At 40.3% G+C, this 486,289-nt stretch overlaps 644 non-coding genes across 644 annotated transcripts; 362 read left to right on the forward strand and 282 right to left on the reverse strand.

Annotated features, from left to right (window-relative positions):
- Positions 1 to 34,186: 34,186 nt before the first annotated feature.
- On the forward strand, positions 34,187 to 34,268 carry TRNAS-GCU (transfer RNA serine (anticodon GCU)). Its single transcript has one exon. It is a non-coding gene; the product is annotated as a tRNA-Ser (tRNA).
- Positions 34,269 to 34,872: 604 nt separating this feature from the next.
- TRNAT-AGU (transfer RNA threonine (anticodon AGU)) lies at positions 34,873 to 34,946 on the reverse strand. The gene has a single exon. It is a non-coding gene; the product is annotated as a tRNA-Thr (tRNA).
- Positions 34,947 to 35,393: 447 nt separating this feature from the next.
- On the forward strand, positions 35,394 to 35,475 carry TRNAS-GCU (transfer RNA serine (anticodon GCU)). The gene has a single exon. It is a non-coding gene; the product is annotated as a tRNA-Ser (tRNA).
- Positions 35,476 to 36,079: 604 nt separating this feature from the next.
- TRNAT-AGU (transfer RNA threonine (anticodon AGU)) lies at positions 36,080 to 36,153 on the reverse strand. Its single transcript has one exon. It is a non-coding gene; the product is annotated as a tRNA-Thr (tRNA).
- Positions 36,154 to 36,600: 447 nt separating this feature from the next.
- TRNAS-GCU (transfer RNA serine (anticodon GCU)) lies at positions 36,601 to 36,682 on the forward strand. Its single transcript has one exon. It is a non-coding gene; the product is annotated as a tRNA-Ser (tRNA).
- Positions 36,683 to 37,286: 604 nt separating this feature from the next.
- Positions 37,287 to 37,360, reverse strand: TRNAT-AGU (transfer RNA threonine (anticodon AGU)). Its single transcript has one exon. It is a non-coding gene; the product is annotated as a tRNA-Thr (tRNA).
- A 447-nt stretch (positions 37,361 to 37,807) lies between these two features.
- Positions 37,808 to 37,889, forward strand: TRNAS-GCU (transfer RNA serine (anticodon GCU)). The gene has a single exon. It is a non-coding gene; the product is annotated as a tRNA-Ser (tRNA).
- Positions 37,890 to 38,493: 604 nt separating this feature from the next.
- Positions 38,494 to 38,567, reverse strand: TRNAT-AGU (transfer RNA threonine (anticodon AGU)). Its single transcript has one exon. It is a non-coding gene; the product is annotated as a tRNA-Thr (tRNA).
- A 447-nt stretch (positions 38,568 to 39,014) lies between these two features.
- TRNAS-GCU (transfer RNA serine (anticodon GCU)) lies at positions 39,015 to 39,096 on the forward strand. Its single transcript has one exon. It is a non-coding gene; the product is annotated as a tRNA-Ser (tRNA).
- A 605-nt stretch (positions 39,097 to 39,701) lies between these two features.
- Positions 39,702 to 39,776, reverse strand: TRNAT-AGU (transfer RNA threonine (anticodon AGU)). The gene has a single exon. It is a non-coding gene; the product is annotated as a tRNA-Thr (tRNA).
- Positions 39,777 to 40,223: 447 nt separating this feature from the next.
- TRNAS-GCU (transfer RNA serine (anticodon GCU)) lies at positions 40,224 to 40,305 on the forward strand. The gene has a single exon. It is a non-coding gene; the product is annotated as a tRNA-Ser (tRNA).
- A 596-nt stretch (positions 40,306 to 40,901) lies between these two features.
- Positions 40,902 to 40,975, reverse strand: TRNAT-AGU (transfer RNA threonine (anticodon AGU)). Its single transcript has one exon. It is a non-coding gene; the product is annotated as a tRNA-Thr (tRNA).
- Positions 40,976 to 41,422: 447 nt separating this feature from the next.
- TRNAS-GCU (transfer RNA serine (anticodon GCU)) lies at positions 41,423 to 41,504 on the forward strand. Its single transcript has one exon. It is a non-coding gene; the product is annotated as a tRNA-Ser (tRNA).
- Positions 41,505 to 42,108: 604 nt separating this feature from the next.
- TRNAT-AGU (transfer RNA threonine (anticodon AGU)) lies at positions 42,109 to 42,182 on the reverse strand. Its single transcript has one exon. It is a non-coding gene; the product is annotated as a tRNA-Thr (tRNA).
- A 447-nt stretch (positions 42,183 to 42,629) lies between these two features.
- Positions 42,630 to 42,711, forward strand: TRNAS-GCU (transfer RNA serine (anticodon GCU)). Its single transcript has one exon. It is a non-coding gene; the product is annotated as a tRNA-Ser (tRNA).
- A 604-nt stretch (positions 42,712 to 43,315) lies between these two features.
- On the reverse strand, positions 43,316 to 43,389 carry TRNAT-AGU (transfer RNA threonine (anticodon AGU)). The gene has a single exon. It is a non-coding gene; the product is annotated as a tRNA-Thr (tRNA).
- A 447-nt stretch (positions 43,390 to 43,836) lies between these two features.
- On the forward strand, positions 43,837 to 43,918 carry TRNAS-GCU (transfer RNA serine (anticodon GCU)). The gene has a single exon. It is a non-coding gene; the product is annotated as a tRNA-Ser (tRNA).
- A 605-nt stretch (positions 43,919 to 44,523) lies between these two features.
- TRNAT-AGU (transfer RNA threonine (anticodon AGU)) lies at positions 44,524 to 44,598 on the reverse strand. Its single transcript has one exon. It is a non-coding gene; the product is annotated as a tRNA-Thr (tRNA).
- Positions 44,599 to 45,045: 447 nt separating this feature from the next.
- On the forward strand, positions 45,046 to 45,127 carry TRNAS-GCU (transfer RNA serine (anticodon GCU)). Its single transcript has one exon. It is a non-coding gene; the product is annotated as a tRNA-Ser (tRNA).
- Positions 45,128 to 45,723: 596 nt separating this feature from the next.
- On the reverse strand, positions 45,724 to 45,797 carry TRNAT-AGU (transfer RNA threonine (anticodon AGU)). The gene has a single exon. It is a non-coding gene; the product is annotated as a tRNA-Thr (tRNA).
- Positions 45,798 to 46,244: 447 nt separating this feature from the next.
- On the forward strand, positions 46,245 to 46,326 carry TRNAS-GCU (transfer RNA serine (anticodon GCU)). The gene has a single exon. It is a non-coding gene; the product is annotated as a tRNA-Ser (tRNA).
- Positions 46,327 to 46,930: 604 nt separating this feature from the next.
- Positions 46,931 to 47,004, reverse strand: TRNAT-AGU (transfer RNA threonine (anticodon AGU)). The gene has a single exon. It is a non-coding gene; the product is annotated as a tRNA-Thr (tRNA).
- A 447-nt stretch (positions 47,005 to 47,451) lies between these two features.
- Positions 47,452 to 47,533, forward strand: TRNAS-GCU (transfer RNA serine (anticodon GCU)). Its single transcript has one exon. It is a non-coding gene; the product is annotated as a tRNA-Ser (tRNA).
- A 605-nt stretch (positions 47,534 to 48,138) lies between these two features.
- On the reverse strand, positions 48,139 to 48,212 carry TRNAT-AGU (transfer RNA threonine (anticodon AGU)). The gene has a single exon. It is a non-coding gene; the product is annotated as a tRNA-Thr (tRNA).
- Positions 48,213 to 48,659: 447 nt separating this feature from the next.
- Positions 48,660 to 48,741, forward strand: TRNAS-GCU (transfer RNA serine (anticodon GCU)). Its single transcript has one exon. It is a non-coding gene; the product is annotated as a tRNA-Ser (tRNA).
- A 604-nt stretch (positions 48,742 to 49,345) lies between these two features.
- TRNAT-AGU (transfer RNA threonine (anticodon AGU)) lies at positions 49,346 to 49,419 on the reverse strand. The gene has a single exon. It is a non-coding gene; the product is annotated as a tRNA-Thr (tRNA).
- Positions 49,420 to 49,866: 447 nt separating this feature from the next.
- Positions 49,867 to 49,948, forward strand: TRNAS-GCU (transfer RNA serine (anticodon GCU)). The gene has a single exon. It is a non-coding gene; the product is annotated as a tRNA-Ser (tRNA).
- A 596-nt stretch (positions 49,949 to 50,544) lies between these two features.
- TRNAT-AGU (transfer RNA threonine (anticodon AGU)) lies at positions 50,545 to 50,618 on the reverse strand. The gene has a single exon. It is a non-coding gene; the product is annotated as a tRNA-Thr (tRNA).
- Positions 50,619 to 51,065: 447 nt separating this feature from the next.
- Positions 51,066 to 51,147, forward strand: TRNAS-GCU (transfer RNA serine (anticodon GCU)). Its single transcript has one exon. It is a non-coding gene; the product is annotated as a tRNA-Ser (tRNA).
- A 596-nt stretch (positions 51,148 to 51,743) lies between these two features.
- Positions 51,744 to 51,817, reverse strand: TRNAT-AGU (transfer RNA threonine (anticodon AGU)). The gene has a single exon. It is a non-coding gene; the product is annotated as a tRNA-Thr (tRNA).
- A 447-nt stretch (positions 51,818 to 52,264) lies between these two features.
- On the forward strand, positions 52,265 to 52,346 carry TRNAS-GCU (transfer RNA serine (anticodon GCU)). The gene has a single exon. It is a non-coding gene; the product is annotated as a tRNA-Ser (tRNA).
- A 596-nt stretch (positions 52,347 to 52,942) lies between these two features.
- TRNAT-AGU (transfer RNA threonine (anticodon AGU)) lies at positions 52,943 to 53,016 on the reverse strand. The gene has a single exon. It is a non-coding gene; the product is annotated as a tRNA-Thr (tRNA).
- Positions 53,017 to 53,463: 447 nt separating this feature from the next.
- Positions 53,464 to 53,545, forward strand: TRNAS-GCU (transfer RNA serine (anticodon GCU)). Its single transcript has one exon. It is a non-coding gene; the product is annotated as a tRNA-Ser (tRNA).
- Positions 53,546 to 54,149: 604 nt separating this feature from the next.
- TRNAT-AGU (transfer RNA threonine (anticodon AGU)) lies at positions 54,150 to 54,223 on the reverse strand. The gene has a single exon. It is a non-coding gene; the product is annotated as a tRNA-Thr (tRNA).
- Positions 54,224 to 54,670: 447 nt separating this feature from the next.
- On the forward strand, positions 54,671 to 54,752 carry TRNAS-GCU (transfer RNA serine (anticodon GCU)). Its single transcript has one exon. It is a non-coding gene; the product is annotated as a tRNA-Ser (tRNA).
- Positions 54,753 to 55,348: 596 nt separating this feature from the next.
- On the reverse strand, positions 55,349 to 55,422 carry TRNAT-AGU (transfer RNA threonine (anticodon AGU)). The gene has a single exon. It is a non-coding gene; the product is annotated as a tRNA-Thr (tRNA).
- A 447-nt stretch (positions 55,423 to 55,869) lies between these two features.
- On the forward strand, positions 55,870 to 55,951 carry TRNAS-GCU (transfer RNA serine (anticodon GCU)). Its single transcript has one exon. It is a non-coding gene; the product is annotated as a tRNA-Ser (tRNA).
- Positions 55,952 to 56,555: 604 nt separating this feature from the next.
- TRNAT-AGU (transfer RNA threonine (anticodon AGU)) lies at positions 56,556 to 56,629 on the reverse strand. Its single transcript has one exon. It is a non-coding gene; the product is annotated as a tRNA-Thr (tRNA).
- A 447-nt stretch (positions 56,630 to 57,076) lies between these two features.
- TRNAS-GCU (transfer RNA serine (anticodon GCU)) lies at positions 57,077 to 57,158 on the forward strand. Its single transcript has one exon. It is a non-coding gene; the product is annotated as a tRNA-Ser (tRNA).
- Positions 57,159 to 57,763: 605 nt separating this feature from the next.
- Positions 57,764 to 57,837, reverse strand: TRNAT-AGU (transfer RNA threonine (anticodon AGU)). The gene has a single exon. It is a non-coding gene; the product is annotated as a tRNA-Thr (tRNA).
- Positions 57,838 to 58,284: 447 nt separating this feature from the next.
- On the forward strand, positions 58,285 to 58,366 carry TRNAS-GCU (transfer RNA serine (anticodon GCU)). Its single transcript has one exon. It is a non-coding gene; the product is annotated as a tRNA-Ser (tRNA).
- Positions 58,367 to 58,963: 597 nt separating this feature from the next.
- Positions 58,964 to 59,037, reverse strand: TRNAT-AGU (transfer RNA threonine (anticodon AGU)). Its single transcript has one exon. It is a non-coding gene; the product is annotated as a tRNA-Thr (tRNA).
- Positions 59,038 to 59,484: 447 nt separating this feature from the next.
- TRNAS-GCU (transfer RNA serine (anticodon GCU)) lies at positions 59,485 to 59,566 on the forward strand. Its single transcript has one exon. It is a non-coding gene; the product is annotated as a tRNA-Ser (tRNA).
- Positions 59,567 to 60,170: 604 nt separating this feature from the next.
- Positions 60,171 to 60,244, reverse strand: TRNAT-AGU (transfer RNA threonine (anticodon AGU)). The gene has a single exon. It is a non-coding gene; the product is annotated as a tRNA-Thr (tRNA).
- A 345-nt stretch (positions 60,245 to 60,589) lies between these two features.
- Positions 60,590 to 60,663, reverse strand: TRNAT-AGU (transfer RNA threonine (anticodon AGU)). The gene has a single exon. It is a non-coding gene; the product is annotated as a tRNA-Thr (tRNA).
- Positions 60,664 to 61,110: 447 nt separating this feature from the next.
- TRNAS-GCU (transfer RNA serine (anticodon GCU)) lies at positions 61,111 to 61,192 on the forward strand. The gene has a single exon. It is a non-coding gene; the product is annotated as a tRNA-Ser (tRNA).
- A 1,091-nt stretch (positions 61,193 to 62,283) lies between these two features.
- On the forward strand, positions 62,284 to 62,365 carry TRNAS-GCU (transfer RNA serine (anticodon GCU)). The gene has a single exon. It is a non-coding gene; the product is annotated as a tRNA-Ser (tRNA).
- A 604-nt stretch (positions 62,366 to 62,969) lies between these two features.
- Positions 62,970 to 63,043, reverse strand: TRNAT-AGU (transfer RNA threonine (anticodon AGU)). Its single transcript has one exon. It is a non-coding gene; the product is annotated as a tRNA-Thr (tRNA).
- A 447-nt stretch (positions 63,044 to 63,490) lies between these two features.
- TRNAS-GCU (transfer RNA serine (anticodon GCU)) lies at positions 63,491 to 63,572 on the forward strand. Its single transcript has one exon. It is a non-coding gene; the product is annotated as a tRNA-Ser (tRNA).
- Positions 63,573 to 64,168: 596 nt separating this feature from the next.
- TRNAT-AGU (transfer RNA threonine (anticodon AGU)) lies at positions 64,169 to 64,242 on the reverse strand. The gene has a single exon. It is a non-coding gene; the product is annotated as a tRNA-Thr (tRNA).
- A 447-nt stretch (positions 64,243 to 64,689) lies between these two features.
- TRNAS-GCU (transfer RNA serine (anticodon GCU)) lies at positions 64,690 to 64,771 on the forward strand. Its single transcript has one exon. It is a non-coding gene; the product is annotated as a tRNA-Ser (tRNA).
- Positions 64,772 to 65,367: 596 nt separating this feature from the next.
- On the reverse strand, positions 65,368 to 65,441 carry TRNAT-AGU (transfer RNA threonine (anticodon AGU)). Its single transcript has one exon. It is a non-coding gene; the product is annotated as a tRNA-Thr (tRNA).
- Positions 65,442 to 65,888: 447 nt separating this feature from the next.
- On the forward strand, positions 65,889 to 65,970 carry TRNAS-GCU (transfer RNA serine (anticodon GCU)). The gene has a single exon. It is a non-coding gene; the product is annotated as a tRNA-Ser (tRNA).
- Positions 65,971 to 66,601: 631 nt separating this feature from the next.
- TRNAT-AGU (transfer RNA threonine (anticodon AGU)) lies at positions 66,602 to 66,675 on the reverse strand. The gene has a single exon. It is a non-coding gene; the product is annotated as a tRNA-Thr (tRNA).
- Positions 66,676 to 67,122: 447 nt separating this feature from the next.
- Positions 67,123 to 67,204, forward strand: TRNAS-GCU (transfer RNA serine (anticodon GCU)). The gene has a single exon. It is a non-coding gene; the product is annotated as a tRNA-Ser (tRNA).
- A 604-nt stretch (positions 67,205 to 67,808) lies between these two features.
- Positions 67,809 to 67,882, reverse strand: TRNAT-AGU (transfer RNA threonine (anticodon AGU)). The gene has a single exon. It is a non-coding gene; the product is annotated as a tRNA-Thr (tRNA).
- A 447-nt stretch (positions 67,883 to 68,329) lies between these two features.
- On the forward strand, positions 68,330 to 68,411 carry TRNAS-GCU (transfer RNA serine (anticodon GCU)). The gene has a single exon. It is a non-coding gene; the product is annotated as a tRNA-Ser (tRNA).
- Positions 68,412 to 69,007: 596 nt separating this feature from the next.
- Positions 69,008 to 69,081, reverse strand: TRNAT-AGU (transfer RNA threonine (anticodon AGU)). Its single transcript has one exon. It is a non-coding gene; the product is annotated as a tRNA-Thr (tRNA).
- Positions 69,082 to 69,528: 447 nt separating this feature from the next.
- TRNAS-GCU (transfer RNA serine (anticodon GCU)) lies at positions 69,529 to 69,610 on the forward strand. Its single transcript has one exon. It is a non-coding gene; the product is annotated as a tRNA-Ser (tRNA).
- A 604-nt stretch (positions 69,611 to 70,214) lies between these two features.
- Positions 70,215 to 70,288, reverse strand: TRNAT-AGU (transfer RNA threonine (anticodon AGU)). The gene has a single exon. It is a non-coding gene; the product is annotated as a tRNA-Thr (tRNA).
- A 447-nt stretch (positions 70,289 to 70,735) lies between these two features.
- TRNAS-GCU (transfer RNA serine (anticodon GCU)) lies at positions 70,736 to 70,817 on the forward strand. Its single transcript has one exon. It is a non-coding gene; the product is annotated as a tRNA-Ser (tRNA).
- Positions 70,818 to 71,413: 596 nt separating this feature from the next.
- Positions 71,414 to 71,487, reverse strand: TRNAT-AGU (transfer RNA threonine (anticodon AGU)). The gene has a single exon. It is a non-coding gene; the product is annotated as a tRNA-Thr (tRNA).
- A 447-nt stretch (positions 71,488 to 71,934) lies between these two features.
- TRNAS-GCU (transfer RNA serine (anticodon GCU)) lies at positions 71,935 to 72,016 on the forward strand. Its single transcript has one exon. It is a non-coding gene; the product is annotated as a tRNA-Ser (tRNA).
- Positions 72,017 to 72,612: 596 nt separating this feature from the next.
- On the reverse strand, positions 72,613 to 72,686 carry TRNAT-AGU (transfer RNA threonine (anticodon AGU)). The gene has a single exon. It is a non-coding gene; the product is annotated as a tRNA-Thr (tRNA).
- A 447-nt stretch (positions 72,687 to 73,133) lies between these two features.
- Positions 73,134 to 73,215, forward strand: TRNAS-GCU (transfer RNA serine (anticodon GCU)). The gene has a single exon. It is a non-coding gene; the product is annotated as a tRNA-Ser (tRNA).
- Positions 73,216 to 73,811: 596 nt separating this feature from the next.
- TRNAT-AGU (transfer RNA threonine (anticodon AGU)) lies at positions 73,812 to 73,885 on the reverse strand. Its single transcript has one exon. It is a non-coding gene; the product is annotated as a tRNA-Thr (tRNA).
- A 447-nt stretch (positions 73,886 to 74,332) lies between these two features.
- On the forward strand, positions 74,333 to 74,414 carry TRNAS-GCU (transfer RNA serine (anticodon GCU)). The gene has a single exon. It is a non-coding gene; the product is annotated as a tRNA-Ser (tRNA).
- A 631-nt stretch (positions 74,415 to 75,045) lies between these two features.
- Positions 75,046 to 75,119, reverse strand: TRNAT-AGU (transfer RNA threonine (anticodon AGU)). Its single transcript has one exon. It is a non-coding gene; the product is annotated as a tRNA-Thr (tRNA).
- Positions 75,120 to 75,566: 447 nt separating this feature from the next.
- On the forward strand, positions 75,567 to 75,648 carry TRNAS-GCU (transfer RNA serine (anticodon GCU)). The gene has a single exon. It is a non-coding gene; the product is annotated as a tRNA-Ser (tRNA).
- Positions 75,649 to 76,252: 604 nt separating this feature from the next.
- TRNAT-AGU (transfer RNA threonine (anticodon AGU)) lies at positions 76,253 to 76,326 on the reverse strand. The gene has a single exon. It is a non-coding gene; the product is annotated as a tRNA-Thr (tRNA).
- A 447-nt stretch (positions 76,327 to 76,773) lies between these two features.
- On the forward strand, positions 76,774 to 76,855 carry TRNAS-GCU (transfer RNA serine (anticodon GCU)). Its single transcript has one exon. It is a non-coding gene; the product is annotated as a tRNA-Ser (tRNA).
- Positions 76,856 to 77,459: 604 nt separating this feature from the next.
- On the reverse strand, positions 77,460 to 77,533 carry TRNAT-AGU (transfer RNA threonine (anticodon AGU)). The gene has a single exon. It is a non-coding gene; the product is annotated as a tRNA-Thr (tRNA).
- Positions 77,534 to 77,980: 447 nt separating this feature from the next.
- TRNAS-GCU (transfer RNA serine (anticodon GCU)) lies at positions 77,981 to 78,062 on the forward strand. Its single transcript has one exon. It is a non-coding gene; the product is annotated as a tRNA-Ser (tRNA).
- Positions 78,063 to 78,666: 604 nt separating this feature from the next.
- TRNAT-AGU (transfer RNA threonine (anticodon AGU)) lies at positions 78,667 to 78,740 on the reverse strand. The gene has a single exon. It is a non-coding gene; the product is annotated as a tRNA-Thr (tRNA).
- A 447-nt stretch (positions 78,741 to 79,187) lies between these two features.
- On the forward strand, positions 79,188 to 79,269 carry TRNAS-GCU (transfer RNA serine (anticodon GCU)). Its single transcript has one exon. It is a non-coding gene; the product is annotated as a tRNA-Ser (tRNA).
- Positions 79,270 to 79,873: 604 nt separating this feature from the next.
- On the reverse strand, positions 79,874 to 79,947 carry TRNAT-AGU (transfer RNA threonine (anticodon AGU)). The gene has a single exon. It is a non-coding gene; the product is annotated as a tRNA-Thr (tRNA).
- A 447-nt stretch (positions 79,948 to 80,394) lies between these two features.
- TRNAS-GCU (transfer RNA serine (anticodon GCU)) lies at positions 80,395 to 80,476 on the forward strand. The gene has a single exon. It is a non-coding gene; the product is annotated as a tRNA-Ser (tRNA).
- Positions 80,477 to 81,080: 604 nt separating this feature from the next.
- On the reverse strand, positions 81,081 to 81,154 carry TRNAT-AGU (transfer RNA threonine (anticodon AGU)). The gene has a single exon. It is a non-coding gene; the product is annotated as a tRNA-Thr (tRNA).
- Positions 81,155 to 81,601: 447 nt separating this feature from the next.
- On the forward strand, positions 81,602 to 81,683 carry TRNAS-GCU (transfer RNA serine (anticodon GCU)). The gene has a single exon. It is a non-coding gene; the product is annotated as a tRNA-Ser (tRNA).
- Positions 81,684 to 82,287: 604 nt separating this feature from the next.
- On the reverse strand, positions 82,288 to 82,361 carry TRNAT-AGU (transfer RNA threonine (anticodon AGU)). Its single transcript has one exon. It is a non-coding gene; the product is annotated as a tRNA-Thr (tRNA).
- A 447-nt stretch (positions 82,362 to 82,808) lies between these two features.
- Positions 82,809 to 82,890, forward strand: TRNAS-GCU (transfer RNA serine (anticodon GCU)). Its single transcript has one exon. It is a non-coding gene; the product is annotated as a tRNA-Ser (tRNA).
- Positions 82,891 to 83,494: 604 nt separating this feature from the next.
- Positions 83,495 to 83,568, reverse strand: TRNAT-AGU (transfer RNA threonine (anticodon AGU)). Its single transcript has one exon. It is a non-coding gene; the product is annotated as a tRNA-Thr (tRNA).
- Positions 83,569 to 84,015: 447 nt separating this feature from the next.
- Positions 84,016 to 84,097, forward strand: TRNAS-GCU (transfer RNA serine (anticodon GCU)). Its single transcript has one exon. It is a non-coding gene; the product is annotated as a tRNA-Ser (tRNA).
- Positions 84,098 to 84,693: 596 nt separating this feature from the next.
- Positions 84,694 to 84,767, reverse strand: TRNAT-AGU (transfer RNA threonine (anticodon AGU)). The gene has a single exon. It is a non-coding gene; the product is annotated as a tRNA-Thr (tRNA).
- Positions 84,768 to 85,214: 447 nt separating this feature from the next.
- Positions 85,215 to 85,296, forward strand: TRNAS-GCU (transfer RNA serine (anticodon GCU)). The gene has a single exon. It is a non-coding gene; the product is annotated as a tRNA-Ser (tRNA).
- A 631-nt stretch (positions 85,297 to 85,927) lies between these two features.
- Positions 85,928 to 86,001, reverse strand: TRNAT-AGU (transfer RNA threonine (anticodon AGU)). The gene has a single exon. It is a non-coding gene; the product is annotated as a tRNA-Thr (tRNA).
- Positions 86,002 to 86,448: 447 nt separating this feature from the next.
- On the forward strand, positions 86,449 to 86,530 carry TRNAS-GCU (transfer RNA serine (anticodon GCU)). Its single transcript has one exon. It is a non-coding gene; the product is annotated as a tRNA-Ser (tRNA).
- A 596-nt stretch (positions 86,531 to 87,126) lies between these two features.
- Positions 87,127 to 87,200, reverse strand: TRNAT-AGU (transfer RNA threonine (anticodon AGU)). The gene has a single exon. It is a non-coding gene; the product is annotated as a tRNA-Thr (tRNA).
- Positions 87,201 to 87,647: 447 nt separating this feature from the next.
- TRNAS-GCU (transfer RNA serine (anticodon GCU)) lies at positions 87,648 to 87,729 on the forward strand. The gene has a single exon. It is a non-coding gene; the product is annotated as a tRNA-Ser (tRNA).
- A 631-nt stretch (positions 87,730 to 88,360) lies between these two features.
- Positions 88,361 to 88,434, reverse strand: TRNAT-AGU (transfer RNA threonine (anticodon AGU)). The gene has a single exon. It is a non-coding gene; the product is annotated as a tRNA-Thr (tRNA).
- Positions 88,435 to 88,881: 447 nt separating this feature from the next.
- TRNAS-GCU (transfer RNA serine (anticodon GCU)) lies at positions 88,882 to 88,963 on the forward strand. Its single transcript has one exon. It is a non-coding gene; the product is annotated as a tRNA-Ser (tRNA).
- A 596-nt stretch (positions 88,964 to 89,559) lies between these two features.
- Positions 89,560 to 89,633, reverse strand: TRNAT-AGU (transfer RNA threonine (anticodon AGU)). Its single transcript has one exon. It is a non-coding gene; the product is annotated as a tRNA-Thr (tRNA).
- A 447-nt stretch (positions 89,634 to 90,080) lies between these two features.
- Positions 90,081 to 90,162, forward strand: TRNAS-GCU (transfer RNA serine (anticodon GCU)). Its single transcript has one exon. It is a non-coding gene; the product is annotated as a tRNA-Ser (tRNA).
- Positions 90,163 to 90,793: 631 nt separating this feature from the next.
- Positions 90,794 to 90,867, reverse strand: TRNAT-AGU (transfer RNA threonine (anticodon AGU)). Its single transcript has one exon. It is a non-coding gene; the product is annotated as a tRNA-Thr (tRNA).
- Positions 90,868 to 91,314: 447 nt separating this feature from the next.
- TRNAS-GCU (transfer RNA serine (anticodon GCU)) lies at positions 91,315 to 91,396 on the forward strand. The gene has a single exon. It is a non-coding gene; the product is annotated as a tRNA-Ser (tRNA).
- A 604-nt stretch (positions 91,397 to 92,000) lies between these two features.
- TRNAT-AGU (transfer RNA threonine (anticodon AGU)) lies at positions 92,001 to 92,074 on the reverse strand. Its single transcript has one exon. It is a non-coding gene; the product is annotated as a tRNA-Thr (tRNA).
- A 447-nt stretch (positions 92,075 to 92,521) lies between these two features.
- Positions 92,522 to 92,603, forward strand: TRNAS-GCU (transfer RNA serine (anticodon GCU)). Its single transcript has one exon. It is a non-coding gene; the product is annotated as a tRNA-Ser (tRNA).
- A 596-nt stretch (positions 92,604 to 93,199) lies between these two features.
- On the reverse strand, positions 93,200 to 93,273 carry TRNAT-AGU (transfer RNA threonine (anticodon AGU)). Its single transcript has one exon. It is a non-coding gene; the product is annotated as a tRNA-Thr (tRNA).
- A 447-nt stretch (positions 93,274 to 93,720) lies between these two features.
- TRNAS-GCU (transfer RNA serine (anticodon GCU)) lies at positions 93,721 to 93,802 on the forward strand. The gene has a single exon. It is a non-coding gene; the product is annotated as a tRNA-Ser (tRNA).
- Positions 93,803 to 94,398: 596 nt separating this feature from the next.
- Positions 94,399 to 94,472, reverse strand: TRNAT-AGU (transfer RNA threonine (anticodon AGU)). The gene has a single exon. It is a non-coding gene; the product is annotated as a tRNA-Thr (tRNA).
- A 447-nt stretch (positions 94,473 to 94,919) lies between these two features.
- Positions 94,920 to 95,001, forward strand: TRNAS-GCU (transfer RNA serine (anticodon GCU)). The gene has a single exon. It is a non-coding gene; the product is annotated as a tRNA-Ser (tRNA).
- Positions 95,002 to 95,605: 604 nt separating this feature from the next.
- TRNAT-AGU (transfer RNA threonine (anticodon AGU)) lies at positions 95,606 to 95,679 on the reverse strand. The gene has a single exon. It is a non-coding gene; the product is annotated as a tRNA-Thr (tRNA).
- Positions 95,680 to 96,126: 447 nt separating this feature from the next.
- TRNAS-GCU (transfer RNA serine (anticodon GCU)) lies at positions 96,127 to 96,208 on the forward strand. The gene has a single exon. It is a non-coding gene; the product is annotated as a tRNA-Ser (tRNA).
- A 596-nt stretch (positions 96,209 to 96,804) lies between these two features.
- Positions 96,805 to 96,878, reverse strand: TRNAT-AGU (transfer RNA threonine (anticodon AGU)). Its single transcript has one exon. It is a non-coding gene; the product is annotated as a tRNA-Thr (tRNA).
- A 447-nt stretch (positions 96,879 to 97,325) lies between these two features.
- On the forward strand, positions 97,326 to 97,407 carry TRNAS-GCU (transfer RNA serine (anticodon GCU)). Its single transcript has one exon. It is a non-coding gene; the product is annotated as a tRNA-Ser (tRNA).
- Positions 97,408 to 98,038: 631 nt separating this feature from the next.
- Positions 98,039 to 98,112, reverse strand: TRNAT-AGU (transfer RNA threonine (anticodon AGU)). Its single transcript has one exon. It is a non-coding gene; the product is annotated as a tRNA-Thr (tRNA).
- A 447-nt stretch (positions 98,113 to 98,559) lies between these two features.
- TRNAS-GCU (transfer RNA serine (anticodon GCU)) lies at positions 98,560 to 98,641 on the forward strand. Its single transcript has one exon. It is a non-coding gene; the product is annotated as a tRNA-Ser (tRNA).
- Positions 98,642 to 99,245: 604 nt separating this feature from the next.
- On the reverse strand, positions 99,246 to 99,319 carry TRNAT-AGU (transfer RNA threonine (anticodon AGU)). The gene has a single exon. It is a non-coding gene; the product is annotated as a tRNA-Thr (tRNA).
- Positions 99,320 to 99,766: 447 nt separating this feature from the next.
- TRNAS-GCU (transfer RNA serine (anticodon GCU)) lies at positions 99,767 to 99,848 on the forward strand. The gene has a single exon. It is a non-coding gene; the product is annotated as a tRNA-Ser (tRNA).
- A 596-nt stretch (positions 99,849 to 100,444) lies between these two features.
- On the reverse strand, positions 100,445 to 100,518 carry TRNAT-AGU (transfer RNA threonine (anticodon AGU)). The gene has a single exon. It is a non-coding gene; the product is annotated as a tRNA-Thr (tRNA).
- Positions 100,519 to 100,965: 447 nt separating this feature from the next.
- Positions 100,966 to 101,047, forward strand: TRNAS-GCU (transfer RNA serine (anticodon GCU)). The gene has a single exon. It is a non-coding gene; the product is annotated as a tRNA-Ser (tRNA).
- Positions 101,048 to 101,643: 596 nt separating this feature from the next.
- Positions 101,644 to 101,717, reverse strand: TRNAT-AGU (transfer RNA threonine (anticodon AGU)). The gene has a single exon. It is a non-coding gene; the product is annotated as a tRNA-Thr (tRNA).
- Positions 101,718 to 102,164: 447 nt separating this feature from the next.
- TRNAS-GCU (transfer RNA serine (anticodon GCU)) lies at positions 102,165 to 102,246 on the forward strand. Its single transcript has one exon. It is a non-coding gene; the product is annotated as a tRNA-Ser (tRNA).
- Positions 102,247 to 102,842: 596 nt separating this feature from the next.
- On the reverse strand, positions 102,843 to 102,916 carry TRNAT-AGU (transfer RNA threonine (anticodon AGU)). Its single transcript has one exon. It is a non-coding gene; the product is annotated as a tRNA-Thr (tRNA).
- Positions 102,917 to 103,363: 447 nt separating this feature from the next.
- On the forward strand, positions 103,364 to 103,445 carry TRNAS-GCU (transfer RNA serine (anticodon GCU)). Its single transcript has one exon. It is a non-coding gene; the product is annotated as a tRNA-Ser (tRNA).
- Positions 103,446 to 104,041: 596 nt separating this feature from the next.
- Positions 104,042 to 104,115, reverse strand: TRNAT-AGU (transfer RNA threonine (anticodon AGU)). The gene has a single exon. It is a non-coding gene; the product is annotated as a tRNA-Thr (tRNA).
- Positions 104,116 to 104,562: 447 nt separating this feature from the next.
- On the forward strand, positions 104,563 to 104,644 carry TRNAS-GCU (transfer RNA serine (anticodon GCU)). Its single transcript has one exon. It is a non-coding gene; the product is annotated as a tRNA-Ser (tRNA).
- Positions 104,645 to 105,240: 596 nt separating this feature from the next.
- TRNAT-AGU (transfer RNA threonine (anticodon AGU)) lies at positions 105,241 to 105,314 on the reverse strand. Its single transcript has one exon. It is a non-coding gene; the product is annotated as a tRNA-Thr (tRNA).
- Positions 105,315 to 105,761: 447 nt separating this feature from the next.
- Positions 105,762 to 105,843, forward strand: TRNAS-GCU (transfer RNA serine (anticodon GCU)). The gene has a single exon. It is a non-coding gene; the product is annotated as a tRNA-Ser (tRNA).
- A 596-nt stretch (positions 105,844 to 106,439) lies between these two features.
- TRNAT-AGU (transfer RNA threonine (anticodon AGU)) lies at positions 106,440 to 106,513 on the reverse strand. The gene has a single exon. It is a non-coding gene; the product is annotated as a tRNA-Thr (tRNA).
- Positions 106,514 to 106,960: 447 nt separating this feature from the next.
- Positions 106,961 to 107,042, forward strand: TRNAS-GCU (transfer RNA serine (anticodon GCU)). Its single transcript has one exon. It is a non-coding gene; the product is annotated as a tRNA-Ser (tRNA).
- Positions 107,043 to 107,638: 596 nt separating this feature from the next.
- Positions 107,639 to 107,712, reverse strand: TRNAT-AGU (transfer RNA threonine (anticodon AGU)). The gene has a single exon. It is a non-coding gene; the product is annotated as a tRNA-Thr (tRNA).
- Positions 107,713 to 108,159: 447 nt separating this feature from the next.
- On the forward strand, positions 108,160 to 108,241 carry TRNAS-GCU (transfer RNA serine (anticodon GCU)). Its single transcript has one exon. It is a non-coding gene; the product is annotated as a tRNA-Ser (tRNA).
- A 596-nt stretch (positions 108,242 to 108,837) lies between these two features.
- On the reverse strand, positions 108,838 to 108,911 carry TRNAT-AGU (transfer RNA threonine (anticodon AGU)). Its single transcript has one exon. It is a non-coding gene; the product is annotated as a tRNA-Thr (tRNA).
- A 447-nt stretch (positions 108,912 to 109,358) lies between these two features.
- TRNAS-GCU (transfer RNA serine (anticodon GCU)) lies at positions 109,359 to 109,440 on the forward strand. The gene has a single exon. It is a non-coding gene; the product is annotated as a tRNA-Ser (tRNA).
- Positions 109,441 to 110,036: 596 nt separating this feature from the next.
- On the reverse strand, positions 110,037 to 110,110 carry TRNAT-AGU (transfer RNA threonine (anticodon AGU)). The gene has a single exon. It is a non-coding gene; the product is annotated as a tRNA-Thr (tRNA).
- A 447-nt stretch (positions 110,111 to 110,557) lies between these two features.
- TRNAS-GCU (transfer RNA serine (anticodon GCU)) lies at positions 110,558 to 110,639 on the forward strand. Its single transcript has one exon. It is a non-coding gene; the product is annotated as a tRNA-Ser (tRNA).
- Positions 110,640 to 111,235: 596 nt separating this feature from the next.
- Positions 111,236 to 111,309, reverse strand: TRNAT-AGU (transfer RNA threonine (anticodon AGU)). The gene has a single exon. It is a non-coding gene; the product is annotated as a tRNA-Thr (tRNA).
- A 447-nt stretch (positions 111,310 to 111,756) lies between these two features.
- On the forward strand, positions 111,757 to 111,838 carry TRNAS-GCU (transfer RNA serine (anticodon GCU)). The gene has a single exon. It is a non-coding gene; the product is annotated as a tRNA-Ser (tRNA).
- Positions 111,839 to 112,434: 596 nt separating this feature from the next.
- Positions 112,435 to 112,508, reverse strand: TRNAT-AGU (transfer RNA threonine (anticodon AGU)). The gene has a single exon. It is a non-coding gene; the product is annotated as a tRNA-Thr (tRNA).
- A 447-nt stretch (positions 112,509 to 112,955) lies between these two features.
- Positions 112,956 to 113,037, forward strand: TRNAS-GCU (transfer RNA serine (anticodon GCU)). Its single transcript has one exon. It is a non-coding gene; the product is annotated as a tRNA-Ser (tRNA).
- A 596-nt stretch (positions 113,038 to 113,633) lies between these two features.
- Positions 113,634 to 113,707, reverse strand: TRNAT-AGU (transfer RNA threonine (anticodon AGU)). The gene has a single exon. It is a non-coding gene; the product is annotated as a tRNA-Thr (tRNA).
- A 447-nt stretch (positions 113,708 to 114,154) lies between these two features.
- Positions 114,155 to 114,236, forward strand: TRNAS-GCU (transfer RNA serine (anticodon GCU)). Its single transcript has one exon. It is a non-coding gene; the product is annotated as a tRNA-Ser (tRNA).
- Positions 114,237 to 114,832: 596 nt separating this feature from the next.
- Positions 114,833 to 114,906, reverse strand: TRNAT-AGU (transfer RNA threonine (anticodon AGU)). The gene has a single exon. It is a non-coding gene; the product is annotated as a tRNA-Thr (tRNA).
- Positions 114,907 to 115,353: 447 nt separating this feature from the next.
- Positions 115,354 to 115,435, forward strand: TRNAS-GCU (transfer RNA serine (anticodon GCU)). The gene has a single exon. It is a non-coding gene; the product is annotated as a tRNA-Ser (tRNA).
- A 596-nt stretch (positions 115,436 to 116,031) lies between these two features.
- Positions 116,032 to 116,105, reverse strand: TRNAT-AGU (transfer RNA threonine (anticodon AGU)). The gene has a single exon. It is a non-coding gene; the product is annotated as a tRNA-Thr (tRNA).
- A 447-nt stretch (positions 116,106 to 116,552) lies between these two features.
- TRNAS-GCU (transfer RNA serine (anticodon GCU)) lies at positions 116,553 to 116,634 on the forward strand. The gene has a single exon. It is a non-coding gene; the product is annotated as a tRNA-Ser (tRNA).
- Positions 116,635 to 117,230: 596 nt separating this feature from the next.
- TRNAT-AGU (transfer RNA threonine (anticodon AGU)) lies at positions 117,231 to 117,304 on the reverse strand. The gene has a single exon. It is a non-coding gene; the product is annotated as a tRNA-Thr (tRNA).
- Positions 117,305 to 117,751: 447 nt separating this feature from the next.
- Positions 117,752 to 117,833, forward strand: TRNAS-GCU (transfer RNA serine (anticodon GCU)). Its single transcript has one exon. It is a non-coding gene; the product is annotated as a tRNA-Ser (tRNA).
- Positions 117,834 to 118,429: 596 nt separating this feature from the next.
- On the reverse strand, positions 118,430 to 118,503 carry TRNAT-AGU (transfer RNA threonine (anticodon AGU)). The gene has a single exon. It is a non-coding gene; the product is annotated as a tRNA-Thr (tRNA).
- A 447-nt stretch (positions 118,504 to 118,950) lies between these two features.
- On the forward strand, positions 118,951 to 119,032 carry TRNAS-GCU (transfer RNA serine (anticodon GCU)). Its single transcript has one exon. It is a non-coding gene; the product is annotated as a tRNA-Ser (tRNA).
- Positions 119,033 to 119,628: 596 nt separating this feature from the next.
- TRNAT-AGU (transfer RNA threonine (anticodon AGU)) lies at positions 119,629 to 119,702 on the reverse strand. The gene has a single exon. It is a non-coding gene; the product is annotated as a tRNA-Thr (tRNA).
- Positions 119,703 to 120,149: 447 nt separating this feature from the next.
- On the forward strand, positions 120,150 to 120,231 carry TRNAS-GCU (transfer RNA serine (anticodon GCU)). The gene has a single exon. It is a non-coding gene; the product is annotated as a tRNA-Ser (tRNA).
- Positions 120,232 to 120,827: 596 nt separating this feature from the next.
- On the reverse strand, positions 120,828 to 120,901 carry TRNAT-AGU (transfer RNA threonine (anticodon AGU)). The gene has a single exon. It is a non-coding gene; the product is annotated as a tRNA-Thr (tRNA).
- Positions 120,902 to 121,348: 447 nt separating this feature from the next.
- On the forward strand, positions 121,349 to 121,430 carry TRNAS-GCU (transfer RNA serine (anticodon GCU)). The gene has a single exon. It is a non-coding gene; the product is annotated as a tRNA-Ser (tRNA).
- A 596-nt stretch (positions 121,431 to 122,026) lies between these two features.
- On the reverse strand, positions 122,027 to 122,100 carry TRNAT-AGU (transfer RNA threonine (anticodon AGU)). Its single transcript has one exon. It is a non-coding gene; the product is annotated as a tRNA-Thr (tRNA).
- Positions 122,101 to 122,547: 447 nt separating this feature from the next.
- On the forward strand, positions 122,548 to 122,629 carry TRNAS-GCU (transfer RNA serine (anticodon GCU)). Its single transcript has one exon. It is a non-coding gene; the product is annotated as a tRNA-Ser (tRNA).
- A 596-nt stretch (positions 122,630 to 123,225) lies between these two features.
- On the reverse strand, positions 123,226 to 123,299 carry TRNAT-AGU (transfer RNA threonine (anticodon AGU)). Its single transcript has one exon. It is a non-coding gene; the product is annotated as a tRNA-Thr (tRNA).
- A 447-nt stretch (positions 123,300 to 123,746) lies between these two features.
- TRNAS-GCU (transfer RNA serine (anticodon GCU)) lies at positions 123,747 to 123,828 on the forward strand. Its single transcript has one exon. It is a non-coding gene; the product is annotated as a tRNA-Ser (tRNA).
- Positions 123,829 to 124,424: 596 nt separating this feature from the next.
- On the reverse strand, positions 124,425 to 124,498 carry TRNAT-AGU (transfer RNA threonine (anticodon AGU)). The gene has a single exon. It is a non-coding gene; the product is annotated as a tRNA-Thr (tRNA).
- Positions 124,499 to 124,945: 447 nt separating this feature from the next.
- TRNAS-GCU (transfer RNA serine (anticodon GCU)) lies at positions 124,946 to 125,027 on the forward strand. Its single transcript has one exon. It is a non-coding gene; the product is annotated as a tRNA-Ser (tRNA).
- Positions 125,028 to 125,623: 596 nt separating this feature from the next.
- Positions 125,624 to 125,697, reverse strand: TRNAT-AGU (transfer RNA threonine (anticodon AGU)). The gene has a single exon. It is a non-coding gene; the product is annotated as a tRNA-Thr (tRNA).
- A 447-nt stretch (positions 125,698 to 126,144) lies between these two features.
- On the forward strand, positions 126,145 to 126,226 carry TRNAS-GCU (transfer RNA serine (anticodon GCU)). The gene has a single exon. It is a non-coding gene; the product is annotated as a tRNA-Ser (tRNA).
- Positions 126,227 to 126,822: 596 nt separating this feature from the next.
- TRNAT-AGU (transfer RNA threonine (anticodon AGU)) lies at positions 126,823 to 126,896 on the reverse strand. Its single transcript has one exon. It is a non-coding gene; the product is annotated as a tRNA-Thr (tRNA).
- A 447-nt stretch (positions 126,897 to 127,343) lies between these two features.
- Positions 127,344 to 127,425, forward strand: TRNAS-GCU (transfer RNA serine (anticodon GCU)). The gene has a single exon. It is a non-coding gene; the product is annotated as a tRNA-Ser (tRNA).
- A 596-nt stretch (positions 127,426 to 128,021) lies between these two features.
- TRNAT-AGU (transfer RNA threonine (anticodon AGU)) lies at positions 128,022 to 128,095 on the reverse strand. The gene has a single exon. It is a non-coding gene; the product is annotated as a tRNA-Thr (tRNA).
- Positions 128,096 to 128,542: 447 nt separating this feature from the next.
- TRNAS-GCU (transfer RNA serine (anticodon GCU)) lies at positions 128,543 to 128,624 on the forward strand. The gene has a single exon. It is a non-coding gene; the product is annotated as a tRNA-Ser (tRNA).
- Positions 128,625 to 129,220: 596 nt separating this feature from the next.
- TRNAT-AGU (transfer RNA threonine (anticodon AGU)) lies at positions 129,221 to 129,294 on the reverse strand. The gene has a single exon. It is a non-coding gene; the product is annotated as a tRNA-Thr (tRNA).
- A 447-nt stretch (positions 129,295 to 129,741) lies between these two features.
- Positions 129,742 to 129,823, forward strand: TRNAS-GCU (transfer RNA serine (anticodon GCU)). Its single transcript has one exon. It is a non-coding gene; the product is annotated as a tRNA-Ser (tRNA).
- Positions 129,824 to 130,419: 596 nt separating this feature from the next.
- On the reverse strand, positions 130,420 to 130,493 carry TRNAT-AGU (transfer RNA threonine (anticodon AGU)). Its single transcript has one exon. It is a non-coding gene; the product is annotated as a tRNA-Thr (tRNA).
- Positions 130,494 to 130,940: 447 nt separating this feature from the next.
- TRNAS-GCU (transfer RNA serine (anticodon GCU)) lies at positions 130,941 to 131,022 on the forward strand. The gene has a single exon. It is a non-coding gene; the product is annotated as a tRNA-Ser (tRNA).
- Positions 131,023 to 131,618: 596 nt separating this feature from the next.
- On the reverse strand, positions 131,619 to 131,692 carry TRNAT-AGU (transfer RNA threonine (anticodon AGU)). The gene has a single exon. It is a non-coding gene; the product is annotated as a tRNA-Thr (tRNA).
- Positions 131,693 to 132,139: 447 nt separating this feature from the next.
- Positions 132,140 to 132,221, forward strand: TRNAS-GCU (transfer RNA serine (anticodon GCU)). Its single transcript has one exon. It is a non-coding gene; the product is annotated as a tRNA-Ser (tRNA).
- Positions 132,222 to 132,817: 596 nt separating this feature from the next.
- On the reverse strand, positions 132,818 to 132,891 carry TRNAT-AGU (transfer RNA threonine (anticodon AGU)). The gene has a single exon. It is a non-coding gene; the product is annotated as a tRNA-Thr (tRNA).
- Positions 132,892 to 133,338: 447 nt separating this feature from the next.
- TRNAS-GCU (transfer RNA serine (anticodon GCU)) lies at positions 133,339 to 133,420 on the forward strand. Its single transcript has one exon. It is a non-coding gene; the product is annotated as a tRNA-Ser (tRNA).
- A 596-nt stretch (positions 133,421 to 134,016) lies between these two features.
- On the reverse strand, positions 134,017 to 134,090 carry TRNAT-AGU (transfer RNA threonine (anticodon AGU)). Its single transcript has one exon. It is a non-coding gene; the product is annotated as a tRNA-Thr (tRNA).
- A 447-nt stretch (positions 134,091 to 134,537) lies between these two features.
- On the forward strand, positions 134,538 to 134,619 carry TRNAS-GCU (transfer RNA serine (anticodon GCU)). Its single transcript has one exon. It is a non-coding gene; the product is annotated as a tRNA-Ser (tRNA).
- Positions 134,620 to 135,215: 596 nt separating this feature from the next.
- On the reverse strand, positions 135,216 to 135,289 carry TRNAT-AGU (transfer RNA threonine (anticodon AGU)). Its single transcript has one exon. It is a non-coding gene; the product is annotated as a tRNA-Thr (tRNA).
- A 447-nt stretch (positions 135,290 to 135,736) lies between these two features.
- On the forward strand, positions 135,737 to 135,818 carry TRNAS-GCU (transfer RNA serine (anticodon GCU)). The gene has a single exon. It is a non-coding gene; the product is annotated as a tRNA-Ser (tRNA).
- A 596-nt stretch (positions 135,819 to 136,414) lies between these two features.
- On the reverse strand, positions 136,415 to 136,488 carry TRNAT-AGU (transfer RNA threonine (anticodon AGU)). Its single transcript has one exon. It is a non-coding gene; the product is annotated as a tRNA-Thr (tRNA).
- A 447-nt stretch (positions 136,489 to 136,935) lies between these two features.
- On the forward strand, positions 136,936 to 137,017 carry TRNAS-GCU (transfer RNA serine (anticodon GCU)). The gene has a single exon. It is a non-coding gene; the product is annotated as a tRNA-Ser (tRNA).
- A 596-nt stretch (positions 137,018 to 137,613) lies between these two features.
- Positions 137,614 to 137,687, reverse strand: TRNAT-AGU (transfer RNA threonine (anticodon AGU)). Its single transcript has one exon. It is a non-coding gene; the product is annotated as a tRNA-Thr (tRNA).
- Positions 137,688 to 138,134: 447 nt separating this feature from the next.
- On the forward strand, positions 138,135 to 138,216 carry TRNAS-GCU (transfer RNA serine (anticodon GCU)). Its single transcript has one exon. It is a non-coding gene; the product is annotated as a tRNA-Ser (tRNA).
- A 596-nt stretch (positions 138,217 to 138,812) lies between these two features.
- TRNAT-AGU (transfer RNA threonine (anticodon AGU)) lies at positions 138,813 to 138,886 on the reverse strand. The gene has a single exon. It is a non-coding gene; the product is annotated as a tRNA-Thr (tRNA).
- Positions 138,887 to 139,333: 447 nt separating this feature from the next.
- Positions 139,334 to 139,415, forward strand: TRNAS-GCU (transfer RNA serine (anticodon GCU)). Its single transcript has one exon. It is a non-coding gene; the product is annotated as a tRNA-Ser (tRNA).
- A 596-nt stretch (positions 139,416 to 140,011) lies between these two features.
- On the reverse strand, positions 140,012 to 140,085 carry TRNAT-AGU (transfer RNA threonine (anticodon AGU)). The gene has a single exon. It is a non-coding gene; the product is annotated as a tRNA-Thr (tRNA).
- Positions 140,086 to 140,532: 447 nt separating this feature from the next.
- Positions 140,533 to 140,614, forward strand: TRNAS-GCU (transfer RNA serine (anticodon GCU)). The gene has a single exon. It is a non-coding gene; the product is annotated as a tRNA-Ser (tRNA).
- A 596-nt stretch (positions 140,615 to 141,210) lies between these two features.
- Positions 141,211 to 141,284, reverse strand: TRNAT-AGU (transfer RNA threonine (anticodon AGU)). Its single transcript has one exon. It is a non-coding gene; the product is annotated as a tRNA-Thr (tRNA).
- A 447-nt stretch (positions 141,285 to 141,731) lies between these two features.
- On the forward strand, positions 141,732 to 141,813 carry TRNAS-GCU (transfer RNA serine (anticodon GCU)). The gene has a single exon. It is a non-coding gene; the product is annotated as a tRNA-Ser (tRNA).
- Positions 141,814 to 142,409: 596 nt separating this feature from the next.
- Positions 142,410 to 142,483, reverse strand: TRNAT-AGU (transfer RNA threonine (anticodon AGU)). Its single transcript has one exon. It is a non-coding gene; the product is annotated as a tRNA-Thr (tRNA).
- A 447-nt stretch (positions 142,484 to 142,930) lies between these two features.
- TRNAS-GCU (transfer RNA serine (anticodon GCU)) lies at positions 142,931 to 143,012 on the forward strand. The gene has a single exon. It is a non-coding gene; the product is annotated as a tRNA-Ser (tRNA).
- A 596-nt stretch (positions 143,013 to 143,608) lies between these two features.
- On the reverse strand, positions 143,609 to 143,682 carry TRNAT-AGU (transfer RNA threonine (anticodon AGU)). The gene has a single exon. It is a non-coding gene; the product is annotated as a tRNA-Thr (tRNA).
- A 447-nt stretch (positions 143,683 to 144,129) lies between these two features.
- On the forward strand, positions 144,130 to 144,211 carry TRNAS-GCU (transfer RNA serine (anticodon GCU)). The gene has a single exon. It is a non-coding gene; the product is annotated as a tRNA-Ser (tRNA).
- A 596-nt stretch (positions 144,212 to 144,807) lies between these two features.
- Positions 144,808 to 144,881, reverse strand: TRNAT-AGU (transfer RNA threonine (anticodon AGU)). Its single transcript has one exon. It is a non-coding gene; the product is annotated as a tRNA-Thr (tRNA).
- A 447-nt stretch (positions 144,882 to 145,328) lies between these two features.
- TRNAS-GCU (transfer RNA serine (anticodon GCU)) lies at positions 145,329 to 145,410 on the forward strand. The gene has a single exon. It is a non-coding gene; the product is annotated as a tRNA-Ser (tRNA).
- A 597-nt stretch (positions 145,411 to 146,007) lies between these two features.
- On the reverse strand, positions 146,008 to 146,081 carry TRNAT-AGU (transfer RNA threonine (anticodon AGU)). The gene has a single exon. It is a non-coding gene; the product is annotated as a tRNA-Thr (tRNA).
- Positions 146,082 to 146,528: 447 nt separating this feature from the next.
- Positions 146,529 to 146,610, forward strand: TRNAS-GCU (transfer RNA serine (anticodon GCU)). Its single transcript has one exon. It is a non-coding gene; the product is annotated as a tRNA-Ser (tRNA).
- Positions 146,611 to 147,206: 596 nt separating this feature from the next.
- Positions 147,207 to 147,280, reverse strand: TRNAT-AGU (transfer RNA threonine (anticodon AGU)). The gene has a single exon. It is a non-coding gene; the product is annotated as a tRNA-Thr (tRNA).
- Positions 147,281 to 147,727: 447 nt separating this feature from the next.
- TRNAS-GCU (transfer RNA serine (anticodon GCU)) lies at positions 147,728 to 147,809 on the forward strand. Its single transcript has one exon. It is a non-coding gene; the product is annotated as a tRNA-Ser (tRNA).
- Positions 147,810 to 148,405: 596 nt separating this feature from the next.
- Positions 148,406 to 148,479, reverse strand: TRNAT-AGU (transfer RNA threonine (anticodon AGU)). Its single transcript has one exon. It is a non-coding gene; the product is annotated as a tRNA-Thr (tRNA).
- A 447-nt stretch (positions 148,480 to 148,926) lies between these two features.
- Positions 148,927 to 149,008, forward strand: TRNAS-GCU (transfer RNA serine (anticodon GCU)). The gene has a single exon. It is a non-coding gene; the product is annotated as a tRNA-Ser (tRNA).
- Positions 149,009 to 149,604: 596 nt separating this feature from the next.
- TRNAT-AGU (transfer RNA threonine (anticodon AGU)) lies at positions 149,605 to 149,678 on the reverse strand. The gene has a single exon. It is a non-coding gene; the product is annotated as a tRNA-Thr (tRNA).
- A 447-nt stretch (positions 149,679 to 150,125) lies between these two features.
- On the forward strand, positions 150,126 to 150,207 carry TRNAS-GCU (transfer RNA serine (anticodon GCU)). Its single transcript has one exon. It is a non-coding gene; the product is annotated as a tRNA-Ser (tRNA).
- A 605-nt stretch (positions 150,208 to 150,812) lies between these two features.
- Positions 150,813 to 150,886, reverse strand: TRNAT-AGU (transfer RNA threonine (anticodon AGU)). The gene has a single exon. It is a non-coding gene; the product is annotated as a tRNA-Thr (tRNA).
- Positions 150,887 to 151,333: 447 nt separating this feature from the next.
- Positions 151,334 to 151,415, forward strand: TRNAS-GCU (transfer RNA serine (anticodon GCU)). The gene has a single exon. It is a non-coding gene; the product is annotated as a tRNA-Ser (tRNA).
- A 596-nt stretch (positions 151,416 to 152,011) lies between these two features.
- On the reverse strand, positions 152,012 to 152,085 carry TRNAT-AGU (transfer RNA threonine (anticodon AGU)). Its single transcript has one exon. It is a non-coding gene; the product is annotated as a tRNA-Thr (tRNA).
- Positions 152,086 to 152,532: 447 nt separating this feature from the next.
- TRNAS-GCU (transfer RNA serine (anticodon GCU)) lies at positions 152,533 to 152,614 on the forward strand. Its single transcript has one exon. It is a non-coding gene; the product is annotated as a tRNA-Ser (tRNA).
- Positions 152,615 to 153,210: 596 nt separating this feature from the next.
- TRNAT-AGU (transfer RNA threonine (anticodon AGU)) lies at positions 153,211 to 153,284 on the reverse strand. The gene has a single exon. It is a non-coding gene; the product is annotated as a tRNA-Thr (tRNA).
- A 447-nt stretch (positions 153,285 to 153,731) lies between these two features.
- Positions 153,732 to 153,813, forward strand: TRNAS-GCU (transfer RNA serine (anticodon GCU)). Its single transcript has one exon. It is a non-coding gene; the product is annotated as a tRNA-Ser (tRNA).
- Positions 153,814 to 154,409: 596 nt separating this feature from the next.
- TRNAT-AGU (transfer RNA threonine (anticodon AGU)) lies at positions 154,410 to 154,483 on the reverse strand. The gene has a single exon. It is a non-coding gene; the product is annotated as a tRNA-Thr (tRNA).
- Positions 154,484 to 154,930: 447 nt separating this feature from the next.
- Positions 154,931 to 155,012, forward strand: TRNAS-GCU (transfer RNA serine (anticodon GCU)). Its single transcript has one exon. It is a non-coding gene; the product is annotated as a tRNA-Ser (tRNA).
- A 596-nt stretch (positions 155,013 to 155,608) lies between these two features.
- Positions 155,609 to 155,682, reverse strand: TRNAT-AGU (transfer RNA threonine (anticodon AGU)). The gene has a single exon. It is a non-coding gene; the product is annotated as a tRNA-Thr (tRNA).
- A 447-nt stretch (positions 155,683 to 156,129) lies between these two features.
- On the forward strand, positions 156,130 to 156,211 carry TRNAS-GCU (transfer RNA serine (anticodon GCU)). The gene has a single exon. It is a non-coding gene; the product is annotated as a tRNA-Ser (tRNA).
- Positions 156,212 to 156,807: 596 nt separating this feature from the next.
- TRNAT-AGU (transfer RNA threonine (anticodon AGU)) lies at positions 156,808 to 156,881 on the reverse strand. The gene has a single exon. It is a non-coding gene; the product is annotated as a tRNA-Thr (tRNA).
- Positions 156,882 to 157,328: 447 nt separating this feature from the next.
- TRNAS-GCU (transfer RNA serine (anticodon GCU)) lies at positions 157,329 to 157,410 on the forward strand. Its single transcript has one exon. It is a non-coding gene; the product is annotated as a tRNA-Ser (tRNA).
- A 605-nt stretch (positions 157,411 to 158,015) lies between these two features.
- TRNAT-AGU (transfer RNA threonine (anticodon AGU)) lies at positions 158,016 to 158,089 on the reverse strand. The gene has a single exon. It is a non-coding gene; the product is annotated as a tRNA-Thr (tRNA).
- Positions 158,090 to 158,536: 447 nt separating this feature from the next.
- TRNAS-GCU (transfer RNA serine (anticodon GCU)) lies at positions 158,537 to 158,618 on the forward strand. Its single transcript has one exon. It is a non-coding gene; the product is annotated as a tRNA-Ser (tRNA).
- Positions 158,619 to 159,222: 604 nt separating this feature from the next.
- Positions 159,223 to 159,296, reverse strand: TRNAT-AGU (transfer RNA threonine (anticodon AGU)). Its single transcript has one exon. It is a non-coding gene; the product is annotated as a tRNA-Thr (tRNA).
- Positions 159,297 to 159,743: 447 nt separating this feature from the next.
- Positions 159,744 to 159,825, forward strand: TRNAS-GCU (transfer RNA serine (anticodon GCU)). Its single transcript has one exon. It is a non-coding gene; the product is annotated as a tRNA-Ser (tRNA).
- A 596-nt stretch (positions 159,826 to 160,421) lies between these two features.
- On the reverse strand, positions 160,422 to 160,495 carry TRNAT-AGU (transfer RNA threonine (anticodon AGU)). Its single transcript has one exon. It is a non-coding gene; the product is annotated as a tRNA-Thr (tRNA).
- A 447-nt stretch (positions 160,496 to 160,942) lies between these two features.
- TRNAS-GCU (transfer RNA serine (anticodon GCU)) lies at positions 160,943 to 161,024 on the forward strand. Its single transcript has one exon. It is a non-coding gene; the product is annotated as a tRNA-Ser (tRNA).
- A 597-nt stretch (positions 161,025 to 161,621) lies between these two features.
- Positions 161,622 to 161,695, reverse strand: TRNAT-AGU (transfer RNA threonine (anticodon AGU)). Its single transcript has one exon. It is a non-coding gene; the product is annotated as a tRNA-Thr (tRNA).
- Positions 161,696 to 162,142: 447 nt separating this feature from the next.
- On the forward strand, positions 162,143 to 162,224 carry TRNAS-GCU (transfer RNA serine (anticodon GCU)). The gene has a single exon. It is a non-coding gene; the product is annotated as a tRNA-Ser (tRNA).
- Positions 162,225 to 162,820: 596 nt separating this feature from the next.
- Positions 162,821 to 162,894, reverse strand: TRNAT-AGU (transfer RNA threonine (anticodon AGU)). The gene has a single exon. It is a non-coding gene; the product is annotated as a tRNA-Thr (tRNA).
- Positions 162,895 to 163,341: 447 nt separating this feature from the next.
- Positions 163,342 to 163,423, forward strand: TRNAS-GCU (transfer RNA serine (anticodon GCU)). The gene has a single exon. It is a non-coding gene; the product is annotated as a tRNA-Ser (tRNA).
- A 596-nt stretch (positions 163,424 to 164,019) lies between these two features.
- Positions 164,020 to 164,093, reverse strand: TRNAT-AGU (transfer RNA threonine (anticodon AGU)). The gene has a single exon. It is a non-coding gene; the product is annotated as a tRNA-Thr (tRNA).
- A 447-nt stretch (positions 164,094 to 164,540) lies between these two features.
- TRNAS-GCU (transfer RNA serine (anticodon GCU)) lies at positions 164,541 to 164,622 on the forward strand. The gene has a single exon. It is a non-coding gene; the product is annotated as a tRNA-Ser (tRNA).
- Positions 164,623 to 165,219: 597 nt separating this feature from the next.
- On the reverse strand, positions 165,220 to 165,293 carry TRNAT-AGU (transfer RNA threonine (anticodon AGU)). Its single transcript has one exon. It is a non-coding gene; the product is annotated as a tRNA-Thr (tRNA).
- Positions 165,294 to 165,740: 447 nt separating this feature from the next.
- Positions 165,741 to 165,822, forward strand: TRNAS-GCU (transfer RNA serine (anticodon GCU)). Its single transcript has one exon. It is a non-coding gene; the product is annotated as a tRNA-Ser (tRNA).
- A 596-nt stretch (positions 165,823 to 166,418) lies between these two features.
- On the reverse strand, positions 166,419 to 166,492 carry TRNAT-AGU (transfer RNA threonine (anticodon AGU)). The gene has a single exon. It is a non-coding gene; the product is annotated as a tRNA-Thr (tRNA).
- Positions 166,493 to 166,939: 447 nt separating this feature from the next.
- On the forward strand, positions 166,940 to 167,021 carry TRNAS-GCU (transfer RNA serine (anticodon GCU)). Its single transcript has one exon. It is a non-coding gene; the product is annotated as a tRNA-Ser (tRNA).
- A 596-nt stretch (positions 167,022 to 167,617) lies between these two features.
- On the reverse strand, positions 167,618 to 167,691 carry TRNAT-AGU (transfer RNA threonine (anticodon AGU)). The gene has a single exon. It is a non-coding gene; the product is annotated as a tRNA-Thr (tRNA).
- Positions 167,692 to 168,138: 447 nt separating this feature from the next.
- On the forward strand, positions 168,139 to 168,220 carry TRNAS-GCU (transfer RNA serine (anticodon GCU)). The gene has a single exon. It is a non-coding gene; the product is annotated as a tRNA-Ser (tRNA).
- A 597-nt stretch (positions 168,221 to 168,817) lies between these two features.
- Positions 168,818 to 168,891, reverse strand: TRNAT-AGU (transfer RNA threonine (anticodon AGU)). The gene has a single exon. It is a non-coding gene; the product is annotated as a tRNA-Thr (tRNA).
- Positions 168,892 to 169,338: 447 nt separating this feature from the next.
- On the forward strand, positions 169,339 to 169,420 carry TRNAS-GCU (transfer RNA serine (anticodon GCU)). The gene has a single exon. It is a non-coding gene; the product is annotated as a tRNA-Ser (tRNA).
- Positions 169,421 to 170,016: 596 nt separating this feature from the next.
- On the reverse strand, positions 170,017 to 170,090 carry TRNAT-AGU (transfer RNA threonine (anticodon AGU)). The gene has a single exon. It is a non-coding gene; the product is annotated as a tRNA-Thr (tRNA).
- A 447-nt stretch (positions 170,091 to 170,537) lies between these two features.
- On the forward strand, positions 170,538 to 170,619 carry TRNAS-GCU (transfer RNA serine (anticodon GCU)). Its single transcript has one exon. It is a non-coding gene; the product is annotated as a tRNA-Ser (tRNA).
- A 596-nt stretch (positions 170,620 to 171,215) lies between these two features.
- On the reverse strand, positions 171,216 to 171,289 carry TRNAT-AGU (transfer RNA threonine (anticodon AGU)). Its single transcript has one exon. It is a non-coding gene; the product is annotated as a tRNA-Thr (tRNA).
- A 447-nt stretch (positions 171,290 to 171,736) lies between these two features.
- On the forward strand, positions 171,737 to 171,818 carry TRNAS-GCU (transfer RNA serine (anticodon GCU)). The gene has a single exon. It is a non-coding gene; the product is annotated as a tRNA-Ser (tRNA).
- Positions 171,819 to 172,414: 596 nt separating this feature from the next.
- TRNAT-AGU (transfer RNA threonine (anticodon AGU)) lies at positions 172,415 to 172,488 on the reverse strand. The gene has a single exon. It is a non-coding gene; the product is annotated as a tRNA-Thr (tRNA).
- A 447-nt stretch (positions 172,489 to 172,935) lies between these two features.
- Positions 172,936 to 173,017, forward strand: TRNAS-GCU (transfer RNA serine (anticodon GCU)). Its single transcript has one exon. It is a non-coding gene; the product is annotated as a tRNA-Ser (tRNA).
- Positions 173,018 to 173,613: 596 nt separating this feature from the next.
- TRNAT-AGU (transfer RNA threonine (anticodon AGU)) lies at positions 173,614 to 173,687 on the reverse strand. The gene has a single exon. It is a non-coding gene; the product is annotated as a tRNA-Thr (tRNA).
- A 447-nt stretch (positions 173,688 to 174,134) lies between these two features.
- On the forward strand, positions 174,135 to 174,216 carry TRNAS-GCU (transfer RNA serine (anticodon GCU)). The gene has a single exon. It is a non-coding gene; the product is annotated as a tRNA-Ser (tRNA).
- Positions 174,217 to 174,812: 596 nt separating this feature from the next.
- On the reverse strand, positions 174,813 to 174,886 carry TRNAT-AGU (transfer RNA threonine (anticodon AGU)). Its single transcript has one exon. It is a non-coding gene; the product is annotated as a tRNA-Thr (tRNA).
- A 447-nt stretch (positions 174,887 to 175,333) lies between these two features.
- Positions 175,334 to 175,415, forward strand: TRNAS-GCU (transfer RNA serine (anticodon GCU)). Its single transcript has one exon. It is a non-coding gene; the product is annotated as a tRNA-Ser (tRNA).
- A 596-nt stretch (positions 175,416 to 176,011) lies between these two features.
- Positions 176,012 to 176,085, reverse strand: TRNAT-AGU (transfer RNA threonine (anticodon AGU)). Its single transcript has one exon. It is a non-coding gene; the product is annotated as a tRNA-Thr (tRNA).
- A 447-nt stretch (positions 176,086 to 176,532) lies between these two features.
- On the forward strand, positions 176,533 to 176,614 carry TRNAS-GCU (transfer RNA serine (anticodon GCU)). The gene has a single exon. It is a non-coding gene; the product is annotated as a tRNA-Ser (tRNA).
- Positions 176,615 to 177,210: 596 nt separating this feature from the next.
- Positions 177,211 to 177,284, reverse strand: TRNAT-AGU (transfer RNA threonine (anticodon AGU)). The gene has a single exon. It is a non-coding gene; the product is annotated as a tRNA-Thr (tRNA).
- Positions 177,285 to 177,569: 285 nt separating this feature from the next.
- On the forward strand, positions 177,570 to 177,651 carry TRNAS-GCU (transfer RNA serine (anticodon GCU)). Its single transcript has one exon. It is a non-coding gene; the product is annotated as a tRNA-Ser (tRNA).
- A 596-nt stretch (positions 177,652 to 178,247) lies between these two features.
- Positions 178,248 to 178,321, reverse strand: TRNAT-AGU (transfer RNA threonine (anticodon AGU)). The gene has a single exon. It is a non-coding gene; the product is annotated as a tRNA-Thr (tRNA).
- A 447-nt stretch (positions 178,322 to 178,768) lies between these two features.
- On the forward strand, positions 178,769 to 178,850 carry TRNAS-GCU (transfer RNA serine (anticodon GCU)). Its single transcript has one exon. It is a non-coding gene; the product is annotated as a tRNA-Ser (tRNA).
- A 596-nt stretch (positions 178,851 to 179,446) lies between these two features.
- Positions 179,447 to 179,520, reverse strand: TRNAT-AGU (transfer RNA threonine (anticodon AGU)). Its single transcript has one exon. It is a non-coding gene; the product is annotated as a tRNA-Thr (tRNA).
- Positions 179,521 to 179,967: 447 nt separating this feature from the next.
- TRNAS-GCU (transfer RNA serine (anticodon GCU)) lies at positions 179,968 to 180,049 on the forward strand. The gene has a single exon. It is a non-coding gene; the product is annotated as a tRNA-Ser (tRNA).
- A 596-nt stretch (positions 180,050 to 180,645) lies between these two features.
- Positions 180,646 to 180,719, reverse strand: TRNAT-AGU (transfer RNA threonine (anticodon AGU)). Its single transcript has one exon. It is a non-coding gene; the product is annotated as a tRNA-Thr (tRNA).
- A 447-nt stretch (positions 180,720 to 181,166) lies between these two features.
- TRNAS-GCU (transfer RNA serine (anticodon GCU)) lies at positions 181,167 to 181,248 on the forward strand. The gene has a single exon. It is a non-coding gene; the product is annotated as a tRNA-Ser (tRNA).
- Positions 181,249 to 181,844: 596 nt separating this feature from the next.
- On the reverse strand, positions 181,845 to 181,918 carry TRNAT-AGU (transfer RNA threonine (anticodon AGU)). Its single transcript has one exon. It is a non-coding gene; the product is annotated as a tRNA-Thr (tRNA).
- A 447-nt stretch (positions 181,919 to 182,365) lies between these two features.
- TRNAS-GCU (transfer RNA serine (anticodon GCU)) lies at positions 182,366 to 182,447 on the forward strand. The gene has a single exon. It is a non-coding gene; the product is annotated as a tRNA-Ser (tRNA).
- A 596-nt stretch (positions 182,448 to 183,043) lies between these two features.
- Positions 183,044 to 183,117, reverse strand: TRNAT-AGU (transfer RNA threonine (anticodon AGU)). The gene has a single exon. It is a non-coding gene; the product is annotated as a tRNA-Thr (tRNA).
- A 447-nt stretch (positions 183,118 to 183,564) lies between these two features.
- Positions 183,565 to 183,646, forward strand: TRNAS-GCU (transfer RNA serine (anticodon GCU)). The gene has a single exon. It is a non-coding gene; the product is annotated as a tRNA-Ser (tRNA).
- Positions 183,647 to 184,242: 596 nt separating this feature from the next.
- On the reverse strand, positions 184,243 to 184,316 carry TRNAT-AGU (transfer RNA threonine (anticodon AGU)). Its single transcript has one exon. It is a non-coding gene; the product is annotated as a tRNA-Thr (tRNA).
- Positions 184,317 to 184,763: 447 nt separating this feature from the next.
- Positions 184,764 to 184,845, forward strand: TRNAS-GCU (transfer RNA serine (anticodon GCU)). Its single transcript has one exon. It is a non-coding gene; the product is annotated as a tRNA-Ser (tRNA).
- A 596-nt stretch (positions 184,846 to 185,441) lies between these two features.
- Positions 185,442 to 185,515, reverse strand: TRNAT-AGU (transfer RNA threonine (anticodon AGU)). Its single transcript has one exon. It is a non-coding gene; the product is annotated as a tRNA-Thr (tRNA).
- Positions 185,516 to 185,962: 447 nt separating this feature from the next.
- TRNAS-GCU (transfer RNA serine (anticodon GCU)) lies at positions 185,963 to 186,044 on the forward strand. The gene has a single exon. It is a non-coding gene; the product is annotated as a tRNA-Ser (tRNA).
- A 596-nt stretch (positions 186,045 to 186,640) lies between these two features.
- TRNAT-AGU (transfer RNA threonine (anticodon AGU)) lies at positions 186,641 to 186,714 on the reverse strand. The gene has a single exon. It is a non-coding gene; the product is annotated as a tRNA-Thr (tRNA).
- Positions 186,715 to 187,161: 447 nt separating this feature from the next.
- TRNAS-GCU (transfer RNA serine (anticodon GCU)) lies at positions 187,162 to 187,243 on the forward strand. Its single transcript has one exon. It is a non-coding gene; the product is annotated as a tRNA-Ser (tRNA).
- A 596-nt stretch (positions 187,244 to 187,839) lies between these two features.
- TRNAT-AGU (transfer RNA threonine (anticodon AGU)) lies at positions 187,840 to 187,913 on the reverse strand. The gene has a single exon. It is a non-coding gene; the product is annotated as a tRNA-Thr (tRNA).
- A 447-nt stretch (positions 187,914 to 188,360) lies between these two features.
- TRNAS-GCU (transfer RNA serine (anticodon GCU)) lies at positions 188,361 to 188,442 on the forward strand. Its single transcript has one exon. It is a non-coding gene; the product is annotated as a tRNA-Ser (tRNA).
- Positions 188,443 to 189,038: 596 nt separating this feature from the next.
- Positions 189,039 to 189,112, reverse strand: TRNAT-AGU (transfer RNA threonine (anticodon AGU)). Its single transcript has one exon. It is a non-coding gene; the product is annotated as a tRNA-Thr (tRNA).
- A 447-nt stretch (positions 189,113 to 189,559) lies between these two features.
- TRNAS-GCU (transfer RNA serine (anticodon GCU)) lies at positions 189,560 to 189,641 on the forward strand. Its single transcript has one exon. It is a non-coding gene; the product is annotated as a tRNA-Ser (tRNA).
- Positions 189,642 to 190,237: 596 nt separating this feature from the next.
- On the reverse strand, positions 190,238 to 190,311 carry TRNAT-AGU (transfer RNA threonine (anticodon AGU)). The gene has a single exon. It is a non-coding gene; the product is annotated as a tRNA-Thr (tRNA).
- Positions 190,312 to 190,758: 447 nt separating this feature from the next.
- On the forward strand, positions 190,759 to 190,840 carry TRNAS-GCU (transfer RNA serine (anticodon GCU)). The gene has a single exon. It is a non-coding gene; the product is annotated as a tRNA-Ser (tRNA).
- Positions 190,841 to 191,436: 596 nt separating this feature from the next.
- Positions 191,437 to 191,510, reverse strand: TRNAT-AGU (transfer RNA threonine (anticodon AGU)). The gene has a single exon. It is a non-coding gene; the product is annotated as a tRNA-Thr (tRNA).
- A 447-nt stretch (positions 191,511 to 191,957) lies between these two features.
- On the forward strand, positions 191,958 to 192,039 carry TRNAS-GCU (transfer RNA serine (anticodon GCU)). Its single transcript has one exon. It is a non-coding gene; the product is annotated as a tRNA-Ser (tRNA).
- Positions 192,040 to 192,635: 596 nt separating this feature from the next.
- TRNAT-AGU (transfer RNA threonine (anticodon AGU)) lies at positions 192,636 to 192,709 on the reverse strand. The gene has a single exon. It is a non-coding gene; the product is annotated as a tRNA-Thr (tRNA).
- Positions 192,710 to 193,156: 447 nt separating this feature from the next.
- TRNAS-GCU (transfer RNA serine (anticodon GCU)) lies at positions 193,157 to 193,238 on the forward strand. The gene has a single exon. It is a non-coding gene; the product is annotated as a tRNA-Ser (tRNA).
- Positions 193,239 to 193,834: 596 nt separating this feature from the next.
- TRNAT-AGU (transfer RNA threonine (anticodon AGU)) lies at positions 193,835 to 193,908 on the reverse strand. The gene has a single exon. It is a non-coding gene; the product is annotated as a tRNA-Thr (tRNA).
- A 447-nt stretch (positions 193,909 to 194,355) lies between these two features.
- On the forward strand, positions 194,356 to 194,437 carry TRNAS-GCU (transfer RNA serine (anticodon GCU)). The gene has a single exon. It is a non-coding gene; the product is annotated as a tRNA-Ser (tRNA).
- Positions 194,438 to 195,034: 597 nt separating this feature from the next.
- TRNAT-AGU (transfer RNA threonine (anticodon AGU)) lies at positions 195,035 to 195,108 on the reverse strand. Its single transcript has one exon. It is a non-coding gene; the product is annotated as a tRNA-Thr (tRNA).
- Positions 195,109 to 195,555: 447 nt separating this feature from the next.
- TRNAS-GCU (transfer RNA serine (anticodon GCU)) lies at positions 195,556 to 195,637 on the forward strand. Its single transcript has one exon. It is a non-coding gene; the product is annotated as a tRNA-Ser (tRNA).
- A 596-nt stretch (positions 195,638 to 196,233) lies between these two features.
- Positions 196,234 to 196,307, reverse strand: TRNAT-AGU (transfer RNA threonine (anticodon AGU)). The gene has a single exon. It is a non-coding gene; the product is annotated as a tRNA-Thr (tRNA).
- Positions 196,308 to 196,754: 447 nt separating this feature from the next.
- TRNAS-GCU (transfer RNA serine (anticodon GCU)) lies at positions 196,755 to 196,836 on the forward strand. Its single transcript has one exon. It is a non-coding gene; the product is annotated as a tRNA-Ser (tRNA).
- Positions 196,837 to 197,441: 605 nt separating this feature from the next.
- Positions 197,442 to 197,515, reverse strand: TRNAT-AGU (transfer RNA threonine (anticodon AGU)). Its single transcript has one exon. It is a non-coding gene; the product is annotated as a tRNA-Thr (tRNA).
- Positions 197,516 to 197,962: 447 nt separating this feature from the next.
- TRNAS-GCU (transfer RNA serine (anticodon GCU)) lies at positions 197,963 to 198,044 on the forward strand. The gene has a single exon. It is a non-coding gene; the product is annotated as a tRNA-Ser (tRNA).
- Positions 198,045 to 198,649: 605 nt separating this feature from the next.
- TRNAT-AGU (transfer RNA threonine (anticodon AGU)) lies at positions 198,650 to 198,723 on the reverse strand. The gene has a single exon. It is a non-coding gene; the product is annotated as a tRNA-Thr (tRNA).
- A 447-nt stretch (positions 198,724 to 199,170) lies between these two features.
- Positions 199,171 to 199,252, forward strand: TRNAS-GCU (transfer RNA serine (anticodon GCU)). Its single transcript has one exon. It is a non-coding gene; the product is annotated as a tRNA-Ser (tRNA).
- Positions 199,253 to 199,856: 604 nt separating this feature from the next.
- Positions 199,857 to 199,930, reverse strand: TRNAT-AGU (transfer RNA threonine (anticodon AGU)). The gene has a single exon. It is a non-coding gene; the product is annotated as a tRNA-Thr (tRNA).
- A 447-nt stretch (positions 199,931 to 200,377) lies between these two features.
- On the forward strand, positions 200,378 to 200,459 carry TRNAS-GCU (transfer RNA serine (anticodon GCU)). The gene has a single exon. It is a non-coding gene; the product is annotated as a tRNA-Ser (tRNA).
- Positions 200,460 to 201,056: 597 nt separating this feature from the next.
- TRNAT-AGU (transfer RNA threonine (anticodon AGU)) lies at positions 201,057 to 201,130 on the reverse strand. Its single transcript has one exon. It is a non-coding gene; the product is annotated as a tRNA-Thr (tRNA).
- A 447-nt stretch (positions 201,131 to 201,577) lies between these two features.
- On the forward strand, positions 201,578 to 201,659 carry TRNAS-GCU (transfer RNA serine (anticodon GCU)). Its single transcript has one exon. It is a non-coding gene; the product is annotated as a tRNA-Ser (tRNA).
- A 596-nt stretch (positions 201,660 to 202,255) lies between these two features.
- TRNAT-AGU (transfer RNA threonine (anticodon AGU)) lies at positions 202,256 to 202,329 on the reverse strand. The gene has a single exon. It is a non-coding gene; the product is annotated as a tRNA-Thr (tRNA).
- A 447-nt stretch (positions 202,330 to 202,776) lies between these two features.
- TRNAS-GCU (transfer RNA serine (anticodon GCU)) lies at positions 202,777 to 202,858 on the forward strand. The gene has a single exon. It is a non-coding gene; the product is annotated as a tRNA-Ser (tRNA).
- Positions 202,859 to 203,454: 596 nt separating this feature from the next.
- On the reverse strand, positions 203,455 to 203,528 carry TRNAT-AGU (transfer RNA threonine (anticodon AGU)). Its single transcript has one exon. It is a non-coding gene; the product is annotated as a tRNA-Thr (tRNA).
- A 447-nt stretch (positions 203,529 to 203,975) lies between these two features.
- Positions 203,976 to 204,057, forward strand: TRNAS-GCU (transfer RNA serine (anticodon GCU)). The gene has a single exon. It is a non-coding gene; the product is annotated as a tRNA-Ser (tRNA).
- Positions 204,058 to 204,654: 597 nt separating this feature from the next.
- Positions 204,655 to 204,728, reverse strand: TRNAT-AGU (transfer RNA threonine (anticodon AGU)). The gene has a single exon. It is a non-coding gene; the product is annotated as a tRNA-Thr (tRNA).
- Positions 204,729 to 205,175: 447 nt separating this feature from the next.
- TRNAS-GCU (transfer RNA serine (anticodon GCU)) lies at positions 205,176 to 205,257 on the forward strand. The gene has a single exon. It is a non-coding gene; the product is annotated as a tRNA-Ser (tRNA).
- Positions 205,258 to 205,853: 596 nt separating this feature from the next.
- TRNAT-AGU (transfer RNA threonine (anticodon AGU)) lies at positions 205,854 to 205,927 on the reverse strand. Its single transcript has one exon. It is a non-coding gene; the product is annotated as a tRNA-Thr (tRNA).
- Positions 205,928 to 206,374: 447 nt separating this feature from the next.
- TRNAS-GCU (transfer RNA serine (anticodon GCU)) lies at positions 206,375 to 206,456 on the forward strand. Its single transcript has one exon. It is a non-coding gene; the product is annotated as a tRNA-Ser (tRNA).
- Positions 206,457 to 207,062: 606 nt separating this feature from the next.
- Positions 207,063 to 207,136, reverse strand: TRNAT-AGU (transfer RNA threonine (anticodon AGU)). The gene has a single exon. It is a non-coding gene; the product is annotated as a tRNA-Thr (tRNA).
- A 447-nt stretch (positions 207,137 to 207,583) lies between these two features.
- TRNAS-GCU (transfer RNA serine (anticodon GCU)) lies at positions 207,584 to 207,665 on the forward strand. Its single transcript has one exon. It is a non-coding gene; the product is annotated as a tRNA-Ser (tRNA).
- A 596-nt stretch (positions 207,666 to 208,261) lies between these two features.
- On the reverse strand, positions 208,262 to 208,335 carry TRNAT-AGU (transfer RNA threonine (anticodon AGU)). Its single transcript has one exon. It is a non-coding gene; the product is annotated as a tRNA-Thr (tRNA).
- Positions 208,336 to 208,782: 447 nt separating this feature from the next.
- On the forward strand, positions 208,783 to 208,864 carry TRNAS-GCU (transfer RNA serine (anticodon GCU)). The gene has a single exon. It is a non-coding gene; the product is annotated as a tRNA-Ser (tRNA).
- A 605-nt stretch (positions 208,865 to 209,469) lies between these two features.
- On the reverse strand, positions 209,470 to 209,543 carry TRNAT-AGU (transfer RNA threonine (anticodon AGU)). Its single transcript has one exon. It is a non-coding gene; the product is annotated as a tRNA-Thr (tRNA).
- Positions 209,544 to 209,990: 447 nt separating this feature from the next.
- Positions 209,991 to 210,072, forward strand: TRNAS-GCU (transfer RNA serine (anticodon GCU)). The gene has a single exon. It is a non-coding gene; the product is annotated as a tRNA-Ser (tRNA).
- A 605-nt stretch (positions 210,073 to 210,677) lies between these two features.
- On the reverse strand, positions 210,678 to 210,751 carry TRNAT-AGU (transfer RNA threonine (anticodon AGU)). The gene has a single exon. It is a non-coding gene; the product is annotated as a tRNA-Thr (tRNA).
- A 447-nt stretch (positions 210,752 to 211,198) lies between these two features.
- On the forward strand, positions 211,199 to 211,280 carry TRNAS-GCU (transfer RNA serine (anticodon GCU)). Its single transcript has one exon. It is a non-coding gene; the product is annotated as a tRNA-Ser (tRNA).
- A 596-nt stretch (positions 211,281 to 211,876) lies between these two features.
- On the reverse strand, positions 211,877 to 211,950 carry TRNAT-AGU (transfer RNA threonine (anticodon AGU)). The gene has a single exon. It is a non-coding gene; the product is annotated as a tRNA-Thr (tRNA).
- Positions 211,951 to 212,397: 447 nt separating this feature from the next.
- On the forward strand, positions 212,398 to 212,479 carry TRNAS-GCU (transfer RNA serine (anticodon GCU)). Its single transcript has one exon. It is a non-coding gene; the product is annotated as a tRNA-Ser (tRNA).
- Positions 212,480 to 213,075: 596 nt separating this feature from the next.
- TRNAT-AGU (transfer RNA threonine (anticodon AGU)) lies at positions 213,076 to 213,149 on the reverse strand. The gene has a single exon. It is a non-coding gene; the product is annotated as a tRNA-Thr (tRNA).
- Positions 213,150 to 213,596: 447 nt separating this feature from the next.
- Positions 213,597 to 213,678, forward strand: TRNAS-GCU (transfer RNA serine (anticodon GCU)). Its single transcript has one exon. It is a non-coding gene; the product is annotated as a tRNA-Ser (tRNA).
- A 597-nt stretch (positions 213,679 to 214,275) lies between these two features.
- Positions 214,276 to 214,349, reverse strand: TRNAT-AGU (transfer RNA threonine (anticodon AGU)). Its single transcript has one exon. It is a non-coding gene; the product is annotated as a tRNA-Thr (tRNA).
- A 447-nt stretch (positions 214,350 to 214,796) lies between these two features.
- TRNAS-GCU (transfer RNA serine (anticodon GCU)) lies at positions 214,797 to 214,878 on the forward strand. Its single transcript has one exon. It is a non-coding gene; the product is annotated as a tRNA-Ser (tRNA).
- Positions 214,879 to 215,483: 605 nt separating this feature from the next.
- On the reverse strand, positions 215,484 to 215,557 carry TRNAT-AGU (transfer RNA threonine (anticodon AGU)). Its single transcript has one exon. It is a non-coding gene; the product is annotated as a tRNA-Thr (tRNA).
- Positions 215,558 to 216,004: 447 nt separating this feature from the next.
- TRNAS-GCU (transfer RNA serine (anticodon GCU)) lies at positions 216,005 to 216,086 on the forward strand. The gene has a single exon. It is a non-coding gene; the product is annotated as a tRNA-Ser (tRNA).
- A 596-nt stretch (positions 216,087 to 216,682) lies between these two features.
- TRNAT-AGU (transfer RNA threonine (anticodon AGU)) lies at positions 216,683 to 216,756 on the reverse strand. Its single transcript has one exon. It is a non-coding gene; the product is annotated as a tRNA-Thr (tRNA).
- A 447-nt stretch (positions 216,757 to 217,203) lies between these two features.
- TRNAS-GCU (transfer RNA serine (anticodon GCU)) lies at positions 217,204 to 217,285 on the forward strand. The gene has a single exon. It is a non-coding gene; the product is annotated as a tRNA-Ser (tRNA).
- Positions 217,286 to 217,881: 596 nt separating this feature from the next.
- On the reverse strand, positions 217,882 to 217,955 carry TRNAT-AGU (transfer RNA threonine (anticodon AGU)). The gene has a single exon. It is a non-coding gene; the product is annotated as a tRNA-Thr (tRNA).
- A 447-nt stretch (positions 217,956 to 218,402) lies between these two features.
- TRNAS-GCU (transfer RNA serine (anticodon GCU)) lies at positions 218,403 to 218,484 on the forward strand. Its single transcript has one exon. It is a non-coding gene; the product is annotated as a tRNA-Ser (tRNA).
- Positions 218,485 to 219,089: 605 nt separating this feature from the next.
- TRNAT-AGU (transfer RNA threonine (anticodon AGU)) lies at positions 219,090 to 219,163 on the reverse strand. Its single transcript has one exon. It is a non-coding gene; the product is annotated as a tRNA-Thr (tRNA).
- A 447-nt stretch (positions 219,164 to 219,610) lies between these two features.
- Positions 219,611 to 219,692, forward strand: TRNAS-GCU (transfer RNA serine (anticodon GCU)). Its single transcript has one exon. It is a non-coding gene; the product is annotated as a tRNA-Ser (tRNA).
- A 596-nt stretch (positions 219,693 to 220,288) lies between these two features.
- On the reverse strand, positions 220,289 to 220,362 carry TRNAT-AGU (transfer RNA threonine (anticodon AGU)). Its single transcript has one exon. It is a non-coding gene; the product is annotated as a tRNA-Thr (tRNA).
- A 447-nt stretch (positions 220,363 to 220,809) lies between these two features.
- On the forward strand, positions 220,810 to 220,891 carry TRNAS-GCU (transfer RNA serine (anticodon GCU)). Its single transcript has one exon. It is a non-coding gene; the product is annotated as a tRNA-Ser (tRNA).
- A 605-nt stretch (positions 220,892 to 221,496) lies between these two features.
- On the reverse strand, positions 221,497 to 221,570 carry TRNAT-AGU (transfer RNA threonine (anticodon AGU)). Its single transcript has one exon. It is a non-coding gene; the product is annotated as a tRNA-Thr (tRNA).
- A 447-nt stretch (positions 221,571 to 222,017) lies between these two features.
- On the forward strand, positions 222,018 to 222,099 carry TRNAS-GCU (transfer RNA serine (anticodon GCU)). Its single transcript has one exon. It is a non-coding gene; the product is annotated as a tRNA-Ser (tRNA).
- Positions 222,100 to 222,695: 596 nt separating this feature from the next.
- On the reverse strand, positions 222,696 to 222,769 carry TRNAT-AGU (transfer RNA threonine (anticodon AGU)). The gene has a single exon. It is a non-coding gene; the product is annotated as a tRNA-Thr (tRNA).
- A 447-nt stretch (positions 222,770 to 223,216) lies between these two features.
- Positions 223,217 to 223,298, forward strand: TRNAS-GCU (transfer RNA serine (anticodon GCU)). The gene has a single exon. It is a non-coding gene; the product is annotated as a tRNA-Ser (tRNA).
- Positions 223,299 to 223,894: 596 nt separating this feature from the next.
- On the reverse strand, positions 223,895 to 223,968 carry TRNAT-AGU (transfer RNA threonine (anticodon AGU)). The gene has a single exon. It is a non-coding gene; the product is annotated as a tRNA-Thr (tRNA).
- Positions 223,969 to 224,415: 447 nt separating this feature from the next.
- On the forward strand, positions 224,416 to 224,497 carry TRNAS-GCU (transfer RNA serine (anticodon GCU)). The gene has a single exon. It is a non-coding gene; the product is annotated as a tRNA-Ser (tRNA).
- A 605-nt stretch (positions 224,498 to 225,102) lies between these two features.
- TRNAT-AGU (transfer RNA threonine (anticodon AGU)) lies at positions 225,103 to 225,176 on the reverse strand. Its single transcript has one exon. It is a non-coding gene; the product is annotated as a tRNA-Thr (tRNA).
- Positions 225,177 to 225,623: 447 nt separating this feature from the next.
- Positions 225,624 to 225,705, forward strand: TRNAS-GCU (transfer RNA serine (anticodon GCU)). Its single transcript has one exon. It is a non-coding gene; the product is annotated as a tRNA-Ser (tRNA).
- A 596-nt stretch (positions 225,706 to 226,301) lies between these two features.
- On the reverse strand, positions 226,302 to 226,375 carry TRNAT-AGU (transfer RNA threonine (anticodon AGU)). The gene has a single exon. It is a non-coding gene; the product is annotated as a tRNA-Thr (tRNA).
- Positions 226,376 to 226,822: 447 nt separating this feature from the next.
- Positions 226,823 to 226,904, forward strand: TRNAS-GCU (transfer RNA serine (anticodon GCU)). Its single transcript has one exon. It is a non-coding gene; the product is annotated as a tRNA-Ser (tRNA).
- A 605-nt stretch (positions 226,905 to 227,509) lies between these two features.
- TRNAT-AGU (transfer RNA threonine (anticodon AGU)) lies at positions 227,510 to 227,583 on the reverse strand. The gene has a single exon. It is a non-coding gene; the product is annotated as a tRNA-Thr (tRNA).
- A 447-nt stretch (positions 227,584 to 228,030) lies between these two features.
- Positions 228,031 to 228,112, forward strand: TRNAS-GCU (transfer RNA serine (anticodon GCU)). Its single transcript has one exon. It is a non-coding gene; the product is annotated as a tRNA-Ser (tRNA).
- Positions 228,113 to 228,717: 605 nt separating this feature from the next.
- On the reverse strand, positions 228,718 to 228,791 carry TRNAT-AGU (transfer RNA threonine (anticodon AGU)). Its single transcript has one exon. It is a non-coding gene; the product is annotated as a tRNA-Thr (tRNA).
- A 447-nt stretch (positions 228,792 to 229,238) lies between these two features.
- Positions 229,239 to 229,320, forward strand: TRNAS-GCU (transfer RNA serine (anticodon GCU)). Its single transcript has one exon. It is a non-coding gene; the product is annotated as a tRNA-Ser (tRNA).
- A 605-nt stretch (positions 229,321 to 229,925) lies between these two features.
- TRNAT-AGU (transfer RNA threonine (anticodon AGU)) lies at positions 229,926 to 229,999 on the reverse strand. The gene has a single exon. It is a non-coding gene; the product is annotated as a tRNA-Thr (tRNA).
- A 447-nt stretch (positions 230,000 to 230,446) lies between these two features.
- On the forward strand, positions 230,447 to 230,528 carry TRNAS-GCU (transfer RNA serine (anticodon GCU)). The gene has a single exon. It is a non-coding gene; the product is annotated as a tRNA-Ser (tRNA).
- A 605-nt stretch (positions 230,529 to 231,133) lies between these two features.
- Positions 231,134 to 231,207, reverse strand: TRNAT-AGU (transfer RNA threonine (anticodon AGU)). Its single transcript has one exon. It is a non-coding gene; the product is annotated as a tRNA-Thr (tRNA).
- Positions 231,208 to 231,654: 447 nt separating this feature from the next.
- On the forward strand, positions 231,655 to 231,736 carry TRNAS-GCU (transfer RNA serine (anticodon GCU)). Its single transcript has one exon. It is a non-coding gene; the product is annotated as a tRNA-Ser (tRNA).
- Positions 231,737 to 232,332: 596 nt separating this feature from the next.
- Positions 232,333 to 232,406, reverse strand: TRNAT-AGU (transfer RNA threonine (anticodon AGU)). Its single transcript has one exon. It is a non-coding gene; the product is annotated as a tRNA-Thr (tRNA).
- A 447-nt stretch (positions 232,407 to 232,853) lies between these two features.
- On the forward strand, positions 232,854 to 232,935 carry TRNAS-GCU (transfer RNA serine (anticodon GCU)). The gene has a single exon. It is a non-coding gene; the product is annotated as a tRNA-Ser (tRNA).
- A 596-nt stretch (positions 232,936 to 233,531) lies between these two features.
- On the reverse strand, positions 233,532 to 233,605 carry TRNAT-AGU (transfer RNA threonine (anticodon AGU)). Its single transcript has one exon. It is a non-coding gene; the product is annotated as a tRNA-Thr (tRNA).
- A 447-nt stretch (positions 233,606 to 234,052) lies between these two features.
- Positions 234,053 to 234,134, forward strand: TRNAS-GCU (transfer RNA serine (anticodon GCU)). The gene has a single exon. It is a non-coding gene; the product is annotated as a tRNA-Ser (tRNA).
- Positions 234,135 to 234,739: 605 nt separating this feature from the next.
- Positions 234,740 to 234,813, reverse strand: TRNAT-AGU (transfer RNA threonine (anticodon AGU)). Its single transcript has one exon. It is a non-coding gene; the product is annotated as a tRNA-Thr (tRNA).
- A 447-nt stretch (positions 234,814 to 235,260) lies between these two features.
- On the forward strand, positions 235,261 to 235,342 carry TRNAS-GCU (transfer RNA serine (anticodon GCU)). Its single transcript has one exon. It is a non-coding gene; the product is annotated as a tRNA-Ser (tRNA).
- Positions 235,343 to 235,938: 596 nt separating this feature from the next.
- Positions 235,939 to 236,012, reverse strand: TRNAT-AGU (transfer RNA threonine (anticodon AGU)). Its single transcript has one exon. It is a non-coding gene; the product is annotated as a tRNA-Thr (tRNA).
- Positions 236,013 to 236,459: 447 nt separating this feature from the next.
- On the forward strand, positions 236,460 to 236,541 carry TRNAS-GCU (transfer RNA serine (anticodon GCU)). Its single transcript has one exon. It is a non-coding gene; the product is annotated as a tRNA-Ser (tRNA).
- Positions 236,542 to 237,137: 596 nt separating this feature from the next.
- Positions 237,138 to 237,211, reverse strand: TRNAT-AGU (transfer RNA threonine (anticodon AGU)). Its single transcript has one exon. It is a non-coding gene; the product is annotated as a tRNA-Thr (tRNA).
- A 447-nt stretch (positions 237,212 to 237,658) lies between these two features.
- Positions 237,659 to 237,740, forward strand: TRNAS-GCU (transfer RNA serine (anticodon GCU)). The gene has a single exon. It is a non-coding gene; the product is annotated as a tRNA-Ser (tRNA).
- Positions 237,741 to 238,336: 596 nt separating this feature from the next.
- On the reverse strand, positions 238,337 to 238,410 carry TRNAT-AGU (transfer RNA threonine (anticodon AGU)). The gene has a single exon. It is a non-coding gene; the product is annotated as a tRNA-Thr (tRNA).
- A 447-nt stretch (positions 238,411 to 238,857) lies between these two features.
- TRNAS-GCU (transfer RNA serine (anticodon GCU)) lies at positions 238,858 to 238,939 on the forward strand. The gene has a single exon. It is a non-coding gene; the product is annotated as a tRNA-Ser (tRNA).
- A 596-nt stretch (positions 238,940 to 239,535) lies between these two features.
- TRNAT-AGU (transfer RNA threonine (anticodon AGU)) lies at positions 239,536 to 239,609 on the reverse strand. Its single transcript has one exon. It is a non-coding gene; the product is annotated as a tRNA-Thr (tRNA).
- A 447-nt stretch (positions 239,610 to 240,056) lies between these two features.
- TRNAS-GCU (transfer RNA serine (anticodon GCU)) lies at positions 240,057 to 240,138 on the forward strand. The gene has a single exon. It is a non-coding gene; the product is annotated as a tRNA-Ser (tRNA).
- A 596-nt stretch (positions 240,139 to 240,734) lies between these two features.
- TRNAT-AGU (transfer RNA threonine (anticodon AGU)) lies at positions 240,735 to 240,808 on the reverse strand. The gene has a single exon. It is a non-coding gene; the product is annotated as a tRNA-Thr (tRNA).
- A 447-nt stretch (positions 240,809 to 241,255) lies between these two features.
- TRNAS-GCU (transfer RNA serine (anticodon GCU)) lies at positions 241,256 to 241,337 on the forward strand. The gene has a single exon. It is a non-coding gene; the product is annotated as a tRNA-Ser (tRNA).
- Positions 241,338 to 241,933: 596 nt separating this feature from the next.
- TRNAT-AGU (transfer RNA threonine (anticodon AGU)) lies at positions 241,934 to 242,007 on the reverse strand. The gene has a single exon. It is a non-coding gene; the product is annotated as a tRNA-Thr (tRNA).
- A 447-nt stretch (positions 242,008 to 242,454) lies between these two features.
- Positions 242,455 to 242,536, forward strand: TRNAS-GCU (transfer RNA serine (anticodon GCU)). Its single transcript has one exon. It is a non-coding gene; the product is annotated as a tRNA-Ser (tRNA).
- Positions 242,537 to 243,132: 596 nt separating this feature from the next.
- Positions 243,133 to 243,206, reverse strand: TRNAT-AGU (transfer RNA threonine (anticodon AGU)). The gene has a single exon. It is a non-coding gene; the product is annotated as a tRNA-Thr (tRNA).
- A 447-nt stretch (positions 243,207 to 243,653) lies between these two features.
- On the forward strand, positions 243,654 to 243,735 carry TRNAS-GCU (transfer RNA serine (anticodon GCU)). The gene has a single exon. It is a non-coding gene; the product is annotated as a tRNA-Ser (tRNA).
- A 596-nt stretch (positions 243,736 to 244,331) lies between these two features.
- Positions 244,332 to 244,405, reverse strand: TRNAT-AGU (transfer RNA threonine (anticodon AGU)). Its single transcript has one exon. It is a non-coding gene; the product is annotated as a tRNA-Thr (tRNA).
- A 447-nt stretch (positions 244,406 to 244,852) lies between these two features.
- TRNAS-GCU (transfer RNA serine (anticodon GCU)) lies at positions 244,853 to 244,934 on the forward strand. The gene has a single exon. It is a non-coding gene; the product is annotated as a tRNA-Ser (tRNA).
- A 596-nt stretch (positions 244,935 to 245,530) lies between these two features.
- TRNAT-AGU (transfer RNA threonine (anticodon AGU)) lies at positions 245,531 to 245,604 on the reverse strand. Its single transcript has one exon. It is a non-coding gene; the product is annotated as a tRNA-Thr (tRNA).
- Positions 245,605 to 246,051: 447 nt separating this feature from the next.
- On the forward strand, positions 246,052 to 246,133 carry TRNAS-GCU (transfer RNA serine (anticodon GCU)). Its single transcript has one exon. It is a non-coding gene; the product is annotated as a tRNA-Ser (tRNA).
- Positions 246,134 to 246,729: 596 nt separating this feature from the next.
- On the reverse strand, positions 246,730 to 246,803 carry TRNAT-AGU (transfer RNA threonine (anticodon AGU)). Its single transcript has one exon. It is a non-coding gene; the product is annotated as a tRNA-Thr (tRNA).
- A 447-nt stretch (positions 246,804 to 247,250) lies between these two features.
- On the forward strand, positions 247,251 to 247,332 carry TRNAS-GCU (transfer RNA serine (anticodon GCU)). Its single transcript has one exon. It is a non-coding gene; the product is annotated as a tRNA-Ser (tRNA).
- Positions 247,333 to 247,928: 596 nt separating this feature from the next.
- On the reverse strand, positions 247,929 to 248,002 carry TRNAT-AGU (transfer RNA threonine (anticodon AGU)). The gene has a single exon. It is a non-coding gene; the product is annotated as a tRNA-Thr (tRNA).
- Positions 248,003 to 248,449: 447 nt separating this feature from the next.
- Positions 248,450 to 248,531, forward strand: TRNAS-GCU (transfer RNA serine (anticodon GCU)). The gene has a single exon. It is a non-coding gene; the product is annotated as a tRNA-Ser (tRNA).
- A 596-nt stretch (positions 248,532 to 249,127) lies between these two features.
- TRNAT-AGU (transfer RNA threonine (anticodon AGU)) lies at positions 249,128 to 249,201 on the reverse strand. Its single transcript has one exon. It is a non-coding gene; the product is annotated as a tRNA-Thr (tRNA).
- A 447-nt stretch (positions 249,202 to 249,648) lies between these two features.
- Positions 249,649 to 249,730, forward strand: TRNAS-GCU (transfer RNA serine (anticodon GCU)). The gene has a single exon. It is a non-coding gene; the product is annotated as a tRNA-Ser (tRNA).
- Positions 249,731 to 250,326: 596 nt separating this feature from the next.
- Positions 250,327 to 250,400, reverse strand: TRNAT-AGU (transfer RNA threonine (anticodon AGU)). Its single transcript has one exon. It is a non-coding gene; the product is annotated as a tRNA-Thr (tRNA).
- A 447-nt stretch (positions 250,401 to 250,847) lies between these two features.
- On the forward strand, positions 250,848 to 250,929 carry TRNAS-GCU (transfer RNA serine (anticodon GCU)). Its single transcript has one exon. It is a non-coding gene; the product is annotated as a tRNA-Ser (tRNA).
- Positions 250,930 to 251,525: 596 nt separating this feature from the next.
- Positions 251,526 to 251,599, reverse strand: TRNAT-AGU (transfer RNA threonine (anticodon AGU)). Its single transcript has one exon. It is a non-coding gene; the product is annotated as a tRNA-Thr (tRNA).
- A 447-nt stretch (positions 251,600 to 252,046) lies between these two features.
- On the forward strand, positions 252,047 to 252,128 carry TRNAS-GCU (transfer RNA serine (anticodon GCU)). The gene has a single exon. It is a non-coding gene; the product is annotated as a tRNA-Ser (tRNA).
- A 596-nt stretch (positions 252,129 to 252,724) lies between these two features.
- On the reverse strand, positions 252,725 to 252,798 carry TRNAT-AGU (transfer RNA threonine (anticodon AGU)). The gene has a single exon. It is a non-coding gene; the product is annotated as a tRNA-Thr (tRNA).
- A 447-nt stretch (positions 252,799 to 253,245) lies between these two features.
- Positions 253,246 to 253,327, forward strand: TRNAS-GCU (transfer RNA serine (anticodon GCU)). Its single transcript has one exon. It is a non-coding gene; the product is annotated as a tRNA-Ser (tRNA).
- A 596-nt stretch (positions 253,328 to 253,923) lies between these two features.
- On the reverse strand, positions 253,924 to 253,997 carry TRNAT-AGU (transfer RNA threonine (anticodon AGU)). The gene has a single exon. It is a non-coding gene; the product is annotated as a tRNA-Thr (tRNA).
- Positions 253,998 to 254,444: 447 nt separating this feature from the next.
- Positions 254,445 to 254,526, forward strand: TRNAS-GCU (transfer RNA serine (anticodon GCU)). The gene has a single exon. It is a non-coding gene; the product is annotated as a tRNA-Ser (tRNA).
- A 596-nt stretch (positions 254,527 to 255,122) lies between these two features.
- On the reverse strand, positions 255,123 to 255,196 carry TRNAT-AGU (transfer RNA threonine (anticodon AGU)). The gene has a single exon. It is a non-coding gene; the product is annotated as a tRNA-Thr (tRNA).
- A 447-nt stretch (positions 255,197 to 255,643) lies between these two features.
- TRNAS-GCU (transfer RNA serine (anticodon GCU)) lies at positions 255,644 to 255,725 on the forward strand. Its single transcript has one exon. It is a non-coding gene; the product is annotated as a tRNA-Ser (tRNA).
- Positions 255,726 to 256,329: 604 nt separating this feature from the next.
- TRNAT-AGU (transfer RNA threonine (anticodon AGU)) lies at positions 256,330 to 256,403 on the reverse strand. Its single transcript has one exon. It is a non-coding gene; the product is annotated as a tRNA-Thr (tRNA).
- A 447-nt stretch (positions 256,404 to 256,850) lies between these two features.
- TRNAS-GCU (transfer RNA serine (anticodon GCU)) lies at positions 256,851 to 256,932 on the forward strand. Its single transcript has one exon. It is a non-coding gene; the product is annotated as a tRNA-Ser (tRNA).
- A 596-nt stretch (positions 256,933 to 257,528) lies between these two features.
- Positions 257,529 to 257,602, reverse strand: TRNAT-AGU (transfer RNA threonine (anticodon AGU)). Its single transcript has one exon. It is a non-coding gene; the product is annotated as a tRNA-Thr (tRNA).
- A 447-nt stretch (positions 257,603 to 258,049) lies between these two features.
- Positions 258,050 to 258,131, forward strand: TRNAS-GCU (transfer RNA serine (anticodon GCU)). The gene has a single exon. It is a non-coding gene; the product is annotated as a tRNA-Ser (tRNA).
- Positions 258,132 to 258,727: 596 nt separating this feature from the next.
- On the reverse strand, positions 258,728 to 258,801 carry TRNAT-AGU (transfer RNA threonine (anticodon AGU)). The gene has a single exon. It is a non-coding gene; the product is annotated as a tRNA-Thr (tRNA).
- A 447-nt stretch (positions 258,802 to 259,248) lies between these two features.
- On the forward strand, positions 259,249 to 259,330 carry TRNAS-GCU (transfer RNA serine (anticodon GCU)). The gene has a single exon. It is a non-coding gene; the product is annotated as a tRNA-Ser (tRNA).
- Positions 259,331 to 259,926: 596 nt separating this feature from the next.
- TRNAT-AGU (transfer RNA threonine (anticodon AGU)) lies at positions 259,927 to 260,000 on the reverse strand. Its single transcript has one exon. It is a non-coding gene; the product is annotated as a tRNA-Thr (tRNA).
- Positions 260,001 to 260,447: 447 nt separating this feature from the next.
- Positions 260,448 to 260,529, forward strand: TRNAS-GCU (transfer RNA serine (anticodon GCU)). The gene has a single exon. It is a non-coding gene; the product is annotated as a tRNA-Ser (tRNA).
- A 596-nt stretch (positions 260,530 to 261,125) lies between these two features.
- On the reverse strand, positions 261,126 to 261,199 carry TRNAT-AGU (transfer RNA threonine (anticodon AGU)). The gene has a single exon. It is a non-coding gene; the product is annotated as a tRNA-Thr (tRNA).
- Positions 261,200 to 261,646: 447 nt separating this feature from the next.
- On the forward strand, positions 261,647 to 261,728 carry TRNAS-GCU (transfer RNA serine (anticodon GCU)). Its single transcript has one exon. It is a non-coding gene; the product is annotated as a tRNA-Ser (tRNA).
- A 604-nt stretch (positions 261,729 to 262,332) lies between these two features.
- On the reverse strand, positions 262,333 to 262,406 carry TRNAT-AGU (transfer RNA threonine (anticodon AGU)). Its single transcript has one exon. It is a non-coding gene; the product is annotated as a tRNA-Thr (tRNA).
- Positions 262,407 to 262,853: 447 nt separating this feature from the next.
- Positions 262,854 to 262,935, forward strand: TRNAS-GCU (transfer RNA serine (anticodon GCU)). The gene has a single exon. It is a non-coding gene; the product is annotated as a tRNA-Ser (tRNA).
- Positions 262,936 to 263,531: 596 nt separating this feature from the next.
- On the reverse strand, positions 263,532 to 263,605 carry TRNAT-AGU (transfer RNA threonine (anticodon AGU)). The gene has a single exon. It is a non-coding gene; the product is annotated as a tRNA-Thr (tRNA).
- Positions 263,606 to 264,052: 447 nt separating this feature from the next.
- TRNAS-GCU (transfer RNA serine (anticodon GCU)) lies at positions 264,053 to 264,134 on the forward strand. The gene has a single exon. It is a non-coding gene; the product is annotated as a tRNA-Ser (tRNA).
- A 604-nt stretch (positions 264,135 to 264,738) lies between these two features.
- Positions 264,739 to 264,812, reverse strand: TRNAT-AGU (transfer RNA threonine (anticodon AGU)). Its single transcript has one exon. It is a non-coding gene; the product is annotated as a tRNA-Thr (tRNA).
- A 447-nt stretch (positions 264,813 to 265,259) lies between these two features.
- Positions 265,260 to 265,341, forward strand: TRNAS-GCU (transfer RNA serine (anticodon GCU)). Its single transcript has one exon. It is a non-coding gene; the product is annotated as a tRNA-Ser (tRNA).
- Positions 265,342 to 265,937: 596 nt separating this feature from the next.
- On the reverse strand, positions 265,938 to 266,011 carry TRNAT-AGU (transfer RNA threonine (anticodon AGU)). The gene has a single exon. It is a non-coding gene; the product is annotated as a tRNA-Thr (tRNA).
- A 447-nt stretch (positions 266,012 to 266,458) lies between these two features.
- Positions 266,459 to 266,540, forward strand: TRNAS-GCU (transfer RNA serine (anticodon GCU)). The gene has a single exon. It is a non-coding gene; the product is annotated as a tRNA-Ser (tRNA).
- A 604-nt stretch (positions 266,541 to 267,144) lies between these two features.
- On the reverse strand, positions 267,145 to 267,218 carry TRNAT-AGU (transfer RNA threonine (anticodon AGU)). The gene has a single exon. It is a non-coding gene; the product is annotated as a tRNA-Thr (tRNA).
- Positions 267,219 to 267,665: 447 nt separating this feature from the next.
- TRNAS-GCU (transfer RNA serine (anticodon GCU)) lies at positions 267,666 to 267,747 on the forward strand. The gene has a single exon. It is a non-coding gene; the product is annotated as a tRNA-Ser (tRNA).
- A 596-nt stretch (positions 267,748 to 268,343) lies between these two features.
- On the reverse strand, positions 268,344 to 268,417 carry TRNAT-AGU (transfer RNA threonine (anticodon AGU)). Its single transcript has one exon. It is a non-coding gene; the product is annotated as a tRNA-Thr (tRNA).
- Positions 268,418 to 268,864: 447 nt separating this feature from the next.
- On the forward strand, positions 268,865 to 268,946 carry TRNAS-GCU (transfer RNA serine (anticodon GCU)). The gene has a single exon. It is a non-coding gene; the product is annotated as a tRNA-Ser (tRNA).
- A 604-nt stretch (positions 268,947 to 269,550) lies between these two features.
- TRNAT-AGU (transfer RNA threonine (anticodon AGU)) lies at positions 269,551 to 269,624 on the reverse strand. The gene has a single exon. It is a non-coding gene; the product is annotated as a tRNA-Thr (tRNA).
- A 447-nt stretch (positions 269,625 to 270,071) lies between these two features.
- TRNAS-GCU (transfer RNA serine (anticodon GCU)) lies at positions 270,072 to 270,153 on the forward strand. The gene has a single exon. It is a non-coding gene; the product is annotated as a tRNA-Ser (tRNA).
- Positions 270,154 to 270,749: 596 nt separating this feature from the next.
- Positions 270,750 to 270,823, reverse strand: TRNAT-AGU (transfer RNA threonine (anticodon AGU)). Its single transcript has one exon. It is a non-coding gene; the product is annotated as a tRNA-Thr (tRNA).
- Positions 270,824 to 271,270: 447 nt separating this feature from the next.
- On the forward strand, positions 271,271 to 271,352 carry TRNAS-GCU (transfer RNA serine (anticodon GCU)). The gene has a single exon. It is a non-coding gene; the product is annotated as a tRNA-Ser (tRNA).
- Positions 271,353 to 271,956: 604 nt separating this feature from the next.
- Positions 271,957 to 272,030, reverse strand: TRNAT-AGU (transfer RNA threonine (anticodon AGU)). Its single transcript has one exon. It is a non-coding gene; the product is annotated as a tRNA-Thr (tRNA).
- Positions 272,031 to 272,477: 447 nt separating this feature from the next.
- Positions 272,478 to 272,559, forward strand: TRNAS-GCU (transfer RNA serine (anticodon GCU)). The gene has a single exon. It is a non-coding gene; the product is annotated as a tRNA-Ser (tRNA).
- A 596-nt stretch (positions 272,560 to 273,155) lies between these two features.
- Positions 273,156 to 273,229, reverse strand: TRNAT-AGU (transfer RNA threonine (anticodon AGU)). The gene has a single exon. It is a non-coding gene; the product is annotated as a tRNA-Thr (tRNA).
- Positions 273,230 to 273,676: 447 nt separating this feature from the next.
- TRNAS-GCU (transfer RNA serine (anticodon GCU)) lies at positions 273,677 to 273,758 on the forward strand. The gene has a single exon. It is a non-coding gene; the product is annotated as a tRNA-Ser (tRNA).
- A 604-nt stretch (positions 273,759 to 274,362) lies between these two features.
- Positions 274,363 to 274,436, reverse strand: TRNAT-AGU (transfer RNA threonine (anticodon AGU)). The gene has a single exon. It is a non-coding gene; the product is annotated as a tRNA-Thr (tRNA).
- A 447-nt stretch (positions 274,437 to 274,883) lies between these two features.
- TRNAS-GCU (transfer RNA serine (anticodon GCU)) lies at positions 274,884 to 274,965 on the forward strand. Its single transcript has one exon. It is a non-coding gene; the product is annotated as a tRNA-Ser (tRNA).
- Positions 274,966 to 275,561: 596 nt separating this feature from the next.
- TRNAT-AGU (transfer RNA threonine (anticodon AGU)) lies at positions 275,562 to 275,635 on the reverse strand. The gene has a single exon. It is a non-coding gene; the product is annotated as a tRNA-Thr (tRNA).
- Positions 275,636 to 276,082: 447 nt separating this feature from the next.
- TRNAS-GCU (transfer RNA serine (anticodon GCU)) lies at positions 276,083 to 276,164 on the forward strand. The gene has a single exon. It is a non-coding gene; the product is annotated as a tRNA-Ser (tRNA).
- A 605-nt stretch (positions 276,165 to 276,769) lies between these two features.
- TRNAT-AGU (transfer RNA threonine (anticodon AGU)) lies at positions 276,770 to 276,843 on the reverse strand. Its single transcript has one exon. It is a non-coding gene; the product is annotated as a tRNA-Thr (tRNA).
- Positions 276,844 to 277,290: 447 nt separating this feature from the next.
- Positions 277,291 to 277,372, forward strand: TRNAS-GCU (transfer RNA serine (anticodon GCU)). The gene has a single exon. It is a non-coding gene; the product is annotated as a tRNA-Ser (tRNA).
- Positions 277,373 to 277,977: 605 nt separating this feature from the next.
- Positions 277,978 to 278,051, reverse strand: TRNAT-AGU (transfer RNA threonine (anticodon AGU)). Its single transcript has one exon. It is a non-coding gene; the product is annotated as a tRNA-Thr (tRNA).
- Positions 278,052 to 278,498: 447 nt separating this feature from the next.
- On the forward strand, positions 278,499 to 278,580 carry TRNAS-GCU (transfer RNA serine (anticodon GCU)). The gene has a single exon. It is a non-coding gene; the product is annotated as a tRNA-Ser (tRNA).
- Positions 278,581 to 279,176: 596 nt separating this feature from the next.
- TRNAT-AGU (transfer RNA threonine (anticodon AGU)) lies at positions 279,177 to 279,250 on the reverse strand. Its single transcript has one exon. It is a non-coding gene; the product is annotated as a tRNA-Thr (tRNA).
- A 447-nt stretch (positions 279,251 to 279,697) lies between these two features.
- Positions 279,698 to 279,779, forward strand: TRNAS-GCU (transfer RNA serine (anticodon GCU)). Its single transcript has one exon. It is a non-coding gene; the product is annotated as a tRNA-Ser (tRNA).
- A 596-nt stretch (positions 279,780 to 280,375) lies between these two features.
- TRNAT-AGU (transfer RNA threonine (anticodon AGU)) lies at positions 280,376 to 280,449 on the reverse strand. Its single transcript has one exon. It is a non-coding gene; the product is annotated as a tRNA-Thr (tRNA).
- A 447-nt stretch (positions 280,450 to 280,896) lies between these two features.
- Positions 280,897 to 280,978, forward strand: TRNAS-GCU (transfer RNA serine (anticodon GCU)). Its single transcript has one exon. It is a non-coding gene; the product is annotated as a tRNA-Ser (tRNA).
- Positions 280,979 to 281,583: 605 nt separating this feature from the next.
- Positions 281,584 to 281,657, reverse strand: TRNAT-AGU (transfer RNA threonine (anticodon AGU)). The gene has a single exon. It is a non-coding gene; the product is annotated as a tRNA-Thr (tRNA).
- A 447-nt stretch (positions 281,658 to 282,104) lies between these two features.
- Positions 282,105 to 282,186, forward strand: TRNAS-GCU (transfer RNA serine (anticodon GCU)). The gene has a single exon. It is a non-coding gene; the product is annotated as a tRNA-Ser (tRNA).
- Positions 282,187 to 282,791: 605 nt separating this feature from the next.
- On the reverse strand, positions 282,792 to 282,865 carry TRNAT-AGU (transfer RNA threonine (anticodon AGU)). The gene has a single exon. It is a non-coding gene; the product is annotated as a tRNA-Thr (tRNA).
- Positions 282,866 to 283,312: 447 nt separating this feature from the next.
- TRNAS-GCU (transfer RNA serine (anticodon GCU)) lies at positions 283,313 to 283,394 on the forward strand. The gene has a single exon. It is a non-coding gene; the product is annotated as a tRNA-Ser (tRNA).
- A 605-nt stretch (positions 283,395 to 283,999) lies between these two features.
- On the reverse strand, positions 284,000 to 284,073 carry TRNAT-AGU (transfer RNA threonine (anticodon AGU)). Its single transcript has one exon. It is a non-coding gene; the product is annotated as a tRNA-Thr (tRNA).
- A 447-nt stretch (positions 284,074 to 284,520) lies between these two features.
- On the forward strand, positions 284,521 to 284,602 carry TRNAS-GCU (transfer RNA serine (anticodon GCU)). The gene has a single exon. It is a non-coding gene; the product is annotated as a tRNA-Ser (tRNA).
- A 605-nt stretch (positions 284,603 to 285,207) lies between these two features.
- Positions 285,208 to 285,281, reverse strand: TRNAT-AGU (transfer RNA threonine (anticodon AGU)). The gene has a single exon. It is a non-coding gene; the product is annotated as a tRNA-Thr (tRNA).
- A 447-nt stretch (positions 285,282 to 285,728) lies between these two features.
- TRNAS-GCU (transfer RNA serine (anticodon GCU)) lies at positions 285,729 to 285,810 on the forward strand. The gene has a single exon. It is a non-coding gene; the product is annotated as a tRNA-Ser (tRNA).
- Positions 285,811 to 286,414: 604 nt separating this feature from the next.
- Positions 286,415 to 286,488, reverse strand: TRNAT-AGU (transfer RNA threonine (anticodon AGU)). The gene has a single exon. It is a non-coding gene; the product is annotated as a tRNA-Thr (tRNA).
- A 447-nt stretch (positions 286,489 to 286,935) lies between these two features.
- Positions 286,936 to 287,017, forward strand: TRNAS-GCU (transfer RNA serine (anticodon GCU)). The gene has a single exon. It is a non-coding gene; the product is annotated as a tRNA-Ser (tRNA).
- A 605-nt stretch (positions 287,018 to 287,622) lies between these two features.
- TRNAT-AGU (transfer RNA threonine (anticodon AGU)) lies at positions 287,623 to 287,696 on the reverse strand. Its single transcript has one exon. It is a non-coding gene; the product is annotated as a tRNA-Thr (tRNA).
- A 447-nt stretch (positions 287,697 to 288,143) lies between these two features.
- On the forward strand, positions 288,144 to 288,225 carry TRNAS-GCU (transfer RNA serine (anticodon GCU)). The gene has a single exon. It is a non-coding gene; the product is annotated as a tRNA-Ser (tRNA).
- Positions 288,226 to 288,830: 605 nt separating this feature from the next.
- On the reverse strand, positions 288,831 to 288,904 carry TRNAT-AGU (transfer RNA threonine (anticodon AGU)). Its single transcript has one exon. It is a non-coding gene; the product is annotated as a tRNA-Thr (tRNA).
- Positions 288,905 to 289,351: 447 nt separating this feature from the next.
- Positions 289,352 to 289,433, forward strand: TRNAS-GCU (transfer RNA serine (anticodon GCU)). Its single transcript has one exon. It is a non-coding gene; the product is annotated as a tRNA-Ser (tRNA).
- A 605-nt stretch (positions 289,434 to 290,038) lies between these two features.
- Positions 290,039 to 290,112, reverse strand: TRNAT-AGU (transfer RNA threonine (anticodon AGU)). Its single transcript has one exon. It is a non-coding gene; the product is annotated as a tRNA-Thr (tRNA).
- Positions 290,113 to 290,559: 447 nt separating this feature from the next.
- Positions 290,560 to 290,641, forward strand: TRNAS-GCU (transfer RNA serine (anticodon GCU)). Its single transcript has one exon. It is a non-coding gene; the product is annotated as a tRNA-Ser (tRNA).
- A 605-nt stretch (positions 290,642 to 291,246) lies between these two features.
- Positions 291,247 to 291,320, reverse strand: TRNAT-AGU (transfer RNA threonine (anticodon AGU)). Its single transcript has one exon. It is a non-coding gene; the product is annotated as a tRNA-Thr (tRNA).
- A 447-nt stretch (positions 291,321 to 291,767) lies between these two features.
- On the forward strand, positions 291,768 to 291,849 carry TRNAS-GCU (transfer RNA serine (anticodon GCU)). Its single transcript has one exon. It is a non-coding gene; the product is annotated as a tRNA-Ser (tRNA).
- A 604-nt stretch (positions 291,850 to 292,453) lies between these two features.
- On the reverse strand, positions 292,454 to 292,527 carry TRNAT-AGU (transfer RNA threonine (anticodon AGU)). Its single transcript has one exon. It is a non-coding gene; the product is annotated as a tRNA-Thr (tRNA).
- Positions 292,528 to 292,974: 447 nt separating this feature from the next.
- Positions 292,975 to 293,056, forward strand: TRNAS-GCU (transfer RNA serine (anticodon GCU)). Its single transcript has one exon. It is a non-coding gene; the product is annotated as a tRNA-Ser (tRNA).
- A 605-nt stretch (positions 293,057 to 293,661) lies between these two features.
- Positions 293,662 to 293,735, reverse strand: TRNAT-AGU (transfer RNA threonine (anticodon AGU)). The gene has a single exon. It is a non-coding gene; the product is annotated as a tRNA-Thr (tRNA).
- Positions 293,736 to 294,182: 447 nt separating this feature from the next.
- Positions 294,183 to 294,264, forward strand: TRNAS-GCU (transfer RNA serine (anticodon GCU)). The gene has a single exon. It is a non-coding gene; the product is annotated as a tRNA-Ser (tRNA).
- A 605-nt stretch (positions 294,265 to 294,869) lies between these two features.
- On the reverse strand, positions 294,870 to 294,943 carry TRNAT-AGU (transfer RNA threonine (anticodon AGU)). The gene has a single exon. It is a non-coding gene; the product is annotated as a tRNA-Thr (tRNA).
- Positions 294,944 to 295,390: 447 nt separating this feature from the next.
- TRNAS-GCU (transfer RNA serine (anticodon GCU)) lies at positions 295,391 to 295,472 on the forward strand. Its single transcript has one exon. It is a non-coding gene; the product is annotated as a tRNA-Ser (tRNA).
- Positions 295,473 to 296,077: 605 nt separating this feature from the next.
- TRNAT-AGU (transfer RNA threonine (anticodon AGU)) lies at positions 296,078 to 296,151 on the reverse strand. The gene has a single exon. It is a non-coding gene; the product is annotated as a tRNA-Thr (tRNA).
- A 447-nt stretch (positions 296,152 to 296,598) lies between these two features.
- Positions 296,599 to 296,680, forward strand: TRNAS-GCU (transfer RNA serine (anticodon GCU)). Its single transcript has one exon. It is a non-coding gene; the product is annotated as a tRNA-Ser (tRNA).
- A 605-nt stretch (positions 296,681 to 297,285) lies between these two features.
- TRNAT-AGU (transfer RNA threonine (anticodon AGU)) lies at positions 297,286 to 297,359 on the reverse strand. The gene has a single exon. It is a non-coding gene; the product is annotated as a tRNA-Thr (tRNA).
- Positions 297,360 to 297,806: 447 nt separating this feature from the next.
- Positions 297,807 to 297,888, forward strand: TRNAS-GCU (transfer RNA serine (anticodon GCU)). The gene has a single exon. It is a non-coding gene; the product is annotated as a tRNA-Ser (tRNA).
- A 604-nt stretch (positions 297,889 to 298,492) lies between these two features.
- Positions 298,493 to 298,566, reverse strand: TRNAT-AGU (transfer RNA threonine (anticodon AGU)). Its single transcript has one exon. It is a non-coding gene; the product is annotated as a tRNA-Thr (tRNA).
- A 447-nt stretch (positions 298,567 to 299,013) lies between these two features.
- TRNAS-GCU (transfer RNA serine (anticodon GCU)) lies at positions 299,014 to 299,095 on the forward strand. Its single transcript has one exon. It is a non-coding gene; the product is annotated as a tRNA-Ser (tRNA).
- A 605-nt stretch (positions 299,096 to 299,700) lies between these two features.
- On the reverse strand, positions 299,701 to 299,774 carry TRNAT-AGU (transfer RNA threonine (anticodon AGU)). Its single transcript has one exon. It is a non-coding gene; the product is annotated as a tRNA-Thr (tRNA).
- A 447-nt stretch (positions 299,775 to 300,221) lies between these two features.
- Positions 300,222 to 300,303, forward strand: TRNAS-GCU (transfer RNA serine (anticodon GCU)). The gene has a single exon. It is a non-coding gene; the product is annotated as a tRNA-Ser (tRNA).
- Positions 300,304 to 300,908: 605 nt separating this feature from the next.
- On the reverse strand, positions 300,909 to 300,982 carry TRNAT-AGU (transfer RNA threonine (anticodon AGU)). The gene has a single exon. It is a non-coding gene; the product is annotated as a tRNA-Thr (tRNA).
- A 447-nt stretch (positions 300,983 to 301,429) lies between these two features.
- TRNAS-GCU (transfer RNA serine (anticodon GCU)) lies at positions 301,430 to 301,511 on the forward strand. The gene has a single exon. It is a non-coding gene; the product is annotated as a tRNA-Ser (tRNA).
- Positions 301,512 to 302,116: 605 nt separating this feature from the next.
- Positions 302,117 to 302,190, reverse strand: TRNAT-AGU (transfer RNA threonine (anticodon AGU)). Its single transcript has one exon. It is a non-coding gene; the product is annotated as a tRNA-Thr (tRNA).
- Positions 302,191 to 302,637: 447 nt separating this feature from the next.
- On the forward strand, positions 302,638 to 302,719 carry TRNAS-GCU (transfer RNA serine (anticodon GCU)). Its single transcript has one exon. It is a non-coding gene; the product is annotated as a tRNA-Ser (tRNA).
- Positions 302,720 to 303,324: 605 nt separating this feature from the next.
- TRNAT-AGU (transfer RNA threonine (anticodon AGU)) lies at positions 303,325 to 303,398 on the reverse strand. Its single transcript has one exon. It is a non-coding gene; the product is annotated as a tRNA-Thr (tRNA).
- Positions 303,399 to 303,845: 447 nt separating this feature from the next.
- Positions 303,846 to 303,927, forward strand: TRNAS-GCU (transfer RNA serine (anticodon GCU)). The gene has a single exon. It is a non-coding gene; the product is annotated as a tRNA-Ser (tRNA).
- Positions 303,928 to 304,532: 605 nt separating this feature from the next.
- On the reverse strand, positions 304,533 to 304,606 carry TRNAT-AGU (transfer RNA threonine (anticodon AGU)). Its single transcript has one exon. It is a non-coding gene; the product is annotated as a tRNA-Thr (tRNA).
- A 447-nt stretch (positions 304,607 to 305,053) lies between these two features.
- On the forward strand, positions 305,054 to 305,135 carry TRNAS-GCU (transfer RNA serine (anticodon GCU)). Its single transcript has one exon. It is a non-coding gene; the product is annotated as a tRNA-Ser (tRNA).
- A 605-nt stretch (positions 305,136 to 305,740) lies between these two features.
- Positions 305,741 to 305,814, reverse strand: TRNAT-AGU (transfer RNA threonine (anticodon AGU)). Its single transcript has one exon. It is a non-coding gene; the product is annotated as a tRNA-Thr (tRNA).
- Positions 305,815 to 306,261: 447 nt separating this feature from the next.
- On the forward strand, positions 306,262 to 306,343 carry TRNAS-GCU (transfer RNA serine (anticodon GCU)). The gene has a single exon. It is a non-coding gene; the product is annotated as a tRNA-Ser (tRNA).
- Positions 306,344 to 306,948: 605 nt separating this feature from the next.
- TRNAT-AGU (transfer RNA threonine (anticodon AGU)) lies at positions 306,949 to 307,022 on the reverse strand. The gene has a single exon. It is a non-coding gene; the product is annotated as a tRNA-Thr (tRNA).
- A 447-nt stretch (positions 307,023 to 307,469) lies between these two features.
- TRNAS-GCU (transfer RNA serine (anticodon GCU)) lies at positions 307,470 to 307,551 on the forward strand. The gene has a single exon. It is a non-coding gene; the product is annotated as a tRNA-Ser (tRNA).
- Positions 307,552 to 308,156: 605 nt separating this feature from the next.
- TRNAT-AGU (transfer RNA threonine (anticodon AGU)) lies at positions 308,157 to 308,230 on the reverse strand. The gene has a single exon. It is a non-coding gene; the product is annotated as a tRNA-Thr (tRNA).
- A 447-nt stretch (positions 308,231 to 308,677) lies between these two features.
- Positions 308,678 to 308,759, forward strand: TRNAS-GCU (transfer RNA serine (anticodon GCU)). Its single transcript has one exon. It is a non-coding gene; the product is annotated as a tRNA-Ser (tRNA).
- A 605-nt stretch (positions 308,760 to 309,364) lies between these two features.
- On the reverse strand, positions 309,365 to 309,438 carry TRNAT-AGU (transfer RNA threonine (anticodon AGU)). The gene has a single exon. It is a non-coding gene; the product is annotated as a tRNA-Thr (tRNA).
- A 447-nt stretch (positions 309,439 to 309,885) lies between these two features.
- Positions 309,886 to 309,967, forward strand: TRNAS-GCU (transfer RNA serine (anticodon GCU)). The gene has a single exon. It is a non-coding gene; the product is annotated as a tRNA-Ser (tRNA).
- Positions 309,968 to 310,572: 605 nt separating this feature from the next.
- On the reverse strand, positions 310,573 to 310,646 carry TRNAT-AGU (transfer RNA threonine (anticodon AGU)). Its single transcript has one exon. It is a non-coding gene; the product is annotated as a tRNA-Thr (tRNA).
- A 447-nt stretch (positions 310,647 to 311,093) lies between these two features.
- TRNAS-GCU (transfer RNA serine (anticodon GCU)) lies at positions 311,094 to 311,175 on the forward strand. Its single transcript has one exon. It is a non-coding gene; the product is annotated as a tRNA-Ser (tRNA).
- A 605-nt stretch (positions 311,176 to 311,780) lies between these two features.
- TRNAT-AGU (transfer RNA threonine (anticodon AGU)) lies at positions 311,781 to 311,854 on the reverse strand. The gene has a single exon. It is a non-coding gene; the product is annotated as a tRNA-Thr (tRNA).
- Positions 311,855 to 312,301: 447 nt separating this feature from the next.
- Positions 312,302 to 312,383, forward strand: TRNAS-GCU (transfer RNA serine (anticodon GCU)). Its single transcript has one exon. It is a non-coding gene; the product is annotated as a tRNA-Ser (tRNA).
- A 605-nt stretch (positions 312,384 to 312,988) lies between these two features.
- On the reverse strand, positions 312,989 to 313,062 carry TRNAT-AGU (transfer RNA threonine (anticodon AGU)). The gene has a single exon. It is a non-coding gene; the product is annotated as a tRNA-Thr (tRNA).
- A 447-nt stretch (positions 313,063 to 313,509) lies between these two features.
- Positions 313,510 to 313,591, forward strand: TRNAS-GCU (transfer RNA serine (anticodon GCU)). The gene has a single exon. It is a non-coding gene; the product is annotated as a tRNA-Ser (tRNA).
- Positions 313,592 to 314,196: 605 nt separating this feature from the next.
- TRNAT-AGU (transfer RNA threonine (anticodon AGU)) lies at positions 314,197 to 314,270 on the reverse strand. The gene has a single exon. It is a non-coding gene; the product is annotated as a tRNA-Thr (tRNA).
- A 447-nt stretch (positions 314,271 to 314,717) lies between these two features.
- TRNAS-GCU (transfer RNA serine (anticodon GCU)) lies at positions 314,718 to 314,799 on the forward strand. The gene has a single exon. It is a non-coding gene; the product is annotated as a tRNA-Ser (tRNA).
- A 605-nt stretch (positions 314,800 to 315,404) lies between these two features.
- Positions 315,405 to 315,478, reverse strand: TRNAT-AGU (transfer RNA threonine (anticodon AGU)). Its single transcript has one exon. It is a non-coding gene; the product is annotated as a tRNA-Thr (tRNA).
- Positions 315,479 to 315,925: 447 nt separating this feature from the next.
- Positions 315,926 to 316,007, forward strand: TRNAS-GCU (transfer RNA serine (anticodon GCU)). The gene has a single exon. It is a non-coding gene; the product is annotated as a tRNA-Ser (tRNA).
- A 605-nt stretch (positions 316,008 to 316,612) lies between these two features.
- TRNAT-AGU (transfer RNA threonine (anticodon AGU)) lies at positions 316,613 to 316,686 on the reverse strand. The gene has a single exon. It is a non-coding gene; the product is annotated as a tRNA-Thr (tRNA).
- A 447-nt stretch (positions 316,687 to 317,133) lies between these two features.
- Positions 317,134 to 317,215, forward strand: TRNAS-GCU (transfer RNA serine (anticodon GCU)). The gene has a single exon. It is a non-coding gene; the product is annotated as a tRNA-Ser (tRNA).
- Positions 317,216 to 317,820: 605 nt separating this feature from the next.
- Positions 317,821 to 317,894, reverse strand: TRNAT-AGU (transfer RNA threonine (anticodon AGU)). The gene has a single exon. It is a non-coding gene; the product is annotated as a tRNA-Thr (tRNA).
- Positions 317,895 to 318,341: 447 nt separating this feature from the next.
- TRNAS-GCU (transfer RNA serine (anticodon GCU)) lies at positions 318,342 to 318,423 on the forward strand. The gene has a single exon. It is a non-coding gene; the product is annotated as a tRNA-Ser (tRNA).
- A 605-nt stretch (positions 318,424 to 319,028) lies between these two features.
- Positions 319,029 to 319,102, reverse strand: TRNAT-AGU (transfer RNA threonine (anticodon AGU)). Its single transcript has one exon. It is a non-coding gene; the product is annotated as a tRNA-Thr (tRNA).
- Positions 319,103 to 319,549: 447 nt separating this feature from the next.
- Positions 319,550 to 319,631, forward strand: TRNAS-GCU (transfer RNA serine (anticodon GCU)). The gene has a single exon. It is a non-coding gene; the product is annotated as a tRNA-Ser (tRNA).
- A 605-nt stretch (positions 319,632 to 320,236) lies between these two features.
- TRNAT-AGU (transfer RNA threonine (anticodon AGU)) lies at positions 320,237 to 320,310 on the reverse strand. Its single transcript has one exon. It is a non-coding gene; the product is annotated as a tRNA-Thr (tRNA).
- A 447-nt stretch (positions 320,311 to 320,757) lies between these two features.
- Positions 320,758 to 320,839, forward strand: TRNAS-GCU (transfer RNA serine (anticodon GCU)). Its single transcript has one exon. It is a non-coding gene; the product is annotated as a tRNA-Ser (tRNA).
- Positions 320,840 to 321,444: 605 nt separating this feature from the next.
- Positions 321,445 to 321,518, reverse strand: TRNAT-AGU (transfer RNA threonine (anticodon AGU)). The gene has a single exon. It is a non-coding gene; the product is annotated as a tRNA-Thr (tRNA).
- Positions 321,519 to 321,965: 447 nt separating this feature from the next.
- TRNAS-GCU (transfer RNA serine (anticodon GCU)) lies at positions 321,966 to 322,047 on the forward strand. Its single transcript has one exon. It is a non-coding gene; the product is annotated as a tRNA-Ser (tRNA).
- A 605-nt stretch (positions 322,048 to 322,652) lies between these two features.
- Positions 322,653 to 322,726, reverse strand: TRNAT-AGU (transfer RNA threonine (anticodon AGU)). The gene has a single exon. It is a non-coding gene; the product is annotated as a tRNA-Thr (tRNA).
- Positions 322,727 to 323,173: 447 nt separating this feature from the next.
- Positions 323,174 to 323,255, forward strand: TRNAS-GCU (transfer RNA serine (anticodon GCU)). The gene has a single exon. It is a non-coding gene; the product is annotated as a tRNA-Ser (tRNA).
- Positions 323,256 to 323,860: 605 nt separating this feature from the next.
- On the reverse strand, positions 323,861 to 323,934 carry TRNAT-AGU (transfer RNA threonine (anticodon AGU)). The gene has a single exon. It is a non-coding gene; the product is annotated as a tRNA-Thr (tRNA).
- Positions 323,935 to 324,381: 447 nt separating this feature from the next.
- On the forward strand, positions 324,382 to 324,463 carry TRNAS-GCU (transfer RNA serine (anticodon GCU)). The gene has a single exon. It is a non-coding gene; the product is annotated as a tRNA-Ser (tRNA).
- A 605-nt stretch (positions 324,464 to 325,068) lies between these two features.
- On the reverse strand, positions 325,069 to 325,142 carry TRNAT-AGU (transfer RNA threonine (anticodon AGU)). The gene has a single exon. It is a non-coding gene; the product is annotated as a tRNA-Thr (tRNA).
- Positions 325,143 to 325,589: 447 nt separating this feature from the next.
- Positions 325,590 to 325,671, forward strand: TRNAS-GCU (transfer RNA serine (anticodon GCU)). Its single transcript has one exon. It is a non-coding gene; the product is annotated as a tRNA-Ser (tRNA).
- A 605-nt stretch (positions 325,672 to 326,276) lies between these two features.
- Positions 326,277 to 326,350, reverse strand: TRNAT-AGU (transfer RNA threonine (anticodon AGU)). Its single transcript has one exon. It is a non-coding gene; the product is annotated as a tRNA-Thr (tRNA).
- Positions 326,351 to 326,797: 447 nt separating this feature from the next.
- Positions 326,798 to 326,879, forward strand: TRNAS-GCU (transfer RNA serine (anticodon GCU)). The gene has a single exon. It is a non-coding gene; the product is annotated as a tRNA-Ser (tRNA).
- Positions 326,880 to 327,484: 605 nt separating this feature from the next.
- On the reverse strand, positions 327,485 to 327,558 carry TRNAT-AGU (transfer RNA threonine (anticodon AGU)). Its single transcript has one exon. It is a non-coding gene; the product is annotated as a tRNA-Thr (tRNA).
- A 447-nt stretch (positions 327,559 to 328,005) lies between these two features.
- On the forward strand, positions 328,006 to 328,087 carry TRNAS-GCU (transfer RNA serine (anticodon GCU)). The gene has a single exon. It is a non-coding gene; the product is annotated as a tRNA-Ser (tRNA).
- A 605-nt stretch (positions 328,088 to 328,692) lies between these two features.
- Positions 328,693 to 328,766, reverse strand: TRNAT-AGU (transfer RNA threonine (anticodon AGU)). The gene has a single exon. It is a non-coding gene; the product is annotated as a tRNA-Thr (tRNA).
- Positions 328,767 to 329,213: 447 nt separating this feature from the next.
- Positions 329,214 to 329,295, forward strand: TRNAS-GCU (transfer RNA serine (anticodon GCU)). The gene has a single exon. It is a non-coding gene; the product is annotated as a tRNA-Ser (tRNA).
- A 605-nt stretch (positions 329,296 to 329,900) lies between these two features.
- Positions 329,901 to 329,974, reverse strand: TRNAT-AGU (transfer RNA threonine (anticodon AGU)). The gene has a single exon. It is a non-coding gene; the product is annotated as a tRNA-Thr (tRNA).
- Positions 329,975 to 330,421: 447 nt separating this feature from the next.
- Positions 330,422 to 330,503, forward strand: TRNAS-GCU (transfer RNA serine (anticodon GCU)). The gene has a single exon. It is a non-coding gene; the product is annotated as a tRNA-Ser (tRNA).
- Positions 330,504 to 331,108: 605 nt separating this feature from the next.
- Positions 331,109 to 331,182, reverse strand: TRNAT-AGU (transfer RNA threonine (anticodon AGU)). Its single transcript has one exon. It is a non-coding gene; the product is annotated as a tRNA-Thr (tRNA).
- A 447-nt stretch (positions 331,183 to 331,629) lies between these two features.
- Positions 331,630 to 331,711, forward strand: TRNAS-GCU (transfer RNA serine (anticodon GCU)). The gene has a single exon. It is a non-coding gene; the product is annotated as a tRNA-Ser (tRNA).
- Positions 331,712 to 332,316: 605 nt separating this feature from the next.
- Positions 332,317 to 332,390, reverse strand: TRNAT-AGU (transfer RNA threonine (anticodon AGU)). Its single transcript has one exon. It is a non-coding gene; the product is annotated as a tRNA-Thr (tRNA).
- A 447-nt stretch (positions 332,391 to 332,837) lies between these two features.
- On the forward strand, positions 332,838 to 332,919 carry TRNAS-GCU (transfer RNA serine (anticodon GCU)). The gene has a single exon. It is a non-coding gene; the product is annotated as a tRNA-Ser (tRNA).
- A 605-nt stretch (positions 332,920 to 333,524) lies between these two features.
- TRNAT-AGU (transfer RNA threonine (anticodon AGU)) lies at positions 333,525 to 333,598 on the reverse strand. Its single transcript has one exon. It is a non-coding gene; the product is annotated as a tRNA-Thr (tRNA).
- Positions 333,599 to 334,045: 447 nt separating this feature from the next.
- Positions 334,046 to 334,127, forward strand: TRNAS-GCU (transfer RNA serine (anticodon GCU)). The gene has a single exon. It is a non-coding gene; the product is annotated as a tRNA-Ser (tRNA).
- A 605-nt stretch (positions 334,128 to 334,732) lies between these two features.
- On the reverse strand, positions 334,733 to 334,806 carry TRNAT-AGU (transfer RNA threonine (anticodon AGU)). Its single transcript has one exon. It is a non-coding gene; the product is annotated as a tRNA-Thr (tRNA).
- Positions 334,807 to 335,253: 447 nt separating this feature from the next.
- On the forward strand, positions 335,254 to 335,335 carry TRNAS-GCU (transfer RNA serine (anticodon GCU)). Its single transcript has one exon. It is a non-coding gene; the product is annotated as a tRNA-Ser (tRNA).
- Positions 335,336 to 335,939: 604 nt separating this feature from the next.
- On the reverse strand, positions 335,940 to 336,013 carry TRNAT-AGU (transfer RNA threonine (anticodon AGU)). Its single transcript has one exon. It is a non-coding gene; the product is annotated as a tRNA-Thr (tRNA).
- Positions 336,014 to 336,460: 447 nt separating this feature from the next.
- TRNAS-GCU (transfer RNA serine (anticodon GCU)) lies at positions 336,461 to 336,542 on the forward strand. Its single transcript has one exon. It is a non-coding gene; the product is annotated as a tRNA-Ser (tRNA).
- A 604-nt stretch (positions 336,543 to 337,146) lies between these two features.
- On the reverse strand, positions 337,147 to 337,220 carry TRNAT-AGU (transfer RNA threonine (anticodon AGU)). The gene has a single exon. It is a non-coding gene; the product is annotated as a tRNA-Thr (tRNA).
- A 447-nt stretch (positions 337,221 to 337,667) lies between these two features.
- On the forward strand, positions 337,668 to 337,749 carry TRNAS-GCU (transfer RNA serine (anticodon GCU)). The gene has a single exon. It is a non-coding gene; the product is annotated as a tRNA-Ser (tRNA).
- Positions 337,750 to 338,353: 604 nt separating this feature from the next.
- Positions 338,354 to 338,427, reverse strand: TRNAT-AGU (transfer RNA threonine (anticodon AGU)). The gene has a single exon. It is a non-coding gene; the product is annotated as a tRNA-Thr (tRNA).
- A 447-nt stretch (positions 338,428 to 338,874) lies between these two features.
- Positions 338,875 to 338,956, forward strand: TRNAS-GCU (transfer RNA serine (anticodon GCU)). The gene has a single exon. It is a non-coding gene; the product is annotated as a tRNA-Ser (tRNA).
- A 604-nt stretch (positions 338,957 to 339,560) lies between these two features.
- On the reverse strand, positions 339,561 to 339,634 carry TRNAT-AGU (transfer RNA threonine (anticodon AGU)). The gene has a single exon. It is a non-coding gene; the product is annotated as a tRNA-Thr (tRNA).
- Positions 339,635 to 340,081: 447 nt separating this feature from the next.
- TRNAS-GCU (transfer RNA serine (anticodon GCU)) lies at positions 340,082 to 340,163 on the forward strand. The gene has a single exon. It is a non-coding gene; the product is annotated as a tRNA-Ser (tRNA).
- Positions 340,164 to 340,767: 604 nt separating this feature from the next.
- TRNAT-AGU (transfer RNA threonine (anticodon AGU)) lies at positions 340,768 to 340,841 on the reverse strand. The gene has a single exon. It is a non-coding gene; the product is annotated as a tRNA-Thr (tRNA).
- A 447-nt stretch (positions 340,842 to 341,288) lies between these two features.
- TRNAS-GCU (transfer RNA serine (anticodon GCU)) lies at positions 341,289 to 341,370 on the forward strand. The gene has a single exon. It is a non-coding gene; the product is annotated as a tRNA-Ser (tRNA).
- A 605-nt stretch (positions 341,371 to 341,975) lies between these two features.
- TRNAT-AGU (transfer RNA threonine (anticodon AGU)) lies at positions 341,976 to 342,049 on the reverse strand. The gene has a single exon. It is a non-coding gene; the product is annotated as a tRNA-Thr (tRNA).
- Positions 342,050 to 342,496: 447 nt separating this feature from the next.
- Positions 342,497 to 342,578, forward strand: TRNAS-GCU (transfer RNA serine (anticodon GCU)). The gene has a single exon. It is a non-coding gene; the product is annotated as a tRNA-Ser (tRNA).
- Positions 342,579 to 343,183: 605 nt separating this feature from the next.
- Positions 343,184 to 343,257, reverse strand: TRNAT-AGU (transfer RNA threonine (anticodon AGU)). The gene has a single exon. It is a non-coding gene; the product is annotated as a tRNA-Thr (tRNA).
- A 447-nt stretch (positions 343,258 to 343,704) lies between these two features.
- Positions 343,705 to 343,786, forward strand: TRNAS-GCU (transfer RNA serine (anticodon GCU)). The gene has a single exon. It is a non-coding gene; the product is annotated as a tRNA-Ser (tRNA).
- Positions 343,787 to 344,686: 900 nt separating this feature from the next.
- TRNAT-AGU (transfer RNA threonine (anticodon AGU)) lies at positions 344,687 to 344,760 on the reverse strand. Its single transcript has one exon. It is a non-coding gene; the product is annotated as a tRNA-Thr (tRNA).
- A 447-nt stretch (positions 344,761 to 345,207) lies between these two features.
- On the forward strand, positions 345,208 to 345,289 carry TRNAS-GCU (transfer RNA serine (anticodon GCU)). The gene has a single exon. It is a non-coding gene; the product is annotated as a tRNA-Ser (tRNA).
- A 912-nt stretch (positions 345,290 to 346,201) lies between these two features.
- TRNAT-AGU (transfer RNA threonine (anticodon AGU)) lies at positions 346,202 to 346,275 on the reverse strand. The gene has a single exon. It is a non-coding gene; the product is annotated as a tRNA-Thr (tRNA).
- Positions 346,276 to 346,722: 447 nt separating this feature from the next.
- On the forward strand, positions 346,723 to 346,804 carry TRNAS-GCU (transfer RNA serine (anticodon GCU)). The gene has a single exon. It is a non-coding gene; the product is annotated as a tRNA-Ser (tRNA).
- A 917-nt stretch (positions 346,805 to 347,721) lies between these two features.
- On the reverse strand, positions 347,722 to 347,795 carry TRNAT-AGU (transfer RNA threonine (anticodon AGU)). Its single transcript has one exon. It is a non-coding gene; the product is annotated as a tRNA-Thr (tRNA).
- A 447-nt stretch (positions 347,796 to 348,242) lies between these two features.
- TRNAS-GCU (transfer RNA serine (anticodon GCU)) lies at positions 348,243 to 348,324 on the forward strand. The gene has a single exon. It is a non-coding gene; the product is annotated as a tRNA-Ser (tRNA).
- A 912-nt stretch (positions 348,325 to 349,236) lies between these two features.
- Positions 349,237 to 349,310, reverse strand: TRNAT-AGU (transfer RNA threonine (anticodon AGU)). Its single transcript has one exon. It is a non-coding gene; the product is annotated as a tRNA-Thr (tRNA).
- Positions 349,311 to 349,757: 447 nt separating this feature from the next.
- Positions 349,758 to 349,839, forward strand: TRNAS-GCU (transfer RNA serine (anticodon GCU)). Its single transcript has one exon. It is a non-coding gene; the product is annotated as a tRNA-Ser (tRNA).
- A 902-nt stretch (positions 349,840 to 350,741) lies between these two features.
- On the reverse strand, positions 350,742 to 350,815 carry TRNAT-AGU (transfer RNA threonine (anticodon AGU)). Its single transcript has one exon. It is a non-coding gene; the product is annotated as a tRNA-Thr (tRNA).
- A 447-nt stretch (positions 350,816 to 351,262) lies between these two features.
- Positions 351,263 to 351,344, forward strand: TRNAS-GCU (transfer RNA serine (anticodon GCU)). Its single transcript has one exon. It is a non-coding gene; the product is annotated as a tRNA-Ser (tRNA).
- Positions 351,345 to 352,255: 911 nt separating this feature from the next.
- On the reverse strand, positions 352,256 to 352,329 carry TRNAT-AGU (transfer RNA threonine (anticodon AGU)). Its single transcript has one exon. It is a non-coding gene; the product is annotated as a tRNA-Thr (tRNA).
- Positions 352,330 to 352,775: 446 nt separating this feature from the next.
- On the forward strand, positions 352,776 to 352,857 carry TRNAS-GCU (transfer RNA serine (anticodon GCU)). Its single transcript has one exon. It is a non-coding gene; the product is annotated as a tRNA-Ser (tRNA).
- Positions 352,858 to 353,769: 912 nt separating this feature from the next.
- TRNAT-AGU (transfer RNA threonine (anticodon AGU)) lies at positions 353,770 to 353,843 on the reverse strand. The gene has a single exon. It is a non-coding gene; the product is annotated as a tRNA-Thr (tRNA).
- Positions 353,844 to 354,290: 447 nt separating this feature from the next.
- On the forward strand, positions 354,291 to 354,372 carry TRNAS-GCU (transfer RNA serine (anticodon GCU)). Its single transcript has one exon. It is a non-coding gene; the product is annotated as a tRNA-Ser (tRNA).
- Positions 354,373 to 355,284: 912 nt separating this feature from the next.
- On the reverse strand, positions 355,285 to 355,358 carry TRNAT-AGU (transfer RNA threonine (anticodon AGU)). The gene has a single exon. It is a non-coding gene; the product is annotated as a tRNA-Thr (tRNA).
- Positions 355,359 to 355,805: 447 nt separating this feature from the next.
- TRNAS-GCU (transfer RNA serine (anticodon GCU)) lies at positions 355,806 to 355,887 on the forward strand. The gene has a single exon. It is a non-coding gene; the product is annotated as a tRNA-Ser (tRNA).
- Positions 355,888 to 356,798: 911 nt separating this feature from the next.
- On the reverse strand, positions 356,799 to 356,872 carry TRNAT-AGU (transfer RNA threonine (anticodon AGU)). Its single transcript has one exon. It is a non-coding gene; the product is annotated as a tRNA-Thr (tRNA).
- Positions 356,873 to 357,319: 447 nt separating this feature from the next.
- TRNAS-GCU (transfer RNA serine (anticodon GCU)) lies at positions 357,320 to 357,401 on the forward strand. Its single transcript has one exon. It is a non-coding gene; the product is annotated as a tRNA-Ser (tRNA).
- A 912-nt stretch (positions 357,402 to 358,313) lies between these two features.
- Positions 358,314 to 358,387, reverse strand: TRNAT-AGU (transfer RNA threonine (anticodon AGU)). Its single transcript has one exon. It is a non-coding gene; the product is annotated as a tRNA-Thr (tRNA).
- A 447-nt stretch (positions 358,388 to 358,834) lies between these two features.
- Positions 358,835 to 358,916, forward strand: TRNAS-GCU (transfer RNA serine (anticodon GCU)). The gene has a single exon. It is a non-coding gene; the product is annotated as a tRNA-Ser (tRNA).
- A 912-nt stretch (positions 358,917 to 359,828) lies between these two features.
- TRNAT-AGU (transfer RNA threonine (anticodon AGU)) lies at positions 359,829 to 359,902 on the reverse strand. Its single transcript has one exon. It is a non-coding gene; the product is annotated as a tRNA-Thr (tRNA).
- Positions 359,903 to 360,349: 447 nt separating this feature from the next.
- TRNAS-GCU (transfer RNA serine (anticodon GCU)) lies at positions 360,350 to 360,431 on the forward strand. The gene has a single exon. It is a non-coding gene; the product is annotated as a tRNA-Ser (tRNA).
- Positions 360,432 to 361,343: 912 nt separating this feature from the next.
- Positions 361,344 to 361,417, reverse strand: TRNAT-AGU (transfer RNA threonine (anticodon AGU)). The gene has a single exon. It is a non-coding gene; the product is annotated as a tRNA-Thr (tRNA).
- A 447-nt stretch (positions 361,418 to 361,864) lies between these two features.
- On the forward strand, positions 361,865 to 361,946 carry TRNAS-GCU (transfer RNA serine (anticodon GCU)). The gene has a single exon. It is a non-coding gene; the product is annotated as a tRNA-Ser (tRNA).
- A 911-nt stretch (positions 361,947 to 362,857) lies between these two features.
- Positions 362,858 to 362,931, reverse strand: TRNAT-AGU (transfer RNA threonine (anticodon AGU)). Its single transcript has one exon. It is a non-coding gene; the product is annotated as a tRNA-Thr (tRNA).
- A 447-nt stretch (positions 362,932 to 363,378) lies between these two features.
- Positions 363,379 to 363,460, forward strand: TRNAS-GCU (transfer RNA serine (anticodon GCU)). The gene has a single exon. It is a non-coding gene; the product is annotated as a tRNA-Ser (tRNA).
- A 912-nt stretch (positions 363,461 to 364,372) lies between these two features.
- On the reverse strand, positions 364,373 to 364,446 carry TRNAT-AGU (transfer RNA threonine (anticodon AGU)). The gene has a single exon. It is a non-coding gene; the product is annotated as a tRNA-Thr (tRNA).
- A 447-nt stretch (positions 364,447 to 364,893) lies between these two features.
- TRNAS-GCU (transfer RNA serine (anticodon GCU)) lies at positions 364,894 to 364,975 on the forward strand. Its single transcript has one exon. It is a non-coding gene; the product is annotated as a tRNA-Ser (tRNA).
- A 912-nt stretch (positions 364,976 to 365,887) lies between these two features.
- On the reverse strand, positions 365,888 to 365,961 carry TRNAT-AGU (transfer RNA threonine (anticodon AGU)). Its single transcript has one exon. It is a non-coding gene; the product is annotated as a tRNA-Thr (tRNA).
- Positions 365,962 to 366,408: 447 nt separating this feature from the next.
- TRNAS-GCU (transfer RNA serine (anticodon GCU)) lies at positions 366,409 to 366,490 on the forward strand. Its single transcript has one exon. It is a non-coding gene; the product is annotated as a tRNA-Ser (tRNA).
- A 912-nt stretch (positions 366,491 to 367,402) lies between these two features.
- Positions 367,403 to 367,476, reverse strand: TRNAT-AGU (transfer RNA threonine (anticodon AGU)). Its single transcript has one exon. It is a non-coding gene; the product is annotated as a tRNA-Thr (tRNA).
- A 447-nt stretch (positions 367,477 to 367,923) lies between these two features.
- TRNAS-GCU (transfer RNA serine (anticodon GCU)) lies at positions 367,924 to 368,005 on the forward strand. The gene has a single exon. It is a non-coding gene; the product is annotated as a tRNA-Ser (tRNA).
- A 912-nt stretch (positions 368,006 to 368,917) lies between these two features.
- On the reverse strand, positions 368,918 to 368,991 carry TRNAT-AGU (transfer RNA threonine (anticodon AGU)). Its single transcript has one exon. It is a non-coding gene; the product is annotated as a tRNA-Thr (tRNA).
- A 447-nt stretch (positions 368,992 to 369,438) lies between these two features.
- On the forward strand, positions 369,439 to 369,520 carry TRNAS-GCU (transfer RNA serine (anticodon GCU)). Its single transcript has one exon. It is a non-coding gene; the product is annotated as a tRNA-Ser (tRNA).
- A 605-nt stretch (positions 369,521 to 370,125) lies between these two features.
- Positions 370,126 to 370,199, reverse strand: TRNAT-AGU (transfer RNA threonine (anticodon AGU)). The gene has a single exon. It is a non-coding gene; the product is annotated as a tRNA-Thr (tRNA).
- A 447-nt stretch (positions 370,200 to 370,646) lies between these two features.
- Positions 370,647 to 370,728, forward strand: TRNAS-GCU (transfer RNA serine (anticodon GCU)). The gene has a single exon. It is a non-coding gene; the product is annotated as a tRNA-Ser (tRNA).
- Positions 370,729 to 371,333: 605 nt separating this feature from the next.
- On the reverse strand, positions 371,334 to 371,407 carry TRNAT-AGU (transfer RNA threonine (anticodon AGU)). Its single transcript has one exon. It is a non-coding gene; the product is annotated as a tRNA-Thr (tRNA).
- Positions 371,408 to 371,854: 447 nt separating this feature from the next.
- TRNAS-GCU (transfer RNA serine (anticodon GCU)) lies at positions 371,855 to 371,936 on the forward strand. The gene has a single exon. It is a non-coding gene; the product is annotated as a tRNA-Ser (tRNA).
- Positions 371,937 to 372,848: 912 nt separating this feature from the next.
- On the reverse strand, positions 372,849 to 372,922 carry TRNAT-AGU (transfer RNA threonine (anticodon AGU)). Its single transcript has one exon. It is a non-coding gene; the product is annotated as a tRNA-Thr (tRNA).
- Positions 372,923 to 373,369: 447 nt separating this feature from the next.
- On the forward strand, positions 373,370 to 373,451 carry TRNAS-GCU (transfer RNA serine (anticodon GCU)). The gene has a single exon. It is a non-coding gene; the product is annotated as a tRNA-Ser (tRNA).
- A 912-nt stretch (positions 373,452 to 374,363) lies between these two features.
- Positions 374,364 to 374,437, reverse strand: TRNAT-AGU (transfer RNA threonine (anticodon AGU)). The gene has a single exon. It is a non-coding gene; the product is annotated as a tRNA-Thr (tRNA).
- Positions 374,438 to 374,884: 447 nt separating this feature from the next.
- TRNAS-GCU (transfer RNA serine (anticodon GCU)) lies at positions 374,885 to 374,966 on the forward strand. Its single transcript has one exon. It is a non-coding gene; the product is annotated as a tRNA-Ser (tRNA).
- A 912-nt stretch (positions 374,967 to 375,878) lies between these two features.
- On the reverse strand, positions 375,879 to 375,952 carry TRNAT-AGU (transfer RNA threonine (anticodon AGU)). Its single transcript has one exon. It is a non-coding gene; the product is annotated as a tRNA-Thr (tRNA).
- Positions 375,953 to 376,399: 447 nt separating this feature from the next.
- Positions 376,400 to 376,481, forward strand: TRNAS-GCU (transfer RNA serine (anticodon GCU)). The gene has a single exon. It is a non-coding gene; the product is annotated as a tRNA-Ser (tRNA).
- A 912-nt stretch (positions 376,482 to 377,393) lies between these two features.
- On the reverse strand, positions 377,394 to 377,467 carry TRNAT-AGU (transfer RNA threonine (anticodon AGU)). The gene has a single exon. It is a non-coding gene; the product is annotated as a tRNA-Thr (tRNA).
- A 447-nt stretch (positions 377,468 to 377,914) lies between these two features.
- TRNAS-GCU (transfer RNA serine (anticodon GCU)) lies at positions 377,915 to 377,996 on the forward strand. The gene has a single exon. It is a non-coding gene; the product is annotated as a tRNA-Ser (tRNA).
- A 605-nt stretch (positions 377,997 to 378,601) lies between these two features.
- On the reverse strand, positions 378,602 to 378,675 carry TRNAT-AGU (transfer RNA threonine (anticodon AGU)). The gene has a single exon. It is a non-coding gene; the product is annotated as a tRNA-Thr (tRNA).
- Positions 378,676 to 379,122: 447 nt separating this feature from the next.
- Positions 379,123 to 379,204, forward strand: TRNAS-GCU (transfer RNA serine (anticodon GCU)). Its single transcript has one exon. It is a non-coding gene; the product is annotated as a tRNA-Ser (tRNA).
- Positions 379,205 to 379,809: 605 nt separating this feature from the next.
- On the reverse strand, positions 379,810 to 379,883 carry TRNAT-AGU (transfer RNA threonine (anticodon AGU)). The gene has a single exon. It is a non-coding gene; the product is annotated as a tRNA-Thr (tRNA).
- Positions 379,884 to 380,330: 447 nt separating this feature from the next.
- On the forward strand, positions 380,331 to 380,412 carry TRNAS-GCU (transfer RNA serine (anticodon GCU)). Its single transcript has one exon. It is a non-coding gene; the product is annotated as a tRNA-Ser (tRNA).
- A 957-nt stretch (positions 380,413 to 381,369) lies between these two features.
- TRNAT-UGU (transfer RNA threonine (anticodon UGU)) lies at positions 381,370 to 381,443 on the forward strand. Its single transcript has one exon. It is a non-coding gene; the product is annotated as a tRNA-Thr (tRNA).
- A 493-nt stretch (positions 381,444 to 381,936) lies between these two features.
- Positions 381,937 to 382,010, forward strand: TRNAT-UGU (transfer RNA threonine (anticodon UGU)). The gene has a single exon. It is a non-coding gene; the product is annotated as a tRNA-Thr (tRNA).
- An 819-nt stretch (positions 382,011 to 382,829) lies between these two features.
- On the forward strand, positions 382,830 to 382,903 carry TRNAT-UGU (transfer RNA threonine (anticodon UGU)). Its single transcript has one exon. It is a non-coding gene; the product is annotated as a tRNA-Thr (tRNA).
- Positions 382,904 to 383,410: 507 nt separating this feature from the next.
- On the forward strand, positions 383,411 to 383,484 carry TRNAT-UGU (transfer RNA threonine (anticodon UGU)). The gene has a single exon. It is a non-coding gene; the product is annotated as a tRNA-Thr (tRNA).
- Positions 383,485 to 384,136: 652 nt separating this feature from the next.
- Positions 384,137 to 384,210, forward strand: TRNAT-UGU (transfer RNA threonine (anticodon UGU)). Its single transcript has one exon. It is a non-coding gene; the product is annotated as a tRNA-Thr (tRNA).
- A 68-nt stretch (positions 384,211 to 384,278) lies between these two features.
- On the forward strand, positions 384,279 to 384,352 carry TRNAT-UGU (transfer RNA threonine (anticodon UGU)). The gene has a single exon. It is a non-coding gene; the product is annotated as a tRNA-Thr (tRNA).
- Positions 384,353 to 385,037: 685 nt separating this feature from the next.
- On the forward strand, positions 385,038 to 385,111 carry TRNAT-UGU (transfer RNA threonine (anticodon UGU)). Its single transcript has one exon. It is a non-coding gene; the product is annotated as a tRNA-Thr (tRNA).
- Positions 385,112 to 387,248: 2,137 nt separating this feature from the next.
- Positions 387,249 to 387,322, forward strand: TRNAT-UGU (transfer RNA threonine (anticodon UGU)). Its single transcript has one exon. It is a non-coding gene; the product is annotated as a tRNA-Thr (tRNA).
- Positions 387,323 to 387,815: 493 nt separating this feature from the next.
- On the forward strand, positions 387,816 to 387,889 carry TRNAT-UGU (transfer RNA threonine (anticodon UGU)). The gene has a single exon. It is a non-coding gene; the product is annotated as a tRNA-Thr (tRNA).
- Positions 387,890 to 388,708: 819 nt separating this feature from the next.
- On the forward strand, positions 388,709 to 388,782 carry TRNAT-UGU (transfer RNA threonine (anticodon UGU)). The gene has a single exon. It is a non-coding gene; the product is annotated as a tRNA-Thr (tRNA).
- Positions 388,783 to 389,289: 507 nt separating this feature from the next.
- TRNAT-UGU (transfer RNA threonine (anticodon UGU)) lies at positions 389,290 to 389,363 on the forward strand. Its single transcript has one exon. It is a non-coding gene; the product is annotated as a tRNA-Thr (tRNA).
- Positions 389,364 to 390,727: 1,364 nt separating this feature from the next.
- Positions 390,728 to 390,801, forward strand: TRNAT-UGU (transfer RNA threonine (anticodon UGU)). The gene has a single exon. It is a non-coding gene; the product is annotated as a tRNA-Thr (tRNA).
- A 1,175-nt stretch (positions 390,802 to 391,976) lies between these two features.
- Positions 391,977 to 392,050, forward strand: TRNAT-UGU (transfer RNA threonine (anticodon UGU)). Its single transcript has one exon. It is a non-coding gene; the product is annotated as a tRNA-Thr (tRNA).
- Positions 392,051 to 394,220: 2,170 nt separating this feature from the next.
- Positions 394,221 to 394,294, forward strand: TRNAT-UGU (transfer RNA threonine (anticodon UGU)). The gene has a single exon. It is a non-coding gene; the product is annotated as a tRNA-Thr (tRNA).
- A 1,603-nt stretch (positions 394,295 to 395,897) lies between these two features.
- Positions 395,898 to 395,971, forward strand: TRNAT-UGU (transfer RNA threonine (anticodon UGU)). Its single transcript has one exon. It is a non-coding gene; the product is annotated as a tRNA-Thr (tRNA).
- Positions 395,972 to 396,467: 496 nt separating this feature from the next.
- On the forward strand, positions 396,468 to 396,541 carry TRNAT-UGU (transfer RNA threonine (anticodon UGU)). The gene has a single exon. It is a non-coding gene; the product is annotated as a tRNA-Thr (tRNA).
- Positions 396,542 to 397,604: 1,063 nt separating this feature from the next.
- TRNAT-UGU (transfer RNA threonine (anticodon UGU)) lies at positions 397,605 to 397,678 on the forward strand. Its single transcript has one exon. It is a non-coding gene; the product is annotated as a tRNA-Thr (tRNA).
- Positions 397,679 to 400,757: 3,079 nt separating this feature from the next.
- Positions 400,758 to 400,831, forward strand: TRNAT-UGU (transfer RNA threonine (anticodon UGU)). Its single transcript has one exon. It is a non-coding gene; the product is annotated as a tRNA-Thr (tRNA).
- An 841-nt stretch (positions 400,832 to 401,672) lies between these two features.
- Positions 401,673 to 401,746, forward strand: TRNAT-UGU (transfer RNA threonine (anticodon UGU)). Its single transcript has one exon. It is a non-coding gene; the product is annotated as a tRNA-Thr (tRNA).
- Positions 401,747 to 402,968: 1,222 nt separating this feature from the next.
- TRNAT-UGU (transfer RNA threonine (anticodon UGU)) lies at positions 402,969 to 403,042 on the forward strand. The gene has a single exon. It is a non-coding gene; the product is annotated as a tRNA-Thr (tRNA).
- Positions 403,043 to 404,834: 1,792 nt separating this feature from the next.
- TRNAT-UGU (transfer RNA threonine (anticodon UGU)) lies at positions 404,835 to 404,908 on the forward strand. Its single transcript has one exon. It is a non-coding gene; the product is annotated as a tRNA-Thr (tRNA).
- Positions 404,909 to 405,971: 1,063 nt separating this feature from the next.
- On the forward strand, positions 405,972 to 406,045 carry TRNAT-UGU (transfer RNA threonine (anticodon UGU)). Its single transcript has one exon. It is a non-coding gene; the product is annotated as a tRNA-Thr (tRNA).
- Positions 406,046 to 406,886: 841 nt separating this feature from the next.
- TRNAT-UGU (transfer RNA threonine (anticodon UGU)) lies at positions 406,887 to 406,960 on the forward strand. The gene has a single exon. It is a non-coding gene; the product is annotated as a tRNA-Thr (tRNA).
- A 1,408-nt stretch (positions 406,961 to 408,368) lies between these two features.
- On the forward strand, positions 408,369 to 408,442 carry TRNAT-UGU (transfer RNA threonine (anticodon UGU)). Its single transcript has one exon. It is a non-coding gene; the product is annotated as a tRNA-Thr (tRNA).
- A 2,465-nt stretch (positions 408,443 to 410,907) lies between these two features.
- On the forward strand, positions 410,908 to 410,981 carry TRNAT-UGU (transfer RNA threonine (anticodon UGU)). The gene has a single exon. It is a non-coding gene; the product is annotated as a tRNA-Thr (tRNA).
- A 3,138-nt stretch (positions 410,982 to 414,119) lies between these two features.
- TRNAT-UGU (transfer RNA threonine (anticodon UGU)) lies at positions 414,120 to 414,193 on the forward strand. Its single transcript has one exon. It is a non-coding gene; the product is annotated as a tRNA-Thr (tRNA).
- A 448-nt stretch (positions 414,194 to 414,641) lies between these two features.
- Positions 414,642 to 414,715, forward strand: TRNAT-UGU (transfer RNA threonine (anticodon UGU)). Its single transcript has one exon. It is a non-coding gene; the product is annotated as a tRNA-Thr (tRNA).
- Positions 414,716 to 416,029: 1,314 nt separating this feature from the next.
- TRNAT-UGU (transfer RNA threonine (anticodon UGU)) lies at positions 416,030 to 416,103 on the forward strand. The gene has a single exon. It is a non-coding gene; the product is annotated as a tRNA-Thr (tRNA).
- A 629-nt stretch (positions 416,104 to 416,732) lies between these two features.
- On the forward strand, positions 416,733 to 416,806 carry TRNAT-UGU (transfer RNA threonine (anticodon UGU)). Its single transcript has one exon. It is a non-coding gene; the product is annotated as a tRNA-Thr (tRNA).
- A 304-nt stretch (positions 416,807 to 417,110) lies between these two features.
- On the forward strand, positions 417,111 to 417,184 carry TRNAT-UGU (transfer RNA threonine (anticodon UGU)). Its single transcript has one exon. It is a non-coding gene; the product is annotated as a tRNA-Thr (tRNA).
- Positions 417,185 to 418,498: 1,314 nt separating this feature from the next.
- Positions 418,499 to 418,572, forward strand: TRNAT-UGU (transfer RNA threonine (anticodon UGU)). Its single transcript has one exon. It is a non-coding gene; the product is annotated as a tRNA-Thr (tRNA).
- A 629-nt stretch (positions 418,573 to 419,201) lies between these two features.
- On the forward strand, positions 419,202 to 419,275 carry TRNAT-UGU (transfer RNA threonine (anticodon UGU)). Its single transcript has one exon. It is a non-coding gene; the product is annotated as a tRNA-Thr (tRNA).
- Positions 419,276 to 419,579: 304 nt separating this feature from the next.
- On the forward strand, positions 419,580 to 419,653 carry TRNAT-UGU (transfer RNA threonine (anticodon UGU)). Its single transcript has one exon. It is a non-coding gene; the product is annotated as a tRNA-Thr (tRNA).
- A 449-nt stretch (positions 419,654 to 420,102) lies between these two features.
- TRNAT-UGU (transfer RNA threonine (anticodon UGU)) lies at positions 420,103 to 420,176 on the forward strand. Its single transcript has one exon. It is a non-coding gene; the product is annotated as a tRNA-Thr (tRNA).
- A 307-nt stretch (positions 420,177 to 420,483) lies between these two features.
- Positions 420,484 to 420,557, forward strand: TRNAT-UGU (transfer RNA threonine (anticodon UGU)). The gene has a single exon. It is a non-coding gene; the product is annotated as a tRNA-Thr (tRNA).
- A 3,138-nt stretch (positions 420,558 to 423,695) lies between these two features.
- TRNAT-UGU (transfer RNA threonine (anticodon UGU)) lies at positions 423,696 to 423,769 on the forward strand. The gene has a single exon. It is a non-coding gene; the product is annotated as a tRNA-Thr (tRNA).
- A 448-nt stretch (positions 423,770 to 424,217) lies between these two features.
- TRNAT-UGU (transfer RNA threonine (anticodon UGU)) lies at positions 424,218 to 424,291 on the forward strand. Its single transcript has one exon. It is a non-coding gene; the product is annotated as a tRNA-Thr (tRNA).
- Positions 424,292 to 425,605: 1,314 nt separating this feature from the next.
- Positions 425,606 to 425,679, forward strand: TRNAT-UGU (transfer RNA threonine (anticodon UGU)). The gene has a single exon. It is a non-coding gene; the product is annotated as a tRNA-Thr (tRNA).
- A 629-nt stretch (positions 425,680 to 426,308) lies between these two features.
- On the forward strand, positions 426,309 to 426,382 carry TRNAT-UGU (transfer RNA threonine (anticodon UGU)). The gene has a single exon. It is a non-coding gene; the product is annotated as a tRNA-Thr (tRNA).
- Positions 426,383 to 426,686: 304 nt separating this feature from the next.
- Positions 426,687 to 426,760, forward strand: TRNAT-UGU (transfer RNA threonine (anticodon UGU)). Its single transcript has one exon. It is a non-coding gene; the product is annotated as a tRNA-Thr (tRNA).
- A 1,314-nt stretch (positions 426,761 to 428,074) lies between these two features.
- TRNAT-UGU (transfer RNA threonine (anticodon UGU)) lies at positions 428,075 to 428,148 on the forward strand. The gene has a single exon. It is a non-coding gene; the product is annotated as a tRNA-Thr (tRNA).
- Positions 428,149 to 428,777: 629 nt separating this feature from the next.
- On the forward strand, positions 428,778 to 428,851 carry TRNAT-UGU (transfer RNA threonine (anticodon UGU)). Its single transcript has one exon. It is a non-coding gene; the product is annotated as a tRNA-Thr (tRNA).
- Positions 428,852 to 429,155: 304 nt separating this feature from the next.
- On the forward strand, positions 429,156 to 429,229 carry TRNAT-UGU (transfer RNA threonine (anticodon UGU)). Its single transcript has one exon. It is a non-coding gene; the product is annotated as a tRNA-Thr (tRNA).
- Positions 429,230 to 429,678: 449 nt separating this feature from the next.
- On the forward strand, positions 429,679 to 429,752 carry TRNAT-UGU (transfer RNA threonine (anticodon UGU)). Its single transcript has one exon. It is a non-coding gene; the product is annotated as a tRNA-Thr (tRNA).
- Positions 429,753 to 430,404: 652 nt separating this feature from the next.
- Positions 430,405 to 430,478, forward strand: TRNAT-UGU (transfer RNA threonine (anticodon UGU)). The gene has a single exon. It is a non-coding gene; the product is annotated as a tRNA-Thr (tRNA).
- Positions 430,479 to 431,992: 1,514 nt separating this feature from the next.
- Positions 431,993 to 432,066, forward strand: TRNAT-UGU (transfer RNA threonine (anticodon UGU)). Its single transcript has one exon. It is a non-coding gene; the product is annotated as a tRNA-Thr (tRNA).
- A 496-nt stretch (positions 432,067 to 432,562) lies between these two features.
- TRNAT-UGU (transfer RNA threonine (anticodon UGU)) lies at positions 432,563 to 432,636 on the forward strand. Its single transcript has one exon. It is a non-coding gene; the product is annotated as a tRNA-Thr (tRNA).
- Positions 432,637 to 434,720: 2,084 nt separating this feature from the next.
- On the forward strand, positions 434,721 to 434,794 carry TRNAT-UGU (transfer RNA threonine (anticodon UGU)). The gene has a single exon. It is a non-coding gene; the product is annotated as a tRNA-Thr (tRNA).
- A 496-nt stretch (positions 434,795 to 435,290) lies between these two features.
- Positions 435,291 to 435,364, forward strand: TRNAT-UGU (transfer RNA threonine (anticodon UGU)). The gene has a single exon. It is a non-coding gene; the product is annotated as a tRNA-Thr (tRNA).
- A 307-nt stretch (positions 435,365 to 435,671) lies between these two features.
- Positions 435,672 to 435,745, forward strand: TRNAT-UGU (transfer RNA threonine (anticodon UGU)). Its single transcript has one exon. It is a non-coding gene; the product is annotated as a tRNA-Thr (tRNA).
- Positions 435,746 to 437,829: 2,084 nt separating this feature from the next.
- TRNAT-UGU (transfer RNA threonine (anticodon UGU)) lies at positions 437,830 to 437,903 on the forward strand. The gene has a single exon. It is a non-coding gene; the product is annotated as a tRNA-Thr (tRNA).
- Positions 437,904 to 438,399: 496 nt separating this feature from the next.
- On the forward strand, positions 438,400 to 438,473 carry TRNAT-UGU (transfer RNA threonine (anticodon UGU)). Its single transcript has one exon. It is a non-coding gene; the product is annotated as a tRNA-Thr (tRNA).
- A 307-nt stretch (positions 438,474 to 438,780) lies between these two features.
- TRNAT-UGU (transfer RNA threonine (anticodon UGU)) lies at positions 438,781 to 438,854 on the forward strand. Its single transcript has one exon. It is a non-coding gene; the product is annotated as a tRNA-Thr (tRNA).
- Positions 438,855 to 440,076: 1,222 nt separating this feature from the next.
- On the forward strand, positions 440,077 to 440,150 carry TRNAT-UGU (transfer RNA threonine (anticodon UGU)). Its single transcript has one exon. It is a non-coding gene; the product is annotated as a tRNA-Thr (tRNA).
- Positions 440,151 to 440,787: 637 nt separating this feature from the next.
- TRNAT-UGU (transfer RNA threonine (anticodon UGU)) lies at positions 440,788 to 440,861 on the forward strand. The gene has a single exon. It is a non-coding gene; the product is annotated as a tRNA-Thr (tRNA).
- Positions 440,862 to 441,510: 649 nt separating this feature from the next.
- TRNAT-UGU (transfer RNA threonine (anticodon UGU)) lies at positions 441,511 to 441,584 on the forward strand. Its single transcript has one exon. It is a non-coding gene; the product is annotated as a tRNA-Thr (tRNA).
- A 637-nt stretch (positions 441,585 to 442,221) lies between these two features.
- Positions 442,222 to 442,295, forward strand: TRNAT-UGU (transfer RNA threonine (anticodon UGU)). The gene has a single exon. It is a non-coding gene; the product is annotated as a tRNA-Thr (tRNA).
- Positions 442,296 to 443,274: 979 nt separating this feature from the next.
- TRNAT-UGU (transfer RNA threonine (anticodon UGU)) lies at positions 443,275 to 443,348 on the forward strand. The gene has a single exon. It is a non-coding gene; the product is annotated as a tRNA-Thr (tRNA).
- A 1,230-nt stretch (positions 443,349 to 444,578) lies between these two features.
- Positions 444,579 to 444,652, forward strand: TRNAT-UGU (transfer RNA threonine (anticodon UGU)). Its single transcript has one exon. It is a non-coding gene; the product is annotated as a tRNA-Thr (tRNA).
- A 637-nt stretch (positions 444,653 to 445,289) lies between these two features.
- On the forward strand, positions 445,290 to 445,363 carry TRNAT-UGU (transfer RNA threonine (anticodon UGU)). Its single transcript has one exon. It is a non-coding gene; the product is annotated as a tRNA-Thr (tRNA).
- A 649-nt stretch (positions 445,364 to 446,012) lies between these two features.
- TRNAT-UGU (transfer RNA threonine (anticodon UGU)) lies at positions 446,013 to 446,086 on the forward strand. The gene has a single exon. It is a non-coding gene; the product is annotated as a tRNA-Thr (tRNA).
- A 1,756-nt stretch (positions 446,087 to 447,842) lies between these two features.
- TRNAT-UGU (transfer RNA threonine (anticodon UGU)) lies at positions 447,843 to 447,916 on the forward strand. Its single transcript has one exon. It is a non-coding gene; the product is annotated as a tRNA-Thr (tRNA).
- Positions 447,917 to 448,804: 888 nt separating this feature from the next.
- On the forward strand, positions 448,805 to 448,878 carry TRNAT-UGU (transfer RNA threonine (anticodon UGU)). Its single transcript has one exon. It is a non-coding gene; the product is annotated as a tRNA-Thr (tRNA).
- A 1,433-nt stretch (positions 448,879 to 450,311) lies between these two features.
- Positions 450,312 to 450,385, forward strand: TRNAT-UGU (transfer RNA threonine (anticodon UGU)). Its single transcript has one exon. It is a non-coding gene; the product is annotated as a tRNA-Thr (tRNA).
- Positions 450,386 to 451,273: 888 nt separating this feature from the next.
- On the forward strand, positions 451,274 to 451,347 carry TRNAT-UGU (transfer RNA threonine (anticodon UGU)). The gene has a single exon. It is a non-coding gene; the product is annotated as a tRNA-Thr (tRNA).
- Positions 451,348 to 453,898: 2,551 nt separating this feature from the next.
- On the forward strand, positions 453,899 to 453,972 carry TRNAT-UGU (transfer RNA threonine (anticodon UGU)). Its single transcript has one exon. It is a non-coding gene; the product is annotated as a tRNA-Thr (tRNA).
- Positions 453,973 to 454,290: 318 nt separating this feature from the next.
- On the forward strand, positions 454,291 to 454,364 carry TRNAT-UGU (transfer RNA threonine (anticodon UGU)). Its single transcript has one exon. It is a non-coding gene; the product is annotated as a tRNA-Thr (tRNA).
- A 15,109-nt stretch (positions 454,365 to 469,473) lies between these two features.
- TRNAT-UGU (transfer RNA threonine (anticodon UGU)) lies at positions 469,474 to 469,547 on the forward strand. Its single transcript has one exon. It is a non-coding gene; the product is annotated as a tRNA-Thr (tRNA).
- Positions 469,548 to 471,299: 1,752 nt separating this feature from the next.
- Positions 471,300 to 471,373, forward strand: TRNAT-UGU (transfer RNA threonine (anticodon UGU)). Its single transcript has one exon. It is a non-coding gene; the product is annotated as a tRNA-Thr (tRNA).
- A 307-nt stretch (positions 471,374 to 471,680) lies between these two features.
- TRNAT-UGU (transfer RNA threonine (anticodon UGU)) lies at positions 471,681 to 471,754 on the forward strand. The gene has a single exon. It is a non-coding gene; the product is annotated as a tRNA-Thr (tRNA).
- A 304-nt stretch (positions 471,755 to 472,058) lies between these two features.
- Positions 472,059 to 472,132, forward strand: TRNAT-UGU (transfer RNA threonine (anticodon UGU)). The gene has a single exon. It is a non-coding gene; the product is annotated as a tRNA-Thr (tRNA).
- Positions 472,133 to 473,078: 946 nt separating this feature from the next.
- On the forward strand, positions 473,079 to 473,152 carry TRNAT-UGU (transfer RNA threonine (anticodon UGU)). Its single transcript has one exon. It is a non-coding gene; the product is annotated as a tRNA-Thr (tRNA).
- A 637-nt stretch (positions 473,153 to 473,789) lies between these two features.
- TRNAT-UGU (transfer RNA threonine (anticodon UGU)) lies at positions 473,790 to 473,863 on the forward strand. The gene has a single exon. It is a non-coding gene; the product is annotated as a tRNA-Thr (tRNA).
- A 1,695-nt stretch (positions 473,864 to 475,558) lies between these two features.
- TRNAT-UGU (transfer RNA threonine (anticodon UGU)) lies at positions 475,559 to 475,632 on the forward strand. Its single transcript has one exon. It is a non-coding gene; the product is annotated as a tRNA-Thr (tRNA).
- Positions 475,633 to 476,520: 888 nt separating this feature from the next.
- TRNAT-UGU (transfer RNA threonine (anticodon UGU)) lies at positions 476,521 to 476,594 on the forward strand. Its single transcript has one exon. It is a non-coding gene; the product is annotated as a tRNA-Thr (tRNA).
- A 2,206-nt stretch (positions 476,595 to 478,800) lies between these two features.
- Positions 478,801 to 478,874, forward strand: TRNAT-UGU (transfer RNA threonine (anticodon UGU)). The gene has a single exon. It is a non-coding gene; the product is annotated as a tRNA-Thr (tRNA).
- A 318-nt stretch (positions 478,875 to 479,192) lies between these two features.
- TRNAT-UGU (transfer RNA threonine (anticodon UGU)) lies at positions 479,193 to 479,266 on the forward strand. The gene has a single exon. It is a non-coding gene; the product is annotated as a tRNA-Thr (tRNA).
- A 1,008-nt stretch (positions 479,267 to 480,274) lies between these two features.
- Positions 480,275 to 480,348, forward strand: TRNAT-UGU (transfer RNA threonine (anticodon UGU)). The gene has a single exon. It is a non-coding gene; the product is annotated as a tRNA-Thr (tRNA).
- Positions 480,349 to 485,282: 4,934 nt separating this feature from the next.
- TRNAT-UGU (transfer RNA threonine (anticodon UGU)) lies at positions 485,283 to 485,356 on the forward strand. Its single transcript has one exon. It is a non-coding gene; the product is annotated as a tRNA-Thr (tRNA).
- The last annotated feature ends 933 nt before the right edge of the window (positions 485,357 to 486,289 follow it).

A 486,289-nucleotide genomic window follows, 5' to 3' on the forward strand; every position in this document is an offset into this window, starting at 1 on the left:
TTACGGCTGTCTGCACGGTCTCTGTGTGACTTCAGCTCACCCTGTAGTTTGTGAGCAGCCATAGCCGGTTGTATGCAGCTCAGGGTTCTTCACTGCGTCATACCGTAAAATCAATTTTCCTTTTGTTTTAAATAGTGCAGGCTGCTGCACATTTTTTCAAAAAATTCCTATTAGTGTCTTTCCACCCGTATCCAGCTAACTTGTGGAAAAACACTACATAGGATAACGTAGAGGAGTGTTTTTGGGCCTTGCAGCGCCGTTTACGGCTGTCTGCACGGTCTCTGTGTGACTGCAGCTCGCCCTGTAGTCTGTGTGCAGCCATAGCCAGTTGTATCCAGCTCAGGGTTCTTCACTGCGTCATACCGTAAAATCAATTTTCCTTTTGTTTTAAGTAGTGCAGGCTGCTGCACATATTTTCAAAAAATTCCTATTAGTGTCTTTCCACCCGTATCCAGCTAACTTGTGGAAAAACACTACATAGGACAATGTAGAGGAGTGTTTTTGGGCCTTGCAGCGCCGTTTACGGCTGTCTGCACGGTCTCTGTGTGACTTCAGCCCACCCTGTAGTTTGTGAGCAGCCATAGCCGGTTGTATCCAGCTCAGGGTTCTTCACTGCGTCATACCGTAAAATCAATTTTCCTTTTGTTTTAAATAGTGCAGGCTGCTGCACATTTTTTCAAAAAATTCCTATTAGTGTCTTTCCACCCGTATCCAGCTAACTTGTGGAAAAACACTACATAGGATAACGTAGAGGAGTGTTTTTGGGCCTTGCAGCGCCGTTTATGGTGACTGCAGCTCTCCCTGTTGTCAGTTCAGCCCCCAAAAAATAAATAAATAATACAGTTCACCAAACATACCACTTTACATTTGTGTAGGCCACATTAGCTCATATTAAAGTCTAGTCCACACTTTAGAAAATTAGTGTTTCTTATACCTGTTAGGAGCTGTTCAGGAATAAGCACACAAAGCCGTTAGTACTTTTCTGCTTATCTTTATCAGTCAACCAAGATGAAGAAGGCAGGGAGTAAGGCACGTGGGCATGGGCGCAGAGCAGGGAGAGGACGTGGGGATTCTGTGCTTGCTGCGGGCACCGGTGACTCATCAGCACCCACTTTCAGCAGGGAACAGTCGTTCATGCGCAGCTTTGTCAGAGAGCGCCGTACACCGCTGCTGCGTGAAGACCAAATTGAAGCAGTTGTTGAATGGATGGCAGCTAATGCATCGACTTCAATTAGTGCCACATCCTCTCAGACACAGAGCACTGGAGAGCACCCATCTGTCTCTTCACCACCTGCCAAATTGCCCAGGCAGACAGAGAGCCCAGGACAGGAGCCGTCTCTACTTCTGTTCTCTGAATCTCTTGGCTTGGAAACAGGGGGCCAGCCATGCAGCATTGGAGAAATGGAAGAAGAGGCAGGGTGCAGTGATGCCCAACAGCTTTTTCTCTCTGAGTCTGAAGAGGCGGGTGGGCCAGTGCCTCCGGTCACCACATCGCAGGACGCATCCGCTGATGACACTCAGGTGCCACTTTCTGGTGCATGCTCTGCTGCTGAGACTACCCAGGAGGAGCAGTTGGTGGCAGAGGGTAGTGTAGATGATGAGGTCCTTGACCCATCTTGGCGTGAGGGACAGGAAGATGGTGGGAGCAGCTCTGAGGAAGAGATTCCCCGAACGGGCCAAAGAGGGAGAGGGAGGGGGAAGACTGCGGATCCTGCAGCCTCCACTTTGGCACCCGTTAGGAGCGTGTCTCTTTCAAAAGCCAAAAAGGGCGCTCCCAAGACTTGCAGTGCCTGGTCCTTTTTTGACACAGTTGCAGATGACATTTGCTATGTCAAATGCAAGGTGTGTCATCACAAAGTCAAAAGAGGTCGAAATGTCAGCAACCTCAATACCTCCAACATGTGGAAACATGTGCGGACGAGGCACGTGGCGGAGTTAAAAAAACACACTGAAGAGCTAGGCCAACCAACAGCGGCAGCTACCACCTCTTCAGCTCGTGTTGCCTCTTCCTCCAGCTCACACGCAGCTGGTTCGGCTTCCTCCCAGGATCGCCGTGGAAGAACCTCTGGCCCTGTTGTCCAGAGACCCACTGTAATTCCTGTTATGACCCCAATGGCAGAGGGTCTCTGCAATAAATACCAATCCACGCTGGATAGTCAAGAACCCCCGAACCGTCTAATGGCCCGGGGGGAGAATACCAGCCCCCTAGAGCTTCCAGCAAAATCAGGAATCACATTTAGTACAAGCTGGACAAAAAATAAGAGCAATACAAATAACCAAAAAACAAGGAAGCAGGACTTAGCTTAATTTTGCATGAACCAGGACCAGCAGACAGGAGCAAACAGAAAGGACTGATTACAACGATGCCAGGCACCAGACTAAGAATTCAGGAAGTTCATATAGCAACACCCCTGGACTAACGACCCAGGTGGGTGCCAAACTAGGGAAAGACAATCTCAGAGTCATACCACTAGTGACCACAAGAGGGAGCCAAAAAAGTCTAATTCACAACAGTACCCCCCCTTAAGGAGGGGTCACCGAACCCTCACCAAGACCACCAGGGCGATCAGGATGAGCAGCATGAAAGGCACAATCTAAATCGGCCGCATGCACATCAGAGGCAACCATCCAGGAATTATCCTCCTGACCATAGCCCTTCCACTTGACCAGATACTGAAGCCTCCGTCTGGAGAGACGAGAATCCAAGATTTTCTCCACCACATACTCCAACTCGCCCTCAACCAACACCGGAGCAGGAGGCTCAACAGAGAGAACCACAGGTACAACGTACCGCCGCAACAAAGACCTATGGAACACGTTGTGAATGGCAAACGACACCGGAAGATCCACGCGAAAGGACACAGGATTAAGGATTTCCAATATCTTGTAAAGACCGATGAAGCGAGGTTTGAATTTAGGAGAGGAGACCTTCATAGGAACAAATCGAGAAGACAGCCATACCAAATCCCCAACACGAAGTCGGGGACCCACACCGCGGCGGCGGTTGGCAAAACGCTGAGCCTTCTCCTGTGACAACTTCAAGTTGTCCACCACATGATTCCAAATCTGCTGCAACCTATCCACCACAGAATCTACCCCAGGACAGTCAGAAGGCTCCACATGTCCCGAGGAAAAACGAGGATGGAAACCAGAGTTGCAGAAAAATGGCGAGACCAAAGTAGCGGAACTAGCCCAATTAATAAGGGCAAACTCAGCCAACGGCAAGAAGGTCACCCAATCATCCTGATCCGCAGAAACAAAACACCTCAAATAAGCCTCCAAAGTTTGATTAGTTCGCTCCGTTTGTCCATTAGTCTGAGGATGAAAGGCAGACGAAAACGACAAATCAATGCCCATCTTAGCACAAAAGGATCGCCAGAACCTGGAAACAAACTGGGATCCTCTGTCAGACACGATATTCTCAGGAATGCCATGTAAACGAACCACATTCTGAAAGAACAAAGGAACCAGATCGGAAGAGGAAGGCAGCTTAGGCAAAGATACCAAATGGACCATCTTGGAAAAGCGATCACATACCACCCAGATGACAGACATGCCCTGAGACACCGGAAGATCTGAAATGAAATCCATGGAAATGTGTTTCCAAGGCCTCTTCGGGACAGGCAAGGGCAAGAGCAACCCGCTGGCACGAGAGCAGCAAGGCTTAGCTCGAGCACAAGTCCCACAGGACTGCACAAATGACCGCACATCCCGCGACAAGGAAGGCCACCAAAAGGACCTAGCCACCAAATCTCTGGTGCCAAAAATTCCCGGATGCCCTGCCAACACCGAGGAATGAACCTCGGAAATGACTCTGCTGGTCCATTTAACAGGAACAAACAGTCTGTCAGGTGGACAAGAGTCAGGTCTACCAGCCTGAAATCTCTGCAACACACGTCGCAAATCCGGAGAAATGGCTGACAAGATTACTCCCTCTTTAAGAATACCAACTGGTTCTGCGACTCCAGGAGAGTCAGGCACAAAGCTCCTTGAAAGAGCATCAGCCTTCACATTCTTTGAACCTGGTAAATACGAAACCACAAAGTCAAAACGGGAGAAAAACAATGACCAACGGGCCTGTCTAGGATTCAGGCGTTTAGCAGACTCGAGATACATCAGATTTTTGTGATCAGTCAAGACCACCACACGATGCTTAGCACCCTCGAGCCAATGACGCCACTCCTCAAATGCCCACTTCATGGCCAGCAACTCCCGATTGCCAACATCATAATTCCGCTCAGCAGGCGAAAACTTCCTAGAGAAAAAAGCACATGGTCTCATTACAGAGCAACCAGGGCCTCTCTGCGACAAAACGGCCCCTGCCCCAATCTCAGAAGCATCCACTTCAACCTGAATGGGAAGTGAGACATCAGGCTGGCACAAAACAGGCGCTGAAGTAAACCGGCACTTCAACTCTTGGAAAGCCTCCACGGCTGCAGGAGCCCAGTTAGCAACATCAGAACCTTTCTTGGTCATATCCGTCAAAGGTTTAACAATGCTAGAAAAATTAGCGATAAAACGACGGTAGAAGTTAGCAAAGCCCAAGAACTTCTGAAGACTCTTAACTGACGTGGGTTGAGTCCAATCATGAATAGCTCGGACCTTGACTGGGTCCATCTCCACCGCAGAAGGGGAGAAAATAAAACCCAAAAAGGGAACCTTCTGTACTCCAAAGAGACACTTTGAGCCCTTAACAAACAAAGCATTCTCACGCAAAACCTGAAACACCATCCTGACCTGCTCTACATGCGAGTCCCAATCATGAGAAAAAAACAGAATATCATCCAGATAAACAATCATAAATTTATCCAGATACTTCCGGAAAATATCATGCATAAAGGACTGAAACACTGAAGGAGCATTAGAGAGCCCAAAAGGCATCACCAAGTACTCAAAATGACCTTCGGGCGTATTAAATGCAGTTTTCCATTCATCTCCTTGCTTAATGCGCACAAGGTTGTACGCACCACGAAGATCTATCTTGGTGAACCACTTGGCACCTTTAATCCGGGCAAACAAGTCCGACAACAAAGGCAAAGGATACTGAAATTTAACAGTGATTTTATTCAGAAGCCGATAGTCAATACAAGGTCTCAAAGATCCGTCCTTATTGGCCACAAAAAAGAATCCCGCACCAAGAGGGGAAGAGGATGGACGGATATGCCCCTTCTCCAGAGATTCCTTGATATACGAACGCATTGCGGCATGCTCAGGTACAGACAGATTAAATAATCTTCCCTTAGGAAATTTACTACCCGGAATCAAATCTATAGCGCAGTCACAGTCCCTATGAGGAGGAAGAGCACTGGACCTGGACTCGCTGAATACATCCTGATAATCAGACAAATACTCAGGAACTTCCGAAGGAGTAGAGGAAGCAATAGACACCGGTGGGGAATCACCATGAATTCCCTGACAGCCCCAACTTGACACAGACATTGCCTTCCAATCCAAGACTGGATTATGGGTCTGTAACCATGGCAGACCCAAAACGACCAAATCATGCATTTTATGCAGAACAAGAAAACGAATCACCTCCCGATGTTCAGGAGTCATGCACATGGTTACCTGTGTCCAAAACTGCGGTTTATTTTCCGCCAATGGCGTAGCATCAATACCTCTAAGAGGGATAGGATTTACCAATGGCTCAAGAACAAAACCACAGCGCTTGGCAAACGACAGATCCATAAGACTCAGGGCAGCACCTGAATCCACAAACGCCATAACAGGGTAGGAAGACAATGAGCAAATTAAAGTCACAGACAAAATAAATTTAGGTTGCAAATTACCAATGGCGACAGGGCTAACATCCCTTGTAAGGCGTTTAGAGCATGCTGATATAACATGTGTAGAATCACCACAGTAAAAACACAACTCATGCTGCCGTCTATGATTTTTCCGTTCATTTCTAGTCTGAATTCTATCACATTGCATTAAATCAGGTGTTTGTTCAGACAACACCACCAGAGGATTAGCAGTTTTGCGCTCCCGCAAACGCCGGTCAATTTGAATAGCCAGCGCCATGGAATCATTCAGACTTGTAGGAATGGAGAAACCCACCATCACATTCTTAATGGCTTCAGAAAGGCCATTTCTGAAACTTGCGGCCAGAGCACACTCATTCCACTGAGTAAGCACGGACCATTTCCGAAATTTTTGGCAATACACCTCAGCCTCATCCCGGCCCTGAGAAATAGCTAGCAAGGCTTTTTCTGCCTGATTTTCAAGATTGGGTTCCTCGTAAAGCAATCCGAGCGCCAGAAAAAACGCATCAATATTCGCCAATGCCGGATCTCCTGGCGCTAGCGAGAAAGCCCAATCCTGAGGGTCGCCCCGCAAGAAAGAGATAACAATTTTAACTTGCTGAGCTGAGTCTCCAGACGAACGGGGTCTCAGAGAAAGAAACAATTTACAATTATTCCTGAAATTCCTAAACTTAAATCGATCTCCAGAGAACAGTTCAGGAATAGGTATTTTAGGTTCAGACATAGGACTACTGGTAACAAAATCTTGTATGCCCTGCACACGAGCAGCAAGCTGATCCACACTTGTAATCAGAGTCTGGACATTCATGTCTGCAGCAAGCTTAAGCCACTCAGAGGTAAAGGGGAGGAAGAAAGAGAGGAAAAAAAAAAAAAAAAAAACCTCAAAATTTCCTTTCTTATTATCCCACTTCTGCAATGCATTAAACATTCAACTTAGGCCTGGCATACTGTTATGACCCCAATGGCAGAGGGTCTCTGCAATAAATACCAAGTCTGCAAACACAAAAAACCAGCTCATAGGGCAGTGGTAACTGGGCTGACCGTATATCTAATCCTAGCACCACAAATAGCAGCAGCCGGGGAACGTGCCTACGTTGGTTCTAGACGTCTCGCGCCAGCCGGAGAACTAACTAACCCTAGAAGGGAAAAGATAGACCTTTCTTGCCTCCAGAGAAAAGACCCCAAAAGTTGGATACAAGCCCCCAACAAATAATAACGGTGAGGTAAGAAGAAAAGACAAACGTAAGAATGAACTAGGTATTTAGCAAAGAGAGGCCCACTGACTAATAGCAGAATATAGTAAGATGACTTATACGGTCAGCAAAAACCCTATCAAAAATATCCACGCTGGATAGTCAAGAACCCCCGAACCGTCTAACGGCCCGGGGGGAGAATACCAGCCCCCTAGAGCTTCCAGCAAAATCAGGAATCACATTTAGTACAAGCTGGACAAAAAATAAGAGCAATACAAATAACCAAAAAACAAGGAAGCAGGACTTAGCTTAATTTTGCATGAACCAGGACCAGCAGACAGGAGCAAACAGAAAGGACTGATTACAACGATGCCAGGCACCAGACTAAGAATTCAGGAAGTTCATATAGCAACACCCCTGGACTAACGACCCAGGTGGGTGCCAAACTAGGGAAAGACAATCTCAGAGTCATACCACTAGTGACCACAAGAGGGAGCCAAAAAAGTCTAATTCACAACAAATTCCACCCACAGCACCACTTTCCCAGTCATCCTCACACTCCCAGCCCAGTCTACAGCCATCGGTAGTACAGGCATGGGAGAAAAGGCGGCCTTTCTCGTCAAACCACCCACGAGCACAGGCTCTGACTGCAGGCATTGCCAAACTTCTGTCACTGGAAATGCTGTCATTCAGGCTGGTGGAGACTGACAGCTTCCGTGACTTGATGTCATTGGCAGTCCCACAGTACAATGTGCCCAGCCGCTTTTACTTCAGCAGGCAAGCTGTCCCTGCCCTGCACAAGCATGTGGAGGGACACATAAAACACGCGCTACTGAACGCCGTCAGTAGCAAGGTCCACCTCACCACCGATGCGTGGACCAGTCAACATGGACAGGGGTGATACCTTTCCCTCACAGCCCATTGGGTTAATGTTGTTGAGCCGGGTACAGATCGTGCGAGTGGCGCAGGACGTGTCCTGCCCACTCCAAGGATTGCAGGAATCCAGTCTGTACGCATTGACTCCTCCTCTTACACCAGTTCCTCAGAATCATCACTGCAGGAGCCGTCACAGTCCACTTCCACATGGACCCGTGAACGTTTACCTGTTACGACCGACATGAGCACAGCCGTGGCCAAACATCAACAGGCCGTCTTGAAATTAATTTCTTTGGGGAATCGAAGCCACACAGCGCAGGAGCTCTGGAATTCCATCAAGCAGGAGAGCGATGTCTGGTTTGTGCCAGCGAATCTCCAGCCAGGCATGGTAGTGTGTGATAATGGCCGAAATCTGGTGGCAGCTCTGGGCCTTGGCAACCTCACTCACATCCCATGTCTGGCACATGTGCTCAATTTGGTCGTGCAGAGTTTTTTGAGGGACTATCCGGATCTTGATGCACTGCTGCACAAGGTCCGCCTAGAGTGTGCTCACTTGCGGCGTTCCAGCACGGCAAAATCACGCATTGCGGCTCTGCAGCGCCGATTCCGCCTTCCGGAACATCGCATCATGTGTGACCTACCTACCAGGTGGAATTCCACGTTACATATGTTGGAGCGGTTTTGTGAGCAGCAGCAAGCAGTAATGGAGTACCAGCTGCATCAGGCGCAAAGAAGTCGCACTCCGCGCCATTCAGACTTCACAACCACAGAGTGGGCTACTATGAAGGATGTCTGCCAGGTTTTGCGTCCCTTCGATTATTCCACGTGGATGGCGAGTGAAGATGATGCACTAGTCAGCCTGACTGTCCCCCCTTATCTGCCTGCTTGAAAAATCACTGCAAGCGCTAAGGGATGATGTTGTGGAAGAGGTGGAGGATGAGGATTCACCATTTCCATCATCTTCTGGACAGTCAGCGCCACGTGGTTCCTCACAAACGCGTAGGCAGGGGACACTTTGTGAGGAGGATGAGGAGGAGTCAATGGAGGAGGAAGACATCCGTCCAGAGGAGGGAGTTACACAATTGTCCAGTAGTCACTGTGTACAGCGAGGGTGGGGTGATGACGAGTGGGCAGAGATCACGCCTCAAGCAGGGGACAGCGTTTCTTGGCCAGTTGGCAGTCTGCAGCACATGGTGGATTACATGCTGCAGTGCCTGAGAAATGACCGCCGCATTGCCCACATTCTCAACATGTCTGATTATTGGGTGTTCACCCTCCTCGATCCTCGCTACCGGGACAACGTAGAAAGCCTCATCACACCATTGAACCGGAAGCGAAAAATGCGGGAGTGCCAAGAGACACTGGTGAATTCCATCATCTTCTCCATTCCAACTGAGAGAAGTGCTGCTAGTGCATTACAAAGCAGCTCAGTGCGTCCGTCCAGGCAGTGGAGGAGGCTCTGCACAAAGAGGGAGCAGAAGCAGTGCCTCTGCCCATGGCAAGACCAGTATGGCCCAACTGTGGCACAGTTTTGTGTGCCCGCCACAAAAATCTACACCATCACAGACGGCTCCAGTCAGCAGGAGGCAACGGTTCCGTCAGATGGTGACAGACTACATGTCTTGCCCTCTTGCTGTACTCCCAGACGGCTCTTCCCCTTTCAAGTTTTGGGTCTCAAAGCTGGATACATGGCCAGAGCTAAGCCAGTATGCATTGGAGGTGCTGGCTTGCCATGCGGCTAGTGTATTATCGGAACGCGTCTTTAGTGCTGCAGGTGGTGTACTAACTGACCATCGCATGCGACTATCCTCCGATAACGTTGACCGGCTTACTTTCCTGAAAATGAACCAGGCCTGGATCTCGCAGGAATTTGCCACTCCTCTTCCTTATTAAATAATTAGGTGACTGTCTACAGTATCCAGGTCTCCAGTTGTGTTCATCTTTCTACCACCTGAACTTTAATTCCTGGGCACCAAACCCGCCAGTTGAGGCTCAGAAGTGCCGTCTGGACAGTCAAAACATATGACCCAGTGTTATTGGGTGTCAGTAACGTCAGCTGATCCCCAGCTGTGTAGCCGGCAATGTGTTCTGCGACCGCCATGCTGACACAACAACTGAAATGTAAGGGAACCTGTCCCCCCCCCAAGGCGTTTGTTACTGAAAGAGCCACCTTGTGCAGCAGTAATGCTGCACAAGGAAAAGGTAGCTATTTTTGTTTAGCTCCTTGCACACGCAGAACTTAACACTTATAAAATGTGTTCACTGATACCGTAAAACCGTCCCGGAGGTGGGACTTTCCTTCGTAATGTGACGCAGCACAGCCGTCATTCTTAACCCCCGGCGCCGTGCGTTGGCTCCTCAGCGTTGTTTGATTCTGTCTCAAAGCCTGCGCTGTTATGTTATCCCTTGGCCAGGCACACTTAGCGCTGCCCCTCTTCTGACATCATTTGGTGTCATGCTGACTGCCCTGTGCGGCCGCACTGGCCGAGATCCCGCCTCGCAGTGTCTTCTGATTTAATCACACTGCGGGCCTGGGATCCATGGGCATGCGCAGTGCATATCTTCACCTCCGCCTCTCACTCATCTCCCTTCGCCTTCTTCAGACTGTGCGCCGTCAGCTGATCCCTAATAGCATGCCACGGCCGTGACACCGCACAGTCTGAAGAAGCCGGAGGGAGGGGAGTGAGAGGCGAGGATATGCACTGCGCATGGCCACGGATCCCTGGCCCGCGGTGGGATTACATTAGACGACACTGCGAGGCGGGCTCTCGGCCAGCGCGGCCACACAGGCGCAGCCAGCCTGACACCAAATGATGTCAGAAGATGGGCAGCGCTAAGTGTGCCTGGCCAAGGGATAACATAACAGCGCAGGCTCCGGGACGGAATCAAACAACGCTGAGGAGCCGGGGCACGGCGCCAAGGGGGTAGGAATGACAGCTGTGCTGCGTCATATTACGAAGGAAAGTCCCACCTCTGGGACGGTCTCACGGTATCAGACACATTTAAATAATATGTGTTTAGTTCTGTGTTTGCAAGGAGCATAATGAAAAGAGCCACCTTTTCCTTTTGCATCCTTTGTGCTGCACAAGCTGGCTCTTTCAGCTACAAACGCCTTGGGGGGGGGGTTAAAGGTTCCCTTTTGACTTTCTCCATTCGGGCTTCGGCCTACACTGTGTTCCTCTGCTCCTCCTGCTGTCCCTGTGCTCCAACACCGCTAGTTGTTGTCCGGAAGTGCTGCCGCACAGTCAACAGTCGCTCCTCTGTTATTGGGGTTCAGTAACGTCAGCTGTCCCCCAGCTGTGTGTGTGGCAATCCCTCCTATCTCCTCCATCTCCTCCTCCTGCAGTCCCTGGGCTCCAACACCGCTAGTTGTTGTCCGGAAGTGCTGTCCGCACAGTCAACAGTCGCTCCTCTGTTATTGGGGTTCAGTAACGTCAGCTGTTCCCCAGCTGTGTGTGTGGCAATCCCTCCTATCTCCTCCACCTCCTCCTCCTGCTGTCCCTGGGCTCCAACACCACTAGTTGTTGTCCGGAAGTGCTGTCCGCACAGTCAACAGTCGCTCCTCTGTTATTGGGGTTCAGTAACGTCAGCTGTTCCCCAGCTGTGTGTGTGGCAATCCCTCCTATCTCCTCCACCTCCTCCTCCTGCTGTCCCTGGGCTCCAACACTGCTAGTTATTGTCCGGAAGTGCTGTCCGCACAGTCAACAGTCGCTCCTCTGTTATTGGGGTTCAGTAACGTCAGCTGTTCCCCAGCTGTGTGTGTCGCAATCCCTCCTATCTCCTCCACCTCCTCCTCCTGCTGTCCCTGGGCTCCAACACCGCTAGTTGTTGTCCGGAAGTGCTGTCCGCACAGTCAACAGTCGCTCCTCTGTTATTGGGGTTCAGTAACATCAGCTGTTCCCCAGCTGTGTGTGTGGCAATCCCTCCTATCTCCTCCGCCTCCTCCTCCTGCTGTCCCTGGGCTCCAACACCGCTAGTTGTTGTCTGGAAGTGCTGTCCGCACAGTCAACAGTCGCTCCTCTGTTATTGGGGTTCAGTGACGTCAGCTGTTCCCCAGCTGTGTGTGTGGCAATCCCTCCTATCTCCTCCACCTCCTCCTCCTGCTGTCCCTGGGCTCCAACACCGCTAGTTGTTGTCCGGAAGTGCTGTCTGCACAGAGCCAAACACCTTGCCAATGTGTTAGTGGGGTTCAGTAATGCCTGCTGCTCCCCTGCTGTGTATACGGTAACGTGTCATGCGACCGCCACGCAGGCACAACAACTTAAATTTAAGGGAACCTGTCCCCCCCCCAGGCATTTGTAACTGAAAGAGCCACCTTCTGCAGCAGTAATGATGCAAAAGGAAAAAGTGTCTCTTTTCGTGGTGCTCCTTGCACATGCTGAACCTAACACTTGTGAAATGTGTCCCCTCACACCGTTAAACCGTCCGGTAGGTGGAACTTTCATTTGTCATGTGACGCAGCACAGCCGTCATTCTTACCCCCTTGGCGCCGTGCGCCGCCTCCTCAGCGTTGTTTGAATCTGTCCCGGAGCCTGAGCTGTAATGTTAGCCCTTGGCCATGCACACTTAGCGCTGCCCGTCTTCTGACATTATTTGGTGTCAGGCTGGCTGCGCCTGTGCAGCCGCGCTGGACCAGATCCCGCCTCGTAGTGTCTTCTGATTTAATCCCACTGCGGGCCTGGGATCCATGGACATTCTCAGTGCATATCTTAACCTCCGCCTCTCACTCATCTACCTACGCCTTCTTCAGACTGTGCAACGTCAGCTGATCCCTAATAGCATGCCACGGCCATGACGCCGCACAGTATGAAGAAGCCGTAGGGAGGAAAGTGAGAGGCGAGGATATGCACTGCTCATGCCCATGGATCACAGGTCCGCAGAGTGATTACATTAGATGACACAGCGAGGCGGGATCTTGGCCAGCGCGGCCACACAGGCGCAGCCAGCCTGACACCAAATGATGTCAGAAGACGGGCAGCGCAAAATGTGTGCATGGCCAAGGGCTAACATAACAGCGCAGGCTCCGAGACAGATTCAAACAACGCTGAGGAGGCGGCGCACGGCGCCAAGGGGGTAAGAAAGACGGCTGTGCTGCGTCACATGACAAATGAAAGTTCCACCTACCGGACGGTTTAACGGTGGGAGGGGACACATTTCATAAGTGTCAAGTTCAGCGTTGCAAGGACCATAATTAAAAGAGCTAAGTTTACCTATTTCAGCATTAGTGCTGTACAAGATGGCTCTTTCAGCTACAAACGCCTTGGGGGGGGGTTAAAGGTTCCCTTTCAACTTGCTCCAGTGCAAGCTTCGGCCAATACTCTGCTCCTCCTGCTGACCCTGGGCTCTAACAGCGCCAGTTGGGGCCCGGAAGTGCTGGCTGCACAGAGCCAAACACCTCGCCAATGTGTCAGTGGGGTTCAGCACCACCAGCTGTTCCCCTGCTGTGTAGCTGGCATTGTGTCCTGCAAAAGCCACGCAGACACAAAGCTGCCGCCAGTGCAGGCTTTGGCCTACACTGTGCTCCCTCTACTCCTCCTGCTGACCCTGGGCTCTAACAACGCCAGTTGGGGCCCGGAAGTGCTGCCTGCACAGAGCCAAACACCTCGCCAATGTGTCAGTGGGGTTCAGCACCGCCAGCTGTTCCCCTGCTGTGTAGCCGGCATCGTGTCCTGCAAAAGCCACGCAGACACAAAGCTGCCGCCAGTGCAGGCTTCGGCCTACACTCTGCTCCCTCTACTCCTCCTGCTGACTCTGGGCTCTAACAACACCAGTTGGGGCCCGGAAGTGCTGGCTGCACAGAGCCAAACACCTCGCCAATGTGTCAGTGGGGTTCAGCACCGCCAGCTGTTCCCCTGCTGTGTAGCCGGCATCGTGTCCTGCAAAAGCCACGCAGACACAAAGCTGCCGCCAGTGCAGGCTTCGGCCTACACTCTGCTCCCTCTACTCCTCCTGCTGACCCTGGGCTCTAACACCGCCAGTTGGTGCCCAGTAGTGCTAGCTGCACAGAGCCAAACACCTCGCCAATGTGTCAGTGGGGTTCAGCACCGCCAGCTGTTCCCCTGCTGTGTAGCCGGCATTGTGTCCTGCAACAGCCACGCAGACACAAGAACTGAAATTGAAGGGAACCTGTCCCCCCTCCCCAGGCGTTTGTATGTTTTACAGCCACCTTGTACAGCAGTAATGCTGCATGTGTGCAAGGTGGCTCATAAACTTATTCTCCTTGCAAATGTGGAACTGAACACGTCTCAAATGTGTCCTCAGACCATTAAAACGTCCCTGAGGTGTGACTTTCCTTTGTAATGACACGCTGCAACCCCCTTGGTAGCGCTGCCCGTCTTCTGACATCATTGTTTGGCTGGCTGCACCTCTGCGGCCGCCCTGCCCGACACAACGCCCCTCGGTGTCTTATTTATTTTGACTGCGAGGGTGTGATTGACGGGCATGAGTAGTGCATATCTTTGCCTGTTGTCACTCATCTCCTTCCGCCTTCTTCAGACTGCACGGCTTCATGGCCGTGGCATGCGATAAGGGATCAGCTGACGCCGCACAGTCTGAAGCAGGTGTAAGGACCCAAGTGTGAGAGGCGAACATATGTACTGCGCAAGGCCATGAATCCCAGCCCCGCAGTGTTTTAACAATGTAAAGACACTTTGGGGCTGGGATTCATGGGCATCGCGAACCGCAACGGCCAACATGAAATGATGTCAGAAGCCGGGCAGCGCATGGCCAAGGGATAACACGACAGCGCATACTCCTGTACAGCAAATAACGATGCTCAGGAGGCTGCGCCCAGCTCCAAGGTGGGATTTTTGACAGCTGGGCTGCGTCTCATTACGAAGGGAACTCCCGACTCCAAGACAGTTTGACTGTATAAGGGGCTAAATGTCATACGTGTTTCATTCAGCGTGTGCAAGGAACAAAATTTAAAAGAGCAACCTTTCACTTGGGCAGCATTACTGCTGCCCAAGGTGTGGCTCTTCTAGTTTGCAACCCCTGAGGGGGGGTTAAAGGTTACCTTTAAAATTGGTTCAACTAGGCTTCGGCCTACACTCTGCTCCCTCTGCTCCTGCTGACCCTGGGCTCTAACAACGCCAGTTGGTGCCCGGAAGTGCTGGCTGCACAGAGCAAAACACCTGCCAATGTGTCAGTGGGGTTCAGCACCGCCAGCTGTTCCCCTGCTGTGTAGCCGGCAACGTGTCCTGCAAAAGCCACACAGACACAAAGCTGCCGCCAGTGCAGGCTTCGGCCTACACTATGCTCCCTCTCCTCCTGCTGACCCTGGGCTCTAACACTGCCAGTTGGTGCCCGGTAGTGCTAGCTGCACAGAGCAAAACACCTCACCAATGTGTCAGTGGGGTTCAGCAACGCCAGCTGTTCCCCTGCTGTGTAGCTGGCAACGTGTCCTGCAAAAGCCACGCAGACACAAGAACTGAAATTGAAGGGAACCTGTCCCCCTACCCCAGGCGTTGGCATGTATAACAGCCACCTTGTACAGCAGTAATGCTGCATTTCTACAAGGTGGCTCATTAAGTTACTCTCCTTGCACACGCCAAACGCAACACGTCTAAAATGTGTCCCCTGAGACCATTAAAACGTCCCTCAGGTGTGACTTTCCTTTGTAATGACACGCTGCACCCCCCATGGTAGCGCTGCCTATCTTCTCACATCATTGTTTGGCTGGCTGCGTCTCTGCGGCCACCCTGCCCGACACAACGCCCCTCGGTGTCTTATTTATTTTTACTGCGAGGGTGTGATTGATGGGCATGAGCAGTGCATATCTTCGCCTGTCACTCATCTCCTTCCGCCTTCTTCAGACTGTACGGCTTCATGGCCGTGGCATGCGATAAGGGATCAGCTGACGCCGCACAGTCTGTAGCAGGTGTAAGGACACGAGAGAGAGGCGAACATATGTACTGCGCAAGGCCATGAATCCCAGCCCCGTAGTGTGAAACAATGTAAAGACACTGCGGGGCTGAGATTCATGGGCATCGCGAACCGCACCGGCCGACATTAAATGATGTCAGAAGACGGGCAGCGCTAACAGCGCGAGGCCAAGGGATAACACGACAGCGCAGACTCCTGTACAGCAAATAACGACGCTCAGGAGGCTGCGCCCAGCACCAAGGTGGTATTTTTGACAGCTGGGCTGCGTCTCATTAAGAAGGAAACTCCCGCCTCCAAGACAGTTTGACTGTATAAGGGGCTAAATGTTATACGTGTTTCTTTCAGCGTGTGCAAGCAACAAAATTTAAAAGAGCAACCTTTGACTTCTGCAGCATTACTGCTGCCCAAGGTGTGTCTCTTCTAGTTTGTAACCCCTGAGGGGGGGTTAAAGGTTACCTTTAAAATTGGTTCAATTAGGCTTCGGCCTACACTCTGCTCCCTCTGCTCCTGCTGACCCTGGGCTCTAACAACGCCAGTTGGTGCCCGGAAGTGCTGGCTGCACAGAGAAAAACACCTCGCCAATGTGTCAGTGGGGTTCAGCAACGCCAGCTGTTCCCCTGCTGTGTAGCCGGCAACGTGTCCTGCAAACGCCATGCAGACACAACAGACCTAAAGCTGCCGCCAGTGCAGGCTTCGGCCTACACTCTGCTCCCTCTCCTCCTGCTGACCCTGGGCTCTAAAAATGCCAGTTGGGGCCCCGAAGTGCTGGCTGCACAGAGCAAAACACCTCGCCAATGTGTCAGTGGGGTTCAGCACCGCCAGCTGTTCCTCTGCTGTGTAGCTGGCAACGTGTCCTGCAAAAGCCACGCAGACACAAAGCTGCCACCAGTGCAGGCTTTGGCCTACACTATGCTCCCTCTGCTCCTCCTGCTGACCCTGGGCTCTAACAACGCCAGTTGGGGCCCAGAAGTGCTGGCTGCACAGAGAAAAACACCTCGCCAATGTGTCAGTGGGGTTCAGCAACGCCAGCTGTTCCCCTGCTGTGTAGCCGGCATCGTGTCCTGCAAACGCCACGCAGACACAAGAACTGAAATTGAAGGGAACCTGCCCCCCTACCCCAGGCGTTGGCATGTATAACAGCCACCTTGTACAGCAGTAATGCTGCATTTGTACAAGGTGGCTCATTAAGTTACTCTCCTTGCACACGCCAAACGCAACACGTCTAAAATGTGTCCCCTGACCATTAAAACATCCCTCAGGTGTGACTTTCCTTTGTAATGACATGCTGCACCCCCCTTGGTAGCACTGCCCGTTTTCTCACATCATTGTTTGGCTGGCTGCGCCTCTGTGGCCGCCCTGCCCGACACAACACCCCTCGGTGTCTTATTTATTTTGACTGCGAGGGTGTGATTGACGGGCATGAGCAGTGCATATCTTCGCCTGTCACTCATCTCCTTCCGCCTTCTTCAGACTGTACGGCTTCATGGCCGTGGCATGCGATAAGGGATCAGCTGACGCCGCACAGTCTGTAGCAGGTGTAAGGACACGAGTGAGAGGCGAACATATGTACTGCGCAAGGCCATGAATCCCAGCCCCGCAGTGTGAAACAATGTAAAGACACTGCGGGGCTGAGATTCATGGGCATCGCGAACCACACCGGCCGACATTAAATGATGTCAGAAGACGGGCAGCGCTAACAGCGCAAGGCCAAGGGATAACACAAAAGCGCAGACTCCTGTACAGCAAATAACGACGCTCAGGAGGCTACGCCCAGCACCAAGGTGGTATTTTTGACAGCTGGGCTGCGTCTCATTAAGAAGGAAACTCCCGCCTCCAAGACAGTTTGACTGTATAAGGGGCTAAATGTTATACGTGTTTCTTTCAGCGTGTGCAAGGAACAAAATTTAAAAGAGCAACCTTTGACTTGTGCAGCATTACTGCTGCCCAAGGTGTGGCTCTTCTAGTTTGTAACCCCTGAGGGGGGTTAAAGGTTACCTTTAAAATTGGTTCAATTAGGCTTCGGCCTACACTCTGCTCCCTCTGCTCCTGCTGACCCTGGGCTCTACAACGCCAGTTGGTGCCCGGAAGTGCTGGCTGCACAGAGAAAAACACCTCGCCAATGTGTCAGTGGGGTTCAGCAAAGCCAGCTGTTCCCCTGCTGTGTAGCCGGCAACGTGTCCTGCAAACGCCACGCAGACACAACAGACCTAAAGCTGCCGCCAGTGCAGGCTTCGGCCTACACTCTGCTCCCTCTCCTCCTGCTGACCCTTGGCTCTAACAACGCCAGTTGGGGCCCAGAAGTGCTGGCTGCACAGAGCCAAACAACTCGCCAATGTGTCAGTGGGGTTCAGCACCGCTAGCTGTTCCCCTGCTGTGTAGCTGGCAACATGTCCTGCAAAAGCCACGCAGACACAAAGCTGCCGCCAGTGCAGGCTTCGGCCTACACTATGCTCCCTCTACTCCTCCTGCTGACCCTGGGCTCTAACAACGCCAGTTGGGGCCCAGAAGTGCTGGCTGCACAGAGAAAAACACCTCGCCAATGTGTCAGAGGGGTTCAGCAACGCCAGCTGTTCCCCTGCTGTGTAGCCGGCATCGTGTCCTGCAAACGCCACGCAAACACAAGAACTGAAATTGAAGGGAACCTGTCCCCCTACCCCAGGCGTTGGCATGTATAACAGCCACCTTGTACAGCAGTAATGCTGCATTTGTACAAGGTGGCTCATTAAGTTACTCTCCTTGCACACGCCAAACGCAACACGTCTAAAATGTGTCCCCTGAGACCATTAAAACGTCCCTCAGGTGTGACTTTCCTTTGTAATGACACGCTGCACCCCCCTTGGTAGCGCTGCCTGTCTTCTCACATCATTGTTTGGCTGGCTGCGCCTCTGCGGCCGTCCTGCCCGACACAACACCCCTCGGTGTCTTATTTGTTTTGACTGCGAGGGTGTGATTGACGGGCATGAGCAGTGCATATCTTCGCCTGTCACTCATCTCCTTCCGCCTTCTTCAGACTGTACGGCTTCATGGCCGTGGCATGCGATAAGGGATCAGCTTACGCCGCACAGTCTGTAGCAGGTGTAAGGACACGAGTGAGAGGCGAACATATGTACTGCGCAAGGCCATGAATCCCAGCCCCGCAGTGTGAAACAATGTAAAAAGACACTGCGGGGCTGAGATTCATGGGCATCGCGAATCGCATCGGCCGACATTAAAAGATGTCAGAAGACGGGCAGCGCTAACAGCGCAAGGCCAAGGGATAACACGACAGCGCAGACTCCTGTACAGCAAATAACGACGCTCAGGAGGCTGCGCCCAGCACCAAGGTGGTATTTTTGACAGCTGGGATGCTTCTCATTAAGAAGGAAACTCCCACCTCCAAGACAGTTTGACTGTATAAGGGGCTAAATTGTTATGACCCCAATGGTGAGGGTCTCAGAGATATCAGCAAGTCTGCAAAGTTCAAAAATCCAGCTCATAGGGCAGTGGTAACTGGGTTGACCATATATCTACTCCTAACGCCAACACTAGAAGTAGCCGGGGAACATGCCTACGTTGGTCGCTAGATGTCTCGCGCCAGCCGGAGAGCTAACTACCCCTAGAAGAGGAAAACAAAGACCTCTCTTGCCTCCAGAGAAAAAGACCCCAAAAGTAGGGTACAAGCCCCCCACAAATAATAACGGTGACGTAAGAGGAAATGACAAACACAGAGATGAACTAGGTTTAGCAAAGAGAGGCCCACTTACTAATAGCAGAATGTAGTAAGATAACTTATATGGTCAACAAAAACCCTATCAAAATCCACGCTGGAGATTCAAGAACCCCCGAACCGTCTAACGGCCGGGGGGAGAACACCAGCCACCCTAGAGCTTCCAGCAAGGTCAGGATACAGATAATATACAAGCTGGACAAAAATGCAAACAAAAACGAATAGCAGAAAGCAAGAAAGCAGACTTAGCTTAATCAAGCAGGAACCAGGATCAGTAGACAAGAGCACTACAGATTAGCTCTGATATCAATGTTGCCAGGCATAGAACTGAAGGTCCAGGGAGCTTATATAGCAACACCCCTGACCTAACGACCCAGGTGAGCATACAAAGGATGATAGACATACCCAGAGTAAAATCACTAGTAGCCACTAGAGGGAGCCAAAAGGTAAATTCACAACAGTACCCCCCCTTAGTGAGGGGTCACCAAACCCTCACCAAGACCACCAGGGCGATCAGGATGAGCGGCATGAAAGGCACGAACTAAATCGGCCGCATGCACATCAGAGGCGACCACCCAGGAATTATCCTCCTGACCATAGCCCTTCCACTTGACCAGGTACTGAAGCCTCCGCCTGGAGAGACGAGAATCTAAGATCTTCTCCACCACGTACTCCAACTCGCCCTCAACCAACACCGGAGCAGGAGGCTCAGCAGAAGGAACCACAGGCACAACGTACCGCCGCAACAAGGACCTATGAAATACGTTGTGAATGGCAAACGACACCGGAAGATCCAGGCGAAAGGATACAGGATTAAGGATCTCCAATATCTTGTAAGGACCAATGAATCAAGGCTTAAATTTGGGAGAGGAGACCTTCATAGGAACAAATCGAGAAGACAGCCATACCAAATCCCCAACACGAAGTCGGGGACCCACACCGCGGCGGCGGTTGGCAAAACGCTGAGCCTTCTCCTGTGACAACTTCAAGTTGTCCACCACATGATTCCAGATCCGCTGCAACCTATCCACCACAGAATCCACTCCAGGACAGTCAGAAGGCTCCACATGTCCCAAGGAAAAATGAGGATGGAAACCGGAGTTGCAGAAAAATGGCGAAACCAAGGTGGCAGAACTAGCCCGATTATTAAGGGCAAATTCAGCCAACGGCAAGAAGGTCACCCAATCATCCTGATCAGAAGAGACAAAACACCTCAAATACGCCTCCAGAGTCTGATTAGTTCGTTCCGTTTGTCCGTTAGTCTGTGGATGAAAAGCGGACGAAAACGACAAATCAATGCCCATCCTACCACAAAAGGATCGCCAGAACCTGGACACAAACTGGGATCCTCTGTCCGACACAATATTCTCAGGAATGCTGTGCAAACGAACCACGTTCTGGAAGAACACAGGAACCAAATCAGAAGAGGAAGGCAGCTTAGGCAAAGGAACCAGATGGACCATCTTGGAGAAACGATCACATATCACCCAGATGACAGACATGCCCTTAGACACCGGAAGATCCGAAATGAAATCCATAGAGATGTGTGTCCAAGGTCTCTTCGGGACAGGCAAGGGCAAGAGCAACCCGCTGGCACGAGAACAGCAAGGCTTAGCTCGAGCACAAGTACCACAGGACTGCACAAATGACCGCACATCCCTTGACAAGGAAGGCCACCAAAAGGACCTGGCCACCAGATCTCTGGTGCCAAAAATTCCCGGGTGCCCTGCCAACACTGAGGAATGAACCTCGGAAATGACTCTGCTGATCCATTTAGCAGGCACAAACAATCTGTCAGGTGGACAAGAGTCAGGCCTACCAGCCTGAAATCTCTGCAACACACGTCGCAGATCTGGAGAAATAGCTGACAAGATAACTCCTTCCTTAAGAATACCCTCAGGTTCAGCGAATCCAGGAGCATCAGGCACAAAGCTCCTAGACAGAGCATCGGCCTTCACATTCTTAGAACCTGGTAAATACGAGACCTGTCAAGGTTCTCAATGGCAAGAGAACGTAGTAAAGCATACAAAATGACTAGCTCTTGGAAGATGGGAACTCGAGCTGACTGTGAGCTAAACCTACCGCACAACTAACAGTGGCCGGGTAGCGTGCCTACGTTTTATCCCTAGACGCCCAGCGCCAGCCGGAGGACTGACTGACCCTAGCAGAGGAAAATACAGACCTGGCTTACCTCTAGAGAAATTTTCCCCAAAAGGCAGACAGTAGCCCCCACATATATTGTCGGTGATTGTAGAGGAAATTGACATACGAAGTATGAAGATAGGTTTAGCAAAATGAGGTCCGCTTACTAGATAGTAGGAAGACAGAAAAGGGAACTTCACAGTCAGCTGAAAACCCTTTCAAAACACCATCCTGAAATTACTTTAAGACTCTAATATCAACTCATGACACCAGAGTGGCAATTTCAGCTCACAATAGCTTCCAGCCTCAGAAATATTCAATCACAGAGAACTGGAACAAAAATGCAAAACAAACTTAGGACTAAAAGTCCAACTTAGCTGATAGTAGTCTAGGAGCAGGAACATGCAACAGAAAGGCTTCTGGTAACATTGTTGGCCGGCATAGAAATGACTGAGCAGCAAGGCTAAATAGAAAACTCCCACAACCTGATGGAAACAGGTGAACAGAGGGGATGAAGCACACAAGTTCAGTACCACCAGTGACCACCGGGGGAGCCCAGAAACCAAATTCACAACAGTACCCCCCCTCAAGGAGGGGGCACCGAACCCTCACCAGAACCACCAGGGCGATCAGGATGAGCCCTATGAAAGGCACGGACCAAATCGGAGGCATGAACATCAGAGGCTGTCACCCAAGAATTATCCTCCTGACCGTAGCCCTTCCACTTGACCAGATACTGAAGTCTCCGTCTGGAAACACGGGAGTCCAAGATCTTCTCGACAACGTACTCCAACTCACCCTCAACCAACACCGGAGCAGGAGGCTCAACGGAAGGCACAACCGGTACCTCATACCTGCGCAACAATGACCGATGGAAGACATTATGAATAGAAAAAGATGCAGGGAGGTCCAAACGAAAGGACACAGGGTTAAGAATCTCCAATATCTTGTACGGGCCGATGAACCGAGGCTTAAACTTAGGAGAAGAAACCTTCATAGGGACAAAACGAGAAGACAACCACACCAAGTCCCCAACACAAAGACGAGGACCAACACGACGACGGCGGTTGGCAAACTGCTGAGTCTTCTCCTGGGACAACTTCAAATTGTCCACCACATGCCCCCAAATCTGATGCAACCTCTCCACCACAGCATCCACTCCAGGACAATCTGAAGACTCCACCTGACCGGAAGAGAAACGAGGATGAAACCCCGAATTACAGAAGAAAGGAGAAACCAAGGTGGCAGAACTAGCCCGATTATTGAGGGCAAACTCCGCCAAGGGCAAAAAGGCAACCCAATCATCCTGATCCGCAGACACAAAACACCTCAAATAAGTCTCCAAGGTCTGATTAGTTCGCTCGGTCTGGCCATTAGTCTGAGGATGGAAAGCAGACGAAAAAGACAAATCAATGCCCATCCTAGCACAGAATGCTCGCCAAAATCTAGACACGAATTGGGTTCCCCTGTCAGAAACGATATTCTCCGGAATACCATGCAAGCCAACCACATTTTGAAAAAACAGAGGAACCAGCTCGGATGAGGAAGGCAATTTAGGCAAGGGGACCAAATGGACCATCTTAGAGAAACGGTCACACACCACCCAGATGACAGACATCTTCTGAGAAACAGGGAGATCAGAAATAAAATCCATGGAGATGTGAGTCCAAGGCCTCTTTGGAATAGGCAAAGATAACAACAATCCACTAGCCCGAGAACAACAAGGCTTGGCCCGAGCACAAACATCACAAGACTGCACAAAACCTCGCACATCTCGCGACAGGGAAGGCCACCAGAAGGACCTAGCCACCAAATCCCTGGTACCAAAGATTCCAGGATGACCAGCTAACGCAGAAGAATGGACCTCCGAGATGACTCTACTGGTCCAATCATCCGGAACAAACAGTCTACCAGGCGGGCAACGATCAGGTCTATCCGCCTGAAACTCCTGCAAGACCCGTCGCAAGTCTGGGGAAACAGCAGATAATATCACTCCATCCTTAAGGATACCTGTAGGTTCAGAATTACCAGGGGAATCAGGCTCAAAACTCCTAGAAAGGGCATCCGCCTTCACATTTTTAGAACCCGGTAGGTAAGAAACCACAAAATTAAACCGAGAGAAAAATAACGACCAGCTAGGATTCAGGCGCCTGGCAGACTCAAGATAAATCAAATTCTTGTGGTCGGTCAATACCACCACCTGATGTCTAGCCCCCTCAAGCCAATGACGCCACTCCTCAAAAGCCCACTTCATAGCCAAGAGCTCCCGATTACCAATATCATAATTTCGCTCAGCGGGCGAAAATTTACGAGAAAAGAACGCGCAAGGTCTCATCACAGAGCAGTCGGAACTTTTCTGCGACAAAACCGCCCCAGCTCCGATTTCTGAAGCATCGACCTCAACCTGAAAAGGAAGAGTAACATCAGGCTGACGCAATACAGGGGCGGAAGAAAAGCGGCGCTTAAGCTCCCGAAAGGCCTCCACAGCAGCAGGGGACCAATCAGCAACATCAGCACCCTTCTTAGTCAAATCAGTCAACGGCTTAGCAACATCAGAAAAACCAGTTATAAATCGACGATAAAAATTAGCAAAGCCCAAAAACTTCTGAAGGCTCTTAAGAGAAGAGGGTTGCGTCCAATCACAAATAGCCTGAACCTTGACAGGGTCCAGCTCAATGGAAGAGGGGGAAAAAATGTACCCCAAAAACGAAATCTTTTGAACCCCAAAAACACACTTAGAACCCTTTACACACAAGGAATTAGAGCGCAAAACCTGAAAAACCCTCCTGACCTGTTGGACATGAGAGTCCCAGTCATCCGAAAAAATCAAAATATCATCCAGATACACAATCATAAATTTATCCAAATATTCACGGAAAATGTCATGCATAAAAGACTGAAAGACTGAAGGGGCATTTGAAAGACCAAAAGGCATTACCAAATACTCAAAATGACCCTCAGGCGTATTAAATGCGGTTTTCCACTCATCCCCCTGCTTAATTCGCACTAAATTATACGCCCCACGAAGATCAATCTTAGAGAACCACTTGGCCCCCTTTATTCGAGCAAACAAATCAGTAAGCAGTGGCAAAGGATACTGATATTTAACCGTGATTTTATTCAAAAGCCGATAATCAATACACGGCCTCAAAGAGCCATCTTTTTTAGATACAAAGAAAAAACCGGCTCCTAAGGGAGATGACGAAGGACGAATATGTCCCTTTTCCAAGGACTCCTTAAAATATTCCCGCATAGCAGCATGTTCAGGCACAGATAGATTAAATAAACGACCCTTTGGAAACTTACTGCCCGGAATCAGATCTATAGTACAATCGCAATCTCTGTGCGGAGGTAGTGAACCAAGTTTAGGCTCCTCAAAAACGTCACGATAATCAGACAAAAATTCCGGAATCTCAGAGGGAATAGATGACGAAATGGAAACCAAAGGTACGTCCCCATGAGTCCCCTGACATCCCCAGCTTAACACAGACATTGCTTTCCAGTCGAGGACTGGGTTATGAGATTGCAGCCATGGCAATCCAAGCACCAACACATCATGTAGATTATACAACACAAGGAAGCGAATAATCTCCTGGTGATCCGGATTAATACGCATAGTTACTTGTGTCCAGTATTGTGGTTTATTACTAGCCAATGGCGTGGAGTCAATACCCTTCAGAGGTATAGGAACTTCCAGAGGCTCTAAATTAAACCCACAGCGTTTGGCAAAGGACCAATCCATAAGACTCAAAGCGGCGCCAGAGTCGACATAGGCGTCCGCGGTAATAGACGATAAAGAGCAAATCAGGGTCACAGATAGAATAAACTTAGACTGTAAAGTGCCAATTGAAACAGACTTATCAACCTTCTTAGTACGTTTAGAGCATGCTGATATAACATGAGTTGAATCGCCACAATAGAAGCATAACCCATTTTTTCGCCTAAAATTCTGTCGTTCGCTTCTGGACAGAATTCTATCACATTGCATAATCTCTGGCGCCTTCTCAGTAGACACCGCCAAATGGTGCACAGGTTTGCGCTCCCGCAAACGCCGATCAATCTGAATAGCCATTGTCATGGACTCATTCAGACCTGTAGGCACAGGGAACCCCACCATAACATCTTTAATGGCATCAGAGAGACCCTCTCTGAAGTTCGCCGCCAGGGCGCACTCATTCCACTGAGTAAGCACAGACCACTTACGAAATTTTTGGCAGTATATTTCAGCCTCATCTTGCCCCTGAGACAGGGCCATCAAGGCTTTTTCAGCCTGAATCTCTAAATGAGGTTCCTCATAAAGCAACCCCAAAGCCAGGAAAAACGCATCCACATTGAGCAACGCAGGATCCCCTGGTGCCAAAGCAAATGCCCAATCCTGAGGGTCGCCCCGGAGCAAGGAAATTACAATCCTGACCTGCTGTGCAGGATCTCCAGCGGAGCGAGATCTCAGAGACAAAAATAATTTACAATTATGTTTGAAATTCTGGAAGCGAGATCTATCCCCGGAGAAAAATTCAGGTAAAGGAATTCTAGGTTCAGATATAGGAGCATGAATTACAAAATCCTGTAAACTTTGAACCTTCATAGCGAGATTATTCAAATCTGTAGCTAAACTCTGAGGATCCATTTTAATCAGGTGAAATCAGAACCATTCAAGGATTAGAAGGAGAGAGAGACGAAGGCTGCAGTAAGCAGAGATGCAAGTGAATCAACTAATGAGCAAACTCAGGAAAAAAAAAAAAATTCTCTGCAGACTTCTTTTCTCTCCTTTCTTCTGCCAATTATTTTATCCCTTGGCCGGCCAAACTGTCAAGGTTCTCAATGGCAAGAGAACGTAGTAAAGCATACAAAATGACTAGCTCTTGGAAGATGGGAACTCGAGCTGACTGTGAGCTAAACCTACCGCACAACTAACAGTGGCCGGGTAGCGTGCCTACGTTTTATCCCTAGACGCCCAGCGCCAGCCGGAGGACTGACTGACCCTAGCAGAGGAAAATACAGACCTGGCTTACCTCTAGAGAAATTTTCCTCAAAAGGCAGACAGTAGCCCCCACATATATTGTCGGTGATTGTAGAGGAAATTGACATACGAAGTATGAAGATAGGTTTAGCAAAATGAGGTCCGCTTACTAGATAGTAGGAAGACAGAAAAGGGAACTTCACAGTCAGCTGAAAACCCTTTCAAAACACCATCCTGAAATTGCTTTAAGACTCTAATATCAACTCATGACACCAGAGTGGCAATTTCAGCTCACAAGAGCTTCCAGCCTCAGAAATATTCAATCACAGAGAACTGGAACAAAAATGCAAAACAAACTTAGGACTAAAAGTCCAACTTAGCTGATAGTAGTCTAGGAGCAGGAACATGCAACAGAAAGGCTTCTGGTAACATTGTTGGCCGGCATAGAAATGACTGAGCAGCAAGGCTAAATAGAAAACTCCCACAACCTGATGGAAACAGGTGAACAGAGGGGATGAAGCACACAAGTTCAGTACCACCAGTGACCACTGGGGGAGCCCAGAAACCAAATTCACAACAGAGACCACAAAGTCAAAACGGGAGAAAAACAATGACCAGCGGGCCTGTCTAGGATTCAGGCGTTTAGCAGACTCGAGGTACATCAGATTTTTGTGATCAGTCAAGACCACCACACGATGCTTAGCACCCTCGAGCCAATGATGCCACTCCTCAAATGCCCACTTCATGGCCAACAACTCCCGATTGCCCACATCATAATTTCGCTCTGCCGGCGAAAACTTCCTAGAGAAAAAGGCACAAGGTCTCATAGTAGAACAACCAGGACCTCTCTGCGACAAAACGGCCCCTGCCCCAATCTCCGAAGCATCCACCTCAACCTGAAAGGGAAGTGAGATGTCAGGCTGGCACAAAACAGGCGCCGAAGTAAACCGGCGTTTCAACTCTTGGAAAGCCTCCACGGCAGCAGGAGCCCAGTTAGCCACATCAGAGCCTTTCTTGGTCATATCCGTCAACGGTTTAACAACGCTAGAAAAATTAGCGATAAAACGACGGTAGAAGTTAGCAAAACCCAAGAACTTCTGAAGACTCTTAACTGACGAGGGTTGAGTCCAATCATGAATAGCTCGGACCTTGACTGGGTCCATCTCCACAGCAGAAGGGGAAAAAATGAACCCTAAAAAGGGAACCTTCTGTACACCAAAGAGACACTTTGAGCCTTTAACAAAGAATTTTCACGCAAAATCTTGAAAACCATCCTGACCTGCTCCACATGCGAGTCCCAATCATAAGAAAAAACCAGAATATCATCCAGATAAACGATCAAAAATTTATCCAGATACTTCCGGAAAATGTCATGCATAAAGGACTGAAAAACTGAAGGTGCATTAGAGAGCCCAAATGGCATCACTAAGTACTCAAAATGACCTTCGGGCGTATTGAATGCGGTTTTCCATTCATCTCCTTGCTTAATGCGCACAAGGTTGTACGCACCACGAAGGTCTATCTTGGTGAACCACTTGGCACCTTTAATCCGGGCAAACAAGTCTGACAACAGCGGCAAAGGATACTGAAATTTGACAGTGATCTTATTTAAAAGCCGATAGTCAATACAAGGCCTCAAAGATCCGTCCTTTTTGGCCACAAAAAAGAATCCCGCACCAAGAGGGGAAGAAGAAGGACGGATATGCCCCTTCTCCAGAGACTCCTTGATATATGAACGCATCGCGGTATGTTCAGGTACCGACAGATTAAACAGTCTTCCCTTAGGAAACTTACTGCCTGGAATCAAATCTATTGCACAGTCACATTCCCTATGAGGAGGCAATGCACTTGACCTAGACTCGCTGAAGACATCCTGATAATCAGACAAATACGCCTTAACTTCCGAAGGCGTAGAAGTAGCAATAGACACGGGCAGGGAATCTCCATGAATTCCATGACAGCCCCAACTTGACACTGACATTGCCTTCCAGTCCAAGACTGGATTATGGGTCTGTAACCATGGCAAACCCAAAACAACCAAATCATGCATCTTATGCAGAACAAGAAAACGTATCACCTCCCAATGTTCAGGAGTCATGCACATGGTAACCTGTGTCCAAAACTGCGGTTTATTTTCTGCCAATGGCGTAGCATCAATACCCCTAAGAGGGATAGGATTTTCTAATGGCTCAAGAACAAAACCGCAGCGCTTGGCAAATGACAGATCCATAAGACTCAGGGCAGCACCTGAATCCACAAACGCCATGACAGGATACGATGACAGTGAGCAAATCAAAGTTACAGATAGAATAAACTTAGGTTGCAAATTACCAATGGCGACAGGACTAACAACCTTAGTAAGACGCTTAGAGCATGCTGAGATAACATGTGTAGAATCACCACAGTAGTAACACAAGCCATTCTGGCGTCTATGAATTTTCCGCTCATTTCTAGTCAGGATTCTATCACATTGCATTAAATCAGGTGCCTGTTCAGATAACACCATGAGGGAATTTGCGGTTTTGCGCTCCCGCAACCGCCGGTCAATTTGAATTGCCAGAGCCATGGAATCATTCAGACCTGTGGGAATGGGAAAACCCACCATCACATTCTTAATGGCTTCAGAAAGGCCATTTCTAAAATTTGCAGCCAATGCACACTCGTTCCACTGGGTCAGCACGGACCATTTCCGAAATTTTTGGCAATACACTTCAGCCTCGTCCTGGCCCTGAGACATAGCCAGCAAGGCTTTTTCTGCCTGAATCTCAAGATTGGGTTCCTCATAAAGCAAACCGAGCGCCAGAAAAAACGCATCAATATCAGGCAATGCCGGATCTCCTGGCGCCAGCGAGAAAGCCCAATCCTGAGGGTCGCCCCGTAAAAAAGAAATAACAATTTTCACTTGCTGAGCGGAGTCTCCAGAGGAACAGGGTCTCAGGGACAAAAACAATTTACAATTATTCCTGAAATTTCTAAACTTAAATCGATCTCCGGAAAACAGTTCAGGAATCGGTATCTTAGGTTCTGACATAGGATTTCTGGTAACATAATCTTGTATGCCCTGCACACAAGCAGCAAGCTGGTCCACACTTGTAATCAAGGTCTGGACATTCATGTCTGCAGCAATCACAAGCCACTCAGAGGTGAAGGGGAAAAGAAAAAAAAATGAGAGAGAGAAAAAAAAAACAAAAAAAACTCAGAACTTTCTTTCTTGTAATCCCGCTTCTGCAATGCATTTAACATTTAATACTGGCCTGGCAAACTGTTATGACCCCAATGGCGAGGGTCTCAGAGATATCAGCAAGTCTGCAAAGTTCAAAAATCCAGCTCATAGGCCAGTGGTAACTGGGTTGACCATATATCTACTCCTAACGCCAACACTAGAAGTAGCTGGGGAACATGCCTACGTTGGTCGCTAGATGTCTCGCACCAGCCGGAGAGCTAACTACCCCTAGAAGAGGAAAACAAAGACCTCTCTTGCCTCCAGAGAAAAAGACCCCAAAAGTAGGATACAAGCCCCCCACAAATAATAACGGTGAGGTAAGAGGAAATGACAAACACAGAGATGAACTAGGTTTAGCAAAGAGAGGCCCACTTACTAATAGCAGAATGTAGTAAGATAACTTATATGGTCAACAAAAACCCTATCAAAATCCACGCTGGAGATTCAAGAACCCCCGAACCGTCTAACGGCCGGGGGGAGAACACCAGCCACCCTAGAGCTTCCAGCAAGGTCAGGATACAGATAATATACAAGCTGGACAAAAATGCAAACAAAAACGAATAGCAAAAAGCAAGAAAGCAGACTTAGCTTAATCAAGCAGGAACCAGGATCAGTAGACAAGAGCACTACAGATTAGCTCTGATATCAACGTTGCCAGGCATAGAACTGAAGGTCCAGGGAGCTTATATAGCAACACCCCTGACCTAACGACCCAGGTGAGCATACAAAGGATGATAGACATACCCAGAGTAAAATCACTAGTAGCCACTAGAGGGAGCCAAAAGGTAAATTCACAACACTAAATGTTATACATGTTTCTTTCAGTGTGTGCAAGGAAGAAAATTTAAAAGAGCAACCTTTGACTTGTGCAGCATTACTGCTTCCCAAGGTGTGGCTCTTCTAGTTTGTAACCCCTGAGGGGGGGTTAAAGGTTACCTTTAAAATTGGTTCAATTAGGCTTCAGCCTACACTCTGCTCCCTCTGCTCCTGCTGACCCTGGTCTCTAACAACGCCAATTGGTGCCCGGAAGTGCTGGCTGCACAGAGAAAAACACCTCGCCAATGTGTCAGTGGGGTTCAGCAACGCCAGCTGTTCCCCTGCTGTGTGCTGTGTAGCCGGCAACGTGTCCTGCAAACGCCACGCAGACACAACAGACCTAAAGCTGCCGCCAGTGCAGGCTTCGGCATACACTCTGCTCCCTCTCCTCCTGCTGACCCTGGGCTCTAACAACGCCAGTTGGGGCCCAGAAGTGCTGGCTGCACAGAGCCAAACACCTCGCCAATGTGCCAGTGGGGTTCAGCACCGCCAGCTGTTCCCCTGCTGTGTAGCTGACAACGTGTCCTGCAAAAGCCACGCAGACACAAAGCTGCCGCCAGTGCAGGCTTTGGCCTACACTATGCTCCCTCTACTCCTCCTGCTGACCCTGGGCTCTAACAATGCCAGTTGGGTCCCAGAAGTGCTGGCTGCACAGAGAAAAACTCCTCACCAATGTGTCAGTGGGGTTCAGCAACGCCAGCTGTTCCCCTGCTGTGTAGCCGGCATCGTGTCCTGCAAACGCCACGCAGACACAAGAACTGAAATTGAAGGGAACCTGTCCCCCTACCCCAGGCATTGGCATGTATAACAGCCACCTTGTACAGCAGTAATGCTGCATTTGTACAAGGTGGCTCATTAAGTTACTCTCCTTGCACACGCCAAACGCAACACGTCTAAAATGTGTCCCCTGAGACCATTAAAACGTCCCTCAGGTGTGACTTTCCTTTGTAATGACACACTGCACCCCCCTTGGTAGCGCTGCCCGTCTTCTCACATCATTGTTTGGCTGGCTGCGCCTCTGCGGCCGCCCTGCCCGACACGACGCCACTCGGTGTCTTATTTATTTTGACTGCGAGGGTGTGATTGATGGGCATGAGCAATGCATATCTTTGCCTGTCACTCATCTCCTTCCGCCTTCTTCAGACTGTACGGCTTCATGGCCGTGGCATGCGATAAGGGATCAGCTGATGCCGCACAGTCTGTAGCATGTGTAAGGACACGAGTGAGAGGCGAACATATGTACTGCGCAAGGCCATGAATCCCAGCCCCGCAGTGTGAAACAATGTAAAGACACTGCGGGGCTGAGATTCATGGGCATCGCGAACTGCACCGGCCGACATTAAATGATGTCAGAAGACGGGCAGCGCTAACAGCGCAGGCCAAGGGATAACACGACAGCGCAGACTCCTGTACAGCAAATAACGATGCACAGGAGGCTGCGCCCAGCTCCAAGGTGGGATTTTTGACAGCTGGGCTGCATCTCATTACGAAGGAAACTCCCGCCTCCAAGACAGTTTGACTGTATAAGGGGCTAAATGTCATACGTGTTTCATTCAGCGTGTGCAAGGAACAAAATTTAAAAGAGCAACCTTTGACTTGTGCAGCATTACTGCTGGCCAAGGTGTGTCTCTTCTAGTTTGTAACCCCTGAGGGGGGGTTAAAGGTTACCTTTAAAATTGGTTAAATTAGGCTTCGGCCTACACTCTGCTCCCCCTGCTCCTGCTGACCCCGGGCTCTAACAACGCCAGTTGGCGCCCGGAAGTGCTGGCTGCACATAGCAAAACACCCGCCAATGTGTCAGTGGGGTTCAGCACTGCCAGCTTTTCCCCTGCTGTGTAGCCTGCATTGTGTCCTGCAAATGCCACGCAGACACAACAGACCTCCAAATGCCTCCAGTCCAGGCTTCGGCCTACACTCTGCTCCCCCTGCTGACCCTTTGCTCCAACACCACTAGTTGGGGCTCTAAGAAGACAAGCTTGAATAGGTCCCCATCCTGGTTCCAGTACCATCAGCTGGTTCCGGGCAGAGCCTTTGGCTTAGGTGCCTCCCTCTGGGTATCCGTGTTCCACCAACGTCAGGTGGTCCTTGGTAGTGCTTTCAGGCACGGGTACCTCCTGCTTAGTAACTGGGTTCCAGTAACGTCAGCTGGTCCTCGGTAGTTCCATTGGCTCTTGGACCTTCGGCTACCCATCCGGGTTCCAGTACCGTCAGCTGGTTCTCGGCAGTGTCTTTTGCTCTTGTACCTTCTGCTCCCCATCCTGGTTCCAGTACCGTCAGCTGGTTCCGGGCAGAGCCTTTGGCTTAGGTGCCTCCCTCTGGGTATCCGAGTTCCACCAACGTCAGGTGGTCCTTGGTAGTGCTTTCAGGCACGGGTACCTCCTGCTTAGTAACCGGGTTCCAGTAACGTCAGCTGGTCCTCGGTAGTTCCATTGGCTCTTGGACCTTCGGGCAGCCATCCGAGTTCCAGTTCCATCAGCTGTTTCTTGGCATTTTCTCAGCCTTCTTGTACCTTCTGCTACATTTCCAAGTTCAAGACCCTAAAGACGATGACCCGGAAGACCACCCCTAAGATGACGATGACACCAGAGACGACAACCACTGAGATGACGACGACCCTGGAGACGACGACGACGACATGGGAGACCAAGAAGCACAAGAACAAGAGGCTGCAGAACAAAGAGCAGAAGAACATTAAGCATAACACTAAATATCAGAGCAAAAGATATTATCTAAATTATAAGCAGAAGAAGACTAAGCAGTGTATGGGGGTGAGTCCGTTCCTCCTCGTGGTGCCCCTGGATAAAGCCTGATGCTGCAGGCCAAACTGAACGCGGACAAATGTAACTCTTTTGTGACAGGCAGAACGAAAGGTGTAATCTTCAAACTTTTATAGATAACAACTACGGGAATGCCTGTCACAAATAAGAATTTGATGAAGAACTTGAATATGGAGAAGAATAATAGTTAAATAAAAAGAATATGAACAATGTAACAAAAAAATAATAGGTAGAAGATGAAGAAGAAGATGAATAAGGTGAAGAAGAAGTTGATGTCAAAGATGCTGCTGCTGAGGATGATGAAGAAGAAAGTGTCGGAGAAGTAAAAATGAAGGTGAAGGGCATGGAAGTAGTGAAACATCAATATCTGACAAAATAAAACAAATCTTAACATAGTCAATATCTTTGTAACTCCGAACGTCTTTAAAAAAAATTAAAATTCCTGCTATTCTATTTGATTGGGCCACCTCTATGCCTTTAATGTCTCCGCCACCTCCCCCAATACATCCTACATTATTCTTAGTTGTTTTCCTGCATGTAGAATGAACCTACAAGGAAAGAAAGGGTTTATTTTAATTCCGATATTTTCGTCCCATTGACTTGCATTGGGATCGGGTATCGGAATCGGCGAAATCCGATACTTTGGCGAGATCCGATACTTTGCCGGTATCGGCCGATATCGGAGTGTATCGCTCAACACTAACTAAGCAGCAAAGGTAAATTTTGAGGTTTTACGCAAGTGAAATTCACATTTTTAAGATAGGAAGTTTGTTTTTCAGATGATGAAAACAAGGCACTGCTGAGATTCGAACTCAGGATCTCCTGTTTACATGAGCGCCATGTAGACGAGGTGGCCGAGTGGTTAAGGCGATGGACTGCTAATCCATTGTGCTCTGCATGCATGGGTTCGAATCCCATCCTCGTCGGTTTAATCTGCTTGTTACACGTTGTATTGTTTTGATTTCTTTTCTAGCCCAAGCGGTAGATACTTCAAGCTTGAAAGTTTATCTTCCTTTTTAAGAAAGCTGCTATCAAACTTTGCAGAGTCAGAAGTGTAATTCCACTGGTTTTATCTTTTAATGCTTGATGCATCCTTTATTCTCTAAAGAAAATTATATCATCTAATTCCTTTTTAAGCACTTCGACAGCAGAGATTTTTTTCTCTCAACTGCACTATGTTAGGACTGTGGTAAAGACAGGTTTAATGTCATACAAGAACAAAAGTCCTCTTTTTTTGGCTAAAATGGCCCAAACTGAGGTGAAGAAAGAAAAGCACTGCTGACATTCGAAATCAAGATTTTCTGTTTACTAAACAGGCGCTTTGACCAACTAAGCTAAAGACAAAATCCACTGGTTTTATGTTGTTATGCTTGATGCCATCTTCCTTCCTTTTTGGCCCCTATACAGAAGAAATTCTTAATCTCACAATTGCACTATCAGTAGAGACGCAGCCAAGGTAAATTTGAGGTTTTACGCAAGTGAAATTCCCATTTTTGAGATAGGAAGTTTGTTTTTCAGATGATGAAAACAAGGCACTGCTGAGATTCGAACTCAGGATCTCCTGTTTACTAGACAGGCGCTTTAACCAACTAAGCCACAGCACCACAAGCTGGAAAGCCTATGAAATCTAGGGAAGATGTCAGCACCAATCAAAACTTTCAAGTGGTTAACTTAGCAAGACAACATTGAGTTGAGTTTCATTCCATGCACACAGAAACGAGGAACAGGATGTAATTCTCAGTCATGAAGTCCAGCTTTAATTTGGGACTTATTTTTCTTCCAAGTTATGACACAAAATAGGCGGATTGAAGGAATTCCACGGCAGGGCCAATGGAGGAAAAATTAGGAATGATTGAAAAGTTGGTATTAAAACCCTGAGCACTGGTTTATTTCCTACAGAGTTTGCCCCAATCTAACTTTAAAAAATAGACACTGTAGGAGATAATATAAGGCCACTCTGACAAAAGCTGACATAAAATCTTCAGAGAAAGCACACTGACTGGTAAAAATAATCATTACATCTTATCTCCTTAGCGCATGAGCGCCATGTAGACGAGGTGGCCGAGTGGTTAAGGCGATGGACTGCTAATCCATTGTGCTCTGCATGCATGGGTTTGAATCCCATCCTCGTCGGTTTAATCTGCTTGTTACACATTGTATTGTTTTGATTTCTTTTCTAGCCCAAGCGGTAGATACTTCAAGCTTGAAAGTTTATCTTCCTTTTTAAGAAAGCTGCTATCAAACTTTGCAGAGTCAGAAGTGTAATTCCACTGGTTTTATCTTTTAATGCTTGATGCATCCTTTATTCTCTAAAGAAAATTATATCATCTAATTCCTTTTTAAGCACTTCGACAGCAGAGATTTTTTTCTCTCAACTGCACTATGTTAGGACTGTGGTAAAGACAGGTTTAATGTCATACAAGAACAAAAGTCCTCTTTTTTTGGCTAAAATGGCCCAAACTGAGGTGAAGAAAGAAAAGCACTGCTGACATTCGAAATCAAGATTTTCTGTTTACTAAACAGGCGCTTTGACCAACTAAGCTAAAGACAAAATCCACTGGTTTTATGTTGTTATGCTTGATGCCATCTTCCTTCCTTTTTGGCCCCTATACAGAAGAAATTCTTAATCTCACAATTGCACTATCAGTAGAGACGCAGCCAAGGTAAATTTGAGGTTTTACGCAAGTGAAATTCCCATTTTTGAGATAGGAAGTTTGTTTTTCAGATGATGAAAACAAGGCACTGCTGAGATTCGAACTCAGGATCTCCTGTTTACTAGACAGGCGCTTTAACCAACTAAGCCACAGCACCACAAGCTGGAAAGCCTATGAAATCTAGGGAAGATGTCAGCACCAATCAAAACTTTCAAGTGGTTAACTTAGCAAGACAACATTGAGTTGAGTTTCATTCCATGCACACAGAAACGAGGAACAGGATGTAATTCTCAGTCATGAAGTCCAGCTTTAATTTGGGACTTATTTTTCTTCCAAGTTATGACACAAAATAGGCGGATTGAAGGAATTCCACGGCAGGGCCAATGGAGGAAAAATTAGGAATGATTGAAAAGTTGGTATTAAAACCCTGAGCACTGGTTTATTTCCTACAGAGTTTGCCCCAATCTAACTTTAAAAAATAGACACTGTAGGAGATAATATAAGGCCACTCTGACAAAAGCTGACATAAAATCTTCAGAGAAAGCACACTGACTGGTAAAAATAATCATTACATCTTATCTCCTTAGCGCATGAGCGCCATGTAGACGAGGTGGCCGAGTGGTTAAGGCGATGGACTGCTAATCCATTGTGCTCTGCATGCATGGGTTTGAATCCCATCCTCGTCGGTTTAATCTGCTTGTTACACATTGTATTGTTTTGATTTCTTTTCTAGCCCAAGCGGTAGATACTTCAAGCTTGAAAGTTTATCTTCCTTTTTAAGAAAGCTGCTATCAAACTTTGCAGAGTCAGAAGTGTAATTCCACTGGTTTTATCTTTTAATGCTTGATGCATCCTTTATTCTCTAAAGAAAATTATATCATCTAATTCCTTTTTAAGCACTTCGACAGCAGAGATTTTTTTCTCTCAACTGCACTATGTTAGGACTGTGGTAAAGACAGGTTTAATGTCATACAAGAACAAAAGTCCTCTTTTTTTGGCTAAAATGGCCCAAACTGAGGTGAAGAAAGAAAAGCACTGCTGACATTCGAAATCAAGATTTTCTGTTTACTAAACAGGCGCTTTGACCAACTAAGCTAAAGACAAAATCCACTGGTTTTATGTTGTTATGCTTGATGCCATCTTCCTTCCTTTTTGGCCCCTATACAGAAGAAATTCTTAATCTCACAATTGCACTATCAGTAGAGACGCAGCCAAGGTAAATTTGAGGTTTTACGCAAGTGAAATTCCCATTTTTGAGATAGGAAGTTTGTTTTTCAGATGATGAAAACAAGGCACTGCTGAGATTCGAACTCAGGATCTCCTGTTTACTAGACAGGCGCTTTAACCAACTAAGCCACAGCACCACAAGCTGGAAAGCCTATGAAATCTAGGGAAGATGTCAGCACCAATCAAAACTTTCAAGTGGTTAACTTAGCAAGACAACATTGAGTTGAGTTTCATTCCATGCACACAGAAACGAGGAACAGGATGTAATTCTCAGTCATGAAGTCCAGCTTTAATTTGGGACTTATTTTTCTTCCAAGTTATGACACAAAATAGGCGGATTGAAGGAATTCCACGGCAGGGCCAATGGAGGAAAAATTAGGAATGATTGAAAAGTTGGTATTAAAACCCTGAGCACTGGTTTATTTCCTACAGAGTTTGCCCCAATCTAACTTTAAAAAATAGACACTGTAGGAGATAATATAAGGCCACTCTGACAAAAGCTGACATAAAATCTTCAGAGAAAGCACACTGACTGGTAAAAATAATCATTACATCTTATCTCCTTAGCGCATGAGCGCCATGTAGACGAGGTGGCCGAGTGGTTAAGGCGATGGACTGCTAATCCATTGTGCTCTGCATGCATGGGTTTGAATCCCATCCTCGTCGGTTTAATCTGCTTGTTACACATTGTATTGTTTTGATTTCTTTTCTAGCCCAAGCGGTAGATACTTCAAGCTTGAAAGTTTATCTTCCTTTTTAAGAAAGCTGCTATCAAACTTTGCAGAGTCAGAAGTGTAATTCCACTGGTTTTATCTTTTAATGCTTGATGCATCCTTTATTCTCTAAAGAAAATTATATCATCTAATTCCTTTTTAAGCACTTCGACAGCAGAGATTTTTTTCTCTCAACTGCACTATGTTAGGACTGTGGTAAAGACAGGTTTAATGTCATACAAGAACAAAAGTCCTCTTTTTTTGGCTAAAATGGCCCAAACTGAGGTGAAGAAAGAAAAGCACTGCTGACATTCGAAATCAAGATTTTCTGTTTACTAAACAGGCGCTTTGACCAACTAAGCTAAAGACAAAATCCACTGGTTTTATGTTGTTATGCTTGATGCCATCTTCCTTCCTTTTTGGCCCCTATACAGAAGAAATTCTTAATCTCACAATTGCACTATCAGTAGAGACGCAGCCAAGGTAAATTTGAGGTTTTACGCAAGTGAAATTCCCATTTTTGAGATAGGAAGTTTGTTTTTCAGATGATGAAAACAAGGCACTGCTGAGATTCGAACTCAGGATCTCCTGTTTACTAGACAGGCGCTTTAACCAACTAAGCCACAGCACCACAAGCTGGAAAGCCTATGAAATCTAGGGAAGATGTCAGCACCAATCAAAACTTTCAAGTGGTTAACTTAGCAAGACAACATTGAGTTGAGTTTCATTCCATGCACACAGAAACGAGGAACAGGATGTAATTCTCAGTCATGAAGTCCAGCTTTAATTTGGGACTTATTTTTCTTCCAAGTTATGACACAAAATAGGCGGATTGAAGGAATTCCACGGCAGGGCCAATGGAGGAAAAATTAGGAATGATTGAAAAGTTGGTATTAAAACCCTGAGCACTGGTTTATTTCCTACAGAGTTTGCCCCAATCTAACTTTAAAAAATAGACACTGTAGGAGATAATATAAGGCCACTCTGACAAAAGCTGACATAAAATCTTCAGAGAAAGCACACTGACTGGTAAAAATAATCATTACATCTTATCTCCTTAGCGCATGAGCGCCATGTAGACGAGGTGGCCGAGTGGTTAAGGCGATGGACTGCTAATCCATTGTGCTCTGCATGCATGGGTTCGAATCCCATCCTCGTCGGTTTAATCTGCTTGTTACACGTTGTATTGTTTTGATTTCTTTTCTAGCCCAAGCGGTAGATACTTCAAGCTTGAAAGTTTATCTTCCTTTTTAAGAAAGCTGCTATCAAACTTTGCAGAGTCAGAAGTGTAATTCCACTGGTTTTATCTTTTAATGCTTGATGCATCCTTTATTCTCTAAAGAAAATTATATCATCTAATTCCTTTTTAAGCACTTCGACAGCAGAGATTTTTTTCTCTCAACTGCACTATGTTAGGACTGTGGTAAAGACAGGTTTAATGTCATACAAGAACAAAAGTCCTCTTTCTTTGGCTAAAATGGCCCAAACTGAGGTGAAGAAAGAAAAGCACTGCTGACATTCGAAATCAAGATTTTCTGTTTACTAAACAGGCGCTTTGACCAACTAAGCTAAAGGACAAAATCCACTGGTTTTATGTTGTTATGCTTGATGCCATCTTCCTTCCTTTTTGGCCCCTATACAGAAGAAATTCTTAATCTCACAATTGCACTATCAGTAGAGACGCAGCCAAGGTAAATTTGAGGTTTTACGCAAGTGAAATTCCCATTTTTAAGATAGGAAGTTTGTTTTTCAGATGATGAAAACAAGGCACTGCTGAGATTCGAACTCAGGATCTCCTGTTTACTAGACAGGCGCTTTAACCAACTAAAGCCACAGCACCACAAGCTGGAAAGCCTATGAAATCTAGGGAAGATGTCAGCACCAATCAAAACTTTCAAGTGGTTAACTTAGCAAGACAACATTGAGTTGAGTTTCATTCCATGCACACAGAAACGAGGAACAGGATGTAATTCTCAGTCATGAAGTCCAGCTTTAATTTGGGACTTATTTTTCTTCCAAGTTATGACACAAAATAGGCGGATTGAAGGAATTCCACGGCAGGGCCAATGGAGGAAAAATTAGGAATGATTGAAAAGTTGGTATTAAAACCCTGAGCACTGGTTTATTTCCTACAGAGTTTGCCCCAATCTAACTTTAAAAAATAGACACTGTAGGAGATAATATAAGGCCACTCTGACAAAAGCTGACATAAAATCTTCAGAGAAAGCACACTGACTGGTAAAAATAATCATTACATCTTATCTCCTTAGCGCATGAGCGCCATGTAGACGAGGTGGCCGAGTGGTTAAGGCGATGGACTGCTAATCCATTGTGCTCTGCATGCATGGGTTTGAATCCCATCCTCGTCGGTTTAATCTGCTTGTTACACATTGTATTGTTTTGATTTCTCTTCTAGCCCAAGCGGTAGATACTTCAAGCTTGAAAGTTTATCTTCCTTTTTAAGAAAGCTGCTATCAAACTTTGCAGAGTCAGAAGTGTAATTCCACTGGTTTTATCTTTTAATGCTTGATGCATCCTTTATTCTCTAAAGAAAATTATATCATCTAATTCCTTTTTAAGCACTTCGACAGCAGAGATTTTTTTCTCTCAACTGCACTATGTTAGGACTGTGGTAAAGACAGGTTTAATGTCATACAAGAACAAAAGTCCTCTTTCTTTGGCTAAAATGGCCCAAACTGAGGTGAAGAAAGAAAAGCACTGCTGACATTCGAAATCAAGATTTTCTGTTTACTAAACAGGCGCTTTGACCAACTAAGCTAAAGACAAAATCCACTGGTTTTATGTTTGATGCCATCTTCCTTCCTTTTTGGCCCCTATACAGAAGAAATTCTTAATCTCACAATTGCACTATCAGTAGAGACGCAGCCAAGGTAAATTTGAGGTTTTACGCAAGTGAAATTCCCATTTTTAAGATAGGAAGTTTGTTTTTCAGATGATGAAAACAAGGCACTGCTGAGATTCGAACTCAGGATCTCCTGTTTACTAGACAGGCGCTTTAACCAACTAAGCCACAGCACCACAAGCTGGAAAGCCTATGAAATCTAGGGAAGATGTCAGCACCAATCAAAACTTTCAAGTGGTTAACTTAGCAAGACAACATTGAGTTGAGTTTCATTCCATGCACACAGAAACGAGGAACAGGATGTAATTCTCAGTCATGAAGTCCAGCTTTAATTTGGGACTTATTTTTCTTCCAAGTTATGACACAAAATAGGCGGATTGAAGGAATTCCACGGCAGGGCCAATGGAGGAAAAATTAGGAATGATTGAAAAGTTGGTATTAAAACCCTGAGCACTGGTTTATTTCCTACAGAGTTTGCCCCAATCTAACTTTAAAAAATAGACACTGTAGGAGATAATATAAGGCCACTCTGACAAAAGCTGACATAAAATCTTCAGAGAAAGCACACTGACTGGTAAAAATAATCATTACATCTTATCTCCTTAGCGCATGAGCGCCATGTAGACGAGGTGGCCGAGTGGTTAAGGCGATGGACTGCTAATCCATTGTGCTCTGCATGCATGGGTTTGAATCCCATCCTCGTCGGTTTAATCTGCTTGTTACACATTGTATTGTTTTGATTTCTTTTCTAGCCCAAGCGGTAGATACTTCAAGCTTGAAAGTTTATCTTCCTTTTTAAGAAAGCTGCTATCAAACTTTGCAGAGTCAGAAGTGTAATTCCACTGGTTTTATCTTTTAATGCTTGATGCATCCTTTATTCTCTAAAGAAAATTATATCATCTAATTCCTTTTTAAGCACTTCGACAGCAGAGATTTTTTTCTCTCAACTGCACTATGTTAGGACTGTGGTAAAGACAGGTTTAATGTCATACAAGAACAAAAGTCCTCTTTTTTTGGCTAAAATGGCCCAAACTGAGGTGAAGAAAGAAAAGCACTGCTGACATTCGAAATCAAGATTTTCTGTTTACTAAACAGGCGCTTTGACCAACTAAGCTAAAGACAAAATCCACTGGTTTTATGTTGTTATGCTTGATGCCATCTTCCTTCCTTTTTGGCCCCTATACAGAAGAAATTCTTAATCTCACAATTGCACTATCAGTAGAGACGCAGCCAAGGTAAATTTGAGGTTTTACGCAAGTGAAATTCCCATTTTTGAGATAGGAAGTTTGTTTTTCAGATGATGAAAACAAGGCACTGCTGAGATTCGAACTCAGGATCTCCTGTTTACTAGACAGGCGCTTTAACCAACTAAGCCACAGCACCACAAGCTGGAAAGCCTATGAAATCTAGGGAAGATGTCAGCACCAATCAAAACTTTCAAGTGGTTAACTTAGCAAGACAACATTGAGTTGAGTTTCATTCCATGCACACAGAAACGAGGAACAGGATGTAATTCTCAGTCATGAAGTCCAGCTTTAATTTGGGACTTATTTTTCTTCCAAGTTATGACACAAAATAGGCGGATTGAAGGAATTCCACGGCAGGGCCAATGGAGGAAAAATTAGGAATGATTGAAAAGTTGGTATTAAAACCCTGAGCACTGGTTTATTTCCTACAGAGTTTGCCCCAATCTAACTTTAAAAAATAGACACTGTAGGAGATAATATAAGGCCACTCTGACAAAAGCTGACATAAAATCTTCAGAGAAAGCACACTGACTGGTAAAAATAATCATTACATCTTATCTCCTTAGCGCATGAGCGCCATGTAGACGAGGTGGCCGAGTGGTTAAGGCGATGGACTGCTAATCCATTGTGCTCTGCATGCATGGGTTTGAATCCCATCCTCGTCGGTTTAATCTGCTTGTTACACATTGTATTGTTTTGATTTCTTTTCTAGCCCAAGCGGTAGATACTTCAAGCTTGAAAGTTTATCTTCCTTTTTAAGAAAGCTGCTATCAAACTTTGCAGAGTCAGAAGTGTAATTCCACTGGTTTTATCTTTTAATGCTTGATGCATCCTTTATTCTCTAAAGAAAATTATATCATCTAATTCCTTTTTAAGCACTTCGACAGCAGAGATTTTTTTCTCTCAACTGCACTATGTTAGGACTGTGGTAAAGACAGGTTTAATGTCATACAAGAACAAAAGTCCTCTTTTTTTGGCTAAAATGGCCCAAACTGAGGTGAAGAAAGAAAAGCACTGCTGACATTCGAAATCAAGATTTTCTGTTTACTAAACAGGCGCTTTGACCAACTAAGCTAAAGACAAAATCCACTGGTTTTATGTTGTTATGCTTGATGCCATCTTCCTTCCTTTTTGGCCCCTATACAGAAGAAATTCTTAATCTCACAATTGCACTATCAGTAGAGACGCAGCCAAGGTAAATTTGAGGTTTTACGCAAGTGAAATTCCCATTTTTGAGATAGGAAGTTTGTTTTTCAGATGATGAAAACAAGGCACTGCTGAGATTCGAACTCAGGATCTCCTGTTTACTAGACAGGCGCTTTAACCAACTAAGCCACAGCACCACAAGCTGGAAAGCCTATGAAATCTAGGGAAGATGTCAGCACCAATCAAAACTTTCAAGTGGTTAACTTAGCAAGACAACATTGAGTTGAGTTTCATTCCATGCACACAGAAACGAGGAACAGGATGTAATTCTCAGTCATGAAGTCCAGCTTTAATTTGGGACTTATTTTTCTTCCAAGTTATGACACAAAATAGGCGGATTGAAGGAATTCCACGGCAGGGCCAATGGAGGAAAAATTAGGAATGATTGAAAAGTTGGTATTAAAACCCTGAGCACTGGTTTATTTCCTACAGAGTTTGCCCCAATCTAACTTTAAAAAATAGACACTGTAGGAGATAATATAAGGCCACTCTGACAAAAGCTGACATAAAATCTTCAGAGAAAGCACACTGACTGGTAAAAATAATCATTACATCTTATCTCCTTAGCGCATGAGCGCCATGTAGACGAGGTGGCCGAGTGGTTAAGGCGATGGACTGCTAATCCATTGTGCTCTGCATGCATGGGTTTGAATCCCATCCTCGTCGGTTTAATCTGCTTGTTACACATTGTATTGTTTTGATTTCTTTTCTAGCCCAAGCGGTAGATACTTCAAGCTTGAAAGTTTATCTTCCTTTTTAAGAAAGCTGCTATCAAACTTTGCAGAGTCAGAAGTGTAATTCCACTGGTTTTATCTTTTAATGCTTGATGCATCCTTTATTCTCTAAAGAAAATTATATCATCTAATTCCTTTTTAAGCACTTCGACAGCAGAGATTTTTTTCTCTCAACTGCACTATGTTAGGACTGTGGTAAAGACAGGTTTAATGTCATACAAGAACAAAAGTCCTCTTTCTTTGGCTAAAATGGCCCAAACTGAGGTGAAGAAAGAAAAGCACTGCTGACATTCGAAATCAAGATTTTCTGTTTACTAAACAGGCGCTTTGACCAACTAAGCTAAAGGACAAAATCCACTGGTTTTATGTTGTTATGCTTGATGCCATCTTCCTTCCTTTTTGGCCCCTATACAGAAGAAATTCTTAATCTCACAATTGCACTATCAGTAGAGACGCAGCCAAGGTAAATTTGAGGTTTTACGCAAGTGAAATTCCCATTTTTAAGATAGGAAGTTTGTTTTTCAGATGATGAAAACAAGGCACTGCTGAGATTCGAACTCAGGATCTCCTGTTTACTAGACAGGCGCTTTAACCAACTAAAGCCACAGCACCACAAGCTGGAAAGCCTATGAAATCTAGGGAAGATGTCAGCACCAATCAAAACTTTCAAGTGGTTAACTTAGCAAGACAACATTGAGTTGAGTTTCATTCCATGCACACAGAAACGAGGAACAGGATGTAATTCTCAGTCATGAAGTCCAGCTTTAATTTGGGACTTATTTTTCTTCCAAGTTATGACACAAAATAGGCGGATTGAAGGAATTCCACGGCAGGGCCAATGGAGGAAAAATTAGGAATGATTGAAAAGTTGGTATTAAAACCCTGAGCACTGGTTTATTTCCTACAGAGTTTGCCCCAATCTAACTTTAAAAAATAGACACTGTAGGAGATAATATAAGGCCACTCTGACAAAAGCTGACATAAAATCTTCAGAGAAAGCACACTGACTGGTAAAAATAATCATTACATCTTATCTCCTTAGCGCATGAGCGCCATGTAGACGAGGTGGCCGAGTGGTTAAGGCGATGGACTGCTAATCCATTGTGCTCTGCATGCATGGGTTTGAATCCCATCCTCGTCGGTTTAATCTGCTTGTTACACATTGTATTGTTTTGATTTCTCTTCTAGCCCAAGCGGTAGATACTTCAAGCTTGAAAGTTTATCTTCCTTTTTAAGAAAGCTGCTATCAAACTTTGCAGAGTCAGAAGTGTAATTCCACTGGTTTTATCTTTTAATGCTTGATGCATCCTTTATTCTCTAAAGAAAATTATATCATCTAATTCCTTTTTAAGCACTTCGACAGCAGAGATTTTTTTCTCTCAACTGCACTATGTTAGGACTGTGGTAAAGACAGGTTTAATGTCATACAAGAACAAAAGTCCTCTTTCTTTGGCTAAAATGGCCCAAACTGAGGTGAAGAAAGAAAAGCACTGCTGACATTCGAAATCAAGATTTTCTGTTTACTAAACAGGCGCTTTGACCAACTAAGCTAAAGACAAAATCCACTGGTTTTATGTTTGATGCCATCTTCCTTCCTTTTTGGCCCCTATACAGAAGAAATTCTTAATCTCACAATTGCACTATCAGTAGAGACGCAGCCAAGGTAAATTTGAGGTTTTACGCAAGTGAAATTCCCATTTTTAAGATAGGAAGTTTGTTTTTCAGATGATGAAAACAAGGCACTGCTGAGATTCGAACTCAGGATCTCCTGTTTACTAGACAGGCGCTTTAACCAACTAAGCCACAGCACCACAAGCTGGAAAGCCTATGAAATCTAGGGAAGATGTCAGCACCAATCAAAACTTTCAAGTGGTTAACTTAGCAAGACAACATTGAGTTGAGTTTCATTCCATGCACACAGAAACGAGGAACAGGATGTAATTCTCAGTCATGAAGTCCAGCTTTAATTTGGGACTTATTTTTCTTCCAAGTTATGACACAAAATAGGCGGATTGAAGGAATTCCACGGCAGGGCCAATGGAGGAAAAATTAGGAATGATTGAAAAGTTGGTATTAAAACCCTGAGCACTGGTTTATTTCCTACAGAGTTTGCCCCAATCTAACTTTAAAAAATAGACACTGTAGGAGATAATATAAGGCCACTCTGACAAAAGCTGACATAAAATCTTCAGAGAAAGCACACTGACTGGTAAAAATAATCATTACATCTTATCTCCTTAGCGCATGAGCGCCATGTAGACGAGGTGGCCGAGTGGTTAAGGCGATGGACTGCTAATCCATTGTGCTCTGCATGCATGGGTTTGAATCCCATCCTCGTCGGTTTAATCTGCTTGTTACACATTGTATTGTTTTGATTTCTTTTCTAGCCCAAGCGGTAGATACTTCAAGCTTGAAAGTTTATCTTCCTTTTTAAGAAAGCTGCTATCAAACTTTGCAGAGTCAGAAGTGTAATTCCACTGGTTTTATCTTTTAATGCTTGATGCATCCTTTATTCTCTAAAGAAAATTATATCATCTAATTCCTTTTTAAGCACTTCGACAGCAGAGATTTTTTTCTCTCAACTGCACTATGTTAGGACTGTGGTAAAGACAGGTTTAATGTCATACAAGAACAAAAGTCCTCTTTTTTTGGCTAAAATGGCCCAAACTGAGGTGAAGAAAGAAAAGCACTGCTGACATTCGAAATCAAGATTTTCTGTTTACTAAACAGGCGCTTTGACCAACTAAGCTAAAGACAAAATCCACTGGTTTTATGTTGTTATGCTTGATGCCATCTTCCTTCCTTTTTGGCCCCTATACAGAAGAAATTCTTAATCTCACAATTGCACTATCAGTAGAGACGCAGCCAAGGTAAATTTGAGGTTTTACGCAAGTGAAATTCCCATTTTTGAGATAGGAAGTTTGTTTTTCAGATGATGAAAACAAGGCACTGCTGAGATTCGAACTCAGGATCTCCTGTTTACTAGACAGGCGCTTTAACCAACTAAGCCACAGCACCACAAGCTGGAAAGCCTATGAAATCTAGGGAAGATGTCAGCACCAATCAAAACTTTCAAGTGGTTAACTTAGCAAGACAACATTGAGTTGAGTTTCATTCCATGCACACAGAAACGAGGAACAGGATGTAATTCTCAGTCATGAAGTCCAGCTTTAATTTGGGACTTATTTTTCTTCCAAGTTATGACACAAAATAGGCGGATTGAAGGAATTCCACGGCAGGGCCAATGGAGGAAAAATTAGGAATGATTGAAAAGTTGGTATTAAAACCCTGAGCACTGGTTTATTTCCTACAGAGTTTGCCCCAATCTAACTTTAAAAAATAGACACTGTAGGAGATAATATAAGGCCACTCTGACAAAAGCTGACATAAAATCTTCAGAGAAAGCACACTGACTGGTAAAAATAATCATTACATCTTATCTCCTTAGCGCATGAGCGCCATGTAGACGAGGTGGCCGAGTGGTTAAGGCGATGGACTGCTAATCCATTGTGCTCTGCATGCATGGGTTCGAATCCCATCCTCGTCGGTTTAATCTGCTTGTTACACGTTGTATTGTTTTGATTTCTTTTCTAGCCCAAGCGGTAGATACTTCAAGCTTGAAAGTTTATCTTCCTTTTTAAGAAAGCTGCTATCAAACTTTGCAGAGTCAGAAGTGTAATTCCACTGGTTTTATCTTTTAATGCTTGATGCATCCTTTATTCTCTAAAGAAAATTATATCATCTAATTCCTTTTTAAGCACTTCGACAGCAGAGATTTTTTTCTCTCAACTGCACTATGTTAGGACTGTGGTAAAGACAGGTTTAATGTCATACAAGAACAAAAGTCCTCTTTCTTTGGCTAAAATGGCCCAAACTGAGGTGAAGAAAGAAAAGCACTGCTGACATTCGAAATCAAGATTTTCTGTTTACTAAACAGGCGCTTTGACCAACTAAGCTAAAGGACAAAATCCACTGGTTTTATGTTGTTATGCTTGATGCCATCTTCCTTCCTTTTTGGCCCCTATACAGAAGAAATTCTTAATCTCACAATTGCACTATCAGTAGAGACGCAGCCAAGGTAAATTTGAGGTTTTACGCAAGTGAAATTCCCATTTTGAAGATAGGAAGTTTGTTTTTCAGATGATGAAAACAAGGCACTGCTGAGATTCAAACTCAGGATCTCCTGTTTACTAGACAGGCGCTTTAACCAACTAAGCCACAGCACCACAAGCTGGAAAGCCTATGAAATCTAGGGAAGATGTCAGCACCAATCAAAACTTTCAAGTGGTTAACTTAGCAAGACAACATTGAGTTGAGTTTCATTCCATGCACACAGAAACGAGGAACAGGATGTAATTCTCAGTCATGAAGTCCAGCTTTAATTTGGGACTTATTTTTCTTCCAAGTTATGACACAAAATAGGCGGATTGAAGGAATTCCACGGCAGGGCCAATGGAGGAAAAATTAGGAATGATTGAAAAGTTGGTATTAAAACCCTGAGCACTGGTTTATTTCCTACAGAGTTTGCCCCAATCTAACTTTAAAAAATAGACACTGTAGGAGATAATATAAGGCCACTCTGACAAAAGCTGACATAAAATCTTCAGAGAAAGCACACTGACTGGTAAAAATAATCATTACATCTTATCTCCTTAGCGCATGAGCGCCATGTAGACGAGGTGGCCGAGTGGTTAAGGCGATGGACTGCTAATCCATTGTGCTCTGCATGCATGGGTTTGAATCCCATCCTCGTCGGTTTAATCTGCTTGTTACACATTGTATTGTTTTGATTTCTTTTCTAGCCCAAGCGGTAGATACTTCAAGCTTGAAAGTTTATCTTCCTTTTTAAGAAAGCTGCTATCAAACTTTGCAGAGTCAGAAGTGTAATTCCACTGGTTTTATCTTTTAATGCTTGATGCATCCTTTATTCTCTAAAGAAAATTATATCATCTAATTCCTTTTTAAGCACTTCGACAGCAGAGATTTTTTTCTCTCAACTGCACTATGTTAGGACTGTGGTAAAGACAGGTTTAATGTCATACAAGAACAAAAGTCCTCTTTTTTTGGCTAAAATGGCCCAAACTGAGGTGAAGAAAGAAAAGCACTGCTGACATTCGAAATCAAGATTTTCTGTTTACTAAACAGGCGCTTTGACCAACTAAGCTAAAGACAAAATCCACTGGTTTTATGTTGTTATGCTTGATGCCATCTTCCTTCCTTTTTGGCCCCTATACAGAAGAAATTCTTAATCTCACAATTGCACTATCAGTAGAGACGCAGCCAAGGTAAATTTGAGGTTTTACGCAAGTGAAATTCCCATTTTTGAGATAGGAAGTTTGTTTTTCAGATGATGAAAACAAGGCACTGCTGAGATTCGAACTCAGGATCTCCTGTTTACTAGACAGGCGCTTTAACCAACTAAGCCACAGCACCACAAGCTGGAAAGCCTATGAAATCTAGGGAAGATGTCAGCACCAATCAAAACTTTCAAGTGGTTAACTTAGCAAGACAACATTGAGTTGAGTTTCATTCCATGCACACAGAAACGAGGAACAGGATGTAATTCTCAGTCATGAAGTCCAGCTTTAATTTGGGACTTATTTTTCTTCCAAGTTATGACACAAAATAGGCGGATTGAAGGAATTCCACGGCAGGGCCAATGGAGGAAAAATTAGGAATGATTGAAAAGTTGGTATTAAAACCCTGAGCACTGGTTTATTTCCTACAGAGTTTGCCCCAATCTAACTTTAAAAAATAGACACTGTAGGAGATAATATAAGGCCACTCTGACAAAAGCTGACATAAAATCTTCAGAGAAAGCACACTGACTGGTAAAAATAATCATTACATCTTATCTCCTTAGCGCATGAGCGCCATGTAGACGAGGTGGCCGAGTGGTTAAGGCGATGGACTGCTAATCCATTGTGCTCTGCATGCATGGGTTCGAATCCCATCCTCGTCGGTTTAATCTGCTTGTTACACGTTGTATTGTTTTGATTTCTTTTCTAGCCCAAGCGGTAGATACTTCAAGCTTGAAAGTTTATCTTCCTTTTTAAGAAAGCTGCTATCAAACTTTGCAGAGTCAGAAGTGTAATTCCACTGGTTTTATCTTTTAATGCTTGATGCATCCTTTATTCTCTAAAGAAAATTATATCATCTAATTCCTTTTTAAGCACTTCGACAGCAGAGATTTTTTTCTCTCAACTGCACTATGTTAGGACTGTGGTAAAGACAGGTTTAATGTCATACAAGAACAAAAGTCCTCTTTCTTTGGCTAAAATGGCCCAAACTGAGGTGAAGAAAGAAAAGCACTGCTGACATTCGAAATCAAGATTTTCTGTTTACTAAACAGGCGCTTTGACCAACTAAGCTAAAGACAAAATCCACTGGTTTTATGTTTGATGCCATCTTCCTTCCTTTTTGGCCCCTATACAGAAGAAATTCTTAATCTCACAATTGCACTATCAGTAGAGACGCAGCCAAGGTAAATTTGAGGTTTTACGCAAGTGAAATTCCCATTTTGAAGATAGGAAGTTTGTTTTTCAGATGATGAAAACAAGGCACTGCTGAGATTCAAACTCAGGATCTCCTGTTTACTAGACAGGCGCTTTAACCAACTAAGCCACAGCACCACAAGCTGGAAAGCCTATGAAATCTAGGGAAGATGTCAGCACCAATCAAAACTTTCAAGTGGTTAACTTAGCAAGACAACATTGAGTTGAGTTTCATTCCATGCACACAGAAACGAGGAACAGGATGTAATTCTCAGTCATGAAGTCCAGCTTTAATTTGGGACTTATTTTTCTTCCAAGTTATGACACAAAATAGGCGGATTGAAGGAATTCCACGGCAGGGCCAATGGAGGAAAAATTAGGAATGATTGAAAAGTTGGTATTAAAACCCTGAGCACTGGTTTATTTCCTACAGAGTTTGCCCCAATCTAACTTTAAAAAATAGACACTGTAGGAGATAATATAAGGCCACTCTGACAAAAGCTGACATAAAATCTTCAGAGAAAGCACACTGACTGGTAAAAATAATCATTACATCTTATCTCCTTAGCGCATGAGCGCCATGTAGACGAGGTGGCCGAGTGGTTAAGGCGATGGACTGCTAATCCATTGTGCTCTGCATGCATGGGTTTGAATCCCATCCTCGTCGGTTTAATCTGCTTGTTACACATTGTATTGTTTTGATTTCTTTTCTAGCCCAAGCGGTAGATACTTCAAGCTTGAAAGTTTATCTTCCTTTTTAAGAAAGCTGCTATCAAACTTTGCAGAGTCAGAAGTGTAATTCCACTGGTTTTATCTTTTAATGCTTGATGCATCCTTTATTCTCTAAAGAAAATTATATCATCTAATTCCTTTTTAAGCACTTCGACAGCAGAGATTTTTTTCTCTCAACTGCACTATGTTAGGACTGTGGTAAAGACAGGTTTAATGTCATACAAGAACAAAAGTCCTCTTTTTTTGGCTAAAATGGCCCAAACTGAGGTGAAGAAAGAAAAGCACTGCTGACATTCGAAATCAAGATTTTCTGTTTACTAAACAGGCGCTTTGACCAACTAAGCTAAAGACAAAATCCACTGGTTTTATGTTTGATGCCATCTTCCTTCCTTTTTGGCCCCTATACAGAAGAAATTCTTAATCTCACAATTGCACTATCAGTAGAGACGCAGCCAAGGTAAATTTGAGGTTTTACGCAAGTGAAATTCCCATTTTGAAGATAGGAAGTTTGTTTTTCAGATGATGAAAACAAGGCACTGCTGAGATTCAAACTCAGGATCTCCTGTTTACTAGACAGGCGCTTTAACCAACTAAGCCACAGCACCACAAGCTGGAAAGCCTATGAAATCTAGGGAAGATGTCAGCACCAATCAAAACTTTCAAGTGGTTAACTTAGCAAGACAACATTGAGTTGAGTTTCATTCCATGCACACAGAAACGAGGAACAGGATGTAATTCTCAGTCATGAAGTCCAGCTTTAATTTGGGACTTATTTTTCTTCCAAGTTATGACACAAAATAGGCGGATTGAAGGAATTCCACGGCAGGGCCAATGGAGGAAAAATTAGGAATGATTGAAAAGTTGGTATTAAAACCCTGAGCACTGGTTTATTTCCTACAGAGTTTGCCCCAATCTAACTTTAAAAAATAGACACTGTAGGAGATAATATAAGGCCACTCTGACAAAAGCTGACATAAAATCTTCAGAGAAAGCACACTGACTGGTAAAAATAATCATTACATCTTATCTCCTTAGCGCATGAGCGCCATGTAGACGAGGTGGCCGAGTGGTTAAGGCGATGGACTGCTAATCCATTGTGCTCTGCATGCATGGGTTTGAATCCCATCCTCGTCGGTTTAATCTGCTTGTTACACATTGTATTGTTTTGATTTCTTTTCTAGCCCAAGCGGTAGATACTTCAAGCTTGAAAGTTTATCTTCCTTTTTAAGAAAGCTGCTATCAAACTTTGCAGAGTCAGAAGTGTAATTCCACTGGTTTTATCTTTTAATGCTTGATGCATCCTTTATTCTCTAAAGAAAATTATATCATCTAATTCCTTTTTAAGCACTTCGACAGCAGAGATTTTTTTCTCTCAACTGCACTATGTTAGGACTGTGGTAAAGACAGGTTTAATGTCATACAAGAACAAAAGTCCTCTTTTTTTGGCTAAAATGGCCCAAACTGAGGTGAAGAAAGAAAAGCACTGCTGACATTCGAAATCAAGATTTTCTGTTTACTAAACAGGCGCTTTGACCAACTAAGCTAAAGACAAAATCCACTGGTTTTATGTTTGATGCCATCTTCCTTCCTTTTTGGCCCCTATACAGAAGAAATTCTTAATCTCACAATTGCACTATCAGTAGAGACGCAGCCAAGGTAAATTTGAGGTTTTACGCAAGTGAAATTCCCATTTTTAAGATAGGAAGTTTGTTTTTCAGATGATGAAAACAAGGCACTGCTGAGATTCGAACTCAGGATCTCCTGTTTACTAGACAGGCGCTTTAACCAACTAAGCCACAGCACCACAAGCTGGAAAGCCTATGAAATCTAGGGAAGATGTCAGCACCAATCAAAACTTTCAAGTGGTTAACTTAGCAAGACAACATTGAGTTGAGTTTCATTCCATGCACACAGAAACGAGGAACAGGATGTAATTCTCAGTCATGAAGTCCAGCTTTAATTTGGGACTTATTTTTCTTCCAAGTTATGACACAAAATAGGCGGATTGAAGGAATTCCACGGCAGGGCCAATGGAGGAAAAATTAGGAATGATTGAAAAGTTGGTATTAAAACCCTGAGCACTGGTTTATTTCCTACAGAGTTTGCCCCAATCTAACTTTAAAAAATAGACACTGTAGGAGATAATATAAGGCCACTCTGACAAAAGCTGACATAAAATCTTCAGAGAAAGCACACTGACTGGTAAAAATAATCATTACATCTTATCTCCTTAGCGCATGAGCGCCATGTAGACGAGGTGGCCGAGTGGTTAAGGCGATGGACTGCTAATCCATTGTGCTCTGCATGCATGGGTTTGAATCCCATCCTCGTCGGTTTAATCTGCTTGTTACACATTGTATTGTTTTGATTTCTTTTCTAGCCCAAGCGGTAGATACTTCAAGCTTGAAAGTTTATCTTCCTTTTTAAGAAAGCTGCTATCAAACTTTGCAGAGTCAGAAGTGTAATTCCACTGGTTTTATCTTTTAATGCTTGATGCATCCTTTATTCTCTAAAGAAAATTATATCATCTAATTCCTTTTTAAGCACTTCGACAGCAGAGATTTTTTTCTCTCAACTGCACTATGTTAGGACTGTGGTAAAGACAGGTTTAATGTCATACAAGAACAAAAGTCCTCTTTTTTTGGCTAAAATGGCCCAAACTGAGGTGAAGAAAGAAAAGCACTGCTGACATTCGAAATCAAGATTTTCTGTTTACTAAACAGGCGCTTTGACCAACTAAGCTAAAGACAAAATCCACTGGTTTTATGTTGTTATGCTTGATGCCATCTTCCTTCCTTTTTGGCCCCTATACAGAAGAAATTCTTAATCTCACAATTGCACTATCAGTAGAGACGCAGCCAAGGTAAATTTGAGGTTTTACGCAAGTGAAATTCCCATTTTTGAGATAGGAAGTTTGTTTTTCAGATGATGAAAACAAGGCACTGCTGAGATTCGAACTCAGGATCTCCTGTTTACTAGACAGGCGCTTTAACCAACTAAGCCACAGCACCACAAGCTGGAAAGCCTATGAAATCTAGGGAAGATGTCAGCACCAATCAAAACTTTCAAGTGGTTAACTTAGCAAGACAACATTGAGTTGAGTTTCATTCCATGCACACAGAAACGAGGAACAGGATGTAATTCTCAGTCATGAAGTCCAGCTTTAATTTGGGACTTATTTTTCTTCCAAGTTATGACACAAAATAGGCGGATTGAAGGAATTCCACGGCAGGGCCAATGGAGGAAAAATTAGGAATGATTGAAAAGTTGGTATTAAAACCCTGAGCACTGGTTTATTTCCTACAGAGTTTGCCCCAATCTAACTTTAAAAAATAGACACTGTAGGAGATAATATAAGGCCACTCTGACAAAAGCTGACATAAAATCTTCAGAGAAAGCACACTGACTGGTAAAAATAATCATTACATCTTATCTCCTTAGCGCATGAGCGCCATGTAGACGAGGTGGCCGAGTGGTTAAGGCGATGGACTGCTAATCCATTGTGCTCTGCATGCATGGGTTCGAATCCCATCCTCGTCGGTTTAATCTGCTTGTTACACGTTGTATTGTTTTGATTTCTTTTCTAGCCCAAGCGGTAGATACTTCAAGCTTGAAAGTTTATCTTCCTTTTTAAGAAAGCTGCTATCAAACTTTGCAGAGTCAGAAGTGTAATTCCACTGGTTTTATCTTTTAATGCTTGATGCATCCTTTATTCTCTAAAGAAAATTATATCATCTAATTCCTTTTTAAGCACTTCGACAGCAGAGATTTTTTTCTCTCAACTGCACTATGTTAGGACTGTGGTAAAGACAGGTTTAATGTCATACAAGAACAAAAGTCCTCTTTCTTTGGCTAAAATGGCCCAAACTGAGGTGAAGAAAGAAAAGCACTGCTGACATTCGAAATCAAGATTTTCTGTTTACTAAACAGGCGCTTTGACCAACTAAGCTAAAGACAAAATCCACTGGTTTTATGTTTGATGCCATCTTCCTTCCTTTTTGGCCCCTATACAGAAGAAATTCTTAATCTCACAATTGCACTATCAGTAGAGACGCAGCCAAGGTAAATTTGAGGTTTTACGCAAGTGAAATTCCCATTTTTAAGATAGGAAGTTTGTTTTTCAGATGATGAAAACAAGGCACTGCTGAGATTCGAACTCAGGATCTCCTGTTTACTAGACAGGCGCTTTAACCAACTAAGCCACAGCACCACAAGCTGGAAAGCCTATGAAATCTAGGGAAGATGTCAGCACCAATCAAAACTTTCAAGTGGTTAACTTAGCAAGACAACATTGAGTTGAGTTTCATTCCATGCACACAGAAACGAGGAACAGGATGTAATTCTCAGTCATGAAGTCCAGCTTTAATTTGGGACTTATTTTTCTTCCAAGTTATGACACAAAATAGGCGGATTGAAGGAATTCCACGGCAGGGCCAAAGGAGGAAAAATTAGGAATGATTGAAAAGTTGGTATTAAAACCCTGAGCACTGGTTTATTTCTTACAGAGTTTGCCCCATTCTAACTTTAAAAAATAGACAATGTAGGAGATAATATAAGGCCACTCTGACAAAAGCTGACATAAAATCTTCAGAGAAAGCACACTGACTGGTAAAAATTATCATTACATCTTATCTCCTTAGCGCATGAGCGCCATGTAGACGAGGTGGCCGAGTGGTTAAGGCGATGGACTGCTAATCCATTGTGCTCTGCATGCATGGGTTCGAATCCCATCCTCGTCGGTTTAATCTGCTTGTTACACGTTGTATTGTTTTGATTTCTTTTCTAGCCCAAGCGGTAGATACTTCAAGCTTGAAAGTTTATCTTCCTTTTTAAGAAAGCTGCTATCAAACTTTGCAGAGTCAGAAGTGTAATTCCACTGGTTTTATCTTTTAATGCTTGATGCATCCTTTATTCTCTAAAGAAAATTATATCATCTAATTCCTTTTTAAGCACTTCGACAGCAGAGATTTTTTTCTCTCAACTGCACTATGTTAGGACTGTGGTAAAGACAGGTTTAATGTCATACAAGAACAAAAGTCCTCTTTTTTTGGCTAAAATGGCCCAAACTGAGGTGAAGAAAGAAAAGCACTGCTGACATTTGAAATCAAGATTTTCTGTTTACTAAACAGGCGCTTTGACCAACTAAGCTAAAGACAAAATCCACTGGTTTTATGTTGTTATGCTTGATGCCATCTTCCTTCCTTTTTGGCCCCTATACAGAAGAAATTCTTAATCTCACAATTGCACTATCAGTAGAGACGCAGCCAAGGTAAATTTGAGGTTTTACGCAAGTGAAATTCCCATTTTTGAGATAGGAAGTTTGTTTTTCAGATGATGAAAACAAGGCACTGCTGAGATTCGAACTCAGGATCTCCTGTTTACTAGACAGGCGCTTTAACCAACTAAGCCACAGCACCACAAGCTGGAAAGCCTATGAAATCTAGGGAAGATGTCAGCACCAATCAAAACTTTCAAGTGGTTAACTTAGCAAGACAACATTGAGTTGAGTTTCATTCCATGCACACAGAAACGAGGAACAGGATGTAATTCTCAGTCATGAAGTCCAGCTTTAATTTGGGACTTATTTTTCTTCCAAGTTATGACACAAAATAGGCGGATTGAAGGAATTCCACGGCAGGGCCAATGGAGGAAAAATTAGGAATGATTGAAAAGTTGGTATTAAAACCCTGAGCACTGGTTTATTTCCTACAGAGTTTGCCCCAATCTAACTTTAAAAAATAGACACTGTAGGAGATAATATAAGGCCACTCTGACAAAAGCTGACATAAAATCTTCAGAGAAAGCACACTGACTGGTAAAAATAATCATTACATCTTATCTCCTTAGCGCATGAGCGCCATGTAGACGAGGTGGCCGAGTGGTTAAGGCGATGGACTGCTAATCCATTGTGCTCTGCATGCATGGGTTCGAATCCCATCCTCGTCGGTTTAATCTGCTTGTTACACGTTGTATTGTTTTGATTTCTTTTCTAGCCCAAGCGGTAGATACTTCAAGCTTGAAAGTTTATCTTCCTTTTTAAGAAAGCTGCTATCAAACTTTGCAGAGTCAGAAGTGTAATTCCACTGGTTTTATCTTTTAATGCTTGATGCATCCTTTATTCTCTAAAGAAAATTATATCATCTAATTCCTTTTTAAGCACTTCGACAGCAGAGATTTTTTTCTCTCAACTGCACTATGTTAGGACTGTGGTAAAGACAGGTTTAATGTCATACAAGAACAAAAGTCCTCTTTCTTTGGCTAAAATGGCCCAAACTGAGGTGAAGAAAGAAAAGCACTGCTGACATTCGAAATCAAGATTTTCTGTTTACTAAACAGGCGCTTTGACCAACTAAGCTAAAGGACAAAATCCACTGGTTTTATGTTGTTATGCTTGATGCCATCTTCCTTCCTTTTTGGCCCCTATACAGAAGAAATTCTTAATCTCACAATTGCACTATCAGTAGAGACGCAGCCAAGGTAAATTTGAGGTTTTACGCAAGTGAAATTCCCATTTTTAAGATAGGAAGTTTGTTTTTCAGATGATGAAAACAAGGCACTGCTGAGATTCGAACTCAGGATCTCCTGTTTACTAGACAGGCGCTTTAACCAACTAAGCCACAGCACCACAAGCTGGAAAGCCTATGAAATCTAGGGAAGATGTCAGCACCAATCAAAACTTTCAAGTGGTTAACTTAGCAAGACAACATTGAGTTGAGTTTCATTCCATGCACACAGAAACGAGGAACAGGATGTAATTCTCAGTCATGAAGTCCAGCTTTAATTTGGGACTTATTTTTCTTCCAAGTTATGACACAAAATAGGCGGATTGAAGGAATTCCACGGCAGGGCCAAAGGAGGAAAAATTAGGAATGATTGAAAAGTTGGTATTAAAACCCTGAGCACTGGTTTATTTCTTACAGAGTTTGCCCCATTCTAACTTTAAAAAATAGACACTGTAGGAGATAATATAAGGCCACTCTGACAAAAGCTGACATAAAATCTTCAGAGAAAGCACACTGACTGGTAAAAATAATCATTACATCTTATCTCCTTAGCGCATGAGCGCCATGTAGACGAGGTGGCCGAGTGGTTAAGGCGATGGACTGCTAATCCATTGTGCTCTGCATGCATGGGTTCGAATCCCATCCTCGTCGGTTTAATCTGCTTGTTACACGTTGTATTGTTTTGATTTCTTTTCTAGCCCAAGCGGTAGATACTTCAAGCTTGAAAGTTTATCTTCCTTTTTAAGAAAGCTGCTATCAAACTTTGCAGAGTCAGAAGTGTAATTCCACTGGTTTTATCTTTTAATGCTTGATGCATCCTTTATTCTCTAAAGAAAATTATATCATCTAATTCCTTTTTTAAGCACTTCGACAGCAGAGATTTTTTTCTCTCAACTGCACTATGTTAGGACTGTGGTAAAGACAGGTTTAATGTCATACAAGAACAAAAGTCCTCTTTTTTTGGCTAAAATGGCCCAAACTGAGGTGAAGAAAGAAAAGCACTGCTGACATTCGAAATCAAGATTTTCTGTTTACTAAACAGGCGCTTTGACCAACTAAGCTAAAGACAAAATCCACTGGTTTTATGTTTGATGCCATCTTCCTTCCTTTTTGGCCCCTATACAGAAGAAATTCTTAATCTCACAATTGCACTATCAGTAGAGACGCAGCCAAGGTAAATTTGAGGTTTTACGCAAGTGAAATTCCCATTTTTAAGATAGGAAGTTTGTTTTTCAGATGATGAAAACAAGGCACTGCTGAGATTCGAACTCAGGATCTCCTGTTTACTAGACAGGCGCTTTAACCAACTAAGCCACAGCACCACAAGCTGGAAAGCCTATGAAATCTAGGGAAGATGTCAGCACCAATCAAAACTTTCAAGTGGTTAACTTAGCAAGACAACATTGAGTTGAGTTTCATTCCATGCACACAGAAACGAGGAACAGGATGTAATTCTCAGTCATGAAGTCCAGCTTTAATTTGGGACTTATTTTTCTTCCAAGTTATGACACAAAATAGGCGGATTGAAGGAATTCCACGGCAGGGCCAAAGGAGGAAAAATTAGGAATGATTGAAAAGTTGGTATTAAAACCCTGAGCACTGGTTTATTTCTTACAGAGTTTGCCCCATTCTAACTTTAAAAAATAGACAATGTAGGAGATAATATAAGGCCACTCTGACAAAAGCTGACATAAAATCTTCAGAGAAAGCACACTGACTGGTAAAAATTATCATTACATCTTATCTCCTTAGCGCATGAGCGCCATGTAGACGAGGTGGCCGAGTGGTTAAGGCGATGGACTGCTAATCCATTGTGCTCTGCATGCATGGGTTCGAATCCCATCCTCGTCGGTTTAATCTGCTTGTTACACGTTGTATTGTTTTGATTTCTTTTCTAGCCCAAGCGGTAGATACTTCAAGCTTGAAAGTTTATCTTCCTTTTTAAGAAAGCTGCTATCAAACTTTGCAGAGTCAGAAGTGTAATTCCACTGGTTTTATCTTTTAATGCTTGATGCATCCTTTATTCTCTAAAGAAAATTATATCATCTAATTCCTTTTTAAGCACTTCGACAGCAGAGATTTTTTTCTCTCAACTGCACTATGTTAGGACTGTGGTAAAGACAGGTTTAATGTCATACAAGAACAAAAGTCCTCTTTTTTTGGCTAAAATGGCCCAAACTGAGGTGAAGAAAGAAAAGCACTGCTGACATTTGAAATCAAGATTTTCTGTTTACTAAACAGGCGCTTTGACCAACTAAGCTAAAGACAAAATCCACTGGTTTTATGTTGTTATGCTTGATGCCATCTTCCTTCCTTTTTGGCCCCTATACAGAAGAAATTCTTAATCTCACAATTGCACTATCAGTAGAGACGCAGCCAAGGTAAATTTGAGGTTTTACGCAAGTGAAATTCCCATTTTTAAGATAGGAAGTTTGTTTTTCAGATGATGAAAACAAGGCACTGCTGAGATTCGAACTCAGGATCTCCTGTTTACTAGACAGGCGCTTTAACCAACTAAGCCACAGCACCACAAGCTGGAAAGCCTATGAAATCTAGGGAAGATGTCAGCACAAAAGTCCTCTTTTTTTGGCTAAAATGGCCCAAACTGAGGTGAAGAAAGAAAAGCACTGCTGACATTCGAAATCAAGATTTTCTGTTTACTAAACAGGCGCTTTGACCAACTAAGCTAAAGACAAAATCCACTGGTTTTATGTTTGATGCCATCTTCCTTCCTTTTTGGCCCCTATACAGAAGAAATTCTTAATCTCACAATTGCACTATCAGTAGAGACGCAGCCAAGGTAAATTTGAGGTTTTACGCAAGTGAAATTCCCATTTTTAAGATAGGAAGTTTGTTTTTCAGATGATGAAAACAAGGCACTGCTGAGATTCGAACTCAGGATCTCCTGTTTACTAGACAGGCGCTTTAACCAACTAAGCCACAGCACCACAAGCTGGAAAGCCTATGAAATCTAGGGAAGATGTCAGCACCAATCAAAACTTTCAAGTGGTTAACTTAGCAAGACAACATTGAGTTGAGTTTCATTCCATGCACACAGAAACGAGGAACAGGATGTAATTCTCAGTCATGAAGTCCAGCTTTAATTTGGGACTTATTTTTCTTCCAAGTTATGACACAAAATAGGCGGATTGAAGGAATTCCACGGCAGGGCCAAAGGAGGAAAAATTAGGAATGATTGAAAAGTTGGTATTAAAACCCTGAGCACTGGTTTATTTCTTACAGAGTTTGCCCCATTCTAACTTTAAAAAATAGACAATGTAGGAGATAATATAAGGCCACTCTGACAAAAGCTGACATAAAATCTTCAGAGAAAGCACACTGACTGGTAAAAATTATCATTACATCTTATCTCCTTAGCGCATGAGCGCCATGTAGACGAGGTGGCCGAGTGGTTAAGGCGATGGACTGCTAATCCATTGTGCTCTGCATGCATGGGTTCGAATCCCATCCTCGTCGGTTTAATCTGCTTGTTACACGTTGTATTGTTTTGATTTCTTTTCTAGCCCAAGCGGTAGATACTTCAAGCTTGAAAGTTTATCTTCCTTTTTAAGAAAGCTGCTATCAAACTTTGCAGAGTCAGAAGTGTAATTCCACTGGTTTTATCTTTTAATGCTTGATGCATCCTTTATTCTCTAAAGAAAATTATATCATCTAATTCCTTTTTAAGCACTTCGACAGCAGAGATTTTTTTCTCTCAACTGCACTATGTTAGGACTGTGGTAAAGACAGGTTTAATGTCATACAAGAACAAAAGTCCTCTTTTTTTGGCTAAAATGGCCCAAACTGAGGTGAAGAAAGAAAAGCACTGCTGACATTTGAAATCAAGATTTTCTGTTTACTAAACAGGCGCTTTGACCAACTAAGCTAAAGACAAAATCCACTGGTTTTATGTTTGATGCCATCTTCCTTCCTTTTTGGCCCCTATACAGAAGAAATTCTTAATCTCACAATTGCACTATCAGTAGAGACGCAGCCAAGGTAAATTTGAGGTTTTACGCAAGTGAAATTCCCATTTTTAAGATAGGAAGTTTGTTTTTCAGATGATGAAAACAAGGCACTGTTTACTAGACAGGCGCTTTAACCAACTAAGCCACAGCACCACAAGCTGGAAAGCCTATGAAATCTAGGGAAGATGTCAGCACCAATCAAAACTTTCAAGTGGTTAACTTAGCAAGACAACATTGAGTTGAGTTTCATTCCATGCACACAGAAACGAGGAACAGGATGTAATTCTCAGTCATGAAGTCCAGCTTTAATTTGGGACTTATTTTTCTTCCAAGTTATGACACAAAATAGGCGGATTGAAGGAATTCCACGGCAGGGCCAATGGAGGAAAAATTAGGAATGATTGAAAAGTTGGTATTAAAACCCTGAGCACTGGTTTATTTCCTACAGAGTTTGCCCCAATCTAACTTTAAAAAATAGACACTGTAGGAGATAATATAAGGCCACTCTGACAAAAGCTGACATAAAATCTTCAGAGAAAGCACACTGACTGGTAAAAATAATCATTACATCTTATCTCCTTAGCGCATGAGCGCCATGTAGACGAGGTGGCCGAGTGGTTAAGGCGATGGACTGCTAATCCATTGTGCTCTGCATGCATGGGTTCGAATCCCATCCTCGTCGGTTTAATCTGCTTGTTACACGTTGTATTGTTTTGATTTCTTTTCTAGCCCAAGCGGTAGATACTTCAAGCTTGAAAGTTTATCTTCCTTTTTAAGAAAGCTGCTATCAAACTTTGCAGAGTCAGAAGTGTAATTCCACTGGTTTTATCTTTTAATGCTTGATGCATCCTTTATTCTCTAAAGAAAATTATATCATCTAATTCCTTTTTAAGCACTTCGACAGCAGAGATTTTTTTCTCTCAACTGCACTATGTTAGGACTGTGGTAAAGACAGGTTTAATGTCATACAAGAACAAAAGTCCTCTTTTTTTGGCTAAAATGGCCCAAACTGAGGTGAAGAAAGAAAAGCACTGCTGACATTCGAAATCAAGATTTTCTGTTTACTAAACAGGCGCTTTGACCAACTAAGCTAAAGACAAAATCCACTGGTTTTATGTTGTTATGCTTGATGCCATCTTCCTTCCTTTTTGGCCCCTATACAGAAGAAATTCTTAATCTCACAATTGCACTATCAGTAGAGACGCAGCCAAGGTAAATTTGAGGTTTTACGCAAGTGAAATTCCCATTTTGAAGATAGGAAGTTTGTTTTTCAGATGATGAAAACAAGGCACTGCTGAGATTCGAACTCAGGATCTCCTGTTTACTAGACAGGCGCTTTAACCAACTAAGCCACAGCACCACAAGCTGGAAAGCCTATGAAATCTAGGGAAGATGTCAGCACCAATCAAAACTTTCAAGTGGTTAACTTAGCAAGACAACATTGAGTTGAGTTTCATTCCATGCACACAGAAACGAGGAACAGGATGTAATTCTCAGTCATGAAGTCCAGCTTTAATTTGGGACTTATTTTTCTTCCAAGTTATGACACAAAATAGGCGGATTGAAGGAATTCCATGGCAGGGCCAATGGAGGAAAAATTAGGAATGATTGAAAAGTTGGTATTAAAACCCTGAGCACTGGTTTATTTCCTACAGAGTTTGCCCCAATCTAACTTTAAAAAATAGACACTGTAGGAGATAATATAAGGCCACTCTGACAAAAGCTGACATAAAATCTTCAGAGAAAGCACACTGACTGGTAAAAATAATCATTACATCTTATCTCCTTAGCGCATGAGCGCCATGTAGACGAGGTGGCCGAGTGGTTAAGGCGATGGACTGCTAATCCATTGTGCTCTGCATGCATGGGTTCGAATCCCATCCTCGTCGGTTTAATCTGCTTGTTACACGTTGTATTGTTTTGATTTCTTTTCTAGCCCAAGCGGTAGATACTTCAAGCTTGAAAGTTTATCTTCCTTTTTAAGAAAGCTGCTATCAAACTTTGCAGAGTCAGAAGTGTAATTCCACTGGTTTTATCTTTTAATGCTTGATGCATCCTTTATTCTCTAAAGAAAATTATATCATCTAATTCCTTTTTAAGCACTTCGACAGCGGAGATTTTTTTCTCTCAACTGCACTATGTTAGGACTGTGGTAAAGACAGGTTTAATGTCATACAAGAACAAAAGTCCTCTTTTTTTGGCTAAAATGGCCCAAACTGAGGTGAAGAAAGAAAAGCACTGCTGACATTCGAAATCAAGATTTTCTGTTTACTAAACAGGCGCTTTGACCAACTAAGCTAAAGACAAAATCCACTGGTTTTATGTTTGATGCCATCTTCCTTCCTTTTTGGCCCCTATACAGAAGAAATTCTTAATCTCACAATTGCACTATCAGTAGAGACGCAGCCAAGGTAAATTTGAGGTTTTACGCAAGTGAAATTCCCATTTTTAAGATAGGAAGTTTGTTTTTCAGATGATGAAAACAAGGCACTGCTGAGATTCGAACTCAGGATCTCCTGTTTACTAGACAGGCGCTTTAACCAACTAAGCCACAGCACCACAAGCTGGAAAGCCTATGAAATCTAGGGAAGATGTCAGCACCAATCAAAACTTTCAAGTGGTTAACTTAGCAAGACAACATTGAGTTGAGTTTCATTCCATGCACACAGAAACGAGGAACAGGATGTAATTCTCAGTCATGAAGTCCAGCTTTAATTTGGGACTTATTTTTCTTCCAAGTTATGACACAAAATAGGCGGATTGAAGGAATTCCACGGCAGGGCCAATGGAGGAAAAATTAGGAATGATTGAAAAGTTGGTATTAAAACCCTGAGCACTGGTTTATTTCTTACAGAGTTTGCCCCATTCTAACTTTAAAAAATAGACAATGTAGGAGATAATATAAGGCCACTCTGACAAAAGCTGACATAAAATCTTCAGAGAAAGCACACTGACTGGTAAAAATAATCATTACATGTTATCTCCTTAGCGCATGAGCGCCATGTAGACGAGGTGGCCGAGTGGTTAAGGCGATGGACTGCTAATCCATTGTGCTCTGCATGCATGGGTTCGAATCCCATCCTCGTCGGTTTAATCTGCTTGTTACACGTTGTATTGTTTTGATTTCTTTTCTAGCCCAAGCGGTAGATACTTCAAGCTTGAAAGTTTATCTTCCTTTTTAAGAAAGCTGCTATCAAACTTTGCAGAGTCAGAAGTGTAATTCCACTGGTTTTATCTTTTAATGCTTGATGCATCCTTTATTCTCTAAAGAAAATGATATCATCTAATTCCTTTTTAAGCACTTCGACAGCAGAGATTTTTTTCTCTCAACTGCACTATGTTAGGACTGTGGTAAAGACAGGTTTAATGTCATACAAGAACAAAAGTCCTCTTTTTTTGGCTAAAATGGCCCAAACTGAGGTGAAGAAAGAAAAGCACTGCTGACATTCGAAATCAAGATTTTCTGTTTACTAAACAGGCGCTTTGACCAAGTAAGCTAAAGACAAAATCCACTGGTTTTATGTTTGATGCCATCTTCCTTCCTTTTTGGCCCCTATACAGAAGAAATTCTTAATCTCACAATTGCACTATCAGTAGAGACGCAGCCAAGGTAAATTTGAGGTTTTACGCAAGTGAAATTCCCATTTTTAAGATAGGAAGTTTGTTTTCCAGATGATGAAAACAAGGCACTGCTGAGATTCGAACTCAGGATCTCCTGTTTACTAGACAGGCGCTTTAACCAACTAAGCCACAGCACCACAAGCTGGAAAGCCTATGAAATCTAGGGAAGATGTCAGCACCAATCAAAACTTTCAAGTGGTTAACTTAGCAAGACAACATTGAGTTGAGTTTCATTCCATGCACACAGAAACGAGGAACAGGATGTAATTCTCAGTCATGAAGTCCAGCTTTAATTTGGGACTTATTTTTCTTCCAAGTTATGACACAAAATAGGCGGATTGAAGGAATTCCACGGCAGGGCCAAAGGAGGAAAAATTAGGAATGATTGAAAAGTTGGTATTAAAACCCTGAGCACTGGTTTATTTCTTACAGAGTTTGCCCCATTCTAACTTTAAAAAATAGACACTGTAGGAGATAATATAAGGCCACTCTGACAAAAGCTGACATAAAATCTTCAAAGAAAGCACACTGACTGGTAAAAATAATCATTACATCTTATCTCCTTAGCGCATGAGCGGCATGTAGACGAGGTGGCCGAGTGGTTAAGGCGATGGACTGCTAATCCATTGTGCTCTGCATGCATGGGTTCGAATCCCATCCTCGTCGGTTTAATCTGCTTGTTACACGTTGTATTGTTTTGATTTCTTTTCTAGCCCAAGCGGTAGATACTTCAAGCTTGAAAGTTTATCTTCCTTTTTAAGAAAGCTGCTATCAAACTTTGCAGAGTCAGAAGTGTAATTCCACTGGTTTTATCTTTTAATGCAATTCCACTGGTTTTATCTTTTAATGCTTGATGCATCCTTTATTCTCTAAAGAAAATTATATCATCTAATTCCTTTTTAAGCACTTCGACAGCAGAGATTTTTTTCTCTCAACTGCACTATGTTAGGACTGTGGTAAAGACAGGTTTAATGTCATACAAGAACAAAAGTCCTCTTTTTTTGGCTAAAATGGCCCAAACTGAGGTGAAGAAAGAAAAGCACTGCTGACATTCGAAATCAAGATTTTCTGTTTACTAAACAGGCGCTTTGACCAACTAAGCTAAAGACAAAATCCACTGGTTTTATGTTGTTATGCTTGATGCCATCTTCCTTCCTTTTTGGCCCCTATACAGAAGAAATTCTTAATCTCACAATTGCACTATCAGTAGAGACGCAGCCAAGGTAAATTTGAGGTTTTACGCAAGTGAAATTCCCATTTTTAAGATAGGAAGTTTGTTTTTCAGATGATGAAAACAAGGCACTGCTGAGATTCGAACTCAGGATCTCCTGTTTACTAGACAGGCGCTTTAACCAACTAAGCCACAGCACCACAAGCTGGAAAGCCTATGAAATCTAGGGAAGATGTCAGCACCAATCAAAACTTTCAAGTGGTTAACTTAGCAAGACAACATTGAGTTGAGTTTCATTCCATGCACACAGAAACGAGGAACAGGATGTAATTCTCAGTCATGAAGTCCAGCTTTAATTTGGGACTTATTTTTCTTCCAAGTTATGACACAAAATAGGCGGATTGAAGGAATTCCACGGCAGGGCCAAAGGAGGAAAAATTAGGAATGATTGAAAAGTTGGTATTAAAACCCTGAGCACTGGTTTATTTCTTACAGAGTTTGCCCCATTCTAACTTTAAAAAATAGACAATGTAGGAGATAATATAAGGCCACTCTGACAAAAGCTGACATAAAATCTTCAGAGAAAGCACACTGACTGGTAAAAATTATCATTACATCTTATCTCCTTAGCGCATGAGCGCCATGTAGACGAGGTGGCCGAGTGGTTAAGGCGATGGACTGCTAATCCATTGTGCTCTGCATGCATGGGTTCGAATCCCATCCTCGTCGGTTTAATCTGCTTGTTACACGTTGTATTGTTTTGATTTCTTTTCTAGCCCAAGCGGTAGATACTTCAAGCTTGAAAGTTTATCTTCCTTTTTAAGAAAGCTGCTATCAAACTTTGCAGAGTCAGAAGTGTAATTCCACTGGTTTTATCTTTTAATGCTTGATGCATCCTTTATTCTCTAAAGAAAATTATATCATCTAATTCCTTTTTAAGCACTTCGACAGCAGAGATTTTTTTCTCTCAACTGCACTATGTTAGGACTGTGGTAAAGACAGGTTTAATGTCATACAAGAACAAAAGTCCTCTTTTTTTGGCTAAAATGGCCCAAACTGAGGTGAAGAAAGAAAAGCACTGCTGACATTTGAAATCAAGATTTTCTGTTTACTAAACAGGCGCTTTGACCAACTAAGCTAAAGACAAAATCCACTGGTTTTATGTTGTTATGCTTGATGCCATCTTCCTTCCTTTTTGGCCCCTATACAGAAGAAATTCTTAATCTCACAATTGCACTATCAGTAGAGACGCAGCCAAGGTAAATTTGAGGTTTTACGCAAGTGAAATTCCCATTTTTAAGATAGGAAGTTTGTTTTTCAGATGATGAAAACAAGGCACTGCTGAGATTCGAACTCAGGATCTCCTGTTTACTAGACAGGCGCTTTAACCAACTAAGCCACAGCACCACAAGCTGGAAAGCCTATGAAATCTAGGGAAGATGTCAGCACCAATCAAAACTTTCAAGTGGTTAACTTAGCAAGACAACATTGAGTTGAGTTTCATTCCATGCACACAGAAACGAGGAACAGGATGTAATTCTCAGTCATGAAGTCCAGCTTTAATTTGGGACTTATTTTTCTTCCAAGTTATGACACAAAATAGGCGGATTGAAGGAATTCCACGGCAGGGCCAATGGAGGAAAAATTAGGAATGATTGAAAAGTTGGTATTAAAACCCTGAGCACTGGTTTATTTCTTACAGAGTTTGCCCCATTCTAACTTTAAAAAATAGACAATGTAGGAGATAATATAAGGCCACTCTGACAAAAGCTGACATAAAATCTTCAGAGAAAGCACACTGACTGGTAAAAATAATCATTACATGTTATCTCCTTAGCGCATGAGCGCCATGTAGACGAGGTGGCCGAGTGGTTAAGGCGATGGACTGCTAATCCATTGTGCTCTGCATGCATGGGTTCGAATCCCATCCTCGTCGGTTTAATCTGCTTGTTACACGTTGTATTGTTTTGATTTCTTTTCTAGCCCAAGCGGTAGATACTTCAAGCTTGAAAGTTTATCTTCCTTTTTAAGAAAGCTGCTATCAAACTTTGCAGAGTCAGAAGTGTAATTCCACTGGTTTTATCTTTTAATGCTTGATGCATCCTTTATTCTCTAAAGAAAATTATATCATCTAATTCCTTTTTAAGCACTTCGACAGCAGAGATTTTTTTCTCTCAACTGCACTATGTTAGGACTGTGGTAAAGACAGGTTTAATGTCATACAAGAACAAAAGTCCTCTTTTTTTGGCTAAAATGGCCCAAACTGAGGTGAAGAAAGAAAAGCACTGCTGACATTCGAAATCAAGAATTTCTGTTTACTAAACAGGCGCTTTGACCAACTAAGCTAAAGACAAAATCCACTGGTTTTATGTTTGATGCCATCTTCCTTCCTTTTTGGCCCCTATACAGAAGAAATTCTTAATCTCACAATTGCACTATCAGTAGAGACGCAGCCAAGGTAAATTTGAGGTTTTACGCAAGTGAAATTCCCATTTTTAAGATAGGAAGTTTGTTTTTCAGATGATGAAAACAAGGCACTGCTGAGATTCGAACTCAGGATCTCCTGTTTACTAGACAGGCGCTTTAACCAACTAAGCCACAGCACCACAAGCTGGAAAGCCTATGAAATCTAGGGAAGATGTCAGCACCAATCAAAACTTTCAAGTGGTTAACTTAGCAAGACAACATTGAGTTGAGTTTCATTCCATGCACACAGAAACGAGGAACAGGATGTAATTCTCAGTCATGAAGTCCAGCTTTAATTTGGGACTTATTTTTCTTCCAAGTTATGACACAAAATAGGCGGATTGAAGGAATTCCACGGCAGGGCCAATGGAGGAAAAATTAGGAATGATTGAAAAGTTGGTATTAAAACCCTGAGCACTGGTTTATTTCTTACAGAGTTTGCCCCATTCTAACTTTAAAAAATAGACAATGTAGGAGATAATATAAGGCCACTCTGACAAAAGCTGACATAAAATCTTCAGAGAAAGCACACTGACTGGTAAAAATTATCATTACATCTTATCTCCTTAGCGCATGAGCGCCATGTAGACGAGGTGGCCGAGTGGTTAAGGCGATGGACTGCTAATCCATTGTGCTCTGCATGCATGGGTTCGAATCCCATCCTCGTCGGTTTAATCTGCTTGTTACACGTTGTATTGTTTTGATTTCTTTTCTAGCCCAAGCGGTAGATACTTCAAGCTTGAAAGTTTATCTTCCTTTTTAAGAAAGCTGCTATCAAACTTTGCAGAGTCAGAAGTGTAATTCCACTGGTTTTATCTTTTAATGCTTGATGCATCCTTTATTCTCTAAAGAAAATTATATCATCTAATTCCTTTTTAAGCACTTCGACAGCAGAGATTTTTTTCTCTCAACTGCACTATGTTAGGACTGTGGTAAAGACAGGTTTAATGTCATACAAGAACAAAAGTCCTCTTTTTTTGGCTAAAATGGCCCAAACTGAGGTGAAGAAAGAAAAGCACTGCTGACATTTGAAATCAAGATTTTCTGTTTACTAAACAGGCGCTTTGACCAACTAAGCTAAAGACAAAATCCACTGGTTTTATGTTGTTATGCTTGATGCCATCTTCCTTCCTTTTTGGCCCCTATACAGAAGAAATTCTTAATCTCACAATTGCACTATCAGTAGAGACGCAGCCAAGGTAAATTTGAGGTTTTACGCAAGTGAAATTCCCATTTTTAAGATAGGAAGTTTGTTTTTCAGATGATGAAAACAAGGCACTGCTGAGATTCGAACTCAGGATCTCCTGTTTACTAGACAGGCGCTTTAACCAACTAAGCCACAGCACCACAAGCTGGAAAGCCTATGAAATCTAGGGAAGATGTCAGCACCAATCAAAACTTTCAAGTGGTTAACTTAGCAAGACAACATTGAGTTGAGTTTCATTCCATGCACACAGAAACGAGGAACAGGATGTAATTCTCAGTCATGAAGTCCAGCTTTAATTTGGGACTTATTTTTCTTCCAAGTTATGACACAAAATAGGCGGATTGAAGGAATTCCACGGCAGGGCCAATGGAGGAAAAATTAGGAATGATTGAAAAGTTGGTATTAAAACCCTGAGCACTGGTTTATTTCTTACAGAGTTTGCCCCATTCTAACTTTAAAAAATAGACAATGTAGGAGATAATATAAGGCCACTCTGACAAAAGCTGACATAAAATCTTCAGAGAAAGCACACTGACTGGTAAAAATAATCATTACATGTTATCTCCTTAGCGCATGAGCGCCATGTAGACGAGGTGGCCGAGTGGTTAAGGCGATGGACTGCTAATCCATTGTGCTCTGCATGCATGGGTTCGAATCCCATCCTCGTCGGTTTAATCTGCTTGTTACACGTTGTATTGTTTTGATTTCTTTTCTAGCCCAAGCGGTAGATACTTCAAGCTTGAAAGTTTATCTTCCTTTTTAAGAAAGCTGCTATCAAACTTTGCAGAGTCAGAAGTGTAATTCCACTGGTTTTATCTTTTAATGCTTGATGCATCCTTTATTCTCTAAAGAAAATTATATCATCTAATTCCTTTTTAAGCACTTCGACAGCAGAGATTTTTTTCTCTCAACTGCACTATGTTAGGACTGTGGTAAAGACAGGTTTAATGTCATACAAGAACAAAAGTCCTCTTTTTTTGGCTAAAATGGCCCAAACTGAGGTGAAGAAAGAAAAGCACTGCTGACATTTGAAATCAAGATTTTCTGTTTACTAAACAGGCGCTTTGACCAACTAAGCTAAAGACAAAATCCACTGGTTTTATGTTGTTATGCTTGATGCCATCTTCCTTCCTTTTTGGCCCCTATACAGAAGAAATTCTTAATCTCACTATCAGTAGAGACGCAGCCAAGGTCAATTTGAGGTTTTACGCAAGTGAAATTCCCATTTTTAAGATAGGAAGTTTGTTTTTCAGATGATGAAAACAAGGCACTGCTGAGATTCGAACTCAGGATCTCCTGTTTACTAGACAGGCGCTTTAACCAACTAAGCCACAGCACCACAAGCTGGAAAGCCTATGAAATCTAGGGAAGATGTCAGCACCAATCAAAACTTTCAAGTGGTTAACTTAGCAAGACAACATTGAGTTGAGTTTCATTCCATGCACACAGAAACGAGGAACAGGATGTAATTCTCAGTCATGAAGTCCAGCTTTAATTTGGGACTTATTTTTCTTCCAAGTTATGACACAAAATAGGCGGATTGAAGGAATTCCACGGCAGGGCCAATGGAGGAAAAATTAGGAATGATTGAAAAGTTGGTATTAAAACCCTGAGCACTGGTTTATTTCTTACAGAGTTTGCCCCATTCTAACTTTAAAAAATAGACAATGTAGGAGATAATATAAGGCCACTCTGACAAAAGCTGACATAAAATCTTCAGAGAAAGCACACTGACTGGTAAAAATAATCATTACATGTTATCTCCTTAGCGCATGAGCGCCATGTAGACGAGGTGGCCGAGTGGTTAAGGCGATGGACTGCTAATCCATTGTGCTCTGCATGCATGGGTTCGAATCCCATCCTCGTCGGTTTAATCTGCTTGTTACACGTTGTATTGTTTTGATTTCTTTTCTAGCCCAAGCGGTAGATACTTCAAGCTTGAAAGTTTATCTTCCTTTTTAAGAAAGCTGCTATCAAACTTTGCAGAGTCAGAAGTGTAATTCCACTGGTTTTATCTTTTAATGCTTGATGCATCCTTTATTCTCTAAAGAAAATTATATCATCTAATTCCTTTTTAAGCACTTCGACAGCAGAGATTTTTTTCTCTCAACTGCACTATGTTAGGACTGTGGTAAAGACAGGTTTAATGTCATACAAGAACAAAAGTCCTCTTTTTTTGGCTAAAATGGCCCAAACTGAGGTGAAGAAAGAAAAGCACTGCTGACATTTGAAATCAAGATTTTCTGTTTACTAAACAGGCGCTTTGACCAACTAAGCTAAAGACAAAATCCACTGGTTTTATGTTGTTATGCTTGATGCCATCTTCCTTCCTTTTTGGCCCCTATACAGAAGAAATTCTTAATCTCACTATCAGTAGAGACGCAGCCAAGGTCAATTTGAGGTTTTACGCAAGTGAAATTCCCATTTTTAAGATAGGAAGTTTGTTTTTCAGATGATGAAAACAAGGCACTGCTGAGATTCGAACTCAGGATCTCCTGTTTACTAGACAGGCGCTTTAACCAACTAAGCCACAGCACCACAAGCTGGAAAGCCTATGAAATCTAGGGAAGATGTCAGCACCAATCAAAACTTTCAAGTGGTTAACTTAGCAAGACAACATTGAGTTGAGTTTCATTCCATGCACACAGAAACGAGGAACAGGATGTAATTCTCAGTCATGAAGTCCAGCTTTAATTTGGGACTTATTTTTCTTCCAAGTTATGACACAAAATAGGCGGATTGAAGGAATTCCACGGCAGGGCCAATGGAGGAAAAATTAGGAATGATTGAAAAGTTGGTATTAAAACCCTGAGCACTGGTTTATTTCTTACAGAGTTTGCCCCATTCTAACTTTAAAAAATAGACAATGTAGGAGATAATATAAGGCCACTCTGACAAAAGCTGACATAAAATCTTCAGAGAAAGCACACTGACTGGTAAAAATAATCATTACATGTTATCTCCTTAGCGCATGAGCGCCATGTAGACGAGGTGGCCGAGTGGTTAAGGCGATGGACTGCTAATCCATTGTGCTCTGCATGCATGGGTTCGAATCCCATCCTCGTCGGTTTAATCTGCTTGTTACACGTTGTATTGTTTTGATTTCTTTTCTAGCCCAAGCGGTAGATACTTCAAGCTTGAAAGTTTATCTTCCTTTTTAAGAAAGCTGCTATCAAACTTTGCAGAGTCAGAAGTGTAATTCCACTGGTTTTATCTTTTAATGCTTGATGCATCCTTTATTCTCTAAAGAAAATTATATCATCTAATTCCTTTTTAAGCACTTCGACAGCAGAGATTTTTTTCTCTCAACTGCACTATGTTAGGACTGTGGTAAAGACAGGTTTAATGTCATACAAGAACAAAAGTCCTCTTTTTTTGGCTAAAATGGCCCAAACTGAGGTGAAGAAAGAAAAGCACTGCTGACATTCGAAATCAAGATTTTCTGTTTACTAAACAGGCGCTTTGACCAACTAAGCTAAAGACAAAATCCACTGGTTTTATGTTTGATGCCATCTTCCTTCCTTTTTGGCCCCTATACAGAAGAAATTCTTAATCTCACAATTGCACTATCAGTAGAGACGCAGCCAAGGTAAATTTGAGGTTTTACGCAAGTGAAATTCCCTTTTTTAAGATAGGAAGTTTGTTTTTCAGATGATGAAAACAAGGCACTGCTGAGATTCGAACTCAGGATCTCCTGTTTACTAGACAGGCGCTTTAACCAACTAAGCCACAGCACCACAAGCTGGAAAGCCTATGAAATCTAGGGAAGATGTCAGCACCAATCAAAACTTTCAAGTGGTTAACTTAGCAAGACAACATTGAGTTGAGTTTCATTCCATGCACACAGAAACGAGGAACAGGATGTAATTCTCAGTCATGAAGTCCAGCTTTAATTTGGGACTTATTTTTCTTCCAAGTTATGACACAAAATAGGCGGATTGAAGGAATTCCACGGCAGGGCCAAAGGAGGAAAAATTAGGAATGATTGAAAAGTTGGTATTAAAACCCTGAGCACTGGTTTATTTCTTACAGAGTTTGCCCCATTCTAACTTTAAAAAATAGACACTGTAGGAGATAATATAAGGCCACTCTGACAAAAGCTGACATAAAATCTTCAGAGAAAGCACACTGACTGGTAAAAATAATCATTACATCTTATCTCCTTAGCGCATGAGCGGCATGTAGACGAGGTGGCCGAGTGGTTAAGGCGATGGACTGCTAATCCATTGTGCTCTGCATGCATGGGTTCGAATCCCATCCTCGTCGGTTTAATCTGCTTGTTACACGTTGTATTGTTTTGATTTCTTTTCTAGCCCAAGCGGTAGATACTTCAAGCTTGAAAGTTTATCTTCCTTTTTAAGAAAGCTGCTATCAAACTTTGCAGAGTCAGAAGTGTAATTCCACTGGTTTTATCTTTTAATGCAATTCCACTGGTTTTATCTTTTAATGCTTGATGCATCCTTTATTCTCTAAAGAAAATTATATCATCTAATTCCTTTTTAAGCACTTCGACAGCAGAGATTTTTTTCTCTCAACTGCACTATGTTAGGACTGTGGTAAAGACAGGTTTAATGTCATACAAGAACAAAAGTCCTCTTTTTTTGGCTAAAATGGCCCAAACTGAGGTGAAGAAAGAAAAGCACTGCTGACATTCGAAATCAAGATTTTCTGTTTACTAAACAGGCGCTTTGACCAACTAAGCTAAAGACAAAATCCACTGGTTTTATGTTGTTATGCTTGATGCCATCTTCCTTCCTTTTTGGCCCCTATACAGAAGAAATTCTTAATCTCACAATTGCACTATCAGTAGAGACGCAGCCAAGGTAAATTTGAGGTTTTACGCAAGTGAAATTCCCATTTTTAAGATAGGAAGTTTGTTTTTCAGATGATGAAAACAAGGCACTGCTGAGATTCGAACTCAGGATCTCCTGTTTACTAGACAGGCGCTTTAACCAACTAAGCCACAGCACCACAAGCTGGAAAGCCTATGAAATCTAGGGAAGATGTCAGCACCAATCAAAACTTTCAAGTGGTTAACTTAGCAAGACAACATTGAGTTGAGTTTCATTCCATGCACACAGAAACGAGGAACAGGATGTAATTCTCAGTCATGAAGTCCAGCTTTAATTTGGGACTTATTTTTCTTCCAAGTTATGACACAAAATAGGCGGATTGAAGGAATTCCACGGCAGGGCCAATGGAGGAAAAATTAGGAATGATTGAAAAGTTGGTATTAAAACCCTGAGCACTGGTTTATTTCCTACAGAGTTTGCCCCAATCTAACTTTAAAAAATAGACACTGTAGGAGATAATATAAGGCCACTCTGACAAAAGCTGACATAAAATCTTCAGAGAAAGCACACTGACTGGTAAAAATAATCATTACATCTTATCTCCTTAGCGCATGAGCGCCATGTAGACGAGGTGGCCGAGTGGTTAAGGCGATGGACTGCTAATCCATTGTGCTCTGCATGCATGGGTTCGAATCCCATCCTCGTCGGTTTAATCTGCTTGTTACACGTTGTATTGTTTTGATTTCTTTTCTAGCCCAAGCGGTAGATACTTCAAGCTTGAAAGTTTATCTTCCTTTTTAAGAAAGCTGCTATCAAACTTTGCAGAGTCAGAAGTGTAATTCCACTGGTTTTATCTTTTAATGCTTGATGCATCCTTTATTCTCTAAAGAAAATTATATCATCTAATTCCTTTTTAAGCACTTCGACAGCAGAGATTTTTTTCTCTCAACTGCACTATGTTAGGACTGTGGTAAAGACAGGTTTAATGTCATACAAGAACAAAAGTCCTCTTTTTTTGGCTAAAATGGCCCAAACTGAGGTGAAGAAAGAAAAGCACTGCTGACATTCGAAATCAAGATTTTCTGTTTACTAAACAGGCGCTTTGACCAACTAAGCTAAAGACAAAATCCACTGGTTTTATGTTGTTATGCTTGATGCCATCTTCCTTCCTTTTTGGCCCCTATACAGAAGAAATTCTTAATCTCACAATTGCACTATCAGTAGAGACGCAGCCAAGGTAAATTTGAGGTTTTACGCAAGTGAAATTCCCATTTTTAAGATAGGAAGTTTGTTTTTCAGATGATGAAAACAAGGCACTGCTGAGATTCGAACTCAGGATCTCCTGTTTACTAGACAGGCGCTTTAACCAACTAAGCCACAGCACCACAAGCTGGAAAGCCTATGAAATCTAGGGAAGATGTCAGCACCAATCAAAACTTTCAAGTGGTTAACTTAGCAAGACAACATTGAGTTGAGTTTCATTCCATGCACACAGAAACGAGGAACAGGATGTAATTCTCAGTCATGAAGTCCAGCTTTAATTTGGGACTTATTTTTCTTCCAAGTTATGACACAAAATAGGCGGATTGAAGGAATTCCACGGCAGGGCCAATGGAGGAAAAATTAGGAATGATTGAAAAGTTGGTATTAAAACCCTGAGCACTGGTTTATTTCCTACAGAGTTTGCCCCAATCTAACTTTAAAAAATAGACACTGTAGGAGATAATATAAGGCCACTCTGACAAAAGCTGACATAAAATCTTCAGAGAAAGCACACTGACTGGTAAAAATAATCATTACATCTTATCTCCTTAGCGCATGAGCGCCATGTAGACGAGGTGGCCGAGTGGTTAAGGCGATGGACTGCTAATCCATTGTGCTCTGCATGCATGGGTTCGAATCCCATCCTCGTCGGTTTAATCTGCTTGTTACACGTTGTATTGTTTTGATTTCTTTTCTAGCCCAAGCGGTAGATACTTCAAGCTTGAAAGTTTATCTTCCTTTTTAAGAAAGCTGCTATCAAACTTTGCAGAGTCAGAAGTGTAATTCCACTGGTTTTATCTTTTAATGCTTGATGCATCCTTTATTCTCTAAAGAAAATTATATCATCTAATTCCTTTTTAAGCACTTCGACAGCAGAGATTTTTTTCTCTCAACTGCACTATGTTAGGACTGTGGTAAAGACAGGTTTAATGTCATACAAGAACAAAAGTCCTCTTTTTTTGGCTAAAATGGCCCAAACTGAGGTGAAGAAAGAAAAGCACTGCTGACATTCGAAATCAAGATTTTCTGTTTACTAAACAGGCGCTTTGACCAACTAAGCTAAAGACAAAATCCACTGGTTTTATGTTGTTATGCTTGATGCCATCTTCCTTCCTTTTTGGCCCCTATACAGAAGAAATTCTTAATCTCACAATTGCACTATCAGTAGAGACGCAGCCAAGGTAAATTTGAGGTTTTACGCAAGTGAAATTCCCATTTTTAAGATAGGAAGTTTGTTTTTCAGATGATGAAAACAAGGCACTGCTGAGATTCGAACTCAGGATCTCCTGTTTACTAGACAGGCGCTTTAACCAACTAAGCCACAGCACCACAAGCTGGAAAGCCTATGAAATCTAGGGAAGATGTCAGCACCAATCAAAACTTTCAAGTGGTTAACTTAGCAAGACAACATTGAGTTGAGTTTCATTCCATGCACACAGAAACGAGGAACAGGATGTAATTCTCAGTCATGAAGTCCAGCTTTAATTTGGGACTTATTTTTCTTCCAAGTTATGACACAAAATAGGCGGATTGAAGGAATTCCACGGCAGGGCCAAAGGAGGAAAAATTAGGAATGATTGAAAAGTTGGTATTAAAACCCTGAGCACTGGTTTATTTCTTACAGAGTTTGCCCCATTCTAACTTTAAAAAATAGACAATGTAGGAGATAATATAAGGCCACTCTGACAAAAGCTGACATAAAATCTTCAGAGAAAGCACACTGACTGGTAAAAATTATCATTACATCTTATCTCCTTAGCGCATGAGCGCCATGTAGACGAGGTGGCCGAGTGGTTAAGGCGATGGACTGCTAATCCATTGTGCTCTGCATGCATGGGTTCGAATCCCATCCTCGTCGGTTTAATCTGCTTGTTACACGTTGTATTGTTTTGATTTCTTTTCTAGCCCAAGCGGTAGATACTTCAAGCTTGAAAGTTTATCTTCCTTTTTAAGAAAGCTGCTATCAAACTTTGCAGAGTCAGAAGTGTAATTCCACTGGTTTTATCTTTTAATGCTTGATGCATCCTTTATTCTCTAAAGAAAATTATATCATCTAATTCCTTTTTAAGCACTTCGACAGCAGAGATTTTTTTCTCTCAACTGCACTATGTTAGGACTGTGGTAAAGACAGGTTTAATGTCATACAAGAACAAAAGTCCTCTTTTTTTGGCTAAAATGGCCCAAACTGAGGTGAAGAAAGAAAAGCACTGCTGACATTTGAAATCAAGATTTTCTGTTTACTAAACAGGCGCTTTGACCAACTAAGCTAAAGACAAAATCCACTGGTTTTATGTTGTTATGCTTGATGCCATCTTCCTTCCTTTTTGGCCCCTATACAGAAGAAATTCTTAATCTCACAATTGCACTATCAGTAGAGACGCAGCCAAGGTAAATTTGAGGTTTTACGCAAGTGAAATTCCCATTTTTAAGATAGGAAGTTTGTTTTTCAGATGATGAAAACAAGGCACTGCTGAGATTCGAACTCAGGATCTCCTGTTTACTAGACAGGCGCTTTAACCAACTAAGCCACAGCACCACAAGCTGGAAAGCCTATGAAATCTAGGGAAGATGTCAGCACCAATCAAAACTTTCAAGTGGTTAACTTAGCAAGACAACATTGAGTTGAGTTTCATTCCATGCACACAGAAACGAGGAACAGGATGTAATTCTCAGTCATGAAGTCCAGCTTTAATTTGGGACTTATTTTTCTTCCAAGTTATGACACAAAATAGGCGGATTGAAGGAATTCCACGGCAGGGCCAATGGAGGAAAAATTAGGAATGATTGAAAAGTTGGTATTAAAACCCTGAGCACTGGTTTATTTCCTACAGAGTTTGCCCCAATCTAACTTTAAAAAATAGACACTGTAGGAGATAATATAAGGCCACTCTGACAAAAGCTGACATAAAATCTTCAGAGAAAGCACACTGACTGGTAAAAATAATCATTACATCTTATCTCCTTAGCGCATGAGCGCCATGTAGACGAGGTGGCCGAGTGGTTAAGGCGATGGACTGCTAATCCATTGTGCTCTGCATGCATGGGTTCGAATCCCATCCTCGTCGGTTTAATCTGCTTGTTACACGTTGTATTGTTTTGATTTCTTTTCTAGCCCAAGCGGTAGATACTTCAAGCTTGAAAGTTTATCTTCCTTTTTAAGAAAGCTGCTATCAAACTTTGCAGAGTCAGAAGTGTAATTCCACTGGTTTTATCTTTTAATGCTTGATGCATCCTTTATTCTCTAAAGAAAATTATATCATCTAATTCCTTTTTAAGCACTTCGACAGCAGAGATTTTTTTCTCTCAACTGCACTATGTTAGGACTGTGGTAAAGACAGGTTTAATGTCATACAAGAACAAAAGTCCTCTTTTTTTGGCTAAAATGGCCCAAACTGAGGTGAAGAAAGAAAAGCACTGCTGACATTCGAAATCAAGATTTTCTGTTTACTAAACAGGCGCTTTGACCAACTAAGCTAAAGACAAAATCCACTGGTTTTATGTTGTTATGCTTGATGCCATCTTCCTTCCTTTTTGGCCCCTATACAGAAGAAATTCTTAATCTCACAATTGCACTATCAGTAGAGACGCAGCCAAGGTAAATTTGAGGTTTTACGCAAGTGAAATTCCCATTTTTAAGATAGGAAGTTTGTTTTTCAGATGATGAAAACAAGGCACTGCTGAGATTCGAACTCAGGATCTCCTGTTTACTAGACAGGCGCTTTAACCAACTAAGCCACAGCACCACAAGCTGGAAAGCCTATGAAATCTAGGGAAGATGTCAGCACCAATCAAAACTTTCAAGTGGTTAACTTAGCAAGACAACATTGAGTTGAGTTTCATTCCATGCACACAGAAACGAGGAACAGGATGTAATTCTCAGTCATGAAGTCCAGCTTTAATTTGGGACTTATTTTTCTTCCAAGTTATGACACAAAATAGGCGGATTGAAGGAATTCCACGGCAGGGCCAAAGGAGGAAAAATTAGGAATGATTGAAAAGTTGGTATTAAAACCCTGAGCACTGGTTTATTTCTTACAGAGTTTGCCCCATTCTAACTTTAAAAAATAGACAATGTAGGAGATAATATAAGGCCACTCTGACAAAAGCTGACATAAAATCTTCAGAGAAAGCACACTGACTGGTAAAAATTATCATTACATCTTATCTCCTTAGCGCATGAGCGCCATGTAGACGAGGTGGCCGAGTGGTTAAGGCGATGGACTGCTAATCCATTGTGCTCTGCATGCATGGGTTCGAATCCCATCCTCGTCGGTTTAATCTGCTTGTTACACGTTGTATTGTTTTGATTTCTTTTCTAGCCCAAGCGGTAGATACTTCAAGCTTGAAAGTTTATCTTCCTTTTTAAGAAAGCTGCTATCAAACTTTGCAGAGTCAGAAGTGTAATTCCACTGGTTTTATCTTTTAATGCTTGATGCATCCTTTATTCTCTAAAGAAAATTATATCATCTAATTCCTTTTTAAGCACTTCGACAGCAGAGATTTTTTTCTCTCAACTGCACTATGTTAGGACTGTGGTAAAGACAGGTTTAATGTCATACAAGAACAAAAGTCCTCTTTTTTTGGCTAAAATGGCCCAAACTGAGGTGAAGAAAGAAAAGCACTGCTGACATTTGAAATCAAGATTTTCTGTTTACTAAACAGGCGCTTTGACCAACTAAGCTAAAGACAAAATCCACTGGTTTTATGTTGTTATGCTTGATGCCATCTTCCTTCCTTTTTGGCCCCTATACAGAAGAAATTCTTAATCTCACAATTGCACTATCAGTAGAGACGCAGCCAAGGTAAATTTGAGGTTTTACGCAAGTGAAATTCCCATTTTTAAGATAGGAAGTTTGTTTTTCAGATGATGAAAACAAGGCACTGCTGAGATTCGAACTCAGGATCTCCTGTTTACTAGACAGGCGCTTTAACCAACTAAGCCACAGCACCACAAGCTGGAAAGCCTATGAAATCTAGGGAAGATGTCAGCACCAATCAAAACTTTCAAGTGGTTAACTTAGCAAGACAACATTGAGTTGAGTTTCATTCCATGCACACAGAAACGAGGAACAGGATGTAATTCTCAGTCATGAAGTCCAGCTTTAATTTGGGACTTATTTTTCTTCCAAGTTATGACACAAAATAGGCGGATTGAAGGAATTCCACGGCAGGGCCAATGGAGGAAAAATTAGGAATGATTGAAAAGTTGGTATTAAAACCCTGAGCACTGGTTTATTTCTTACAGAGTTTGCCCCATTCTAACTTTAAAAAATAGACAATGTAGGAGATAATATAAGGCCACTCTGACAAAAGCTGACATAAAATCTTCAGAGAAAGCACACTGACTGGTAAAAATAATCATTACATGTTATCTCCTTAGCGCATGAGCGCCATGTAGACGAGGTGGCCGAGTGGTTAAGGCGATGGACTGCTAATCCATTGTGCTCTGCATGCATGGGTTCGAATCCCATCCTCGTCGGTTTAATCTGCTTGTTACACGTTGTATTGTTTTGATTTCTTTTCTAGCCCAAGCGGTAGATACTTCAAGCTTGAAAGTTTATCTTCCTTTTTAAGAAAGCTGCTATCAAACTTTGCAGAGTCAGAAGTGTAATTCCACTGGTTTTATCTTTTAATGCTTGATGCATCCTTTATTCTCTAAAGAAAATTATATCATCTAATTCCTTTTTAAGCACTTCGACAGCAGAGATTTTTTTCTCTCAACTGCACTATGTTAGGACTGTGGTAAAGACAGGTTTAATGTCATACAAGAACAAAAGTCCTCTTTTTTTGGCTAAAATGGCCCAAACTGAGGTGAAGAAAGAAAAGCACTGCTGACATTTGAAATCAAGATTTTCTGTTTACTAAACAGGCGCTTTGACCAACTAAGCTAAAGACAAAATCCACTGGTTTTATGTTGTTATGCTTGATGCCATCTTCCTTCCTTTTTGGCCCCTATACAGAAGAAATTCTTAATCTCACAATTGCACTATCAGTAGAGACGCAGCCAAGGTAAATTTGAGGTTTTACGCAAGTGAAATTCCCATTTTTAAGATAGGAAGTTTGTTTTTCAGATGATGAAAACAAGGCACTGCTGAGATTCGAACTCAGGATCTCCTGTTTACTAGACAGGCGCTTTAACCAACTAAGCCACAGCACCACAAGCTGGAAAGCCTATGAAATCTAGGGAAGATGTCAGCACCAATCAAAACTTTCAAGTGGTTAACTTAGCAAGACAACATTGAGTTGAGTTTCATTCCATGCACACAGAAACGAGGAACAGGATGTAATTCTCAGTCATGAAGTCCAGCTTTAATTTGGGACTTATTTTTCTTCCAAGTTATGACACAAAATAGGCGGATTGAAGGAATTCCACGGCAGGGCCAATGGAGGAAAAATTAGGAATGATTGAAAAGTTGGTATTAAAACCCTGAGCACTGGTTTATTTCTTACAGAGTTTGCCCCATTCTAACTTTAAAAAATAGACAATGTAGGAGATAATATAAGGCCACTCTGACAAAAGCTGACATAAAATCTTCAGAGAAAGCACACTGACTGGTAAAAATAATCATTACATGTTATCTCCTTAGCGCATGAGCGCCATGTAGACGAGGTGGCCGAGTGGTTAAGGCGATGGACTGCTAATCCATTGTGCTCTGCATGCATGGGTTCGAATCCCATCCTCGTCGGTTTAATCTGCTTGTTACACGTTGTATTGTTTTGATTTCTTTTCTAGCCCAAGCGGTAGATACTTCAAGCTTGAAAGTTTATCTTCCTTTTTAAGAAAGCTGCTATCAAACTTTGCAGAGTCAGAAGTGTAATTCCACTGGTTTTATCTTTTAATGCTTGATGCATCCTTTATTCTCTAAAGAAAATTATATCATCTAATTCCTTTTTAAGCACTTCGACAGCAGAGATTTTTTTCTCTCAACTGCACTATGTTAGGACTGTGGTAAAGACAGGTTTAATGTCATACAAGAACAAAAGTCCTCTTTTTTTGGCTAAAATGGCCCAAACTGAGGTGAAGAAAGAAAAGCACTGCTGACATTTGAAATCAAGATTTTCTGTTTACTAAACAGGCGCTTTGACCAACTAAGCTAAAGACAAAATCCACTGGTTTTATGTTGTTATGCTTGATGCCATCTTCCTTCCTTTTTGGCCCCTATACAGAAGAAATTCTTAATCTCACAATTGCACTATCAGTAGAGACGCAGCCAAGGTAAATTTGAGGTTTTACGCAAGTGAAATTCCCATTTTTAAGATAGGAAGTTTGTTTTTCAGATGATGAAAACAAGGCACTGCTGAGATTCGAACTCAGGATCTCCTGTTTACTAGACAGGCGCTTTAACCAACTAAGCCACAGCACCACAAGCTGGAAAGCCTATGAAATCTAGGGAAGATGTCAGCACCAATCAAAACTTTCAAGTGGTTAACTTAGCAAGACAACATTGAGTTGAGTTTCATTCCATGCACACAGAAACGAGGAACAGGATGTAATTCTCAGTCATGAAGTCCAGCTTTAATTTGGGACTTATTTTTCTTCCAAGTTATGACACAAAATAGGCGGATTGAAGGAATTCCACGGCAGGGCCAATGGAGGAAAAATTAGGAATGATTGAAAAGTTGGTATTAAAACCCTGAGCACTGGTTTATTTCTTACAGAGTTTGCCCCATTCTAACTTTAAAAAATAGACAATGTAGGAGATAATATAAGGCCACTCTGACAAAAGCTGACATAAAATCTTCAGAGAAAGCACACTGACTGGTAAAAATAATCATTACATGTTATCTCCTTAGCGCATGAGCGCCATGTAGACGAGGTGGCCGAGTGGTTAAGGCGATGGACTGCTAATCCATTGTGCTCTGCATGCATGGGTTCGAATCCCATCCTCGTCGGTTTAATCTGCTTGTTACACGTTGTATTGTTTTGATTTCTTTTCTAGCCCAAGCGGTAGATACTTCAAGCTTGAAAGTTTATCTTCCTTTTTAAGAAAGCTGCTATCAAACTTTGCAGAGTCAGAAGTGTAATTCCACTGGTTTTATCTTTTAATGCTTGATGCATCCTTTATTCTCTAAAGAAAATTATATCATCTAATTCCTTTTTAAGCACTTCGACAGCAGAGATTTTTTTCTCTCAACTGCACTATGTTAGGACTGTGGTAAAGACAGGTTTAATGTCATACAAGAACAAAAGTCCTCTTTTTTTGGCTAAAATGGCCCAAACTGAGGTGAAGAAAGAAAAGCACTGCTGACATTCGAAATCAAGATTTTCTGTTTACTAAACAGGCGCTTTGACCAACTAAGCTAAAGACAAAATCCACTGGTTTTATGTTTGATGCCATCTTCCTTCCTTTTTGGCCCCTATACAGAAGAAATTCTTAATCTCACAATTGCACTATCAGTAGAGACGCAGCCAAGGTAAATTTGAGGTTTTACGCAAGTGAAATTCCCATTTTTAAGATAGGAAGTTTGTTTTTCAGATGATGAAAACAAGGCACTGCTGAGATTCGAACTCAGGATCTCCTGTTTACTAGACAGGCGCTTTAACCAACTAAGCCACAGCACCACAAGCTGGAAAGCCTATGAAATCTAGGGAAGATGTCAGCACCAATCAAAACTTTCAAGTGGTTAACTTAGCAAGACAACATTGAGTTGAGTTTCATTCCATGCACACAGAAACGAGGAACAGGATGTAATTCTCAGTCATGAAGTCCAGCTTTAATTTGGGACTTATTTTTCTTCCAAGTTATGACACAAAATAGGCGGATTGAAGGAATTCCACGGCAGGGCCAAAGGAGGAAAAATTAGGAATGATTGAAAAGTTGGTATTAAAACCCTGAGCACTGGTTTATTTCTTACAGAGTTTGCCCCATTCTAACTTTAAAAAATAGACACTGTAGGAGATAATATAAGGCCACTCTGACAAAAGCTGACATAAAATCTTCAGAGAAAGCACACTGACTGGTAAAAATAATCATTACATCTTATCTCCTTAGCGCATGAGCGGCATGTAGACGAGGTGGCCGAGTGGTTAAGGCGATGGACTGCTAATCCATTGTGCTCTGCATGCATGGGTTCGAATCCCATCCTCGTCGGTTTAATCTGCTTGTTACACGTTGTATTGTTTTGATTTCTTTTCTAGCCCAAGCGGTAGATACTTCAAGCTTGAAAGTTTATCTTCCTTTTTAAGAAAGCTGCTATCAAACTTTGCAGAGTCAGAAGTGTAATTCCACTGGTTTTATCTTTTAATGCAATTCCACTGGTTTTATCTTTTAATGCTTGATGCATCCTTTATTCTCTAAAGAAAATTATATCATCTAATTCCTTTTTAAGCACTTCGACAGCAGAGATTTTTTTCTCTCAACTGCACTATGTTAGGACTGTGGTAAAGACAGGTTTAATGTCATACAAGAACAAAAGTCCTCTTTTTTTGGCTAAAATGGCCCAAACTGAGGTGAAGAAAGAAAAGCACTGCTGACATTTGAAATCAAGATTTTCTGTTTACTAAACAGGCGCTTTGACCAACTAAGCTAAAGACAAAATCCACTGGTTTTATGTTGTTATGCTTGATGCCATCTTCCTTCCTTTTTGGCCCCTATACAGAAGAAATTCTTAATCTCACAATTGCACTATCAGTAGAGACGCAGCCAAGGTAAATTTGAGGTTTTACGCAAGTGAAATTCCCATTTTTAAGATAGGAAGTTTGTTTTTCAGATGATGAAAACAAGGCACTGCTGAGATTCGAACTCAGGATCTCCTGTTTACTAGACAGGCGCTTTAACCAACTAAGCCACAGCACCACAAGCTGGAAAGCCTATGAAATCTAGGGAAGATGTCAGCACCAATCAAAACTTTCAAGTGGTTAACTTAGCAAGACAACATTGAGTTGAGTTTCATTCCATGCACACAGAAACGAGGAACAGGATGTAATTCTCAGTCATGAAGTCCAGCTTTAATTTGGGACTTATTTTTCTTCCAAGTTATGACACAAAATAGGCGGATTGAAGGAATTCCACGGCAGGGCCAATGGAGGAAAAATTAGGAATGATTGAAAAGTTGGTATTAAAACCCTGAGCACTGGTTTATTTCTTACAGAGTTTGCCCCATTCTAACTTTAAAAAATAGACAATGTAGGAGATAATATAAGGCCACTCTGACAAAAGCTGACATAAAATCTTCAGAGAAAGCACACTGACTGGTAAAAATAATCATTACATGTTATCTCCTTAGCGCATGAGCGCCATGTAGACGAGGTGGCCGAGTGGTTAAGGCGATGGACTGCTAATCCATTGTGCTCTGCATGCATGGGTTCGAATCCCATCCTCGTCGGTTTAATCTGCTTGTTACACGTTGTATTGTTTTGATTTCTTTTCTAGCCCAAGCGGTAGATACTTCAAGCTTGAAAGTTTATCTTCCTTTTTAAGAAAGCTGCTATCAAACTTTGCAGAGTCAGAAGTGTAATTCCACTGGTTTTATCTTTTAATGCTTGATGCATCCTTTATTCTCTAAAGAAAATTATATCATCTAATTCCTTTTTAAGCACTTCGACAGCAGAGATTTTTTTCTCTCAACTGCACTATGTTAGGACTGTGGTAAAGACAGGTTTAATGTCATACAAGAACAAAAGTCCTCTTTTTTTGGCTAAAATGGCCCAAACTGAGGTGAAGAAAGAAAAGCACTGCTGACATTCGAAATCAAGATTTTCTGTTTACTAAACAGGCGCTTTGACCAACTAAGCTAAAGACAAAATCCACTGGTTTTATGTTTGATGCCATCTTCCTTCCTTTTTGGCCCCTATACAGAAGAAATTCTTAATCTCACAATTGCACTATCAGTAGAGACGCAGCCAAGGTAAATTTGAGGTTTTACGCAAGTGAAATTCCCATTTTTAAGATAGGAAGTTTGTTTTTCAGATGATGAAAACAAGGCACTGCTGAGATTCGAACTCAGGATCTCCTGTTTACTAGACAGGCGCTTTAACCAACTAAGCCACAGCACCACAAGCTGGAAAGCCTATGAAATCTAGGGAAGATGTCAGCACCAATCAAAACTTTCAAGTGGTTAACTTAGCAAGACAACATTGAGTTGAGTTTCATTCCATGCACACAGAAACGAGGAACAGGATGTAATTCTCAGTCATGAAGTCCAGCTTTAATTTGGGACTTATTTTTCTTCCAAGTTATGACACAAAATAGGCGGATTGAAGGAATTCCACGGCAGGGCCAAAGGAGGAAAAATTAGGAATGATTGAAAAGTTGGTATTAAAACCCTGAGCACTGGTTTATTTCTTACAGAGTTTGCCCCATTCTAACTTTAAAAAATAGACACTGTAGGAGATAATATAAGGCCACTCTGACAAAAGCTGACATAAAATCTTCAGAGAAAGCACACTGACTGGTAAAAATAATCATTACATCTTATCTCCTTAGCGCATGAGCGGCATGTAGACGAGGTGGCCGAGTGGTTAAGGCGATGGACTGCTAATCCATTGTGCTCTGCATGCATGGGTTCGAATCCCATCCTCGTCGGTTTAATCTGCTTGTTACACGTTGTATTGTTTTGATTTCTTTTCTAGCCCAAGCGGTAGATACTTCAAGCTTGAAAGTTTATCTTCCTTTTTAAGAAAGCTGCTATCAAACTTTGCAGAGTCAGAAGTGTAATTCCACTGGTTTTATCTTTTAATGCAATTCCACTGGTTTTATCTTTTAATGCTTGATGCATCCTTTATTCTCTAAAGAAAATTATATCATCTAATTCCTTTTTAAGCACTTCGACAGCAGAGATTTTTTTCTCTCAACTGCACTATGTTAGGACTGTGGTAAAGACAGGTTTAATGTCATACAAGAACAAAAGTCCTCTTTTTTTGGCTAAAATGGCCCAAACTGAGGTGAAGAAAGAAAAGCACTGCTGACATTCGAAATCAAGATTTTCTGTTTACTAAACAGGCGCTTTGACCAACTAAGCTAAAGACAAAATCCACTGGTTTTATGTTGTTATGCTTGATGCCATCTTCCTTCCTTTTTGGCCCCTATACAGAAGAAATTCTTAATCTCACAATTGCACTATCAGTAGAGACGCAGCCAAGGTAAATTTGAGGTTTTACGCAAGTGAAATTCCCATTTTTAAGATAGGAAGTTTGTTTTTCAGATGATGAAAACAAGGCACTGCTGAGATTCGAACTCAGGATCTCCTGTTTACTAGACAGGCGCTTTAACCAACTAAGCCACAGCACCACAAGCTGGAAAGCCTATGAAATCTAGGGAAGATGTCAGCACCAATCAAAACTTTCAAGTGGTTAACTTAGCAAGACAACATTGAGTTGAGTTTCATTCCATGCACACAGAAACGAGGAACAGGATGTAATTCTCAGTCATGAAGTCCAGCTTTAATTTGGGACTTATTTTTCTTCCAAGTTATGACACAAAATAGGCGGATTGAAGGAATTCCACGGCAGGGCCAATGGAGGAAAAATTAGGAATGATTGAAAAGTTGGTATTAAAACCCTGAGCACTGGTTTATTTCCTACAGAGTTTGCCCCAATCTAACTTTAAAAAATAGACACTGTAGGAGATAATATAAGGCCACTCTGACAAAAGCTGACATAAAATCTTCAGAGAAAGCACACTGACTGGTAAAAATAATCATTACATCTTATCTCCTTAGCGCATGAGCGCCATGTAGACGAGGTGGCCGAGTGGTTAAGGCGATGGACTGCTAATCCATTGTGCTCTGCATGCATGGGTTCGAATCCCATCCTCGTCGGTTTAATCTGCTTGTTACACGTTGTATTGTTTTGATTTCTTTTCTAGCCCAAGCGGTAGATACTTCAAGCTTGAAAGTTTATCTTCCTTTTTAAGAAAGCTGCTATCAAACTTTGCAGAGTCAGAAGTGTAATTCCACTGGTTTTATCTTTTAATGCTTGATGCATCCTTTATTCTCTAAAGAAAATTATATCATCTAATTCCTTTTTAAGCACTTCGACAGCAGAGATTTTTTTCTCTCAACTGCACTATGTTAGGACTGTGGTAAAGACAGGTTTAATGTCATACAAGAACAAAAGTCCTCTTTTTTTGGCTAAAATGGCCCAAACTGAGGTGAAGAAAGAAAAGCACTGCTGACATTCGAAATCAAGATTTTCTGTTTACTAAACAGGCGCTTTGACCAACTAAGCTAAAGACAAAATCCACTGGTTTTATGTTTGATGCCATCTTCCTTCCTTTTTGGCCCCTATACAGAAGAAATTCTTAATCTCACAATTGCACTATCAGTAGAGACGCAGCCAAGGTAAATTTGAGGTTTTACGCAAGTGAAATTCCCATTTTTAAGATAGGAAGTTTGTTTTTCAGATGATGAAAACAAGGCACTGCTGAGATTCGAACTCAGGATCTCCTGTTTACTAGACAGGCGCTTTAACCAACTAAGCCACAGCACCACAAGCTGGAAAGCCTATGAAATCTAGGGAAGATGTCAGCACCAATCAAAACTTTCAAGTGGTTAACTTAGCAAGACAACATTGAGTTGAGTTTCATTCCATGCACACAGAAACGAGGAACAGGATGTAATTCTCAGTCATGAAGTCCAGCTTTAATTTGGGACTTATTTTTCTTCCAAGTTATGACACAAAATAGGCGGATTGAAGGAATTCCACGGCAGGGCCAAAGGAGGAAAAATTAGGAATGATTGAAAAGTTGGTATTAAAACCCTGAGCACTGGTTTATTTCTTACAGAGTTTGCCCCATTCTAACTTTAAAAAATAGACACTGTAGGAGATAATATAAGGCCACTCTGACAAAAGCTGACATAAAATCTTCAGAGAAAGCACACTGACTGGTAAAAATAATCATTACATCTTATCTCCTTAGCGCATGAGCGGCATGTAGACGAGGTGGCCGAGTGGTTAAGGCGATGGACTGCTAATCCATTGTGCTCTGCATGCATGGGTTCGAATCCCATCCTCGTCGGTTTAATCTGCTTGTTACACGTTGTATTGTTTTGATTTCTTTTCTAGCCCAAGCGGTAGATACTTCAAGCTTGAAAGTTTATCTTCCTTTTTAAGAAAGCTGCTATCAAACTTTGCAGAGTCAGAAGTGTAATTCCACTGGTTTTATCTTTTAATGCAATTCCACTGGTTTTATCTTTTAATGCTTGATGCATCCTTTATTCTCTAAAGAAAATTATATCATCTAATTCCTTTTTAAGCACTTCGACAGCAGAGATTTTTTTCTCTCAACTGCACTATGTTAGGACTGTGGTAAAGACAGGTTTAATGTCATACAAGAACAAAAGTCCTCTTTTTTTGGCTAAAATGGCCCAAACTGAGGTGAAGAAAGAAAAGCACTGCTGACATTCGAAATCAAGATTTTCTGTTTACTAAACAGGCGCTTTGACCAACTAAGCTAAAGACAAAATCCACTGGTTTTATGTTGTTATGCTTGATGCCATCTTCCTTCCTTTTTGGCCCCTATACAGAAGAAATTCTTAATCTCACAATTGCACTATCAGTAGAGACGCAGCCAAGGTAAATTTGAGGTTTTACGCAAGTGAAATTCCCATTTTTAAGATAGGAAGTTTGTTTTTCAGATGATGAAAACAAGGCACTGCTGAGATTCGAACTCAGGATCTCCTGTTTACTAGACAGGCGCTTTAACCAACTAAGCCACAGCACCACAAGCTGGAAAGCCTATGAAATCTAGGGAAGATGTCAGCACCAATCAAAACTTTCAAGTGGTTAACTTAGCAAGACAACATTGAGTTGAGTTTCATTCCATGCACACAGAAACGAGGAACAGGATGTAATTCTCAGTCATGAAGTCCAGCTTTAATTTGGGACTTATTTTTCTTCCAAGTTATGACACAAAATAGGCGGATTGAAGGAATTCCACGGCAGGGCCAATGGAGGAAAAATTAGGAATGATTGAAAAGTTGGTATTAAAACCCTGAGCACTGGTTTATTTCCTACAGAGTTTGCCCCAATCTAACTTTAAAAAATAGACACTGTAGGAGATAATATAAGGCCACTCTGACAAAAGCTGACATAAAATCTTCAGAGAAAGCACACTGACTGGTAAAAATAATCATTACATCTTATCTCCTTAGCGCATGAGCGCCATGTAGACGAGGTGGCCGAGTGGTTAAGGCGATGGACTGCTAATCCATTGTGCTCTGCATGCATGGGTTCGAATCCCATCCTCGTCGGTTTAATCTGCTTGTTACACGTTGTATTGTTTTGATTTCTTTTCTAGCCCAAGCGGTAGATACTTCAAGCTTGAAAGTTTATCTTCCTTTTTAAGAAAGCTGCTATCAAACTTTGCAGAGTCAGAAGTGTAATTCCACTGGTTTTATCTTTTAATGCTTGATGCATCCTTTATTCTCTAAAGAAAATTATATCATCTAATTCCTTTTTAAGCACTTCGACAGCAGAGATTTTTTTCTCTCAACTGCACTATGTTAGGACTGTGGTAAAGACAGGTTTAATGTCATACAAGAACAAAAGTCCTCTTTTTTTGGCTAAAATGGCCCAAACTGAGGTGAAGAAAGAAAAGCACTGCTGACATTCGAAATCAAGATTTTCTGTTTACTAAACAGGCGCTTTGACCAACTAAGCTAAAGACAAAATCCACTGGTTTTATGTTGTTATGCTTGATGCCATCTTCCTTCCTTTTTGGCCCCTATACAGAAGAAATTCTTAATCTCACAATTGCACTATCAGTAGAGACGCAGCCAAGGTAAATTTGAGGTTTTACGCAAGTGAAATTCCCATTTTTAAGATAGGAAGTTTGTTTTTCAGATGATGAAAACAAGGCACTGCTGAGATTCGAACTCAGGATCTCCTGTTTACTAGACAGGCGCTTTAACCAACTAAGCCACAGCACCACAAGCTGGAAAGCCTATGAAATCTAGGGAAGATGTCAGCACCAATCAAAACTTTCAAGTGGTTAACTTAGCAAGACAACATTGAGTTGAGTTTCATTCCATGCACACAGAAACGAGGAACAGGATGTAATTCTCAGTCATGAAGTCCAGCTTTAATTTGGGACTTATTTTTCTTCCAAGTTATGACACAAAATAGGCGGATTGAAGGAATTCCACGGCAGGGCCAAAGGAGGAAAAATTAGGAATGATTGAAAAGTTGGTATTAAAACCCTGAGCACTGGTTTATTTCTTACAGAGTTTGCCCCATTCTAACTTTAAAAAATAGACAATGTAGGAGATAATATAAGGCCACTCTGACAAAAGCTGACATAAAATCTTCAGAGAAAGCACACTGACTGGTAAAAATTATCATTACATCTTATCTCCTTAGCGCATGAGCGCCATGTAGACGAGGTGGCCGAGTGGTTAAGGCGATGGACTGCTAATCCATTGTGCTCTGCATGCATGGGTTCGAATCCCATCCTCGTCGGTTTAATCTGCTTGTTACACGTTGTATTGTTTTGATTTCTTTTCTAGCCCAAGCGGTAGATACTTCAAGCTTGAAAGTTTATCTTCCTTTTTAAGAAAGCTGCTATCAAACTTTGCAGAGTCAGAAGTGTAATTCCACTGGTTTTATCTTTTAATGCTTGATGCATCCTTTATTCTCTAAAGAAAATTATATCATCTAATTCCTTTTTAAGCACTTCGACAGCAGAGATTTTTTTCTCTCAACTGCACTATGTTAGGACTGTGGTAAAGACAGGTTTAATGTCATACAAGAACAAAAGTCCTCTTTTTTTGGCTAAAATGGCCCAAACTGAGGTGAAGAAAGAAAAGCACTGCTGACATTTGAAATCAAGATTTTCTGTTTACTAAACAGGCGCTTTGACCAACTAAGCTAAAGACAAAATCCACTGGTTTTATGTTTGATGCCATCTTCCTTCCTTTTTGGCCCCTATACAGAAGAAATTCTTAATCTCACAATTGCACTATCAGTAGAGACGCAGCCAAGGTAAATTTGAGGTTTTACGCAAGTGAAATTCCCATTTTTAAGATAGGAAGTTTGTTTTTCAGATGATGAAAACAAGGCACTGCTGAGATTCGAACTCAGGATCTCCTGTTTACTAGACAGGCGCTTTAACCAACTAAGCCACAGCACCACAAGCTGGAAAGCCTATGAAATCTAGGGAAGATGTCAGCACCAATCAAAACTTTCAAGTGGTTAACTTAGCAAGACAACATTGAGTTGAGTTTCATTCCATGCACACAGAAACGAGGAACAGGATGTAATTCTCAGTCATGAAGTCCAGCTTTAATTTGGGACTTATTTTTCTTCCAAGTTATGACACAAAATAGGCGGATTGAAGGAATTCCACGGCAGGGCCAATGGAGGAAAAATTAGGAATGATTGAAAAGTTGGTATTAAAACCCTGAGCACTGGTTTATTTCTTACAGAGTTTGCCCCATTCTAACTTTAAAAAATAGACAATGTAGGAGATAATATAAGGCCACTCTGACAAAAGCTGACATAAAATCTTCAGAGAAAGCACACTGACTGGTAAAAATAATCATTACATGTTATCTCCTTAGCGCATGAGCGCCATGTAGACGAGGTGGCCGAGTGGTTAAGGCGATGGACTGCTAATCCATTGTGCTCTGCATGCATGGGTTCGAATCCCATCCTCGTCGGTTTAATCTGCTTGTTACACGTTGTATTGTTTTGATTTCTTTTCTAGCCCAAGCGGTAGATACTTCAAGCTTGAAAGTTTATCTTCCTTTTTAAGAAAGCTGCTATCAAACTTTGCAGAGTCAGAAGTGTAATTCCACTGGTTTTATCTTTTAATGCTTGATGCATCCTTTATTCTCTAAAGAAAATTATATCATCTAATTCCTTTTTAAGCACTTCGACAGCAGAGATTTTTTTCTCTCAACTGCACTATGTTAGGACTGTGGTAAAGACAGGTTTAATGTCATACAAGAACAAAAGTCCTCTTTTTTTGGCTAAAATGGCCCAAACTGAGGTGAAGAAAGAAAAGCACTGCTGACATTCGAAATCAAGATTTTCTGTTTACTAAACAGGCGCTTTGACCAACTAAGCTAAAGACAAAATCCACTGGTTTTATGTTTGATGCCATCTTCCTTCCTTTTTGGCCCCTATACAGAAGAAATTCTTAATCTCACAATTGCACTATCAGTAGAGACGCAGCCAAGGTAAATTTGAGGTTTTACGCAAGTGAAATTCCCATTTTTAAGATAGGAAGTTTGTTTTTCAGATGATGAAAACAAGGCACTGCTGAGATTCGAACTCAGGATCTCCTGTTTACTAGACAGGCGCTTTAACCAACTAAGCCACAGCACCACAAGCTGGAAAGCCTATGAAATCTAGGGAAGATGTCAGCACCAATCAAAACTTTCAAGTGGTTAACTTAGCAAGACAACATTGAGTTGAGTTTCATTCCATGCACACAGAAACGAGGAACAGGATGTAATTCTCAGTCATGAAGTCCAGCTTTAATTTGGGACTTATTTTTCTTCCAAGTTATGACACAAAATAGGCGGATTGAAGGAATTCCACGGCAGGGCCAATGGAGGAAAAATTAGGAATGATTGAAAAGTTGGTATTAAAACCCTGAGCACTGGTTTATTTCTTACAGAGTTTGCCCCATTCTAACTTTAAAAAATAGACAATGTAGGAGATAATATAAGGCCACTCTGACAAAAGCTGACATAAAATCTTCAGAGAAAGCACACTGACTGGTAAAAATAATCATTACATGTTATCTCCTTAGCGCATGAGCGCCATGTAGACGAGGTGGCCGAGTGGTTAAGGCGATGGACTGCTAATCCATTGTGCTCTGCATGCATGGGTTCGAATCCCATCCTCGTCGGTTTAATCTGCTTGTTACACGTTGTATTGTTTTGATTTCTTTTCTAGCCCAAGCGGTAGATACTTCAAGCTTGAAAGTTTATCTTCCTTTTTAAGAAAGCTGCTATCAAACTTTGCAGAGTCAGAAGTGTAATTCCACTGGTTTTATCTTTTAATGCTTGATGCATCCTTTATTCTCTAAAGAAAATTATATCATCTAATTCCTTTTTAAGCACTTCGACAGCAGAGATTTTTTTCTCTCAACTGCACTATGTTAGGACTGTGGTAAAGACAGGTTTAATGTCATACAAGAACAAAAGTCCTCTTTTTTTGGCTAAAATGGCCCAAACTGAGGTGAAGAAAGAAAAGCACTGCTGACATTTGAAATCAAGATTTTCTGTTTACTAAACAGGCGCTTTGACCAACTAAGCTAAAGACAAAATCCACTGGTTTTATGTTGTTATGCTTGATGCCATCTTCCTTCCTTTTTGGCCCCTATACAGAAGAAATTCTTAATCTCACAATTGCACTATCAGTAGAGACGCAGCCAAGGTAAATTTGAGGTTTTACGCAAGTGAAATTCCCATTTTTAAGATAGGAAGTTTGTTTTTCAGATGATGAAAACAAGGCACTGCTGAGATTCGAACTCAGGATCTCCTGTTTACTAGACAGGCGCTTTAACCAACTAAGCCACAGCACCACAAGCTGGAAAGCCTATGAAATCTAGGGAAGATGTCAGCACCAATCAAAACTTTCAAGTGGTTAACTTAGCAAGACAACATTGAGTTGAGTTTCATTCCATGCACACAGAAACGAGGAACAGGATGTAATTCTCAGTCATGAAGTCCAGCTTTAATTTGGGACTTATTTTTCTTCCAAGTTATGACACAAAATAGGCGGATTGAAGGAATTCCACGGCAGGGCCAATGGAGGAAAAATTAGGAATGATTGAAAAGTTGGTATTAAAACCCTGAGCACTGGTTTATTTCTTACAGAGTTTGCCCCATTCTAACTTTAAAAAATAGACAATGTAGGAGATAATATAAGGCCACTCTGACAAAAGCTGACATAAAATCTTCAGAGAAAGCACACTGACTGGTAAAAATAATCATTACATGTTATCTCCTTAGCGCATGAGCGCCATGTAGACGAGGTGGCCGAGTGGTTAAGGCGATGGACTGCTAATCCATTGTGCTCTGCATGCATGGGTTCGAATCCCATCCTCGTCGGTTTAATCTGCTTGTTACACGTTGTATTGTTTTGATTTCTTTTCTAGCCCAAGCGGTAGATACTTCAAGCTTGAAAGTTTATCTTCCTTTTTAAGAAAGCTGCTATCAAACTTTGCAGAGTCAGAAGTGTAATTCCACTGGTTTTATCTTTTAATGCTTGATGCATCCTTTATTCTCTAAAGAAAATTATATCATCTAATTCCTTTTTAAGCACTTCGACAGCAGAGATTTTTTTCTCTCAACTGCACTATGTTAGGACTGTGGTAAAGACAGGTTTAATGTCATACAAGAACAAAAGTCCTCTTTTTTTGGCTAAAATGGCCCAAACTGAGGTGAAGAAAGAAAAGCACTGCTGACATTCGAAATCAAGATTTTCTGTTTACTAAACAGGCGCTTTGACCAACTAAGCTAAAGACAAAATCCACTGGTTTTATGTTTGATGCCATCTTCCTTCCTTTTTGGCCCCTATACAGAAGAAATTCTTAATCTCACAATTGCACTATCAGTAGAGACGCAGCCAAGGTAAATTTGAGGTTTTACGCAAGTGAAATTCCCATTTTTAAGATAGGAAGTTTGTTTTTCAGATGATGAAAACAAGGCACTGCTGAGATTCGAACTCAGGATCTCCTGTTTACTAGACAGGCGCTTTAACCAACTAAGCCACAGCACCACAAGCTGGAAAGCCTATGAAATCTAGGGAAGATGTCAGCACCAATCAAAACTTTCAAGTGGTTAACTTAGCAAGACAACATTGAGTTGAGTTTCATTCCATGCACACAGAAACGAGGAACAGGATGTAATTCTCAGTCATGAAGTCCAGCTTTAATTTGGGACTTATTTTTCTTCCAAGTTATGACACAAAATAGGCGGATTGAAGGAATTCCACGGCAGGGCCAAAGGAGGAAAAATTAGGAATGATTGAAAAGTTGGTATTAAAACCCTGAGCACTGGTTTATTTCTTACAGAGTTTGCCCCATTCTAACTTTAAAAAATAGACACTGTAGGAGATAATATAAGGCCACTCTGACAAAAGCTGACATAAAATCTTCAGAGAAAGCACACTGACTGGTAAAAATAATCATTACATCTTATCTCCTTAGCGCATGAGCGGCATGTAGACGAGGTGGCCGAGTGGTTAAGGCGATGGACTGCTAATCCATTGTGCTCTGCATGCATGGGTTCGAATCCCATCCTCGTCGGTTTAATCTGCTTGTTACACGTTGTATTGTTTTGATTTCTTTTCTAGCCCAAGCGGTAGATACTTCAAGCTTGAAAGTTTATCTTCCTTTTTAAGAAAGCTGCTATCAAACTTTGCAGAGTCAGAAGTGTAATTCCACTGGTTTTATCTTTTAATGCAATTCCACTGGTTTTATCTTTTAATGCTTGATGCATCCTTTATTCTCTAAAGAAAATTATATCATCTAATTCCTTTTTAAGCACTTCGACAGCAGAGATTTTTTTCTCTCAACTGCACTATGTTAGGACTGTGGTAAAGACAGGTTTAATGTCATACAAGAACAAAAGTCCTCTTTTTTTGGCTAAAATGGCCCAAACTGAGGTGAAGAAAGAAAAGCACTGCTGACATTCGAAATCAAGATTTTCTGTTTACTAAACAGGCGCTTTGACCAACTAAGCTAAAGACAAAATCCACTGGTTTTATGTTGTTATGCTTGATGCCATCTTCCTTCCTTTTTGGCCCCTATACAGAAGAAATTCTTAATCTCACAATTGCACTATCAGTAGAGATGCAGCCAAGGTAAATTTGAGGTTTTACGCAAGTGAAATTCCCATTTTTAAGATAGGAAGTTTGTTTTTCAGATGATGAAAACAAGGCACTGCTGAGATTCGAACTCAGGATCTCCTGTTTACTAGACAGGCGCTTTAACCAACTAAGCCACAGCACCACAAGCTGGAAAGCCTATGAAATCTAGGGAAGATGTCAGCACCAATCAAAACTTTCAAGTGGTTAACTTAGCAAGACAACATTGAGTTGAGTTTCATTCCATGCACACAGAAACGAGGAACAGGATGTAATTCTCAGTCATGAAGTCCAGCTTTAATTTGGGACTTATTTTTCTTCCAAGTTATGACACAAAATAGGCGGATTGAAGGAATTCCACGGCAGGGCCAATGGAGGAAAAATTAGGAATGATTGAAAAGTTGGTATTAAAACCCTGAGCACTGGTTTATTTCCTACAGAGTTTGCCCCAATCTAACTTTAAAAAATAGACACTGTAGGAGATAATATAAGGCCACTCTGACAAAAGCTGACATAAAATCTTCAGAGAAAGCACACTGACTGGTAAAAATAATCATTACATCTTATCTCCTTAGCGCATGAGCGCCATGTAGACGAGGTGGCCGAGTGGTTAAGGCGATGGACTGCTAATCCATTGTGCTCTGCATGCATGGGTTCGAATCCCATCCTCGTCGGTTTAATCTGCTTGTTACACGTTGTATTGTTTTGATTTCTTTTCTAGCCCAAGCGGTAGATACTTCAAGCTTGAAAGTTTATCTTCCTTTTTAAGAAAGCTGCTATCAAACTTTGCAGAGTCAGAAGTGTAATTCCACTGGTTTTATCTTTTAATGCTTGATGCATCCTTTATTCTCTAAAGAAAATTATATCATCTAATTCCTTTTTAAGCACTTCGACAGCAGAGATTTTTTTCTCTCAACTGCACTATGTTAGGACTGTGGTAAAGACAGGTTTAATGTCATACAAGAACAAAAGTCCTCTTTTTTTGGCTAAAATGGCCCAAACTGAGGTGAAGAAAGAAAAGCACTGCTGACATTCGAAATCAAGATTTTCTGTTTACTAAACAGGCGCTTTGACCAACTAAGCTAAAGACAAAATCCACTGGTTTTATGTTGTTATGCTTGATGCCATCTTCCTTCCTTTTTGGCCCCTATACAGAAGAAATTCTTAATCTCACAATTGCACTATCAGTAGAGACGCAGCCAAGGTAAATTTGAGGTTTTACGCAAGTGAAATTCCCATTTTTAAGATAGGAAGTTTGTTTTTCAGATGATGAAAACAAGGCACTGCTGAGATTCGAACTCAGGATCTCCTGTTTACTAGACAGGCGCTTTAACCAACTAAGCCACAGCACCACAAGCTGGAAAGCCTATGAAATCTAGGGAAGATGTCAGCACCAATCAAAACTTTCAAGTGGTTAACTTAGCAAGACAACATTGAGTTGAGTTTCATTCCATGCACACAGAAACGAGGAACAGGATGTAATTCTCAGTCATGAAGTCCAGCTTTAATTTGGGACTTATTTTTCTTCCAAGTTATGACACAAAATAGGCGGATTGAAGGAATTCCATGGCAGGGCCAATGGAGGAAAAATTAGGAATGATTGAAAAGTTGGTATTAAAACCCTGAGCACTGGTTTATTTCCTACAGAGTTTGCCCCAATCTAACTTTAAAAAATAGACACTGTAGGAGATAATATAAGGCCACTCTGACAAAAGCTGACATAAAATCTTCAGAGAAAGCACACTGACTGGTAAAAATAATCATTACATCTTATCTCCTTAGCGCATGAGCGCCATGTAGACGAGGTGGCCGAGTGGTTAAGGCGATGGACTGCTAATCCATTGTGCTCTGCATGCATGGGTTCGAATCCCATCCTCGTCGGTTTAATCTGCTTGTTACACGTTGTATTGTTTTGATTTCTTTTCTAGCCCAAGCGGTAGATACTTCAAGCTTGAAAGTTTATCTTCCTTTTTAAGAAAGCTGCTATCAAACTTTGCAGAGTCAGAAGTGTAATTCCACTGGTTTTATCTTTTAATGCTTGATGCATCCTTTATTCTCTAAAGAAAATTATATCATCTAATTCCTTTTTAAGCACTTCGACAGCGGAGATTTTTTTCTCTCAACTGCACTATGTTAGGACTGTGGTAAAGACAGGTTTAATGTCATACAAGAACAAAAGTCCTCTTTTTTTGGCTAAAATGGCCCAAACTGAGGTGAAGAAAGAAAAGCACTGCTGACATTCGAAATCAAGATTTTCTGTTTACTAAACAGGCGCTTTGACCAACTAAGCTAAAGACAAAATCCACTGGTTTTATGTTTGATGCCATCTTCCTTCCTTTTTGGCCCCTATACAAAAGAAATTCTTAATCTCACAATTGCACTATCAGTAGAGACGCAGCCAAGGTAAATTTGAGGTTTTACGCAAGTGAAATTCCCATTTTTAAGATAGGAAGTTTGTTTTTCAGATGATGAAAACAAGGCACTGCTGAGATTCGAACTCAGGATCTCCTGTTTACTAGACAGGCGCTTTAACCAACTAAGCCACAGCACCACAAGCTGGAAAGCCTATGAAATCTAGGGAAGATGTCAGCACCAATCAAAACTTTCAAGTGGTTAACTTAGCAAGACAACATTGAGTTGAGTTTCATTCCATGCACACAGAAACGAGGAACAGGATGTAATTCTCAGTCATGAAGTCCAGCTTTAATTTGGGACTTATTTTTCTTCCAAGTTATGACACAAAATAGGCGGATTGAAGGAATTCCACGGCAGGGCCAAAGGAGGAAAAATTAGGAATGATTGAAAAGTTGGTATTAAAACCCTGAGCACTGGTTTATTTCCTACAGAGTTTGCCCCAATCTAACTTTAAAAAATAGACACTGTAGGAGATAATATAAGGCCACTCTGACAAAAGCTGACATAAAATCTTCAGAGAAAGCACACTGACTGGTAAAAATAATCATTACATCTTATCTCCTTAGCGCATGAGCGCCATGTAGACGAGGTGGCCGAGTGGTTAAGGCGATGGACTGCTAATCCATTGTGCTCTGCATGCATGGGTTTGAATCCCATCCTCGTCGGTTTAATCTGCTTGTTACACGTTGTATTGTTTTGATTTATTTTCTAGCCCAAGCGGTAGATACTTCAAGCTTGAAAGTTTATCTTCCTTTTTAAGAAAGCTGCTATCAAACTTTGCAGAGTCAGAAGTGTAATTCCACTGGTTTTATCTTTTAATGCTTGATGCATCCTTTATTCTCTAAAGAAAATTATATCATCTAATTCCTTTTTAAGCACTTCGACAGCAGAGATTTTTTTCTCTCAACTGCACTATGTTAGGACTGTGGTAAAGACAGGTTTAATGTCATACAAGAACAAAAGTCCTCTTTTTTTGGCTAAAATGGCCCAAACTGAGGTGAAGAAAGAAAAGCACTGCTGACATTCGAAATCAAGATTTTCTGTTTACTAAACAGGCGCTTTGACCAACTAAGCTAAAGACAAAATTCACTATTTTTATGTTTGATGCCATCTTCCTTCCTTTTTGGCCCCTATACAGAAGAAATTCTTAATCTCACAATTGCACTATCAGTAGAGACGCAGCCAAGGTAAATTTGAGGTTTTACGCAAGTGAAATTCCCATTTTTAAGATAGGAAGTTTGTTTTTCAGATGATGAAAACAAGGCACTGCTGAGATTCGAACTCAGGATCTCCTGTTTACTAGACAGGCGCTTTAACCAACTAAGCCACAGCACCACAAGCTGGAAAGCCTATGAAATCTAGGGAAGATGTCAGCACCAATCAAAACTTTCAAGTGGTTAACTTAGCAAGACAACATTGAGTTGAGTTTCATTCCATGCACACAGAAACGAGGAACAGGATGTAATTCTCAGTCATGAAGTCCAGCTTTAATTTGGGACTTATTTTTCTTCCAAGTTATGACACAAAATAGGCGGATTGAAGGAATTCCACGGCAGGGCCAAAGGAGGAAAAATTAGGAATGATTGAAAAGTTGGTATTAAAACCCTGAGCACTGGTTTATTTCCTACAGAGTTTGCCCCAATCTAACTTTAAAAAATAGACACTGTAGGAGATAATATAAGGCCACTCTGACAAAAGCTGACATAAAATCTTCAGAGAAAGCACACTGACTGGTAAAAATAATCATTACATCTTATCTCCTTAGCGCATGAGCGGCATGTAGACGAGGTGGCCGAGTGGTTAAGGCGATGGACTGCTAATCCATTGTGCTCTGCATGCATGGGTTTGAATCCCATCCTCGTCGGTTTAATCTGCTTGTTACACGTTGTATTGTTTTGATTTCTTTTCTAGCCCAAGCGGTAGATACTTCAAGCTTGAAAGTTTATCTTCCTTTTTAAGAAAGCTGCTATCAAACTTTGCAGAGTCAGAAGTGTAATTCCACTGGTTTTATCTTTTAATGCTTGATGCATCCTTTATTCTCTAAAGAAAATTATATCATCTAATTCCTTTTTAAGCACTTCGACAGCAGAGATTTTTTTCTCTCAACTGCACTATGTTAGGACTGTGGTAAAGACAGGTTTAATGTCATACAAGAACAAAAGTCCTCTTTTTTTGGCTAAAATGGCCCAAACTGAGGTGAAGAAAGAAAAGCACTGCTGACATTCGAAATCAAGATTTTCTGTTTACTAAACAGGCGCTTTGACCAACTAAGCTAAAGACAAAATTCACTATTTTTATGTTTGATGCCATCTTCCTTCCTTTTTGGCCCCTATACAGAAGAAATTCTTAATCTCACAATTGCACTATCAGTAGAGACGCAGCCAAGGTAAATTTGAGGTTTTACGCAAGTGAAATTCCCATTTTTAAGATAGGAAGTTTGTTTTTCAGATGATGAAAACAAGGCACTGCTGAGATTCGAACTCAGGATCTCCTGTTTACTAGACAGGCGCTTTAACCAACTAAGCCACAGCACCACAAGCTGGAAAGCCTATGAAATCTAGGGAAGATGTCAGCACCAATCAAAACTTTCAAGTGGTTAACTTAGCAAGACAACATTGAGTTGAGTTTCATTCCATGCACACAGAAACGAGGAACAGGATGTAATTCTCAGTCATGAAGTCCAGCTTTAATTTGGGACTTATTTTTCTTCCAAGTTATGACACAAAATAGGCGGATTGAAGGAATTCCACGGCAGGGCCAAAGGAGGAAAAATTAGGAATGATTGAAAAGTTGGTATTAAAACCCTGAGCACTGGTTTATTTCCTACAGAGTTTGCCCCAATCTAACTTTAAAAAATAGACACTGTAGGAGATAATATAAGGCCACTCTGACAAAAGCTGACATAAAATCTTCAGAGAAAGCACACTGACTGGTAAAAATAATCATTACATCTTATCTCCTTAGCGCATGAGCGGCATGTAGACGAGGTGGCCGAGTGGTTAAGGCGATGGACTGCTAATCCATTGTGCTCTGCATGCATGGGTTCGAATCCCATCCTCGTCGGTTTAATCTGCTTGTTACACGTTGTATTGTTTTGATTTCTTTTCTAGCCCAAGCGGTAGATACTTCAAGCTTGAAAGTTTATCTTCCTTTTTAAGAAAGCTGCTATCAAACTTTGCAGAGTCAGAAGTGTAATTCCACTGGTTTTATCTTTTAATGCTTGATGCATCCTTTATTCTCTAAAGAAAATTATATCATCTAATTCCTTTTTAAGCACTTCGACAGCAGAGATTTTTTTCTCTCAACTGCACTATGTTAGGACTGTGGTAAAGACAGGTTTAATGTCATACAAGAACAAAAGTCCTCTTTTTTTGGCTAAAATGGCCCAAACTGAGGTGAAGAAAGAAAAGCACTGCTGACATTCGAAATCAAGATTTTCTGTTTACTAAACAGGCGCTTTGACCAACTAAGCTAAAGACAAAATCCACTGGTTTTATGTTTGATGCCATCTTCCTTCCTTTTTGGCCCCTATACAAAAGAAATTCTTAATCTCACAATTGCACTATCAGTAGAGACGCAGCCAAGGTAAATTTGAGGTTTTACGCAAGTGAAATTCCCATTTTTAAGATAGGAAGTTTGTTTTTCAGATGATGAAAACAAGGCACTGCTGAGATTCGAACTCAGGATCTCCTGTTTACTAGACAGGCGCTTTAACCAACTAAGCCACAGCACCACAAGCTGGAAAGCCTATGAAATCTAGGGAAGATGTCAGCACCAATCAAAACTTTCAAGTGGTTAACTTAGCAAGACAACATTGAGTTGAGTTTCATTCCATGCACACAGAAACGAGGAACAGGATGTAATTCTCAGTCATGAAGTCCAGCTTTAATTTGGGACTTATTTTTCTTCCAAGTTATGACACAAAATAGGCGGATTGAAGGAATTCCACGGCAGGGCCAAAGGAGGAAAAATTAGGAATGATTGAAAAGTTGGTATTAAAACCCTGAGCACTGGTTTATTTCCTACAGAGTTTGCCCCAATCTAACTTTAAAAAATAGACACTGTAGGAGATAATATAAGGCCACTCTGACAAAAGCTGACATAAAATCTTCAGAGAAAGCACACTGACTGGTAAAAATAATCATTACATCTTATCTCCTTAGCGCATGAGCGGCATGTAGACGAGGTGGCCGAGTGGTTAAGGCGATGGACTGCTAATCCATTGTGCTCTGCATGCATGGGTTCGAATCCCATCCTCGTCGGTTTAATCTGCTTGTTACACGTTGTATTGTTTTGATTTCTTTTCTAGCCCAAGCGGTAGATACTTCAAGCTTGAAAGTTTATCTTCCTTTTTAAGAAAGCTGCTATCAAACTTTGCAGAGTCAGAAGTGTAATTCCACTGGTTTTATCTTTTAATGCTTGATGCATCCTTTATTCTCTAAAGAAAATTATATCATCTAATTCCTTTTTAAGCACTTCGACAGCAGAGATTTTTTTCTCTCAACTGCACTATGTTAGGACTGTGGTAAAGACAGGTTTAATGTCATACAAGAACAAAAGTCCTCTTTTTTTGGCTAAAATGGCCCAAACTGAGGTGAAGAAAGAAAAGCACTGCTGACATTCGAAATCAAGATTTTCTGTTTACTAAACAGGCGCTTTGACCAACTAAGCTAAAGACAAAATCCACTATTTTTATGTTTGATGCCATCTTCCTTCCTTTTTGGCCCCTATACAGAAGAAATTCTTAATCTCACAATTGCACTATCAGTAGAGACGCAGCCAAGGTAAATTTGAGGTTTTACGCAAGTGAAATTCCCATTTTTAAGATAGGAAGTTTGTTTTTCAGATGATGAAAACAAGGCACTGCTGAGATTCGAACTCAGGATCTCCTGTTTACTAGACAGGCGCTTTAACCAACTAAGCCACAGCACCACAAGCTGGAAAGCCTATGAAATCTAGGGAAGATGTCAGCACCAATCAAAACTTTCAAGTGGTTAACTTAGCAAGACAACATTGAGTTGAGTTTCATTCCATGCACACAGAAACGAGGAACAGGATGTAATTCTCAGTCATGAAGTCCAGCTTTAATTTGGGACTTATTTTTCTTCCAAGTTATGACACAAAATAGGCGGATTGAAGGAATTCCACGGCAGGGCCAAAGGAGGAAAAATTAGGAATGATTGAAAAGTTGGTATTAAAACCCTGAGCACTGGTTTATTTCCTACAGAGTTTGCCCCAATCTAACTTTAAAAAATAGACACTGTAGGAGATAATATAAGGCCACTCTGACAAAAGCTGACATAAAATCTTCAGAGAAAGCACACTGACTGGTAAAAATAATCATTACATCTTATCTCCTTAGCGCATGAGCGCCATGTAGACGAGGTGGCCGAGTGGTTAAGGCGATGGACTGCTAATCCATTGTGCTCTGCATGCATGGGTTTGAATCCCATCCTCGTCGGTTTAATCTGCTTGTTACACGTTGTATTGTTTTGATTTCTTTTCTAGCCCAAGCGGTAGATACTTCAAGCTTGAAAGTTTATCTTCCTTTTTAAGAAAGCTGCTATCAAACTTTGCAGAGTCAGAAGTGTAATTCCACTGGTTTTATCTTTTAATGCTTGATGCATCCTTTATTCTCTAAAGAAAATTATATCATCTAATTCCTTTTTAAGCACTTCGACAGCAGAGATTTTTTTCTCTCAACTGCACTATGTTAGGACTGTGGTAAAGACAGGTTTAATGTCATACAAGAACAAAAGTCCTCTTTTTTTGGCTAAAATGGCCCAAACTGAGGTGAAGAAAGAAAAGCACTGCTGACATTCGAAATCAAGATTTTCTGTTTACTAAACAGGCGCTTTGACCAACTAAGCTAAAGACAAAATCCACTATTTTTATGTTTGATGCCATCTTCCTTCCTTTTTGGCCCCTATACAGAAGAAATTCTTAATCTCACAATTGCACTATCAGTAGAGACGCAGCCAAGGTAAATTTGAGGTTTTACGCAAGTGAAATTCCCATTTTTAAGATAGGAAGTTTGTTTTTCAGATGATGAAAACAAGGCACTGCTGAGATTCGAACTCAGGATCTCCTGTTTACTAGACAGGCGCTTTAACCAACTAAGCCACAGCACCACAAGCTGGAAAGCCTATGAAATCTAGGGAAGATGTCAGCACCAATCAAAACTTTCAAGTGGTTAACTTAGCAAGACAACATTGAGTTGAGTTTCATTCCATGCACACAGAAACGAGGAACAGGATGTAATTCTCAGTCATGAAGTCCAGCTTTAATTTGGGACTTATTTTTCTTCCAAGTTATGACACAAAATAGGCGGATTGAAGGAATTCCACGGCAGGGCCAAAGGAGGAAAAATTAGGAATGATTGAAAAGTTGGTATTAAAACCCTGAGCACTGGTTTATTTCCTACAGAGTTTGCCCCAATCTAACTTTAAAAAATAGACACTGTAGGAGATAATATAAGGCCACTCTGACAAAAGCTGACATAAAATCTTCAGAGAAAGCACACTGACTGGTAAAAATAATCATTACATCTTATCTCCTTAGCGCATGAGCGCCATGTAGACGAGGTGGCCGAGTGGTTAAGGCGATGGACTGCTAATCCATTGTGCTCTGCATGCATGGGTTTGAATCCCATCCTCGTTGGTTTAATCTGCTTGTTACACGTTGTATTGTTTTGATTTCTTTTCTAGCCCAAGCGGTAGATACTTCAAGCTTGAAAGTTTATCTTCCTTTTTAAGAAAGCTGCTATCAAACTTTGCAGAGTCAGAAGTGTAATTCCACTGGTTTTATCTTTTAATGCTTGATGCATCCTTTATTCTCTAAAGAAAATTATATCATCTAATTCCTTTTTAAGCACTTCGACAGCAGAGATTTTTTTCTCTCAACTGCACTATGTTAGGACTGTGGTAAAGACAGGTTTAATGTCATACAAGAACAAAAGTCCTCTTTTTTTGGCTAAAATGGCCCAAACTGAGGTGAAGAAAGAAAAGCACTGCTGACATTCGAAATCAAGATTTTCTGTTTACTAAACAGGCGCTTTGACCAACTAAGCTAAAGACAAAATCCACTATTTTTATGTTTGATGCCATCTTCCTTCCTTTTTGGCCCCTATACAGAAGAAATTCTTAATCTCACAATTGCACTATCAGTAGAGACGCAGCCAAGGTAAATTTGAGGTTTTACGCAAGTGAAATTCCCATTTTTAAGATAGGAAGTTTGTTTTTCAGATGATGAAAACAAGGCACTGCTGAGATTCGAACTCAGGATCTCCTGTTTACTAGACAGGCGCTTTAACCAACTAAGCCACAGCACCACAAGCTGGAAAGCCTATGAAATCTAGGGAAGATGTCAGCACCAATCAAAACTTTCAAGTGGTTAACTTAGCAAGACAACATTGAGTTGAGTTTCATTCCATGCACACAGAAACGAGGAACAGGATGTAATTCTCAGTCATGAAGTCCAGCTTTAATTTGGGACTTATTTTTCTTCCAAGTTATGACACAAAATAGGCGGATTGAAGGAATTCCACGGCAGGGCCAAAGGAGGAAAAATTAGGAATGATTGAAAAGTTGGTATTAAAACCCTGAGCACTGGTTTATTTCCTACAGAGTTTGCCCCAATCTAACTTTAAAAAATAGACACTGTAGGAGATAATATAAGGCCACTCTGACAAAAGCTGACATAAAATCTTCAGAGAAAGCACACTGACTGGTAAAAATAATCATTACATCTTATCTCCTTAGCGCATGAGCGGCATGTAGACGAGGTGGCCGAGTGGTTAAGGCGATGGACTGCTAATCCATTGTGCTCTGCATGCATGGGTTCGAATCCCATCCTCGTCGGTTTAATCTGCTTGTTACACGTTGTATTGTTTTGATTTCTTTTCTAGCCCAAGCGGTAGATACTTCAAGCTTGAAAGTTTATCTTCCTTTTTAAGAAAGCTGCTATCAAACTTTGCAGAGTCAGAAGTGTAATTCCACTGGTTTTATCTTTTAATGCTTGATGCATCCTTTATTCTCTAAAGAAAATTATATCATCTAATTCCTTTTTAAGCACTTCGACAGCAGAGATTTTTTTCTCTCAACTGCACTATGTTAGGACTGTGGTAAAGACAGGTTTAATGTCATACAAGAACAAAAGTCCTCTTTTTTTGGCTAAAATGGCCCAAACTGAGGTGAAGAAAGAAAAGCACTGCTGACATTCGAAATCAAGATTTTCTGTTTACTAAACAGGCGCTTTGACCAACTAAGCTAAAGACAAAATCCACTATTTTTATGTTTGATGCCATCTTCCTTCCTTTTTGGCCCCTATACAGAAGAAATTCTTAATCTCACAATTGCACTATCAGTAGAGACGCAGCCAAGGTAAATTTGAGGTTTTACGCAAGTGAAATTCCCATTTTTAAGATAGGAAGTTTGTTTTTCAGATGATGAAAACAAGGCACTGCTGAGATTCGAACTCAGGATCTCCTGTTTACTAGACAGGCGCTTTAACCAACTAAGCCACAGCACCACAAGCTGAAAAGCCTATGAAATCTAGGGAAGATGTCAGCACCAATCAAAACTTTCAAGTGGTTAACTTAGCAAGACAACATTGAGTTGAGTTTCATTCCATGCACACAGAAACGAGGAACAGGATGTAATTCTCAGTCATGAAGTCCAGCTTTAATTTGGGACTTATTTTTCTTCCAAGTTATGACACAAAATAGGCGGATTGAAGGAATTCCACGGCAGGGCCAAAGGAGGAAAAATTAGGAATGATTGAAAAGTTGGTATTAAAACCCTGAGCACTGGTTTATTTCCTACAGAGTTTGCCCCAATCTAACTTTAAAAAATAGACACTGTAGGAGATAATATAAGGCCACTCTGACAAAAGCTGACATAAAATCTTCAGAGAAAGCACACTGACTGGTAAAAATAATCATTACATCTTATCTCCTTAGCGCATGAGCGGCATGTAGACGAGGTGGCCGAGTGGTTAAGGCGATGGACTGCTAATCCATTGTGCTCTGCATGCATGGGTTCGAATCCCATCCTCGTTGGTTTAATCTGCTTGTTACACGTTGTATTGTTTTGATTTCTTTTCTAGCCCAAGCGGTAGATACTTCAAGCTTGAAAGTTTATCTTCCTTTTTAAGAAAGCTGCTATCAAACTTTGCAGAGTCAGAAGTGTAATTCCACTGTTTTTATCTTTTAATGCTTGATGCATCCTTTATTCTCTAAAGAAAATTATATCATCTAATTCCTTTTTAAGCACTTCGACAGCAGAGATTTTTTTCTCTCAACTGCACTATGTTAGGACTGTGGTAAAGACAGGTTTAATGTCATACAAGAACAAAAGTCCTCTTTTTTTGGCTAAAATGGCCCAAACTGAGGTGAAGAAAGAAAAGCACTGCTGACATTCGAAATCAAGATTTTCTGTTTACTAAACAGGCGCTTTGACCAACTAAGCTAAAGACAAAATCCACTGGTTTTATGTTTGATGCCATCTTCCTTCCTTTTTGGCCCCTATACAGAAGAAATTCTTAATCTCACAATTGCACTATCAGTAGAGACGCAGCCAAGGTAAATTTGAGGTTTTACGCAAGTGAAATTCCCATTTTTAAGATAGGAAGTTTGTTTTTCAGATGATGAAAACAAGGCACTGCTGAGATTCGAACTCAGGATCTCCTGTTTACTAGACAGGCGCTTTAACCAACTAAGCCACAGCACCACAAGCTGGAAAGCCTATGAAATCTAGGGAAGATGTCAGCACCAATCAAAACTTTCAAGTGGTTAACTTAGCAAGACAACATTGAGTTGAGTTTCATTCCATGCACACAGAAACGAGGAACAGGATGTAATTCTCAGTCATGAAGTCCAGCTTTAATTTGGGACTTATTTTTCTTCCAAGTTATGACACAAAATAGGCGGATTGAAGGAATTCCACGGCAGGGCCAAAGGAGGAAAAATTAGGAATGATTGAAAAGTTGGTATTAAAACCCTGAGCACTGGTTTATTTCCTACAGAGTTTGCCCCAATCTAACTTTAAAAAATAGACACTGTAGGAGATAATATAAGGCCACTCTGACAAAAGCTGACATAAAATCTTCAGAGAAAGCACACTGACTGGTAAAAATAATCATTACATCTTATCTCCTTAGCGCATGAGCGCCATGTAGACGAGGTGGCCGAGTGGTTAAGGCGATGGACTGCTAATCCATTGTGCTCTGCATGCATGGGTTTGAATCCCATCCTCGTCGGTTTAATCTGCTTGTTACACGTTGTATTGTTTTGATTTATTTTCTAGCCCAAGCGGTAGATACTTCAAGCTTGAAAGTTTATCTTCCTTTTTAAGAAAGCTGCTATCAAACTTTGCAGAGTCAGAAGTGTAATTCCACTGGTTTTATCTTTTAATGCTTGATGCATCCTTTATTCTCTAAAGAAAATTATATCATCTAATTCCTTTTTAAGCACTTCGACAGCAGAGATTTTTTTCTCTCAACTGCACTATGTTAGGACTGTGGTAAAGACAGGTTTAATGTCATACAAGAACAAAAGTCCTCTTTTTTTGGCTAAAATGGCCCAAACTGAGGTGAAGAAAGAAAAGCACTGCTGACATTCGAAATCAAGATTTTCTGTTTACTAAACAGGCGCTTTGACCAACTAAGCTAAAGACAAAATCCACTGGTTTTATGTTTGATGCCATCTTCCTTCCTTTTTGGCCCCTATACAAAAGAAATTCTTAATCTCACAATTGCACTATCAGTAGAGACGCAGCCAAGGTAAATTTGAGGTTTTACGCAAGTGAAATTCCCATTTTTAAGATAGGAAGTTTGTTTTTCAGATGATGAAAACAAGGCACTGCTGAGATTCGAACTCAGGATCTCCTGTTTACTAGACAGGCGCTTTAACCAACTAAGCCACAGCACCACAAGCTGGAAAGCCTATGAAATCTAGGGAAGATGTCAGCACCAATCAAAACTTTCAAGTGGTTAACTTAGCAAGACAACATTGAGTTGAGTTTCATTCCATGCACACAGAAACGAGGAACAGGATGTAATTCTCAGTCATGAAGTCCAGCTTTAATTTGGGACTTATTTTTCTTCCAAGTTATGACACAAAATAGGCGGATTGAAGGAATTCCACGGCAGGGCCAAAGGAGGAAAAATTAGGAATGATTGAAAAGTTGGTATTAAAACCCTGAGCACTGGTTTATTTCCTACAGAGTTTGCCCCAATCTAACTTTAAAAAATAGACACTGTAGGAGATAATATAAGGCCACTCTGACAAAAGCTGACATAAAATCTTCAGAGAAAGCACACTGACTGGTAAAAATAATCATTACATCTTATCTCCTTAGCGCATGAGCGGCATGTAGACGAGGTGGCCGAGTGGTTAAGGCGATGGACTGCTAATCCATTGTGCTCTGCATGCATGGGTTCGAATCCCATCCTCGTCGGTTTAATCTGCTTGTTACACGTTGTATTGTTTTGATTTCTTTTCTAGCCCAAGCGGTAGATACTTCAAGCTTGAAAGTTTATCTTCCTTTTTAAGAAAGCTGCTATCAAACTTTGCAGAGTCAGAAGTGTAATTCCACTGGTTTTATCTTTTAATGCTTGATGCATCCTTTATTCTCTAAAGAAAATTATATCATCTAATTCCTTTTTAAGCACTTCGACAGCAGAGATTTTTTTCTCTCAACTGCACTATGTTAGGACTGTGGTAAAGACAGGTTTAATGTCATACAAGAACAAAAGTCCTCTTTTTTTGGCTAAAATGGCCCAAACTGAGGTGAAGAAAGAAAAGCACTGCTGACATTCGAAATCAAGATTTTCTGTTTACTAAACAGGCGCTTTGACCAACTAAGCTAAAGACAAAATCCACTGGTTTTATGTTTGATGCCATCTTCCTTCCTTTTTGGCCCCTATACAAAAGAAATTCTTAATCTCACAATTGCACTATCAGTAGAGACGCAGCCAAGGTAAATTTGAGGTTTTACGCAAGTGAAATTCCCATTTTTAAGATAGGAAGTTTGTTTTTCAGATGATGAAAACAAGGCACTGCTGAGATTCGAACTCAGGATCTCCTGTTTACTAGACAGGCGCTTTAACCAACTAAGCCACAGCACCACAAGCTGGAAAGCCTATGAAATCTAGGGAAGATGTCAGCACCAATCAAAACTTTCAAGTGGTTAACTTAGCAAGACAACATTGAGTTGAGTTTCATTCCATGCACACAGAAACGAGGAACAGGATGTAATTCTCAGTCATGAAGTCCAGCTTTAATTTGGGACTTATTTTTCTTCCAAGTTATGACACAAAATAGGCGGATTGAAGGAATTCCACGGCAGGGCCAAAGGAGGAAAAATTAGGAATGATTGAAAAGTTGGTATTAAAACCCTGAGCACTGGTTTATTTCCTACAGAGTTTGCCCCAATCTAACTTTAAAAAATAGACACTGTAGGAGATAATATAAGGCCACTCTGACAAAAGCTGACATAAAATCTTCAGAGAAAGCACACTGACTGGTAAAAATAATCATTACATCTTATCTCCTTAGCGCATGAGCGGCATGTAGACGAGGTGGCCGAGTGGTTAAGGCGATGGACTGCTAATCCATTGTGCTCTGCATGCATGGGTTCGAATCCCATCCTCGTCGGTTTAATCTGCTTGTTACACGTTGTATTGTTTTGATTTCTTTTCTAGCCCAAGCGGTAGATACTTCAAGCTTGAAAGTTTATCTTCCTTTTTAAGAAAGCTGCTATCAAACTTTGCAGAGTCAGAAGTGTAATTCCACTGGTTTTATCTTTTAATGCTTGATGCATCCTTTATTCTCTAAAGAAAATTATATCATCTAATTCCTTTTTAAGCACTTCGACAGCAGAGATTTTTTTCTCTCAACTGCACTATGTTAGGACTGTGGTAAAGACAGGTTTAATGTCATACAAGAACAAAAGTCCTCTTTTTTTGGCTAAAATGGCCCAAACTGAGGTGAAGAAAGAAAAGCACTGCTGACATTCGAAATCAAGATTTTCTGTTTACTAAACAGGCGCTTTGACCAACTAAGCTAAAGACAAAATCCACTGGTTTTATGTTTGATGCCATCTTCCTTCCTTTTTGGCCCCTATACAGAAGAAATTCTTAATCTCACAATTGCACTATCAGTAGAGACGCAGCCAAGGTAAATTTGAGGTTTTACGCAAGTGAAATTCCCATTTTTAAGATAGGAAGTTTGTTTTTCAGATGATGAAAACAAGGCACTGCTGAGATTCGAACTCAGGATCTCCTGTTTACTAGACAGGCGCTTTAACCAACTAAGCCACAGCACCACAAGCTGGAAAGCCTATGAAATCTAGGGAAGATGTCAGCACCAATCAAAACTTTCAAGTGGTTAACTTAGCAAGACAACATTGAGTTGAGTTTCATTCCATGCACACAGAAACGAGGAACAGGATGTAATTCTCAGTCATGAAGTCCAGCTTTAATTTGGGACTTATTTTTCTTCCAAGTTATGACACAAAATAGGCGGATTGAAGGAATTCCACGGCAGGGCCAAAGGAGGAAAAATTAGGAATGATTGAAAAGTTGGTATTAAAACCCTGAGCACTGGTTTATTTCCTACAGAGTTTGCCCCAATCTAACTTTAAAAAATAGACACTGTAGGAGATAATATAAGGCCACTCTGACAAAAGCTGACATAAAATCTTCAGAGAAAGCACACTGACTGGTAAAAATAATCATTACATCTTATCTCCTTAGCGCATGAGCGCCATGTAGACGAGGTGGCCGAGTGGTTAAGGCGATGGACTGCTAATCCATTGTGCTCTGCATGCATGGGTTTGAATCCCATCCTCGTCGGTTTAATCTGCTTGTTACACGTTGTATTGTTTTGATTTCTTTTCTAGCCCAAGCGGTAGATACTTCAAGCTTGAAAGTTTATCTTCCTTTTTAAGAAAGCTGCTATCAAACTTTGCAGAGTCAGAAGTGTAATTCCACTGGTTTTATCTTTTAATGCTTGATGCATCCTTTATTCTCTAAAGAAAATTATATCATCTAATTCCTTTTTAAGCACTTCGACAGCAGAGATTTTTTTCTCTCAACTGCACTATGTTAGGACTGTGGTAAAGACAGGTTTAATGTCATACAAGAACAAAAGTCCTCTTTTTTTGGCTAAAATGGCCCAAACTGAGGTGAAGAAAGAAAAGCACTGCTGACATTCGAAATCAAGATTTTCTGTTTACTAAACAGGCGCTTTGACCAACTAAGCTAAAGACAAAATCCACTGGTTTTATGTTTGATGCCATCTTCCTTCCTTTTTGGCCCCTATACAGAAGAAATTCTTAATCTCACAATTGCACTATCAGTAGAGACGCAGCCAAGGTAAATTTGAGGTTTTACGCAAGTGAAATTCCCATTTTTAAGATAGGAAGTTTGTTTTTCAGATGATGAAAACAAGGCACTGCTGAGATTCGAACTCAGGATCTCCTGTTTACTAGACAGGCGCTTTAACCAACTAAGCCACAGCACCACAAGCTGGAAAGCCTATGAAATCTAGGGAAGATGTCAGCACCAATCAAAACTTTCAAGTGGTTAACTTAGCAAGACAACATTGAGTTGAGTTTCATTCCATGCACACAGAAACGAGGAACAGGATGTAATTCTCAGTCATGAAGTCCAGCTTTAATTTGGGACTTATTTTTCTTCCAAGTTATGACACAAAATAGGCGGATTGAAGGAATTCCACGGCAGGGCCAAAGGAGGAAAAATTAGGAATGATTGAAAAGTTGGTATTAAAACCCTGAGCACTGGTTTATTTCCTACAGAGTTTGCCCCAATCTAACTTTAAAAAATAGACACTGTAGGAGATAATATAAGGCCACTCTGACAAAAGCTGACATAAAATCTTCAGAGAAAGCACACTGACTGGTAAAAATAATCATTACATCTTATCTCCTTAGCGCATGAGCGCCATGTAGACGAGGTGGCCGAGTGGTTAAGGCGATGGACTGCTAATCCATTGTGCTCTGCATGCATGGGTTTGAATCCCATCCTCGTCGGTTTAATCTGCTTGTTACACGTTGTATTGTTTTGATTTCTTTTCTAGCCCAAGCGGTAGATACTTCAAGCTTGAAAGTTTATCTTCCTTTTTAAGAAAGCTGCTATCAAACTTTGCAGAGTCAGAAGTGTAATTCCACTGGTTTTATCTTTTAATGCTTGATGCATCCTTTATTCTCTAAAGAAAATTATATCATCTAATTCCTTTTTAAGCACTTCGACAGCAGAGATTTTTTTCTCTCAACTGCACTATGTTAGGACTGTGGTAAAGACAGGTTTAATGTCATACAAGAACAAAAGTCCTCTTTTTTTGGCTAAAATGGCCCAAACTGAGGTGAAGAAAGAAAAGCACTGCTGACATTCGAAATCAAGATTTTCTGTTTACTAAACAGGCGCTTTGACCAACTAAGCTAAAGACAAAATTCACTATTTTTATGTTTGATGCCATCTTCCTTCCTTTTTGGCCCCTATACAGAAGAAATTCTTAATCTCACAATTGCACTATCAGTAGAGACGCAGCCAAGGTAAATTTGAGGTTTTACGCAAGTGAAATTCCCATTTTTAAGATAGGAAGTTTGTTTTTCAGATGATGAAAACAAGGCACTGCTGAGATTCGAACTCAGGATCTCCTGTTTACTAGACAGGCGCTTTAACCAACTAAGCCACAGCACCACAAGCTGGAAAGCCTATGAAATCTAGGGAAGATGTCAGCACCAATCAAAACTTTCAAGTGGTTAACTTAGCAAGACAACATTGAGTTGAGTTTCATTCCATGCACACAGAAACGAGGAACAGGATGTAATTCTCAGTCATGAAGTCCAGCTTTAATTTGGGACTTATTTTTCTTCCAAGTTATGACACAAAATAGGCGGATTGAAGGAATTCCACGGCAGGGCCAAAGGAGGAAAAATTAGGAATGATTGAAAAGTTGGTATTAAAACCCTGAGCACTGGTTTATTTCCTACAGAGTTTGCCCCAATCTAACTTTAAAAAATAGACACTGTAGGAGATAATATAAGGCCACTCTGACAAAAGCTGACATAAAATCTTCAGAGAAAGCACACTGACTGGTAAAAATAATCATTACATCTTATCTCCTTAGCGCATGAGCGGCATGTAGACGAGGTGGCCGAGTGGTTAAGGCGATGGACTGCTAATCCATTGTGCTCTGCATGCATGGGTTTGAATCCCATCCTCGTCGGTTTAATCTGCTTGTTACACGTTGTATTGTTTTGATTTCTTTTCTAGCCCAAGCGGTAGATACTTCAAGCTTGAAAGTTTATCTTCCTTTTTAAGAAAGCTGCTATCAAACTTTGCAGAGTCAGAAGTGTAATTCCACTGGTTTTATCTTTTAATGCTTGATGCATCCTTTATTCTCTAAAGAAAATTATATCATCTAATTCCTTTTTAAGCACTTCGACAGCAGAGATTTTTTTCTCTCAACTGCACTATGTTAGGACTGTGGTAAAGACAGGTTTAATGTCATACAAGAACAAAAGTCCTCTTTTTTTGGCTAAAATGGCCCAAACTGAGGTGAAGAAAGAAAAGCACTGCTGACATTCGAAATCAAGATTTTCTGTTTACTAAACAGGCGCTTTGACCAACTAAGCTAAAGACAAAATTCACTATTTTTATGTTTGATGCCATCTTCCTTCCTTTTTGGCCCCTATACAGAAGAAATTCTTAATCTCACAATTGCACTATCAGTAGAGACGCAGCCAAGGTAAATTTGAGGTTTTACGCAAGTGAAATTCCCATTTTTAAGATAGGAAGTTTGTTTTTCAGATGATGAAAACAAGGCACTGCTGAGATTCGAACTCAGGATCTCCTGTTTACTAGACAGGCGCTTTAACCAACTAAGCCACAGCACCACAAGCTGGAAAGCCTATGAAATCTAGGGAAGATGTCAGCACCAATCAAAACTTTCAAGTGGTTAACTTAGCAAGACAACATTGAGTTGAGTTTCATTCCATGCACACAGAAACGAGGAACAGGATGTAATTCTCAGTCATGAAGTCCAGCTTTAATTTGGGACTTATTTTTCTTCCAAGTTATGACACAAAATAGGCGGATTGAAGGAATTCCACGGCAGGGCCAAAGGAGGAAAAATTAGGAATGATTGAAAAGTTGGTATTAAAACCCTGAGCACTGGTTTATTTCCTACAGAGTTTGCCCCAATCTAACTTTAAAAAATAGACACTGTAGGAGATAATATAAGGCCACTCTGACAAAAGCTGACATAAAATCTTCAGAGAAAGCACACTGACTGGTAAAAATAATCATTACATCTTATCTCCTTAGCGCATGAGCGGCATGTAGACGAGGTGGCCGAGTGGTTAAGGCGATGGACTGCTAATCCATTGTGCTCTGCATGCATGGGTTCGAATCCCATCCTCGTCGGTTTAATCTGCTTGTTACACGTTGTATTGTTTTGATTTCTTTTCTAGCCCAAGCGGTAGATACTTCAAGCTTGAAAGTTTATCTTCCTTTTTAAGAAAGCTGCTATCAAACTTTGCAGAGTCAGAAGTGTAATTCCACTGGTTTTATCTTTTAATGCTTGATGCATCCTTTATTCTCTAAAGAAAATTATATCATCTAATTCCTTTTTAAGCACTTCGACAGCAGAGATTTTTTTCTCTCAACTGCACTATGTTAGGACTGTGGTAAAGACAGGTTTAATGTCATACAAGAACAAAAGTCCTCTTTTTTTGGCTAAAATGGCCCAAACTGAGGTGAAGAAAGAAAAGCACTGCTGACATTCGAAATCAAGATTTTCTGTTTACTAAACAGGCGCTTTGACCAACTAAGCTAAAGACAAAATCCACTATTTTTATGTTTGATGCCATCTTCCTTCCTTTTTGGCCCCTATACAGAAGAAATTCTTAATCTCACAATTGCACTATCAGTAGAGACGCAGCCAAGGTAAATTTGAGGTTTTACGCAAGTGAAATTCCCATTTTTAAGATAGGAAGTTTGTTTTTCAGATGATGAAAACAAGGCACTGCTGAGATTCGAACTCAGGATCTCCTGTTTACTAGACAGGCGCTTTAACCAACTAAGCCACAGCACCACAAGCTGGAAAGCCTATGAAATCTAGGGAAGATGTCAGCACCAATCAAAACTTTCAAGTGGTTAACTTAGCAAGACAACATTGAGTTGAGTTTCATTCCATGCACACAGAAACGAGGAACAGGATGTAATTCTCAGTCATGAAGTCCAGCTTTAATTTGGGACTTATTTTTCTTCCAAGTTATGACACAAAATAGGCGGATTGAAGGAATTCCACGGCAGGGCCAAAGGAGGAAAAATTAGGAATGATTGAAAAGTTGGTATTAAAACCCTGAGCACTGGTTTATTTCCTACAGAGTTTGCCCCAATCTAACTTTAAAAAATAGACACTGTAGGAGATAATATAAGGCCACTCTGACAAAAGCTGACATAAAATCTTCAGAGAAAGCACACTGACTGGTAAAAATAATCATTACATCTTATCTCCTTAGCGCATGAGCGCCATGTAGACGAGGTGGCCGAGTGGTTAAGGCGATGGACTGCTAATCCATTGTGCTCTGCATGCATGGGTTTGAATCCCATCCTCGTCGGTTTAATCTGCTTGTTACACGTTGTATTGTTTTGATTTCTTTTCTAGCCCAAGCGGTAGATACTTCAAGCTTGAAAGTTTATCTTCCTTTTTAAGAAAGCTGCTATCAAACTTTGCAGAGTCAGAAGTGTAATTCCACTGGTTTTATCTTTTAATGCTTGATGCATCCTTTATTCTCTAAAGAAAATTATATCATCTAATTCCTTTTTAAGCACTTCGACAGCAGAGATTTTTTTCTCTCAACTGCACTATGTTAGGACTGTGGTAAAGACAGGTTTAATGTCATACAAGAACAAAAGTCCTCTTTTTTTGGCTAAAATGGCCCAAACTGAGGTGAAGAAAGAAAAGCACTGCTGACATTCGAAATCAAGATTTTCTGTTTACTAAACAGGCGCTTTGACCAACTAAGCTAAAGACAAAATCCACTATTTTTATGTTTGATGCCATCTTCCTTCCTTTTTGGCCCCTATACAGAAGAAATTCTTAATCTCACAATTGCACTATCAGTAGAGACGCAGCCAAGGTAAATTTGAGGTTTTACGCAAGTGAAATTCCCATTTTTAAGATAGGAAGTTTGTTTTTCAGATGATGAAAACAAGGCACTGCTGAGATTCGAACTCAGGATCTCCTGTTTACTAGACAGGCGCTTTAACCAACTAAGCCACAGCACCACAAGCTGGAAAGCCTATGAAATCTAGGGAAGATGTCAGCACCAATCAAAACTTTCAAGTGGTTAACTTAGCAAGACAACATTGAGTTGAGTTTCATTCCATGCACACAGAAACGAGGAACAGGATGTAATTCTCAGTCATGAAGTCCAGCTTTAATTTGGGACTTATTTTTCTTCCAAGTTATGACACAAAATAGGCGGATTGAAGGAATTCCACGGCAGGGCCAAAGGAGGAAAAATTAGGAATGATTGAAAAGTTGGTATTAAAACCCTGAGCACTGGTTTATTTCCTACAGAGTTTGCCCCAATCTAACTTTAAAAAATAGACACTGTAGGAGATAATATAAGGCCACTCTGACAAAAGCTGACATAAAATCTTCAGAGAAAGCACACTGACTGGTAAAAATAATCATTACATCTTATCTCCTTAGCGCATGAGCGCCATGTAGACGAGGTGGCCGAGTGGTTAAGGCGATGGACTGCTAATCCATTGTGCTCTGCATGCATGGGTTTGAATCCCATCCTCGTTGGTTTAATCTGCTTGTTACACGTTGTATTGTTTTGATTTCTTTTCTAGCCCAAGCGGTAGATACTTCAAGCTTGAAAGTTTATCTTCCTTTTTAAGAAAGCTGCTATCAAACTTTGCAGAGTCAGAAGTGTAATTCCACTGGTTTTATCTTTTAATGCTTGATGCATCCTTTATTCTCTAAAGAAAATTATATCATCTAATTCCTTTTTAAGCACTTCGACAGCAGAGATTTTTTTCTCTCAACTGCACTATGTTAGGACTGTGGTAAAGACAGGTTTAATGTCATACAAGAACAAAAGTCCTCTTTTTTTGGCTAAAATGGCCCAAACTGAGGTGAAGAAAGAAAAGCACTGCTGACATTCGAAATCAAGATTTTCTGTTTACTAAACAGGCGCTTTGACCAACTAAGCTAAAGACAAAATCCACTATTTTTATGTTTGATGCCATCTTCCTTCCTTTTTGGCCCCTATACAGAAGAAATTCTTAATCTCACAATTGCACTATCAGTAGAGACGCAGCCAAGGTAAATTTGAGGTTTTACGCAAGTGAAATTCCCATTTTTAAGATAGGAAGTTTGTTTTTCAGATGATGAAAACAAGGCACTGCTGAGATTCGAACTCAGGATCTCCTGTTTACTAGACAGGCGCTTTAACCAACTAAGCCACAGCACCACAAGCTGGAAAGCCTATGAAATCTAGGGAAGATGTCAGCACCAATCAAAACTTTCAAGTGGTTAACTTAGCAAGACAACATTGAGTTGAGTTTCATTCCATGCACACAGAAACGAGGAACAGGATGTAATTCTCAGTCATGAAGTCCAGCTTTAATTTGGGACTTATTTTTCTTCCAAGTTATGACACAAAATAGGCGGATTGAAGGAATTCCACGGCAGGGCCAAAGGAGGAAAAATTAGGAATGATTGAAAAGTTGGTATTAAAACCCTGAGCACTGGTTTATTTCCTACAGAGTTTGCCCCAATCTAACTTTAAAAAATAGACACTGTAGGAGATAATATAAGGCCACTCTGACAAAAGCTGACATAAAATCTTCAGAGAAAGCACACTGACTGGTAAAAATAATCATTACATCTTATCTCCTTAGCGCATGAGCGGCATGTAGACGAGGTGGCCGAGTGGTTAAGGCGATGGACTGCTAATCCATTGTGCTCTGCATGCATGGGTTCGAATCCCATCCTCGTCGGTTTAATCTGCTTGTTACACGTTGTATTGTTTTGATTTCTTTTCTAGCCCAAGCGGTAGATACTTCAAGCTTGAAAGTTTATCTTCCTTTTTAAGAAAGCTGCTATCAAACTTTGCAGAGTCAGAAGTGTAATTCCACTGGTTTTATCTTTTAATGCTTGATGCATCCTTTATTCTCTAAAGAAAATTATATCATCTAATTCCTTTTTAAGCACTTCGACAGCAGAGATTTTTTTCTCTCAACTGCACTATGTTAGGACTGTGGTAAAGACAGGTTTAATGTCATACAAGAACAAAAGTCCTCTTTTTTTGGCTAAAATGGCCCAAACTGAGGTGAAGAAAGAAAAGCACTGCTGACATTCGAAATCAAGATTTTCTGTTTACTAAACAGGCGCTTTGACCAACTAAGCTAAAGACAAAATCCACTATTTTTATGTTTGATGCCATCTTCCTTCCTTTTTGGCCCCTATACAGAAGAAATTCTTAATCTCACAATTGCACTATCAGTAGAGACGCAGCCAAGGTAAATTTGAGGTTTTACGCAAGTGAAATTCCCATTTTTAAGATAGGAAGTTTGTTTTTCAGATGATGAAAACAAGGCACTGCTGAGATTCGAACTCAGGATCTCCTGTTTACTAGACAGGCGCTTTAACCAACTAAGCCACAGCACCACAAGCTGAAAAGCCTATGAAATCTAGGGAAGATGTCAGCACCAATCAAAACTTTCAAGTGGTTAACTTAGCAAGACAACATTGAGTTGAGTTTCATTCCATGCACACAGAAACGAGGAACAGGATGTAATTCTCAGTCATGAAGTCCAGCTTTAATTTGGGACTTATTTTTCTTCCAAGTTATGACACAAAATAGGCGGATTGAAGGAATTCCACGGCAGGGCCAAAGGAGGAAAAATTAGGAATGATTGAAAAGTTGGTATTAAAACCCTGAGCACTGGTTTATTTCCTACAGAGTTTGCCCCAATCTAACTTTAAAAAATAGACACTGTAGGAGATAATATAAGGCCACTCTGACAAAAGCTGACATAAAATCTTCAGAGAAAGCACACTGACTGGTAAAAATAATCATTACATCTTATCTCCTTAGCGCATGAGCGGCATGTAGACGAGGTGGCCGAGTGGTTAAGGCGATGGACTGCTAATCCATTGTGCTCTGCATGCATGGGTTCGAATCCCATCCTCGTTGGTTTAATCTGCTTGTTACACGTTGTATTGTTTTGATTTCTTTTCTAGCCCAAGCGGTAGATACTTCAAGCTTGAAAGTTTATCTTCCTTTTTAAGAAAGCTGCTATCAAACTTTGCAGAGTCAGAAGTGTAATTCCACTGTTTTTATCTTTTAATGCTTGATGCATCCTTTATTCTCTAAAGAAAATTATATCATCTAATTCCTTTTTAAGCACTTCGACAGCAGAGATTTTTTTCTCTCAACTGCACTATGTTAGGACTGTGGTAAAGACAGGTTTAATGTCATACAAGAACAAAAGTCCTCTTTTTTTGGCTAAAATGGCCCAAACTGAGGTGAAGAAAGAAAAGCACTGCTGACATTCGAAATCAAGATTTTCTGTTTACTAAACAGGCGCTTTGACCAACTAAGCTAAAGACAAAATCCACTGGTTTTATGTTTGATGCCATCTTCCTTCCTTTTTGGCCCCTATACAGAAGAAATTCTTAATCTCACAATTGCACTATCAGTAGAGACGCAGCCAAGGTAAATTTGAGGTTTTACGCAAGTGAAATTCCCATTTTTAAGATAGGAAGTTTGTTTTTCAGATGATGAAAACAAGGCACTGCTGAGATTCGAACTCAGGATCTCCTGTTTACTAGACAGGCGCTTTAACCAACTAAGCCACAGCACCACAAGCTGGAAAGCCTATGAAATCTAGGGAAGATGTCAGCACCAATCAAAACTTTCAAGTGGTTAACTTAGCAAGACAACATTGAGTTGAGTTTCATTCCATGCACACAGAAACGAGGAACAGGATGTAATTCTCAGTCATGAAGTCCAGCTTTAATTTGGGACTTATTTTTCTTCCAAGTTATGACACAAAATAGGCGGATTGAAGGAATTCCACGGCAGGGCCAAAGGAGGAAAAATTAGGAATGATTGAAAAGTTGGTATTAAAACCCTGAGCACTGGTTTATTTCCTACAGAGTTTGCCCCAATCTAACTTTAAAAAATAGACACTGTAGGAGATAATATAAGGCCACTCTGACAAAAGCTGACATAAAATCTTCAGAGAAAGCACACTGACTGGTAAAAATAATCATTACATCTTATCTCCTTAGCGCATGAGCGGCATGTAGACGAGGTGGCCGAGTGGTTAAGGCGATGGACTGCTAATCCATTGTGCTCTGCATGCATGGGTTCGAATCCCATCCTCGTCGGTTTAATCTGCTTGTTACACGTTGTATTGTTTTGATTTCTTTTCTAGCCCAAGCGGTAGATACTTCAAGCTTGAAAGTTTATCTTCCTTTTTAAGAAAGCTGCTATCAAACTTTGCAGAGTCAGAAGTGTAATTCCACTGGTTTTATCTTTTAATGCTTGATGCATCCTTTATTCTCTAAAGAAAATTATATCATCTAATTCCTTTTTAAGCACTTCGACAGCAGAGATTTTTTTCTCTCAACTGCACTATGTTAGGACTGTGGTAAAGACAGGTTTAATGTCATACAAGAACAAAAGTCCTCTTTTTTTGGCTAAAATGGCCCAAACTGAGGTGAAGAAAGAAAAGCACTGCTGACATTCGAAATCAAGATTTTCTGTTTACTAAACAGGCGCTTTGACCAACTAAGCTAAAGACAAAATCCACTGGTTTTATGTTTGATGCCATCTTCCTTCCTTTTTGGCCCCTATACAGAAGAAATTCTTAATCTCACAATTGCACTATCAGTAGAGACGCAGCCAAGGTAAATTTGAGGTTTTACGCAAGTGAAATTCCCATTTTTAAGATAGGAAGTTTGTTTTTCAGATGATGAAAACAAGGCACTGCTGAGATTCGAACTCAGGATCTCCTGTTTACTAGACAGGCGCTTTAACCAACTAAGCCACAGCACCACAAGCTGGAAAGCCTATGAAATCTAGGGAAGATGTCAGCACCAATCAAAACTTTCAAGTGGTTAACTTAGCAAGACAACATTGAGTTGAGTTTCATTCCATGCACACAGAAACGAGGAACAGGATGTAATTCTCAGTCATGAAGTCCAGCTTTAATTTGGGACTTATTTTTCTTCCAAGTTATGACACAAAATAGGCGGATTGAAGGAATTCCACGGCAGGGCCAAAGGAGGAAAAATTAGGAATGATTGAAAAGTTGGTATTAAAACCCTGAGCACTGGTTTATTTCCTACAGAGTTTGCCCCAATCTAACTTTAAAAAATAGACACTGTAGGAGATAATATAAGGCCACTCTGACAAAAGCTGACATAAAATCTTCAGAGAAAGCACACTGACTGGTAAAAATAATCATTACATCTTATCTCCTTAGCGCATGAGCGGCATGTAGACGAGGTGGCCGAGTGGTTAAGGCGATGGACTGCTAATCCATTGTGCTCTGCATGCATGGGTTCGAATCCCATCCTCGTTGGTTTAATCTGCTTGTTACACGTTGTATTGTTTTGATTTCTTTTCTAGCCCAAGCGGTAGATACTTCAAGCTTGAAAGTTTATCTTCCTTTTTAAGAAAGCTGCTATCAAACTTTGCAGAGTCAGAAGTGTAATTCCACTGGTTTTATCTTTTAATGCTTGATGCATCCTTTATTCTCTAAAGAAAATTATATCATCTAATTCCTTTTTAAGCACTTCGACAGCAGAGATTTTTTTCTCTCAACTGCACTATGTTAGGACTGTGGTAAAGACAGGTTTAATGTCATACAAGAACAAAAGTCCTCTTTTTTTGGCTAAAATGGCCCAAACTGAGGTGAAGAAAGAAAAGCACTGCTGACATTCGAAATCAAGATTTTCTGTTTACTAAACAGGCGCTTTGACCAACTAAGCTAAAGACAAAATCCACTGGTTTTATGTTTGATGCCATCTTCCTTCCTTTTTGGCCCCTATACAGAAGAAATTCTTAATCTCACAATTGCACTATCAGTAGAGACGCAGCCAAGGTAAATTTGAGGTTTTACGCAAGTGAAATTCCCATTTTTAAGATAGGAAGTTTGTTTTTCAGATGATGAAAACAAGGCACTGCTGAGATTCGAACTCAGGATCTCCTGTTTACTAGACAGGCGCTTTAACCAACTAAGCCACAGCACCACAAGCTGGAAAGCCTATGAAATCTAGGGAAGATGTCAGCACCAATCAAAACTTTCAAGTGGTTAACTTAGCAAGACAACATTGAGTTGAGTTTCATTCCATGCACACAGAAACGAGGAACAGGATGTAATTCTCAGTCATGAAGTCCAGCTTTAATTTGGGACTTATTTTTCTTCCAAGTTATGACACAAAATAGGCGGATTGAAGGAATTCCACGGCAGGGCCAAAGGAGGAAAAATTAGGAATGATTGAAAAGTTGGTATTAAAACCCTGAGCACTGGTTTATTTCCTACAGAGTTTGCCCCAATCTAACTTTAAAAAATAGACACTGTAGGAGATAATATAAGGCCACTCTGACAAAAGCTGACATAAAATCTTCAGAGAAAGCACACTGACTGGTAAAAATAATCATTACATCTTATCTCCTTAGCGCATGAGCGGCATGTAGACGAGGTGGCCGAGTGGTTAAGGCGATGGACTGCTAATCCATTGTGCTCTGCATGCATGGGTTCGAATCCCATCCTCGTCGGTTTAATCTGCTTGTTACACGTTGTATTGTTTTGATTTCTTTTCTAGCCCAAGCGGTAGATACTTCAAGCTTGAAAGTTTATCTTCCTTTTTAAGAAAGCTGCTATCAAACTTTGCAGAGTCAGAAGTGTAATTCCACTGGTTTTATCTTTTAATGCTTGATGCATCCTTTATTCTCTAAAGAAAATTATATCATCTAATTCCTTTTTAAGCACTTCGACAGCAGAGATTTTTTTCTCTCAACTGCACTATGTTAGGACTGTGGTAAAGACAGGTTTAATGTCATACAAGAACAAAAGTCCTCTTTTTTTGGCTAAAATGGCCCAAACTGAGGTGAAGAAAGAAAAGCACTGCTGACATTCGAAATCAAGATTTTCTGTTTACTAAACAGGCGCTTTGACCAACTAAGCTAAAGACAAAATCCACTGGTTTTATGTTTGATGCCATCTTCCTTCCTTTTTGGCCCCTATACAGAAGAAATTCTTAATCTCACAATTGCACTATCAGTAGAGACGCAGCCAAGGTAAATTTGAGGTTTTACGCAAGTGAAATTCCCATTTTTAAGATAGGAAGTTTGTTTTTCAGATGATGAAAACAAGGCACTGCTGAGATTCGAACTCAGGATCTCCTGTTTACTAGACAGGCGCTTTAACCAACTAAGCCACAGCACCACAAGCTGGAAAGCCTATGAAATCTAGGGAAGATGTCAGCACCAATCAAAACTTTCAAGTGGTTAACTTAGCAAGACAACATTGAGTTGAGTTTCATTCCATGCACACAGAAACGAGGAACAGGATGTAATTCTCAGTCATGAAGTCCAGCTTTAATTTGGGACTTATTTTTCTTCCAAGTTATGACACAAAATAGGCGGATTGAAGGAATTCCACGGCAGGGCCAAAGGAGGAAAAATTAGGAATGATTGAAAAGTTGGTATTAAAACCCTGAGCACTGGTTTATTTCCTACAGAGTTTGCCCCAATCTAACTTTAAAAAATAGACACTGTAGGAGATAATATAAGGCCACTCTGACAAAAGCTGACATAAAATCTTCAGAGAAAGCACACTGACTGGTAAAAATAATCATTACATCTTATCTCCTTAGCGCATGAGCGCCATGTAGACGAGGTGGCCGAGTGGTTAAGGCGATGGACTGCTAATCCATTGTGCTCTGCATGCATGGGTTTGAATCCCATCCTCGTCGGTTTAATCTGCTTGTTACACGTTGTATTGTTTTGATTTCTTTTCTAGCCCAAGCGGTAGATACTTCAAGCTTGAAAGTTTATCTTCCTTTTTAAGAAAGCTGCTATCAAACTTTGCAGAGTCAGAAGTGTAATTCCACTGGTTTTATCTTTTAATGCTTGATGCATCCTTTATTCTCTAAAGAAAATTATATCATCTAATTCCTTTTTAAGCACTTCGACAGCAGAGATTTTTTTCTCTCAACTGCACTATGTTAGGACTGTGGTAAAGACAGGTTTAATGTCATACAAGAACAAAAGTCCTCTTTTTTTGGCTAAAATGGCCCAAACTGAGGTGAAGAAAGAAAAGCACTGCTGACATTCGAAATCAAGATTTTCTGTTTACTAAACAGGCGCTTTGACCAACTAAGCTAAAGACAAAATCCACTATTTTTATGTTTGATGCCATCTTCCTTCCTTTTTGGCCCCTATACAGAAGAAATTCTTAATCTCACAATTGCACTATCAGTAGAGACGCAGCCAAGGTAAATTTGAGGTTTTACGCAAGTGAAATTCCCATTTTTAAGATAGGAAGTTTGTTTTTCAGATGATGAAAACAAGGCACTGCTGAGATTCGAACTCAGGATCTCCTGTTTACTAGACAGGCGCTTTAACCAACTAAGCCACAGCACCACAAGCTGGAAAGCCTATGAAATCTAGGGAAGATGTCAGCACCAATCAAAACTTTCAAGTGGTTAACTTAGCAAGACAACATTGAGTTGAGTTTCATTCCATGCACACAGAAACGAGGAACAGGATGTAATTCTCAGTCATGAAGTCCAGCTTTAATTTGGGACTTATTTTTCTTCCAAGTTATGACACAAAATAGGCGGATTGAAGGAATTCCACGGCAGGGCCAAAGGAGGAAAAATTAGGAATGATTGAAAAGTTGGTATTAAAACCCTGAGCACTGGTTTATTTCCTACAGAGTTTGCCCCAATCTAACTTTAAAAAATAGACACTGTAGGAGATAATATAAGGCCACTCTGACAAAAGCTGACATAAAATCTTCAGAGAAAGCACACTGACTGGTAAAAATAATCATTACATCTTATCTCCTTAGCGCATGAGCGGCATGTAGACGAGGTGGCCGAGTGGTTAAGGCGATGGACTGCTAATCCATTGTGCTCTGCATGCATGGGTTCGAATCCCATCCTCGTTGGTTTAATCTGCTTGTTACACGTTGTATTGTTTTGATTTCTTTTCTAGCCCAAGCGGTAGATACTTCAAGCTTGAAAGTTTATCTTCCTTTTTAAGAAAGCTGCTATCAAACTTTGCAGAGTCAGAAGTGTAATTCCACTGGTTTTATCTTTTAATGCTTGATGCATCCTTTATTCTCTAAAGAAAATTATATCATCTAATTCCTTTTTAAGCACTTCGACAGCAGAGATTTTTTTCTCTCAACTGCACTATGTTAGGACTGTGGTAAAGACAGGTTTAATGTCATACAAGAACAAAAGTCCTCTTTTTTTGGCTAAAATGGCCCAAACTGAGGTGAAGAAAGAAAAGCACTGCTGACATTCGAAATCAAGATTTTCTGTTTACTAAACAGGCGCTTTGACCAACTAAGCTAAAGACAAAATCCACTATTTTTATGTTTGATGCCATCTTCCTTCCTTTTTGGCCCCTATACAGAAGAAATTCTTAATCTCACAATTGCACTATCAGTAGAGACGCAGCCAAGGTAAATTTGAGGTTTTACGCAAGTGAAATTCCCATTTTTAAGATAGGAAGTTTGTTTTTCAGATGATGAAAACAAGGCACTGCTGAGATTCGAACTCAGGATCTCCTGTTTACTAGACAGGCGCTTTAACCAACTAAGCCACAGCACCACAAGCTGGAAAGCCTATGAAATCTAGGGAAGATGTCAGCACCAATCAAAACTTTCAAGTGGTTAACTTAGCAAGACAACATTGAGTTGAGTTTCATTCCATGCACACAGAAACGAGGAACAGGATGTAATTCTCAGTCATGAAGTCCAGCTTTAATTTGGGACTTATTTTTCTTCCAAGTTATGACACAAAATAGGCGGATTGAAGGAATTCCACGGCAGGGCCAAAGGAGGAAAAATTAGGAATGATTGAAAAGTTGGTATTAAAACCCTGAGCACTGGTTTATTTCCTACAGAGTTTGCCCCAATCTAACTTTAAAAAATAGACACTGTAGGAGATAATATAAGGCCACTCTGACAAAAGCTGACATAAAATCTTCAGAGAAAGCACACTGACTGGTAAAAATAATCATTACATCTTATCTCCTTAGCGCATGAGCGGCATGTAGACGAGGTGGCCGAGTGGTTAAGGCGATGGACTGCTAATCCATTGTGCTCTGCATGCATGGGTTCGAATCCCATCCTCGTCGGTTTAATCTGCTTGTTACACGTTGTATTGTTTTGATTTCTTTTCTAGCCCAAGCGGTAGATACTTCAAGCTTGAAAGTTTATCTTCCTTTTTAAGAAAGCTGCTATCAAACTTTGCAGAGTCAGAAGTGTAATTCCACTGGTTTTATCTTTTAATGCTTGATGCATCCTTTATTCTCTAAAGAAAATTATATCATCTAATTCCTTTTTAAGCACTTCGACAGCAGAGATTTTTTTCTCTCAACTGCACTATGTTAGGACTGTGGTAAAGACAGGTTTAATGTCATACAAGAACAAAAGTCCTCTTTTTTTGGCTAAAATGGCCCAAACTGAGGTGAAGAAAGAAAAGCACTGCTGACATTCGAAATCAAGATTTTCTGTTTACTAAACAGGCGCTTTGACCAACTAAGCTAAAGACAAAATCCACTGGTTTTATGTTTGATGCCATCTTCCTTCCTTTTTGGCCCCTATACAGAAGAAATTCTTAATCTCACAATTGCACTATCAGTAGAGACGCAGCCAAGGTAAATTTGAGGTTTTACGCAAGTGAAATTCCCATTTTTAAGATAGGAAGTTTGTTTTTCAGATGATGAAAACAAGGCACTGCTGAGATTCGAACTCAGGATCTCCTGTTTACTAGACAGGCGCTTTAACCAACTAAGCCACAGCACCACAAGCTGGAAAGCCTATGAAATCTAGGGAAGATGTCAGCACCAATCAAAACTTTCAAGTGGTTAACTTAGCAAGACAACATTGAGTTGAGTTTCATTCCATGCACACAGAAACGAGGAACAGGATGTAATTCTCAGTCATGAAGTCCAGCTTTAATTTGGGACTTATTTTTCTTCCAAGTTATGACACAAAATAGGCGGATTGAAGGAATTCCACGGCAGGGCCAAAGGAGGAAAAATTAGGAATGATTGAAAAGTTGGTATTAAAACCCTGAGCACTGGTTTATTTCCTACAGAGTTTGCCCCAATCTAACTTTAAAAAATAGACACTGTAGGAGATAATATAAGGCCACTCTGACAAAAGCTGACATAAAATCTTCAGAGAAAGCACACTGACTGGTAAAAATAATCATTACATCTTATCTCCTTAGCGCATGAGCGGCATGTAGACGAGGTGGCCGAGTGGTTAAGGCGATGGACTGCTAATCCATTGTGCTCTGCATGCATGGGTTCGAATCCCATCCTCGTCGGTTTAATCTGCTTGTTACACGTTGTATTGTTTTGATTTCTTTTCTAGCCCAAGCGGTAGATACTTCAAGCTTGAAAGTTTATCTTCCTTTTTAAGAAAGCTGCTATCAAACTTTGCAGAGTCAGAAGTGTAATTCCACTGGTTTTATCTTTTAATGCTTGATGCATCCTTTATTCTCTAAAGAAAATTATATCATCTAATTCCTTTTTAAGCACTTCGACAGCAGAGATTTTTTTCTCTCAACTGCACTATGTTAGGACTGTGGTAAAGACAGGTTTAATGTCATACAAGAACAAAAGTCCTCTTTTTTTGGCTAAAATGGCCCAAACTGAGGTGAAGAAAGAAAAGCACTGCTGACATTCGAAATCAAGATTTTCTGTTTACTAAACAGGCGCTTTGACCAACTAAGCTAAAGACAAAATCCACTGGTTTTATGTTTGATGCCATCTTCCTTCCTTTTTGGCCCCTATACAGAAGAAATTCTTAATCTCACAATTGCACTATCAGTAGAGACGCAGCCAAGGTAAATTTGAGGTTTTACGCAAGTGAAATTCCCATTTTTAAGATAGGAAGTTTGTTTTTCAGATGATGAAAACAAGGCACTGCTGAGATTCGAACTCAGGATCTCCTGTTTACTAGACAGGCGCTTTAACCAACTAAGCCACAGCACCACAAGCTGGAAAGCCTATGAAATCTAGGGAAGATGTCAGCACCAATCAAAACTTTCAAGTGGTTAACTTAGCAAGACAACATTGAGTTGAGTTTCATTCCATGCACACAGAAACGAGGAACAGGATGTAATTCTCAGTCATGAAGTCCAGCTTTAATTTGGGACTTATTTTTCTTCCAAGTTATGACACAAAATAGGCGGATTGAAGGAATTCCACGGCAGGGCCAAAGGAGGAAAAATTAGGAATGATTGAAAAGTTGGTATTAAAACCCTGAGCACTGGTTTATTTCCTACAGAGTTTGCCCCAATCTAACTTTAAAAAATAGACACTGTAGGAGATAATATAAGGCCACTCTGACAAAAGCTGACATAAAATCTTCAGAGAAAGCACACTGACTGGTAAAAATAATCATTACATCTTATCTCCTTAGCGCATGAGCGCCATGTAGACGAGGTGGCCGAGTGGTTAAGGCGATGGACTGCTAATCCATTGTGCTCTGCATGCATGGGTTTGAATCCCATCCTCGTCGGTTTAATCTGCTTGTTACACGTTGTATTGTTTTGATTTCTTTTCTAGCCCAAGCGGTAGATACTTCAAGCTTGAAAGTTTATCTTCCTTTTTAAGAAAGCTGCTATCAAACTTTGCAGAGTCAGAAGTGTAATTCCACTGGTTTTATCTTTTAATGCTTGATGCATCCTTTATTCTCTAAAGAAAATTATATCATCTAATTCCTTTTTAAGCACTTCGACAGCAGAGATTTTTTTCTCTCAACTGCACTATGTTAGGACTGTGGTAAAGACAGGTTTAATGTCATACAAGAACAAAAGTCCTCTTTTTTTGGCTAAAATGGCCCAAACTGAGGTGAAGAAAGAAAAGCACTGCTGACATTCGAAATCAAGATTTTCTGTTTACTAAACAGGCGCTTTGACCAACTAAGCTAAAGACAAAATCCACTATTTTTATGTTTGATGCCATCTTCCTTCCTTTTTGGCCCCTATACAGAAGAAATTCTTAATCTCACAATTGCACTATCAGTAGAGACGCAGCCAAGGTAAATTTGAGGTTTTACGCAAGTGAAATTCCCATTTTTAAGATAGGAAGTTTGTTTTTCAGATGATGAAAACAAGGCACTGCTGAGATTCGAACTCAGGATCTCCTGTTTACTAGACAGGCGCTTTAACCAACTAAGCCACAGCACCACAAGCTGGAAAGCCTATGAAATCTAGGGAAGATGTCAGCACCAATCAAAACTTTCAAGTGGTTAACTTAGCAAGACAACATTGAGTTGAGTTTCATTCCATGCACACAGAAACGAGGAACAGGATGTAATTCTCAGTCATGAAGTCCAGCTTTAATTTGGGACTTATTTTTCTTCCAAGTTATGACACAAAATAGGCGGATTGAAGGAATTCCACGGCAGGGCCAAAGGAGGAAAAATTAGGAATGATTGAAAAGTTGGTATTAAAACCCTGAGCACTGGTTTATTTCCTACAGAGTTTGCCCCAATCTAACTTTAAAAAATAGACACTGTAGGAGATAATATAAGGCCACTCTGACAAAAGCTGACATAAAATCTTCAGAGAAAGCACACTGACTGGTAAAAATAATCATTACATCTTATCTCCTTAGCGCATGAGCGGCATGTAGACGAGGTGGCCGAGTGGTTAAGGCGATGGACTGCTAATCCATTGTACTCTGCATGCATGGGTTCGAATCCCATCCTCGTCGGTTTAATCTGCTTGTTACACGTTGTATTGTTTTGATTTCTTTTCTAGCCCAAGCGGTAGATACTTCAAGCTTGAAAGTTTATCTTCCTTTTTAAGAAAGCTGCTATCAAACTTTGCAGAGTCAGAAGTGTAATTCCACTGGTTTTATCTTTTAATGCTTGATGCATCCTTTATTCTCTAAAGAAAATTATATCATCTAATTCCTTTTTAAGCACTTCGACAGCAGAGATTTTTTTCTCTCAACTGCACTATGTTAGGACTGTGGTAAAGACAGGTTTAATGTCATACAAGAACAAAAGTCCTCTTTTTTTGGCTAAAATGGCCCAAACTGAGGTGAAGAAAGAAAAGCACTGCTGACATTCGAAATCAAGATTTTCTGTTTACTAAACAGGCGCTTTGACCAACTAAGCTAAAGACAAAATCCACTGGTTTTATGTTTGATGCCATCTTCCTTCCTTTTTGGCCCCTATACAGAAGAAATTCTTAATCTCACAATTGCACTATCAGTAGAGACGCAGCCAAGGTAAATTTGAGGTTTTACGCAAGTGAAATTCCCATTTTTAAGATAGGAAGTTTGTTTTTCAGATGATGAAAACAAGGCACTGCTGAGATTCGAACTCAGGATCTCCTGTTTACTAGACAGGCGCTTTAACCAACTAAGCCACAGCACCACAAGCTGGAAAGCCTATGAAATCTAGGGAAGATGTCAGCACCAATCAAAACTTTCAAGTGGTTAACTTAGCAAGACAACATTGAGTTGAGTTTCATTCCATGCACACAGAAACGAGGAACAGGATGTAATTCTCAGTCATGAAGTCCAGCTTTAATTTGGGACTTATTTTTCTTCCAAGTTATGACACAAAATAGGCGGATTGAAGGAATTCCACGGCAGGGCCAAAGGAGGAAAAATTAGGAATGATTGAAAAGTTGGTATTAAAACCCTGAGCACTGGTTTATTTCCTACAGAGTTTGCCCCAATCTAACTTTAAAAAATAGACACTGTAGGAGATAATATAAGGCCACTCTGACAAAAGCTGACATAAAATCTTCAGAGAAAGCACACTGACTGGTAAAAATAATCATTACATCTTATCTCCTTAGCGCATGAGCGGCATGTAGACGAGGTGGCCGAGTGGTTAAGGCGATGGACTGCTAATCCATTGTGCTCTGCATGCATGGGTTCGAATCCCATCCTCGTTGGTTTAATCTGCTTGTTACACGTTGTATTGTTTTGATTTCTTTTCTAGCCCAAGCGGTAGATACTTCAAGCTTGAAAGTTTATCTTCCTTTTTAAGAAAGCTGCTATCAAACTTTGCAGAGTCAGAAGTGTAATTCCACTGGTTTTATCTTTTAATGCTTGATGCATCCTTTATTCTCTAAAGAAAATTATATCATCTAATTCCTTTTTAAGCACTTCGACAGCAGAGATTTTTTTCTCTCAACTGCACTATGTTAGGACTGTGGTAAAGACAGGTTTAATGTCATACAAGAACAAAAGTCCTCTTTTTTTGGCTAAAATGGCCCAAACTGAGGTGAAGAAAGAAAAGCACTGCTGACATTCGAAATCAAGATTTTCTGTTTACTAAACAGGCGCTTTGACCAACTAAGCTAAAGACAAAATCCACTGGTTTTATGTTTGATGCCATCTTCCTTCCTTTTTGGCCCCTATACAGAAGAAATTCTTAATCTCACAATTGCACTATCAGTAGAGACGCAGCCAAGGTAAATTTGAGGTTTTACGCAAGTGAAATTCCCATTTTTAAGATAGGAAGTTTGTTTTTCAGATGATGAAAACAAGGCACTGCTGAGATTCGAACTCAGGATCTCCTGTTTACTAGACAGGCGCTTTAACCAACTAAGCCACAGCACCACAAGCTGGAAAGCCTATGAAATCTAGGGAAGATGTCAGCACCAATCAAAACTTTCAAGTGGTTAACTTAGCAAGACAACATTGAGTTGAGTTTCATTCCATGCACACAGAAACGAGGAACAGGATGTAATTCTCAGTCATGAAGTCCAGCTTTAATTTGGGACTTATTTTTCTTCCAAGTTATGACACAAAATAGGCGGATTGAAGGAATTCCACGGCAGGGCCAAAGGAGGAAAAATTAGGAATGATTGAAAAGTTGGTATTAAAACCCTGAGCACTGGTTTATTTCCTACAGAGTTTGCCCCAATCTAACTTTAAAAAATAGACACTGTAGGAGATAATATAAGGCCACTCTGACAAAAGCTGACATAAAATCTTCAGAGAAAGCACACTGACTGGTAAAAATAATCATTACATCTTATCTCCTTAGCGCATGAGCGGCATGTAGACGAGGTGGCCGAGTGGTTAAGGCGATGGACTGCTAATCCATTGTGCTCTGCATGCATGGGTTCGAATCCCATCCTCGTTGGTTTAATCTGCTTGTTACACGTTGTATTGTTTTGATTTCTTTTCTAGCCCAAGCGGTAGATACTTCAAGCTTGAAAGTTTATCTTCCTTTTTAAGAAAGCTGCTATCAAACTTTGCAGAGTCAGAAGTGTAATTCCACTGGTTTTATCTTTTAATGCTTGATGCATCCTTTATTCTCTAAAGAAAATTATATCATCTAATTCCTTTTTAAGCACTTCGACAGCAGAGATTTTTTTCTCTCAACTGCACTATGTTAGGACTGTGGTAAAGACAGGTTTAATGTCATACAAGAACAAAAGTCCTCTTTTTTTGGCTAAAATGGCCCAAACTGAGGTGAAGAAAGAAAAGCACTGCTGACATTCGAAATCAAGATTTTCTGTTTACTAAACAGGCGCTTTGACCAACTAAGCTAAAGACAAAATCCACTATTTTTATGTTTGATGCCATCTTCCTTCCTTTTTGGCCCCTATACAGAAGAAATTCTTAATCTCACAATTGCACTATCAGTAGAGACGCAGCCAAGGTAAATTTGAGGTTTTACGCAAGTGAAATTCCCATTTTTAAGATAGGAAGTTTGTTTTTCAGATGATGAAAACAAGGCACTGCTGAGATTCGAACTCAGGATCTCCTGTTTACTAGACAGGCGCTTTAACCAACTAAGCCACAGCACCACAAGCTGGAAAGCCTATGAAATCTAGGGAAGATGTCAGCACCAATCAAAACTTTCAAGTGGTTAACTTAGCAAGACAACATTGAGTTGAGTTTCATTCCATGCACACAGAAACGAGGAACAGGATGTAATTCTCAGTCATGAAGTCCAGCTTTAATTTGGGACTTATTTTTCTTCCAAGTTATGACACAAAATAGGCGGATTGAAGGAATTCCACGGCAGGGCCAAAGGAGGAAAAATTAGGAATGATTGAAAAGTTGGTATTAAAACCCTGAGCACTGGTTTATTTCCTACAGAGTTTGCCCCAATCTAACTTTAAAAAATAGACACTGTAGGAGATAATATAAGGCCACTCTGACAAAAGCTGACATAAAATCTTCAGAGAAAGCACACTGACTGGTAAAAATAATCATTACATCTTATCTCCTTAGCGCATGAGCGGCATGTAGACGAGGTGGCCGAGTGGTTAAGGCGATGGACTGCTAATCCATTGTGCTCTGCATGCATGGGTTCGAATCCCATCCTCGTTGGTTTAATCTGCTTGTTACACGTTGTATTGTTTTGATTTCTTTTCTAGCCCAAGCGGTAGATACTTCAAGCTTGAAAGTTTATCTTCCTTTTTAAGAAAGCTGCTATCAAACTTTGCAGAGTCAGAAGTGTAATTCCACTGGTTTTATCTTTTAATGCTTGATGCATCCTTTATTCTCTAAAGAAAATTATATCATCTAATTCCTTTTTAAGCACTTCGACAGCAGAGATTTTTTTCTCTCAACTGCACTATGTTAGGACTGTGGTAAAGACAGGTTTAATGTCATACAAGAACAAAAGTCCTCTTTTTTTGGCTAAAATGGCCCAAACTGAGGTGAAGAAAGAAAAGCACTGCTGACATTCGAAATCAAGATTTTCTGTTTACTAAACAGGCGCTTTGACCAACTAAGCTAAAGACAAAATCCACTGGTTTTATGTTTGATGCCATCTTCCTTCCTTTTTGGCCCCTATACAGAAGAAATTCTTAATCTCACAATTGCACTATCAGTAGAGACGCAGCCAAGGTAAATTTGAGGTTTTACGCAAGTGAAATTCCCATTTTTAAGATAGGAAGTTTGTTTTTCAGATGATGAAAACAAGGCACTGCTGAGATTCGAACTCAGGATCTCCTGTTTACTAGACAGGCGCTTTAACCAACTAAGCCACAGCACCACAAGCTGGAAAGCCTATGAAATCTAGGGAAGATGTCAGCACCAATCAAAACTTTCAAGTGGTTAACTTAGCAAGACAACATTGAGTTGAGTTTCATTCCATGCACACAGAAACGAGGAACAGGATGTAATTCTCAGTCATGAAGTCCAGCTTTAATTTGGGACTTATTTTTCTTCCAAGTTATGACACAAAATAGGCGGATTGAAGGAATTCCACGGCAGGGCCAAAGGAGGAAAAATTAGGAATGATTGAAAAGTTGGTATTAAAACCCTGAGCACTGGTTTATTTCCTACAGAGTTTGCCCCAATCTAACTTTAAAAAATAGACACTGTAGGAGATAATATAAGGCCACTCTGACAAAAGCTGACATAAAATCTTCAGAGAAAGCACACTGACTGGTAAAAATAATCATTACATCTTATCTCCTTAGCGCATGAGCGGCATGTAGACGAGGTGGCCGAGTGGTTAAGGCGATGGACTGCTAATCCATTGTGCTCTGCATGCATGGGTTCGAATCCCATCCTCGTTGGTTTAATCTGCTTGTTACACGTTGTATTGTTTTGATTTCTTTTCTAGCCCAAGCGGTAGATACTTCAAGCTTGAAAGTTTATCTTCCTTTTTAAGAAAGCTGCTATCAAACTTTGCAGAGTCAGAAGTGTAATTCCACTGGTTTTATCTTTTAATGCTTGATGCATCCTTTATTCTCTAAAGAAAATTATATCATCTAATTCCTTTTTAAGCACTTCGACAGCAGAGATTTTTTTCTCTCAACTGCACTATGTTAGGACTGTGGTAAAGACAGGTTTAATGTCATACAAGAACAAAAGTCCTCTTTTTTTGGCTAAAATGGCCCAAACTGAGGTGAAGAAAGAAAAGCACTGCTGACATTCGAAATCAAGATTTTCTGTTTACTAAACAGGCGCTTTGACCAACTAAGCTAAAGACAAAATCCACTGGTTTTATGTTTGATGCCATCTTCCTTCCTTTTTGGCCCCTATACAGAAGAAATTCTTAATCTCACAATTGCACTATCAGTAGAGACGCAGCCAAGGTAAATTTGAGGTTTTACGCAAGTGAAATTCCCATTTTTAAGATAGGAAGTTTGTTTTTCAGATGATGAAAACAAGGCACTGCTGAGATTCGAACTCAGGATCTCCTGTTTACTAGACAGGCGCTTTAACCAACTAAGCCACAGCACCACAAGCTGGAAAGCCTATGAAATCTAGGGAAGATGTCAGCACCAATCAAAACTTTCAAGTGGTTAACTTAGCAAGACAACATTGAGTTGAGTTTCATTCCATGCACACAGAAACGAGGAACAGGATGTAATTCTCAGTCATGAAGTCCAGCTTTAATTTGGGACTTATTTTTCTTCCAAGTTATGACACAAAATAGGCGGATTGAAGGAATTCCACGGCAGGGCCAAAGGAGGAAAAATTAGGAATGATTGAAAAGTTGGTATTAAAACCCTGAGCACTGGTTTATTTCCTACAGAGTTTGCCCCAATCTAACTTTAAAAAATAGACACTGTAGGAGATAATATAAGGCCACTCTGACAAAAGCTGACATAAAATCTTCAGAGAAAGCACACTGACTGGTAAAAATAATCATTACATCTTATCTCCTTAGCGCATGAGCGGCATGTAGACGAGGTGGCCGAGTGGTTAAGGCGATGGACTGCTAATCCATTGTGCTCTGCATGCATGGGTTCGAATCCCATCCTCGTTGGTTTAATCTGCTTGTTACACGTTGTATTGTTTTGATTTCTTTTCTAGCCCAAGCGGTAGATACTTCAAGCTTGAAAGTTTATCTTCCTTTTTAAGAAAGCTGCTATCAAACTTTGCAGAGTCAGAAGTGTAATTCCACTGGTTTTATCTTTTAATGCTTGATGCATCCTTTATTCTCTAAAGAAAATTATATCATCTAATTCCTTTTTAAGCACTTCGACAGCAGAGATTTTTTTCTCTCAACTGCACTATGTTAGGACTGTGGTAAAGACAGGTTTAATGTCATACAAGAACAAAAGTCCTCTTTTTTTGGCTAAAATGGCCCAAACTGAGGTGAAGAAAGAAAAGCACTGCTGACATTCGAAATCAAGATTTTCTGTTTACTAAACAGGCGCTTTGACCAACTAAGCTAAAGACAAAATCCACTGGTTTTATGTTTGATGCCATCTTCCTTCCTTTTTGGCCCCTATACAGAAGAAATTCTTAATCTCACAATTGCACTATCAGTAGAGACGCAGCCAAGGTAAATTTGAGGTTTTACGCAAGTGAAATTCCCATTTTTAAGATAGGAAGTTTGTTTTTCAGATGATGAAAACAAGGCACTGCTGAGATTCGAACTCAGGATCTCCTGTTTACTAGACAGGCGCTTTAACCAACTAAGCCACAGCACCACAAGCTGGAAAGCCTATGAAATCTAGGGAAGATGTCAGCACCAATCAAAACTTTCAAGTGGTTAACTTAGCAAGACAACATTGAGTTGAGTTTCATTCCATGCACACAGAAACGAGGAACAGGATGTAATTCTCAGTCATGAAGTCCAGCTTTAATTTGGGACTTATTTTTCTTCCAAGTTATGACACAAAATAGGCGGATTGAAGGAATTCCACGGCAGGGCCAAAGGAGGAAAAATTAGGAATGATTGAAAAGTTGGTATTAAAACCCTGAGCACTGGTTTATTTCCTACAGAGTTTGCCCCAATCTAACTTTAAAAAATAGACACTGTAGGAGATAATATAAGGCCACTCTGACAAAAGCTGACATAAAATCTTCAGAGAAAGCACACTGACTGGTAAAAATAATCATTACATCTTATCTCCTTAGCGCATGAGCGGCATGTAGACGAGGTGGCCGAGTGGTTAAGGCGATGGACTGCTAATCCATTGTGCTCTGCATGCATGGGTTCAAATCCCATCCTCGTCGGTTTAATCTGCTTGTTACACGTTGTATTGTTTTGATTTCTTTTCTAGCCCAAGCGGTAGATACTTCAAGCTTGAAAGTTTATCTTCCTTTTTAAGAAAGCTGCTATCAAACTTTGCAGAGTCAGAAGTGTAATTCCACTGGTTTTATCTTTTAATGCTTGATGCATCCTTTATTCTCTAAAGAAAATTATATCATCTAATTCCTTTTTAAGCACTTCGACAGCAGAGATTTTTTTCTCTCAACTGCACTATGTTAGGACTGTGGTAAAGACAGGTTTAATGTCATACAAGAACAAAAGTCCTCTTTTTTTGGCTAAAATGGCCCAAACTGAGGTGAAGAAAGAAAAGCACTGCTGACATTCGAAATCAAGATTTTCTGTTTACTAAACAGGCGCTTTGACCAACTAAGCTAAAGACAAAATCCACTGGTTTTATGTTTGATGCCATCTTCCTTCCTTTTTGGCCCCTATACAGAAGAAATTCTTAATCTCACAATTGCACTATCAGTAGAGACGCAGCCAAGGTAAATTTGAGGTTTTACGCAAGTGAAATTCCCATTTTTAAGATAGGAAGTTTGTTTTTCAGATGATGAAAACAAGGCACTGCTGAGATTCGAACTCAGGATCTCCTGTTTACTAGACAGGCGCTTTAACCAACTAAGCCACAGCACCACAAGCTGGAAAGCCTATGAAATCTAGGGAAGATGTCAGCACCAATCAAAACTTTCAAGTGGTTAACTTAGCAAGACAACATTGAGTTGAGTTTCATTCCATGCACACAGAAACGAGGAACAGGATGTAATTCTCAGTCATGAAGTCCAGCTTTAATTTGGGACTTATTTTTCTTCCAAGTTATGACACAAAATAGGCGGATTGAAGGAATTCCACGGCAGGGCCAAAGGAGGAAAAATTAGGAATGATTGAAAAGTTGGTATTAAAACCCTGAGCACTGGTTTATTTCCTACAGAGTTTGCCCCAATCTAACTTTAAAAAATAGACACTGTAGGAGATAATATAAGGCCACTCTGACAAAAGCTGACATAAAATCTTCAGAGAAAGCACACTGACTGGTAAAAATAATCATTACATCTTATCTCCTTAGCGCATGAGCGCCATGTAGACGAGGTGGCCGAGTGGTTAAGGCGATGGACTGCTAATCCATTGTGCTCTGCATGCATGGGTTTGAATCCCATCCTCGTCGGTTTAATCTGCTTGTTACACGTTGTATTGTTTTGATTTCTTTTCTAGCCCAAGCGGTAGATACTTCAAGCTTGAAAGTTTATCTTCCTTTTTAAGAAAGCTGCTATCAAACTTTGCAGAGTCAGAAGTGTAATTCCACTGGTTTTATCTTTTAATGCTTGATGCATCCTTTATTCTCTAAAGAAAATTATATCATCTAATTCCTTTTTAAGCACTTCGACAGCAGAGATTTTTTTCTCTCAACTGCACTATGTTAGGACTGTGGTAAAGACAGGTTTAATGTCATACAAGAACAAAAGTCCTCTTTTTTTGGCTAAAATGGCCCAAACTGAGGTGAAGAAAGAAAAGCACTGCTGACATTCGAAATCAAGATTTTCTGTTTACTAAACAGGCGCTTTGACCAACTAAGCTAAAGACAAAATCCACTATTTTTATGTTTGATGCCATCTTCCTTCCTTTTTGGCCCCTATACAGAAGAAATTCTTAATCTCACAATTGCACTATCAGTAGAGACGCAGCCAAGGTAAATTTGAGGTTTTACGCAAGTGAAATTCCCATTTTTAAGATAGGAAGTTTGTTTTTCAGATGATGAAAACAAGGCACTGCTGAGATTCGAACTCAGGATCTCCTGTTTACTAGACAGGCGCTTTAACCAACTAAGCCACAGCACCACAAGCTGGAAAGCCTATGAAATCTAGGGAAGATGTCAGCACCAATCAAAACTTTCAAGTGGTTAACTTAGCAAGACAACATTGAGTTGAGTTTCATTCCATGCACACAGAAACGAGGAACAGGATGTAATTCTCAGTCATGAAGTCCAGCTTTAATTTGGGACTTATTTTTCTTCCAAGTTATGACACAAAATAGGCGGATTGAAGGAATTCCACGGCAGGGCCAAAGGAGGAAAAATTAGGAATGATTGAAAAGTTGGTATTAAAACCCTGAGCACTGGTTTATTTCCTACAGAGTTTGCCCCAATCTAACTTTAAAAAATAGACACTGTAGGAGATAATATAAGGCCACTCTGACAAAAGCTGACATAAAATCTTCAGAGAAAGCACACTGACTGGTAAAAATAATCATTACATCTTATCTCCTTAGCGCATGAGCGGTATGTAGACGAGGTGGCCGAGTGGTTAAGGCGATGGACTGCTAATCCATTGTGCTCTGCATGCATGGGTTCGAATCCCATCCTCGTTGGTTTAATCTGCTTGTTACACGTTGTATTGTTTTGATTTCTTTTCTAGCCCAAGCGGTAGATACTTCAAGCTTGAAAGTTTATCTTCCTTTTTAAGAAAGCTGCTATCAAACTTTGCAGAGTCAGAAGTGTAATTCCACTGGTTTTATCTTTTAATGCTTGATGCATCCTTTATTCTCTAAAGAAAATTATATCATCTAATTCCTTTTTAAGCACTTCGACAGCAGAGATTTTTTTCTCTCAACTGCACTATGTTAGGACTGTGGTAAAGACAGGTTTAATGTCATACAAGAACAAAAGTCCTCTTTTTTTGGCTAAAATGGCCCAAACTGAGGTGAAGAAAGAAAAGCACTGCTGACATTCGAAATCAAGATTTTCTGTTTACTAAACAGGCGCTTTGACCAACTAAGCTAAAGACAAAATCCACTGGTTTTATGTTTGATGCCATCTTCCTTCCTTTTTGGCCCCTATACAGAAGAAATTCTTAATCTCACAATTGCACTATCAGTAGAGACGCAGCCAAGGTAAATTTGAGGTTTTACGCAAGTGAAATTCCCATTTTTAAGATAGGAAGTTTGTTTTTCAGATGATGAAAACAAGGCACTGCTGAGATTCGAACTCAGGATCTCCTGTTTACTAGACAGGCGCTTTAACCAACTAAGCCACAGCACCACAAGCTGGAAAGCCTATGAAATCTAGGGAAGATGTCAGCACCAATCAAAACTTTCAAGTGGTTAACTTAGCAAGACAACATTGAGTTGAGTTTCATTCCATGCACACAGAAACGAGGAACAGGATGTAATTCTCAGTCATGAAGTCCAGCTTTAATTTGGGACTTATTTTTCTTCCAAGTTATGACACAAAATAGGCGGATTGAAGGAATTCCACGGCAGGGCCAAAGGAGGAAAAATTAGGAATGATTGAAAAGTTGGTATTAAAACCCTGAGCACTGGTTTATTTCCTACAGAGTTTGCCCCAATCTAACTTTAAAAAATAGACACTGTAGGAGATAATATAAGGCCACTCTGACAAAAGCTGACATAAAATCTTCAGAGAAAGCACACTGACTGGTAAAAATAATCATTACATCTTATCTCCTTAGCGCATGAGCGGCATGTAGACGAGGTGGCCGAGTGGTTAAGGCGATGGACTGCTAATCCATTGTGCTCTGCATGCATGGGTTCGAATCCCATCCTCGTTGGTTTAATCTGCTTGTTACACGTTGTATTGTTTTGATTTCTTTTCTAGCCCAAGCGGTAGATACTTCAAGCTTGAAAGTTTATCTTCCTTTTTAAGAAAGCTGCTATCAAACTTTGCAGAGTCAGAAGTGTAATTCCACTGGTTTTATCTTTTAATGCTTGATGCATCCTTTATTCTCTAAAGAAAATGATATCATCTAATTCCTTTTTAAGCACTTCGACAGCAGAGATTTTTTTCTCTCAACTGCACTATGTTAGGACTGTGGTAAAGACAGGTTTAATGTCATACAAGAACAAAAGTCCTCTTTTTTTGGCTAAAATGGCCCAAACTGAGGTGAAGAAAGAAAAGCACTGCTGACATTCGAAATCAAGATTTTCTGTTTACTAAACAGGCGCTTTGACCAACTAAGCTAAAGACAAAATCCACTGGTTTTATGTTTGATGCCATCTTCCTTCCTTTTTGGCCCCTATACAGAAGAAATTCTTAATCTCACAATTGCACTATCAGTAGAGACGCAGCCAAGGTAAATTTGAGGTTTTACGCAAGTGAAATTCCCATTTTTAAGATAGGAAGTTTGTTTTTCAGATGATGAAAACAAGGCACTGCTGAGATTCGAACTCAGGATCTCCTGTTTACTAGACAGGCGCTTTAACCAACTAAGCCACAGCACCACAAGCTGGAAAGCCTATGAAATCTAGGGAAGATGTCAGCACCAATCAAAACTTTCAAGTGGTTAACTTAGCAAGACAACATTGAGTTGAGTTTCATTCCATGCACACAGAAACGAGGAACAGGATGTAATTCTCAGTCATGAAGTCCAGCTTTAATTTGGGACTTATTTTTCTTCCAAGTTATGACACAAAATAGGCGGATTGAAGGAATTCCACGGCAGGGCCAAAGGAGGAAAAATTAGGAATGATTGAAAAGTTGGTATTAAAACCCTGAGCACTGGTTTATTTCCTACAGAGTTTGCCCCAATCTAACTTTAAAAAATAGACACTGTAGGAGATAATATAAGGCCACTCTGACAAAAGCTGACATAAAATCTTCAGAGAAAGCACACTGACTGGTAAAAATAATCATTACATCTTATCTCCTTAGCGCATGAGCGGCATGTAGACGAGGTGGCCGAGTGGTTAAGGCGATGGACTGCTAATCCATTGTGCTCTGCATGCATGGGTTCGAATCCCATCCTCGTTGGTTTAATCTGCTTGTTACACGTTGTATTGTTTTGATTTCTTTTCTAGCCCAAGCGGTAGATACTTCAAGCTTGAAAGTTTATCTTCCTTTTTAAGAAAGCTGCTATCAAACTTTGCAGAGTCAGAAGTGTAATTCCACTGGTTTTATCTTTTAATGCTTGATGCATCCTTTATTCTCTAAAGAAAATTATATCATCTAATTCCTTTTTTAAGCACTTCGACAGCAGAGATTTTTTTCTCTCAACTGCACTATGTTAGGACTGTGGTAAAGACAGGTTTAATGTCATACAAGAACAAAAGTCCTCTTTTTTTGGCTAAAATGGCCCAAACTGAGGTGAAGAAAGAAAAGCACTGCTGACATTCGAAATCAAGATTTTCTGTTTACTAAACAGGCGCTTTGACCAACTAAGCTAAAGACAAAATCCACTGGTTTTATGTTTGATGCCATCTTCCTTCCTTTTTGGCCCCTATACAGAAGAAATTCTTAATCTCACAATTGCACTATCAGTAGAGACGCAGCCAAGGTAAATTTGAGGTTTTACGCAAGTGAAATTCCCATTTTTAAGATAGGAAGTTTGTTTTTCAGATGATGAAAACAAGGCACTGCTGAGATTCGAACTCAGGATCTCCTGTTTACTAGACAGGCGCTTTAACCAACTAAGCCACAGCACCACAAGCTGGAAAGCCTATGAAATCTAGGGAAGATGTCAGCACCAATCAAAACTTTCAAGTGGTTAACTTAGCAAGACAACATTGAGTTGAGTTTCATTCCATGCACACAGAAACGAGGAACAGGATGTAATTCTCAGTCATGAAGTCCAGCTTTAATTTGGGACTTATTTTTCTTCCAAGTTATGACACAAAATAGGCGGATTGAAGGAATTCCACGGCAGGGCCAAAGGAGGAAAAATTAGGAATGATTGAAAAGTTGGTATTAAAACCCTGAGCACTGGTTTATTTCCTACAGAGTTTGCCCCAATCTAACTTTAAAAAATAGACACTGTAGGAGATAATATAAGGCCACTCTGACAAAAGCTGACATAAAATCTTCAGAGAAAGCACACTGACTGGTAAAAATAATCATTACATCTTATCTCCTTAGCGCATGAGCGCCATGTAGACGAGGTGGCCGAGTGGTTAAGGCGATGGACTGCTAATCCATTGTGCTCTGCATGCATGGGTTTGAATCCCATCCTCGTCGGTTTAATCTGCTTGTTACACGTTGTATTGTTTTGATTTATTTTCTAGCCCAAGCGGTAGATACTTCAAGCTTGAAAGTTTATCTTCCTTTTTAAGAAAGCTGCTATCAAACTTTGCAGAGTCAGAAGTGTAATTCCACTGGTTTTATCTTTTAATGCTTGATGCATCCTTTATTCTCTAAAGAAAATTATATCATCTAATTCCTTTTTAAGCACTTCGACAGCAGAGATTTTTTTCTCTCAACTGCACTATGTTAGGACTGTGGTAAAGACAGGTTTAATGTCATACAAGAACAAAAGTCCTCTTTTTTTGGCTAAAATGGCCCAAACTGAGGTGAAGAAAGAAAAGCACTGCTGACATTCGAAATCAAGATTTTCTGTTTACTAAACAGGCGCTTTGACCAACTAAGCTAAAGACAAAATCCACTGGTTTTATGTTTGATGCCATCTTCCTTCCTTTTTGGCCCCTATACAGAAGAAATTCTTAATCTCACAATTGCACTATCAGTAGAGACGCAGCCAAGGTAAATTTGAGGTTTTACGCAAGTGAAATTCCCATTTTTAAGATAGGAAGTTTGTTTTTCAGATGATGAAAACAAGGCACTGCTGAGATTCGAACTCAGGATCTCCTGTTTACTAGACAGGCGCTTTAACCAACTAAGCCACAGCACCACAAGCTGGAAAGCCTATGAAATCTAGGGAAGATGTCAGCACCAATCAAAACTTTCAAGTGGTTAACTTAGCAAGACAACATTGAGTTGAGTTTCATTCCATGCACACAGAAACGAGGAACAGGATGTAATTCTCAGTCATGAAGTCCAGCTTTAATTTGGGACTTATTTTTCTTCCAAGTTATGACACAAAATAGGCGGATTGAAGGAATTCCACGGCAGGGCCAAAGGAGGAAAAATTAGGAATGATTGAAAAGTTGGTATTAAAACCCTGAGCACTGGTTTATTTCCTACAGAGTTTGCCCCAATCTAACTTTAAAAAATAGACACTGTAGGAGATAATATAAGGCCACTCTGACAAAAGCTGACATAAAATCTTCAGAGAAAGCACACTGACTGGTAAAAATAATCATTACATCTTATCTCCTTAGCGCATGAGCGCCATGTAGACGAGGTGGCCGAGTGGTTAAGGCGATGGACTGCTAATCCATTGTGCTCTGCATGCATGGGTTTGAATCCCATCCTCGTCGGTTTAATCTGCTTGTTACACGTTGTATTGTTTTGATTTATTTTCTAGCCCAAGCGGTAGATACTTCAAGCTTGAAAGTTTATCTTCCTTTTTAAGAAAGCTGCTATCAAACTTTGCAGAGTCAGAAGTGTAATTCCACTGGTTTTATCTTTTAATGCTTGATGCATCCTTTATTCTCTAAAGAAAATTATATCATCTAATTCCTTTTTAAGCACTTCGACAGCAGAGATTTTTTTCTCTCAACTGCACTATGTTAGGACTGTGGTAAAGACAGGTTTAATGTCATACAAGAACAAAAGTCCTCTTTTTTTGGCTAAAATGGCCCAAACTGAGGTGAAGAAAGAAAAGCACTGCTGACATTCGAAATCAAGATTTTCTGTTTACTAAACAGGCGCTTTGACCAACTAAGCTAAAGACAAAATCCACTGGTTTTATGTTTGATGCCATCTTCCTTCCTTTTTGGCCCCTATACAGAAGAAATTCTTAATCTCACAATTGCACTATCAGTAGAGACGCAGCCAAGGTAAATTTGAGGTTTTACGCAAGTGAAATTCCCATTTTTAAGATAGGAAGTTTGTTTTTCAGATGATGAAAACAAGGCACTGCTGAGATTCGAACTCAGGATCTCCTGTTTACTAGACAGGCGCTTTAACCAACTAAGCCACAGCACCACAAGCTGGAAAGCCTATGAAATCTAGGGAAGATGTCAGCACCAATCAAAACTTTCAAGTGGTTAACTTAGCAAGACAACATTGAGTTGAGTTTCATTCCATGCACACAGAAACGAGGAACAGGATGTAATTCTCAGTCATGAAGTCCAGCTTTAATTTGGGACTTATTTTTCTTCCAAGTTATGACACAAAATAGGCGGATTGAAGGAATTCCACGGCAGGGCCAAAGGAGGAAAAATTAGGAATGATTGAAAAGTTGGTATTAAAACCCTGAGCACTGGTTTATTTCCTACAGAGTTTGCCCCAATCTAACTTTAAAAAATAGACACTGTAGGAGATAATATAAGGCCACTCTGACAAAAGCTGACATAAAATCTTCAGAGAAAGCACACTGACTGGTAAAAATAATCATTACATCTTATCTCCTTAGCGCATGAGCGGCATGTAGACGAGGTGGCCGAGTGGTTAAGGCGATGGACTGCTAATCCATTGTGCTCTGCATGCATGGGTTCGAATCCCATCCTCGTCGGTTTAATCTGCTTGTTACACGTTGTATTGTTTTGATTTCTTTTCTAGCCCAAGCGGTAGATACTTCAAGCTTGAAAGTTTATCTTCCTTTTTAAGAAAGCTGCTATCAAACTTTGCAGAGTCAGAAGTGTAATTCCACTGGTTTTATCTTTTAATGCTTGATGCATCCTTTATTCTCTAAAGAAAATTATATCATCTAATTCCTTTTTAAGCACTTCGACAGCAGAGATTTTTTTCTCTCAACTGCACTATGTTAGGACTGTGGTAAAGACAGGTTTAATGTCATACAAGAACAAAAGTCCTCTTTTTTTGGCTAAAATGGCCCAAACTGAGGTGAAGAAAGAAAAGCACTGCTGACATTCGAAATCAAGATTTTCTGTTTACTAAACAGGCGCTTTGACCAACTAAGCTAAAGACAAAATCCACTGGTTTTATGTTTGATGCCATCTTCCTTCCTTTTTGGCCCCTATACAGAAGAAATTCTTAATCTCACAATTGCACTATCAGTAGAGACGCAGCCAAGGTAAATTTGAGGTTTTACGCAAGTGAAATTCCCATTTTTAAGATAGGAAGTTTGTTTTTCAGATGATGAAAACAAGGCACTGCTGAGATTCGAACTCAGGATCTCCTGTTTACTAGACAGGCGCTTTAACCAACTAAGCCACAGCACCACAAGCTGGAAAGCCTATGAAATCTAGGGAAGATGTCAGCACCAATCAAAACTTTCAAGTGGTTAACTTAGCAAGACAACATTGAGTTGAGTTTCATTCCATGCACACAGAAACGAGGAACAGGATGTAATTCTCAGTCATGAAGTCCAGCTTTAATTTGGGACTTATTTTTCTTCCAAGTTATGACACAAAATAGGCGGATTGAAGGAATTCCACGGCAGGGCCAAAGGAGGAAAAATTAGGAATGATTGAAAAGTTGGTATTAAAACCCTGAGCACTGGTTTATTTCTTACAGAGTTTGCCCCATTCTAACTTTAAAAAATAGACACTGTAGGAGATAATATAAGGCCACTCTGACAAAAGCTGACATAAAATCTTCAGAGAAAGCACACTGACTGGTAAAAATAATCATTACATCTTATCTCCTTAGCGCATGAGCGCCATGTAGACGAGGTGGCCGAGTGGTTAAGGCGATGGACTGCTAATCCATTGTGCTCTGCATGCATGGGTTCGAATCCCATCCTCGTCGGTTTAATCTGCTTGTTACACGTTGTATTGTTTTGATTTCTTTTCTAGCCCAAGCGGTAGATACTTCAAGCTTGAAAGTTTATCTTCCTTTTTAAGAAAGCTGCTATCAAACTTTGCAGAGTCAGAAGTGTAATTCCACTGGTTTTATCTTTTAATGCTTGATGCATCCTTTATTCTCTAAAGAAAATGATATCATCTAATTCCTTTTTAAGCACTTCGACAGCAGAGATTTTTTTCTCTCAACTGCACTATGTTAGGACTGTGGTAAAGACAGGTTTAATGTCATACAAGAACAAAAGTCCTCTTTTTTTGGCTAAAATGGCCCAAACTGAGGTGAAGAAAGAAAAGCACTGCTGACATTCGAAATCAAGATTTTCTGTTTACTAAACAGGCGCTTTGACCAACTAAGCTAAAGGACAAAATCCACCGGTTTTATGTTGTTATGCTTGATGCCATCTTCCTTCCTTTTTGGCCCCTATACAGAAGAAATTCTTAATCTCACAATTGCACTATCAGTAGAGACGCAGCCAAGGTAAATTTGAGGTTTTACGCAAGTGAAATTCCCATTTTTAAGATAGGAAGTTTGTTTTTCAGATGATGAAAACAAGGCACTGCTGAGATTCGAACTCAGGATCTCCTGTTTACTAGACAGGCGCTTTAACCAACTAAGCCACAGCACCACAAGCTGGAAAGCCTATGAAATCTAGGGAAGATGTCAGCACCAATCAAAACTTTCAAGTGGTTAACTTAGCAAGACAACATTGAGTTGAGTTTCATTCCATGCACACAGAAACGAGGAACAGGATGTAATTCTCAGTCATGAAGTCCAGCTTTAATTTGGGACTTATTTTTCTTCCAAGTTATGACACAAAATAGGCGGATTGAAGGAATTCCACGGCAGGGCCAAAGGAGGAAAAATTAGGAATGATTGAAAAGTTGGTATTAAAACCCTGAGCACTGGTTTATTTCTTACAGAGTTTGCCCCATTCTAACTTTAAAAAATAGACACTGTAGGAGATAATATAAGGCCACTCTGACAAAAGCTGACATAAAATCTTCAGAGAAAGCACACTGACTGGTAAAAATAATCATTACATCTTATCTCCTTAGCGCATGAGCGCCATGTAGACGAGGTGGCCGAGTGGTTAAGGCGATGGACTGCTAATCCATTGTGCTCTGCATGCATGGGTTTGAATCCCATCCTCGTCGGTTTAATCTGCTTGTTACACGTTGTATTGTTTTGATTTATTTTCTAGCCCAAGCGGTAGATACTTCAAGCTTGAAAGTTTATCTTCCTTTTTAAGAAAGCTGCTATCAAACTTTGCAGAGTCAGAAGTGTAATTCCACTGGTTTTATCTTTTAATGCTTGATGCATCCTTTATTCTCTAAAGAAAATTATATCATCTAATTCCTTTTTAAGCACTTCGACAGCAGAGATTTTTTTCTCTCAACTGCACTATGTTAGGACTGTGGTAAAGACAGGTTTAATGTCATACAAGAACAAAAGTCCTCTTTTTTTGGCTAAAATGGCCCAAACTGAGGTGAAGAAAGAAAAGCACTGCTGACATTCGAAATCAAGATTTTCTGTTTACTAAACAGGCGCTTTGACCAACTAAGCTAAAGACAAAATCCACTGGTTTTATGTTTGATGCCATCTTCCTTCCTTTTTGGCCCCTATACAGAAGAAATTCTTAATCTCACAATTGCACTATCAGTAGAGACGCAGCCAAGGTAAATTTGAGGTTTTACGCAAGTGAAATTCCCATTTTTAAGATAGGAAGTTTGTTTTTCAGATGATGAAAACAAGGCACTGCTGAGATTCGAACTCAGGATCTCCTGTTTACTAGACAGGCGCTTTAACCAACTAAGCCACAGCACCACAAGCTGGAAAGCCTATGAAATCTAGGGAAGATGTCAGCACCAATCAAAACTTTCAAGTGGTTAACTTAGCAAGACAACATTGAGTTGAGTTTCATTCCATGCACACAGAAACGAGGAACAGGATGTAATTCTCAGTCATGAAGTCCAGCTTTAATTTGGGACTTATTTTTCTTCCAAGTTATGACACAAAATAGGCGGATTGAAGGAATTCCACGGCAGGGCCAAAGGAGGAAAAATTAGGAATGATTGAAAAGTTGGTATTAAAACCCTGAGCACTGGTTTATTTCCTACAGAGTTTGCCCCAATCTAACTTTAAAAAATAGACACTGTAGGAGATAATATAAGGCCACTCTGACAAAAGCTGACATAAAATCTTCAGAGAAAGCACACTGACTGGTAAAAATAATCATTACATCTTATCTCCTTAGCGCATGAGCGGCATGTAGACGAGGTGGCCGAGTGGTTAAGGCGATGGACTGCTAATCCATTGTGCTCTGCATGCATGGGTTCGAATCCCATCCTCGTCGGTTTAATCTGCTTGTTACACGTTGTATTGTTTTGATTTCTTTTCTAGCCCAAGCGGTAGATACTTCAAGCTTGAAAGTTTATCTTCCTTTTTAAGAAAGCTGCTATCAAACTTTGCAGAGTCAGAAGTGTAATTCCACTGGTTTTATCTTTTAATGCTTGATGCATCCTTTATTCTCTAAAGAAAATTATATCATCTAATTCCTTTTTAAGCACTTCGACAGCAGAGATTTTTTTCTCTCAACTGCACTATGTTAGGACTGTGGTAAAGACAGGTTTAATGTCATACAAGAACAAAAGTCCTCTTTTTTTGGCTAAAATGGCCCAAACTGAGGTGAAGAAAGAAAAGCACTGCTGACATTCGAAATCAAGATTTTCTGTTTACTAAACAGGCGCTTTGACCAACTAAGCTAAAGACAAAATCCACTGGTTTTATGTTTGATGCCATCTTCCTTCCTTTTTGGCCCCTATACAGAAGAAATTCTTAATCTCACAATTGCACTATCAGTAGAGACGCAGCCAAGGTAAATTTGAGGTTTTACGCAAGTGAAATTCCCATTTTTAAGATAGGAAGTTTGTTTTTCAGATGATGAAAACAAGGCACTGCTGAGATTCGAACTCAGGATCTCCTGTTTACTAGACAGGCGCTTTAACCAACTAAGCCACAGCACCACAAGCTGGAAAGCCTATGAAATCTAGGGAAGATGTCAGCACCAATCAAAACTTTCAAGTGGTTAACTTAGCAAGACAACATTGAGTTGAGTTTCATTCCATGCACACAGAAACGAGGAACAGGATGTAATTCTCAGTCATGAAGTCCAGCTTTAATTTGGGACTTATTTTTCTTCCAAGTTATGACACAAAATAGGCGGATTGAAGGAATTCCACGGCAGGGCCAAAGGAGGAAAAATTAGGAATGATTGAAAAGTTGGTATTAAAACCCTGAGCACTGGTTTATTTCCTACAGAGTTTGCCCCAATCTAACTTTAAAAAATAGACACTGTAGGAGATAATATAAGGCCACTCTGACAAAAGCTGACATAAAATCTTCAGAGAAAGCACACTGACTGGTAAAAATAATCATTACATCTTATCTCCTTAGCGCATGAGCGGCATGTAGACGAGGTGGCCGAGTGGTTAAGGCGATGGACTGCTAATCCATTGTGCTCTGCATGCATGGGTTCGAATCCCATCCTCGTCGGTTTAATCTGCTTGTTACACGTTGTATTGTTTTGATTTCTTTTCTAGCCCAAGCGGTAGATACTTCAAGCTTGAAAGTTTATCTTCCTTTTTAAGAAAGCTGCTATCAAACTTTGCAGAGTCAGAAGTGTAATTCCACTGGTTTTATCTTTTAATGCTTGATGCATCCTTTATTCTCTAAAGAAAATTATATCATCTAATTCCTTTTTAAGCACTTCGACAGCAGAGATTTTTTTCTCTCAACTGCACTATGTTAGGACTGTGGTAAAGACAGGTTTAATGTCATACAAGAACAAAAGTCCTCTTTTTTTGGCTAAAATGGCCCAAACTGAGGTGAAGAAAGAAAAGCACTGCTGACATTCGAAATCAAGATTTTCTGTTTACTAAACAGGCGCTTTGACCAACTAAGCTAAAGACAAAATCCACTGGTTTTATGTTTGATGCCATCTTCCTTCCTTTTTGGCCCCTATACAGAAGAAATTCTTAATCTCACAATTGCACTATCAGTAGAGACGCAGCCAAGGTAAATTTGAGGTTTTACGCAAGTGAAATTCCCATTTTTAAGATAGGAAGTTTGTTTTTCAGATGATGAAAACAAGGCACTGCTGAGATTCGAACTCAGGATCTCCTGTTTACTAGACAGGCGCTTTAACCAACTAAGCCACAGCACCACAAGCTGGAAAGCCTATGAAATCTAGGGAAGATGTCAGCACCAATCAAAACTTTCAAGTGGTTAACTTAGCAAGACAACATTGAGTTGAGTTTCATTCCATGCACACAGAAACGAGGAACAGGATGTAATTCTCAGTCATGAAGTCCAGCTTTAATTTGGGACTTATTTTTCTTCCAAGTTATGACACAAAATAGGCGGATTGAAGGAATTCCACGGCAGGGCCAAAGGAGGAAAAATTAGGAATGATTGAAAAGTTGGTATTAAAACCCTGAGCACTGGTTTATTTCCTACAGAGTTTGCCCCAATCTAACTTTAAAAAATAGACACTGTAGGAGATAATATAAGGCCACTCTGACAAAAGCTGACATAAAATCTTCAGAGAAAGCACACTGACTGGTAAAAATAATCATTACATCTTATCTCCTTAGCGCATGAGCGGCATGTAGACGAGGTGGCCGAGTGGTTAAGGCGATGGACTGCTAATCCATTGTGCTCTGCATGCATGGGTTCGAATCCCATCCTCGTTGGTTTAATCTGCTTGTTACACGTTGTATTGTTTTGATTTCTTTTCTAGCCCAAGCGGTAGATACTTCAAGCTTGAAAGTTTATCTTCCTTTTTAAGAAAGCTGCTATCAAACTTTGCAGAGTCAGAAGTGTAATTCCACTGGTTTTATCTTTTAATGCTTGATGCATCCTTTATTCTCTAAAGAAAATTATATCATCTAATTCCTTTTTAAGCACTTCGACAGCAGAGATTTTTTTCTCTCAACTGCACTATGTTAGGACTGTGGTAAAGACAGGTTTAATGTCATACAAGAACAAAAGTCCTCTTTTTTTGGCTAAAATGGCCCAAACTGAGGTGAAGAAAGAAAAGCACTGCTGACATTCGAAATCAAGATTTTCTGTTTACTAAACAGGCGCTTTGACCAACTAAGCTAAAGACAAAATCCACTGGTTTTATGTTTGATGCCATCTTCCTTCCTTTTTGGCCCCTATACAGAAGAAATTCTTAATCTCACAATTGCACTATCAGTAGAGACGCAGCCAAGGTAAATTTGAGGTTTTACGCAAGTGAAATTCCCATTTTTAAGATAGGAAGTTTGTTTTTCAGATGATGAAAACAAGGCACTGCTGAGATTCGAACTCAGGATCTCCTGTTTACTAGACAGGCGCTTTAACCAACTAAGCCACAGCACCACAAGCTGGAAAGCCTATGAAATCTAGGGAAGATGTCAGCACCAATCAAAACTTTCAAGTGGTTAACTTAGCAAGACAACATTGAGTTGAGTTTCATTCCATGCACACAGAAACGAGGAACAGGATGTAATTCTCAGTCATGAAGTCCAGCTTTAATTTGGGACTTATTTTTCTTCCAAGTTATGACACAAAATAGGCGGATTGAAGGAATTCCACGGCAGGGCCAAAGGAGGAAAAATTAGGAATGATTGAAAAGTTGGTATTAAAACCCTGAGCACTGGTTTATTTCCTACAGAGTTTGCCCCAATCTAACTTTAAAAAATAGACACTGTAGGAGATAATATAAGGCCACTCTGACAAAAGCTGACATAAAATCTTCAGAGAAAGCACACTGACTGGTAAAAATAATCATTACATCTTATCTCCTTAGCGCATGAGCGGCATGTAGACGAGGTGGCCGAGTGGTTAAGGCGATGGACTGCTAATCCATTGTGCTCTGCATGCATGGGTTCGAATCCCATCCTCGTTGGTTTAATCTGCTTGTTACACGTTGTATTGTTTTGATTTCTTTTCTAGCCCAAGCGGTAGATACTTCAAGCTTGAAAGTTTATCTTCCTTTTTAAGAAAGCTGCTATCAAACTTTGCAGAGTCAGAAGTGTAATTCCACTGGTTTTATCTTTTAATGCTTGATGCATCCTTTATTCTCTAAAGAAAATTATATCATCTAATTCCTTTTTAAGCACTTCGACAGCAGAGATTTTTTTCTCTCAACTGCACTATGTTAGGACTGTGGTAAAGACAGGTTTAATGTCATACAAGAACAAAAGTCCTCTTTTTTTGGCTAAAATGGCCCAAACTGAGGTGAAGAAAGAAAAGCACTGCTGACATTCGAAATCAAGATTTTCTGTTTACTAAACAGGCGCTTTGACCAACTAAGCTAAAGACAAAATCCACTGGTTTTATGTTTGATGCCATCTTCCTTCCTTTTTGGCCCCTATACAGAAGAAATTCTTAATCTCACAATTGCACTATCAGTAGAGACGCAGCCAAGGTAAATTTGAGGTTTTACGCAAGTGAAATTCCCATTTTTGAGATAGGAAGTTTGTTTTTCAGATGATGAAAACAAGGCACTGCTGAGATTCGAACTCAGGATCTCCTGTTTACTAGACAGGCGCTTTAACCAAGTAAGCCACAGCACCACAAGCTGGAAAGCCTATGAAATCTAGGGAAGATGTCAGCACCAATCAAAACTTTCAAGTGGTTAACTTAGCAAGACAACATTGAGTTGAGTTTCATTCCATGCACACAGAAACGAGGAACAGGATGTAATTCTCAGTCATGAAGTCCAGCTTTAATTTGGGACTTATTTTTCTTCCAAGTTATGACACAAAATAGGCGGATTGAAGGAATTCCACGGCAGGGCCAATGGAGGAAAAATTAGGAATGATTGAAAAGTTGGTATTAAAACCCTGAGCACTGGTTTATTTCCTACAGAGTTTGCCCCAATCTAACTTTAAAAAATAGACACTGTAGGAGATAATATAAGGCCACTCTGACAAAAGCTGACATAAAATCTTCAGAGAAAGCACACTGACTGGTAAAAATAATCATTACATCTTATCTCCTTAGCGCATGAGCGCCATGTAGACGAGGTGGCCGAGTGGTTAAGGCGATGGACTGCTAATCCATTGTGCTCTGCATGCATGGGTTCGAATCCCATCCTCGTCGGTTTAATCTGCTTGTTACACGTTGTATTGTTTTGATTTCTTTTCTAGCCCAAGCGGTAGATACTTCAAGCTTGAAAGTTTATCTTCCTTTTTAAGAAAGCTGCTATCAAACTTTGCAGAGTCAGAAGTGTAATTCCACTGGTTTTATCTTTTAATGCTTGATGCATCCTTTATTCTCTAAAGAAAATTATATCATCTAATTCCTTTTTAAGCACTTCGACAGCAGAGATTTTTTTCTCTCAACTGCACTATGTTAGGACTGTGGTAAAGACAGGTTTAATGTCATACAAGAACAAAAGTCCTCTTTCTTTGGCTAAAATGGCCCAAACTGAGGTGAAGAAAGAAAAGCACTGCTGACATTCGAAATCAAGATTTTCTGTTTACTAAACAGGCGCTTTGACCAACTAAGCTAAAGGACAAAATCCACTGGTTTTATGTTGTTATGCTTGATGCCATCTTCCTTCCTTTTTGGCCCCTATACAGAAGAAATTCTTAATCTCACAATTGCACTATCAGTAGAGACGCAGCCAAGGTAAATTTGAGGTTTTACGCAAGTGAAATTCCCATTTTTAAGATAGGAAGTTTGTTTTTCAGATGATGAAAACAAGGCACTGCTGAGATTCGAACTCAGGATCTCCTGTTTACTAGACAGGCGCTTTAACCAACTAAGCCACAGCACCACAAGCTGGAAAGCCTATGAAATCTAGGGAAGATGTCAGCACCAATCAAAACTTTCAAGTGGTTAACTTAGCAAGACAACATTGAGTTGAGTTTCATTCCATGCACACAGAAACGAGGAACAGGATGTAATTCTCAGTCATGAAGTCCAGCTTTAATTTGGGACTTATTTTTCTTCCAAGTTATGACACAAAATAGGCGGATTGAAGGAATTCCACGGCAGGGCCAAAGGAGGAAAAATTAGGAATGATTGAAAAGTTGGTATTAAAACCCTGAGCACTGGTTTATTTCCTACAGAGTTTGCCCCAATCTAACTTTAAAAAATAGACACTGTAGGAGATAATATAAGGCCACTCTGACAAAAGCTGACATAAAATCTTCAGAGAAAGCACACTGACTGGTAAAAATAATCATTACATCTTATCTCCTTAGCGCATGAGCGGCATGTAGACGAGGTGGCCGAGTGGTTAAGGCGATGGACTGCTAATCCATTGTGCTCTGCATGCATGGGTTCGAATCCCATCCTCGTTGGTTTAATCTGCTTGTTACACGTTGTATTGTTTTGATTTCTTTTCTAGCCCAAGCGGTAGATACTTCAAGCTTGAAAGTTTATCTTCCTTTTTAAGAAAGCTGCTATCAAACTTTGCAGAGTCAGAAGTGTAATTCCACTGGTTTTATCTTTTAATGCTTGATGCATCCTTTATTCTCTAAAGAAAATTATATCATCTAATTCCTTTTTAAGCACTTCGACAGCAGAGATTTTTTTCTCTCAACTGCACTATGTTAGGACTGTGGTAAAGACAGGTTTAATGTCATACAAGAACAAAAGTCCTCTTTTTTTGGCTAAAATGGCCCAAACTGAGGTGAAGAAAGAAAAGCACTGCTGACATTCGAAATCAAGATTTTCTGTTTACTAAACAGGCGCTTTGACCAACTAAGCTAAAGACAAAATCCACTGGTTTTATGTTGTTATGCTTGATGCCATCTTCCTTCCTTTTTGGCCCCTATACAGAAGAAATTCTTAATCTCACAATTGCACTATCAGTAGAGACGCAGCCAAGGTAAATTTGAGGTTTTACGCAAGTGAAATTCCCATTTTTAAGATAGGAAGTTTGTTTTTCAGATGATGAAAACAAGGCACTGCTGAGATTCGAACTCAGGATCTCCTGTTTACTAGACAGGCGCTTTAACCAACTAAGCCACAGCACCACAAGCTGGAAAGCCTATGAAATCTAGGGAAGATGTCAGCACCAATCAAAACTTTCAAGTGGTTAACTTAGCAAGACAACATTGAGTTGAGTTTCATTCCATGCACACAGAAACGAGGAACAGGATGTAATTCTCAGTCATGAAGTCCAGCTTTAATTTGGGACTTATTTTTCTTCCAAGTTATGACACAAAATAGGCGGATTGAAGGAATTCCACGGCAGGGCCAAAGGAGGAAAAATTAGGAATGATTGAAAAGTTGGTATTAAAACCCTGAGCACTGGTTTATTTCCTACAGAGTTTGCCCCAATCTAACTTTAAAAAATAGACACTGTAGGAGATAATATAAGGCCACTCTGACAAAAGCTGACATAAAATCTTCAGAGAAAGCACACTGACTGGTAAAAATAATCATTACATCTTATCTCCTTAGCGCATGAGCGGCATGTAGACGAGGTGGCCGAGTGGTTAAGGCGATGGACTGCTAATCCATTGTGCTCTGCATGCATGGGTTCGTATCCCATCCTCGTCGGTTTAATCTGCTTGTTACACGTTGTATTGTTTTGATTTCTTTTCTAGCCCAAGCGGTAGATACTTCAAGCTTGAAAGTTTATCTTCCTTTTTAAGAAAGCTGCTATCAAACTTTGCAGAGTCAGAAGTGTAATTCCACTGGTTTTATCTTTTAATGCTTGATGCATCCTTTATTCTCTAAAGAAAATTATATCATCTAATTCCTTTTTAAGCACTTCGACAGCAGAGATTTTTTTCTCTCAACTGCACTATGTTAGGACTGTGGTAAAGACAGGTTTAATGTCATACAAGAACAAAAGTCCTCTTTTTTTGGCTAAAATGGCCCAAACTGAGGTGAAGAAAGAAAAGCACTGCTGACATTCGAAATCAAGATTTTCTGTTTACTAAACAGGCGCTTTGACCAACTAAGCTAAAGACAAAATCCACTGGTTTTATGTTTGATGCCATCTTCCTTCCTTTTTGGCCCCTATACAGAAGAAATTCTTAATCTCACAATTGCACTATCAGTAGAGACGCAGCCAAGGTAAATTTGAGGTTTTACGCAAGTGAAATTCCCATTTTTAAGATAGGAAGTTTGTTTTTCAGATGATGAAAACAAGGCACTGCTGAGATTCGAACTCAGGATCTCCTGTTTACTAGACAGGCGCTTTAACCAACTAAGCCACAGCACCACAAGCTGGAAAGCCTATGAAATCTAGGGAAGATGTCAGCACCAATCAAAACTTTCAAGTGGTTAACTTAGCAAGACAACATTGAGTTGAGTTTCATTCCATGCACACAGAAACGAGGAACAGGATGTAATTCTCAGTCATGAAGTCCAGCTTTAATTTGGGACTTATTTTTCTTCCAAGTTATGACACAAAATAGGCGGATTGAAGGAATTCCACGGCAGGGCCAAAGGAGGAAAAATTAGGAATGATTGAAAAGTTGGTATTAAAACCCTGAGCACTGGTTTATTTCCTACAGAGTTTGCCCCAATCTAACTTTAAAAAATAGACACTGTAGGAGATAATATAAGGCCACTCTGACAAAAGCTGACATAAAATCTTCAGAGAAAGCACACTGACTGGTAAAAATAATCATTACATCTTATCTCCTTAGCGCATGAGCGGCATGTAGACGAGGTGGCCGAGTGGTTAAGGCGATGGACTGCTAATCCATTGTGCTCTGCATGCATGGGTTCGAATCCCATCCTCGTCGGTTTAATCTGCTTGTTACACGTTGTATTGTTTTGATTTCTTTTCTAGCCCAAGCGGTAGATACTTCAAGCTTGAAAGTTTATCTTCCTTTTTAAGAAAGCTGCTATCAAACTTTGCAGAGTCAGAAGTGTAATTCCACTGGTTTTATCTTTTAATGCTTGATGCATCCTTTATTCTCTAAAGAAAATTATATCATCTAATTCCTTTTTAAGCACTTCGACAGCAGAGATTTTTTTCTCTCAACTGCACTATGTTAGGACTGTGGTAAAGACAGGTTTAATGTCATACAAGAACAAAAGTCCTCTTTTTTTTGGCTAAAATGGCCCAAACTGAGGTGAAGAAAGAAAAGCACTGCTGACATTCGAAATCAAGATTTTCTGTTTACTAAACAGGCGCTTTGACCAACTAAGCTAAAGACAAAATCCACTGGTTTTATGTTTGATGCCATCTTCCTTCCTTTTTGGCCCCTATACAGAAGAAATTCTTAATCTCACAATTGCACTATCAGTAGAGACGCAGCCAAGGTAAATTTGAGGTTTTACGCAAGTGAAATTCCCATTTTTAAGATAGGAAGTTTGTTTTTCAGATGATGAAAACAAGGCACTGCTGAGATTCGAACTCAGGATCTCCTGTTTACTAGACAGGCGCTTTAACCAACTAAGCCACAGCACCACAAGCTGGAAAGCCTATGAAATCTAGGGAAGATGTCAGCACCAATCAAAACTTTCAAGTGGTTAACTTAGCAAGACAACATTGAGTTGAGTTTCATTCCATGCACACAGAAACGAGGAACAGGATGTAATTCTCAGTCATGAAGTCCAGCTTTAATTTGGGACTTATTTTTCTTCCAAGTTATGACACAAAATAGGCGGATTGAAGGAATTCCACGGCAGGGCCAAAGGAGGAAAAATTAGGAATGATTGAAAAGTTGGTATTAAAACCCTGAGCACTGGTTTATTTCCTACAGAGTTTGCCCCAATCTAACTTTAAAAAATAGACACTGTAGGAGATAATATAAGGCCACTCTGACAAAAGCTGACATAAAATCTTCAGAGAAAGCACACTGACTGGTAAAAATAATCATTACATCTTATCTCCTTAGCGCATGAGCGGCATGTAGACGAGGTGGCCGAGTGGTTAAGGCGATGGACTGCTAATCCATTGTGCTCTGCATGCATGGGTTCGAATCCCATCCTCGTCGGTTTAATCTGCTTGTTACACGTTGTATTGTTTTGATTTCTTTTCTAGCCCAAGCGGTAGATACTTCAAGCTTGAAAGTTTATCTTCCTTTTTAAGAAAGCTGCTATCAAACTTTGCAGAGTCAGAAGTGTAATTCCACTGGTTTTATCTTTTAATGCTTGATGCATCCTTTATTCTCTAAAGAAAATTATATCATCTAATTCCTTTTTAAGCACTTCGACAGCAGAGATTTTTTTCTCTCAACTGCACTATGTTAGGACTGTGGTAAAGACAGGTTTAATGTCATACAAGAACAAAAGTCCTCTTTTTTTGGCTAAAATGGCCCAAACTGAGGTGAAGAAAGAAAAGCACTGCTGACATTCGAAATCAAGATTTTCTGTTTACTAAACAGGCGCTTTGACCAACTAAGCTAAAGACAAAATCCACTGGTTTTATGTTTGATGCCATCTTCCTTCCTTTTTGGCCCCTATACAGAAGAAATTCTTAATCTCACAATTGCACTATCAGTAGAGACGCAGCCAAGGTAAATTTGAGGTTTTACGCAAGTGAAATTCCCATTTTTAAGATAGGAAGTTTGTTTTTCAGATGATGAAAACAAGGCACTGCTGAGATTCGAACTCAGGATCTCCTGTTTACTAGACAGGCGCTTTAACCAACTAAGCCACAGCACCACAAGCTGGAAAGCCTATGAAATCTAGGGAAGATGTCAGCACCAATCAAAACTTTCAAGTGGTTAACTTAGCAAGACAACATTGAGTTGAGTTTCATTCCATGCACACAGAAACGAGGAACAGGATGTAATTCTCAGTCATGAAGTCCAGCTTTAATTTGGGACTTATTTTTCTTCCAAGTTATGACACAAAATAGGCGGATTGAAGGAATTCCACGGCAGGGCCAAAGGAGGAAAAATTAGGAATGATTGAAAAGTTGGTATTAAAACCCTGAGCACTGGTTTATTTCCTACAGAGTTTGCCCCAATCTAACTTTAAAAAATAGACACTGTAGGAGATAATATAAGGCCACTCTGACAAAAGCTGACATAAAATCTTCAGAGAAAGCACACTGACTGGTAAAAATAATCATTACATCTTATCTCCTTAGCGCATGAGCGGCATGTAGACGAGGTGGCCGAGTGGTTAAGGCGATGGACTGCTAATCCATTGTGCTCTGCATGCATGGGTTCGAATCCCATCCTCGTTGGTTTAATCTGCTTGTTACACGTTGTATTGTTTTGATTTCTTTTCTAGCCCAAGCGGTAGATACTTCAAGCTTGAAAGTTTATCTTCCTTTTTAAGAAAGCTGCTATCAAACTTTGCAGAGTCAGAAGTGTAATTCCACTGGTTTTATCTTTTAATGCTTGATGCATCCTTTATTCTCTAAAGAAAATTATATCATCTAATTCCTTTTTAAGCACTTCGACAGCAGAGATTTTTTTCTCTCAACTGCACTATGTTAGGACTGTGGTAAAGACAGGTTTAATGTCATACAAGAACAAAAGTCCTCTTTTTTTGGCTAAAATGGCCCAAACTGAGGTGAAGAAAGAAAAGCACTGCTGACATTCGAAATCAAGATTTTCTGTTTACTAAACAGGCGCTTTGACCAACTAAGCTAAAGACAAAATCCACTGGTTTTATGTTTGATGCCATCTTCCTTCCTTTTTGGCCCCTATACAGAAGAAATTCTTAATCTCACAATTGCACTATCAGTAGAGACGCAGCCAAGGTAAATTTGAGGTTTTACGCAAGTGAAATTCCCATTTTTAAGATAGGAAGTTTGTTTTTCAGATGATGAAAACAAGGCACTGCTGAGATTCGAACTCAGGATCTCCTGTTTACTAGACAGGCGCTTTAACCAACTAAGCCACAGCACCACAAGCTGGAAAGCCTATGAAATCTAGGGAAGATGTCAGCACCAATCAAAACTTTCAAGTGGTTAACTTAGCAAGACAACATTGAGTTGAGTTTCATTCCATGCACACAGAAACGAGGAACAGGATGTAATTCTCAGTCATGAAGTCCAGCTTTAATTTGGGACTTATTTTTCTTCCAAGTTATGACACAAAATAGGCGGATTGAAGGAATTCCACGGCAGGGCCAAAGGAGGAAAAATTAGGAATGATTGAAAAGTTGGTATTAAAACCCTGAGCACTGGTTTATTTCCTACAGAGTTTGCCCCAATCTAACTTTAAAAAATAGACACTGTAGGAGATAATATAAGGCCACTCTGACAAAAGCTGACATAAAATCTTCAGAGAAAGCACACTGACTGGTAAAAATAATCATTACATCTTATCTCCTTAGCGCATGAGCGGCATGTAGACGAGGTGGCCGAGTGGTTAAGGCGATGGACTGCTAATCCATTGTGCTCTGCATGCATGGGTTCGAATCCCATCCTCGTCGGTTTAATCTGCTTGTTACACGTTGTATTGTTTTGATTTCTTTTCTAGCCCAAGCGGTAGATACTTCAAGCTTGAAAGTTTATCTTCCTTTTTAAGAAAGCTGCTATCAAACTTTGCAGAGTCAGAAGTGTAATTCCACTGGTTTTATCTTTTAATGCTTGATGCATCCTTTATTCTCTAAAGAAAATTATATCATCTAATTCCTTTTTTAAGCACTTCGACAGCAGAGATTTTTTTCTCTCAACTGCACTATGTTAGGACTGTGGTAAAGACAGGTTTAATGTCATACAAGAACAAAAGTCCTCTTTTTTTGGCTAAAATGGCCCAAACTGAGGTGAAGAAAGAAAAGCACTGCTGACATTCGAAATCAAGATTTTCTGTTTACTAAACAGGCGCTTTGACCAACTAAGCTAAAGACAAAATCCACTGGTTTTATGTTTGATGCCATCTTCCTTCCTTTTTGGCCCCTATACAGAAGAAATTCTTAATCTCACAATTGCACTATCAGTAGAGACGCAGCCAAGGTAAATTTGAGGTTTTACGCAAGTGAAATTCCCATTTTTAAGATAGGAAGTTTGTTTTTCAGATGATGAAAACAAGGCACTGCTGAGATTCGAACTCAGGATCTCCTGTTTACTAGACAGGCGCTTTAACCAACTAAGCCACAGCACCACAAGCTGGAAAGCCTATGAAATCTAGGGAAGATGTCAGCACCAATCAAAACTTTCAAGTGGTTAACTTAGCAAGACAACATTGAGTTGAGTTTCATTCCATGCACACAGAAACGAGGAACAGGATGTAATTCTCAGTCATGAAGTCCAGCTTTAATTTGGGACTTATTTTTCTTCCAAGTTATGACACAAAATAGGCGGATTGAAGGAATTCCACGGCAGGGCCAAAGGAGGAAAAATTAGGAATGATTGAAAAGTTGGTATTAAAACCCTGAGCACTGGTTTATTTCCTACAGAGTTTGCCCCAATCTAACTTTAAAAAATAGACACTGTAGGAGATAATATAAGGCCACTCTGACAAAAGCTGACATAAAATCTTCAGAGAAAGCACACTGACTGGTAAAAATAATCATTACATCTTATCTCCTTAGCGCATGAGCGCCATGTAGACGAGGTGGCCGAGTGGTTAAGGCGATGGACTGCTAATCCATTGTGCTCTGCATGCATGGGTTTGAATCCCATCCTCGTCGGTTTAATCTGCTTGTTACACGTTGTATTGTTTTGATTTATTTTCTAGCCCAAGCGGTAGATACTTCAAGCTTGAAAGTTTATCTTCCTTTTTAAGAAAGCTGCTATCAAACTTTGCAGAGTCAGAAGTGTAATTCCACTGGTTTTATCTTTTAATGCTTGATGCATCCTTTATTCTCTAAAGAAAATTATATCATCTAATTCCTTTTTAAGCACTTCGACAGCAGAGATTTTTTTCTCTCAACTGCACTATGTTAGGACTGTGGTAAAGACAGGTTTAATGTCATACAAGAACAAAAGTCCTCTTTTTTTGGCTAAAATGGCCCAAACTGAGGTGAAGAAAGAAAAGCACTGCTGACATTCGAAATCAAGATTTTCTGTTTACTAAACAGGCGCTTTGACCAACTAAGCTAAAGACAAAATCCACTGGTTTTATGTTTGATGCCATCTTCCTTCCTTTTTGGCCCCTATACAGAAGAAATTCTTAATCTCACAATTGCACTATCAGTAGAGACGCAGCCAAGGTAAATTTGAGGTTTTACGCAAGTGAAATTCCCATTTTTAAGATAGGAAGTTTGTTTTTCAGATGATGAAAACAAGGCACTGCTGAGATTCGAACTCAGGATCTCCTGTTTACTAGACAGGCGCTTTAACCAACTAAGCCACAGCACCACAAGCTGGAAAGCCTATGAAATCTAGGGAAGATGTCAGCACCAATCAAAACTTTCAAGTGGTTAACTTAGCAAGACAACATTGAGTTGAGTTTCATTCCATGCACACAGAAACGAGGAACAGGATGTAATTCTCAGTCATGAAGTCCAGCTTTAATTTGGGACTTATTTTTCTTCCAAGTTATGACACAAAATAGGCGGATTGAAGGAATTCCACGGCAGGGCCAAAGGAGGAAAAATTAGGAATGATTGAAAAGTTGGTATTAAAACCCTGAGCACTGGTTTATTTCCTACAGAGTTTGCCCCAATCTAACTTTAAAAAATAGACACTGTAGGAGATAATATAAGGCCACTCTGACAAAAGCTGACATAAAATCTTCAGAGAAAGCACACTGACTGGTAAAAATAATCATTACATCTTATCTCCTTAGCGCATGAGCGGCATGTAGACGAGGTGGCCGAGTGGTTAAGGCGATGGACTGCTAATCCATTGTGCTCTGCATGCATGGGTTCGAATCCCATCCTCGTTGGTTTAATCTGCTTGTTACACGTTGTATTGTTTTGATTTCTTTTCTAGCCCAAGCGGTAGATACTTCAAGCTTGAAAGTTTATCTTCCTTTTTAAGAAAGCTGCTATCAAACTTTGCAGAGTCAGAAGTGTAATTCCACTGGTTTTATCTTTTAATGCTTGATGCATCCTTTATTCTCTAAAGAAAATTATATCATCTAATTCCTTTTTAAGCACTTCGACAGCAGAGATTTTTTTCTCTCAACTGCACTATGTTAGGACTGTGGTAAAGACAGGTTTAATGTCATACAAGAACAAAAGTCCTCTTTTTTTGGCTAAAATGGCCCAAACTGAGGTGAAGAAAGAAAAGCACTGCTGACATTCGAAATCAAGATTTTCTGTTTACTAAACAGGCGCTTTGACCAACTAAGCTAAAGACAAAATCCACTGGTTTTATGTTTGATGCCATCTTCCTTCCTTTTTGGCCCCTATACAGAAGAAATTCTTAATCTCACAATTGCACTATCAGTAGAGACGCAGCCAAGGTAAATTTGAGGTTTTACGCAAGTGAAATTCCCATTTTTAAGATAGGAAGTTTGTTTTTCAGATGATGAAAACAAGGCACTGCTGAGATTCGAACTCAGGATCTCCTGTTTACTAGACAGGCGCTTTAACCAACTAAGCCACAGCACCACAAGCTGGAAAGCCTATGAAATCTAGGGAAGATGTCAGCACCAATCAAAACTTTCAAGTGGTTAACTTAGCAAGACAACATTGAGTTGAGTTTCATTCCATGCACACAGAAACGAGGAACAGGATGTAATTCTCAGTCATGAAGTCCAGCTTTAATTTGGGACTTATTTTTCTTCCAAGTTATGACACAAAATAGGCGGATTGAAGGAATTCCACGGCAGGGCCAAAGGAGGAAAAATTAGGAATGATTGAAAAGTTGGTATTAAAACCCTGAGCACTGGTTTATTTCCTACAGAGTTTGCCCCAATCTAACTTTAAAAAATAGACACTGTAGGAGATAATATAAGGCCACTCTGACAAAAGCTGACATAAAATCTTCAGAGAAAGCACACTGACTGGTAAAAATAATCATTACATCTTATCTCCTTAGCGCATGAGCGGCATGTAGACGAGGTGGCCGAGTGGTTAAGGCGATGGACTGCTAATCCATTGTGCTCTGCATGCATGGGTTCGAATCCCATCCTCGTCGGTTTAATCTGCTTGTTACACGTTGTATTGTTTTGATTTCTTTTCTAGCCCAAGCGGTAGATACTTCAAGCTTGAAAGTTTATCTTCCTTTTTAAGAAAGCTGCTATCAAACTTTGCAGAGTCAGAAGTGTAATTCCACTGGTTTTATCTTTTAATGCTTGATGCATCCTTTATTCTCTAAAGAAAATTATATCATCTAATTCCTTTTTAAGCACTTCGACAGCAGAGATTTTTTTCTCTCAACTGCACTATGTTAGGACTGTGGTAAAGACAGGTTTAATGTCATACAAGAACAAAAGTCCTCTTTTTTTTGGCTAAAATGGCCCAAACTGAGGTGAAGAAAGAAAAGCACTGCTGACATTCGAAATCAAGATTTTCTGTTTACTAAACAGGCGCTTTGACCAACTAAGCTAAAGACAAAATCCACTGGTTTTATGTTTGATGCCATCTTCCTTCCTTTTTGGCCCCTATACAGAAGAAATTCTTAATCTCACAATTGCACTATCAGTAGAGACGCAGCCAAGGTAAATTTGAGGTTTTACGCAAGTGAAATTCCCATTTTTAAGATAGGAAGTTTGTTTTTCAGATGATGAAAACAAGGCACTGCTGAGATTCGAACTCAGGATCTCCTGTTTACTAGACAGGCGCTTTAACCAACTAAGCCACAGCACCACAAGCTGGAAAGCCTATGAAATCTAGGGAAGATGTCAGCACCAATCAAAACTTTCAAGTGGTTAACTTAGCAAGACAACATTGAGTTGAGTTTCATTCCATGCACACAGAAACGAGGAACAGGATGTAATTCTCAGTCATGAAGTCCAGCTTTAATTTGGGACTTATTTTTCTTCCAAGTTATGACACAAAATAGGCGGATTGAAGGAATTCCACGGCAGGGCCAAAGGAGGAAAAATTAGGAATGATTGAAAAGTTGGTATTAAAACCCTGAGCACTGGTTTATTTCCTACAGAGTTTGCCCCAATCTAACTTTAAAAAATAGACACTGTAGGAGATAATATAAGGCCACTCTGACAAAAGCTGACATAAAATCTTCAGAGAAAGCACACTGACTGGTAAAAATAATCATTACATCTTATCTCCTTAGCGCATGAGCGGCATGTAGACGAGGTGGCCGAGTGGTTAAGGCGATGGACTGCTAATCCATTGTGCTCTGCATGCATGGGTTCGAATCCCATCCTCGTCGGTTTAATCTGCTTGTTACACGTTGTATTGTTTTGATTTCTTTTCTAGCCCAAGCGGTAGATACTTCAAGCTTGAAAGTTTATCTTCCTTTTTAAGAAAGCTGCTATCAAACTTTGCAGAGTCAGAAGTGTAATTCCACTGGTTTTATCTTTTAATGCTTGATGCATCCTTTATTCTCTAAAGAAAATTATATCATCTAATTCCTTTTTAAGCACTTCGACAGCAGAGATTTTTTTCTCTCAACTGCACTATGTTAGGACTGTGGTAAAGACAGGTTTAATGTCATACAAGAACAAAAGTCCTCTTTTTTTGGCTAAAATGGCCCAAACTGAGGTGAAGAAAGAAAAGCACTGCTGACATTCGAAATCAAGATTTTCTGTTTACTAAACAGGCGCTTTGACCAACTAAGCTAAAGACAAAATCCACTGGTTTTATGTTTGATGCCATCTTCCTTCCTTTTTGGCCCCTATACAGAAGAAATTCTTAATCTCACAATTGCACTATCAGTAGAGACGCAGCCAAGGTAAATTTGAGGTTTTACGCAAGTGAAATTCCCATTTTTAAGATAGGAAGTTTGTTTTTCAGATGATGAAAACAAGGCACTGCTGAGATTCGAACTCAGGATCTCCTGTTTACTAGACAGGCGCTTTAACCAACTAAGCCACAGCACCACAAGCTGGAAAGCCTATGAAATCTAGGGAAGATGTCAGCACCAATCAAAACTTTCAAGTGGTTAACTTAGCAAGACAACATTGAGTTGAGTTTCATTCCATGCACACAGAAACGAGGAACAGGATGTAATTCTCAGTCATGAAGTCCAGCTTTAATTTGGGACTTATTTTTCTTCCAAGTTATGACACAAAATAGGCGGATTGAAGGAATTCCACGGCAGGGCCAAAGGAGGAAAAATTAGGAATGATTGAAAAGTTGGTATTAAAACCCTGAGCACTGGTTTATTTCCTACAGAGTTTGCCCCAATCTAACTTTAAAAAATAGACACTGTAGGAGATAATATAAGGCCACTCTGACAAAAGCTGACATAAAATCTTCAGAGAAAGCACACTGACTGGTAAAAATAATCATTACATCTTATCTCCTTAGCGCATGAGCGGCATGTAGACGAGGTGGCCGAGTGGTTAAGGCGATGGACTGCTAATCCATTGTGCTCTGCATGCATGGGTTCGAATCCCATCCTCGTTGGTTTAATCTGCTTGTTACACGTTGTATTGTTTTGATTTCTTTTCTAGCCCAAGCGGTAGATACTTCAAGCTTGAAAGTTTATCTTCCTTTTTAAGAAAGCTGCTATCAAACTTTGCAGAGTCAGAAGTGTAATTCCACTGGTTTTATCTTTTAATGCTTGATGCATCCTTTATTCTCTAAAGAAAATTATATCATCTAATTCCTTTTTAAGCACTTCGACAGCAGAGATTTTTTTCTCTCAACTGCACTATGTTAGGACTGTGGTAAAGACAGGTTTAATGTCATACAAGAACAAAAGTCCTCTTTTTTTGGCTAAAATGGCCCAAACTGAGGTGAAGAAAGAAAAGCACTGCTGACATTCGAAATCAAGATTTTCTGTTTACTAAACAGGCGCTTTGACCAACTAAGCTAAAGACAAAATCCACTGGTTTTATGTTTGATGCCATCTTCCTTCCTTTTTGGCCCCTATACAGAAGAAATTCTTAATCTCACAATTGCACTATCAGTAGAGACGCAGCCAAGGTAAATTTGAGGTTTTACGCAAGTGAAATTCCCATTTTTAAGATAGGAAGTTTGTTTTTCAGATGATGAAAACAAGGCACTGCTGAGATTCGAACTCAGGATCTCCTGTTTACTAGACAGGCGCTTTAACCAACTAAGCCACAGCACCACAAGCTGGAAAGCCTATGAAATCTAGGGAAGATGTCAGCACCAATCAAAACTTTCAAGTGGTTAACTTAGCAAGACAACATTGAGTTGAGTTTCATTCCATGCACACAGAAACGAGGAACAGGATGTAATTCTCAGTCATGAAGTCCAGCTTTAATTTGGGACTTATTTTTCTTCCAAGTTATGACACAAAATAGGCGGATTGAAGGAATTCCACGGCAGGGCCAAAGGAGGAAAAATTAGGAATGATTGAAAAGTTGGTATTAAAACCCTGAGCACTGGTTTATTTCCTACAGAGTTTGCCCCAATCTAACTTTAAAAAATAGACACTGTAGGAGATAATATAAGGCCACTCTGACAAAAGCTGACATAAAATCTTCAGAGAAAGCACACTGACTGGTAAAAATAATCATTACATCTTATCTCCTTAGCGCATGAGCGGCATGTAGACGAGGTGGCCGAGTGGTTAAGGCGATGGACTGCTAATCCATTGTGCTCTGCATGCATGGGTTCGTATCCCATCCTCGTCGGTTTAATCTGCTTGTTACACGTTGTATTGTTTTGATTTCTTTTCTAGCCCAAGCGGTAGATACTTCAAGCTTGAAAGTTTATCTTCCTTTTTAAGAAAGCTGCTATCAAACTTTGCAGAGTCAGAAGTGTAATTCCACTGGTTTTATCTTTTAATGCTTGATGCATCCTTTATTCTCTAAAGAAAATTATATCATCTAATTCCTTTTTAAGCACTTCGACAGCAGAGATTTTTTTCTCTCAACTGCACTATGTTAGGACTGTGGTAAAGACAGGTTTAATGTCATACAAGAACAAAAGTCCTCTTTTTTTGGCTAAAATGGCCCAAACTGAGGTGAAGAAAGAAAAGCACTGCTGACATTCGAAATCAAGATTTTCTGTTTACTAAACAGGCGCTTTGACCAACTAAGCTAAAGACAAAATCCACTGGTTTTATGTTTGATGCCATCTTCCTTCCTTTTTGGCCCCTATACAGAAGAAATTCTTAATCTCACAATTGCACTATCAGTAGAGACGCAGCCAAGGTAAATTTGAGGTTTTACGCAAGTGAAATTCCCATTTTTAAGATAGGAAGTTTGTTTTTCAGATGATGAAAACAAGGCACTGCTGAGATTCGAACTCAGGATCTCCTGTTTACTAGACAGGCGCTTTAACCAACTAAGCCACAGCACCACAAGCTGGAAAGCCTATGAAATCTAGGGAAGATGTCAGCACCAATCAAAACTTTCAAGTGGTTAACTTAGCAAGACAACATTGAGTTGAGTTTCATTCCATGCACACAGAAACGAGGAACAGGATGTAATTCTCAGTCATGAAGTCCAGCTTTAATTTGGGACTTATTTTTCTTCCAAGTTATGACACAAAATAGGCGGATTGAAGGAATTCCACGGCAGGGCCAAAGGAGGAAAAATTAGGAATGATTGAAAAGTTGGTATTAAAACCCTGAGCACTGGTTTATTTCCTACAGAGTTTGCCCCAATCTAACTTTAAAAAATAGACACTGTAGGAGATAATATAAGGCCACTCTGACAAAAGCTGACATAAAATCTTCAGAGAAAGCACACTGACTGGTAAAAATAATCATTACATCTTATCTCCTTAGCGCATGAGCGGCATGTAGACGAGGTGGCCGAGTGGTTAAGGCGATGGACTGCTAATCCATTGTGCTCTGCATGCATGGGTTCGAATCCCATCCTCGTTGGTTTAATCTGCTTGTTACACGTTGTATTGTTTTGATTTCTTTTCTAGCCCAAGCGGTAGATACTTCAAGCTTGAAAGTTTATCTTCCTTTTTAAGAAAGCTGCTATCAAACTTTGCAGAGTCAGAAGTGTAATTCCACTGGTTTTATCTTTTAATGCTTGATGCATCCTTTATTCTCTAAAGAAAATTATATCATCTAATTCCTTTTTAAGCACTTCGACAGCAGAGATTTTTTTCTCTCAACTGCACTATGTTAGGACTGTGGTAAAGACAGGTTTAATGTCATACAAGAACAAAAGTCCTCTTTTTTTGGCTAAAATGGCCCAAACTGAGGTGAAGAAAGAAAAGCACTGCTGACATTCGAAATCAAGATTTTCTGTTTACTAAACAGGCGCTTTGACCAACTAAGCTAAAGACAAAATCCACTGGTTTTATGTTTGATGCCATCTTCCTTCCTTTTTGGCCCCTATACAGAAGAAATTCTTAATCTCACAATTGCACTATCAGTAGAGACGCAGCCAAGGTAAATTTGAGGTTTTACGCAAGTGAAATTCCCATTTTTAAGATAGGAAGTTTGTTTTTCAGATGATGAAAACAAGGCACTGCTGAGATTCGAACTCAGGATCTCCTGTTTACTAGACAGGCGCTTTAACCAACTAAGCCACAGCACCACAAGCTGGAAAGCCTATGAAATCTAGGGAAGATGTCAGCACCAATCAAAACTTTCAAGTGGTTAACTTAGCAAGACAACATTGAGTTGAGTTTCATTCCATGCACACAGAAACGAGGAACAGGATGTAATTCTCAGTCATGAAGTCCAGCTTTAATTTGGGACTTATTTTTCTTCCAAGTTATGACACAAAATAGGCGGATTGAAGGAATTCCACGGCAGGGCCAAAGGAGGAAAAATTAGGAATGATTGAAAAGTTGGTATTAAAACCCTGAGCACTGGTTTATTTCCTACAGAGTTTGCCCCAATCTAACTTTAAAAAATAGACACTGTAGGAGATAATATAAGGCCACTCTGACAAAAGCTGACATAAAATCTTCAGAGAAAGCACACTGACTGGTAAAAATAATCACTACATCTTATCTCCTTAGCGCATGAGCGGCATGTAGACGAGGTGGCCGAGTGGTTAAGGCGATGGACTGCTAATCCATTGTGCTCTGCATGCATGGGTTCGAATCCCATCCTCGTTGGTTTAATCTGCTTGTTACACGTTGTATTGTTTTGATTTCTTTTCTAGCCCAAGCGGTAGATACTTCAAGCTTGAAAGTTTATCTTCCTTTTTAAGAAAGCTGCTATCAAACTTTGCAGAGTCAGAAGTGTAATTCCACTGGTTTTATCTTTTAATGCTTGATGCATCCTTTATTCTCTAAAGAAAATTATATCATCTAATTCCTTTTTAAGCACTTCGACAGCAGAGATTTTTTTCTCTCAACTGCACTATGTTAGGACTGTGGTAAAGACAGGTTTAATGTCATACAAGAACAAAAGTCCTCTTTTTTTGGCTAAAATGGCCCAAACTGAGGTGAAGAAAGAAAAGCACTGCTGACATTCGAAATCAAGATTTTCTGTTTACTAAACAGGCGCTTTGACCAACTAAGCTAAAGACAAAATCCACTGGTTTTATGTTTGATGCCATCTTCCTTCCTTTTTGGCCCCTATACAGAAGAAATTCTTAATCTCACAATTGCACTATCAGTAGAGACGCAGCCAAGGTAAATTTGAGGTTTTACGCAAGTGAAATTCCCATTTTTAAGATAGGAAGTTTGTTTTTCAGATGATGAAAACAAGGCACTGCTGAGATTCGAACTCAGGATCTCCTGTTTACTAGACAGGCGCTTTAACCAACTAAGCCACAGCACCACAAGCTGGAAAGCCTATGAAATCTAGGGAAGATGTCAGCACCAATCAAAACTTTCAAGTGGTTAACTTAGCAAGACAACATTGAGTTGAGTTTCATTCCATGCACACAGAAACGAGGAACAGGATGTAATTCTCAGTCATGAAGTCCAGCTTTAATTTGGGACTTATTTTTCTTCCAAGTTATGACACAAAATAGGCGGATTGAAGGAATTCCACGGCAGGGCCAAAGGAGGAAAAATTAGGAATGATTGAAAAGTTGGTATTAAAACCCTGAGCACTGGTTTATTTCCTACAGAGTTTGCCCCAATCTAACTTTAAAAAATAGACACTGTAGGAGATAATATAAGGCCACTCTGACAAAAGCTGACATAAAATCTTCAGAGAAAGCACACTGACTGGTAAAAATAATCATTACATCTTATCTCCTTAGCGCATGAGCGGCATGTAGACGAGGTGGCCGAGTGGTTAAGGCGATGGACTGCTAATCCATTGTGCTCTGCATGCATGGGTTCGAATCCCATCCTCGTTGGTTTAATCTGCTTGTTACACGTTGTATTGTTTTGATTTCTTTTCTAGCCCAAGCGGTAGATACTTCAAGCTTGAAAGTTTATCTTCCTTTTTAAGAAAGCTGCTATCAAACTTTGCAGAGTCAGAAGTGTAATTCCACTGGTTTTATCTTTTAATGCTTGATGCATCCTTTATTCTCTAAAGAAAATTATATCATCTAATTCCTTTTTAAGCACTTCGACAGCAGAGATTTTTTTCTCTCAACTGCACTATGTTAGGACTGTGGTAAAGACAGGTTTAATGTCATACAAGAACAAAAGTCCTCTTTTTTTGGCTAAAATGGCCCAAACTGAGGTGAAGAAAGAAAAGCACTGCTGACATTCGAAATCAAGATTTTCTGTTTACTAAACAGGCGCTTTGACCAACTAAGCTAAAGACAAAATCCACTGGTTTTATGTTTGATGCCATCTTCCTTCCTTTTTGGCCCCTATACAGAAGAAATTCTTAATCTCACAATTGCACTATCAGTAGAGACGCAGCCAAGGTAAATTTGAGGTTTTACGCAAGTGAAATTCCCATTTTTAAGATAGGAAGTTTGTTTTTCAGATGATGAAAACAAGGCACTGCTGAGATTCGAACTCAGGATCTCCTGTTTACTAGACAGGCGCTTTAACCAACTAAGCCACAGCACCACAAGCTGGAAAGCCTATGAAATCTAGGGAAGATGTCAGCACCAATCAAAACTTTCAAGTGGTTAACTTAGCAAGACAACATTGAGTTGAGTTTCATTCCATGCACACAGAAACGAGGAACAGGATGTAATTCTCAGTCATGAAGTCCAGCTTTAATTTGGGACTTATTTTTCTTCCAAGTTATGACACAAAATAGGCGGATTGAAGGAATTCCACGGCAGGGCCAAAGGAGGAAAAATTAGGAATGATTGAAAAGTTGGTATTAAAACCCTGAGCACTGGTTTATTTCCTACAGAGTTTGCCCCAATCTAACTTTAAAAAATAGACACTGTAGGAGATAATATAAGGCCACTCTGACAAAAGCTGACATAAAATCTTCAGAGAAAGCACACTGACTGGTAAAAATAATCATTACATCTTATCTCCTTAGCGCATGAGCGGCATGTAGACGAGGTGGCCGAGTGGTTAAGGCGATGGACTGCTAATCCATTGTGCTCTGCATGCATGGGTTCGAATCCCATCCTCGTTGGTTTAATCTGCTTGTTACACGTTGTATTGTTTTGATTTCTTTTCTAGCCCAAGCGGTAGATACTTCAAGCTTGAAAGTTTATCTTCCTTTTTAAGAAAGCTGCTATCAAACTTTGCAGAGTCAGAAGTGTAATTCCACTGGTTTTATCTTTTAATGCTTGATGCATCCTTTATTCTCTAAAGAAAATTATATCATCTAATTCCTTTTTAAGCACTTCGACAGCAGAGATTTTTTTCTCTCAACTGCACTATGTTAGGACTGTGGTAAAGACAGGTTTAATGTCATACAAGAACAAAAGTCCTCTTTTTTTGGCTAAAATGGCCCAAACTGAGGTGAAGAAAGAAAAGCACTGCTGACATTCGAAATCAAGATTTTCTGTTTACTAAACAGGCGCTTTGACCAACTAAGCTAAAGACAAAATCCACTGGTTTTATGTTTGATGCCATCTTCCTTCCTTTTTGGCCCCTATACAGAAGAAATTCTTAATCTCACAATTGCACTATCAGTAGAGACGCAGCCAAGGTAAATTTGAGGTTTTACGCAAGTGAAATTCCCATTTTTAAGATAGGAAGTTTGTTTTTCAGATGATGAAAACAAGGCACTGCTGAGATTCGAACTCAGGATCTCCTGTTTACTAGACAGGCGCTTTAACCAACTAAGCCACAGCACCACAAGCTGGAAAGCCTATGAAATCTAGGGAAGATGTCAGCACCAATCAAAACTTTCAAGTGGTTAACTTAGCAAGACAACATTGAGTTGAGTTTCATTCCATGCACACAGAAACGAGGAACAGGATGTAATTCTCAGTCATGAAGTCCAGCTTTAATTTGGGACTTATTTTTCTTCCAAGTTATGACACAAAATAGGCGGATTGAAGGAATTCCACGGCAGGGCCAAAGGAGGAAAAATTAGGAATGATTGAAAAGTTGGTATAAAAACGCATGAGCGGCATGTAGACGAGGTGGCCGAGTGGTTAAGGCGATGGACTGCTAATCCATTGTGCTCTGCATGCATGGGTTCGAATCCCATCCTCGTTGGTTTAATCTGCTTGTTACACGTTGTATTGTTTTGATTTCTTTTCTAGCCCAAGCGGTAGATACTTCAAGCTTGAAAGTTTATCTTCCTTTTTAAGAAAGCTGCTATCAAACTTTGCAGAGTCAGAAGTGTAATTCCACTGGTTTTATCTTTTAATGCTTGATGCATCCTTTATTCTCTAAAGAAAATTATATCATCTAATTCCTTTTTAAGCACTTCGACAGCAGAGATTTTTTTCTCTCAACTGCACTATGTTAGGACTGTGGTAAAGACAGGTTTAATGTCATACAAGAACAAAAGTCCTCTTTTTTTGGCTAAAATGGCCCAAACTGAGGTGAAGAAAGAAAAGCACTGCTGACATTCGAAATCAAGATTTTCTGTTTACTAAACAGGCGCTTTGACCAACTAAGCTAAAGACAAAATCCACTGGTTTTATGTTTGATGCCATCTTCCTTCCTTTTTGGCCCCTATACAGAAGAAATTCTTAATCTCACAATTGCACTATCAGTAGAGACGCAGCCAAGGTAAATTTGAGGTTTTACGCAAGTGAAATTCCCATTTTTAAGATAGGAAGTTTGTTTTTCAGATGATGAAAACAAGGCACTGCTGAGATTCGAACTCAGGATCTCCTGTTTACTAGACAGGCGCTTTAACCAACTAAGCCACAGCACCACAAGCTGGAAAGCCTATGAAATCTAGGGAAGATGTCAGCACCAATCAAAACTTTCAAGTGGTTAACTTAGCAAGACAACATTGAGTTGAGTTTCATTCCATGCACACAGAAACGAGGAACAGGATGTAATTCTCAGTCATGAAGTCCAGCTTTAATTTGGGACTTATTTTTCTTCCAAGTTATGACACAAAATAGGCGGATTGAAGGAATTCCACGGCAGGGCCAAAGGAGGAAAAATTAGGAATGATTGAAAAGTTGGTATTAAAACCCTGAGCACTGGTTTATTTCTTACAGAGTTTGCCCCATTCTAACTTTAAAAAATAGACAATGTAGGAGATAATATAAGGCCACTCTGACAAAAGCTGACATAAAATCTTCAGAGAAAGCACACTGACTGGTAAAAATAATCATTACATCTTATCTCCTTAGCGCATGAGCGGCATGTAGACGAGGTGGCCGAGTGGTTAAGGCGATGGACTGCTAATCCATTGTGCTCTGCATGCATGGGTTCGAATCCCATCCTCGTCGGTTTAATCTGCTTGTTACACATTGTATTGTTTTGATTTCTTTTCTAGCCCAAGCGGTAGATACTTCAAGCTTGAAAGTTTATCTTCCTTTTTAAGAAAGCTGCTATCAAACTTTGCAGAGTCAGAAGTGTAATTCCACTGGTTTTATCTTTTAATGCTTGATGCATCCTTTATTCTCTAAAGAAAATTATATCATCTAATTCCTTTTTAAGCACTTCGACAGCAGAGATTTTTTTCTCTCAACTGCACTATGTTAGGACTGTGGTAAAGACAGGTTTAATGTCATACAAGAACAAAAGTCCTCTTTTTTTGGCTAAAATGGCCCAAACTGAGGTGAAGAAAGAAAAGCACTGCTGACATTCGAAATCAAGATTTTCTGTTTACTAAACAGGCGCTTTGACCAACTAAGCTAAAGACAAAATCCACTGGTTTTATGTTTGATGCCATCTTCCTTCCTTTTTGGCCCCTATACAGAAGAAATTCTTAATCTCACAATTGCACTATCAGTAGAGACGCAGTCAAGGTAAATTTGAGGTTTTACGCAAGTGAAATTCCCATTTTTAAGATAGGAAGTTTGTTTTTCAGATGATGAAAACAAGGCACTGCTGAGATTCGAACTCAGGATCTCCTGTTTACTAGACAGGCGCTTTAACCAACTAAGCCACAGCACCACAAGCTGGAAAGCCTATGAAATCTAGGGAAGATGTCAGCACCAATCAAAACTTTCAAGTGGTTAACTTAGCAAGACAACATTGAGTTGAGTTTCATTCCATGCACACAGAAACGAGGAACAGGATGTAATTCTCAGTCATGAAGTCCAGCTTTAATTTGGGACTTATTTTTCTTCCAAGTTATGACACAAAATAGGCGGATTGAAGGAATTCCACGGCAGGGCCAAAGGAGGAAAAATTAGGAATGATTGAAAAGTTGGTATTAAAACCCTGAGCACTGGTTTATTTCCTACAGAGTTTGCCCCAATCTAACTTTAAAAAATAGACACTGTAGGAGATAATATAAGGCCACTCTGACAAAAGCTGACATAAAATCTTCAGAGAAAGCACACTGACTGGTAAAAATAATCATTACATCTTATCTCCTTAGCGCATGAGCGGCATGTAGACGAGGTGGCCGAGTGGTTAAGGCGATGGACTGCTAATCCATTGTGCTCTGCATGCATGGGTTCGAATCCCATCCTCGTTGGTTTAATCTGCTTGTTACACGTTGTATTGTTTTGATTTCTTTTCTAGCCCAAGCGGTAGATACTTCAAGCTTGAAAGTTTATCTTCCTTTTTAAGAAAGCTGCTATCAAACTTTGCAGAGTCAGAAGTGTAATTCCACTGGTTTTATCTTTTAATGCTTGATGCATCCTTTATTCTCTAAAGAAAATTATATCATCTAATTCCTTTTTAAGCACTTCGACAGCAGAGATTTTTTTCTCTCAACTGCACTATGTTAGGACTGTGGTAAAGACAGGTTTAATGTCATACAAGAACAAAAGTCCTCTTTTTTTGGCTAAAATGGCCCAAACTGAGGTGAAGAAAGAAAAGCACTGCTGACATTCGAAATCAAGATTTTCTGTTTACTAAACAGGCGCTTTGACCAACTAAGCTAAAGACAAAATCCACTGGTTTTATGTTTGATGCCATCTTCCTTCCTTTTTGGCCCCTATACAGAAGAAATTCTTAATCTCACAATTGCACTATCAGTAGAGACGCAGCCAAGGTAAATTTGAGGTTTTACGCAAGTGAAATTCCCATTTTTAAGATAGGAAGTTTGTTTTTCAGATGATGAAAACAAGGCACTGCTGAGATTCGAACTCAGGATCTCCTGTTTACTAGACAGGCGCTTTAACCAACTAAGCCACAGCACCACAAGCTGGAAAGCCTATGAAATCTAGGGAAGATGTCAGCACCAATCAAAACTTTCAAGTGGTTAACTTAGCAAGACAACATTGAGTTGAGTTTCATTCCATGCACACAGAAACGAGGAACAGGATGTAATTCTCAGTCATGAAGTCCAGCTTTAATTTGGGACTTATTTTTCTTCCAAGTTATGACACAAAATAGGCGGATTGAAGGAATTCCACGGCAGGGCCAAAGGAGGAAAAATTAGGAATGATTGAAAAGTTGGTATTAAAACCCTGAGCACTGGTTTATTTCCTACAGAGTTTGCCCCAATCTAACTTTAAAAAATAGACACTGTAGGAGATAATATAAGGCCACTCTGACAAAAGCTGACATAAAATCTTCAGAGAAAGCACACTGACTGGTAAAAATAATCATTACATCTTATCTCCTTAGCGCATGAGCGGCATGTAGACGAGGTGGCCGAGTGGTTAAGGCGATGGACTGCTAATCCATTGTGCTCTGCATGCATGGGTTCGAATCCCATCCTCGTTGGTTTAATCTGCTTGTTACACGTTGTATTGTTTTGATTTCTTTTCTAGCCCAAGCGGTAGATACTTCAAGCTTGAAAGTTTATCTTCCTTTTTAAGAAAGCTGCTATCAAACTTTGCAGAGTCAGAAGTGTAATTCCACTGGTTTTATCTTTTAATGCTTGATGCATCCTTTATTCTCTAAAGAAAATTATATCATCTAATTCCTTTTTAAGCACTTCGACAGCAGAGATTTTTTTCTCTCAACTGCACTATGTTAGGACTGTGGTAAAGACAGGTTTAATGTCATACAAGAACAAAAGTCCTCTTTTTTTGGCTAAAATGGCCCAAACTGAGGTGAAGAAAGAAAAGCACTGCTGACATTCGAAATCAAGATTTTCTGTTTACTAAACAGGCGCTTTGACCAACTAAGCTAAAGACAAAATCCACTGGTTTTATGTTTGATGCCATCTTCCTTCCTTTTTGGCCCCTATACAGAAGAAATTCTTAATCTCACAATTGCACTATCAGTAGAGACGCAGCCAAGGTAAATTTGAGGTTTTACGCAAGTGAAATTCCCATTTTTAAGATAGGAAGTTTGTTTTTCAGATGATGAAAACAAGGCACTGCTGAGATTCGAACTCAGGATCTCCTGTTTACTAGACAGGCGCTTTAACCAACTAAGCCACAGCACCACAAGCTGGAAAGCCTATGAAATCTAGGGAAGATGTCAGCACCAATCAAAACTTTCAAGTGGTTAACTTAGCAAGACAACATTGAGTTGAGTTTCATTCCATGCACACAGAAACGAGGAACAGGATGTAATTCTCAGTCATGAAGTCCAGCTTTAATTTGGGACTTATTTTTCTTCCAAGTTATGACACAAAATAGGCGGATTGAAGGAATTCCACGGCAGGGCCAAAGGAGGAAAAATTAGGAATGATTGAAAAGTTGGTATTAAAACCCTGAGCACTGGTTTATTTCTTACAGAGTTTGCCCCATTCTAACTTTAAAAAATAGACAATGTAGGAGATAATATAAGGCCACTCTGACAAAAGCTGACATAAAATCTTCAGAGAAAGCACACTGACTGGTAAAAATAATCATTACATCTTATCTCCTTAGCGCATGAGCGGCATGTAGACGAGGTGGCCGAGTGGTTAAGGCGATGGACTGCTAATCCATTGTGCTCTGCATGCATGGGTTCGAATCCCATCCTCGTCGGTTTAATCTGCTTGTTACACATTGTATTGTTTTGATTTCTTTTCTAGCCCAAGCGGTAGATACTTCAAGCTTGAAAGTTTATCTTCCTTTTTAAGAAAGCTGCTATCAAACTTTGCAGAGTCAGAAGTGTAATTCCACTGGTTTTATCTTTTAATGCTTGATGCATCCTTTATTCTCTAAAGAAAATTATATCATCTAATTCCTTTTTAAGCACTTCGACAGCAGAGATTTTTTTCTCTCAACTGCACTATGTTAGGACTGTGGTAAAGACAGGTTTAATGTCATACAAGAACAAAAGTCCTCTTTTTTTGGCTAAAATGGCCCAAACTGAGGTGAAGAAAGAAAAGCACTGCTGACATTCGAAATCAAGATTTTCTGTTTACTAAACAGGCGCTTTGACCAACTAAGCTAAAGACAAAATCCACTGGTTTTATGTTTGATGCCATCTTCCTTCCTTTTTGGCCCCTATACAGAAGAAATTCTTAATCTCACAATTGCACTATCAGTAGAGACGCAGTCAAGGTAAATTTGAGGTTTTACGCAAGTGAAATTCCCATTTTTAAGATAGGAAGTTTGTTTTTCAGATGATGAAAACAAGGCACTGCTGAGATTCGAACTCAGGATCTCCTGTTTACTAGACAGGCGCTTTAACCAACTAAGCCACAGCACCACAAGCTGGAAAGCCTATGAAATCTAGGGAAGATGTCAGCACCAATCAAAACTTTCAAGTGGTTAACTTAGCAAGACAACATTGAGTTGAGTTTCATTCCATGCACACAGAAACGAGGAACAGGATGTAATTCTCAGTCATGAAGTCCAGCTTTAATTTGGGACTTATTTTTCTTCCAAGTTATGACACAAAATAGGCGGATTGAAGGAATTCCACGGCAGGGCCAAAGGAGGAAAAATTAGGAATGATTGAAAAGTTGGTATTAAAACCCTGAGCACTGGTTTATTTCCTACAGAGTTTGCCCCAATCTAACTTTAAAAAATAGACACTGTAGGAGATAATATAAGGCCACTCTGACAAAAGCTGACATAAAATCTTCAGAGAAAGCACACTGACTGGTAAAAATAATCATTACATCTTATCTCCTTAGCGCATGAGCGCCATGTAGACGAGGTGGCCGAGTGGTTAAGGCGATGGACTGCTAATCCATTGTGCTCTGCATGCATGGGTTTGAATCCCATCCTCGTCGGTTTAATCTGCTTGTTACACGTTGTATTGTTTTGATTTATTTTCTAGCCCAAGCGGTAGATACTTCAAGCTTGAAAGTTTATCTTCCTTTTTAAGAAAGCTGCTATCAAACTTTGCAGAGTCAGAAGTGTAATTCCACTGGTTTTATCTTTTAATGCTTGATGCATCCTTTATTCTCTAAAGAAAATTATATCATCTAATTCCTTTTTAAGCACTTCGACAGCAGAGATTTTTTTCTCTCAACTGCACTATGTTAGGACTGTGGTAAAGACAGGTTTAATGTCATACAAGAACAAAAGTCCTCTTTTTTTGGCTAAAATGGCCCAAACTGAGGTGAAGAAAGAAAAGCACTGCTGACATTCGAAATCAAGATTTTCTGTTTACTAAACAGGCGCTTTGACCAACTAAGCTAAAGACAAAATCCACTGGTTTTATGTTTGATGCCATCTTCCTTCCTTTTTGGCCCCTATACAGAAGAAATTCTTAATCTCACAATTGCACTATCAGTAGAGACGCAGCCAAGGTAAATTTGAGGTTTTACGCAAGTGAAATTCCCATTTTTAAGATAGGAAGTTTGTTTTTCAGATGATGAAAACAAGGCACTGCTGAGATTCGAACTCAGGATCTCCTGTTTACTAGACAGGCGCTTTAACCAACTAAGCCACAGCACCACAAGCTGGAAAGCCTATGAAATCTAGGGAAGATGTCAGCACCAATCAAAACTTTCAAGTGGTTAACTTAGCAAGACAACATTGAGTTGAGTTTCATTCCATGCACACAGAAACGAGGAACAGGATGTAATTCTCAGTCATGAAGTCCAGCTTTAATTTGGGACTTATTTTTCTTCCAAGTTATGACACAAAATAGGCGGATTGAAGGAATTCCACGGCAGGGCCAAAGGAGGAAAAATTAGGAATGATTGAAAAGTTGGTATTAAAACCCTGAGCACTGGTTTATTTCCTACAGAGTTTGCCCCAATCTAACTTTAAAAAATAGACACTGTAGGAGATAATATAAGGCCACTCTGACAAAAGCTGACATAAAATCTTCAGAGAAAGCACACTGACTGGTAAAAATAATCATTACATCTTATCTCCTTAGCGCATGAGCGCCATGTAGACGAGGTGGCCGAGTGGTTAAGGCGATGGACTGCTAATCCATTGTGCTCTGCATGCATGGGTTTGAATCCCATCCTCGTCGGTTTAATCTGCTTGTTACACGTTGTATTGTTTTGATTTATTTTCTAGCCCAAGCGGTAGATACTTCAAGCTTGAAAGTTTATCTTCCTTTTTAAGAAAGCTGCTATCAAACTTTGCAGAGTCAGAAGTGTAATTCCACTGGTTTTATCTTTTAATGCTTGATGCATCCTTTATTCTCTAAAGAAAATTATATCATCTAATTCCTTTTTAAGCACTTCGACAGCAGAGATTTTTTTCTCTCAACTGCACTATGTTAGGACTGTGGTAAAGACAGGTTTAATGTCATACAAGAACAAAAGTCCTCTTTTTTTGGCTAAAATGGCCCAAACTGAGGTGAAGAAAGAAAAGCACTGCTGACATTCGAAATCAAGATTTTCTGTTTACTAAACAGGCGCTTTGACCAACTAAGCTAAAGACAAAATCCACTGGTTTTATGTTTGATGCCATCTTCCTTCCTTTTTGGCCCCTATACAGAAGAAATTCTTAATCTCACAATTGCACTATCAGTAGAGACGCAGCCAAGGTAAATTTGAGGTTTTACGCAAGTGAAATTCCCATTTTTAAGATAGGAAGTTTGTTTTTCAGATGATGAAAACAAGGCACTGCTGAGATTCGAACTCAGGATCTCCTGTTTACTAGACAGGCGCTTTAACCAACTAAGCCACAGCACCACAAGCTGGAAAGCCTATGAAATCTAGGGAAGATGTCAGCACCAATCAAAACTTTCAAGTGGTTAACTTAGCAAGACAACATTGAGTTGAGTTTCATTCCATGCACACAGAAACGAGGAACAGGATGTAATTCTCAGTCATGAAGTCCAGCTTTAATTTGGGACTTATTTTTCTTCCAAGTTATGACACAAAATAGGCGGATTGAAGGAATTCCACGGCAGGGCCAAAGGAGGAAAAATTAGGAATGATTGAAAAGTTGGTATTAAAACCCTGAGCACTGGTTTATTTCCTACAGAGTTTGCCCCAATCTAACTTTAAAAAATAGACACTGTAGGAGATAATATAAGGCCACTCTGACAAAAGCTGACATAAAATCTTCAGAGAAAGCACACTGACTGGTAAAAATAATCATTACATCTTATCTCCTTAGCGCATGAGCGCCATGTAGACGAGGTGGCCGAGTGGTTAAGGCGATGGACTGCTAATCCATTGTGCTCTGCATGCATGGGTTTGAATCCCATCCTCGTCGGTTTAATCTGCTTGTTACACGTTGTATTGTTTTGATTTATTTTCTAGCCCAAGCGGTAGATACTTCAAGCTTGAAAGTTTATCTTCCTTTTTAAGAAAGCTGCTATCAAACTTTGCAGAGTCAGAAGTGTAATTCCACTGGTTTTATCTTTTAATGCTTGATGCATCCTTTATTCTCTAAAGAAAATTATATCATCTAATTCCTTTTTAAGCACTTCGACAGCAGAGATTTTTTTCTCTCAACTGCACTATGTTAGGACTGTGGTAAAGACAGGTTTAATGTCATACAAGAACAAAAGTCCTCTTTTTTTGGCTAAAATGGCCCAAACTGAGGTGAAGAAAGAAAAGCACTGCTGACATTCGAAATCAAGATTTTCTGTTTACTAAACAGGCGCTTTGACCAACTAAGCTAAAGACAAAATCCACTGGTTTTATGTTTGATGCCATCTTCCTTCCTTTTTGGCCCCTATACAGAAGAAATTCTTAATCTCACAATTGCACTATCAGTAGAGACGCAGCCAAGGTAAATTTGAGGTTTTACGCAAGTGAAATTCCCATTTTTAAGATAGGAAGTTTGTTTTTCAGATGATGAAAACAAGGCACTGCTGAGATTCGAACTCAGGATCTCCTGTTTACTAGACAGGCGCTTTAACCAACTAAGCCACAGCACCACAAGCTGGAAAGCCTATGAAATCTAGGGAAGATGTCAGCACCAATCAAAACTTTCAAGTGGTTAACTTAGCAAGACAACATTGAGTTGAGTTTCATTCCATGCACACAGAAACGAGGAACAGGATGTAATTCTCAGTCATGAAGTCCAGCTTTAATTTGGGACTTATTTTTCTTCCAAGTTATGACACAAAATAGGCGGATTGAAGGAATTCCACGGCAGGGCCAAAGGAGGAAAAATTAGGAATGATTGAAAAGTTGGTATTAAAACCCTGAGCACTGGTTTATTTCCTACAGAGTTTGCCCCAATCTAACTTTAAAAAATAGACACTGTAGGAGATAATATAAGGCCACTCTGACAAAAGCTGACATAAAATCTTCAGAGAAAGCACACTGACTGGTAAAAATAATCATTACATCTTATCTCCTTAGCGCATGAGCGGCATGTAGACGAGGTGGCCGAGTGGTTAAGGCGATGGACTGCTAATCCATTGTGCTCTGCATGCATGGGTTCGAATCCCATCCTCGTCGGTTTAATCTGCTTGTTACACGTTGTATTGTTTTGATTTCTTTTCTAGCCCAAGCGGTAGATACTTCAAGCTTGAAAGTTTATCTTCCTTTTTAAGAAAGCTGCTATCAAACTTTGCAGAGTCAGAAGTGTAATTCCACTGGTTTTATCTTTTAATGCTTGATGCATCCTTTATTCTCTAAAGAAAATTATATCATCTAATTCCTTTTTAAGCACTTCGACAGCAGAGATTTTTTTCTCTCAACTGCACTATGTTAGGACTGTGGTAAAGACAGGTTTAATGTCATACAAGAACAAAAGTCCTCTTTTTTTGGCTAAAATGGCCCAAACTGAGGTGAAGAAAGAAAAGCACTGCTGACATTCGAAATCAAGATTTTCTGTTTACTAAACAGGCGCTTTGACCAACTAAGCTAAAGACAAAATCCACTGGTTTTATGTTTGATGCCATCTTCCTTCCTTTTTGGCCCCTATACAGAAGAAATTCTTAATCTCACAATTGCACTATCAGTAGAGACGCAGCCAAGGTAAATTTGAGGTTTTACGCAAGTGAAATTCCCATTTTTAAGATAGGAAGTTTGTTTTTCAGATGATGAAAACAAGGCACTGCTGAGATTCGAACTCAGGATCTCCTGTTTACTAGACAGGCGCTTTAACCAACTAAGCCACAGCACCACAAGCTGGAAAGCCTATGAAATCTAGGGAAGATGTCAGCACCAATCAAAACTTTCAAGTGGTTAACTTAGCAAGACAACATTGAGTTGAGTTTCATTCCATGCACACAGAAACGAGGAACAGGATGTAATTCTCAGTCATGAAGTCCAGCTTTAATTTGGGACTTATTTTTCTTCCAAGTTATAACACAAAATAGGCGGATTGAAGGAATTCCACGGCAGGGCCAAAGGAGGAAAAATTAGGAATGATTGAAAAGTTGGTATTAAAACCCTGAGCACTGGTTTATTTCCTACAGAGTTTGCCCCAATCTAACTTTAAAAAATAGACACTGTAGGAGATAATATAAGGCCACTCTGACAAAAGCTGACATAAAATCTTCAGAGAAAGCACACTGACTGGTAAAAATAATCATTACATCTTATCTCCTTAGCGCATGAGCGGCATGTAGACGAGGTGGCCGAGTGGTTAAGGCGATGGACTGCTAATCCATTGTGCTCTGCATGCATGGGTTCGAATCCCATCCTCGTTGGTTTAATCTGCTTGTTACACGTTGTATTGTTTTGATTTCTTTTCTAGCCCAAGCGGTAGATACTTCAAGCTTGAAAGTTTATCTTCCTTTTTAAGAAAGCTGCTATCAAACTTTGCAGAGTCAGAAGTGTAATTCCACTGGTTTTATCTTTTAATGCTTGATGCATCCTTTATTCTCTAAAGAAAATTATATCATCTAATTCCTTTTTAAGCACTTCGACAGCAGAGATTTTTTTCTCTCAACTGCACTATGTTAGGACTGTGGTAAAGACAGGTTTAATGTCATACAAGAACAAAAGTCCTCTTTTTTTGGCTAAAATGGCCCAAACTGAGGTGAAGAAAGAAAAGCACTGCTGACATTCGAAATCAAGATTTTCTGTTTACTAAACAGGCGCTTTGACCAACTAAGCTAAAGACAAAATCCACTGGTTTTATGTTTGATGCCATCTTCCTTCCTTTTTGGCCCCTATACAGAAGAAATTCTTAATCTCACAATTGCACTATCAGTAGAGACGCAGCCAAGGTAAATTTGAGGTTTTACGCAAGTGAAATTCCCATTTTTAAGATAGGAAGTTTGTTTTTCAGATGATGAAAACAAGGCACTGCTGAGATTCGAACTCAGGATCTCCTGTTTACTAGACAGGCGCTTTAACCAACTAAGCCACAGCACCACAAGCTGGAAAGCCTATGAAATCTAGGGAAGATGTCAGCACCAATCAAAACTTTCAAGTGGTTAACTTAGCAAGACAACATTGAGTTGAGTTTCATTCCATGCACACAGAAACGAGGAACAGGATGTAATTCTCAGTCATGAAGTCCAGCTTTAATTTGGGACTTATTTTTCTTCCAAGTTATGACACAAAATAGGCGGATTGAAGGAATTCCACGGCAGGGCCAAAGGAGGAAAAATTAGGAATGATTGAAAAGTTGGTATTAAAACCCTGAGCACTGGTTTATTTCCTACAGAGTTTGCCCCAATCTAACTTTAAAAAATAGACACTGTAGGAGATAATATAAGGCCACTCTGACAAAAGCTGACATAAAATCTTCAGAGAAAGCACACTGACTGGTAAAAATAATCATTACATCTTATCTCCTTAGCGCATGAGCGGCATGTAGACGAGGTGGCCGAGTGGTTAAGGCGATGGACTGCTAATCCATTGTGCTCTGCATGCATGGGTTCGAATCCCATCCTCGTTGGTTTAATCTGCTTGTTACACGTTGTATTGTTTTGATTTCTTTTCTAGCCCAAGCGGTAGATACTTCAAGCTTGAAAGTTTATCTTCCTTTTTAAGAAAGCTGCTATCAAACTTTGCAGAGTCAGAAGTGTAATTCCACTGGTTTTATCTTTTAATGCTTGATGCATCCTTTATTCTCTAAAGAAAATTATATCATCTAATTCCTTTTTAAGCACTTCGACAGCAGAGATTTTTTTCTCTCAACTGCACTATGTTAGGACTGTGGTAAAGACAGGTTTAATGTCATACAAGAACAAAAGTCCTCTTTTTTTGGCTAAAATGGCCCAAACTGAGGTGAAGAAAGAAAAGCACTGCTGACATTCGAAATCAAGATTTTCTGTTTACTAAACAGGCGCTTTGACCAACTAAGCTAAAGACAAAATCCACTGGTTTTATGTTTGATGCCATCTTCCTTCCTTTTTGGCCCCTATACAGAAGAAATTCTTAATCTCACAATTGCACTATCAGTAGAGACGCAGCCAAGGTAAATTTGAGGTTTTACGCAAGTGAAATTCCCATTTTTAAGATAGGAAGTTTGTTTTTCAGATGATGAAAACAAGGCACTGCTGAGATTCGAACTCAGGATCTCCTGTTTACTAGACAGGCGCTTTAACCAACTAAGCCACAGCACCACAAGCTGGAAAGCCTATGAAATCTAGGGAAGATGTCAGCACCAATCAAAACTTTCAAGTGGTTAACTTAGCAAGACAACATTGAGTTGAGTTTCATTCCATGCACACAGAAACGAGGAACAGGATGTAATTCTCAGTCATGAAGTCCAGCTTTAATTTGGGACTTATTTTTCTTCCAAGTTATGACACAAAATAGGCGGATTGAAGGAATTCCACGGCAGGGCCAAAGGAGGAAAAATTAGGAATGATTGAAAAGTTGGTATTAAAACCCTGAGCACTGGTTTATTTCTTACAGAGTTTGCCCCATTCTAACTTTAAAAAATAGACAATGTAGGAGATAATATAAGGCCACTCTGACAAAAGCTGACATAAAATCTTCAGAGAAAGCACACTGACTGGTAAAAATAATCATTACATCTTATCTCCTTAGCGCATGAGCGGCATGTAGACGAGGTGGCCGAGTGGTTAAGGCGATGGACTGCTAATCCATTGTGCTCTGCATGCATGGGTTCGAATCCCATCCTCGTCGGTTTAATCTGCTTGTTACACATTGTATTGTTTTGATTTCTTTTCTAGCCCAAGCGGTAGATACTTCAAGCTTGAAAGTTTATCTTCCTTTTTAAGAAAGCTGCTATCAAACTTTGCAGAGTCAGAAGTGTAATTCCACTGGTTTTATCTTTTAATGCTTGATGCATCCTTTATTCTCTAAAGAAAATTATATCATCTAATTCCTTTTTAAGCACTTCGACAGCAGAGATTTTTTTCTCTCAACTGCACTATGTTAGGACTGTGGTAAAGACAGGTTTAATGTCATACAAGAACAAAAGTCCTCTTTTTTTGGCTAAAATGGCCCAAACTGAGGTGAAGAAAGAAAAGCACTGCTGACATTCGAAATCAAGATTTTCTGTTTACTAAACAGGCGCTTTGACCAACTAAGCTAAAGACAAAATCCACTGGTTTTATGTTTGATGCCATCTTCCTTCCTTTTTGGCCCCTATACAGAAGAAATTCTTAATCTCACAATTGCACTATCAGTAGAGACGCAGCCAAGGTAAATTTGAGGTTTTACGCAAGTGAAATTCCCATTTTTAAGATAGGAAGTTTGTTTTTCAGATGATGAAAACAAGGCACTGCTGAGATTCGAACTCAGGATCTCCTGTTTACTAGACAGGCGCTTTAACCAACTAAGCCACAGCACCACAAGCTGGAAAGCCTATGAAATCTAGGGAAGATGTCAGCACCAATCAAAACTTTCAAGTGGTTAACTTAGCAAGACAACATTGAGTTGAGTTTCATTCCATGCACACAGAAACGAGGAACAGGATGTAATTCTCAGTCATGAAGTCCAGCTTTAATTTGGGACTTATTTTTCTTCCAAGTTATGACACAAAATAGGCGGATTGAAGGAATTCCACGGCAGGGCCAAAGGAGGAAAAATTAGGAATGATTGAAAAGTTGGTATTAAAACCCTGAGCACTGGTTTATTTCCTACAGAGTTTGCCCCAATCTAACTTTAAAAAATAGACACTGTAGGAGATAATATAAGGCCACTCTGACAAAAGCTGACATAAAATCTTCAGAGAAAGCACACTGACTGGTAAAAATAATCATTACATCTTATCTCCTTAGCGCATGAGCGCCATGTAGACGAGGTGGCCGAGTGGTTAAGGCGATGGACTGCTAATCCATTGTGCTCTGCATGCATGGGTTTGAATCCCATCCTCGTCGGTTTAATCTGCTTGTTACACGTTGTATTGTTTTGATTTATTTTCTAGCCCAAGCGGTAGATACTTCAAGCTTGAAAGTTTATCTTCCTTTTTAAGAAAGCTGCTATCAAACTTTGCAGAGTCAGAAGTGTAATTCCACTGGTTTTATCTTTTAATGCTTGATGCATCCTTTATTCTCTAAAGAAAATTATATCATCTAATTCCTTTTTAAGCACTTCGACAGCAGAGATTTTTTTCTCTCAACTGCACTATGTTAGGACTGTGGTAAAGACAAGTTTAATGTCATACAAGAACAAAAGTCCTCTTTTTTTGGCTAAAATGGCCCAAACTGAGGTGAAGAAAGAAAAGCACTGCTGACATTCGAAATCAAGATTTTCTGTTTACTAAACAGGCGCTTTGACCAACTAAGCTAAAGACAAAATCCACTGGTTTTATGTTTGATGCCATCTTCCTTCCTTTTTGGCCCCTATACAGAAGAAATTCTTAATCTCACAATTGCACTATCAGTAGAGACGCAGCCAAGGTAAATTTGAGGTTTTACGCAAGTGAAATTCCCATTTTTAAGATAGGAAGTTTGTTTTTCAGATGATGAAAACAAGGCACTGCTGAGATTCGAACTCAGGATCTCCTGTTTACTAGACAGGCGCTTTAACCAACTAAGCCACAGCACCACAAGCTGGAAAGCCTATGAAATCTAGGGAAGATGTCAGCACCAATCAAAACTTTCAAGTGGTTAACTTAGCAAGACAACATTGAGTTGAGTTTCATTCCATGCACACAGAAACGAGGAACAGGATGTAATTCTCAGTCATGAAGTCCAGCTTTAATTTGGGACTTATTTTTCTTCCAAGTTATGACACAAAATAGGCGGATTGAAGGAATTCCACGGCAGGGCCAAAGGAGGAAAAATTAGGAATGATTGAAAAGTTGGTATTAAAACCCTGAGCACTGGTTTATTTCCTACAGAGTTTGCCCCAATCTAACTTTAAAAAATAGACACTGTAGGAGATAATATAAGGCCACTCTGACAAAAGCTGACATAAAATCTTCAGAGAAAGCACACTGACTGGTAAAAATAATCATTACATCTTATCTCCTTAGCGCATGAGCGGCATGTAGACGAGGTGGCCGAGTGGTTAAGGCGATGGACTGCTAATCCATTGTGCTCTGCATGCATGGGTTCGAATCCCATCCTCGTTGGTTTAATCTGCTTGTTACACGTTGTATTGTTTTGATTTCTTTTCTAGCCCAAGCGGTAGATACTTCAAGCTTGAAAGTTTATCTTCCTTTTTAAGAAAGCTGCTATCAAACTTTGCAGAGTCAGAAGTGTAATTCCACTGGTTTTATCTTTTAATGCTTGATGCATCCTTTATTCTCTAAAGAAAATTATATCATCTAATTCCTTTTTAAGCACTTCGACAGCAGAGATTTTTTTCTCTCAACTGCACTATGTTAGGACTGTGGTAAAGACAGGTTTAATGTCATACAAGAACAAAAGTCCTCTTTTTTTGGCTAAAATGGCCCAAACTGAGGTGAAGAAAGAAAAGCACTGCTGACATTCGAAATCAAGATTTTCTGTTTACTAAACAGGCGCTTTGACCAACTAAGCTAAAGACAAAATCCACTGGTTTTATGTTTGATGCCATCTTCCTTCCTTTTTGGCCCCTATACAGAAGAAATTCTTAATCTCACAATTGCACTATCAGTAGAGACGCAGCCAAGGTAAATTTGAGGTTTTACGCAAGTGAAATTCCCATTTTTAAGATAGGAAGTTTGTTTTTCAGATGATGAAAACAAGGCACTGCTGAGATTCGAACTCAGGATCTCCTGTTTACTAGACAGGCGCTTTAACCAACTAAGCCACAGCACCACAAGCTGGAAAGCCTATGAAATCTAGGGAAGATGTCAGCACCAATCAAAACTTTCAAGTGGTTAACTTAGCAAGACAACATTGAGTTGAGTTTCATTCCATGCACACAGAAACGAGGAACAGGATGTAATTCTCAGTCATGAAGTCCAGCTTTAATTTGGGACTTATTTTTCTTCCAAGTTATGACACAAAATAGGCGGATTGAAGGAATTCCACGGCAGGGCCAAAGGAGGAAAAATTAGGAATGATTGAAAAGTTGGTATTAAAACCCTGAGCACTGGTTTATTTCCTACAGAGTTTGCCCCAATCTAACTTTAAAAAATAGACACTGTAGGAGATAATATAAGGCCACTCTGACAAAAGCTGACATAAAATCTTCAGAGAAAGCACACTGACTGGTAAAAATAATCATTACATCTTATCTCCTTAGCGCATGAGCGGCATGTAGACGAGGTGGCCGAGTGGTTAAGGCGATGGACTGCTAATCCATTGTGCTCTGCATGCATGGGTTCGAATCCCATCCTCGTTGGTTTAATCTGCTTGTTACACGTTGTATTGTTTTGATTTCTTTTCTAGCCCAAGCGGTAGATACTTCAAGCTTGAAAGTTTATCTTCCTTTTTAAGAAAGCTGCTATCAAACTTTGCAGAGTCAGAAGTGTAATTCCACTGGTTTTATCTTTTAATGCTTGATGCATCCTTTATTCTCTAAAGAAAATTATATCATCTAATTCCTTTTTAAGCACTTCGACAGCAGAGATTTTTTTCTCTCAACTGCACTATGTTAGGACTGTGGTAAAGACAGGTTTAATGTCATACAAGAACAAAAGTCCTCTTTTTTTGGCTAAAATGGCCCAAACTGAGGTGAAGAAAGAAAAGCACTGCTGACATTCGAAATCAAGATTTTCTGTTTACTAAACAGGCGCTTTGACCAACTAAGCTAAAGACAAAATCCACTGGTTTTATGTTTGATGCCATCTTCCTTCCTTTTTGGCCCCTATACAGAAGAAATTCTTAATCTCACAATTGCACTATCAGTAGAGACGCAGCCAAGGTAAATTTGAGGTTTTACGCAAGTGAAATTCCCATTTTTAAGATAGGAAGTTTGTTTTTTCAGATGATGAAAACAAGGCACTGCTGAGATTCGAACTCAGGATCTCCTGTTTACTAGACAGGCGCTTTAACCAACTAAGCCACAGCACCACAAGCTGGAAAGCCTATGAAATCTAGGGAAGATGTCAGCACCAATCAAAACTTTCAAGTGGTTAACTTAGCAAGACAACATTGAGTTGAGTTTCATTCCATGCACACAGAAACGAGGAACAGGATGTAATTCTCAGTCATGAAGTCCAGCTTTAATTTGGGACTTATTTTTCTTCCAAGTTATGACACAAAATAGGCGGATTGAAGGAATTCCACGGCAGGGCCAAAGGAGGAAAAATTAGGAATGATTGAAAAGTTGGTATTAAAACCCTGAGCACTGGTTTATTTCTTACAGAGTTTGCCCCATTCTAACTTTAAAAAATAGACAATGTAGGAGATAATATAAGGCCACTCTGACAAAAGCTGACATAAAATCTTCAGAGAAAGCACACTGACTGGTAAAAATAATCATTACATCTTATCTCCTTAGCGCATGAGCGGCATGTAGACGAGGTGGCCGAGTGGTTAAGGCGATGGACTGCTAATCCATTGTGCTCTGCATGCATGGGTTCGAATCCCATCCTCGTCGGTTTAATCTGCTTGTTACACATTGTATTGTTTTGATTTCTTTTCTAGCCCAAGCGGTAGATACTTCAAGCTTGAAAGTTTATCTTCCTTTTTAAGAAAGCTGCTATCAAACTTTGCAGAGTCAGAAGTGTAATTCCACTGGTTTTATCTTTTAATGCTTGATGCATCCTTTATTCTCTAAAGAAAATTATATCATCTAATTCCTTTTTAAGCACTTCGACAGCAGAGATTTTTTTCTCTCAACTGCACTATGTTAGGACTGTGGTAAAGACAGGTTTAATGTCATACAAGAACAAAAGTCCTCTTTTTTTGGCTAAAATGGCCCAAACTGAGGTGAAGAAAGAAAAGCACTGCTGACATTCGAAATCAAGATTTTCTGTTTACTAAACAGGCGCTTTGACCAACTAAGCTAAAGACAAAATCCACTGGTTTTATGTTTGATGCCATCTTCCTTCCTTTTTGGCCCCTATACAGAAGAAATTCTTAATCTCACAATTGCACTATCAGTAGAGACGCAGCCAAGGTAAATTTGAGGTTTTACGCAAGTGAAATTCCCATTTTTGAGATAGGAAGTTTGTTTTTCAGATGATGAAAACAAGGCACTGCTGAGATTCGAACTCAGGATCTCCTGTTTACTAGACAGGCGCTTTAACCAACTAAGCCACAGCACCACAAGCTGGAAAGCCTATGAAATCTAGGGAAGATGTCAGCACCAATCAAAACTTTCAAGTGGTTAACTTAGCAAGACAACATTGAGTTGAGTTTCATTCCATGCACACAGAAACGAGGAACAGGATGTAATTCTCAGTCATGAAGTCCAGCTTTAATTTGGGACTTATTTTTCTTCCAAGTTATGACACAAAATAGGCGGATTGAAGGAATTCCACGGCAGGGCCAATGGAGGAAAAATTAGGAATGATTGAAAAGTTGGTATTAAAACCCTGAGCACTGGTTTATTTCCTACAGAGTTTGCCCCAATCTAACTTTAAAAAATAGACACTGTAGGAGATAATATAAGGCCACTCTGACAAAAGCTGACATAAAATCTTCAGAGAAAGCACACTGACTGGTAAAAATAATCATTACATCTTATCTCCTTAGCGCATGAGTGCCATGTAGACGAGGTGGCCGAGTGGTTAAGGCGATGGACTGCTAATCCATTGTGCTCTGCATGCATGGGTTCGAATCCCATCCTCGTCGGTTTAATCTGCTTGTTACACGTTGTATTGTTTTGATTTATTTTCTAGCCCAAGCGGTAGATACTTCAAGCTTGAAAGTTTATCTTCCTTTTTAAGAAAGCTGCTATCAAACTTTGCAGAGTCAGAAGTGTAATTCCACTGGTTTTATCTTTTAATGCTTGATGCATCCTTTATTCTCTAAAGAAAATTATATCATCTAATTCCTTTTTAAGCACTTCGACAGCAGAGATTTTTTTCTCTCAACTGCACTATGTTAGGACTGTGGTAAAGACAGGTTTAATGTCATACAAGAACAAAAGTCCTCTTTCTTTGGCTAAAATGGCCCAAACTGAGGTGAAGAAAGAAAAGCACTGCTGACATTCGAAATCAAGATTTTCTGTTTACTAAACAGGCGCTTTGACCAACTAAGCTAAAGGACAAAATCCACTGGTTTTATGTTGTTATGCTTGATGCCATCTTCCTTCCTTTTTGGCCCCTATACAGAAGAAATTCTTAATCTCACAATTGCACTATCAGTAGAGACGCAGCCAAGGTAAATTTGAGGTTTTACGCAAGTGAAATTCCCATTTTTAAGATAGGAAGTTTGTTTTTCAGATGATGAAAACAAGGCACTGCTGAGATTCGAACTCAGGATCTCCTGTTTACTAGACAGGCGCTTTAACCAACTAAGCCACAGCACCACAAGCTGGAAAGCCTATGAAATCTAGGGAAGATGTCAGCACCAATCAAAACTTTCAAGTGGTTAACTTAGCAAGACAACATTGAGTTGAGTTTCATTCCATGCACACAGAAACGAGGAACAGGATGTAATTCTCAGTCATGAAGTCCAGCTTTAATTTGGGACTTATTTTTCTTCCAAGTTATGACACAAAATAGGCGGATTGAAGGAATTCCACGGCAGGGCCAAAGGAGGAAAAATTAGGAATGATTGAAAAGTTGGTATTAAAACCCTGAGCACTGGTTTATTTCCTACAGAGTTTGCCCCAATCTAACTTTAAAAAATAGACACTGTAGGAGATAATATAAGGCCACTCTGACAAAAGCTGACATAAAATCTTCAGAGAAAGCACACTGACTGGTAAAAATAATCATTACATCTTATCTCCTTAGCGCATGAGCGGCATGTAGACGAGGTGGCCGAGTGGTTAAGGCGATGGACTGCTAATCCATTGTGCTCTGCATGCATGGGTTCGAATCCCATCCTCGTTGGTTTAATCTGCTTGTTACACGTTGTATTGTTTTGATTTCTTTTCTAGCCCAAGCGGTAGATACTTCAAGCTTGAAAGTTTATCTTCCTTTTTAAGAAAGCTGCTATCAAACTTTGCAGAGTCAGAAGTGTAATTCCACTGGTTTTATCTTTTAATGCTTGATGCATCCTTTATTCTCTAAAGAAAATTATATCATCTAATTCCTTTTTAAGCACTTCGACAGCAGAGATTTTTTTCTCTCAACTGCACTATGTTAGGACTGTGGTAAAGACAGGTTTAATGTCATACAAGAACAAAAGTCCTCTTTCTTTGGCTAAAATGGCCCAAACTGAGGTGAAGAAAGAAAAGCACTGCTGACATTCGAAATCAAGATTTTCTGTTTACTAAACAGGCGCTTTGACCAACTAAGCTAAAGGACAAAATCCACTGGTTTTATGTTGTTATGCTTGATGCCATCTTCCTTCCTTTTTGGCCCCTATACAGAAGAAATTCTTAATCTCACAATTGCACTATCAGTAGAGACGCAGCCAAGGTAAATTTGAGGTTTTACGCAAGTGAAATTCCCATTTTTAAGATAGGAAGTTTGTTTTTCAGATGATGAAAACAAGGCACTGCTGAGATTCGAACTCAGGATCTCCTGTTTACTAGACAGGCGCTTTAACCAACTAAGCCACAGCACCACAAGCTGGAAAGCCTATGAAATCTAGGGAAGATGTCAGCACCAATCAAAACTTTCAAGTGGTTAACTTAGCAAGACAACATTGAGTTGAGTTTCATTCCATGCACACAGAAACGAGGAACAGGATGTAATTCTCAGTCATGAAGTCCAGCTTTAATTTGGGACTTATTTTTCTTCCAAGTTATGACACAAAATAGGCGGATTGAAGGAATTCCACGGCAGGGCCAAAGGAGGAAAAATTAGGAATGATTGAAAAGTTGGTATTAAAACCCTGAGCACTGGTTTATTTCCTACAGAGTTTGCCCCAATCTAACTTTAAAAAATAGACACTGTAGGAGATAATATAAGGCCACTCTGACAAAAGCTGACATAAAATCTTCAGAGAAAGCACACTGACTGGTAAAAATAATCATTACATCTTATCTCCTTAGCGCATGAGCGGCATGTAGACGAGGTGGCCGAGTGGTTAAGGCGATGGACTGCTAATCCATTGTGCTCTGCATGCATGGGTTCGAATCCCATCCTCGTTGGTTTAATCTGCTTGTTACACGTTGTATTGTTTTGATTTCTTTTCTAGCCCAAGCGGTAGATACTTCAAGCTTGAAAGTTTATCTTCCTTTTTAAGAAAGCTGCTATCAAACTTTGCAGAGTCAGAAGTGTAATTCCACTGGTTTTATCTTTTAATGCTTGATGCATCCTTTATTCTCTAAAGAAAATTATATCATCTAATTCCTTTTTAAGCACTTTGACAGCAGAGATTTTTTTCTCTCAACTGCACTATGTTAGGACTGTGGTAAAGACAGGTTTAATGTCATACAAGAACAAAAGTCCTCTTTTTTTGGCTAAAATGGCCCAAACTGAGGTGAAGAAAGAAAAGCACTGCTGACATTCGAAATCAAGATTTTCTGTTTACTAAACAGGCGCTTTGACCAACTAAGCTAAAGACAAAATCCACTGGTTTTATGTTGTTATGCTTGATGCCATCTTCCTTCCTTTTTGGCCCCTATACAGAAGAAATTCTTAATCTCACAATTGCACTATCAGTAGAGACGCAGCCAAGGTAAATTTGAGGTTTTACGCAAGTGAAATTCCCATTTTTAAGATAGGAAGTTTGTTTTTCAGATGATGAAAACAAGGCACTGCTGAGATTCGAACTCAGGATCTCCTGTTTACTAGACAGGCGCTTTAACCAACTAAGCCACAGCACCACAAGCTGGAAAGCCTATGAAATCTAGGGAAGATGTCAGCACCAATCAAAACTTTCAAGTGGTTAACTTAGCAAGACAACATTGAGTTGAGTTTCATTCCATGCACACAGAAACGAGGAACAGGATGTAATTCTCAGTCATGAAGTCCAGCTTTAATTTGGGACTTATTTTTCTTCCAAGTTATGACACAAAATAGGCGGATTGAAGGAATTCCACGGCAGGGCCAAAGGAGGAAAAATTAGGAATGATTGAAAAGTTGGTATTAAAACCCTGAGCACTGGTTTATTTCCTACAGAGTTTGCCCCAATCTAACTTTAAAAAATAGACACTGTAGGAGATAATATAAGGCCACTCTGACAAAAGCTGACATAAAATCTTCAGAGAAAGCACACTGACTGGTAAAAATAATCATTACATCTTATCTCCTTAGCGCATGAGCGGCATGTAGACGAGGTGGCCGAGTGGTTAAGGCGATGGACTGCTAATCCATTGTGCTCTGCATGCATGGGTTCGAATCCCATCCTCGTCGGTTTAATCTGCTTGTTACACGTTGTATTGTTTTGATTTCTTTTCTAGCCCAAGCGGTAGATACTTCAAGCTTGAAAGTTTATCTTCCTTTTTAAGAAAGCTGCTATCAAACTTTGCAGAGTCAGAAGTGTAATTCCACTGGTTTTATCTTTTAATGCTTGATGCATCCTTTATTCTCTAAAGAAAATTATATCATCTAATTCCTTTTTAAGCACTTCGACAGCAGAGATTTTTTTCTCTCAACTGCACTATGTTAGGACTGTGGTAAAGACAGGTTTAATGTCATACAAGAACAAAAGTCCTCTTTTTTTGGCTAAAATGGCCCAAACTGAGGTGAAGAAAGAAAAGCACTGCTGACATTCGAAATCAAGATTTTCTGTTTACTAAACAGGCGCTTTGACCAACTAAGCTAAAGACAAAATCCACTGGTTTTATGTTTGATGCCATCTTCCTTCCTTTTTGGCCCCTATACAGAAGAAATTCTTAATCTCACAATTGCACTATCAGTAGAGACGCAGCCAAGGTAAATTTGAGGTTTTACGCAAGTGAAATTCCCATTTTTAAGATAGGAAGTTTGTTTTTTCAGATGATGAAAACAAGGCACTGCTGAGATTCGAACTCAGGATCTCCTGTTTACTAGACAGGCGCTTTAACCAACTAAGCCACAGCACCACAAGCTGGAAAGCCTATGAAATCTAGGGAAGATGTCAGCACCAATCAAAACTTTCAAGTGGTTAACTTAGCAAGACAACATTGAGTTGAGTTTCATTCCATGCACACAGAAACGAGGAACAGGATGTAATTCTCAGTCATGAAGTCCAGCTTTAATTTGGGACTTATTTTTCTTCCAAGTTATGACACAAAATAGGCGGATTGAAGGAATTCCACGGCAGGGCCAAAGGAGGAAAAATTAGGAATGATTGAAAAGTTGGTATTAAAACCCTGAGCACTGGTTTATTTCTTACAGAGTTTGCCCCATTCTAACTTTAAAAAATAGACAATGTAGGAGATAATATAAGGCCACTCTGACAAAAGCTGACATAAAATCTTCAGAGAAAGCACACTGACTGGTAAAAATAATCATTACATCTTATCTCCTTAGCGCATGAGCGGCATGTAGACGAGGTGGCCGAGTGGTTAAGGCGATGGACTGCTAATCCATTGTGCTCTGCATGCATGGGTTCGAATCCCATCCTCGTCGGTTTAATCTGCTTGTTACACATTGTATTGTTTTGATTTCTTTTCTAGCCCAAGCGGTAGATACTTCAAGCTTGAAAGTTTATCTTCCTTTTTAAGAAAGCTGCTATCAAACTTTGCAGAGTCAGAAGTGTAATTCCACTGGTTTTATCTTTTAATGCTTGATGCATCCTTTATTCTCTAAAGAAAATTATATCATCTAATTCCTTTTTAAGCACTTCGACAGCAGAGATTTTTTTCTCTCAACTGCACTATGTTAGGACTGTGGTAAAGACAGGTTTAATGTCATACAAGAACAAAAGTCCTCTTTTTTTGGCTAAAATGGCCCAAACTGAGGTGAAGAAAGAAAAGCACTGCTGACATTCGAAATCAAGATTTTCTGTTTACTAAACAGGCGCTTTGACCAACTAAGCTAAAGACAAAATCCACTGGTTTTATGTTTGATGCCATCTTCCTTCCTTTTTGGCCCCTATACAGAAGAAATTCTTAATCTCACAATTGCACTATCAGTAGAGACGCAGCCAAGGTAAATTTGAGGTTTTACGCAAGTGAAATTCCCATTTTTAAGATAGGAAGTTTGTTTTTCAGATGATGAAAACAAGGCACTGCTGAGATTCGAACTCAGGATCTCCTGTTTACTAGACAGGCGCTTTAACCAACTAAGCCACAGCACCACAAGCTGGAAAGCCTATGAAATCTAGGGAAGATGTCAGCACCAATCAAAACTTTCAAGTGGTTAACTTAGCAAGACAACATTGAGTTGAGTTTCATTCCATGCACACAGAAACGAGGAACAGGATGTAATTCTCAGTCATGAAGTCCAGCTTTAATTTGGGACTTATTTTTCTTCCAAGTTATGACACAAAATAGGCGGATTGAAGGAATTCCACGGCAGGGCCAAAGGAGGAAAAATTAGGAATGATTGAAAAGTTGGTATTAAAACCCTGAGCACTGGTTTATTTCCTACAGAGTTTGCCCCAATCTAACTTTAAAAAATAGACACTGTAGGAGATAATATAAGGCCACTCTGACAAAAGCTGACATAAAATCTTCAGAGAAAGCACACTGACTGGTAAAAATAATCATTACATCTTATCTCCTTAGCGCATGAGCGGCATGTAGACGAGGTGGCCGAGTGGTTAAGGCGATGGACTGCTAATCCATTGTGCTCTGCATGCATGGGTTCGAATCCCATCCTCGTCGGTTTAATCTGCTTGTTACACGTTGTATTGTTTTGATTTCTTTTCTAGCCCAAGCGGTAGATACTTCAAGCTTGAAAGTTTATCTTCCTTTTTAAGAAAGCTGCTATCAAACTTTGCAGAGTCAGAAGTGTAATTCCACTGGTTTTATCTTTTAATGCTTGATGCATCCTTTATTCTCTAAAGAAAATTATATCATCTAATTCCTTTTTAAGCACTTCGACAGCAGAGATTTTTTTCTCTCAACTGCACTATGTTAGGACTGTGGTAAAGACAGGTTTAATGTCATACAAGAACAAAAGTCCTCTTTTTTTGGCTAAAATGGCCCAAACTGAGGTGAAGAAAGAAAAGCACTGCTGACATTCGAAATCAAGATTTTCTGTTTACTAAACAGGCGCTTTGACCAACTAAGCTAAAGACAAAATCCACTGGTTTTATGTTTGATGCCATCTTCCTTCCTTTTTGGCCCCTATACAGAAGAAATTCTTAATCTCACAATTGCACTATCAGTAGAGACGCAGCCAAGGTAAATTTGAGGTTTTACGCAAGTGAAATTCCCATTTTTAAGATAGGAAGTTTGTTTTTCAGATGATGAAAACAAGGCACTGCTGAGATTCGAACTCAGGATCTCCTGTTTACTAGACAGGCGCTTTAACCAACTAAGCCACAGCACCACAAGCTGGAAAGCCTATGAAATCTAGGGAAGATGTCAGCACCAATCAAAACTTTCAAGTGGTTAACTTAGCAAGACAACATTGAGTTGAGTTTCATTCCATGCACACAGAAACGAGGAACAGGATGTAATTCTCAGTCATGAAGTCCAGCTTTAATTTGGGACTTATTTTTCTTCCAAGTTATGACACAAAATAGGCGGATTGAAGGAATTCCACGGCAGGGCCAAAGGAGGAAAAATTAGGAATGATTGAAAAGTTGGTATTAAAACCCTGAGCACTGGTTTATTTCCTACAGAGTTTGCCCCAATCTAACTTTAAAAAATAGACACTGTAGGAGATAATATAAGGCCACTCTGACAAAAGCTGACATAAAATCTTCAGAGAAAGCACACTGACTGGTAAAAATAATCATTACATCTTATCTCCTTAGCGCATGAGCGCCATGTAGACGAGGTGGCCGAGTGGTTAAGGCGATGGACTGCTAATCCATTGTGCTCTGCATGCATGGGTTCGAATCCCATCCTCGTTGGTTTAATCTGCTTGTTACACGTTGTATTGTTTTGATTTCTTTTCTAGCCCAAGCGGTAGATACTTCAAGCTTGAAAGTTTATCTTCCTTTTTAAGAAAGCTGCTATCAAACTTTGCAGAGTCAGAAGTGTAATTCCACTGGTTTTATCTTTTAATGCTTGATGCATCCTTTATTCTCTAAAGAAAATTATATCATCTAATTCCTTTTTAAGCACTTCGACAGCAGAGATTTTTTTCTCTCAACTGCACTATGTTAGGACTGTGGTAAAGACAGGTTTAATGTCATACAAGAACAAAAGTCCTCTTTTTTTGGCTAAAATGGCCCAAACTGAGGTGAAGAAAGAAAAGCACTGCTGACATTCGAAATCAAGATTTTCTGTTTACTAAACAGGCGCTTTGACCAACTAAGCTAAAGACAAAATCCACTGGTTTTATGTTTGATGCCATCTTCCTTCCTTTTTGGCCCCTATACAGAAGAAATTCTTAATCTCACAATTGCACTATCAGTAGAGACGCAGCCAAGGTAAATTTGAGGTTTTACGCAAGTGAAATTCCCATTTTTAAGATAGGAAGTTTGTTTTTTCAGATGATGAAAACAAGGCACTGCTGAGATTCGAACTCAGGATCTCCTGTTTACTAGACAGGCGCTTTAACCAACTAAGCCACAGCACCACAAGCTGGAAAGCCTATGAAATCTAGGGAAGATGTCAGCACCAATCAAAACTTTCAAGTGGTTAACTTAGCAAGACAACATTGAGTTGAGTTTCATTCCATGCACACAGAAACGAGGAACAGGATGTAATTCTCAGTCATGAAGTCCAGCTTTAATTTGGGACTTATTTTTCTTCCAAGTTATGACACAAAATAGGCGGATTGAAGGAATTCCACGGCAGGGCCAAAGGAGGAAAAATTAGGAATGATTGAAAAGTTGGTATTAAAACCCTGAGCACTGGTTTATTTCTTACAGAGTTTGCCCCATTCTAACTTTAAAAAATAGACAATGTAGGAGATAATATAAGGCCACTCTGACAAAAGCTGACATAAAATCTTCAGAGAAAGCACACTGACTGGTAAAAATAATCATTACATCTTATCTCCTTAGCGCATGAGCGGCATGTAGACGAGGTGGCCGAGTGGTTAAGGCGATGGACTGCTAATCCATTGTGCTCTGCATGCATGGGTTCGAATCCCATCCTCGTCGGTTTAATCTGCTTGTTACACATTGTATTGTTTTGATTTCTTTTCTAGCCCAAGCGGTAGATACTTCAAGCTTGAAAGTTTATCTTCCTTTTTAAGAAAGCTGCTATCAAACTTTGCAGAGTCAGAAGTGTAATTCCACTGGTTTTATCTTTTAATGCTTGATGCATCCTTTATTCTCTAAAGAAAATTATATCATCTAATTCCTTTTTAAGCACTTCGACAGCAGAGATTTTTTTCTCTCAACTGCACTATGTTAGGACTGTGGTAAAGACAGGTTTAATGTCATACAAGAACAAAAGTCCTCTTTTTTTGGCTAAAATGGCCCAAACTGAGGTGAAGAAAGAAAAGCACTGCTGACATTCGAAATCAAGATTTTCTGTTTACTAAACAGGCGCTTTGACCAACTAAGCTAAAGACAAAATCCACTGGTTTTATGTTTGATGCCATCTTCCTTCCTTTTTGGCCCCTATACAGAAGAAATTCTTAATCTCACAATTGCACTATCAGTAGAGACGCAGCCAAGGTAAATTTGAGGTTTTACGCAAGTGAAATTCCCATTTTTGAGATAGGAAGTTTGTTTTTCAGATGATGAAAACAAGGCACTGCTGAGATTCGAACTCAGGATCTCCTGTTTACTAGACAGGCGCTTTAACCAACTAAGCCACAGCACCACAAGCTGGAAAGCCTATGAAATCTAGGGAAGATGTCAGCACCAATCAAAACTTTCAAGTGGTTAACTTAGCAAGACAACATTGAGTTGAGTTTCATTCCATGCACACAGAAACGAGGAACAGGATGTAATTCTCAGTCATGAAGTCCAGCTTTAATTTGGGACTTATTTTTCTTCCAAGTTATGACACAAAATAGGCGGATTGAAGGAATTCCACGGCAGGGCCAATGGAGGAAAAATTAGGAATGATTGAAAAGTTGGTATTAAAACCCTGAGCACTGGTTTATTTCCTACAGAGTTTGCCCCAATCTAACTTTAAAAAATAGACACTGTGGGAGATAATATAAGGCCACTCTGACAAAAGCTGACATAAAATCTTCAGAGAAAGCACACTGACTGGTAAAAATAATCATTACATCTTATCTCCTTAGCGCATGAGCGCCATGTAGACGAGGTGGCCGAGTGGTTAAGGCGATGGACTGCTAATCCATTGTGCTCTGCATGCATGGGTTCGAATCCCATCCTCGTCGGTTTAATCTGCTTGTTACACGTTGTATTGTTTTGATTTCTTTTCTAGCCCAAGCGGTAGATACTTCAAGCTTGAAAGTTTATCTTCCTTTTTAAGAAAGCTGCTATCAAACTTTGCAGAGTCAGAAGTGTAATTCCACTGGTTTTATCTTTTAATGCTTGATGCATCCTTTATTCTCTAAAGAAAATTATATCATCTAATTCCTTTTTAAGCACTTCGACAGCAGAGATTTTTTTCTCTCAACTGCACTATGTTAGGACTGTGGTAAAGACAGGTTTAATGTCATACAAGAACAAAAGTCCTCTTTCTTTGGCTAAAATAGCCCAAACTGAGGTGAAGAAAGAAAAGCACTGCTGACATTCGAAATCAAGATTTTCTGTTTACTAAACAGGCGCTTTGACCAACTAAGCTAAAGGACAAAATCCACTGGTTTTATGTTGTTATGCTTGATGCCATCTTCCTTCCTTTTTGGCCCCTATACAGAAGAAATTCTTAATCTCACAATTGCACTATCAGTAGAGACGCAGCCAAGGTAAATTTGAGGTTTTACGCAAGTGAAATTCCCATTTTTAAGATAGGAAGTTTGTTTTTTCAGATGATGAAAACAAGGCACTGCTGAGATTCGAACTCAGGATCTCCTGTTTACTAGACAGGCGCTTTAACCAACTAAGCCACAGCACCACAAGCTGGAAAGCCTATGAAATCTAGGGAAGATGTCAGCACCAATCAAAACTTTCAAGTGGTTAACTTAGCAAGACAACATTGAGTTGAGTTTCATTCCATGCACACAGAAACGAGGAACAGGATGTAATTCTCAGTCATGAAGTCCAGCTTTAATTTGGGACTTATTTTTCTTCCAAGTTATGACACAAAATAGGCGGATTGAAGGAATTCCACGGCAGGGCCAAAGGAGGAAAAATTAGGAATGATTGAAAAGTTGGTATTAAAACCCTGAGCACTGGTTTATTTCTTACAGAGTTTGCCCCATTCTAACTTTAAAAAATAGACAATGTAGGAGATAATATAAGGCCACTCTGACAAAAGCTGACATAAAATCTTCAGAGAAAGCACACTGACTGGTAAAAATAATCATTACATCTTATCTCCTTAGCGCATGAGCGGCATGTAGACGAGGTGGCCGAGTGGTTAAGGCGATGGACTGCTAATCCATTGTGCTCTGCATGCATGGGTTCGAATCCCATCCTCGTCGGTTTAATCTGCTTGTTACACATTGTATTGTTTTGATTTCTTTTCTAGCCCAAGCGGTAGATACTTCAAGCTTGAAAGTTTATCTTCCTTTTTAAGAAAGCTGCTATCAAACTTTGCAGAGTCAGAAGTGTAATTCCACTGGTTTTATCTTTTAATGCTTGATGCATCCTTTATTCTCTAAAGAAAATTATATCATCTAATTCCTTTTTAAGCACTTCGACAGCAGAGATTTTTTTCTCTCAACTGCACTATGTTAGGACTGTGGTAAAGACAGGTTTAATGTCATACAAGAACAAAAGTCCTCTTTTTTTGGCTAAAATGGCCCAAACTGAGGTGAAGAAAGAAAAGCACTGCTGACATTCGAAATCAAGATTTTCTGTTTACTAAACAGGCGCTTTGACCAACTAAGCTAAAGACAAAATCCACTGGTTTTATGTTTGATGCCATCTTCCTTCCTTTTTGGCCCCTATACAGAAGAAATTCTTAATCTCACAATTGCACTATCAGTAGAGACGCAGCCAAGGTAAATTTGAGGTTTTACGCAAGTGAAATTCCCATTTTTGAGATAGGAAGTTTGTTTTTCAGATGATGAAAACAAGGCACTGCTGAGATTCGAACTCAGGATCTCCTGTTTACTAGACAGGCGCTTTAACCAACTAAGCCACAGCACCACAAGCTGGAAAGCCTATGAAATCTAGGGAAGATGTCAGCACCAATCAAAACTTTCAAGTGGTTAACTTAGCAAGACAACATTGAGTTGAGTTTCATTCCATGCACACAGAAACGAGGAACAGGATGTAATTCTCAGTCATGAAGTCCAGCTTTAATTTGGGACTTATTTTTCTTCCAAGTTATGACACAAAATAGGCGGATTGAAGGAATTCCACGGCAGGGCCAATGGAGGAAAAATTAGGAATGATTGAAAAGTTGGTATTAAAACCCTGAGCACTGGTTTATTTCCTACAGAGTTTGCCCCAATCTAACTTTAAAAAATAGACACTGTGGGAGATAATATAAGGCCACTCTGACAAAAGCTGACATAAAATCTTCAGAGAAAGCACACTGACTGGTAAAAATAATCATTACATCTTATCTCCTTAGCGCATGAGCGCCATGTAGACGAGGTGGCCGAGTGGTTAAGGCGATGGACTGCTAATCCATTGTGCTCTGCATGCATGGGTTCGAATCCCATCCTCGTCGGTTTAATCTGCTTGTTACACGTTGTATTGTTTTGATTTCTTTTCTAGCCCAAGCGGTAGATACTTCAAGCTTGAAAGTTTATCTTCCTTTTTAAGAAAGCTGCTATCAAACTTTGCAGAGTCAGAAGTGTAATTCCACTGGTTTTATCTTTTAATGCTTGATGCATCCTTTATTCTCTAAAGAAAATTATATCATCTAATTCCTTTTTAAGCACTTCGACAGCAGAGATTTTTTTCTCTCAACTGCACTATGTTAGGACTGTGGTAAAGACAGGTTTAATGTCATACAAGAACAAAAGTCCTCTTTCTTTGGCTAAAATAGCCCAAACTGAGGTGAAGAAAGAAAAGCACTGCTGACATTCGAAATCAAGATTTTCTGTTTACTAAACAGGCGCTTTGACCAACTAAGCTAAAGGACAAAATCCACTGGTTTTATGTTGTTATGCTTGATGCCATCTTCCTTCCTTTTTGGCCCCTATACAGAAGAAATTCTTAATCTCACAATTGCACTATCAGTAGAGACGCAGCCAAGGTAAATTTGAGGTTTTACGCAAGTGAAATTCCCATTTTTAAGATAGGAAGTTTGTTTTTCAGATGATGAAAACAAGGCACTGCTGAGATTCGAACTCAGGATCTCCTGTTTACTAGACAGGCGCTTTAACCAACTAAGCCACAGCACCACAAGCTGGAAAGCCTATGAAATCTAGGGAAGATGTCAGCACCAATCAAAACTTTCAAGTGGTTAACTTAGCAAGACAACATTGAGTTGAGTTTCATTCCATGCACACAGAAACGAGGAACAGGATGTAATTCTCAGTCATGAAGTCCAGCTTTAATTTGGGACTTATTTTTCTTCCAAGTTATGACACAAAATAGGCGGATTGAAGGAATTCCACGGCAGGGCCAATGGAGGAAAAATTAGGAATGATTGAAAAGTTGGTATTAAAACCCTGAGCACTGGTTTATTTCCTACAGAGTTTGCCCCAATCTAACTTTAAAAAATAGACACTGTAGGAGATAATATAAGGCCACTCTGACAAAAGCTGACATAAAATCTTCAGAGAAAGCACACTGACTGGTAAAAATAATCATTACATCTTATCTCCTTAGCGCATGAGTGCCATGTAGACGAGGTGGCCGAGTGGTTAAGGCGATGGACTGCTAATCCATTGTGCTCTGCATGCATGGGTTCGAATCCCATCCTCGTCGGTTTAATCTGCTTGTTACACGTTGTATTGTTTTGATTTATTTTCTAGCCCAAGCGGTAGATACTTCAAGCTTGAAAGTTTATCTTCCTTTTTAAGAAAGCTGCTATCAAACTTTGCAGAGTCAGAAGTGTAATTCCACTGGTTTTATCTTTTAATGCTTGATGCATCCTTTATTCTCTAAAGAAAATTATATCATCTAATTCCTTTTTAAGCACTTCGACAGCAGAGATTTTTTTCTCTCAACTGCACTATGTTAGGACTGTGGTAAAGACAGGTTTAATGTCATACAAGAACAAAAGTCCTCTTTCTTTGGCTAAAATGGCCCAAACTGAGGTGAAGAAAGAAAAGCACTGCTGACATTCGAAATCAAGATTTTCTGTTTACTAAACAGGCGCTTTGACCAACTAAGCTAAAGGACAAAATCCACTGGTTTTATGTTGTTATGCTTGATGCCATCTTCCTTCCTTTTTGGCCCCTATACAGAAGAAATTCTTAATCTCACAATTGCACTATCAGTAGAGACGCAGCCAAGGTAAATTTGAGGTTTTACGCAAGTGAAATTCCCATTTTTAAGATAGGAAGTTTGTTTTTCAGATGATGAAAACAAGGCACTGCTGAGATTCGAACTCAGGATCTCCTGTTTACTAGACAGGCGCTTTAACCAACTAAGCCACAGCACCACAAGCTGGAAAGCCTATGAAATCTAGGGAAGATGTCAGCACCAATCAAAACTTTCAAGTGGTTAACTTAGCAAGACAACATTGAGTTGAGTTTCATTCCATGCACACAGAAACGAGGAACAGGATGTAATTCTCAGTCATGAAGTCCAGCTTTAATTTGGGACTTATTTTTCTTCCAAGTTATGACACAAAATAGGCGGATTGAAGGAATTCCACGGCAGGGCCAAAGGAGGAAAAATTAGGAATGATTGAAAAGTTGGTATTAAAACCCTGAGCACTGGTTTATTTCCTACAGAGTTTGCCCCAATCTAACTTTAAAAAATAGACACTGTAGGAGATAATATAAGGCCACTCTGACAAAAGCTGACATAAAATCTTCAGAGAAAGCACACTGACTGGTAAAAATAATCATTACATCTTATCTCCTTAGCGCATGAGCGGCATGTAGACGAGGTGGCCGAGTGGTTAAGGCGATGGACTGCTAATCCATTGTGCTCTGCATGCATGGGTTCGAATCCCATCCTCGTTGGTTTAATCTGCTTGTTACACGTTGTATTGTTTTGATTTCTTTTCTAGCCCAAGCGGTAGATACTTCAAGCTTGAAAGTTTATCTTCCTTTTTAAGAAAGCTGCTATCAAACTTTGCAGAGTCAGAAGTGTAATTCCACTGGTTTTATCTTTTAATGCTTGATGCATCCTTTATTCTCTAAAGAAAATTATATCATCTAATTCCTTTTTAAGCACTTCGACAGCAGAGATTTTTTTCTCTCAACTGCACTATGTTAGGACTGTGGTAAAGACAGGTTTAATGTCATACAAGAACAAAAGTCCTCTTTTTTTGGCTAAAATGGCCCAAACTGAGGTGAAGAAAGAAAAGCACTGCTGACATTCGAAATCAAGATTTTCTGTTTACTAAACAGGCGCTTTGACCAACTAAGCTAAAGACAAAATCCACTGGTTTTATGTTTGATGCCATCTTCCTTCCTTTTTGGCCCCTATACAGAAGAAATTCTTAATCTCACAATTGCACTATCAGTAGAGACGCAGCCAAGGTAAATTTGAGGTTTTACGCAAGTGAAATTCCCATTTTTAAGATAGGAAGTTTGTTTTTCAGATGATGAAAACAAGGCACTGCTGAGATTCGAACTCAGGATCTCCTGTTTACTAGACAGGCGCTTTAACCAACTAAGCCACAGCACCACAAGCTGGAAAGCCTATGAAATCTAGGGAAGATGTCAGCACCAATCAAAACTTTCAAGTGGTTAACTTAGCAAGACAACATTGAGTTGAGTTTCATTCCATGCACACAGAAACGAGGAACAGGATGTAATTCTCAGTCATGAAGTCCAGCTTTAATTTGGGACTTATTTTTCTTCCAAGTTATGACACAAAATAGGCGGATTGAAGGAATTCCACGGCAGGGCCAAAGGAGGAAAAATTAGGAATGATTGAAAAGTTGGTATTAAAACCCTGAGCACTGGTTTATTTCCTACAGAGTTTGCCCCAATCTAACTTTAAAAAATAGACACTGTAGGAGATAATATAAGGCCACTCTGACAAAAGCTGACATAAAATCTTCAGAGAAAGCACACTGACTGGTAAAAATAATCATTACATCTTATCTCCTTAGCGCATGAGCGGCATGTAGACGAGGTGGCCGAGTGGTTAAGGCGATGGACTGCTAATCCATTGTGCTCTGCATGCATGGGTTCGAATCCCATCCTCGTCGGTTTAATCTGCTTGTTACACGTTGTATTGTTTTGATTTCTTTTCTAGCCCAAGCGGTAGATACTTCAAGCTTGAAAGTTTATCTTCCTTTTTAAGAAAGCTGCTATCAAACTTTGCAGAGTCAGAAGTGTAATTCCACTGGTTTTATCTTTTAATGCTTGATGCATCCTTTATTCTCTAAAGAAAATTATATCATCTAATTCCTTTTTAAGCACTTCGACAGCAGAGATTTTTTTCTCTCAACTGCACTATGTTAGGACTGTGGTAAAGACAGGTTTAATGTCATACAAGAACAAAAGTCCTCTTTTTTTGGCTAAAATGGCCCAAACTGAGGTGAAGAAAGAAAAGCACTGCTGACATTCGAAATCAAGATTTTCTGTTTACTAAACAGGCGCTTTGACCAACTAAGCTAAAGACAAAATCCACTGGTTTTATGTTTGATGCCATCTTCCTTCCTTTTTGGCCCCTATACAGAAGAAATTCTTAATCTCACAATTGCACTATCAGTAGAGACGCAGCCAAGGTAAATTTGAGGTTTTACGCAAGTGAAATTCCCATTTTTAAGATAGGAAGTTTGTTTTTCAGATGATGAAAACAAGGCACTGCTGAGATTCGAACTCAGGATCTCCTGTTTACTAGACAGGCGCTTTAACCAACTAAGCCACAGCACCACAAGCTGGAAAGCCTATGAAATCTAGGGAAGATGTCAGCACCAATCAAAACTTTCAAGTGGTTAACTTAGCAAGACAACATTGAGTTGAGTTTCATTCCATGCACACAGAAACGAGGAACAGGATGTAATTCTCAGTCATGAAGTCCAGCTTTAATTTGGGACTTATTTTTCTTCCAAGTTATGACACAAAATAGGCGGATTGAAGGAATTCCACGGCAGGGCCAAAGGAGGAAAAATTAGGAATGATTGAAAAGTTGGTATTAAAACCCTGAGCACTGGTTTATTTCCTACAGAGTTTGCCCCAATCTAACTTTAAAAAATAGACACTGTAGGAGATAATATAAGGCCACTCTGACAAAAGCTGACATAAAATCTTCAGAGAAAGCACACTGACTGGTAAAAATAATCATTACATCTTATCTCCTTAGCGCATGAGCGGCATGTAGACGAGGTGGCCGAGTGGTTAAGGCGATGGACTGCTAATCCATTGTGCTCTGCATGCATGGGTTCGAATCCCATCCTCGTTGGTTTAATCTGCTTGTTACACGTTGTATTGTTTTGATTTCTTTTCTAGCCCAAGCGGTAGATACTTCAAGCTTGAAAGTTTATCTTCCTTTTTAAGAAAGCTGCTATCAAACTTTGCAGAGTCAGAAGTGTAATTCCACTGGTTTTATCTTTTAATGCTTGATGCATCCTTTATTCTCTAAAGAAAATTATATCATCTAATTCCTTTTTAAGCACTTCGACAGCAGAGATTTTTTTCTCTCAACTGCACTATGTTAGGACTGTGGTAAAGACAGGTTTAATGTCATACAAGAACAAAAGTCCTCTTTTTTTGGCTAAAATGGCCCAAACTGAGGTGAAGAAAGAAAAGCACTGCTGACATTCGAAATCAAGATTTTCTGTTTACTAAACAGGCGCTTTGACCAACTAAGCTAAAGACAAAATCCACTGGTTTTATGTTTGATGCCATCTTCCTTCCTTTTTGGCCCCTATACAGAAGAAATTCTTAATCTCACAATTGCACTATCAGTAGAGACGCAGCCAAGGTAAATTTGAGGTTTTACGCAAGTGAAATTCCCATTTTTAAGATAGGAAGTTTGTTTTTTCAGATGATGAAAACAAGGCACTGCTGAGATTCGAACTCAGGATCTCCTGTTTACTAGACAGGCGCTTTAACCAACTAAGCCACAGCACCACAAGCTGGAAAGCCTATGAAATCTAGGGAAGATGTCAGCACCAATCAAAACTTTCAAGTGGTTAACTTAGCAAGACAACATTGAGTTGAGTTTCATTCCATGCACACAGAAACGAGGAACAGGATGTAATTCTCAGTCATGAAGTCCAGCTTTAATTTGGGACTTATTTTTCTTCCAAGTTATGACACAAAATAGGCGGATTGAAGGAATTCCACGGCAGGGCCAAAGGAGGAAAAATTAGGAATGATTGAAAAGTTGGTATTAAAACCCTGAGCACTGGTTTATTTCTTACAGAGTTTGCCCCATTCTAACTTTAAAAAATAGACAATGTAGGAGATAATATAAGGCCACTCTGACAAAAGCTGACATAAAATCTTCAGAGAAAGCACACTGACTGGTAAAAATAATCATTACATCTTATCTCCTTAGCGCATGAGTGCCATGTAGACGAGGTGGCCGAGTGGTTAAGGCGATGGACTGCTAATCCATTGTGCTCTGCATGCATGGGTTCGAATCCCATCCTCGTCGGTTTAATCTGCTTGTTACACGTTGTATTGTTTTGATTTATTTTCTAGCCCAAGCGGTAGATACTTCAAGCTTGAAAGTTTATCTTCCTTTTTAAGAAAGCTGCTATCAAACTTTGCAGAGTCAGAAGTGTAATTCCACTGGTTTTATCTTTTAATGCTTGATGCATCCTTTATTCTCTAAAGAAAATTATATCATCTAATTCCTTTTTAAGCACTTCGACAGCAGAGATTTTTTTCTCTCAACTGCACTATGTTAGGACTGTGGTAAAGACAGGTTTAATGTCATACAAGAACAAAAGTCCTCTTTCTTTGGCTAAAATGGCCCAAACTGAGGTGAAGAAAGAAAAGCACTGCTGACATTCGAAATCAAGATTTTCTGTTTACTAAACAGGCGCTTTGACCAACTAAGCTAAAGGACAAAATCCACTGGTTTTATGTTGTTATGCTTGATGCCATCTTCCTTCCTTTTTGGCCCCTATACAGAAGAAATTCTTAATCTCACAATTGCACTATCAGTAGAGACGCAGCCAAGGTAAATTTGAGGTTTTACGCAAGTGAAATTCCCATTTTTAAGATAGGAAGTTTGTTTTTCAGATGATGAAAACAAGGCACTGCTGAGATTCGAACTCAGGATCTCCTGTTTACTAGACAGGCGCTTTAACCAACTAAGCCACAGCACCACAAGCTGGAAAGCCTATGAAATCTAGGGAAGATGTCAGCACCAATCAAAACTTTCAAGTGGTTAACTTAGCAAGACAACATTGAGTTGAGTTTCATTCCATGCACACAGAAACGAGGAACAGGATGTAATTCTCAGTCATGAAGTCCAGCTTTAATTTGGGACTTATTTTTCTTCCAAGTTATGACACAAAATAGGCGGATTGAAGGAATTCCACGGCAGGGCCAAAGGAGGAAAAATTAGGAATGATTGAAAAGTTGGTATTAAAACCCTGAGCACTGGTTTATTTCCTACAGAGTTTGCCCCAATCTAACTTTAAAAAATAGACACTGTAGGAGATAATATAAGGCCACTCTGACAAAAGCTGACATAAAATCTTCAGAGAAAGCACACTGACTGGTAAAAATAATCATTACATCTTATCTCCTTAGCGCATGAGCGGCATGTAGACGAGGTGGCCGAGTGGTTAAGGCGATGGACTGCTAATCCATTGTGCTCTGCATGCATGGGTTCGAATCCCATCCTCGTTGGTTTAATCTGCTTGTTACACGTTGTATTGTTTTGATTTCTTTTCTAGCCCAAGCGGTAGATACTTCAAGCTTGAAAGTTTATCTTCCTTTTTAAGAAAGCTGCTATCAAACTTTGCAGAGTCAGAAGTGTAATTCCACTGGTTTTATCTTTTAATGCTTGATGCATCCTTTATTCTCTAAAGAAAATTATATCATCTAATTCCTTTTTAAGCACTTCGACAGCAGAGATTTTTTTCTCTCAACTGCACTATGTTAGGACTGTGGTAAAGACAGGTTTAATGTCATACAAGAACAAAAGTCCTCTTTTTTTGGCTAAAATGGCCCAAACTGAGGTGAAGAAAGAAAAGCACTGCTGACATTCGAAATCAAGATTTTCTGTTTACTAAACAGGCGCTTTGACCAACTAAGCTAAAGACAAAATCCACTGGTTTTATGTTTGATGCCATCTTCCTTCCTTTTTGGCCCCTATACAGAAGAAATTCTTAATCTCACAATTGCACTATCAGTAGAGACGCAGCCAAGGTAAATTTGAGGTTTTACGCAAGTGAAATTCCCATTTTTAAGATAGGAAGTTTGTTTTTCAGATGATGAAAACAAGGCACTGCTGAGATTCGAACTCAGGATCTCCTGTTTACTAGACAGGCGCTTTAACCAACTAAGCCACAGCACCACAAGCTGGAAAGCCTATGAAATCTAGGGAAGATGTCAGCACCAATCAAAACTTTCAAGTGGTTAACTTAGCAAGACAACATTGAGTTGAGTTTCATTCCATGCACACAGAAACGAGGAACAGGATGTAATTCTCAGTCATGAAGTCCAGCTTTAATTTGGGACTTATTTTTCTTCCAAGTTATGACACAAAATAGGCGGATTGAAGGAATTCCACGGCAGGGCCAAAGGAGGAAAAATTAGGAATGATTGAAAAGTTGGTATTAAAACCCTGAGCACTGGTTTATTTCCTACAGAGTTTGCCCCAATCTAACTTTAAAAAATAGACACTGTAGGAGATAATATAAGGCCACTCTGACAAAAGCTGACATAAAATCTTCAGAGAAAGCACACTGACTGGTAAAAATAATCATTACATCTTATCTCCTTAGCGCATGAGCGGCATGTAGACGAGGTGGCCGAGTGGTTAAGGCGATGGACTGCTAATCCATTGTGCTCTGCATGCATGGGTTCGAATCCCATCCTCGTCGGTTTAATCTGCTTGTTACACATTGTATTGTTTTGATTTCTTTTCTAGCCCAAGCGGTAGATACTTCAAGCTTGAAAGTTTATCTTCCTTTTTAAGAAAGCTGCTATCAAACTTTGCAGAGTCAGAAGTGTAATTCCACTGGTTTTATCTTTTAATGCTTGATGCATCCTTTATTCTCTAAAGAAAATTATATCATCTAATTCCTTTTTAAGCACTTCGACAGCAGAGATTTTTTTCTCTCAACTGCACTATGTTAGGACTGTGGTAAAGACAGGTTTAATGTCATACAAGAACAAAAGTCCTCTTTTTTTGGCTAAAATGGCCCAAACTGAGGTGAAGAAAGAAAAGCACTGCTGACATTCGAAATCAAGATTTTCTGTTTACTAAACAGGCGCTTTGACCAACTAAGCTAAAGACAAAATCCACTGGTTTTATGTTTGATGCCATCTTCCTTCCTTTTTGGCCCCTATACAGAAGAAATTCTTAATCTCACAATTGCACTATCAGTAGAGACGCAGCCAAGGTAAATTTGAGGTTTTACGCAAGTGAAATTCCCATTTTTGAGATAGGAAGTTTGTTTTTCAGATGATGAAAACAAGGCACTGCTGAGATTCGAACTCAGGATCTCCTGTTTACTAGACAGGCGCTTTAACCAACTAAGCCACAGCACCACAAGCTGGAAAGCCTATGAAATCTAGGGAAGATGTCAGCACCAATCAAAACTTTCAAGTGGTTAACTTAGCAAGACAACATTGAGTTGAGTTTCATTCCATGCACACAGAAACGAGGAACAGGATGTAATTCTCAGTCATGAAGTCCAGCTTTAATTTGGGACTTATTTTTCTTCCAAGTTATGACACAAAATAGGCGGATTGAAGGAATTCCACGGCAGGGCCAATGGAGGAAAAATTAGGAATGATTGAAAAGTTGGTATTAAAACCCTGAGCACTGGTTTATTTCCTACAGAGTTTGCCCCAATCTAACTTTAAAAAATAGACACTGTAGGAGATAATATAAGGCCACTCTGACAAAAGCTGACATAAAATCTTCAGAGAAAGCACACTGACTGGTAAAAATAATCATTACATCTTATCTCCTTAGCGCATGAGCGCCATGTAGACGAGGTGGCCGAGTGGTTAAGGCGATGGACTGCTAATCCATTGTGCTCTGCATGCATGGGTTCGAATCCCATCCTCGTCGGTTTAATCTGCTTGTTACACGTTGTATTGTTTTGATTTCTTTTCTAGCCCAAGCGGTAGATACTTCAAGCTTGAAAGTTTATCTTCCTTTTTAAGAAAGCTGCTATCAAACTTTGCAGAGTCAGAAGTGTAATTCCACTGGTTTTATCTTTTAATGCTTGATGCATCCTTTATTCTCTAAAGAAAATTATATCATCTAATTCCTTTTTAAGCACTTCGACAGCAGAGATTTTTTTCTCTCAACTGCACTATGTTAGGACTGTGGTAAAGACAGGTTTAATGTCATACAAGAACAAAAGTCCTCTTTCTTTGGCTAAAATAGCCCAAACTGAGGTGAAGAAAGAAAAGCACTGCTGACATTCGAAATCAAGATTTTCTGTTTACTAAACAGGCGCTTTGACCAACTAAGCTAAAGGACAAAATCCACTGGTTTTATGTTGTTATGCTTGATGCCATCTTCCTTCCTTTTTGGCCCCTATACAGAAGAAATTCTTAATCTCACAATTGCACTATCAGTAGAGACGCAGCCAAGGTAAATTTGAGGTTTTACGCAAGTGAAATTCCCATTTTTGAGATAGGAAGTTTGTTTTTCAGATGATGAAAACAAGGCACTGCTGAGATTCGAACTCAGGATCTCCTGTTTACTAGACAGGCGCTTTAACCAACTAAGCCACAGCACCACAAGCTGGAAAGCCTATGAAATCTAGGGAAGATGTCAGCACCAATCAAAACTTTCAAGTGGTTAACTTAGCAAGACAACATTGAGTTGAGTTTCATTCCATGCACACAGAAACGAGGAACAGGATGTAATTCTCAGTCATGAAGTCCAGCTTTAATTTGGGACTTATTTTTCTTCCAAGTTATGACACAAAATAGGCGGATTGAAGGAATTCCACGGCAGGGCCAATGGAGGAAAAATTAGGAATGATTGAAAAGTTGGTATTAAAACCCTGAGCACTGGTTTATTTCCTACAGAGTTTGCCCCAATCTAACTTTAAAAAATAGACACTGTAGGAGATAATATAAGGCCACTCTGACAAAAGCTGACATAAAATCTTCAGAGAAAGCACACTGACTGGTAAAAATAATCATTACATCTTATCTCCTTAGCGCATGAGTGCCATGTAGACGAGGTGGCCGAGTGGTTAAGGCGATGGACTGCTAATCCATTGTGCTCTGCATGCATGGGTTCGAATCCCATCCTCGTCGGTTTAATCTGCTTGTTACACGTTGTATTGTTTTGATTTATTTTCTAGCCCAAGCGGTAGATACTTCAAGCTTGAAAGTTTATCTTCCTTTTTAAGAAAGCTGCTATCAAACTTTGCAGAGTCAGAAGTGTAATTCCACTGGTTTTATCTTTTAATGCTTGATGCATCCTTTATTCTCTAAAGAAAATTATATCATCTAATTCCTTTTTAAGCACTTCGACAGCAGAGATTTTTTTCTCTCAACTGCACTATGTTAGGACTGTGGTAAAGACAGGTTTAATGTCATACAAGAACAAAAGTCCTCTTTCTTTGGCTAAAATGGCCCAAACTGAGGTGAAGAAAGAAAAGCACTGCTGACATTCGAAATCAAGATTTTCTGTTTACTAAACAGGCGCTTTGACCAACTAAGCTAAAGACAAAATCCACTGGTTTTATGTTTGATGCCATCTTCCTTCCTTTTTGGCCCCTATACAGAAGAAATTCTTAATCTCACAATTGCACTATCAGTAGAGACGCAGCCAAGGTAAATTTGAGGTTTTACGCAAGTGAAATTCCCATTTTTAAGATAGGAAGTTTGTTTTTCAGATGATGAAAACAAGGCACTGCTGAGATTCGAACTCAGGATCTCCTGTTTACTAGACAGGCGCTTTAACCAACTAAGCCACAGCACCACAAGCTGGAAAGCCTATGAAATCTAGGGAAGATGTCAGCACCAATCAAAACTTTCAAGTGGTTAACTTAGCAAGACAACATTGAGTTGAGTTTCATTCCATGCACACAGAAACGAGGAACAGGATGTAATTCTCAGTCATGAAGTCCAGCTTTAATTTGGGACTTATTTTTCTTCCAAGTTATGACACAAAATAGGCGGATTGAAGGAATTCCACGGCAGGGCCAATGGAGGAAAAATTAGGAATGATTGAAAAGTTGGTATTAAAACCCTGAGCACTGGTTTATTTCCTACAGAGTTTGCCCCAATCTAACTTTAAAAAATAGACACTGTAGGAGATAATATAAGGCCACTCTGACAAAAGCTGACATAAAATCTTCAGAGAAAGCACACTGACTGGTAAAAATAATCATTACATCTTATCTCCTTAGCGCATGAGCGCCATGTAGACGAGGTGGCCGAGTGGTTAAGGCGATGGACTGCTAATCCATTGTGCTCTGCATGCATGGGTTCGAATCCCATCCTCGTCGGTTTAATCTGCTTGTTACACGTTGTATTGTTTTGATTTCTTTTCTAGCCCAAGCGGTAGATACTTCAAGCTTGAAAGTTTATCTTCCTTTTTAAGAAAGCTGCTATCAAACTTTGCAGAGTCAGAAGTGTAATTCCACTGGTTTTATCTTTTAATGCTTGATGCATCCTTTATTCTCTAAAGAAAATTATATCATCTAATTCCTTTTTAAGCACTTCGACAGCAGAGATTTTTTTCTCTCAACTGCACTATGTTAGGACTGTGGTAAAGACAGGTTTAATGTCATACAAGAACAAAAGTCCTCTTTCTTTGGCTAAAATAGCCCAAACTGAGGTGAAGAAAGAAAAGCACTGCTGACATTCGAAATCAAGATTTTCTGTTTACTAAACAGGCGCTTTGACCAACTAAGCTAAAGGACAAAATCCACTGGTTTTATGTTGTTATGCTTGATGCCATCTTCCTTCCTTTTTGGCCCCTATACAGAAGAAATTCTTAATCTCACAATTGCACTATCAGTAGAGACGCAGCCAAGGTAAATTTGAGGTTTTACGCAAGTGAAATTCCCATTTTTGAGATAGGAAGTTTGTTTTTCAGATGATGAAAACAAGGCACTGCTGAGATTCGAACTCAGGATCTCCTGTTTACTAGACAGGCGCTTTAACCAACTAAGCCACAGCACCACAAGCTGGAAAGCCTATGAAATCTAGGGAAGATGTCAGCACCAATCAAAACTTTCAAGTGGTTAACTTAGCAAGACAACATTGAGTTGAGTTTCATTCCATGCACACAGAAACGAGGAACAGGATGTAATTCTCAGTCATGAAGTCCAGCTTTAATTTGGGACTTATTTTTCTTCCAAGTTATGACACAAAATAGGCGGATTGAAGGAATTCCACGGCAGGGCCAATGGAGGAAAAATTAGGAATGATTGAAAAGTTGGTATTAAAACCCTGAGCACTGGTTTATTTCCTACAGAGTTTGCCCCAATCTAACTTTAAAAAATAGACACTGTAGGAGATAATATAAGGCCACTCTGACAAAAGCTGACATAAAATCTTCAGAGAAAGCACACTGACTGGTAAAAATAATCATTACATCTTATCTCCTTAGCGCATGAGTGCCATGTAGACGAGGTGGCCGAGTGGTTAAGGCGATGGACTGCTAATCCATTGTGCTCTGCATGCATGGGTTCGAATCCCATCCTCGTCGGTTTAATCTGCTTGTTACACGTTGTATTGTTTTGATTTATTTTCTAGCCCAAGCGGTAGATACTTCAAGCTTGAAAGTTTATCTTCCTTTTTAAGAAAGCTGCTATCAAACTTTGCAGAGTCAGAAGTGTAATTCCACTGGTTTTATCTTTTAATGCTTGATGCATCCTTTATTCTCTAAAGAAAATTATATCATCTAATTCCTTTTTAAGCACTTCGACAGCAGAGATTTTTTTCTCTCAACTGCACTATGTTAGGACTGTGGTAAAGACAGGTTTAATGTCATACAAGAACAAAAGTCCTCTTTCTTTGGCTAAAATGGCCCAAACTGAGGTGAAGAAAGAAAAGCACTGCTGACATTCGAAATCAAGATTTTCTGTTTACTAAACAGGCGCTTTGACCAACTAAGCTAAAGACAAAATCCACTGGTTTTATGTTTGATGCCATCTTCCTTCCTTTTTGGCCCCTATACAGAAGAAATTCTTAATCTCACAATTGCACTATCAGTAGAGACGCAGCCAAGGTAAATTTGAGGTTTTACGCAAGTGAAATTCCCATTTTTAAGATAGGAAGTTTGTTTTTCAGATGATGAAAACAAGGCACTGCTGAGATTCGAACTCAGGATCTCCTGTTTACTAGACAGGCGCTTTAACCAACTAAGCCACAGCACCACAAGCTGGAAAGCCTATGAAATCTAGGGAAGATGTCAGCACCAATCAAAACTTTCAAGTGGTTAACTTAGCAAGACAACATTGAGTTGAGTTTCATTCCATGCACACAGAAACGAGGAACAGGATGTAATTCTCAGTCATGAAGTCCAGCTTTAATTTGGGACTTATTTTTCTTCCAAGTTATGACACAAAATAGGCGGATTGAAGGAATTCCACGGCAGGGCCAAAGGAGGAAAAATTAGGAATGATTGAAAAGTTGGTATTAAAACCCTGAGCACTGGTTTATTTCCTACAGAGTTTGCCCCAATCTAACTTTAAAAAATAGACACTGTAGGAGATAATATAAGGCCACTCTGACAAAAGCTGACATAAAATCTTCAGAGAAAGCACACTGACTGGTAAAAATAATCATTACATCTTATCTCCTTAGCGCATGAGCGGCATGTAGACGAGGTGGCCGAGTGGTTAAGGCGATGGACTGCTAATCCATTGTGCTCTGCATGCATGGGTTCGAATCCCATCCTCGTCGGTTTAATCTGCTTGTTACACATTGTATTGTTTTGATTTCTTTTCTAGCCCAAGCGGTAGATACTTCAAGCTTGAAAGTTTATCTTCCTTTTTAAGAAAGCTGCTATCAAACTTTGCAGAGTCAGAAGTGTAATTCCACTGGTTTTATCTTTTAATGCTTGATGCATCCTTTATTCTCTAAAGAAAATTATATCATCTAATTCCTTTTTAAGCACTTCGACAGCAGAGATTTTTTTCTCTCAACTGCACTATGTTAGGACTGTGGTAAAGACAGGTTTAATGTCATACAAGAACAAAAGTCCTCTTTTTTTGGCTAAAATGGCCCAAACTGAGGTGAAGAAAGAAAAGCACTGCTGACATTCGAAATCAAGATTTTCTGTTTACTAAACAGGCGCTTTGACCAACTAAGCTAAAGACAAAATCCACTGGTTTTATGTTTGATGCCATCTTCCTTCCTTTTTGGCCCCTATACAGAAGAAATTCTTAATCTCACAATTGCACTATCAGTAGAGACGCAGCCAAGGTAAATTTGAGGTTTTACGCAAGTGAAATTCCCATTTTTGAGATAGGAAGTTTGTTTTTCAGATGATGAAAACAAGGCACTGCTGAGATTCGAACTCAGGATCTCCTGTTTACTAGACAGGCGCTTTAACCAACTAAGCCACAGCACCACAAGCTGGAAAGCCTATGAAATCTAGGGAAGATGTCAGCACCAATCAAAACTTTCAAGTGGTTAACTTAGCAAGACAACATTGAGTTGAGTTTCATTCCATGCACACAGAAACGAGGAACAGGATGTAATTCTCAGTCATGAAGTCCAGCTTTAATTTGGGACTTATTTTTCTTCCAAGTTATGACACAAAATAGGCGGATTGAAGGAATTCCACGGCAGGGCCAATGGAGGAAAAATTAGGAATGATTGAAAAGTTGGTATTAAAACCCTGAGCACTGGTTTATTTCCTACAGAGTTTGCCCCAATCTAACTTTAAAAAATAGACACTGTAGGAGATAATATAAGGCCACTCTGACAAAAGCTGACATAAAATCTTCAGAGAAAGCACACTGACTGGTAAAAATAATCATTACATCTTATCTCCTTAGCGCATGAGTGCCATGTAGACGAGGTGGCCGAGTGGTTAAGGCGATGGACTGCTAATCCATTGTGCTCTGCATGCATGGGTTCGAATCCCATCCTCGTCGGTTTAATCTGCTTGTTACACGTTGTATTGTTTTGATTTATTTTCTAGCCCAAGCGGTAGATACTTCAAGCTTGAAAGTTTATCTTCCTTTTTAAGAAAGCTGCTATCAAACTTTGCAGAGTCAGAAGTGTAATTCCACTGGTTTTATCTTTTAATGCTTGATGCATCCTTTATTCTCTAAAGAAAATTATATCATCTAATTCCTTTTTAAGCACTTCGACAGCAGAGATTTTTTTCTCTCAACTGCACTATGTTAGGACTGTGGTAAAGACAGGTTTAATGTCATACAAGAACAAAAGTCCTCTTTCTTTGGCTAAAATGGCCCAAACTGAGGTGAAGAAAGAAAAGCACTGCTGACATTCGAAATCAAGATTTTCTGTTTACTAAACAGGCGCTTTGACCAACTAAGCTAAAGGACAAAATCCACTGGTTTTATGTTGTTATGCTTGATGCCATCTTCCTTCCTTTTTGGCCCCTATACAGAAGAAATTCTTAATCTCACAATTGCACTATCAGTAGAGACGCAGCCAAGGTAAATTTGAGGTTTTACGCAAGTGAAATTCCCATTTTTGAGATAGGAAGTTTGTTTTTCAGATGATGAAAACAAGGCACTGCTGAGATTCGAACTCAGGATCTCCTGTTTACTAGACAGGCGCTTTAACCAACTAAGCCACAGCACCACAAGCTGGAAAGCCTATGAAATCTAGGGAAGATGTCAGCACCAATCAAAACTTTCAAGTGGTTAACTTAGCAAGACAACATTGAGTTGAGTTTCATTCCATGCACACAGAAACGAGGAACAGGATGTAATTCTCAGTCATGAAGTCCAGCTTTAATTTGGGACTTATTTTTCTTCCAAGTTATGACACAAAATAGGCGGATTGAAGGAATTCCACGGCAGGGCCAAAGGAGGAAAAATTAGGAATGATTGAAAAGTTGGTATTAAAACCCTGAGCACTGGTTTATTTCCTACAGAGTTTGCCCCAATCTAACTTTAAAAAATAGACACTGTAGGAGATAATATAAGGCCACTCTGACAAAAGCTGACATAAAATCTTCAGAGAAAGCACACTGACTGGTAAAAATAATCATTACATCTTATCTCCTTAGCGCATGAGCGGCATGTAGACGAGGTGGCCGAGTGGTTAAGGCGATGGACTGCTAATCCATTGTGCTCTGCATGCATGGGTTCGAATCCCATCCTCGTCGGTTTAATCTGCTTGTTACACATTGTATTGTTTTGATTTCTTTTCTAGCCCAAGCGGTAGATACTTCAAGCTTGAAAGTTTATCTTCCTTTTTAAGAAAGCTGCTATCAAACTTTGCAGAGTCAGAAGTGTAATTCCACTGGTTTTATCTTTTAATGCTTGATGCATCCTTTATTCTCTAAAGAAAATTATATCATCTAATTCCTTTTTAAGCACTTCGACAGCAGAGATTTTTTTCTCTCAACTGCACTATGTTAGGACTGTGGTAAAGACAGGTTTAATGTCATACAAGAACAAAAGTCCTCTTTTTTTGGCTAAAATGGCCCAAACTGAGGTGAAGAAAGAAAAGCACTGCTGACATTCGAAATCAAGATTTTCTGTTTACTAAACAGGCGCTTTGACCAACTAAGCTAAAGACAAAATCCACTGGTTTTATGTTTGATGCCATCTTCCTTCCTTTTTGGCCCCTATACAGAAGAAATTCTTAATCTCACAATTGCACTATCAGTAGAGACGCAGCCAAGGTAAATTTGAGGTTTTACGCAAGTGAAATTCCCATTTTTGAGATAGGAAGTTTGTTTTTCAGATGATGAAAACAAGGCACTGCTGAGATTCGAACTCAGGATCTCCTGTTTACTAGACAGGCGCTTTAACCAACTAAGCCACAGCACCACAAGCTGGAAAGCCTATGAAATCTAGGGAAGATGTCAGCACCAATCAAAACTTTCAAGTGGTTAACTTAGCAAGACAACATTGAGTTGAGTTTCATTCCATGCACACAGAAACGAGGAACAGGATGTAATTCTCAGTCATGAAGTCCAGCTTTAATTTGGGACTTATTTTTCTTCCAAGTTATGACACAAAATAGGCGGATTGAAGGAATTCCACGGCAGGGCCAATGGAGGAAAAATTAGGAATGATTGAAAAGTTGGTATTAAAACCCTGAGCACTGGTTTATTTCCTACAGAGTTTGCCCCAATCTAACTTTAAAAAATAGACACTGTAGGAGATAATATAAGGCCACTCTGACAAAAGCTGACATAAAATCTTCAGAGAAAGCACACTGACTGGTAAAAATAATCATTACATCTTATCTCCTTAGCGCATGAGCGCCATGTAGACGAGGTGGCCGAGTGGTTAAGGCGATGGACTGCTAATCCATTGTGCTCTGCATGCATGGGTTCGAATCCCATCCTCGTCGGTTTAATCTGCTTGTTACACGTTGTATTGTTTTGATTTCTTTTCTAGCCCAAGCGGTAGATACTTCAAGCTTGAAAGTTTATCTTCCTTTTTAAGAAAGCTGCTATCAAACTTTGCAGAGTCAGAAGTGTAATTCCACTGGTTTTATCTTTTAATGCTTGATGCATCCTTTATTCTCTAAAGAAAATTATATCATCTAATTCCTTTTTAAGCACTTCGACAGCAGAGATTTTTTTCTCTCAACTGCACTATGTTAGGACTGTGGTAAAGACAGGTTTAATGTCATACAAGAACAAAAGTCCTCTTTCTTTGGCTAAAATAGCCCAAACTGAGGTGAAGAAAGAAAAGCACTGCTGACATTCGAAATCAAGATTTTCTGTTTACTAAACAGGCGCTTTGACCAACTAAGCTAAAGGACAAAATCCACTGGTTTTATGTTGTTATGCTTGATGCCATCTTCCTTCCTTTTTGGCCCCTATACAGAAGAAATTCTTAATCTCACAATTGCACTATCAGTAGAGACGCAGCCAAGGTAAATTTGAGGTTTTACGCAAGTGAAATTCCCATTTTTGAGATAGGAAGTTTGTTTTTCAGATGATGAAAACAAGGCACTGCTGAGATTCGAACTCAGGATCTCCTGTTTACTAGACAGGCGCTTTAACCAACTAAGCCACAGCACCACAAGCTGGAAAGCCTATGAAATCTAGGGAAGATGTCAGCACCAATCAAAACTTTCAAGTGGTTAACTTAGCAAGACAACATTGAGTTGAGTTTCATTCCATGCACACAGAAACGAGGAACAGGATGTAATTCTCAGTCATGAAGTCCAGCTTTAATTTGGGACTTATTTTTCTTCCAAGTTATGACACAAAATAGGCGGATTGAAGGAATTCCACGGCAGGGCCAATGGAGGAAAAATTAGGAATGATTGAAAAGTTGGTATTAAAACCCTGAGCACTGGTTTATTTCCTACAGAGTTTGCCCCAATCTAACTTTAAAAAATAGACACTGTAGGAGATAATATAAGGCCACTCTGACAAAAGCTGACATAAAATCTTCAGAGAAAGCACACTGACTGGTAAAAATAATCATTACATCTTATCTCCTTAGCGCATGAGTGCCATGTAGACGAGGTGGCCGAGTGGTTAAGGCGATGGACTGCTAATCCATTGTGCTCTGCATGCATGGGTTCGAATCCCATCCTCGTCGGTTTAATCTGCTTGTTACACGTTGTATTGTTTTGATTTATTTTCTAGCCCAAGCGGTAGATACTTCAAGCTTGAAAGTTTATCTTCCTTTTTAAGAAAGCTGCTATCAAACTTTGCAGAGTCAGAAGTGTAATTCCACTGGTTTTATCTTTTAATGCTTGATGCATCCTTTATTCTCTAAAGAAAATTATATCATCTAATTCCTTTTTAAGCACTTCGACAGCAGAGATTTTTTTCTCTCAACTGCACTATGTTAGGACTGTGGTAAAGACAGGTTTAATGTCATACAAGAACAAAAGTCCTCTTTCTTTGGCTAAAATGGCCCAAACTGAGGTGAAGAAAGAAAAGCACTGCTGACATTCGAAATCAAGATTTTCTGTTTACTAAACAGGCGCTTTGACCAACTAAGCTAAAGGACAAAATCCACTGGTTTTATGTTGTTATGCTTGATGCCATCTTCCTTCCTTTTTGGCCCCTATACAGAAGAAATTCTTAATCTCACAATTGCACTATCAGTAGAGACGCAGCCAAGGTAAATTTGAGGTTTTACGCAAGTGAAATTCCCATTTTTGAGATAGGAAGTTTGTTTTTCAGATGATGAAAACAAGGCACTGCTGAGATTCGAACTCAGGATCTCCTGTTTACTAGACAGGCGCTTTAACCAACTAAGCCACAGCACCACAAGCTGGAAAGCCTATGAAATCTAGGGAAGATGTCAGCACCAATCAAAACTTTCAAGTGGTTAACTTAGCAAGACAACATTGAGTTGAGTTTCATTCCATGCACACAGAAACGAGGAACAGGATGTAATTCTCAGTCATGAAGTCCAGCTTTAATTTGGGACTTATTTTTCTTCCAAGTTATGACACAAAATAGGCGGATTGAAGGAATTCCACGGCAGGGCCAATGGAGGAAAAATTAGGAATGATTGAAAAGTTGGTATTAAAACCCTGAGCACTGGTTTATTTCCTACAGAGTTTGCCCCAATCTAACTTTAAAAAATAGACACTGTAGGAGATAATATAAGGCCACTCTGACAAAAGCTGACATAAAATCTTCAGAGAAAGCACACTGACTGGTAAAAATAATCATTACATCTTATCTCCTTAGCGCATGAGCGCCATGTAGACGAGGTGGCCGAGTGGTTAAGGCGATGGACTGCTAATCCATTGTGCTCTGCATGCATGGGTTCGAATCCCATCCTCGTCGGTTTAATCTGCTTGTTACACGTTGTATTGTTTTGATTTCTTTTCTAGCCCAAGCGGTAGATACTTCAAGCTTGAAAGTTTATCTTCCTTTTTAAGAAAGCTGCTATCAAACTTTGCAGAGTCAGAAGTGTAATTCCACTGGTTTTATCTTTTAATGCTTGATGCATCCTTTATTCTCTAAAGAAAATTATATCATCTAATTCCTTTTTAAGCACTTCGACAGCAGAGATTTTTTTCTCTCAACTGCACTATGTTAGGACTGTGGTAAAGACAGGTTTAATGTCATACAAGAACAAAAGTCCTCTTTCTTTGGCTAAAATGGCCCAAACTGAGGTGAAGAAAGAAAAGCACTGCTGACATTCGAAATCAAGATTTTCTGTTTACTAAACAGGCGCTTTGACCAACTAAGCTAAAGGACAAAATCCACTGGTTTTATGTTGTTATGCTTGATGCCATCTTCCTTCCTTTTTGGCCCCTATACAGAAGAAATTCTTAATCTCACAATTGCACTATCAGTAGAGACGCAGCCAAGGTAAATTTGAGGTTTTACGCAAGTGAAATTCCCATTTTTGAGATAGGAAGTTTGTTTTTCAGATGATGAAAACAAGGCACTGCTGAGATTCGAACTCAGGATCTCCTGTTTACTAGACAGGCGCTTTAACCAACTAAGCCACAGCACCACAAGCTGGAAAGCCTATGAAATCTAGGGAAGATGTCAGCACCAATCAAAACTTTCAAGTGGTTAACTTAGCAAGACAACATTGAGTTGAGTTTCATTCCATGCACACAGAAACGAGGAACAGGATGTAATTCTCAGTCATGAAGTCCAGCTTTAATTTGGGACTTATTTTTCTTCCAAGTTATGACACAAAATAGGCGGATTGAAGGAATTCCACGGCAGGGCCAATGGAGGAAAAATTAGGAATGATTGAAAAGTTGGTATTAAAACCCTGAGCACTGGTTTATTTCCTACAGAGTTTGCCCCAATCTAACTTTAAAAAATAGACACTGTAGGAGATAATATAAGGCCACTCTGACAAAAGCTGACATAAAATCTTCAGAGAAAGCACACTGACTGGTAAAAATAATCATTACATCTTATCTCCTTAGCGCATGAGCGCCATGTAGACGAGGTGGCCGAGTGGTTAAGGCGATGGACTGCTAATCCATTGTGCTCTGCATGCATGGGTTCGAATCCCATCCTCGTCGGTTTAATCTGCTTGTTACACGTTGTATTGTTTTGATTTCTTTTCTAGCCCAAGCGGTAGATACTTCAAGCTTGAAAGTTTATCTTCCTTTTTAAGAAAGCTGCTATCAAACTTTGCAGAGTCAGAAGTGTAATTCCACTGGTTTTATCTTTTAATGCTTGATGCATCCTTTATTCTCTAAAGAAAATTATATCATCTAATTCCTTTTTAAGCACTTCGACAGCAGAGATTTTTTTCTCTCAACTGCACTATGTTAGGACTGTGGTAAAGACAGGTTTAATGTCATACAAGAACAAAAGTCCTCTTTCTTTGGCTAAAATGGCCCAAACTGAGGTGAAGAAAGAAAAGCACTGCTGACATTCGAAATCAAGATTTTCTGTTTACTAAACAGGCGCTTTGACCAACTAAGCTAAAGGACAAAATCCACTGGTTTTATGTTGTTATGCTTGATGCCATCTTCCTTCCTTTTTGGCCCCTATACAGAAGAAATTCTTAATCTCACAATTGCACTATCAGTAGAGACGCAGCCAAGGTAAATTTGAGGTTTTACGCAAGTGAAATTCCCATTTTTGAGATAGGAAGTTTGTTTTTCAGATGATGAAAACAAGGCACTGCTGAGATTCGAACTCAGGATCTCCTGTTTACTAGACAGGCGCTTTAACCAACTAAGCCACAGCACCACAAGCTGGAAAGCCTATGAAATCTAGGGAAGATGTCAGCACCAATCAAAACTTTCAAGTGGTTAACTTAGCAAGACAACATTGAGTTGAGTTTCATTCCATGCACACAGAAACGAGGAACAGGATGTAATTCTCAGTCATGAAGTCCAGCTTTAATTTGGGACTTATTTTTCTTCCAAGTTATGACACAAAATAGGCGGATTGAAGGAATTCCACGGCAGGGCCAAAGGAGGAAAAATTAGGAATGATTGAAAAGTTGGTATTAAAACCCTGAGCACTGGTTTATTTCTTACAGAGTTTGCCCCATTCTAACTTTAAAAAATAGACAATGTAGGAGATAATATAAGGCCACTCTGACAAAAGCTGACATAAAATCTTCAGAGAAAGCACACTGACTGGTAAAAATAATCATTACATCTTATCTCCTTAGCGCATGAGCGGCATGTAGACGAGGTGGCCGAGTGGTTAAGGCGATGGACTGCTAATCCATTGTGCTCTGCATGCATGGGTTCGAATCCCATCCTCGTCGGTTTAATCTGCTTGTTACACATTGTATTGTTTTGATTTCTTTTCTAGCCCAAGCGGTAGATACTTCAAGCTTGAAAGTTTATCTTCCTTTTTAAGAAAGCTGCTATCAAACTTTGCAGAGTCAGAAGTGTAATTCCACTGGTTTTATCTTTTAATGCTTGATGCATCCTTTATTCTCTAAAGAAAATTATATCATCTAATTCCTTTTTAAGCACTTCGACAGCAGAGATTTTTTTCTCTCAACTGCACTATGTTAGGACTGTGGTAAAGACAGGTTTAATGTCATACAAGAACAAAAGTCCTCTTTTTTTGGCTAAAATGGCCCAAACTGAGGTGAAGAAAGAAAAGCACTGCTGACATTCGAAATCAAGATTTTCTGTTTACTAAACAGGCGCTTTGACCAACTAAGCTAAAGACAAAATCCACTGGTTTTATGTTTGATGCCATCTTCCTTCCTTTTTGGCCCCTATACAGAAGAAATTCTTAATCTCACAATTGCACTATCAGTAGAGACGCAGCCAAGGTAAATTTGAGGTTTTACGCAAGTGAAATTCCCATTTTTAAGATAGGAAGTTTGTTTTTCAGATGATGAAAACAAGGCACTGCTGAGATTCGAACTCAGGATCTCCTGTTTACTAGACAGGCGCTTTAACCAACTAAGCCACAGCACCACAAGCTGGAAAGCCTATGAAATCTAGGGAAGATGTCAGCACCAATCAAAACTTTCAAGTGGTTAACTTAGCAAGACAACATTGAGTTGAGTTTCATTCCATGCACACAGAAACGAGGAACAGGATGTAATTCTCAGTCATGAAGTCCAGCTTTAATTTGGGACTTATTTTTCTTCCAAGTTATGACACAAAATAGGCGGATTGAAGGAATTCCACGGCAGGGCCAATGGAGGAAAAATTAGGAATGATTGAAAAGTTGGTATTAAAACCCTGAGCACTGGTTTATTTCCTACAGAGTTTGCCCCAATCTAACTTTAAAAAATAGACACTGTAGGAGATAATATAAGGCCACTCTGACAAAAGCTGACATAAAATCTTCAGAGAAAGCACACTGACTGGTAAAAATAATCATTACATCTTATCTCCTTAGCGCATGAGCGCCATGTAGACGAGGTGGCCGAGTGGTTAAGGCGATGGACTGCTAATCCATTGTGCTCTGCATGCATGGGTTCGAATCCCATCCTCGTCGGTTTAATCTGCTTGTTACACGTTGTATTGTTTTGATTTCTTTTCTAGCCCAAGCGGTAGATACTTCAAGCTTGAAAGTTTATCTTCCTTTTTAAGAAAGCTGCTATCAAACTTTGCAGAGTCAGAAGTGTAATTCCACTGGTTTTATCTTTTAATGCTTGATGCATCCTTTATTCTCTAAAGAAAATTATATCATCTAATTCCTTTTTAAGCACTTCGACAGCAGAGATTTTTTTCTCTCAACTGCACTATGTTAGGACTGTGGTAAAGACAGGTTTAATGTCATACAAGAACAAAAGTCCTCTTTTTTTGGCTAAAATGGCCCAAACTGAGGTGAAGAAAGAAAAGCACTGCTGACATTCGAAATCAAGATTTTCTGTTTACTAAACAGGCGCTTTGACCAACTAAGCTAAAGACAAAATCCACTGGTTTTATGTTTGATGCCATCTTCCTTCCTTTTTGGCCCCTATACAGAAGAAATTCTTAATCTCACAATTGCACTATCAGTAGAGACGCAGCCAAGGTAAATTTGAGGTTTTACGCAAGTGAAATTCCCATTTTTAAGATAGGAAGTTTGTTTTTCAGATGATGAAAACAAGGCACTGCTGAGATTCGAACTCAGGATCTCCTGTTTACTAGACAGGCGCTTTAACCAACTAAGCCACAGCACCACAAGCTGGAAAGCCTATGAAATCTAGGGAAGATGTCAGCACCAATCAAAACTTTCAAGTGGTTAACTTAGCAAGACAACATTGAGTTGAGTTTCATTCCATGCACACAGAAACGAGGAACAGGATGTAATTCTCAGTCATGAAGTCCAGCTTTAATTTGGGACTTATTTTTCTTCCAAGTTATGACACAAAATAGGCGGATTGAAGGAATTCCACGGCAGGGCCAAAGGAGGAAAAATTAGGAATGATTGAAAAGTTGGTATTAAAACCCTGAGCACTGGTTTATTTCCTACAGAGTTTGCCCCAATCTAACTTTAAAAAATAGACACTGTAGGAGATAATATAAGGCCACTCTGACAAAAGCTGACATAAAATCTTCAGAGAAAGCACACTGACTGGTAAAAATAATCATTACATCTTATCTCCTTAGCGCATGAGCGGCATGTAGACGAGGTGGCCGAGTGGTTAAGGCGATGGACTGCTAATCCATTGTGCTCTGCATGCATGGGTTCGAATCCCATCCTCGTTGGTTTAATCTGCTTGTTACACGTTGTATTGTTTTGATTTCTTTTCTAGCCCAAGCGGTAGATACTTCAAGCTTGAATGTTTATCTTCCTTTTTAAGAAAGCTGCTATCAAACTTTGCAGAGTCAGAAGTGTAATTCCACTGGTTTTATCTTTTAATGCTTGATGCATCCTTTATTCTCTAAAGAAAATTATATCATCTAATTCCTTTTTAAGCACTTCGACAGCAGAGATTTTTTTCTCTCAACTGCACTATGTTAGGACTGTGGTAAAGACAGGTTTAATGTCATACAAGAACAAAAGTCCTCTTTCTTTGGCTAAAATGGCCCAAACTGAGGTGAAGAAAGAAAAGCACTGCTGACATTCGAAATCAAGATTTTCTGTTTACTAAACAGGCGCTTTGACCAACTAAGCTAAAGGACAAAATCCACTGGTTTTATGTTGTTATGCTTGATGCCATCTTCCTTCCTTTTTGGCCCCTATACAGAAGAAATTCTTAATCTCACAATTGCACTATCAGTAGAGACGCAGCCAAGGTAAATTTGAGGTTTTACGCAAGTGAAATTCCCATTTTTGAGATAGGAAGTTTGTTTTTCAGATGATGAAAACAAGGCACTGCTGAGATTCGAACTCAGGATCTCCTGTTTACTAGACAGGCGCTTTAACCAACTAAGCCACAGCACCACAAGCTGGAAAGCCTATGAAATCTAGGGAAGATGTCAGCACCAATCAAAACTTTCAAGTGGTTAACTTAGCAAGACAACATTGAGTTGAGTTTCATTCCATGCACACAGAAACGAGGAACAGGATGTAATTCTCAGTCATGAAGTCCAGCTTTAATTTGGGACTTATTTTTCTTCCAAGTTATGACACAAAATAGGCGGATTGAAGGAATTCCACGGCAGGGCCAATGGAGGAAAAATTAGGAATGATTGAAAAGTTGGTATTAAAACCCTGAGCACTGGTTTATTTCCTACAGAGTTTGCCCCAATCTAACTTTAAAAAATAGACACTGTAGGAGATAATATAAGGCCACTCTGACAAAAGCTGACATAAAATCTTCAGAGAAAGCACACTGACTGGTAAAAATAATCATTACATCTTATCTCCTTAGCGCATGAGCGGCATGTAGACGAGGTGGCCGAGTGGTTAAGGCGATGGACTGCTAATCCATTGTGCTCTGCATGCATGGGTTCGAATCCCATCCTCGTCGGTTTAATCTGCTTGTTACACGTTGTATTGTTTTGATTTCTTTTCTAGCCCAAGCGGTAGATACTTCAAGCTTGAAAGTTTATCTTCCTTTTTAAGAAAGCTGCTATCAAACTTTGCAGAGTCAGAAGTGTAATTCCACTGGTTTTATCTTTTAATGCTTGATGCATCCTTTATTCTCTAAAGAAAATGATATCATCTAATTCCTTTTTAAGCACTTCGACAGCAGAGATTTTTTTCTCTCAACTGCACTATGTTAGGACTGTGGTAAAGACAGGTTTAATGTCATACAAGAACAAAAGTCCTCTTTTTTTGGCTAAAATGGCCCAAACTGAGGTGAAGAAAGAAAAGCACTGCTGACATTCGAAATCAAGATTTTCTGTTTACTAAACAGGCGCTTTGACCAACTAAGCTAAAGACAAAATCCACTGGTTTTATGTTTGATGCCATCTTCCTTCCTTTTTGGCCCCTATACAGAAGAAATTCTTAATCTCACAATTGCACTATCAGTAGAGACGCAGCCAAGGTAAATTTGAGGTTTTACGCAAGTGAAATTCCCATTTTTAAGATAGGAAGTTTGTTTTTCAGATGATGAAAACAAGGCACTGCTGAGATTCGAACTCAGGATCTCCTGTTTACTAGACAGGCGCTTTAACCAACTAAGCCACAGCACCACAAGCTGGAAAGCCTATGAAATCTAGGGAAGATGTCAGCACCAATCAAAACTTTCAAGTGGTTAACTTAGCAAGACAACATTGAGTTGAGTTTCATTCCATGCACACAGAAACGTGGAACAGGATGTCTTTCTCAGTCATGAAGTCCAGCTTTAATTTGGGACTTATTTTTCTTCCAAGTTATGACACAAAATAGGCGGATTGAAGGAATTCCACGGCAGGGCCAAAGGAGGAAAAATTAGGAATGATTGAAAAGTTGGTATTAAAACCCTGAGCACTGGTTTATTTCTTACAGAGTTTGCCCCATTCTAACTTTAAAAAATAGACACTGTAGGAGATAATATAAGGCCACTCTGACAAAAGCTGACATAAAATCTTCAGAGAAAGCACACTGACTGGTAAAAATAATCATTACATCTTATCTCCTTAGCGCATGAGCGCCATGTAGACGAGGTGGCCGAGTGGTTAAGGCGATGGACTGCTAATCCATTGTGCTCTGCATGCATGGGTTCGAATCCCATCCTCGTCGGTTTAATCTGCTTGTTACACGTTGTATTGTTTTGATTTCTTTTCTAGCCCAAGCGGTAGATACTTCAAGCTTGAAAGTTTATCTTCCTTTTTAAGAAAGCTGCTATCAAACTTTGCAGAGTCAGAAGTGTAATTCCACTGGTTTTATCTTTTAATGCTTGATGCATCCTTTATTCTCTAAAGAAAATGATATCATCTAATTCCTTTTTAAGCACTTCGACAGCAGAGATTTTTTTCTCTCAACTGCACTATGTTAGGACTGTGGTAAAGACAGGTTTAATGTCATACAAGAACAAAAGTCCTCTTTTTTTGGCTAAAATGGCCCAAACTGAGGTGAAGAAAGAAAAGCACTGCTGACATTCGAAATCAAGATTTTCTGTTTACTAAACAGGCGCTTTGACCAAGTAAGCTAAAGACAAAATCCACTGGTTTTATGTTTGATGCCATCTTCCTTCCTTTTTGGCCCCTATACAGAAGAAATTCTTAATCTCACAATTGCACTATCAGTAGAGACGCAGCCAAGGTAAATTTGAGGTTTTACGCAAGTGAAATTCCCATTTTTAAGATAGGAAGTTTGTTTTCCAGATGATGAAAACAAGGCACTGCTGAGATTCGAACTCAGGATCTCCTGTTTACTAGACAGGCGCTTTAACCAACTAAGCCACAGCACCACAAGCTGGAAAGCCTATGAAATCTAGGGAAGATGTCAGCACCAATCAAAACTTTCAAGTGGTTAACTTAGCAAGACAACATTGAGTTGAGTTTCATTCCATGCACACAGAAACGTGGAACAGGATGTCTTTCTCAGTCATGAAGTCCAGCTTTAATTTGGGACTTATTTTTCTTCCAAGTTATGACACAAAATAGGCGGATTGAAGGAATTCCACGGCAGGGCCAAAGGAGGAAAAATTAGGAATGATTGAAAAGTTGGTATTAAAACCCTGAGCACTGGTTTATTTCTTACAGAGTTTGCCCCATTCTAACTTTAAAAAATAGACACTGTAGGAGATAATATAAGGCCACTCTGACAAAAGCTGACATAAAATCTTCAGAGAAAGCACACTGACTGGTAAAAATAATCATTACATCTTATCTCCTTAGCGCATGAGCGCCATGTAGACGAGGTGGCCGAGTGGTTAAGGCGATGGACTGCTAATCCATTGTGCTCTGCATGCATGGGTTCGAATCCCATCCTCGTCGGTTTAATCTGCTTGTTACACGTTGTATTGTTTTGATTTCTTTTCTAGCCCAAGCGGTAGATACTTCAAGCTTGAAAGTTTATCTTCCTTTTTAAGAAAGCTGCTATCAAACTTTGCAGAGTCAGAAGTGTAATTCCACTGGTTTTATCTTTTAATGCTTGATGCATCCTTTATTCTCTAAAGAAAATGATATCATCTAATTCCTTTTTAAGCACTTCGACAGCAGAGATTTTTTTCTCTCAACTGCACTATGTTAGGACTGTGGTAAAGACAGGTTTAATGTCATACAAGAACAAAAGTCCTCTTTTTTTGGCTAAAATGGCCCAAACTGAGGTGAAGAAAGAAAAGCACTGCTGACATTCGAAATCAAGATTTTCTGTTTACTAAACAGGCGCTTTGACCAAGTAAGCTAAAGACAAAATCCACTGGTTTTATGTTTGATGCCATCTTCCTTCCTTTTTGGCCCCTATACAGAAGAAATTCTTAATCTCACAATTGCACTATCAGTAGAGACGCAGCCAAGGTAAATTTGAGGTTTTACGCAAGTGAAATTCCCATTTTTAAGATAGGAAGTTTGTTTTCCAGATGATGAAAACAAGGCACTGCTGAGATTCGAACTCAGGATCTCCTGTTTACTAGACAGGCGCTTTAACCAACTAAGCCACAGCACCACAAGCTGGAAAGCCTATGAAATCTAGGGAAGATGTCAGCACCAATCAAAACTTTCAAGTGGTTAACTTAGCAAGACAACATTGAGTTGAGTTTCATTCCATGCACACAGAAACGTGGAACAGGATGTCTTTCTCAGTCATGAAGTCCAGCTTTAATTTGGGACTTATTTTTCTTCCAAGTTATGACACAAAATAGGCGGATTGAAGGAATTCCACGGCAGGGCCAAAGGAGGAAAAATTAGGAATGATTGAAAAGTTGGTATTAAAACCCTGAGCACTGGTTTATTTCTTACAGAGTTTGCCCCATTCTAACTTTAAAAAATAGACACTGTAGGAGATAATATAAGGCCACTCTGACAAAAGCTGACATAAAATCTTCAGAGAAAGCACACTGACTGGTAAAAATAATCATTACATCTTATCTCCTTAGCGCATGAGCGCCATGTAGACGAGGTGGCCGAGTGGTTAAGGCGATGGACTGCTAATCCATTGTGCTCTGCATGCATGGGTTCGAATCCCATCCTCGTCGGTTTAATCTGCTTGTTACACGTTGTATTGTTTTGATTTCTTTTCTAGCCCAAGCGGTAGATACTTCAAGCTTGAAAGTTTATCTTCCTTTTTAAGAAAGCTGCTATCAAACTTTGCAGAGTCAGAAGTGTAATTCCACTGGTTTTATCTTTTAATGCTTGATGCATCCTTTATTCTCTAAAGAAAATGATATCATCTAATTCCTTTTTAAGCACTTCGACAGCAGAGATTTTTTTCTCTCAACTGCACTATGTTAGGACTGTGGTAAAGACAGGTTTAATGTCATACAAGAACAAAAGTCCTCTTTTTTTGGCTAAAATGGCCCAAACTGAGGTGAAGAAAGAAAAGCACTGCTGACATTCGAAATCAAGATTTTCTGTTTACTAAACAGGCGCTTTGACCAAGTAAGCTAAAGACAAAATCCACTGGTTTTATGTTTGATGCCATCTTCCTTCCTTTTTGGCCCCTATACAGAAGAAATTCTTAATCTCACAATTGCACTATCAGTAGAGACGCAGCCAAGGTAAATTTGAGGTTTTACGCAAGTGAAATTCCCATTTTTAAGATAGGAAGTTTGTTTTCCAGATGATGAAAACAAGGCACTGCTGAGATTCGAACTCAGGATCTCCTGTTTACTAGACAGGCGCTTTAACCAACTAAGCCACAGCACCACAAGCTGGAAAGCCTATGAAATCTAGGGAAGATGTCAGCACCAATCAAAACTTTCAAGTGGTTAACTTAGCAAGACAACATTGAGTTGAGTTTCATTCCATGCACACAGAAACGTGGAACAGGATGTCTTTCTCAGTCATGAAGTCCAGCTTTAATTTGGGACTTATTTTTCTTCCAAGTTATGACACAAAATAGGCGGATTGAAGGAATTCCACGGCAGGGCCAAAGGAGGAAAAATTAGGAATGATTGAAAAGTTGGTATTAAAACCCTGAGCACTGGTTTATTTCTTACAGAGTTTGCCCCATTCTAACTTTAAAAAATAGACACTGTAGGAGATAATATAAGGCCACTCTGACAAAAGCTGACATAAAATCTTCAGAGAAAGCACACTGACTGGTAAAAATAATCATTACATCTTATCTCCTTAGCGCATGAGCGCCATGTAGACGAGGTGGCCGAGTGGTTAAGGCGATGGACTGCTAATCCATTGTGCTCTGCATGCATGGGTTCGAATCCCATCCTCGTCGGTTTAATCTGCTTGTTACACGTTGTATTGTTTTGATTTCTTTTCTAGCCCAAGCGGTAGATACTTCAAGCTTGAAAGTTTATCTTCCTTTTTAAGAAAGCTGCTATCAAACTTTGCAGAGTCAGAAGTGTAATTCCACTGGTTTTATCTTTTAATGCTTGATGCATCCTTTATTCTCTAAAGAAAATGATATCATCTAATTCCTTTTTAAGCACTTCGACAGCAGAGATTTTTTTCTCTCAACTGCACTATGTTAGGACTGTGGTAAAGACAGGTTTAATGTCATACAAGAACAAAAGTCCTCTTTTTTTGGCTAAAATGGCCCAAACTGAGGTGAAGAAAGAAAAGCACTGCTGACATTCGAAATCAAGATTTTCTGTTTACTAAACAGGCGCTTTGACCAAGTAAGCTAAAGACAAAATCCACTGGTTTTATGTTTGATGCCATCTTCCTTCCTTTTTGGCCCCTATACAGAAGAAATTCTTAATCTCACAATTGCACTATCAGTAGAGACGCAGCCAAGGTAAATTTGAGGTTTTACGCAAGTGAAATTCCCATTTTTAAGATAGGAAGTTTGTTTTTCAGATGATGAAAACAAGGCACTGCTGAGATTCGAACTCAGGATCTCCTGTTTACTAGACAGGCGCTTTAACCAACTAAGCCACAGCACCACAAGCTGGAAAGCCTATGAAATCTAGGGAAGATGTCAGCACCAATCAAAACTTTCAAGTGGTTAACTTAGCAAGACAACATTGAGTTGAGTTTCATTCCATGCACACAGAAACGTGGAACAGGATGTCTTTCTCAGTCATGAAGTCCAGCTTTAATTTGGGACTTATTTTTCTTCCAAGTTATGACACAAAATAGGCGGATTGAAGGAATTCCACGGCAGGGCCAAAGGAGGAAAAATTAGGAATGATTGAAAAGTTGGTATTAAAACCCTGAGCACTGGTTTATTTCTTACAGAGTTTGCCCCATTCTAACTTTAAAAAATAGACACTGTAGGAGATAATATAAGGCCACTCTGACAAAAGCTGACATAAAATCTTCAGAGAAAGCACACTGACTGGTAAAAATAATCATTACATCTTATCTCCTTAGCGCATGAGCGCCATGTAGACGAGGTGGCCGAGTGGTTAAGGCGATGGACTGCTAATCCATTGTGCTCTGCATGCATGGGTTCGAATCCCATCCTCGTCGGTTTAATCTGCTTGTTACACGTTGTATTGTTTTGATTTCTTTTCTAGCCCAAGCGGTAGATACTTCAAGCTTGAAAGTTTATCTTCCTTTTTAAGAAAGCTGCTATCAAACTTTGCAGAGTCAGAAGTGTAATTCCACTGGTTTTATCTTTTAATGCTTGATGCATCCTTTATTCTCTAAAGAAAATGATATCATCTAATTCCTTTTTAAGCACTTCGACAGCAGAGATTTTTTTCTCTCAACTGCACTATGTTAGGACTGTGGTAAAGACAGGTTTAATGTCATACAAGAACAAAAGTCCTCTTTTTTTGGCTAAAATGGCCCAAACTGAGGTGAAGAAAGAAAAGCACTGCTGACATTCGAAATCAAGATTTTCTGTTTACTAAACAGGCGCTTTGACCAAGTAAGCTAAAGACAAAATCCACTGGTTTTATGTTTGATGCCATCTTCCTTCCTTTTTGGCCCCTATACAGAAGAAATTCTTAATCTCACAATTGCACTATCAGTAGAGACGCAGCCAAGGTAAATTTGAGGTTTTACGCAAGTGAAATTCCCATTTTTAAGATAGGAAGTTTGTTTTTCAGATGATGAAAACAAGGCACTGCTGAGATTCGAACTCAGGATCTCCTGTTTACTAGACAGGCGCTTTAACCAACTAAGCCACAGCACCACAAGCTGGAAAGCCTATGAAATCTAGGGAAGATGTCAGCACCAATCAAAACTTTCAAGTGGTTAACTTAGCAAGACAACATTGAGTTGAGTTTCATTCCATGCACACAGAAACGTGGAACAGGATGTCTTTCTCAGTCATGAAGTCCAGCTTTAATTTGGGACTTATTTTTCTTCCAAGTTATGACACAAAATAGGCGGATTGAAGGAATTCCACGGCAGGGCCAAAGGAGGAAAAATTAGGAATGATTGAAAAGTTGGTATTAAAACCCTGAGCACTGGTTTATTTCTTACAGAGTTTGCCCCATTCTAACTTTAAAAAATAGACACTGTAGGAGATAATATAAGGCCACTCTGACAAAAGCTGACATAAAATCTTCAGAGAAAGCACACTGACTGGTAAAAATAATCATTACATCTTATCTCCTTAGCGCATGAGCGCCATGTAGACGAGGTGGCCGAGTGGTTAAGGCGATGGACTGCTAATCCATTGTGCTCTGCATGCATGGGTTCGAATCCCATCCTCGTCGGTTTAATCTGCTTGTTACACGTTGTATTGTTTTGATTTCTTTTCTAGCCCAAGCGGTAGATACTTCAAGCTTGAAAGTTTATCTTCCTTTTTAAGAAAGCTGCTATCAAACTTTGCAGAGTCAGAAGTGTAATTCCACTGGTTTTATCTTTTAATGCTTGATGCATCCTTTATTCTCTAAAGAAAATGATATCATCTAATTCCTTTTTAAGCACTTCGACAGCAGAGATTTTTTTCTCTCAACTGCACTATGTTAGGACTGTGGTAAAGACAGGTTTAATGTCATACAAGAACAAAAGTCCTCTTTTTTTGGCTAAAATGGCCCAAACTGAGGTGAAGAAAGAAAAGCACTGCTGACATTCGAAATCAAGATTTTCTGTTTACTAAACAGGCGCTTTGACCAAGTAAGCTAAAGACAAAATCCACTGGTTTTATGTTTGATGCCATCTTCCTTCCTTTTTGGCCCCTATACAGAAGAAATTCTTAATCTCACAATTGCACTATCAGTAGAGACGCAGCCAAGGTAAATTTGAGGTTTTACGCAAGTGAAATTCCCATTTTTAAGATAGGAAGTTTGTTTTTCAGATGATGAAAACAAGGCACTGCTGAGATTCGAACTCAGGATCTCCTGTTTACTAGACAGGCGCTTTAACCAACTAAGCCACAGCACCACAAGCTGGAAAGCCTATGAAATCTAGGGAAGATGTCAGCACCAATCAAAACTTTCAAGTGGTTAACTTAGCAAGACAACATTGAGTTGAGTTTCATTCCATGCACACAGAAACGAGGAACAGGATGTAATTCTCAGTCATGAAGTCCAGCTTTAATTTGGGACTTATTTTTCTTCCAAGTTATGACACAAAATAGGCGGATTGAAGGAATTCCACGGCAGGGCCAAAGGAGGAAAAATTAGGAATGATTGAAAAGTTGGTATTAAAACCCTGAGCACTGGTTTATTTCTTACAGAGTTTGCCCCATTCTAACTTTAAAAAATAGACACTGTAGGAGATAATATAAGGCCACTCTGACAAAAGCTGACATAAAATCTTCAGAGAAAGCACACTGACTGGTAAAAATAATCATTACATCTTATCTCCTTAGCGCATGAGCGCCATGTAGACGAGGTGGCCGAGTGGTTAAGGCGATGGACTGCTAATCCATTGTGCTCTGCATGCATGGGTTCGAATCCCATCCTCGTCGGTTTAATCTGCTTGTTACACGTTGTATTGTTTTGATTTCTTTTCTAGCCCAAGCGGTAGATACTTCAAGCTTGAAAGTTTATCTTCCTTTTTAAGAAAGCTGCTATCAAACTTTGCAGAGTCAGAAGTGTAATTCCACTGGTTTTATCTTTTAATGCTTGATGCATCCTTTATTCTCTAAAGAAAATGATATCATCTAATTCCTTTTTAAGCACTTCGACAGCAGAGATTTTTTTCTCTCAACTGCACTATGTTAGGACTGTGGTAAAGACAGGTTTAATGTCATACAAGAACAAAAGTCCTCTTTTTTTGGCTAAAATGGCCCAAACTGAGGTGAAGAAAGAAAAGCACTGCTGACATTCGAAATCAAGATTTTCTGTTTACTAAACAGGCGCTTTGACCAAGTAAGCTAAAGACAAAATCCACTGGTTTTATGTTTGATGCCATCTTCCTTCCTTTTTGGCCCCTATACAGAAGAAATTCTTAATCTCACAATTGCACTATCAGTAGAGACGCAGCCAAGGTAAATTTGAGGTTTTACGCAAGTGAAATTCCCATTTTTAAGATAGGAAGTTTGTTTTCCAGATGATGAAAACAAGGCACTGCTGAGATTCGAACTCAGGATCTCCTGTTTACTAGACAGGCGCTTTAACCAACTAAGCCACAGCACCACAAGCTGGAAAGCCTATGAAATCTAGGGAAGATGTCAGCACCAATCAAAACTTTCAAGTGGTTAACTTAGCAAGACAACATTGAGTTGAGTTTCATTCCATGCACACAGAAACGTGGAACAGGATGTCTTTCTCAGTCATGAAGTCCAGCTTTAATTTGGGACTTATTTTTCTTCCAAGTTATGACACAAAATAGGCGGATTGAAGGAATTCCACGGCAGGGCCAAAGGAGGAAAAATTAGGAATGATTGAAAAGTTGGTATTAAAACCCTGAGCACTGGTTTATTTCTTACAGAGTTTGCCCCATTCTAACTTTAAAAAATAGACACTGTAGGAGATAATATAAGGCCACTCTGACAAAAGCTGACATAAAATCTTCAGAGAAAGCACACTGACTGGTAAAAATAATCATTACATCTTATCTCCTTAGCGCATGAGCGCCATGTAGACGAGGTGGCCGAGTGGTTAAGGCGATGGACTGCTAATCCATTGTGCTCTGCATGCATGGGTTCGAATCCCATCCTCGTCGGTTTAATCTGCTTGTTACACGTTGTATTGTTTTGATTTCTTTTCTAGCCCAAGCGGTAGATACTTCAAGCTTGAAAGTTTATCTTCCTTTTTAAGAAAGCTGCTATCAAACTTTGCAGAGTCAGAAGTGTAATTCCACTGGTTTTATCTTTTAATGCTTGATGCATCCTTTATTCTCTAAAGAAAATGATATCATCTAATTCCTTTTTAAGCACTTCGACAGCAGAGATTTTTTTCTCTCAACTGCACTATGTTAGGACTGTGGTAAAGACAGGTTTAATGTCATACAAGAACAAAAGTCCTCTTTTTTTGGCTAAAATGGCCCAAACTGAGGTGAAGAAAGAAAAGCACTGCTGACATTCGAAATCAAGATTTTCTGTTTACTAAACAGGCGCTTTGACCAAGTAAGCTAAAGACAAAATCCACTGGTTTTATGTTTGATGCCATCTTCCTTCCTTTTTGGCCCCTATACAGAAGAAATTCTTAATCTCACAATTGCACTATCAGTAGAGACGCAGCCAAGGTAAATTTGAGGTTTTACGCAAGTGAAATTCCCATTTTTAAGATAGGAAGTTTGTTTTTCAGATGATGAAAACAAGGCACTGCTGAGATTCGAACTCAGGATCTCCTGTTTACTAGACAGGCGCTTTAACCAACTAAGCCACAGCACCACAAGCTGGAAAGCCTATGAAATCTAGGGAAGATGTCAGCACCAATCAAAACTTTCAAGTGGTTAACTTAGCAAGACAACATTGAGTTGAGTTTCATTCCATGCACACAGAAACGTGGAACAGGATGTCTTTCTCAGTCATGAAGTCCAGCTTTAATTTGGGACTTATTTTTCTTCCAAGTTATGACACAAAATAGGCGGATTGAAGGAATTCCACGGCAGGGCCAAAGGAGGAAAAATTAGGAATGATTGAAAAGTTGGTATTAAAACCCTGAGCACTGGTTTATTTCTTACAGAGTTTGCCCCATTCTAACTTTAAAAAATAGACACTGTAGGAGATAATATAAGGCCACTCTGACAAAAGCTGACATAAAATCTTCAGAGAAAGCACACTGACTGGTAAAAATAATCATTACATCTTATCTCCTTAGCGCATGAGCGCCATGTAGACGAGGTGGCCGAGTGGTTAAGGCGATGGACTGCTAATCCATTGTGCTCTGCATGCATGGGTTCGAATCCCATCCTCGTCGGTTTAATCTGCTTGTTACACGTTGTATTGTTTTGATTTCTTTTCTAGCCCAAGCGGTAGATACTTCAAGCTTGAAAGTTTATCTTCCTTTTTAAGAAAGCTGCTATCAAACTTTGCAGAGTCAGAAGTGTAATTCCACTGGTTTTATCTTTTAATGCTTGATGCATCCTTTATTCTCTAAAGAAAATGATATCATCTAATTCCTTTTTAAGCACTTCGACAGCAGAGATTTTTTTCTCTCAACTGCACTATGTTAGGACTGTGGTAAAGACAGGTTTAATGTCATACAAGAACAAAAGTCCTCTTTTTTTGGCTAAAATGGCCCAAACTGAGGTGAAGAAAGAAAAGCACTGCTGACATTCGAAATCAAGATTTTCTGTTTACTAAACAGGCGCTTTGACCAAGTAAGCTAAAGACAAAATCCACTGGTTTTATGTTTGATGCCATCTTCCTTCCTTTTTGGCCCCTATACAGAAGAAATTCTTAATCTCACAATTGCACTATCAGTAGAGACGCAGCCAAGGTAAATTTGAGGTTTTACGCAAGTGAAATTCCCATTTTTAAGATAGGAAGTTTGTTTTTCAGATGATGAAAACAAGGCACTGCTGAGATTCGAACTCAGGATCTCCTGTTTACTAGACAGGCGCTTTAACCAACTAAGCCACAGCACCACAAGCTGGAAAGCCTATGAAATCTAGGGAAGATGTCAGCACCAATCAAAACTTTCAAGTGGTTAACTTAGCAAGACAACATTGAGTTGAGTTTCATTCCATGCACACAGAAACGTGGAACAGGATGTCTTTCTCAGTCATGAAGTCCAGCTTTAATTTGGGACTTATTTTTCTTCCAAGTTATGACACAAAATAGGCGGATTGAAGGAATTCCACGGCAGGGCCAAAGGAGGAAAAATTAGGAATGATTGAAAAGTTGGTATTAAAACCCTGAGCACTGGTTTATTTCTTACAGAGTTTGCCCCATTCTAACTTTAAAAAATAGACACTGTAGGAGATAATATAAGGCCACTCTGACAAAAGCTGACATAAAATCTTCAGAGAAAGCACACTGACTGGTAAAAATAATCATTACATCTTATCTCCTTAGCGCATGAGCGCCATGTAGACGAGGTGGCCGAGTGGTTAAGGCGATGGACTGCTAATCCATTGTGCTCTGCATGCATGGGTTCGAATCCCATCCTCGTCGGTTTAATCTGCTTGTTACACGTTGTATTGTTTTGATTTCTTTTCTAGCCCAAGCGGTAGATACTTCAAGCTTGAAAGTTTATCTTCCTTTTTAAGAAAGCTGCTATCAAACTTTGCAGAGTCAGAAGTGTAATTCCACTGGTTTTATCTTTTAATGCTTGATGCATCCTTTATTCTCTAAAGAAAATGATATCATCTAATTCCTTTTTAAGCACTTCGACAGCAGAGATTTTTTTCTCTCAACTGCACTATGTTAGGACTGTGGTAAAGACAGGTTTAATGTCATACAAGAACAAAAGTCCTCTTTTTTTGGCTAAAATGGCCCAAACTGAGGTGAAGAAAGAAAAGCACTGCTGACATTCGAAATCAAGATTTTCTGTTTACTAAACAGGCGCTTTGACCAAGTAAGCTAAAGACAAAATCCACTGGTTTTATGTTTGATGCCATCTTCCTTCCTTTTTGGCCCCTATACAGAAGAAATTCTTAATCTCACAATTGCACTATCAGTAGAGACGCAGCCAAGGTAAATTTGAGGTTTTACGCAAGTGAAATTCCCATTTTTAAGATAGGAAGTTTGTTTTTCAGATGATGAAAACAAGGCACTGCTGAGATTCGAACTCAGGATCTCCTGTTTACTAGACAGGCGCTTTAACCAACTAAGCCACAGCACCACAAGCTGGAAAGCCTATGAAATCTAGGGAAGATGTCAGCACCAATCAAAACTTTCAAGTGGTTAACTTAGCAAGACAACATTGAGTTGAGTTTCATTCCATGCACACAGAAACGTGGAACAGGATGTCTTTCTCAGTCATGAAGTCCAGCTTTAATTTGGGACTTATTTTTCTTCCAAGTTATGACACAAAATAGGCGGATTGAAGGAATTCCACGGCAGGGCCAAAGGAGGAAAAATTAGGAATGATTGAAAAGTTGGTATTAAAACCCTGAGCACTGGTTTATTTCTTACAGAGTTTGCCCCATTCTAACTTTAAAAAATAGACACTGTAGGAGATAATATAAGGCCACTCTGACAAAAGCTGACATAAAATCTTCAGAGAAAGCACACTGACTGGTAAAAATAATCATTACATCTTATCTCCTTAGCGCATGAGCGCCATGTAGACGAGGTGGCCGAGTGGTTAAGGCGATGGACTGCTAATCCATTGTGCTCTGCATGCATGGGTTCGAATCCCATCCTCGTCGGTTTAATCTGCTTGTTACACGTTGTATTGTTTTGATTTCTTTTCTAGCCCAAGCGGTAGATACTTCAAGCTTGAAAGTTTATCTTCCTTTTTAAGAAAGCTGCTATCAAACTTTGCAGAGTCAGAAGTGTAATTCCACTGGTTTTATCTTTTAATGCTTGATGCATCCTTTATTCTCTAAAGAAAATGATATCATCTAATTCCTTTTTAAGCACTTCGACAGCAGAGATTTTTTTCTCTCAACTGCACTATGTTAGGACTGTGGTAAAGACAGGTTTAATGTCATACAAGAACAAAAGTCCTCTTTTTTTGGCTAAAATGGCCCAAACTGAGGTGAAGAAAGAAAAGCACTGCTGACATTCGAAATCAAGATTTTCTGTTTACTAAACAGGCGCTTTGACCAAGTAAGCTAAAGACAAAATCCACTGGTTTTATGTTTGATGCCATCTTCCTTCCTTTTTGGCCCCTATACAGAAGAAATTCTTAATCTCACAATTGCACTATCAGTAGAGACGCAGCCAAGGTAAATTTGAGGTTTTACGCAAGTGAAATTCCCATTTTTAAGATAGGAAGTTTGTTTTCCAGATGATGAAAACAAGGCACTGCTGAGATTCGAACTCAGGATCTCCTGTTTACTAGACAGGCGCTTTAACCAACTAAGCCACAGCACCACAAGCTGGAAAGCCTATGAAATCTAGGGAAGATGTCAGCACCAATCAAAACTTTCAAGTGGTTAACTTAGCAAGACAACATTGAGTTGAGTTTCATTCCATGCACACAGAAACGTGGAACAGGATGTCTTTCTCAGTCATGAAGTCCAGCTTTAATTTGGGACTTATTTTTCTTCCAAGTTATGACACAAAATAGGCGGATTGAAGGAATTCCACGGCAGGGCCAAAGGAGGAAAAATTAGGAATGATTGAAAAGTTGGTATTAAAACCCTGAGCACTGGTTTATTTCTTACAGAGTTTGCCCCATTCTAACTTTAAAAAATAGACACTGTAGGAGATAATATAAGGCCACTCTGACAAAAGCTGACATAAAATCTTCAGAGAAAGCACACTGACTGGTAAAAATAATCATTACATCTTATCTCCTTAGCGCATGAGCGCCATGTAGACGAGGTGGCCGAGTGGTTAAGGCGATGGACTGCTAATCCATTGTGCTCTGCATGCATGGGTTCGAATCCCATCCTCGTCGGTTTAATCTGCTTGTTACACGTTGTATTGTTTTGATTTCTTTTCTAGCCCAAGCGGTAGATACTTCAAGCTTGAAAGTTTATCTTCCTTTTTAAGAAAGCTGCTATCAAACTTTGCAGAGTCAGAAGTGTAATTCCACTGGTTTTATCTTTTAATGCTTGATGCATCCTTTATTCTCTAAAGAAAATGATATCATCTAATTCCTTTTTAAGCACTTCGACAGCAGAGATTTTTTTCTCTCAACTGCACTATGTTAGGACTGTGGTAAAGACAGGTTTAATGTCATACAAGAACAAAAGTCCTCTTTTTTTGGCTAAAATGGCCCAAACTGAGGTGAAGAAAGAAAAGCACTGCTGACATTCGAAATCAAGATTTTCTGTTTACTAAACAGGCGCTTTGACCAAGTAAGCTAAAGACAAAATCCACTGGTTTTATGTTTGATGCCATCTTCCTTCCTTTTTGGCCCCTATACAGAAGAAATTCTTAATCTCACAATTGCACTATCAGTAGAGACGCAGCCAAGGTAAATTTGAGGTTTTACGCAAGTGAAATTCCCATTTTTAAGATAGGAAGTTTGTTTTTCAGATGATGAAAACAAGGCACTGCTGAGATTCGAACTCAGGATCTCCTGTTTACTAGACAGGCGCTTTAACCAACTAAGCCACAGCACCACAAGCTGGAAAGCCTATGAAATCTAGGGAAGATGTCAGCACCAATCAAAACTTTCAAGTGGTTAACTTAGCAAGACAACATTGAGTTGAGTTTCATTCCATGCACACAGAAACGTGGAACAGGATGTCTTTCTCAGTCATGAAGTCCAGCTTTAATTTGGGACTTATTTTTCTTCCAAGTTATGACACAAAATAGGCGGATTGAAGGAATTCCACGGCAGGGCCAAAGGAGGAAAAATTAGGAATGATTGAAAAGTTGGTATTAAAACCCTGAGCACTGGTTTATTTCTTACAGAGTTTGCCCCATTCTAACTTTAAAAAATAGACACTGTAGGAGATAATATAAGGCCACTCTGACAAAAGCTGACATAAAATCTTCAGAGAAAGCACACTGACTGGTAAAAATAATCATTACATCTTATCTCCTTAGCGCATGAGCGCCATGTAGACGAGGTGGCCGAGTGGTTAAGGCGATGGACTGCTAATCCATTGTGCTCTGCATGCATGGGTTCGAATCCCATCCTCGTCGGTTTAATCTGCTTGTTACACGTTGTATTGTTTTGATTTCTTTTCTAGCCCAAGCGGTAGATACTTCAAGCTTGAAAGTTTATCTTCCTTTTTAAGAAAGCTGCTATCAAACTTTGCAGAGTCAGAAGTGTAATTCCACTGGTTTTATCTTTTAATGCTTGATGCATCCTTTATTCTCTAAAGAAAATGATATCATCTAATTCCTTTTTAAGCACTTCGACAGCAGAGATTTTTTTCTCTCAACTGCACTATGTTAGGACTGTGGTAAAGACAGGTTTAATGTCATACAAGAACAAAAGTCCTCTTTTTTTGGCTAAAATGGCCCAAACTGAGGTGAAGAAAGAAAAGCACTGCTGACATTCGAAATCAAGATTTTCTGTTTACTAAACAGGCGCTTTGACCAAGTAAGCTAAAGACAAAATCCACTGGTTTTATGTTTGATGCCATCTTCCTTCCTTTTTGGCCCCTATACAGAAGAAATTCTTAATCTCACAATTGCACTATCAGTAGAGACGCAGCCAAGGTAAATTTGAGGTTTTACGCAAGTGAAATTCCCATTTTTAAGATAGGAAGTTTGTTTTTCAGATGATGAAAACAAGGCACTGCTGAGATTCGAACTCAGGATCTCCTGTTTACTAGACAGGCGCTTTAACCAACTAAGCCACAGCACCACAAGCTGGAAAGCCTATGAAATCTAGGGAAGATGTCAGCACCAATCAAAACTTTCAAGTGGTTAACTTAGCAAGACAACATTGAGTTGAGTTTCATTCCATGCACACAGAAACGAGGAACAGGATGTAATTCTCAGTCATGAAGTCCAGCTTTAATTTGGGACTTATTTTTCTTCCAAGTTATGACACAAAATAGGCGGATTGAAGGAATTCCACGGCAGGGCCAAAGGAGGAAAAATTAGGAATGATTGAAAAGTTGGTATTAAAACCCTGAGCACTGGTTTATTTCTTACAGAGTTTGCCCCATTCTAACTTTAAAAAATAGACACTGTAGGAGATAATATAAGGCCACTCTGACAAAAGCTGACATAAAATCTTCAGAGAAAGCACACTGACTGGTAAAAATAATCATTACATCTTATCTCCTTAGCGCATGAGCGCCATGTAGACGAGGTGGCCGAGTGGTTAAGGCGATGGACTGCTAATCCATTGTGCTCTGCATGCATGGGTTCGAATCCCATCCTCGTCGGTTTAATCTGCTTGTTACACGTTGTATTGTTTTGATTTCTTTTCTAGCCCAAGCGGTAGATACTTCAAGCTTGAAAGTTTATCTTCCTTTTTAAGAAAGCTGCTATCAAACTTTGCAGAGTCAGAAGTGTAATTCCACTGGTTTTATCTTTTAATGCTTGATGCATCCTTTATTCTCTAAAGAAAATTATATCATCTAATTCCTTTTTAAGCACTTCGACAGCAGAGATTTTTTTCTCTCAACTGCACTATGTTAGGACTGTGGTAAAGACAGGTTTAATGTCATACAAGAACAAAAATCCTCTTTTTTTGGCTAAAATGGCCCAAACTGAGGTGAAGAAAGAAAAGCACTGCTGACATTCGAAATCAAGATTTTCTGTTTACTAAACAGGCGCTTTGACCAAGTAAGCTAAAGACAAAATCCACTGGTTTTATGTTTGATGCCATCTTCCTTCCTTTTTGGCCCCTATACAGAAGAAATTCTTAATCTCACAATTGCACTATCAGTAGAGACGCAGCCAAGGTAAATTTGAGGTTTTACGCAAGTGAAATTCCCATTTTTAAGATAGGAAGTTTGTTTTTCAGATGATGAAAACAAGGCACTGCTGAGATTCGAACTCAGGATCTCCTGTTTACTAGACAGGCGCTTTAACCAACTAAGCCACAGCACCACAAGCTGGAAAGCCTATGAAATCTAGGGAAGATGTCAGCACCAATCAAAACTTTCAAGTGGTTAACTTAGCAAGACAACATTGAGTTGAGTTTCATTCCATGCACACAGAAACGTGGAACAGGATGTCTTTCTCAGTCATGAAGTCCAGCTTTAATTTGGGACTTATTTTTCTTCCAAGTTATGACACAAAATAGGCGGATTGAAGGAATTCCACGGCAGGGCCAAAGGAGGAAAAATTAGGAATGATTGAAAAGTTGGTATTAAAACCCTGAGCACTGGTTTATTTCTTACAGAGTTTGCCCCATTCTAACTTTAAAAAATAGACACTGTAGGAGATAATATAAGGCCACTCTGACAAAAGCTGACATAAAATCTTCAGAGAAAGCACACTGACTGGTAAAAATAATCATTACATCTTATCTCCTTAGCGCATGAGCGCCATGTAGACGAGGTGGCCGAGTGGTTAAGGCGATGGACTGCTAATCCATTGTGCTCTGCATGCATGGGTTCGAATCCCATCCTCGTCGGTTTAATCTGCTTGTTACACGTTGTATTGTTTTGATTTCTTTTCTAGCCCAAGCGGTAGATACTTCAAGCTTGAAAGTTTATCTTCCTTTTTAAGAAAGCTGCTATCAAACTTTGCAGAGTCAGAAGTGTAATTCCACTGGTTTTATCTTTTAATGCTTGATGCATCCTTTATTCTCTAAAGAAAATGATATCATCTAATTCCTTTTTAAGCACTTCGACAGCAGAGATTTTTTTCTCTCAACTGCACTATGTTAGGACTGTGGTAAAGACAGGTTTAATGTCATACAAGAACAAAAGTCCTCTTTTTTTGGCTAAAATGGCCCAAACTGAGGTGAAGAAAGAAAAGCACTGCTGACATTCGAAATCAAGATTTTCTGTTTACTAAACAGGCGCTTTGACCAAGTAAGCTAAAGACAAAATCCACTGGTTTTATGTTTGATGCCATCTTCCTTCCTTTTTGGCCCCTATACAGAAGAAATTCTTAATCTCACAATTGCACTATCAGTAGAGACGCAGCCAAGGTAAATTTGAGGTTTTACGCAAGTGAAATTCCCATTTTTAAGATAGGAAGTTTGTTTTTCAGATGATGAAAACAAGGCACTGCTGAGATTCGAACTCAGGATCTCCTGTTTACTAGACAGGCGCTTTAACCAACTAAGCCACAGCACCACAAGCTGGAAAGCCTATGAAATCTAGGGAAGATGTCAGCACCAATCAAAACTTTCAAGTGGTTAACTTAGCAAGACAACATTGAGTTGAGTTTCATTCCATGCACACAGAAACGTGGAACAGGATGTCTTTCTCAGTCATGAAGTCCAGCTTTAATTTGGGACTTATTTTTCTTCCAAGTTATGACACAAAATAGGCGGATTGAAGGAATTCCACGGCAGGGCCAAAGGAGGAAAAATTAGGAATGATTGAAAAGTTGGTATTAAAACCCTGAGCACTGGTTTATTTCTTACAGAGTTTGCCCCATTCTAACTTTAAAAAATAGACACTGTAGGAGATAATATAAGGCCACTCTGACAAAAGCTGACATAAAATCTTCAGAGAAAGCACACTGACTGGTAAAAATAATCATTACATCTTATCTCCTTAGCGCATGAGCGCCATGTAGACGAGGTGGCCGAGTGGTTAAGGCGATGGACTGCTAATCCATTGTGCTCTGCATGCATGGGTTCGAATCCCATCCTCGTCGGTTTAATCTGCTTGTTACACGTTGTATTGTTTTGATTTCTTTTCTAGCCCAAGCGGTAGATACTTCAAGCTTGAAAGTTTATCTTCCTTTTTAAGAAAGCTGCTATCAAACTTTGCAGAGTCAGAAGTGTAATTCCACTGGTTTTATCTTTTAATGCTTGATGCATCCTTTATTCTCTAAAGAAAATGATATCATCTAATTCCTTTTTAAGCACTTCGACAGCAGAGATTTTTTTCTCTCAACTGCACTATGTTAGGACTGTGGTAAAGACAGGTTTAATGTCATACAAGAACAAAAGTCCTCTTTTTTTGGCTAAAATGGCCCAAACTGAGGTGAAGAAAGAAAAGCACTGCTGACATTCGAAATCAAGATTTTCTGTTTACTAAACAGGCGCTTTGACCAAGTAAGCTAAAGACAAAATCCACTGGTTTTATGTTTGATGCCATCTTCCTTCCTTTTTGGCCCCTATACAGAAGAAATTCTTAATCTCACAATTGCACTATCAGTAGAGACGCAGCCAAGGTAAATTTGAGGTTTTACGCAAGTGAAATTCCCATTTTTAAGATAGGAAGTTTGTTTTTCAGATGATGAAAACAAGGCACTGCTGAGATTCGAACTCAGGATCTCCTGTTTACTAGACAGGCGCTTTAACCAACTAAGCCACAGCACCACAAGCTGGAAAGCCTATGAAATCTAGGGAAGATGTCAGCACCAATCAAAACTTTCAAGTGGTTAACTTAGCAAGACAACATTGAGTTGAGTTTCATTCCATGCACACAGAAACGAGGAACAGGATGTAATTCTCAGTCATGAAGTCCAGCTTTAATTTGGGACTTATTTTTCTTCCAAGTTATGACACAAAATAGGCGGATTGAAGGAATTCCACGGCAGGGCCAAAGGAGGAAAAATTAGGAATGATTGAAAAGTTGGTATTAAAACCCTGAGCACTGGTTTATTTCTTACAGAGTTTGCCCCATTCTAACTTTAAAAAATAGACACTGTAGGAGATAATATAAGGCCACTCTGACAAAAGCTGACATAAAATCTTCAGAGAAAGCACACTGACTGGTAAAAATAATCATTACATCTTATCTCCTTAGCGCATGAGCGCCATGTAGACGAGGTGGCCGAGTGGTTAAGGCGATGGACTGCTAATCCATTGTGCTCTGCATGCATGGGTTCGAATCCCATCCTCGTCGGTTTAATCTGCTTGTTACACGTTGTATTGTTTTGATTTCTTTTCTAGCCCAAGCGGTAGATACTTCAAGCTTGAAAGTTTATCTTCCTTTTTAAGAAAGCTGCTATCAAACTTTGCAGAGTCAGAAGTGTAATTCCACTGGTTTTATCTTTTAATGCTTGATGCATCCTTTATTCTCTAAAGAAAATTATATCATCTAATTCCTTTTTAAGCACTTCGACAGCAGAGATTTTTTTCTCTCAACTGCACTATGTTAGGACTGTGGTAAAGACAGGTTTAATGTCATACAAGAACAAAAATCCTCTTTTTTTGGCTAAAATGGCCCAAACTGAGGTGAAGAAAGAAAAGCACTGCTGACATTCGAAATCAAGATTTTCTGTTTACTAAACAGGCGCTTTGACCAACTAAGCTAAAGACAAAATCCACTGGTTTTATGTTGTTATGCTTGATGCCATCTTCCTTCCTTTTTGGCCCCTATACAGAAGAAATTCTTAATCTCACAATTGCACTATCAGTAGAGACGCAGCCAAGGTAAATTTGAGGTTTTACGCAAGTGAAATTCCCATTTTTAAGATAGGAAGTTTGTTTTTCAGATGATGAAAACAAGGCACTGCTGAGATTCGAACTCAGGATCTCCTGTTTACTAGACAGGCGCTTTAACCAACTAAGCCACAGCACCACAAGCTGGAAAGCCTATGAAATCTAGGGAAGATGTCAGCACCAATCAAAACTTTCAAGTGGTTAACTTAGCAAGACAACATTGAGTTGAGTTTCATTCCATGCACACAGAAACGTGGAACAGGATGTCTTTCTCAGTCATGAAGTCCAGCTTTAATTTGGGACTTATTTTTCTTCCAAGTTATGACACAAAATAGGCGGATTGAAGGAATTCCACGGCAGGGCCAAAGGAGGAAAAATTAGGAATGATTGAAAAGTTGGTATTAAAACCCTGAGCACTGGTTTATTTCTTACAGAGTTTGCCCCATTCTAACTTTAAAAAATAGACACTGTAGGAGATAATATAAGGCCACTCTGACAAAAGCTGACATAAAATCTTCAGAGAAAGCACACTGACTGGTAAAAATAATCATTACATCTTATCTCCTTAGCGCATGAGCGCCATGTAGACGAGGTGGCCGAGTGGTTAAGGCGATGGACTGCTAATCCATTGTGCTCTGCATGCATGGGTTCGAATCCCATCCTCGTCGGTTTAATCTGCTTGTTACACGTTGTATTGTTTTGATTTCTTTTCTAGCCCAAGCGGTAGATACTTCAAGCTTGAAAGTTTATCTTCCTTTTTAAGAAAGCTGCTATCAAACTTTGCAGAGTCAGAAGTGTAATTCCACTGGTTTTATCTTTTAATGCTTGATGCATCCTTTATTCTCTAAAGAAAATGATATCATCTAATTCCTTTTTAAGCACTTCGACAGCAGAGATTTTTTTCTCTCAACTGCACTATGTTAGGACTGTGGTAAAGACAGGTTTAATGTCATACAAGAACAAAAGTCCTCTTTTTTTGGCTAAAATGGCCCAAACTGAGGTGAAGAAAGAAAAGCACTGCTGACATTCGAAATCAAGATTTTCTGTTTACTAAACAGGCGCTTTGACCAAGTAAGCTAAAGACAAAATCCACTGGTTTTATGTTTGATGCCATCTTCCTTCCTTTTTGGCCCCTATACAGAAGAAATTCTTAATCTCACAATTGCACTATCAGTAGAGACGCAGCCAAGGTAAATTTGAGGTTTTACGCAAGTGAAATTCCCATTTTTAAGATAGGAAGTTTGTTTTTCAGATGATGAAAACAAGGCACTGCTGAGATTCGAACTCAGGATCTCCTGTTTACTAGACAGGCGCTTTAACCAACTAAGCCACAGCACCACAAGCTGGAAAGCCTATGAAATCTAGGGAAGATGTCAGCACCAATCAAAACTTTCAAGTGGTTAACTTAGCAAGACAACATTGAGTTGAGTTTCATTCCATGCACACAGAAACGAGGAACAGGATGTAATTCTCAGTCATGAAGTCCAGCTTTAATTTGGGACTTATTTTTCTTCCAAGTTATGACACAAAATAGGCGGATTGAAGGAATTCCACGGCAGGGCCAATGGAGGAAAAATTAGGAATGATTGAAAAGTTGGTATTAAAACCCTGAGCACTGGTTTATTTCCTACAGAGTTTGCCCCAATCTAACTTTAAAAAATAGACACTGTAGGAGATAATATAAGGCCACTCTGACAAAAGCTGACATAAAATCTTCAGAGAAAGCACACTGACTGGTAAAAATAATCATTACATCTTATCTCCTTAGCGCATGAGCGCCATGTAGACGAGGTGGCCGAGTGGTTAAGGCGATGGACTGCTAATCCATTGTGCTCTGCATGCATGGGTTCGAATCCCATCCTCGTCGGTTTAATCTGCTTGTTACACGTTGTATTGTTTTGATTTCTTTTCTAGCCCAAGCGGTAGATACTTCAAGCTTGAAAGTTTATCTTCCTTTTTAAGAAAGCTGCTATCAAACTTTGCAGAGTCAGAAGTGTAATTCCACTGGTTTTATCTTTTAATGCTTGATGCATCCTTTATTCTCTAAAGAAAATTATATCATCTAATTCCTTTTTAAGCACTTCGACAGCAGAGATTTTTTTCTCTCAACTGCACTATGTTAGGACTGTGGTAAAGACAGGTTTAATGTCATACAAGAACAAAAATCCTCTTTTTTTGGCTAAAATGGCCCAAACTGAGGTGAAGAAAGAAAAGCACTGCTGACATTCGAAATCAAGATTTTCTGTTTACTAAACAGGCGCTTTGACCAAGTAAGCTAAAGACAAAATCCACTGGTTTTATGTTTGATGCCATCTTCCTTCCTTTTTGGCCCCTATACAGAAGAAATTCTTAATCTCACAATTGCACTATCAGTAGAGACGCAGCCAAGGTAAATTTGAGGTTTTACGCAAGTGAAATTCCCATTTTTAAGATAGGAAGTTTGTTTTTCAGATGATGAAAACAAGGCACTGCTGAGATTCGAACTCAGGATCTCCTGTTTACTAGACAGGCGCTTTAACCAACTAAGCCACAGCACCACAAGCTGGAAAGCCTATGAAATCTAGGGAAGATGTCAGCACCAATCAAAACTTTCAAGTGGTTAACTTAGCAAGACAACATTGAGTTGAGTTTCATTCCATGCACACAGAAACGAGGAACAGGATGTAATTCTCAGTCATGAAGTCCAGCTTTAATTTGGGACTTATTTTTCTTCCAAGTTATGACACAAAATAGGCGGATTGAAGGAATTCCACGGCAGGGCCAAAGGAGGAAAAATTAGGAATGATTGAAAAGTTGGTATTAAAACCCTGAGCACTGGTTTATTTCTTACAGAGTTTGCCCCATTCTAACTTTAAAAAATAGACACTGTAGGAGATAATATAAGGCCACTCTGACAAAAGCTGACATAAAATCTTCAGAGAAAGCACACTGACTGGTAAAAATAATCATTACATCTTATCTCCTTAGCGCATGAGCGCCATGTAGACGAGGTGGCCGAGTGGTTAAGGCGATGGACTGCTAATCCATTGTGCTCTGCATGCATGGGTTCGAATCCCATCCTCGTCGGTTTAATCTGCTTGTTACACGTTGTATTGTTTTGATTTCTTTTCTAGCCCAAGCGGTAGATACTTCAAGCTTGAAAGTTTATCTTCCTTTTTAAGAAAGCTGCTATCAAACTTTGCAGAGTCAGAAGTGTAATTCCACTGGTTTTATCTTTTAATGCTTGATGCATCCTTTATTCTCTAAAGAAAATGATATCATCTAATTCCTTTTTAAGCACTTCGACAGCAGAGATTTTTTTCTCTCAACTGCACTATGTTAGGACTGTGGTAAAGACAGGTTTAATGTCATACAAGAACAAAAGTCCTCTTTTTTTGGCTAAAATGGCCCAAACTGAGGTGAAGAAAGAAAAGCACTGCTGACATTCGAAATCAAGATTTTCTGTTTACTAAACAGGCGCTTTGACCAAGTAAGCTAAAGACAAAATCCACTGGTTTTATGTTTGATGCCATCTTCCTTCCTTTTTGGCCCCTATACAGAAGAAATTCTTAATCTCACAATTGCACTATCAGTAGAGACGCAGCCAAGGTAAATTTGAGGTTTTACGCAAGTGAAATTCCCATTTTTAAGATAGGAAGTTTGTTTTCCAGATGATGAAAACAAGGCACTGCTGAGATTCGAACTCAGGATCTCCTGTTTACTAGACAGGCGCTTTAACCAACTAAGCCACAGCACCACAAGCTGGAAAGCCTATGAAATCTAGGGAAGATGTCAGCACCAATCAAAACTTTCAAGTGGTTAACTTAGCAAGACAACATTGAGTTGAGTTTCATTCCATGCACACAGAAACGAGGAACAGGATGTAATTCTCAGTCATGAAGTCCAGCTTTAATTTGGGACTTATTTTTCTTCCAAGTTATGACACAAAATAGGCGGATTGAAGGAATTCCACGGCAGGGCCAAAGGAGGAAAAATTAGGAATGATTGAAAAGTTGGTATTAAAACCCTGAGCACTGGTTTATTTCTTACAGAGTTTGCCCCATTCTAACTTTAAAAAATAGACACTGTAGGAGATAATATAAGGCCACTCTGACAAAAGCTGACATAAAATCTTCAGAGAAAGCACACTGACTGGTAAAAATAATCATTACATCTTATCTCCTTAGCGCATGAGCGCCATGTAGACGAGGTGGCCGAGTGGTTAAGGCGATGGACTGCTAATCCATTGTGCTCTGCATGCATGGGTTCGAATCCCATCCTCGTCGGTTTAATCTGCTTGTTACACGTTGTATTGTTTTGATTTCTTTTCTAGCCCAAGCGGTAGATACTTCAAGCTTGAAAGTTTATCTTCCTTTTTAAGAAAGCTGCTATCAAACTTTGCAGAGTCAGAAGTGTAATTCCACTGGTTTTATCTTTTAATGCTTGATGCATCCTTTATTCTCTAAAGAAAATTATATCATCTAATTCCTTTTTAAGCACTTCGACAGCAGAGATTTTTTTCTCTCAACTGCACTATGTTAGGACTGTGGTAAAGACAGGTTTAATGTCATACAAGAACAAAAATCCTCTTTTTTTGGCTAAAATGGCCCAAACTGAGGTGAAGAAAGAAAAGCACTGCTGACATTCGAAATCAAGATTTTCTGTTTACTAAACAGGCGCTTTGACCAAGTAAGCTAAAGACAAAATCCACTGGTTTTATGTTTGATGCCATCTTCCTTCCTTTTTGGCCCCTATACAGAAGAAATTCTTAATCTCACAATTGCACTATCAGTAGAGACGCAGCCAAGGTAAATTTGAGGTTTTACGCAAGTGAAATTCCCATTTTTAAGATAGGAAGTTTGTTTTTCAGATGATGAAAACAAGGCACTGCTGAGATTCGAACTCAGGATCTCCTGTTTACTAGACAGGCGCTTTAACCAACTAAGCCACAGCACCACAAGCTGGAAAGCCTATGAAATCTAGGGAAGATGTCAGCACCAATCAAAACTTTCAAGTGGTTAACTTAGCAAGACAACATTGAGTTGAGTTTCATTCCATGCACACAGAAACGAGGAACAGGATGTAATTCTCAGTCATGAAGTCCAGCTTTAATTTGGGACTTATTTTTCTTCCAAGTTATGACACAAAATAGGCGGATTGAAGGAATTCCACGGCAGGGCCAAAGGAGGAAAAATTAGGAATGATTGAAAAGTTGGTATTAAAACCCTGAGCACTGGTTTATTTCTTACAGAGTTTGCCCCATTCTAACTTTAAAAAATAGACACTGTAGGAGATAATATAAGGCCACTCTGACAAAAGCTGACATAAAATCTTCAGAGAAAGCACACTGACTGGTAAAAATAATCATTACATCTTATCTCCTTAGCGCATGAGCGCCATGTAGACGAGGTGGCCGAGTGGTTAAGGCGATGGACTGCTAATCCATTGTGCTCTGCATGCATGGGTTCGAATCCCATCCTCGTCGGTTTAATCTGCTTGTTACACGTTGTATTGTTTTGATTTCTTTTCTAGCCCAAGCGGTAGATACTTCAAGCTTGAAAGTTTATCTTCCTTTTTAAGAAAGCTGCTATCAAACTTTGCAGAGTCAGAAGTGTAATTCCACTGGTTTTATCTTTTAATGCTTGATGCATCCTTTATTCTCTAAAGAAAATTATATCATCTAATTCCTTTTTAAGCACTTCGACAGCAGAGATTTTTTTCTCTCAACTGCACTATGTTAGGACTGTGGTAAAGACAGGTTTAATGTCATACAAGAACAAAAATCCTCTTTTTTTGGCTAAAATGGCCCAAACTGAGGTGAAGAAAGAAAAGCACTGCTGACATTCGAAATCAAGATTTTCTGTTTACTAAACAGGCGCTTTGACCAACTAAGCTAAAGACAAAATCCACTGGTTTTATGTTGTTATGCTTGATGCCATCTTCCTTCCTTTTTGGCCCCTATACAGAAGAAATTCTTAATCTCACAATTGCACTATCAGTAGAGACGCAGCCAAGGTAAATTTGAGGTTTTACGCAAGTGAAATTCCCATTTTTAAGATAGGAAGTTTGTTTTTCAGATGATGAAAACAAGGCACTGCTGAGATTCGAACTCAGGATCTCCTGTTTACTAGACAGGCGCTTTAACCAACTAAGCCACAGCACCACAAGCTGGAAAGCCTATGAAATCTAGGGAAGATGTCAGCACCAATCAAAACTTTCAAGTGGTTAACTTAGCAAGACAACATTGAGTTGAGTTTCATTCCATGCACACAGAAACGAGGAACAGGATGTAATTCTCAGTCATGAAGTCCAGCTTTAATTTGGGACTTATTTTTCTTCCAAGTTATGACACAAAATAGGCGGATTGAAGGAATTCCACGGCAGGGCCAAAGGAGGAAAAATTAGGAATGATTGAAAAGTTGGTATTAAAACCCTGAGCACTGGTTTATTTCTTACAGAGTTTGCCCCATTCTAACTTTAAAAAATAGACACTGTAGGAGATAATATAAGGCCACTCTGACAAAAGCTGACATAAAATCTTCAGAGAAAGCACACTGACTGGTAAAAATAATCATTACATCTTATCTCCTTAGCGCATGAGCGCCATGTAGACGAGGTGGCCGAGTGGTTAAGGCGATGGACTGCTAATCCATTGTGCTCTGCATGCATGGGTTCGAATCCCATCCTCGTCGGTTTAATCTGCTTGTTACACGTTGTATTGTTTTGATTTCTTTTCTAGCCCAAGCGGTAGATACTTCAAGCTTGAAAGTTTATCTTCCTTTTTAAGAAAGCTGCTATCAAACTTTGCAGAGTCAGAAGTGTAATTCCACTGGTTTTATCTTTTAATGCTTGATGCATCCTTTATTCTCTAAAGAAAATGATATCATCTAATTCCTTTTTAAGCACTTCGACAGCAGAGATTTTTTTCTCTCAACTGCACTATGTTAGGACTGTGGTAAAGACAGGTTTAATGTCATACAAGAACAAAAGTCCTCTTTTTTTGGCTAAAATGGCCCAAACTGAGGTGAAGAAAGAAAAGCACTGCTGACATTCGAAATCAAGATTTTCTGTTTACTAAACAGGCGCTTTGACCAAGTAAGCTAAAGACAAAATCCACTGGTTTTATGTTTGATGCCATCTTCCTTCCTTTTTGGCCCCTATACAGAAGAAATTCTTAATCTCACAATTGCACTATCAGTAGAGACGCAGCCAAGGTAAATTTGAGGTTTTACGCAAGTGAAATTCCCATTTTTAAGATAGGAAGTTTGTTTTTCAGATGATGAAAACAAGGCACTGCTGAGATTCGAACTCAGGATCTCCTGTTTACTAGACAGGCGCTTTAACCAACTAAGCCACAGCACCACAAGCTGGAAAGCCTATGAAATCTAGGGAAGATGTCAGCACCAATCAAAACTTTCAAGTGGTTAACTTAGCAAGACAACATTGAGTTGAGTTTCATTCCATGCACACAGAAACGAGGAACAGGATGTAATTCTCAGTCATGAAGTCCAGCTTTAATTTGGGACTTATTTTTCTTCCAAGTTATGACACAAAATAGGCGGATTGAAGGAATTCCACGGCAGGGCCAAAGGAGGAAAAATTAGGAATGATTGAAAAGTTGGTATTAAAACCCTGAGCACTGGTTTATTTCTTACAGAGTTTGCCCCATTCTAACTTTAAAAAATAGACACTGTAGGAGATAATATAAGGCCACTCTGACAAAAGCTGACATAAAATCTTCAGAGAAAGCACACTGACTGGTAAAAATAATCATTACATCTTATCTCCTTAGCGCATGAGCGCCATGTAGACGAGGTGGCCGAGTGGTTAAGGCGATGGACTGCTAATCCATTGTGCTCTGCATGCATGGGTTCGAATCCCATCCTCGTCGGTTTAATCTGCTTGTTACACGTTGTATTGTTTTGATTTCTTTTCTAGCCCAAGCGGTAGATACTTCAAGCTTGAAAGTTTATCTTCCTTTTTAAGAAAGCTGCTATCAAACTTTGCAGAGTCAGAAGTGTAATTCCACTGGTTTTATCTTTTAATGCTTGATGCATCCTTTATTCTCTAAAGAAAATTATATCATCTAATTCCTTTTTAAGCACTTCGACAGCAGAGATTTTTTTCTCTCAACTGCACTATGTTAGGACTGTGGTAAAGACAGGTTTAATGTCATACAAGAACAAAAATCCTCTTTTTTTGGCTAAAATGGCCCAAACTGAGGTGAAGAAAGAAAAGCACTGCTGACATTCGAAATCAAGATTTTCTGTTTACTAAACAGGCGCTTTGACCAACTAAGCTAAAGACAAAATCCACTGGTTTTATGTTGTTATGCTTGATGCCATCTTCCTTCCTTTTTGGCCCCTATACAGAAGAAATTCTTAATCTCACAATTGCACTATCAGTAGAGACGCAGCCAAGGTAAATTTGAGGTTTTACGCAAGTGAAATTCCCATTTTTAAGATAGGAAGTTTGTTTTTCAGATGATGAAAACAAGGCACTGCTGAGATTCGAACTCAGGATCTCCTGTTTACTAGACAGGCGCTTTAACCAACTAAGCCACAGCACCACAAGCTGGAAAGCCTATGAAATCTAGGGAAGATGTCAGCACCAATCAAAACTTTCAAGTGGTTAACTTAGCAAGACAACATTGAGTTGAGTTTCATTCCATGCACACAGAAACGTGGAACAGGATGTCTTTCTCAGTCATGAAGTCCAGCTTTAATTTGGGACTTATTTTTCTTCCAAGTTATGACACAAAATAGGCGGATTGAAGGAATTCCACGGCAGGGCCAAAGGAGGAAAAATTAGGAATGATTGAAAAGTTGGTATTAAAACCCTGAGCACTGGTTTATTTCTTACAGAGTTTGCCCCATTCTAACTTTAAAAAATAGACACTGTAGGAGATAATATAAGGCCACTCTGACAAAAGCTGACATAAAATCTTCAGAGAAAGCACACTGACTGGTAAAAATAATCATTACATCTTATCTCCTTAGCGCATGAGCGCCATGTAGACGAGGTGGCCGAGTGGTTAAGGCGATGGACTGCTAATCCATTGTGCTCTGCATGCATGGGTTCGAATCCCATCCTCGTCGGTTTAATCTGCTTGTTACACGTTGTATTGTTTTGATTTCTTTTCTAGCCCAAGCGGTAGATACTTCAAGCTTGAAAGTTTATCTTCCTTTTTAAGAAAGCTGCTATCAAACTTTGCAGAGTCAGAAGTGTAATTCCACTGGTTTTATCTTTTAATGCTTGATGCATCCTTTATTCTCTAAAGAAAATGATATCATCTAATTCCTTTTTAAGCACTTCGACAGCAGAGATTTTTTTCTCTCAACTGCACTATGTTAGGACTGTGGTAAAGACAGGTTTAATGTCATACAAGAACAAAAGTCCTCTTTTTTTGGCTAAAATGGCCCAAACTGAGGTGAAGAAAGAAAAGCACTGCTGACATTCGAAATCAAGATTTTCTGTTTACTAAACAGGCGCTTTGACCAAGTAAGCTAAAGACAAAATCCACTGGTTTTATGTTTGATGCCATCTTCCTTCCTTTTTGGCCCCTATACAGAAGAAATTCTTAATCTCACAATTGCACTATCAGTAGAGACGCAGCCAAGGTAAATTTGAGGTTTTACGCAAGTGAAATTCCCATTTTTAAGATAGGAAGTTTGTTTTTCAGATGATGAAAACAAGGCACTGCTGAGATTCGAACTCAGGATCTCCTGTTTACTAGACAGGCGCTTTAACCAACTAAGCCACAGCACCACAAGCTGGAAAGCCTATGAAATCTAGGGAAGATGTCAGCACCAATCAAAACTTTCAAGTGGTTAACTTAGCAAGACAACATTGAGTTGAGTTTCATTCCATGCACACAGAAACGAGGAACAGGATGTAATTCTCAGTCATGAAGTCCAGCTTTAATTTGGGACTTATTTTTCTTCCAAGTTATGACACAAAATAGGCGGATTGAAGGAATTCCACGGCAGGGCCAAAGGAGGAAAAATTAGGAATGATTGAAAAGTTGGTATTAAAACCCTGAGCACTGGTTTATTTCTTACAGAGTTTGCCCCATTCTAACTTTAAAAAATAGACACTGTAGGAGATAATATAAGGCCACTCTGACAAAAGCTGACATAAAATCTTCAGAGAAAGCACACTGACTGGTAAAAATAATCATTACATCTTATCTCCTTAGCGCATGAGCGCCATGTAGACGAGGTGGCCGAGTGGTTAAGGCGATGGACTGCTAATCCATTGTGCTCTGCATGCATGGGTTCGAATCCCATCCTCGTCGGTTTAACCTGCTTGTTACACGTTGTATTGTTTTGATTTCTTTTCTAGCCCAAGCGGTAGATACTTCAAGCTTGAAAGTTTATCTTCCTTTTTAAGAAAGCTGCTATCAAACTTTGCAGAGTCAGAAGTGTAATTCCACTGGTTTTATCTTTTAATGCTTGATGCATCCTTTATTCTCTAAAGAAAATTATATCATCTAATTCCTTTTTAAGCACTTCGACAGCAGAGATTTTTTTCTCTCAACTGCACTATGTTAGGACTGTGGTAAAGACAGGTTTAATGTCATACAAGAACAAAAATCCTCTTTTTTTGGCTAAAATGGCCCAAACTGAGGTGAAGAAAGAAAAGCACTGCTGACATTCGAAATCAAGATTTTCTGTTTACTAAACAGGCGCTTTGACCAACTAAGCTAAAGACAAAATCCACTGGTTTTATGTTGTTATGCTTGATGCCATCTTCCTTCCTTTTTGGCCCCTATACAGAAGAAATTCTTAATCTCACAATTGCACTATCAGTAGAGACGCAGCCAAGGTAAATTTGAGGTTTTACGCAAGTGAAATTCCCATTTTTAAGATAGGAAGTTTGTTTTTCAGATGATGAAAACAAGGCACTGCTGAGATTCGAACTCAGGATCTCCTGTTTACTAGACAGGCGCTTTAACCAACTAAGCCACAGCACCACAAGCTGGAAAGCCTATGAAATCTAGGGAAGATGTCAGCACCAATCAAAACTTTCAAGTGGTTAACTTAGCAAGACAACATTGAGTTGAGTTTCATTCCATGCACACAGAAACGAGGAACAGGATGTAATTCTCAGTCATGAAGTCCAGCTTTAATTTGGGACTTATTTTTCTTCCAAGTTATGACACAAAATAGGCGGATTGAAGGAATTCCACGGCAGGGCCAAAGGAGGAAAAATTAGGAATGATTGAAAAGTTGGTATTAAAACCCTGAGCACTGGTTTATTTCTTACAGAGTTTGCCCCATTCTAACTTTAAAAAATAGACACTGTAGGAGATAATATAAGGCCACTCTGACAAAAGCTGACATAAAATCTTCAGAGAAAGCACACTGACTGGTAAAAATAATCATTACATCTTATCTCCTTAGCGCATGAGCGCCATGTAGACGAGGTGGCCGAGTGGTTAAGGCGATGGACTGCTAATCCATTGTGCTCTGCATGCATGGGTTCGAATCCCATCCTCGTCGGTTTAATCTGCTTGTTACACGTTGTATTGTTTTGATTTCTTTTCTAGCCCAAGCGGTAGATACTTCAAGCTTGAAAGTTTATCTTCCTTTTTAAGAAAGCTGCTATCAAACTTTGCAGAGTCAGAAGTGTAATTCCACTGGTTTTATCTTTTAATGCTTGATGCATCCTTTATTCTCTAAAGAAAATGATATCATCTAATTCCTTTTTAAGCACTTCGACAGCAGAGATTTTTTTCTCTCAACTGCACTATGTTAGGACTGTGGTAAAGACAGGTTTAATGTCATACAAGAACAAAAGTCCTCTTTTTTTGGCTAAAATGGCCCAAACTGAGGTGAAGAAAGAAAAGCACTGCTGACATTCGAAATCAAGATTTTCTGTTTACTAAACAGGCGCTTTGACCAAGTAAGCTAAAGACAAAATCCACTGGTTTTATGTTTGATGCCATCTTCCTTCCTTTTTGGCCCCTATACAGAAGAAATTCTTAATCTCACAATTGCACTATCAGTAGAGACGCAGCCAAGGTAAATTTGAGGTTTTACGCAAGTGAAATTCCCATTTTTAAGATAGGAAGTTTGTTTTTCAGATGATGAAAACAAGGCACTGCTGAGATTCGAACTCAGGATCTCCTGTTTACTAGACAGGCGCTTTAACCAACTAAGCCACAGCACCACAAGCTGGAAAGCCTATGAAATCTAGGGAAGATGTCAGCACCAATCAAAACTTTCAAGTGGTTAACTTAGCAAGACAACATTGAGTTGAGTTTCATTCCATGCACACAGAAACGAGGAACAGGATGTAATTCTCAGTCATGAAGTCCAGCTTTAATTTGGGACTTATTTTTCTTCCAAGTTATGACACAAAATAGGCGGATTGAAGGAATTCCACGGCAGGGCCAAAGGAGGAAAAATTAGGAATGATTGAAAAGTTGGTATTAAAACCCTGAGCACTGGTTTATTTCTTACAGAGTTTGCCCCATTCTAACTTTAAAAAATAGACACTGTAGGAGATAATATAAGGCCACTCTGACAAAAGCTGACATAAAATCTTCAGAGAAAGCACACTGACTGGTAAAAATAATCATTACATCTTATCTCCTTAGCGCATGAGCGCCATGTAGACGAGGTGGCCGAGTGGTTAAGGCGATGGACTGCTAATCCATTGTGCTCTGCATGCATGGGTTCGAATCCCATCCTCGTCGGTTTAATCTGCTTGTTACACGTTGTATTGTTTTGATTTCTTTTCTAGCCCAAGCGGTAGATACTTCAAGCTTGAAAGTTTATCTTCCTTTTTAAGAAAGCTGCTATCAAACTTTGCAGAGTCAGAAGTGTAATTCCACTGGTTTTATCTTTTAATGCTTGATGCATCCTTTATTCTCTAAAGAAAATTATATCATCTAATTCCTTTTTAAGCACTTCGACAGCAGAGATTTTTTTCTCTCAACTGCACTATGTTAGGACTGTGGTAAAGACAGGTTTAATGTCATACAAGAACAAAAATCCTCTTTTTTTGGCTAAAATGGCCCAAACTGAGGTGAAGAAAGAAAAGCACTGCTGACATTCGAAATCAAGATTTTCTGTTTACTAAACAGGCGCTTTGACCAACTAAGCTAAAGACAAAATCCACTGGTTTTATGTTGTTATGCTTGATGCCATCTTCCTTCCTTTTTGGCCCCTATACAGAAGAAATTCTTAATCTCACAATTGCACTATCAGTAGAGACGCAGCCAAGGTAAATTTGAGGTTTTACGCAAGTGAAATTCCCATTTTTAAGATAGGAAGTTTGTTTTTCAGATGATGAAAACAAGGCACTGCTGAGATTCGAACTCAGGATCTCCTGTTTACTAGACAGGCGCTTTAACCAACTAAGCCACAGCACCACAAGCTGGAAAGCCTATGAAATCTAGGGAAGATGTCAGCACCAATCAAAACTTTCAAGTGGTTAACTTAGCAAGACAACATTGAGTTGAGTTTCATTCCATGCACACAGAAACGTGGAACAGGATGTCTTTCTCAGTCATGAAGTCCAGCTTTAATTTGGGACTTATTTTTCTTCCAAGTTATGACACAAAATAGGCGGATTGAAGGAATTCCACGGCAGGGCCAAAGGAGGAAAAATTAGGAATGATTGAAAAGTTGGTATTAAAACCCTGAGCACTGGTTTATTTCTTACAGAGTTTGCCCCATTCTAACTTTAAAAAATAGACACTGTAGGAGATAATATAAGGCCACTCTGACAAAAGCTGACATAAAATCTTCAGAGAAAGCACACTGACTGGTAAAAATAATCATTACATCTTATCTCCTTAGCGCATGAGCGCCATGTAGACGAGGTGGCCGAGTGGTTAAGGCGATGGACTGCTAATCCATTGTGCTCTGCATGCATGGGTTCGAATCCCATCCTCGTCGGTTTAATCTGCTTGTTACACGTTGTATTGTTTTGATTTCTTTTCTAGCCCAAGCGGTAGATACTTCAAGCTTGAAAGTTTATCTTCCTTTTTAAGAAAGCTGCTATCAAACTTTGCAGAGTCAGAAGTGTAATTCCACTGGTTTTATCTTTTAATGCTTGATGCATCCTTTATTCTCTAAAGAAAATGATATCATCTAATTCCTTTTTAAGCACTTCGACAGCAGAGATTTTTTTCTCTCAACTGCACTATGTTAGGACTGTGGTAAAGACAGGTTTAATGTCATACAAGAACAAAAGTCCTCTTTTTTTGGCTAAAATGGCCCAAACTGAGGTGAAGAAAGAAAAGCACTGCTGACATTCGAAATCAAGATTTTCTGTTTACTAAACAGGCGCTTTGACCAAGTAAGCTAAAGACAAAATCCACTGGTTTTATGTTTGATGCCATCTTCCTTCCTTTTTGGCCCCTATACAGAAGAAATTCTTAATCTCACAATTGCACTATCAGTAGAGACGCAGCCAAGGTAAATTTGAGGTTTTACGCAAGTGAAATTCCCATTTTTAAGATAGGAAGTTTGTTTTTCAGATGATGAAAACAAGGCACTGCTGAGATTCGAACTCAGGATCTCCTGTTTACTAGACAGGCGCTTTAACCAACTAAGCCACAGCACCACAAGCTGGAAAGCCTATGAAATCTAGGGAAGATGTCAGCACCAATCAAAACTTTCAAGTGGTTAACTTAGCAAGACAACATTGAGTTGAGTTTCATTCCATGCACACAGAAACGAGGAACAGGATGTAATTCTCAGTCATGAAGTCCAGCTTTAATTTGGGACTTATTTTTCTTCCAAGTTATGACACAAAATAGGCGGATTGAAGGAATTCCACGGCAGGGCCAAAGGAGGAAAAATTAGGAATGATTGAAAAGTTGGTATTAAAACCCTGAGCACTGGTTTATTTCTTACAGAGTTTGCCCCATTCTAACTTTAAAAAATAGACACTGTAGGAGATAATATAAGGCCACTCTGACAAAAGCTGACATAAAATCTTCAGAGAAAGCACACTGACTGGTAAAAATAATCATTACATCTTATCTCCTTAGCGCATGAGCGCCATGTAGACGAGGTGGCCGAGTGGTTAAGGCGATGGACTGCTAATCCATTGTGCTCTGCATGCATGGGTTCGAATCCCATCCTCGTCGGTTTAATCTGCTTGTTACACGTTGTATTGTTTTGATTTCTTTTCTAGCCCAAGCGGTAGATACTTCAAGCTTGAAAGTTTATCTTCCTTTTTAAGAAAGCTGCTATCAAACTTTGCAGAGTCAGAAGTGTAATTCCACTGGTTTTATCTTTTAATGCTTGATGCATCCTTTATTCTCTAAAGAAAATTATATCATCTAATTCCTTTTTAAGCACTTCGACAGCAGAGATTTTTTTCTCTCAACTGCACTATGTTAGGACTGTGGTAAAGACAGGTTTAATGTCATACAAGAACAAAAATCCTCTTTTTTTGGCTAAAATGGCCCAAACTGAGGTGAAGAAAGAAAAGCACTGCTGACATTCGAAATCAAGATTTTCTGTTTACTAAACAGGCGCTTTGACCAACTAAGCTAAAGACAAAATCCACTGGTTTTATGTTGTTATGCTTGATGCCATCTTCCTTCCTTTTTGGCCCCTATACAGAAGAAATTCTTAATCTCACAATTGCACTATCAGTAGAGACGCAGCCAAGGTAAATTTGAGGTTTTACGCAAGTGAAATTCCCATTTTTAAGATAGGAAGTTTGTTTTTCAGATGATGAAAACAAGGCACTGCTGAGATTCGAACTCAGGATCTCCTGTTTACTAGACAGGCGCTTTAACCAACTAAGCCACAGCACCACAAGCTGGAAAGCCTATGAAATCTAGGGAAGATGTCAGCACCAATCAAAACTTTCAAGTGGTTAACTTAGCAAGACAACATTGAGTTGAGTTTCATTCCATGCACACAGAAACGAGGAACAGGATGTAATTCTCAGTCATGAAGTCCAGCTTTAATTTGGGACTTATTTTTCTTCCAAGTTATGACACAAAATAGGCGGATTGAAGGAATTCCACGGCAGGGCCAAAGGAGGAAAAATTAGGAATGATTGAAAAGTTGGTATTAAAACCCTGAGCACTGGTTTATTTCTTACAGAGTTTGCCCCATTCTAACTTTAAAAAATAGACACTGTAGGAGATAATATAAGGCCACTCTGACAAAAGCTGACATAAAATCTTCAGAGAAAGCACACTGACTGGTAAAAATAATCATTACATCTTATCTCCTTAGCGCATGAGCGCCATGTAGACGAGGTGGCCGAGTGGTTAAGGCGATGGACTGCTAATCCATTGTGCTCTGCATGCATGGGTTCGAATCCCATCCTCGTCGGTTTAATCTGCTTGTTACACGTTGTATTGTTTTGATTTCTTTTCTAGCCCAAGCGGTAGATACTTCAAGCTTGAAAGTTTATCTTCCTTTTTAAGAAAGCTGCTATCAAACTTTGCAGAGTCAGAAGTGTAATTCCACTGGTTTTATCTTTTAATGCTTGATGCATCCTTTATTCTCTAAAGAAAATGATATCATCTAATTCCTTTTTAAGCACTTCGACAGCAGAGATTTTTTTCTCTCAACTGCACTATGTTAGGACTGTGGTAAAGACAGGTTTAATGTCATACAAGAACAAAAGTCCTCTTTTTTTGGCTAAAATGGCCCAAACTGAGGTGAAGAAAGAAAAGCACTGCTGACATTCGAAATCAAGATTTTCTGTTTACTAAACAGGCGCTTTGACCAAGTAAGCTAAAGACAAAATCCACTGGTTTTATGTTTGATGCCATCTTCCTTCCTTTTTGGCCCCTATACAGAAGAAATTCTTAATCTCACAATTGCACTATCAGTAGAGACGCAGCCAAGGTAAATTTGAGGTTTTACGCAAGTGAAATTCCCATTTTTAAGATAGGAAGTTTGTTTTTCAGATGATGAAAACAAGGCACTGCTGAGATTCGAACTCAGGATCTCCTGTTTACTAGACAGGCGCTTTAACCAACTAAGCCACAGCACCACAAGCTGGAAAGCCTATGAAATCTAGGGAAGATGTCAGCACCAATCAAAACTTTCAAGTGGTTAACTTAGCAAGACAACATTGAGTTGAGTTTCATTCCATGCACACAGAAACGAGGAACAGGATGTAATTCTCAGTCATGAAGTCCAGCTTTAATTTGGGACTTATTTTTCTTCCAAGTTATGACACAAAATAGGCGGATTGAAGGAATTCCACGGCAGGGCCAAAGGAGGAAAAATTAGGAATGATTGAAAAGTTGGTATTAAAACCCTGAGCACTGGTTTATTTCTTACAGAGTTTGCCCCATTCTAACTTTAAAAAATAGACACTGTAGGAGATAATATAAGGCCACTCTGACAAAAGCTGACATAAAATCTTCAGAGAAAGCACACTGACTGGTAAAAATAATCATTACATCTTATCTCCTTAGCGCATGAGCGCCATGTAGACGAGGTGGCCGAGTGGTTAAGGCGATGGACTGCTAATCCATTGTGCTCTGCATGCATGGGTTCGAATCCCATCCTCGTCGGTTTAATCTGCTTGTTACACGTTGTATTGTTTTGATTTCTTTTCTAGCCCAAGCGGTAGATACTTCAAGCTTGAAAGTTTATCTTCCTTTTTAAGAAAGCTGCTATCAAACTTTGCAGAGTCAGAAGTGTAATTCCACTGGTTTTATCTTTTAATGCTTGATGCATCCTTTATTCTCTAAAGAAAATTATATCATCTAATTCCTTTTTAAGCACTTCGACAGCAGAGATTTTTTTCTCTCAACTGCACTATGTTAGGACTGTGGTAAAGACAGGTTTAATGTCATACAAGAACAAAAATCCTCTTTTTTTGGCTAAAATGGCCCAAACTGAGGTGAAGAAAGAAAAGCACTGCTGACATTCGAAATCAAGATTTTCTGTTTACTAAACAGGCGCTTTGACCAACTAAGCTAAAGACAAAATCCACTGGTTTTATGTTGTTATGCTTGATGCCATCTTCCTTCCTTTTTGGCCCCTATACAGAAGAAATTCTTAATCTCACAATTGCACTATCAGTAGAGACGCAGCCAAGGTAAATTTGAGGTTTTACGCAAGTGAAATTCCCATTTTTAAGATAGGAAGTTTGTTTTTCAGATGATGAAAACAAGGCACTGCTGAGATTCGAACTCAGGATCTCCTGTTTACTAGACAGGCGCTTTAACCAACTAAGCCACAGCACCACAAGCTGGAAAGCCTATGAAATCTAGGGAAGATGTCAGCACCAATCAAAACTTTCAAGTGGTTAACTTAGCAAGACAACATTGAGTTGAGTTTCATTCCATGCACACAGAAACGTGGAACAGGATGTCTTTCTCAGTCATGAAGTCCAGCTTTAATTTGGGACTTATTTTTCTTCCAAGTTATGACACAAAATAGGCGGATTGAAGGAATTCCACGGCAGGGCCAAAGGAGGAAAAATTAGGAATGATTGAAAAGTTGGTATTAAAACCCTGAGCACTGGTTTATTTCTTACAGAGTTTGCCCCATTCTAACTTTAAAAAATAGACACTGTAGGAGATAATATAAGGCCACTCTGACAAAAGCTGACATAAAATCTTCAGAGAAAGCACACTGACTGGTAAAAATAATCATTACATCTTATCTCCTTAGCGCATGAGCGCCATGTAGACGAGGTGGCCGAGTGGTTAAGGCGATGGACTGCTAATCCATTGTGCTCTGCATGCATGGGTTCGAATCCCATCCTCGTCGGTTTAATCTGCTTGTTACACGTTGTATTGTTTTGATTTCTTTTCTAGCCCAAGCGGTAGATACTTCAAGCTTGAAAGTTTATCTTCCTTTTTAAGAAAGCTGCTATCAAACTTTGCAGAGTCAGAAGTGTAATTCCACTGGTTTTATCTTTTAATGCTTGATGCATCCTTTATTCTCTAAAGAAAATGATATCATCTAATTCCTTTTTAAGCACTTCGACAGCAGAGATTTTTTTCTCTCAACTGCACTATGTTAGGACTGTGGTAAAGACAGGTTTAATGTCATACAAGAACAAAAGTCCTCTTTTTTTGGCTAAAATGGCCCAAACTGAGGTGAAGAAAGAAAAGCACTGCTGACATTCGAAATCAAGATTTTCTGTTTACTAAATAGGCGCTTTGACCAAGTAAGCTAAAGACAAAATCCACTGGTTTTATGTTTGATGCCATCTTCCTTCCTTTTTGGCCCCTATACAGAAGAAATTCTTAATCTCACAATTGCACTATCAGTAGAGACGCAGCCAAGGTAAATTTGAGGTTTTACGCAAGTGAAATTCCCATTTTTAAGATAGGAAGTTTGTTTTTCAGATGATGAAAACAAGGCACTGCTGAGATTCGAACTCAGGATCTCCTGTTTACTAGACAGGCGCTTTAACCAACTAAGCCACAGCACCACAAGCTGGAAAGCCTATGAAATCTAGGGAAGATGTCAGCACCAATCAAAACTTTCAAGTGGTTAACTTAGCAAGACAACATTGAGTTGAGTTTCATTCCATGCACACAGAAACGTGGAACAGGATGTCTTTCTCAGTCATGAAGTCCAGCTTTAATTTGGGACTTATTTTTCTTCCAAGTTATGACACAAAATAGGCGGATTGAAGGAATTCCACGGCAGGGCCAAAGGAGGAAAAATTAGGAATGATTGAAAAGTTGGTATTAAAACCCTGAGCACTGGTTTATTTCTTACAGAGTTTGCCCCATTCTAACTTTAAAAAATAGACACTGTAGGAGATAATATAAGGCCACTCTGACAAAAGCTGACATAAAATCTTCAGAGAAAGCACACTGACTGGTAAAAATAATCATTACATCTTATCTCCTTAGCGCATGAGCGCCATGTAGACGAGGTGGCCGAGTGGTTAAGGCGATGGACTGCTAATCCATTGTGCTCTGCATGCATGGGTTCAAATCCCATCCTCGTCGGTTTAATCTGCTTGTTACACGTTGTATTGTTTTGATTTCTTTTCTAGCCCAAGCGGTAGATACTTCAAGCTTGAAAGTTTATCTTCCTTTTTAAGAAAGCTGCTATCAAACTTTGCAGAGTCAGAAGTGTAATTCCACTGGTTTTATCTTTTAATGCTTGATGCATCCTTTATTCTCTAAAGAAAATGATATCATCTAATTCCTTTTTAAGCACTTCGACAGCAGAGATTTTTTTCTCTCAACTGCACTATGTTAGGACTGTGGTAAAGACAGGTTTAATGTCATACAAGAACAAAAGTCCTCTTTTTTTGGCTAAAATGGCCCAAACTGAGGTGAAGAAAGAAAAGCACTGCTGACATTCGAAATCAAGATTTTCTGTTTACTAAACAGGCGCTTTGACCAACTAAGCTAAAGGACAAAATCCACCGGTTTTATGTTGTTATGCTTGATGCCATCTTCCTTCCTTTTTGGCCCCTATACAGAAGAAATTCTTAATCTCACAATTGCACTATCAGTAGAGACGCAGCCAAGGTAAATTTGAGGTTTTACGCAAGTGAAATTCCCATTTTTAAGATAGGAAGTTTGTTTTTCAGATGATGAAAACAAGGCACTGCTGAGATTCGAACTCAGGATCTCCTGTTTACTAGACAGGCGCTTTAACCAACTAAGCCACAGCACCACAAGCTGGAAAGCCTATGAAATCTAGGGAAGATGTCAGCACCAATCAAAACTTTCAAGTGGTTAACTTAGCAAGACAACATTGAGTTGAGTTTCATTCCATGCACACAGAAACGAGGAACAGGATGTAATTCTCAGTCATGAAGTCCAGCTTTAATTTGGGACTTATTTTTCTTCCAAGTTATGACACAAAATAGGCGGATTGAAGGAATTCCACGGCAGGGCCAAAGGAGGAAAAATTAGGAATGATTGAAAAGTTGGTATTAAAACCCTGAGCACTGGTTTATTTCTTACAGAGTTTGCCCCATTCTAACTTTAAAAAATAGACACTGTAGGAGATAATATAAGGCCACTCTGACAAAAGCTGACATAAAATCTTCAGAGAAAGCACACTGACTGGTAAAAATAATCATTACATCTTATCTCCTTAGCGCATGAGCGCCATGTAGACGAGGTGGCCGAGTGGTTAAGGCGATGGACTGCTAATCCATTGTGCTCTGCATGCATGGGTTCGAATCCCATCCTCGTCGGTTTAATCTGCTTGTTACACGTTGTATTGTTTTGATTTCTTTTCTAGCCCAAGCGGTAGATACTTCAAGCTTGAAAGTTTATCTTCCTTTTTAAGAAAGCTGCTATCAAACTTTGCAGAGTCAGAAGTGTAATTCCACTGGTTTTATCTTTTAATGCTTGATGCATCCTTTATTCTCTAAAGAAAATGATATCATCTAATTCCTTTTTAAGCACTTCGACAGCAGAGATTTTTTTCTCTCAACTGCACTATGTTAGGACTGTGGTAAAGACAGGTTTAATGTCATACAAGAACAAAAGTCCTCTTTTTTTGGCTAAAATGGCCCAAACTGAGGTGAAGAAAGAAAAGCACTGCTGACATTCGAAATCAAGATTTTCTGTTTACTAAACAGGCGCTTTGACCAACTAAGCTAAAGGACAAAATCCACCGGTTTTATGTTGTTATGCTTGATGCCATCTTCCTTCCTTTTTGGCCCCTATACAGAAGAAATTCTTAATCTCACAATTGCACTATCAGTAGAGACGCAGCCAAGGTAAATTTGAGGTTTTACGCAAGTGAAATTCCCATTTTTAAGATAGGAAGTTTGTTTTTCAGATGATGAAAACAAGGCACTGCTGAGATTCGAACTCAGGATCTCCTGTTTACTAGACAGGCGCTTTAACCAACTAAGCCACAGCACCACAAGCTGGAAAGCCTATGAAATCTAGGGAAGATGTCAGCACCAATCAAAACTTTCAAGTGGTTAACTTAGCAAGACAACATTGAGTTGAGTTTCATTCCATGCACACAGAAACGAGGAACAGGATGTAATTCTCAGTCATGAAGTCCAGCTTTAATTTGGGACTTATTTTTCTTCCAAGTTATGACACAAAATAGGCGGATTGAAGGAATTCCACGGCAGGGCCAAAGGAGGAAAAATTAGGAATGATTGAAAAGTTGGTATTAAAACCCTGAGCACTGGTTTATTTCTTACAGAGTTTGCCCCATTCTAACTTTAAAAAATAGACACTGTAGGAGATAATATAAGGCCACTCTGACAAAAGCTGACATAAAATCTTCAGAGAAAGCACACTGACTGGTAAAAATAATCATTACATCTTATCTCCTTAGCGCATGAGCGCCATGTAGACGAGGTGGCCGAGTGGTTAAGGCGATGGACTGCTAATCCATTGTGCTCTGCATGCATGGGTTCGAATCCCATCCTCGTCGGTTTAATCTGCTTGTTACACGTTGTATTGTTTTGATTTCTTTTCTAGCCCAAGCGGTAGATACTTCAAGCTTGAAAGTTTATCTTCCTTTTTAAGAAAGCTGCTATCAAACTTTGCAGAGTCAGAAGTGTAATTCCACTGGTTTTATCTTTTAATGCTTGATGCATCCTTTATTCTCTAAAGAAAATTATATCATCTAATTCCTTTTTAAGCACTTCGACAGCAGAGATTTTTTTCTCTCAACTGCACTATGTTAGGACTGTGGTAAAGACAGGTTTAATGTCATACAAGAACAAAAGTCCTCTTTTTTTGGCTAAAATGGCCCAAACTGAGGTGAAGAAAGAAAAGCACTGCTGACATTCGAAATCAAGATTTTCTGTTTACTAAACAGGCGCTTTGACCAAGTAAGCTAAAGACAAAATCCACTGGTTTTATGTTTGATGCCATCTTCCTTCCTTTTTGGCCCCTATACAGAAGAAATTCTTAATCTCACAATTGCACTATCAGTAGAGACGCAGCCAAGGTAAATTTGAGGTTTTACGCAAGTGAAATTCCCATTTTTAAGATAGGAAGTTTGTTTTTCAGATGATGAAAACAAGGCACTGCTGAGATTCGAACTCAGGATCTCCTGTTTACTAGACAGGCGCTTTAACCAACTAAGCCACAGCACCACAAGCTGGAAAGCCTATGAAATCTAGGGAAGATGTCAGCACCAATCAAAACTTTCAAGTGGTTAACTTAGCAAGACAACATTGAGTTGAGTTTCATTCCATGCACACAGAAACGTGGAACAGGATGTCTTTCTCAGTCATGAAGTCCAGCTTTAATTTGGGACTTATTTTTCTTCCAAGTTATGACACAAAATAGGCGGATTGAAGGAATTCCACGGCAGGGCCAAAGGAGGAAAAATTAGGAATGATTGAAAAGTTGGTATTAAAACCCTGAGCACTGGTTTATTTCTTACAGAGTTTGCCCCATTCTAACTTTAAAAAATAGACACTGTAGGAGATAATATAAGGCCACTCTGACAAAAGCTGACATAAAATCTTCAGAGAAAGCACACTGACTGGTAAAAATAATCATTACATCTTATCTCCTTAGCGCATGAGCGCCATGTAGACGAGGTGGCCGAGTGGTTAAGGCGATGGACTGCTAATCCATTGTGCTCTGCATGCATGGGTTCGAATCCCATCCTCGTCGGTTTAATCTGCTTGTTACACGTTGTATTGTTTTGATTTCTTTTCTAGCCCAAGCGGTAGATACTTCAAGCTTGAAAGTTTATCTTCCTTTTTAAGAAAGCTGCTATCAAACTTTGCAGAGTCAGAAGTGTAATTCCACTGGTTTTATCTTTTAATGCTTGATGCATCCTTTATTCTCTAAAGAAAATGATATCATCTAATTCCTTTTTAAGCACTTCGACAGCAGAGATTTTTTTCTCTCAACTGCACTATGTTAGGACTGTGGTAAAGACAGGTTTAATGTCATACAAGAACAAAAGTCCTCTTTTTTTGGCTAAAATGGCCCAAACTGAGGTGAAGAAAGAAAAGCACTGCTGACATTCGAAATCAAGATTTTCTGTTTACTAAATAGGCGCTTTGACCAAGTAAGCTAAAGACAAAATCCACTGGTTTTATGTTTGATGCCATCTTCCTTCCTTTTTGGCCCCTATACAGAAGAAATTCTTAATCTCACAATTGCACTATCAGTAGAGACGCAGCCAAGGTAAATTTGAGGTTTTACGCAAGTGAAATTCCCATTTTTAAGATAGGAAGTTTGTTTTTCAGATGATGAAAACAAGGCACTGCTGAGATTCGAACTCAGGATCTCCTGTTTACTAGACAGGCGCTTTAACCAACTAAGCCACAGCACCACAAGCTGGAAAGCCTATGAAATCTAGGGAAGATGTCAGCACCAATCAAAACTTTCAAGTGGTTAACTTAGCAAGACAACATTGAGTTGAGTTTCATTCCATGCACACAGAAACGTGGAACAGGATGTCTTTCTCAGTCATGAAGTCCAGCTTTAATTTGGGACTTATTTTTCTTCCAAGTTATGACACAAAATAGGCGGATTGAAGGAATTCCACGGCAGGGCCAAAGGAGGAAAAATTAGGAATGATTGAAAAGTTGGTATTAAAACCCTGAGCACTGGTTTATTTCTTACAGAGTTTGCCCCATTCTAACTTTAAAAAATAGACACTGTAGGAGATAATATAAGGCCACTCTGACAAAAGCTGACATAAAATCTTCAGAGAAAGCACACTGACTGGTAAAAATAATCATTACATCTTATCTCCTTAGCGCATGAGCGCCATGTAGACGAGGTGGCCGAGTGGTTAAGGCGATGGACTGCTAATCCATTGTGCTCTGCATGCATGGGTTCAAATCCCATCCTCGTCGGTTTAATCTGCTTGTTACACGTTGTATTGTTTTGATTTCTTTTCTAGCCCAAGCGGTAGATACTTCAAGCTTGAAAGTTTATCTTCCTTTTTAAGAAAGCTGCTATCAAACTTTGCAGAGTCAGAAGTGTAATTCCACTGGTTTTATCTTTTAATGCTTGATGCATCCTTTATTCTCTAAAGAAAATGATATCATCTAATTCCTTTTTAAGCACTTCGACAGCAGAGATTTTTTTCTCTCAACTGCACTATGTTAGGACTGTGGTAAAGACAGGTTTAATGTCATACAAGAACAAAAGTCCTCTTTTTTTGGCTAAAATGGCCCAAACTGAGGTGAAGAAAGAAAAGCACTGCTGACATTCGAAATCAAGATTTTCTGTTTACTAAACAGGCGCTTTGACCAACTAAGCTAAAGGACAAAATCCACCGGTTTTATGTTGTTATGCTTGATGCCATCTTCCTTCCTTTTTGGCCCCTATACAGAAGAAATTCTTAATCTCACAATTGCACTATCAGTAGAGACGCAGCCAAGGTAAATTTGAGGTTTTACGCAAGTGAAATTCCCATTTTTAAGATAGGAAGTTTGTTTTTCAGATGATGAAAACAAGGCACTGCTGAGATTCGAACTCAGGATCTCCTGTTTACTAGACAGGCGCTTTAACCAACTAAGCCACAGCACCACAAGCTGGAAAGCCTATGAAATCTAGGGAAGATGTCAGCACCAATCAAAACTTTCAAGTGGTTAACTTAGCAAGACAACATTGAGTTGAGTTTCATTCCATGCACACAGAAACGAGGAACAGGATGTAATTCTCAGTCATGAAGTCCAGCTTTAATTTGGGACTTATTTTTCTTCCAAGTTATGACACAAAATAGGCGGATTGAAGGAATTCCACGGCAGGGCCAAAGGAGGAAAAATTAGGAATGATTGAAAAGTTGGTATTAAAACCCTGAGCACTGGTTTATTTCTTACAGAGTTTGCCCCATTCTAACTTTAAAAAATAGACACTGTAGGAGATAATATAAGGCCACTCTGACAAAAGCTGACATAAAATCTTCAGAGAAAGCACACTGACTGGTAAAAATAATCATTACATCTTATCTCCTTAGCGCATGAGCGCCATGTAGACGAGGTGGCCGAGTGGTTAAGGCGATGGACTGCTAATCCATTGTGCTCTGCATGCATGGGTTCGAATCCCATCCTCGTCGGTTTAATCTGCTTGTTACACGTTGTATTGTTTTGATTTCTTTTCTAGCCCAAGCGGTAGATACTTCAAGCTTGAAAGTTTATCTTCCTTTTTAAGAAAGCTGCTATCAAACTTTGCAGAGTCAGAAGTGTAATTCCACTGGTTTTATCTTTTAATGCTTGATGCATCCTTTATTCTCTAAAGAAAATGATATCATCTAATTCCTTTTTAAGCACTTCGACAGCAGAGATTTTTTTCTCTCAACTGCACTATGTTAGGACTGTGGTAAAGACAGGTTTAATGTCATACAAGAACAAAAGTCCTCTTTTTTTGGCTAAAATGGCCCAAACTGAGGTGAAGAAAGAAAAGCACTGCTGACATTCGAAATCAAGATTTTCTGTTTACTAAACAGGCGCTTTGACCAACTAAGCTAAAGGACAAAATCCACCGGTTTTATGTTGTTATGCTTGATGCCATCTTCCTTCCTTTTTGGCCCCTATACAGAAGAAATTCTTAATCTCACAATTGCACTATCAGTAGAGACGCAGCCAAGGTAAATTTGAGGTTTTACGCAAGTGAAATTCCCATTTTTAAGATAGGAAGTTTGTTTTTCAGATGATGAAAACAAGGCACTGCTGAGATTCGAACTCAGGATCTCCTGTTTACTAGACAGGCGCTTTAACCAACTAAGCCACAGCACCACAAGCTGGAAAGCCTATGAAATCTAGGGAAGATGTCAGCACCAATCAAAACTTTCAAGTGGTTAACTTAGCAAGACAACATTGAGTTGAGTTTCATTCCATGCACACAGAAACGAGGAACAGGATGTAATTCTCAGTCATGAAGTCCAGCTTTAATTTGGGACTTATTTTTCTTCCAAGTTATGACACAAAATAGGCGGATTGAAGGAATTCCACGGCAGGGCCAAAGGAGGAAAAATTAGGAATGATTGAAAAGTTGGTATTAAAACCCTGAGCACTGGTTTATTTCTTACAGAGTTTGCCCCATTCTAACTTTAAAAAATAGACACTGTAGGAGATAATATAAGGCCACTCTGACAAAAGCTGACATAAAATCTTCAGAGAAAGCACACTGACTGGTAAAAATAATCATTACATCTTATCTCCTTAGCGCATGAGCGCCATGTAGACGAGGTGGCCGAGTGGTTAAGGCGATGGACTGCTAATCCATTGTGCTCTGCATGCATGGGTTCGAATCCCATCCTCGTCGGTTTAATCTGCTTGTTACACGTTGTATTGTTTTGATTTCTTTTCTAGCCCAAGCGGTAGATACTTCAAGCTTGAAAGTTTATCTTCCTTTTTAAGAAAGCTGCTATCAAACTTTGCAGAGTCAGAAGTGTAATTCCACTGGTTTTATCTTTTAATGCTTGATGCATCCTTTATTCTCTAAAGAAAATTATATCATCTAATTCCTTTTTAAGCACTTCGACAGCAGAGATTTTTTTCTCTCAACTGCACTATGTTAGGACTGTGGTAAAGACAGGTTTAATGTCATACAAGAACAAAAGTCCTCTTTTTTTGGCTAAAATGGCCCAAACTGAGGTGAAGAAAGAAAAGCACTGCTGACATTCGAAATCAAGATTTTCTGTTTACTAAACAGGCGCTTTGACCAACTAAGCTAAAGGACAAAATCCACCGGTTTTATGTTGTTATGCTTGATGCCATCTTCCTTCCTTTTTGGCCCCTATACAGAAGAAATTCTTAATCTCACAATTGCACTATCAGTAGAGACGCAGCCAAGGTAAATTTGAGGTTTTACGCAAGTGAAATTCCCATTTTTAAGATAGGAAGTTTGTTTTTCAGATGATGAAAACAAGGCACTGCTGAGATTCGAACTCAGGATCTCCTGTTTACTAGACAGGCGCTTTAACCAACTAAGCCACAGCACCACAAGCTGGAAAGCCTATGAAATCTAGGGAAGATGTCAGCACCAATCAAAACTTTCAAGTGGTTAACTTAGCAAGACAACATTGAGTTGAGTTTCATTCCATGCACACAGAAACGAGGAACAGGATGTAATTCTCAGTCATGAAGTCCAGCTTTAATTTGGGACTTATTTTTCTTCCAAGTTATGACACAAAATAGGCGGATTGAAGGAATTCCACGGCAGGGCCAAAGGAGGAAAAATTAGGAATGATTGAAAAGTTGGTATTAAAACCCTGAGCACTGGTTTATTTCTTACAGAGTTTGCCCCATTCTAACTTTAAAAAATAGACACTGTAGGAGATAATATAAGGCCACTCTGACAAAAGCTGACATAAAATCTTCAGAGAAAGCACACTGACTGGTAAAAATAATCATTACATCTTATCTCCTTAGCGCATGAGCGCCATGTAGACGAGGTGGCCGAGTGGTTAAGGCGATGGACTGCTAATCCATTGTGCTCTGCATGCATGGGTTCGAATCCCATCCTCGTCGGTTTAATCTGCTTGTTACACGTTGTATTGTTTTGATTTCTTTTCTAGCCCAAGCGGTAGATACTTCAAGCTTGAAAGTTTATCTTCCTTTTTAAGAAAGCTGCTATCAAACTTTGCAGAGTCAGAAGTGTAATTCCACTGGTTTTATCTTTTAATGCTTGATGCATCCTTTATTCTCTAAAGAAAATGATATCATCTAATTCCTTTTTAAGCACTTCGACAGCAGAGATTTTTTTCTCTCAACTGCACTATGTTAGGACTGTGGTAAAGACAGGTTTAATGTCATACAAGAACAAAAGTCCTCTTTTTTTGGCTAAAATGGCCCAAACTGAGGTGAAGAAAGAAAAGCACTGCTGACATTCGAAATCAAGATTTTCTGTTTACTAAACAGGCGCTTTGACCAACTAAGCTAAAGGACAAAATCCACTGGTTTTATGTTGTTATGCTTGATGCCATCTTCCTTCCTTTTTGGCCCCTATACAGAAGAAATTCTTAATCTCACAATTGCACTATCAGTAGAGACGCAGCCAAGGTAAATTTGAGGTTTTACGCAAGTGAAATTCCCATTTTTAAGATAGGAAGTTTGTTTTTCAGATGATGAAAACAAGGCACTGCTGAGATTCGAACTCAGGATCTCCTGTTTACTAGACAGGCGCTTTAACCAACTAAGCCACAGCACCACAAGCTGGAAAGCCTATGAAATCTAGGGAAGATGTCAGCACCAATCAAAACTTTCAAGTGGTTAACTTAGCAAGACAACATTGAGTTGAGTTTCATTCCATGCACACAGAAACGAGGAACAGGATGTCTTTCTCAGTCATGAAGTCCAGCTTTAATTTGGGACTTATTTTTCTTCCAAGTTATGACACAAAATAGGCGGATTGAAGGAATTCCACGGCAGGGCCAAAGGAGGAAAAATTAGGAATGATTGAAAAGTTGGTATTAAAACCCTGAGCACTGGTTTATTTCTTACAGAGTTTGCCCCATTCTAACTTTAAAAAATAGACACTGTAGGAGATAATATAAGGCCACTCTGACAAAAGCTGACATAAAATCTTCAGAGAAAGCACACTGACTGGTAAAAATAATCATTACATCTTATCTCCTTAGCGCATGAGCGCCATGTAGACGAGGTGGCCGAGTGGTTAAGGCGATGGACTGCTAATCCATTGTGCTCTGCATGCATGGGTTCGAATCCCATCCTCGTCGGTTTAATCTGCTTGTTACACGTTGTATTGTTTTGATTTCTTTTCTAGCCCAAGCGGTAGATACTTCAAGCTTGAAAGTTTATCTTCCTTTTTAAGAAAGCTGCTATCAAACTTTGCAGAGTCAGAAGTGTAATTCCACTGGTTTTATCTTTTAATGCTTGATGCATCCTTTATTCTCTAAAGAAAATTATGTCATCTAATTCCTTTTTAAGCACTTCGACAGCAGAGATTTTTTTCTCTCAACTGCACTATGTTAGGACTGTGGTAAAGACAGGTTTAATGTCATACAAGAACAAAAATCCTCTTTTTTTGGCTAAAATGGCCCAAACTGTGGTGAAGAAAGAAAAGCACTGCTGACATTCGAAATTAAGATTTTCTGTTTACTAAACAGGCGCATTGACCAACTAAGCTAAAGACAAAATCCACTGGTTTTATGTTGTTATGCTTGATGCCATCTTCCTTCCTTTTTGGCCCCTATACAGAAGAAATTCTTAATCTCACAATTGCACTATCAGTAGAGACGCAGCCAAGGTAAATTTGAGGTTTTACGCAAGTGAAATTCCCATTTTTAAGATAGGAAGTTTGTTTTTCAGATGATGAAAACAAGGCACTGCTGAGATTCGAACTCAGGATCTCCTGTTTACTAGACAGGCGCTTTAACCAACTAAGCCACAGCACCACAAGCTGGAAAGCCTATGAAATCTAGGGAAGATGTCAGCACCAATCAAAACTTTCAAGTGGTTAACTTAGCAAGACAACATTGAGTTGAGTTTCATTCCATGCACACAGAAACGAGGAACAGGATGTAATTCTCAGTCATGAAGTCCAGCTTTAATTTGGGACTTATTTTTCTTCCAAGTTATGACACAAAATAGGCGGATTGAAGGAATTCCACGGCAGGGCCAAAGGAGGAAAAATTAGGAATGATTGAAAAGTTGGTATTAAAACCCTGAGCACTGGTTTATTTCTTACAGAGTTTGCCCCATTCTAACTTTAAAAAATAGACACTGTAGGAGATAATATAAGGCCACTCTGACAAAAGCTGACATAAAATCTTCAGAGAAAGCACACTGACTGGTAAAAATAATCATTACATCTTATCTCCTTAGCGCATGAGCGCCATGTAGACGAGGTGGCCGAGTGGTTAAGGCGATGGACTGCTAATCCATTGTGCTCTGCATGCATGGGTTCGAATCCCATCCTCGTCGGTTTAATCTGCTTGTTACACGTTGTATTGTTTTGATTTCTTTTCTAGCCCAAGCGGTAGATACTTCAAGCTTGAAAGTTTATCTTCCTTTTTAAGAAAGCTGCTATCAAACTTTGCAGAGTCAGAAGTGTAATTCCACTGGTTTTATCTTTTAATGCTTGATGCATCCTTTATTCTCTAAAGAAAATGATATCATCTAATTCCTTTTTAAGCACTTCGACAGCAGAGATTTTTTTCTCTCAACTGCACTATGTTAGGACTGTGGTAAAGACAGGTTTAATGTCATACAAGAACAAAAGTCCTCTTTTTTTGGCTAAAATGGCCCAAACTGAGGTGAAGAAAGAAAAGCACTGCTGACATTCGAAATCAAGATTTTCTGTTTACTAAACAGGCGCTTTGACCAACTAAGCTAAAGGACAAAAACCACCGGTTTTATGTTGTTATGCTTGATGCCATCTTCCTTCCTTTTTGGCCCCTATACAGAAGAAATTCTTAATCTCACAATTGCACTATCAGTAGAGACGCAGCCAAGGTAAATTTGAGGTTTTACGCAAGTGAAATTCCCATTTTTAAGATAGGAAGTTTGTTTTTCAGATGATGAAAACAAGGCACTGCTGAGATTCGAACTCAGGATCTCCTGTTTACTAGACAGGCGCTTTAACCAACTAAGCCACAGCACCACAAGCTGGAAAGCCTATGAAATCTAGGGAAGATGTCAGCACCAATCAAAACTTTCAAGTGGTTAACTTAGCAAGACAACATTGAGTTGAGTTTCATTCCATGCACACAGAAACGAGGAACAGGATGTAATTCTCAGTCATGAAGTCCAGCTTTAATTTGGGACTTATTTTTCTTCCAAGTTATGACACAAAATAGGCGGATTGAAGGAATTCCACGGCAGGGCCAAAGGAGGAAAAATTAGGAATGATTGAAAAGTTGGTATTAAAACCCTGAGCACTGGTTTATTTCTTACAGAGTTTGCCCCATTCTAACTTTAAAAAATAGACACTGTAGGAGATAATATAAGGCCACTCTGACAAAAGCTGACATAAAATCTTCAGAGAAAGCACACTGACTGGTAAAAATAATCATTACATCTTATCTCCTTAGCGCATGAGCGCCATGTAGACGAGGTGGCCGAGTGGTTAAGGCGATGGACTGCTAATCCATTGTGCTCTGCATGCATGGGTTCGAATCCCATCCTCGTCGGTTTAATCTGCTTGTTACACGTTGTATTGTTTTGATTTCTTTTCTAGCCCAAGCGGTAGATACTTCAAGCTTGAAAGTTTATCTTCCTTTTTAAGAAAGCTGCTATCAAACTTTGCAGAGTCAGAAGTGTAATTCCACTGGTTTTATCTTTTAATGCTTGATGCATCCTTTATTCTCTAAAGAAAATGATATCATCTAATTCCTTTTTAAGCACTTCGACAGCAGAGATTTTTTTCTCTCAACTGCACTATGTTAGGACTGTGGTAAAGACAGGTTTAATGTCATACAAGAACAAAAGTCCTCTTTTTTTGGCTAAAATGGCCCAAACTGAGGTGAAGAAAGAAAAGCACTGCTGACATTCGAAATCAAGATTTTCTGTTTACTAAACAGGCGCTTTGACCAACTAAGCTAAAGGACAAAAACCACCGGTTTTATGTTGTTATGCTTGATGCCATCTTCCTTCCTTTTTGGCCCCTATACAGAAGAAATTCTTAATCTCACAATTGCACTATCAGTAGAGACGCAGCCAAGGTAAATTTGAGGTTTTACGCAAGTGAAATTCCCATTTTTAAGATAGGAAGTTTGTTTTTCAGATGATGAAAACAAGGCACTGCTGAGATTCGAACTCAGGATCTCCTGTTTACTAGACAGGCGCTTTAACCAACTAAGCCACAGCACCACAAGCTGGAAAGCCTATGAAATCTAGGGAAGATGTCAGCACCAATCAAAACTTTCAAGTGGTTAACTTAGCAAGACAACATTGAGTTGAGTTTCATTCCATGCACACAGAAACGAGGAACAGGATGTAATTCTCAGTCATGAAGTCCAGCTTTAATTTGGGACTTATTTTTCTTCCAAGTTATGACACAAAATAGGCGGATTGAAGGAATTCCACGGCAGGGCCAAAGGAGGAAAAATTAGGAATGATTGAAAAGTTGGTATTAAAACCCTGAGCACTGGTTTATTTCTTACAGAGTTTGCCCCATTCTAACTTTAAAAAATAGACACTGTAGGAGATAATATAAGGCCACTCTGACAAAAGCTGACATAAAATCTTCAGAGAAAACACACTGACTGGTAAAAATAATCATTACATCTTATCTCCTTAGCGCATGAGCGCCATGTAGACGAGGTGGCCGAGTGGTTAAGGCGATGGACTGCTAATCCATTGTGCTCTGCATGCATGGGTTCGAATCCCATCCTCGTCGGTTTAATCTGCTTGTTACACGTTGTATTGTTTTGATTTCTTTTCTAGCCCAAGCGGTAGATACTTCAAGCTTGAAAGTTTATCTTCCTTTTTAAGAAAGCTGCTATCAAACTTTGCAGAGTCAGAAGTGTAATTCCACTGGTTTTATCTTTTAATGCTTGATGCATCCTTTATTCTCTAAAGAAAATGATATCATCTAATTCCTTTTTAAGCACTTCGACAGCAGAGATTTTTTTCTCTCAACTGCACTATGTTAGGACTGTGGTAAAGACAGGTTTAATGTCATACAAGAACAAAAGTCCTCTTTTTTTGGCTAAAATGGCCCAAACTGAGGTGAAGAAAGAAAAGCACTGCTGACATTCGAAATCAAGATTTTCTGTTTACTAAACAGGCGCTTTGACCAACTAAGCTAAAGGACAAAATCCACCGGTTTTATGTTGTTATGCTTGATGCCATCTTCCTTCCTTTTTGGCCCCTATACAGAAGAAATTCTTAATCTCACAATTGCACTATCAGTAGAGACGCAGCCAAGGTAAATTTGAGGTTTTACGCAAGTGAAATTCCCATTTTTAAGATAGGAAGTTTGTTTTTCAGATGATGAAAACAAGGCACTGCTGAGATTCGAACTCAGGATCTCCTGTTTACTAGACAGGCGCTTTAACCAACTAAGCCACAGCACCACAAGCTGGAAAGCCTATGAAATCTAGGGAAGATGTCAGCACCAATCAAAACTTTCAAGTGGTTAACTTAGCAAGACAACATTGAGTTGAGTTTCATTCCATGCACACAGAAACGTGGAACAGGATGTCTTTCTCAGTCATGAAGTCCAGCTTTAATTTGGGACTTATTTTTCTTCCAAGTTATGACACAAAATAGGCAGATTGAAGGAATTCCACGGCAGGGCCAAAGGAGGAAAAATTAGGAATGATTGAAAAGTTGGTATTAAAACCCTGAGCACTGGTTTATTTCTTACAGAGTTTGCCCCATTCTAACTTTAAAAAATAGACACTGTAGGAGATAATATAAGGCCACTCTGACAAAAGCTGACATAAAATCTTCAGAGAAAGCACACTGACTGGTAAAAATAATCATTACATCTTATCTCCTTAGCGCATGAGCGCCATGTAGACGAGGTGGCCGAGTGGTTAAGGCGATGGACTGCTAATCCATTGTGCTCTGCATGCATGGGTTCGAATCCCATCCTCGTCGGTTTAATCTGCTTGTTACACGTTGTATTGTTTTGATTTCTTTTCTAGCCCAAGCGGTAGATACTTCAAGCTTGAAAGTTTATCTTCCTTTTTAAGAAAGCTGCTATCAAACTTTGCAGAGTCAGAAGTGTAATTCCACTGGTTTTATCTTTTAATGCTTGATGCATCCTTTATTCTCTAAAGAAAATGATATCATCTAATTCCTTTTTAAGCACTTCGACAGCAGAGATTTTTTTCTCTCAACTGCACTATGTTAGGACTGTGGTAAAGACAGGTTTAATGTCATACAAGAACAAAAGTCCTCTTTTTTTGGCTAAAATGGCCCAAACTGAGGTGAAGAAAGAAAAGCACTGCTGACATTCGAAATCAAGATTTTCTGTTTACTAAACAGGCGCTTTGACCAACTAAGCTAAAGGACAAAATCCACCGGTTTTATGTTGTTATGCTTGATGCCATCTTCCTTCCTTTTTGGCCCCTATACAGAAGAAATTCTTAATCTCACAATTGCACTATCAGTAGAGACGCAGCCAAGGTAAATTTGAGGTTTTACGCAAGTGAAATTCCCATTTTTAAGATAGGAAGTTTGTTTTTCAGATGATGAAAACAAGGCACTGCTGAGATTCGAACTCAGGATCTCCTGTTTACTAGACAGGCGCTTTAACCAACTAAGCCACAGCACCACAAGCTGGAAAGCCTATGAAATCTAGGGAAGATGTCAGCACCAATCAAAACTTTCAAGTGGTTAACTTAGCAAGACAACATTGAGTTGAGTTTCATTCCATGCACACAGAAACGAGGAACAGGATGTAATTCTCAGTCATGAAGTCCAGCTTTAATTTGGGACTTATTTTTCTTCCAAGTTATGACACAAAATAGGCGGATTGAAGGAATTCCACGGCAGGGCCAAAGGAGGAAAAATTAGGAATGATTGAAAAGTTGGTATTAAAACCCTGAGCACTGGTTTATTTCTTACAGAGTTTGCCCCATTCTAACTTTAAAAAATAGACACTGTAGGAGATAATATAAGGCCACTCTGACAAAAGCTGACATAAAATCTTCAGAGAAAGCACACTGACTGGTAAAAATAATCATTACATCTTATCTCCTTAGCGCATGAGCGCCATGTAGACGAGGTGGCCGAGTGGTTAAGGCGATGGACTGCTAATCCATTGTGCTCTGCATGCATGGGTTCGAATCCCATCCTCGTCGGTTTAATCTGCTTGTTACACGTTGTATTGTTTTGATTTCTTTTCTAGCCCAAGCGGTAGATACTTCAAGCTTGAAAGTTTATCTTCCTTTTTAAGAAAGCTGCTATCAAACTTTGCAGAGTCAGAAGTGTAATTCCACTGGTTTTATCTTTTAATGCTTGATGCATCCTTTATTCTCTAAAGAAAATGATATCATCTAATTCCTTTTTAAGCACTTCGACAGCAGAGATTTTTTTCTCTCAACTGCACTATGTTAGGACTGTGGTAAAGACAGGTTTAATGTCATACAAGAACAAAAGTCCTCTTTTTTTGGCTAAAATGGCCCAAACTGTGGTGAAGAAAGAAAAGCACTGCTGACATTCGAAATTAAGATTTTCTGTTTACTAAACAGGCGCATTGACCAACTAAGCTAAAGACAAAATCCACTGGTTTTATGTTGTTATGCTTGATGCCATCTTCCTTCCTTTTTGGCCCCTATACAGAAGAAATTCTTAATCTCACAATTGCACTATCAGTAGAGACGCAGCCAAGGTAAATTTGAGGTTTTACGCAAGTGAAATTCCCATTTTTAAGATAGGAAGTTTGTTTTTCAGATGATGAAAACAAGGCACTGCTGAGATTCGAACTCAGGATCTCCTGTTTACTAGACAGGCGCTTTAACCAACTAAGCCACAGCACCACAAGCTGGAAAGCCTATGAAATCTAGGGAAGATGTCAGCACCAATCAAAACTTTCAAGTGGTTAACTTAGCAAGACAACATTGAGTTGAGTTTCATTCCATGCACACAGAAACGAGGAACAGGATGTAATTCTCAGTCATGAAGTCCAGCTTTAATTTGGGACTTATTTTTCTTCCAAGTTATGACACAAAATAGGCGGATTGAAGGAATTCCACGGCAGGGCCAAAGGAGGAAAAATTAGGAATGATTGAAAAGTTGGTATTAAAACCCTGAGCACTGGTTTATTTCTTACAGAGTTTGCCCCATTCTAACTTTAAAAAATAGACACTGTAGGAGATAATATAAGGCCACTCTGACAAAAGCTGACATAAAATCTTCAGAGAAAGCACACTGACTGGTAAAAATAATCATTACATCTTATCTCCTTAGCGCATGAGCGCCATGTAGACGAGGTGGCCGAGTGGTTAAGGCGATGGACTGCTAATCCATTGTGCTCTGCATGCATGGGTTCGAATCCCATCCTCGTCGGTTTAATCTGCTTGTTACACGTTGTATTGTTTTGATTTCTTTTCTAGCCCAAGCGGTAGATACTTCAAGCTTGAAAGTTTATCTTCCTTTTTAAGAAAGCTGCTATCAAACTTTGCAGAGTCAGAAGTGTAATTCCACTGGTTTTATCTTTTAATGCTTGATGCATCCTTTATTCTCTAAAGAAAATGATATCATCTAATTCCTTTTTAAGCACTTCGACAGCAGAGATTTTTTTCTCTCAACTGCACTATGTTAGGACTGTGGTAAAGACAGGTTTAATGTCATACAAGAACAAAAGTCCTCTTTTTTTGGCTAAAATGGCCCAAACTGAGGTGAAGAAAGAAAAGCACTGCTGACATTCGAAATCAAGATTTTCTGTTTACTAAACAGGCGCTTTGACCAACTAAGCTAAAGGACAAAAACCACCGGTTTTATGTTGTTATGCTTGATGCCATCTTCCTTCCTTTTTGGCCCCTATACAGAAGAAATTCTTAATCTCACAATTGCACTATCAGTAGAGACGCAGCCAAGGTAAATTTGAGGTTTTACGCAAGTGAAATTCCCATTTTTAAGATAGGAAGTTTGTTTTTCAGATGATGAAAACAAGGCACTGCTGAGATTCGAACTCAGGATCTCCTGTTTACTAGACAGGCGCTTTAACCAACTAAGCCACAGCACCACAAGCTGGAAAGCCTATGAAATCTAGGGAAGATGTCAGCACCAATCAAAACTTTCAAGTGGTTAACTTAGCAAGACAACATTGAGTTGAGTTTCATTCCATGCACACAGAAACGAGGAACAGGATGTAATTCTCAGTCATGAAGTCCAGCTTTAATTTGGGACTTATTTTTCTTCCAAGTTATGACACAAAATAGGCGGATTGAAGGAATTCCACGGCAGGGCCAAAGGAGGAAAAATTAGGAATGATTGAAAAGTTGGTATTAAAACCCTGAGCACTGGTTTATTTCTTACAGAGTTTGCCCCATTCTAACTTTAAAAAATAGACACTGTAGGAGATAATATAAGGCCACTCTGACAAAAGCTGACATAAAATCTTCAGAGAAAGCACACTGACTGGTAAAAATAATCATTACATCTTATCTCCTTAGCGCATGAGCGCCATGTAGACGAGGTGGCCGAGTGGTTAAGGCGATGGACTGCTAATCCATTGTGCTCTGCATGCATGGGTTCGAATCCCATCCTCGTCGGTTTAATCTGCTTGTTACACGTTGTATTGTTTTGATTTCTTTTCTAGCCCAAGCGGTAGATACTTCAAGCTTGAAAGTTTATCTTCCTTTTTAAGAAAGCTGCTATCAAACTTTGCAGAGTCAGAAGTGTAATTCCACTGGTTTTATCTTTTAATGCTTGATGCATCCTTTATTCTCTAAAGAAAATGATATCATCTAATTCCTTTTTAAGCACTTCGACAGCAGAGATTTTTTTCTCTCAACTGCACTATGTTAGGACTGTGGTAAAGACAGGTTTAATGTCATACAAGAACAAAAGTCCTCTTTTTTTGGCTAAAATGGCCCAAACTGAGGTGAAGAAAGAAAAGCACTGCTGACATTCGAAATCAAGATTTTCTGTTTACTAAACAGGCGCTTTGACCAACTAAGCTAAAGGACAAAAACCACCGGTTTTATGTTGTTATGCTTGATGCCATCTTCCTTCCTTTTTGGCCCCTATACAGAAGAAATTCTTAATCTCACAATTGCACTATCAGTAGAGACGCAGCCAAGGTAAATTTGAGGTTTTACGCAAGTGAAATTCCCATTTTTAAGATAGGAAGTTTGTTTTTCAGATGATGAAAACAAGGCACTGCTGAGATTCGAACTCAGGATCTCCTGTTTACTAGACAGGCGCTTTAACCAACTAAGCCACAGCACCACAAGCTGGAAAGCCTATGAAATCTAGGGAAGATGTCAGCACCAATCAAAACTTTCAAGTGGTTAACTTAGCAAGACAACATTGAGTTGAGTTTCATTCCATGCACACAGAAACGAGGAACAGGATGTAATTCTCAGTCATGAAGTCCAGCTTTAATTTGGGACTTATTTTTCTTCCAAGTTATGACACAAAATAGGCGGATTGAAGGAATTCCACGGCAGGGCCAAAGGAGGAAAAATTAGGAATGATTGAAAAGTTGGTATTAAAACCCTGAGCACTGGTTTATTTCTTACAGAGTTTGCCCCATTCTAACTTTAAAAAATAGACACTGTAGGAGATAATATAAGGCCACTCTGACAAAAGCTGACATAAAATCTTCAGAGAAAGCACACTGACTGGTAAAAATAATCATTACATCTTATCTCCTTAGCGCATGAGCGCCATGTAGACGAGGTGGCCGAGTGGTTAAGGCGATGGACTGCTAATCCATTGTGCTCTGCATGCATGGGTTCGAATCCCATCCTCGTCGGTTTAATCTGCTTGTTACACGTTGTATTGTTTTGATTTCTTTTCTAGCCCAAGCGGTAGATACTTCAAGCTTGAAAGTTTATCTTCCTTTTTAAGAAAGCTGCTATCAAACTTTGCAGAGTCAGAAGTGTAATTCCACTGGTTTTATCTTTTAATGCTTGATGCATCCTTTATTCTCTAAAGAAAATGATATCATCTAATTCCTTTTTAAGCACTTCGACAGCAGAGATTTTTTTCTCTCAACTGCACTATGTTAGGACTGTGGTAAAGACAGGTTTAATGTCATACAAGAACAAAAGTCCTCTTTTTTTGGCTAAAATGGCCCAAACTGAGGTGAAGAAAGAAAAGCACTGCTGACATTCGAAATCAAGATTTTCTGTTTACTAAACAGGCGCTTTGACCAACTAAGCTAAAGGACAAACACCACCGGTTTTATGTTGTTATGCTTGATGCCATCTTCCTTCCTTTTTGGCCCCTATACAGAAGAAATTCTTAATCTCACAATTGCACTATCAGTAGAGACGCAGCCAAGGTAAATTTGAGGTTTTACGCAAGTGAAATTCCCATTTTTAAGATAGGAAGTTTGTTTTTCAGATGATGAAAACAAGGCACTGCTGAGATTCGAACTCAGGATCTCCTGTTTACTAGACAGGCGCTTTAACCAACTAAGCCACAGCACCACAAGCTGGAAAGCCTATGAAATCTAGGGAAGATGTCAGCACCAATCAAAACTTTCAAGTGGTTAACTTAGCAAGACAACATTGAGTTGAGTTTCATTCCATGCACACAGAAACGAGGAACAGGATGTAATTCTCAGTCATGAAGTCCAGCTTTAATTTGGGACTTATTTTTCTTCCAAGTTATGACACAAAATAGGCGGATTGAAGGAATTCCACGGCAGGGCCAAAGGAGGAAAAATTAGGAATGATTGAAAAGTTGGTATTAAAACCCTGAGCACTGGTTTATTTCTTACAGAGTTTGCCCCATTCTAACTTTAAAAAATAGACACTGTAGGAGATAATATAAGGCCACTCTGACAAAAGCTGACATAAAATCTTCAGAGAAAGCACACTGACTGGTAAAAATAATCATTACATCTTATCTCCTTAGCGCATGAGCGCCATGTAGACGAGGTGGCCGAGTGGTTAAGGCGATGGACTGCTAATCCATTGTGCTCTGCATGCATGGGTTCGAATCCCATCCTCGTCGGTTTAATCTGCTTGTTACACGTTGTATTGTTTTGATTTCTTTTCTAGCCCAAGCGGTAGATACTTCAAGCTTGAAAGTTTATCTTCCTTTTTAAGAAAGCTGCTATCAAACTTTGCAGAGTCAGAAGTGTAATTCCACTGGTTTTATCTTTTAATGCTTGATGCATCCTTTATTCTCTAAAGAAAATGATATCATCTAATTCCTTTTTAAGCACTTCGACAGCAGAGATTTTTTTCTCTCAACTGCACTATGTTAGGACTGTGGTAAAGACAGGTTTAATGTCATACAAGAACAAAAGTCCTCTTTTTTTGGCTAAAATGGCCCAAACTGAGGTGAAGAAAGAAAAGCACTGCTGACATTCGAAATCAAGATTTTCTGTTTACTAAACAGGCGCTTTGACCAACTAAGCTAAAGGACAAAATCCACCGGTTTTATGTTGTTATGCTTGATGCCATCTTCCTTCCTTTTTGGCCCCTATACAGAAGAAATTCTTAATCTCACAATTGCACTATCAGTAGAGACGCAGCCAAGGTAAATTTGAGGTTTTACGCAAGTGAAATTCCCATTTTTAAGATAGGAAGTTTGTTTTTCAGATGATGAAAACAAGGCACTGCTGAGATTCGAACTCAGGATCTCCTGTTTACTAGACAGGCGCTTTAACCAACTAAGCCACAGCACCACAAGCTGGAAAGCCTATGAAATCTAGGGAAGATGTCAGCACCAATCAAAACTTTCAAGTGGTTAACTTAGCAAGACAACATTGAGTTGAGTTTCATTCCATGCACACAGAAACGAGGAACAGGATGTCTTTCTCAGTCATGAAGTCCAGCTTTAATTTGGGACTTATTTTTCTTCCAAGTTATGACACAAAATAGGCGGATTGAAGGAATTCCACGGCAGGGCCAAAGGAGGAAAAATTAGGAATGATTGAAAAGTTGGTATTAAAACCCTGAGCACTGGTTTATTTCTTACAGAGTTTGCCCCATTCTAACTTTAAAAAATAGACACTGTAGGAGATAATATAAGGCCACTCTGACAAAAGCTGACATAAAATCTTCAGAGAAAGCACACTGACTGGTAAAAATAATCATTACATCTTATCTCCTTAGCGCATGAGCGCCATGTAGACGAGGTGGCCGAGTGGTTAAGGCGATGGACTGCTAATCCATTGTGCTCTGCATGCATGGGTTCGAATCCCATCCTCGTCGGTTTAATCTGCTTGTTACACGTTGTATTGTTTTGATTTCTTTTCTAGCCCAAGCGGTAGATACTTCAAGCTTGAAAGTTTATCTTCCTTTTTAAGAAAGCTGCTATCAAACTTTGCAGAGTCAGAAGTGTAATTCCACTGGTTTTATCTTTTAATGCTTGATGCATCCTTTATTCTCTAAAGAAAATTATGTCATCTAATTCCTTTTTAAGCACTTCGACAGCAGAGATTTTTTTCTCTCAACTGCACTATGTTAGGACTGTGGTAAAGACAGGTTTAATGTCATACAAGAACAAAAATCCTCGTTTTTTGGCTAAAATGGCCCAAACTGTGGTGAAGAAAGAAAAGCACTGCTGACATTCGAAATTAAGATTTTCTGTTTACTAAACAGGCGCATTGACCAACTAAGCTAAAGACAAAATCCACTGGTTTTATGTTGTTATGCTTGATGCCATCTTCCTTCCTTTTTGGCCCCTATACAGAAGAAATTCTTAATCTCACAATTGCACTATCAGTAGAGACGCAGCCAAGGTAAATTTGAGGTTTTACGCAAGTGAAATTCCCATTTTTAAGATAGGAAGTTTGTTTTTCAGATGATGAAAACAAGGCACTGCTGAGATTCGAACTCAGGATCTCCTGTTTACTAGACAGGCGCTTTAACCAACTAAGCCACAGCACCACAAGCTGGAAAGCCTATGAAATCTAGGGAAGATGTCAGCACCAATCAAAACTTTCAAGTGGTTAACTTAGCAAGACAACATTGAGTTGAGTTTCATTCCATGCACACAGAAACGAGGAACAGGATGTAATTCTCAGTCATGAAGTCCAGCTTTAATTTGGGACTTATTTTTCTTCCAAGTTATGACACAAAATAGGCGGATTGAAGGAATTCCACGGCAGGGCCAAAGGAGGAAAAATTAGGAATGATTGAAAAGTTGGTATTAAAACCCTGAGCACTGGTTTATTTCTTACAGAGTTTGCCCCATTCTAACTTTAAAAAATAGACACTGTAGGAGATAATATAAGGCCACTCTGACAAAAGCTGACATAAAATCTTCAGAGAAAGCACACTGACTGGTAAAAATAATCATTACATCTTATCTCCTTAGCGCGTGAGCGCCATGTAGACGAGGTGGCCGAGTGGTTAAGGCGATGGACTGCTAATCCATTGTGCTCTGCATGCATGGGTTCGAATCCCATCCTCGTCGGTTTAATCTGCTTGTTACACGTTGTATTGTTTTGATTTCTTTTCTAGCCCAAGCGGTAGATACTTCAAGCTTGAAAGTTTATCTTCCTTTTTAAGAAAGCTGCTATCAAACTTTGCAGAGTCAGAAGTGTAATTCCACTGGTTTTATCTTTTAATGCTTGATGCATCCTTTATTCTCTAAAGAAAATGATATCATCTAATTCCTTTTTAAGCACTTCGACAGCAGAGATTTTTTTCTCTCAACTGCACTATGTTAGGACTGTGGTAAAGACAGGTTTAATGTCATACAAGAACAAAAGTCCTCTTTTTTTGGCTAAAATGGCCCAAACTGAGGTGAAGAAAGAAAAGCACTGCTGACATTCGAAATCAAGATTTTCTGTTTACTAAACAGGCGCTTTGACCAACTAAGCTAAAGGACAAAAACCACCGGTTTTATGTTGTTATGCTTGATGCCATCTTCCTTCCTTTTTGGCCCCTATACAGAAGAAATTCTTAATCTCACAATTGCACTTTCAGTAGAGACGCAGCCAAGGTAAATTTGAGGTTTTACGCAAGTGAAATTCCCATTTTTAAGATAGGAAGTTTGTTTTTCAGATGATGAAAACAAGGCACTGCTGAGATTCGAACTCAGGATCTCCTGTTTACTAGACAGGCGCTTTAACCAACTAAGCCACAGCACCACAAGCTGGAAAGCCTATGAAATCTAGGGAAGATGTCAGCACCAATCAAAACTTTCAAGTGGTTAACTTAGCAAGACAACATTGAGTTGAGTTTCATTCCATGCACACAGAAACGAGGAACAGGATGTAATTCTCAGTCATGAAGTCCAGCTTTAATTTGGGACTTATTTTTCTTCCAAGTTATGACACAAAATAGGCGGATTGAAGGAATTCCACGGCAGGGCCAAAGGAGGAAAAATTAGGAATGATTGAAAAGTTGGTATTAAAACCCTGAGCACTGGTTTATTTCTTACAGAGTTTGCCCCATTCTAACTTTAAAAAATAGACACTGTAGGAGATAATATAAGGCCACTCTGACAAAAGCTGACATAAAATCTTCAGAGAAAGCACACTGACTGGTAAAAATAATCATTACATCTTATCTCCTTAGCGCATGAGCGCCATGTAGACGAGGTGGCCGAGTGGTTAAGGCGATGGACTGCTAATCCATTGTGCTCTGCATGCATGGGTTCGAATCCCATCCTCGTCGGTTTAATCTGCTTGTTACACGTTGTATTGTTTTGATTTCTTTTCTAGCCCAAGCGGTAGATACTTCAAGCTTGAAAGTTTATCTTCCTTTTTAAGAAAGCTGCTATCAAACTTTGCAGAGTCAGAAGTGTAATTCCACTGGTTTTATCTTTTAATGCTTGATGCATCCTTTATTCTCTAAAGAAAATGATATCATCTAATTCCTTTTTAAGCACTTCGACAGCAGAGATTTTTTTCTCTCAACTGCACTATGTTAGGACTGTGGTAAAGACAGGTTTAATGTCATACAAGAACAAAAGTCCTCTTTTTTTGGCTAAAATGGCCCAAACTGAGGTGAAGAAAGAAAAGCACTGCTGACATTCGAAATCAAGATTTTCTGTTTACTAAACAGGCGCTTTGACCAACTAAGCTAAAGGACAAAAACCACCGGTTTTATGTTGTTATGCTTGATGCCATCTTCCTTCCTTTTTGGCCCCTATACAGAAGAAATTCTTAATCTCACAATTGCACTATCAGTAGAGACGCAGCCAAGGTAAATTTGAGGTTTTACGCAAGTGAAATTCCCATTTTTAAGATAGGAAGTTTGTTTTTCAGATGATGAAAACAAGGCACTGCTGAGATTCGAACTCAGGATCTCCTGTTTACTAGACAGGCGCTTTAACCAACTAAGCCACAGCACCACAAGCTGGAAAGCCTATGAAATCTAGGGAAGATGTCAGCACCAATCAAAACTTTCAAGTGGTTAACTTAGCAAGACAACATTGAGTTGAGTTTCATTCCATGCACACAGAAACGAGGAACAGGATGTAATTCTCAGTCATGAAGTCCAGCTTTAATTTGGGACTTATTTTTCTTCCAAGTTATGACACAAAATAGGCGGATTGAAGGAATTCCACGGCAGGGCCAAAGGAGGAAAAATTAGGAATGATTGAAAAGTTGGTATTAAAACCCTGAGCACTGGTTTATTTCTTACAGAGTTTGCCCCATTCTAACTTTAAAAAATAGACACTGTAGGAGATAATATAAGGCCACTCTGACAAAAGCTGACATAAAATCTTCAGAGAAAGCACACTGACTGGTAAAAATAATCATTACATCTTATCTCCTTAGCGCATGAGCGCCATGTAGACGAGGTGGCCGAGTGGTTAAGGCGATGGACTGCTAATCCATTGTGCTCTGCATGCATGGGTTCGAATCCCATCCTCGTCGGTTTAATCTGCTTGTTACACGTTGTATTGTTTTGATTTCTTTTCTAGCCCAAGCGGTAGATACTTCAAGCTTGAAAGTTTATCTTCCTTTTTAAGAAAGCTGCTATCAAACTTTGCAGAGTCAGAAGTGTAATTCCACTGGTTTTATCTTTTAATGCTTGATGCATCCTTTATTCTCTAAAGAAAATGATATCATCTAATTCCTTTTTAAGCACTTCGACAGCAGAGATTTTTTTCTCTCAACTGCACTATGTTAGGACTGTGGTAAAGACAGGTTTAATGTCATACAAGAACAAAAGTCCTCTTTTTTTGGCTAAAATGGCCCAAACTGAGGTGAAGAAAGAAAAGCACTGCTGACATTCGAAATCAAGATTTTCTGTTTACTAAACAGGCGCTTTGACCAACTAAGCTAAAGGACAAAAACCACCGGTTTTATGTTGTTATGCTTGATGCCATCTTCCTTCCTTTTTGGCCCCTATACAGAAGAAATTCTTAATCTCACAATTGCACTATCAGTAGAGACGCAGCCAAGGTAAATTTGAGGTTTTACGCAAGTGAAATTCCCATTTTTAAGATAGGAAGTTTGTTTTTCAGATGATGAAAACAAGGCACTGCTGAGATTCGAACTCAGGATCTCCTGTTTACTAGACAGGCGCTTTAACCAACTAAGCCACAGCACCACAAGCTGGAAAGCCTATGAAATCTAGGGAAGATGTCAGCACCAATCAAAACTTTCAAGTGGTTAACTTAGCAAGACAACATTGAGTTGAGTTTCATTCCATGCACACAGAAACGAGGAACAGGATGTAATTCTCAGTCATGAAGTCCAGCTTTAATTTGGGACTTATTTTTCTTCCAAGTTATGACACAAAATAGGCGGATTGAAGGAATTCCACGGCAGGGCCAAAGGAGGAAAAATTAGGAATGATTGAAAAGTTGGTATTAAAACCCTGAGCACTGGTTTATTTCTTACAGAGTTTGCCCCATTCTAACTTTAAAAAATAGACACTGTAGGAGATAATATAAGGCCACTCTGACAAAAGCTGACATAAAATCTTCAGAGAAAGCACACTGACTGGTAAAAATAATCATTACATCTTATCTCCTTAGCGCATGAGCGCCATGTAGACGAGGTGGCCGAGTGGTTAAGGCGATGGACTGCTAATCCATTGTGCTCTGCATGCATGGGTTCGAATCCCATCCTCGTCGGTTTAATCTGCTTGTTACACGTTGTATTGTTTTGATTTCTTTTCTAGCCCAAGCGGTAGATACTTCAAGCTTGAAAGTTTATCTTCCTTTTTAAGAAAGCTGCTATCAAACTTTGCAGAGTCAGAAGTGTAATTCCACTGGTTTTATCTTTTAATGCTTGATGCATCCTTTATTCTCTAAAGAAAATGATATCATCTAATTCCTTTTTAAGCACTTCGACAGCAGAGATTTTTTTCTCTCAACTGCACTATGTTAGGACTGTGGTAAAGACAGGTTTAATGTCATACAAGAACAAAAGTCCTCTTTTTTTGGCTAAAATGGCCCAAACTGAGGTGAAGAAAGAAAAGCACTGCTGACATTCGAAATCAAGATTTTCTGTTTACTAAACAGGCGCTTTGACCAACTAAGCTAAAGGACAAACACCACCGGTTTTATGTTGTTATGCTTGATGCCATCTTCCTTCCTTTTTGGCCCCTATACAGAAGAAATTCTTAATCTCACAATTGCACTATCAGTAGAGACGCAGCCAAGGTAAATTTGAGGTTTTACGCAAGTGAAATTCCCATTTTTAAGATAGGAAGTTTGTTTTTCAGATGATGAAAACAAGGCACTGCTGAGATTCGAACTCAGGATCTCCTGTTTACTAGACAGGCGCTTTAACCAACTAAGCCACAGCACCACAAGCTGGAAAGCCTATGAAATCTAGGGAAGATGTCAGCACCAATCAAAACTTTCAAGTGGTTAACTTAGCAAGACAACATTGAGTTGAGTTTCATTCCATGCACACAGAAACGAGGAACAGGATGTAATTCTCAGTCATGAAGTCCAGCTTTAATTTGGGACTTATTTTTCTTCCAAGTTATGACACAAAATAGGCGGATTGAAGGAATTCCACGGCAGGGCCAAAGGAGGAAAAATTAGGAATGATTGAAAAGTTGGTATTAAAACCCTGAGCACTGGTTTATTTCTTACAGAGTTTGCCCCATTCTAACTTTAAAAAATAGACACTGTAGGAGATAATATAAGGCCACTCTGACAAAAGCTGACATAAAATCTTCAGAGAAAGCACACTGACTGGTAAAAATAATCATTACATCTTATCTCCTTAGCGCATGAGCGCCATGTAGACGAGGTGGCCGAGTGGTTAAGGCGATGGACTGCTAATCCATTGTGCTCTGCATGCATGGGTTCGAATCCCATCCTCGTCGGTTTAATCTGCTTGTTACACGTTGTATTGTTTTGATTTCTTTTCTAGCCCAAGCGGTAGATACTTCAAGCTTGAAAGTTTATCTTCCTTTTTAAGAAAGCTGCTATCAAACTTTGCAGAGTCAGAAGTGTAATTCCACTGGTTTTATCTTTTAATGCTTGATGCATCCTTTATTCTCTAAAGAAAATGATATCATCTAATTCCTTTTTAAGCACTTCGACAGCAGAGATTTTTTTCTCTCAACTGCACTATGTTAGGACTGTGGTAAAGACAGGTTTAATGTCATACAAGAACAAAAGTCCTCTTTTTTTGGCTAAAATGGCCCAAACTGAGGTGAAGAAAGAAAAGCACTGCTGACATTCGAAATCAAGATTTTCTGTTTACTAAACAGGCGCTTTGACCAACTAAGCTAAAGGACAAAATCCACCGGTTTTATGTTGTTATGCTTGATGCCATCTTCCTTCCTTTTTGGCCCCTATACAGAAGAAATTCTTAATCTCACAATTGCACTATCAGTAGAGACGCAGCCAAGGTAAATTTGAGGTTTTACGCAAGTGAAATTCCCATTTTTAAGATAGGAAGTTTGTTTTTCAGATGATGAAAACAAGGCACTGCTGAGATTCGAACTCAGGATCTCCTGTTTACTAGACAGGCGCTTTAACCAACTAAGCCACAGCACCACAAGCTGGAAAGCCTATGAAATCTAGGGAAGATGTCAGCACCAATCAAAACTTTCAAGTGGTTAACTTAGCAAGACAACATTGAGTTGAGTTTCATTCCATGCACACAGAAACGTGGAACAGGATGTCTTTCTCAGTCATGAAGTCCAGCTTTAATTTGGGACTTATTTTTCTTCCAAGTTATGACACAAAATAGGCAGATTGAAGGAATTCCACGGCAGGGCCAAAGGAGGAAAAATTAGGAATGATTGAAAAGTTGGTATTAAAACCCTGAGCACTGGTTTATTTCTTACAGAGTTTGCCCCATTCTAACTTTAAAAAATAGACACTGTAGGAGATAATATAAGGCCACTCTGACAAAAGCTGACATAAAATCTTCAGAGAAAGCACACTGACTGGTAAAAATAATCATTACATCTTATCTCCTTAGCGCATGAGCGCCATGTAGACGAGGTGGCCGAGTGGTTAAGGCGATGGACTGCTAATCCATTGTGCTCTGCATGCATGGGTTCGAATCCCATCCTCGTCGGTTTAATCTGCTTGTTACACGTTGTATTGTTTTGATTTCTTTTCTAGCCCAAGCGGTAGATACTTCAAGCTTGAAAGTTTATCTTCCTTTTTAAGAAAGCTGCTATCAAACTTTGCAGAGTCAGAAGTGTAATTCCACTGGTTTTATCTTTTAATGCTTGATGCATCCTTTATTCTCTAAAGAAAATGATATCATCTAATTCCTTTTTAAGCACTTCGACAGCAGAGATTTTTTTCTCTCAACTGCACTATGTTAGGACTGTGGTAAAGACAGGTTTAATGTCATACAAGAACAAAAGTCCTCTTTTTTTGGCTAAAATGGCCCAAACTGAGGTGAAGAAAGAAAAGCACTGCTGACATTCGAAATCAAGATTTTCTGTTTACTAAACAGGCGCTTTGACCAACTAAGCTAAAGGACAAAATCCACCGGTTTTATGTTGTTATGCTTGATGCCATCTTCCTTCCTTTTTGGCCCCTATACAGAAGAAATTCTTAATCTCACAATTGCACTATCAGTAGAGACGCAGCCAAGGTAAATTTGAGGTTTTACGCAAGTGAAATTCCCATTTTTAAGATAGGAAGTTTGTTTTTCAGATGATGAAAACAAGGCACTGCTGAGATTCGAACTCAGGATCTCCTGTTTACTAGACAGGCGCTTTAACCAACTAAGCCACAGCACCACAAGCTGGAAAGCCTATGAAATCTAGGGAAGATGTCAGCACCAATCAAAACTTTCAAGTGGTTAACTTAGCAAGACAACATTGAGTTGAGTTTCATTCCATGCACACAGAAACGAGGAACAGGATGTAATTCTCAGTCATGAAGTCCAGCTTTAATTTGGGACTTATTTTTCTTCCAAGTTATGACACAAAATAGGCGGATTGAAGGAATTCCACGGCAGGGCCAAAGGAGGAAAAATTAGGAATGATTGAAAAGTTGGTATTAAAACCCTGAGCACTGGTTTATTTCTTACAGAGTTTGCCCCATTCTAACTTTAAAAAATAGACACTGTAGGAGATAATATAAGGCCACTCTGACAAAAGCTGACATAAAATCTTCAGAGAAAGCACACTGACTGGTAAAAATAATCATTACATCTTATCTCCTTAGCGCATGAGCGCCATGTAGACGAGGTGGCCGAGTGGTTAAGGCGATGGACTGCTAATCCATTGTGCTCTGCATGCATGGGTTCGAATCCCATCCTCGTCGGTTTAATCTGCTTGTTACACGTTGTATTGTTTTGATTTCTTTTCTAGCCCAAGCGGTAGATACTTCAAGCTTGAAAGTTTATCTTCCTTTTTAAGAAAGCTGCTATCAAACTTTGCAGAGTCAGAAGTGTAATTCCACTGGTTTTATCTTTTAATGCTTGATGCATCCTTTATTCTCTAAAGAAAATGATATCATCTAATTCCTTTTTAAGCACTTCGACAGCAGAGATTTTTTTCTCTCAACTGCACTATGTTAGGACTGTGGTAAAGACAGGTTTAATGTCATACAAGAACAAAAGTCCTCTTTTTTTGGCTAAAATGGCCCAAACTGAGGTGAAGAAAGAAAAGCACTGCTGACATTCGAAATCAAGATTTTCTGTTTACTAAACAGGCGCTTTGACCAACTAAGCTAAAGGACAAAATCCACCGGTTTTATGTTGTTATGCTTGATGCCATCTTCCTTCCTTTTTGGCCCCTATACAGAAGAAATTCTTAATCTCACAATTGCACTATCAGTAGAGACGCAGCCAAGGTAAATTTGAGGTTTTACGCAAGTGAAATTCCCATTTTTAAGATAGGAAGTTTGTTTTTCAGATGATGAAAACAAGGCACTGCTGAGATTCGAACTCAGGATCTCCTGTTTACTAGACAGGCGCTTTAACCAACTAAGCCACAGCACCACAAGCTGGAAAGCCTATGAAATCTAGGGAAGATGTCAGCACCAATCAAAACTTTCAAGTGGTTAACTTAGCAAGACAACATTGAGTTGAGTTTCATTCCATGCACACAGAAACGAGGAACAGGATGTAATTCTCAGTCATGAAGTCCAGCTTTAATTTGGGACTTATTTTTCTTCCAAGTTATGACACAAAATAGGCGGATTGAAGGAATTCCACGGCAGGGCCAAAGGAGGAAAAATTAGGAATGATTGAAAAGTTGGTATTAAAACCCTGAGCACTGGTTTATTTCTTACAGAGTTTGCCCCATTCTAACTTTAAAAAATAGACACTGTAGGAGATAATATAAGGCCACTCTGACAAAAGCTGACATAAAATCTTCAGAGAAAGCACACTGACTGGTAAAAATAATCATTACATCTTATCTCCTTAGCGCATGAGCGCCATGTAGACGAGGTGGCCGAGTGGTTAAGGCGATGGACTGCTAATCCATTGTGCTCTGCATGCATGGGTTCGAATCCCATCCTCGTCGGTTTAATCTGCTTGTTACACGTTGTATTGTTTTGATTTCTTTTCTAGCCCAAGCGGTAGATACTTCAAGCTTGAAAGTTTATCTTCCTTTTTAAGAAAGCTGCTATCAAACTTTGCAGAGTCAGAAGTGTAATTCCACTGGTTTTATCTTTTAATGCTTGATGCATCCTTTATTCTCTAAAGAAAATGATATCATCTAATTCCTTTTTAAGCACTTCGACAGCAGAGATTTTTTTCTCTCAACTGCACTATGTTAGGACTGTGGTAAAGACAGGTTTAATGTCATACAAGAACAAAAGTCCTCTTTTTTTGGCTAAAATGGCCCAAACTGAGGTGAAGAAAGAAAAGCACTGCTGACATTCGAAATCAAGATTTTCTGTTTACTAAACAGGCGCTTTGACCAACTAAGCTAAAGGACAAAAACCACCGGTTTTATGTTGTTATGCTTGATGCCATCTTCCTTCCTTTTTGGCCCCTATACAGAAGAAATTCTTAATCTCACAATTGCACTATCAGTAGAGACGCAGCCAAGGTAAATTTGAGGTTTTACGCAAGTGAAATTCCCATTTTTAAGATAGGAAGTTTGTTTTTCAGATGATGAAAACAAGGCACTGCTGAGATTCGAACTCAGGATCTCCTGTTTACTAGACAGGCGCTTTAACCAACTAAGCCACAGCACCACAAGCTGGAAAGCCTATGAAATCTAGGGAAGATGTCAGCACCAATCAAAACTTTCAAGTGGTTAACTTAGCAAGACAACATTGAGTTGAGTTTCATTCCATGCACACAGAAACGAGGAACAGGATGTAATTCTCAGTCATGAAGTCCAGCTTTAATTTGGGACTTATTTTTCTTCCAAGTTATGACACAAAATAGGCGGATTGAAGGAATTCCACGGCAGGGCCAAAGGAGGAAAAATTAGGAATGATTGAAAAGTTGGTATTAAAACCCTGAGCACTGGTTTATTTCTTACAGAGTTTGCCCCATTCTAACTTTAAAAAATAGACACTGTAGGAGATAATATAAGGCCACTCTGACAAAAGCTGACATAAAATCTTCAGAGAAAGCACACTGACTGGTAAAAATAATCATTACATCTTATCTCCTTAGCGCATGAGCGCCATGTAGACGAGGTGGCCGAGTGGTTAAGGCGATGGACTGCTAATCCATTGTGCTCTGCATGCATGGGTTCGAATCCCATCCTCGTCGGTTTAATCTGCTTGTTACACGTTGTATTGTTTTGATTTCTTTTCTAGCCCAAGCGGTAGATACTTCAAGCTTGAAAGTTTATCTTCCTTTTTAAGAAAGCTGCTATCAAACTTTGCAGAGTCAGAAGTGTAATTCCACTGGTTTTATCTTTTAATGCTTGATGCATCCTTTATTCTCTAAAGAAAATGATATCATCTAATTCCTTTTTAAGCACTTCGACAGCAGAGATTTTTTTCTCTCAACTGCACTATGTTAGGACTGTGGTAAAGACAGGTTTAATGTCATACAAGAACAAAAGTCCTCTTTTTTTGGCTAAAATGGCCCAAACTGAGGTGAAGAAAGAAAAGCACTGCTGACATTCGAAATCAAGATTTTCTGTTTACTAAACAGGCGCTTTGACCAACTAAGCTAAAGGACAAAATCCACCGGTTTTATGTTGTTATGCTTGATGCCATCTTCCTTCCTTTTTGGCCCCTATACAGAAGAAATTCTTAATCTCACAATTGCACTATCAGTAGAGACGCAGCCAAGGTAAATTTGAGGTTTTACGCAAGTGAAATTCCCATTTTTAAGATAGGAAGTTTGTTTTTCAGATGATGAAAACAAGGCACTGCTGAGATTCGAACTCAGGATCTCCTGTTTACTAGACAGGCGCTTTAACCAACTAAGCCACAGCACCACAAGCTGGAAAGCCTATGAAATCTAGGGAAGATGTCAGCACCAATCAAAACTTTCAAGTGGTTAACTTAGCAAGACAACATTGAGTTGAGTTTCATTCCATGCACACAGAAACGTGGAACAGGATGTCTTTCTCAGTCATGAAGTCCAGCTTTAATTTGGGACTTATTTTTCTTCCAAGTTATGACACAAAATAGGCAGATTGAAGGAATTCCACGGCAGGGCCAAAGGAGGAAAAATTAGGAATGATTGAAAAGTTGGTATTAAAACCCTGAGCACTGGTTTATTTCTTACAGAGTTTGCCCCATTCTAACTTTAAAAAATAGACACTGTAGGAGATAATATAAGGCCACTCTGACAAAAGCTGACATAAAATCTTCAGAGAAAGCACACTGACTGGTAAAAATAATCATTACATCTTATCTCCTTAGCGCATGAGCGCCATGTAGACGAGGTGGCCGAGTGGTTAAGGCGATGGACTGCTAATCCATTGTGCTCTGCATGCATGGGTTCGAATCCCATCCTCGTCGGTTTAATCTGCTTGTTACACGTTGTATTGTTTTGATTTCTTTTCTAGCCCAAGCGGTAGATACTTCAAGCTTGAAAGTTTATCTTCCTTTTTAAGAAAGCTGCTATCAAACTTTGCAGAGTCAGAAGTGTAATTCCACTGGTTTTATCTTTTAATGCTTGATGCATCCTTTATTCTCTAAAGAAAATGATATCATCTAATTCCTTTTTAAGCACTTCGACAGCAGAGATTTTTTTCTCTCAACTGCACTATGTTAGGACTGTGGTAAAGACAGGTTTAATGTCATACAAGAACAAAAGTCCTCTTTTTTTGGCTAAAATGGCCCAAACTGAGGTGAAGAAAGAAAAGCACTGCTGACATTCGAAATCAAGATTTTCTGTTTACTAAACAGGCGCTTTGACCAACTAAGCTAAAGGACAAAAACCACCGGTTTTATGTTGTTATGCTTGATGCCATCTTCCTTCCTTTTTGGCCCCTATACAGAAGAAATTCTTAATCTCACAATTGCACTATCAGTAGAGACGCAGCCAAGGTAAATTTGAGGTTTTACGCAAGTGAAATTCCCATTTTTAAGATAGGAAGTTTGTTTTTCAGATGATGAAAACAAGGCACTGCTGAGATTCGAACTCAGGATCTCCTGTTTACTAGACAGGCGCTTTAACCAACTAAGCCACAGCACCACAAGCTGGAAAGCCTATGAAATCTAGGGAAGATGTCAGCACCAATCAAAACTTTCAAGTGGTTAACTTAGCAAGACAACATTGAGTTGAGTTTCATTCCATGCACACAGAAACGAGGAACAGGATGTAATTCTCAGTCATGAAGTCCAGCTTTAATTTGGGACTTATTTTTCTTCCAAGTTATGACACAAAATAGGCGGATTGAAGGAATTCCACGGCAGGGCCAAAGGAGGAAAAATTAGGAATGATTGAAAAGTTGGTATTAAAACCCTGAGCACTGGTTTATTTCTTACAGAGTTTGCCCCATTCTAACTTTAAAAAATAGACACTGTAGGAGATAATATAAGGCCACTCTGACAAAAGCTGACATAAAATCTTCAGAGAAAGCACACTGACTGGTAAAAATAATCATTACATCTTATCTCCTTAGCGCATGAGCGCCATGTAGACGAGGTGGCCGAGTGGTTAAGGCGATGGACTGCTAATCCATTGTGCTCTGCATGCATGGGTTCGAATCCCATCCTCGTCGGTTTAATCTGCTTGTTACACGTTGTATTGTTTTGATTTCTTTTCTAGCCCAAGCGGTAGATACTTCAAGCTTGAAAGTTTATCTTCCTTTTTAAGAAAGCTGCTATCAAACTTTGCAGAGTCAGAAGTGTAATTCCACTGGTTTTATCTTTTAATGCTTGATGCATCCTTTATTCTCTAAAGAAAATGATATCATCTAATTCCTTTTTAAGCACTTCGACAGCAGAGATTTTTTTCTCTCAACTGCACTATGTTAGGACTGTGGTAAAGACAGGTTTAATGTCATACAAGAACAAAAGTCCTCTTTTTTTGGCTAAAATGGCCCAAACTGAGGTGAAGAAAGAAAAGCACTGCTGACATTCGAAATCAAGATTTTCTGTTTACTAAACAGGCGCTTTGACCAACTAAGCTAAAGGACAAAATCCACCGGTTTTATGTTGTTATGCTTGATGCCATCTTCCTTCCTTTTTGGCCCCTATACAGAAGAAATTCTTAATCTCACAATTGCACTATCAGTAGAGACGCAGCCAAGGTAAATTTGAGGTTTTACGCAAGTGAAATTCCCATTTTTAAGATAGGAAGTTTGTTTTTCAGATGATGAAAACAAGGCACTGCTGAGATTCGAACTCAGGATCTCCTGTTTACTAGACAGGCGCTTTAACCAACTAAGCCACAGCACCACAAGCTGGAAAGCCTATGAAATCTAGGGAAGATGTCAGCACCAATCAAAACTTTCAAGTGGTTAACTTAGCAAGACAACATTGAGTTGAGTTTCATTCCATGCACACAGAAACGTGGAACAGGATGTCTTTCTCAGTCATGAAGTCCAGCTTTAATTTGGGACTTATTTTTCTTCCAAGTTATGACACAAAATAGGCAGATTGAAGGAATTCCACGGCAGGGCCAAAGGAGGAAAAATTAGGAATGATTGAAAAGTTGGTATTAAAACCCTGAGCACTGGTTTATTTCTTACAGAGTTTGCCCCATTCTAACTTTAAAAAATAGACACTGTAGGAGATAATATAAGGCCACTCTGACAAAAGCTGACATAAAATCTTCAGAGAAAGCACACTGACTGGTAAAAATAATCATTACATCTTATCTCCTTAGCGCATGAGCGCCATGTAGACGAGGTGGCCGAGTGGTTAAGGCGATGGACTGCTAATCCATTGTGCTCTGCATGCATGGGTTCGAATCCCATCCTCGTCGGTTTAATCTGCTTGTTACACGTTGTATTGTTTTGATTTCTTTTCTAGCCCAAGCGGTAGATACTTCAAGCTTGAAAGTTTATCTTCCTTTTTAAGAAAGCTGCTATCAAACTTTGCAGAGTCAGAAGTGTAATTCCACTGGTTTTATCTTTTAATGCTTGATGCATCCTTTATTCTCTAAAGAAAATGATATCATCTAATTCCTTTTTAAGCACTTCGACAGCAGAGATTTTTTTCTCTCAACTGCACTATGTTAGGACTGTGGTAAAGACAGGTTTAATGTCATACAAGAACAAAAGTCCTCTTTTTTTGGCTAAAATGGCCCAAACTGAGGTGAAGAAAGAAAAGCACTGCTGACATTCGAAATCAAGATTTTCTGTTTACTAAACAGGCGCTTTGACCAACTAAGCTAAAGGACAAAATCCACCGGTTTTATGTTGTTATGCTTGATGCCATCTTCCTTCCTTTTTGGCCCCTATACAGAAGAAATTCTTAATCTCACAATTGCACTATCAGTAGAGACGCAGCCAAGGTAAATTTGAGGTTTTACGCAAGTGAAATTCCCATTTTTAAGATAGGAAGTTTGTTTTTCAGATGATGAAAACAAGGCACTGCTGAGATTCGAACTCAGGATCTCCTGTTTACTAGACAGGCGCTTTAACCAACTAAGCCACAGCACCACAAGCTGGAAAGCCTATGAAATCTAGGGAAGATGTCAGCACCAATCAAAACTTTCAAGTGGTTAACTTAGCAAGACAACATTGAGTTGAGTTTCATTCCATGCACACAGAAACGTGGAACAGGATGTCTTTCTCAGTCATGAAGTCCAGCTTTAATTTGGGACTTATTTTTCTTCCAAGTTATGACACAAAATAGGCAGATTGAAGGAATTCCACGGCAGGGCCAAAGGAGGAAAAATTAGGAATGATTGAAAAGTTGGTATTAAAACCCTGAGCACTGGTTTATTTCTTACAGAGTTTGCCCCATTCTAACTTTAAAAAATAGACACTGTAGGAGATAATATAAGGCCACTCTGACAAAAGCTGACATAAAATCTTCAGAGAAAGCACACTGACTGGTAAAAATAATCATTACATCTTATCTCCTTAGCGCATGAGCGCCATGTAGACGAGGTGGCCGAGTGGTTAAGGCGATGGACTGCTAATCCATTGTGCTCTGCATGCATGGGTTCGAATCCCATCCTCGTCGGTTTAATCTGCTTGTTACACGTTGTATTGTTTTGATTTCTTTTCTAGCCCAAGCGGTAGATACTTCAAGCTTGAAAGTTTATCTTCCTTTTTAAGAAAGCTGCTATCAAACTTTGCAGAGTCAGAAGTGTAATTCCACTGGTTTTATCTTTTAATGCTTGATGCATCCTTTATTCTCTAAAGAAAATGATATCATCTAATTCCTTTTTAAGCACTTCGACAGCAGAGATTTTTTTCTCTCAACTGCACTATGTTAGGACTGTGGTAAAGACAGGTTTAATGTCATACAAGAACAAAAGTCCTCTTTTTTTGGCTAAAATGGCCCAAACTGAGGTGAAGAAAGAAAAGCACTGCTGACATTCGAAATCAAGATTTTCTGTTTACTAAACAGGCGCTTTGACCAACTAAGCTAAAGGACAAAATCCACCGGTTTTATGTTGTTATGCTTGATGCCATCTTCCTTCCTTTTTGGCCCCTATACAGAAGAAATTCTTAATCTCACAATTGCACTATCAGTAGAGACGCAGCCAAGGTAAATTTGAGGTTTTACGCAAGTGAAATTCCCATTTTTAAGATAGGAAGTTTGTTTTTCAGATGATGAAAACAAGGCACTGCTGAGATTCGAACTCAGGATCTCCTGTTTACTAGACAGGCGCTTTAACCAACTAAGCCACAGCACCACAAGCTGGAAAGCCTATGAAATCTAGGGAAGATGTCAGCACCAATCAAAACTTTCAAGTGGTTAACTTAGCAAGACAACATTGAGTTGAGTTTCATTCCATGCACACAGAAACGAGGAACAGGATGTAATTCTCAGTCATGAAGTCCAGCTTTAATTTGGGACTTATTTTTCTTCCAAGTTATGACACAAAATAGGCGGATTGAAGGAATTCCACGGCAGGGCCAAAGGAGGAAAAATTAGGAATGATTGAAAAGTTGGTATTAAAACCCTGAGCACTGGTTTATTTCTTACAGAGTTTGCCCCATTCTAACTTTAAAAAATAGACACTGTAGGAGATAATATAAGGCCACTCTGACAAAAGCTGACATAAAATCTTCAGAGAAAGCACACTGACTGGTAAAAATAATCATTACATCTTATCTCCTTAGCGCATGAGCGCCATGTAGACGAGGTGGCCGAGTGGTTAAGGCGATGGACTGCTAATCCATTGTGCTCTGCATGCATGGGTTCGAATCCCATCCTCGTCGGTTTAATCTGCTTGTTACACGTTGTATTGTTTTGATTTCTTTTCTAGCCCAAGCGGTAGATACTTCAAGCTTGAAAGTTTATCTTCCTTTTTAAGAAAGCTGCTATCAAACTTTGCAGAGTCAGAAGTGTAATTCCACTGGTTTTATCTTTTAATGCTTGATGCATCCTTTATTCTCTAAAGAAAATGATATCATCTAATTCCTTTTTAAGCACTTCGACAGCAGAGATTTTTTTCTCTCAACTGCACTATGTTAGGACTGTGGTAAAGACAGGTTTAATGTCATACAAGAACAAAAGTCCTCTTTTTTTGGCTAAAATGGCCCAAACTGAGGTGAAGAAAGAAAAGCACTGCTGACATTCGAAATCAAGATTTTCTGTTTACTAAACAGGCGCTTTGACCAACTAAGCTAAAGGACAAAATCCACCGGTTTTATGTTGTTATGCTTGATGCCATCTTCCTTCCTTTTTGGCCCCTATACAGAAGAAATTCTTAATCTCACAATTGCACTATCAGTAGAGACGCAGCCAAGGTAAATTTGAGGTTTTACGCAAGTGAAATTCCCATTTTTAAGATAGGAAGTTTGTTTTTCAGATGATGAAAACAAGGCACTGCTGAGATTCGAACTCAGGATCTCCTGTTTACTAGACAGGCGCTTTAACCAACTAAGCCACAGCACCACAAGCTGGAAAGCCTATGAAATCTAGGGAAGATGTCAGCACCAATCAAAACTTTCAAGTGGTTAACTTAGCAAGACAACATTGAGTTGAGTTTCATTCCATGCACACAGAAACGTGGAACAGGATGTCTTTCTCAGTCATGAAGTCCAGCTTTAATTTGGGACTTATTTTTCTTCCAAGTTATGACACAAAATAGGCAGATTGAAGGAATTCCACGGCAGGGCCAAAGGAGGAAAAATTAGGAATGATTGAAAAGTTGGTATTAAAACCCTGAGCACTGGTTTATTTCTTACAGAGTTTGCCCCATTCTAACTTTAAAAAATAGACACTGTAGGAGATAATATAAGGCCACTCTGACAAAAGCTGACATAAAATCTTCAGAGAAAGCACACTGACTGGTAAAAATAATCATTACATCTTATCTCCTTAGCGCATGAGCGCCATGTAGACGAGGTGGCCGAGTGGTTAAGGCGATGGACTGCTAATCCATTGTGCTCTGCATGCATGGGTTCGAATCCCATCCTCGTCGGTTTAATCTGCTTGTTACACGTTGTATTGTTTTGATTTCTTTTCTAGCCCAAGCGGTAGATACTTCAAGCTTGAAAGTTTATCTTCCTTTTTAAGAAAGCTGCTATCAAACTTTGCAGAGTCAGAAGTGTAATTCCACTGGTTTTATCTTTTAATGCTTGATGCATCCTTTATTCTCTAAAGAAAATGATATCATCTAATTCCTTTTTAAGCACTTCGACAGCAGAGATTTTTTTCTCTCAACTGCACTATGTTAGGACTGTGGTAAAGACAGGTTTAATGTCATACAAGAACAAAAGTCCTCTTTTTTTGGCTAAAATGGCCCAAACTGAGGTGAAGAAAGAAAAGCACTGCTGACATTCGAAATCAAGATTTTCTGTTTACTAAACAGGCGCTTTGACCAACTAAGCTAAAGGACAAAATCCACCGGTTTTATGTTGTTATGCTTGATGCCATCTTCCTTCCTTTTTGGCCCCTATACAGAAGAAATTCTTAATCTCACAATTGCACTATCAGTAGAGACGCAGCCAAGGTAAATTTGAGGTTTTACGCAAGTGAAATTCCCATTTTTAAGATAGGAAGTTTGTTTTTCAGATGATGAAAACAAGGCACTGCTGAGATTCGAACTCAGGATCTCCTGTTTACTAGACAGGCGCTTTAACCAACTAAGCCACAGCACCACAAGCTGGAAAGCCTATGAAATCTAGGGAAGATGTCAGCACCAATCAAAACTTTCAAGTGGTTAACTTAGCAAGACAACATTGAGTTGAGTTTCATTCCATGCACACAGAAACGAGGAACAGGATGTAATTCTCAGTCATGAAGTCCAGCTTTAATTTGGGACTTATTTTTCTTCCAAGTTATGACACAAAATAGGCGGATTGAAGGAATTCCACGGCAGGGCCAAAGGAGGAAAAATTAGGAATGATTGAAAAGTTGGTATTAAAACCCTGAGCACTGGTTTATTTCTTACAGAGTTTGCCCCATTCTAACTTTAAAAAATAGACACTGTAGGAGATAATATAAGGCCACTCTGACAAAAGCTGACATAAAATCTTCAGAGAAAGCACACTGACTGGTAAAAATAATCATTACATCTTATCTCCTTAGCGCATGAGCGCCATGTAGACGAGGTGGCCGAGTGGTTAAGGCGATGGACTGCTAATCCATTGTGCTCTGCATGCATGGGTTCGAATCCCATCCTCGTCGGTTTAATCTGCTTGTTACACGTTGTATTGTTTTGATTTCTTTTCTAGCCCAAGCGGTAGATACTTCAAGCTTGAAAGTTTATCTTCCTTTTTAAGAAAGCTGCTATCAAACTTTGCAGAGTCAGAAGTGTAATTCCACTGGTTTTATCTTTTAATGCTTGATGCATCCTTTATTCTCTAAAGAAAATGATATCATCTAATTCCTTTTTAAGCACTTCGACAGCAGAGATTTTTTTCTCTCAACTGCACTATGTTAGGACTGTGGTAAAGACAGGTTTAATGTCATACAAGAACAAAAGTCCTCTTTTTTTGGCTAAAATGGCCCAAACTGAGGTGAAGAAAGAAAAGCACTGCTGACATTCGAAATCAAGATTTTCTGTTTACTAAACAGGCGCTTTGACCAACTAAGCTAAAGGACAAAATCCACCGGTTTTATGTTGTTATGCTTGATGCCATCTTCCTTCCTTTTTGGCCCCTATACAGAAGAAATTCTTAATCTCACAATTGCACTATCAGTAGAGACGCAGCCAAGGTAAATTTGAGGTTTTACGCAAGTGAAATTCCCATTTTTAAGATAGGAAGTTTGTTTTTCAGATGATGAAAACAAGGCACTGCTGAGATTCGAACTCAGGATCTCCTGTTTACTAGACAGGCGCTTTAACCAACTAAGCCACAGCACCACAAGCTGGAAAGCCTATGAAATCTAGGGAAGATGTCAGCACCAATCAAAACTTTCAAGTGGTTAACTTAGCAAGACAACATTGAGTTGAGTTTCATTCCATGCACACAGAAACGAGGAACAGGATGTAATTCTCAGTCATGAAGTCCAGCTTTAATTTGGGACTTATTTTTCTTCCAAGTTATGACACAAAATAGGCGGATTGAAGGAATTCCACGGCAGGGCCAAAGGAGGAAAAATTAGGAATGATTGAAAAGTTGGTATTAAAACCCTGAGCACTGGTTTATTTCTTACAGAGTTTGCCCCATTCTAACTTTAAAAAATAGACACTGTAGGAGATAATATAAGGCCACTCTGACAAAAGCTGACATAAAATCTTCAGAGAAAGCACACTGACTGGTAAAAATAATCATTACATCTTATCTCCTTAGCGCATGAGCGCCATGTAGACGAGGTGGCCGAGTGGTTAAGGCGATGGACTGCTAATCCATTGTGCTCTGCATGCATGGGTTCGAATCCCATCCTCGTCGGTTTAATCTGCTTGTTACACGTTGTATTGTTTTGATTTCTTTTCTAGCCCAAGCGGTAGATACTTCAAGCTTGAAAGTTTATCTTCCTTTTTAAGAAAGCTGCTATCAAACTTTGCAGAGTCAGAAGTGTAATTCCACTGGTTTTATCTTTTAATGCTTGATGCATCCTTTATTCTCTAAAGAAAATGATATCATCTAATTCCTTTTTAAGCACTTCGACAGCAGAGATTTTTTTCTCTCAACTGCACTATGTTAGGACTGTGGTAAAGACAGGTTTAATGTCATACAAGAACAAAAGTCCTCTTTTTTTGGCTAAAATGGCCCAAACTGAGGTGAAGAAAGAAAAGCACTGCTGACATTCGAAATCAAGATTTTCTGTTTACTAAACAGGCGCTTTGACCAACTAAGCTAAAGGACAAAAACCACCGGTTTTATGTTGTTATGCTTGATGCCATCTTCCTTCCTTTTTGGCCCCTATACAGAAGAAATTCTTAATCTCACAATTGCACTATCAGTAGAGACGCAGCCAAGGTAAATTTGAGGTTTTACGCAAGTGAAATTCCCATTTTTAAGATAGGAAGTTTGTTTTTCAGATGATGAAAACAAGGCACTGCTGAGATTCGAACTCAGGATCTCCTGTTTACTAGACAGGCGCTTTAACCAACTAAGCCACAGCACCACAAGCTGGAAAGCCTATGAAATCTAGGGAAGATGTCAGCACCAATCAAAACTTTCAAGTGGTTAACTTAGCAAGACAACATTGAGTTGAGTTTCATTCCATGCACACAGAAACGAGGAACAGGATGTAATTCTCAGTCATGAAGTCCAGCTTTAATTTGGGACTTATTTTTCTTCCAAGTTATGACACAAAATAGGCGGATTGAAGGAATTCCACGGCAGGGCCAAAGGAGGAAAAATTAGGAATGATTGAAAAGTTGGTATTAAAACCCTGAGCACTGGTTTATTTCTTACAGAGTTTGCCCCATTCTAACTTTAAAAAATAGACACTGTAGGAGATAATATAAGGCCACTCTGACAAAAGCTGACATAAAATCTTCAGAGAAAGCACACTGACTGGTAAAAATAATCATTACATCTTATCTCCTTAGCGCATGAGCGCCATGTAGACGAGGTGGCCGAGTGGTTAAGGCGATGGACTGCTAATCCATTGTGCTCTGCATGCATGGGTTCGAATCCCATCCTCGTCGGTTTAATCTGCTTGTTACACGTTGTATTGTTTTGATTTCTTTTCTAGCCCAAGCGGTAGATACTTCAAGCTTGAAAGTTTATCTTCCTTTTTAAGAAAGCTGCTATCAAACTTTGCAGAGTCAGAAGTGTAATTCCACTGGTTTTATCTTTTAATGCTTGATGCATCCTTTATTCTCTAAAGAAAATGATATCATCTAATTCCTTTTTAAGCACTTCGACAGCAGAGATTTTTTTCTCTCAACTGCACTATGTTAGGACTGTGGTAAAGACAGGTTTAATGTCATACAAGAACAAAAGTCCTCTTTTTTTGGCTAAAATGGCCCAAACTGAGGTGAAGAAAGAAAAGCACTGCTGACATTCGAAATCAAGATTTTCTGTTTACTAAACAGGCGCTTTGACCAACTAAGCTAAAGGACAAAATCCACCGGTTTTATGTTGTTATGCTTGATGCCATCTTCCTTCCTTTTTGGCCCCTATACAGAAGAAATTCTTAATCTCACAATTGCACTATCAGTAGAGACGCAGCCAAGGTAAATTTGAGGTTTTACGCAAGTGAAATTCCCATTTTTAAGATAGGAAGTTTGTTTTTCAGATGATGAAAACAAGGCACTGCTGAGATTCGAACTCAGGATCTCCTGTTTACTAGACAGGCGCTTTAACCAACTAAGCCACAGCACCACAAGCTGGAAAGCCTATGAAATCTAGGGAAGATGTCAGCACCAATCAAAACTTTCAAGTGGTTAACTTAGCAAGACAACATTGAGTTGAGTTTCATTCCATGCACACAGAAACGAGGAACAGGATGTAATTCTCAGTCATGAAGTCCAGCTTTAATTTGGGACTTATTTTTCTTCCAAGTTATGACACAAAATAGGCGGATTGAAGGAATTCCACGGCAGGGCCAAAGGAGGAAAAATTAGGAATGATTGAAAAGTTGGTATTAAAACCCTGAGCACTGGTTTATTTCTTACAGAGTTTGCCCCATTCTAACTTTAAAAAATAGACACTGTAGGAGATAATATAAGGCCACTCTGACAAAAGCTGACATAAAATCTTCAGAGAAAGCACACTGACTGGTAAAAATAATCATTACATCTTATCTCCTTAGCGCATGAGCGCCATGTAGACGAGGTGGCCGAGTGGTTAAGGCGATGGACTGCTAATCCATTGTGCTCTGCATGCATGGGTTCGAATCCCATCCTCGTCGGTTTAATCTGCTTGTTACACGTTGTATTGTTTTGATTTCTTTTCTAGCCCAAGCGGTAGATACTTCAAGCTTGAAAGTTTATCTTCCTTTTTAAGAAAGCTGCTATCAAACTTTGCAGAGTCAGAAGTGTAATTCCACTGGTTTTATCTTTTAATGCTTGATGCATCCTTTATTCTCTAAAGAAAATGATATCATCTAATTCCTTTTTAAGCACTTCGACAGCAGAGATTTTTTTCTCTCAACTGCACTATGTTAGGACTGTGGTAAAGACAGGTTTAATGTCATACAAGAACAAAAGTCCTCTTTTTTTGGCTAAAATGGCCCAAACTGAGGTGAAGAAAGAAAAGCACTGCTGACATTCGAAATCAAGATTTTCTGTTTACTAAACAGGCGCTTTGACCAACTAAGCTAAAGGACAAAATCCACCGGTTTTATGTTGTTATGCTTGATGCCATCTTCCTTCCTTTTTGGCCCCTATACAGAAGAAATTCTTAATCTCACAATTGCACTATCAGTAGAGACGCAGCCAAGGTAAATTTGAGGTTTTACGCAAGTGAAATTCCCATTTTTAAGATAGGAAGTTTGTTTTTCAGATGATGAAAACAAGGCACTGCTGAGATTCGAACTCAGGATCTCCTGTTTACTAGACAGGCGCTTTAACCAACTAAGCCACAGCACCACAAGCTGGAAAGCCTATGAAATCTAGGGAAGATGTCAGCACCAATCAAAACTTTCAAGTGGTTAACTTAGCAAGACAACATTGAGTTGAGTTTCATTCCATGCACACAGAAACGAGGAACAGGATGTAATTCTCAGTCATGAAGTCCAGCTTTAATTTGGGACTTATTTTTCTTCCAAGTTATGACACAAAATAGGCGGATTGAAGGAATTCCACGGCAGGGCCAAAGGAGGAAAAATTAGGAATGATTGAAAAGTTGGTATTAAAACCCTGAGCACTGGTTTATTTCTTACAGAGTTTGCCCCATTCTAACTTTAAAAAATAGACACTGTAGGAGATAATATAAGGCCACTCTGACAAAAGCTGACATAAAATCTTCAGAGAAAGCACACTGACTGGTAAAAATAATCATTACATCTTATCTCCTTAGCGCATGAGCGCCATGTAGACGAGGTGGCCGAGTGGTTAAGGCGATGGACTGCTAATCCATTGTGCTCTGCATGCATGGGTTCGAATCCCATCCTCGTCGGTTTAATCTGCTTGTTACACGTTGTATTGTTTTGATTTCTTTTCTAGCCCAAGCGGTAGATACTTCAAGCTTGAAAGTTTATCTTCCTTTTTAAGAAAGCTGCTATCAAACTTTGCAGAGTCAGAAGTGTAATTCCACTGGTTTTATCTTTTAATGCTTGATGCATCCTTTATTCTCTAAAGAAAATGATATCATCTAATTCCTTTTTAAGCACTTCGACAGCAGAGATTTTTTTCTCTCAACTGCACTATGTTAGGACTGTGGTAAAGACAGGTTTAATGTCATACAAGAACAAAAGTCCTCTTTTTTTGGCTAAAATGGCCCAAACTGAGGTGAAGAAAGAAAAGCACTGCTGACATTCGAAATCAAGATTTTCTGTTTACTAAACAGGCGCTTTGACCAACTAAGCTAAAGGACAAAATCCACCGGTTTTATGTTGTTATGCTTGATGCCATCTTCCTTCCTTTTTGGCCCCTATACAGAAGAAATTCTTAATCTCACAATTGCACTATCAGTAGAGACGCAGCCAAGGTAAATTTGAGGTTTTACGCAAGTGAAATTCCCATTTTTAAGATAGGAAGTTTGTTTTTCAGATGATGAAAACAAGGCACTGCTGAGATTCGAACTCAGGATCTCCTGTTTACTAGACAGGCGCTTTAACCAACTAAGCCACAGCACCACAAGCTGGAAAGCCTATGAAATCTAGGGAAGATGTCAGCACCAATCAAAACTTTCAAGTGGTTAACTTAGCAAGACAACATTGAGTTGAGTTTCATTCCATGCACACAGAAACGTGGAACAGGATGTCTTTCTCAGTCATGAAGTCCAGCTTTAATTTGGGACTTATTTTTCTTCCAAGTTATGACACAAAATAGGCAGATTGAAGGAATTCCACGGCAGGGCCAAAGGAGGAAAAATTAGGAATGATTGAAAAGTTGGTATTAAAACCCTGAGCACTGGTTTATTTCTTACAGAGTTTGCCCCATTCTAACTTTAAAAAATAGACACTGTAGGAGATAATATAAGGCCACTCTGACAAAAGCTGACATAAAATCTTCAGAGAAAGCACACTGACTGGTAAAAATAATCATTACATCTTATCTCCTTAGCGCATGAGCGCCATGTAGACGAGGTGGCCGAGTGGTTAAGGCGATGGACTGCTAATCCATTGTGCTCTGCATGCATGGGTTCGAATCCCATCCTCGTCGGTTTAATCTGCTTGTTACACGTTGTATTGTTTTGATTTCTTTTCTAGCCCAAGCGGTAGATACTTCAAGCTTGAAAGTTTATCTTCCTTTTTAAGAAAGCTGCTATCAAACTTTGCAGAGTCAGAAGTGTAATTCCACTGGTTTTATCTTTTAATGCTTGATGCATCCTTTATTCTCTAAAGAAAATGATATCATCTAATTCCTTTTTAAGCACTTCGACAGCAGAGATTTTTTTCTCTCAACTGCACTATGTTAGGACTGTGGTAAAGACAGGTTTAATGTCATACAAGAACAAAAGTCCTCTTTTTTTGGCTAAAATGGCCCAAACTGAGGTGAAGAAAGAAAAGCACTGCTGACATTCGAAATCAAGATTTTCTGTTTACTAAACAGGCGCTTTGACCAACTAAGCTAAAGGACAAAATCCACCGGTTTTATGTTGTTATGCTTGATGCCATCTTCCTTCCTTTTTGGCCCCTATACAGAAGAAATTCTTAATCTCACAATTGCACTATCAGTAGAGACGCAGCCAAGGTAAATTTGAGGTTTTACGCAAGTGAAATTCCCATTTTTAAGATAGGAAGTTTGTTTTTCAGATGATGAAAACAAGGCACTGCTGAGATTCGAACTCAGGATCTCCTGTTTACTAGACAGGCGCTTTAACCAACTAAGCCACAGCACCACAAGCTGGAAAGCCTATGAAATCTAGGGAAGATGTCAGCACCAATCAAAACTTTCAAGTGGTTAACTTAGCAAGACAACATTGAGTTGAGTTTCATTCCATGCACACAGAAACGAGGAACAGGATGTAATTCTCAGTCATGAAGTCCAGCTTTAATTTGGGACTTATTTTTCTTCCAAGTTATGACACAAAATAGGCGGATTGAAGGAATTCCACGGCAGGGCCAAAGGAGGAAAAATTAGGAATGATTGAAAAGTTGGTATTAAAACCCTGAGCACTGGTTTATTTCTTACAGAGTTTGCCCCATTCTAACTTTAAAAAATAGACACTGTAGGAGATAATATAAGGCCACTCTGACAAAAGCTGACATAAAATCTTCAGAGAAAGCACACTGACTGGTAAAAATAATCATTACATCTTATCTCCTTAGCGCATGAGCGCCATGTAGACGAGGTGGCCGAGTGGTTAAGGCGATGGACTGCTAATCCATTGTGCTCTGCATGCATGGGTTCGAATCCCATCCTCGTCGGTTTAATCTGCTTGTTACACGTTGTATTGTTTTGATTTCTTTTCTAGCCCAAGCGGTAGATACTTCAAGCTTGAAAGTTTATCTTCCTTTTTAAGAAAGCTGCTATCAAACTTTGCAGAGTCAGAAGTGTAATTCCACTGGTTTTATCTTTTAATGCTTGATGCATCCTTTATTCTCTAAAGAAAATGATATCATCTAATTCCTTTTTAAGCACTTCGACAGCAGAGATTTTTTTCTCTCAACTGCACTATGTTAGGACTGTGGTAAAGACAGGTTTAATGTCATACAAGAACAAAAGTCCTCTTTTTTTGGCTAAAATGGCCCAAACTGAGGTGAAGAAAGAAAAGCACTGCTGACATTCGAAATCAAGATTTTCTGTTTACTAAACAGGCGCTTTGACCAACTAAGCTAAAGGACAAAATCCACCGGTTTTATGTTGTTATGCTTGATGCCATCTTCCTTCCTTTTTGGCCCCTATACAGAAGAAATTCTTAATCTCACAATTGCACTATCAGTAGAGACGCAGCCAAGGTAAATTTGAGGTTTTACGCAAGTGAAATTCCCATTTTTAAGATAGGAAGTTTGTTTTTCAGATGATGAAAACAAGGCACTGCTGAGATTCGAACTCAGGATCTCCTGTTTACTAGACAGGCGCTTTAACCAACTAAGCCACAGCACCACAAGCTGGAAAGCCTATGAAATCTAGGGAAGATGTCAGCACCAATCAAAACTTTCAAGTGGTTAACTTAGCAAGACAACATTGAGTTGAGTTTCATTCCATGCACACAGAAACGAGGAACAGGATGTCTTTCTCAGTCATGAAGTCCAGCTTTAATTTGGGACTTATTTTTCTTCCAAGTTATGACACAAAATAGGCGGATTGAAGGAATTCCACGGCAGGGCCAAAGGAGGAAAAATTAGGAATGATTGAAAAGTTGGTATTAAAACCCTGAGCACTGGTTTATTTCTTACAGAGTTTGCCCCATTCTAACTTTAAAAAATAGACACTGTAGGAGATAATATAAGGCCACTCTGACAAAAGCTGACATAAAATCTTCAGAGAAAGCACACTGACTGGTAAAAATAATCATTACATCTTATCTCCTTAGCGCGTGAGCGCCATGTAGACGAGGTGGCCGAGTGGTTAAGGCGATGGACTGCTAATCCATTGTGCTCTGCATGCATGGGTTCGAATCCCATCCTCGTCGGTTTAATCTGCTTGTTACACGTTGTATTGTTTTGATTTCTTTTCTAGCCCAAGCGGTAGATACTTCAAGCTTGAAAGTTTATCTTCCTTTTTAAGAAAGCTGCTATCAAACTTTGCAGAGTCAGAAGTGTAATTCCACTGGTTTTATCTTTTAATGCTTGATGCATCCTTTATTCTCTAAAGAAAATGATATCATCTAATTCCTTTTTAAGCACTTCGACAGCAGAGATTTTTTTCTCTCAACTGCACTATGTTAGGACTGTGGTAAAGACAGGTTTAATGTCATACAAGAACAAAAGTCCTCTTTTTTTGGCTAAAATGGCCCAAACTGAGGTGAAGAAAGAAAAGCACTGCTGACATTCGAAATCAAGATTTTCTGTTTACTAAACAGGCGCTTTGACCAACTAAGCTAAAGGACAAAATCCACCGGTTTTATGTTGTTATGCTTGATGCCATCTTCCTTCCTTTTTGGCCCCTATACAGAAGAAATTCTTAATCTCACAATTGCACTATCAGTAGAGACGCAGCCAAGGTAAATTTGAGGTTTTACGCAAGTGAAATTCCCATTTTTAAGATAGGAAGTTTGTTTTTCAGATGATGAAAACAAGGCACTGCTGAGATTCGAACTCAGGATCTCCTGTTTACTAGACAGGCGCTTTAACCAACTAAGCCACAGCACCACAAGCTGGAAAGCCTATGAAATCTAGGGAAGATGTCAGCACCAATCAAAACTTTCAAGTGGTTAACTTAGCAAGACAACATTGAGTTGAGTTTCATTCCATGCACACAGAAACGAGGAACAGGATGTAATTCTCAGTCATGAAGTCCAGCTTTAATTTGGGACTTATTTTTCTTCCAAGTTATGACACAAAATAGGCGGATTGAAGGAATTCCACGGCAGGGCCAAAGGAGGAAAAATTAGGAATGATTGAAAAGTTGGTATTAAAACCCTGAGCACTGGTTTATTTCTTACAGAGTTTGCCCCATTCTAACTTTAAAAAATAGACACTGTAGGAGATAATATAAGGCCACTCTGACAAAAGCTGACATAAAATCTTCAGAGAAAGCACACTGACTGGTAAAAATAATCATTACATCTTATCTCCTTAGCGCATGAGCGCCATGTAGACGAGGTGGCCGAGTGGTTAAGGCGATGGACTGCTAATCCATTGTGCTCTGCATGCATGGGTTCGAATCCCATCCTCGTCGGTTTAATCTGCTTGTTACACGTTGTATTGTTTTGATTTCTTTTCTAGCCCAAGCGGTAGATACTTCAAGCTTGAAAGTTTATCTTCCTTTTTAAGAAAGCTGCTATCAAACTTTGCAGAGTCAGAAGTGTAATTCCACTGGTTTTATCTTTTAATGCTTGATGCATCCTTTATTCTCTAAAGAAAATGATATCATCTAATTCCTTTTTAAGCACTTCGACAGCAGAGATTTTTTTCTCTCAACTGCACTATGTTAGGACTGTGGTAAAGACAGGTTTAATGTCATACAAGAACAAAAGTCCTCTTTTTTTGGCTAAAATGGCCCAAACTGAGGTGAAGAAAGAAAAGCACTGCTGACATTCGAAATCAAGATTTTCTGTTTACTAAACAGGCGCTTTGACCAACTAAGCTAAAGGACAAAATCCACCGGTTTTATGTTGTTATGCTTGATGCCATCTTCCTTCCTTTTTGGCCCCTATACAGAAGAAATTCTTAATCTCACAATTGCACTATCAGTAGAGACGCAGCCAAGGTAAATTTGAGGTTTTACGCAAGTGAAATTCCCATTTTTAAGATAGGAAGTTTGTTTTTCAGATGATGAAAACAAGGCACTGCTGAGATTCGAACTCAGGATCTCCTGTTTACTAGACAGGCGCTTTAACCAACTAAGCCACAGCACCACAAGCTGGAAAGCCTATGAAATCTAGGGAAGATGTCAGCACCAATCAAAACTTTCAAGTGGTTAACTTAGCAAGACAACATTGAGTTGAGTTTCATTCCATGCACACAGAAACGAGGAACAGGATGTAATTCTCAGTCATGAAGTCCAGCTTTAATTTGGGACTTATTTTTCTTCCAAGTTATGACACAAAATAGGCGGATTGAAGGAATTCCACGGCAGGGCCAAAGGAGGAAAAATTAGGAATGATTGAAAAGTTGGTATTAAAACCCTGAGCACTGGTTTATTTCTTACAGAGTTTGCCCCATTCTAACTTTAAAAAATAGACACTGTAGGAGATAATATAAGGCCACTCTGACAAAAGCTGACATAAAATCTTCAGAGAAAGCACACTGACTGGTAAAAATAATCATTACATCTTATCTCCTTAGCGCATGAGCGCCATGTAGACGAGGTGGCCGAGTGGTTAAGGCGATGGACTGCTAATCCATTGTGCTCTGCATGCATGGGTTCGAATCCCATCCTCGTCGGTTTAATCTGCTTGTTACACGTTGTATTGTTTTGATTTCTTTTCTAGCCCAAGCGGTAGATACTTCAAGCTTGAAAGTTTATCTTCCTTTTTAAGAAAGCTGCTATCAAACTTTGCAGAGTCAGAAGTGTAATTCCACTGGTTTTATCTTTTAATGCTTGATGCATCCTTTATTCTCTAAAGAAAATGATATCATCTAATTCCTTTTTAAGCACTTCGACAGCAGAGATTTTTTTCTCTCAACTGCACTATGTTAGGACTGTGGTAAAGACAGGTTTAATGTCATACAAGAACAAAAGTCCTCTTTTTTTGGCTAAAATGGCCCAAACTGAGGTGAAGAAAGAAAAGCACTGCTGACATTCGAAATCAAGATTTTCTGTTTACTAAACAGGCGCTTTGACCAACTAAGCTAAAGGACAAAATCCACCGGTTTTATGTTGTTATGCTTGATGCCATCTTCCTTCCTTTTTGGCCCCTATACAGAAGAAATTCTTAATCTCACAATTGCACTATCAGTAGAGACGCAGCCAAGGTAAATTTGAGGTTTTACGCAAGTGAAATTCCCATTTTTAAGATAGGAAGTTTGTTTTTCAGATGATGAAAACAAGGCACTGCTGAGATTCGAACTCAGGATCTCCTGTTTACTAGACAGGCGCTTTAACCAACTAAGCCACAGCACCACAAGCTGGAAAGCCTATGAAATCTAGGGAAGATGTCAGCACCAATCAAAACTTTCAAGTGGTTAACTTAGCAAGACAACATTGAGTTGAGTTTCATTCCATGCACACAGAAACGAGGAACAGGATGTAATTCTCAGTCATGAAGTCCAGCTTTAATTTGGGACTTATTTTTCTTCCAAGTTATGACACAAAATAGGCGGATTGAAGGAATTCCACGGCAGGGCCAAAGGAGGAAAAATTAGGAATGATTGAAAAGTTGGTATTAAAACCCTGAGCACTGGTTTATTTCTTACAGAGTTTGCCCCATTCTAACTTTAAAAAATAGACACTGTAGGAGATAATATAAGGCCACTCTGACAAAAGCTGACATAAAATCTTCAGAGAAAGCACACTGACTGGTAAAAATAATCATTACATCTTATCTCCTTAGCGCATGAGCGCCATGTAGACGAGGTGGCCGAGTGGTTAAGGCGATGGACTGCTAATCCATTGTGCTCTGCATGCATGGGTTCGAATCCCATCCTCGTCGGTTTAATCTGCTTGTTACACGTTGTATTGTTTTGATTTCTTTTCTAGCCCAAGCGGTAGATACTTCAAGCTTGAAAGTTTATCTTCCTTTTTAAGAAAGCTGCTATCAAACTTTGCAGAGTCAGAAGTGTAATTCCACTGGTTTTATCTTTTAATGCTTGATGCATCCTTTATTCTCTAAAGAAAATTATATCATCTAATTCCTTTTTAAGCACTTCGACAGCAGAGATTTTTTTCTCTCAACTGCACTATGTTAGGACTGTGGTAAAGACAGGTTTAATGTCATACAAGAACAAAAGTCCTCTTTTTTTGGCTAAAATGGCCCAAACTGAGGTGAAGAAAGAAAAGCACTGCTGACATTCGAAATCAAGATTTTCTGTTTACTAAACAGGCGCTTTGACCAACTAAGCTAAAGGACAAAATCCACCGGTTTTATGTTGTTATGCTTGATGCCATCTTCCTTCCTTTTTGGCCCCTATACAGAAGAAATTCTTAATCTCACAATTGCACTATCAGTAGAGACGCAGCCAAGGTAAATTTGAGGTTTTACGCAAGTGAAATTCCCATTTTTAAGATAGGAAGTTTGTTTTTCAGATGATGAAAACAAGGCACTGCTGAGATTCGAACTCAGGATCTCCTGTTTACTAGACAGGCGCTTTAACCAACTAAGCCACAGCACCACAAGCTGGAAAGCCTATGAAATCTAGGGAAGATGTCAGCACCAATCAAAACTTTCAAGTGGTTAACTTAGCAAGACAACATTGAGTTGAGTTTCATTCCATGCACACAGAAACGAGGAACAGGATGTCTTTCTCAGTCATGAAGTCCAGCTTTAATTTGGGACTTATTTTTCTTCCAAGTTATGACACAAAATAGGCGGATTGAAGGAATTCCACGGCAGGGCCAAAGGAGGAAAAATTAGGAATGATTGAAAAGTTGGTATTAAAACCCTGAGCACTGGTTTATTTCTTACAGAGTTTGCCCCATTCTAACTTTAAAAAATAGACACTGTAGGAGATAATATAAGGCCACTCTGACAAAAGCTGACATAAAATCTTCAGAGAAAGCACACTGACTGGTAAAAATAATCATTACATCTTATCTCCTTAGCGCATGAGCGCCATGTAGACGAGGTGGCCGAGTGGTTAAGGCGATGGACTGCTAATCCATTGTGCTCTGCATGCATGGGTTCGAATCCCATCCTCGTCGGTTTAATCTGCTTGTTACACGTTGTATTGTTTTGATTTCTTTTCTAGCCCAAGCGGTAGATACTTCAAGCTTGAAAGTTTATCTTCCTTTTTAAGAAAGCTGCTATCAAACTTTGCAGAGTCAGAAGTGTAATTCCACTGGTTTTATCTTTTAATGCTTGATGCATCCTTTATTCTCTAAAGAAAATGATATCATCTAATTCCTTTTTAAGCACTTCGACAGCAGAGATTTTTTTCTCTCAACTGCACTATGTTAGGACTGTGGTAAAGACAGGTTTAATGTCATACAAGAACAAAAGTCCTCTTTTTTTGGCTAAAATGGCCCAAACTGAGGTGAAGAAAGAAAAGCACTGCTGACATTCGAAATCAAGATTTTCTGTTTACTAAACAGGCGCTTTGACCAACTAAGCTAAAGGACAAAATCCACCGGTTTTATGTTGTTATGCTTGATGCCATCTTCCTTCCTTTTTGGCCCCTATACAGAAGAAATTCTTAATCTCACAATTGCACTATCAGTAGAGACGCAGCCAAGGTAAATTTGAGGTTTTACGCAAGTGAAATTCCCATTTTTAAGATAGGAAGTTTGTTTTTCAGATGATGAAAACAAGGCACTGCTGAGATTCGAACTCAGGATCTCCTGTTTACTAGACAGGCGCTTTAACCAACTAAGCCACAGCACCACAAGCTGGAAAGCCTATGAAATCTAGGGAAGATGTCAGCACCAATCAAAACTTTCAAGTGGTTAACTTAGCAAGACAACATTGAGTTGAGTTTCATTCCATGCACACAGAAACGAGGAACAGGATGTAATTCTCAGTCATGAAGTCCAGCTTTAATTTGGGACTTATTTTTCTTCCAAGTTATGACACAAAATAGGCGGATTGAAGGAATTCCACGGCAGGGCCAAAGGAGGAAAAATTAGGAATGATTGAAAAGTTGGTATTAAAACCCTGAGCACTGGTTTATTTCTTACAGAGTTTGCCCCATTCTAACTTTAAAAAATAGACACTGTAGGAGATAATATAAGGCCACTCTGACAAAAGCTGACATAAAATCTTCAGAGAAAGCACACTGACTGGTAAAAATAATCATTACATCTTATCTCCTTAGCGCATGAGCGCCATGTAGACGAGGTGGCCGAGTGGTTAAGGCGATGGACTGCTAATCCATTGTGCTCTGCATGCATGGGTTCGAATCCCATCCTCGTCGGTTTAATCTGCTTGTTACACGTTGTATTGTTTTGATTTCTTTTCTAGCCCAAGCGGTAGATACTTCAAGCTTGAAAGTTTATCTTCCTTTTTAAGAAAGCTGCTATCAAACTTTGCAGAGTCAGAAGTGTAATTCCACTGGTTTTATCTTTTAATGCTTGATGCATCCTTTATTCTCTAAAGAAAATGATATCATCTAATTCCTTTTTAAGCACTTCGACAGCAGAGATTTTTTTCTCTCAACTGCACTATGTTAGGACTGTGGTAAAGACAGGTTTAATGTCATACAAGAACAAAAGTCCTCTTTTTTTGGCTAAAATGGCCCAAACTGAGGTGAAGAAAGAAAAGCACTGCTGACATTCGAAATCAAGATTTTCTGTTTACTAAACAGGCGCTTTGACCAACTAAGCTAAAGGACAAAATCCACCGGTTTTATGTTGTTATGCTTGATGCCATCTTCCTTCCTTTTTGGCCCCTATACAGAAGAAATTCTTAATCTCACAATTGCACTATCAGTAGAGACGCAGCCAAGGTAAATTTGAGGTTTTACGCAAGTGAAATTCCCATTTTTAAGATAGGAAGTTTGTTTTTCAGATGATGAAAACAAGGCACTGCTGAGATTCGAACTCAGGATCTCCTGTTTACTAGACAGGCGCTTTAACCAACTAAGCCACAGCACCACAAGCTGGAAAGCCTATGAAATCTAGGGAAGATGTCAGCACCAATCAAAACTTTCAAGTGGTTAACTTAGCAAGACAACATTGAGTTGAGTTTCATTCCATGCACACAGAAACGAGGAACAGGATGTAATTCTCAGTCATGAAGTCCAGCTTTAATTTGGGACTTATTTTTCTTCCAAGTTATGACACAAAATAGGCGGATTGAAGGAATTCCACGGCAGGGCCAAAGGAGGAAAAATTAGGAATGATTGAAAAGTTGGTATTAAAACCCTGAGCACTGGTTTATTTCTTACAGAGTTTGCCCCATTCTAACTTTAAAAAATAGACACTGTAGGAGATAATATAAGGCCACTCTGACAAAAGCTGACATAAAATCTTCAGAGAAAGCACACTGACTGGTAAAAATAATCATTACATCTTATCTCCTTAGCGCATGAGCGCCATGTAGACGAGGTGGCCGAGTGGTTAAGGCGATGGACTGCTAATCCATTGTGCTCTGCATGCATGGGTTCGAATCCCATCCTCGTCGGTTTAATCTGCTTGTTACACGTTGTATTGTTTTGATTTCTTTTCTAGCCCAAGCGGTAGATACTTCAAGCTTGAAAGTTTATCTTCCTTTTTAAGAAAGCTGCTATCAAACTTTGCAGAGTCAGAAGTGTAATTCCACTGGTTTTATCTTTTAATGCTTGATGCATCCTTTATTCTCTAAAGAAAATTATATCATCTAATTCCTTTTTAAGCACTTCGACAGCAGAGATTTTTTTCTCTCAACTGCACTATGTTAGGACTGTGGTAAAGACAGGTTTAATGTCATACAAGAACAAAAGTCCTCTTTTTTTGGCTAAAATGGCCCAAACTGAGGTGAAGAAAGAAAAGCACTGCTGACATTCGAAATCAAGATTTTCTGTTTACTAAACAGGCGCTTTGACCAACTAAGCTAAAGGACAAAATCCACCGGTTTTATGTTGTTATGCTTGATGCCATCTTCCTTCCTTTTTGGCCCCTATACAGAAGAAATTCTTAATCTCACAATTGCACTATCAGTAGAGACGCAGCCAAGGTAAATTTGAGGTTTTACGCAAGTGAAATTCCCATTTTTAAGATAGGAAGTTTGTTTTTCAGATGATGAAAACAAGGCACTGCTGAGATTCGAACTCAGGATCTCCTGTTTACTAGACAGGCGCTTTAACCAACTAAGCCACAGCACCACAAGCTGGAAAGCCTATGAAATCTAGGGAAGATGTCAGCACCAATCAAAACTTTCAAGTGGTTAACTTAGCAAGACAACATTGAGTTGAGTTTCATTCCATGCACACAGAAACGAGGAACAGGATGTCTTTCTCAGTCATGAAGTCCAGCTTTAATTTGGGACTTATTTTTCTTCCAAGTTATGACACAAAATAGGCGGATTGAAGGAATTCCACGGCAGGGCCAAAGGAGGAAAAATTAGGAATGATTGAAAAGTTGGTATTAAAACCCTGAGCACTGGTTTATTTCTTACAGAGTTTGCCCCATTCTAACTTTAAAAAATAGACACTGTAGGAGATAATATAAGGCCACTCTGACAAAAGCTGACATAAAATCTTCAGAGAAAGCACACTGACTGGTAAAAATAATCATTACATCTTATCTCCTTAGCGCATGAGCGCCATGTAGACGAGGTGGCCGAGTGGTTAAGGCGATGGACTGCTAATCCATTGTGCTCTGCATGCATGGGTTCGAATCCCATCCTCGTCGGTTTAATCTGCTTGTTACACGTTGTATTGTTTTGATTTCTTTTCTAGCCCAAGCGGTAGATACTTCAAGCTTGAAAGTTTATCTTCCTTTTTAAGAAAGCTGCTATCAAACTTTGCAGAGTCAGAAGTGTAATTCCACTGGTTTTATCTTTTAATGCTTGATGCATCCTTTATTCTCTAAAGAAAATTATATCATCTAATTCCTTTTTAAGCACTTCGACAGCAGAGATTTTTTTCTCTCAACTGCACTATGTTAGGACTGTGGTAAAGACAGGTTTAATGTCATACAAGAACAAAAGTCCTCTTTTTTTGGCTAAAATGGCCCAAACTGAGGTGAAGAAAGAAAAGCACTGCTGACATTCGAAATCAAGATTTTCTGTTTACTAAACAGGCGCTTTGACCAACTAAGCTAAAGACAAAATCCACTGGTTTTATGTTGTTATGCTTGATGCCATCTTCCTTCCTTTTTGGCCCCTATACAGAAGAAATTCTTAATCTCACAATTGCACTATCAGTAGAGACGCAGCCAAGGTAAATTTGAGGTTTTACGCAAGTGAAATTCCCATTTTTAAAGATAGGAAGTTTGTTTTTCAGATGATGAAAACAAGGCACTGCTGAGATTCGAACTCAGGATCTCCTGTTTACTAGACAGGCGCTTTAACCAACTAAGCCACAGCACCACAAGCTGGAAAGCCTATGAAATCTAGGGAAGATGTCAGCACCAATCAAAACTTTCAAGTGGTTAACTTAGCAAGACAACATTGAGTTGAGTTTCATTCCATGCACACAGAAACGTGGAACAGGATGTCTTTCTCAGTCATGAAGTCCAGCTTTAATTTGGGACTTATTTTTCTTCCAAGTTATGACACAAAATAGGCGGATTGAAGGAATTCCACGGCAGGGCCAAAGGAGGAAAAATTAGGAATGATTGAAAAGTTGGTATTAAAACCCTGAGCACTGGTTTATTTCTTACAGAGTTTGCCCCATTCTAACTTTAAAAAATAGACACTGTAGGAGATAATATAAGGCCACTCTGACAAAAGCTGACATAAAATCTTCAGAGAAAGCACACTGACTGGTAAAAATAATCATTACATCTTATCTCCTTAGCGCATGAGCGCCATGTAGACGAGGTGGCCGAGTGGTTAAGGCGATGGACTGCTAATCCATTGTGCTCTGCATGCATGGGTTCGAATCCCATCCTCGTCGGTTTAATCTGCTTGTTACACGTTGTATTGTTTTGATTTCTTTTCTAGCCCAAGCGGTAGATACTTCAAGCTTGAAAGTTTATCTTCCTTTTTAAGAAAGCTGCTATCAAACTTTGCAGAGTCAGAAGTGTAATTCCACTGGTTTTATCTTTTAATGCTTGATGCATCCTTTATTCTCTAAAGAAAATTATATCATCTAATTCCTTTTTAAGCACTTCGACAGCAGAGATTTTTTTCTCTCAACTGCACTATGTTAGGACTGTGGTAAAGACAGGTTTAATGTCATACAAGAACAAAAGTCCTCTTTTTTTGGCTAAAATGGCCCAAACTGAGGTGAAGAAAGAAAAGCACTGCTGACATTCGAAATCAAGATTTTCTGTTTACTAAACAGGCGCTTTGACCAACTAAGCTAAAGACAAAATCCACTGGTTTTATGTTGTTATGCTTGATGCCATCTTCCTTCCTTTTTGGCCCCTATACAGAAGAAATTCTTAATCTCACAATTGCACTATCAGTAGAGACGCAGCCAAGGTAAATTTGAGGTTTTACGCAAGTGAAATTCCCATTTTTAAGATAGGAAGTTTGTTTTTCAGATGATGAAAACAAGGCACTGCTGAGATTCGAACTCAGGATCTCCTGTTTACTAGACAGGCGCTTTAACCAACTAAGCCACAGCACCACAAGCTGGAAAGCCTATGAAATCTAGGGAAGATGTCAGCACCAATCAAAACTTTCAAGTGGTTAACTTAGCAAGACAACATTGAGTTGAGTTTCATTCCATGCACACAGAAACGAGGAACAGGATGTAATTCTCAGTCATGAAGTCCAGCTTTAATTTGGGACTTATTTTTCTTCCAAGTTATGACACAAAATAGGCGGATTGAAGGAATTCCACGGCAGGGCCAAAGGAGGAAAAATTAGGAATGATTGAAAAGTTGGTATTAAAACCCTGAGCACTGGTTTATTTCTTACAGAGTTTGCCCCATTCTAACTTTAAAAAATAGACACTGTAGGAGATAATATAAGGCCACTCTGACAAAAGCTGACATAAAATCTTCAGAGAAAGCACACTGACTGGTAAAAATAATCATTACATCTTATCTCCTTAGCGCATGAGCGCCATGTAGACGAGGTGGCCGAGTGGTTAAGGCGATGGACTGCTAATCCATTGTGCTCTGCATGCATGGGTTCGAATCCCATCCTCGTCGGTTTAATCTGCTTGTTACACGTTGTATTGTTTTGATTTCTTTTCTAGCCCAAGCGGTAGATACTTCAAGCTTGAAAGTTTATCTTCCTTTTTAAGAAAGCTGCTATCAAACTTTGCAGAGTCAGAAGTGTAATTCCACTGGTTTTATCTTTTAATGCTTGATGCATCCTTTATTCTCTAAAGAAAATGATATCATCTAATTCCTTTTTAAGCACTTCGACAGCAGAGATTTTTTTCTCTCAACTGCACTATGTTAGGACTGTGGTAAAGACAGGTTTAATGTCATACAAGAACAAAAATCCTCTTTTTTTGGCTAAAATGGCCCAAACTGTGGTGAAGAAAGAAAAGCACTGCTGACATTCGAAATCAAGATTTTCTGTTTACTAAACAGGCGCTTTGACCAACTAAGCTAAAGACAAAATCCACTGGTTTTATGTTGTTATGCTTGATGCCATCTTCCTTCCTTTTTGGCCCCTATACAGAAGAAATTCTTAATCTCACAATTGCACTATCAGTAGAGACGCAGCCAAGGTAAATTTGAGGTTTTACGCAAGTGAAATTCCCATTTTTAAGATAGGAAGTTTGTTTTTCAGATGATGAAAACAAGGCACTGCTGAGATTCGAACTCAGGATCTCCTGTTTACTAGACAGGCGCTTTAACCAACTAAGCCACAGCACCACAAGCTGGAAAGCCTATGAAATCTAGGGAAGATGTCAGCACCAATCAAAACTTTCAAGTGGTTAACTTAGCAAGACAACATTGAGTTGAGTTTCATTCCATGCACACAGAAACGTGGAACAGGATGTCTTTCTCAGTCATGAAGTCCAGCTTTAATTTGGGACTTATTTTTCTTCCAAGTTATGACACAAAATAGGCGGATTGAAGGAATTCCACGGCAGGGCCAAAGGAGGAAAAATTAGGAATGATTGAAAAGTTGGTATTAAAACCCTGAGCACTGGTTTATTTCTTACAGAGTTTGCCCCATTCTAACTTTAAAAAATAGACACTGTAGGAGATAATATAAGGCCACTCTGACAAAAGCTGACATAAAATCTTCAGAGAAAGCACACTGACTGGTAAAAATAATCATTACATCTTATCTCCTTAGCGCATGAGCGCCATGTAGACGAGGTGGCCGAGTGGTTAAGGCGATGGACTGCTAATCCATTGTGCTCTGCATGCATGGGTTCGAATCCCATCCTCGTCGGTTTAATCTGCTTGTTACACGTTGTATTGTTTTGATTTCTTTTCTAGCCCAAGCGGTAGATACTTCAAGCTTGAAAGTTTATCTTCCTTTTTAAGAAAGCTGCTATCAAACTTTGCAGAGTCAGAAGTGTAATTCCACTGGTTTTATCTTTTAATGCTTGATGCATCCTTTATTCTCTAAAGAAAATTATATCATCTAATTCCTTTTTAAGCACTTCGACAGCAGAGATTTTTTTCTCTCAACTGCACTATGTTAGGACTGTGGTAAAGACAGGTTTAATGTCATACAAGAACAAAAGTCCTCTTTTTTTGGCTAAAATGGCCCAAACTGAGGTGAAGAAAGAAAAGCACTGCTGACATTCGAAATCAAGATTTTCTGTTTACTAAACAGGCGCTTTGACCAACTAAGCTAAAGACAAAATCCACTGGTTTTATGTTGTTATGCTTGATGCCATCTTCCTTCCTTTTTGGCCCCTATACAGAAGAAATTCTTAATCTCACAATTGCACTATCAGTAGAGACGCAGCCAAGGTAAATTTGAGGTTTTACGCAAGTGAAATTCCCATTTTTAAGATAGGAAGTTTGTTTTTCAGATGATGAAAACAAGGCACTGCTGAGATTCGAACTCAGGATCTCCTGTTTACTAGACAGGCGCTTTAACCAACTAAGCCACAGCACCACAAGCTGGAAAGCCTATGAAATCTAGGGAAGATGTCAGCACCAATCAAAACTTTCAAGTGGTTAACTTAGCAAGACAACATTGAGTTGAGTTTCATTCCATGCACACAGAAACGTGGAACAGGATGTCTTTCTCAGTCATGAAGTCCAGCTTTAATTTGGGACTTATTTTTCTTCCAAGTTATGACACAAAATAGGCGGATTGAAGGAATTCCACGGCAGGGCCAAAGGAGGAAAAATTAGGAATGATTGAAAAGTTGGTATTAAAACCCTGAGCACTGGTTTATTTCTTACAGAGTTTGCCCCATTCTAACTTTAAAAAATAGACACTGTAGGAGATAATATAAGGCCACTCTGACAAAAGCTGACATAAAATCTTCAGAGAAAGCACACTGACTGGTAAAAATAATCATTACATCTTATCTCCTTAGCGCATGAGCGCCATGTAGACGAGGTGGCCGAGTGGTTAAGGCGATGGACTGCTAATCCATTGTGCTCTGCATGCATGGGTTCGAATCCCATCCTCGTCGGTTTAATCTGCTTGTTACACGTTGTATTGTTTTGATTTCTTTTCTAGCCCAAGCGGTAGATACTTCAAGCTTGAAAGTTTATCTTCCTTTTTAAGAAAGCTGCTATCAAACTTTGCAGAGTCAGAAGTGTAATTCCACTGGTTTTATCTTTTAATGCTTGATGCATCCTTTATTCTCTAAAGAAAATGATATCATCTAATTCCTTTTTAAGCACTTCGACAGCAGAGATTTTTTTCTCTCAACTGCACTATGTTAGGACTGTGGTAAAGACAGGTTTAATGTCATACAAGAACAAAAATCCTCTTTTTTTGGCTAAAATGGCCCAAACTGTGGTGAAGAAAGAAAAGCACTGCTGACATTCGAAATCAAGATTTTCTGTTTACTAAACAGGCGCTTTGACCAACTAAGCTAAAGACAAAATCCACTGGTTTTATGTTGTTATGCTTGATGCCATCTTCCTTCCTTTTTGGCCCCTATACAGAAGAAATTCTTAATCTCACAATTGCACTATCAGTAGAGACGCAGCCAAGGTAAATTTGAGGTTTTACGCAAGTGAAATTCCCATTTTTAAGATAGGAAGTTTGTTTTTCAGATGATGAAAACAAGGCACTGCTGAGATTCGAACTCAGGATCTCCTGTTTACTAGACAGGCGCTTTAACCAACTAAGCCACAGCACCACAAGCTGGAAAGCCTATGAAATCTAGGGAAGATGTCAGCACCAATCAAAACTTTCAAGTGGTTAACTTAGCAAGACAACATTGAGTTGAGTTTCATTCCATGCACACAGAAACGAGGAACAGGATGTAATTCTCAGTCATGAAGTCCAGCTTTAATTTGGGACTTATTTTTCTTCCAAGTTATGACACAAAATAGGCGGATTGAAGGAATTCCACGGCAGGGCCAAAGGAGGAAAAATTAGGAATGATTGAAAAGTTGGTATTAAAACCCTGAGCACTGGTTTATTTCTTACAGAGTTTGCCCCATTCTAACTTTAAAAAATAGACACTGTAGGAGATAATATAAGGCCACTCTGACAAAAGCTGACATAAAATCTTCAGAGAAAGCACACTGACTGGTAAAAATAATCATTACATCTTATCTCCTTAGCGCATGAGCGCCATGTAGACGAGGTGGCCGAGTGGTTAAGGCGATGGACTGCTAATCCATTGTGCTCTGCATGCATGGGTTCGAATCCCATCCTCGTCGGTTTAATCTGCTTGTTACACGTTGTATTGTTTTGATTTCTTTTCTAGCCCAAGCGGTAGATACTTCAAGCTTGAAAGTTTATCTTCCTTTTTAAGAAAGCTGCTATCAAACTTTGCAGAGTCAGAAGTGTAATTCCACTGGTTTTATCTTTTAATGCTTGATGCATCCTTTATTCTCTAAAGAAAATGATATCATCTAATTCCTTTTTAAGCACTTCGACAGCAGAGATTTTTTTCTCTCAACTGCACTATGTTAGGACTGTGGTAAAGACAGGTTTAATGTCATACAAGAACAAAAGTCCTCTTTTTTTGGCTAAAATGGCCCAAACTGAGGTGAAGAAAGAAAAGCACTGCTGACATTCGAAATCAAGATTTTCTGTTTACTAAACAGGCGCTTTGACCAACTAAGCTAAAGACAAAATCCACTGGTTTTATGTTGTTATGCTTGATGCCATCTTCCTTCCTTTTTGGCCCCTATACAGAAGAAATTCTTAATCTCACAATTGCACTATCAGTAGAGACGCAGCCAAGGTAAATTTGAGGTTTTACGCAAGTGAAATTCCCATTTTTAAGATAGGAAGTTTGTTTTTCAGATGATGAAAACAAGGCACTGCTGAGATTCGAACTCAGGATCTCCTGTTTACTAGACAGGCGCTTTAACCAACTAAGCCACAGCACCACAAGCTGGAAAGCCTATGAAATCTAGGGAAGATGTCAGCACCAATCAAAACTTTCAAGTGGTTAACTTAGCAAGACAACATTGAGTTGAGTTTCATTCCATGCACACAGAAACGAGGAACAGGATGTAATTCTCAGTCATGAAGTCCAGCTTTAATTTGGGACTTATTTTTCTTCCAAGTTATGACACAAAATAGGCGGATTGAAGGAATTCCACGGCAGGGCCAAAGGAGGAAAAATTAGGAATGATTGAAAAGTTGGTATTAAAACCCTGAGCACTGGTTTATTTCTTACAGAGTTTGCCCCATTCTAACTTTAAAAAATAGACACTGTAGGAGATAATATAAGGCCACTCTGACAAAAGCTGACATAAAATCTTCAGAGAAAGCACACTGACTGGTAAAAATAATCATTACATCTTATCTCCTTAGCGCATGAGCGCCATGTAGACGAGGTGGCCGAGTGGTTAAGGCGATGGACTGCTAATCCATTGTGCTCTGCATGCATGGGTTCGAATCCCATCCTCGTCGGTTTAATCTGCTTGTTACACGTTGTATTGTTTTGATTTCTTTTCTAGCCCAAGCGGTAGATACTTCAAGCTTGAAAGTTTATCTTCCTTTTTAAGAAAGCTGCTATCAAACTTTGCAGAGTCAGAAGTGTAATTCCACTGGTTTTATCTTTTAATGCTTGATGCATCCTTTATTCTCTAAAGAAAATGATATCATCTAATTCCTTTTTAAGCACTTCGACAGCAGAGATTTTTTTCTCTCAACTGCACTATGTTAGGACTGTGGTAAAGACAGGTTTAATGTCATACAAGAACAAAAGTCCTCTTTTTTTGGCTAAAATGGCCCAAACTGAGGTGAAGAAAGAAAAGCACTGCTGACATTCGAAATCAAGATTTTCTGTTTACTAAACAGGCGCTTTGACCAACTAAGCTAAAGGACAAAATCCACCGGTTTTATGTTGTTATGCTTGATGCCATCTTCCTTCCTTTTTGGCCCCTATACAGAAGAAATTCTTAATCTCACAATTGCACTATCAGTAGAGACGCAGCCAAGGTAAATTTGAGGTTTTACGCAAGTGAAATTCCCATTTTTAAGATAGGAAGTTTGTTTTTCAGATGATGAAAACAAGGCACTGCTGAGATTCGAACTCAGGATCTCCTGTTTACTAGACAGGCGCTTTAACCAACTAAGCCACAGCACCACAAGCTGGAAAGCCTATGAAATCTAGGGAAGATGTCAGCACCAATCAAAACTTTCAAGTGGTTAACTTAGCAAGACAACATTGAGTTGAGTTTCATTCCATGCACACAGAAACGAGGAACAGGATGTCTTTCTCAGTCATGAAGTCCAGCTTTAATTTGGGACTTATTTTTCTTCCAAGTTATGACACAAAATAGGCGGATTGAAGGAATCCTACGGCAGGGCCAAAGGAGGAAAAATTAGGAATGATTGAAAAGTTGGTATTAAAACCCTGAGCACTGGTTTATTTCCTACAGAGTTTGCCCCAATCTAACTTTAAAAAATAGACACTGTAGGAGATAATATAAGGCCACTCTGACAAAAGCTGACATAAAATCTTCAGAGAAAGCACACTGACTGGTAAAAATAATCATTACATCTTATCTCCTTAGTGCATGAGCGCCATGTAGACGAGGTGGCCGAGTGGTTAAGGCGATGGACTGCTAATCCATTGTGCTCTGCATGCATGGGTTCGAATCCCATCCTCGTCGGTTTAATCTGCTTGTTACACGTTGTATTGTTTTGATTTCTTTTCTAGCCCAAGCGGTAGATACTTCAAGCTTGAAAGTTTATCTTCCTTTTTAAGAAAGCTGCTATCAAACTTTGCAGAGTCAGAAGTGTAATTCCACTGGTTTTATCTTTTAATGCTTGATGCATCCTTTATTCTCTAAAGAAAATGATATCATCTAATTCCTTTTTAAGCACTTCGACAGCAGAGATTTTTTTCTCTCAACTGCACTATGTTAGGACTGTGGTAAAGACAGGTTTAATGTCATACAAGAACAAAAGTCCTCTTTTTTTGGCTAAAATGGCCCAAACTGAGGTGAAGAAAGAAAAGCACTGCTGACATTCGAAATCAAGATTTTCTGTTTACTAAACAGGCGCTTTGACCAACTAAGCTAAAGGACAAAATCCACTGGTTTTATGTTGTTATGCTTGATGCCATCTTCCTTCCTTTTTGGCCCCTATACAGAAGAAATTCTTAATCTCACAATTGCACTATCAGTAGAGACGCAGCCAAGGTAAATTTGAGGTTTTACGCAAGTGAAATTCCCATTTTTAAGATAGGAAGTTTGTTTTTCAGATGATGAAAACAAGGCACTGCTGAGATTCGAACTCAGGATCTCCTGTTTACTAGACAGGCGCTTTAACCAACTAAGCCACAGCACCACAAGCTGGAAAGCCTATGAAATCTAGGGAAGATGTCAGCACCAATCAAAACTTTCAAGTGGTTAACTTAGCAAGACAACATTGAGTTGAGTTTCATTCCATGCACACAGAAACGAGGAACAGGATGTAATTCTCAGTCATGAAGTCCAGCTTTAATTTGGGACTTATTTTTCTTCCAAGTTATGACACAAAATAGGCGGATTGAAGGAATTCCACGGCAGGGCCAAAGGAGGAAAAATTAGGAATGATTGAAAAGTTGGTATTAAAACCCTGAGCACTGGTTTATTTCTTACAGAGTTTGCCCCATTCTAACTTTAAAAAATAGACACTGTAGGAGATAATATAAGGCCACTCTGACAAAAGCTGACATAAAATCTTCAGAGAAAGCACACTGACTGGTAAAAATAATCATTACATCTTATCTCCTTAGCGCATGAGCGCCATGTAGACGAGGTGGCCGAGTGGTTAAGGCGATGGACTGCTAATCCATTGTGCTCTGCATGCATGGGTTCGAATCCCATCCTCGTCGGTTTAATCTGCTTGTTACACGTTGTATTGTTTTGATTTCTTTTCTAGCCCAAGCGGTAGATACTTCAAGCTTGAAAGTTTATCTTCCTTTTTAAGAAAGCTGCTATCAAACTTTGCAGAGTCAGAAGTGTAATTCCACTGGTTTTATCTTTTAATGCTTGATGCATCCTTTATTCTCTAAAGAAAATTATATCATCTAATTCCTTTTTAAGCACTTCGACAGCAGAGATTTTTTTCTCTCAACTGCACTATGTTAGGACTGTGGTAAAGACAGGTTTAATGTCATACAAGAACAAAAGTCCTCTTTTTTTGGCTAAAATGGCCCAAACTGAGGTGAAGAAAGAAAAGCACTGCTGACATTCGAAATCAAGATTTTCTGTTTACTAAACAGGCGCTTTGACCAACTAAGCTAAAGACAAAATCCACTGGTTTTATGTTGTTATGCTTGATGCCATCTTCCTTCCTTTTTGGCCCCTATACAGAAGAAATTCTTAATCTCACAATTGCACTATCAGTAGAGACGCAGCCAAGGTAAATTTGAGGTTTTACGCAAGTGAAATTCCCATTTTTAAGGCTACGTTCACATTTGCGGTCCTCGCCGCAGCGTCGGGCGCCGCAGCGGCGCCGCATGCATCATGCGCCCCTATATTTAACATGGGGGCGCATGTACATGCGGTGCACTTGCGTTTGGCGCCGCATGCGTCCCTGCGGCGCCCGCGTCGGGGCGCAGAGGACGCAGCAAGTTGCATTTTTGCTGCGTCCGAAATCAATGAAAAAAAGGACGCATGCGGCGCAAAACGCAGCGTTGTGCATGCGTTTTGCCGCGTTTTTGTTTGCGTTGTGCGCTGCGGCTGTGAACGTAGCCTAAGATAGGAAGTTTGTTTTTCAGATGATGAAAACAAGGCACTGCTGAGATTCGAACTCAGGATCTCCTGTTTACTAGACAGGCGCTTTAACCAACTAAGCCACAGCACCACAAGCTGGAAAGCCTATGAAATCTAGGGAAGATGTCAGCACCAATCAAAACTTTCAAGTGGTTAACTTAGCAAGACAACATTGAGTTGAGTTTCATTCCATGCACACAGAAACGTGGAACAGGATGTCTTTCTCAGTCATGAAGTCCAGCTTTAATTTGGGACTTATTTTTCTTCCAAGTTATGACACAAAATAGGCGGATTGAAGGAATCCTACGGCAGGGCCAAAGGAGGAAAAATTAGGAATGATTGAAAAGTTGGTATTAAAACCCTGAGCACTGGTTTATTTCTTACAGAGTTTGCCCCATTCTAACTTTAAAAAATAGACACTGTAGGAGATAATATAAGGCCACTCTGACAAAAGCTGACATAAAATCTTCAGAGAAAGCACACTGACTGGTAAAAATAATCATTACATCTTATCTCCTTAGCGCATGAGCGCCATGTAGACGAGGTGGCCGAGTGGTTAAGGCGATGGACTGCTAATCCATTGTGCTCTGCATGCATGGGTTCGAATCCCATCCTCGTCGGTTTAATCTGCTTGTTACACGTTGTATTGTTTTGATTTCTTTTCTAGCCCAAGCGGTAGATACTTCAAGCTTGAATGTTTATCTTCCTTTTTAAGAAAGCTGCTATCAAACTTTGCAGAGTCAGAAGTGTAATTCCACTGGTTTTATCTTTTAATGCTTGATGCATCCTTTATTCTCTAAAGAAAATTATATCATCTAATTCCTTTTTAAGCACTTCGACAGCAGAGATTTTTTTCTCTCAACTGCACTATGTTAGGACTGTGGTAAAGACAGGTTTAATGTCATACAAGAACAAAAGTCCTCTTTTTTTGGCTAAAATGGCCCAAACTGAGGTGAAGAAAGAAAAGCACTGCTGACATTCGAAATCAAGATTTTCTGTTTACTAAACAGGCGCTTTGACCAACTAAGCTAAAGACAAAATCCACTGGTTTTATGTTGTTATGCTTGATGCCATCTTCCTTCCTTTTTGGCCCCTATACAGAAGAAATTCTTAATCTCACAATTGCACTATCAGTAGAGACGCAGCCAAGGTAAATTTGAGGTTTTACGCAAGTGAAATTCCCATTTTTAAGGCTACGTTCACATTTGCGGTCCTCGCCGCAGCGTCGGGCGCCGCAGCGGCGCCGCATGCATCATGCGCCCCTATATTTAACATGGGGGCGCATGTACATGCGGTGCACTTGCGTTTGGCGCCGCATGCGTCCCTGCGGCGCCCGCGTCGGGGCGCAGAGGACGCAGCAAGTTGCATTTTTGCTGCGTCCGAAATCAATGAAAAAAAGGACGCATGCGGCGCAAAACGCAGCGTTGTGCATGCGTTTTGCCGCGTTTTTGTTTGCGTTGTGCGCTGCGGCGCACAACGCAAATGTGAACGTAGCCTAAGATAGGAAGTTTGTTTTTCAGATGATGAAAACAAGGCACTGCTGAGATTCGAACTCAGGATCTCCTGTTTACTAGACAGGCGCTTTAACCAACTAAGCCACAGCACCACAAGCTGGAAAGCCTATGAAATCTAGGGAAGATGTCAGCACCAATCAAAACTTTCAAGTGGTTAACTTAGCAAGACAACATTGAGTTGAGTTTCATTCCATGCACACAGAAACGAGGAACAGGATGTAATTCTCAGTCATGAAGTCCAGCTTTAATTTGGGACTTATTTTTCTTCCAAGTTATGACACAAAATAGGCGGATTGAAGGAATTCCACGGCAGGGCCAAAGGAGGAAAAATTAGGAATGATTGAAAAGTTGGTATTAAAACCCTGAGCACTGGTTTATTTCTTACAGAGTTTGCCCCAATCTAACTTTAAAAAATAGACACTGTAGGAGATAATATAAGGCCACTCTGACAAAAGCTGACATAAAATCTTCAGAGAAAGCACACTGACTGGTAAAAATAATCATTACATCTTATCTCCTTAGCGCATGAGCGCCATGTAGACGAGGTGGCCGAGTGGTTAAGGCGATGGACTGCTAATCCCTTGTGCTCTGCATGCATGGGTTCGAATCCCATCCTCGTCGGTTTAATCTGCTTGTTACACGTTGTATTGTTTTGATTTCTTTTCTAGCCCAAGCGGTAGATACTTCAAGCTTGAAAGTTTATCTTCCTTTTTAAGAAAGCTGCTATCAAACTTTGCAGAGTCAGAAGTGTAATTCCACTGGTTTTATCTTTTAATGCTTGATGCATCCTTTATTCTCTAAAGAAAATTATATCATCTAATTCCTTTTTAAGCACTTCGACAGCAGAGATTTTTTTCTCTCAACTGCACTATGTTAGGACTGTGGTAAAGACAGGTTTAATGTCATACAAGAACAAAAGTCCTCTTTTTTTGGCTAAAATGGCCCAAACTGAGGTGAAGAAAGAAAAGCACTGCTGACATTCGAAATCAAGATTTTCTGTTTACTAAACAGGCGCTTTGACCAACTAAGCTAAAGGACAAAATCCACTGGTTTTATGTTGTTATGCTTGATGCCATCTTCCTTCCTTTTTGGCCCCTATACAGAAGAAATTCTTAATCTCACAATTGCACTATCAGTAGAGACGCAGCCAAGGTAAATTTGAGGTTTTACGCAAGTGAAATTCCCATTTTTAAGGCTACGTTAACATTTGCGGTCCTCGCCGCAGCGTCGGGCGCCGCAGCGGCGCCGCATGCATCATGCGCCCCTATATTTAACATGGGGGCGCATGTACATGCGGTGCACTTGCGTTTGGCGCCGCATGCGTCCCTGCGGCGCCCGCGTCGGGGCGCAGAGGACGCAGCAAGTTGCATTTTTGCTGCGTCCGAAATCAATGAAAAAAAGGACGCATGCGGCGCAAAACGCAGCGTTGTGCATGCGTTTTTGTTTGCGTTGTGCGCTGCGGCGCCGACGCTGCGGTGCACAACGCAAATGTGAACGTAGCCTAAGATAGGAAGTTTGTTTTTCAGATGATGAAAACAAGGCACTGCTGAGATTCGAACTCAGGATCTCCTGTTTACTAGACAGGCGCTTTAACCAACTAAGCCACAGCACCACAAGCTGGAAAGCCTATGAAATCTAGGGAAGATGTCAGCACCAATCAAAACTTTCAAGTGGTTAACTTAGCAAGACAACATTGAGTTGAGTTTCATTCCATGCACACAGAAACGAGGAACAGGATGTAATTCTCAGTCATGAAGTCCAGCTTTAATTTGGGACTTATTTTTCTTCCAAGTTATGACACAAAATAGGCGGATTGAAGGAATTCCACGGCAGGGCCAAAGGAGGAAAACTTAGGAATGATTGAAAAGTTGGTATTAAAACCCTGAGCACTGGTTTATTTCTTACAGAGTTTGCCCCATTCTAACTTTAAAAAATAGACACTGTAGGAGATAATATAAGGCCACTCTGACAAAAGCTGACATAAAATCTTCAGAGAAAGCACACTGACTGGTAAAAATAATCATTACATCTTATCTCCTTAGCGCATGAGCGCCATGTAGACGAGGTGGCCGAGTGGTTAAGGCGATGGACTGCTAATCCATTGTGCTCTGCATGCATGGGTTCGAATCCCATCCTCGTCGGTTTAATCTGCTTGTTACACGTTGTATTGTTTTGATTTCTTTTCTAGCCCAAGCGGTAGATACTTCAAGCTTGAAAGTTTATCTTCCTTTTTAAGAAAGCTGCTATCAAACTTTGCAGAGTCAGAAGTGTAATTCCACTGGTTTTATCTTTTAATGCTTGATGCATCCTTTATTCTCTAAAGAAAATTATATCATCTAATTCCTTTTTAAGCACTTCGACAGCAGAGATTTTTTTCTCTCAACTGCACTATGTTAGGACTGTGGTAAAGACAGGTTTAATGTCATACAAGAACAAAAGTCCTCTTTTTTTGGCTAAAATGGCCCAAACTGAGGTGAAGAAAGAAAAGCACTGCTGACATTCGAAATCAAGATTTTCTGTTTACTAAACAGGCGCTTTGACCAACTAAGCTAAAGACAAAATCCACTGGTTTTATGTTGTTATGCTTGATGCCATCTTCCTTCCTTTTTGGCCCCTATACAGAAGAAATTCTTAATCTCACAATTGCACTATCGGTAGAGACGCAGCCAAGGTAAATTTGAGGTTTTACGCAAGTGAAATTCCCATTTTTAAGGCTACGTTCACATTTGCGGTCCTCGCCGCAGCGTCGGGCGCCGCAGCGGCGCCGCATGCATCATGCGCCCCTATATTTAACATGGGGGCGCATGTACATGCGGTGCACTTGCGTTTGGCGCCGCATGCGTCCCTGCGGCGCCCGCGTCGGGGTGCAGAGGACGCAGCAAGTTGCATTTTTGCTGCGTCCGAAATCAATGAAAAAAAGGACGCATGCGGCGCAAAACGCAGCGTTGTGCATGCGTTTTGCCGTGTTTTTGTTTGCGTTGTGCGCTGCGGCGCACAACGCAAATGTGAACGTAGCCTAAGATAGGAAGTTTGTTTTTCAGATGATGAAAACAAGGCACTGCTGAGATTCGAACTCAGGATCTCCTGTTTACTAGACAGGCGCTTTAACCAACTAAGCCACAGCACCACAAGCTGGAAAGCCTATGAAATCTAGGGAAGATGTCAGCACCAATCAAAACTTTCAAGTGGTTAACTTAGCAAGACAACATTGAGTTGAGTTTCATTCCATGCACACAGAAACGAGGAACAGGATGTAATTCTCAGTCATGAAGTCCAGCTTTAATTTGGGACTTTTTTTTCTTCCAAGTTATGACACAAAATAGGCGGATTGAAGGAATTCCACGGCAGGGCCTAAGGAGGAAAAATTAGGAATGATTGAAAAGTTGGTATTAAAACCCTGAGCACTGGTTTATTTCTTACAGAGTTTGCCCCAATCTAACTTTAAAAAATAGACACTGTAGGAGATAATATAAGGCCACTCTGACAAAAGCTGACATAAAATCTTCAGAGAAAGCACACTGACTGGTAAAAATAATCATTACATCTTATCTCCTTAGCGCATGAGCGCCATGTAGACGAGGTGGCCGAGTGGTTAAGGCGATGGACTGCTAATCCATTGTGCTCTGCATGCATGGGTTCGAATCCCATCCTCGTCGGTTTAATCTGCTTGTTACACGTTGTATTGTTTTGATTTCTTTTCTAGCCCAAGCGGTAGATACTTCAAGCTTGAAAGTTTATCTTCCTTTTTAAGAAAGCTGCTATCAAACTTTGCAGAGTCAGAAGTGTAATTCCACTGGTTTTATCTTTTAATGCTTGATGCATCCTTTATTCTCTAAAGAAAATTATATCATCTAATTCCTTTTTAAGCACTTCGACAGCAGAGATTTTTTTCTCTCAACTGCACTATGTTAGGACTGTGGTAAAGACAGGTTTAATGTCATATAAGAACAAAAGTCCTCTTTTTTTGGCTAAAATGGCCCAAACTGAGGTGAAGAAAGAAAAGCACTGCTGACATTCGAAATCAAGATTTTCTGTTTACTAAACAGGCGCTTTGACCAACTAAGCTAAAGACAAAATCCACTGGTTTTATGTTGTTATGCTTGATGCCATCTTCCTTCCTTTTTGGCCCCTATACAGAAGAAATTCTTAATCTCACAATTGCACTATCAGTAGAGACGCAGCCAAGGTAAATTTGAGGTTTTACGCAAGTGAAATTCCCATTTTTAAGGCTACGTTCACATTTGCGGTCCTCGCCGCAGCGTCGGGCGCCGCAGCGGCGCCGCATGCATCATGCGCCCCTATATTTAACATGGGGGCGCATGTACATGCGGTGCACTTGCGTTTGGCGCCGCATGCGTCCCTGCGGCGCCCGCGTCGGGGCGCAGAGGACGCAGCAAGTTGCATTTTTGCTGCGTCCGAAATCAATGAAAAAAAGGACGCATGCGGCGCAAAACGCAGCGTTGTGCATGCGTTTTGGTTTGCGTTGTGCGCTGCGGCGCACAACGCAAATGTGAACGTAGCCTAAGATAGGAAGTTTGTTTTTCAGATGATGAAAACAAGGCACTGCTGAGATTCGAACTCAGGATCTCCTGTTTACTAGACAGGCGCTTTAACCAACTAAGCCACAGCACCACAAGCTGGAAAGCCTACGAAATCTAGGGAAGATGTCAGCACCAATCAAAACTTTCAAGTGGTTAACTTAGCAAGACAACATTGAGTTGAGTTTCATTCCATGCACACAGAAACGAGGAACAGGATGTAATTCTCAGTCATGAAGTCCAGCTTTAATTTGGGACTTTTTTTTCTTCCAAGTTATGACACAAAATAGGCGGATTGAAGGAATTCCACGGCAGGGCCTAAGGAGGAAAAATTAGGAATGATTGAAAAGTTGGTATTAAAACCCTGAGCACTGGTTTATTTCTTACAGAGTTTGCCCCAATCTAACTTTCAAAAATAGACACTGTAGGAGATAATATAAGGCCACTCTGACAAAAGCTGACATAAAATCTTCAGAGAAAGCACACTGACTGGTAAAAATAATCATTACATCTTATCTCCTTAGCGCATGAGCGCCATGTAGACGAGGTGGCCGAGTGGTTAAGGCGATGGACTGCTAATCCATTGTGCTCTGCATGCATGGGTTCGAATCCCATCCTCGTCGGTTTAATCTGCTTGTTACACGTTGTATTGTTTTGATTTCTTTTCTAGCCCAAGCGGTAGATACTTCAAGCTTGAAAGTTTATCTTCCTTTTTAAGAAAGCTGCTATCAAACTTTGCAGAGTCAGAAGTGTAATTCCACTGGTTTTATCTTTTAATGCTTGATGCATCCTTTATTCTCTAAAGAAAATTATATCATCTAATTCCTTTTTAAGCACTTCGACAGCAGAGATTTTTTTCTCTCAACTGCACTATGTTAGGACTGTGGTAAAGACAGGTTTAATGTCATACAAGAACAAAAGTCCTCTTTTTTTGGCTAAAATGGCCCAAACTGAGGTGAAGAAAGAAAAGCACTGCTGACATTCGAAATCAAGATTTTCTGTTTACTAAACAGGCGCTTTGACCAACTAAGCTAAAGACAAAATCCACTGGTTTTATGTTGTTATGCTTGATGCCATCTTCCTTCCTTTTTGGCCCCTATACAGAAGAAATTCTTAATCTCACAATTGCACTATCAGTAGAGACGCAGCCAAGGTAAATTTGAGGTTTTACGCAAGTGAAATTCCCATTTTTAAGGCTACGTTCACATTTGCGGTCCTCGCCGCAGCGTCGGGCGCCGCAGCGGCGCCGCATGCATCATGCGCCCCTATATTTAACATGGGGGCGCATGTACATGCGGTGCACTTGCGTTTGGCGCCGCATGCGTCCCTGCGGCGCCCGCGTCGGGGCGCAGAGGACGCAGCATTTGCATTTTTGCTGCGTCCGAAATCAATGAAAAAAAGGACGCATGCGGCGCAAAACGCAGCGTTGTGCATGCGTTTTGCCGCGTTTTTGTTTGCGTTGTGCGCTGCAGCGCACAACGCAAATGTGAACGTAGCCTAAGATAGGAAGTTTGTTTTTCAGATGATGAAAACAAGGCACTGCTGAGATTCGAACTCAGGATCTCCTGTTTACTAGACAGGCGCTTTAACCAACTAAGCCACAGCACCACAAGCTGGAAGCCTACGAAATCTAGGGAAGATGTCAGCACCAATCAAAACTTTCAAGTGGTTAACTTAGCAAGACAACATTGAGTTGAGTTTCATTCCATGCACACAGAAACGAGGAACAGGATGTAATTCTCAGTCATGAAGTCCAGCTTTAATTTGGGACTTATTTTTCTTCCAAGTTATGACACAAAATAGGCGGATTGAAGGAATTCCACGGCAGGGCCAAAGGAGGAAAAATTAGGAATGATTGAAAAGTTGGTATTAAAACCCTGAGCACTGGTTTATTTCTTACAGAGTTTGCCCCAATCTAACTTTAAAAAATAGACACTGTAGGAGATAATATAAGGCCACTCTGACAAAAGCTGACATAAAATCTTCAGAGAAAGCACACTGACTGGTAAAAATAATCATTACATCTTATCTCCTTAGCGCATGAGCGCCATGTAGACGAGGTGGCCGAGTGGTTAAGGCGATGGACTGCTAATCCATTGTGCTCTGCATGCATGGGTTCGAATCCCATCCTCGTCGGTTTAATCTGCTTGTTACACGTTGTATTGTTTTGATTTCTTTTCTAGCCCAAGCGGTAGATACTTCAAGCTTGAAAGTTTATCTTCCTTTTTAAGAAAGCTGCTATCAAACTTTGCAGAGTCAGAAGTGTAATTCCACTGGTTTTATCTTTTAATGCTTGATGCATCCTTTATTCTCTAAAGAAAATTATATCATCTAATTCCTTTTTAAGCACTTCGACAGCAGAGATTTTTTTCTCTCAACTGCACTATGTTAGGACTGTGGTAAAGACAGGTTTAATGTCATACAAGAACAAAAGTCCTCTTTTTTTGGCTAAAATGGCCCAAACTGAGGTGAAGAAAGAAAAGCACTGCTGACATTCGAAATCAAGATTTTCTGTTTACTAAACAGGCGCTTTGACCAACTAAGCTAAAGACAAAATCCACTGGTTTTATGTTGTTATGCTTGATGCCATCTTCCTTCCTTTTTGGCCCCTATACAGAAGAAATTCTTAATCTCACAATTGCACTATCAGTAGAGACGCAGCCAAGGTAAATTTGAGGTTTTACGCAAGTGAAATTCCCATTTTTAAGGCTACGTTCACATTTGCGGTCCTCGCCGCAGCGTCGGGCGCCGCAGCGGCGCCGCATGCATCATGCGCCCCTATATTTAACATGGGGGCGCATGTACATGCGGTGCACTTGCGTTTGGCGCCGCATGCGTCCCTGCGGCGCCCGCGTCGGGGCGCAGAGGACGCAGCAAGTTGCATTTTTGCTGCGTCCGAAATCAATGAAAAAAAGGACGCATGCGGCGCAAAACGCAGCGTTGTGCATGCGTTTTGCCGCGTTTTTGTTTGCGTTGTGCGCTGCAGCGCACAACGCAAATGTGAACGTAGCCTAAGATAGGAAGTTTGTTTTTCAGATGATGAAAACAAGGCACTGCTGAGATTCGAACTCAGGATCTCCTGTTTACTAGACAGGCGCTTTAACCAACTAAGCCACAGCACCACAAGCTGGAATGCCTATGAAATCTAGGGAAGATGTCAGCACCAATCAAAACTTTCAAGTGGTTAACTTAGCAAGACAACATTGAGTTGAGTTTCATTCCATGCACACAGAAACGAGGAACAGGATGTAATTCTCAGTCATGAAGTCCAGCTTTAATTTGGGACTTATTTTTCTTCCAAGTTATGACACAAAATAGGCGGATTGAAGGAATTCCACGGCAGGGCCAAAGGAGGAAAAATTAGGAATGATTGAAAAGTTGGTATTAAAACCCTGAGCACTGGTTTATTTCTTACAGAGTTTGCCCCAATCTAACTTTAAAAAATAGACACTGTAGGAGATAATATAAGGCCACTCTGACAAAAGCTGACATAAAATCTTCAGAGAAAGCACACTGACTGGTAAAAATAATCATTACATCTTATCTCCTTAGCGCATGAGCGCCATGTAGACGAGGTGGCCGAGTGGTTAAGGCGATGGACTGCTAATCCATTGTGCTCTGCATGCATGGGTTCGAATCCCATCCTCGTCGGTTTAATCTGCTTGTTACACGTTGTATTGTTTTGATTTCTTTTCTAGCCCAAGCGGTAGATACTTCAAGCTTGAAAGTTTATCTTCCTTTTTAAGAAAGCTGCTATCAAACTTTGCAGAGTCAGAAGTGTAATTCCACTGGTTTTATCTTTTAATGCTTGATGCATCCTTTATTCTCTAAAGAAAATTATATCATCTAATTCCTTTTTAAGCACTTCGACAGCAGAGATTTTTTTCTCTCAACTGCACTATGTTAGGACTGTGGTAAAGACAGGTTTAATGTCATACAAGAACAAAAGTCCTCTTTTTTTGGCTAAAATGGCCCAAACTGAGGTGAAGAAAGAAAAGCACTGCTGACATTCGAAATCAAGATTTTCTGTTTACTAAACAGGCGCTTTGACCAACTAAGCTAAAGACAAAATCCACTGGTTTTATGTTGTTATGCTTGATGCCATCTTCCTTCCTTTTTGGCCCCTATACAGAAGAAATTCTTAATCTCACAATTGCACTATCAGTAGAGACGCAGCCAAGGTAAATTTGAGGTTTTACGCAAGTGAAATTCCCATTTTTAAGGCTACGTTCACATTTGCGGTCCTCGCCGCAGCGTCGGGCGCCGCAGCGGCGCCGCATGCATCATGCGCCCCTATATTTAACATGGGGGCGCATGTACATGCGGTGCACTTGCGTTTGGCGCCGCATGCGTCCCTGCGGCGCCCGCGTCGGGGCGCAGAGGACGCAGCAAGTTGCATTTTTGCTGCGTCCGAAATCAATGAAAAAAAGGACGCATGCGGCGCAAAACGCAGCGTTGTGCATGCGTTTTGCCGCGTTTTTGTTTGCGTTGTGCGCTGCGGCGCACAACGCAAATGTGAACGTAGCCTAAGATAGGAAGTTTGTTTTTCAGATGATGAAAACAAGGCACTGCTGAGATTCGAACTCAGGATCTCCTGTTTACTAGACAGGCGCTTTAACCAACTAAGCCACAGCACCACAAGCTGGAAAGCCTACGAAATCTAGGGAAGATGTCAGCACCAATCAAAACTTTCAAGTGGTTAACTTAGCAAGACAACATTGAGTTGAGTTTCATTCCATGCACACAGAAACGAGGAACAGGATGTAATTCTCAGTCATGAAGTCCAGCTTTAATTTGGGACTTTTTTTTCTTCCAAGTTATGACACAAAATAGGCGGATTGAAGGAATTCCACGGCAGGGCCTAAGGAGGAAAAATTAGGAATGATTGAAAAGTTGGTATTAAAACCCTGAGCACTGGTTTATTTCTTACAGAGTTTGCCCCAATCTAACTTTCAAAAATAGACACTGTAGGAGATAATATAAGGCCACTCTGACAAAAGCTGACATAAAATCTTCAGAGAAAGCACACTGACTGGTAAAAATAATCATTACATCTTATCTCCTTAGCGCATGAGCGCCATGTAGACGAGGTGGCCGAGTGGTTAAGGCGATGGACTGCTAATCCATTGTGCTCTGCATGCATGGGTTCGAATCCCATCCTCGTCGGTTTAATCTGCTTGTTACACGTTGTATTGTTTTGATTTCTTTTCTAGCCCAAGCGGTAGATACTTCAAGCTTGAAAGTTTATCTTCCTTTTTAAGAAAGCTGCTATCAAACTTTGCAGAGTCAGAAGTGTAATTCCACTGGTTTTATCTTTTAATGCTTGATGCATCCTTTATTCTCTAAAGAAAATTATATCATCTAATTCCTTTTTAAGCACTTCGACAGCAGAGATTTTTTTCTCTCAACTGCACTATGTTAGGACTGTGGTAAAGACAGGTTTAATGTCATACAAGAACAAAAGTCCTCTTTTTTTGGCTAAAATGGCCCAAACTGAGGTGAAGAAAGAAAAGCACTGCTGACATTCGAAATCAAGATTTTCTGTTTACTAAACAGGCGCTTTGACCAACTAAGCTAAAGACAAAATCCACTGGTTTTATGTTGTTATGCTTGATGCCATCTTCCTTCCTTTTTGGCCCCTATACAGAAGAAATTCTTAATCTCACAATTGCACTATCAGTAGAGACGCAGCCAAGGTAAATTTGAGGTTTTACGCAAGTGAAATTCCCATTTTTAAGGCTACGTTCACATTTGCGGTCCTCGCCGCAGCGTCGGGCGCCGCAGCGGCGCCGCATGCATCATGCGCCCCTATATTTAACATGGGGGCGCATGTACATGCGGTGCACTTGCGTTTGGCGCCGCATGCGTCCCTGCGGCGCCCGCGTCGGGGCGCAGAGGACGCAGCAATTGCATTTTTGCTGCGTCCGAAATCAATGAAAAAAAGGACGCATGCGGCGCAAAACGCAGCGTTGTGCATGCGTTTTGCCGCGTTTTTGTTTGCGTTGTGCGCTGCAGCGCACAACGCAAGTGTGAACGTAGCCTAAGATAGGAAGTTTGTTTTTCAGATGATGAAAACAAGGCACTGCTGAGATTCGAACTCAGGATCTCCTGTTTACTAGACAGGCGCTTTAACCAACTAAGCCACAGCACCACAAGCTGGAAAGCCTATGAAATCTAGGGAAGATGTCAGCACCAATCAAAACTTTCAAGTGGTTAACTTAGCAAGACAACATTGAGTTGAGTTTCATTCCATGCACACAGAAACGAGGAACAGGATGTAATTCTCAGTCATGAAGTCCAGCTTTAATTTGGGACTTATTTTTCTTCCAAGTTATGACACAAAATAGGCGGATTGAAGGAATTCCACGGCAGGGCCAAAGGAGGAAAAATTAGGAATGATTGAAAAGTTGGTATTAAAACCCTGAGCACTGGTTTATTTCTTACAGAGTTTGCCCCAATCTAACTTTAAAAAATAGACACTGTAGGAGATAATATAAGGCCACTCTGACAAAAGCTGACATAAAATCTTCAGAGAAAGCACACTGACTGGTAAAAATAATCATTACATCTTATCTCCTTAGCGCATGAGCGCCATGTAGACGAGGTGGCCGAGTGGTTAAGGCGATGGACTGCTAATCCATTGTGCTCTGCATGCATGGGTTCGAATCCCATCCTCGTCGGTTTAATCTGCTTGTTACACATTGTATTGTTTTGATTTCTTTTCTAGCCCAAGCGGTAGATACTTCAAGCTTGAAAGTTTATCTTCCTTTTTAAGAAAGCTGCTATCAAACTTTGCAGAGTCAGAAGTGTAATTCCACTGGTTTTATCTTTTAATGCTTGATGCATCCTTTATTCTCTAAAGAAAATTATATCATCTAATTCCTTTTTAAGCACTTCGACAGCAGAGATTTTTTTCTCTCAACTGCACTATGTTAGGACTGTGGTAAAGACAGGTTTAATGTCATACAAGAACAAAAGTCCTCTTTTTTTGGCTAAAATGGCCCAAACTGAGGTGAAGAAAGAAAAGCACTGCTGACATTCGAAATCAAGATTTTCTGTTTACTAAACAGGCGCTTTGACCAACTAAGCTAAAGACAAAATCCACTGGTTTTATGTTGTTATGCTTGATGCCATCTTCCTTCCTTTTTGGCCCCTATACAGAAGAAATTCTTAATCTCACAATTGCACTATCAGTAGAGACGCAGCCAAGGTAAATTTGAGGTTTTACGCAAGTGAAATTCCCATTTTTAAGGCTACGTTCACATTTGCGGTCCTCGCCGCAGCGTCGGGCGCCGCAGCGGCGCCGCATGCATCATGCGCCCCTATATTTAACATGGGGGCGCATGTACATGCGGTGCACTTGCGTTTGGCGCCGCATGCGTCCCTGCGGCGCCCGCGTCGGGGCGCAGAGGACGCAGCAAGTTGCATTTTTGCTGCGTCCGAAATCAATGAAAAAAAGGACGCATGCGGCGCAAAACGCAGCGTTGTGCATGCGTTTTGCCGCGTTTTTGTTTGCGTTGTGCGCTGCGGCGCACAACGCAAATGTGAACGTAGCCTAAGATATTAAGTTTGTTTTTCAGATGATGAAAACAAGGCACTGCTGAGATTCGAACTCAGGATCTCCTGTTTACTAGACAGGCGCTTTAACCAACTAAGCCACAGCACCACAAGCTGGAAAGCCTACGAAATCTAGGGAAGATGTCAGCACCAATCAAAACTTTCAAGTGGTTAACTTAGCAAGACAACATTGAGTTGAGTTTCATTCCATGCACACAGAAACGAGGAACAGGATGTAATTCTCAGTCATGAAGTCCAGCTTTAATTTGGGACTTTTTTTTCTTCCAAGTTATGACACAAAATAGGCGGATTGAAGGAATTCCACGGCAGGGCCTAAGGAGGAAAAATTAGGAATGATTGAAAAGTTGGTATTAAAACCCTGAGCACTGGTTTATTTCTTACAGAGTTTGCCCCAATCTAACTTTAAAAAATAGACACTGTAGGAGATAATATAAGGCCACTCTGACAAAAGCTGACATAAAATCTTCAGAGAAAGCACACTGACTGGTAAAAATAATCATTACATCTTATCTCCTTAGCGCATGAGCGCCATGTAGACGAGGTGGCCGAGTGGTTAAGGCGATGGACTGCTAATCTATTGTGCTCTGCATGCATGGGTTCGAATCCCATCCTCGTCGGTTTAATCTGCTTGTTACACGTTGTATTGTTTTGATTTCTTTTCTAGCCCAAGCGGTAGATACTTCAAGCTTGAAAGTTTATCTTCCTTTTTAAGAAAGCTGCTATCAAACTTTGCAGAGTCAGAAGTGTAATTCCACTGGTTTTATCTTTTAATGCTTGATGCATCCTTTATTCTCTAAAGAAAATTATATCATCTAATTCCTTTTTAAGCACTTCGACAGCAGAGATTTTTTTCTCTCAACTGCACTATGTTAGGACTGTGGTAAAGACAGGTTTAATGTCATACAAGAACAAAAGTCCTCTTTTTTTGGCTAAAATGGCCCAAACTGAGGTGAAGAAAGAAAAGCACTGCTGACATTCGAAATCAAGATTTTCTGTTTACTAAACAGGCGCTTTGACCAACTAAGCTAAAGACAAAATCCACTGGTTTTATGTTGTTATGCTTGATGCCATCTTCCTTCCTTTTTGGCCCCTATACAGAAGAAATTCTTAATCTCACAATTGCACTATCAGTAGAGACGCAGCCAAGGTAAATTTGAGGTTTTACGCAAGTGAAATTCCCATTTTTAAGGCTACGTTCACATTTGCGGTCCTCGCCGCAGCGTCGGGCGCCGCAGCGGCGCCGCATGCATCATGCGCCCCTATATTTAACATGGGGGCGCATGTACATGCGGTGCACTTGCGTTTGGCGCCGCATGCGTCCCTGCGGCGCCCGCGTCGGGGCGCAGAGGACGCAGCAAGTTGCATTTTTGCTGCGTCCGAAATCAATGAAAAAAAGGACGCATGCGGCGCAAAACGCAGCGTTGTGCATGCGTTTTGCCGCGTTTTTGTTTGCGTTGTGCGCTGCAGCGCACAACGCAAATGTGAACGTAGCCTAAGATAGGAAGTTTGTTTTTCAGATGATGAAAACAAGGCACTGCTGAGATTCGAACTCAGGATCTCCTGTTTACTAGACAGGCGCTTTAACCAACTAAGCCACAGCACCACAAGCTGGAAAGCCTATGAAATCTAGGGAAGATGTCAGCACCAATCAAAACTTTCAAGTGGTTAACTTAGCAAGACAACATTGAGTTGAGTTTCATTCCATGCACACAGAAACGAGGAACAGGATGTAATTCTCAGTCATGAAGTCCAGCTTTAATTTGGGACTTATTTTTCTTCCAAGTTATGACACAAAATAGGCGGATTGAAGGAATTCCACGGCAGGGCCAAAGGAGGAAAAATTAGGAATGATTGAAAAGTTGGTATTAAAACCCTGAGCACTGGTTTATTTCTTACAGAGTTTGCCCCAATCTAACTTTAAAAAATAGACACTGTAGGAGATAATATAAGGCCACTCTGACAAAAGCTGACATAAAATCTTCAGAGAAAGCACACTGACTGGTAAAAATAATCATTACATCTTATCTCCTTAGCGCATGAGCGCCATGTAGACGAGGTGGCCGAGTGGTTAAGGCGATGGACTGCTAATCCATTGTGCTCTGCATGCATGGGTTCGAATCCCATCCTCGTCGGTTTAATCTGCTTGTTACACGTTGTATTGTTTTGATTTCTTTTCTAGCCCAAGCGGTAGATACTTCAAGCTTGAAAGTTTATCTTCCTTTTTAAGAAAGCTGCTATCAAACTTTGCAGAGTCAGAAGTGTAATTCCACTGGTTTTATCTTTTAATGCTTGATGCATCCTTTATTCTCTAAAGAAAATTATATCATCTAATTCCTTTTTAAGCACTTCGACAGCAGAGATTTTTTTCTCTCAACTGCACTATGTTAGGACTGTGGTAAAGACAGGTTTAATGTCATACAAGAACAAAAGTCCTCTTTTTTTGGCTAAAATGGCCCAAACTGAGGTGAAGAAAGAAAAGCACTGCTGACATTCGAAATCAAGATTTTCTGTTTACTAAACAGGCGCTTTGACCAACTAAGCTAAAGACAAAATCCACTGGTTTTATGTTGTTATGCTTGATGCCATCTTCCTTCCTTTTTGGCCCCTATACAGAAGAAATTCTTAATCTCACAATTGCACTATCAGTAGAGACGCAGCCAAGGTAAATTTGAGGTTTTACGCAAGTGAAATTCCCATTTTTAAGGCTACGTTCACATTTGCGGTCCTCGCCGCAGCGTCGGGCGCCGCAGCGGCGCCGCATGCATCATGCGCCCCTATATTTAACATGGGGGCGCATGTACATGCGGTGCACTTGCGTTTGGCGCCGCATGCGTCCCTGCGGCGCCCGCGTCGGGGCGCAGAGGACGCAGCAAGTTGCATTTTTGCTGCGTCCGAAATCAATGAAAAAAAGGACGCATGCGGCGCAAAACGCAGCGTTGTGCATGCGTTTTGCCGCGTTTTTGTTTGCGTTGTGCGCTGCAGCGCACAACGCAAATGTGAACGTAGCCTAAGATAGGAAGTTTGTTTTTCAGATGATGAAAACAAGGCACTGCTGAGATTCGAACTCAGGATCTCCTGTTTACTAGACAGGCGCTTTAACCAACTAAGCCACAGCACCACAAGCTGGAAAGCCTATGAAATCTAGGGAAGATGTCAGCACCAATCAAAACTTTCAAGTGGTTAACTTAGCAAGACAACATTGAGTTGAGTTTCATTCCATGCACACAGAAACGAGGAACAGGATGTAATTCTCAGTCATGAAGTCCAGCTTTAATTTGGGACTTATTTTTCTTCCAAGTTATGACACAAAATAGGCGGATTGAAGGAATTCCACGGCAGGGCCAAAGGAGGAAAAATTAGGAATGATTGAAAAGTTGGTATTAAAACCCTGAGCACTGGTTTATTTCTTACAGAGTTTGCCCCAATCTAACTTTAAAAAATAGACACTGTAGGAGATAATATAAGGCCACTCTGACAAAAGCTGACATAAAATCTTCAGAGAAAGCACACTGACTGGTAAAAATAATCATTACATCTTATCTCCTTAGCGCATGAGCGCCATGTAGACGAGGTGGCCGAGTGGTTAAGGCGATGGACTGCTAATCCATTGTGCTCTGCATGCATGGGTTCGAATCCCATCCTCGTCGGTTTAATCTGCTTGTTACACGTTGTATTGTTTTGATTTCTTTTCTAGCCCAAGCGGTAGATACTTCAAGCTTGAAAGTTTATCTTCCTTTTTAAGAAAGCTGCTATCAAACTTTGCAGAGTCAGAAGTGTAATTCCACTGGTTTTATCTTTTAATGCTTGATGCATCCTTTATTCTCTAAAGAAAATTATATCATCTAATTCCTTTTTAAGCACTTCGACAGCAGAGATTTTTTTCTCTCAACTGCACTATGTTAGGACTGTGGTAAAGACAGGTTTAATGTCATACAAGAACAAAAGTCCTCTTTTTTTGGCTAAAATGGCCCAAACTGAGGTGAAGAAAGAAAAGCACTGCTGACATTCGAAATCAAGATTTTCTGTTTACTAAACAGGCGCTTTGACCAACTAAGCTAAAGACAAAATCCACTGGTTTTATGTTGTTATGCTTGATGCCATCTTCCTTCCTTTTTGGCCCCTATACAGAAGAAATTCTTAATCTCACAATTGCACTATCAGTAGAGACGCAGCCAAGGTAAATTTGAGGTTTTACGCAAGTGAAATTCCCATTTTTAAGGCTACGTTCACATTTGCGGTCCTCGCCGCAGCGTCGGGCGCCGCAGCGGCGCCGCATGCATCATGCGCCCCTATATTTAACATGGGGGCGCATGTACATGCGGTGCACTTGCGTTTGGCGCCGCATGCGTCCCTGCGGCGCCCGCGTCGGGGCGCAGAGGACGCAGCAATTGCATTTTTGCTGCGTCCGAAATCAATGAAAAAAAGGACGCATGCGGCGCAAAACGCAGCGTTGTGCATGCGTTTTGCCGCGTTTTTGTTTGCGTTGTGCGCTGCAGCGCACAACGCAAGTGTGAACGTAGCCTAAGATAGGAAGTTTGTTTTTCAGATGATGAAAACAAGGCACTGCTGAGATTCGAACTCAGGATCTCCTGTTTACTAGACAGGCGCTTTAACCAACTAAGCCACAGCACCACAAGCTGGAAAGCCTATGAAATCTAGGGAAGATGTCAGCACCAATCAAAACTTTCAAGTGGTTAACTTAGCAAGACAACATTGAGTTGAGTTTCATTCCATGCACACAGAAACGAGGAACAGGATGTAATTCTCAGTCATGAAGTCCAGCTTTAATTTGGGACTTATTTTTCTTCCAAGTTATGACACAAAATAGGCGGATTGAAGGAATTCCACGGCAGGGCCAAAGGAGGAAAAATTAGGAATGATTGAAAAGTTGGTATTAAAACCCTGAGCACTGGTTTATTTCTTACAGAGTTTGCCCCAATCTAACTTTAAAAAATAGACACTGTAGGAGATAATATAAGGCCACTCTGACAAAAGCTGACATAAAATCTTCAGAGAAAGCACACTGACTGGTAAAAATAATCATTACATCTTATCTCCTTAGCGCATGAGCGCCATGTAGACGAGGTGGCCGAGTGGTTAAGGCGATGGACTGCTAATCCATTGTGCTCTGCATGCATGGGTTCGAATCCCATCCTCGTCGGTTTAATCTGCTTGTTACACGTTGTATTGTTTTGATTTCTTTTCTAGCCCAAGCGGTAGATACTTCAAGCTTGAAAGTTTATCTTCCTTTTTAAGAAAGCTGCTATCAAACTTTGCAGAGTCAGAAGTGTAATTCCACTGGTTTTATCTTTTAATGCTTGATGCATCCTTTATTCTCTAAAGAAAATTATATCATCTAATTCCTTTTTAAGCACTTCGACAGCAGAGATTTTTTTCTCTCAACTGCACTATGTTAGGACTGTGGTAAAGACAGGTTTAATGTCATACAAGAACAAAAGTCCTCTTTTTTTGGCTAAAATGGCCCAAACTGAGGTGAAGAAAGAAAAGCACTGCTGACATTCGAAATCAAGATTTTCTGTTTACTAAACAGGCGCTTTGACCAACTAAGCTAAAGACAAAATCCACTGGTTTTATGTTGTTATGCTTGATGCCATCTTCCTTCCTTTTTGGCCCCTATACAGAAGAAATTCTTAATCTCACAATTGCACTATCAGTAGAGACGCAGCCAAGGTAAATTTGAGGTTTTACGCAAGTGAAATTCCCATTTTTAAGGCTACGTTCACATTTGCGGTCCTCGCCGCAGCGTCGGGCGCCGCAGCGGCGCCGCATGCATCATGCGCCCCTATATTTAACATGGGGGCGCATGTACATGCGGTGCACTTGCGTTTGGCGCCGCATGCGTCCCTGCGGCGCCCGCGTCGGGGCGCAGAGGACGCAGCAAGTTGCATTTTTGCTGCGTCCGAAATCAATGAAAAAAAGGACGCATGCGGCGCAAAACGCAGCGTTGTGCATGCGTTTTGCCGCGTTTTTGTTTGCGTTGTGCGCTGCGGCGCACAACGCAAATGTGAACGTAGCCTAAGATAGGAAGTTTGTTTTTCAGATGATGAAAACAAGGCACTGCTGAGATTCGAACTCAGGATCTCCTGTTTACTAGACAGGCGCTTTAACCAACTAAGCCACAGCACCACAAGCTGGAAAGCCTACGAAATCTAGGGAAGATGTCAGCACCAATCAAAACTTTCAAGTGGTTAACTTAGCAAGACAACATTGAGTTGAGTTTCATTCCATGCACACAGAAACGAGGAACAGGATGTAATTCTCAGTCATGAAGTCCAGCTTTAATTTGGGACTTTTTTTTCTTCCAAGTTATGACACAAAATAGGCGGATTGAAGGAATTCCACGGCAGGGCCTAAGGAGGAAAAATTAGGAATGATTGAAAAGTTGGTATTAAAACCCTGAGCACTGGTTTATTTCTTACAGAGTTTGCCCCAATCTAACTTTAAAAAATAGACACTGTAGGAGATAATATAAGGCCACTCTGACAAAAGCTGACATAAAATCTTCAGAGAAAGCACACTGACTGGTAAAAATAATCATTACATCTTATCTCCTTAGCGCATGAGCGCCATGTAGACGAGGTGGCCGAGTGGTTAAGGCGATGGACTGCTAATCTATTGTGCTCTGCATGCATGGGTTCGAATCCCATCCTCGTCGGTTTAATCTGCTTGTTACACGTTGTATTGTTTTGATTTCTTTTCTAGCCCAAGCGGTAGATACTTCAAGCTTGAAAGTTTATCTTCCTTTTTAAGAAAGCTGCTATCAAACTTTGCAGAGTCAGAAGTGTAATTCCACTGGTTTTATCTTTTAATGCTTGATGCATCCTTTATTCTCTAAAGAAAATTATATCATCTAATTCCTTTTTAAGCACTTCGACAGCAGAGATTTTTTTCTCTCAACTGCACTATGTTAGGACTGTGGTAAAGACAGGTTTAATGTCATACAAGAACAAAAGTCCTCTTTTTTTGGCTAAAATGGCCCAAACTGAGGTGAAGAAAGAAAAGCACTGCTGACATTCGAAATCAAGATTTTCTGTTTACTAAACAGGCGCTTTGACCAACTAAGCTAAAGACAAAATCCACTGGTTTTATGTTGTTATGCTTGATGCCATCTTCCTTCCTTTTTGGCCCCTATACAGAAGAAATTCTTAATCTCACAATTGCACTATCAGTAGAGACGCAGCCAAGGTAAATTTGAGGTTTTACGCAAGTGAAATTCCCATTTTTAAGGCTACGTTCACATTTGCGGTCCTCGCCGCAGCGTCGGGCGCCGCAGCGGCGCCGCATGCATCATGCGCCCCTATATTTAACATGGGGGCGCATGTACATGCGGTGCACTTGCGTTTGGCGCCGCATGCGTCCCTGCGGCGCCCACGTCGGGGCGCAGAGGACGCAGCAAGTTGCATTTTTGCTGCGTCCGAAATCAATGAAAAAAAGGACGCATGCGGCGCAAAACGCAGCGTTGTGCATGCGTTTTGCCGCGTTTTTGTTTGCGTTGTGCGCTGCAGCGCACAACGCAAATGTGAACGTAGCCTAAGATAGGAAGTTTGTTTTTCAGATGATGAAAACAAGGCACTGCTGAGATTCGAACTCAGGATCTCCTGTTTACTAGACAGGCGCTTTAACCAACTAAGCCACAGCACCACAAGCTGGAAAGCCTATGAAATCTAGGGAAGATGTCAGCACCAATCAAAACTTTCAAGTGGTTAACTTAGCAAGACAACATTGAGTTGAGTTTCATTCCATGCACACAGAAACGAGGAACAGGATGTAATTCTCAGTCATGAAGTCCAGCTTTAATTTGGGACTTATTTTTCTTCCAAGTTATGACACAAAATAGGCGGATTGAAGGAATTCCACGGCAGGGCCAAAGGAGGAAAAATTAGGAATGATTGAAAAGTTGGTATTAAAACCCTGAGCACTGGTTTATTTCTTACAGAGTTTGCCCCAATCTAACTTTAAAAAATAGACACTGTAGGAGATAATATAAGGCCACTCTGACAAAAGCTGACATAAAATCTTCAGAGAAAGCACACTGACTGGTAAAAATAATCATTACATCTTATCTCCTTAGCGCATGAGCGCCATGTAGACGAGGTGGCCGAGTGGTTAAGGCGATGGACTGCTAATCCATTGTGCTCTGCATGCATGGGTTCGAATCCCATCCTCGTCGGTTTAATCTGCTTGTTACACGTTGTATTGTTTTGATTTCTTTTCTAGCCCAAGCGGTAGATACTTCAAGCTTGAAAGTTTATCTTCCTTTTTAAGAAAGCTGCTATCAAACTTTGCAGAGTCAGAAGTGTAATTCCACTGGTTTTATCTTTTAATGCTTGATGCATCCTTTATTCTCTAAAGAAAATTATATCATCTAATTCCTTTTTAAGCACTTCGACAGCAGAGATTTTTTTCTCTCAACTGCACTATGTTAGGACTGTGGTAAAGACAGGTTTAATGTCATACAAGAACAAAAGTCCTCTTTTTTTGGCTAAAATGGCCCAAACTGAGGTGAAGAAAGAAAAGCACTGCTGACATTCGAAATCAAGATTTTCTGTTTACTAAACAGGCGCTTTGACCAACTAAGCTAAAGACAAAATCCACTGGTTTTATGTTGTTATGCTTGATGCCATCTTCCTTCCTTTTTGGCCCCTATACAGAAGAAATTCTTAATCTCACAATTGCACTATCAGTAGAGACGCAGCCAAGGTAAATTTGAGGTTTTACGCAAGTGAAATTCCCATTTTTAAGGCTACGTTCACATTTGCGGTCCTCGCCGCAGCGTCGGGCGCCGCAGCGGCGCCGCATGCATCATGCGCCCCTATATTTAACATGGGGGCGCATGTACATGCGGTGCACTTGCGTTTGGCGCCGCATGCGTCCCTGCGGCGCCCGCGTCGGGGCGCAGAGGACGCAGCAAGTTGCATTTTTGCTGCGTCCGAAATCAATGAAAAAAAGGACGCATGCGGCGCAAAACGCAGCGTTGTGCATGCGTTTTGCCGCGTTTTTGTTTGCGTTGTGCGCTGCAGCGCACAACGCAAATGTGAACGTAGCCTAAGATAGGAAGTTTGTTTTTCAGATGATGAAAACAAGGCACTGCTGAGATTCGAACTCAGGATCTCCTGTTTACTAGACAGGCGCTTTAACCAACTAAGCCACAGCACCACAAGCTGGAAAGCCTATGAAATCTAGGGAAGATGTCAGCACCAATCAAAACTTTCAAGTGGTTAACTTAGCAAGACAACATTGAGTTGAGTTTCATTCCATGCACACAGAAACGAGGAACAGGATGTAATTCTCAGTCATGAAGTCCAGCTTTAATTTGGGACTTATTTTTCTTCCAAGTTATGACACAAAATAGGCGGATTGAAGGAATTCCACGGCAGGGCCAAAGGAGGAAAAATTAGGAATGATTGAAAAGTTGGTATTAAAACCCTGAGCACTGGTTTATTTCTTACAGAGTTTGCCCCAATCTAACTTTAAAAAATAGACACTGTAGGAGATAATATAAGGCCACTCTGACAAAAGCTGACATAAAATCTTCAGAGAAAGCACACTGACTGGTAAAAATAATCATTACATCTTATCTCCTTAGCGCATGAGCGCCATGTAGACGAGGTGGCCGAGTGGTTAAGGCGATGGACTGCTAATCCATTGTGCTCTGCATGCATGGGTTCGAATCCCATCCTCGTCGGTTTAATCTGCTTGTTACACGTTGTATTGTTTTGATTTCTTTTCTAGCCCAAGCGGTAGATACTTCAAGCTTGAAAGTTTATCTTCCTTTTTAAGAAAGCTGCTATCAAACTTTGCAGAGTCAGAAGTGTAATTCCACTGGTTTTATCTTTTAATGCTTGATGCATCCTTTATTCTCTAAAGAAAATTATATCATCTAATTCCTTTTTAAGCACTTCGACAGCAGAGATTTTTTTCTCTCAACTGCACTATGTTAGGACTGTGGTAAAGACAGGTTTAATGTCATACAAGAACAAAAGTCCTCTTTTTTTGGCTAAAATGGCCCAAACTGAGGTGAAGAAAGAAAAGCACTGCTGACATTCGAAATCAAGATTTTCTGTTTACTAAACAGGCGCTTTGACCAACTAAGCTAAAGACAAAATCCACTGGTTTTATGTTGTTATGCTTGATGCCATCTTCCTTCCTTTTTGGCCCCTATACAGAAGAAATTCTTAATCTCACAATTGCACTATCAGTAGAGACGCAGCCAAGGTAAATTTGAGGTTTTACGCAAGTGAAATTCCCATTTTTAAGGCTACGTTCACATTTGCGGTCCTCGCCGCAGCGTCGGGCGCCGCAGCGGCGCCGCATGCATCATGCGCCCCTATATTTAACATGGGGGCGCATGTACATGCGGTGCACTTGCGTTTGGCGCCGCATGCGTCCCTGCGGCGCCCGCGTCGGGGCGCAGAGGACGCAGCAAGTTGCATTTTTGCTGCGTCCGAAATCAATGAAAAAAAGGACGCATGCGGCGCAAAACGCAGCGTTGTGCATGCGTTTTGCCGCGTTTTTGTTTGCGTTGTGCGCTGCAGCGCACAACGCAAATGTGAACGTAGCCTAAGATAGGAAGTTTGTTTTTCAGATGATGAAAACAAGGCACTGCTGAGATTCGAACTCAGGATCTCCTGTTTACTAGACAGGCGCTTTAACCAACTAAGCCACAGCACCACAAGCTGGAAAGCCAATGAAATCTAGGGAAGATGTCAGCACCAATCAAAACTTTCAAGTGGTTAACTTAGCAAGACAACATTGAGTTGAGTTTCATTCCATGCACACAGAAACGAGGAACAGGATGTAATTCTCAGTCATGAAGTCCAGCTTTAATTTGGGACTTATTTTTCTTCCAAGTTATGACACAAAATAGGCGGATTGAAGGAATTCCACGGCAGGGCCAAAGGAGGAAAAATTAGGAATGATTGAAAAGTTGGTATTAAAACCCTGAGCACTGGTTTATTTCTTACAGAGTTTGCCCCATTCTAACTTTAAAAAATAGACACTGTAGGAGATAATATAAGGCCACTCTGACAAAAGCTGACATAAAATCTTCAGAGAAAGCACACTGACTGGTAAAAATAATCATTACATCTTATCTCCTTAGCGCATGAGCGCCATGTAGACGAGGTGGCCGAGTGGTTAAGGCGATGGACTGCTAATCCATTGTGCTCTGCATGCATGGGTTCGAATCCCATCCTCGTCGGTTTAATCTGCTTGTTACACGTTGTATTGTTTTGATTTCTTTTCTAGCCCAAGCGGTAGATACTTCAAGCTTGAAAGTTTATCTTCCTTTTTAAGAAAGCTGCTATCAAACTTTGCAGAGTCAGAAGTGTAATTCCACTGGTTTTATCTTTTAATGCTTGATGCATCCTTTATTCTCTAAAGAAAATTATATCATCTAATTCCTTTTTAAGCACTTCGACAGCAGAGATTTTTTTCTCTCAACTGCACTATGTTAGGACTGTGGTAAAGACAGGTTTAATGTCATACAAGAACAAAAGTCCTCTTTTTTTGGCTAAAATGGCCCAAACTGAGGTGAAGAAAGAAAAGCACTGCTGACATTCGAAATCAAGATTTTCTGTTTACTAAACAGGCGCTTTGACCAACTAAGCTAAAGGACAAAATCCACCGGTTTTATGTTGTTATGCTTGATGCCATCTTCCTTCCTTTTTGGCCCCTATACAGAAGAAATTCTTAATCTCACAATTGCACTATCAGTAGAGACGCAGCCAAGGTAAATTTGAGGTTTTACGCAAGTGAAATTCCCATTTTTAAGATAGGAAGTTTGTTTTTCAGATGATGAAAACAAGGCACTGCTGAGATTCAAACTCAGGATCTCCTGTTTACTAGACAGGCGCTTTAACCAACTAAGCCACAGCACCACAAGCTGGAAAGCCTATGAAATCTAGGGAAGATGTCAGCACCAATCAAAACTTTCAAGTGGTTAACTTAGCAAGACAACATTGAGTTGAGTTTCATTCCATGCACACAGAAACGAGGAACAGGATGTAATTCTCAGTCATGAAGTCCAGCTTTAATTTGGGACTTATTTTTCTTCCAAGTTATGACACAAAATAGGCGGATTGAAGGAATTCCACGGCAGGGCCAAAGGAGGAAAAATTAGGAATGATTGAAAAGTTGGTATTAAAACCCTGAGCACTGGTTTATTTCTTACAGAGTTTGCCCCATTCTAACTTTAAAAAATAGACACTGTAGGAGATAATATAAGGCCACTCTGACAAAAGCTGACATAAAATCTTCAGAGAAAGCACACTGACTGGTAAAAATAATCATTACATCTTATCTCCTTAGCGCATGAGCGCCATGTAGACGAGGTGGCCGAGTGGTTAAGGCGATGGACTGCTAATCCATTGTGCTCTGCATGCATGGGTTCGAATCCCATCCTCGTCGGTTTAATCTGCTTGTTACACGTTGTATTGTTTTGATTTCTTTTCTAGCCCAAGCGGTAGATACTTCAAGCTTGAAAGTTTATCTTCCTTTTTAAGAAAGCTGCTATCAAACTTTGCAGAGTCAGAAGTGTAATTCCACTGGTTTTATCTTTTAATGCTTGATGCATCCTTTATTCTCTAAAGAAAATTATATCATCTAATTCCTTTTTAAGCACTTCGACAGCAGAGATTTTTTTCTCTCAACTGCACTATGTTAGGACTGTGGTAAAGACAGGTTTAATGTCATACAAGAACAAAAGTCCTCTTTTTTTGGCTAAAATGGCCCAAACTGAGGTGAAGAAAGAAAAGCACTGCTGACATTCGAAATCAAGATTTTCTGTTTACTAAACAGGCGCTTTGACCAACTAAGCTAAAGGACAAAATCCACCGGTTTTATGTTGTTATGCTTGATGCCATCTTCCTTCCTTTTTGGCCCCTATACAGAAGAAATTCTTAATCTCACAATTGCACTATCAGTAGAGACGCAGCCAAGGTAAATTTGAGGTTTTACGCAAGTGAAATTCCCATTTTTAAGATAGGAAGTTTGTTTTTCAGATGATGAAAACAAGGCACTGCTGAGATTCGAACTCAGGATCTCCTGTTTACTAGACAGGCGCTTTAACCAACTAAGCCACAGCACCACAAGCTGGAAAGCCTATGAAATCTAGGGAAGATGTCAGCACCAATCAAAACTTTCAAGTGGTTAACTTAGCAAGACAACATTGAGTTGAGTTTCATTCCATGCACACAGAAACGAGGAACAGGATGTAATTCTCAGTCATGAAGTCCAGCTTTAATTTGGGACTTATTTTTCTTCCAAGTTATGACACAAAATAGGCGGATTGAAGGAATTCCACGGCAGGGCCAAAGGAGGAAAAATTAGGAATGATTGAAAAGTTGGTATTAAAACCCTGAGCACTGGTTTATTTCTTACAGAGTTTGCCCCAATCTAACTTTAAAAAATAGACACTGTAGGAGATAATATAAGGCCACTCTGACAAAAGCTGACATAAAATCTTCAGAGAAAGCACACTGACTGGTAAAAATAATCATTACATCTTATCTCCTTAGCGCATGAGCGCCATGTAGACGAGGTGGCCGAGTGGTTAAGGCGATGGACTGCTAATCCATTGTGCTCTGCATGCATGGGTTCGAATCCCATCCTCGTCGGTTTAATCTGCTTGTTACACGTTGTATTGTTTTGATTTCTTTTCTAGCCCAAGCGGTAGATACTTCAAGCTTGAAAGTTTATCTTCCTTTTTAAGAAAGCTGCTATCAAACTTTGCAGAGTCAGAAGTGTAATTCCACTGGTTTTATCTTTTAATGCTTGATGCATCCTTTATTCTCTAAAGAAAATTATATCATCTAATTCCTTTTTAAGCACTTCGACAGCAGAGATTTTTTTCTCTCAACTGCACTATGTTAGGACTGTGGTAAAGACAGGTTTAATGTCATACAAGAACAAAAGTCCTCTTTTTTTGGCTAAAATGGCCCAAACTGAGGTGAAGAAAGAAAAGCACTGCTGACATTCGAAATCAAGATTTTCTGTTTACTAAACAGGCGCTTTGACCAACTAAGCTAAAGACAAAATCCACTGGTTTTATGTTGTTATGCTTGATGCCATCTTCCTTCCTTTTTGGCCCCTATACAGAAGAAATTCTTAATCTCACAATTGCACTATCAGTAGAGACGCAGCCAAGGTAAATTTGAGGTTTTACGCAAGTGAAATTCCCATTTTTAAGGCTACGTTCACATTTGCGGTCCTCGCCGCAGCGTCGGGCGCCGCAGCGGCGCCGCATGCATCATGCGCCCCTATATTTAACATGGGGGCGCATGTACATGCGGTGCACTTGCGTTTGGCGCCGCATGCGTCCCTGCGGCGCCCGCGTCGGGGCGCAGAGGACGCAGCAAGTTGCATTTTTGCTGCGTCCGAAATCAATGAAAAAAAGGACGCATGCGGCGCAAAACGCAGCGTTGTGCATGCGTTTTGCCGCGTTTTTGTTTGCGTTGTGCGCTGCGGCGCACAACGCAAATGTGAACGTAGCCTAAGATAGGAAGTTTGTTTTTCAGATGATGAAAACAAGGCACTGCTGAGATTCGAACTCAGGATCTCCTGTTTACTAGACAGGCGCTTTAACCAACTAAGCCACAGCACCACAAGCTGGAAAGCCTACGAAATCTAGGGAAGATGTCAGCACCAATCAAAACTTTCAAGTGGTTAACTTAGCAAGACAACATTGAGTTGAGTTTCATTCCATGCACACAGAAACGAGGAACAGGATGTAATTCTCAGTCATGAAGTCCAGCTTTAATTTGGGACTTTTTTTTCTTCCAAGTTATGACACAAAATAGGCGGATTGAAGGAATTCCACGGCAGGGCCTAAGGAGGAAAAATTAGGAATGATTGAAAAGTTGGTATTAAAACCCTGAGCACTGGTTTATTTCTTACAGAGTTTGCCCCAATCTAACTTTAAAAAATAGACACTGTAGGAGATAATATAAGGCCACTCTGACAAAAGCTGACATAAAATCTTCAGAGAAAGCACACTGACTGGTAAAAATAATCATTACATCTTATCTCCTTAGCGCATGAGCGCCATGTAGACGAGGTGGCCGAGTGGTTAAGGCGATGGACTGCTAATCTATTGTGCTCTGCATGCATGGGTTCGAATCCCATCCTCGTCGGTTTAATCTGCTTGTTACACGTTGTATTGTTTTGATTTCTTTTCTAGCCCAAGCGGTAGATACTTCAAGCTTGAAAGTTTATCTTCCTTTTTAAGAAAGCTGCTATCAAACTTTGCAGAGTCAGAAGTGTAATTCCACTGGTTTTATCTTTTAATGCTTGATGCATCCTTTATTCTCTAAAGAAAATTATATCATCTAATTCCTTTTTAAGCACTTCGACAGCAGAGATTTTTTTCTCTCAACTGCACTATGTTAGGACTGTGGTAAAGACAGGTTTAATGTCATACAAGAACAAAAGTCCTCTTTTTTTGGCTAAAATGGCCCAAACTGAGGTGAAGAAAGAAAAGCACTGCTGACATTCGAAATCAAGATTTTCTGTTTACTAAACAGGCGCTTTGACCAACTAAGCTAAAGACAAAATCCACTGGTTTTATGTTGTTATGCTTGATGCCATCTTCCTTCCTTTTTGGCCCCTATACAGAAGAAATTCTTAATCTCACAATTGCACTATCAGTAGAGACGCAGCCAAGGTAAATTTGAGGTTTTACGCAAGTGAAATTCCCATTTTTAAGGCTACGTTCACATTTGCGGTCCTCGCCGCAGCGTCGGGCGCCGCAGCGGCGCCGCATGCATCATGCGCCCCTATATTTAACATGGGGGCGCATGTACATGCGGTGCACTTGCGTTTGGCGCCGCATGCGTCCCTGCGGCGCCCGCGTCGGGGCGCAGAGGACGCAGCAAGTTGCATTTTTGCTGCGTCCGAAATCAATGAAAAAAAGGACGCATGCGGCGCAAAACGCAGCGTTGTGCATGCGTTTTGCCGCGTTTTTGTTTGCGTTGTGCGCTGCAGCGCACAACGCAAATGTGAACGTAGCCTAAGATAGGAAGTTTGTTTTTCAGATGATGAAAACAAGGCACTGCTGAGATTCGAACTCAGGATCTCCTGTTTACTAGACAGGCGCTTTAACCAACTAAGCCACAGCACCACAAGCTGGAAAGCCTATGAAATCTAGGGAAGATGTCAGCACCAATCAAAACTTTCAAGTGGTTAACTTAGCAAGACAACATTGAGTTGAGTTTCATTCCATGCACACAGAAACGAGGAACAGGATGTAATTCTCAGTCATGAAGTCCAGCTTTAATTTGGGACTTATTTTTCTTCCAAGTTATGACACAAAATAGGCGGATTGAAGGAATTCCACGGCAGGGCCAAAGGAGGAAAAATTAGGAATGATTGAAAAGTTGGTATTAAAACCCTGAGCACTGGTTTATTTCTTACAGAGTTTGCCCCAATCTAACTTTAAAAAATAGACACTGTAGGAGATAATATAAGGCCACTCTGACAAAAGCTGACATAAAATCTTCAGAGAAAGCACACTGACTGGTAAAAATAATCATTACATCTTATCTCCTTAGCGCATGAGCGCCATGTAGACGAGGTGGCCGAGTGGTTAAGGCGATGGACTGCTAATCCATTGTGCTCTGCATGCATGGGTTCGAATCCCATCCTCGTCGGTTTAATCTGCTTGTTACACGTTGTATTGTTTTGATTTCTTTTCTAGCCCAAGCGGTAGATACTTCAAGCTTGAAAGTTTATCTTCCTTTTTAAGAAAGCTGCTATCAAACTTTGCAGAGTCAGAAGTGTAATTCCACTGGTTTTATCTTTTAATGCTTGATGCATCCTTTATTCTCTAAAGAAAATTATATCATCTAATTCCTTTTTAAGCACTTCGACAGCAGAGATTTTTTTCTCTCAACTGCACTATGTTAGGACTGTGGTAAAGACAGGTTTAATGTCATACAAGAACAAAAGTCCTCTTTTTTTGGCTAAAATGGCCCAAACTGAGGTGAAGAAAGAAAAGCACTGCTGACATTCGAAATCAAGATTTTCTGTTTACTAAACAGGCGCTTTGACCAACTAAGCTAAAGACAAAATCCACTGGTTTTATGTTGTTATGCTTGATGCCATCTTCCTTCCTTTTTGGCCCCTATACAGAAGAAATTCTTAATCTCACAATTGCACTATCAGTAGAGACGCAGCCAAGGTAAATTTGAGGTTTTACGCAAGTGAAATTCCCATTTTTAAGGCTACGTTCACATTTGCGGTCCTCGCCGCAGCGTCGGGCGCCGCAGCGGCGCCGCATGCATCATGCGCCCCTATATTTAACATGGGGGCGCATGTACATGCGGTGCACTTGCGTTTGGCGCCGCATGCGTCCCTGCGGCGCCCGCGTCGGGGCGCAGAGGACGCAGCAAGTTGCATTTTTGCTGCGTCCGAAATCAATGAAAAAAAGGACGCATGCGGCGCAAAACGCAGCGTTGTGCATGCGTTTTGCCGCGTTTTTGTTTGCGTTGTGCGCTGCAGCGCACAACGCAAATGTGAACGTAGCCTAAGATAGGAAGTTTGTTTTTCAGATGATGAAAACAAGGCACTGCTGAGATTCGAACTCAGGATCTCCTGTTTACTAGACAGGCGCTTTAACCAACTAAGCCACAGCACCACAAGCTGGAAAGCCTATGAAATCTAGGGAAGATGTCAGCACCAATCAAAACTTTCAAGTGGTTAACTTAGCAAGACAACATTGAGTTGAGTTTCATTCCATGCACACAGAAACGAGGAACAGGATGTAATTCTCAGTCATGAAGTCCAGCTTTAATTTGGGACTTATTTTTCTTCCAAGTTATGACACAAAATAGGCGGATTGAAGGAATTCCACGGCAGGGCCAAAGGAGGAAAAATTAGGAATGATTGAAAAGTTGGTATTAAAACCCTGAGCACTGGTTTATTTCTTACAGAGTTTGCCCCAATCTAACTTTAAAAAATAGACACTGTAGGAGATAATATAAGGCCACTCTGACAAAAGCTGACATAAAATCTTCAGAGAAAGCACACTGACTGGTAAAAATAATCATTACATCTTATCTCCTTAGCGCATGAGCGCCATGTAGACGAGGTGGCCGAGTGGTTAAGGCGATGGACTGCTAATCCATTGTGCTCTGCATGCATGGGTTCGAATCCCATCCTCGTCGGTTTAATCTGCTTGTTACACGTTGTATTGTTTTGATTTCTTTTCTAGCCCAAGCGGTAGATACTTCAAGCTTGAAAGTTTATCTTCCTTTTTAAGAAAGCTGCTATCAAACTTTGCAGAGTCAGAAGTGTAATTCCACTGGTTTTATCTTTTAATGCTTGATGCATCCTTTATTCTCTAAAGAAAATTATATCATCTAATTCCTTTTTAAGCACTTCGACAGCAGAGATTTTTTTCTCTCAACTGCACTATGTTAGGACTGTGGTAAAGACAGGTTTAATGTCATACAAGAACAAAAGTCCTCTTTTTTTGGCTAAAATGGCCCAAACTGAGGTGAAGAAAGAAAAGCACTGCTGACATTCGAAATCAAGATTTTCTGTTTACTAAACAGGCGCTTTGACCAACTAAGCTAAAGACAAAATCCACTGGTTTTATGTTGTTATGCTTGATGCCATCTTCCTTCCTTTTTGGCCCCTATACAGAAGAAATTCTTAATCTCACAATTGCACTATCAGTAGAGACGCAGCCAAGGTAAATTTGAGGTTTTACGCAAGTGAAATTCCCATTTTTAAGGCTACGTTCACATTTGCGGTCCTCGCCGCAGCGTCGGGCGCCGCAGCGGCGCCGCATGCATCATGCGCCCCTATATTTAACATGGGGGCGCATGTACATGCGGTGCACTTGCGTTTGGCGCCGCATGCGTCCCTGCGGCGCCCGCGTCGGGGCGCAGAGGACGCAGCAAGTTGCATTTTTGCTGCGTCCGAAATCAATGAAAAAAAGGACGCATGCGGCGCAAAACGCAGCGTTGTGCATGCGTTTTGCCGCGTTTTTGTTTGCGTTGTGCGCTGCAGCGCACAACGCAAATGTGAACGTAGCCTAAGATAGGAAGTTTGTTTTTCAGATGATGAAAACAAGGCACTGCTGAGATTCGAACTCAGGATCTCCTGTTTACTAGACAGGCGCTTTAACCAACTAAGCCACAGCACCACAAGCTGGAAAGCCAATGAAATCTAGGGAAGATGTCAGCACCAATCAAAACTTTCAAGTGGTTAACTTAGCAAGACAACATTGAGTTGAGTTTCATTCCATGCACACAGAAACGAGGAACAGGATGTAATTCTCAGTCATGAAGTCCAGCTTTAATTTGGGACTTATTTTTCTTCCAAGTTATGACACAAAATAGGCGGATTGAAGGAATTCCACGGCAGGGCCAAAGGAGGAAAAATTAGGAATGATTGAAAAGTTGGTATTAAAACCCTGAGCACTGGTTTATTTCTTACAGAGTTTGCCCCATTCTAACTTTAAAAAATAGACACTGTAGGAGATAATATAAGGCCACTCTGACAAAAGCTGACATAAAATCTTCAGAGAAAGCACACTGACTGGTAAAAATAATCATTACATCTTATCTCCTTAGCGCATGAGCGCCATGTAGACGAGGTGGCCGAGTGGTTAAGGCGATGGACTGCTAATCCATTGTGCTCTGCATGCATGGGTTCGAATCCCATCCTCGTCGGTTTAATCTGCTTGTTACACGTTGTATTGTTTTGATTTCTTTTCTAGCCCAAGCGGTAGATACTTCAAGCTTGAAAGTTTATCTTCCTTTTTAAGAAAGCTGCTATCAAACTTTGCAGAGTCAGAAGTGTAATTCCACTGGTTTTATCTTTTAATGCTTGATGCATCCTTTATTCTCTAAAGAAAATTATATCATCTAATTCCTTTTTAAGCACTTCGACAGCAGAGATTTTTTTCTCTCAACTGCACTATGTTAGGACTGTGGTAAAGACAGGTTTAATGTCATACAAGAACAAAAGTCCTCTTTTTTTGGCTAAAATGGCCCAAACTGAGGTGAAGAAAGAAAAGCACTGCTGACATTCGAAATCAAGATTTTCTGTTTACTAAACAGGCGCTTTGACCAACTAAGCTAAAGGACAAAATCCACCGGTTTTATGTTGTTATGCTTGATGCCATCTTCCTTCCTTTTTGGCCCCTATACAGAAGAAATTCTTAATCTCACAATTGCACTATCAGTAGAGACGCAGCCAAGGTAAATTTGAGGTTTTACGCAAGTGAAATTCCCATTTTTAAGATAGGAAGTTTGTTTTTCAGATGATGAAAACAAGGCACTGCTGAGATTCAAACTCAGGATCTCCTGTTTACTAGACAGGCGCTTTAACCAACTAAGCCACAGCACCACAAGCTGGAAAGCCTATGAAATCTAGGGAAGATGTCAGCACCAATCAAAACTTTCAAGTGGTTAACTTAGCAAGACAACATTGAGTTGAGTTTCATTCCATGCACACAGAAACGAGGAACAGGATGTAATTCTCAGTCATGAAGTCCAGCTTTAATTTGGGACTTATTTTTCTTCCAAGTTATGACACAAAATAGGCGGATTGAAGGAATTCCACGGCAGGGCCAAAGGAGGAAAAATTAGGAATGATTGAAAAGTTGGTATTAAAACCCTGAGCACTGGTTTATTTCTTACAGAGTTTGCCCCATTCTAACTTTAAAAAATAGACACTGTAGGAGATAATATAAGGCCACTCTGACAAAAGCTGACATAAAATCTTCAGAGAAAGCACACTGACTGGTAAAAATAATCATTACATCTTATCTCCTTAGCGCATGAGCGCCATGTAGACGAGGTGGCCGAGTGGTTAAGGCGATGGACTGCTAATCCATTGTGCTCTGCATGCATGGGTTCGAATCCCATCCTCGTCGGTTTAATCTGCTTGTTACACGTTGTATTGTTTTGATTTCTTTTCTAGCCCAAGCGGTAGATACTTCAAGCTTGAAAGTTTATCTTCCTTTTTAAGAAAGCTGCTATCAAACTTTGCAGAGTCAGAAGTGTAATTCCACTGGTTTTATCTTTTAATGCTTGATGCATCCTTTATTCTCTAAAGAAAATTATATCATCTAATTCCTTTTTAAGCACTTCGACAGCAGAGATTTTTTTCTCTCAACTGCACTATGTTAGGACTGTGGTAAAGACAGGTTTAATGTCATACAAGAACAAAAGTCCTCTTTTTTTGGCTAAAATGGCCCAAACTGAGGTGAAGAAAGAAAAGCACTGCTGACATTCGAAATCAAGATTTTCTGTTTACTAAACAGGCGCTTTGACCAACTAAGCTAAAGGACAAAATCCACCGGTTTTATGTTGTTATGCTTGATGCCATCTTCCTTCCTTTTTGGCCCCTATACAGAAGAAATTCTTAATCTCACAATTGCACTATCAGTAGAGACGCAGCCAAGGTAAATTTGAGGTTTTACGCAAGTGAAATTCCCATTTTTAAGATAGGAAGTTTGTTTTTCAGATGATGAAAACAAGGCACTGCTGAGATTCGAACTCAGGATCTCCTGTTTACTAGACAGGCGCTTTAACCAACTAAGCCACAGCACCACAAGCTGGAAAGCCTATGAAATCTAGGGAAGATGTCAGCACCAATCAAAACTTTCAAGTGGTTAACTTAGCAAGACAACATTGAGTTGAGTTTCATTCCATGCACACAGAAACGAGGAACAGGATGTAATTCTCAGTCATGAAGTCCAGCTTTAATTTGGGACTTATTTTTCTTCCAAGTTATGACACAAAATAGGCGGATTGAAGGAATTCCACGGCAGGGCCAAAGGAGGAAAAATTAGGAATGATTGAAAAGTTGGTATTAAAACCCTGAGCACTGGTTTATTTCTTACAGAGTTTGCCCCAATCTAACTTTAAAAAATAGACACTGTAGGAGATAATATAAGGCCACTCTGACAAAAGCTGACATAAAATCTTCAGAGAAAGCACACTGACTGGTAAAAATAATCATTACATCTTATCTCCTTAGCGCATGAGCGCCATGTAGACGAGGTGGCCGAGTGGTTAAGGCGATGGACTGCTAATCCATTGTGCTCTGCATGCATGGGTTCGAATCCCATCCTCGTCGGTTTAATCTGCTTGTTACACATTGTATTGTTTTGATTTCTTTTCTAGCCCAAGCGGTAGATACTTCAAGCTTGAAAGTTTATCTTCCTTTTTAAGAAAGCTGCTATCAAACTTTGCAGAGTCAGAAGTGTAATTCCACTGGTTTTATCTTTTAATGCTTGATGCATCCTTTATTCTCTAAAGAAAATTATATCATCTAATTCCTTTTTAAGCACTTCGACAGCAGAGATTTTTTTCTCTCAACTGCACTATGTTAGGACTGTGGTAAAGACAGGTTTAATGTCATACAAGAACAAAAGTCCTCTTTTTTTGGCTAAAATGGCCCAAACTGAGGTGAAGAAAGAAAAGCACTGCTGACATTCGAAATCAAGATTTTCTGTTTACTAAACAGGCGCTTTGACCAACTAAGCTAAAGGACAAAATCCACTGGTTGTATGTTGTTATGCTTGATGCCATCTTCCTTCCTTTTTGGCCCCTATACAGAAGAAATTCTTAATCTCACAATTGCACTAGTGCAATTGTGAGATTAAGAGTTTCTTCTGCATAAGAAATGAACCAGTGCTCAGGTTTTAATGCATGTGACCCTGTGGCTTAGTTGGTTAAGGCGACTGTCTTGTAAACAAGAGACACTGAGTTGAAATCTCAGCAGTGCTTTGTTTTCATCATCTCAGAAACAAACTTCCTATCTTTTCAATCATTCCTAATGTTTCCTACTTTTGTCCTTGCCGTGGCATTCCTTCTATCTGCCTATTCTGTATCATAAGCATGTGGAACTGTGGCTTAGTTGGTTAAAGCGTCTGTCTTGTAAACAAGAGACACTGAGTTGAAGTCTCAGCAGTGCTTTGTTTTCATCATCTCAGAAACAAACCTCCTATCTTTTCAATCATTCCTAATGTTTAATACTTTTGTCCTTGCCGTGGCATTCCTTCTATCTGCTTATTCTGTATCATAAGCATGTGGCACTGTGGCTTAGTTGGTTAAAGCGCCTGTCTTGTAAACAGGAGACCCTGAGTTCGAATCTCAGCAGTGCCTTGTTTCCATCATCTCACAAACTTGCCATGGCTACGTCTCTACTGATAGTGCAATTGTGAGATTGAGAGTTTCTTCTGCATAAGAAATGAACCTGAGCTCAGGTTTTAATGCATGTGACCCTGTGGCTTAGTTGGTTAAGGCGACTGTCTTGTAAACAAGAGACACTGAGTTGAAATCTCAGCAGTGCTTTGTTTTCATCATCTCAGAAACAAACTTCCTATCTTTTCAATCATTCCTAATGTTTCCTACTTTTGTCTTTGCCGTGGCATTCCTTCTATCTGCCTATTCTGTATCATAAGCATGTGGAACTGTGGCTTAGTTGGTTAAAGCGCCTGTCTTGTAAACAAGAGACACTGAGTTGAAATCTCAGCAGTGCTTTGTTTTCATCATCTCAGAAACAAACTTCCTATCTTTTCAATCATTCCTAATGTTTAATACTTTTGTCCTTGCCGTGGCATTCCTTCTATCTGCTTATTCTGTATCATAAGCATGTGGCACTGTGGCTTAGTTGGTTAAAGCGCCTGTCTTGTAAACAGGAGACCCTGAGTTCGAATCTCAGCAGTGCCTTGTTTCCATCATCTCACAAACTTGCCATGGCTACGTCTCTACTGATAGTGAGATTAAGAGTTTCTTCTGCATAAGAAATGAACCAGTGCTCAGGTTTCAATACATGTTGTAAGCATGTGACCCTGTGGCTTAGTTGGTTAAAGCACCTGTCTTGTAAACGTTAGACCCTGAGTTCAAATCTCAGCAGTGCTTTGTTTTCATCATCTCAGAAACAAACCTCCTATCTTTTCTATCATACCTACTCTGTATCGTAAGCATGTGGCGCTGCGGCTTAGTTGGTTAAAGCGCCTGTGTTGTAAACAGGAGACACTGAGTTTGAATCTTAGCAGTGCCTTGTTTCCATCATCTCACAAACTTGCCATGGCTACGTCTCTACTGATAGTGCAATTGTGAGATTGAGAGTTTCTTCTCCATAAGAAATGAACCAGTGCTCAGGTTTTAATGCATGTGGCTTAGTTGGTTAAGGCGACTGTCTTGTAAACAAGAGACACTGAGTTGAAATCTCAGCAGTGCTTTGTTTTCATCATCTCAGAAACAAACTTCCTATCTTTTCAATCATTCCTAATGTTTCCTACTTTTGTCCTTGCCGTGGCATTCCTTCTATCTGCCTATTCTGTATCATAAGCATGTGGAACTGTGGCTTAGTTGGTTAAAGCGCCTGTCTTGTAAACAAGAGACACTGAGTTGAAATCTCAGCAGTGCTTTGTTTTCATCATCTCAGAAACAAACTTCCTATCTTTTCAATCATTCCTAATGTTTCCTACTTTTGTCCTTGCCGTGGCATTCCTTCTATCTGCATATTCTGTATCATAAACATGTGGCACTGTGGCTTAGTTGGTTAAAGCGCCTGTCTTGTAAACAGGAGACCCTGAGTTCGAATCTCAGCAGTGCCTTGTTTCCATCATTATCTCACAAACTTGCCATGGCTACGTCTCTACTGATAGTGCAATTGTGAGATTGAGAGTTTCTTCTGCATAAGAAATGAACCAGTGCTCAGGTTTTAATACATGTGGTAAGCATGTGACCCTGTGGCTTAGTTGGTTAAGGCGACTGTCTTGTAAACAAGAGACACTGAGTTGAAATCTCAGCAGTGCTTTGTTTTCATCATCTCAGAAACAAACTTCCTATCTTTTCAATCATTCCTAATGTTTCCTACTTTTGTCCTTGCCGTGGCATTCCTTCTATCTGCCTATTCTGTATCATAAGCATGTGGAACTGTGGCTTAGTTGGTTAAAGCGCCTGTCTTGTAAACAAGAGACACTGAGTTGAAATCTCAGCAGTGCTTTGTTTTCATCATCTCAGAAACAAACTTCCTATCTTTTCAATCATTCCTAATGTTTAATACTTTTGTCCTTGCCGTGGCATTCCTTTTATCTGCTTATTCTGTATCATAAGCATGTGGCACTGTGGCTTAGTTGGTTAAAGCGCCTGTCTTGTAAACAGGAGACCCTGAGTTCGAATCTCAGCAGTGCCTTGTTTCCATCATCTCACAAACTTGCCATGGCTACGTCTCTACTGATAGTGAGATTAAGAGTTTCTTCTGCATAAGAAATGAACCAGTGCTCAGGTTTCAATACTTGTTGTAAGCATGTGACCCTGTGGCTTAGTTGGTTAAAGCACCTGTCTTGTAAACGTTAGACACTGAGTTCAAATCTCAGCAGTGCTTTGTTTTCATCATCTCAGAAACAAACCTCCTATCTTTTCTATCATGCCTACTCTGTATCGTAAGCATGTGGTGCTGCGGCTTAGTTGGTTAAAGCGCCTGTGTTGTAAACAGGAGACACTGAGTTTGAATCTCAGCAGTGCCTTGTTTCCATCATTATCTCACAAACTTGCCATGGCTACGTCTCTACTGATAGTGCAATTGTGAGATTAAGAGTTTCTTCTGCATAAGAAATGAACCAGTGCTCAGGTTTTAATGCATGTTGTAAGCATGTGACCCTGTGGCTTAGTTGGTTAAAGCACCTGTCTTGTAAACGTGAGATCCTGAGTTCAAATCTCAGCAGTGCTTTGTTTTCATCATCTCAGAAACAAACTTCCTATCTTTTCAATCATTCCTAATGTTTCCTACTTTTGCCCTTGCCGTGGCATTCCTTCTATCTGCCTATTCTGTCTCATAAGCAAGTGGCACTGTGGCTTAGTTGGTTAAAGCACCTGTCTTGTAAACAGGAGACCCTGAGTTCAAATCTCAGCAGTGCTTTGTTTTCATCATCTCAGAAACAAACCTCCTATCTTTTCTATCATGCCTACTCTGTATCGTAAGCATGTGGCGCTGTGGCTTAGTTGGTTAAAGCGCCTGTCTTGTAAACAGGAGACCCTGAGTTCGAATCTCAGCAGTGCCTTGTTTCCATCATTATCTCACAAACTTGCCATGGCTACGTCTCTACTGATAGTGCAATTGTGAGATTAAGAGTTTCTTCTGCATAAGAAATGAACCAGTGCTCAGGTTTTAATGCATGTGACCCTGTGGCTTAGTTGGTTAAGGCGACTGTCTTGTAAACAAGAGACACTGAGTTGAAATCTCAGCAGTGCTTTGTTTTCATCATCTCAGAAACAAACTTCCTATCTTTTCAATCATTCCTAATGTTTCCTACTTTTGTCCTTGCCGTGGCATTCCTTCTATCTGCCTATTCTGTATCATAAGCATGTGGAACTGTGGCTTAGTTGGTTAAAGCGCCTATCTTGTAAACAAGAGACACTGAGTTGAAATCTCAGCAGTGCTTTGTTTTCATCATCTCAGAAACAAACTTCCTATCTTTTCAATCATTCCTAATGTTTCCTACTTTTGTCCTTGCCGTGACATTCCTTCTATCTGCCTATTCTGTATCATAAGCATGTGGAACTGTGGCTTAGTTGGTTAAAGCGCCTGTCTTGTAAACAAGAGACACTGAGTTGAAATCTCAGCAGTGCTTTGTTTTCATCATCTCAGAAACAAACTTCCTATCTTTTCAATCATTCCTAATGTTTCCTACTTTTGCCCTTGCCGTGGCATTCCTTCTATCTGCCTATTCTGTCTCATAAGCAAGTGGCACTGTGGCTTAGTTGGTTAAAGCACCTGTCTTGTAAACAGGAGACCCTGAGTTCAAATCTCAGCAATGCCTTGTTTCCATCATCATCTCACAAACTTGCCATGGCTACGTCTCTACTGATAGTGCAATTGTGAGATTAAGAGTTTCTTCTGCATAAGAAATGAACCAGTGCTCAGGTTTCAATACATGTTGTAAGCATGTGACCCTGTGGCTTAGTTGGTTAAAGCACCTGTCTTGTAAACGTGAGACCCTGAGTTCAAATCTCAGCAGTGCTTTGTTTTCATCATCTCAGAAACAAACCTCCTATCTTTTCTATCATGCCTACTCTGTATCGTAAGCATGTGGCGCTGTGGCTTAGTTAGTTAAAGCGCCTGTCTTGTAAACAGGAGACACTGAGTTTGAATCTCAGCAGTTCTTTGTTTCCATCATCATCTCACAAATTTACCATGGCTACGTCTCTACTGATAGTGCAATTGTGAGATTAAGAGTTTCTTCTGCATAATAAATGAACCAGTGCTCAGGTTTTAATGCATGTGACCCTGTGGCTTAGTTGGTTAAGGCGACTGTCTTGTAAACAAGAGACACTGAGTTGAAATCTCAGCAGTGCTTTGTTTTCATCATCTCAGAAACAAACTTGCTATCTTTTCAATCATTCCTAATAATTCCTACTTTTGTCCTTGCCGTGGCATTCCTTCTATCTGCCTATTCTGTATCATAAGCATGTGGAACTGTGGCTTAGTTGGTTAAAGCGCCTATCTTGTAAACAAGAGACACTGAGTTGAAATCTCAGCAGTGCTTTGTTTTCATCATCTCAGAAACAAACTTCCTATCTTTTCAATCATTCCTAATGTTTCCTACTTTTGTCCTTGCCGTGGCATTCCTTCTATCTGCCTATTCTGTATCATAAGCATGTGGAACTGTGGCTTAGTTAGTTAAAGCGCCTGTCTTGTAAACAGGAGACCCTGAGTTCGAATCTCAGCAGTGCCTTGTTTCCATCATTATCTCACAAACTTGCCATGGCTACATCTCTACTGATAGTGCAATTGTGAGATTAAGAGTTTCTTCTGCATAAGAAATGAACCAGTGCTCAGGTTTTAATGCATGTGACCCTGTGGCTTAGTTGGTTAAGGCAACTGTCTTGTAAACAAGAGACACTGAGTTGAAATCTCAGCAGTGCTTTGTTTTCATCATCTCAGAAACAAACTTCCTATCTTTTCAATCATTCCTAATGTTTCCTACTTTTGTCCTTGCCGTGGCATTCCTTCTATCTGCCTATTCTGTATCATAAGCATGTGGAACTGTGGCTTAGTTGGTTAAAGGGCCTGTCTTGTAAACAAGAGACACTGAGTTGAAATCTCAGCAGTGCTTTGTTTTCATCATCTCAGAAACAAACTTCCTATCTTTTCAATCATTCCTAATGTTTCCTACTTTTGTCCTTGCCGTGGCATTCCTTCTATCTGCCTATTCTGTATCATAAGCATGTGGCACTGTGGCTTAGTTGGTTAAAGCACCTGTCTTGTAAACCGGAGACCCTGAGTTCAAATCTCAGCAGTGCCTTGTTTCCATCATCATCTCACAAACTTGCCATGGCTACGTCTCTACTGATAGTGCAATTGTGAGATTAAGAGTTTCTTCTGCATAAGAAATGAACCAGTGCTCAGGTTTCAATACATGTTGTAAGCATGTGACCCTGTGGCTTAGTTGGTTAAAGCACCTGTCTTGTAAACGTGAGACCCTGAGTTCAAATCTCAGCAGTGCTTTGTTTTCATCATCTCAGAAACAAACCTCCTATCTTTTCTATCATGCCTACTCTGTATCGTAAGCATGTGGCGCTGTGGCTTAGTTGGTTAAAGCGCCTGTCTTGTAAACAGGAGACACTGAGTTTGAATCTCAGCAGTTCTTTGTTTCCATCATCATCTCACAAATTTACCATGGCTACGTCTCTACTGATAGTGCAATTGTGAGATTAAGAGTTTCTTCTGCATAAGAAATGAACCAGTGCTCAGGTTTTAATGCATGTGACCCTGTGGCTTAGTTGGTTAAGGCGACTGTCTTGTAAACAAGAGACACTGAGTTGAAATCTCAGCAGTGCTTTGTTTTCATCATCTCAGAAACAAACTTCCTATCTTTTCAATCATTCCTAATGTTTCCTACTTTTGTCCTTGCCGTGGCATTCCTTCTATCTGCATATTCTGTATCATAAGCATGTGGCACTGTGGCTTAGTTGGTTAAAGCGCCTGTCTTGTAAACAGGAGACCCTGAGTTCGAATCTCAGCAGTGCCTTGTTTCCATCATCTCACAAACTTGCCATGGCTACGTCTCTACTGATAGTGCAATTGTGAGATTGAGAGTTTCTTCTGCATAAGAAATGAACCTGAGCTCAGGTTTTAATGCATGTGACCCTGTGGCTTAGTTGGTTAAGGCGACTGTCTTGTAAACAAGAGACACTGAGTTGAAATCTCAGCAGTGCTTTGTTTTCATCATCTCAGAAACAAACTTCCTATCTTTTCAATCATTCCTAATGTTTCCTACTTTTGTCTTTGCCGTGGCATTCCTTCTATCTGCCTATTCTGTATCATAAGCATGTGGAACTGTGGCTTAGTTGGTTAAAGCGCCTGTCTTGTAAACAAGAGACACTGAGTTGAAATCTCAGCAGTGCTTTGTTTTCATCATCTCAGAAACAAACTTCCTATCTTTTCAATCATTCCTAATGTTTAATACTTTTGTCCTTGCCGTGGCATTCCTTCTATCTGCTTATTCTGTATCATAAGCATGTGGCACTGTGGCTTAGTTGGTTAAAGCGCCTGTCTTGTAAACAGGAGACCCTGAGTTCGAATCTCAGCAGTGCCTTGTTTCCATCATCTCACAAACTTGCCATGGCTACGTCTCTACTGATAGTGAGATTAAGAGTTTCTTCTGCATAAGAAATGAACCAGTGCTCAGGTTTCAATACATGTTGTAAGCATGTGACCCTGTGGCTTAGTTGGTTAAAGCACCTGTCTTGTAAACGTTAGACCCTGAGTTCAAATCTCAGCAGTGCTTTGTTTTCATCATCTCAGAAACAAACCTCCTATCTTTTCTATCATACCTACTCTGTATCGTAAGCATGTGGCGCTGCGGCTTAGTTGGTTAAAGCGCCTGTGTTGTAAACAGGAGACACTGAGTTTGAATCTTAGCAGTGCCTTGTTTCCATCATCTCACAAACTTGCCATGGCTACGTCTCTACTGATAGTGCAATTGTGAGATTGAGAGTTTCTTCTCCATAAGAAATGAACCAGTGCTCAGGTTTTAATGCATGTGGCTTAGTTGGTTAAGGCGACTGTCTTGTAAACAAGAGACACTGAGTTGAAATCTCAGCAGTGCTTTGTTTTCATCATCTCAGAAACAAACTTCCTATCTTTTCAATCATTCCTAATGTTTCCTACTTTTGTCCTTGCCGTGGCATTCCTTCTATCTGCCTATTCTGTATCATAAGCATGTGGAACTGTGGCTTAGTTGGTTAAAGCGCCTGTCTTGTAAACAAGAGACACTGAGTTGAAATCTCAGCAGTGCTTTGTTTTCATCATCTCAGAAACAAACTTCCTATCTTTTCAATCATTCCTAATGTTTCCTACTTTTGTCCTTGCCGTGGCATTCCTTCTATCTGCATATTCTGTATCATAAGCATGTGGCACTGTGGCTTAGTTGGTTAAAGCGCCTGTCTTGTAAACAGGAGACCCTGAGTTCGAATCTCAGCAGTGCCTTGTTTCCATCATTATCTCACAAACTTGCCATGGCTACGTCTCTACTGATAGTGCAATTGTGAGATTGAGAGTTTCTTCTGCATAAGAAATGAACCAGTGCTCAGGTTTTAATACATGTGGTAAGCATGTGACCCTGTGGCTTAGTTGGTTAAGGCGACTGTCTTGTAAACAAGAGACACTGAGTTGAAATCTCAGCAGTGCTTTGTTTTCATCATCTCAGAAACAAACTTCCTATCTTTTCAATCATTCCTAATGTTTCCTACTTTTGTCCTTGCCGTGGCATTCCTTCTATCTGCCTATTCTGTATCATAAGCATGTGGAACTGTGGCTTAGTTGGTTAAAGCGCCTGTCTTGTAAACAAGAGACACTGAGTTGAAATCTCAGCAGTGCTTTGTTTTCATCATCTCAGAAACAAACTTCCTATCTTTTCAATCATTCCTAATGTTTAATACTTTTGTCCTTGCCGTGGCATTCCTTTTATCTGCTTATTCTGTATCATAAGCATGTGGCACTGTGGCTTAGTTGGTTAAAGCGCCTGTCTTGTAAACAGGAGACCCTGAGTTCGAATCTCAGCAGTGCCTTGTTTCCATCATCTCACAAACTTGCCATGGCTACGTCTCTACTGATAGTGAGATTAAGAGTTTCTTCTGCATAAGAAATGAACCAGTGCTCAGGTTTCAATACTTGTTGTAAGCATGTGACCCTGTGGCTTAGTTGGTTAAAGCACCTGTCTTGTAAACGTTAGACCCTGAGTTCAAATCTCAGCAGTGCTTTGTTTTCATCATCTCAGAAACAAACCTCCTATCTTTTCTATCATGCCTACTCTGTATCGTAAGCATGTGGTGCTGCGGCTTAGTTGGTTAAAGCGCCTGTGTTGTAAACAGGAGACACTGAGTTTGAATCTCAGCAGTGCCTTGTTTCCATCATTATCTCACAAACTTGCCATGGCTACATCTCTACTGATAGTGCAATTGTGAGATTAAGAGTTTCTTCTGCATAAGAAATGAACCAGTGCTCAGGTTTTAATGCATGTTGTAAGCATGTGACCCTGTGGCTTAGTTGGTTAAAGCACCTGTCTTGTAAACGTGAGATCCTGAGTTCAAATCTCAGCAGTGCTTTGTTTTCATCATCTCAGAAACAAACTTCCTATCTTTTCAATCATTCCTAATGTTTCCTACTTTTGCCCTTGCCGTGGCATTCCTTCTATCTGCCTATTCTGTCTCATAAGCAAGTGGCACTGTGGCTTAGTTGGTTAAAGCACCTGTCTTGTAAACGTGAGACCCTGAGTTCAAATCTCAGCAGTGCTTTGTTTTCATCATCTCAGAAACAAACCTCCTATCTTTTCTATCATGCCTACTCTGTATCGTAAGCATGTGGCGCTGTGGCTTAGTTAGTTAAAGCGCCTGTCTTGTAAACAGGAGACACTGAGTTTGAATCTCAGCAGTTCTTTGTTTCCATCATCATCTCACAAATTTACCATGGCTACGTCTCTACTGATAGTGCAATTGTGAGATTAAGAGTTTCTTCTGCATAATAAATGAACCAGTGCTCAGGTTTTAATGCATGTGACCCTGTGGCTTAGTTGGTTAAGGCGACTGTCTTGTAAACAAGAGACACTGAGTTGAAATCTCAGCAGTGCTTTGTTTTCATCATCTCAGAAACAAACTTCCTATCTTTTCAATCATTCCTAATGTTTCCTACTTTTGTCCTTGCCGTGGCATTCCTTCTATCTGCCTATTCTGTATCATAAGCATGTGGAACTGTGGCTTAGTTGGTTAAAGCGCCTGTCTTGTAAACAAGAGACACTGAGTTGAAATCTCAGCAGTGCTTTGTTTTCATCATCTCAGAAACAAACTTCCTATCTTTTCAATCATTCCTAATGTTTAATACTTTTGTCCTTGCCGTGGCATTCCTTTTATCTGCTTATTCTGTATCATAAGCATGTGGCACTGTGGCTTAGTTGGTTAAAGCGCCTGTCTTGTAAACAGGAGACCCTGAGTTCGAATCTCAGCAGTGCCTTGTTTCCATCATCTCACAAACTTGCCATGGCTACGTCTCTACTGATAGTGAGATTAAGAGTTTCTTCTGCATAAGAAATGAACCAGTGCTCAGGTTTCAATACTTGTTGTAAGCATGTGACCCTGTGGCTTAGTTGGTTAAAGCACCTGTCTTGTAAACGTTAGACCCTGAGTTCAAATCTCAGCAGTGCTTTGTTTTCATCATCTCAGAAACAAACCTCCTATCTTTTCTATCATGCCTACTCTGTATCGTAAGCATGTGGTGCTGCGGCTTAGTTGGTTAAAGCGCCTGTGTTGTAAACAGGAGACACTGAGTTTGAATCTCAGCAGTGCCTTGTTTCCATCATTATCTCACAAACTTGCCATGGCTACGTCTCTACTGATAGTGCAATTGTGAGATTAAGAGTTTCTTCTGCATAAGAAATGAACCAGTGCTCAGGTTTTAATGCATGTTGTAAGCATGTGACCCTGTGGCTTAGTTGGTTAAAGCACCTGTCTTGTAAACGTGAGATCCTGAGTTCAAATCTCAGCAGTGCTTTGTTTTCATCATCTCAGAAACAAACTTCCTATCTTTTCAATCATTCCTAATGTTTCCTACTTTTGCCCTTGCCGTGGCATTCCTTCTATCTGCCTATTCTGTCTCATAAGCAAGTGGCACTGTGGCTTAGTTGGTTAAAGCACCTGTCTTGTAAACGTGAGACCCTGAGTTCAAATCTCAGCAGTGCTTTGTTTTCATCATCTCAGAAACAAACCTCCTATCTTTTCTATCATGCCTACTCTGTATCGTAAGCATGTGGCGCTGTGGCTTAGTTGGTTAAAGCGCCTGTCTTGTAAACAGGAGACACTGAGTTTGAATCTCAGCAGTTCTTTGTTTCCATCATCATCTCACAAATTTACCATGGCTACGTCTCTACTGATAGTGCAATTGTGAGATTAAGAGTTTCTTCTGCATAAGAAATGAACCAGTGCTCAGGTTTTAATGCATGTGACCCTGTGGCTTAGTTGGTTAAGGCGACTGTCTTGTAAACAAGAGACACTGAGTTGAAATCTCAGCAGTGCTTTGTTTTCATCATCTCAGAAACAAACTTCCTATCTTTTCAATCATTCCTAATGTTTCCTACTTTTGTCCTTGCCGTGGCATTCCTTCTATCTGCATATTCTGTATCATAAGCATGTGGCACTGTGGCTTAGTTGGTTAAAGCGCCTGTCTTGTAAACAGGAGACCCTGAGTTCGAATCTCAGCAGTGCCTTGTTTCCATCATTATCTCACAAACTTGCCATGGCTACGTCTCTACTGATAGTGCAATTGTGAGATTAAGAGTTTCTTCTGCATAAGAAATGAACCAGTGCTCAGGTTTTAATGCATGTGACCCTGTGGCTTAGTTGGTTAAGGCAACTGTCTTGTAAACAAGAGACACTGAGTTGAAATCTCAGCAGTGCTTTGTTTTCATCATCTCAGAAACAAACTTCCTATCTTTTCAATCATTCCTAATGTTTCCTACTTTTGTCCTTGCCGTGGCATTCCTTCTATCTGCCTATTCTGTATCATAAGCATGTGGAACTGTGGCTTAGTTGGTTAAAGCGCCTATCTTGTAAACAAGAGACACTGAGTTGAAATCTCAGCAGTGCTTTGTTTTCATCATCTCAGAAACAAACTTCCTATCTTTTCAATCATTCCTAATGTTTCCTACTTTTGTCCTTGCCGTGGCATTCCTTCTATCTGCCTATTCTGTATCATAAGCATGTGGAACTGTGGCTTAGTTGGTTAAAGCGCCTATCTTGTAAACAAGAGACACTGAGTTGAAATCTCAGCAGTGCTTTGTTTTCATCATCTCAGAAACAAACTTCCTATCTTTTCAATCATTCCTAATGTTTCCTACTTTTGTCCTTGCCGTGGCATTCCTTCTATCTGCCTATTCTGTATCATAAGCATGTGGAACTGTGGCTTAGTTGGTTAAAGCGCCTATCTTGTAAACAAGAGACACTGAGTTGAAATCTCAGCAGTGCTTTGTTTTCATCATCTCAGAAACAAACTTCCTATCTTTTCAATCATTCCTAATGTTTCCTACTTTTGTCCTTGCCGTGGCATTCCTTCTATCTGCCTATTCTGTATCATAAGCATGTGGCACTGTGGCTTAGTTGGTTAAAGCACCTGTCTTGTAAACCGGAGACCCTGAGTTCAAATCTCAGCAGTGCCTTGTTTCCATCATTATCTCACAAACTTGCCATGGCTACGTCTCTACTGATATTGCAATTGTGAGATTAAGAGTTTTTTCTGCATAAGAAATGAACCAGTGCTCAGGTTTTAATGCATGTGACCCTGTGGCTTAGTTGGTTAAGGCAACTGTCTTGTAAACAAGAGACACTGAGTTGAAATCTCAGCAGTGCTTTGTTTTCATCATCTCAGAAACAAACTTCCTATCTTTTCAATCATTCCTAATGTTTCCTACTTTTGTCCTTGCCGTGGCATTCCTTCTATCTGCCTATTCTGTATCATAAGCATGTGGAACTGTGGCTTAGTTGGTTAAAGCGCCTATCTTGTAAACAAGAGACACTGAGTTGAAATCTCAGCAGTGCTTTGTTTTCATCATCTCAGAAACAAACTTCCTATCTTTTCAATCATTCCTAATGTTTCCTACTTTTGTCCTTGCCGTGGCATTCCTTCTATCTGCCTATTCTGTATCATAAGCATGTGGCACTGTGGCTTAGTTGGTTAAAGCACCTGTCTTGTAAACCGGAGACCCTGAGTTCAAATCTCAGCAGTGCCTTGTTTCCATCATCATCTCACAAACTTGCCATGGCTACGTCTCTACTGATAGTGCAATTGTGAGATTAAGAGTTTCTTCTGCATAAGAAATGAACCAGTGCTCAGGTTTCAATACATGTTGTAAGCATGTGACCCTGTGGCTTAGTTGGTTAAAGCACCTGTCTTGTAAACGTGAGACCCTGAGTTCAAATCTCAGCAGTGCTTTGTTTTCATCATCTCAGAAACAAACCTCCTATCTTTTCTATCATGCATACTCTGTATCGTAAGCATGTGGCGCTGTGGCTTAGTTGGTTAAAGCGCCTGTCTTGTAAACAGGAGACACTGAGTTTGAATCTCAGCAGTTCTTTGTTTCCATCATCATCTCACAAATTTACCATGGCTACGTCTCTACTGATAGTGCAATTGTGAGATTAAGAGTTTCTTCTGCATAATAAATGAACCAGTGCTCAGGTTTTAATGCATGTGACCCTGTGGCTTAGTTGGTTAAGGCGACTGTCTTGTAAACAAGAGACACTGAGTTGAAATCTCAGCAGTGCTTTGTTTTCATCATCTCAGAAACAAAATTCCTATCTTTTCAATCATTCCTAATGTTTCCTACTTTTGTCCTTGCCGTGGCATTCCTTCTATCTGCATATTCTGTATCATAAGCATGTGGCACTGTGGCTTAGTTGGTTAAAGCGCCTGTCTTGTAAACAGGAGACCCTGAGTTCGAATCTCAGCAGTGCCTTGTTTCCATCATTATCTCACAAACTTGCCATGGCTACGTCTCTACTGATAGTGCAATTGTGAGATTAAGAGTTTCTTCTGCATAAGAAATGAACCAGTGCTCAGGTTTTAATGCATGTGACCCTGTGGCTTAGTTGGTTAAGGCAACTGTCTTGTAAACAAGAGACACTGAGTTGAAATCTCAGCAGTGCTTTGTTTTCATCATCTCAGAAACAAACTTCCTATCTTTTCAATCATTCCTAATGTTTCCTACTTTTGTCCTTGCCGTGGCATTCCTTCTATCTGCCTATTCTGTATCATAAGCATGTGGAACTGTGGCTTAGTTGGTTAAAGGGCCTGTCTTGTAAACAAGAGACACTGAGTTGAAATCTCAGCAGTGCTTTGTTTTCATCATCTCAGAAACAAACTTCCTATCTTTTCAATCATTCCTAATGTTTCCTACTTTTGTCCTTGCCGTGGCATTCCTTCTATCTGCCTATTCTGTATCATAAGCATGTGGCACTGTGGCTTAGTTGGTTAAAGCACCTGTCTTGTAAACCGGAGACCCTGAGTTCAAATCTCAGCAGTGCCTTGTTTCCATCATCATCTCACAAACTTGCCATGGCTACGTCTCTACTGATAGTGCAATTGTGAGATTAAGAGTTTCTTCTGCATAAGAAATGAACCAGTGCTCAGGTTTTAATGCATGTGACCCTGTGGCTTAGTTGGTTAAGGCAACTGTCTTGTAAACAAGAGACACTGAGTTGAAATCTCAGCAGTGCTTTGTTTTCATCATCTCAGAAACAAACTTCCTATCTTTTCAATCATTCCTAATGTTTCCTACTTTTGTCCTTGCCGTGGCATTCCTTCTATCTGCCTATTCTGTATCATAAGCATGTGGCACTGTGGCTTAGTTGGTTAAAGCACCTGTCTTGTAAACCGGAGACCCTGAGTTCAAATCTCAGCAGTGCCTTGTTTCCATCATCATCTCACAAACTTGCCATGGCTACGTCTCTACTGATAGTGCAATTGTGAGATTAAGAGTTTCTTCTGCATAAGAAATGAACCAGTGCTCAGGTTTCAATACATGTTGTAAGCATGTGACCCTGTGGCTTAGTTGGTTAAAGCACCTGTCTTGTAAACGTGAGACCCTGAGTTCAAATCTCAGCAGTGCTTTGTTTTCATCATCTCAGAAACAAACCTCCTATCTTTTCTATCATGCCTACTCTGTATCGTAAGCATGTGGCGCTGTGGCTTAGTTGGTTAAAGCGCCTGTCTTGTAAACAGGAGACACTGAGTTTGAATCTCAGCAGTTCTTTGTTTCCATCATCATCTCACAAATTTACCATGGCTACGTCTCTACTGATAGTGCAATTGTGAGACTAAGAGTTTCTTCTGCATAAGAAATGAACCAGTGCTCAGGTTTTAATGCATGTGACCCTGTGGCTTAGTTGGTTAAGGCGACTGTCTTGTAAACAAGAGACACTGAGTTGAAATCTCAGCAGTGCTTTGTTTTCATCATCTCAGAAACAAACTTCCTATCTTTTCAATCATTCCTAATGTTTCCTACTTTTGTCCTTGCCGTGGCATTCCTTCTATCTGCATATTCTGTATCATAAGCATGTGGCACTGTGGCTTAGTTGGTTAAAGCGCCTGTCTTGTAAACAGGAGACCCTGAGTTCGAATCTCAGCAGTGCCTTGTTTCCATCATTATCTCACAAACTTGCCATGGCTACGTCTCTACTGATAGTGCAATTGTGAGATTAAGAGTTTCTTCTGCATAAGAAATGAACCAGTGCTCAGGTTTTAATGCATGTGACCCTGTGGCTTAGTTGGTTAAGGCAACTGTCTTGTAAACAAGAGACACTGAGTTGAAATCTCAGCAGTGCTTTGTTTTCATCATCTCAGAAACAAACTTCCTATCTTTTCAATCATTCCTAATGTTTCCTACTTTTGTCCTTGCCGTGGCATTCCTTCTATCTGCCTATTCTGTATCATAAGCATGTGGAACTGTGGCTTAGTTGGTTAAAGCGCCTATCTTGTAAACAAGAGACACTGAGTTGAAATCTCAGCAGTGCTTTGTTTTCATCATCTCAGAAACAAACTTCCTATCTTTTCAATCATTCCTAATGTTTCCTACTTTTGTCCTTGCCGTGGCATTCCTTCTATCTGCATATTCTGTATCATAAGCATGTGGCACTGTGGCTTAGTTGGTTAAAGCGCCTGTCTTGTAAACAGGAGACCCTGAGTTCGAATCTCAGCAGTGCCTTGTTTCCATCATTATCTCACAAACTTGCCATGGCTACGTCTCTACTGATAGTGCAATTGTGAGATTAAGAGTTTCTTCTGCATAAGAAATGAACCAGTGCTCAGGTTTTAATGCATGTGACCCTGTGGCTTAGTTGGTTAAGGCAACTGTCTTGTAAACAAGAGACACTGAGTTGAAATCTCAGCAGTGCTTTGTTTTCATCATCTCAGAAACAAACTTCCTATCTTTTCAATCATTCCTAATGTTTCCTACTTTTGTCCTTGCCGTGGCATTCCTTCTATCTGCCTATTCTGTATCATAAGCATGTGGAACTGTGGCTTAGTTGGTTAAAGCGCCTATCTTGTAAACAAGAGACACTGAGTTGAAATCTCAGCAGTGCTTTGTTTTCATCATCTCAGAAACAAACTTCCTATCTTTTCAATCATTCCTAATGTTTCCTACTTTTGTCCTTGCCGTGGCATTCCTTCTATCTGCCTATTCTGTATCATAAGCATGTGGAACTGTGGCTTAGTTGGTTAAAGCGCCTATCTTGTAAACAAGAGACACTGAGTTGAAATCTCAGCAGTGCTTTGTTTTCATCATCTCAGAAACAAACTTCCTATCTTTTCAATCATTCCTAATGTTTCCTACTTTTGTCCTTGCCGTGGCATTCCTTCTATCTGCCTATTCTGTATCATAAGCATGTGGAACTGTGGCTTAGTTGGTTAAAGCGCCTATCTTGTAAACAAGAGACACTGAGTTGAAATCTCAGCAGTGCTTTGTTTTCATCATCTCAGAAACAAACTTCCTATCTTTTCAATCATTCCTAATGTTTCCTACTTTTGTCCTTGCCGTGGCATTCCTTCTATCTGCCTATTCTGTATCATAAGCATGTGGAACTGTGGCTTAGTTGGTTAAAGCGCCTGTCTTGTAAACAAGAGACACTGAGTTGAAATCTCAGCAGTGCTTTGTTTTCATCATCTCAGAAACAAACTTCCTATCTTTTCAATCATTCTTAATGTTTCCTACTTTTGCCCTTGCCGTGGCATTCCTTCTATCTGCCTATTCTGTCTCATAAGCAAGTGGCACTGTGGCTTAGTTGGTTAAAGCACCTGTCTTGTAAACAGGAGACCCTGAGTTCAAATCTCAGCAGTGCCTTGTTTCCATCATCATCTCACAAACTTGCCATGGCTACGTCTCTACTGATAGTGCAATTGTGAGATTAAGAGTTTCTTCTGCATAAGAAATGAACCAGTGCTCAGGTTTCAATACATGTTGTAAGCATGTGACCCTGTGGCTTAGTTGGTTAAAGCACCTGTCTTGTAAACGTGAGACCCTGAGTTCAAATCTCAGCAGTGCTTTGTTTTCATCATCTCAGAAACAAACCTCCTATCTTTTCTATCATGCCTACTCTGTATCGTAAGCATGTGGCGCTGTGGCTTAGTTGGTTAAAGCGCCTGTCTTGTAAACAGGAGACACTGAGTTTGAATCTCAGCAGTTCTTTGTTTCCATCATCATCTCACAAATTTACCATGGCTACGTCTCTACTGATAGTGCAATTGTGAGATTAAGAGTTTCTTCTGCATAAGAAATGAACCAGTGCTCAGGTTTTAATGCATGTGACCCTGTGGCTTAGTTGGTTAAGGCGACTGTCTTGTAAACAAGAGACACTGAGTTGAAATCTCAGCAGTGCTTTGTTTTCATCATCTCAGAAACAAACTTCCTATCTTTTCAATCATTCCTAATGTTTCCTACTTTTGTCCTTGCCGTGGCATTCCTTCTATCTGCCTATTCTGTATCATAAGCATGTGGAACTGTGGCTTAGTTGGTTAAAGCGCCTATCTTGTAAACAAGAGACACTGAGTTGAAATCTCAGCAGTGCTTTGTTTTCATCATCTCAGAAACAAACTTCCTATCTTTTCAATCATTCCTAATGTTTCCTACTTTTGTCCTTGCCGTGGCATTCCTTCTATCTGCCTATTCTGTATCATAAGCATGTGGAACTGTGGCTTAGTTGGTTAAAGCGCCTATCTTGTAAACAAGAGACACTGAGTTGAAATCTCAGCAGTGCTTTGTTTTCATCATCTCAGAAACAAACTTCCTATCTTTTCAATCATTCCTAATGTTTCCTACTTTTGTCCTTGCCGTGGCATTCCTTCTATCTGCCTATTCTGTATCATAAGCATGTGGAACTGTGGCTTAGTTGGTTAAAGCGCCTATCTTGTAAACAAGAGACACTGAGTTGAAATCTCAGCAGTGCTTTGTTTTCATCATCTCAGAAACAAACTTCCTATCTTTTCAATCATTCCTAATGTTTCCTACTTTTGTCCTTGCCGTGGCATTCCTTCTATCTGCCTATTCTGTATCATAAGCATGTGGAACTGTGGCTTAGTTGGTTAAAGCGCCTGTCTTGTAAACAAGAGACACTGAGTTGAAATCTCAGCAGTGCTTTGTTTTCATCATCTCAGAAACAAACTTCCTATCTTTTCAATCATTCTTAATGTTTCCTACTTTTGCCCTTGCCGTGGCATTCCTTCTATCTGCCTATTCTGTCTCATAAGCAAGTGGCACTGTGGCTTAGTTGGTTAAAGCGCCTGTCTTGTAAACAAGAGACACTGAGTTGAAATCTCAGCAGTGCTTTGTTTTCATCATCTCAGAAACAAACTTCCTATCTTTTCAATCATTCTTAATGTTTCCTACTTTTGCCCTTGCCGTGGTATTCCTTCTATCTGCCTATTCTGTCTCATAAGCAAGTGGCACTGTGGCTTAGTTGGTTAAAGCACATGTCTTGTAAACAGGAGACCCTGAGTTCAAATCTCAGCAGTGCCTTGTTTCCATCATCATCTCACAAACTTGCCATGGCTACGTCTCTACTGATAGTGCAATTGTGAGATTAAGAGTTTCTTCTGCATAAGAAATGAACCAGTGCTCAGGTTTCAATACATGTTGTAAGCATGTGACCCTGTGGCTTAGTTGGTTAAAGCACCTGTCTTGTAAATGTGAGACCCTGAGTTCAAATCTCAGCAGTGCTTTGTTTTCATCATCTCAGAAACAAACCTCCTATCTTTTCTATCATGCCTACTCTGTATCGTAAGCATGTGGCGCTGTGGCTTAGTTGGTTAAAGCGCCTGTCTTGTAAACAGGAGACACTGAGTTTGAATCTCAGCAGTTCTTTGTTTCCATCATCATCTCACAAATTTACCATGGCTACGTCTCTACTGATAGTGCAATTGTGAGATTAAGAGTTTCTTCTGCATAAGAAATGAACCAGTGCTCAGGTTTTAATGCATGTGACCCTGTGGCTTAGTTGGTTAAGGCGACTGTCTTGTAAACAAGAGACACTGAGTTGAAATCTCAGCAGTGCTTTGTTTTCATCATCTCAGAAACAAACTTCCTATCTTTTCAATCATTCCTAATGTTTCCTACTTTTGTCCTTGCCGTGGCATTCCTTCTATCTGCCTATTCTGTATCATAAGCATGTGGAACTGTGGCTTAGTTGGTTAAAGCGCCTATCTTGTAAACAAGAGACACTGAGTTGAAATCTCAGCAGTGCTTTGTTTTCATCATCTCAGAAACAAACTTCCTATCTTTTCAATCATTCCTAATGTTTCCTACTTTTGTCCTTGCCGTGGCATTCCTTCTATCTGCCTATTCTGTATCATAAGCATGTGGAACTGTGGCTTAGTTGGTTAAAGCGCCTATCTTGTAAACAAGAGACACTGAGTTGAAATCTCAGCAGTGCTTTGTTTTCATCATCTCAGAAACAAACTTCCTATCTTTTCAATCATTCCTAATGTTTCCTACTTTTGTCCTTGCCGTGGCATTCCTTCTATCTGCCTATTCTGTATCATAAGCATGTGGAACTGTGGCTTAGTTGGTTAAAGCGCCTATCTTGTAAACAAGAGACACTGAGTTGAAATCTCAGCAGTGCTTTGTTTTCATCATCTCAGAAACAAACTTCCTATCTTTTCAATCATTCCTAATGTTTCCTACTTTTGTGCTTGCCGTGGCATTCCTTCTATCTGCCTATTCTGTATCATAAGCATGTGGAACTGTGGCTTAGTTGGTTAAAGCGCCTGTCTTGTAAACAAGAGACACTGAGTTGAAATCTCAGCAGTGCTTTGTTTTCATCATCTCAGAAACAAACTTCCTATCTTTTCAATCATTCTTAATGTTTCCTACTTTTGCCCTTGCCGTGGCATTCCTTCTATCTGCCTATTCTGTCTCATAAGCAAGTGGCACTGTGGCTTAGTTGGTTAAAGCACCTGTCTTGTAAACAGGAGACCCTGAGTTCAAATCTCAGCAGTGCCTTGTTTCCATCATCATCTCACAAACTTGCCATGGCTACGTCTCTACTGATAGTGCAATTGTGAGATTAAGAGTTTCTTCTGCATAAGAAATGAACCAGTGCTCAGGTTTCAATACATGTTGTAAGCATGTGACCCTGTGGCTTAGTTGGTTAAAGCACCTGTCTTGTAAACGTGAGACCCTGAGTTCAAATCTCAGCAGTGCTTTGTTTTCATCATCTCAGAAACAAACCTCCTATCTTTTCTATCATGCCTACTCTGTATCGTAAGCATGTGGCGCTGTGGCTTAGTTAGTTAAAGCGCCTGTCTTGTAAACAGGAGACACTGAGTTTGAATCTCAGCAGTTCTTTGTTTCCATCATCATCTCACAAATTTACCATGGCTACGTCTCTACTGATAGTGCAATTGTGAGATTAAGAGTTTCTTCTGCATAATAAATGAACCAGTGCTCAGGTTTTAATGCATGTGACCCTGTGGCTTAGTTGGTTAAGGCGACTGTCTTGTAAACAAGAGACACTGAGTTGAAATCTCAGCAGTGCTTTGTTTTCATCATCTCAGAAACAAACTTGCTATCTTTTCAATCATTCCTAATGTTTCCTACTTTTGTCCTTGCCGTGGCATTCCTTCTATCTGCCTATTCTGTATCATAAGCATGTGGAACTGTGGCTTAGTTGGTTAAAGCGCCTATCTTGTAAACAAGAGACACTGAGTTGAAATCTCAGCAGTGCTTTGTTTTCATCATCTCAGAAACAAACTTCCTATCTTTTCAATCATTCCTAATGTTTCCTACTTTTGTCCTTGCCGTGGCATTCCTTCTATCTGCCTATTCTGTATCATAAGCATGTGGAACTGTGGCTTAGTTGGTTAAAGCGCCTGTCTTGTAAACAGGAGACCCTGAGTTCGAATCTCAGCAGTGCCTTGTTTCCATCATTATCTCACAAACTTGCCATGGCTACGTCTCTACTGATAGTGCAATTGTGAGATTAAGAGTTTCTTCTGCATAAGAAATGAACCAGTGCTCAGGTTTTAATGCATGTGACCCTGTGGCTTAGTTGGTTAAGGCAACTGTCTTGTAAACAAGAGACACTGAGTTGAAATCTCAGCAGTGCTTTGTTTTCATCATCTCAGAAACAAACTTCCTATCTTTTCAATCATTCCTAATGTTTCCTACTTTTGTCCTTGCCGTGGCATTCCTTCTATCTGCCTATTCTGTATCATAAGCATGTGGAACTGTGGCTTAGTTGGTTAAAGGGCCTGTCTTGTAAACAAGAGACACTGAGTTGAAATCTCAGCAGTGCTTTGTTTTCATCATCTCAGAAACAAACTTCCTATCTTTTCAATCATTCCTAATGTTTCCTACTTTTGTCCTTGCCGTGGCATTCCTTCTATCTGCCTATTCTGTATCATAAGCATGTGGCACTGTGGCTTAGTTGGTTAAAGCACCTGTCTTGTAAACCGGAGACCCTGAGTTCAAATCTCAGCAGTGCCTTGTTTCCATCATCATCTCACAAACTTGCCATGGCTACGTCTCTACTGATAGTGCAATTGTGAGATTAAGAGTTTCTTCTGCATAAGAAATGAACCAGTGCTCAGGTTTCAATACATGTTGTAAGCATGTGACCCTGTGGCTTAGTTGGTTAAAGCACCTGTCTTGTAAACGTGAGACCCTGAGTTCAAATCTCAGCAGTGCTTTGTTTTCATCATCTCAGAAACAAACCTCCTATCTTTTCTATCATGCCTACTCTGTATCGTAAGCATGTGGCGCTGTGGCTTAGTTGGTTAAAGCGCCTGTCTTGTAAACAGGAGACACTGAGTTTGAATCTCAGCAGTTCTTTGTTTCCATCATCATCTCACAAATTTACCATGGCTACGTCTCTACTGATAGTGCAATTGTGAGATTAAGAGTTTCTTCTGCATAATAAATGAACCAGTGCTCAGGTTTTAATGCATGTGACCCTGTGGCTTAGTTGGTTAAGGCGACTGTCTTGTAAACAAGAGACACTGAGTTGAAATCTCAGCAGTGCTTTGTTTTCATCATCTCAGAAACAAAATTCCTATCTTTTCAATCATTCCTAATGTTTCCTACTTTTGTCCTTGCCGTGGCATTCCTTCTATCTGCATATTCTGTATCATAAGCATGTGGCACTGTGGCTTAGTTGGTTAAAGCGCCTGTCTTGTAAACAGGAGACCCTGAGTTCGAATCTCAGCAGTGCCTTGTTTCCATCATTATCTCACAAACTTGCCATGGCTACGTCTCTACTGATAGTGCAATTGTGAGATTAAGAGTTTCTTCTGCATAAGAAATGAACCAGTGCTCAGGTTTTAATGCATGTGACCCTGTGGCTTAGTTGGTTAAGGCAACTGTCTTGTAAACAAGAGACACTGAGTTGAAATCTCAGCAGTGCTTTGTTTTCATCATCTCAGAAACAAACTTCCTATCTTTTCAATCATTCCTAATGTTTCCTACTTTTGTCCTTGCCGTGGCATTCCTTCTATCTGCCTATTCTGTATCATAAGCATGTGGAACTGTGGCTTAGTTGGTTAAAGGGCCTGTCTTGTAAACAAGAGACACTGAGTTGAAATCTCAGCAGTGCTTTGTTTTCATCATCTCAGAAACAAACTTCCTATCTTTTCAATCATTCCTAATGTTTCCTACTTTTGTCCTTGCCGTGGCATTCCTTCTATCTGCCTATTCTGTATCATAAGCATGTGGCACTGTGGCTTAGTTGGTTAAAGCACCTGTCTTGTAAACCGGAGACCCTGAGTTCAAATCTCAGCAGTGCCTTGTTTCCATCATCATCTCACAAACTTGCCATGGCTACGTCTCTACTGATAGTGCAATTGTGAGATTAAGAGTTTCTTCTGCATAAGAAATGAACCAGTGCTCAGGTTTTAATGCATGTGACCCTGTGGCTTAGTTGGTTAAGGCAACTGTCTTGTAAACAAGAGACACTGAGTTGAAATCTCAGCAGTGCTTTGTTTTCATCATCTCAGAAACAAACTTCCTATCTTTTCAATCATTCCTAATGTTTCCTACTTTTGTCCTTGCCGTGGCATTCCTTCTATCTGCCTATTCTGTATCATAAGCATGTGGAACTGTGGCTTAGTTGGTTAAAGGGCCTGTCTTGTAAACAAGAGACACTGAGTTGAAATCTCAGCAGTGCTTTGTTTTCATCATCTCAGAAACAAACTTCCTATCTTTTCAATCATTCCTAATGTTTCCTACTTTTGTCCTTGCCGTGGCATTCCTTCTATCTGCCTATTCTGTATCATAAGCATGTGGCACTGTGGCTTAGTTGGTTAAAGCACCTGTCTTGTAAACCGGAGACCCTGAGTTCAAATCTCAGCAGTGCCTTGTTTCCATCATCATCTCACAAACTTGCCATGGCTACGTCTCTACTGATAGTGCAATTGTGAGATTAAGAGTTTCTTCTGCATAAGAAATGAACCAGTGCTCAGGTTTCAATACATGTTGTAAGCATGTGACCCTGTGGCTTAGTTGGTTAAAGCACCTGTCTTGTAAACGTGAGACCCTGAGTTCAAATCTCAGCAGTGCTTTGTTTTCATCATCTCAGAAACAAACCTCCTATCTTTTCTATCATGCCTACTCTGTATCGTAAGCATGTGGCGCTGTGGCTTAGTTGGTTAAAGCGCCTGTCTTGTAAACAGGAGACACTGAGTTTGAATCTCAGCAGTTCTTTGTTTCCATCATCATCTCACAAATTTACCATGGCTACGTCTCTACTGATAGTGCAATTGTGAGATTAAGAGTTTCTTCTGCATAAGAAATGAACCAGTGCTCAGGTTTTAATGCATGTGACCCTGTGGCTTAGTTGGTTAAGGCGACTGTCTTGTAAACAAGAGACACTGAGTTGAAATCTCAGCAGTGCTTTGTTTTCATCATCTCAGAAACAAACTTCCTATCTTTTCAATCATTCCTAATGTTTCCTACTTTTGTCCTTGCCGTGGCATTCCTTCTATCTGCATATTCTGTATCATAAGCATGTGGCACTGTGGCTTAGTTGGTTAAAGCGCCTGTCTTGTAAACAGGAGACCCTGAGTTCGAATCTCAGCAGTGCCTTGTTTCCATCATTATCTCACAAACTTGCCATGGCTACGTCTCTACTGATAGTGCAATTGTGAGATTAAGAGTTTCTTCTGCATAAGAAATGAACCAGTGCTCAGGTTTTAATGCATGTGACCCTGTGGCTTAGTTGGTTAAGGCAACTGTCTTGTAAACAAGAGACACTGAGTTGAAATCTCAGCAGTGCTTTGTTTTCATCATCTCAGAAACAAACTTCCTATCTTTTCAATCATTCCTAATGTTTCCTACTTTTGTCCTTGCCGTGGCATTCCTTCTATCTGCCTATTCTGTATCATAAGCATGTGGAACTGTGGCTTAGTTGGTTAAAGCGCCTATCTTGTAAACAAGAGACACTGAGTTGAAATCTCAGCAGTGCTTTGTTTTCATCATCTCAGAAACAAACTTCCTATCTTTTCAATCATTCCTAATGTTTCCTACTTTTGTCCTTGCCGTGGCATTCCTTCTATCTGCCTATTCTGTATCATAAGCATGTGGAACTGTGGCTTAGTTGGTTAAAGCGCCTATCTTGTAAACAAGAGACACTGAGTTGAAATCTCAGCAGTGCTTTGTTTTCATCATCTCAGAAACAAACTTCCTATCTTTTCAATCATTCCTAATGTTTCCTACTTTTGTCCTTGCCGTGGCATTCCTTCTATCTGCCTATTCTGTATCATAAGCATGTGGAACTGTGGCTTAGTTGGTTAAAGCGCCTATCTTGTAAACAAGAGACACTGAGTTGAAATCTCAGCAGTGCTTTGTTTTCATCATCTCAGAAACAAACTTCCTATCTTTTCAATCATTCCTAATGTTTCCTACTTTTGTCCTTGCCGTGGCATTCCTTCTATCTGCCTATTCTGTATCATAAGCATGTGGAACTGTGGCTTAGTTGGTTAAAGCGCCTGTCTTGTAAACAAGAGACACTGAGTTGAAATCTCAGCAGTGCTTTGTTTTCATCATCTCAGAAACAAACTTCCTATCTTTTCAATCATTCTTAATGTTTCCTACTTTTGCCCTTGCCGTGGCATTCCTTCTATCTGCCTATTCTGTCTCATAAGCAAGTGGCACTGTGGCTTAGTTGGTTAAAGCACCTGTCTTGTAAACAGGAGACCCTGAGTTCAAATCTCAGCAGTGCCTTGTTTCCATCATCATCTCACAAACTTGCCATGGCTACGTCTCTACTGATAGTGCAATTGTGAGATTAAGAGTTTCTTCTGCATAAGAAATGAACCAGTGCTCAGGTTTCAATACATGTTGTAAGCATGTGACCCTGTGGCTTAGTTGGTTAAAGCACCTGTCTTGTAAACGTGAGACCCTGAGTTCAAATCTCAGCAGTGCTTTGTTTTCATCATCTCAGAAACAAACCTCCTATCTTTTCTATCATGCCTACTCTGTATCGTAAGCATGTGGCGCTGTGGCTTAGTTAGTTAAAGCGCCTGTCTTGTAAACAGGAGACACTGAGTTTGAATCTCAGCAGTTCTTTGTTTCCATCATCATCTCACAAATTTACCATGGCTACGTCTCTACTGATAGTGCAATTGTGAGATTAAGAGTTTCTTCTGCATAATAAATGAACCAGTGCTCAGGTTTTAATGCATGTGACCCTGTGGCTTAGTTGGTTAAGGCGACTGTCTTGTAAACAAGAGACACTGAGTTGAAATCTCAGCAGTGCTTTGTTTTCATCATCTCAGAAACAAACTTGCTATCTTTTCAATCATTCCTAATGTTTCCTACTTTTGTCCTTGCCGTGGCATTCCTTCTATCTGCCTATTCTGTATCATAAGCATGTGGAACTGTGGCTTAGTTGGTTAAAGCGCCTATCTTGTAAACAAGAGACACTGAGTTGAAATCTCAGCAGTGCTTTGTTTTCATCATCTCAGAAACAAACTTCCTATCTTTTCAATCATTCCTAATGTTTCCTACTTTTGTCCTTGCCGTGGCATTCCTTCTATCTGCCTATTCTGTATCATAAGCATGTGGAACTGTGGCTTAGTTGGTTAAAGCGCCTGTCTTGTAAACAGGAGACCCTGAGTTCGAATCTCAGCAGTGCCTTGTTTCCATCATTATCTCACAAACTTGCCATGGCTACGTCTCTACTGATAGTGCAATTGTGAGATTAAGAGTTTCTTCTGCATAAGAAATGAACCAGTGCTCAGGTTTTAATGCATGTGACCCTGTGGCTTAGTTGGTTAAGGCAACTGTCTTGTAAACAAGAGACACTGAGTTGAAATCTCAGCAGTGCTTTGTTTTCATCATCTCAGAAACAAACTTCCTATCTTTTCAATCATTCCTAATGTTTCCTACTTTTGTCCTTGCCGTGGCATTCCTTCTATCTGCCTATTCTGTATCATAAGCATGTGGAACTGTGGCTTAGTTGGTTAAAGGGCCTGTCTTGTAAACAAGAGACACTGAGTTGAAATCTCAGCAGTGCTTTGTTTTCATCATCTCAGAAACAAACTTCCTATCTTTTCAATCATTCCTAATGTTTCCTACTTTTGTCCTTGCCGTGGCATTCCTTCTATCTGCCTATTCTGTATCATAAGCATGTGGAACTGTGGCTTAGTTGGTTAAAGGGCCTGTCTTGTAAACAAGAGACACTGAGTTGAAATCTCAGCAGTGCTTTGTTTTCATCATCTCAGAAACAAACTTCCTATCTTTTCAATCATTCCTAATGTTTCCTACTTTTGTCCTTGCCGTGGCATTCCTTCTATCTGCCTATTCTGTATCATAAGCATGTGGCACTGTGGCTTAGTTGGTTAAAGCACCTGTCTTGTAAACCGGAGACCCTGAGTTCGAATCTCAGCAGTGCCTTGTTTCCATCATCTCACAAACTTGCCATGGCTACGTCTCTACTGATAGTGCAATTGTGATATTGAGAGTTTCTTCTGCATAAGAAATGAACCAGTGCTCAGGTTTCAATACATGTTGTAAGCATGTGACCCTGTGGCTTAGTTGGTTAAAGCACCTGTCTTGTAAACGTGAGACCCTGAGTTCAAATCTCAGCAGTGCTTTGTTTTCATCATCTCAGAAACAAACCTCCTATCTTTTCTATCATGCCTACTCTGTATCGTAAGCATGTGGCGCTGTGGCTTAGTTGGTTAAAGCGCCTGTCTTGTAAACAGGAGACACTGAGTTTGAATCTCAGCAGTTCTTTGTTTCCATCATCATCTCACAAATTTACCATGGCTACGTCTCTACTGATAGTGCAATTGTGAGATTAAGAGTTTCTTCTGCATAATAAATGAACCAGTGCTCAGGTTTTAATGCATGTGACCCTGTGGCTTAGTTGGTTAAGGCGACTGTCTTGTAAACAAGAGACACTGAGTTGAAATCTCAGCAGTGCTTTGTTTTCATCATCTCAGAAACAAAATTCCTATCTTTTCAATCATTCCTAATGTTTCCTACTTTTGTCCTTGCCGTGGCATTCCTTCTATCTGCATATTCTGTATCATAAGCATGTGGCACTGTGGCTTAGTTGGTTAAAGCGCCTGTCTTGTAAACAGGAGACCCTGAGTTCGAATCTCAGCAGTGCCTTGTTTCCATCATTATCTCACAAACTTGCCATGGCTACGTCTCTACTGATAGTGCAATTGTGAGATTAAGAGTTTCTTCTGCATAAGAAATGAACCAGTGCTCAGGTTTTAATGTATGTGACCCTGTGGCTTAGTTGGTTAAGGCAACTGTCTTGTAAACAAGAGACACTGAGTTGAAATCTCAGCAGTGCTTTGTTTTCATCATCTCAGAAACAAACTTCCTATCTTTTCAATCATTCCTAATGTTTCCTACTTTTGTCCTTGCCGTGGCATTCCTTCTATCTGCCTATTCTGTATCATAAGCATGTGGAACTGTGGCTTAGTTGGTTAAAGGGCCTGTCTTGTAAACAAGAGACACTGAGTTGAAATCTCAGCAGTGCTTTGTTTTCATCATCTCAGAAACAAACTTCCTATCTTTTCAATCATTCCTAATGTTTCCTACTTTTGTCCTTGCCGTGGCATTCCTTCTATCTGCCTATTCTGTATCATAAGCATGTAACACTGTGGCTTAGTTGGTTAAAGCGCCTGTCTTGTAAACAGGAGACCCTGAGTTCGAATCTCAGCAGTGCCTTGTTTCCATCATTATCTCACAAACTTGCCATGGCTACGTCTCTACTGATAGTGCAATTGTGAGATTAAGAGTTTCTTCTGCATAAGAAATGAACCAGTGCTCAGGTTTTAATGCATGTGACCCTGTGGCTTAGTTGGTTAAGGCAACTGTCTTGTAAACAAGAGACACTGAGTTGAAATCTCAGCAGTGCTTTGTTTTCATCATCTCAGAAACAAACTTCCTATCTTGTCAATCATTCCTAATGTTTCCTACTTTTGTCCTTGCCGTGGCATTCCTTCTATCTGCCTATTCTGTATCATAAGCATGTGGAACTGTGGCTTAGTTGGTTAAAGGGCCTGTCTTGTAAACAAGAGACACTGAGTTGAAATCTCAGCAGTGCTTTGTTTTCATCATCTCAGAAACAAACTTCCTATCTTTTCAATCATTCCTAATGTTTCCTACTTTTGTCCTTGCCGTGGCATTCCTTCTATCTGCCTATTCTGTATCATAAGCATGTGGCACTGTGGCTTAGTTGGTTAAAGCACCTGTCTTGTAAACCGGAGACCCTGAGTTCAAATCTCAGCAGTGCCTTGTTTCCATCATCATCTCACAAACTTGCCATGGCTACGTCTCTACTGATAGTGCAATTGTGAGATTAAGAGTTTCTTCTGCATAAGAAATGAACCAGTGCTCAGGTTTCAATACATGTTGTAAGCATGTGACCCTGTGGCTTAGTTGGTTAAAGCACCTGTCTTGTAAACGTGAGACCCTGAGTTCAAATCTCAGCAGTGCTTTGTTTTCATCATCTCAGAAACAAACCTCCTATCTTTTCTATCATGCCTACTCTGTATCGTAAGCATGTGGCGCTGTGGCTTAGTTGGTTAAAGCGCCTGTCTTGTAAACAGGAGACACTGAGTTTGAATCTCAGCAGTGCCTTGTTTCCATCATCTCACAAACTTGCCATGGCTACGTCTCTACTGACAGTGCAATTGTGAGATTGAGAGTTTCTTCTGCATAAGAAATGAACCTGTGCTCAGGTTTTAATGCATGTGACCCTGTGGCTTAGTTGGTTAAGGCGACTGTCTTGTAAACAAGAGACACTGAGTTCAAATCTCAGCAGTGCTTTGTTTTCATCATCTCAGAAACAAACCTCCTATCTTTTCTATCATACCTACTCTGTATCGTAAGCATGTGGCGCTGCGGTCTAGTTGGTTAAAGCGCCTGTGTTGTAAACAAGAGACACTGAGTTTGAATCTCAGCAGTGCCTTGTTTCCATCACCTCACAAACTTGCCATGGCTACGTCTCTACTGATAGTGCAATTGTGAGTTTAAGAGTTTCTTCTGCATAAGAAATGAACCAGTGCTCAGGTTTCAATACATGTTGTAAGCATGTGACCCTGTGGCTTAGTTGGTTAAAGCACCTGTCTTGTAAACGTGAGACCCTGAGTTCAAATCTCAGCAGTGCTTTGTTTTCATCATCTCAGAAACAAACCTCCTATCTTTTCTATCATGCCTACTCTGTATCGTAAGCATGTGGCGCTGTGGCTTAGTTGGTTAAAGCGCCTGTCTTGTAAACAGGAGACACTGAGTTTGAATCTCAGCAGTTCTTTGTTTCCATCATCATCTCACAAATTTACCATGGCTACGTCTCTACTGATAGTGCAATTGTGAGATTAAGAGTTTCTTCTGCATAATAAATGAACCAGTGCTCAGGTTTTAATGCATGTGACCCTGTGGCTTAGTTGGTTAAGGCGACTGTCTTGTAAACAAGAGACACTGAGTTGAAATCTCAGCAGTGCTTTGTTTTCATCATCTCAGAAACAAAATTCCTATCTTTTCAATCATTCCTAATGTTTCCTACTTTTGTCCTTGCCGTGGCATTCCTTCTATCTGCATATTCTGTATCATAAGCATGTGGCACTGTGGCTTAGTTGGTTAAAGCGCCTGTCTTGTAAACAGGAGACCCTGAGTTCGAATCTCAGCAGTGCCTTGTTTCCATCATTATCTCACAAACTTGCCATGGCTACGTCTCTACTGATAGTGCAATTGTGAGATTAAGAGTTTCTTCTGCATAAGAAATGAACCAGTGCTCAGGTTTTAATGTATGTGACCCTGTGGCTTAGTTGGTTAAGGCAACTGTCTTGTAAACAAGAGACACTGAGTTGAAATCTCAGCAGTGCTTTGTTTTCATCATCTCAGAAACAAACTTCCTATCTTTTCAATCATTCCTAATGTTTCCTACTTTTGTCCTTGCCGTGGCATTCCTTCTATCTGCCTATTCTGTATCATAAGCATGTGGAACTGTGGCTTAGTTGGTTAAAGGGCCTGTCTTGTAAACAAGAGACACTGAGTTGAAATCTCAGCAGTGCTTTGTTTTCATCATCTCAGAAACAAACTTCCTATCTTTTCAATCATTCCTAATGTTTCCTACTTTTGTCCTTGCCGTGGCATTCCTTCTATCTGCCTATTCTGTATCATAAGCATGTAACACTGTGGCTTAGTTGGTTAAAGCGCCTGTCTTGTAAACAGGAGACCCTGAGTTCGAATCTCAGCAGTGCCTTGTTTCCATCATTATCTCACAAACTTGCCATGGCTACGTCTCTACTGATAGTGCAATTGTGAGATTAAGAGTTTCTTCTGCATAAGAAATGAACCAGTGCTCAGGTTTTAATGCATGTGACCCTGTGGCTTAGTTGGTTAAGGCAACTGTCTTGTAAACAAGAGACACTGAGTTGAAATCTCAGCAGTGCTTTGTTTTCATCATCTCAGAAACAAACTTCCTATCTTGTCAATCATTCCTAATGTTTCCTACTTTTGTCCTTGCCGTGGCATTCCTTCTATCTGCCTATTCTGTATCATAAGCATGTGGAACTGTGGCTTAGTTGGTTAAAGGGCCTGTCTTGTAAACAAGAGACACTGAGTTGAAATCTCAGCAGTGCTTTGTTTTCATCATCTCAGAAACAAACTTCCTATCTTTTCAATCATTCCTAATGTTTCCTACTTTTGTCCTTGCCGTGGCATTCCTTCTATCTGCCTATTCTGTATCATAAGCATGTGGCACTGTGGCTTAGTTGGTTAAAGCACCTGTCTTGTAAACCGGAGACCCTGAGTTCAAATCTCAGCAGTGCCTTGTTTCCATCATCATCTCACAAACTTGCCATGGCTACGTCTCTACTGATAGTGCAATTGTGAGATTAAGAGTTTCTTCTGCATAAGAAATGAACCAGTGCTCAGGTTTCAATACATGTTGTAAGCATGTGACCCTGTGGCTTAGTTGGTTAAAGCACCTGTCTTGTAAACGTGAGACCCTGAGTTCAAATCTCAGCAGTGCTTTGTTTTCATCATCTCAGAAACAAACCTCCTATCTTTTCTATCATGCCTACTCTGTATCGTAAGCATGTGGCGCTGTGGCTTAGTTGGTTAAAGCGCCTGTCTTGTAAACAGGAGACACTGAGTTTGAATCTCAGCAGTGCCTTGTTTCCATCATCTCACAAACTTGCCATGGCTACGTCTCTACTGACAGTGCAATTGTGAGATTGAGAGTTTCTTCTGCATAAGAAATGAACCTGTGCTCAGGTTTTAATGCATGTGACCCTGTGGCTTAGTTGGTTAAGGCGACTGTCTTGTAAACAAGAGACACTGAGTTCAAATCTCAGCAGTGCTTTGTTTTCATCATCTCAGAAACAAACCTCCTATCTTTTCTATCATACCTACTCTGTATCGTAAGCATGTGGCGCTGCGGTCTAGTTGGTTAAAGCGCCTGTGTTGTAAACAAGAGACACTGAGTTTGAATCTCAGCAGTGCCTTGTTTCCATCACCTCACAAACTTGCCATGGCTACGTCTCTACTGATAGTGCAATTGTGAGTTTAAGAGTTTCTTCTGCATAAGAAATGAACCAGTGCTCAGGTTTCAATACATGTTGTAAGCATGTGACCCTGTGGCTTAGTTGGTTAAAGCACCTGTCTTGTAAACGTGAGACCCTGAGTTCAAATCTCAGCAGTGCTTTGTTTTCATCATCTCAGAAACAAACCTCCTATCTTTTCTATCATGCCTACTCTGTATCGTAAGCATGTGGCGCTGTGGCTTAGTTGGTTAAAGCGCCTGTCTTGTAAACAGGAGACACTGAGTTTGAATCTCAGCAGTGCCTTGTTTCCATCATCTCACAAACTTGCCATGGCTACGTCTCTACTGACAGTGCAATTGTGAGATTGAGAGTTTCTTCTGCATAAGAAATGAACCTGTGCTCAGGTTTTAATGCATGTGACCCTGTGGCTTAGTTGGTTAAGGCGACTGTCTTGTAAACAAGAGACACTGAGTTCAAATCTCAGCAGTGCTTTGTTTTCATCATCTCAGAAACAAACCTCCTATCTTTTCTATCATACCTACTCTGTATCGTAAGCATGTGGCGCTGCGGTCTAGTTGGTTAAAGCGCCTGTGTTGTAAACAAGAGACACTGAGTTTGAATCTCAGCAGTGCCTTGTTTCCATCACCTCACAAACTTGCCATGGCTACGTCTCTACTGATAGTGCAATTGTGAGTTTAAGAGTTTCTTCTGCATAAGAAATGAACCAGTGCTCAGGTTTCAATACATGTTGTAAGCATGTGACCCTGTGGCTTAGTTGGTTAAAGCACCTGTCTTGTAAACGTGAGACCCTGAGTTCAAATCTCAGCAGTGCTTTGTTTTCATCATCTCAGAAACAAACCTCCTATCTTTTCTATCATGCCTACTCTGTATCGTAAGCATGTGGCGCTGTGGCTTAGTTGGTTAAAGCGCCTGTCTTGTAAACAGGAGACACTGAGTTTGAATCTCAGCAGTTCTTTGTTTCCATCATCATCTCACAAATTTACCATGGCTACGTCTCTACTGATAGTGCAATTGTGAGATTAAGAGTTTCTTCTGCATAAGAAATGAACCAGTGCTCAGGTTTTAATGCATGTGACCCTGTGGCTTAGTTGGTTAAGGCAACTGTCTTGTAAACAAGAGACACTGAGTTGAAATCTCAGCAGTGCTTTGTTTTCATCATCTCAGAAACAAACTTCCTATCTTTTCAATCATTCCTAATGTTTCCTACTTTTGTCCTTGCCGTGGCATTCCTTCTATCTGCCTATTCTGTATCATAAGCATGTGGCACTGTGGCTTAGTTGGTTAAAGCGCCTGTCTTGTAAACAGGAGACCCTGAGTTCGAATCTCAGCAGTGCCTTGTTTCCATCATTATCTCACAAACTTGCCATGGCTACGTCTCTACTGATAGTGCAATTGTGAGATTAAGAGTTTCTTCTGCATAAGAAATGAACCAGTGCTCAGGTTTTAATGCATGTGACCCTGTGGCTTAGTTGGTTAAGGCGACTGTCTTGTAAACAAGAGACACTGAGTTGAAATCTCAGCAGTGCTTTGTTTTCATCATCTCAGAAACAAACTTCCTATCTTTTCAATCATTCCTAATGTTTCCTACTTTTGTCCTTGCCGTGGCATTCCTTCTATCTGCCTATTCTGTATCATAAGCATGTGGAACTGTGGCTTAGTTGGTTAAAGCGCCTGTCTTGTAAACAAGAGACACTGAGTTGAAATCTCAGCAGTGCTTTGTTTTCATCATCTCAGAAACAAACTTCCTATCTTTTCTATCTGCTTATTCTGTATCGTAAGCATGTGGCACTGTGGCTTAGTTGGTTAAAGCGCCTGTCTTGTAAACAGGAGACCCTGAGTTCGAATCTCAGCAGTGCCTTGTTTCCATCATTATCTCACAAACTTGCCATGGCTACGTCTCTACTGATAGTGAGATTAAGAGTTTCTTCTGCATAAGAAATGAACCAGTGCTCAGGTTTCAATACATGTTGTAAGCATGTGACCCTGTGGCTTAGTTGGTTAAAGCACCTGTCTTGTAAACGTGAGACCCTGAGTTCAAATCTCAGCAGTGCTTTGTTTTCATCATCTCAGAAACAAACCTCCTATCTTTTCTATCATGCCTACTCTGTATCGTAAGCATGTGGCGCTGTGGCTTAGTTGGTTAAAGCGCCTGTCTTGTAAACAGGAGATACTGAGTTTGAATCTCAGCAGTGCCTTGTTTCCATCATCTCACAAACTTGCCATGGCTACGTCTCTACTGACAGTGCAATTGTGAGATTGAGAGTTTCTTCTGCATAAGAAATGAACCTGTGCTCAGGTTTTAATGCATGTGACCCTGTGGCTTAGTTGGTTAAGGCGACTGTCTTGTAAACAAGAGACACTGAGTTCAAATCTCAGCAGTGCTTTGTTTTCATCATCTCAGAAACAAACCTATCTTTTCTATCATACCTACTCTGTATCGTAAGCATGTGGCGCTGCGGTCTAGTTGGTTAAAGCGCCTGTGTTGTAAACAAGAGACACTGAGTTTGAATCTCAGCAGTGCCTTGTTTCCATCATCTCACAAACTTGCCATGGCTACGTCTCTACTGATAGTGCAATTGTGAGTTTAAGAGTTTCTTCTGCATAAGAAATGAACCAGTGCTCAGGTTTCAATACATGTTGTAAGCATGTGACCCTGTGGCTTAGTTGGTTAAAGCACCTGTCTTGTAAACGTGAGACCCTGAGTTCAAATCTCAGCAGTGCTTTGTTTTCATCATCTCAGAAACAAACCTCCTATCTTTTCTATCATGCCTACTCTGAATCGTAAGCATGTGGCGCTGTGGCTTAGTTGGTTAAAGCGCCTGTCTTGTAAACAGGAGACACTGAGTTTGAATCTCAGCAGTTCTTTGTTTCCATCATCATCTCACAAATTTACCATGGCTACGTCTCTACTGACAGTGCAATTGTGAGATTAAGAGTTTCTTCTGCATAAGAAATGAACCAGTGCTCAGGTTTTAATGCATGTGACCCTGTGGCTTAGTTGGTTAAGGCAACTGTCTTGTAAACAAGAGACACTGAGTTGAAATCTCAGCAGTGCTTTGTTTTCATCATCTCAGAAACAAAATTCCTATCTTTTCAATCATTCCTAATGTTTCCTACTTTTGTCCTTGCCGTGGCATTCCTTCTATCTGCATATTCTGTATCATAAGCATGTGGCACTGTGGCTTAGTTGGTTAAAGCGCCTGTCTTGTAAACAGGAGACCCTGAGTTCGAATCTCAGCAGTGCCTTGTTTCCATCATTATCTCACAAACTTGCCATGGCTACGTCTCTACTGATAGTGAGATTAAGAGTTTCTTCTGCATAAGAAATGAACCAGTGCTCAGGTTTTAATGCATGTGACCCTGTGGCTTAGTTGGTTAAGGCAACTGTCTTGTAAACAAGAGACACTGAGTTGAAATCTCAGCAGTGCTTTGTTTTCATCATCTCAGAAACAAACTTCCTATCTTTTCAATCATTCCTAATGTTTCCTACTTTTGTCCTTGCCGTGGCATTCCTTCTATCTGCCTATTCTGTATCATAAGCATGTGGAACTGTGGCTTAGTTGGTTAAAGCGCCTATCTTGTAAACAAGAGACACTGAGTTGAAATCTCAGCAGTGCTTTGTTTTCATCATCTCAGAAACAAACTTCCTATCTTTTCAATCATTCCTAATGTTTCCTACTTTTGTCCTTGCCGTGGCATTCCTTCTATCTGCCTATTCTGTATCATAAGCATGTGGAACTGTGGCTTAGTTGGTTAAAGCGCCTGTCTTGTAAACAAGAGACACTGAGTTGAAATCTCAGCAGTGCTTTGTTTTCATCATCTCAGAAACAAACTTCCTATCTTTTCTATCTGCTTATTCTGTATCGTAAGCATGTGGCACTGTGGCTTAGTTGGTTAAAGCGCCTGTCTTGTAAACAGGAGACCCTGAGTTCGAATCTCAGCAGTGCCTTGTTTCCATCATCTCACAAACTTGCCATGGCTACGTCTCTACTGACAGTGCAATTGTGAGATTAAGAGTTTCTTCTGCATAAGAAATGAACCAGTGCTCAGGTTTTAATGCATGTGACCCTGTGGCTTAGTTGGTTAAGGCGACTGTCTTGTAAACAAGAGACACTGAGTTGAAATCTCAGCAGTGCTTTGTTTTCATCATCTCAGAAACAAAATTCCTATCTTTTCAATCATTCCTAATGTTTCCTACTTTTGTCCTTGCCGTGGCATTCCTTCTATCTGCATATTCTGTATCATAAGCATGTGGCACTGTGGCTTAGTTGGTTAAAGCGCCTGTCTTGTAAACAGGAGACCCTGAGTTCGAATCTCAGCAGTGCCTTGTTTCCATCATTATCTCACAAACTTGCCATGGCTACGTCTCTACTGATAGTGAGATTAAGAGTTTCTTCTGCATAAGAAATGAACCAGTGCTCAGGTTTCAATACATGTTGTAAGCATGTGACCCTGTGGCTTAGTTGGTTAAAGCACCTGTCTTGTAAACGTGAGACCCTGAGTTCAAATCTCAGCAGTGCTTTGTTTTCATCATCTCAGAAACAAACCTCCTATCTTTTCTATCATGCCTACTCTGTATCGTAAGCATGTGGCGCTGTGGCTTAGTTGGTTAAAGCGCCTGTCTTGTAAACAGGAGATACTGAGTTTGAATCTCAGCAGTGCCTTGTTTCCATCATCTCACAAACTTGCCATGGCTACATCTCTACTGACAGTGCAATTGTGAGATTGAGAGTTTCTTCTGCATAAGAAATGAACCTGTGCTCAGGTTTTAATGCATGTGACCCTGTGGCTTAGTTGGTTAAGGCGACTGTCTTGTAAACAAGAGACACTGAGTTCAAATCTCAGCAGTGCTTTGTTTTCATCATCTCAGAAACAAACCTATCTTTTCTATCATACCTACTCTGTATCGTAAGCATGTGGCGCTGCGGTCTAGTTGGTTAAAGCGCCTGTGTTGTAAACAAGAGACACTGAGTTTGAATCTCAGCAGTGCCTTGTTTCCATCATCTCACAAACTTGCCATGGCTACGTCTCTACTGATAGTGCAATTGTGAGTTTAAGAGTTTCTTCTGCATAAGAAATGAACCAGTGCTCAGGTTTCAATACATGTTGTAAGCATGTGACCCTGTGGCTTAGTTGGTTAAAGCACCTGTCTTGTAAACGTGAGACCCTGAGTTCAAATCTCAGCAGTGCTTTGTTTTCATCATCTCAGAAACAAACCTCCTATCTTTTCTATCATGCCTACTCTGAATCGTAAGCATGTGGCGCTGTGGCTTAGTTGGTTAAAGCGCCTGTCTTGTAAACAGGAGACACTGAGTTTGAATCTCAGCAGTTCTTTGTTTCCATCATCATCTCACAAATTTACCATGGCTACGTCTCTACTGACAGTGCAATTGTGAGATTAAGAGTTTCTTCTGCATAAGAAATGAACCAGTGCTCAGGTTTTAATGCATGTGACCCTGTGGCTTAGTTGGTTAAGGCAACTGTCTTGTAAACAAGAGACACTGAGTTGAAATCTCAGCAGTGCTTTGTTTTCATCATCTCAGAAACAAAATTCCTATCTTTTCAATCATTCCTAATGTTTCCTACTTTTGTCCTTGCCGTGGCATTCCTTCTATCTGCATATTCTGTATCATAAGCATGTGGCACTGTGGCTTAGTTGGTTAAAGCGCCTGTCTTGTAAACAGGAGACCCTGAGTTCGAATCTCAGCAGTGCCTTGTTTCCATCATTATCTCACAAACTTGCCATGGCTACGTCTCTACTGATAGTGAGATTAAGAGTTTCTTCTGCATAAGAAATGAACCAGTGCTCAGGTTTTAATGCATGTGACCCTGTGGCTTAGTTGGTTAAGGCAACTGTCTTGTAAACAAGAGACACTGAGTTGAAATCTCAGCAGTGCTTTGTTTTCATCATCTCAGAAACAAACTTCCTATCTTTTCAATCATTCCTAATGTTTCCTACTTTTGTCCTTGCCGTGGCATTCCTTCTATCTGCCTATTCTGTATCATAAGCATGTGGAACTGTGGCTTAGTTGGTTAAAGCGCCTATCTTGTAAACAAGAGACACTGAGTTGAAATCTCAGCAGTGCTTTGTTTTCATCATCTCAGAAACAAACTTCCTATCTTTTCAATCATTCCTAATGTTTCCTACTTTTGTCCTTGCCGTGGCATTCCTTCTATCTGCCTATTCTGTATCATAAGCATGTGGAACTGTGGCTTAGTTGGTTAAAGCGCCTGTCTTGTAAACAAGAGACACTGAGTTGAAATCTCAGCAGTGCTTTGTTTTCATCATCTCAGAAACAAACTTCCTATCTTTTCTATCTGCTTATTCTGTATCGTAAGCATGTGGCACTGTGGCTTAGTTGGTTAAAGCGCCTGTCTTGTAAACAGGAGACCCTGAGTTCGAATCTCAGCAGTGCCTTGTTTCCATCATCTCACAAACTTGCCATGGCTACGTCTCTACTGATAGTGCAATTGTGAGATTAAGAGTTTCTTCTGCATAAGAAATGAACCAGTGCTCAGGTTTTAATGCATGTGACCCTGTGGCTTAGCTGGTTAAGGCAACTGTCTTGTAAACAAGAGACACTGAGTTGAAATCTCAGCAGTGCTTTGTTTTCATCATCTCAGAAACAAACTTCCTATCTTTTCAATCATTCCTAATGTTTCCTACCTTTGTCCTTGCCGTGGCATTCCTTCTATCTGCCTATTCTGTATCATAAGCATGTGGAACTGTGGCTTAGTTGGTTAAAGCGCCTGTCTTGTAAACAGGAGACCCTGAGTTCGAATCTCAGCAGTGCCTTGTTTCCATCATTATCTCACAAACTTGCCATGGCTACGTCTCTACTGATAGTGCAATTGTGAGATTAAGAGTTTCTTCTGCATAAGAAATGAACCAGTGCTCAGGTTTTAATGCATGTGACCCTGTGGCTTAGTTGGTTAAGGCAACTGTCTTGTAAACAAGAGACACTGAGTTGAAATCTCAGCAGTGCTTTGTTTTCATCATCTCAGAAACAAACTTCCTATCTTTTCAATCATTCCTAATGTTTCCTACTTTTGTCCTTGCCGTGGCATTCCTTCTATCTGCCTATTCTGTATCATAAGCATGTGGAACTGTGGCTTAGTTGGTTAAAGGGCCTGTCTTGTAAACAAGAGACACTGAGTTGAAATCTCAGCAGTGCTTTGTTTTCATCATCTCAGAAACAAACCTCCTATCTTTTCTATCATGCCTACTCTGTATCGTAAGCATGTGGCGCTGTGGCTTAGTTGGTTAAAGCGCCTGTCTTGTAAACAGGAGACCCTGAGTTCGAATCTCAGCAGTGCCTTGTTTCCATCATTATCTCACAAACTTGCCATGGCTACGTCTCTACTGATAGTGCAATTGTGAGATTAAGAGTTTCTTCTGCATAAGAAATGAACCAGTGCTCAGGTTTTAATGCATGTGACCCTGTGGCTTAGCTGGTTAAGGCAACTGTCTTGTAAACAAGAGACACTGAGTTGAAATCTCAGCAGTGCTTTGTTTTCATCATCTCAGAAACAAAATTCCTATCTTTTCAATCATTCCTAATGTTTCCTACTTTTGTCCTTGCCGTGGCATTCCTTCTATCTGCATATTCTGTATCATAAGCATGTGGCACTGTGGCTTAGTTGGTTAAAGCGCCTGTCTTGTAAACAGGAGACCCTGAGTTCGAATCTCAGCAGTGCCTTGTTTCCATCATTATCTCACAAACTTGCCATGGCTACGTCTCTACTGATAGTGCAATTGTGAGATTAAGAGTTTCTTCTGCATAAGAAATGAACCAGTGCTCAGGTTTTAATGTATGTGACCCTGTGGCTTAGTTGGTTAAGGCAACTGTCTTGTAAACAAGAGACACTGAGTTGAAATCTCAGCAGTGCTTTGTTTTCATCATCTCAGAAACAAACTTCCTATCTTTTCAATCATTCCTAATGTTTCCTACTTTTGTCCTTGCCGTGGCATTCCTTCTATCTGCCTATTCTGTATCATAAGCATGTGGAACTGTGGCTTAGTTGGTTAAAGGGCCTGTCTTGTAAACAAGAGACACTGAGTTGAAATCTCAGCAGTGCTTTGTTTTCATCATCTCAGAAACAAACTTCCTATCTTTTCAATCATTCCTAATGTTTCCTACTTTTGTCCTTGCCGTGGCATTCCTTCTATCTGCATATTCTGTATCATAAGCATGTAACACTGTGGCTTAGTTGGTTAAAGCGCCTGTCTTGTAAACAGGAGACCCTGAGTTCGAATCTCAGCAGTGCCTTGTTTCCATCATTATCTCACAAACTTGCCATGGCTACGTCTCTACTGATAGTGCAATTGTGAGATTAAGAGTTTCTTCTGCATAAGAAATGAACCAGTGCTCAGGTTTTAATGCATGTGACCCTGTGGCTTAGTTGGTTAAGGCAACTGTCTTGTAAACAAGAGACACTGAGTTGAAATCTCAGCAGTGCTTTGTTTTCATCATCTCAGAAACAAACTTCCTATCTTGTCAATCATTCCTAATGTTTCCTACTTTTGTCCTTGCCGTGGCATTCCTTCTATCTGCCTATTCTGTATCATAAGCATGTGGAACTGTGGCTTAGTTGGTTAAAGGGCCTGTCTTGTAAACAAGAGACACTGAGTTGAAATCTCAGCAGTGCTTTGTTTTCATCATCTCAGAAACAAACTTCCTATCTTTTCAATCATTCCTAATGTTTCCTACTTTTGTCCTTGCCGTGGCATTCCTTCTATCTGCCTATTCTGTATCATAAGCATGTGGCACTGTGGCTTAGTTGGTTAAAGCACCTGTCTTGTAAACCGGAGACCCTGAGTTCAAATCTCAGCAGTGCCTTGTTTCCATCATCATCTCACAAACTTGCCATGGCTACGTCTCTACTGATAGTGCAATTGTGAGATTAAGAGTTTCTTCTGCATAAGAAATGAACCAGTGCTCAGGTTTCAATACATGTTGTAAGCATGTGACCCTGTGGCTTAGTTGGTTAAAGCACCTGTCTTGTAAACGTGAGACCCTGAGTTCAAATCTCAGCAGTGCTTTGTTTTCATCATCTCAGAAACAAACCTCCTATCTTTTCTATCATGCCTACTCTGTATCGTAAGCATGTGGCGCTGTGGCTTAGTTGGTTAAAGCGCCTGTCTTGTAAACAGGAGACACTGAGTTTGAATCTCAGCAGTGCCTTGTTTCCATCATCTCACAAACTTGCCATGGCTACGTCTCTACTGACAGTGCAATTGTGAGATTGAGAGTTTCTTCTGCATAAGAAATGAACCTGTGCTCAGGTTTTAATGCATGTGACCCTGTGGCTTAGTTGGTTAAGGCGACTGTCTTGTAAACAAGAGACACTGAGTTCAAATCTCAGCAGTGCTTTGTTTTCATCATCTCAGAAACAAACCTCCTATCTTTTCTATCATACCTACTCTGTATCGTAAGCATGTGGCGCTGCGGTCTAGTTGGTTAAAGCGCCTGTGTTGTAAACAAGAGACACTGAGTTTGAATCTCAGCAGTGCCTTGTTTCCATCACCTCACAAACTTGCCATGGCTACGTCTCTACTGATAGTGCAATTGTGAGTTTAAGAGTTTCTTCTGCATAAGAAATGAACCAGTGCTCAGGTTTCAATACATGTTGTAAGCATGTGACCCTGTGGCTTAGTTGGTTAAAGCACCTGTCTTGTAAACGTGAGACCCTGAGTTCAAATCTCAGCAGTGCTTTGTTTTCATCATCTCAGAAACAAACCTCCTATCTTTTCTATCATGCCTACTCTGTATCGTAAGCATGTGGCGCTGTGGCTTAGTTGGTTAAAGCGCCTGTCTTGTAAACAGGAGACACTGAGTTTGAATCTCAGCAGTGCCTTGTTTCCATCATCTCACAAACTTGCCATGGCTACGTCTCTACTGACAGTGCAATTGTGAGATTGAGAGTTTCTTCTGCATAAGAAATGAACCTGTGCTCAGGTTTTAATGCATGTGACCCTGTGGCTTAGTTGGTTAAGGCGACTGTCTTGTAAACAAGAGACACTGAGTTCAAATCTCAGCAGTGCTTTGTTTTCATCATCTCAGAAACAAACCTCCTATCTTTTCTATCATACCTACTCTGTATCGTAAGCATGTGGCGCTGCGGTCTAGTTGGTTAAAGCGCCTGTGTTGTAAACAAGAGACACTGAGTTTGAATCTCAGCAGTGCCTTGTTTCCATCACCTCACAAACTTGCCATGGCTACGTCTCTACTGATAGTGCAATTGTGAGTTTAAGAGTTTCTTCTGCATAAGAAATGAACCAGTGCTCAGGTTTCAATACATGTTGTAAGCATGTGACCCTGTGGCTTAGTTGGTTAAAGCACCTGTCTTGTAAACGTGAGACCCTGAGTTCAAATCTCAGCAGTGCTTTGTTTTCATCATCTCAGAAACAAACCTCCTATCTTTTCTATCATGCCTACTCTGTATCGTAAGCATGTGGCGCTGTGGCTTAGTTGGTTAAAGCGCCTGTCTTGTAAACAGGAGACACTGAGTTTGAATCTCAGCAGTTCTTTGTTTCCATCATCATCTCACAAATTTACCATGGCTACGTCTCTACTGATAGTGCAATTGTGAGATTAAGAGTTTCTTCTGCATAAGAAATGAACCAGTGCTCAGGTTTTAATGCATGTGACCCTGTGGCTTAGTTGGTTAAGGCAACTGTCTTGTAAACAAGAGACACTGAGTTGAAATCTCAGCAGTGCTTTGTTTTCATCATCTCAGAAACAAACTTCCTATCTTTTCAATCATTCCTAATGTTTCCTACTTTTGTCCTTGCCGTGGCATTCCTTCTATCTGCCTATTCTGTATCATAAGCATGTGGCACTGTGGCTTAGTTGGTTAAAGCGCCTGTCTTGTAAACAGGAGACCCTGAGTTCGAATCTCAGCAGTGCCTTGTTTCCATCATTATCTCACAAACTTGCCATGGCTACGTCTCTACTGATAGTGCAATTGTGAGATTAAGAGTTTCTTCTGCATAAGAAATGAACCAGTGCTCAGGTTTTAATGCATGTGACCCTGTGGCTTAGTTGGTTAAGGCGACTGTCTTGTAAACAAGAGACACTGAGTTGAAATCTCAGCAGTGCTTTGTTTTCATCATCTCAGAAACAAACTTCCTATCTTTTCAATCATTCCTAATGTTTCCTACTTTTGTCCTTGCCGTGGCATTCCTTCTATCTGCCTATTCTGTATCATAAGCATGTGGAACTGTGGCTTAGTTGGTTAAAGCGCCTGTCTTGTAAACAAGAGACACTGAGTTGAAATCTCAGCAGTGCTTTGTTTTCATCATCTCAGAAACAAACTTCCTATCTTTTCTATCTGCTTATTCTGTATCGTAAGCATGTGGCACTGTGGCTTAGTTGGTTAAAGCGCCTGTCTTGTAAACAGGAGACCCTGAGTTCGAATCTCAGCAGTGCCTTGTTTCCATCATTATCTCACAAACTTGCCATGGCTACGTCTCTACTGATAGTGAGATTAAGAGTTTCTTCTGCATAAGAAATGAACCAGTGCTCAGGTTTCAATACATGTTGTAAGCATGTGACCCTGTGGCTTAGTTGGTTAAAGCACCTGTCTTGTAAACGTGAGACCCTGAGTTCAAATCTCAGCAGTGCTTTGTTTTCATCATCTCAGAAACAAACCTCCTATCTTTTCTATCATGCCTACTCTGTATCGTAAGCATGTGGCGCTGTGGCTTAGTTGGTTAAAGCGCCTGTCTTGTAAACAGGAGATACTGAGTTTGAATCTCAGCAGTGCCTTGTTTCCATCATCTCACAAACTTGCCATGGCTACGTCTCTACTGACAGTGCAATTGTGAGATTGAGAGTTTCTTCTGCATAAGAAATGAACCTGTGCTCAGGTTTTAATGCATGTGACCCTGTGGCTTAGTTGGTTAAGGCGACTGTCTTGTAAACAAGAGACACTGAGTTCAAATCTCAGCAGTGCTTTGTTTTCATCATCTCAGAAACAAACCTATCTTTTCTATCATACCTACTCTGTATCGTAAGCATGTGGCGCTGCGGTCTAGTTGGTTAAAGCGCCTGTGTTGTAAACAAGAGACACTGAGTTTGAATCTCAGCAGTGCCTTGTTTCCATCATCTCACAAACTTGCCATGGCTACGTCTCTACTGATAGTGCAATTGTGAGTTTAAGAGTTTCTTCTGCATAAGAAATGAACCAGTGCTCAGGTTTCAATACATGTTGTAAGCATGTGACCCTGTGGCTTAGTTGGTTAAAGCACCTGTCTTGTAAACGTGAGACCCTGAGTTCAAATCTCAGCAGTGCTTTGTTTTCATCATCTCAGAAACAAACCTCCTATCTTTTCTATCATGCCTACTCTGAATCGTAAGCATGTGGCGCTGTGGCTTAGTTGGTTAAAGCGCCTGTCTTGTAAACAGGAGACACTGAGTTTGAATCTCAGCAGTTCTTTGTTTCCATCATCATCTCACAAATTTACCATGGCTACGTCTCTACTGACAGTGCAATTGTGAGATTAAGAGTTTCTTCTGCATAAGAAATGAACCAGTGCTCAGGTTTTAATGCATGTGACCCTGTGGCTTAGTTGGTTAAGGCAACTGTCTTGTAAACAAGAGACACTGAGTTGAAATCTCAGCAGTGCTTTGTTTTCATCATCTCAGAAACAAAATTCCTATCTTTTCAATCATTCCTAATGTTTCCTACTTTTGTCCTTGCCGTGGCATTCCTTCTATCTGCATATTCTGTATCATAAGCATGTGGCACTGTGGCTTAGTTGGTTAAAGCGCCTGTCTTGTAAACAGGAGACCCTGAGTTCGAATCTCAGCAGTGCCTTGTTTCCATCATTATCTCACAAACTTGCCATGGCTACGTCTCTACTGATAGTGAGATTAAGAGTTTCTTCTGCATAAGAAATGAACCAGTGCTCAGGTTTTAATGCATGTGACCCTGTGGCTTAGTTGGTTAAGGCAACTGTCTTGTAAACAAGAGACACTGAGTTGAAATCTCAGCAGTGCTTTGTTTTCATCATCTCAGAAACAAACTTCCTATCTTTTCAATCATTCCTAATGTTTCCTACTTTTGTCCTTGCCGTGGCATTCCTTCTATCTGCCTATTCTGTATCATAAGCATGTGGAACTGTGGCTTAGTTGGTTAAAGCGCCTATCTTGTAAACAAGAGACACTGAGTTGAAATCTCAGCAGTGCTTTGTTTTCATCATCTCAGAAACAAACTTCCTATCTTTTCAATCATTCCTAATGTTTCCTACTTTTGTCCTTGCCGTGGCATTCCTTCTATCTGCCTATTCTGTATCATAAGCATGTGGAACTGTGGCTTAGTTGGTTAAAGCGCCTGTCTTGTAAACAAGAGACACTGAGTTGAAATCTCAGCAGTGCTTTGTTTTCATCATCTCAGAAACAAACTTCCTATCTTTTCTATCTGCTTATTCTGTATCGTAAGCATGTGGCACTGTGGCTTAGTTGGTTAAAGCGCCTGTCTTGTAAACAGGAGACCCTGAGTTCGAATCTCAGCAGTGCCTTGTTTCCATCATCTCACAAACTTGCCATGGCTACGTCTCTACTGACAGTGCAATTGTGAGATTAAGAGTTTCTTCTGCATAAGAAATGAACCAGTGCTCAGGTTTTAATGCATGTGACCCTGTGGCTTAGTTGGTTAAGGCGACTGTCTTGTAAACAAGAGACACTGAGTTGAAATCTCAGCAGTGCTTTGTTTTCATCATCTCAGAAACAAAATTCCTATCTTTTCAATCATTCCTAATGTTTCCTACTTTTGTCCTTGCCGTGGCATTCCTTCTATCTGCATATTCTGTATCATAAGCATGTGGCACTGTGGCTTAGTTGGTTAAAGCGCCTGTCTTGTAAACAGGAGACCCTGAGTTCGAATCTCAGCAGTGCCTTGTTTCCATCATTATCTCACAAACTTGCCATGGCTACGTCTCTACTGATAGTGAGATTAAGAGTTTCTTCTGCATAAGAAATGAACCAGTGCTCAGGTTTCAATACATGTTGTAAGCATGTGACCCTGTGGCTTAGTTGGTTAAAGCACCTGTCTTGTAAACGTGAGACCCTGAGTTCAAATCTCAGCAGTGCTTTGTTTTCATCATCTCAGAAACAAACCTCCTATCTTTTCTATCATGCCTACTCTGTATCGTAAGCATGTGGCGCTGTGGCTTAGTTGGTTAAAGCGCCTGTCTTGTAAACAGGAGATACTGAGTTTGAATCTCAGCAGTGCCTTGTTTCCATCATCTCACAAACTTGCCATGGCTACATCTCTACTGACAGTGCAATTGTGAGATTGAGAGTTTCTTCTGCATAAGAAATGAACCTGTGCTCAGGTTTTAATGCATGTGACCCTGTGGCTTAGTTGGTTAAGGCGACTGTCTTGTAAACAAGAGACACTGAGTTCAAATCTCAGCAGTGCTTTGTTTTCATCATCTCAGAAACAAACCTATCTTTTCTATCATACCTACTCTGTATCGTAAGCATGTGGCGCTGCGGTCTAGTTGGTTAAAGCGCCTGTGTTGTAAACAAGAGACACTGAGTTTGAATCTCAGCAGTGCCTTGTTTCCATCATCTCACAAACTTGCCATGGCTACGTCTCTACTGATAGTGCAATTGTGAGTTTAAGAGTTTCTTCTGCATAAGAAATGAACCAGTGCTCAGGTTTCAATACATGTTGTAAGCATGTGACCCTGTGGCTTAGTTGGTTAAAGCACCTGTCTTGTAAACGTGAGACCCTGAGTTCAAATCTCAGCAGTGCTTTGTTTTCATCATCTCAGAAACAAACCTCCTATCTTTTCTATCATGCCTACTCTGAATCGTAAGCATGTGGCGCTGTGGCTTAGTTGGTTAAAGCGCCTGTCTTGTAAACAGGAGACACTGAGTTTGAATCTCAGCAGTTCTTTGTTTCCATCATCATCTCACAAATTTACCATGGCTACGTCTCTACTGACAGTGCAATTGTGAGATTAAGAGTTTCTTCTGCATAAGAAATGAACCAGTGCTCAGGTTTTAATGCATGTGACCCTGTGGCTTAGTTGGTTAAGGCAACTGTCTTGTAAACAAGAGACACTGAGTTGAAATCTCAGCAGTGCTTTGTTTTCATCATCTCAGAAACAAAATTCCTATCTTTTCAATCATTCCTAATGTTTCCTACTTTTGTCCTTGCCGTGGCATTCCTTCTATCTGCATATTCTGTATCATAAGCATGTGGCACTGTGGCTTAGTTGGTTAAAGCGCCTGTCTTGTAAACAGGAGACCCTGAGTTCGAATCTCAGCAGTGCCTTGTTTCCATCATTATCTCACAAACTTGCCATGGCTACGTCTCTACTGATAGTGAGATTAAGAGTTTCTTCTGCATAAGAAATGAACCAGTGCTCAGGTTTTAATGCATGTGACCCTGTGGCTTAGTTGGTTAAGGCAACTGTCTTGTAAACAAGAGACACTGAGTTGAAATCTCAGCAGTGCTTTGTTTTCATCATCTCAGAAACAAACTTCCTATCTTTTCAATCATTCCTAATGTTTCCTACTTTTGTCCTTGCCGTGGCATTCCTTCTATCTGCCTATTCTGTATCATAAGCATGTGGAACTGTGGCTTAGTTGGTTAAAGCGCCTATCTTGTAAACAAGAGACACTGAGTTGAAATCTCAGCAGTGCTTTGTTTTCATCATCTCAGAAACAAACTTCCTATCTTTTCAATCATTCCTAATGTTTCCTACTTTTGTCCTTGCCGTGGCATTCCTTCTATCTGCCTATTCTGTATCATAAGCATGTGGAACTGTGGCTTAGTTGGTTAAAGCGCCTGTCTTGTAAACAAGAGACACTGAGTTGAAATCTCAGCAGTGCTTTGTTTTCATCATCTCAGAAACAAACTTCCTATCTTTTCTATCTGCTTATTCTGTATCGTAAGCATGTGGCACTGTGGCTTAGTTGGTTAAAGCGCCTGTCTTGTAAACAGGAGACCCTGAGTTCGAATCTCAGCAGTGCCTTGTTTCCATCATCTCACAAACTTGCCATGGCTACGTCTCTACTGATAGTGCAATTGTGAGATTAAGAGTTTCTTCTGCATAAGAAATGAACCAGTGCTCAGGTTTTAATGCATGTGACCCTGTGGCTTAGCTGGTTAAGGCAACTGTCTTGTAAACAAGAGACACTGAGTTGAAATCTCAGCAGTGCTTTGTTTTCATCATCTCAGAAACAAACTTCCTATCTTTTCAATCATTCCTAATGTTTCCTACCTTTGTCCTTGCCGTGGCATTCCTTCTATCTGCCTATTCTGTATCATAAGCATGTGGAACTGTGGCTTAGTTGGTTAAAGCGCCTGTCTTGTAAACAGGAGACCCTGAGTTCGAATCTCAGCAGTGCCTTGTTTCCATCATTATCTCACAAACTTGCCATGGCTACGTCTCTACTGATAGTGCAATTGTGAGATTAAGAGTTTCTTCTGCATAAGAAATGAACCAGTGCTCAGGTTTTAATGCATGTGACCCTGTGGCTTAGTTGGTTAAGGCAACTGTCTTGTAAACAAGAGACACTGAGTTGAAATCTCAGCAGTGCTTTGTTTTCATCATCTCAGAAACAAACTTCCTATCTTTTCAATCATTCCTAATGTTTCCTACTTTTGTCCTTGCCGTGGCATTCCTTCTATCTGCCTATTCTGTATCATAAGCATGTGGAACTGTGGCTTAGTTGGTTAAAGGGCCTGTCTTGTAAACAAGAGACACTGAGTTGAAATCTCAGCAGTGCTTTGTTTTCATCATCTCAGAAACAAACCTCCTATCTTTTCTATCATGCCTACTCTGTATCGTAAGCATGTGGCGCTGTGGCTTAGTTGGTTAAAGCGCCTGTCTTGTAAACAGGAGACCCTGAGTTCGAATCTCAGCAGTGCCTTGTTTCCATCATTATCTCACAAACTTGCCATGGCTACGTCTCTACTGATAGTGCAATTGTGAGATTGAGAGTTTCTTCTGCATAAGAAATGAACCAGTGCTCAGGTTTCAATACATGTTGTAAGCATGTGACCCTGTGGCTTAGTTGGTTAAAGCACCTGTCTTGTAAACGTGAGACCCTGAGTTCAAATCTCAGCAGTGCTTTGTTTTCATCATCTCAGAAACAAACCTCCTATCTTTTCTATCATGCCTACTCTGTATCGTAAGCATGTGGCGCTGTGGCTTAGTTGGTTAAAGTGCCTGTCTTGTAAACAGGAGACACTGAGTTTGAATCTCAGCAGTTCTTTGTTTCCATCATCATCTCACAAATTTACCATGGCTACGTCTCTACTGACAGTGCAATTGTGAGATTAAGAGTTTCTTCTGCATAAGAAATGAACCAGTGCTCAGGTTTTAATGCATGTGACCCTGTGGCTTAGTTGGTTAAGGCGACTGTCTTGTAAACAAGAGACACTGAGTTGAAATCTCAGCAGTGCTTTGTTTTCATCATCTCAGAAACAAACTTCCTATCTTTTCAATCATTCCTAATGTTTCCTACTTTTGTCCTTGCCGTGGCATTCCTTCTATCTGCCTATTCTGTATCATAAGCATGTGGAACTGTGGCTTAGTTGGTTAAAGCGCCTGTCTTGTAAACAGGAGACCCTGAGTTCGAATCTCAGCAGTGCCTTGTTTCCATCATTATCTCACAAACTTGCCATGGCTACGTCTCTACTGATAGTGCAATTGTGAGATTAAGAGTTTCTTCTGCATAAGAAATGAACCAGTGCTCAGGTTTTAATGCATGTTGTAAGCATGTGACCCTGTGGCTTAGTTGGTTAAAGCACCTGTCTTGTAAACGTGAGACCCTGAGTTCAAATCTCAGCAGTGCTTTGTTTTCATCATCTCAGAAACAAACCTCCTATCTTTTCTATCATGCCTACTCTGTATCGTAAGCATGTGGTGCTGTGGCTTAGTTGGTTAAAGCGCCTGTCTTGTAAACAGGAGACACTGAGTTTGAATCTCAGCAGTGCCTTGTTTCCATCATCTCACAAACTTGCCATGGCTACGTCTCTACTGACAGTGCAATTGTGAGATTGAGAGTTTCTTCTGCATAAGAAATGAACCTGTGCTCAGGTTTTAATGCATGTGACCCTGTGGCTTAGTTGGTTAAGGCGACTGTCTTGTAAACAAGAGACACTGAGTTCAAATCTCAGCAGTGCTTTGTTTTCATCATCTCAGAAACAAACCTCCTATCTTTTCTATCATACCTACTCTGTATCGTAAGCATGTGGCGCTGCGGTCTAGTTGGTTAAAGCGCCTGTGTTGTAAACAAGAGACACTGAGTTTGAATCTCAGCAGTGCCTTGTTTCCATCATCTCACAAACTTGCCATGGCTACGTCTCTACTGATAGTGCAATTGTGAGTTTAAGAGTTTCTTCTGCATAAGAAATGAACCAGTGCTCAGGTTTCAATACATGTTGTAAGCATGTGACCCTGTGGCTTAGTTGGTTAAAGCACCTGTCTTGTAAACGTGAGACCCTGAGTTCAAATCTCAGCAGTGCTTTGTTTTCATCATCTCAGAAACAAACCTCCTATCTTTTCTATCATGCCTACTCTGTATCGTAAGCATGTGGCGCTGTGGCTTAGTTGGTTAAAGCGCCTGTCTTGTAAACAGGAGACACTGAGTTTGAATCTCAGCAGTTCTTTGTTTCCATCATCATCTCACAAATTTACCATGGCTACGTCTCTACTGACAGTGCAATTGTGAGATTAAGAGTTTCTTCTGCATAAGAAATGAACCAGTGCTCAGGTTTTAATGCATGTGACCCTGTGGCTTAGTTGGTTAAGGCAACTGTCTTGTAAACAAGAGACACTGAGTTGAAATCTCAGCAGTGCTTTGTTTTCATCATCTCAGAAACAAACTTCCTATCTTTTCAATCATTCCTAATGTTTCCTACTTTTGTCCTTGCCGTGGCATTCCTTCTATCTGCCTATTCTGTATCATAAGCATGTGGAACTGTGGCTTAGTTGGTTAAAGCGCCTATCTTGTAAACAAGAGACACTGAGTTGAAATCTCAGCAGTGCTTTGTTTTCATCATCTCAGAAACAAACTTCCTATCTTTTCAATCATTCCTAATGTTTCCTACTTTTGTCCTTGCCGTGGCATTCCTTCTATCTGCCTATTCTGTATCATAAGCATGTGGAACTGTGGCTTAGTTGGTTAAAGCGCCTGTCTTGTAAACAGGAGACCCTGAGTTCGAATCTCAGCAGTGCCTTGTTTCCATCATTATCTCACAAACTTGCCATGGCTACGTCTCTACTGATAGTGCAATTGTGAGATTAAGAGTTTCTTCTGCATAAGAAATGAACCAGTGCTCAGGTTTTAATGCATGTGACCCTGTGGCTTAGTTGGTTAAGGCAACTGTCTTGTAAACAAGAGACACTGAGTTGAAATCTCAGCAGTGCTTTGTTTTCATCATCTCAGAAACAAACTTCCTATCTTTTCAATCATTCCTAATGTTTCCTACTTTTGTCCTTGCCGTGGCATTCCTTCTATCTGCCTATTCTGTATCATAAGCATGTGGAACTGTGGCTTAGTTGGTTAAAGGGCCTGTCTTGTAAACAAGAGACACTGAGTTGAAATCTCAGCAGTGCTTTGTTTTCATCATCTCAGAAACAAACTTCCTATCTTTTCAATCATTCCTAATGTTTCCTACTTTTGTCCTTGCCGTGGCATTCCTTCTATCTGCCTATTCTGTATCATAAGCATGTGGCACTGTGGCTTAGTTGGTTAAAGCGCCTGTCTTGTAAACAGGAGACCCTGAGTTCGAATCTCAGCAGTGCCTTGTTTCCATCATTATCTCACAAACTTGCCATGGCTACGTCTCTACTGATAGTGCAATTGTGAGATTAAGAGTTTCTTCTGCATAAGAAATGAACCAGTGCTCAGGTTTTAATGCATGTGACCCTGTGGCTTAGTTGGTTAAGGCGACTGTCTTGTAAACAAGAGACACTGAGTTGAAATCTCAGCAGTGCTTTGTTTTCATCATCTCAGAAACAAACTTCCTATCTTTTCAATCATTCCTAATGTTTCCTACTTTTGTCCTTGCCGTGGCATTCCTTCTATCTGCCTATTCTGTATCATAAGCATGTGGAACTGTGGCTTAGTTGGTTAAAGCGCCTATCTTGTAAACAAGAGACACTGAGTTGAAATCTCAGCAGTGCTTTGTTTTCATCATCTCAGAAACAAACTTCCTATCTTTTCAATCATTCCTAATGTTTCCTACTTTTGTCCTTGCCGTGGCATTCCTTCTATCTGCCTATTCTGTATCATAAGCATGTGGCACTGTGGCTTAGTTGGTTAAAGCACCTGTCTTGTAAACCGGAGACCCTGAGTTCAAATCTCAGCAGTGCCTTGTTTCCATCATCATCTCACAAACTTGCCATGGCTACGTCTCTACTGATAGTGCAATTGTGAGATTAAGAGTTTCTTCTGCATAAGAAATGAACCAGTGCTCAGGTTTCAATACATGTTGTAAGCATGTGACCCTGTGGCTTAGTTGGTTAAAGCACCTGTCTTGTAAACGTGAGACCCTGAGTTCAAATCTCAGCAGTGCTTTGTTTTCATCATCTCAGAAACAAACCTCCTATCTTTTCTATCATGCCTACTCTGTATCGTAAGCATGTGGCGCTGTGGCTTAGTTGGTTAAAGCGCCTGTCTTGTAAACAGGAGACACTGAGTTTGAATCTCAGCAGTGCCTTGTTTCCATCATCTCACAAACTTGCCATGGCTACGTCTCTACTGACAGTGCAATTGTGAGATTGAGAGTTTCTTCTGCATAAGAAATGAACCTGTGCTCAGGTTTTAATGCATGTGACCCTGTGGCTTAGTTGGTTAAGGCGACTGTCTTGTAAACAAGAGACACTGAGTTCAAATCTCAGCAGTGCTTTGTTTTCATCATCTCAGAAACAAACCTCCTATCTTTTCTATCATACCTACTCTGTATCGTAATCATGTGGCGCTGCGGTCTAGTTGGTTAAAGCGCCTGTGTTGTAAACAAGAGACACTGAGTTTGAATCTCAGCAGTGCCTTGTTTCCATCATCTCACAAACTTGCCATGGCTACGTCTCTACTGATAGTGCAATTGTGAGTTTAAGAGTTTCTTCTGCATAAGAAATGAACCAGTGCTCAGGTTTCAATACATGTTGTAAGCATGTGACCCTGTGGCTTAGTTGGTTAAAGCACCTGTCTTGTAAACGTGAGACCCTGAGTTCAAATCTCAGCAGTGCTTTGTTTTCATCATCTCAGAAACAAACCTCCTATCTTTTCTATCATGCCTACTCTGTATCGTAAGCATGTGGCGCTGTGGCTTAGTTGGTTAAAGCGCCTGTCTTGTAAACAGGAGACACTGAGTTTGAATCTCAGCAGTTCTTTGTTTCCATCATCATCTCACAAATTTACCATGGCTACGTCTCTACTGACAGTGCAATTGTGAGATTAAGAGTTTCTTCTGCATAAGAAATGAACCAGTGCTCAGGTTTTAATGCATGTGACCCTGTGGCTTAGTTGGTTAAGGCAACTGTCTTGTAAACAAGAGACACAGAGTTGAAATCTCAGCAGTGCTTTGTTTTCATCATCTCAGAAACAAACTTCCTATCTTTTCAATCATTCCTAATGTTTCCTACTTTTGTCCTTGCCGTGGCATTCCTTCTATCTGCCTATTCTGTATCATAAGCATGTGGAACTGTGGCTTAGTTGGTTAAAGCGCCTATCTTGTAAACAAGAGACACTGAGTTGAAATCTCAGCAGTGCTTTGTTTTCATCATCTCAGAAACAAACTTCCTATCTTTTCAATCATTCCTAATGTTTCCTACTTTTGTCCTTGCCGTGGCATTCCTTCTATCTGCCTATTCTGTATCATAAGCATGTGGAACTGTGGCTTAGTTGGTTAAAGCGCCTGTCTTGTAAACAGGAGACCCTGAGTTCGAATCTCAGCAGTGCCTTGTTTCCATCATTATCTCACAAACTTGCCATGGCTACGTCTCTACTGATAGTGCAATTGTGAGATTAAGAGTTTCTTCTGCATAAGAAATGAACCAGTGCTCAGGTTTTAATGCATGTGACCCTGTGGCTTAGTTGGTTAAGGCAACTGTCTTGTAAACAAGAGACACTGAGTTGAAATCTCAGCAGTGCTTTGTTTTCATCATCTCAGAAACAAACTTCCTATCTTTTCAATCATTCCTAATGTTTCCTACTTTTGTCCTTGCCGTGGCATTCCTTCTATCTGCCTATTCTGTATCATAAGCATGTGGAACTGTGGCTTAGTTGGTTAAAGGGCCTGTCTTGTAAACAAGAGACACTGAGTTGAAATCTCAGCAGTGCTTTGTTTTCATCATCTCAGAAACAAACTTCCTATCTTTTCAATCATTCCTAATGTTTCCTACTTTTGTCCTTGCCGTGGCATTCCTTCTATCTGCCTATTCTGTATCATAAGCATGTGGCACTGTGGCTTAGTTGGTTAAAGCGCCTGTCTTGTAAACAGGAGACCCTGAGTTCGAATCTCAGCAGTGCCTTGTTTCCATCATTATCTCACAAACTTGCCATGGCTACGTCTCTACTGATAGTGCAATTGTGAGATTAAGAGTTTCTTCTGCATAATAAATGAACCAGTGCTCAGGTTTTAATGCATGTGACCCTGTGGCTTAGTTGGTTAAGGCGACTGTCTTGTAAACAAGAGACACTGAGTTGAAATCTCAGCAGTGCTTTGTTTTCATCATCTCAGAAACAAAATTCCTATCTTTTCAATCATTCCTAATGTTTCCTACTTTTGTCCTTGCCGTGGCATTCCTTCTATCTGCATATTCTGTATCATAAGCATGTGGCACTGTGGCTTAGTTGGTTAAAGCGCCTGTCTTGTAAACAGGAGACCCTGAGTTCGAATCTCAGCAGTGCCTTGTTTCCATCATTATCTCACAAACTTGCCATGGCTACGTCTCTACTGATAGTGCAATTGTGAGATTAAGAGTTTCTTCTGCATAAGAAATGAACCAGTGCTCAGGTTTTAATGCATGTGACCCTGTGGCTTAGTTGGTTAAAGCAACTGTCTTGTAAACAAGAGACACTGAGTTGAAATCTCAGCAGTGCTTTGTTTTCATCATCTCAGAAACAAACTTCCTATCTTTTCAATCATTCCTAATGTTTCCTACTTTTGTCCTTGCCGTGGCATTCCTTCTATCTGCCTATTCTGTATCATAAGCATGTGGAACTGTGGCTTAGTTGGTTAAAGGGCCTGTCTTGTAAACAAGAGACACTGAGTTGAAATCTCAGCAGTGCTTTGTTTTCATCATCTCAGAAACAAACTTCCTATCTTTTCAATCATTCCTAATGTTTCCTACTTTTGTCCTTGCCGTGGCATTCCTTCTATCTGCCTATTCTGTATCATAAGCATGTGGCACTGTGGCTTAGTTGGTTAAAGCACCTGTCTTGTAAACCGGAGACCCTGAGTTCAAATCTCAGCAGTGCCTTGTTTCCATCATCATCTCACAAACTTGCCATGGCTACATCTCTACTGATAGTGCAATTGTGAGATTAAGAGTTTCTTCTGCATTAGAAATGAACCAGTGCTCAGGTTTCAATACATGTTGTAAGCATGTGACCCTGTGGCTTAGTTGGTTAAAGCACCTGTCTTGTAAACGTGAGACCCTGAGTTCAAATCTCAGCAGTGCTTTGTTTTCATCATCTCAGAAACAAACCTCCTATCTTTTCTATCATGCCTACTCTGTATCGTAAGCATGTGGCGCTGTGGCTTAGTTGGTTAAAGCGCCTGTCTTGTAAACAGGAGACACTGAGTTTTAATCTCAGCAGTGCCTTGTTTCCATCATCTCACAAACTTGCCATGGCTACGTCTCTACTGACAGTGCAATTGTGAGATTGAGAGTTTCTTCTGCATAAGAAATGAACCTGTGCTCAGGTTTTAATGCATGTGACCCTGTGGCTTAGTTGGTTAAGGCGACTGTCTTGTAAACAAGAGACACTGAGTTCAAATCTCAGCAGTGCTTTGTTTTCATCATCTCAGAAACAAACCTCCTATCTTTTCTATCATACCTACTCTGTATCGTAAGCATGTGGCGCTGCGGTCTAGTTGGTTAAAGCGCCTGTGTTGTAAACAAGAGACACTGAGTTTGAATCTCAGCAGTGCCTTGTTTCCATCATCTCACAAACTTGCCATGGCTACGTCTCTACTGATAGTGCAATTGTGAGTTTAAGAGTTTCTTCTGCATAAGAAATGAACCAGTGCTCAGGTTTCAATACATGTTGTAAGCATGTGACCCTGTGGCTTAGTTGGTTAAAGCACCTGTCTTGTAAACGTGAGACCCTGAGTTCAAATCTCAGCAGTGCTTTGTTTTCATCATCTCAGAAACAAACCTCCTATCTTTTCTATCATGCCTACTCTGTATCGTAAGCATGTGGCGCTGTGGCTTAGTTGGTTAAAGCGCCTGTCTTGTAAACAGGAGACACTGAGTTTGAATCTCAGCAGTTCTTTGTTTCCATCATCATCTCACAAATTTACCATGGCTACGTCTCTACTGACAGTGCAATTGTGAGATTAAGAGTTTCTTCTGCATAAGAAATGAACCAGTGCTCAGGTTTTAATGCATGTGACCCTGTGGCTTAGTTGGTTAAGGCAACTGTCTTGTAAACAAGAGACACTGAGTTGAAATCTCAGCAGTGCTTTGTTTTCATCATCTCAGAAACAAACTTCCTATCTTTTCAATCATTCCTAATGTTTCCTACTTTTGTCCTTGCCGTGGCATTCCTTCTATCTGCCTATTCTGTATCATAAGCATGTGGAACTGTGGCTTAGTTGGTTAAAGCGCCTATCTTGTAAACAAGAGACACTGAGTTGAAATCTCAGCAGTGCTTTGTTTTCATCATCTCAGAAACAAACTTCCTATCTTTTCAATCATTCCTAATGTTTCCTACTTTTGTCCTTGCCGTGGCATTCCTTCTATCTGCCTATTCTGTATCATAAGCATGTGGAACTGTGGCTTAGTTGGTTAAAGCGCCTGTCTTGTAAACAGGAGACCCTGAGTTCGAATCTCAGCAGTGCCTTGTTTCCATCATTATCTCACAAACTTGCCATGGCTACGTCTCTACTGATAGTGCAATTGTGAGATTAAGAGTTTCTTCTGCATAAGAAATGAACCAGTGCTCAGGTTTTAATGCATGTGACCCTGTGGCTTAGTTGGTTAAGGCAACTGTCTTGTAAACAAGAGACACTGAGTTGAAATCTCAGCAGTGCTTTGTTTTCATCATCTCAGAAACAAACTTCCTATCTTTTCAATCATTCCTAATGTTTCCTACTTTTGTCCTTGCCGTGGCATTCCTTCTATCTGCCTATTCTGTATCATAAGCATGTGGAACTGTGGCTTAGTTGGTTAAAGGGCCTGTCTTGTAAACAAGAGACACTGAGTTGAAATCTCAGCAGTGCTTTGTTTTCATCATCTCAGAAACAAACTTCCTATCTTTTCAATCATTCCTAATGTTTCCTACTTTTGTCCTTGCCGTGGCATTCCTTCTATCTGCCTATTCTGTATCATAAGCATGTGGCACTGTGGCTTAGTTGGTTAAAGCGCCTGTCTTGTAAACAGGAGACCCTGAGTTCGAATCTCAGCAGTGCCTTGTTTCCATCATTATCTCACAAACTTGCCATGGCTACGTCTCTACTGATAGTGCAATTGTGAGATTAAGAGTTTCTTCTGCATAATAAATGAACCAGTGCTCAGGTTTTAATGCATGTGACCCTGTGGCTTAGTTGGTTAAGGCGACTGTCTTGTAAACAAGAGACACTGAGTTGAAATCTCAGCAGTGCTTTGTTTTCATCATCTCAGAAACAAAATTCCTATCTTTTCAATCATTCCTAATGTTTCCTACTTTTGTCCTTGCCGTGGCATTCCTTCTATCTGCATATTCTGTATCATAAGCATGTGGCACTGTGGCTTAGTTGGTTAAAGCGCCTGTCTTGTAAACAGGAGACCCTGAGTTCGAATCTCAGCAGTGCCTTGTTTCCATCATTATCTCACAAACTTGCCATGGCTACGTCTCTACTGATAGTGCAATTGTGAGATTAAGAGTTTCCTCTGCATAAGAAATGAACCAGTGCTCAGGTTTTAATGCATGTGACCCTGTGGCTTAGTTGGTTAAAGCAACTGTCTTGTAAACAAGAGACACTGAGTTGAAATCTCAGCAGTGCTTTGTTTTCATCATCTCAGAAACAAACTTCCTATCTTTTCAATCATTCCTAATGTTTCCTACTTTTGTCCTTGCCGTGGCATTCCTTCTATCTGCCTATTCTGTATCATAAGCATGTGGAACTGTGGCTTAGTTGGTTAAAGGGCCTGTCTTGTAAACAAGAGACACTGAGTTGAAATCTCAGCAGTGCTTTGTTTTCATCATCTCAGAAACAAACTTCCTATCTTTTCAATCATTCCTAATGTTTCCTACTTTTGTCCTTGCCGTGGCATTCCTTCTATCTGCCTATTCCGTATCATAAGCATGTGGCACTGTGGCTTAGTTGGTTAAAGCACCTGTCTTGTAAACCGGAGACCCTGAGTTCAAATCTCAGCAGTGCCTTGTTTCCATCATCATCTCACAAACTTGCCATGGCTACGTCTCTACTGATAGTGCAATTGTGAGATTAAGAGTTTCTTCTGCATTAGAAATGAACCAGTGCTCAGGTTTCAATACATGTTGTAAGCATGTGACCCTGTGGCTTAGTTGGTTAAAGCACCTGTCTTGTAAACGTGAGACCCTGAGTTCAAATCTCAGCAGTGCTTTGTTTTCATCATCTCAGAAACAAACCTCCTATCTTTTCTATCATGCCTACTCTGTATCGTAAGCATGTGGCGCTGTGGCTTAGTTGGTTAAAGCGCCTGTCTTGTAAACAGGAGACACTGAGTTTGAATCTCAGCAGTTCTTTGTTTCCATCATCATCTCACAAATTTACCATGGCTACGTCTCTACTGATAGTGCAATTGTGAGATTAAGAGTTTCTTCTGCATAAGAAATGTACCAGTGCTCAGGTTTTAATGCATGTGACCCTGTGGCTTAGTTGGTTAAGGCGACTGTCTTGTAAACAAGAGACACTGAGTTGAAATCTCAGCAGTGCTTTGTTTTCATCATCTCAGAAACAAACTTCCTATCTTTTCAATCATTCCTAATGTTTCCTACTTTTGTCCTTGCCGTGGCATTCCTTCTATCTGCATATTCTGTATCATAAGCATGTGGCACTGTGGCTTAGTTGGTTAAAGCGCCTGTCTTGTAAACAGGAGACCCTGAGTTCGAATCTCAGCAGTGCCTTGTTTCCATCATTATCTCACAAACTTGCCATGGCTACGTCTCTACTGATAGTGCAATTGTGAGATTAAGAGTTTCTTCTGCATAAGAAATGAACCAGTGCTCAGGTTTTAATGCATGTGACCCTGTGGCTTAGTTGGTTAAGGCAACTGTCTTGTAAACAAGAGACACTGAGTTGAAATCTCAGCAGTGCTTTGTTTTCATCATCTCAGAAACAAACTTCCTATCTTTTCAATCATTCCTAATGTTTCCTACTTTTGTCCTTGCCGTGGCATTCCTTCTATCTGCCTATTCTGTATCATAAGCATGTGGAACTGTGGCTTAGTTGGTTAAAGCGCCTATCTTGTAAACAAGAGACACTGAGTTGAAATCTCAGCAGTGCTTTGTTTTCATCATCTCAGAAACAAACTTCCTATCTTTTCAATCATTCCTAATGTTTCCTACTTTTGTCCTTGCCGTGGCATTCCTTCTATCTGCCTATTCTGTATCATAAGCATGTGGAACTGTGGCTTAGTTGGTTAAAGCGCCTGTCTTGTAAACAAGAGACACTGAGTTGAAATCTCAGCAGTGCTTTGTTTTCATCATCTCAGAAACAAACTTCCTATCTTTTCTATCTGCTTATTCTGTATTGTAAGCATGTGGCACTGTGGCTTAGTTGGTTAAAGCGCCTGTCTTGTAAACAGGAGACCCTGAGTTCGAATCTCAGCAGTGCCTTGTTTCCATCATCTCACAAACTTGCCATGGCTACGTCTCTACTGATAGTGCAATTGTGAGATTGAGAGTTTCTTCTGCATAAGAAATGAACCAGTGCTCAGGTTTCAATACATGTTGTAAGCATGTGACCCTGTGGCTTAGTTGGTTAAAGCACCTGTCTTGTAAACGTGAGACCCTGAGTTCAAATCTCAGCAGTGCTTTGTTTTCATCATCTCAGAAACAAACCTCCTATCTTTTGTATCATGCCTACTCTGTATCGTAAGCATGTGGCGCTGTGGCTTAGTTGGTTAAAGCGCCTGTCTTGTAAACAGGAGACACTGAGTTTGAATCTCAGCAGTTCTTTGTTTCCATCATCATCTCACAAATTTACCATGGCTACGTCTCTACTGACAGTGCAATTGTGAGATTAAGAGTTTCTTCTGCATAAGAAATGAACCAGTGCTCAGGTTTTAATGCATGTGACCCTGTGGCTTAGTTGGTTAAGGCGACTGTCTTGTAAACAAGAGACACTGAGTTGAAATCTCAGCAGTGCTTTGTTTTCATCATCTCAGAAACAAACTTCCTATCTTTTCAATCATTCCTAATGTTTCCTACTTTTGTCCTTGCCGTGGCATTCCTTCTATCTGCATATTCTGTATCATAAGGATGTGGCACTGTGGCTTAGTTGGTTAAAGCGCCTGTCTTGTAAACAGGAGACCCTGAGTTCGAATCTCAGCAGTGCCTTGTTTCCATCATTATCTCACAAACTTGCCATGGCTACGTCTCTACTGATAGTGCAATTGTGAGATTAAGAGTTTCTTCTGCATAAGAAATGAACCAGTGCTCAGGTTTTAATGCATGTGACCCTGTGGCTTAGTTGGTTAAGGCAACTGTCTTGTAAACAAGAGACACTGAGTTGAAATCTCAGCAGTGCTTTGTTTTCATCATCTCAGAAACAAACTTCCTATCTTTTCAATCATTCCTAATGTTTCCTACTTTTGTCCTTGCCGTGGCATTCCTTCTATCTGCCTATTCTGTATCATAAGCATGTGGAACTGTGGCTTAGTTGGTTAAAGCGCCTATCTTGTAAACAAGAGACACTGAGTTGAAATCTCAGCAGTGCTTTGTTTTCATCATCTCAGAAACAAACTTCCTATCTTTTCAATCATTCCTAATGTTTCCTACTTTTGTCCTTGCCGTGGCATTCCTTCTATCTGCCTATTCTGTATCATAAGCATGTGGAACTGTGGCTTAGTTGGTTAAAGCGCCTGTCTTGTAAACAAGAGACACTGAGTTGAAATCTCAGCAGTGCTTTGTTTTCATCATCTCAGAAACAAACTTCCTATCTTTTCTATCTGCTTATTCTGTATCGTAAGCATGTGGCACTGTGGCTTAGTTGGTTAAAGCGCCTGTCTTGTAAACAGGAGACCCTGAGTTCGAATCTCAGCAGTGCCTTGTTTCCATCATCTTACAAACTTGCCATGGCTACGTCTCTACTGATAGTGCAATTGTGAGATTGAGAGTTTCTTCTGCATAAGAAATGAACCAGTGCTCAGGTTTCAATACATGTTGTAAGCATGTGACCCTGTGGCTTAGTTGGTTAAAGCACCTGTCTTGTAAACGTGAGACCCTGAGTTCAAATCTCAGCAGTGCTTTGTTTTCATCATCTCAGAAACAAACCTCCTATCTTTTCTATCATGCCTACTCTGTATCGTAAGCATGTGGCGCTGTGGCTTAGTTGGTTAAAGCGCCTGTCTTGTAAACAGGAGACACTGAGTTTGAATCTCAGCAGTTCTTTGTTTCCATCATCATCTCACAAATTTACCATGGCTACGTCTCTACTGACAGTGCAATTGTGAGATTAAGAGTTTCTTCTGCATAAGAAATGAACCAGTGCTCAGGTTTTAATGCATGTGACCCTGTGGCTTAGTTGGTTAAGGCGACTGTCTTGTAAACAAGAGACACTGAGTTGAAATCTCAGCAGTGCTTTGTTTTCATCATCTCAGAAACAAACTTCCTATCTTTTCAATCATTCCTAATGTTTCCTACTTTTGTCCTTGCCGTGGCATTCCTTCTATCTGCATATTCTGTATCATAAGCATGTGGAACTGTGGCTTAGTTGGTTAAAGCGCCTATCTTGTAAACAAGAGACACTGAGTTGAAATCTCAGCAGTGCTTTGTTTTCATCATCTCAGAAACAAACTTCCTATCTTTTCAATCATTCCTAATGTTTCCTACTTTTGTCCTTGCCGTGGCATTCCTTCTATCTGCCTATTCTGTATCATAAGCATGTGGAACTGTGGCTTAGTTGGTTAAAGCGCCTGTCTTGTAAACAAGAGACACTGAGTTGAAATCTCAGCAGTGCTTTGCTTTCATCATCTCAGAAACAAACTTCCTATCTTTTCTATCTGCTTATTCTGTATCGTAAGCATGTGGCACTGTGGCTTAGTTGGTTAAAGCGCCTGTCTTGTAAACAGGAGACCCTGAGTTCGAATCTCAGCAGTGCCTTGTTTCCATCATCTCACAAACTTGCCATGGCTACGTCTCTACTGATAGTGCAATTGTGAGATTAAGAGTTTCTTCTGCATAAGAAATGAACCAGTGCTCAGGTTTCAATGCATGTTGTAAGCATGTGACCCTGTGGCTTAGTTGGTTAAAGCACCTGTCTTGTAAACGTGAGACCCTGAGTTGAAATCTCAGCAGTGCTTTGTTTTCATCATCTCACAAACAAACTTCCTATCTTTTCAATCATTCCTAATGTTTCCTACTTTTGTCCTTGCCGTGGCATTCCTTCTATCTGCCTATTCTGTATCATAAGCATGTGGAACTGTGGCTTAGTTGGTTAAAGGGCCTGTCTTGTAAACAAGAGACACTGAGTTGAAATCTCAGCAGTGCTTTGTTTTCATCATCTCAGAAACAAACTTCCTATCTTTTCAATCATTCCTAATGTTTCCTACTTTTGTCCTTGCCGTGGCATTCCTTCTATCTGCCTATTCTGTATCATAAGCATGTGGCACTGTGGCTTAGTTGGTTAAAGCACCTGTCTTGTAAACCGGAGACCCTGAGTTCAAATCTCAGCAGTGCCTTGTTTCCATCATCATCTCACAAACTTGCCATGGCTACGTCTCTACTGATAGTGCAATTGTGAGATTAAGAGTTTCTTCTGCATAAGAAATGAACCAGTGCTCAGGTTTCAATACATGTTGTAAGCATGTGACCCTGTGGCTTAGTTGGTTAAAGCACCTGTCTTGTAAACGTGAGACCCTGAGTTCAAATCTCAGCAGTGCTTTGTTTTCATCATCTCAGAAACAAACCTCCTATCTTTTCTATCATGCCTACTCTGTATCGTAAGCATGTGGCGCTGTGGCTTAGTTGGTTAAAGCGCCTGTCTTGTAAACAGGAGACACTGAGTTTGAATCTCAGCAGTTCTTTGTTTCCATCATCATCTCACAAATTTACCATGGCTACGTCTCTACTGATAGTGCAATTGTGAGATTAAGAGTTTCTTCTGCATAAGAAATGAACCAGTGCTCAGGTTTTAATGCATGTGACCCTGTGGCTTAGTTGGTTAAGGCGACTGTCTTGTAAACAAGAGACACTGAGTTGAAATCTCAGCAGTGCTTTGTTTTCATCATCTCAGAAACAAACTTCCTATCTTTTCAATCATTCCTAATGTTTCCTACTTTTGTCCTTGCCGTGGCATTCCTTCTATCTGCATATTCTGTATCATAAGCATGTGGCACTGTGGCTTAGTTGGTTAAAGCGCCTGTCTTGTAAACAGGAGACCCTGAGTTCAAATCTCAGCAGTGCCTTGTTTCCATCATTATCTCACAAACTTGCCATGGCTACGTCTCTACTGATAGTGCAATTGTGAGATTAAGAGTTTCTTCTGCATAAGAAATGAACCAGTGCTCAGGTTTTAATGCATGTGACCCTGTGGCTTAGTTGGTTAAGGCAACTGTCTTGTAAACAAGAGACACTGAGTTGAAATCTCAGCAGTGCTTTGTTTTCATCATCTCAGAAACAAACTTCCTATCTTTTCAATCATTCCTAATGTTTCCTACTTTTGTCCTTGCCGTGGCATTCCTTCTATCTGCCTATTCTGTATCATAAGCATGTGGAACTGTGGCTTAGTTGGTTAAAGCGCCTATCTTGTAAACAAGAGACACTGAGTTGAAATCTCAGCAGTGCTTTGTTTTCATCATCTCAGAAACAAACTTCCTATCTTTTCAATCATTCCTAATGTTTCCTACTTTTGTCCTTGCCGTGGCATTCCTTCTATCTGCCTATTCTGTATCATAAGCATGTGGAACTGTGGCTTAGTTGGTTAAAGCGCCTGTCTTGTAAACAAGAGACACTGAGTTGAAATCTCAGCAGTGCTTTGTTTTCATCATCTCAGAAACAAACTTCCTATCTTTTCTATCTGCTTATTCTGTATCGTAAGCATGTGGCACTGTGGCTTAGTTGGTTAAAGCGCCTGTCTTGTAAACAGGAGACCCTGAGTTCGAATCTCAGCAGTGCCTTGTTTCCATCATCTCACAAACTTGCCATGGCTACGTCTCTACTGATAGTGCAATTGTGATATTGAGAGTTTCTTCTGCATAAGAAATGAACCAGTGCTCAGGTTTCAATACATGTTGTAAGCATGTGACCCTGTGGCTTAGTTGGTTAAAGCACCTGTCTTGTAAACGTGAGACCCTGAGTTCAAATCTCAGCAGTGCTTTGTTTTCATCATCTCAGAAACAAACCTCCTATCTTTTCTATCATGCCTACTCTGTATCGTAAGCATGTGGCGCTGTGGCTTAGTTGGTTAAAGCGCCTGTCTTGTAAACAGGAGACACTGAGTTTGAATCTCAGCAGTTCTTTGTTTCCATCATCATCTCACAAATTTACCATGGCTACGTCTCTACTGACAGTGCAATTGTGAGATTAAGAGTTTCTTCTGCATAAGAAATGAACCAGTGCTCAGGTTTTAATGCATGTGACCCTGTGGCTTAGTTGGTTAAGGCGACTGTCTTGTAAACAAGAGACACTGAGTTGAAATCTCAGCAGTGCTTTGTTTTCATCATCTCAGAAACAAACTTCCTATCTTTTCAATCATTCCTAATGTTTCCTACTTTTGTCCTTGCCGTGGCATTCCTTCTATCTGCATATTCTGTATCATAAGCATGTGGCACTGTGGCTTAGTTGGTTAAAGCGCCTGTCTTGTAAACAGGAGACCCTGAGTTCGAATCTCAGCAGTGCCTTGTTTCCATCATTATCTCACAAACTTGCCATGGCTACGTCTCTACTGATAGTGCAATTGTGAGATTAAGAGTATCTTCTGCATAAGAAATGAACCAGTGCTCAGGTTTTAATGCATGTTGTAAGCATGTGACCCTGTGGCTTAGTTGGTTAAAGCACCTGTCTTGTAAACGTGAGACCCTGAGTTGAAATCTCAGCAGTGCTTTGTTTTCATCATCTCAGAAACAAACTTCCTATCTTTTCAATCATTCCTAATGTTTCCTACTTTTGTCCTTGCCGTGGCATTCCTTCTATCTGCCTATTCTGTATCATAAGCATGTGGCACTGTGGCTTAGTTGGTTAAAGCACCTGTCTTGTAAACGTGAGACCCTGAGTTCAAATCTCAGCAGTGCTTTGTTTTCATCATCTCAGAAACAAACCTCCTATCTTTTCTATCATGCCTACTCTGTATCGTAAGCATGTGGCGCTGTGGCTTAGTTGGTTAAAGCGCCTGTCTTGTAAACAGGAGACACTGAGTTTGAATCTCAGCAGTTCTTTGTTTCCATCATCATCTCACAAATTTACCATGGCTACGTCTCTACTGACAGTGCAATTGTGAGATTAAGAGTTTCTTCTGCATAAGAAATGAACCAGTGCTCAGGTTTTAATGCATGTGACCCTGTGGCTTAGTTGGTTAAGGCGACTGTCTTGTAAACAAGAGACACTGAGTTGAAATCTCAGCAGTGCTTTGTTTTCATCATCTCAGAAACAAACCTCCTATCTTTTCTATCATGCCTACTCTGTATCGTAAGCATGTGGCGCTGTGGCTTAGTTGGTTAAAGCGCCTGTCTTGTAAACAGGAGACACTGAGTTTGAATCTCAGCAGTTCTTTCTTTCCATTATCATCTCACAAATTGACCATGGCTACGTCTCTACTGATAGTGCAATTGTGAGATTAAGAGTTTCTTCTGCATAAGAAATGAACCAGTGCTCAGGTTTTAAAACTTGTGGTAAGCATGTGACCCTGTGGCTTAGTTGGTTAAGGCGACTGTCTTGTAAACAAGAGACACTGAGTTGAAATCTCAGCAGTGCTTTGTTTTCATCATCTCAGAAACAAACTTCCTATCTTTTCAATCATTCCTAATGTTTCCTACTTTTGTCCTTGCCGTGGCATTCCTTCTATCTGCATATTCTGTATCATAAGCATGTGGCACTGTGGCTTAGTTGGTTAAAGCGCCTGTCTTGTAAACAGGAGACACTGAGTTTGAATCTCAGCAGTTCTTTCTTTCCATTATCATCTCAGAAATTGACCATGGCTACGTCTCTACTGATAGTGCAATTGTGAGATTAAGAGTTTCTTCTGCATAAGAAATGAACCAGTGCTCAGGTTTTAATGCATGTGACCCTGTGGCTTAGTTGGTTAAGGCGACTGTCTTGTAAACAAGAGACACTGAGTTGAAGTCTCAGCAGTGCTTTGTTTTCATCATCTCAGAAACAAACTTCCTATCTTTTCAATCATTCCTAATGTTTCCTACTTTTGTCCTTGCCGTGGCATTCCTTCTATCTGCCTATTCTGTATCATAAGCATGTGGAACTGTGGCTTAGTTGGTTAAAGCGCCTGTCTTGTAAACAAGAAACACTGAGTTGAAATCGCAGCAGTGCTTTGTTTTCATCATCTCAGAAACAAACTTCCTATCTTTTCAATCATTCCTAATGTTTCCTACTTTTGTCCTAGCCGTGGCATTCCTTCTATCTGCATATTCTGTATCATAAGCATGTGGCACTGTGGCTTAGTTGGTTAAAGCACCTGTCTTGTAAACAGGAGACCCTGAGTTCGAATCTCAGCAGTGCCTTGTTTCCATAATTATCTCACAAACTTGCCATTGCTACGTCTCTACTGATAGTGCAATTGTGAGATTAAGAGTTTCTTCTGCATAAGAAATGAACCAGTGCTCAGGTTTTAAAACTTGTGGTAAGCATGTGACCCTGTGGCTTAGTTGGTTAAGGCGACTGTCTTGTAAACAAGAGACACTGAGTTGAAATCTCAGCAGTGCTTTGTTTTCATCATCTCAGAAACAAACTTCCTATCTTTTCAATCATTCCTAATGTTTCCTACTTTTGTCCTTGCCGTGGCATTCCTTCTATCTGCATATTCTGTATCATAAGCATGTGGCACTGTGGCTTAGTTGGTTAAAGCGCCTGTCTTGTAAACAGGAGACACTGAGTTTGAATCTCAGCAGTTCTTTCTTTCCATTATCATCTCACAAATTGACCATGGCTACGTCTCTACTGATAGTGCAATTGTGAGATTAAGAGTTTCTTCTGCATAAGAAATGAATCAGTGCTCAGGTTTTAATGCATGTGACCCTGTGGCTTAGTTGGTTAAGGCGACTGTCTTGTAAACAAGAGACACTGAGTTGAAGTCTCAGCAGTGCTTTGTTTTCATCATCTCAGAAACAAACTTCCTATCTTTTCAATCATTCCTAATGTTTCCTACTTTTGTCCTTGCCGTGGCATTCCTTCTATCTGCCTATTCTGTATCATAAGCATGTGGAACTGTGGCTTAGTTGGTTAAAGCGCCTGTCTTGTAAACAAGAAACACTGAGTTGAAATCGCAGCAGTGCTTTGTTTTCATCATCTCAGAAACAAACTTCCTATCTTTTCAATCATTCCTAATGTTTCCTACTTTTGTCCTAGCCGTGGCATTCCTTCTATCTGCATATTCTGTATCATAAGCATGTGGCACTGTGGCTTAGTTGGTTAAAGCACCTGTCTTGTAAACAGGAGACCCTGAGTTCGAATCTCAGCAGTGCCTTGTTTCCATAATTATCTCACAAATTTGCCATTGCTACGTCTCTACTGATAGTGCAATTGTGAGATGAAGAGTTTCTTCTGCATAAGAAATGAACCAGTGCTCAGGTTTCAAGACATGTTGTAAGCATGTGACCCTGTGGCTTAGTTGGTTAAAGCACCTGTCTTGTAAACGTGAGACCCTGAGTTCAAATCTCAGCAGTGCTTTGTTTTCATCATCTCAGAAACAAACCTCCTATCTTTTCTATCATGCCTACTCTGTATCGTAAGCATGTGGTGCTGTGGCTTAGTTGGTTAAAGCGCCTGTCTTGTAAACAGGAGACACTGAGTTTGAATCTCAGCAGTTCTTTGTTTCCATCATCATCTCACAAATTTACCATGGCTACGTCTCTACTGATAGTGCAATTGTGAGATTAAGAGTTTCTTCTGCATAAGAAATGAACCAGTGCTCAGGTTTTAATACATGTGGTAAGCATGTGACCCTGTGGCTTAGTTGGTTAAGGCGACTGTCTTGTAAACAAGAGACACTGAGTTGAAATCTCAGCAGTGCTTTGTTTTCATCATCTCAGAAACAAACTTCCTATCTTTTCAATCATTCCTAATGTTTCCTACTTTTGTCCTTGCTGTGGCATTCCTTCTATCTGCCTATTCTGTATCATAAGCATGTGGCACTGTGGCTTAGTTGGTTAAAGCACCTGTCTTGTAAACAAGAGACACTGAGTTGAAATCTCAGCAGTGCTTTGTTTTCATCATCTCAGAAACAAACTTCCTATCTTTTCAATCATTCCTAATGTTTCCTACTTTTGTCCTTGCCGTGGCATTCCTTCTATCTGCCTATTCTGTATCATAAGCATGTGGCACTGTGGCTTAGTTGGTTAAAGCGCCTGTCTTGTAAACAGGAGACCCTGAGTTCGAATCTCAAAAGTGCCTTGTTTCCATCATCATCTCACAAACTTGCCATGGCTATGTATCTACTGATAGTGCAATTGTGAGATTAAGAGTTTCTTCTGCATAAGAAATGAACCAGTGCTCAGGTTTTAAAACTTGTGGTAAGCATGTGACCCTGTGGCTTAGTTGGTTAAGGCGACTGTCTTGTAAACAAGAGACACTGAGTTGAAATCTCAGCAGTGCTTTGTTTTCATCATCTCAGAAACAAACTTCCTATCTTTTCAATCATTCCTAATGTTTCCTACTTTTGTCCTTGCTGTGGCATTCCTTCTATCTGCCTATTCTGTATCATAAGCATGTGGAACTGTGGCTTAGTTGGTTAAAGCGCCTGTCTTGTAAACAAGAAACACTGAGTTGAAATCGCAGCAGTGCTTTGTTTTCATCATCTCAGAAACAAACTTCCTATCTTTTCAATCATTCCTAATGTTTCCTACTTTTGTCCTAGCCGTGGCATTCCTTCTATCTGCATATTCTGTATCATAAGCATGTGGCACTGTGGCTTAGTTGGTTAAAGCACCTGTCTTGTAAACAGGAGACCCTGAGTTCGAATCTCAGCAGTGCCTTGTTTCCATAATTATCTCACAAACTTGCCATTGCTACGTCTCTACTGATAGTGCAATTGTGAGATTAAGAGTTTCTTCTGCATAAGAAATGAACCAGTGCTCAGGTTTTAAAACTTGTGGTAAGCATGTGACCCTGTGGCTTAGTTGGTTAAGGCGACTGTCTTGTAAACAAGAGACACTGAGTTGAAATCTCAGCAGTGCTTTGTTTTCATCATCTCAGAAACAAACTTCCTATCTTTTCAATCATTCCTAATGTTTCCTACTTTTGTCCTTGCCGTGGCATTCCTTCTATCTGCATATTCTGTATCATAAGCATGTGGCACTGTGGCTTAGTTGGTTAAAGCGCCTGTCTTGTAAACAGGAGACACTGAGTTTGAATCTCAGCAGTTCTTTCTTTCCATTATCATCTCACAAATTGACCATGGCTACGTCTCTACTGATAGTGCAATTGTGAGATTAAGAGTTTCTTCTGCATAAGAAATGAATCAGTGCTCAGGTTTTAATGCATGTGACCCTGTGGCTTAGTTGGTTAAGGCGACTGTCTTGTAAACAAGAGACACTGAGTTGAAGTCTCAGCAGTGCTTTGTTTTCATCATCTCAGAAACAAACTTCCTATCTTTTCAATCATTCCTAATGTTTCCTACTTTTGTCCTTGCCGTGGCATTCCTTCTATCTGCCTATTCTGTATCATAAGCATGTGGAACTGTGGCTTAGTTGGTTAAAGCGCCTGTCTTGTAAACAAGAAACACTGAGTTGAAATCGCAGCAGTGCTTTGTTTTCATCATCTCAGAAACAAACTTCCTATCTTTTCAATCATTCCTAATGTTTCCTACTTTTGTCCTAGCCGTGGCATTCCTTCTATCTGCATATTCTGTATCATAAGCATGTGGCACTGTGGCTTAGTTGGTTAAAGCACCTGTCTTGTAAACAGGAGACCCTGAGTTCGAATCTCAGCAGTGCCTTGTTTCCATAATTATCTCACAAATTTGCCATTGCTACGTCTCTACTGATAGTGCAATTGTGAGATGAAGAGTTTCTTCTGCATAAGAAATGAACCAGTGCTCAGGTTTCAAGACATGTTGTAAGCATGTGACCCTGTGGCTTAGTTGGTTAAAGCACCTGTCTTGTAAACGTGAGACCCTGAGTTCAAATCTCAGCAGTGCTTTGTTTTCATCATCTCAGAAACAAACCTCCTATCTTTTCTATCATGCCTACTCTGTATCGTAAGCATGTGGTGCTGTGGCTTAGTTGGTTAAAGCGCCTGTCTTGTAAACAGGAGACACTGAGTTTGAATCTCAGCAGTTCTTTGTTTCCATCATCATCTCACAAATTTACCATGGCTACGTCTCTACTGATAGTGCAATTGTGAGATTAAGAGTTTCTTCTGCATAAGAAATGAACCAGTGCTCAGGTTTTAATACATGTGGTAAGCATGTGACCCTGTGGCTTAGTTGGTTAAGGCGACTGTCTTGTAAACAAGAGACACTGAGTTGAAATCTCAGCAGTGCTTTGTTTTCATCATCTCAGAAACAAACTTCCTATCTTTTCAATCATTCCTAATGTTTCCTACTTTTGTCCTTGCTGTGGCATTCCTTCTATCTGCCTATTCTGTATCATAAGCATGTGGCACTGTGGCTTAGTTGGTTAAAGCACCTGTCTTGTAAACAAGAGACACTGAGTTGAAATCTCAGCAGTGCTTTGTTTTCATCATCTCAGAAACAAACTTCCTATCTTTTCAATCATTCCTAATGTTTCCTACTTTTGTCCTTGCCGTGGCATTCCTTCTATCTGCCTATTCTGTATCATAAGCATGTGGCACTGTGGCTTAGTTGGTTAAAGCGCCTGTCTTGTAAACAGGAGACCCTGAGTTCGAATCTCAAAAGTGCCTTGTTTCCATCATCATCTCACAAACTTGCCATGGCTATGTATCTACTGATAGTGCAATTGTGAGATTAAGAGTTTCTTCTGCATAAGAAATGAACCAGTGCTCAGGTTTTAATACATGTGGTAAGCATGTGACCCTGTGGCTTAGTTGGTTAAGGCGACTGTCTTGTAAACAAGAGACACTGAGTTGAAATCTCAGCAGTGCTTTGTTTTCATCATCTCAGAAACAAACTTCCTATCTTTTCAATCATTCCTAATGTTTCCTACTTTTGTCCTTGCCGTGGCATTCCTTCTATCTGCATATTCTGTATCATAAGCATGTGGCACTGTGGCTTAGTTGGTTAAAGCGCCTGTCTTGTAAACAGGAGACACTGAGTTTGAATCTCAGCAGTTCTTTCTTTCCATTATCACCTCACAAATTGACCATGGCTACGTCTCTACTGATAGTGCAATTGTGAGATTAAGAGTTTCTTCTGCATAAGAAATGAACCAGTGCTCAGGTTTTAAAACTTGTGGTAAGCATGTGACCCTGTGGCTTAGTTGGTTAAGGCGACTGTCTTGTAAACAAGAGACACTGAGTTGAAATCTCAGCAGTGCTTTGTTTTCATCATCTCAGAAACAAACTTCCTATCTTTTCAATCATTCCTAATGTTTCCTACTTTTGTCCTTGCCGTGGCATTCCTTCTATCTGCATATTCTGTATCATAAGCATGTGGCACTGTGGCTTAGTTGGTTAAAGCGCCTGTCTTGTAAACAGGAGACACTGAGTTTGAATCTCAGCAGTTCTTTCTTTCCATTATCATCTCACAAATTGACCATGGCTACGTCTCTACTGATAGTGCAATTGTGAGATTAAGAGTTTCTTCTGCATAAGAAATGAACCAGTGCTCAGGTTTTAATGCATGTGACCCTGTGGCTTAGTTGGTTAAGGCGACTGTCTTGTAAACAAGAGACACTGAGTTGAAGTCTCAGCAGTGCTTTGTTTTCATCATCTCAGAAACAAACTTCCTATCTTTTCTATCATGCCTACTCTGTATCGTAAGCATGTGGTGCTGTGGCTTAGTTGGTTAAAGCGCCTGTCTTGTAAACAGGAGACACTGAGTTTGAATCTCAGCAGTTCTTTGTTTCCATCATCATCTCACAAATTTACCATGGCTACGTCTCTACTGATAGTGCAATTGTGAGATTAAGAGTTTCTTCTGCATAAGAAATGAACCAGTGCTCAGGTTTTAATACTTGTGGTAAGCATGTGACCCTGTGGCTTAGTTGGTTAAGGCGACTGTCTTGTAAACAAGAGACACTGAGTTGAAATCTCAGCAGTGCTTTGTTTTCATCATCTCAGAAACAAACTTCCTATCTTTTCAATCATTCCTAATGTTTCCTACTTTTGTCCTTGCCGTGGCATTCCTTCTATCTGCATATTCTGTATCATAAGCATGTGGCACTGTGGCTTAGTTGGTTAAAGCGCCTGTCTTGTAAACAAGAGACACTGAGTTGAAATCTCAGCAGTGCTTTGTTTTCATCATCTCAGAAACAAACTTCCTATCTTTTCAATCATTCCTAATGTTTCCTACTTTTGTCCTTGCCGTGGCATTCCTTCTATCTGCCTATTCTGTATCATAAACATGTGGCACTGTGGCTTAGTTGGTTAAAGCGCCTGTCTTGTAAACAGGAGACCCTGAGTTCGAATCTCAGCAGTGCCTTGTTTCCATCATTATCTCACAAACTTGCCATGGCTACGTCTCTACTGATAGTGCAATTGTGAGATTAAGAGTTTCTTCTGCATAAGAAATGAACCAGTGCTCAGGTTTTAATACATGTGGTAAGCATGTGACCCTGTGGCTTAGTTGGTTAAGGCAACTGTCTTGTAAACAAGAGACACTGAGTTGAAATCTCAGCAGAGCTTTGTTTTCATCATCTCAGAAACAAACTTCCTATCTTTTCAATCATTCCTAATGTTTCCTACTTTTGTCCTTGCCGTGGCATTCCTTCTATCTGCCTATTCTGTATCATAAACATGTGGCACTGTGGCTTAGTTGGTTAAAGCGCCTGTCTTGTAAACAGGAGACCCTGAGTTCGAATCTCAGCAGTGCCTTGTTTCCATCATTATCTCACAAACTTGCCATGGCTACGTCTCTACTGATAGTGCAATTGTGAGATTAAGAGTTTCTTCTGCATAAGAAATGAACCAGTGCTCAGGTTTTAATACATGTGGTAAGCATGTGACCCTGTGGCTTAGTTGGTTAAAGCACCTGTCTTGTAAACGTGAGACCCTGAGTTCAAATCTCAGCAGTGCTTTGTTTTCATCATCTCAGAAACAAACCTCCTATCTTTTCTATCATGCCTACTCTGTATCGTAAGCATGTGGCGCTGTGGCTTAGTTGGTTAAAGCGCCTGTCTTGTAAACAGGAGACACTGAGTTTGAATCTCAGCAGTTCTTTGTTTCCATTATCATCTCACAAATTGACCATGGCTACGTCTCTACTGATAGTGCAATTGTGAGATTAAGAGTTTCTTCTGCATAAGAAATGAACCAGTGCTCAGGTTTTAATGCATGTTGTAAGCATGTGACCCTGTGGCTTAGTTGGTTAAAGCACCTGTCTTGTAAACGTGAGACCCTGAGTTCAAATCTCAGCAGTGCTTTGTTTTCATCATCTCAGAAACAAACCTCCTATCTTTTCTATCATGCCTACTCTGTATCGTAAGCATGTGGTGCTGTGGCTTAGTTGGTTAAAGCGCCTGTCTTGTAAACAGGAGACACTGAGTTTGAATCTCAGCAGTTCTTTGTTTCCATCATCATCTCACAAATTTACCATGGCTACGTCTCTACTGATAGTGCAATTGTGAGATTAAGAGTTTCTTCTGCATAAGAAATGAACCAGTGCTCAGGTTTTAATACATGTGGTAAGCATGTGACCCTGTGGCTTAGTTGGTTAAGGCGACTGTCTTGTAAACAAGAGACACTGAGTTGAAATATCAGCAGAGCTTTGTTTTCATCATCTCAGAAACAAACTTGCTATCTTTTCAATCATTCCTAATGTTTCCTACTTTTGTCCTTGCCGTGGCATTCCTTCTATCTGCCTATTCTGTATCATAAGCATGTGGCACTGTGGCTTAGTTGGTTAAAGCGCCTGTCTTGTAAACAAGAGACACTGAGTTGAAATCTCAGCAGTGCTTTGTTTTCATCATCTCAGAAACAAACTTGCTATCTTTTCAATCATTCCTAATGTTTCCTACTTTTGTCCTTGCCGTGGCATTCCTTCTATCTGCCTATTCTGTATCATAAGCATGTGGCACTGTGGCTTAGTTGGTTAAAGCGCCTGTCTTGTAAACAGGAGACACTGAGTTTGAATCTCAGCAGTTCTTTGTTTCCATCATCATCTCACAAATTTACCATGGCTACGTCTCTACTGATAGTGCAATTGTGAGATTAAGAGTTTCTTCTGCATAAGAAATGAACCAGTGCTCAGGTTTTAATGCATGTTGTAAGCATGTGACCCTGTGGCTTAGTTGGTTAAAGCACCTGTCTTGTAAACGTGAGACCCTGAGTTCAAATCTCAGCAGTGCTTTGTTTTCATCATCTCAGAAACAAACCTCCTATCTTTTCTATCATGCCTACTCTGTATCGTAAGCATGTGGTGCTGTGGCTTAGTTGGTTAAAGCGCCTGTCTTGTAAACAGGAGACATTGAGTTTGAATCTCAGCAGTTCTTTGTTTCCATCATCATCTCACAAATTTACCATGGCTACGTCTCTACTGATAGTGCAATTGTGAGATTAAGAGTTTCTTCTGCATAAGAAATGAACCAGTGCTCAGGTTTTAATGCATGTTGTAAGCATGTGACCCATGTGGCTTAGTTGGTTAAAGCACCTGTCTTGTAAACGTGAGACCCCGAGTTCAAATCTCAGCAGTGCTTTGTTTTCATCATCTCAGAAACAAACCTCCTATCTTTTCTATCATGCCTACTCTGTATCGTAAGCATGTGGTGCTGTGGCTTATTTGGTTAAAGCGCCTGTCTTGTAAAAAGGAGACACTGAGTTTGAATCTCAGCAGTTCTTTGTTTCCATCATCATCTCACAAATTTACCATGGCTACGTCTCTACTGATAGTGCAATTGTGAGATTAAGAGTTTCTTCTGCATAAGAAATGAACCAGTGCTCAGGTTTTAATACATGTGGTAAGCACGTGACCCTGTGGCTTAGTTGGTTAAAGCGCCTGTCTTGTAAACAAGAGACACTGAGTTGAAATCTCAGCAGTGCTTTGTTTTCATCATCTCAGAAACAAACTTGCTATCTTTTCAATCATTCCTAATGTTTCCTACTTTTGTCCTTGCCGTGGCATTCCTTCTATCTGCCTATTCTGTATCATAAGCATGTGGCACTGTGGCTTAGTTGGTTAAGGCGACTGTCTTGTAAACAAGAGACACTGAGTTGAAATCTCAGCAGTGCTTTGTTTTATCATCTCAGAAACAAACTTGCTATCTTTTCAATCATTCCTAATGTTTCCTACTTTTGTCCTTGCCGTGGCATTCCTTCTATCTGCCTATTCTGTATCATAAGCATGTGGCACTGTGGCTTAGTTGGTTAAAGCGCCTGTCTTGTAAACAGGAGACACTGAGTTTGAATCTCAGCAGTTCTTTGTTTCCATCATCATCTCACAAATTTACCATGGCTACGTATCTACTGATAGTGCAATTGTGAGAATAAGAGTTTCTTCTGCATAAGAAATGAACCAGTGCTCAGGTTTTAATACATGTGGTAAGCATGTGACCCTGTGGCTTAGTTGGTTAAAGCACCTGTCTTGTAAACGTGAGACCCTGAGTTCAAATCTCAGCAGTGCTTTGTGTTCATCATCTCAGAAACAAACCTCCTATCTTTTCTATCATGCCTACTCTGTATCGTAAGCATGTGGCGCTGTGGCTTAGTTGGTTAAAGCGCCTGTCTTGTAAACAGGAGACACTGAGTTTGAATCTCAGCAGTTCTTTGTTTCCATTATCATCTCACAAATTGACCATGGCTACGTCTCTACTGATAGTGCAATTGTGAGATTAAGAGTTTCTTCTGCATAAGAAATGAACCAGTGCTCAGGTTTTAATACTTGTGGTAAGCATGTGACCCTGTGGCTTAGTTGGTTAAGGCGACTGTCTTGTAAACAAGAGACACTGAGTTGAAATATCAGCAGAGCTTTGTTTTCATCATCTCAGAAACAAACTTGCTATCTTTTCAATCATTCCTAATGTTTCCTACTTTTGTCCTTGCCGTGGCATTCCTTCTATCTGCCTATTCTGTATCATAAGCATGTGGCACTGTGGCTTAGTTGGTTAAAGCGCCTGTCTTGTAAACAAGAGACACTGAGTTGAAATCTCAGCAGTGCTTTGTTTTCATCATCTCAGAAACAAACTTGCTATCTTTTCAATCATTCCTAATGTTTCCTACTTTTGTCCTTGCCGTGGCATTCCTTCTATCTGCATATTCTGTATCTTAAGCATGTGGCACTGTGGCTTAGTTGGTTAAAGCGCCTGTCTTGTAAACAAGAGACACTGAGTTGAAATCTCAGCAGTGCTTTGTTTTCATCATCTCAGAAACAAACTTGCTATCTTTTCAATCATTCCTAATGTTTCCTACTTTTGTCCTTGCCGTGGCATTCCTTCTATCTGCCTATTCTGTATCATAAGCATGTGGCACTGTGGCTTAGTTGGTTAAGGCGACTGTCTTGTAAACAAGAGACACTGAGTTGAAATCTCAGCAGTGCTTTGTTTTATCATCTCAGAAACAAACTTGCTATCTTTTCAATCATTCCTAATGTTTCCTACTTTTGTCCTTGCCGTGGCATTCCTTCTATCTGCCTATTCTGTATCATAAGCATGTGGCACTGTGGCTTAGTTGGTTAAAGCGCCTGTCTTGTAAACAGGAGACACTGAGTTTGAATCTCAGCAGTTCTTTGTTTCCATCATCATCTCACAAATTTACCATGGCTACGTATCTACTGATAGTGCAATTGTGAGAATAAGAGTTTCTTCTGCATAAGAAATGAACCAGTGCTCAGGTTTTAATACATGTGGTAAGCATGTGACCCTGTGGCTTAGTTGGTTAAAGCACCTGTCTTGTAAACGTGAGACCCTGAGTTCAAATCTCAGCAGTGCTTTGTGTTCATCATCTCAGAAACAAACCTCCTATCTTTTCTATCATGCCTACTCTGTATCGTAAGCATGTGGCGCTGTGGCTTAGTTGGTTAAAGCGCCTGTCTTGTAAACAGGAGACACTGAGTTTGAATCTCAGCAGTTCTTTGTTTCCATTATCATCTCACAAATTGACCATGGCTACGTCTCTACTGATAGTGCAATTGTGAGATTAAGAGTTTCTTCTGCATAAGAAATGAACCAGTGCTCAGGTTTTAATACTTGTGGTAAGCATGTGACCCTGTGGCTTAGTTGGTTAAGGCGACTGTCTTGTAAACAAGAGACACTGAGTTGAAATATCAGCAGAGCTTTGTTTTCATCATCTCAGAAACAAACTTGCTATCTTTTCAATCATTCCTAATGTTTCCTACTTTTGTCCTTGCCGTGGCATTCCTTCTATCTGCCTATTCTGTATCATAAGCATGTGGCACTGTGGCTTAGTTGGTTAAAGCGCCTGTCTTGTAAACAAGAGACACTGAGTTGAAATCTCAGCAGTGCTTTGTTTTCATCATCTCAGAAACAAACTTGCTATCTTTTCAATCATTCCTAATGTTTCCTACTTTTGTCCTTGCCGTGGCATTCCTTCTATCTGCATATTCTGTATCTTAAGCATGTGGCACTGTGGCTTAGTTGGTTAAAGCGCCTGTCTTGTAAACAAGAGACACTGAGTTGAAATCTCAGCAGTGCTTTGTTTTCATCATCTCAGAAACAAACTTCCTATCTTTTCAATCATTCCTAATGTTTCCTACTTTTGTCCTTGCCGTGGCATTCCTTCTATCTGCCTATTCTGTATCATAAGCATGTGGCACTGTGGCTTAGTTGGTTAAAGCGCCTGTCTTGTAAACAAGAGACACTGAGTTGAAATCTCAGCAGTGCTTTGTTTTCATCATCTCAGAAACAAACTTGCTATCTTTTCAATCATTCCTAATGTTTCCTACTTTTGTCCTTGCCGTGGCATTCCTTCTATCTGCCTATTCTGTATCATAAGCATGTGGCACTGTGGCTTAGTTGGTTAAAGCGCCTGTCTTGTAAACAGGAGACACTGAGTTTGAAATTCAGCAGTTCTTTGTTTCCATCATCATCTCACAAATTTACCATGGCTACGTATCTACTGATAGTGCAATTGTGAGATTAAGAGTTTCTTCTGCATAAGAAATGAACCAGTGCTCAGGTTTTAATACATGTGGTAAGCACGTGACCCTGTGGCTTAGTTGGTTAAAGCGCCTGTCTTGTAAACAAGAGACACTGAGTTGAAATCTCAGCAGTGCTTTGTTTTCATCATCTCAGAAACAAACTTGCTATCTTTTCAATCATTCCTAATGTTTCCTACTTTTGTCCTTGCCGTGGCATTCCTTCTATCTGCCTATTCTGTATCATAAGCATGTGGCACTGTGGCTTAGTTGGTTAAAGCGCCTGTCTTGTAAACAGGAGACACTGAGTTTGAATCTCAGCAGTTCTTTGTTTCCATCATCACCTCACAAATTTACCATGGCTACGTCTCTACTGATATTGCAATTGTGAGATTAAGAGTTTCTTCTGCATAAGAAATGAACCAGTGCTCAGGTTTTAATACATGTGGTAAGCATGTGACCCTGTGGCTTAGTTGGTTAAGGCGACTGTCTTGTAAACAAGAGACACTGAGTTGAAATATCAGCAGAGCTTTGTTTTCATCATCTCAGAAACAAACTTGCTATCTTTTCAATCATTCCTAATGTTTCCTACTTTTGTCCTTGCCGTGGCATTCCTTCTATCTGCCTATTCTGTATCATAAGCATGTGGCACTGTGGCTTAGTTGGTTAAAGCGCCTGTCTTGTAAACAAGAGACACTGAGTTGAAATCTCAGCAGTGCTTTGTTTTCATCATCTCAGAAACAAACCTCCTATCTTTTTTATCATGCCTACTCTGTATCGTAAGCATGTGACCCTGTGGCTTAGTTGGTTAAGGCGACTGTCTTTTAAACAAGAGACACTGAGTTGAAATCTCAGCAGTGCTTTGTTTTCATCATCTGAGAAACAAACTTCCTACCTTTTCAATCATTCCTAATGTTTCCTACTTTTGTCCTTGCCGTGGCATTCCTTCTATCTGCCTATTCTGTATCATAAGCATGTGGAACTGTGGCTTAGTTGGTTAAAGCGCCTGTCTTGTAAACAAGAGACACTGAGTTGAAATCTCAGCAGTGCTTTGTTTTCATCATCTCAGAAACAAACTTCCTATCTTTTCAATCATTCCTAATGTTTCCTACTTTTGTCCTTGCCGTGGCATTCCTTCTATCTGCATATTCTGTATCATAAGCATGTGGCACTGTGGCTTAGTTGGTTAAAGCGCCTGTCTTGTAAACAGGAGACACTGAGTTTGAATCTCAGCAGTTCTTTGTTTCCATCATCATCTCACAAATTTACCATGGCTACGTATCTACTGATAGTGCAATTGTGAGATTAAGAGTTTCTTCTGCATAAGAAATGAACCAGTGCTCAGGTTTTAATACATGTGGTAAGCATGTGACCCTGTGGCTTAGTTGGTTAAAGCACCTGTCTTGTAAACGTGAGACCCTGAGTTCAAATCTCAGCAGTGCTTTGTTTTCATCATCTCAGAAACAAACCTCCTATCTTTTCTATCATGCCTACTCTGTATCGTAAGCATGTGGCGCTGTGGCTTAGTTGGTTAAAGCGCCTGTCTTGTAAACAGGAGACACTGAGTTTGAATCTCAGCAGTTCTTTGTTTCCATTATCATCTCACAAATTGACCATGGCTACGTCTCTACTGATAGTGCAATTGTGAGATTAAGAGTTTCTTCTGCATAAGAAATGAACCAGTGCTCAGGTTTTAATGCATGTTGTAAGCATGTGACCCTGTGGCTTAGTTGGTTAAAGCACCTGTCTTGTAAACGTGAGACCCTGAGTTCAAATCTCAGCAGTGCTTTGTTTTCATCATCTCAGAAACAAACCTCCTATCTTTTCTATCATGCCTACTCTGTATCGTAAGCATGTGGTGCTGTGGCTTAGTTGGTTAAAGCGCCTGTCTTGTAAACAGGAGACACTGAGTTTGAATCTCAGCAGTTCTTTGTTTCCATCATCATCTCACAAATTTACCATGGCTACGTCTCTACTGATAGTGCAATTGTGAGATTAAGAGTTTCTTCTGCATAAGAAATGAACCAGTGCTCAGGTTTTAATACATGTGGTAAGCATGTGACCCTGTGGCTTAGTTGGTTAAGGCGACTGTCTTGTAAACAAGAGACACTGAGTTGAAATATCAGCAGAGCTTTGTTTTCATCATCTCAGAAACAAACTTGCTATCTTTTCAATCATTCCTAATGTTTCCTACTTTTGTCCTTGCCGTGGCATTCCTTCTATCTGCCTATTCTGTATCATAAGCATGTGGCACTGTGGCTTAGTTGGTTAAAGCGCCTGTCTTGTAAACAAGAGACACTGAGTTGAAATCTCAGCAGTGCTTTGTTTTCATCATCTCAGAAACAAACTTGCTATCTTTTCAATCATTCCTAATGTTTCCTACTTTTGTCCTTGCCGTGGCATTCCTTCTATCTGCCTATTCTGTATCATAAGCATGTGGCACTGTGGCTTAGTTGGTTAAAGCGCCTGTCTTGTAAACAGGAGACACTGAGTTTGAATCTCAGCAGTTCTTTGTTTCCATCATCATCTCACAAATTTACCATGGCTACGTCTCTACTGATAGTGCAATTGTGAGATTAAGAGTTTCTTCTGCATAAGAAATGAACCAGTGCTCAGGTTTTAATGCATGTTGTAAGCATGTGACCCTGTGGCTTAGTTGGTTAAAGCACCTGTCTTGTAAACGTGAGACCCTGAGTTCAAATCTCAGCAGTGCTTTGTTTTCATCATCTCAGAAACAAACCTCCTATCTTTTCTATCATGCCTACTCTGTATCGTAAGCATGTGGTGCTGTGGCTTAGTTGGTTAAAGCGCCTGTCTTGTAAACAGGAGACATTGAGTTTGAATCTCAGCAGTTCTTTGTTTCCATCATCATCTCACAAATTTACCATGGCTACGTCTCTACTGATAGTGCAATTGTGAGATTAAGAGTTTCTTCTGCATAAGAAATGAACCAGTGCTCAGGTTTTAATGCATGTTGTAAGCATGTGACCCATGTGGCTTAGTTGGTTAAAGCACCTGTCTTGTAAACGTGAGACCCCGAGTTCAAATCTCAGCAGTGCTTTGTTTTCATCATCTCAGAAACAAACCTCCTATCTTTTCTATCATGCCTACTCTGTATCGTAAGCATGTGGTGCTGTGGCTTATTTGGTTAAAGCGCCTGTCTTGTAAAAAGGAGACACTGAGTTTGAATCTCAGCAGTTCTTTGTTTCCATCATCATCTCACAAATTTACCATGGCTACGTCTCTACTGATAGTGCAATTGTGAGATTAAGAGTTTCTTCTGCATAAGAAATGAACCAGTGCTCAGGTTTTAATACATGTGGTAAGCACGTGACCCTGTGGCTTAGTTGGTTAAAGCGCCTGTCTTGTAAACAAGAGACACTGAGTTGAAATCTCAGCAGTGCTTTGTTTTCATCATCTCAGAAACAAACTTGCTATCTTTTCAATCATTCCTAATGTTTCCTACTTTTGTCCTTGCCGTGGCATTCCTTCTATCTGCCTATTCTGTATCATAAGCATGTGGCACTGTGGCTTAGTTGGTTAAGGCGACTGTCTTGTAAACAAGAGACACTGAGTTGAAATCTCAGCAGTGCTTTGTTTTATCATCTCAGAAACAAACTTGCTATCTTTTCAATCATTCCTAATGTTTCCTACTTTTGTCCTTGCCGTGGCATTCCTTCTATCTGCCTATTCTGTATCATAAGCATGTGGCACTGTGGCTTAGTTGGTTAAAGCGCCTGTCTTGTAAACAGGAGACACTGAGTTTGAATCTCAGCAGTTCTTTGTTTCCATCATCATCTCACAAATTTACCATGGCTACGTATCTACTGATAGTGCAATTGTGAGAATAAGAGTTTCTTCTGCATAAGAAATGAACCAGTGCTCAGGTTTTAATACATGTGGTAAGCATGTGACCCTGTGGCTTAGTTGGTTAAAGCACCTGTCTTGTAAACGTGAGACCCTGAGTTCAAATCTCAGCAGTGCTTTGTGTTCATCATCTCAGAAACAAACCTCCTATCTTTTCTATCATGCCTACTCTGTATCGTAAGCATGTGGCGCTGTGGCTTAGTTGGTTAAAGCGCCTGTCTTGTAAACAGGAGACACTGAGTTTGAATCTCAGCAGTTCTTTGTTTCCATTATCATCTCACAAATTGACCATGGCTACGTCTCTACTGATAGTGCAATTGTGAGATTAAGAGTTTCTTCTGCATAAGAAATGAACCAGTGCTCAGGTTTTAATACTTGTGGTAAGCATGTGACCCTGTGGCTTAGTTGGTTAAGGCGACTGTCTTGTAAACAAGAGACACTGAGTTGAAATATCAGCAGAGCTTTGTTTTCATCATCTCAGAAACAAACTTGCTATCTTTTCAATCATTCCTAATGTTTCCTACTTTTGTCCTTGCCGTGGCATTCCTTCTATCTGCCTATTCTGTATCATAAGCATGTGGCACTGTGGCTTAGTTGGTTAAAGCGCCTGTCTTGTAAACAAGAGACACTGAGTTGAAATCTCAGCAGTGCTTTGTTTTCATCATCTCAGAAACAAACTTGCTATCTTTTCAATCATTCCTAATGTTTCCTACTTTTGTCCTTGCCGTGGCATTCCTTCTATCTGCATATTCTGTATCTTAAGCATGTGGCACTGTGGCTTAGTTGGTTAAAGCGCCTGTCTTGTAAACAAGAGACACTGAGTTGAAATCTCAGCAGTGCTTTGTTTTCATCATCTCAGAAACAAACTTGCTATCTTTTCAATCATTCCTAATGTTTCCTACTTTTGTCCTTGCCGTGGCATTCCTTCTATCTGCCTATTCTGTATCATAAGCATGTGGCACTGTGGCTTAGTTGGTTAAGGCGACTGTCTTGTAAACAAGAGACACTGAGTTGAAATCTCAGCAGTGCTTTGTTTTATCATCTCAGAAACAAACTTGCTATCTTTTCAATCATTCCTAATGTTTCCTACTTTTGTCCTTGCCGTGGCATTCCTTCTATCTGCCTATTCTGTATCATAAGCATGTGGCACTGTGGCTTAGTTGGTTAAAGCGCCTGTCTTGTAAACAGGAGACACTGAGTTTGAATCTCAGCAGTTCTTTGTTTCCATCATCATCTCACAAATTTACCATGGCTACGTATCTACTGATAGTGCAATTGTGAGAATAAGAGTTTCTTCTGCATAAGAAATGAACCAGTGCTCAGGTTTTAATACATGTGGTAAGCATGTGACCCTGTGGCTTAGTTGGTTAAAGCACCTGTCTTGTAAACGTGAGACCCTGAGTTCAAATCTCAGCAGTGCTTTGTGTTCATCATCTCAGAAACAAACCTCCTATCTTTTCTATCATGCCTACTCTGTATCGTAAGCATGTGGCGCTGTGGCTTAGTTGGTTAAAGCGCCTGTCTTGTAAACAGGAGACACTGAGTTTGAATCTCAGCAGTTCTTTGTTTCCATTATCATCTCACAAATTGACCATGGCTACGTCTCTACTGATAGTGCAATTGTGAGATTAAGAGTTTCTTCTGCATAAGAAATGAACCAGTGCTCAGGTTTTAATACTTGTGGTAAGCATGTGACCCTGTGGCTTAGTTGGTTAAGGCGACTGTCTTGTAAACAAGAGACACTGAGTTGAAATATCAGCAGAGCTTTGTTTTCATCATCTCAGAAACAAACTTGCTATCTTTTCAATCATTCCTAATGTTTCCTACTTTTGTCCTTGCCGTGGCATTCCTTCTATCTGCCTATTCTGTATCATAAGCATGTGGCACTGTGGCTTAGTTGGTTAAAGCGCCTGTCTTGTAAACAAGAGACACTGAGTTGAAATCTCAGCAGTGCTTTGTTTTCATCATCTCAGAAACAAACTTGCTATCTTTTCAATCATTCCTAATGTTTCCTACTTTTGTCCTTGCCGTGGCATTCCTTCTATCTGCATATTCTGTATCTTAAGCATGTGGCACTGTGGCTTAGTTGGTTAAAGCGCCTGTCTTGTAAACAAGAGACACTGAGTTGAAATCTCAGCAGTGCTTTGTTTTCATCATCTCAGAAACAAACTTCCTATCTTTTCAATCATTCCTAATGTTTCCTACTTTTGTCCTTGCCGTGGCATTCCTTCTATCTGCCTATTCTGTATCATAAGCATGTGGCACTGTGGCTTAGTTGGTTAAAGCGCCTGTCTTGTAAACAAGAGACACTGAGTTGAAATCTCAGCAGTGCTTTGTTTTCATCATCTCAGAAACAAACTTGCTATCTTTTCAATCATTCCTAATGTTTCCTACTTTTGTCCTTGCCGTGGCATTCCTTCTATCTGCCTATTCTGTATCATAAGCATGTGGCACTGTGGCTTAGTTGGTTAAAGCGCCTGTCTTGTAAACAGGAGACACTGAGTTTGAAATTCAGCAGTTCTTTGTTTCCATCATCATCTCACAAATTTACCATGGCTACGTATCTACTGATAGTGCAATTGTGAGATTAAGAGTTTCTTCTGCATAAGAAATGAACCAGTGCTCAGGTTTTAATACATGTGGTAAGCACGTGACCCTGTGGCTTAGTTGGTTAAAGCGCCTGTCTTGTAAACAAGAGACACTGAGTTGAAATCTCAGCAGTGCTTTGTTTTCATCATCTCAGAAACAAACTTGCTATCTTTTCAATCATTCCTAATGTTTCCTACTTTTGTCCTTGCCGTGGCATTCCTTCTATCTGCCTATTCTGTATCATAAGCATGTGGCACTGTGGCTTAGTTGGTTAAAGCGCCTGTCTTGTAAACAGGAGACACTGAGTTTGAATCTCAGCAGTTCTTTGTTTCCATCATCACCTCACAAATTTACCATGGCTACGTCTCTACTGATATTGCAATTGTGAGATTAAGAGTTTCTTCTGCATAAGAAATGAACCAGTGCTCAGGTTTTAATACATGTGGTAAGCATGTGACCCTGTGGCTTAGTTGGTTAAGGCGACTGTCTTGTAAACAAGAGACACTGAGTTGAAATATCAGCAGAGCTTTGTTTTCATCATCTCAGAAACAAACTTGCTATCTTTTCAATCATTCCTAATGTTTCCTACTTTTGTCCTTGCCGTGGCATTCCTTCTATCTGCCTATTCTGTATCATAAGCATGTGGCACTGTGGCTTAGTTGGTTAAAGCGCCTGTCTTGTAAACAAGAGACACTGAGTTGAAATCTCAGCAGTGCTTTGTTTTCATCATCTCAGAAACAAACCTCCTATCTTTTTTATCATGCCTACTCTGTATCGTAAGCATGTGACCCTGTGGCTTAGTTGGTTAAGGCGACTGTCTTTTAAACAAGAGACACTGAGTTGAAATCTCAGCAGTGCTTTGTTTTCATCATCTGAGAAACAAACTTCCTACCTTTTCAATCATTCCTAATGTTTCCTACTTTTGTCCTTGCCGTGGCATTCCTTCTATCTGCCTATTCTGTATCATAAGCATGTGGAACTGTGGCTTAGTTGGTTAAAGCGCCTGTCTTGTAAACAAGAGACACTGAGTTGAAATCTCAGCAGTGCTTTGTTTTCATCATCTCAGAAACAAACTTCCTATCTTTTCAATCATTCCTAATGTTTCCTACTTTTGTCCTTGCCGTGGCATTCCTTCTATCTGCATATTCTGTATCATAAGCATGTGGCACTGTGGCTTAGTTGGTTAAAGCGCCTGTCTTGTAAACAGGAGACACTGAGTTTGAATCTCAGCAGTTCTTTGTTTCCATCATCATCTCACAAATTTACCATGGCTACGTATCTACTGATAGTGCAATTGTGAGATTAAGAGTTTCTTCTGCATAAGAAATGAACCAGTGCTCAGGTTTTAATACATGTGGTAAGCATGTGACCCTGTGGCTTAGTTGGTTAAAGCACCTGTCTTGTAAACGTGAGACCCTGAGTTCAAATCTCAGCAGTGCTTTGTTTTCATCATCTCAGAAACAAACCTCCTATCTTTTCTATCATGCCTACTCTGTATCGTAAGCATGTGGCGCTGTGGCTTAGTTGGTTAAAGCGCCTGTCTTGTAAACAGGAGACACTGAGTTTGAATCTCAGCAGTTCTTTGTTTCCATTATCATCTCACAAATTGACCATGGCTACGTCTCTACTGATAGTGCAATTGTGAGATTAAGAGTTTCTTCTGCATAAGAAATGAACCAGTGCTCAGGTTTTAATACTTGTGGTAAGCATGTGACCCTGTGGCTTAGTTGGTTAAGGCGACTGTCTTGTAAACAAGAGACACTGAGTTGAAATCTCAGCAGTGCTTTGTTTTCATCATCTCAGAAACAAACTTCCTATCTTTTCAATCATTGCTAATGTTTCCTACTTTTGTCCTTGCCGTGGCATTCCTTCTATCTGCATATTCTGTATCATAAGCATGTGGCACTGTGGCTTAGTTGGTTAAAGCGCCTGGCTTGTAAACAAGAGACACTGAGTTGAAATCTCAGCAGTGCTTTGTTTTCATCATCTCAGAAACAAACTTCCTATCTTTTCAATCATTCCTAATGTTTCCTACTTTTGTCCTTGCCGTGGCATTCCTTCTATCTGCCTATTCTGTATCATAAGCATGTGGCACTGTGGCTTAGTTGGTTAAAGCGCCTGTCTTGTAAACAAGAGACACTGAGTTGAAATCTCAGCAGTGCTTTGTTTTCATCATCTCAGAAACAAACTTGCTATCTTTTCAATCATTCCTAATGTTTCCTACTTTTGTCCTTGCCGTGGCATTCCTTCTATCTGCCTATTCTGTATCATAAGCATGTGGCACTGTGGCTTAGTTGGTTAAAGCGCCTGTCTTGTAAACAGGAGACACTGAGTTTGAAACTCAGCAGTTCTTTGTTTCCATCATCATCTCACAAATTTACCATGGCTACGTATCTACTGATAGTGCAATTGTGAGATTAAGAGTTTCTTCTGCATGAGAAATGAACCAGTGCTCAGGTTTTAATACATGTGGTAAGCACGTGACCCTGTGGCTTAGTTGGTTAAAGCGCCTGTCTTGTAAACAAGAGACACTGAGTTGAAATCTCAGCAGTGCTTTGTTTTCATCATCTCAGAAACAAACTTGCTATCTTTTCAATCATTCCTAATGTTTCCTACTTTTGTCCTTGCCGTGGCATTCCTTCTATCTGCCTATTCTGTATCATAAGCATGTGGCACTGTGGCTTAGTTGGTTAAAGCGCCTGTCTTGTAAACAGGAGACACTGAGTTTGAATCTCAGCAGTTCTTTGTTTCCATCATCATCTCACAAATTTACCATGGCTACGTATCTACTGATAGTGCAATTGTGAGATTAAGAGTTTCTTCTGCATAAGAAATGAACCAGTGCTCAGGTTTTAATACATGTGGTAAGCATGTGACCCTGTGGCTTAGTTGGTTAAGGCGACTGTCTTGTAAACAAGAGACACTGAGTTGAAATATCAGCAGTGCTTTGTTTTCATCATCTCAGAAACAAACTTGCTATCTTTTCAATCATTCCTAATGTTTCCTACTTTTGTCCTTGCCGTGGCATTCCTTCTATCTGCCTATTCTGTATCATAAGCATGTGGCACTGTGGCTTAGTTGGTTAAAGCGCCTGTCTTGTAAACAAGAGACACTGAGTTGAAATCTCAGCAGTGCTTTGTTTTCATCATCTCAGAAACAAACTTGCTATCTTTTCAATCATTCCTAATGTTTCCTACTTTTGTCCTTGCCGTGGCATTCCTTCTATCTGCATATTCTGTATCATAAGCATGTGGCACTGTGGCTTAGTTGGTTAAAGCGCCTGTCTTGTAAACAAGAGACACTGAGTTGAAATCTCAGCAGTGCTTTGTTTTCATCATCTCAGAAACAAACTTCCTATCTTTTCAATCATTCCTAATGTTTCCTACTTTTGTCCTTGCCGTGGCATTCCTTCTATCTGCCTATTCTGTATCATAAACATGTGGCACTGTGGCTTAGTTGGTTAAAGCGCCTGTCTTGTAAACAGGAGACCCTGAGTTCGAATCTCAGCAGTGCCTTGTTTCCATCATTATCTCACAAACTTGCCATGGCTACGTCTCTACTGATAGTGCAATTGTGAGATTAAGAGTTTCTTCTGCATAAGAAATGAACCAGTGCTCAGGTTGTAAGCATGTGACCCTGTGGCTTAGTTGGTTAAAGCACCTGTCTTGTAAACGTGAGACCCTGAGTTCAAATCTCAGCAGTGCTTTGTTTTCATCATCTCAGAAACAAACCTCCTATCTTTTCTATCATGCCTACTCTGTATCGTAAGCATGTGGTGCTGTGGCTTAGTTGGTTAAAGCGCCTGTCTTGTAAACAGGAGACACTGAGTTTGAATCTCAGCAGTTCTTTGTTTCCATCATCATCTCACAAATTTACCATGGCTACGTCTCTACTGATAGTGCAATTGTGAGATTAAGAGTTTCTTCTGCATAAGAAATGAACCAGTGCTCAGGTTTTAATACTTGTGGTAAGCATGTGACCCTGTGGCTTAGTTGGTTAAGGCGACTGTCTTGTAAACAAGAGACACTGAGTTGAAATCTCAGCAGTGCTTTGTTTTCATCATCTCAGAAACAAACTTCCTATCTTTTCAATCATTCCTAATGTTTCCTACTTTTGTCCTTGCCGTGGCATTCCTTCTATCTGCCTATTCTGTATCATAAGCATGTGGCACTGTGGCTTAGTTGGTTAAAGCGCCTGTCTTGTAAACAAGAGACACTGAGTTGAAATCTCAGCAGTGCTTTGTTTTCATCCTCTCAGAAACAAACTTGCTATCTTTTCAATCATTCCTAATGTTTCCTACTTTTGTCCTTGCCGTGGCATTCCTTCTATCTGCCTATTCTGTATCATAAGCATGTGGCACTGTGGCTTAGTTGGTTAAAGCGCCTGTCTTGTAAACAGGAGACACTGAGTTTGAAACTCAGCAGTTCTTTGTTTCCATCATCATCTCACAAATTTACCATGGCTACATATCTACTGATAGTGCAATTGTGAGATTAAGAGTTTCTTCTGCATGAGAAATGAACCAGTGCTCAGGTTTTAATACATGTGGTAAGCACGTGACCCTGTGGCTTAGTTGGTTAAAGCGCCTGTCTTGTAAACAAGAGACACTGAGTTGAAATCTCAGCAGTGCTTTGTTTTCATCATCTCAGAAACAAACTTCCTATCTTTTCAATCATTCCTAATGTTTCCTACTTTTGTCGTTGCCGTGGCATTCCTTCTATCTGCCTATTCTGTATCATAAGCATGTGGCACTGTGGCTTAGTTGGTTAAAGCGCCTGTCTTGTAAACAAGAGACACTGAGTTGAAATCTCAGCAGTGCTTTGTTTTCATCATCTCAGAAACAAACCTCCTATCTTTTCTATCATGCCTACTCTGTATCGTAAGCATGTGACCCTGTGGCTTAGTTGGTTAAGGCGACTGTCTTGTAAACAAGAGACACTGAGTTGAAATCTCAGCAGTGCTTTGTTTTCATCATCTCAGAAACAAACTTCCTACCTTTTCAATCATTCCTAATGTTTCCTACTTTTGTCCTTGCCGTGGCATTCCTTCTATCTGCCTATTCTGTATCATAAGCATGTGGAACTGTGGCTTAGTTGGTTAAAGCGCCTGTCTTGTAAACAAGAGACACTGAGTTGAAATCTCAGCAGTGCTTTGTTTTCATCATCTCAGAAACAAACTTCCTATCTTTTCAATCATTCCTAATGTTTCCTACTTTTGTCCTTGCCGTGGCATTCCTTCTATCTGCATATTCTGTATCATAAGCATGTGGCACTGTGGCTTAGTTGGTTAAAGCGCCTGTCTTGTAAACAGGAGACCCTGAGTTCGAATCTCAACAGTGCCTTGTTTCCATCATTATCTCACAAACTTGCCATGGCTACGTCTCTACTGATAGTGCAATTGTGAGATTAAGAGTTTCTTCTGCATAAGAAATGAACCAGTGCTCAGATTTTAATGCATGTGACCCTGTGGCTTAGTTGGTTAAGGCGACTGTCTTGTAAACAAGAGACACTGAGTTGAAATCTCAGCAGTGCTTTGTTTTCATCATCTCAGAAACAAACTTCCTATCTTTTCAATCATTCCTAATGTTTCCTACTTTTGTCCTTGCCGTGGCATTCCTTCTATCTGCATATTCTGTATCATAAGCATGTGGCACTGTGGCTTAGTTGGTTAAAGCGCCTGTCTTGTAAACAGGAGACCCTGAATTCGAATCTCAGCAGTGCCTTGTTTCCATCATCTCACAAACTTGCCATGGCTACGTCTCTACTGATAGTGCAATTGTGAGATTAAGAGTTTCTTCTGCAAAAGAAATGAACCAGTGCTCAGGTTTTAATGCATGTGACCCTGTGGCTTAGTTGGTTAAGGCGACTGTCTTGTAAACAAGAGACACTGAGTTGAAATCTCAGCAGTGCTTTGTTTTCATCATCTCAGAAACAAACTTCCTATCTTTTCAATCATTCCTAATGTTTCCTACTTTTGTCCTTGCCGTGGCATTCCTTCTATCTGCATATTCTGTATCATAAGCATGTGGCACTGTGGCTTAGTTGGTTAAAGCGCCTGTCTTGTAAACAGGAGACCCTGAGTTCGAATCTCAACAGTGCCTTGTTTCCATCATTATCTCACAAACTTGCCATGGCTACGTCGCTACTGATAGTGCAATTGTGAGATTAAGAGTTTCTTCTGCATAAGAAATGAACCAGTGCTCAGGTTTCAATACATGTTGTAAGCATGTGACCCTGTGGCTTAGTTGGTTAAAGCACCTGTCTTGTAAACGTGAGACCCTGAGTTCAAATCTCAGCAGTGCTTTGTTTTCATCATCTCAGAAACAAACCTCCTATCTTTTCTATCATGCCTACTCTGTATCGTAAGCATGTGGCGCTGTGGCTTAGTTGGTTAAAGCGCCTGTCTTGTAAACAGGAGACACTGAGTTTGAATCTCAGCAGTTCTTTGTTTCCATCATCATCTCACAAATTTACCATGGCTACGTCTCTACTGATAGTGCAATTGTGAGATTAAGAGTTTCTTCTGCATAAGAAATGAACCAGTGCTCAGGTTTTAATATTTGTGGTAAGCATGTGACCCTGTGGCTTAGTTGGTTAAGGCGATTGTCTTGTAAACAAGAGACACTGAGTTGAAATCTCAGCAGTGCTTTGTTTTCATCATCTCAGAAACAAACCTCCTATCTTTTCTATCTGCCTATTCTGTATCATAAGCATGTGGAACTGTGGCTTAGTTGGTTAAAGCGCCTGTCTTGTAAACAAGAGACACTGAGTTGAAATCTCAGCAGTGCTTTGTTTTCATCATCTCAGAAACAAACCTCCTATCTTTTCTATCATGCCTACTCTGTATCGTAAGCATGTGACCCTGTGGCTTAGTTGGTTAAGGCGACTGTCTTGTAAACAAGAGACACTGAGTTGAAATCTCAGCAGTGCTTTGTTTTCATCATCTCAGAAACAAACTTCCTATCTTTTCAATCATTCCTAATGTTTCCTACTTTTGTCCTTGCCGTGGCATTCCTTCTATCTGCATATTCTGTATCATAAGCATGTGGCACTGTGGCTTAGTTGGTTAAAGCGCCTGTCTTGTAAACAGGAGACCCTGAGTTCAAATCTCAGCAGTGCCTTGTTTCCATCATTATCTCACAAACTTGCCATGGCTACGTCTCTACTGATAGTGCAATTGTGAGATTAAGAGTTTCTTCTGCATAAGAAATGAACCAGTGCTCAGGTTTTAATGCATGTGACCCTGTGGCTTAGTTGGTTAAGGCAACTGTCTTGTAAACAAGAGACACTGAGTTGAAATCTCAGCAGTGCTTTGTTTTCATCATCTCAGAAACAAACTTCCTATCTTTTCAATCATTCCTAATGTTTCCTACTTTTGTCCTTGCCGTGGCATTCCTTCTATCTGCCTATTCTGTATCATAAGCATGTGGAACTGTGGCTTAGTTGGTTAAAGCGCCTATCTTGTAAACAAGAGACACTGAGTTGAAATCTCAGCAGTGCTTTGTTTTCATCATCTCAGAAACAAACTTCCTATCTTTTCAATCATTCCTAATGTTTCCTACTTTTGTCCTTGCCGTGGCATTCCTTCTATCTGCCTATTCTGTATCATAAGCATGTGGAACTGTGGCTTAGTTGGTTAAAGCGCCTGTCTTGTAAACAAGAGACACTGAGTTGAAATCTCAGCAGTGCTTTGTTTTCATCATCTCAGAAACAAACTTCCTATCTTTTCTATCTGCTTATTCTGTATCGTAAGCATGTGGCACTGTGGCTTAGTTGGTTAAAGCGCCTGTCTTGTAAACAGGAGACCCTGAGTTCGAATCTCAGCAGTGCCTTGTTTCCATCATCTCACAAACTTGCCATGGCTACGTCTCTACTGATAGTGCAATTGTGATATTGAGAGTTTCTTCTGCATAAGAAATGAACCAGTGCTCAGGTTTCAATACATGTTGTAAGCATGTGACCCTGTGGCTTAGTTGGTTAAAGCACCTGTCTTGTAAACGTGAGACCCTGAGTTCAAATCTCAGCAGTGCTTTGTTTTCATCATCTCAGAAACAAACCTCCTATCTTTTCTATCATGCCTACTCTGTATCGTAAGCATGTGGCGCTGTGGCTTAGTTGGTTAAAGCGCCTGTCTTGTAAACAGGAGACACTGAGTTTGAATCTCAGTAGTTCTTTGTTTCCATCATCATCTCACAAATTTACCATGGCTACGTCTCTACTGACAGTGCAATTGTGAGATTAAGAGTTTCTTCTGCATAAGAAATGAACCAGTGCTCAGGTTTTAATGCATGTGACCCTGTGGCTTAGTTGGTTAAGGCGACTGTCTTGTAAACAAGAGACACTGAGTTGAAATCTCAGCAGTGCTTTGTTTTCATCATCTCAGAAACAAACTTCCTATCTTTTCAATCATTCCTAATGTTTCCTACTTTTGTCCTTGCCGTGGCATTCCTTCTATCTGCATATTCTGTATCATAAGCATGTGGCACTGTGGCTTAGTTGGTTAAAGCGCCTGTCTTGTAAACGTGAGACCCTGAGTTCAAATCTCAGCAGTGCTTTGTTTTCATCATCTCAGAAACAAACCTCCTATCTTTTCTATCATGCCTACTCTGTATCGTAAGCATGTGGCGCTGTGGCTTAGTTGGTTAAAGCGCCTGTCTTGTAAACAGGAGACACTGAGTTTGAATCTCAGCAGTTCTTTGTTTCCATCATCATCTCACAAATTTACCATGGCTACGTCTCTACTGACAGTGCAATTGTGAGATTAAGAGTTTCTTCTGCATAAGAAATGAACCAGTGCTCAGGTTTTAATGCATGTGACCCTGTGGCTTAGTTGGTTAAGGCGACTGTCTTGTAAACAAGAGACACTGAGTTGAAATCTCAGCAGTGCTTTGTTTTCATCATCTCAGAAACAAACCTCCTATCTTTTCTATCATGCCTACTCTGTATCGTAAGCATGTGGCGCTGTGGCTTAGTTGGTTAAAGCGCCTGTCTTGTAAACAGGAGACACTGAGTTTGAATCTCAGCAGTTCTTTCTTTCCATTATCATCTCAGAAATTGACCATGGCTACGTCTCTACTGATAGTGCAATTGTGAGATTAAGAGTTTCTTCTGCATAAGAAATGAACCAGTGCTCAGGTTTTAATGCATGTGACCCTGTGGCTTAGTTGGTTAAGGCGACTGTCTTGTAAACAAGAGACACTGAGTTGAAGTCTCAGCAGTGCTTTGTTTTCATCATCTCAGAAACAAACTTCCTATCTTTTCAATCATTCCTAATGTTTCCTACTTTTGTCCTTGCCGTGGCATTCCTTCTATCTGCCTATTCTGTATCATAAGCATGTGGAACTGTGGCTTAGTTGGTTAAAGCGCCTGTCTTGTAAACAAGAAACACTGAGTTGAAATCGCAGCAGTGCTTTGTTTTCATCATCTCAGAAACAAACTTCCTATCTTTTCAATCATTCCTAATGTTTCCTACTTTTGTCCTAGCCGTGGCATTCCTTCTATCTGCATATTCTGTATCATAAGCATGTGGCACTGTGGCTTAGTTGGTTAAAGCACCTGTCTTGTAAACAGGAGACCCTGAGTTCGAATCTCAGCAGTGCCTTGTTTCCATAATTATCTCACAAACTTGCCATTGCTACGTCTCTACTGATAGTGCAATTGTGAGATTAAGAGTTTCTTCTGCATAAGAAATGAACCAGTGCTCAGGTTTTAAAACTTGTGGTAAGCATGTGACCCTGTGGCTTAGTTGGTTAAGGCGACTGTCTTGTAAACAAGAGACACTGAGTTGAAATCTCAGCAGTGCTTTGTTTTCATCATCTCAGAAACAAACTTCCTATCTTTTCAATCATTCCTAATGTTTCCTACTTTTGTCCTTGCCGTGGCATTCCTTCTATCTGCATATTCTGTATCATAAGCATGTGGCACTGTGGCTTAGTTGGTTAAAGCGCCTGTCTTGTAAACAGGAGACACTGAGTTTGAATCTCAGCAGTTCTTTCTTTCCATTATCATCTCACAAATTGACCATGGCTACGTCTCTACTGATAGTGCAATTGTGAGATTAAGAGTTTCTTCTGCATAAGAAATGAATCAGTGCTCAGGTTTTAATGCATGTGACCCTGTGGCTTAGTTGGTTAAGGCGACTGTCTTGTAAACAAGAGACACTGAGTTGAAGTCTCAGCAGTGCTTTGTTTTCATCATCTCAGAAACAAACTTCCTATCTTTTCAATCATTCCTAATGTTTCCTACTTTTGTCCTTGCCGTGGCATTCCTTCTATCTGCCTATTCTGTATCATAAGCATGTGGAACTGTGGCTTAGTTGGTTAAAGCGCCTGTCTTGTAAACAAGAAACACTGAGTTGAAATCGCAGCAGTGCTTTGTTTTCATCATCTCAGAAACAAACTTCCTATCTTTTCAATCATTCCTAATGTTTCCTACTTTTGTCCTAGCCGTGGCATTCCTTCTATCTGCATATTCTGTATCATAAGCATGTGGCACTGTGGCTTAGTTGGTTAAAGCACCTGTCTTGTAAACAGGAGACCCTGAGTTCGAATCTCAGCAGTGCCTTGTTTCCATAATTATCTCACAAATTTGCCATTGCTACGTCTCTACTGATAGTGCAATTGTGAGATGAAGAGTTTCTTCTGCATAAGAAATGAACCAGTGCTCAGGTTTCAAGACATGTTGTAAGCATGTGACCCTGTGGCTTAGTTGGTTAAAGCACCTGTCTTGTAAATGTGAGACCCTGAGTTCAAATCTCAGCAGTGCTTTGTTTTCATCATCTCAGAAACAAACCTCCTATCTTTTCTATCATGCCTACTCTGTATCGTAAGCATGTGGTGCTGTGGCTTAGTTGGTTAAAGCGCCTGTCTTGTAAACAGGAGACACTGAGTTTGAATCTCAGCAGTTCTTTGTTTCCATCATCATCTCACAAATTTACCATGGCTACGTCTCTACTGATAGTGCAATTGTGAGATTAAGAGTTTCTTCTGCATAAGAAATGAACCAGTGCTCAGGTTTTAATACATGTGGTAAGCATGTGACCCTGTGGCTTAGTTGGTTAAGGCGACTGTCTTGTAAACAAGAGACACTGAGTTGAAATCTCAGCAGTGCTTTGTTTTCATCATCTCAGAAACAAACTTCCTATCTTTTCAATCATTCCTAATGTTTCCTACTTTTGTCCTTGCTGTGGCATTCCTTCTATCTGCCTATTCTGTATCATAAGCATGTGGCACTGTGGCTTAGTTGGTTAAAGCACCTGTCTTGTAAACAAGAGACACTGAGTTGAAATCTCAGCAGTGCTTTGTTTTCATCATCTCAGAAACAAACTTCCTATCTTTTCAATCATTCCTAATGTTTCCTACTTTTGTCCTTGCCGTGGCATTCCTTCTATCTGCCTATTCTGTATCATAAGCATGTGGCACTGTGGCTTAGTTGGTTAAAGCGCCTGTCTTGTAAACAGGAGACCCTGAGTTCGAATCTCAAAAGTGCCTTGTTTCCATCATCATCTCACAAACTTGCCATGGCTATGTATCTACTGATAGTGCAATTGTGAGATTAAGAGTTTCTTCTGCATAAGAAATGAACCAGTGCTCAGGTTTTAAAACTTGTGGTAAGCATGTGACCCTGTGGCTTAGTTGGTTAAGGCGACTGTCTTGTAAACAAGAGACACTGAGTTGAAATCTCAGCAGTGCTTTGTTTTCATCATCTCAGAAACAAACTTCCTATCTTTTCAATCATTCCTAATGTTTCCTACTTTTGTCCTTGCCGTGGCATTCCTTCTATCTGCATATTCTGTATCATAAGCATGTGGCACTGTGGCTTAGTTGGTTAAAGCGCCTGTCTTGTAAACAGGAGACACTGAGTTTGAATCTCAGCAGTTCTTTCTTTCCATTATCATCTCACAAATTGACCATGGCTACGTCTCTACTGATAGTGCAATTGTGAGATTAAGAGTTTCTTCTGCATAAGAAATGAACCAGTGCTCAGGTTTTAATGCATGTGACCCTGTGGCTTAGTTGGTTAAGGCGACTGTCTTGTAAACAAGAGACACTGAGTTGAAGTCTCAGCAGTGCTTTGTTTTCATCATCTCAGAAACAAACTTCCTATCTTTTCAATCATTCCTAATGTTTCCTACTTTTGTCCTTGCCGTGGCATTCCTTCTATCTGCCTATTCTGTATCATAAGCATGTGGAACTGTGGCTTAGTTGGTTAAAGCGCCTGTCTTGTAAACAAGAAACACTGAGTTGAAATCGCAGCAGTGCTTTGTTTTCATCATCTCAGAAACAAACTTCCTATCTTTTCAATCATTCCTAATGTTTCCTACTTTTGTCCTAGCCGTGGCATTCCTTCTATCTGCATATTCTGTATCATAAGCATGTGGCACTGTGGCTTAGTTGGTTAAAGCGCCTGTCTTGTAAACAGGAGACACTGAGTTTGAATCTCAGCAGTTCTTTCTTTCCATTATCATCTCACAAATTGACCATGGCTACGTCTCTACTGATAGTGCAATTGTGAGATTAAGAGTTTCTTCTGCATAAGAAATGAACCAGTGCTCAGGTTTTAATACATGTGGTAAGCATGTGACCCTGTGGCTTAGTTGGTTAAGGCAACTGTCTTGTAAACAAGAGACACTGAGTTGAAATCTCAGCAGAGCTTTGTTTTCATCATCTCAGAAACAAACTTCCTATCTTTTCAATCATTCCTAATGTTTCCTACTTTTGTCCTTGCCGTGGCATTCCTTCTATCTGCCTATTCTGTATCATAAACATGTGGCACTGTGGCTTAGTTGGTTAAAGCGCCTGTCTTGTAAACAGGAGACCCTGAGTTCGAATCTCAGCAGTGCCTTGTTTCCATCATCATCTCACAAACTTGCCATGGCTACATATCTACTGATAGTGCAATTGTGAGATTAAGAGTTTCTTCTGCATAAGAAATGAACCAGTGCTCAGGTTTTAATACATGTGGTAAGCATGTGACCCTGTGGCTTAGTTGGTTAAGGCAACTGTCTTGTAAACAAGAGACACTGAGTTGAAATCTCAGCAGAGCTTTGTTTTCATCATCTCAGAAACAAACTTCCTATCTTTTCAATCATTCCTAATGTTTCCTACTTTTGTCCTTGCCGTGGCATTCCTTCTATCTGCCTATTCTGTATCATAAACATGTGGCACTGTGGCTTAGTTGGTTAAAGCGCCTGTCTTGTAAACAGGAGACCCTGAGTTCGAATCTCAGCAGTGCCTTGTTTCCATCATTATCTCACAAACTTGCCATGGCTACGTCTCTACTGATAGTGCAATTGTGAGATTAAGAGTTTCTTCTGCATAAGAAATGAACCAGTGCTCAGGTTTTAATACATGTGGTAAGCATGTGACCCTGTGGCTTAGTTGGTTAAAGCACCTGTCTTGTAAACGTGAGACCCTGAGTTCAAATCTCAGCAGTGCTTTGTTTTCATCATCTCAGAAACAAACCTCCTATCTTTTCTATCATGCCTACTCTGTATCGTAAGCATGTGGCGCTGTGGCTTAGTTGGTTAAAGCGCCTGTCTTGTAAACAGGAGACACTGAGTTTGAATCTCAGCAGTTCTTTGTTTCCATTATCATCTCACAAATTGACCATGGCTACGTCTCTACTGATAGTGCAATTGTGAGATTAAGAGTTTCTTCTGCATAAGAAATGAACCAGTGCTCAGGTTTTAATGCATGTTGTAAGCATGTGACCCTGTGGCTTAGTTGGTTAAAGCACCTGTCTTGTAAACGTGAGACCCTGAGTTCAAATCTCAGCAGTGCTTTGTTTTCATCATCTCAGAAACAAACCTCCTATCTTTTCTATCATGCCTACTCTGTATCGTAAGCATGTGGTGCTGTGGCTTAGTTGGTTAAAGCGCCTGTCTTGTAAACAGGAGACACTGAGTTTGAATCTCAGCAGTTCTTTGTTTCCATCATCATCTCACAAATTTACCATGGCTACGTCTCTACTGATAGTGCAATTGTGAGATTAAGAGTTTCTTCTGCATAAGAAATGAACCAGTGCTCAGGTTTTAATACATGTGGTAAGCATGTGACCCTGTGGCTTAGTTGGTTAAGGCAACTGTCTTGTAAACAAGAGACACTGAGTTGAAATCTCAGCAGAGCTTTGTTTTCATCATCTCAGAAACAAACTTCCTATCTTTTCAATCATTCCTAATGTTTCCTACTTTTGTCCTTGCCGTGGCATTCCTTCTATCTGCCTATTCTGTATCATAAACATGTGGCACTGTGGCTTAGTTGGTTAAAGCGCCTGTCTTGTAAACAGGAGACCCTGAGTTCGAATCTCAGCAGTGCCTTGTTTCCATCATTATCTCACAAACTTGCCATGGCTACGTCTCTACTGATAGTGCAATTGTGAGATTAAGAGTTTCTTCTGCATAAGAAATGAACCAGTGCTCAGGTTTTAATACATGTGGTAAGCATGTGACCCTGTGGCTTAGTTGGTTAAAGCACCTGTCTTGTAAACGTGAGACCCTGAGTTCAAATCTCAGCAGTGCTTTGTTTTCATCATCTCAGAAACAAACCTCCTATCTTTTCTATCATGCCTACTCTGTATCGTAAGCATGTGGCGCTGTGGCTTAGTTGGTTAAAGCGCCTGTCTTGTAAACAGGAGACACTGAGTTTGAATCTCAGCAGTTCTTTGTTTCCATTATCATCTCACAAATTGACCATGGCTACGTCTCTACTGATAGTGCAATTGTGAGATTAAGAGTTTCTTCTGCATAAGAAATGAACCAGTGCTCAGGTTTTAATGCATGTTGTAAGCATGTGACCCTGTGGCTTAGTTGGTTAAAGCACCTGTCTTGTAAACGTGAGACCCTGAGTTCAAATCTCAGCAGTGCTTTGTTTTCATCATCTCAGAAACAAACCTCCTATCTTTTCTATCATGCCTACTCTGTATCGTAAGCATGTGGTGCTGTGGCTTAGTTGGTTAAAGCGCCTGTCTTGTAAACAGGAGACACTGAGTTTGAATCTCAGCAGTTCTTTGTTTCCATCATCATCTCACAAATTTACCATGGCTACGTCTCTACTGATAGTGCAATTGTGAGATTAAGAGTTTCTTCTGCATAAGAAATGAACCAGTGCTCAGGTTTTAATACATGTGGTAAGCATGTGACCCTGTGGCTTAGTTGGTTAAGGCGACTGTCTTGTAAACAAGAGACACTGAGTTGAAATATCAGCAGAGCTTTGTTTTCATCATCTCAGAAACAAACTTGCTATCTTTTCAATCATTCCTAATGTTTCCTACTTTTGTCCTTGCCGTGGCATTCCTTCTATCTGCCTATTCTGTATCATAAGCATGTGGCACTGTGGCTTAGTTGGTTAAAGCGCCTGTCTTGTAAACAAGAGACACTGAGTTGAAATCTCAGCAGTGCTTTGTTTTCATCATCTCAGAAACAAACTTGCTATCTTTTCAATCATTCCTAATGTTTCCTACTTTTGTCCTTGCCGTGGCATTCCTTCTATCTGCCTATTCTGTATCATAAGCATGTGGCACTGTGGCTTAGTTGGTTAAAGCGCCTGTCTTGTAAACAGGAGACACTGAGTTTGAATCTCAGCAGTTCTTTGTTTCCATCATCATCTCACAAATTTACCATGGCTACGTCTCTACTGATAGTGCAATTGTGAGATTAAGAGTTTCTTCTGCATAAGAAATGAACCAGTGCTCAGGTTTTAATGCATGTTGTAAGCATGTGACCCTGTGGCTTAGTTGGTTAAAGCACCTGTCTTGTAAACGTGAGACCCTGAGTTCAAATCTCAGCAGTGCTTTGTTTTCATCATCTCAGAAACAAACCTCCTATCTTTTCTATCATGCCTACTCTGTATCGTAAGCATGTGGTGCTGTGGCTTAGTTGGTTAAAGCGCCTGTCTTGTAAACAGGAGACATTGAGTTTGAATCTCAGCAGTTCTTTGTTTCCATCATCATCTCACAAATTTACCATGGCTACGTCTCTACTGATAGTGCAATTGTGAGATTAAGAGTTTCTTCTGCATAAGAAATGAACCAGTGCTCAGGTTTTAATGCATGTTGTAAGCATGTGACCCATGTGGCTTAGTTGGTTAAAGCACCTGTCTTGTAAACGTGAGACCCTGAGTTCAAATCTCAGCAGTGCTTTGTTTTCATCATCTCAGAAACAAACCTCCTATCTTTTCTATCATGCCTACTCTGTATCGTAAGCATGTGGTGCTGTGGCTTATTTGGTTAAAGCGCCTGTCTTGTAAAAAGGAGACACTGAGTTTGAATCTCAGCAGTTCTTTGTTTCCATCATGATCTCACAAATTTACCATGGCTACGTCTCTACTGATAGTGCAATTGTGAGATTAAGAGTTTCTTCTGCATAAGAAATGAACCAGTGCTCAGGTTTTAATACATGTGGTAAGCACGTGACCCTGTGGCTTAGTTGGTTAAAGCGCCTGTCTTGTAAACAAGAGACACTGAGTTGAAATCTCAGCAGTGCTTTGTTTTCATCATCTCAGAAACAAACTTGCTATCTTTTCAATCATTCCTAATGTTTCCTACTTTTGTCCTTGCCGTGGCATTCCTTCTATCTGCCTATTCTGTATCATAAGCATGTGGCACTGTGGCTTAGTTGGTTAAGGCGACTGTCTTGTAAACAAGAGACACTGAGTTGAAATCTCAGCAGTGCTTTGTTTTATCATCTCAGAAACAAACTTGCTATCTTTTCAATCATTCCTAATGTTTCCTACTTTTGTCCTTGCCGTGGCATTCCTTCTATCTGCCTATTCTGTATCATAAGCATGTGGCACTGTGGCTTAGTTGGTTAAAGCGCCTGTCTTGTAAACAGGAGACACTGAGTTTGAATCTCAGCAGTTCTTTGTTTCCATCATCATCTCACAAATTTACCATGGCTACGTATCTACTGATAGTGCAATTGTGAGAATAAGAGTTTCTTCTGCATAAGAAATGAACCAGTGCTCAGGTTTTAATACATGTGGTAAGCATGTGACCCTGTGGCTTAGTTGGTTAAAGCACCTGTCTTGTAAACGTGAGACCCTGAGTTCAAATCTCAGCAGTGCTTTGTGTTCATCATCTCAGAAACAAACCTCCTATCTTTTCTATCATGCCTACTCTGTATCGTAAGCATGTGGCGCTGTGGCTTAGTTGGTTAAAGCGCCTGTCTTGTAAACAGGAGACACTGAGTTTGAATCTCAGCAGTTCTTTGTTTCCATTATCATCTCACAAATTGACCATGGCTACGTCTCTACTGATAGTGCAATTGTGAGATTAAGAGTTTCTTCTGCATAAGAAATGAACCAGTGCTCAGGTTTTAATACTTGTGGTAAGCATGTGACCCTGTGGCTTAGTTGGTTAAGGCGACTGTCTTGTAAACAAGAGACACTGAGTTGAAATATCAGCAGAGCTTTGTTTTCATCATCTCAGAAACAAACTTGCTATCTTTTCAATCATTCCTAATGTTTCCTACTTTTGTCCTTGCCGTGGCATTCCTTCTATCTGCCTATTCTGTATCATAAGCATGTGGCACTGTGGCTTAGTTGGTTAAAGCGCCTGTCTTGTAAACAAGAGACACTGAGTTGAAATCTCAGCAGTGCTTTGTTTTCATCATCTCAGAAACAAACTTGCTATCTTTTCAATCATTCCTAATGTTTCCTACTTTTGTCCTTGCCGTGGCATTCCTTCTATCTGCATATTCTGTATCTTAAGCATGTGGCACTGTGGCTTAGTTGGTTAAAGCGCCTGTCTTGTAAACAAGAGACACTGAGTTGAAATCTCAGCAGTGCTTTGTTTTCATCATCTCAGAAACAAACTTCCTATCTTTTCAATCATTCCTAATGTTTCCTACTTTTGTCCTTGCCGTGGCATTCCTTCTATCTGCCTATTCTGTATCATAAGCATGTGGCACTGTGGCTTAGTTGGTTAAAGCGCCTGTCTTGTAAACAAGAGACACTGAGTTGAAATCTCAGCAGTGCTTTGTTTTCATCATCTCAGAAACAAACTTGCTATCTTTTCAATCATTCCTAATGTTTCCTACTTTTGTCCTTGCCGTGGCATTCCTTCTATCTGCCTATTCTGTATCATAAGCATGTGGCACTGTGGCTTAGTTGGTTAAAGCGCCTGTCTTGTAAACAGGAGACACTGAGTTTGAAATTCAGCAGTTCTTTGTTTCCATCATCATCTCACAAATTTACCATGGCTACGTATCTACTGATAGTGCAATTGTGAGATTAAGAGTTTCTTCTGCATAAGAAATGAACCAGTGCTCAGGTTTTAATACATGTGGTAAGCACGTGACCCTGTGGCTTAGTTGGTTAAAGCGCCTGTCTTGTAAACAAGAGACACTGAGTTGAAATCTCAGCAGTGCTTTGTTTTCATCATCTCAGAAACAAACTTGCTATCTTTTCAATCATTCCTAATGTTTCCTACTTTTGTCCTTGCCGTGGCATTCCTTCTATCTGCATATTCTGTATCATAAGCATGTGGCACTGTGGCTTAGTTGGTTAAAGCGCCTGTCTTGTAAACAAGAGACACTGAGTTGAAATCTCAGCAGTGCTTTGTTTTCATCATCTCAGAAACAAACTTCCTATCTTTTCAATCATTCCTAATGTTTCCTACTTTTGTCCTTGCCGTGGCATTCCTTCTATCTGCCTATTCTGTATCATAAGCATGTGGCACTGTGGCTTAGTTGGTTAAAGCGCCTGTCTTGTAAACAAGAGACACTGAGTTGAAATCTCAGCAGTGCTTTGTTTTCATCATCTCAGAAACAAACTTGCTATCTTTTCAATCATTCCTAATGTTTCCTACTTTTGTCCTTGCCGTGGCATTCCTTCTATCTGCCTATTCTGTATCATAAGCATGTGGCACTGTGGCTTAGTTGGTTAAAGCGCCTGTCTTGTAAACAGGAGACACTGAGTTTGAAATTCAGCAGTTCTTTGTTTCCATCATCATCTCACAAATTTACCATGGCTACGTATCTACTGATAGTGCAATTGTGAGATTAAGAGTTTCTTCTGCATAAGAAATGAACCAGTGCTCAGGTTTTAATACATGTGGTAAGCACGTGACCCTGTGGCTTAGTTGGTTAAAGCGCCTGTCTTGTAAACAAGAGACACTGAGTTGAAATCTCAGCAGTGCTTTGTTTTCATCATCTCAGAAACAAACTTGCTATCTTTTCAATCATTCCTAATGTTTCCTACTTTTGTCCTTGCCGTGGCATTCCTTCTATCTGCCTATTCTGTATCATAAACATGTGGCACTGTGGCTTAGTTGGTTAAAGCGCCTGTCTTGTAAACAGGAGACCCTGAGTTCGAATCTCAGCAGTGCCTTGTTTCCATCATTATCTCACAAACTTGCCATGGCTACGTCTCTACTGATAGTGCAATTGTGAGATTAAGAGTTTCTTCTGCGTAAGAAATGAACCAGTGCTCAGGTTGTAAGCATGTGACCCTGTGGCTTAGTTGGTTAAAGCACCTGTCTTGTAAACGTGAGACCCTGAGTTCAAATCTCAGCAGTGCTTTGTTTTCATCATCTCAGAAACAAACCTCCTATCTTTTCTATCATGCCTACTCTGTATCGTAAGCATGTGGTGCTGTGGCTTAGTTGGTTAAAGCGCCTGTCTTGTAAACAGGAGACACTGAGTTTGAATCTCAGCAGTTCTTTGTTTCCATCATCACCTCACAAATTTACCATGGCTACGTCTCTACTGATATTGCAATTGTGAGATTAAGAGTTTCTTCTGCATAAGAAATGAACCAGTGCTCAGGTTTTAATACATGTGGTAAGCATGTGACCCTGTGGCTTAGTTGGTTAAGGCGACTGTCTTGTAAACAAGAGACACTGAGTTGAAATATCAGCAGAGCTTTGTTTTCATCATCTCAGAAACAAACTTGCTATCTTTTCAATCATTCCTAATGTTTCCTACTTTTGTCCTTGCCGTGGCATTCCTTCTATCTGCCTATTCTGTATCATAAGCATGTGGCACTGTGGCTTAGTTGGTTAAAGCGCCTGTCTTGTAAACAAGAGACACTGAGTTGAAATCTCAGCAGTGCTTTGTTTTCATCATCTCAGAAACAAACCTCCTATCTTTTTTATCATGCCTACTCTGTATCGTAAGCATGTGACCCTGTGGCTTAGTTGGTTAAGGCGACTGTCTTTTAAACAAGAGACACTGAGTTGAAATCTCAGCAGTGCTTTGTTTTCATCATCTGAGAAACAAACTTCCTACCTTTTCAATCATTCCTAATGTTTCCTACTTTTGT

This window comes from Ranitomeya variabilis, chromosome 7 (genome assembly GCF_051348905.1).
Source record: "Ranitomeya variabilis isolate aRanVar5 chromosome 7, aRanVar5.hap1, whole genome shotgun sequence".
NCBI classification, from domain to species: Eukaryota; Metazoa; Chordata; class Amphibia; order Anura; family Dendrobatidae; genus Ranitomeya; species Ranitomeya variabilis.